Source organism: Anticarsia gemmatalis, chromosome 20 (genome assembly GCF_050436995.1).
Source record: "Anticarsia gemmatalis isolate Benzon Research Colony breed Stoneville strain chromosome 20, ilAntGemm2 primary, whole genome shotgun sequence".
In the NCBI taxonomy this organism is placed as follows: domain Eukaryota; kingdom Metazoa; phylum Arthropoda; class Insecta; order Lepidoptera; family Erebidae; genus Anticarsia; species Anticarsia gemmatalis.
In genome coordinates, this window is record NC_134764.1 from 1,370,196 (window position 1) to 1,927,473 (window position 557,278).

At 34.9% G+C, this 557,278-nt stretch overlaps 24 protein-coding genes across 27 annotated transcripts; 16 read left to right on the forward strand and 8 right to left on the reverse strand.

Moving 5' to 3' along the window:
• The first annotated feature begins 98,053 nt into the window (after positions 1-98,053).
• On the forward strand, positions 98,054-99,013 carry LOC142981804 (3-oxoacyl-[acyl-carrier-protein] reductase FabG-like). The gene has a single exon (XM_076127915.1). It carries the CDS (start codon positions 98,119-98,121, stop codon positions 98,854-98,856), a length of 738 nt encoding a protein of 245 aa, XP_075984030.1. The 5' UTR covers positions 98,054-98,118; the 3' UTR covers positions 98,857-99,013.
• A 1,809-nt stretch (positions 99,014-100,822) lies between these two features.
• On the forward strand, positions 100,823-101,644 carry LOC142981743 (3-oxoacyl-[acyl-carrier-protein] reductase FabG-like). Its single transcript, XM_076127840.1, has one exon. It carries the CDS (start codon positions 100,898-100,900, stop codon positions 101,633-101,635), a length of 738 nt encoding a protein of 245 aa, XP_075983955.1. The 5' UTR covers positions 100,823-100,897; the 3' UTR covers positions 101,636-101,644.
• A 334-nt stretch (positions 101,645-101,978) lies between these two features.
• On the forward strand, positions 101,979-102,835 carry LOC142981742 (3-oxoacyl-[acyl-carrier-protein] reductase FabG-like). The gene has a single exon (XM_076127839.1). It carries the CDS (start codon positions 101,983-101,985, stop codon positions 102,730-102,732), a length of 750 nt encoding a protein of 249 aa, XP_075983954.1. The 5' UTR covers positions 101,979-101,982; the 3' UTR covers positions 102,733-102,835.
• Positions 102,836-103,888: 1,053 nt separating this feature from the next.
• LOC142981547 (3-oxoacyl-[acyl-carrier-protein] reductase FabG-like) lies at positions 103,889-104,812 on the forward strand. The gene has a single exon (XM_076127546.1). It carries the CDS (start codon positions 103,963-103,965, stop codon positions 104,710-104,712), a length of 750 nt encoding a protein of 249 aa, XP_075983661.1. The 5' UTR covers positions 103,889-103,962; the 3' UTR covers positions 104,713-104,812.
• Positions 104,813-106,493: 1,681 nt separating this feature from the next.
• On the forward strand, positions 106,494-107,329 carry LOC142981772 (3-oxoacyl-[acyl-carrier-protein] reductase FabG-like). Its single transcript, XM_076127877.1, has one exon. It carries the CDS (start codon positions 106,545-106,547, stop codon positions 107,292-107,294), a length of 750 nt encoding a protein of 249 aa, XP_075983992.1. The 5' UTR covers positions 106,494-106,544; the 3' UTR covers positions 107,295-107,329.
• Positions 107,330-108,443: 1,114 nt separating this feature from the next.
• Positions 108,444-109,371, forward strand: LOC142981771 (putative oxidoreductase SSP0419). The gene has a single exon (XM_076127875.1). The coding sequence runs from the start codon at positions 108,517-108,519 to the stop codon at positions 109,264-109,266; it is 750 nt and encodes a 249-aa protein (XP_075983990.1). The 5' UTR covers positions 108,444-108,516; the 3' UTR covers positions 109,267-109,371.
• Positions 109,372-112,134: 2,763 nt separating this feature from the next.
• LOC142981794 (3-oxoacyl-[acyl-carrier-protein] reductase FabG-like) lies at positions 112,135-114,287 on the forward strand. Its single transcript, XM_076127902.1, has one exon. It carries the CDS (start codon positions 112,153-112,155, stop codon positions 112,903-112,905), a length of 753 nt encoding a protein of 250 aa, XP_075984017.1. The 5' UTR covers positions 112,135-112,152; the 3' UTR covers positions 112,906-114,287.
• LOC142981861 (3-oxoacyl-[acyl-carrier-protein] reductase FabG-like) lies at positions 113,467-114,219 on the forward strand. Its single transcript, XM_076127998.1, has one exon. The coding sequence runs from the start codon at positions 113,467-113,469 to the stop codon at positions 114,217-114,219; it is 753 nt and encodes a 250-aa protein (XP_075984113.1).
• Positions 114,288-114,810: 523 nt separating the features above from the next.
• On the reverse strand, positions 114,811-115,891 carry LOC142981515 (3-oxoacyl-[acyl-carrier-protein] reductase FabG-like). Its single transcript, XM_076127496.1, has one exon. It carries the CDS (start codon positions 115,817-115,819, stop codon positions 115,067-115,069), a length of 753 nt encoding a protein of 250 aa, XP_075983611.1. The 5' UTR covers positions 115,820-115,891; the 3' UTR covers positions 114,811-115,066.
• Positions 115,892-122,788: 6,897 nt separating this feature from the next.
• On the reverse strand, positions 122,789-123,971 carry LOC142981930 (fringe glycosyltransferase-like). Its single transcript, XM_076128088.1, has one exon. The coding sequence runs from the start codon at positions 123,945-123,947 to the stop codon at positions 122,904-122,906; it is 1,044 nt and encodes a 347-aa protein (XP_075984203.1). The 5' UTR covers positions 123,948-123,971; the 3' UTR covers positions 122,789-122,903.
• Positions 123,972-124,278: 307 nt separating this feature from the next.
• mbo (Nuclear pore complex protein Nup88) lies at positions 124,279-223,070 on the forward strand. The gene is made up of 14 exons (XM_076127892.1): positions 124,279-124,542; positions 182,934-183,103; positions 216,104-216,217; positions 216,491-216,703; positions 217,094-217,262; positions 217,770-217,986; positions 218,414-218,585; positions 219,133-219,232; positions 219,476-219,589; positions 220,116-220,253; positions 220,685-220,773; positions 221,183-221,339; positions 221,740-221,828; positions 222,205-223,070. Exons 1-14 carry the CDS (start codon positions 124,333-124,335, stop codon positions 222,269-222,271), a joined length of 2,019 nt encoding a protein of 672 aa, XP_075984007.1. The 5' UTR covers positions 124,279-124,332; the 3' UTR covers positions 222,272-223,070.
• Positions 223,071-223,499: 429 nt separating this feature from the next.
• CBP (sarcoplasmic calcium-binding protein) lies at positions 223,500-235,798 on the reverse strand. The gene is made up of 6 exons (XM_076127874.1): positions 235,560-235,798; positions 226,898-227,119; positions 226,190-226,351; positions 225,629-225,769; positions 225,008-225,127; positions 223,500-224,564 (listed from the first exon to the last, which is right to left on the reverse strand). Exons 1-6 carry the CDS (start codon positions 235,656-235,658, stop codon positions 224,457-224,459), a joined length of 852 nt encoding a protein of 283 aa, XP_075983989.1. The 5' UTR covers positions 235,659-235,798; the 3' UTR covers positions 223,500-224,456.
• Positions 235,799-240,480: 4,682 nt separating this feature from the next.
• On the reverse strand, positions 240,481-244,387 carry Vps29 (vacuolar protein sorting 29). The gene is made up of 4 exons (XM_076127881.1): positions 244,218-244,387; positions 243,817-244,008; positions 243,173-243,408; positions 240,481-241,747 (listed from the first exon to the last, which is right to left on the reverse strand). Exons 1-4 carry the CDS (start codon positions 244,218-244,220, stop codon positions 241,630-241,632), a joined length of 549 nt encoding a protein of 182 aa, XP_075983996.1. The 5' UTR covers positions 244,221-244,387; the 3' UTR covers positions 240,481-241,629.
• A 452-nt stretch (positions 244,388-244,839) lies between these two features.
• On the forward strand, positions 244,840-250,078 carry egl (Egl_like_exo domain-containing protein). Its single transcript, XM_076127294.1, has one exon. The coding sequence runs from the start codon at positions 245,111-245,113 to the stop codon at positions 247,679-247,681; it is 2,571 nt and encodes an 856-aa protein (XP_075983409.1). The 5' UTR covers positions 244,840-245,110; the 3' UTR covers positions 247,682-250,078.
• A 675-nt stretch (positions 250,079-250,753) lies between these two features.
• Sse (extra spindle pole bodies like 1, separase) lies at positions 250,754-261,404 on the forward strand. Its single transcript, XM_076127947.1, has 14 exons — positions 250,754-251,067; positions 251,411-251,545; positions 251,621-251,687; positions 251,836-252,011; positions 252,637-252,810; positions 254,313-254,455; positions 254,788-254,915; positions 255,274-255,631; positions 256,249-256,417; positions 257,775-257,910; positions 258,369-258,542; positions 259,191-259,336; positions 260,393-260,552; positions 261,055-261,404. The coding sequence occupies exons 1-13, from the start codon at positions 250,950-250,952 to the stop codon at positions 260,533-260,535; spliced, it is 2,067 nt and encodes a 688-aa protein (XP_075984062.1). The 5' UTR covers positions 250,754-250,949; the 3' UTR covers positions 260,536-260,552; positions 261,055-261,404.
• A 1,867-nt stretch (positions 261,405-263,271) lies between these two features.
• LOC142981862 (coiled-coil domain-containing protein 63-like) lies at positions 263,272-273,180 on the reverse strand. The gene is made up of 10 exons (XM_076127999.1): positions 272,836-273,180; positions 272,233-272,355; positions 270,518-270,712; positions 269,907-270,046; positions 267,464-267,638; positions 266,829-267,008; positions 266,207-266,357; positions 265,561-265,732; positions 263,865-264,003; positions 263,272-263,400 (listed from the first exon to the last, which is right to left on the reverse strand). The coding sequence occupies exons 1-10, from the start codon at positions 272,905-272,907 to the stop codon at positions 263,272-263,274; spliced, it is 1,476 nt and encodes a 491-aa protein (XP_075984114.1). The 5' UTR covers positions 272,908-273,180.
• Positions 273,181-275,218: 2,038 nt separating this feature from the next.
• LOC142981398 (bicaudal D-related protein homolog) lies at positions 275,219-432,963 on the forward strand. The gene is made up of 9 exons (XM_076127293.1): positions 275,219-276,018; positions 392,493-392,633; positions 405,019-405,174; positions 406,238-406,411; positions 411,556-411,802; positions 417,348-417,568; positions 427,475-427,627; positions 428,193-428,297; positions 428,999-432,963. The coding sequence occupies exons 1-9, from the start codon at positions 275,578-275,580 to the stop codon at positions 429,125-429,127; spliced, it is 1,767 nt and encodes a 588-aa protein (XP_075983408.1). The 5' UTR covers positions 275,219-275,577; the 3' UTR covers positions 429,128-432,963.
• A 2,915-nt stretch (positions 432,964-435,878) lies between these two features.
• LOC142981570 (coiled-coil domain-containing protein 63-like) lies at positions 435,879-442,784 on the forward strand. Its single transcript, XM_076127575.1, has 12 exons — positions 435,879-435,951; positions 436,519-436,644; positions 437,559-437,753; positions 438,208-438,347; positions 438,738-438,912; positions 439,281-439,460; positions 439,958-440,108; positions 440,928-441,099; positions 441,392-441,533; positions 441,927-442,060; positions 442,302-442,436; positions 442,689-442,784. The coding sequence occupies exons 1-12, from the start codon at positions 435,886-435,888 to the stop codon at positions 442,723-442,725; spliced, it is 1,653 nt and encodes a 550-aa protein (XP_075983690.1). The 5' UTR covers positions 435,879-435,885; the 3' UTR covers positions 442,726-442,784.
• Positions 442,785-443,420: 636 nt separating this feature from the next.
• On the forward strand, positions 443,421-509,810 carry LOC142981573 (serine/threonine-protein phosphatase alpha-2 isoform). The gene is made up of 8 exons (XM_076127578.1): positions 443,421-443,658; positions 443,810-443,941; positions 449,385-449,601; positions 462,745-462,833; positions 501,115-501,311; positions 503,335-503,482; positions 503,945-504,083; positions 507,081-509,810. The coding sequence occupies exons 1-8, from the start codon at positions 443,598-443,600 to the stop codon at positions 507,082-507,084; spliced, it is 987 nt and encodes a 328-aa protein (XP_075983693.1). The 5' UTR covers positions 443,421-443,597; the 3' UTR covers positions 507,085-509,810.
• LOC142981571 (putative odorant receptor 85e) lies at positions 509,802-517,375 on the reverse strand. Its single transcript, XM_076127576.1, has 8 exons — positions 516,102-517,375; positions 515,564-515,689; positions 514,075-514,292; positions 513,945-513,975; positions 511,666-511,844; positions 511,078-511,167; positions 510,227-510,382; positions 509,802-509,985 (listed from the first exon to the last, which is right to left on the reverse strand). Exons 1-8 carry the CDS (start codon positions 516,619-516,621, stop codon positions 509,929-509,931), a joined length of 1,377 nt encoding a protein of 458 aa, XP_075983691.1. The 5' UTR covers positions 516,622-517,375; the 3' UTR covers positions 509,802-509,928.
• A 44-nt stretch (positions 517,376-517,419) lies between these two features.
• Positions 517,420-522,205, reverse strand: LOC142981572 (coiled-coil domain-containing protein 42 homolog). The gene is made up of 7 exons (XM_076127577.1): positions 521,973-522,205; positions 521,616-521,817; positions 521,120-521,293; positions 520,607-520,685; positions 519,793-519,932; positions 518,906-519,168; positions 517,420-517,615 (listed from the first exon to the last, which is right to left on the reverse strand). The coding sequence occupies exons 1-7, from the start codon at positions 522,077-522,079 to the stop codon at positions 517,582-517,584; spliced, it is 999 nt and encodes a 332-aa protein (XP_075983692.1). The 5' UTR covers positions 522,080-522,205; the 3' UTR covers positions 517,420-517,581.
• A 158-nt stretch (positions 522,206-522,363) lies between these two features.
• Positions 522,364-523,727, forward strand: LOC142981574 (peptidyl-tRNA hydrolase 2, mitochondrial-like). Of its 2 annotated transcripts, none has more exons than XM_076127579.1 (2): positions 522,364-522,716; positions 523,321-523,727. In XM_076127579.1, the coding sequence occupies exons 1-2, from the start codon at positions 522,597-522,599 to the stop codon at positions 523,684-523,686; spliced, it is 486 nt and encodes a 161-aa protein (XP_075983694.1). In that variant the 5' UTR covers positions 522,364-522,596; the 3' UTR covers positions 523,687-523,727. The 2 variants fall into 2 exon arrangements, with proteins under 2 accessions (XP_075983694.1, XP_075983695.1); XM_076127580.1 differs by lacking the exon at positions 522,364-522,716 and adding an exon at positions 523,006-523,149.
• Positions 523,728-523,910: 183 nt separating this feature from the next.
• On the reverse strand, positions 523,911-532,185 carry p53. Its single transcript, XM_076127573.1, has 8 exons — positions 532,036-532,185; positions 531,099-531,135; positions 530,201-530,327; positions 529,571-529,669; positions 528,867-529,053; positions 528,257-528,491; positions 527,627-527,828; positions 523,911-527,166 (listed from the first exon to the last, which is right to left on the reverse strand). The coding sequence occupies exons 2-8, from the start codon at positions 531,131-531,133 to the stop codon at positions 526,999-527,001; spliced, it is 1,053 nt and encodes a 350-aa protein (XP_075983688.1). The 5' UTR covers positions 531,134-531,135; positions 532,036-532,185; the 3' UTR covers positions 523,911-526,998.
• A 3,109-nt stretch (positions 532,186-535,294) lies between these two features.
• Positions 535,295-553,744, forward strand: LOC142981424 (uncharacterized). Of its 3 annotated transcripts, none has more exons than XM_076127335.1 (16): positions 535,295-535,432; positions 535,657-535,770; positions 535,851-536,072; positions 536,559-536,725; positions 537,182-537,269; positions 537,559-537,612; positions 537,737-537,787; positions 538,104-538,191; positions 538,631-538,715; positions 539,863-540,059; positions 540,548-540,767; positions 541,245-541,319; positions 542,177-542,414; positions 543,389-543,574; positions 544,804-544,964; positions 545,297-553,744. In XM_076127335.1, exons 1-15 carry the CDS (start codon positions 535,402-535,404, stop codon positions 544,962-544,964), a joined length of 1,977 nt encoding a protein of 658 aa, XP_075983450.1. In that variant the 5' UTR covers positions 535,295-535,401; the 3' UTR covers positions 545,297-553,744. The 3 variants fall into 3 exon arrangements, with proteins under 3 accessions (XP_075983450.1, XP_075983452.1, XP_075983451.1); XM_076127337.1 differs by having other exon boundaries at positions 535,300-535,477; positions 536,559-536,740; XM_076127336.1 differs by lacking the exon at positions 535,295-535,432 and adding an exon at positions 535,482-535,565 and having other exon boundaries at positions 536,559-536,740.
• Positions 553,745-557,278: the final 3,534 nt, after the last annotated feature.

A 557,278-nucleotide genomic window follows, 5' to 3' on the forward strand; every position in this document is an offset into this window, starting at 1 on the left:
TTACCTCCCTCATTACGTGAGGAGACCCCTGCCCAACAGTGGGACATTAATGGGTTCAATTTATTTGTTTTACAATTATAGTCGTTTCCAGTCCTGTTACATAAATACAAATTTCAAATCACGCTTTTTCACGAAGGGATGGGCAAAAGACGCTTGACACTTGTACACAAAAACACTGGATAATTTAAACAGCTAGCAACAAATCGCAACCCAAACATACTGCAAAATACATACATACATACATACAAACAAAACAGAAAGTATTACCCCATTAGCATACACTATCGCCCTCCATCGATGCCTCAATAGATATGTATCGAATAAAAAACGACGTACATTCATACATCGCAGCAAATTGCCTCAATCTTCGAAGAGAGAGATAAAAGAGTGTTAACAACCGTCTCCTACAAATTGCTTATAGATTGTATTTGATACGAGATGAAAGAAGATTTTTATGCTATTTTCTTTTTAGAAATATATGTAACTTTTGGTCTTTTAACTAAGAACTGCATAGATATATCTATCTATATATATTTGCTATCCGTTATTGAATTGCTGTTCGATAGTCTCGCTAAAACTCGTGAACGGTTTGACCGATTTGGCTAATTTTGATCTTGTGGAAGTCCAGAATAGGTGTAAAAGTTAAATAAATTTGAAAATGCGCGGTATTAAATGAAAACAAGAAAACGTGAGCGGAGCTGCGCGGGTCAGCTGGTATTTTATAAAATTATATGTAAAAAATGGTATTGCAAAAGATTTTACGGTGGTAATTGAGAACAATTGTGAGACATAGAAGAAGAATAGTTCCTTATGGGCAAAGATTTGTAACTCTGAGGTCGGGGAAAAAGTCTTTTTGCATTATAGTATGTATGAACTTATAATAAAATATCTTTGGCTTCAAGAATCACAAATGAGTACACGGTTCATTAGGTTTCTTTCAGTGAGCTCGTGAGGTACCCAAATATCGAGCTCTTTTGTGTAGAGAAAAGATTTTATTACAAGTTCATACATACTATAATGCGAAAAGACTTTTTCCCCGACCTAATATTAGACGGTAAACTACTATTCTCTATTGGCCGAAACAGATGTGATGTAATATCCAACAAAACTATAGCAGCAAAAAACAATACTTTCTCAATCGAGCATCGAACCCCAATATTACACTGCCTCAAACACCTACAAGCATTAACATTAAAAATTCATAACCTTCTCAAGTAAAAACGGGCTGAAAACATTTCAATACCAATTTAAGACGTAAAAATTTACAATCCATGAAAATTCATCCCTTACATCGTCAATAAAATCGACATCAGTAAGGGTGGGGGGTGGTTTTCTATAAATTTTAATACATGCAACATTTAATAATAACTTGTGAAGCGTTTGCAAGGGGATATTGGCAGTTTCCTTATTGAAAATTTTACCTTTTTTAGGGTGGTTTTCTTGGTGGTAAAATGTATTAGGAAGTTATAGGCAGGTTATACCGTATAAAGAATATTTTTAACAGCTGATCTGCTGCTTTTAACGGCTGATTATGAGGTTTTGGGTTCGATTCCTGGGTCGGGCAAAGAACTTAACTACTTTTAAAGAAATATTAGAGTATTTCTCAATAGTACCCAGAGTTTGTTAACGTGCCCAGTAAATAACAATAGGCCCCTTATTACATGGGACTGACCTTTGTCTATTAATAGCGAACCGTGGGTGTATTTTCATACACCTCTGCCTACGCCTTAGGGTAAAACAGGCGTGATAATATGTAAGTATGTAAATATTACTAAGCTTAATATGATTATTAATCGTTTCCTTTACTCTTTTAGGAGACAAGGTAGTGAAATCGACAGCTTAAGCTGTGTGAACAGTGAAAACCGCTATTTTCTCTTTTAAACTTAACCTCTGTCTTTTGATATACCTCATTGAAAAATGAAACAATCAATTTTTTTAAAAATTAGCTTTATAAATAGCATGGAATAGCACAATTTGCCATAAACCGGGTTCGTTACTAATCTACAGCCGAATGACTCTTGACTAAATCGAATTCCAATTCCACCTACACCCTCGACCTCTGTCTACACCCTCCATTACAGAAGAAATATTAGAAACTGTATAATAATGTTCTAGTACTATTATATTCTAATGTACAAAACATGATTTTTGCCAAGTAATCTGTGTTGTACGCAATATGGTGTCGGGTGTCCGGTGTCGGTGTCAGCATGTCGCGCTGACAACCTCACGCCACAAACTTCATTACGCGTCCGAAACGTCAAAGTTGAGATGTTGCCGCACTGCGAGCGGAGAGCGGGGAGCGATTTGAAGGACGATATAGACAGTACAAGAGCAATGTTTTGAAATCGCTGTTGTGATGACGTCATCATCTTCACTGATAGCTCTTTCCTATCCATTGCATATGCTTCCTAGCTTCTAACCTTTTTATCTAGTCCTCCTTGATTGGTGTTAGCCATATCAAGTAGAACAAACATTTAGAAACAAGTTAACTTTTGTATTTTGATGTTCATTAAATTCATAAGTGCACGTTTTGATTTAGGTTTGAGCCGTTGAAGAGCGAGTGAGTGAGTAAGTATGAAAAAGCTCAAATTCTTAATTTGTAATTTTTTGCAATCTCAAAAAATATACAAATTATTATCAAAACGATGTTTTTAAAATGTATTATTTACTTACATAATATATTATTGATCTTTTTACGGATAAATAGTTTGAGTAAAACCCTCTACAAAAAATATTCTATATTATTACAAACATATAAATATAAATCTAATACAGCTTAGAAGCCCGCTATCACTAACACCTCGCCGCATCACCCGTCACGCCGCGCGTGTAGCGGACGCGCGAACGCGTTGACGCGCGTCCAACTAATTGTTAATTAATGCGCTCGTGCTAATGCCGCGATCGGTGATGGATGCGAATCGGATTTGCGTTCAAATTGACAGATCGCGCGTTTAGCACCCGCGCTTAGCGATTATGACTTATTAATTAGGTAATATTGTAGAGTGGTGCATACATTTATGAGGTACACTTAATTTGATGTGATGCGGTCTGATTTGTTACTGTGATAGGTAATTTAGTTGGGTTTAGTATTGTAATTAATTGATTTAAGCTGTAATCAAATGTTTGAAACTCCATAAATAATTGTAATAAAAATTACGCCTCACTTGACCAATATAGCGATACGTATCTTAAAAAGAACGAAACACATTCCAGTCAAATCCGAAATAAATTCTTTATCAGATATAATATTCGATTACTGAATCTAAAACTTACCTAAGGTTGTAGATTCAGTAATTTTGTGAAGAGATCCTTGCCCCAAATATGGATAGTAATAGGTTCCGTTTCTACTAGCTTATGCAACAACTGAAACTGTTGTTAGTAATCAGTAAAATTTTTGAATGCTTACCTATTACTAACAACATTAAAATAGTAAACTTCAGCACAAATTAACTCCAACAAAACCAAAAACTGCAAAATACGAATAAGTTCAACACCGAATTCTAAACCACGTCAACACCCAACCCGTCAATACTCGTGCAATATAAAATCCGCATCCGGATAAGAGCGTACATTACCCGGATGTGAGGAGAAGGCAGTACATCGATCGACTCGGCGCAAACTGATCGTGACAAATTTTACACTCGCATGCTTGACGTTATTTTATTGCTGTCTTAATTCGAATGGTGCAAGTTAAAAGAAGAGAGCGTTAGTTTTATTTTGTAAAATTTGCGAGAAAGAATTATCGCGTATAATTTTACTAAACCGATACGAGAGAAAAGCATTGTCCCTGTAAAATTACTCAAGTTTTTCTGTATTAAGCGTAATTCGTCAGTTACTAAACACTAAGTTCCATTTTAAAAATCCAAAATGCTAGTCTAAATGTACATTTATAACTTTTAAACTCTCGCGTTGCATGTTTAATGTATAATAGAATACGGGAATTAACGCGAACACGCATTTTACCTTAAAATGCCTAACGTTTCGGCGCAGGTTGCACTCGCCGTGGTCCCAGGCAGACTGGAGCAGCGATGACAGGACTTCGTGTATATGAGGCGGACGAATGTCCATCCACCCTCATATTTTGATTTTTCCAACCGCCAACACACACTACACTAACCGTGTCCCTATTCTGTGAGCTAACCGATTGCGAAACATAGCGAGGTTTTGTAACAGTAATCACTGGATTCCACGTCGCGGATAATTTGAAGCCGTCTTCCCGATTGAAATTTGGATGTTTCTTGATTTCGATCGCTTCACGAACAATCCTCGAGTAGAAATGTCGTTCAGTGGAGAGGACTTGAGGGCGATGGAATTCAATCCAGTGATTAGTTCCTGCTTCGAGTAGATGTTCCGCAATGGCTGACTTGCTGATTTGACGGTTCTTAACAGCGGCGATATGTTCCTTGACCCTTTCAGCTATCGACCGCTTAGTCTGGCCTATGTAGGAACTACCGCAGCTGCAGTTGATCTTGTAGACACCTGGTGTTTGAAACGGTAGTACATCCTTCGGTGTGCCCACCATGCTGCTGACTTTTGCCCCCGGCGTGAACACTGTGCTGATGCTGTATTGTTTCAATACATTCCCGATCTTATCAGTCACTCCTCTAACGTAGGGCAAGTAGGCGGGCTGTCTGTTGACCTCCGGATGTTTACTCCGTTTCGTGATCCTGTTCCTTCGTCGACTTACGTGGTATCCGTTCATTCGTAGTACCTCCTGAACATGTTCCAGCTCCTTCCCAACATGTTCAGGGTCACAGAGGTCATGAGCTCTGTTCTTCAGTGACGTCATAACGGACTGCAAGTGACGGGGATGGTGATGTGATGTAGCGTGCAGGTATCTATCTGTGTGTGTCGGTTTCCGGTAAACACAGTGTGATAAGGATCCATCGGGTTTCGCGGCAACCCTCACATCTAGGAATGACAACGACCTGTCCGTCTCCATTTCGTAGGTGAACCTCATCTTAGGGTGAATGGAGTTTAGGTGTTCTAGATATTGATCTACTTCCTGTTGACCTCCTTGGATAATGCAGAAGATGTCGTCCACATATCTTTTCCAAAGCCGTATGGTTTTTGGTCCGAGTGCCAATGCTTTCTCCTCAAAGTGCTCCATCCAGAGATTAGCCAGTGCAGGGGCAACGGGGCTGCCCATTGCGACGCCATCAATCTGAAGGTAATGTTGGCCTTGGAAAAGGAAGTAGTTGCCGTCCAAACAGTTTTTAAGAAGATCAATATAGTTAAACGGCATCTCGTTGTCCTCTAGCTTGGTCTTTACCACGTCCAAACACTCCTTAATTGGAACATTGGTGAAGAGCGACTCGACGTCAAAACTCACCATGACATCGCCCGGTTCCAATCTAAGGTCCTTAATAATCTGGACGAAGTGCCGCGAATCTTTCACAAAAGACGGTGTATTTCCCACAAGTGGCTGCAATACTGACGCAACGTACTTTGCAAGGTCGTAAGTAGGAGAGGCGATTTGACTCACGATAGGCCGCAGTGGTACGTTGGACTTGTGTATTTTGGGCAGGCCATATAATTTCGGTGGTTGGTGCGACTTCGGTTTATACAGTCTTTCGTACTCGTCTTCCGTGAAAAGGTCCTTGTTGTCCTGTATCAGCGTCCGTATTCGTCGTGTTACTCTAGCCGTAGGGTTATATGATACCGGTTTATATACCTTGTTATCACATAACAAATCCCGAACTTTCTGTTGGTAATCAGTTGTATTCATCACTACAGTGGCGTTTCCCTTGTCGGCCTTAAGCACTAATATATCCCGGTTATCCCGAATAAGTTTCAGTGCTTGACGCTCTTCTGCAGTGGTATTACTCGCTGGAACCTTCGATTTTCGTAATATAACCGCAACGTCCTGTCGCAGGGTATCGGCGTCGCCGGGCGGTATTTTATTACGAGCAATCGTTTCCTCGACGCTACTGATTACACTTTCGAACGGAATTCGCTTAGGCGTTAGTGCGAAGTTCATGCCTTTGGCCAAGATGTTAATCGTAGGTTGGTCTAAACTCACATTTGAAAGGTTTACGACGGTTTTAGTCAGTGGATCGGGTACAGCCGGTGACGTATTTTTCTCGACATACCTTCGGTTGTACTCCTTCGAGAACTTACGCTCATGGGTTTCACTACACAACTCGAAGGTCCGAGAAGCCTGAAGATACGTTACCCGATCACACAAGTCGTAATCTTCGCGTGATAAACTAACACTACACTTCACATGTAACACGTATAACTCGCTATGAATACGGTTAAGCTCACTGTGTTTGTTCCGTATTAATTGTCTCAGAAGCCGTTCACTCGCGTTATTTAGAATATTACGGGAATGCGCAATGTCACTACGCGGTTTGATACGTACACACGTAGGTAATAAGTTCCAATCGCGACACTTAGTTAAAAATATCAACGATGTTTCCACTCGCGCACGTTTCCGACGTAAATACTCGAGGATTGTTCGTGAAGCGATCGAAATCAAGAAACATCCAAATTTCAATCGGGAAGACGGCTTCAAATTATCCGCGACGTGGAATCCAGTGATTACTGTTACAAAACCTCGCTATGTTTCGCAATCGGTTAGCTCACAGAATAGGGACACGGTTAGTGTAGTGTGTGTTGGCGGTTGGAAAAATCAAAATATGAGGGTGGATGGACATTCGTCCGCCTCATATACACGAAGTCCTGTCATCGCTGCTCCAGTCTGCCTGGGACCACGGCGAGTGCAACCTGCGCCGAAACGTTAGGCATTTTAAGGTAAAATGCGTGTTCGCGTTAATTCCCGTATTCTATTATACATTAAATGTACATTTATCGATAAATAAATACTTTCATTTTTTTATTGGAGCAGAGCTTCATCAAAGAGAAAATACGATAGTTAAAAGTTAAGAAAAATCGAGATCATTAATGGGTCCTGGCCCAGCCGTGGGGCAATGTATGCCGGCAGTAACAAGATCCTTTTTGACTATAAATAAGTCTCATTACAAAATCGCGCAAATCTTTTATTTGTACCACTAACATGTTTCTCGCAGTGTCGAAGTTTAAAGTCCTTTTTAAAAATGTTCCGAATGTAAGCGAATAAGAGCATTTTATTTTATTGGATGCGGTAGCTTTTAGTGGTGATTAAATTTTAATAACCCGTTAATAACCATTTGTAATTTTTTAATCGATGTTGTATTTAATTAATATCTGAATAATGTCATTTAAGTAATATCAATTTATGCGCCTTAGCCTTATGTGTGACCTAATGTTTAATATCATAACAATAATTGTTAAAGACAGGAGATTAAAAAAGGTTATCTCTTTTTTAACTACAAAATAATATTGTCAAAAAGCGAGCCTGCAAGAACGAAGTTTTCTTTTTTGATGCCGAAACTCAAGCTATTTGCAGCTATATTACACGCACAGAACTCGAAGGAAAAGATATCTACCGACCGACCTAACTACCCACCTCACACGAAGCATGCAAAGCCGGTACCTTCCCACCTTATCAAAACAACAAATATATAAAATAACCCTCTCAGGAACCCATAAATAAAACTACCGTATACCACATTCGTACCTCGCGATCGTAGATGATATACAGCCGCGCTCAGCACTTATTGAGACGCGAACGGATGAAATATTGGGCGCGGGCATTACCCGGATCCGGCTTTGATCCAGTGATAAATATGGTGCGAATGTGACGGTCTCAAGTACCCTCACGTATTGGGAATTTTAAATGAGTGCGCTTTTTAGGGTTACATTTTTGCATCTTTGAAAGTGGTTGGGTACTTTTGGTTTTGTTTTGTAAAATTGTGATGGTTTTTACAGCTTTAAAGTTTTAAGTTATATTAGAATTAAGTCTTTCATTATATTAGAATTAATGTGAACATGTTAACCTACGACTAAAGCCAGTGTAAGCTGCGCTGAAATATCAGTCATTTCATATGTGTAATACGCGTGTTTCGTTGTGCGATTATTTTTGTATCAAAAGTGAGAGTGGTGCAATAAATTTACTTATTAGTTATTGATATAGTTGTTAATTATATTACCATGATAATGTAGTCTACTAATAGATATTTTTTTGTTTCAAACCTATGCATAATCTGTCTATATCTAATCTTTTACAACGTCGTTAAAAGCTAATTCGTAAAACTTAATCTGGTTAACTGTTCTGAAAAGTTTACAGCAATTGACATATTATATTATACTCGTGTTCTATATAAAGCCTAAATTCTGAACAAAATATTCTAATTTTTCAGAGTAATCTTCAGTATGTAGTAATAAAATTTCATAGCCTCTGAGCTCAATACAAAAATTTCAATAAAAAGACAATTTCTACCCATCATTAAGATGAGCAAACGATTCGTGACCGCAACTCCTGTTACTAAAACATCGGCTTTTAAGGATTTTAGTCTTTAAATATACATAATTGAAATATGCCTGTTACTTAGTAGCATGGTTTTATATGTATGTTTAGGCAAAATTAATATTAACTATGAAAAACAGTAAGCAGAAACTCTTAGCTTGAAATACAAAGAAAAATATAATACTTAAGTAATCATGGATCAAAATTATAATCTTCAACAGTATCTTGTATTACTACAATGAGTGAAACCGAGTAGGTACTAGATTTATCATATAATAGAAAATACACTAAAAAAAATTATACTATATTTCTCAAAGCACCATTATCTATCAAGACCATAATCAATCCGATGGCATAGCCAATAAATCCAATATTGAAACATCACATAAAATCTGGTATACTAGATGTTGTTTAAGAAAATTGAACCAATTAATGTCCTACTACTGGGCAAAAGTCTCCTCCCGGACTGAGGAAGGAGTAAGGCCTTGAGTCCACCACGCTGGTCAAGTGCGGGTTGGAGACTAAGAATTTGTTAATCATCGTATTATTTATAAGGTAAAAGTTACCGACGCTAAAGTAAACAAGTCACAATTTAATACACGAACAAACAGTTTTTTTATTGGTAAAATCGATATAAATAAAAACCACAGACACACGGTGGTATATTCTTAATCTTCTTATGTAGCGACACTGGCCACCCCCGTTTTTAATATCCTCCGTATAATAAATAGGTTAACATTCCCTTTATGAAGGAAAAACCTATTAACGAACGCCAAATGTATCAGGGAGTGTATTAGATAATTATTCGATATTTTTCTGTTAGACATTTTATCGTATGCGAGAATTAGAACAGGATCCTTTGATATGATCACTTCAGTGAAATGTTAAATATGTTTGATGTATTTTGATATTGGTATATGAACATGACACAAACCTAATTTAATAAGATCGGAAAAGTTAAATGAATAGAGTTTAAATGCTTTGTTTTCATTAGCCACGGAGTAATTTTAACTTAAAATATTACAAAAAATTCAGACGTATTCTTCATAAAGTAGCCTATCACAAAATGCTCATTTTTTACACAACTCAATTGCATCGCATCTCGACTACCACCACAATCCACACCCTCGAATATTGTGTAAACACCCCAAAGCAAAATGCGACAAAATAAAATATCTATTACTATTAAGGATAATGACGAGCCTTCTTAAACATGACTTAATATCAGTTGGGAAAAATATTACGCTCATCAGCGGGCCTTGGCGTTCTTTTTAAAAAGAGGATTTATTTCGCATGCGATATTTTTTCGTCGATGTCATTAATCGGTAATGATAGCGAATGATGTTGATGATAGTATTACTTTTGTTATTTTGTTTTTGTTTCACTGTGTGTTAGTTTTATGAAGATGATGTGAAATTATTTGGATGGGTAAAGAAGTTTTGCATATCTAAATAATGTGTATTAGTCTTCCGTTTTCTTTCGATTTGCATGTTATAGAAGTTAGCTGGCCGGTTAAATTCGACATAATCTACATACTTTAAAAATTCGCTATTTGTTGCTTTTAAATGTTTTATCTCTACGGTCGATATACAGGAGTATTTTATCAGGTTTCCTTAAACATATGAATTACTTTAATAGATGTCTTATAACTAGGTTTAGGGGCCTGAATTTTTTTTTCTACTTTTATTGCAATCTTGTAAAGATTGTGGTGTATGAGATCCAGTGACATTTTCAAATTATGTATTTATGGGTCTAGATTTGAGACTTAGAACATTGGACAATATTATAGGCAACAGGCATATTCATTTTCACTAAACAGTTTTTTTAAAGTCATTCTGCCACTAATAGTTGTTCTTGTGTCGCGGGGACTTTTACAAACATACAAACAACCGACACAAAGTACAACCAGATCCGAAAAAAATATTGAATGAATATTGGATCGCGCAAATAATTGTTCCATGTGGGAATCGAATCGACGACCTCCCGACGCAATGGTAGCGGCTTATAAATTAAAGTCTTCAAATACACAGTGACTTTTAAATAAAAAGTATTCTTGCAACCCAATATAAAACAAATTTGGCCCAAAAACTATGGAACTGAACAGAAATTCGCGAAAAAAAGTAATAAGACCTCGTCCACACTGTATGAAGCAAAAGGAAAAAAAATAAAAGTAGCTAACGACAATAGTTTGTGAACAATCGTTTGTCATCCGGCGGTATTATGCTGACTGTATCTTTACGCTTCAATAGTATTTGTAGCGTCAGCAGAATATGAGAATATTTTTTTGTTCTGGTTTAGTTTTTTCTGTAGGTTGAATAAGTTGGTACTGCATATTGTATTGTTTCTTTTTAATTTTATAATACTATTAAATGGTCTTGTTAATTTATTAACTAGACTAGAAGAATGATTATATCGCAAGAGGATTTATAATCCTGATAGTCATCTTCGAAGATGTTTTTAAAACATACTTTTGATCAGTATAATATTTTTTATAAACCTGCTGCTACAGCTATTGTGAAGTTACGTGAATGGATTTTCAGTAATAAATAATTGTATTAGGTAGTTTTAGCTTTTACTGTTATGAGTTGACCACTTGCTTAATGCAGGGTGATTTTAAATATTATTTAAAAACCTAAAGTGTATTAAAACCCTGTGTTAAAGATTCCGAACATTTTCATTTATTACTCGATATCTTTCCCAGTTCCTTATTATCAAAGTATTCGATATTTATCTTCTAACCGTATATAGTAAAGAGACGAGTAAACTCACATCATTATCGAGTGTTCGCCCACGTATCTTAATCGACGGGGAAAACATTCTACTGTGGTTAACATCACCACTACTACTTGTTTACAATCGAGTTGTAATCGAGAAAATCTCGATGAAAAGTCACTTGGTTTTGATTGCATTGTGTTTTTGATATATCAGTGTATAAAAGAAACATAGAATTTTAAATAGTTGTTTTATAAATATCGGGCTAAATACGCCAATTTAAAGTTATTATGCTAAGAAATTGATAATTTCTAAAGAATAGGCTAAGTAAGTTGAACTTAGTAGTAACCTGAACTTCGTGACAAAAAAAAAACTAAATCTAGCCTAACTAAATTAATCCTAAATTTTATTACGTGACGCATTCGCTCTAAACATGAAACGAGCTAGTTACAACTTACAATCTTTTAAATCCAGTCGAGATTCTTCAAGCTGTCTGCGCATGTATTCGTTCTTGAACTAATAGTAACTCATAATTTTCTCACTTTTAAACCAAGTCGAGTTTGTATCAACATAGTAGTGGTAACCGTTAACCCCTCACAATCTCTGGTACATTATTTATAGAGTAAACTTTGTTATTGTTTTTCGTTATAAGTGGTATAATAATTTACAATATAACAATAACAGGACAGAAACTTTTGTATCTTAGCATAAGTTCTATGATCTGTGATTTAATGATATTGAGGATTTGTTTGGTAAAGGTTTTTCAAATAAATGAAGAGAAAATGGAAAAGTTCTAAAGACCCTTTTAATCGAATAGTATCTATTTATCACTATAGTTGTGTGTTGAGTGCTAATAAAATGCACGTATTGCTAACCTACCCTTGCCACGCAAAGATCTCTGATACGATTCCCGGGTCGGATAAAATGCTATTGATTATTTTTAACATACAAAAACGCCTCTTATGTTGCATGGTCATAGAAAGATATTATGTATACTCAAAGAAGTCTGCTTACTACCCTTTTTGATCAAAAAGGACCACGATTTTAAATGGATTTCGCGAAATATATATATACATTATGAACAAATTGAAGTATGTAAGCTAAGCTACTTATGCCACTCCGACAACAATAAAAAAATAAATCAATCCATTGAATGGTGCTGCTAAAATCGACACTTTTAAATATAACTTCTCATTCAACCCCATAAACCTCGAACGACAAAAGGCAACATTTAACCGTGTAACAACTGTGTATACGAATCAATTTGTGCCGTTAACCCTTCGCTACAGGTTTAATACTGTCTACATACACAAACATAATATCACGCCTATTTCCCAAAGACGTAAGCAGATCCTTACAAACTTCCCTTGCCACTGGTTACGAGAACATAATTTATACACACTAACATTTTAAATATCAAAAATAAAAAGATGACACCTTTTCCACCAAAACGGGCTACAAAGTTTAGATAATTTAGATGGATAGATCATATATCTAAGCAACTTTAGATACGCCGACAATAGCTAGTTTTAATGTAAGAAGTACAATATCAAAATACTATATACTTTAAGTAATCATTCATTTTATTTTAATTTAACTAGCCCCAGTTTCACCACTTCTGAATTAGTATCGCTTTTAATATAGAGTGTTATTTTGTCAATAATCTTTATACGTTTTCTATCGATTTATATATCAGATTACCCACAAATAACTAAATCGTAAAAGTGCCACTAAAATCGACACATTTAAACATAGATTTCCCATTCAACCCCATAAAGCTCCAACGACAAAAGGCAACATTTAACCGTGTAACAACTGTGTATACGAATCAATTTGTGCCGTTAACCCTTCGCTGCAGGTGTGGCAACTGTCAATTTTAATAAACGGTGCCATGTGTGTTTTTGATTTAATTGTCTGTCAAAAGGGTTGATATTAATGAGTTTATTTTTGACTCACGTTATTTTCGTTTGGTGTATTTTTGTGATAATGGGTTGATAATGGGTTCGATTGATTAGGTTATGCAGTGAGTTTTAGAAGTAGCTTGTGCGGTTGTTCTTTTATTATATAGATTTAGGTATTTCTGAATGTTTAATTTTTTTTATTCATGTAAGTATATTACAGATCCGTTTTACTGAATACATTTTTAAAAGTATAAACATTTTGTCGATATGACGTGTTAAAAGTAAACCCTTTATTTATGACCTTTGAAAATAATGGTTTTTTGACGTTCAGATTTCAAAAAAAATATCTAGAACTATTATGAAATCGATGAAGATATATATATCGCAATCAGTCGTTATAAACAAACATATCCCAATACATGAAATATAAACTACACCTAATTTGTATTTATGAACCCACAATTTTCCCATTTTCAACCCCTAAAACTATTTGAAGGGTTTAAATAATAATTTTTCAACTAATATTGTATCCTAAGCAAACGTATAAATAATGTAATTAGTAAGAATTAGCCACTCGTGATAATATAATAATATGGTCGGAGGCCTGTGGACCTCTAAACAATATGAGGGATAAATATTTATTAAAGACCCTGAAAGTGTCCACTATCGGGTCAAAACGTGATGGAGGAAGGTGTGGATGAGGCAGTTTCCCCATTTTAAGTAACTTTCGTTGCAATTAATATTCTCTTTAACTGAAAATCCAACTCTGACTTATTACCAAACCTATGTAAGAAAGTAAAGGTCTTATTTTTGGATTTAGAGTGAATTTTGTCATAAACAGTACAAATTTATATAATAAATATAGTATTAAAAATTAGGTTCTTTCTTTTTGTGAAGGTAATAAATTAGTAAAGTAAGACTTTATACCACACCAGTGATTTAACCATCGGTAATTAAAATTCTTATTGGGTTAGTGATTAAATAATGTTTTGAAACTAGTTATTTTATTATAAGTGTAATATAACAGACAGCAACAGCTGACCCGCGCAACTTCACTTGCGTCACACAAGAGAGAATGAGTCATATTTTTCCTCGTTTTTGTAAAATTTTATACCGATGCTCGGCTCCTGTTTGTCGTAGCGTAATGTTATATAGCCTATAGCCTTCTTCATTAAATAAGCTATATACCAGTAGAATAATTTTTCAATTCGCACCAGTAGTTCCTAGCGCGTTCAAACAAACAAACATACTCTTCAGCTTTATAGTATTAGTACGAGTAGAGGTTTAAATTAACCCATACACTGAAATTGTTTAATGTATTCGTTAAGAGACTTTTTAACCTATATCAGCTGGTATAAAATAAATTTTATATTCACCAATTACACTATTCTAATTTAAACCGCCACATCCAAGCTTCCTGCTCAGCGCAGTCCCTTTGGTCAGCGGCGTTAATATATGTAACCCTCGGGGCGCCCTCTGGCGGAACTGTCATACCTTGTTTTATTATTTAACTACAGTGTTTGTACTGGCTGGGAAATTGGCCCCACTATTGACTGTATAGTTTGAAATAACTTTGTGGAATATTTTAGTGGCTTTAGTTGATGCAACGGAATGATTTTACGGTAATCCTCGATTTTGTTTTAAATAAAAAATCTGTTTTATGCAACTTACCGATTAAATCTATATTATTTTCTTTTGGAATAGAAAGTATTTCATGAAACTAAATCTTATTACAACAAAATCTATAAGTAAAATGAGGTTAAAGTCTTAGTCTTAGTCATAAAGAAACATCTTAAAATATAAATAGTATGGATATTCATGACAACTGCAGTAAAGACTTTACTTTGGTGACTACGTAACAGCTTATTCGCATAGGGATTGTAGGTTAAATTTCTACAGAGTCAACATTTATATGATACGCAAATACAACAATTTTAATGTTCGTAATTATAGTCCCAAATAGTAATTATTAATTCCCAATAACGCAGGTATTGAAATAATTATAACGTTCCTTGTATCTACATTTAAACCAAGGTTATAAACCAAAGCAATCAAACCCCAAAATAACCAATAGCAAACAAAGTTAACCCATAATCACCGTATTAACGATCAACAATTTAAAAGGCTTCGATCGCGTGTAACACAACTTACCCCATTTATACTAACGAGCGATATAATTGCTTCATAGTAAAGGGTTGATAATGGGTGATAGCCGAACCTTCGAATTAACTAAATTGACTGCTTTGTTATTTAAATAGAACTATAAGTTATGGGTGCGTCCTTGCTTTGCTTGCATAAAATGTCGATTTAACGTGTCCCCATTAAATATGTGACTTGACACGATATCCATTTCTCGAGTTTTGTATTTTTCTTTTAACGAATTGTATTCGACTGCAATTTGATTACGTGTTGTTGAATAGACTGGCCACTGGCCAGTATAATATTATGAGATTAGGAAACAACTGACTATAGGTCAATAAAAATGCAATGTTTTATTTCCTAAGTGCATGGTAATTTTACTATTCTATTTCAGCTGTTATATAGACAATAATCGATGAATTTCCATAACTGCTACGAAGATGTACGTGGTACGACCTACAGTTCTACACTGTAGGCTTTGTAGCTTCACGCTACGAGACAATGATTACAAAATATTCTTATCTGCTACGAGTCGTAGAATCATTTGTATGAGTACTACGAGTTGTAGACCAATGAATCAATAACCTACGGTTAGAATTTTGTAGCCTTCTAGTGCCTCTTTCTATATATTTTTCAATTAGTAGTAATGGTTTAATTATTGAAACCACGATATGAGTAAAATGTCAAACAATGATATCAGCTTAAACATATTTTTATCACGGTTTTTAATACATTTTAGGCATTAATGCGTGACCTAAACTCAAAATTAGCAGCTATAAACTTTAATAGTAATTCCCAAAACTGTTTTTATCATAAACGAAGTGAAACAAGACTTTCTAATAAATATTCTAATAGTTAATACGCACGCAAGTCATTTGATATTTCGGTTAAACAAACAAGTTAATATCAATATTAGCGTTTGTTGATATTTTAGTTTGTATCAATAGAACTTGTGGCGGTAAATAGTTGAAATATGACGAAATTTGAAGAGGTAGAGAATTTGGAAGGAGTGCTTAGCGTAGTTGAACTTCGACAGCGAGCGTACTTTGTGTAGACTGTTTTAGTCAGGCATTAAATAAAAAAATGAATAGAAGTTTAACTAACTACTATTCATTTTTTTTATTACTTTTTAACTATTATTCATTCATTGGATATTAAATATTAAACGACAATCAGGTGCAAAAGAAAGAAACTTTTTAAAGCAAAGTTTACTGATTTTATTGCGTAACAAACACAATTTACAAAGTTATCTTCCTCTGAGCTGTAAAAAGCTGTTTCTGTATTCAGACTTATGTTGTAGGGAACTAGCTTTAATCCCCATTTTCATCCGAAGGCAATAAATAGAAACTACTTAATAGGATAACCACACTGCCTAACCTAAAGAATCGTGACTAACAATGGCAAACTAGTATTGTACACCATTGGAACTATGCATCATGAAGAATAGCCCAAATATAGACCTCTATAAATGTAATAATTTATTGCCTTATTCTGCAGCTCTCTACATCCACGTTTTAAAACAGACAAGGTCCCCAGACAAAGCCAGTAGCCGCCCCCAAGTCACCTATAAAGAATATATAATAAGTGTAACAACAGATCATTTCAACGATAACAATGTTGTCACGCGTGTCAACGATATAACGGTAGTTTTAGTTACTTTATATCTGTATGTTTAAGAATTATTTGTTAGTTAAGTAGGTAGGTTATTTCGGGAGTTAAATGCTACAATTGATGCCGTTCAATTAGCCAATTTCTACAATATTTCTGCGCAAAATTCCAGTCAATCGATTGAAGATGATGATTGACGAACGATTAGCCAATTTCTAAAGTGTTTCTGCCCATGATTTAGTCCGCGTAAAAATATTTCTAGGTGTTAAAAGTATTCTATGTGACAATTTAGGTTATAAACTATCGGTCATCTAAACATGTAAGTCTATTGATAACAAACGTCTTTTCAGACATCAACGCTTTCTTGTTAATAGTATTAGTAATATGAAGTCAAAGTAAGAGGTACGAAAATTAAGTTCATAATATAAATTATAATAAGTGCAATAGATCACTTCAACGATAACAACTTTGTCACGCGTGTCAACGATATAACGGTAGTTTTAGTTACTTTATATCTGTGTGTTTAAGAATTATTGTTTGGTATTATTATAAGCAGGTAGGTTATTTGGATGTTAAAACGCCAGTTGATTGAGGATTGACGTCATTGAGTGATTGGCCAATTTATGTAGTATAGGCTATAGCTATCGAGCTACGCTTGGTAACAGAAAACTGGCTCATAATAAACCTATCACTAAACGTCGGACAGCCTCTAAAAAACAAATATTTGCAAGCCACAATACTACATGCTAAATTACGGTGATAAGTACGTTACATCAAAACAGTCAAGTCCTGCATGTTGCTATGAAATTGACGTTCACTTGTTGTAATTTTTTCTCATTTTTTTGTCACAGTTTTTGATCCTCTGTAACCTTTTGTATCGCCACACACATTCGTGCAAACATTAGCCACCACCCTGTATCACCCCATCAAAAATCAATAAACAAAAACACAACAGTAAATCAGTGGGGTCCGAGCCGGGAATCGAACGCAGACTCTTCATAAGAATTGATGTGGCACATATATCAGGACATCCTTCTGTCTGTGCGTACTACGCCCAAACACTCCGCTAATACGGATTTATGGGGTAGTGTTCGTACACAGCGTGTTGCCTTTTTTGATGTTTGAATTTTGGACAGATTCAGGCAGTTTAATTTGTAGTTTGCGTTGTTATGAACTAATAAATTTCCAAATGAATTATAATAAGAAATTCTTTTTAAATAAATCCACTAATAACGATGGTAATAGTACTAATTACTGGAAAATCACATTTCTAGCTATTTCTTCTTGCTGAGGAATAATTTAGTAAATGAGGAAGAAACTCAAGAATAGCACATTGCATATTTCCTCAGTTATCATGATGTAAACAAGCCAGTACCTATTTGTATAAATATTTTACACAGCCTAACTACTTCTTAGCTAAACTTTGTTTAAAAATAACATTTATTACGTTAACCATTCATCAAAGTACAGTCTCAATAACTACACCTACAAAAATCAGCCTTATCAAATCTCAATTTTCAAAAGCTAATCAAACATTGGCAATATAATACTGCTAAATAAAAGTATCGGTCGGATCTTGCCGCCGATAGGGGGATTTGGAAGGGAAGAAGGGAGGCCTTTGCCCAGCAGTGGGACATTCAAATAGGCTAAAGAAAAAAAAATAAAAGTAACCAAAGTATTCTTGTGTGTACGTACAGTGAAAACCGATGAAGCATTAGTGAGAGGCCACATTTTTACCTATCACACGCATTTTCCGATGCTCGATCTACTAATGGATGTGTTTGATCACACCTACAATGTGGTAACTGCTGGTTTTGTGTCTCGAGTGGACGGGATTGTGGAAATTAAATTATTGTTGATATGGTTTTGTAAAAAAATAAATTTATTTTTAATAGTTTGGGTACTGCGACTTTGTTTGTTTATTAGAAAGTGTATAAATTGATTTTTAATACTTTGTGTACTGCCAACTGTGACGTTGTATAGGTAATTTAGAAAGTTTAAAAAATATTAACCTAACAATTTAAATGTTAATTTTTAGGAAAAGGGGTGACGGTTGCGGTCTTCTTCTGAAAATTAATCTTAGATTTTATGGTTTGAAATAGAAATACAAAAATTGTCTCAAACGTTAATAGTTAACAAAAGGCATATCACTTCTCTCACTTCTAGAAAAGAAAACCGATCAACCGACCGAGTGCGACAAAAATAGAAAAAAAATATATTATAATAAAAAATCACCCAAACATTTTTTTATACTGACACCAAAATCATTTACCATATTCCGTACCACAGCAATCACGTACACCGAATTTGACGTTTCATATCGGCCTGAAAAATGTGCCGATATATATCAGACAATTACAAAGGTGTTAACTGAAAAAAACTCGCTTTTGCCATCAGCGAGCCTTTCGACAGATTTGATTCAGCTTTTTTTAGTATCTTTTTGTCTTTTTTACACCGCGGACACGTCAATTTGTGTTGAATCGGGATTTATTGGTGTTACTCTTTGACTTGTTTTTTTACGGTTGGCTTTCGGTAGAATCTTGATAAAGAATTTCGTATATATGTTGGATCAAAATTTCATTACCCATACTGCTTCGTAATATTTTAAATAAGAATAATAAAAAAATACGTCACACATTTTTATGAATATCATTTCAAAGATTGGTATGGTTGAATTTGAATTCAATATCTCTACTTCATTTTTTCTTTAGATTTTTTATTTAAAAAAGTATTTTTATGTCTATTTCCAAGCTAACTTTCGTAAAGGTAATATCTTAACAACTAAAGTTAAAGTCTGTTTGTTATTCATACATTTCAATCATTTACTTTACTCTTCCATTGAGTATTTAACAAATATATATTCACAACTGAACCATTCTTATAACACAACTTCTAATATTCAATTTACCTTCAAGAAACCACCCTCGAATCGATACACCTGATCGATCTACCCTCGTATTACCTCTATATTGCCGGTTCACACGCCAAATACAAATCAAGGGTAGTACATTCAAATCAATCATTGGCTGGACTTGCAGCCCTGACCGATGTCTTCCTGCGTTATTTAATTATAAGGGATCATTTGATTAATCTTTAAGGGAAGTATTGAGTTTTCGAAAAGAAAAATATCTTGGTGCAGTATCTGGATAAAAAAAACAGTCAAGTGCGAGTCGGAATCGCGCACGAAGGATTCTGTACCATAATAAAAATGTTAAAAAATATCACGATTATTGTATAGGGATCCCTCTTAATATCGTATATTTTTAATTTTTTGTATTTGTTATTATAGCAGCAACGGAAATACAAAATTTGTTAAATGTTGCTATGAATGAGAAAGAGCGATGATTAACATTTCAAGTATTAATGGTTTAGCATGTTTTTTTTTTATATTTCTTCTAGTATTCTAATAAACACATCATTTCGAAAAGTCAGTCATTTGAATTCTAGACCACTTAGACAAGAAACTAATGTTTACATTACTAGCCTATTACTTCTCAATGCAAATATCAACCTAATATTATTTCCAATAAAGTTCAATCTACGCAAACTATAGCGAAATCTACTTTCCTCATTAGTCTGCAAATTTATCGATACAATTAGAACAACGGGGAACCGAATCTAGTACCGTACAGTTGTCTGCGCCGCCGGTGAAATCGTCCGTGACGCCCTACCGTCGCTACAGCCCCACAGCAATTAGAATTGGGGCGATTTTGCAAAACATGTGTTTTCTATGTATACGCTAGAGAATTGTTGTTGATGTTAGGATCAAATTTTATTAGTTTTTACGCATGTGTGGCTTGTGGAAATTGAGAAAAAAAGCCCTTGAAAGCATATCATAATAGATTTGTATAATTAAATGTAGCAAGAATAATTTGCAAGGGTTCTATTAATTTACAATTCTTGCAAATTACTTAAAGAAAGTCATTCTCATAATTTGATTTTTTCCTATTCCAATTGCAATGTGATCTTAGAAACGTATGTACGTAATTTTATGTTACAAATTGTCAGCAAAGAGAATATGTTATATTGTAAAATCAATAAAATAAAATGGTGATTGAATGAAAGTCTATCGCAAGTGCTAAAAGCTAAAATCATTAATGGGTCATCGGTTCGAATTCCAATACATTGGTCTATTGAAAGGATCTTGTTCTTAACAGAAACATGTTCGGTTAGACGAGATAATGGAAAAATCAGTATCATGTTTGTAACAAAATGAAATATTTTATTTTAAAATAAAATCAGTAACAACGTCGCTATCTTATAGTTTCAATAGTAAATTGCTTTCTTCCATAATATCACATCGACATATACATATATTAAGTAAAACAAATAAAAATATTACCATACAGTAATAAAAGACATCGCGAATTGCTCTCATTAATATAAAAAGACTAAAGATAAAACATTTCATCATTTCAACACGGGTTGTATAAAAGTTAAAAAAGAAGTATAAGAAGAAGTATATTAATAATTGTGATAAGAGTCTGTACGTAGAGGAGCTAACAACAGGTTAAGCTTCGCTTGTCGAGGTTGTTCTGTGGATGGGTGACCATAATAATAAATTTCGAGTTCCTCTGTGTTTCCGAAGACACGTTAAATTATGGGTCCCGGCTGTCATTTTCAAAACAGAATCTTTGACAGTTGATACCAATAGTCAGAAGCTTGAAAAGTCTGTTGCAAGACCCCATGTTAAAACATACAGTTTAAGAATTAAACATATTGTGAAGAAAACATCCCAATATACTTAAATCACAATTTTCAAAACGACTTTACAGAAAAACACTGCAGGATCTATAACAATCAACATTTCTCTAACATGTTACCAACCTTTTTAACTCAATCTTATACTAAACGTAAATACTACATATCTTAATAAGCTAGGAGAAATACAAAGTAATGGCCATCTTTTTATCAACATAATTCGCAAACGAAGCCGCGGGCGCGTCTAGTATGTATATATTTATAGTACGGCCCGCTCTGAAGTGCGCGACACATCAACGATGGAGAATAATTATTCAAATGTAATAGAGCAATATTCCAGACAACGTACAGACAACAGAAAATATAAAATTTTTCTTCGACTTTCATACAGTTTAGAATTGAGGCTTTTACCCAACAATGGGACAATATATGTTAAGAAAAAGCGTTGTTTTGGACGACGTAGAAATAGCCACCTAACTCGATGAACACTCGGCTAGAACTAGACTTTTTATAAGTACTTTGAAACTTAGAAATAAACAGCATTCACTAGTATCACAGATGGTAGCGCCTACGAAGAAAACCATGCCTCGCCACTTCAGTCTCAACTGATGAAAAGCTCACAGTTGATCACTGTAGACGGATTTCTATAGCAATTGCATAGTTAAAATAAAACTGTACAAGGAACACCGAAAAAATAACCACTCAATTATATATTATTTTGACGTTTGGTTAACATGGACATTGTACTTCGCTACTGTATTTCGCAAACAAAATCGTTTTAAATATCTCATAGATTCGAGCAGAATTATTATCTCGATCACGAGATCTTAATATTGATTACTAAAACAGGCTTTCACCTATTTCTTCAGAGGTACTCAATAGCTACTAGGGGTCGGACTATACACATAGAAGCAAAATGTGAGCATTTAACACAAGCTTGAGTAACCATAGTAGTTATGAACAGTAAATGTATTTCACACACAGTGTATGTAGCAAACATAATATTAAAAGAAAATATTCTGTCATTATTTTGCCAACGCTACAAGGTAGAACATTATCGAGGCCGATCTCTCAGCAAAAATATGATTATCGTTCGCCACATTACTAACAAATGAGATACAGACGTACCTACGAGCATCATCATTTGTACTTGTTTTGTTAACTGTACACCTACTGTCTGTTTGTTCTTACTGTTTATAAGGTTAGATATGGTCAGAATTTTTCTGACGGAAAGAAGAGTTTAATGTTGCTCTAGGATAGAGAGTCATGTCAATAAAGTTAATACCTCTCTTATGGCTTAAAATAATATATGATCATGAATTTATCTTGATTGCATATGTTGCTGACGCTGAAGATAAATAAACTGCGCCGAAACGTCAAGTTATCTAAGATAAAATTAATAATGGAATTTGTTCCTACATCTTTTACAGACACCAAAAAAACGCAAAAGTTGAAGTCTATGACTAGATAAATGGATCTTAAGTGAGGTACCTACTTTTGCCGACTTAAAAAAATGGAGATACTATTTCCTAATGTTTGTTTTTTTTTGTATATCCATTAACTAAATTGTTAGGAAATAGTGGCTTAATATCGTTATTCAGACTTCAAGTTACCATTGCCGAGCAATATGACATTTTATTCCATTTATTTGATTCAAATTCATCAAAAACCTTCTATTTTTATCCTTGTTTTCCTTTAATTTATCAATGTAAAATACTCGACATACCTTTGTAGGGTATCGACCAATCATCCGTGCGCCCCCCGGCTGTAGCGACGAACAGAAAAATGCGCAGTTGAAGAGTATTCAATCTTTCAACCGACATAATTATCGTCAGATATCTACGCTCAAGTTTTATCGTGATGTTGGTTTAATAGATGTGGTGGTGAGCGTAGTTTTATATGATGTGGAAGCGTAGTATGCTGTTTACAAATACCGCTACTCTGCTGTTTATAAATGTTTAAACATATCTTATAGCACATTTACTAATAATGTTAAGAATTGTTAATGTTTAAAGTGCTCCTTGAAAATCACATAAAACATTGTGATCATATGTTTCTTAACAATAATTGTTTACTAATGTTTGTTAACATTTCTACAGTTCTAACAGTTAGGAAAAAATCCTTTCGCATTATAGTATGTATGAACTTATAATAAAATCTTTTTTCTACACAAAAGATTTCGATATTTGGGTACCTCACGAGCTACAGAGATTTTATTACAAGTTCATATATACTATAATGCGAAAAGACATTTTCCCCGACCTAATACTTGTCAATATTTGTAAACTTTTGAGGTTGGAAAGTTTCGTAGCCTGTACCTATTCCCCGTGATCACGATCAGTGTAACTTGGTCAAAACGTCAAGTAATGAATAAGTTAACTACGTTTTAAAATAATTACCCCACATACGACCAATTACGGATCTTAGTATTATCGGTACAAGTCATCGAAAAATTTCTAACAGTTATAAAAAGTTATCCACATTTATAATGAGCACATCCATTCACCCTACATCTTCGCCACCACCCTTAGGCGGTACAGGGATGGCTGGGTGGTTTGTCTCTTGAAAAAGTCTCAATAACTCGCCAGGGCGTAACGCGAATGACATCGTTAGTGAGAGTGGCTGAAGAAAAGGCGAACTATCTACTCTCTATGATACCTATCGGTGGGATGTACAGGTTGATGGAGTTTACACCTTTTTGATTCGGAATTATTTGCGAAATTATTTTGGTTTTGACTTCTTAGAAATAGTAAAGTAGTATTGAAGTTTAAATATTAAAATTATGTTGAAGTTTATACTTAGTTATTGCTATGAGACGAAGCTTTAGGTCATTTTTTTATACTTTTTTTATACGTTTTCCTCTCTGCGTGAGAAAAAGAAGCTCCTGATCAACTAGTACCATAATTCAATATTGGTTAATAGAAAACCACACACCATTTTCGAATAAACTTTTTTTATTTCGGTCAACAGCTTTTGTAATCCGAGTGAACTTTAGATATTCTTTAGATTTAAGAAGTGCTTTAGATATTCATTCTCTCACACACGCTAATTAGTTCACAGAAATAAAAAACAGTATCTTTTTACCACGTTGCAATAGTATCAGCTACTTTTTATATAAAAGAAACATTTAGGAGGCATCAATAGACTATATTAATGCAAATAAATATGTAAAAATACTTCAAAATGTAACAAAATTAGAGCATTTCATTTAACAAACTAACCAACACCCTATACCAAAGTATTGGCTAGATCTGAATAACGGTGTCGCGTAAAAAGTCGCGACTGTGTTCATTTCGCGGACTTTCTGGCCTAACTTCCTCCAGTCAAAAATACACTCTAAAGCCTTAAATCTAAGGTCGTAATTCCTTCAACTGTTTGATCCTGACCCATGTTATTAGAGTGACTCTTGAACCGACTCCGTGATCACGCATCACTTGCTCCTGAGAGCTGAATGTAATTATTTTGGATTATTAAGTTCTGAATATCGGTGGCTTTTTCTATGGGTGTGTATTGATGGTTTTTGCATGTTTGTTTGTAGTATTAGAAAGTAATATTGATTATTTTTTTTATAATTTTTACTTCATTTATGTTAAGGTAATGTTACGGTTTTATTTCAATATAAGAGACCTGTCAGTACAATTTATAAGCAGCTCTTCATATTAAAAATGTATTTGATTAACTAATGATATTTGTTTAAACTCCAAGGAATTTCTATAAGAAATTACTCTATTTGTATAGAACCTATACGTAGTTTCAACAAAAAATTAATACTCTTTCAGCTCTCAAATCCGAAATATAACTTATTGATATAATGTGTTGAGTTACTAGGTAAACTAAAGTACATAAAACATATATTAGACATGCTTGAATCTCAAAACCAACATGAACCTTGAACTGCTATTGCTAGTGATTTAAAATAGAATCGAAAAGTTTACCACCAATCTTTAGTCACAAATAGGAACTAACCTGAGTAGAAAAACTACTGCTTCTACGAAATTATTAGTTTAAACTAAATTCTAATCAGAATACAATAAACCAAGACAAAACAACAACCATTCCTTTGTTTTCCAAACATTTGCAACCCATAAATTTTGCCATAAAAAGCAGTGCTTACCAATCAGTAAGAGATCTTGCATGCGATACGAAACCTCTAAAATATACAATGCAGACTAATTTAGATTTCTGTCTGTCATCTAGACATGAAATATTGATCTGGGTCTAAGATTTATGTCTAGGTTTAGGGCTAGATCGATAGGCAAGTAGGTTTAGAGGGTCACGATATGGCCTTCCGTTTTGCCGGTGTGTGTACAGTTTGAGCTACTGAAGTTAGTTAAAATATTTCTTTAAAGTATTTGACATTGATTCTGTTCAACCTTTTTTTATCAGTATGTTTAAAAAGTAAGCAAAGATGTAAATATGTGTTAATAATGTGTAGTAAATTATGGCATATTAGGTATTGGTCTAAAGATGGCTCGATTGCCGATGGTTAAAATCCAAGGCAACGCACCAAAAACTTTTCGAAGTTATATATGTATTAGAAAATATAATCACTTTTTTACGGTGAAGGAAATCTTGTGTTCCCGAAAGTTCAAGTTCTCAACCTAGGCAAGCGTGGTGAGCTCTACTCCTAATCACTTATCATTGCGCGTAGAGACTTGAGTGAACGATATTCAAAACCAAAGTTTGTAAATTTATAAAATAGGTATCCGTTTTTTTATGTGAATTATTCCGCTAACATTTCTTTAGTGCGTAATTTTCTTGAGATACATCTCCAGATTCCATTCAGACCGATATAAAAATCTAGGTTATGACACAGATCCTTTACCACAATCGTTCTACTAACACATTAACAGCTCTTATCGAAGCAGACTTGCAAATGTAAGTTTCCGTACGATTGCATTATAAATTAAAATGGGAGGTCACCTTGTTAGTTTTGCATTTGTTGTCTGTCTACCGTTAATGGGATTGACTTTGAAGTTACCTTATGTCGTTGAAAAACTTTATAAAATAACTTATGTGACTGTTACTGTTACTGTGACTGTTAGATGACCGCGACTGTAATCTAGGCGAAAGGCCACTACTATCGGGAGGTCGTGGGCTTGAATCCCACACGGAACAATTATTTGCGCGATCCACAAATATCGTTTTCGGATCGGTTATACTTTGTGTCCGTTGTTTGTATGTTTGTAAAAGTCACCGCGACACAAGAGCAATTCTTAAAGCGTTATCTTTTTTGCAAAAAGAAAAAAAAGAATACTCTTGTAGCCCGGTGTATGGTAACACAATTTTTTACATTACCTTAAACTACCTTTTTACTACCTTTCCTTCCTTCAGGTATAACAAGCGTGATGCAATACATGTTCAAAAATAACTGACATCAAAATCAGACCCGCCAAAATGCCATTTTTTTTAATCTTATTTTTATTTCTTTTTTTTTAAAGACATTTCCCGCAGTAAGAATTGCTCTCATGTCTTGTTGACTCACTGATGTATCTCTTTTATGACAAATGCAACAAACCCTTAAAGCGTCCAGTTGGAACAATGCAATTTTCACTATTTAATAAAATTTTAGTCCCTTACCCTGTACATGCATTATTTAAGCAGTTAGTATCGGTAGTATCGGGCCTCCATCGACGCGGCGACACGCGATACCGCCATGCAATATCGACTGCATTGTCCCCTGCAAATTGATTTACTACGGCCAAGTAAGGGTTAAGTTTTCAAGTATGGAGATGGACTTACTATTTTTTAATTAATGAATTATTTGGTACGATGATAAGATGCTAATTTCTGAAACTGTTCTTGCTTAGTCTGTTGTTACATTATTTCAGTAGGCCATAATACAGGGACTCTAAAAGACTTTATTGACATTTGCAGTCTACCAGCAGAGTGAATGATTGCAATAAAGCTAATACTTGACCTACTGAGAGAAAATATGGTAAATACCATCTTATAGTTTCTAGCTAAGGTTAAGCTGTCGTGAGTCTCTCTCGAAAATACTGCGGAGGGGGAATTAGTAGTATTTTAATTTGCGCTGCATCATTTAGCAATCAATAAGTATGTAATTTAAAAAAATAACGGCAGTGTTTTTTTGTCTGCCTAAATAAACGCAGACCCTTTTTTTTAACAAAAGCTTTTCAGCAAGTATAGGATGAAGAAATTAAATTTTTTGCTAAACCAATTTTATTTATTTAAAGCTGTCTCCACACTAAATAGCCACAAGGCACCATCAACGATATCCAAAGAATGTCTCCGCTTGCATTCATATTGTCTTATCTAGTATTGGTGGGAAGTGCACGTCAAGACCTCGCGATTTATGGCGCAGGTTCGGTTCCGAGGTTATACAGCTATGTTGATTCGTCAAATGACAGATTGTACTGATAACGTTCTGGGTTTTTCAGGGTCGGGGACTTTTATGTGCATTTTATTTGAGAGTTTGTTGTATGGTTTTTGATGTTCAGATGATAGTATTTCAAGGTTTCAGATTTTATAAGATTGACATTGTCTAGAAACATTCTTTGATTGATTGATTCATTCTCTCTTATGTGACGCAAGCGAAGTTGCGCGGGTCAGCTAGTATTAAATAAAGAAACAATACGTCATGTATTAGCCAAAACGCGTGTGATTTCACACGTAACATTTTCTAGTGACATGACATTTTAATAATTATGTAAAAAACTGTGAAATATTATTACTTATTAAAATGGATGGTCTATCCCTTTATTCTACTATCTCCTACTCAATATTATTGTCACTTGAACCATCTGAGAACACGTTTTTTCAATTGTTTTATTATTTTTGACCCAAAAGTCAGCATCCCATACTAAAAGAAATCGAACCTGAGATTTCACAGTCAACAGGCTACTAAACAGTTAGACCACATTTAAAAACTACACAAACACACAATTTCCAATCCAAACTTAGCACAGAATCCAACCATAATTTTGGGGGCAATCAAATTCCCTTTGGAACAACACGCGACCGTAACTGTAGTAACAAATGTAAGGGGTGGGGGGTTGCAATATTTATCTACCCCCGGATAGTAGTCAGGTTTTATTGGGACACTGGTCACTTCGGAATTTGCGCTATTTATTTATTGTGTCGTGGCGAGCCGTGACATATGGAATGGATGGTGAGTACAAAAGTGTTACGGAACTACGATGAAAATTATTTTTGGTTAAATAACTGGATTAAAAATGTTGGATTGTTAAGTAATTAGTTTTTAGCGCCTGTTCGTAGTTTTCTACTTGAAAATGTATGAATAGTTTTTTGCAATTGTAAGGAAATTATGACTAAATAAATTGGGAAAATTACGATTTGTATCTTAGAGCAGACGACTATAATGTTATTGCATTCCCTTTGGTATTTGTCAAGGCAAACAAATTAAAGTTTTCTTTTTAATATGGCCTTTGACACAAATAACTTTTAAGTTGCTAGTAATATTTGTGACTATGTAAAAAATGGGTCTTGATTTTCTCAAATTTAAATTACCAATGATTTTGAATTCTACTTATCTTACTGTCTATTGTTACACCAACAATTATTTTACACAGCTTATTCACTACGCACCAACAAATATATTTTACAAGAATTCCTTTAACACTTGTGTGTTGACCAGTACATAGGAGTATATTAAACTTCGCAGGAGGCGGGTAGCTCGCCAACATTTGGTTTTTATACACCAATACTTTGTCGCATTCTTTCCTACTTTTGTATATTGGATGCTGCAGACTAACTTTGTATAGATACGGCTGTCTGCAATTGGAAATCAAAGAGTGGTTATGCAAAAAATCGTAAGTAAAGTGATGGTATAAAAATATTGGGTTATGACCTTCTAAGCTAATAAAATAATATTTATTTATAACACAATATTTATAGAGTACAGATACCACTTACTCTGCCAAAAATGTTCTTTGTTGTGACGTAACAATAGCCAAAATCTTTGTTATGTAGTTTACGTATAAATAAAGTAAATGACGCGAATGATGAGAAAATCTCATATATTTTAGCACCGTTTTCAAAATCTTCTTTTGTTGCAGTAAAAGGATGAAAAAATACAATTTTTATAGAATTTCAACAAAACATTTTTTGTGTTAAACTGACTATTAAACTAGTATTGTCCCTCGTCTTCCTCCACAGTTTTGTTACTCTACATTCCTCAGTGAATCCGTCTGGACAACTAATAAGCCTACTCAAATAAATCTCCCATAATGTCCCGTCGACGCCATATTGATTCCTGACGTTTAGGGAGAAACAGGGTTAGGAAAATAGTAAGAAATCCGATATAATGTATGTGGTTAATACAGACTCTTATAATAATTAAAGATATTCACAGTTCAATAAGTACATAGATAATTTTAATGTTTAAAAACTGGTGTTCAGCTGCATTCGATGTGACTGGAAGCCGGCTCTAACATAGTTGGAAGAAAGGCTAGACTGATGATGGTAAATAAATCTTAAAGTTATTATATTTTAATTTCTTCGGGGTTTTTATCGTAAATTACCAAAATGTGGATTAAGACATAAGAGAATTATAACTCTTAATATTTCTCTGAATAAACACGGCTTAACGATTGTCATCTTAATTGACAACAATTGACATTTGAAGCACTCACCATAGTTATAGATACACTCGGCTCCAATCCACTAGTCTGACACCCATCCATTGAATATCTACGCTAAAGAAATGAACAAAACTCAGCCCGTTAATCGATTACTGAGAAGTGCAACTACCTTTTGAAACATACATACAATCATACCATTTTCCCATCAGACTAGGCATATAAAACATTTTTCCCATCACTTTTCAATGAAACCATAAACTTCACTCACTCAGCCATTAATAAAAATACGCCACAAATTAACCACTCGAAAAAAAAGCAAATAAGTCATCAAACGTCACCACCGATATCAAAACAAACAGTTATTGGCGGTAAACTTGACAAAATGGCCGCCGAATGTGGAATAAAATCATCATTAATTCGTGTTCGCGACGTAGGTAATGTGCCACTCGTTATCGGTACAACCTGCGAGGGCTGTTCTAGTCAATGTATCGAAATATGAAGCCAGAAAACTGGTGGTTTTAATAGATATCTTTAGTATTAGGTTAGAGAAATTTCAAATTCTAATACTTCAGGGCTATTGCTGAAGATTTTGTCATTATTACGTTTCCTAATAATGAAATTACCCTAGACTTCGGACTAGTCTAAACTAACCCCTCTCTCGTTCCGGGAGAATACCCTTGACCAGCTGTGGTACCTATAGCCCCTCTCTCGTTCCGGAAAAAGACCCTTGAACAGCAGTAGTACAGTATTTTTTAAAAAAGTTTCCTAGGTGATTGTTCATTGTCATTTACTGATAGATTAATTCAATCCACTCACTAGCATTTTTACAGAAATTGAAATTACATCCACCGATAAAATAATGATTTCAAAATTTATCTGTTTATCAAGGATTTTCTTTAAATTATTATATATTCTAACATCAGTAATAAATTCCACAATTGTACAATCTTTTTATCGAAAACAATACTCCATAATCCCGTCACTATCACTCCAATATTCCGTAATGACAATTGCGGCGATACAATACAGGCAGCGTTAATTATTCAACCAATATTGTAATTGTATTGCTGACCATTGCACACCATTAATATGGTTGAAATGTGATGAAGCGCTTGTAGCTGCAGTCCGTTACTTTCTGACCTAGTTGTTTTGTAGATGGGTGTAGTTGAATTGCAAAAATATTATATATCAGTGCTGGGCAACGGATTTTTCCCGATTAAGAGGTGGGTTAGGCCTTGATTCAACCACCCTTGCATAGTGCGGGTTTGGGACATTGCATCAATTCAAAAACGATTTTAAATAACTCTTTGCCATGTGCGGACTTTAAGACGTTGCACCCCTTCAAAAACGATTTTAAATAACTCGGAAAAGTTTGGGTCCATTACAATAATCTTGTTTACAATCAGACAATCATAATAAAACGTGTTATCATCAACATACAGGGAATTGAATTTTCAGACACGGTTAACACTTTTCAAAATTTTCGGCCGTGGTCAGGATTTTGCAAATTTGCAAAATTTTTACTTAAAACATGAAGAAGCAAACAAAACTACAGCAGGTAAAATGTCAATTAAATCAATTAAACAAGCATTAGCAAGCTATAAGTTCCTATATTACCTATATCTATATGAGACGAAGGGACAGGGCCTTTGCCAGGTTTCGCCGAGACCGCTGCGACGAAAATTGGGTTAGGTTTAAAGCTGCAAGAAACCGATGCAATCAGATGGTACGCAATGCTAAACGCCGACATTTTCTCAATAATCTTTCCTCCTCCTCCCCTGTCGATATCTGGAGGTTTCTCGGGACCCTGGGTATTGGCAGACATCAGAGTAACGACTTACATTGCACTGTTGGTTTGGATGATATAAATCGTCATTTCACTTCCACTACACCTATCGATCACCAAACCAAGTGCAATACTGTCCGTTCCATTTTAGATTTACCCCGCCCAAATCTTGAATCCTTCTCCTTTTCTCCAGTAACGCCGGAGGATATAAAGAAGATAATCCTGTCCATTAAGTCGAATGCAGTAGGCGCCGATGACGTCAGTCGTCGGATGATTGTCTCTGTTTTGGATCACTTGCTCCCAGCTATTTCCCATATCATTAATTTCTCCCTTACCGTCGGTTCCTTCCCTTCTCTGTGGCGCAAAGCCTACATTATCCCTTTACCTAAAATTCCAAATCCGTCGCTTCCAGCTCACTTCCGACCCATTTCCATTCTCCCTTTTCTTTCCAAAGTGCTCGAGGCCTGTGTGCACAAACAGTTAACACAGTTTGTGTTCAACAATAACCTCCTTAGTCCATTTCAATCCGGGTTCAGACCAGGCCACAGCACTACTTCGGCACTCCTTAAAGTGACTGGCGATATTAGGGCGGGGATGGAGGATACAAAAGTCACTGTGATGGCTCTGGTAGACTTCTCAAACGCCTTCAATACCGTCAGTCATGATATCCTCCTCTCTATCCTTTCTCATCTGAATATATCTTCCGGTGCAATAAAATGGTTTTCTTCATATCTTCAAGGACGCCAGCAATCAGTTCACTTCGGTGAATCCTCATCGAGCTGGCGTGAACTTGATTCTGGCGTCCCGCAAGGCGGCATTCTTTCTCCCTTATTGTTTTCTTTCTTTATTAATCTGGTTACCCAAAATCTTCAAGGAGCGTATCATCTGTACGCTGATGACTTGCAGCTTTATTCGCAAGGAACTGTGGACTCCATATCCACAGCGGTTGATGTCGTGAACGGCGACCTCGAACATATCAAGTCCTGGTCCAAGAAGTTCGGCTTAGCCGTTAACCCTACCAAATGTCAGGCTATACTGGTAGGCAGTCACCGTAACATCTGCAGGCTTGGTCACGTTCACGTTCCACCTATAGTTTTTAATGGTTCGACTATTGAAACGACGTCTGCTGTGCGAGATTTAGGGCTATACATTGACTCAACTTTAAGCTGGAAAACCCAAATAGCCAATGTTTGTCGCAGAGTCACTAGCATATTGCGGGCTCTATATCGCCTCAAGAACATGTTGCCATCTAAGACGAAAGCGATGCTTGTACAGACTTTAATTTTCCCTCTCATCGACTATGGTGACGTGTGTTACTTTGACTTGAATGCAGATCTCCTCAACAAACTCGACCGTCTTCTCAACAACTGCATTCGATTTATATTCAATCTTCGCAAGTATGATCATGTATCTACTTATCGCTCTCAACTTAGGTGGCTACCAATCCGTGAGCGCCGTAATTTACGCGCTCTCACGACACTCTTCTCTTTCCTCACTTCTTCTTCTCCCCCAGCCTACCTAACTCCCTACTTTCAATACTTGTGTGATAACCACAACCGTAATCTCCGCTCTTCAAGCAATCTCACTCTTCTCTGTCCATCCCACACTACTGGGTTTATCAACTCTTCTTTCCCTGTCCAGTCAGTTCTGTTATGGAATGCGCTGAAATCAGGATGTCCACTAACCGTCTTACGTTCAAGAACAAAGTGCGGGATCTTTTGTTGAACAAAGTTGCAGAATCGTCACAATTATCTTAGTGTAAATTTATATTTATTTATTATTGTATATATCTCATATTATGTTTATGTACATATTATTTATGTTTATGTATTTACACTCATATCGCTTATTTATATTATTATTTATTTGTACACTCTTTCTTAACTCACTTTCCTTCCTCTTTTAAACACCTTCGTAATAATCTCTGCATCACCCTAAGGTAGACTGGCAGAAAATGCCCCTGGCATTAAGTCCGCCTTTATACAAATTTGTATATTAAGTTTAAATAAATAAATAAATAAATATATATATTGAGTTTTTATAAAGAAAAAGCCTCAATACAAACCTACAAAAACTACGGAATAAGGAAAATCGCGTTCGAGGGGGTTCCTCCAATAAAAACTAATAGAAACAACCCCTATTAACAGTTGTCGAGTATTACCGATTGCCTTAAGTGTTCTGCTATAAGTAGATTTATATCTATACATTATACAGCCTGAAAACCATGCTGTTTAGCCTTAGTTTCAGATTAACTTTATTTGTAATTTGCCCGAGCAATAGTAATATGCTTGCCCCCTGTTACATGGTAAAATGGACAAATAGTCAATATATTTTCTATACACCTCCGCTTATATCTTCTGGTATAGCAGGTGTGGTGTTATGAGTATTTTAAATTATCTTTATAGCACAGATCGTACCAAATGGTGTTGTTTGGTCTCCACTCTGCCATTTTCATGCCCAATAAAGCTCTGGTCAACCCATCCATGGAGAGGCCTCTGTAAAGGTTGCTTTCTTTAATTCTCATTGACCGACTTCCATATACAACACTTGGATAATAACTACGAGGGTCTTTACTATTGTTTATAAAATATCAAAGAAATCTTAAGAAAACTAAAGAACAGGTAATAAAAAGTCGTATGCGACAGAATAGTCGGTCGTGTGCGTCCAATCGCCGGTGTGCATACACTCGGAGACTGTCAAGCGTTGTCGTCCCACGTGCATTACAAGAAGTCCGCCCCGAGCGGTTCAAAGTACAGTCGGATACATGCGGTGGGTCTTAAATTCAAATAATTTAATAGAAAAAAAAAACTCTAAAAATACTTTTATTTTACTATCTAATTTTTATGTACTAAGTAAATTATGTCACCGAGAGCTCTGCTCCAAAATGATTAAAGCAACTTTAGTTAAAAAAAGAAAAAGTAACTGAATGGTCTTTAAAGAGTGGCTTTTTGTAAGTAATTGCCAAAACCTACCAGACCAGCTAAACTGAAAATCATGAGTTGATAAATTAAAAATATGAGTCGCTCGATGGATTTTTTCAGGTACCCACAGCGTAGCGCGATTTCCTGCACTCGATATCATCGAGAAGTGAGCTTACCTTTTGAAAAAGACGTACACGCAAGAGATGCTAATCACCTTATTTAAGCATCCGAACTAAGAATTGCTCTTGTGTTGTGGGGATTTTACACACATACTTAAAATCACGTCTTTTTCCTATAGAGGTAGGCAGAGACCAAACAACGCCACTTAGTACTATTTTTACAAAATTCCTTTGCCTCATTCACAATTCACATCTATACATTTTGTCATACAGGACCGGGTTACGAGTACTGGAGGGGATTTTATTATCAAATAACCTAATTTTGATTTTAAACATACATATTTCTCGATAGCTTCTCAACCAACAATCAATACTGGTAGGAAACCGAGTCCCAATATTTCACCACCTACTATAATGCATCCGACTGTACTCCAACCGGAGCACAATGCAAACAATAGAGCGGGGCTAGGAGCGCACAAATCTTAATCTTAGCATTCATTATGGCGGTGAAACGAACCTGAATTTATTCTAGGTAACCTCGCACCGACACGGTTTATGAACCAAATGTAGCTTCACTTGTTTTACTTGGGGACTTTTTTGTTTTACTGTACTTTTTGGTTAGCTTTATATAGATGGTGTTCATAGAAGTGGTGCATTAGGCCGGGCGCTTGTTATTGGCAAGAAAAAGGGAAAAAACCTTTCGGGTTTAATACACGCATACCCACACTTTTAGATACCATATTAAATGAAATGTCTTTGGTTACTATTTTGCGTTAAAGATACGCATTTTTTTATTAGATCTATATAAAACATTTAGGTTACATATACTAAGCTTAGTAAATACGAAATTTGTATTGGTGTTTGTCTATATTTCATACGCGTGCAAATTCAACAGCAAAACCTAGATTTCAAATAAAAATTATTGCATTTCGATAATATTTTTACTAGATTGCACCAAACACAATTTTTCCAATAACCAACCCAAATAACCACTAGAGACTTAATCCCAAATTGTCCCACAGCAAAATCGAACCTGCAACCTTCCCCACACCTAACAAACAAGCCACACGTATTCTCCACAGTTTTTTACACAATACACCTGAAACAGCAATCGTTTTGCCTCGTAATGAAGGAGAATATTACTCGATAGCCCTCGGGCGTTTTTAATTTTCCAAGGGATCACCTACAGTAGAGGGGTTTTTTTGGTGCCTTATTAAGGCTCTACATCGATTAAGAGTTACGATCTAGGATAAGAGTTTTGTTAGAGACAGGGTTTTGGGGTGTTTTTTGCAGAAAAGATTAGGTTTTGGGTACAGTTTTGCGGTTTTGCGGTATTTTAAGCTTGTGCTATTAGTAGTTTTTAAAGTTGTCAAGCATCCATTTTGGAGTAGACCAAATAAAAACAATATTTTCGTTACTTAAGTAACTTTAGGATTTTACTGATTGGCTTTTTAAGGTTACTTGTATTAGAAATGACAATTGGTCAAAAACGGTTAAAAGAATACTTTCTTCAAAGAGGAAAAACTAAGTTTTAACGGGGTAATTTAATTTTTAACATACAAAACCCCGGTTTCACCACTTCTAAATTATTTTTTAAATTAGCCTATCATAAAGAATTTGGACAGTGATTTTCATACATTTGTAGTCACTTTCCTACCAAGTAGATTATCCGATACTTATTTACTGGCCTTAAATCTTCCTAACCAGACAAAATTACAAATAGCCATCAATAACTACGAAACCAACTTACTAAAGCTGTACTAAAAATCTCCCAATCTTATGAACTAAACCGGGTACAAGCAGAAAGGTTATAACTCATAATAATTACGTCCTACATAAAAGTGGACACATTATTTTTATATCATAATAAAATATTACGGTTATGGCACCTAAAGATATTGATGGTTCTCATCTAATTTGGATTATGATGTTGTGAATGTATCGATTTTACGTAAAATGCTGTAATTATTATGAGAGGAGTCGAGTGCTTTTACTAGTTTATTATGTGTAGGAATCTGGCAATGTTTGAGTACAGAATCATAATAATGTAATTATTGGAATATTTGATCAGTACATTCTACAAACTGGACAAGGTATCCTAACTATTTAAGGACATTTTAGTCGATCTATGTGTATACTTAATTCTAAAATTAGTGATTTAAACTTCCCTCATCCATTTGTAAGTTGTTTAATAATAATCTGTAAACAAGTGAAATTTTTAAAAACTTTTCGTAAATACTAAAAGAACATAATGTGAGGTCCACGGTACCACCTTGACTTATTGCTTGCTCATTTAATTGTAAATTAAATGTACACATGAAAAAAATTTTTTTTCTATTTTATGGTCAATATTACATATGGGTAACAATCATATACCGTGGTTGACCTTTGAACCAATATGAAAAATTCCGAAGCAAATACTACCAAAATCACTTTTCTCTCTTTCCGAAAAGCGACCCAAACAAAACTGTAGACATATAAGTACAGTCCACAATAGCAACTGATCGATACATAAATAGGAGCGCAAATAGTTGCGGTACAGTCGGACGCATTTTCTTTTACGATGCCACACCGCTGTTTACGTGTTTCGCGAAGATACGGACTATAGGCACGATGTGGGAATATTGATTTGGTTTTGAAGGCGGCATATTTATTTACATTTAAAGTTTATGAAAATCGCTCTTTATTACAGTATTATTTATTAATAATTGTAACGTAACTATTAATTTTATCTGTCATTCAGTCACGGCTGAAATAATGTTGCAGTACTTTTTTATGCCCAAAAAGCCAGCTACCTATTAATTCTGTAACTGTTCTTCTTGAGGTCAGGTCATATTTGTTCATTAAAATTTAAGGCGCCCTTAGCCAGTTGTACTCACCGGACGGTAAACGATCTGTGGGTTCAGAAGTCTTGGCGCGGTCAATCCATAGATGGGCGACCGCATAGTGGTATTTGAACTGGGTGTCTCCGGTGCTTCAGAGGGCACGTCAAAAGTCGGTCCCGGTTGTTATCTGCAACGATAACAGTCGTTAAGCCACGTCAAAGGCCTTCGGGCGGCTTGAACAACTTTGACACTAGGTTGATCACTAACCATACGATAAGAAGAAGATTAAAATTGCATAACATAAGTATAGTAGGTACGCAAAATAGGATACGAATTTGTAAGAATTACATCCATTTAAAAAATTGAGATATTTGGGTGGAACCAAAACAAGAATTTACCACATCCGTGCCACCCACATCAGTGTAACCGAAGTTAATAGCGATCCCGTAATAGCGGTTTGCTAGTTGTAGCCCCATAAAAACATCCCGTAGTTATTGGCCTCCCTACCTACTGCGATTAGCAGCGGTGAAAAATCAATTTGCTTGCTTTGTTATTGAAGGCTGTTAGTGTTTGTCGTTATTAAGATAACTGGTTATGGGTGTAGTGGTTCGATTATTTTGTTATTAGGTTTTCATTTAGTTGTGTTTTGTAAAGGATCAGTGAGAATGTTTGGTATAGATATTATTCTTGGGTGTGTGTTTGTGTGGTTGACTCGGCCGGCATTCATCGGCCTAGCCAGGTGGCAAAATTAAATATATTTATATGATTGTTCGGTAAAAAGGCCACTCGATATAGCCGCGCCTTATGTTGAAACCGAATTGTGCCGATCAGCGCCAAAGAAACTACCCAATCGTCACAAGCCAAACGAAAGCAGTAATTGTTTCGATTCAGTTTTGTTGTTCGATAAATACTGCCAAACCGAACATGCCGAACCGTGGTCGAAAGTCGATTTCAGTCATAGTTAATAATTGTTAAGCAGTCAAAAAGAATTTACGTGTCTCATTTTGACTCTGACCTTTGAAAACAATTACCTATTAGAAGACTGAAAGAATCCAGTGGCAATACAGTTACCTAGCCTTCAAATATAATGTTAGACAATACAAGACAGTAACTGTATAAGTTTTGGTCCATGATGAAGATCAGTTTTTATACTATGACGTGGTCACCAATAAAGAAAATTGTCGTTCTTCTTCGTCATAGATTGCTTATTTCTCTGATCGTTTATCAGCCTTTGGCATGGCTTCAGGGACTCTGAGCTAGCTTCAGTTACAGTCAACTTGTAGTGGTTTCTTAGTGTTCGAAACTTCACTACAACTCCAAGTTAGTACTTTGATAAATACTTTATTACTTGTTATTAATAAATTCAGTTCCAAGGTTGTAAATTTAAATAATTATAACTCTTGTCTACTTTTATACATACGTTTTTGAATGTGAGATTGAAGCCATTGACAGTTCTAACACACACGCTTGACTATTAAGCCAGTACGAACTTTGTCACTTCATTAAGGCAATATTTCTTTATAGACAGTCTTATATAAAATAGCTGACTCGTGTGACTCGCGTGATAATAGTTTTTATTTTTTTTCAATATCCTTGGCATTTTTTTAAATTTCTTTTGTATGAAAAAAATATTCCCGCTTCGTCGTCTCGTCCTCAATCGGCACTTTGGCGATATATGATTATTTATTATCTATAACATGTTCTCGTTTATTTAGACCCATGTCTGTTCTACAGCTGAACATATTTAAGGTTAAGCCTTGAGTCCTGAGTCACTGAGTTTACCTAAATATAAAAATAAACAATTTTAAGCAAAATTACAGGTTTTCCTAAAGAAAATTTAAAAAGAGCTTTTACAAAACGTTCTCTAACAAGTTTATCATGATAATGAATGTCTAATTCTAATTCATTGCCGGCCATTTCATAGTGAAAGTTGAAGTAATAAGCAATTAACAAACATCGTGGCTCGTGTTCCGAATATTTTTACTTACTGTACTAACAATCCGCTGGCGATAAGGAAAGTTCGGAGAGGGGGGATAAAATGCTGCTTTTTGAGGTGTAGCTAGTTTCTAAGGTCCGTACGTAGAAATAAATGTTGATAAGCATAAAAAATACCAAGTTGTTTGCTATTATAACTAATAACTTGATGAGTTGTAAGATTGATATAAGTACTTATAATTAAACAAAAATTTTGAGGTCTGATAGTAAAATAACATGTTAGTAAATAGTGTAGGAAGATAGTTAAGAAGGTTTTTATTTCAAAATAAAGTTAAATTTATTCACTCGTCACCATTTTATCGCCACTTTGTACCACTCTGTGATTTAGATTTAAAAATACTAGGCGCTCGATTAATGAAATAACATATTTTAATACAGAACTTAAGTCTTTTCTGATATATGCCAAAATAGGCAATAAGGCTTATTTAAAAAACGAATGGATAAAATAATTTTAAAAAGACCAAAACAAATTGTAACTTCTATTTTACTAATACCAACTTTTACCCAAAATTTCTTCAATACGTGCTCCATCCCATACATCACAACCCGTTTCCAAAAGCGTCATTTTAGCCCCCCTAACGGATGCAACAAGACGACCCTTTGACATCGACTAACGTATTTAAATTCATAGTCTTATGAAGTTAGCCAGGACAGGGGGCGTTAGGGGGTGAGGTAGGGGGTTTCTTCGCGAGGAGGGGGCGGCTTGAGGCGTGACTGTACACTTTTTGGCTTCGGTTAAGTCGGATCGCCACTAACCACCGATGGAGAAAAGTGTGTAAGTCAGGTTGTAATATTTTTGAAATCTGAAGTTTAGGATTAGATGTTTTAAACGAACATGGATGGATATTTCATGAGTATTATTGTTGATATATAGATCTTGATTGCTGGAAAATAGAATCTTGCATTTTATACATTTACATAGGATACTATCAGTAGGAATAAAAAACGTGAGCTGCGAGACACTACGAACAAAATATACTTAGGCCATCCAAATTAAGATTTTCTATGTTCGTAATTATTTTTTAATATCACCTATTAAAAAGCTATTGGCTTTAAATCACGAGATTAACCATAACAGCCTTCAGCCTTCACACATGATAAATGCTATTTTTGTTTCTTTATAGAAGTGGCTTAAGGTTCAACCCCAAAACACATCTTAAATCTATCCTCAAAAACGTAAAACCCCAGTTTACCCCCTTACACCTATCGGCACTATCTCTGAAGGAGTTAAAATGCTATAGTTCGTGCCGCGGCATAAATTAACGAACAACTCTTGCAAGAAGCCGCCGCGCATATTATCAACATTTTGTTTAAGATTAACGAAATATTCCACCTTGTTATTTAAAGCTGATTAACCTGATTTGATGGTGATGTATGGTGATGGCGTTGTGAGGAAAAAACTATATTTTAGAGGCTGATTTATTAATTTACTAGATGTCTGATCTTTGTTCAAATTGATGTCGGAAAACTCATTAGGCTATGTTTAATCTTGGGTTTCTAACTATCATATTTTGTAACATTTTTAAAAAGAGTTTGGCTACTTTAAAGGTAGTTACAGTTACATTTTGAAAACAAAAATTGCTTTCGAATTTATTACGTTAACATATCAAAGATAAGATATCTTATATCAGCATTCAAATGGCGAATGCCCAATGAAAATGATTTAAGACTTTTTGAAGTAAAGTGTCCATTACAAATAGTTATCACTTATTACAGATTATAGACCACCAAAAAATATGTAATTGACTACATTTATTAACTTACATAATAATTATGTAGCAAATTTCAGGGCACTCGCAGTGACACTAATTGAACTTTGCATTTGCAGTCCATCGCAGTCCGTCTACACCACCACAAAATGACCACAGACTATTGCCAGTCCATAGCTACCAGGCAATAGCTATTACTGCCCGCTCGTAAACCGAAACTATCGATAAAATTGTGGCCCCTATCGGTACAGCTTTTAATTGGTACAGACATTACGTGTTTGACCACTATAAGGGATAATGTTTGATGTCTCATTTGATCTTGGGAACAGTAATTGGCTTGTTTTGGAAGCACATAGCTATAGACAACATTATTTTTGTGAATTTCTTAAGTAAAAAGATACTTAAGATCAGACTTAGCAGATCTACAAATATCCAGACTATGTGTTTCTCTAAACATTTGCATTGTAGACAGATCGAAATCACAATCACGCCATGTCCTGGAATAATTCAATTTTCAATCAAGATCTAAAAATAGGAGAGGTCATTTTGAATAGAAACAACAACGTTACACGAAATTAAAGACACTTTGACCACTAAATATACGATAGATTAATTGGAAAGGTATATTTGCACTTACCTTTAAAAGACCTAACTCGAATAAATAAGTGGATATTATATCAAACATAACAAAACTCCACCTATCTATTTCTATAATGACCAAATCTCTCAACCCATTTTCCACCCAAAAATACTATAATCCGTTAAACCCAATACAAACATTAGCGAGCCCAAATTCCAAACAAGCCGTTAACATTATCAATACCGCTTCATCAAAATGGCACTCGGATAAACTATCGGACCCATTGTCCGGGGTTCGAGTCCCGACCTTTGGACGTCCCGTAAAACCAATTGCCCGTGAAATCGCCTAACCAAGTGGAAAATATATCCGACCGGTAGTGTTGTGCCGCCTTTTTCGTTAATAGAGAAGATCGGATATAGGCCTCCTGGTGATATGAACTTGGGAACATTTTGTAAGATAACCATAGTTGATGTGAATTTCTGAAGACGATTAAAAATAAAAAAAAAATTATTATTAATTAAAAACTACTACATACGCAAAAAATTAATAAATAAAATACGCAAACGTATGTAGTACTTTTTTGAAGCGTTATAATTAATAATGATCAATGCATAGAGGGTTGCTATTACCATAGTATAGAGAGCTTTGTTTGATTCCCGGCACAAAGTAATGTAGTCTACGAGACATACTACCTCTACTTAATTTTCTATGTCAACAGAAAACATGTTGATTCTAAATGCTATGCTTAAATGGGTACTACACAAAGTCATCATGAATTAATAATACACATTTCAAAGTCCGAATTGGGGGAAGTTTCAAAAAAAATATTCCGCTGATTCTATAGAACGGGAGATTGCAAAAATGTCGTGAGTTTTAAGACTACAGTGTGTAACCAATACTAAGGTCAACATTGTTCTTTAGTGTTATTGAGGCTTGGCACTTATGTTTAAATACCACGAAACAGGACCTGCTGGTGGTACACACAAAAACAAAGAAATAATCAATGAGAAACGTTAATAAAGTCTGTTGACATTTTGTTTGTAGCTAATAGCTAAGTTCTTTTTACAAAGTGTCACATTTATAATTCAACTATGAACACGTTAGTTTTTATTATAAAAATCCAATATTTTGTGGTAGTTTATGCTTTTTTGGAAATAGATCTAGTAATTATTTTATTTCTTATTAATATTTGTATCTATCGCTATTCCAAATATTTGGTAAAGTATTTTAGAAATATTTGGGATTTTAATTTGTTAGGAAAAAGCTAATGTCACTTTTCTCCTAGATTGAGAAAGCGTTTAAGTTTTGAGTCTCCATCACTCTAGTACTTAGGTAGTTTGAAAAGATGTAAAAGAACAACAATTACAAATTATTTACAATACAAAACACAAGACACACCCAGACAAGAAAACGCAAAAAAATATCAAATAACATTAGACTGGGAACCTTAAAATTTATTATCGGCAATAAACTCGGGAACAGTCCTAAAGCATTGCTAATTAATGTAAACATGAAACGATTAGGAGTACGGACAAACACGCCAAATGGCCTTCTGCAGTAATAAATACCTATAATAATTTTAATTACCCCCGAAAAAAGACATTAAACAGAATAAAAGATAAAAAAAATGGACACCATATTGCAAATGAGTAAAACAATATGACCAAGAATAATGTATATCCATAATAACATTATTAACGTGACAGTCTGTTTGTTTGTTACGCTTTCACTCAAAAACCATTAAACAGATTTTGATAACAACTAATATATAGTGAAAGATCTGAGATTAAATATAGTCTACGTTTTTTTAATCAACCCTCAAGGGGTTTAATTCGGGGATGAAAGTATGTACAGAAGCAAACCCGCATGGGTAAACTAGCAATGTATATTTTTTAAATATAATATTAGCCGGTGAAAAAACAGGGCCGCACTCGGAGAGGTCATCAGAATAAATAAATTATGATATAGTGGGAGTTTTTAGCCGGTTGGACGATGCACAGAGCTTGTAGCCGTAGACGGGGGTGGATTATTCATTATTACTTTATTATTATGAGTTGGGGTGTAATTTGGGTTTAATTTATAGTGGATATGGGTTATTATGGGTGAAGTGGGTGTTGACAAATGGGTCAATATAAATTGACCAACACTTTTAAGGAAATTTTTAAATTAATTATAATCAATATTTTGTTGTGTGTTAAATATAGGTAACTATAAGTACACTCACATTATCGAAAAGAAATAAAGCCGTGTTTTTGAAAAACATTTTATTTTTATTGTATTCCTTAAAATGACTATCATGACTGGTAACTACTGATGGTACCAGTAAATAAATCAATATTGAGAAATGTATAGTAAAGGATATAAAGATTTATACAATTACTGTTATTTTACAATCTTAGTGTAAATTTAATATGGTACTGTAAAATACCAAATTACAAGTAACCAAAGTAACAAATCAATGATAACAAAAACCATTCCATCAATTAAAAAAGCAAATTTTTCTTCATCCAACCATAATATCTCAGAAAATTCAATTAAAAAACTGCCGCTTCTATCCCCGCCATAGATTATTCGGACGTGAGTTTTTAAAAAAAATTGTCGACGGTGTCTAATGAATTTATGGTCAGGAACTTGTTCTGGGACGAAGGTTTTTTCTCCGGGGACGAGATAAAGAGAGCGATAGCAATGCGCGTGACGAACACAGGAAGAGTTTGTGGCAATATTTTTTGTAGATTTTTCATTTCTGTTTTGGTTCTACGTGTTTTTTGAGTTATTATAAAATGTTTGTGGTGTTGAATTGTGTGCGTTTGTGTGATTTGTAGTCATTATTATATGTTGTTTTGCGATGACGTTTTATTGAATTATATACGTAGAAAGTTACATAACTATGCATGACTGAATGGGTATGTCACTAGCCATTTTAAGCAACAAATCAGCCTCAACTATTGAACAGAGATTAGCTATCTTATTTTTTAAGCATCTATCCAAGATTGATCTACAGGAGAGTTATTTAAAGTTTTTCGTTTGATTTCTTTAGTCTTAAAATTGGTTACTAATCGAAACTTTAACAAACACCATACAAAAGCCATAATTGATGTATAATCTGAAAAACAGAAATGTTAGAATTATGCGAAACCCTTGTTAAGTATATTGTACTACTAATATTCAAACAATGATTGTTTCATAGAAAATGCATTGTTCTGTGGATCTTATTCATATCGAGTTACACCGTGTTTCGAAAGGCACGTTAAATTGTGGGTCCCGGCTGTCATTTTCAAAGATCAGAAAATTGAAAAGTCTGGCAACCCGTCTTGCCGAAGGGTATCGTGTTATATCCCATGTAACTTTGATATGGACATCCAATAGGCAGTTGCTCCATGCAAAATACTGGTATCCACCTGTATCCTATGAGACTGAAAGTCGACTCCAACAACTCGCAGTCAGCCTGCGACCACTTCGAGTACAACCTGCGCTGAAACGTTAGGCATTGTAAGGTAAAATGCGTGTTCGCGTTAATTCCCGTATTCTATTTATTCATTAAACATTCAACGCGAATGTGATGATGACTATATGAAATTTTCGTCAACTTTCTTAAAAGATTTTCAAATTGAATGAATCTCGGGACACCTTAGTCTTATCTTAGTGTGTAGTATAAACATAGCGCTAGTTACGGCGAGGGCGTCAGGTGAACTCCCTCAATTAATAAAGCAATAATTGACCGCCGCCGGCTGTTATTGGGAGCTATCACAACATTTGGGTCACGAGTCTGCATCCTGACGTATACGGGGAGTTGTGGGGTTGATACTTTAGCTAATAGATTTTGGAACGTCGTTTGAGCATTGTAAATTTCGATTTAATGAATATCGTTTCTACTAGTTTCGATTAAGTAAGGCTTAAATTGAATTGAAAAACAGTAGAGTACACGTTCTTTTGCTATTAGTTAAAACCTGATTTTAGTACTCATATAGATGTTTGCTTTTGCTTTTTAAAAACTTTTTTTGATGTACTATTTCATGATTGTATGTTTCAGATAGACTTTAAGACGTTAAATGCATTATGAAAGATGCTACTCATTCAGAGAAACCACTGTCTTACTTGATTATATTAACATTGAAAATTGAAAGATTTTTTTCAGACTGAAATAAAATATTTAAAAGTCTGCAAGACCGTAGTGTACTTTACGAACTTTATAGATTTATATCCTAAGTTTTTCTTGACCTGATATGATTAGTGTAATATAGAGGTGGATAAACATTAAACTAAAGAACTAATCAATTTAGCAATTTGATTAGTTAAACAGACATGTACATACTAAAAAAGATACTTGCTTTCTCAAAGCTCATTTCACAGGTAAAACACAATATAACTCGTACAAAACAAGTCAAAGTATCAAAGTGTATCCATCGCAGTAGATCACACGAGTCAGTCAGTAATAGCCTTTGGGTGCAATCATACCGAGCGGCCGCTACTTTGAGCTATTTGCTTACGATATAACGTTGGTTATCAATTACTACATTCATTTATACTAATAACACTGTTCACTATTACAAATTGCAATTACAAATACGCTATTTATTTATTTATTTGATAAGGTACTTTCCACGCAAGTGGTTTACAACACAGCTATGAATTTTCGAAGTAATGTGTGTATTAGAAATAAAAATAATTTGATTTAACACTGAAGGAGAACCTGATAAAATCTTGCATGTCTATAAAAACAAGCTAGACTTCACAACTTTTCTTGGAAGCATGCAACAAAGTCGCCCCGGCCTGCACTTGGCCCTCGTGGTGGACTCAAACCTAAGCCACTCTTTCCCAGTACCGTTACGGTCTAAAAAATATTGCAGAAAACGGTGTTATTAAAAATCTAGGAAAATATCTTGGTAGTCACTAATGAAATTTTATTGTAACTAGTAGTTGCCAAACATTATTTAGTTTTTCAAAAACTTGACTAACAATTTCAAGACCCGCTCCACTTATATTCTGAAAATTATTTTGATGACGTAATTCATTTCAAACAAATCTTAAACATTTTATCAAAAGTACACCAAATTATCGAAAAGTTAATCAACTCCCAACCCTTAAAACCTCCACCATTTAAATTAATAAAAACTTTGTCAAAAAATCAACATTAAAAATCCCGATACTTATCGCATCGAAAGAAGACAATAAATCTTAAGTTTTAAAGTGTAACTGACCGAAAATCAAGTCAAACAGAAAAGGGCTTTTTGTAGAAAGAAATAATTTGTAATCTGCTCAGTGGGGCATTACGAAGGGCCCTGGTTAACTGAGTCGTGAGAAGCGATTAAAAATGTTATCTTAGAAAAATGGCCGCCGCATCGAGCTGTGATTTCATTGAAAGGGTTTATGGGATAAACGCTGTGTTGATTTTTAGATGATTTTGGTTGTGAGTAGATGGAAAATCTATTGTAATTACTTTGAATTGTTGTAGCTAGTTGTTGAAGTTCAATTGAAAATGGTTTATAGTGTCTTTTGGTTCGGGTTATTGCGAGAAAACCTGTAAAAATTGAATAAGTTTAAGTGTTTCACGTAGTAGCTTTGTAGACGAAAGTTTATGGTAAACTGATATCAAATAAAGCACTAGCATAAACTTTATTGTGGGGAAAAAAATCTTCATCTTTAACTTTCTTATAATTGAATAGAATTTTTGAATTTTTCATTCGTAAAACAACAAGTATTATTACTAAATTGATCTCTTTTTATATTATTTCTTGACTTTAGTAAAGGACATTTGTAACCATCCTTCATTTTAATAACCCTTTAGAACTGTAAAATTAGTCATATTTCACAATCTCAACTCCCAAAACAGGAGTGCATTATACAATGCAAAACACCCCATAATATTTGATTAAGAAACCCCCAACCCTTGAACCGACAACTAATATCAAATTATGAGTCCAGCATAAAGACTTCATAATTTAAAATATTCACAAAAGAGTGAATTAACGTGTAGACATAAATAAAAATTAAGGGATGGTCAGGTAAGGGGGTGCCTTAGCCCTTTTAAATATAATTAAGTATAACCCAATAAGCTCTGGCCACAACAAAACAAAAACCTGCGAGATTTTATTATCATTATTTGCATATTAAAATAATTATAATTATACGGAGGGGTTAAGAAAGGCCTTCCTGGATGATAATCCTGTTGGATATTTACTGGATATATTATATATGTCGTTGGAATCTGAATTGCTTTTTTTGTATCTCGTAAATGTTCGTGATCATTTTTTTTTTACGTACAGCGTTTTTTTTTTGTAAACTAAACGTTTTTGGTCCTTAAATCAGGGCTCAGAAACACAACAAAACGATAGTCATATTCTTCCTTCTTTATCGACTTTGGTTCATTTTCTTTTTCACACAAATCAGACGGTACTCTAAGTGCCGCAAATCTTCTTTTCTCGAAATCAAAGTGCCATGGTTTTCATAATTTCTTAAATGATTTACCATCTAAGATTGTATCAATGTATCTTTCATTTGAGTTTATTATTCATTAATTTTACTTTGTCGCCATTAAAATACTCCTAATTACACTACAGCTAACGAGTATCATCACCAACACATATAAAAATTAAAAACTACCTAATGAATTCAAAACATCCAAAAACCCACCCTCAAAAAATACCCTCAATCTCTTGGTCCTGAAAAAGCGTACAAAAAATTGATCGGACCCCTTTACCTGGTTTGTATGTAATTTTTCATAATTTCACGCGCCCTGCCCTGGACGGTGGACACAAAGAAATCACGGGCTTGCAGGAAACCGACATAAATTACATTATAATATAAATTAATATGGTCATAGTGGGTTGGAAACCTGAGACGGTTCCGTCGGAACAATTATTTTTAAATTAAAGTAAGTATTAAAATTTATCTCGCAGATAAATAAAGTCGTAGTTTGTTGTGGATCTGATAACAATTATTTTAAATCCTTTACAATTATAAGCAGTAATAGTCAGAGTGTAGCTCGTACGAATTTAAACTTTCTCGTTGAAAAGGCAATAAAATTAATTGCTGAAAAATGATGAAAAGAACTAGGAAATAGTGTTTATTTCGTAGAGATAATATCATTTTCATAAAATCCACATTTTGTGTCGTAAAAGATAAATAAGATGAAAAATTTTTTTCGCGTTTATACTGAAATACTGGTATCAATTTTATAGAATTTAATATGTAATTAATAATGTCAATAAGAGAAAACTAAGTAAATATTTATAAAACATTTTAGAAAACTAGATAAAAATAAATATTTTTCTACCGTCGGAACCCAAAAAACATTTCTTTGAAAATTTAGTTTTAAGTTAATTTACACTAAATACTCTAAAGAATAAAGTTCAATCTCGTGTGACAGTATTTTTTGTATTAAATGTAAAACTTAGGGCCGGAAAGTCTGTGTATGAATTACAAAGTGGATTCATGTATGGGTTGTGAGGAAGTGGGAGATGTCAGTATGAATAAAATAATTGATCAATGACCTACTATTATAAAAGTAACAGCAATGAAAGCAAAACGAAAATACATAGGTACCTGGTACATATTAGGTCGGGGAAAAAGTCTTTTCGCATTATAGTATGTATGAACTTGTAATAAAATCTCTTTGGTTTCAAGAATCACAAATGAGTACACGGTTCATTAGGTTTCTTTCAGTGAGCTCATAAGGTACCCAAGTATCGAGCTTTTTTGTGTAGAGAAAAGATTTTATTACAAGTTCGTACATACTATAATGCGAAAAGATTTTTTTCCCGAACAAATATGTAATCCCGTAGTGCGAAGAAATTATTATTGGTCCAAAGTTACCATGTATTCCTAGGATAGGACAATGGTAGTATTTACCTATCCCTATGGGAAAAGGTAAATTTTCAGTGAGTATAAAAATATTTTTTATTTTTTATTCAAGTATCTTAATTTCATCTACGCGGCATATAATTAAATCACCTTGAATATGCTAAATTGTATAGCCTGTGCCGAAATGTCACAAAAACAACCAACACAAAAAGGAAAGATATTTTAAAATTATTGTGTCTTTTTCAAGTATTTTTTCAATTAGAAATCAAATCCATGACAATTTATAGAGGCTAACCGAGTATACTCTAACCACTGCTAAGTAATTTCTTTCAGAGACAAATCCCAAAACTCCAGCATTCTACAAACATACAAACAACAAACAATTTCAGTTTAAACCGAGATCATACATCAAAGGACAAGCGCTTGCATTTAACTACATATGTTACGAGATACCGATCACTAACTGCTCCGGCCACTGTTTAGTACTGCGGCTTTGTCTGCATTAGACCTGCTTTATTGGGATTTGGCGTTCTAAACCCCATTGATTTGAATGGGCACTGGTCGTATGTACAGTTGTGGGGATCAACCGAAAATAGAGGCCATTCTAATTTTAATTTAAGTTTGTTTTTCGAAATATAAGCTTGTTCTAACTAACTTGACAATTGTTCCATAGTTTTATGCCGGTTCAAATCATAATGCCTTCTATTTATGTTTTAATTTCCTATTTGTATAAATATTTTATCTTATTGTACATATCAATATAACCAAAAAGACTAAATGTATAATACTGAACTGTTACCAAATTAAATGGTAATAAATAAAAAAATTAGGCTCGCCAAAATTGCACAGGCTGATAGCCTTTTGACAGACTAGCTTATTCCTGCTCCATTGCTTTAACGAATGAGTATATGTTATTACTCAAATATGATACAAGATTCTATTACTAAAAGATATTTGAAATCGGTCCAGCACTTTCTGAGCTTAGCAGAAACACACAATCTTCAGTTTTTTATTGGTTCAGATGCTTGTTCGTCTTTCTTATCACAAACAAAAAGTTGAAAAGAAAAACTCCTCGAAACAAATCAAAACACTTCACAGTCCCAAGTCGATCGTAGAGGCAAAGGGTAGCCGCCCCAGTTTTCGGCAATCGGATAATAATATATATATTTTCGCTCCATATTCCTCGAAAGTGCTCTGAACATGATAAAGTGCGTATAAATCGGTGGCGACTGCTCTCAAGGGTGTGTTTACATCGACAGGGGTTAAAAATACAGTTGAAGGAATATTATTTTTCGATAGTTTTTCAGTTTTTATTGGCGTTATTTTTCTTTTTCTTCAGTTTCGTATTGCTTTCACTGTTTATAGCAAAGATCCTTGGCGTTCAATAATCAAGCCATATTTTGCATGTTTTTAAGACACAACACACAAATTTGGACAAAGTCTGCCACAGAATGGGCGAAGATGTCAGGCAAGAGTCTCGGCTTCAGATGTTTGTTTGTCGAACTTGAAAGACTGCCATAGTTAAGGCTTGCTAGTATAAACATTTAAAAAGTTAGGAGTCCTCATGAGATCTGTAAGTAAATATCTATTAGGGAGAAGTAGGTAGGGAAAAAAATGCTGAACACGTTTGTGTTTACAAACTCGATTGTTGATAAAAAATAACTAGCTTAGCTCCACTAATATGCAATATCGGACATCAATGTATGAATAATTTACTGAAATTCAGACACTAAGAACCATTCACCCTTTTCATAGCTTGTATTGGAATACAAACACAAAAAACTTTGAATTCCAAACATTCCCAATACATTTTCAGTCATACATTCCTCACAATATCTTCTACAAATCACATAATCCAGAAAGGGTACAGTTGCCAACTAAAGTATGAAATATGATCGTTCCAATATCCGTGGTACACTTGCTGTCAATAAAATTCGCCGAATAAATCACCCTCTCTACAGGGAGTGATATACTGATACTTTATTTTGCAAGGAAGTGTATGATATGTTTTCCTTTTCTTTTTGCTTCAGGCGATTGTTTGAATCTTGAAATATATTTTGTTCGGTAATGGCTTAAGGGCTTTGAATTCGTCTGATCGGTCAATTTGATGTGTGTGATGTCTTTGATAAAAGAGTATTGGTTTATAGTAAATGTCGAAGGGGTTTTAACCAATATACGCATTTGTCAATGAGCAAATAAGTAAAAACTTTACAATATAAGTGCTTGTTGTAAGATCAATAGAAAGATGGAGATGCACTTGGATTTCAGCCGAGTATCTATTATATTTCGGCTACATTGTGAAATTTTGTGATAATTTCATAATATAGATTTCTTTCATAAAAAAACAAATCAATTAATAAGAACATAAAAAAATAAACAGTACATAAAGTCAATAACAATGATTATGTGAAAAAAATATTTTTATTTTGAAATATATTGTTTTAAATAGAATTTAATGATCCTATAAAGTTCTTTTTCCGTACAAAGTAAAAAATAACCTTCACACGAGCAATAAATCCATTTTTTTTAACTACTGCGAATATGCTGTTAGCACCTTTTGGCCATTGATCAAATCAATATAAACTTCATTAATCGTACTGTGATTGTTTTTACAAACAACTACCTATTAAATAAAAATGAAAGTAATATCCAAAAACAAATTACACAGAAACCTCTTAGGAAACGATTAAACAAACTTCCTTGTGCACAAAGGAGCAATTTTTCGAACATTATAACAAGAAAACAGAAGCGTTTATTATACGTTAAATACACAATAACCTGTATATTACTGGTTGATATTAAATAACTCAATTCGTTTCTAATTTGTCTACAATTGTTCCCGACAAAGGCATACTCCGAACGAGTGAACGCGAGTATGAAGGAAGTCGGCTGCTAGGGGGCGGTAGTGACGAGACGTGGCTAAATATCGATAGAATTTTCGGTAGAAGGTTTTAAATATTTTTAGATCCTTTAGATATTGGTAGTAAAAGAGAATATTGATAGAAATTGCTGAAAAGGATAGTTTCTAATTAAATATTTTTAGATTCCATAAATCACAGCCTGATTGAAATGGTTGTTACTTTTATAAATAATATCCGGGCAAAATGTTTGTAACTCTTAATCAACTACATTTTTAACCCCGGATGCAAAAAGAGGGATGTTATAAGTTTGACGTGTCTGTCTGTCTGTGGCATCATAACTACTGAACGGATGCAGCGATTTTTAACCAAAAAATGATATTATACATTCCGTTACTAAGAAGTCTCAACACCACATTTTAGTAACTTAACAAAACAAAAATGACCTTTAATTTTCATTCAAATTCACATAAAGTTTTCAAAAAGAAGTTAAAAGACACATTCTTAGTACTTCTTCTGTGGCGTCAATGTCACTTTAATATTGCTAATACAGTACTAATAGTACTAAGAAAGCATTTATCGACATCTCACCGTCCGCTATACTATCGACACTAGCCCACCCCGTGCCCAACAAAGCAAACGCCATTGCCAGTGGCGTTGTCGGGCGGCGCACCGATGCGTTTATAATATTTCATTTATTCGTAATAAATTATAATCGCGAGCATTCGCGCCGAGATGTGGGGACTTAATGCTGTTACGTCTACGCTTAGCCGCAAAACTTAATGTTTATGTTTGTACCTAGTACTAGTTAGAAATACTGTCTACTTTCTACGTCTTTTGCTTGGACTTGTTCTATTCAAAAATTTATTACCCCCGGTTTCTGAAGTACATTTAGCGGGAGTTTATCTATTCAATAGCGTACTTATATAAAAAATATCTCGGGTTGATTTCTGTTAGTGCTTTTGATTCCCACTTAAAACAAAAAATAAGTTCACTACCCGCACTTGGCTAACGATGTGGACTCAAGGAAGCCTTTCCCTCATTACGATAGGAGACCCTTGCCCAGCATTAGACATTAAGTTAATTTATATAAATATTTAAAGTTTCATAATTTTATTAGAAACTACTGATCAACCATTCATGATTTGTTTTACTGAAATATAAAAACATGACTTAGCAATTTGAATTGCACAGAAAGTTACTTTTATTAATTTTTTCATTAACTTTTTTGTGTAAATTGGCGACAAAGTCCCTTACTATAACATAAGACTACTTATCCTATACCTTATTAGTCAATTAAATTAGGTATTTCTTAACCGAAGATTTTGTTAAGCATCACCCAAATATTCCCGTTTCTAACAGTCTACCGCACGCCCTTCAAGTGCAATAATTCCTGAAATTGTAAGTAAAATAAAGCAAACGACGGCGCATTCTTACGTGTAATACACATTTATCAACTCTCATTACTTTGCGTATTAATTGCAATTTTTGTTCTTATTTGCAAGTTATATTGTGTGCTGTGATAATATATTATTATGACAATTAGAATATTAGAGATGAATAATTGCTGATGTGATTGTTTATGCAAACGTGCCAATACTTTTAGCACGTAAGTTAGTCAATTAAATATTATAGAATTATTCAAAATTATAAGAAATTTCGATTTTGTGACATCGACTGTGTTCTTCAGTACTCAGTTAGCTCAAAAATATGAATGATGATCAGAAATCTATGATAAAGGTAACACAATACTCATAAAATTCGACACACTACTCCCACTTCTATGGGTTGAAGTCTCACAATCACAGACTGTTTCCAGTCACCACTACCAGATACTGATAAGACGACACTGTTGATACGTCAATATTGTAATAGACCCTAACACCATAGTTAAAAATAAATAAATTTAAACCATTAATGTCCCACTACTGGGCAAGGGTCTCCTACCGTAATGAGGGAGGAGTAAGGCCTTGAGTACACCACGCTGGCCAAGTGCGGGTGGGTTTTTTTTTTTTTTTTAAAGACAACTCCCGCACTAAGAATTGCTCTTGTGTCGCGGGGACTGTCTCACTTTTACAAACATACAAATAACGGACACAAAGCACAACCAGACCCGAAACAATTATTCGTGGATCGCACAAATAATTGTCCCGTGTGGGAATCGAACCCACGACTTCCCGACACAGTTGTATCGGCGTGGCGACCTAAACCACTGCGCCACGGAGGCAATTAACACCATAGTTACCAAAAAATATATATTCTTTTTATTAATTTAGTTCCAACCACCAAAATTCCCACCAAACCATCAAAAAGGACTAGAAACCGCATCGAAGTAGAGTCAGTTCCGACCATTTTTCCAAGGTTTCCTGCTTCCCCCGGACACGGGCTCATAATTCTTGGTATTGTTCCCAACGTTCCCAAGAAACCTGTAGCGAAGTTCTTGGAGGCGAGCATTGTTAACAAGAGTTATGACTAAAGGAACGGATAAGTCGCTACTGTTATTGTTTGACGATTTTTCAAGTACATTGTTTGTTATGGTAATGTGTTTCAATTGTGTAATGTTATTTGGAGGTAATTAATTTTTGATTATTATTTTCGCATATACGAGTATTCTAATAATTATGAAGATTTTTCCTTGGTAAGAAATGAGTAACGAAACATTTTTTTTTTAATTTTGTTAGGTTTTCAAACTCGCGATTTAAACACGTACAAAATAACATATTTGTCAATTACACGTTTTCTTCTTTCGAGTTATTCCGTTCGGATCCCCAATACTGATACCCTATCAAGCTTTCTTTTTCTTCTTTCTTTGTCATCATGATTAGTTAATTTTTATTTTAATTACACGGATTATTGATCTGATTGATCAAAATGCACATCGCGTAGTTTCGGCGAATCTGTTATGCTTTAGATACCAGATCTTCTCATAAGGCTCTTCATCCAGCTTTCAAGTCATTGGACCATTAATAATGTCAACATTATAGAAATTAACAAATTATTTGATTTTCATAACTTAAAAATTACCTTAAAAGTTAAGTAGTAGCTGATTCTAGATCATTTTCTATTCATAGCTTTGAATTAGAAAAGGCCAGTGCTTTTTGTAACAATACTTTAACATACAACTAAAACATATTCCACGAATTTCACGTACCCACTAAATAAATATATCATCAACAAAAACACGGTTTAAGCCTCGACAAAAACCGGTAAACCGTACATATATCAATAAATAACTCCGTTACATTTCCCCTGAACATCTCAACAAAAAAGAATTCATACTAAGCTAATGCATCACGCTGTCTTACCTGCACATCTTGACATCTTTATGGATGTTTTTTACCTTTACTTTTGGAGTTACCTGGACAGTTTTGGTAAACAGTAAAAGACAATATGTAATTAAGGCTATAAGCTAAAGAAAAATTGTAATTCTTGGATAACATAACTATTTTTAAAGATGTCCCCTTGCTTAGTCTGTCTGTTTGTTCATGAGGTTTTTACCAATAGATTCAGTGATTTTTGAGGAAGGTTTGTATGTATGTTTTTTAAAGTTATACTGGTGTAGCCTATGTGAAGTCAGGGTGGGCAATTCTAGTAATCATATATCTTTTTATTTTTAACTAGCTGACCCGCGCAACTTCGCTTGCGTCACATAAGAGATCATAATTTTCCCCGTTTTTGTAACATTTTTTACTGGTACTTTGCTCCTATTGGTCGTAGCGTGATAATATATAGCCTATAGTCTTCCTCGACAAATGGGCTATCTAACACTAAAAGATTTTTTTAAATCGGAGCAGTAGTTCCTGAGATTAGCGCGTTCAAACAAACAAACAAACAAACTCTTCAGCTTTATAATATTAGTAAGTATAGATATTAAAATAACTTTCAAAAATATTACATCAAACATCTACCTACAAATGACGAATATAAGGTCGAAGATTATTATTTGTTCAATGTATCATTCTCATACTCTGACATTTAAACAACTCCTACGTGGTGATAAGAAGGCGTTATCTATTTTAACACAATTGAACAACTGCTAAAAATATTTTATTGTATACTTCTACATACTGCCTAATGCCTGGGTACATATTTTAGTAAATTTAAGAAGACGTTTTTAAGGCAAAATGGTTTTTTGTTTTCAAGCAATAATTATAAAAATCTCAGCTTTTTTATAATTATAATTGTAAAATATAAAAACATATTAAATCATCTAACACAAATGTGTTACCCTCGATTTCTCAGGTACATTTAGCGGTAGTTTATCTATTCAATAGCGTTTAAACTCATATAAAAAACGCTGTTGAATAGATAAACTACCGCTAAATGTACCTGAGAAACCGGGGATATTCTTTTAATATAAAAACACCCATTACCAGTTTTTTTTTTATAATTTAGTAGTAAGTAATTAAAACATTATCTTAAAATTCGTTTTGTCATTAATTTATTCTATACAGAACCTTTTACCTTTACAAACTCACGTATTTTCTCTACTTATATTCCCGCAATTCGTCCCAGGCTGTATATCACGGGCTGATACGTGGCTATAAATAATTGCGAGACGTACACTCTTACACACAAACAATTAATTTATATATATATATGTGTTTCACGTCTTGCGGTCCCATCGATCGGCTTTGAAAGTAATTTATGATATTTTTTGTTTTGCTTACGTTTACTTACGTTGAAAATTGGTTAGCAGTTTTACCCCCGGTTTCTGAGTATATTTAGCGGTAGTTTATCTATTCAATAGCGTTTTTTTATATGAGTTTTAACGCTTTTGAATAGATAAATTACCGATAAATGTAAAATTTTCAGTTTTTTATTTGAGTTTTAACGCTATTCTATAGATGAACTACCGTTAAATGTACCTCAGAAACCGGGAGTTAGAAATTCATGTAGGCTGTTGCAAAAGTAAAAATAATAGTTTGGTGCAAAAAAAACATCACTTTTGGTACAAGTATAGATGTGAATTGTTAACTAAACGATTCACTTTTGTATGCGTATAATATTATAAAAAAAACTAGCTGACCCGCGCAACTTCGCGTGCGTCACATAAGAGAATGGGTCAAAATTTTCCCCGTTTTTGTAACATTTTTTACTGGTACTCTGCTCCTTTTGGTTGTACCGTGATGATATATAGCCTATAGCCTTACTCGATAAATGGGCTATCTAACACTGAAAGATTTTTTCAAATCGGACCAGTAGTTCCTGAGATTAGCGCGTTCAAACAAACAAACAAACAAACAAACAAACAAACAAACAAACTCTTCAGCTTTATTATATTAGTATAGATAATAAAGTATAGATAAATAAATATTATTGGACAACTCACACAGTTTGGAATCAAATGACCGTCATTTGATTCCAAACTAAGCAGAGCTTGTACTATGGTAACCAAATAACTGATAAACATACTTATATACTTCATAAATTAATAACCAAAGCGATATTAATTGATGTAACCTTTAATGTATCTCACAGCAAATGCACTTTTTTTGGGAATGAAAAGAGGTTGAACCTTGTGTCTACCACGCTAGTCAAGTGTGAGTTTGGATTTAAGCGTCTCTTCGGGAACAGTTTTAAAGAAATCCATGCATGGGGTATAGGTGCAGCGCAGACGACAGACTATATCCGTGACGTGCTTTTTAGTCTGTGAAATAAAACCTATATAATGATATGCAGTATTGCACAAAACGCGTGCGCATTAATGCAAAAAAGCGTCACGGATACTGTCGTCTGCGCTACACCTTATGTATATTATTAGGTTTTTCTTCGCCTTTAGAACAAGTGATAATTGTTTGTAATACACACATAACCTTAATCACTTTTTTACCTTCGTTTATACTATTTAGAAAAAATATTTTGCACTAAGTTCTACTGCTGTCTTTTACTTGGATGGAAATATAATAATCATGAAATTTTAAGTAATAATTGAGTTCTTCACATATTACAACATTACTTTTATAATACACACGCTAATAGAATAAAAAAATAGTTTCAAATTGACCCAATAATAGCTTAAACATACTAAAACTAGTTAAAACACAAGTATTTTTAAAGAATATCAAATAAATTACTTACAATTATGTAAATTATAACAAAATTATAAAGTTCTATCAAAGTTAAGTAAGGAGAACGTTATTTTCTTTACGGCATTTTCCGAAGACACGTAACGCCATCTAGCGTCGAGTAGTGAGCGCTGGGAAAATTAATTTTCTTTAAACTTATGGAAAGCTTAGTTTTGTTGTATAAAAGAGTTCTTATTGTATTTATGAATAATAATCACACTCATATTTTTTGGTATTTTTTACAATAGTATATTTTTCAATGACCAAAAATAGTCTGAATTTTATTTGAAGACGAGTTGAAAAACTGTCTTCTTATGATTTTTATTTGTTTGCTGGTTGCTGGTTCAATATTGTAGATAAGGATTATAATAATATATATGTATAGTATAATGACAACTTCTGATGCAATCCCTTCAAAAATCTTGGGCTAATTTCTGTATTTCGAATCCTTTGATATTCTTCTAAATATGATTAATATCATATAGCAGTTTTCTGTAATACTTAATGCAAGAAATAGAACTATAATTTAATTTTCGATTCTCAGTATTATTTGCTACGTGCTACGCCGTAGTGGTACTACGGCTACGAGCTACGGGTCACAGCTACGATACAATTTGTATCGTGACAGAATATACATAATACAAGAGATTTTATATTTATGTAAATAGTATTTGTGGGAAAGGTTTTATTATAATATTGATTGACCTTTTACAGTATTTTATTAGTAGATACTTTAAATATAATGTTTAATAAAACAATGATTTTGATGTAAGTATTGAATAAAGTTGAAAAAGATATGTACTATTTTATCCTTAATTTTTTTTCGTGGAAAGACTTCTCAGGTAAAAATTGTTGTGTCTTATTTTAAAAGAGTAACACATACATACATATATTGGTACATACTTTATACTTTCACGTTTTTTTTTATTGAATAGGACGAGGTGACAGCCATTATTTGAGTGACTTGTAAATATTATTAGATATTTTAATGATTTTAGTATATTTTCATCATAATCGTATATTTTTATAATAAAATACACATTACGTTTGCATTCCTTCAAATTAACTAAACATTTAACCCAAACACTTATTTAACTTAAGTCAAGACATAACACGACTTCACTATAAAAACACATTATTTTGCATCAATTACACAACACTCCACAAAATATTACCACACACATATATCCACGAAAAACTTGTAACCCACCTTCAAAAACGCAAGCCAACCCCTTCTATTAAACTAGTATATATCTAACCTTGCAACCCCTTAATGAAGTCCACTCATAAATACCACTTCCTTGCTTCGTTTTGAACACAATTTTCGTTTTAAGCCGCCATGACATCTCCTCCTAATTATTATTTATATTAATAACTTTGTTTTATATTATAAAAGCTTACTTAAGAGTGTGAAAACGTATGGGGTTTTGTGTGGAAGTGTTTTAATTGAATTATTAAAATTAATTGTATTAAATATTTTAGAGTTTGTACGAAAATGTAGTAGCTCTTTGTGAATATGGAAAGGCAAGTAATAATAGTATTTTTTCTAAATTTATTCTCAATTGCGGCGGGTAAGTTATGTTTTTTTTAAGAGTAACATAAAGTTTCGTTGAATCGTCTGTATGAGCCCATAAGAATGGATTTATCATACTGATTTCTTGATTACATTAAATTTAGTGCAAAAAAATAATAGTTCCACATAATAGCTTCACAATTTGTGTATTGAAAGTTGTTTATAATTAGTTATACAAATTATCAATAACTGTGTAACGTTACAACGGTAACCGAATGTTTTGCATTTTTAGCCGACTTCACTATTCTTAATTAACATAAACTAACACAGAAAAACCATCAGGGTAATCTATAAACAGTACCATAATATTTAATCAATAAATCTATACTTAATAAAATGCAACAAGCGTACTAAATCTCTGAAAACAAAACCATCACATTTCTATCGTCTATAAAACAATATCCTCTTCACGGGAGGCGGTATTTCCTCCCAATATTGGTTGTGTATAAAATCTATAAGGACTCAATTTCCAATAAGTTCGGTAGGCGTGCGTGCCGCCCCGCCCATCTCGTATCGGTAACGGTATCGGTTCGAGTCTGCGCACTGCACTTATTGACTTAATACGAAAACGCCCCGTGGCTTCACTCACGTATATTCTGTGATATAATTTGTGCTTTATTTTATGCAATTTGACAGTAATAAGTGTGGGTTTGGTAAAGGTAAATCATGTAGTGATCATTTTGTACAAAAAAGATAAAAATAGTGGAGTCTGAATAAGTAACATAAAAGTAAGCTCCAATGAGACCGATCACTCGTTTAAATTGTCTTTAAATATCTGCATTTCAAATTGTCGTACTTACGTATAATAGTGTGCCAAAATCGTATTTAAATATTATAAGCAGCTATTCTTGACTTAATAAAAGATTCAAAAGAATATCAATCTGTTGTTGGCCAGTGTATTAGAATAAGTTCACCCTCAATAAAATAGGGACAATATCGACAGAGAAATTTATAGTATACTTCAGCTTACATCTTAGGGTAGTTTCTTATAAAGGCTATAAAAATCAAACTTTTTTAATCACAAACAAACTTATTTGTCATCCACATTCATACACCTTACTACTCATTCCAACCAACACTCTCTAAAGCTGAAACTCACTTTTTTCAGTACACCTTTTCCCGTAAACTGTCCGGGATACATATGCAGTGAGGCGTGGTCTATCGATAGCTATCAATATGTCGATAGCCACGCCCCGTTAAAAAAAACCACCGATATGCGCATGTCCGAACTGATCGGTTCTTGCTATCACACGTGAGTTTCTTAGAGATACTTTATTTTCTAAAGATGTGGTTTACTTTGAATATAGATTCAGGACAGGTGTAACTTTAATTTGTTAGGTATTGATAAACGTCGTGAAAAGTGTTCAAGGATTTGTAGTTAAAAAAAGGGCTTATAAAAGCATTGATATAATGGAGTATATTTATTATAGGATTTACCTATATTTGTTTGTTTTTATTGACAAGTTGCAAGAGGAATATTTATCGACAATTAAGGATATAATCTTTCATGAACTGTGTGCCACTTTACCCTAGGTTTAATGCAGAATAATACTTTAAAAATATACAATTTATTTTACGGATTAGACATTGAAGATGCGACCATGTAATAAAAAATACTGAGAAAAAAGAACGCTATTATTTATGTTTCTTTTTACTTTGAATAGAATCGAAATAAATTAACTATTATAGTTTCTTAATTATAAAGAGGTTAAACATAAACATGACAGGTTTACGCATAAATAGATTTTAAACAAGATACTTAATTTCCCGACTTTAGCCAGTAAATACTTACTCAGTACCAAACAATTATAATCCCCAACATTCCCAATCATCACCACATCACACATCATAAAATTCATTACCAATAACTTCAATATTTCAATAGCAACCTCCCACACATGATCGGTGTTGGTCTGTAGGCGTTCAGTGCAGGCGTGCCGGCCGCACTCGGTTGGCTATCGGAAAACGATCGATAACCAATAACCGCCTAACGCCTGCTTCCGGTCGGAGGGCGGGCGGGACGTGAAGCTTTTTTCTGAAGGCTTTATGAGTGTAGTGATTGGGAGGTTTTTAAGGAGTTGGTTTTTTATGGGTATTTAAGTGTGTGTGTGATTTTTGTTTGTAAATTTTGAGTTTACAAAATTTATTTAATTTGAGCGTGAAATTTTATTTGGAATACGATCAAAACTTTGGTTGAGCATCATAATATAATGCAGGGCATAATTAATAAAGATACAGACACAGTCTATATTAAAATGATTAGCTTTTAGCAACGTAGAAATCATGACTCATATGGATTTTTTAAATAGCTTACAGCGGCGGTTCTGCCCACATCGATATTATTTTTATGTGAAAATGGGAGCCTGTATTCTTTCCCAGAGTATATTCTATCCCTTTGCTAAAGTTTATCTTAATCAACTCAGCCGTTTAGTCGTGAAAGAGAGACGATAGTTGGGCAACAAATTTATAGTTTGGAAGCATTATTTTTGTATCAATATAATAATATGTACCGAAAATAAAGTATCAAATAATTTCTAATTACCTCTGCCTACCCTCTTAGTACGAAGGCTCGTCACGTAGAAGTATGCTGGCAGCATTAATGTTCATTTGTCGGCTTATTATTTATTGTCTCTCTGCAAAGAATTGTCTCAAAAGGGTTAATTAGTATGGACTAAGAATTGAATTAAACCATCACGGTAGGTTTGTGTGGATATACCTTTGTATAATGTAATGATATTTGTAGCTTTTATAATACGAGTATATCACGCTTGAAAGGTGTAGGCGATGTATGAAGTACACCTACTTTTTTTTGAGGCTATCGCCATTTACTAGTTGACAAACTTGTAGTATTCTTGTGTATAAATATTCTAACAATATTAAGAAAAAATCATATGCCCTCAGACATAAATGCCACCGCTTAGGCATATGCATAAGGAATATCTTACAGGATTCCTAAACACCAAAGAATACTAAGATACTAAATTCAGAACAGCGCTTAGCTCTATGAAAATGACTCAAACATACTTGATTTCCATAGTGATACATATTTGCATGTATACAAACATAAATACATACAAAAAATCACACTTTCTTTCCCTAGGGGTAGACAGAGACCAGGGAATATCGAAATAATTATATAGAATTTCCATATTGCTCTCCTTCAATAATATAATAATGACCGCTTATCCTCACAAAACCAGCAGCCGGCCGATGGATAACACAATGAAACGCCGACAGATCGCGTCTCCAAAGAAAAAGCGAAAAAACATGGCGAAAAAATAGAAAAAAAAACTCCGCCTGTCGTAGGAAATATCTTCCATCTTGTAATTATTTTTATCCTTTAAGAGAAATAAAGAGGGGTATAGATAAAACGTACAAATAATCAGTTGGACTAATTTATTCTGGGCTATTGTTTGTCGTACTATTGTGTACGGAGCTTAATTTTTTTAATGAAATTTTTTTTCGTGGAATCGCCTCTTGCTTTTGACTTGTTTTGTGATTAGATTGATAAGTGCGTAAATCATGTAAGAAAATGATGAAAAGCCTCCGTTAGTATTTCCTCTGTAACGTTTTCCCCATATTTTAGAAGGTATTATCTACTAACGTACTTCAATATGTCATTGTGTTAGTGCAACTTTTTGTTGGTTAATAGTTCTTTGAACTAAATAAATCAGGTGAAAACCTTCGGCAATAATTTATCTGTGACTAACTTAACTTTTGCATATTTTGTGAGATATGATCTACTTACTTACTTTACTATATGTTACTCTAACTTTTTGTTGGTTGATAGGCGAAAATAAAAAAAAAATACTGTCGAAAAGAGCTTGTCATGTCATTGGTCAGTAACAATGAGACTTCACGTCAGTAGAGAAGCCTATTGCGATGATTCGGATACGTTGCCGAACTTTAGGCTTCAATTGAGAAATATTTCGGCAAAAAAAAAAACCTCTGTGCCTTACATAGGAATCAACCCCGACAACTTGGTCGCAGTTACATACAATATTATAGCGCCCAGATGCAGCCATACTTAAATATTCTATTAAAATATAATAAAACAAAACTCAAACAAAATTCTAACCCATCACACGTCATAACAAAACCTGGGGTGTTTCATACCCTCAACACTTTCATTCTAAATGAAAACATAAATAATTGAGCGGACTTAATACACTAATAATGGCTTATAACAATAATTAGTTCGGCGATTTCGGTCCGATCCCCCGGGGGTCAAGCGGACCGATTGTCCTTTGAAGGGTTGATTAAGATGACCGGGGGCGGCTTCGATTGAAGATTAGACTGTAGAAGGGTTTCTTCTCTGATCTATATGTAAGGGAGGTTATGGCATGTATTTGTATTAATATTGTGAATGCAAAAGTCTCTCGATGCGGCTATCCTGCTATACGAATTGTAGCTCTTTATCGGTTAAAAATGGACCTTCAAGAACAGAAGAATTTTCAATATTTCAAATGTTTTTCACGATATTCCTCTTTATCATTAAAACAACTAATTATTAATTCTAATACACAACATGGGGCCTCAGTCTAATGTTTAATAGTGCGAAATTTAAATATTTAGTTACTTTAAGCTTTTTTAAACTTCAGATCTTCTACTGTATTTATGTTGAATTTCAATAAACTGTCATAGGTTTTAAGACTGTAGGCAAAAACCTTAACCCATCTGTTAACCATCATTACTCTATGAAAGACCCATAATGGGCCGAGTAAGAAAGGGTAGCAACTTTAATGCGGGCCCAGTACCTGCCAGGATTATCACCGCCTGTATTTGTTCTGTTCTTTTAAAAACTGTTAATTAGGTGCCCCTTTGATGAGAGCAAACGGTCTATGGGATAGAACATGTGGGTTTTTGTATGGAATTATTGGATGAGTTAATTTGTGTTGAATAAAAAGTAATTATAGGTATTTTGTTTTGTGTTAAATTGAAAGTAAAAATATCAATTATAGACACAAGGGTATGATAGTTACCTAAGATTATGCAACATGAAAATTTCGCAAGATATAATGTTTAATTGTATGAGGAAAATAACATACCTAATAGCTGTATGTCAAAAAAAAATGCATGAGCAAATTTCTAAGTCCGATTAAGACTAGAAATTATTTGAGTGATTTATGAATATTATTTCACTACACCATACATAATATATACTAAGCGTTTAGTTTACAAAGTTATACACAATTCAAGTATGTTTTACAAACTAACCCTATTATATTGTCCATCCAATCTTAAAAAGTATTTATCAAATATTGCATATCGATACTTAAGGCAATATAAAATATCCCTATCTAACATTACAAAAACTAAGCTACCAATGATTAAAGATAGTTAAATCGTATTGGTACCTTACAAGAAACTACTCTGTGTAAAATGTCTGGTTAAGGGTCCGCCCTGTAGGCTTAGTGTCCGATATCTTTACGATATCCCTACGACTGACCTATAGGGTGCGGACTTTGTGTGATGATGTTATTATATTGTTTGATTGTGGGTTATAGAGGGTGTGGTTGAAAGTTTAAGTGGTTTTGCTACGTTTTTGTTTAATAAATGTGAATTTGAACATAATAATATGTTAAATAAGAGTTTAAGATTTGCGTTTAACGATTGAGGATAAAAATATCCTAACTTGAGTATATAGTGATATTTTTGAAATACCGGATATTTTAAATACACTATAACGATTTTTTCCTCAATAAAAAGCAACTAAAGAATCGACTGAATAATTGACATTATAACTATGATAAAAAGAGTTTTACTCGTATCGATAATGCATTTAAATAACTAAAATATAACTCCGCTCTCACTAGCTGCAAGAATTGAATACGAAAATCACATATAAAACTATCATAAACCATAATTGTATCCGCCATTACTTACAATTATATGCCTATAATAATTTTAACTATCAACATTACTACCGAATAAATTAACAACTAAAAGCGAAAACAAATAATAAATCTAGAATTCGTCCCTGGCCGCCCAATGGGCCGTACAGGGCCGTATTTAATTGCGATTCGCCAAACTGTCCGGTAGTGGACGAGTGGAAACAATTTAATGTGAAAACTAGCCCTGTGTGGACCAACCCTTATACTTGGGGAACGAAATGTTAGAGGAGATACGATGGTTTAGTTTTAAAAGTGATTTTATTTAAACAAGATTTAATAATATTAATTTCTGTTGCATTATCACGTTTATTAAATAAATATAAAATCATGTTTGCAATGCCTGAAAGAGTAGGTAGAAGTGTATAGGAAACGTTATGTTTACATTTGACGTCAAGAAATCGGTACATTCCTACGCTCTAAAGGAATGCAAAAAAATATGAATGCAAAAGTTTCTGCGGAAAGATGTCAGTTTGAGTGATTGTGTGTATTTTTTTTACTATAAACATGCAAGAACTATAAACGGATTTTCATGAAATCTAACACATAGCTAAATACTATGGAATGGTTGGAATAACACATTAAATCAACTTGAACTTTTTACCTCAAAAATTCTTTAGCACGCAGTTGAAGTAGCAAGCAGAAGATAGTTTTATAAAATGTCTCAGGCTGTGCATTGTTGTTTAAAAGTCACACGTTTTTACACCAAATCTAATCAAAAACACAAGCAATAATGTTGAATCCTTCAATATAATCTAAGCCTATCCACTCAAAACCAACGTATCGTTAGGCTATTACGTACACGGAATTACAGTGGGAACAAATAAGTCTTGGGGCGGGTCGCGGGTTCGATTACTAGTTGTGTATATGTTGACTTTTGACTGGCTGTAATGGGTGTCCGGCTCAAATGGCCCACCACTTATTGGTGGGGCGTGACAAATGGTACGTTACTGATTTTACGAAGAAACTTTTGTTTGGAAGTAGTTTTTGGGATTGTGGAGGATAGATAGAACATTGGTTAGTTCATTGGCTGTTTAACAAGTACGTTTGTATAATGCATCTGCGAATATCGATATCTATAAGCCCAGGATAGATTCCTTTTAGGGTTACATAATACTTACTAGTATTTTCGAAAAATGTTCTCTACTCTTCATTCGAAATGCAACGAAGTTTTCGGATTTTATTCCTTTATATTTATCCGCATATATAATTATCCGCGACAAAATCCGAACTCTGTTTCTTTTGAGGCAAAAAAATCGTAATAAAGTTAAATTCTGTTATACCAGAAGGTATAGGTTGCGCTCGTGTTAATTATATTATTATTGTGATAAATTATTATACAACAACTATAAAAATACTAACTAGAACAAAAATACCTAAAAATCTTTGCCAAAAAATATCAACAACGACATTCATTATCGGCCCTCCAATTGAAGCTTGTTAATCAACAATACAGCACAAAGAGATCACAATAAAAGGGTTTCTGTTTGTTAAATCAAGTCTTCAGATAAAAAAAAACGACAATCTTTTGTCCCTCTTTGTCTGTTTTATTTTTTCTTAATTTCGAGTTGATCCCAATCAGGAGTAAATTATAATGGCGAGGAGGAATGTCCCCGCTGTATTGTCTAAAAGATCGCTTTTTTAGGCTTTTATGATCATCGGTAACTTTATAGAGCTGGGGATATGTTGTTTTATATTTTTGTGCGTGAAAAAAATGTTTTAATAGATTTTTTTGAGTATAAAAACTGATTTGGTTATTATGATTGAACGATTAATCAACTAATGATCATTGAATGAATTAGGTAACTTTTAAAATACATTATACCTGCATTGAAAACTGTTATTGGATACCCCTTAAAATACCTTTCGATAAATTATACACACAAATACAGATATTTTAGTTCTTCTAGGTAATCCAGTTTATTTGCATCGTTTAAGTACCCTACAAAGATTAAATAAGGCACATGCCAAAATCCCTGTAAAAAAACATAGCAAGGTATCGTTGTCACACCAAAACCATCATGAATCATACTCCAAAGGAGCCCAACAAAAATAAATAAATATAAAAAAATTCCATCGCCGCGACTTCGTTTCCTCGCTCGAAGTTAAATTAACTTTTTTTTCGCCTTTTTTGTTTATCGGCAGCCATCTTAACCCTTTCCCTTTGCTATATCGGCAACAGAATTGTCAAAATTGAGCGCAATGATGTCGGTTCAAAATTGAATTTGTTATCGAGATGCCAATTTAGGGTTAACGATTCGATTACGTAACAAAAAGTGTTGTTTTTTTCTCAAACGTTTCGCGCGTCTAATGTCTCGGGTTGAAAACAAGATGGCCGTCGTTTTAGGCGCGAATTTCCGTTGCTGTTTGAAATGACAGTTTGGTTATTGTTGATGAGTTGAAAAATTGTTATTTTGGTGAATATCTTTTGTTAGTTGTGATGTTGTTAATTTGTTAAATTGCCACTTAATTTGGTGGTGTGGTCTATTAAGTGAGAAAAGGGGTATCTTATTTTCTTTTTAATTTTTTTCTGTACATAATTATGGTTTTTTTTTGTCAGCGGCCAAATTATAGTTGAATCCTTTGGCTGGAATCAGGCTAACTGTCTAACATCTATTATATCAACAATTATAATAGCTCTATTGTTCGTTTTTATGTTATAACTCTTCCAAACGATTAACACATATCTGAAAATCAACAACATTATTATTTTTAAACTTTCACATTGCATACATATTATATTATCTACCATACAAGTAACTTACGCCGAAGTTTCAAGTAGTAGCTCAATAATCAGTGTACATAGGGTTAATTTTTGCATACACAATAACAAACTCTGATCTTTAACAAAACTAAAGTTTTATACAATACAGTTTTTCAACGATCCATTGTGTTACTTATATTTAGTGTGATGTGTTGACAATTAGCACGACACTCTTCACTCCTCTCCCGCGAGTTAATTAATACAAGTGTCGCGTTGTTACCTACTGTGTGAAATGGAACGCAAAATATACGCGCTTTTCACGGAGTTTTAACGAAGTAGTGTATGAGATCTATTGACATTTGATTGTTTATGATCTACCTAGCGTGCATAGGGGATGCATGCAAGGTATTTCAACAGTAAAGGGCTGGAAAAAATGAAGGCTGTGTTTGTTTTCAAGTTTTGATCTATCCCCAATTGTGAAACAAACTGTTAACTGAGAAAACTTTATCGAAAGATTTCCGCATTTGTTCGATTGAAAGTCTGGCCAATTTTTTTTTCATAAGAATTTATATTATGACAGTTTTTACAACGGTATATTTTATTTAGACACTATATTAATAAGTAGACTCAAACTTCAGAGGTAAACTTATATTAAATTTTGAATATTGTATTTTAAAATTTCGCTCAAGTTCATTTCGTAAATAAAGATTTAACAAAATATCAACTCACTTATAATTTACATTAATTTAAACAGTTCCTCTCTTATTTAAATGTACCGACATTTTAACCTAAAATGATAAAATTCAAAATTTGTCACGCCAAAAATTATGCCGAAACATTTTGCGTTGAAAATACAGGCTTATTACTCAAAAACGCCGATCCCCGATCCAGTTTTTGGAAGACGTCAACTATTCGACCGCTGTGAGTCTTATCCGAGATGAATTTGAATAATTTTTACATTTAAAATCATTCCCTACGACAACATCCAAAGGGTAACCACTCTGAATCGCGACCATTGCCAGGAGATAAGGAGAAAACTCGATGTGATGGTGTAATGTAGGAGAAACAGCGGGAGTAGAAGGCGTGGAATGATGTTTTGTCATTTTAAATTAAACTAGATAGACAAAGTTTCGTTGCTATAGAAGAACAACCCATCTTGAGTTTAATTACTTCAGTAAACATAATTATCGATTAGAGAGTTATTCGAGAGTTATTTTTTGGAACAAGCCATAAATATTAACAAGAAGAATTTTATTTGGAACCCGAAGACAAACCAATAACGACATTATCACTATTTCTAGCAGTAACTAACAAATTGTATGTTCTTAATGCCTGTGTTATATAATGAGCAATGCACAATACAATATCCCAATACCTTCTTATTATTTCTTATTATTATTCTTCATAGTCTATTGAAAAGTTACATTTAGGGTTGCGTTTTTCAAAGCTTTTGTGTTTTACACTTATAAAAATTGTGTCTGAAAAACCCAAGGCTTAAAAAAAACCTTTAAATAGACCATTATTAAATTCCCGTTACACTCTTCTAACTTACGCCGTGAAACAAATAAATTCTGAGTGATTCTTTTAATACGGATTTTAAGCAGATTTTCTGTGGAATAAGTAAAAACGAATCCGTCACTCCCTGTAAAGGTTTAACTCCGCTCTGTGAATATTTATAAGTTTTTCTATTATTTTATATTAAGCGCCTTCGGAGGATTTCTTAAGCTTTCATTTTAATCGCTCTATAGATTAATTTTAATTTTACTTATTTAAATAAACCTCTTTACAAACATTTTCATTTGTTGTTGTAATTTTTTAATACTTTTTGACCTGTTACCGGTTCTTGATAAGGTCAAGGGTGAGATTTTTTTAATTTCTTCAAAACTTACAGCTATATTATTGGTAGTTTTAAAAAGAGTTTCAGTATGTTATTTTTTATGACATGTGTGACTATAGATTGTGACAATTGTAGCAAGTAATATCCATTGGTGTCTGCTTACCACAACAGGAAAAAAGGCGTGATTTTTTATGTGTACATATATTTTCAAAAGACGTGTAATTTTTACTTTACTTACATAGATAACACTTCATATAGGTTTTTGTTTAGGACGCCTATACCTTCTTCACGCAAAAACTACTTACTAAATAGATTTTGTCAAAATTTGTTATGACGTGATTTGACACATGTAGTACTTATTACCTTCAGCAATCATTCCAAGCATAGTCACAGCAAACAAATAACTTCATAAAGCAGTGTTCACACGGACAATTCGTCGTCAAAACCTAGCTATCTGTACAAAGATAATGACTTACATAACGACTAGCAAACGACTAGCGCATGCTATTTAGCGCTCGCCTCCGCGGCTTGAAAGCGTTTTAATAACAAATGAACTCAAAATTGGTACATGTCAAACGGTATTATTAGATGGATTTGTATAGAGATGAGTGTACGACTTAAGTTGGTTGCTAGTATTTTTTTGGCAAATATAATTATAGTTTTGAACTTGCTCCTTCCTGTAGCATTAGTAAATTTGGGCAATTTCTTGTGAAATTCTAAATATTTAACCATGACATGAATAGTACTCTCTTAGGTGCAAAGTAATGTTATAATCACAATTGATAGAAGTCAGACATTAAAATTTTGAATTTAAAAAATCGTGATATAACGTTATCATTTTAATCAAGTATTATTTACCTACCGTGTAACGTTTTAGTAACGTTTTAAACATAATATGTAAATCTAGAGACGGCAAATTTGATAAAAGATCGAACAATAAAATAGGTTTATCCCTTATATTCATCTTCTACTTTTTATGAAACAACACATCGTGTAATATAAGTTAACGAAATTATTTCGACTAAATGTCTGACAGCAAACATAGACAGAAACCATCCAATGTAGTGGTATCAACAGCTCTATACCCATACTAAAGTTAGAAACAACTATAATGACAGTAGCGCGTATGATTACGTGTTATAACGCCGTGTTTCGTTCGCTGCGTCCGCTGCAACATGCATGTATCGACGTGTACACCCAGCCTTATTGCCTGCACTACACATTAGTTTGATTACAATTGAGTATTACGCGCTATTGTTCATTTTAGAGGCTAAATATTAATTATATTATGGTGATGTTAGGTAAAATATGTTTAGCGTGAATTTGGAATATTGCTATGATATTTTGAAACAAATTTTCTATTGACAGAACATTTCGTTTCAACTAGTTTTTTTAAATATTTTAACAGATAATGTGTCAAAGTCTATGATTATCATTATAATGGTTTATTGACTAAAGATTTGCTATGATGCTTGTTCGAAGTAGTTCTGTATGTTTGAACGGACAATGTATAAACATTTGTAATAACCGTTTCAACGATTCTTTGACTATAGTTATTTGTTGCTGAAAGAATCGGTCCATAGATGCTATTAGTTGAGTTAGTTCATTGTGCCATATTTTTTTAACTGGACTTGAATCTGTCACAAATATTTTAAAAGTGGGCAGAAATATCTCACTGAATTATTATTATTTAACTCAAGGCACATACTACTGAATGTGAATATTTTCTTCAATTAAACTTTAATTCAAATGTTTACAGTTTTGACATCAATTTAGATATATTTACAAAATGTATTTTTGTGTTAAAATTTAAGCAGTGAGTGTAGTTTACGTGTGTTTTAAGGACGTGGATATGACGACTGACTGTAAGAAATACATTTATTATAAAACAAAATCTAGGCCTTACAGTACATACAAACACCACAATAAATCCGCGTACTAAAATGTCTGTAGCGTGATAATTGCAATTATAATTAGTAGCGTTAACGTGAGCACGTTATGCGTTATACAGTTGTGAAAATTTGATAACTTTACAAATTTGTAGGTAGCAGTAGGCCTGTGGGAAATCTCGGGTACTCATTATTGTTTCTAGCGCGGCCCGCGGAGAATGCGTTGACGGAACTCTAATGCCACCTTTTGGAGGTCGAACTGCGAATGTATGGAGACGGCATGTTACGGGGAGACTCCTTGTGTTGTACACATAGGAATGGTGTGTAAGACGTATTGCAAGTTTAAAATGCAAGCGTATTGATAGGTTTCATTGGTTTGATGGTCTAGATTGTCTTATGCGATTAATGTTTGATTTGCAATAAGTAATAAAATGTACAATAAATCATAAGGAGCAACTTGTCTAACATAAATATCCCAAAGATTATTGTCTATTAATACAGTGTCTAAGAGGCTATTTGCTTCATTTAATAAAAACCTGAATAACATATACAATGATAAACTAATGAACACCTAACAAGACCCACGTAATATTGAACAATTATTTCGATAATATACTTTGACTGGACCCCTCTACGGCGTAGCCGCTACGAACCTCTACGTTTCGTAGCTCTACGCAAGAACGTAGCTCGGTAGAGTTGGGTACCACGAGAGCCCTTAAGTGACAAGTTTCAGATGGATTTTTGCTGTAACCAGCTACCCCTAATTGTGTGTACTATTGTATTATCTGTGTCACCAGTACGTAAGGGATGTTTTAATTCATTAGTCACACTTCTTATTGCAGTAATGGGGTATTATAAGCCCCTAAAGGATGGGTATCTAAAAGGCCTAGTACAAAGTTGGGAAATAATTAGGGTTATTAACACCTGAGTAGGTAAGAGGTTTTTGAGTATATCAAAAAATTAATTTTAATTATGTTTGTTTACTTGGTTATTTTATTTATCCAGCTTTGTTTGGTATTCGTTTAATAATCATTTGGTATTCATTTTGGATCAATCATATTTATTTTCGCTATGTATAGCAGCTGATGTAATAATAATTTAACAACGTTCATTTAATTTTATATGTATTTCGTATATCTTAAATTATTAATTATCATAATTATTATACTCTGCACACAATATTTTCGGTTTATACTCAAAATAGTTTTAAAATAGAAACACGCACAAACTTTTCTTTGCATTGACTTTCTATAAGAATCGACTTCTACACTAATTTGTCGTATAAATCAACTTTTAAAATTAACATTATTATTTGTCACGTCTAACATATCTTCCCAACATAATAAACCCAACAATTCACAATGAAACCTTCATAAAAACCGCTTTTTATCAACAATTGCATTTCAACGCCCATCTAAACTTTCAACATTAAGAATAAAAACAAATAAAAAAAATAACAACTCTCAGAATTGCCATAAAAATTGTGAATTATTATCTTAGATAAATAATATTGTATTTTATTGCTCTGGTAACACCTTGTGTCTCTTAAAGAGGCAAACTTTTAAACATTAATAGGGAGTTGTGGAGTTTGGTGGGATTAATAAAATGCGACTGCCACATTGCTTAATTAATAGCACTTTCTAAAGAAAACAATATCATTTTATTAGCATAACCTGTTAGGGAGATTTTACAATTGTAAGAATCACGCTAACACAATACAGTCAATCGGATTCATTCAACCTTTACTCTCCTGTTATGATACATGAGTAATGTATGTGAATTAATTGTATTAAAAATATCCAAGGACACATTAAAATTTTGTTGTTTGATTTTTTTTTTCAAGAAAATATCTCTATATACGTCTCCTATATACGTCTTCTTGATATTCTTAAGCATTGACAACTCTTTTTATATTTGAGACGTAAGAATTCTCAAAAAAATACATAAGTATAATCTAATCGAGGTTAAAGCCACACACTTGCTTCATGTATTTAAATGAAATAAATAGATTCGTCAAATAAGATAAATGTTATTCCGAAAACGTTAACTTCCTAACACGCTTAATATCACGCCTATCTTAGCCAAAAATATACGCAAAGGTGCATTTAATAACAATATAGTTACACTTAAAAATATTCAAAGTCACTGTCACTTTCTTAAGACGTGAAAACCGCAGCATTTCCTCCCCTCATTCTACAATAACCTTAAGAAAGCCCTAAATAAACTCACTGATGACAAGTTAAACAAAGTTCGGAGTTCAGCAGTTAAGGCTGATAAACTTTTTTGTTAGCTCACGATGCCTTCCCATTGATACATGGACGCTATTACGAACACTTGCTGCCAGTTTTATTACCTGCTTGAAAGTAGGGAAGTAGGTTTAAATAATTTTATATGTGTCACAATGTGTAAGAAATAATTGTGTGTGATAAAGATATGAGGTATCTGTAACGCCCAAGTGAACGAAAGTTTTTCCTAAAGTATACATAAGTGAACCAAATGAAAAGCATTTTTCAGTAGCTACAAAATCGAAGTTTACGAAATATATTTTTTTTCATTAAGTAAGTACAGTATATATGTATTTGGTGCTTTATTTATGGTTAGTAATTACCTTCCTATACTCTGGATTTTTTAATGTAATATTATTAAATTACTATATCTTTGTTTTGTAATATTGTTAGATACGTCAATTGCTGAATTCCATTTAGGAGTCGAAATTGATCACACATGATCTCATGATGTAGTACAGGCTTATTAAAACTGATGAGCACGCAAACGTTTCTTTATAAATCACTTTCTATTAACACTCTACTCATCTACCAGTCAATAACAAAAAAAAACATCGAAACACTAAAATATAAAGAAACAACCAAATAACAAACTCCATCAACAAAACACATCTTCCTTTAAACCACAAAAACAAACGGACACATTTCAAAATTATTCAAATGAACTAAATCAAAGTTGGACGTTCATACAACTATATTTAACATTAACATAAAACAACACTTAGGATTCCTCGCGAAGCCATCTTAAAGTTTATTAGAAGATATCTTCTTGATAACTTTAGGAAATATAAATAAAATGACAATAGAATAATTACCTAGCAAACATTGGGGGTTGGGGTTTAACCCTTCTTCTCGCTTTTGTTTTCCAAATGCGTTTTTGTGTGATAATGTACGATTATTGTAGCTGTTTTAAATTTTACCTTGCATTGTGAAGTGGATGATTCGTATTTTTGATATTTGTGAGACTACGTTTTGAAATAGTTTCATTTACAGCGATAATAATTTATTTAGCATTTCTTGCAATTCAAAAGCAGAGTGTCGAACTACACAATAGTACAAATAAATGACATGCTTTTGTTAATTCATCAAAGCAGAACATTTTAATAAGTAGTATACGAGTAAAAATAAAGTTCGAAGTTTAATTCGTTAGATACATACAATGTATTTGTATGTATATTGGAGGAATAAATCCGATGTTTGTGAAACATAACATAGATTAATGTAATTAATTAAAATGTTATTTATTTGTGGAAAAAGTATAGTGTAAAGAACGATGCGCTAGTTAAATACAAATAAGTTTTGCACAAAGAAAACACAATAAAACATGACCATAAAACAATGTCTGCTTCTTACGATGCATGAAGAAAATTGAAAGTTCATATCATATTGACGTAGCAAATCTTATATCGATACAAACATCTAAAACACTAATCCATACATACATCTACAGACAATATTTCACACAGAAATTAACAAAATATCCTTAACAACACTTCACGCAAAACACGACCTTAACTACCTCAACTTAAAGTTTAAATTCCTCTAGCAGTTGTGACTGCACAGTGGTTAGGGGTACAAGCGAGGTGGCAATAAAGTGTTGTTATGCTAATAATGATACTGACGGTATCGCCTCCTTACAATCAATATTTTAATATCCATATACCCCGTGGAGAGGGGGTTGATAACCTTACGGAATAAGATGGTGGGCAATTTTGAACAATGTCTAAGACAATATAGATTGGATAACAGAATATGATAGGCCCGATTGGGTAGATATTTTTATAAAATACTGTCAATCTGTTACTCTTTTTAATAAGTAAAACCCAGTGTATAGTATGCTTGCTTATATTGTGTCTGTGAAAGTGTGGCTCCAAATTTCATTAGACATCTCCATAGCTGAAGTTGAATAAAATGTTTCAAATTAATAGGTTATATTCAGATATCCTTAAAAAATAGGCGCAGCTGTAGCCTTATGCGTTATTTCAAAACCCAGATGGATATTCCCAAGACTATTTTTAATGTTGCTCACGGCGTTATACATTGGTGATTGACAATTACATGCCCAACAATACTAAAATACCTAATGTCTCTTACGATTTGTCGGAATCAATACGCGCGATACCTCCACAATAACTTCTTTTCTGTTTTAGAAGTCAACTCCTGCACTCACTCACTCCTCCTCCTAATTGCTATTTTGTCGAAGACTTTTAGAAACATACAAACAACGGACACAAGGTATCACCAGACCCAAAACCAATTGTGAATCGCACAAGTATCTGTTCTGTGTGGAAATCGAACCCACAACCTTTGACGACCTTAACCAATGCACCACGGATGCCACATTTATTACGATAGTAATATTAATGATCTGTTATTACCATCAAAGAAGATACAAACCTTGCCATCATTGACTCGACAAGCGCTGCAAGTTATCACAGATGTCATTCAGAGTGTCAGAGTGGTCATGAGAGCGGTCATTCCGCTCCTTTCAGAACGTGGACAAATGTTGACCGACTCTGAGTGAATACCAATGGTGGACTGTTTGAAGTGGCGAGTACACTTGAATCGTAGTGCAAAACACGACTTTTGCATTCAAAAGATGACTCTTGCATTTGTAATTTATCTTGTACCAAAGGGACGAATCAAAAGCAATAGTTAGTATGTTCAAATAGTCCAATAACAATTGTATAATTAAAAATGAAAGGTTATTACATGTAGACATCGAATTTTATAATGATTGTTAGAGTGATTATCACACTCAATGATAACGTCGTGGTGATTATTGGTTTAACCACTGCAAGAGTGATGTCGTTGTCGTATCGTTGAAAAAATACAAATGAGAATGATTCACTCTGCTGTATACTATATACGGTCTCACCTTCTATTAAAACTGTGTAGAGCAACAAACAACTCATACAAACATACTAATAAAACTAAAAAACTCAAAAGACAACTCATTGCAAAAACAAAAAAAGACATGTAATGCACCTTTTTCAACTCAAGCTGACTACATTAATCTGCAACATCAATGACATCAAAGACTCAACTTGATTCAAAAGCACTTGCGCTAGTAACTCTCGTATCTAAACGGTCCTCCCCCATCCAGCGCATGTAATGATGTCCTATTGACTTGCCGGTCCGAGCATTGAAAGAAACGTCTTCCGGTCAGTGTAAACACAGCCTAATAGGGCGCATTCACTACATTCAAAGGCACGATTGCGAGTTTCGGTTTCAGTTAAAAAGAAGTAATGGACATACCACGGTGATAGTAGTTGTTTAGATTATTTAGAACTGTTTTAGTGATTTGCTTGTTGCGCGAAGTCCCTGGTTTGATTTTCAGTAAAAGGAATGTTCAGTTTTTCTGATATTTACTTCGAGACCATTGGCTGCATCGTAAAAATATCTTTACTATTATATTGTCCATGCTTTTTCTTTTGCTTCTGCAAGAAAGCGTGAGTTACTCTGATATTGATTTCGAGACCACTCAGTGCCTGGTAATAATGTCTTTACTAACGATAATATGTATGGTTCATGCTTTTTCCTTGCTCTTCTGCATGAAGGCGTATCGCGAACAAGTAAAAATATTTATTTGAAAAGTTTTTTTTTCTCATAACTCTTCATAAAACTACAAGTGAGTGTATTTTTTTCACTGTTACAAGATTTGTGTGAAAATCTGATCAGTACGCTGAGAGTATTTTGCAAGACCTTTTTTCCAACAATGGCTGGCTAGTCGATAATACGAGACCAAAATGTTATTTGACAACATAATATATTTTGACGTCTTAAACAAGTTTTTCTTCAATATCCAAACATGTTTGAAAACAATCGGTCTAAAACCGACGTTAAAAAAACTCAACACACAAATAATAATCACAAGTTTACAACGCGTACAGCAGGCATGTCCGCGGGCTTAGCCTAGCACAACACAAGCAAAACTTGTTCAATATGGAGTAATGTAAGTTTGAGTCAATATGCCTACAACTCATATGCGCGGGAACTTTCGATAGACGCTATTGTATAAGATAAATATTTAGAACGGACTGGGCTTCGTTTTGGCTGATTGTGGATCTGTGGTTGCTGAGGAGTTAGATTAATATATTGGTTGGTATTTAGACGATGTTGCGATGCCTTAATTGCTGCCCAAAGTTTCAGAAACGTTTAACAATTTTGTATCATGTGTACTGTTTCTGTGTTATCACTGTTGATTCTTATTAGGTAGTATAGTATATTAATAACTAAATTATATACCAATACAAGGTTAAAGAAACAACGCCGAAAATTGTGTTTTTTTGATATTACACTCAGGTTTATTTGACTTATAAAGCGTTTTCAAATACACACTATAAGTTAATGGTATTGCATTTACATGAAATCGAATGACTTCTCTTACTTCTTTAATCACAGTTAGTCTTCCTTCATTTACAAACCTAGCAAAAGTACTCAGCTATCTATTTCAGCATAATATTCTACTTTGTCTTTATATTATAATTTCCAAAGTTGGTTTACAAAAAGATCGTTGCAGTAATGTAAGTCTCTTTCAAGTAAAAACTAATAAATTTGTAGTACCTACCTTCGCAGATAATTATAAACATCGAGTAATTTCTGATTAATTGTACAATTCTCTGTCACTTTCGATCAATTTTGAAACTGTATATGAGTAAAAAAGACAAAACACTGTACCGTAATCTAAAAGTAAACGACGTCCATAGTAAGACTGGCAGTCTATTTGCTATACATAACATACTTTTCACCCCAAAAAAGTATTATATTCTAGACAAAATCTTGGACCGCTTTCCCAAAGAAGAACTTTGAACAGTCTTGAGCACCCTCATCCCTTAATCCAAACACGTAACAGTTCATACATAATCCCTAATTAGGGGCACAACTCTCGCATTGATTGGAGATCAAACAATAACCCTTGTGGCTCTCGACAACTATGTCCAACTTGTACATTTTCAGGTTGGCTAGGGTGAGTATAAGATAAGTAGTACGTAGGACTCGTCTTTTAAATATTTTGTTACTTAGAGGTAAGAGCAGTCCAATGATATGCGAGCGGTTAATCCATTTAACTTTTCGAAATTCTATGTGTATTAGAAACAGTTATCACATTATCATTCGTGGCGGAAAATTTCGTTAAAAAAACCAAACAGTACCTCGATTCTCTGCCACTATCGACTACCGACAACCGGCTAGCTATCGACATTTTGACATTTAGAATGTACTGCCAACAAAGTTTTTACAATGCCCGTCAGAGGTGCTGATAAGATTTTCATACAAAATTTCTCGATGACAGGTCGGTTGTCGGTAGTCGATAGTAGAAGAGAATTGAGCTACTGTACTAGATAATTCTTATCAACCAATCATTGAAAATACAAAGCATCCGACCAACACTTGGCCGAACGGAAGAATGAGGGCCTTGCTTTTCCTTGCTATTAATCTTTGCCTAGCGATGTAAAGAGTTTAATTTTGATAGCTTAAGTAGTTATAGTTTACTAATAGGGATATCGTAATGAGATCTTTTACATAAGTATTTCAAACTATCTCAGGACTATCTTGTCTCAAGGAAATTCACAGTCACTCCACACCCAAGACAGGTCCGCCAAAGGTAGCCATATTTGCTCCCAACTTGTTGTGGACACAAACGATTTGTGCTCCACCATTGCTTTACGTTACACAGTTATTAACACAATCTAATTGATGTTTATTGAGGTGAACATGCTAATTTACTTGCGTGTTCGTGTATTATTTTGGTTGCAAATGCGGGTACAATGTTGGATATGGACAATTAAGTTTCGCCCTATGTGTGACTGTACTAAGCAACTTTCGTCTGAGAAGCATAGTACAATTTGGTGCTGTTCGATACTAGAAACGTAAAATATTAATAATTAATAATCTACTATAATATTTTTTTAAGATTTGCAGTCGGAAAGTTGCGAAGAGTTAGCATTCAGTAGTTTCGGTGTCATTCTATTTCACACGCTCTATGTATTATTTATATAATAAATCGAACACAAACTCGGCTTTGGCTTTATTCTGTTGCTATTTCCTAATAAATAACATTTCTTATTCTTATGGTTATGCACAGAATCTAAAAAGTGTTAAAAATAATACTGAAATTCAACCATCGCTTGAATATGTTTCGAATCACAATTTGTATACTGTTTAAATTTACATTTGCAGCATTTAAAATGAAAGAAATTCAAAGCAGATATTATTGTAATAATGTTTCTGACATTAAAAGTAAAATAGATTTTCTATCTTTTATCACCAGACGACAAACGATCTTAAATAACCAAGCCTATCTATGAACTAAGTTTACTAAACTGTGATTAACCACAGAAATATTAATCAAATAAAAAGCTTTCATATATAAATACAGTGGGAATCGCGCTTCTATCAGAATCATTAAAATAACGCGAGGACACTGAGCTCGTATTTCGATGGATACGCCCAAATTTCCATCAAATATATGACCAGCTTTAATTTATAAGAGAAAAGAGGATTTTTATTATTGATATATTGAAGAATTTGCTATATTTTTGGGGTGAAAACTAAAAAAACAGTTTGGTCTTGAAAGTAAGTTATATGTAGTTGCCAGTCGATTAGAGAGAGAGAAACTGGGTGACTTGCGTATTTTACTGAAAATACTACAATTTATTTGGTAAATCTGAATTGCAAAATGCAGTTTTGCTGATTGATTTGAGGCGTACAAAATTATTTTAGCATAACAAGCGTCGCTATGTTATTTGAAATTGTAAACAGTTATCACATTATCATTCGAGGCGGAAAATTTCGTTAAAAAACCAAACAGTACCTCGATTCTCTGCCACTATCGACTACCGACAACCGGCTAGCTATCGAAATTTTGACATTTAGAATGTACTGCCAACAAAGTTTCTAGGATGCCCGTCAGAATTATTTGAAATTGTAAAATGTTTTCCATAAATCTTCAGAATTTTTAACGTTTAATCTCTTTAACAGACAAAGTCGTTTTCAATTTATAAAAACAATGCTTCAGAAAAATTCTTGGAATTGGAAGTACATATACAATCCCCGCTTAAGCTTGTCCCCTAAACTAGTGGTATCACGCGACCGCGCCCACAATTTCGTATAGACCAACACGAAATGCAAATATGGGACATAAAGGTAATATTTCGTGATAACGTTGTGTGGTAATTAATAAAATATGTTCTCTCCATAGTGGGTGCGGATTGAGGGCAAATGTATTAGATTTGATTGTTTTTACCCATGATTTGTGATACCTATGACCTTAATGGTTTATGTTTTATGGGCTTTTTGTTATATATGTGTCAGTTTGTAGTGAAATTTTGGGAGTTCGTTGTCAATAATCTAACATAAGAGCACACAGTTTTAATCGAGTCCTTTTGTCCTGTTAGCGAGAGCTTCTCGCGGAGTAAGGGAGGGTTAGACCCTGAGGATGCTAGCTAAACTTATCAAGAACTAGTTCTGATTTGTTGATAAAATAAAGATATGGAATTATATTACTTACAAATAAATAAAATTAGACTTATTTGTCTTATTTCTTTATTGTTATCGACACGAAAACTTATCACCCGATATCAACCCCTAACCTGTCACAAAAATCGAACCCGGAACCCCACAGTGCGTTCCAGTATCGCAGTTTTCAACATCTGTAAATTATACCCCCCGGGGAGATCGCGTGAATGTCCGAAACTATTTAATTACCGTTACACTAATACACAACGCCGCGGCATAATCAAAAAGTGATTTATAAAAATGAAAGGCGAAAGTATCAAAACACTATGTTATCAAATATATTAAGTACATTAAAATTCCGTACATACGTCGCGGGCATAAATTAATTATGTCAAAAGATATTTTTACTAATTAAAATTGGTGTTTTAAATGGCCTCTTGGTTGCTTAATTTCCCTTAAATGTAAAATTGTAAGTAAGAGAAAAAAAAATCAACTTTTAAAACTATAGCTGTTTATTCTTAACATAAGAGTACCTAACCTAGCTTTATTTCAATTTAAGAAGAATAAAGACTTTACTATTTACAAAACTAGCTTATTCTGGCATTATAAATACCTTTTTTATAACCACACTATAAAAAATGTTGTAACAATGAAATATGACCAATGCAAGTTTTAAAACTCTTCTAGTCAAGATACAATAATACTTAATTTGTACTTTTACGGCAACATGTCGACATAGTACAAAACGGCTAAATATGCGTACTAATATTAATAACGGTCGCATGCGCGCCGACAATTAGCGGCTACTGTCTCGTGTCGTTTGATTTTAATATCGAAACATTTTTGTTTACAGTACTTTTTGGTAAAAAGATATTAGGTCGATAAGGACTCTAAAATAGGATTCGTAGTTAAGTTAGCTATCCTATTTAAATGCACAATCTGTAGAGTTTGATATTTACAAGTGAAGTACTAATTTATTATTTAACTACTGAATTCCTAATATTGTATTGCAGAATACTTTTTAGGCGAAAAAGTCATAGACAGAAATATAACTACATATGCTTCAATCATATCCTTTCAATGATTACTATTTTTAATCGGTATTATCTTTACTGATCATTTAATACGAAAAACATGGTGGAAAAACAAAAGTAGATTGAAAAAATACTATTATTTTTTACTTTCATAGAAAGAACAGCCGATGAAAAAAATAATACACCTCGTCACATATGTAATAACATCACGACTATCTCCGAAAACAATCCTTTAATTCCTAACCAAAAGAAATCATTGATACTACAATATTTTTAATAAATTCGTTCAAAACAATTTCCCACTATTCTCCCCTTCTATATGGCCACGTCACGAGGTAATATCAAACAATTTGACGTGCATCGGTCGCTCAGGTCAACTCGATAAAGACACACCCATGATATAAGTCATGTGGGGTATAACACGACTACTTTGAACACGACGCGAGGGTGATTTTTGTGATGAAAGTGGCTTGATTTTTTTTAAGAAATCTGAATTATGAGACTTAAGTATTGATGGCAGTTTAACCATTTAACTTGCTATTGGTTTCGTTACAATATCACTCTTACAGAAAGAAAAGAAGTATGTCTAATACGAATAATTGCTAATTAACTGATTGCTTTAATCTATCTAATGATATCCGAATACGAGAATTAATATATTCTGAAACTCAATTGAAACCTGTCCAATGCGGTCCTTAAATGTGCCCAAACATATTTTGTTATTTTTTGTTTTCATTGATAAAAATATATTTTCAAATCTTCATAAATAAGTTTATCATAAAAGAATCAAATCATAGTTTTTCAAATCATCTTTGGCTAACTCCAACTTGGTACAAGCGACACATATCAACTAACAGACCTACACCCACAAAATACATACATAAAAATCTATTAAGCAAATGAAAAAAATCGCCCCACAAGATAACGATCTATATTACAATAAAATCCCAGTTTTAGCCGCTCCCATACATGTATGATTTCATACATTTCATACAAATTCATACAATCGTTTAATATGAATGATAAGGTGGTTGTATGTCATTAGTTTGTGTTTCGTTTGAGTGATTACAAAGGGTTGTTTAGTCACTGTTTTTAAATAGATTTTAGTTTTTAGGGGTTAATTGGGATTATTGTTTAAGGTAGCATTATTTTTTTTACTTTTACAGCCGGCAACGTAATGAATTGCGAATCAAACTTAAATTACATTGACATCATAATAATTTCATTTGTGGTGTGCCCCCACACAATTGTTAATTATACCGGAATAAAAACTGATTAGTGCTCTTAAAATTTAGTAATGTTGATTTGTTCGGCCTTAAGTTTCAAATATTCTGATTTTACCTCATTCTTAAATGCGTTTAAAATTAGTTGACGTATTTATATTCCGCTTTTCTGATTGTTTTTATTTTCGATAGGTCGATGTTCATAAGATGTAAAACTAAAGGAAAAGTACATAATATTTAAAAGTACTAATTATTAGTATATAATGAAAATCCGATGCTCAATCTCATCTCCAACGAAAGATTTTAATTTCTTAATTATTCCATTTTAAACACTAAACTGTATCGTCTTCAGCAAGCATTAAATTACAAATAAAAACCTATTTAAATTTCACCAATCCTTAAAATAGCTTCAATAAAAAAATTAAAAAGTCTTACTAATAAAAAGAATCCAAAAAAATATCCTTAAATCAAAATAAAATAAACACAGACACATAGACTCCCTTTCTTCAAACGTGACCTATACAATACTATACACATCATCGCCCCATACATTAAAATTGTACGCCCTATTATGATTCAAAGGGAAAAAAATCACTTGACATACACTGCCTTGAATATTTCATGTTTCATTACAACATTTACCAATATATTTCTTCAACATATTATTCAAAAATGACCCCTATTTGTATAGGGTTAAGAGTGATGTAGACTGCATCGTTTGATGCATTTGTTCCGTGTAAAAGACTGATCTCAATATGGGAATCGTGAGGTAGCTTATTAAGGTTGTATTAGGTTCTAAGTCACGTCGTTATGTCTAATGATAGCTGCTGTTTCTGGGAAGTATCTCTTTGTATTGTTTGAAATACTTTCGTTTTTAGAGAGGTTGGTCCAATTTAGTTTGGTTTCGAGTAAGAGATACGTTTTGGGAGCTTAAATAATGTGGTGTAATCAAGAGACAATTACAATATACCAAATTATTTATCGGTCTAATTTTAACTGATCTAATATTACACATTATTCACAAATCGGTGGCTTTAATAATCAAACATATCAATGATTATATTAATAAATTGCGATAAAAAAAAATGGGCGACTTCAACAAAATTTAGCAGAGTAATAGAGTTTGTTCTGGCAAATAAGGTAGGGTATTGTCTATAGAAATTCTAGAAAAGACAGCTTTTTCCGCGAGTGGTGCTACGGGCAGTAGTTGGTTTTAAATATCTAGCTCTAAGGCTGCCATAGTGATCTATCAACGCACAGCCCAAACCACTGGACGGATCGGGCGAAAATTTGACATACAGGTAGATGTTATGACATAAGCATCCGTAAGAAAGGATTTTGATTAATTATACTCCCAAGGGGGTAAAATAGGGGATAAAAATTTCTGTGGAAATTCTGTCCGAAGTCACAAACCACGCGGACGACGTCGCTGGCAAAAGCTAGTTGTATATATATAACTAACTTTTACCCGCGACTTCGTCCGCCACCTGAATTATCCCATGGCAATGCGTCATTTTCCCGGAGTAAAAAGTAGCCTATGTCCTTTCTCGGGTATCAAAATATCTCCATACCAAATTTCATGCAAATTGGTTTAGTAGTTTAGGCGTGATTGAGTAACAGACAGACAGAGTTACTTTCGTGATATAATCAAATCATTCACGTTCTATTCTACACCAAAAAAGATTTCATTCCAAACTTCATCTACATCGACTGCAGTTTCCAAATCCGCATGGTACAGAGTATAGAGATTGAGATGTTGAGGCACTCGCGTCCCGACATCGGCCGTTCATTTTTGATGAGCTATCTTTTGATATAGCCACGCCACCCCGGTGCCTGATAATGCGCCTGATATACGTCCATGACGGGTTGCGAACTTTGAAGAAGTAGATGAAGAATTGTGGAAGAAATTGTCAGCTTAAATTATCAAGGAAAAATACTTCGGGAAACATTAAATACAGTCTTAGTATCTTGAACTAAACAAATCGGGTGAGGAGAGTATTTCAAATAGAAGATTATTATTGCGTATGGCATTAAACCCGCATGGATCATATCAAATGAAAGATGAAGTTGACTTAGTAGTAGCATAATATGTGATTTTTTTGCACTTAGATAAAGGCTTCCTTTCAATAAAATTGCATAGTTTAGTTCAGTTACCACCTTAAGTCGTTGCGTAAAATAGTTACTAAGTTAATTTGTCAACGGCATTTATTATTGTAAAAATCACAAATAATTCGTAAATTAATTAATTAATACGCCTTGTAGATAAGCAATAATCAGAATAAATATCTTTTTGCAAAAATTATAACATAATCCTACGTAAAATCTGTACTAAACGTTGTCTACTTGCCAGAAAGTTGTCCAAACTGTAGCCCCGTGTGTGACATAAGCCTCGTCGGTAGTGGTTTGTATTGAAATTTTTGAATATGCCAACACTCGAGGATGCAAGCTTTTGAGTGTATCCCAAAATATTCGCAGTAATTATACTCACTGGGTCTCTCGATTTTAGTTTGGTTAGCTACTGAAGCGTACGGGTTTGCTTGCATTTTGACTTTTAGTTCGAGTAGATTTTGTGACACAAAGATTTTATTATTAGTTTAAGTTTTGACTGCAGTCTGTTTTCTTATTCAATGTACCTTAATAAGCCCATAATGATTAATTAGAGATAATGTAAGCCCAATTTCGATATTCTACGTCCAGAAAGTTGGCTACGAATTTTACTTACATACCTACTTAGGTACATGTTTGAATTAATAAACGATAATATCACAGATAATATATTCTTTTCGGTAAGAAACTGGTCATTAAAGTATATTAGGTACCTACATTGATATTAATTTATTTAAAACCACACAACATAATAACTGCCTTTAAACTATCATAAGATTAGACGATTTTTTAAACTCGTTTCTGTCCCACTGCTGGGCAAGGGCTCCCGAGTCCACCACGCTGGCCAAGTGCGAGCTGGAGTCTAGGTTTTATGCAATATTTAACCACAGTTACCAGACTTTACTTCTAAACTTAGCACTAACTAATGTTTTTCAAATTGCCGGAATGTTATGTAATCAGTAGTTACCTAATAGCAGTTCCCAAATGCATTTCCAATTCAATTTCTTTGATAGACAAACGTACTTTTTGTAGTTTTTCGCTCGGTATGAGAGTAATCCGTGAAATCCAAGGGGAGGGTGCGTTGTCTAGCCACTCGCTGCTGTAATGTGAGCTCATGAAACTGAAATCGTGGAGGAGGTAATCATTACATGTATTTGCATAACTTTTTGGCAAGGTTATAGATTTAAAAATGTATGAAAATAGTTACGATTCAGATTTGGAAATTAAGAGAATTTTCAAAATTTTTGCAATGACGTCATTTTGTTGAGTATAATTTATGACTTTTTATAAACTATGCAATGTAGAGAGCGAAGGAAATTTACCAAAATGAATTATGTTACATTTTGCAGGTTTACGTTATACTTTAAACATAAATAGGATTTTTTTGCGTCCAAGTGAGTTTATTGTGTAATCTCTCTACTTCTTCAGTCTCATAGCCCAGTAGGACGGATAATCTACTCGACCAATGAAAAGCCAACCGCAGACGGCTTTACATGGTCCTCAAGGCATACTACCTAATTCCGGTCCATCTCAGAAAAAAATTCAACAGAATTTATTTTTCGGTCCAACCCAGAATTTGAACCTGAGACCTCAGTTAGACAGTCGCTTACACTACCGACCCATAAAGGTAGTATTATATATCACTAAGTATAAGTTTTATATTGTTATTTAACTAGAACATATCCACGTATTTCAGGCTCTATGATCGATGCACATGTTTTTGTTTGCACAAGTCTCACCCGTCAAGTTATGTAGTTTCGTTTCTTTTGCCTCAGCCTGTCAGGTCTTCGCTCAGCTATATTGTATGCCTAATGGAGGCGCAGTTATGATGAAATCTTCTGATTGAGATTGTGAATAATAATTGATATCTGATTAAAGTCATTCTAGGTTCATAAATAACAAAGAAAATCGGAAATAAATGAAGAAATACAAATTTCGATATAAATATGGCTTTCTGGACCTGTATAAATTGATATAGAAGAGAGAAATATTTTTTATAAAATTAGATGAAAAGTCTTTAATACTAATAAGCATACGACCGAAAATAAACCTAAGAGTGAGTATTAATAGCTGTAATAAATAAAAAAAGTCTCTACTTTTAGGAGAGGTAGATAAGTAATGAAATTATTTATGTGTTGTCATCAGTTAGTAATAAATCGATATTAAACTTCGCCAGTGCTTTGGTGTAATCAATTGTCTAATACATTACGAAGCCATGTTGAAAAGTCACCCCAAAGATAATAATACAAATAAAAGTAAAAAAAACAAATACAATTATTCAATGAATCTACGGAACGACAATAACATCAGACACATTTACTGAGAACGATATTTGCATATTTTAAAATATTTACAAACATCTTACGTAAACGGGAACACCTCAACCAACTTAATATTAACACAAAAAATACAAAAATCAACCTTAATCCTAACGAAATAGGGTTTAATTCAACTGTAAAGATTAACTTTGTCTAAGATACCGATACGATTCGTCCCCCCAAAACGTATCATGCATTGCAAATGCTGAATGTCATTGATACATACAATTTGCGCACGAAAATAACCTCTAAAACGTCACAATAAGATTTCGAGGTTATGTTTTCCGGCGGCAAAACTTTCGATTGCTTTTTATTTAAAATTCAAAGAAACAATATTGGGTGTGCATAGTATTTTCGAGACATACTTTATGAGCGTAGTGGGAAATGCGACAGTGTATCCATTTTTTTTTCTAAAAAATAGCTTTGGAGAATTTATTACGCGTCGGTGGCCGCCATTTTTTAATCACGCGTGAGTGTTGCCAGTTCATACAGGTAATTTGTTCTGCATTGTTCTTAGTTTTATTGTACTGTGGGCACATTTTATTGGAGGAAGGAGTTTGGTACGCACAATGTGTTTTTTCAGCTTATTATTACTAGACGCCGCCTGAAGCTTTTTAATCTGAAAATATTAAATACGTGAACATAAAAACATGAAGTTGGTAATTGGACATTTACAAGACAAATTAAAAAATAGTTGATTGAACTGCGCAGGAATCGAATCTACGCTTTAACATTATATGTCTAATACTAACACCAAAACCAAATCTAAAGTAATATCAACATTACGTACTTTATACTTTTTTAACCCAAAAAAAAACAAATAATGTTTCAAAAAGTGCTCCACTCTCAACGCATAAACTTTCTTTACCTTTTCTTCCAAATCAATCTTCAACCTGACCTTCAATAACATTTCCCTTATAAATCAACCCCTACAGAATCAAATAACACTTGTAAAACATAGGTAATACCCTCCCCTAGCTAACAACCCGTCCGTTGTCCGAATCAGAAGAATCTTTTCAATAACATTGGCAGGGGACTGACCCTACCGGTGTTACAATATGTAAGCAATTCAAACATTCTTCAGTGTATTTTTTTGACTTGCAACACTTTTATTGAGGGTTCTTTTCATATTGTGAATCTTAAAAAGCGGGTTTGTAGAATTTGAAACGACAGGGCTATCATATTTGGTGTTTATTTGCTTCAAATTTTGAATGGCTGTACCAATATTTATATTTGAAAATTGGAAGGAAAGCAAAATATAGCGTAAGGTTTTTAAAGACACTTTTTATCATTTTGCTCAAATTAAGTAGCGGTAGAATATATTTTTATGTAAATTAATAAGTTAATTTTTCCTACAGAGATAATACACGCAAGACTATTGCATGCGTTATTTTATCTAATAAATTAATTTTATCAGGCGTTGATAGACAGTGCAATAGCTATACTATCATATAATCCAATGAATCATTAAAGCAAAGATACTGCCTTAGCAACTGTTATAAAATCATTTTACCATAGAACATAAAATTAAAAAAAAAAACACCTTTATATAAGTGCCAACATAACAAAACAGAATCGCGCCAAACAAAACACTATCACGGATTTTATTTTCATATTTCGAATCGCAACATTCGGTACGCTTTCTTTTGCATGCTTACCAATTTATGAATACAGTTATTATGTACCTTAACTCAATGAATTAGGGTGTATTTTTGCTTGTTTTTCTTGCAATATACATGGTGTATTAAGTGCGCTAGATGTCGGAGAATTGAATGGGAACACCCACTATAGACAACTGTCTGTATTGTCTAAAGAAAACGCGTGGCGCGGGAAAAACGTATCTTTTAATGATTGCAGTCGCAAAATGTAAGGCTTAAGTGGTAGAACGACAAATTAAAAAGGATATAATGATGAAGGGGTGGATTGTGAATATCGAAAATGAAATATTTTTTTCGCAAAATGATTTTGTTAATGATACTTCGTCGACCACTTTTGGGGTTATGCTCATTTTTATTATATGTTGAGGTTTCAGACTTTCTTTTGTATGCTGTGAAATATTTTGAAAATATCATTAGGATATCTACATAATAATAAAAGGGTTTATTGGAGAGATCGCGTCAAAAACTGGTGAAAGACTCCTCCACATTATGTTTCCCTTAATCTTAGCCGATAGCGTTAAATATGATAACTTTAAATAAGAAAAATAAATTATTTCTTTAAGTCTTTCATACTTAAATTCTATTCTAAAAGACAACTCCCGCACTAAGAATCGAACCCACGACCTCTTTAAGTAATGCTAGTGTTGTGGCGACCTTAACCACTGCGCCATGGGGGCAGTCAATACGATACACAATTGATAATTATACAATAATTATTCTTTAATCTTCTCAAATTCAGAAAAAACATAGCATTACAATCAGACAATCATGCACAAACCTAAATCAGTATGAAAATATCATGGCAAGACAATCAGACAATCATGTACAAACAGTATCTGGTATAGCAACATCATCAAATTACCATTTACTAGTACCTACATAAGTGTATGTCAACAAATAAGTGTTTATTACATGACTAGCATATGGTTAAGGTAACATTATATCGCCGCACGCGTTTATTTCTGCTCCGTTTATAACTACTGACTGTTACATAATACTACCTGACCCGGCAAGAGAAGAATAAGAGAAGAAGAATATTTTTTTTTTTTTTTTTTTTTTTTTTTTTTTTTTTTTTTTTTTTTTTTTTTTTTTTTTTTAAACAACTCCCGCACTAAGAATTGCTCTTGTGTCGCGGGGACTTTTACAAACATACAAACAACGGACACAAAGCACAACCAGACCCGAAACAATTATTTGTGGATCGCACAAATAATTGCTCCGTGTGGGAATCGAACCCACGACCTCCCGTTGCAGTGGTATCGGCGTGGCGACCTAAACCACTGCGCCACGGAGGCAGTCAATTTATATGGCAAACATTGTTTTGCCATATAAATTAAAAAAAAAATAGTTTCACTTAGGGGTGTGAAAAATTGATGTTCGCCGATTCTCAGGCCTACTCAATATGCTCACCAAATTTCATGAGAATCGGTCAAGCCGTTTCGGAGGAGTATGACAACGAAAACTGTGACGCGAGAATTTTATATATTAGATACTATAGGAACTGTCATGTCGGCATTTTTACAGCCGCTGCTAAGAGAGTTGATCAAGTCTTTCGTGCCTTTTATTGTCCGATAATTTTATAGAGAGCCTCAGCATGATTTTAGATTCTTGCTATTTTACACGAAATATTATAATGTAACGGGTTTTAAACGCAGCCCGGCGATGCAAATCGGTTGAAACGTTGAGTAAACAAATAAGGTATCATAACCTTAATTTTCAATCACTTTCAAAACCGTTTGCATTATAATATTAAGCTTTAATATGCACAAATTTTCTAGATTAAAATGCAATATTATATTTAATTTTATTCCCAAAATAAAGAAGCTGCATCCAACAGGCTTATGACTAATCATAAAAAAATTAACGTAATTCCGCCGATCCATTGCAAACGGTCAATTCCGAAGGTATGGCAAGTATGTCACGATACTTAGCCATGGAGCTTATTGACAGAATATTGCTAACATAATAGTTTGCATATTCTTCTTGTCGTATGGTTAGTGGTCAACCTAGTGTCAAAGTTGTTCAAGCCGCCCAAAGGCCTTTAAAGAAGAAAGAAAGGAAGAAACTTTGACGTGGCTTAACGACTGTTATCTTAATTGACAACAACCGGAACCGACTTTTTACGTGCCCTACGAAGCACGGAGACGCCCTGTTCAAATACCACTATGCGGTCACCCATCTATGGAATGACCGCGCCAAGGTTTGCTTAACCCACAGATCGTTTACCGACCGGTGAGCGCAACTGGCTACGGGCGCCTCAGTTTGCATATGAGTAGTGGCAAGATCATATTGCTCCTTCGTTAATCATAGCTTGATTGTTTATTATGGAATTTTCTTAAACACGTTGCGACATCGTTCAAGTGATTATTAATAATGGCACACTTAAGATCGTATATAGATATTACATAATGCATTTATCTTAGATGTATTACTACTATAAGCCTTTTTAACGTAAAAACGTCGCATTAAAATATACCCAGACTCGAAACGAGTTTTTGTGGTCAAAAGCATCTTTAACAATGAAAATAGTGAAATTACCTATTGCTGTAAATTGACTTTAAAGTAATTTTACAATCGATGAGGAAAAGCAACAATTAAATTGATATTTTCATACAAAATTACAATTGAAAATGTAACAGTGTACACATATTTTGGACGCTTACAGTGCATCAATACCAATATAAATATATGCCACTAAGTGTGTATTTTTTTCTAAATAAATCAATTCATAATATACTTACTTCAAAACTACAAATATTGACCAATCCATTGCAATTGAGGTCACATCAGAATTAAGCCTAATACGCAAGGGAACAAATCGGGAAGGGGCACAATTTCCTCGTCCCCAATACGACACGGTCCATCGTCGCAAATGAATAAAAATCAACCGCAATACACATACATACATACATACAAACATATACAACGTTCCTGGGAACAATTCGTTTGTGTTAGATGGGAATTGTTTAGATTTGTCTACGTTTACTGAGCTTGCACTATAGATAGGTGAATTTTTCTTTGTTTTGTGATGACAGAAGGCTCCTGGACTTGTAATAAAATTAACTACAGTCTCCGGAGTAAGGGGAGGTTTTCAATCACTATTGACTATTAACGACTGAGTTGCGATCGAGTAGTTTTGAATGAAAACGCTCCGAGCGTATTTTTTTTTTCAAGTAATTTTTTAAGTCATATTGGCTATGTGACACTATCGAGGTTTGGAATACGCGTAGAGGTGACTTAATGAAATAAAAAATGACTTAAAAACTTAGAACCAAAACTTCCTCTGCTTTGTACCTTGAGATGGCACAGCGGTAGACCTTGAAAACGATAAGAAAACTAAAACAGGGCTGTAAGTGTTGGACAGCAACCATATCGATAGAAGAATGGGGATCAGAGTAAAAGTCTTTGCTCAGTAGTGACAAGACATTCTATCAATTTAAACCATAACAATGTATTTGTTTTACGTGCACAAGGCCAAATAAATGAGCAAACACATTTTCATATTTGTGGCATGGTGTGTCTACACCATAGGTTACTTAACCCACGCCATGAAGTTGAATGCTTATCCCTACATTAAAACAATACTCATTAAAAAATACCTGTTAAAATTCTAAAAATGCGAACAAAAAGCGTGAATTAATTTAGCCCGTTGCGGTCTATTCTGTACACAAGATGGTCTCACAAAGATAACGTACAATAATCAAGTTAAGGTCTGCATTGTGCCATCATAAGTAAAGGTCGGCCCAGATTAAATTTATACCACCCTAAAATAATTAATTCCCTTTAACTTCATTAAGAAACCCGCATAGGTGTAATTACAATGAGCTAAGGAATCTTAATTGTCGAATTGAAACTGATACACACAGCTCACAAGGAAGACAAGCAGCTAGAAAGTTTTTGGCACGAAATTCAATATATTTTTAAAATTATTATCGCTTCCTTGCCTAGGACAGTGTACATTGAGCTGCTGCAGCCTTTCGTTGAATAATAACTGTTTTGAAAATCTACACACGGTCATAAGATTCCAAACTAAGCAAAATTTGTCCAATGGAAACCAGACAACTGATAAATATACTTATATAAATAAAATACACACCTTACCTTACCTTTTATGCACACACTTATAGGGATAAATAGTGACCACCTTAGTAGATTGACTTATCTTTGAATAAAATCTACTTCTGCGCTAAGTACTTCAGATAAAAATAAATACATTAAGTACTGCAATATCAGAATAAGACCATAATTATGTACATTAACATTTGTTTCTTAGTTAATGAGAGTTATTATATCTTTTAGAACTGTAGTAGCGTGACAACTACAAATTTATAAATCTATTAATAAAATAATTCATTCCATGACCTCCTCGATAAGACAATACAAGAAATCTTTCCTAGAAACTTAGCAATGAACTCACGGTCAATATTATTTCTTTTGGTAAGTAGCTGTTGTTTACTACAGGAACTACTGGTGATTTGAAAAATTCTTTCAATGTTAGATAGCCCATTTATCGAGGAAGGCTATAGGCTATATATCATCACGCTATGACCAAGGGGAGCAGAGTACAAGTAAAAAAATTTACAAAAACGGCAAAAATTTTGACCCATTCTGTCTCATAATATATGACGCAAGCGAAATTGCGCGGGTCAGCTAGTTAAAAATAAACTATTTTGTACTGTTTATCAGTATCATAGTTTCCAATTTACGGCTTACAAGGAGTATAAGATAGGGTATCCGTTAAATAAACTGTCGGCTATTTCAACGACACTTCATTTTATGTAATATTTATGAAATTATTTTTTCTATAGCTACTGCGTGACGATACTGACGCTAATGATCAATTGATATTTTTTTTATTAGAATCATATTTTTATATTATATTCCTTGCATGTACGTGTGCATTGTGAATACCTAGTCCCTGCTCAAAATAAATATCATCTTATTTCTTTCTTTAAAGTCGTTGCCTCATATCTGCTGTTGTTCGTATATGTACACCGTTCTTCCCTCCCGTGAGTCCAGCACATAACACTACCGCGCCTTATTCAAGATCACATAATGGGATGGATATATGGGTTACAGTCGGTCAGCCCGTCACGGCACAACAATGAAATGTAATATCTTGTGCCACCCCTGATCCTAGCACAAAGGCACACAATAACGCTTTCAATAAGACGCTTTAAACTGTTTATGAATTGGGATATTAGTGTATGTTTATTAGCGAAGAACTTACTTACGGGAGATCGCCAAACTTTCCGATTTTCGTGCGATGTCACGTTTTTTATGTGCAAAATGCATGGCTTGAGGGACACCAACTAGTTCAATTTTCAGAAACTATGTGTGTTCTTGTAAGTTTTTATTAGGTCAGGCAAATCGTCGTCTTTGCAAGTGCAAGATATGGTCAAATACTCCAAATCTAGGAAACAACTACTTTTCCAAATTACCGATAGTATTCTTCATTACGAAGTAAGAATTCGACTTCCTAGTAGGTTAATTCGTAAAAAAACCTCCTGAAATAAAAAATAGAAAATAAAAAATCTTGTAACGCTTAGAGACTTAATTACACATACATGTAGCTGTTCCGTATGGGTATCGAACCCATGACCTTGCGACACAGTAGAGAGCAACCATTGCGACACTTCTTAAAAGTACTAAAATAGATGATAAGCTATTAATATGAAAAGCATTAAAAATCCAGATTCTACCATTTATAGTAAAGGAAAGGTCATACTCGATTCGAAATGAGAAAAGTTTGAAACGAAATCCACTGTTGACGAGTCAATATTAACTACAGAACAGCAAACTTCTGTATTACCGTCACTTATTCAATCCGTCTTCTAAAATAGACCTTATGTCCTAAGGAATAAAGTCTACATACTTGCTTGAAAGAGTTTAACAGTGATAGATGGAAGTTGGTGTTTCATTGGAGTTCCGATGAAGTTTTTTCTAATAAGGTTCGTTGCAATAGCATATTCCTATTCTGTGAGTTTGGAGTTTATTTTATCTGCATTTCTCTTTGAATGGGTGCTTATCGTAGTATTAAATGTTTCTTTAGGCATGTAAGGATGCAAAAATGCTTGCAATTATTAGTCCATAAAATTGTAAATGGAACATATGTACATTCAGGAAAGGTAGGATGGACGGTAAGATTTGGTTTGTAAAATTTCAAACTCTCTTTTATAATAATTGTTTCGGATCTGATTATGCTTTCTGTTCGTTGTTTGGTTAAGTCTCCGCGACACAAGAGCAATTCTTAGTGCGCAAGTTGTCTTATAAAAAACATAACTTCGAAAGTCATTGGTGTGATACCTCGCGTTCGAACCTAAAACCACTAGCATGGGAAGTGCCAATAGTCCTATATCGATAATCATATTTACAATATACTTGAATATGATTGCTTGTTTAAAATATTTTATGTCTAGATAACCTACGCAAAATAAACCTTGTTATCAACAATATTTCCGTTTACATAACATTGATAAATTATTGCTAATTACTTAAGTTGTTCATACTAGTAGTATTCGTAACTTTTCGTGAATTAATATTTATTTATTTTATAATTTTCAATTAACATAAATACTATTACATTATACAAAACTGAACTATAAATATTAACAAATAACAAAATATTTACAATTATACAATATATTTACAATATAAAATATGCATACAAAAGGAGTGCGTCACGCGTCGTAGAATTTCTCCTCACCATCGTCGACTGGTAACGTAATTTATTTTGATTTATTACTTATCCACTGCTGAGTGGACCTCTCCTTCAAAGAAGCGCGAATGGTTAGACTTCGAGTCAATTCTTTAGCAGGTTAAACTTTAATTTTTTACCACAATAAACCAAATCGGACTAGCCGCTTCTAACGAACAGCAATTGGTTTAAGTACGAAAAACAGTAATATGTTGTCTTAAGTATTGAACTTTCGACTTCTTACTATTGTTCGTTATATATAAACAAAAACTATATAAGGTTACTAGCTGACCCGCGCAACTTCGCTTGCGTCACATAAGAGAGACTGGGTCAAAATTTTCCCCGTTTTTGAAACATTTTTAATTGCTACTCTGCTCCTATTGGTAGTAGCGTGATGATATATATCCTATAACCTTCCTCGATTAATGGACTATCCAACACTGAAAAAATTTTTCAAATCGGACCAGTAGTTCCTGAGATTAGCGCGTTCAAACAAACAAACAAACAAACAATCAAACAAACAAACAAACTCTTCAGCTTTATAATATTAGTATAGATTAATCGTAGGAATTAAAAACGATTAACAAACATTAGATGGTATAATCATATGTATGTGTAGTCATAAATATGTATTTACATTCATACAGTTTCTATTTACGATCCGTGACAAACAAACAGACTGATAAAACTACTTCAAATATAGACACGAACTCGACGATATAATTAATTCAGAGCTATCGTGTATATAGCGACGAGATTCCACGCTATCGTTAGTTCTCGATCGCACGCTATACAAGACGTTTGATACAATGTTTAAAAACAAAGTTGTTATAGTGACGGGAGCCACAGCAGGCATTGGAGAAGTGACAGCCGAATTATTCGCCAAGGAAGGTGCAAATGTAGCAGTAGTTGGGAGAAACGAAGCGAAACTCAAGGAAGTTGTTCAAAAGTGCTCAAAATATGCCGAAGCGTTTGGAATCAAAGCTGATATAAGCAAAGATCAAGATGTTGATACTATAGTGAAGAAAACTGTTGATATATTCGGAAAGCTTGATATCCTGGTCAATAATGCAGGCATACTTAGAGAAGCAAGTGTTTTAGATGAGAGTTTCTTAGACGTGTTTGATGAAGTACTAAATGTGAATACTCGAGCCCCAGCCCGTCTCACACGTCACGCCATACCACACATAATAAAAACTAAAGGAAACATTGTCAACGTGTCCAGTGTAGCCGCTATTTGTACCACAAGGCCGAATTTTGCTGCGTATAGAACTTCAAAGGCTGCTTTAAACCATTTTACGAGATGCTGTGCGTATGAATTGGGGAAATATGGAGTGAGAGTGAATACTGTAAGCCCTGGTCCGGTAAAAACGAATATATTTGATGCAGTGGGGTCTAATGCTGATGCTTTAGTTAATGAGACGTTACTCGGGAGGGTTTCTGAAACACAAGAGATTGCAGATATCATCCTGTATATGGCTAGTGATAAAGCAAAGAGTATTACAGGTTCTGATTATGTTATTGACAACGGTATTGTTTTAGCGTAGTTTGTTTATCAAATTTTATTTTTAACCTGTTTGAACTCTTGCCAAAATACTAAACTGAATCTGTTTTATGTGTGATAGAAATGGATGTTAGAAAACTACTTATAAATGTACTGATGTATAAATATATGAATCTGAATTAAAATGATTTTCAAGATTGTGTTTGTGTCTACATTTATTTGTTTGGCCTATTCGTATATAAAATAGCAAACCCTACTTTGTTTAGAATATATTAATAAAGAGATTTATGTCAGTTTGGTTATTAGAAATATAAATGTTGACTAAAGTGTTGTAACTTTTTTTTTACCCGTCGATCCTCGACCGCTGGGCAAGGGTCTCCCCCCAAAATGAGAGAGAGGTTAGGCCTTGAGTCCACCACGCTAGCCAAGTGGGGGTTATTGACTTCGCATGCCCTCAAGAAATATGTAAAACAATTTTAAGGCGAGATAATCATTTCGATGTTTGCCTTCACCGTTAGAGCAAGTTATTATTGTTTCGGAAAGACATTGGTGTTCTGCCTCGGGTTCGAACTGCTAACCATTTACGTGAGAGGTACCAACTTAAACCACACAACAATTGGTTCCTTAAAAGTAGTTAAAATTGTATTTAGGTTTTTTGCAGTACAAAACATTAACTGAATGCAAGATATTCTCCTTGCTTTTTAATAATCTTTACCCTAATAACCTAATAAAGAACATAAGTAAGTACATCTTATTGACAGACGATAACACTATAATCACTTTGATAAGAAATAACAAGATGAAAACTTATGTCAAACAATGTTTATACTATCCTCTTATCAACTTCGAGATAGCAATGACATTGAATTCTTATACAAACTGAAATGAAGCAATTAACAATGGGATTAGCGAACATGCATTTTAACTGCCTCTGTGGGTGGTAATGTAAAAGAATGCTGCTCATGAAGTATTGGGTTCCTTTCCTGGGTCGGTCAAAGTGTTATTTATCTTTTCAATGAGATGTCAAAACGTGGGTGATTTTCCTCACCTCTGCCTACACTTTTGGATAAAACAGGCTTGATGTTGTGTTTGAAGGAATTACACCTTGGTTTGCTTGTCGTTTTAATCGTACACTGGCCGACAGTCAGCTTGTGATCATAGTCTATGTAAAAAGCAGAAAAAAACGCGAGACTCGAAAAATTAGACTAATTTTATAATTTAAGTATACTGATTTTAACGGTAAAGGTTTGGACTACCGCTGAAGTAACGGGCACGATTGCTGAGATTTTTGTTAGAATATAATTTATATGCTTAATTGTAACATAATATTCCTATGTTTCGAGACTTGCTCGATGTGTGTAAGAGGCTCATCTACTCTGGAACCTACTGATCTGGAAATGGCACTAATATTTGTTTCATGTTCCAATTGATTGATGTTTCTAATGATGTGTGTGAATTACGTGTTTCACAGCAACCTACGCAATTTTAATCATAGATATTAGAAATTAATACATATTCAATAAGGTATTTACTACACTTTTTAAAATTTTATCCTTTAAATTGCGGCAGTCATTTTCCTATTACTTATAGTCTTTTAAATAGTTTAATTATATAATTATTTGAAAACAAGGTCAGTATTGTTTAACTCAGATGATTGTAAAACATGCTATCTTAACAGCTAACTCATCGTTTACGTATCGAGTGTCATATTATTACCAGTACTCAATCATTTATCACAATAAGTCGACTCTACATGACTTGGAGTTGTCTAACACTAGTCAATACCCGCAGCTTTGCCTGAAAAAATGAAAATTTGCCTGCATATAGATAAATTAAACTTGCATTGTTTTACATCTCACATTATATAATGTTAATTATCTAAATATTTTAAGCTGTTTTACACAAAACAAAGACAAACAAACATATTTTAAGATTAGTGTGGTAACAACGACAATGATAAATGGATAAAATGCAATGACTGTTATTAGTATATCACGAAATAAACGTTAATTCATGTTTCCTTGACATTCGTCTGAATGTTTTTATAAGCAATAAACTCTGATAGCATACGTTCAGTCTGCAAAATGTTTTCCAACAAAGTAGTACTCATCACCGGTGGAGGCTCCGGCATCGGCGCAGGCACAGCCGAGTGCTTCGCTAAAGAAGGAGCCAATATCGCCATCGTAGGAAGAACCGAAGCAAATCTTCGAGATGTAGCAAAACGCTGCGAAAATCATGGAGCTAAAGTACTCGTTATCAAAGCAGATATATCAAAACAAGAAGAAGTTGAAACAATAGTTAAACAAACTGTGGACAGATTTGGTAAACTCGATGTACTTGTCAATAATGCTGGCATCCTGAAAATTGCAACAATAAACGATGGAAACATGATGGCCGTGTACGATGACGTCATGAATACGAATCTCCGTGCAGCTGTACAATTAACACATTTGGCTGCACCACATCTTAAAGAAACAAAAGGTAGTGTTACCAACGTGTCAAGTATCGCATCAAAAATGGTCTCGAATACTGGAATCAGTGCCTATTCTATTTCAAAAGCCGGTATGGATCATTTCACCAAATTTGCCGCTGCAGAACTTTCTCCGTTTGATGTAAGAGTGAATGCCGTTAATCCAGGTCCTGTTGCTACCAAAATGATTCATTCTGGTCTGCCAGAGGACTTGGCAAATAAAATACAGAACGCTGGACGCGAAGCACAACCAGAAGAAGTAGGTGATTTGATTATGTATTTATCCAGTGACAAAGCCAAGAGTGTTACTGGGTCATGTGTTATTATTGATGGCGGTTTTACGCTACTGTAGACATTTATTATCAGGCTCCAGATTAGTTAAGATAAAAATGTTACCGAGTGCATTTTTCTACAGAACTTTCAACTTAAATACACTTTCTGCAGTATGTAGGTTATCGTTATCTTATAATTTTGAAATCAAACTAATTTATACTTTCGATTACATTATGGATTTTACACAACTACAAAAAAATAGTACAAAATATTACGACCGGTGTGTTATCTACGATAAACTGATATTTCATGACGGTAATAAATTAGATCTAATTAGCAGATACTACTTTATATGCCACTAAAAATTATTGCATAACTCAGTAGTGTTTCAACAGCTGAACTTTACACAAACAAAATAATACAATCATGAGTTTTAAAGACAAAGTAGTTATAGTAACTGGTGGTAATGCTGGTATTGGAGCGACCACCGCTGAGGAGTTTGCGAAAGAAGGTGCTAAAGTCGTCATCGTTGGAAGAAACCAGGAAAATCTGAACAAAGTTCAGAAAAGTTGTGAAGATCTCGGAGCTACTGTTCTTTCTATCAAAGCTGATATCACCAAAGACGAAGAAGCGAAGTCAGTCATCGACCAGACTGTTGACAAGTTCGGTAAAATCGACGTACTCGTGAACAACGCTGGATTATTGAAAAAGGTTGGGATCCTCGACGCTGACTACATGCAAGCTTATGACGTCACCATGAACTTGAACATGCGAGCGCTGGCTTTACTCACGAACTTGGCAGCTCCTCATATTGTGAAAACTAAAGGAAATATCGTGAATATATCCAGTATCGCTGGAAGTTACGTCGGTTTATCACACTACTCTACGTACAAACTATCGAAGGCTGCAGTGGACCATTTCACTCGGTGTATCGCGCTTGAGCTAGCTCCTCATGGTGTCAGAGTGAATGCTGTCAGTCCTGGACCAGTTCCTACAGATATCTTTGAAACTGCTGGTCTAAGGGGTGCTATAGATGTCCTGAAATGCGCGACTGCTTTAAACAAATCTGCTGAAACTAAGGAAGTGGCTGATATTATTTTATTCTTGGCAAGTGATAAGGCTGCTAGTGTGACTGGCTCTAACTACACTGTTGATAATGGTATGCTGTTGAAATAAATAATAAAAAAATCTCGCAAGATTTATAATAATATTGATTGGTTTGAGTACTTCTCATTGCAATGTCAAAAACGTCAGAAATAAATCAATGATTAAATTTTAAGTTCTGTTTTTATTTCCAAACGACTTCAAAAAAGAAGCGTGTCAATTTGAGGTGATCTTTTTTAATGTATGTTTCCCAATTATATTTTTAAACATATTTATTGTTTGAAAGGGCATACTTAGTTTCGAATTTGTTCCATAGTTATAATTTGTCACTTCGAATTTGTTCAAGGTCAAACTTCAAATATGCTTTTTAGAAGGTATGGTCCGACACATGATCATCCGATCAGAGTCTCATGATGGCAAACTGTGAAAACGTTCGTTTAGAATGGTCCCCAGTATGTTCCACCCTCCCATCTTACAACCCTGTAATATGTATAATTACACTTAAAAAAAGCCGGCCATAAAGATAATTAAGTAAAAAAAAAACACCTTCAAGTAGTAAAAAGTAAGTAATTAATAATGAATATATTTGGATTCTACAGTGCTTGGCCAGACTGAACACGCGGGTGCGGGCGCGGCGCGGTTGCGGTAACGCGCGCCCGCGTGTTCACTACGGACGCTGCAATAAGATTTCATTTGTTTTTCGCGTATTCAGTCTGGGCAAGCCCTGTGTCCTCCAATAATCCCGCACCCAGACAATACTCGTATAGCAATCCAATAATACCTTATAAAATCGATATTATAAAAATATAATCTACAACAACCCACATCATAATTCTGTATAGGTGAAGCTGCAGCCAAATTACTCGCTTAATAAGAAACTAACGTAGTCATAGTAGACTGCTACGAAAAAACAGCAAGGAAAACTGCATAAGTAAGCAAAGTATTTGGTAGTAAAGTGCCTATTGTAAAAGCAGATATTTGTTGTACAGTCAGCTTGGGTAACTTTGAATCATTTGGGTAACATTGAACGTGGGAATTTAACAAGTTTCGATTATTTTTTTATATGAAACTAACACAATTGATAAAAGTTTGCAAAACTACAATGAATCTTTATCAATTGTTAACAAACTTCAATTTTTTTTTGTAATCAGATATTGTCGTGGCGGTATGTTATCTACGATAAACTGATATTTCAGAACGATCATAAATTAAGTCTCATTATTTGATAGTACTATATATGCTAACAAAAAATATTGCATAACGTAGTTGTACTTCTACAGCTGAACGGGAAATAATACAATCATGAGTTTTAAAGACAAAGTAGTTATAGTAACTGGCGGTAATGCTGGTATTGGAGCGACCACCGCTGAGGAGTTTGCGAAAGAAGGTGCTAAAGTCGTCATCGTTGGAAGAAACCAGGAAAATCTGAACAAAGTCCAGAAAAGTTGCGAAGATATCGGAGCTACTGTTCTTTCTATCAAAGCTGATATCACCAAAGATGAAGAAGCGAAGTCAGTCATCGACCAGACTGTTGACAAGTTCGGTAAAATCGACGTACTCGTGAACAATGCTGGATTATTGAAAAAGGTTGGGATCCTCGACGCTGACTACATGCAAGCTTATGACGTCACCATGAACTTGAACATGCGAGCGCTGGCTTTACTCACGAACTTGGCGGCTCCTTATATTGTGAAAACTAAAGGAAACATCGTGAACGTATCCAGTATTGCTGGAAGTTACGTCGGCTCAACTCACTATTCTACGTACAAACTGTCGAAGGCTGCAGTGGACCATTTCACTCGGTGTATCGCACTTGAGTTAGCTGTTCATGGTGTAAGAGTGAATGCTGTTAGTCCTGGACCGGTTCCTACAGAGATCTTTGGAACTGCGGGTGTGAACAGTAGTATAGATGATCTGAAAAAGGGGACTGCTTTGAACAAACTAGCTGAAACTAAGGAAGTGGCTGATATTATTCTATTTTTGGCGAGTGATAAGGCTGCTAGTGTGACTGGCTCTAACTACACTGTTGATAATGGTAAGCTGTTGAAATAAATAAAGATTTTTTTCTCAAGATTTATAATATAGTGGTATGTTTGTGTTATTCGCATTTCGTAAAAAATGACAGAAATAAATAAAGGTTTTCATTCAAACATTTGTTTTCTTTTTCTTTTTATGAATCTTCTGCGATTACATTTCGAAAATTCTTTATTTTTGCTGAAGCATACTACTTCGAAGTTGAGTCGAGATCTGATGATGGAGTCATTTGGGAATCGAGGGAACTTTCACAAATTGTAGTGTCAACTAGGATTTCGATTAGTTTTTCAGAAGTAAATTGAAAATTATTGTCATGGAATTCTCATTATCGGACGGTGACTTGATGAGAGACCATATTATATGATATTGGAAGTGATACCTACAGTACAAAAGTGTTATAAAGAGATCTTCACTAAATTTTTTTCGTCGTTCAAGCTCAACTTGTTTATGGAATAGAATAGAACTTATTTGCATATAATGTAGGTACATAGTGGTGGTATAAAAATACATAAAAAGATCCGTACATGTTGTCGCACTGTGACGTACAAATATTATTAATTATTTGATATCAATCATCTTATAATAATCAATCAATATATAATCAATCACTTATAAACACTAATCCTCGCTATACAACTATAAGAATAATTTTATTTATTCGAATATTTCAAATTAATATTTTATGTACATTATGATTACTTCAAAAAATTCTGATAAAGAATAAAATGACTTTTTCAATAGCCATTTTTTTTACCTTTTCGCAGAAGCTAGCCAAGGCAGGCATATTTTTAACGTCTTTATTTTATTAAATACTAGCTGACCCGCGCAACTTCGTTTGCGTCACCTAAGAGAACGGGCCAAAATTTTCCCCGTTTTTGAAACATTTTTCGTTGCTACTCCGCTCCTAATGACCGTAGCGTGATGTTATATAGCCTATAGCCTTCCTCGATAAATGGGCTATCTAACTCTGAAAGAATTTTTCAAATCGGACCAGTAGTTCCTAAGATTAGCGCGTTCAAACAAACAAACAAACAAACAAACTCTTCAGCTTTATTATATTATTAGTATAGATACATATATCCACACATTATACCTATAGGAACTTTTTACACACATTGTTGTTCCAGGAATTCTAGGATTTTTTGTTAAGGCAATCCTACTTTGGTTTCTAGTATTTCTAGGATATAAGTTTTTCGCTGTTTTAAAACAATCAGGATATAATTTCTATATAATACATATTATATATCTTGTCCGGTCCCACTCCCATGGTTATTAGTTCGGGTCCGATGAAAGTAAACTATGCAAATACTCTTTCAGAGTGGGTCTTAGTAAGTAACAAAAGTAAGTAATACGAAAATATATTTTATGAAAAACCACCTCCAAAAGGAATAAAAATAATATACATTGATCTATTTAGAATCGTCGTCCAAGGAAAAAAGACACACGTATAGGAATACAATAATACCTAATTAAATCTATGTTATAAATATGAAATCCGCGACAACCCATCATAGTCCGGTATATGTGAAGCTACGGCCATATTACTCGCTAAAGAAGGAACTAACATAATCAATAATCATAGTAGACTACAATGAAAAAACAGCAAAGAAAAGTGGAGAAAAAAGCAATTTTGGTTATATAGTGCGGTGAAAGCAGATGGTTTTTGGATTTATACAAAATTTTAAATTCATATGAGTAGATATTATCATGACGGTGAGTTATCTAAGATAAACTGATATTTCAGGACGGTCATAAATTAGGTCTTACTAACAGATAGTACTTTATATGCTTCTAAAAAATATTGCATAACGCAGTTGTGCTTCTACGGCTGAACGGGAAATAATACAATCATGAATTTTAAAGACAAAGTAGTTATAGTAACTGGCGGTAATGCTGGTATTGGAGCGACCACCGCTGAGGAGTTTGCGAAAGAAGGTGCTAAAGTCGTCATCGTTGGACGAAACCAGGAAAATCTGAACAAAGTCCAGAAAAGTTGTGAAGATCTCGGAGCTACCGTTCTTTCTATCAAAGCTGATATCACCAAAGATGAAGAAGCGAAGTCAGTCATCGACCAGACTGTTGACAAGTTCGGTAAAATCGACGTACTCGTGAACAACGCTGGATTATTGAAAAAGGTTGGGATCCTCGACGCTGACTACATGCAAGCTTATGACGTCACCATGAACTTGAACATGCGAGCGCTGGCTTTACTCACGAACTTGGCTGCTCCTCATATTGTAAAAACTAAAGGAAATATCGTGAACGTATCCAGTATTGCTGGCCGTTTAGTCGGCTCAACTCACTATTCGACGTACAAACTATCAAAGGCAGCAGTGGACCATTTCACTCGGTGTATCGCACTTGAGTTAGCTGCTCATGGTGTCAGGGTGAATGCTGTCAGTCCTGGACCAGTTCCTACAGAGATCTTTGAGACTGCGGGTCTGAAGGGCAGATTGGATGATCTGAAGAGCTCAACTGCTTTGAGCAAGGCAGCTGAAACTAAGGAAGTGGCTGATATTATTTTATTCTTGGCAAGTGATAAGGCTGCTAGTGTGACTGGCTCTAACTACACTGTTGATAATGGTATGCTGTTGAAATAATTTAGGGTTTTTCTCTCAATATTAATAATAATAGTGGTTCTTTAGTGTAATTCGTATTGCAGTGTCAAAAATGTCTGAAATAAATCAATGATTTGATTTAAAAAATCTGTTTTTATTTTTAACCGTCTTCACAAAAACAGAAGGTTATTAGTTCACCACGAACTTTTATATGTATGTTCTCCGATTAGATTTCAAAAAATCTTCACACAATTTTCTTTGTTGTTCAGGGTCAACTTTTATATCCTATTTCTCAGGTGGTCCCTCTCCCATGGTCATCAGGTGAATGTAACCTGTACTAATGGTGGTTCAGATTGGCTCTTGTATATTATTATACCACCCCAATCATATATACTTATTATAAACAACACAACTTAAAAGCTATAGATAGAATATTTTGAAATATAGAATTAGCCGCCTTCAAAGAATAGAAAATATAAAATTAATCATTATCACGCTTGGAGTTGCTCTCAGTCAAGATAAAAAGACAATACTCGTATAGTAATACGTTAATACCCGCCATAATACAAAGGTGAAGCTACAGCCATATCACTTGCCAAAGAAGGAATTAATCTAGTCATAGTAGTAACGAAGACACTGCAAAGAAACCTGCAAAAAATGCAAAGTATTTGATAGTACAGGGCTTACGGTGAAAGAGGAGCTCGTGGTTAAGTTAACATCAGCCGCGCGGATCGATCTCTGAGGTTAAGCCATGCTTGCCTAGATTTATCTGTGGAAGGGTGACCAACTTATACATATTATCGAGGCCCTCCGTGTTTCGGAAAGCACGTTAAATTGTGGATCCCGGCTGTCATTTTCGCAAATCTTTCACAGTCGTTAACAGTAGTCAGAAGCTTGAAAGTCTGACAACCAGTCTGACTGTAGGGTATCATGTTATACCCCAAGTAACTGGGTTGTGAAAGTCAGATTGTCTGGTATTCAGCTGCATCCGGTGAGACTGGAAGCCGACTCCAACATAGCTTGGAAAAAAGGCTAAGCTGATATAGTGCTTACGGTAAAAGCAGATGTTTTTTGCACTATTGCATAATAAAAAAAAATTGTATGTACATAATAATATTATCATGGAGGCGTGTTATCTACGATAAAGTGATATTTCGGGACGGTCATAAATTAGGTCTAATTAACAGATAGCACTTTATATGCTCCTAAAAAATATTGCATAACGCAGTTGTGCTTCTACGGCTGAACGGAAAATAATACAATCATGAGTTTTAAAGACAAAGTAGTTATAGTAACTGGCGGTAATGCTGGTATTGGAGCGACCACCGCTGAGGAGTTTGCGAAAGAAGGTGCTAAAGTCGTCATCGTTGGAAGAAACCAGGAAAATCTGAACAAAGTCCAGAAAAGTTGTGAAGATCTCGGAGCTACCGTTCTGTCTATCAAAGCTGATATCACCAAAGATGAAGAAGCGAAGTCAGTCATCGACCAGACTGTTGACAAGTTCGGTAAAATCGACATACTCGTGAACAACGCTGGATTATTGAAAAAGGTTGGGATCCTCGACGCTGACTACATGCAAGCTTATGACGTCACCATGAACCTGAATATGCGAGCGCTGGCTTTACTCACGAACTTAGCTGCTCCTCATATTGTGAAAACTAAAGGAAACATCGTGAATGTATCCAGTATCTCTGGTCGTCACGTCAGCGCATCACACCTTTCTACGTACAAACTATCGAAGGCTGCAGTGGACCATTTCACTCGGTGTATAGCGCTTGAATTAGCTCCTCATGGTGTCAGAGCGAACATTGTCAGTCCTGGACCTGTTCCTACAGATATCTTTGAAACTGCTGGTCTGAAAGATTGGATTCATGATCTGAGGAGAGGGACTGCTTTGAACAAATTAGCTGAAACTAAGGAAGTGGCTGATATTATTCTATTCTTGGCAAGTGATAAGGCTGCTAGTGTGACTGGCTCTAACTACACTGTTGATAATGGTATGCTGTTAAAATAAATAATGCAAAAATAAAGGTTTTCTTTCAAGATTTATATTAATAGTGAACTGTTTGTGCTTCTGCGTGTCAAAACCGTCAGAAATAAATAAGTCATTGCATTTAAAGTGTTGTTTTATTTTAATAAACTACAGACACGCAAAAGATACTGTCGAGTGTCGATTGTCTTATTATTCTTGTGATGATAAATATGAGACGCACATTTTCACGTAGTAGGTATATTGCAGAAAAAATCATTTAACGCTTTAATGCAAATTGTTCCAAATAGGGAGAGTATTAGCACCATTCCGTTTTTTATGTGATTTGATGTCTACATAAATAAAAAGATTATTTTATAAGTCCTACTACCGATCGTTTCCATACTATACCAGTCAACCATTTGAGTGTTGCATAGAATAAAACAATAGGCGCTCAAATAACCCTCTAGCCTGCATTGCAGATATAATTATTTGGTGATTTTTTTAAGATTAGCGACGATACCTCAACACTTTTGCGTAAACATACAAATGCATAAGAGCTGTAAAAACAAAATGCTCTTGCAATTTGTTTTTACAGAGTCTTTTCTAAGAGAAGAAACAGCTAGAACATTGTTGTTTGTTGTAGTCGTACGTAAAGTTTGTTTATCAAAAGTTTAAAAAAATATTTTTGTACAATGCTGTACTACTGATGGTCAGTCAGTCAGTCAGCCAGTCCGTCAGTAGATCTGAACGAAGATTGATAAAAAATACTTTCTTCCAAAATCTTTTCCCTTTGAGTGGAGACTCATTTATACGCGAGTAGACTCACGGGCCAACTAGTTATAGTATGTGCTAGACTGTGCAGTAAAATCGTTACGTGATTAATAGCAGTTATAGTTAAGTTTCTCTATACCCTATACTTATTGTATCCACTTCGACTCAAGAGCGCCATCATTTAAAACGATTTCTAATATATTCATTACTATAACTGTATAAATACTTGCAATATAGCTTGTAGTAGATTGTTTTCTTTTCCAATAAATACGCTCAATTTTTGATAACGTAAATAAATCGTAAAATCCTTCAGTATTTCTGATAACACCGCACAGTGTGTTATAAACCCTATTTTTGTTTCGTCATCTTTTTATTGAATTAATCGATAGAGTATACCATTCTGAGGATTAGAGTAAAACTCCGGGCTCGCTAAGACTTGTACTTTTTTCGTTATTCAGTGTCAAAGTTCCGGAATATCCGACTATTGAAACACGAAAAAAAGTTTATTACAATTTAACGGAAGTACTTATTCCAGAATTTATTTATTCTATCGAAAGAAGATATAATAGCCGACCATTCCACCAATTCCTGAAGTTTTAGCATGAATAGGTCGAGAGATATGATTTTTTTTCTCATTTTTCGTTTTTATTTTTTTATTCATCTAAACCACCGTAGTAGGTGGTCATTCCTACATCAAAAACTTGCTAATACTTTCTTTTATTTGCAGTATTAGTTCTAAAACCTAACTCGCTGGTTTCCAGGAGATATTTGAAAGTTTAGTAATATCCGAAATATCCGCACATAGGGCTGCCACTTCAATCAAAATTTAATAAATTTATTTTTATAAAGTTTTAGCTTTTATATCACGACCATAACAAGATATCATAATTTTGTGGCTTAAAATGGCAAAGATTAGGTAATTTTATAAAGGAAATTAAAAAACAAATTAAGAAATTGGTATGATGTTGATTGATACATTTATTTGGAATCTGTCTATAAATTCTAAATCAAAAGACTCAACTTATAGTAAATGAAAGAAAATCCTTTCCGATATCTCATAAGTATATCTATAAATCAACATTCAACATAAGTACTATTACCACATTTTGTTTTTTTTTTTCAAAATATTTTTAGTTAATTTATTTAATTTTACAATTACTTTTTAAATGAATTTCATATTATTTTTTGATTTACAACAACTTTTTTTTTAAACAATTTTATTGTCATTTTTGTGGTATAACAATTTTAAGAATAATTTTTAATGTATTTTATATATCTACATGAATTATATACCTATCTATAATTTTAAATCAAATTTTATCATGTATGTACATCAATTGTGTCGATTTTTTATTTAAAAAATACGATAAAATTATTTTCGTCAACAATTTATTTATTATAATTTATACACATATTATGTAATTATATTTGTTGATTTTTTTTCTAAAAAGCAAAATAAATGGTTGTTCCATCTTGAGTTGGAACAATTTTAGGGGACTGAGCGCCAGTCAACCTTAATACCGCAATCGTACTCTGCACTTCAACAACCTCAGTAAGGCGTGACTGAGGTACGTCGTGCAGAACTACGGCCGGGGGGCTTGCCTTAACTTTTTTTTTCAAATAAAGGTTTATAATCTTATATAATTTTCGGATACTCGAAAGTGACAACCCTAAGTAAAATTTAAAATTTCAAATATCTCCTGGAAACCAACGAGTTAGGTTTTAGAACTAATACTGCAAATAAAAGAAAGTATTAGCAATTTTTTGATGTAGGAATGACCACCTACTACGGTGGTTTAGATGAATAAAAAAATAAAAACGAAAAATGAGAAAAAAATTCATATCTCTCGACCTATTCATGCTAAAACTTCAGGAATTGGTGGAATGGTCGGCTATTATATCTTCTTTCGATAGAATAAATAAATTCTGGAATAAGTACTTCCGTTAAATTGTAATTAATTTTTTTTTGTTTTTCAATAGTCGGATATTCCGGAACTTTGACACTGAATAACGAAAAAAGTACAAGTCTTAGCGAGCCCGGAGTTTTACTCTAATCCTCAGAATGGTATACTCTATCGATTAATTCAATAAAAAGATGACGAAACAAAAATAGGGTTTATAACACACTGTGCACCGGACTGAGTGGTACTTGAAATTATGAGTTTTGTAAATAAAGTTGTTTTGGTCACGGGAGCCGGGTCCGGAATAGGCGAAGCTACAGCTATTCTCTTTGCTAAAGAAGGAGCTACCGTAGTAATAGTAGATCGGAACGAAGAAACTGCAAATAAAACTGCTGAAAAATGCAAAGAATTTGGTAACAAAGTGCTCGTTATTAAAACAAATGTAACAAAAGACGATGAAGCCAAAAACGCTATAGAAACTACAATCAAGACTTTTGGAAAACTAGACGTGCTGATCAACAATGCAGGTATTGCAAAAATAGTTAGTATTTTATCTGGAAAAATAATGGAATCTTACGATGAAGTGATGAATACGAATCTACGTTCTGTGGTTCTATTGACAAGTTTGGCTGCTCCGTACTTGGTTAAAACTAAAGGATGTATAGTGAATACGTGTAGTGTAACTGGTGTGGCTGAACGGACTGGGAGTGAGTACCCTATATACGCTGTGTCAAAGGCTGGTATAGCCAGTTTCACTCGTCTATCGGCTATAGAGCTAGCCCCATCAGGTGTTAGAGTAAATGCAGTGAGCCCAGGTCCTGTGATAACAAATTTGCTAACAAATTCTGGAGTCGAAATGACCTTTGATGAAAGTCCTGCGACAACCGTTTTAAACAGAGTATCTGAGCCACAAGAGATTGCTGATCTGATTGTGTATCTGGCTAGTGATAAGGCAAGAAGCATTACGGGCAGTAACTATGTGATAGATAACGGAATGAGTGTTGTATAATCTTATTTAATAATGTTAAACAAAATATATATGGCATTGTAAAGTTTAAGACCCAAATTTACTTGTGTTTACTTTCTCTCGTTATAATGTAGGATTATACTGCATGTGCATGCGACATGATAGGTATGTGTGCATAACTTAATGCGCCAAAATTAATGATAATATCCTTGTAGTTCTATATCTCTACAATAATACCTATTTAAAAATCTTTGTTAAATAAACATCATAGTCACGATAATACTAATTATGTTATCTTGAACGCATATAAAAATAATATGCGAAATAAAAATATATACCACTTTAATAATATACTAATGTATTTTACTTTTTATAAGACTACTTACTGAATAACAGACAAACACACCTCTCAATAAATATTAACAACGCTGTCTTTTTATTGATGGACAAAAAACATCATTGTTTGCTTAAACTATTATGTGAGGACGACGAGTAAACAGACGATTATTACATTTATTAGTGGGCTCTGATAGTGTGTATTCACTTTCATTAAAGTCTCACAGTGTCGCCGATAACATTGAATACAGCAGTCCACAATTCAAAATGAGTTTTAAAAACAAAGTCGTTCTTGTTTCTGGATCCGGTTCTGGTATAGGAGAAGCTACAGCCATACTTTTCGCAAAAGAAGGAGCCAACGTAGTCATAGTAGACTGCAACGAAGAAACAGCAAAGAACACTGGAGAGAAATGCAAGGAATTCGGTAATAAAGTACTTGTGGTTAAAGCAGATATCTCCAAAGACGAAGAAGCGAAGAATATTATAGAAACTACAGTAGAAAATTTCGGGAAACTTGACGTTCTAATCAACAATGTAGGTATTACACGACCAGGAAATTTGGCTGAAGGAACAATCATGGACAACTATGATACAGTGATGAATACTAATCTTCGCGCCGTGGTGATGATGACGAGTCTAGCTACTCCTTACTTAATCAAGTCTAAGGGATGCATTGTGAATACATCGAGCATTGCAAGCGTTGTACTCAATAAAATGTCAGATTATCCATGCTACTGCCTCTCAAAGGCTGGTGTGGATAGTTTTACCCGTATTGCTGCTATAGAACTGGCAGCTTTTGGTGTACGAGTCAATGCTGTAAGCCCAGGACCTGTATACACAAACGTATTCAAGAATTGCAACATGCCCGGTTCCATGGACGATTTTGCCGCAGTGACGCTTTTGAAAAAATGCTCGGATCCTAAGGAGATAGCTGGTGTGATTGCGTTCTTGGCCAGTGATGCAGCTGGGAGCATTACAGGCAGTGATTATGTTATTGATAATGGTATGGGTCTAGCGTAGTTACATACATACATTAATGTTTTATTTGCATGATTTTCGAATAAAATCTTTGAGTATAAAGTAAATAACGTTATTTTTATTTTACCTGTTTGAAAATGCATAAAATACACATAACAGTGGGAGTTTTCAAAATGTTAAGATATCGATCTGTTTAAATACGAAGGTACGAAGGTGTATGGAATAATATGTTAGTCCCATGTTATAGGAACGAGCCTACTGCTATTACCAATCTACCATTGAGAAAATTCACATAAAAATATAAAAACCTATTACCGAAATGTTATATTAATTCTGGCTCAAAATTTTACGCCTACTATATTCCATAGAGCAAACTTAGTCTATCAGTATTGCTTTAAACAGTTCGTAAACCGAATTCGAATCCTGAAAAAATCAGTAAAGAAAGGTAAAACATTTTACGCTGATATATCTTCATGTCAACAGTCTCCCATGTAAGACTTAACCTCGGTGGCGCTGCCTTACTCTACCAACTACATAAAGAAGTAAGTAATAAGTATTTCTTCGGAGAACACAGAAAAATAAAGATCTTTTATTTTTATAACCCGTTTTGTGTCAACGTCAAAAGAAACAAAATAAAAGAATAAAAACCCATTTAATTATAAATAAACATCCTGTCACATTAGCATTACAAAATAACAAGCTGATTTAATATAATTTATATTAAAATGTTTATAGAATTTGTATTGCCTTATTTCTACTTACTACTTACTTATGAACTTTATAATCCATTGAAATACCTACTACCATTTCACAAGTTTCAACCGATTAGACATAATACCATTACACAATTATTTAATACGAAAAATAAACAACATTATCAGAACACCTATCAGTTCTTGAGCAAAGTCCCATTATCGATGGCGTAATCAACACCAGTGATACTCTTTGCCTTATCACTTGCCAAGAACAGAATTAGGTCACCAATTTCTTCTGGTTCGGAGACCCTGCTCAGTTTGAAGAAGTCTCTACATTCGTCCCAAGTTTGTGTAGACCCTGCAGTCTTCAACACCTCAGTTCTCGTCGGTCCAGGACTGACAGTATTCACTCTAACGCCTTCTGAAGATAATTCTAATGCCGCTCCTCGAGTAAAATGGTCTAAAGCAGCTTTCGACATACAATAAGCCATGCTCCCAGGGACTCCAATAAAAGAGTTCCCGAATACACTGGACACGTTCACAATATTCCCTTTCGTCTTCACCAAATGTGGTGTGGCATAATTTGTGAGCAGTACAACTGAACGTACATTTACATTCATAACTCGGTCGAAATCTTCCATTAATTTTCCATCGAGTAGAGAACCGTATGCAAGAATACCTGCATTGTTGACAAGGACATCAATCTTGCCGTACCTCTCTATAGTTTTATCAACAATCGCTTTTACATCTTCATCGTTGGTCAATTCTGCTTGTATAGTTAGCACCGGCCCAAACAATTCACATTTTGCAGCAACTTCCTTCAATCTATCTTCGTTTCTGCCAACTATAGCGAGACTGGCTCCTTCTTTAGCGAATAATTCTGCTGTAGCAGCTCCAATCCCGGCACTTCCTCCAGTGATTAAAACCACTTTCTCTTTGAAACTCATGTTTAATTTTGTCGATGCTGTCCAAGCCGGTGTCGCGCGTATACTGATTACGAGTACAATACACAACAAGTTGTTTTGGTTGTATATGACCGCTATAAAGGCGGCCACTGACCTGCTGAGAGTGATGTAACACTATTTTATGATCGAATGTTACAACGCCCTAATTCGTAAACAAATAATTGACGATATGGTAGCAGTAAGTATTCAAAAGTAATTTGTAATTTGTATACATAAGCTATTATTTTTAGCAAAGGAATTAGCACCAACAAGATCAACACAAACACACATAATTGTAGTCAGTTCGATGATGTACCTACTAAAAAATGTCCAAAATTAAATTGCATTACATTACACTTCCATGAACTAACTACTTTTACAGACCAATAAAGTAGGGATTGACCGATAACTTTATCAGACAATACTACTCATAAATAGCTTGATATTACATTCTTATGTCGCGACAAATAGATACATCATATTCTACGATTTCAACCTCTAATTCTTGGATTAAACTACTTAAAACAAAAACCACAGAACAAGTTTATAGTCGTCACATTTTACCAATAAACGACAAAATAGAACAATATCGATTCATAATCGAATTGTCGAGAAGCCATCAAAAATCTGTCAAGGACAATATGCTCGAAAAAAAGCCATACAAAATCATTAAATACTCGTTATGACAAGTCTATAACCGTCTTTACGAATACGATAAAACCAGTTTTACAATCAAATTATATATCTGTCCAACTGGCTGCATAAATTGGTCTCGTATGTCGTTATAAATATTAACAACTGAATGACAATTATTTTGTTATTGTATGTGCCAAGTATATGAATTGAACAGAGGAACTGTCAGGGTCATTTTATAAAATAGTCATTTGAATCTTGATTATAGGGACATGACCGTCGACCGTGTCTGATTTTTAAATAATAAATACACAGAGCAGATTCGCAATTGAAATTAGCAATTGGGTTAAAAGTATACAGTAATGCCATATTTAAAAAGTGATTCAATTTCTTAGGACAACTCACACACAAGGGTTTGATTCAAGTACAACTCATTAAGCACTCAACAAGATAACTCATTGGGCATGGGCGAACGGTATACGAGACACTTTATGTCCTTCATAAAAATATTTCTATATAATTTCAAAGGAAATGCGTAAGTACTACGGCATTTTCTTTCAATTTATACGTGATAGCTGACCCGCGCAACTTCGCTTGCGTCACGTAAGAGAGAATGGGTTTTCCCGTTTTCGTAACATTTTTACGGGTACTCTGCTCCTATTGGTCGTAGTGTGATGACATATAGCCTACAGCCTTCCTCGATAAATGGGCTATCTAACACTGAAATAATTTTTCAAATCAGACCATTAGTTCCTGAGAGTAGCGCGTTCAAAAAAAAACTCTTCAGCTTTATAATATTAGTATAGATTGAGCGATGTTTGTCTGTGAAAAAGGTCTCAAGCCTATAAGCAGACTCATTTGTCCAGATTCAAAACGAATACTCGGGATCATCACACAAACATTTGTGTGTGATTTGTGTCGACATGACGACTACCTCCTACCATCGTTTTTAACACAAAACTACAGAAAAAATGTAATTGAATCATTCTTAGATTAGTAGTAAAAGTAGCTGCAGCGACAATGCAGCAGCATCCATTTTTACTTGCAAAAGATTTCCGATACCTCCCGAAAATCTTTTAAACTGCACTTTCAGTACATTATCGTTGATGCAAGATCACTTAAGAGGCTCGAATCTTAAAGGCTTAGAGGTAAGTGGTGCTGTTGCCGTGACGCTAATAACTGGCGTAAATATCGTTGGAATATTAAAACCGTTGTAAAACTACTATGTTGACAAGTTATTGTTATGAGGTAGCGCAGTTTCGGGTGTTTTTCTTAATTTTTAAGCAGTTACTTTTATGTTTTATGTTAGTAGGTATTCAGATTTATATTCGGTTAATTCAATGGTAGTAATTTGTAAATATTTTTGCTCGGCTTCCTCGTTTTGTAAAACTTTTTGTAAAAATATTAATTATTTGATAGCTACATTTTTAGATTGTACGAGTAAAGAAGCATTCAATAGCAAACTTAACGGTGCATCTTTTTGCGAACGGAATTTCGGAAAGAATGTAATTGTTTGTTAAAAATATAGTACGATTCATCGAATATTCGTTTATTTTTAGAAGAATAATGTATCGGATCCCACGCAATAACCTATTAATAGTAATTAGTTTCATTGAGCTGCCTACACCTGATCTACTCAACGAGACGCAACGCCAACGTTTCATCTTACACGTGGAAGACAGGAAACTCTTGCAATGAGCTAATGTAGTACTAACTTTATACATGCTTCGTTTAACAAACTACTTACTTATATACTCTCTTAACATTTTACTATTCCCTTATATAAATTCATAACTCCCCAATTGTTGTTTTTCAGGCATTCTTCTGGTATATGAACCAATAGAATTATGGACTTGATTCTAAAACAGTTACAAAAAACACATTTACGATACGACCTATATTCCGTTATTTTCCTCTTTCTATTAAAAAAGCCATGAAATGTATACTGTTTTCCATTACCGTAGTAGTAATGTGAAGCGATCGACTATCTCTTATGCACAGTATTTCCTACACACATTAACACAACAAAACCCCCATAACAATAATAATGTACAAAGCACCCCAAAAACGAATTTACAACAGAAATTATAAACTAAAATGAACTGAGTACCAAAAACATAATAATGTAAGCGACGCTTAAGCCAAGGCGATACGAAGACGCTGAAGATAGTGGTGGGGGTCATCGCAAACAAATGAGGGGTGTAAATCCTACCACCACCCCCCGCCTGCCCCCCTACGCTTGTAGGTGTACCCCACAGGTAGCACTTGCTCAACCCTTTCTTGGCTAACATATGGCTCGTGTAGCCTGGACTGTGTGATGTTGGATAGGGAATATAGTAAGTGATATTTACTTGTATTAATTATGAGATTTTATTTCGAAGCCTGTTGGAATTGTGTCTGCAATATTGTTTTGTAAAAAAATTTCGCTATGTTCAAGTATTTATATTTTTAGGCCTTTTCATACGTTAGATTTTTTTATATTCTCGATTCGATTATTCGATATTAAAACTTTCTAAGTTCCCTGTGTTGAATTTCAATATACTAGTAAGATATGAAATTTTTTTAGTTGCTTCAAAAGTAACACAGTATTTACAGATTCATCTCTTATTGCCTTACTTAAAGGTCAAATATAGTGTGACAGTTCGTAAGTACTAATCTAATTATGACTTCTGATAACCTTTTAAAATTTCTAAGTATTTCTAAGCATTTAAAAAGTCTTTATCTAAACGATTTCCAATCCAAACACAACAATTCCAAGTGCCACCTCTCGGTACAGGCACACGCGGTTAAGACAACTGAAGTGTTTCGGACGTCGCGTCGGATTTATCGCCGGACGGTATTGGTTCCGTTTTGTGTGTGCCTGTACATAATGCCTTACGTAATGCTTGATGGCTTTGAGAATCTCGTCTGTGTGCGACTGTACAATGTACATGTATGTACAAAGGTACAGGTCGGTTGAAAAGTGCTTAGTTTGAGTGTGCGCTGTTTGTGTGTTTGTTTGTTTGATCTTATTGTGATGCTGGATAGGAATTGTTATGGTTTTATGAAGGCTAATTGAGTCTGGTTATAAACATGATGTATTCCTTAGACTCGTTTTGCTATCAGTATGATGTGTTGTTTTGAAGGGTAATTGATTTAGACAAAACTTATGATACATTTATAAGACTGGCTTTGAAAGAGATGAGGATATTTTGACATGCATCGAGCGCTAAGTTGAAAAGAGAAGTTACTATGCCATGAAAATATAGATTGATTAAGTATTCACATTATTTGAAGATGAAAACTTTTACTGAGTTTTCTCTTAACTAATAATATTTACCTATAGTATGTCAAAGTATATCCATTATTTTCGTGACACTCGATTCAGTAGTACAATACATCAAAACCATCTCCGCATTTCTATATTCGCGTCACATGCCATCAACTCAATACTAACACTCAGATCAATCATTGTAATTACATCTTTCCCCAACAATGAGCGACAAACACGACAATTTTTTATCATATAATGCTGGCCCAATTCCCAAGTTGGACCCGCAAAAGTAATAGATAGCTGCTGTGAAACAATTCCAACGGTAATTGGGGTGGATGCCTCGTGAGGTCGTCTTGACACTTCTGACATATGACGATATTGTGTAAATTGTATACACATATTCCGTACGTGACAGTTACTGGTTATATCGCCCTTTCGGATTGGGAGATAGATGTTTGTATGATGTGTTATTTGTGTTTAACAGAAAGATGCCTGTCAGGATAGTTCTTCTATTTTTAGACTCGAAAACGAAAGGCTACTTTAGAAACTAGTTTTCCAGTTTTTTTGATTGAGTTTTCTAGCTTAGCAACCTCTCCCGAAACTATCAGATGCATGTATCTCTTGCTAAGTTTTTTTGACGAATGTGAAATTGGACATTAGTGACTACTGTGACTTATAATTTTATTATTAATGCACCGTCAAATAGTTACTGAATAAATTACTTTCAGGGTATCCATAAATACCGATAACTAAACGTAGAATCATAATAATAATATATAAATGACCTAGGCGAAATATGAATTACGATAGACCGGATATGGAACTATTTCACTCATACATTACTGTCTTCTCGTTACTTGGAGGTAGGAATCTCATCTAAGTAATAAGCAAGCTAAGCAAAAGTTAGCAAGCAAATTCCGTTATAGAAAAATCTTTTGTTAATCAAATTATCATGTTATTCATCAGTCAAAGTCGTAACATTATCTTCATACGGCGCACGTAAGTCTGCCGGCGGCATTACGAATAAATATTGTTTGTTGTACCATAAATAAGGGCCGGGACAGACGGAGGGACACACGTCACCTTTTGATACATTTCTACTGTCGTTATTAATGACAAGTCATCGGTGCTGTCCCGGCGGAGTGAGCCAGGGTTGGTGTGCTCTCGGGCTATGATAGTTTTGTTTTGAAAGGTGGATTGAAATGGTCGTACGGAAAGGTTAGTACGGAAGGAGAGATGATTTATTATAGAATAATACTACACTATATTCTAGTAGCAGTTCCTTAGGAAACTCGTAAATGTTAAGTATCTATTACAAGAAATAAAAATATAATCTGCGATAAAAAAATAAATTGTAGAGATGATTGTGTAGAATAAGAAATTGAATGGAAAACACGTATAATTTATTACAATCGCAAAATAAAGCATTCATTTCAAAACAAAGCGACTTCTTCAACCTGTACCTTTTATACCAATGGAGCTTTCAAAGAAATTAAATAAGAAGCAACACTCCCAGTTTTCCGATCACTCCTTTAACCCACACTGATAACACATTGGAAATATAATCACTCTTTCCCAATACGATTCAAAATATCACTCAAAACAACAATAAACGAAGCAATAAAAAGTAATCTTGACCTATTTCCAGCATCAAGCAGCCCTACGTTTTCAGCAGGACCTGCGCGGCATAATAATGGATCAGGGAGGCATCACAGCTCGCCACCCTTTAATACCATGTGAGACTTTTGGTAAATTTATCAATAGTATTATATCGCGAGGACCCGCCACTCGGCACTGCTTATATTTTATTCAGTTTGCGATTCTCCTACATTGATCTTTGTGAGGAAATCCTGAGAGATCGTGTTGTTTTTTACGAGGTTATTTGTTGAAGTACTTTCTGGATCTGTGAACAATTTTGTGTTTCTGCAATGAAGATATATGGAGAATTCAATGAAAGTCTGGTTTATTCAGGCTTGAGAAGACCGCAGAATCGTCCAAGAGTAAAATGTAGTTTCTTCATGAAATGTCATGAAATCTTCAGTTATCTATTTAATCATGTAGTCTAATGAATGAAGGTTAATCTAGAGAATTGTTTTTTCCGGTTTAGGATCTTCTAAAGATGAAAAGCAGATTCTACACCACTATCCTGTTTCAAGGCAAGAAGTATCTGCCAAAAATATAAGTCATTTGCCTGTGTATGCATTACAATAATAAAATATGCCTATAAAGCACGGTTGGCACTAGTGAAGAAGATATCAACACCCAGTCACGGTAATTTATTTAAAGTGCCTCTAAAATCTGCGACAGTTTTTCATTCAGACATAAAACGAACAATCGTAATTCACTATTCTCGTGCAAAAATAGTACACAACAAAAATGCACAATCCAAAACAAGCGAAACGAAATTGTTAATCGCAATTCGACTAACAACTGGTACTCATTCACTGCCAAGAACAATTCAGAAACCTTTAAAACACAAAATATTAAATTACCCAACGAAATTCACGTACGAAATCTTGTAGAATGGAATTTATTGCGTTCTATATGTTGTTTTATTTATAAGAAAGTATGGGCCGCGCCCAGGGAGATGAAATTACGTGATACCATTCCGAATCAAAGTGATATACAGCTCCTATATGCGCCTATGTGGGTACAATCAGTTACCTGTGTGCGTTTTGTTCTCATTCTCTCACTACTTACGTCGATTGCTTGAAAATATATCGTTTAGTTTATGAGTTCAGGTGTAAATGATGACAAAAGAGAAAAAATAAAATGAATTTTTACTTCGCATTTGTCTTATTTTAGCTTGCTCGAAGGACAATTCAAAGACATCACAATTAAGAATATAGAGAAACAAAATATAAAAGCAACGGCAAAAAGTGTTGGCTATAATTTTAATTGACAAAAATATCAACATGATTTAATTAATCTTTCATTCATTATACAATTTACATAGCAAACAGTCTACTTGTATGAGAATAAAAAATGCTACAACATTGCTTTGTCTGATAGATATCGAGTAGGTAATAATAAATGCCTTCCCACGTATATTTCTTCTTGCGACCAAAAAATTCGTCGCAACTTGGCACTTTTTTTCAAATTTCTTATAAAATATATGACGTGATAAACTCCCATTCTTACCATGTCCAATGATTGCCTAATTATTTCACATCATAATATGTATATTAAGATAAACGCACTTTATTTCGTTTCCATAGTGTTGGGTGCTTCCGTAGGTGGATAAGTCCAATTCTCTATACTATAGTTACTCCCAGGTTGTTTACAATATTCAAAATATGGAAACAGAAGACAATGCAGCGATAGAAACCTCGTAGGATCGTATTGTACATCAAATCCTGGAATATTAACTACATTATTACATCCCTCTATTTTGTAACTGAAAGAAATCTGATTCCGGATTTTTGATAAAGATATCTTCCTCATCCTTTCAAGATGTGAGTGGAATCCTGGTACTTGAGTGAAAATTGATTGAGTCTTCATCACTATCTTAGCTCCAAAACCGATACAAACATCGTCTGATATCAATAAAATGGTACATAATCTTTTAAAACCATTTTTACCCAATATAGGGTACATTTTAGAAGCCAAAGGTCTGCTTAAACAAAACCCAGCACCACCAGTTCCGAAGAAAAATGTCTGATACCATGGCTTGGTAGTGTTGCGAAATTTGTACGCTATTGTAACTGGCTTTAAAATAGATCTTTTTCCTAAATACCAATACTGTTTCCAGTGATACTTCTGTAAAACATCCAATAAACGAGGCACATTCACGTAGTTGTCATCGTCAAAATGGCAAAACCATTTTTTATTACTTTCAATGTAAGTATTATATTCCACGCCCATTTTACAGTTCAGTCCTGGACGGATATGGCCTATCATACATTTTGTATTAATCATGTGTCCGTTTGTGAGGGTTTGTAGTGTTTCATTCACGGAATCCGTGAAGAACCATGTTTGCTCCTTTGCTAACTGAAACCAAGTCTTCAGTATTATGGGTAACCTGCTCGAGGTGATATCTGACGTTTTTACACTTATATAAATATCTTCTAAGGTCACGTTTTCATTGTTGGACTCCTCAATAACTGGATATGGAATTGGAATTGTACTAGGATATAAATAGTTGCTTAGAAACATAAATATAGAGCAGTATCCAAAAACTATAATCACTAACACACTAGTGATATTCCGCATGTGACGTATAACTCCAAATCTTACGGGTAACATACTGGCTAGGATTGTAGTAACAGGTGTTTTATTTAAGCTTACTTTGATGTTACTCATGAGAATACTGTGCAATGATTTTGTAATCACTGAAAGTCGAAAGAATTTTATCAAAATATTGACATAAGTCATTGTTTGTCAAAATGCAATATTAATAAAATATTTTTTAAATATAAATATATTTTAATTGGAATATTTTAAAGCATTGATAGAAAGATCTTTGCTTTTCAAATATTAAATATCACATTTTGATTCGTTTAGATTTTTCTAAAAAGTTGCAGTAACGAAACGTATGAAAATACCGCGGCGAGAACTGTCAAACTGACAAAGTCAACTTGTGAAATCAAAATTTCCTTAGTCAAAACAAGTTTTTTCTTACTGATAAACAATGGATAGCCGTTTGTATGAAAGTAAATTACCTAACCATAAGATCTTTAAAGACCTAGAGGGTGGATTTAGTGAAAACATAAGTGGAAAGCTGCGTAATTTGGTAGAATTGCGGGACGATGTTTTGTATGTTTGGAGTCCCAATGAAAACTGTTTACTGTGTCTGAACTTGAAGCATTTGGAAGAAAGTGGAGATGAAACACCCTATCAGGTAACTAATTACGTTGTTTATTAACATCTAAGTGAAATGGAAAGAGATTTCGAGCGCCCGGCATGACTTTTCTAGTTTACTTTTTGAGGTTATGTTGTCATCAATACATGAAAGTTGTTGCATATAGAAACTTTCTGAAATATTTAATTCATTCAATACCAAATACTAATAATGTATAATCACAACGATAGTTAGAATACCTAGGTATCTAATCTAAATCTATTATCCCAATCAACAATATAACATAGTGAGTCTTTGAAGTATTATACTCAAATTATAATTCAATTTCTGCATCACTTGTGAATATATTATACTGTGCTATATGGTGAGATTATATCTTTTAGTCTTTATGTATATAACTATTTACTGAATTTGTTCACCAACATGTCAGAAGTATTGGTAAATAACTTTACTTAACTTTAATGAAATGCCTGGTTGTTATTTATAATTTGGGTAATGCCCTTATCATATTTACTGATTACAACTGAGACTAACTTTATGCGAGAGGCCATTGAAGCATATAGACTCTCAGCTCTTGGACCACTATGCGCCTACCTTTCTATGGCATGTCCGAGGTTAACTCACATGATCATTTAGGTATAGTCTAATGAGTAATACTGCAACTATTACTAATGCAACTCACTCTTAGTGGTTCTTAAATTTAAGCAGTAAGTTACTCATTTTCAGAACAAAATAGCAACAACTAAAATTAGCATTTGTTGATCTTAAGTGGTAAACGCTATAGACATCTTTGATGAAATGCTTGCTTGTCAAAATAATATAAATTATTTTTTAGAAAAATAAAAATTGAAAAAGAAAAATTTTATTAAATTAAATCAAATTTTATCAAAGTATAGTCAGTGAATGTACTACTTTATTGTAAAAGGCTTATGAGTGGAGCCTCTCTCTCTCTCTCTCTCTTCCATGCTATGAATCCCATATGGTAGTGGGGTCAGCCTTCCTGGTCTTTCTCCTCCACTTCGCTCTGTCCTCGACATCGTTTTCGGAAACCTCACACTCACTCATGTCTTTCTGCACTACAGTTTCCCATCTCATTTTGGGCCGTCCTCCGGATCTACGACCGGGGAGGAAAAGTTGTAGTGCTTTGTTTCCTACGTTATGAGTGGAGCCTGATCTCCGCTAATCTTGTAATGGCCATTATGTACACTATAGATTAGACCGGGGTCAACTAAAACAATGTTTTACTAATTTTAATTTTAAGAACTTAGGTATTTTTACTTTGTGTGCCAAATCTATTTAATTTGATTTTATTTTTTATTGTGCAATAAAAACTTTTCTTTTTCAGGTATGTGATTGGATTTGACCCTAGTAATTTGACCCGAGTAAGTGATTATTTCATTCCATATCTAATTACTTACGACATTTATGATTTAATGGATTTTTCTTTTGGAGAAGATTTAAAAAAATATGGTTCTAAAATTGGTTCTAAAATAGTAATAGGATAGATAGAGAATAGGATAATTTTGGTTTTTAACCATTCCTTTTTATTGTAATGTTATGTTAATGTAAGAGTCATTTTATTCTTTTTCGCATTGCATGTTTATTATGTATTAAAATACGAGAATTAGTCAGTCATTTTAAGGTAAATTGTCATTACTGTATTGTCATACATTATATATAATACAACAGTGTCGGAATCTTCCACCCGCAACGTCGTCCACATGAAAAGATTTCCCATGGTAAAAAGTATGTGTTAACCTTCTTTGTACACTATTGCTGTATCAAATCGCATAAAAAAAATGTAAAATTTTTTTTCGTGAAAAATACATTTGTTTAGTGTAGAGTTTAGTTACGTATGCATAATATTTGTAGGATTTTAAGTTCTTCTATTTCTGGGCTATTTTGACTGTTTATTTTTTCCTTGTATTATTATAAAAAAACACCCTATCTCCGTTTGACTAACTTTTAAAGCAAAAACACTCACATTTCTATCCACCGCATTTAACATTATCGTAATCGGTTTCCGCTTTTGGCTGGAAATGAGTGTGTGAAACACAGTTTAAGTGAAACTGTTAACCTAAACTGTTTATGTGCACCAAGAGCGTTATGTAATAAGGACGCATTTGCACTTTATCGTGACGACAAATAAGCGTGTAGTCTATCGTGTGCCACTGTATGTACCACTGATGATGTCCGTCCGCGTAGTGGTTAGGTAGATAACAACATCGCTGTCACTGTGTGTCGTTGATGTAAATCCTTCTAGAAACTGGTACTAGCGGGATTCGCACTTAACGTCGGTTACTGGTGTGTTTATAAAAGTCCTCGAAAGACTAGGTCCAAGAACAGCATAACAGAGTCATGCAGCAGTCTTCAAAATAAATCGACTTGAATAAATGTCATCGAAAATGAATTGCTCTATACATTTTAGCACGCCCAATGCCGATGGAGCAGACTCTAAAGATCTCCACGTGCTATGATCGCTGTATTTCTACTTATTCTTCATTCGTATACATAAATCCCGTCCACCTATAAAGTCAATTCGAAAAATATTGTACGAAAATCTCATACGCGCTTTCATTAAAAAAATTGCTACTGTGACCTATAATAAGTTAGGCACAACAGAACCAAGAAAACCCATTCCCAACAGAAACTTGTAACACAAAACCTCAACCAACCCAAATAGTAGAGCAATCACCCAAATTGATGAATAGCCAAACAAAACAATAAACATGTAACAGTATCCATTGAAAAGAGCCTTCGAATACTCGATCCTACCCCCATTAATCTCACTTGAACGTTACCACGGAATTAATTATCCTTTGACCATACGATTTAATGGGCATCCTGAGGGACCCTGAGGTTTCCGATTAAATCACTACATCTCATTGGCCGATTTATAGTGACCAGAGTGGTGGAGATTTAGTGGACTGTGGTAGAATTATTGGTTGGGATAAGTATGAGGAAAATGTTGCAGATGTCTGAAATTGGAAATTAGAGGATGGCAAACGAAAATAAATATATAATGTAAAATAATGTACTAATTGTTTTGAAGTGTTACTGTGGGCGTAAAGGTCGCAGCTTGAAAGCATCAGGCTTAAATTGTTTTTGCATTTGACAGTGATGTTCGTAAAGATATAAAGTTTATAGCTCGTCGCTTAAAAAAATGAAAAAGTTCTATGAAACATATTTATTGGAAAAAAACAAAACCTTTCCCATTTCTTATTCTTCCTTTTTAAGCAATATAATCTAATACAAATGTTAAATCCAAAACACTTTCGTATACAATACAATGTAAATTCTACATCGTTATACCAAAGTATACGGCAGTCCCTACATTAACACAATCCATAAATACCCACAATAAATAAATAGCAATACTTGAACCCAACAGCCGCAACTCCACAAATGTGTCACATCGCATAAGTATACGTTAACGTCCCTACACACCCATAGCTTTACGGCCATGGTCTTCCTAGCCGGATTTATTGTCCAAGATCCGGCCTTTGGTCCGAGTAGCCCTTTGCCCGGCCCGATTGTTAATCTGAACTTAGGTGTACTTTTCACCTTGGCCGTTTCGAGCCAAGACGGTCTTAAATCGCCGGGAATGTTCAGTTACGGGGTGGTCTCTGTGCGGTATTTAATATGGGAATGGATTCCTTGCCGCTGTGATTCCGGGATATATCGTTAGCGTTAAATTGTATTCGCACTGGGAGACTTTTAAAAGTATATTCTCGAAGATTTTTGGCATGATTCTTTGTATTTGAACATTAAGGCCTGGTTAGCTTGGCTCTCGAGATTAGTTCCTTCTGGAAATCGAGAATTGGCAAAGTTATATTACCTTAAAGTTTATAGGAACAGCGATTTGGCCAGCCCGAATCTGGCCTCGTAAATACGGAGGGTCCATTTTAGCGTCCAGACGGAATATATCGCGTAACATTTTAATTAAAACCATCCTAAGTGACCCACTTAGACCTTCGATTTAATCAGTTACTCAATAGGTAATTTTAGGGGTAGTACACCTGGGTGGAACAATTAACTGGACCCGCCTCCATACATAAATGTGTAAAGCAAATATTGTCACAATTACGCGATAGCATCAGCCTGTAAACACACGGCGAAGAGTGGTACCCTTCGGCGTATATCTCGAGCCTCGGAGGCCCGTGTGGCAATTGAGATGAGGGTCCAAGTAACGAATGTGAAGCGACAAAAAATGCTTCCACGGTACTCTCTTGTACTGCGTTTGTTGAATTATCTACGATACAAACTGACTGTTTGAAGTTGATTTTACCTTCGACAGACCCAAGACATGCTTGAAGGAAGACTAAGGCAGTCAGCGATCGTTCAAAGAATATGATTAAATCTTTGAATGAGGTAGAATTGTAGTTGCAGTCTAAGTATTGACGATATTTTGAAAGAACTTATTTATGGTCGTCCCAAAATAAATAATAAAAATACCAACTTTCAAAGAATCAGTATCAGAGCATTGATAAACTTCCGTAATTTTTCTTCCAACATAATTTCTTTACATTTTTTCAAAATCGCCGCGAAAAGTATAACACTTGGATCGTTCTCTAAGACATTTTCCTCCGTACCTTAAGATCGTTTTATTACCAACCCGGATGGACTTCTGGGATGGATGGTGGGGAATGTAAATTTACTGTACGGAACCGGACGCGAGGAGGTGAGCATCGGATTGTTTTGTTTTTGGTCGGGCCGCATTAAGGACGGCCGTGGTTTGCACCGTAACTAAATCGAAGGGGAATTATATTAATTCTCTTCTTCTTAGTACATTAGTTCAGTTCTGTTCGCCAGTGTGTCAGTTCTGTAAAAGTAAAAATTTACGTACTTTAGCTCATTCTGTCCTAACCAGTTAAATTTATAAGTTACTTGATGGTATTTGATCGTTAGAAAAAATTGAGAAAAGAGTCTGCAGAAGAACAGTGGTTGATTAGTTTAATCCTCCCATGCAAGTGGTAAAGTGGTGGAGGGTTCAAAGATTCAAACAAAAAGCAACATACCAACGACTTTCAGAAGATATGTATGGACTATGTGGAAATAGTAATCATATTAATCACCGTAAAGAGACCTACATGCCTGTTCTTTAAACAGTTCTTAAAGAAATACAAGCCTGGTAATACGCATTACAGGCTCTACATAAGTCAGAGGTTAGTCTATAATACGTGTTCTGTGATGATGAAATTGATTATTTTGTCTCCATAATACACAACTTGCTACTAAACCAAAAAGCTCTTCTCAAGTAGTTTCTTAATATTTTCGACAAAACACAAACAGCCAAAAATAAATTGTTCAAATACCCTCTAATATTTGCGATACACTTCGGTATAACGGCGAATATCTACAAGTTTCTTGACCAATTCTCAACCGAATCTCAGCTCTATTCCTTTGAAACAAGATTGTTAATGCAACTTTAGGGTGTAAAGATTTTGGTAAGGTTTAAGACAATCGCGTGTATACTAGCATTTCGCTTCGGCCTTTCTTCAGACGTGTTAGATCGATGTGCCTAATGTATATGTGGATTGAACTGGGGTTTAATTTGCCGCTTGTCCATTTGTTCCGATTCTGCTCTTATTTATTGTGTACTGAAGATTGGTTTGTAATTAATGGTTTGTATTGTTTTTCGGGTAAGCTGCGGTTTCCTGTTTTTGGGGAGTTGGGTTTGTTTCTTTTTCAGTGATTTTACCTCACACTTGTGTTCAATATGCTTTTGTTTTAAGTTCTTAACACTATAGTTAAAAACTATCCTAGTCTCAATGGTTCTAAAAAAGGATTGTGATTTTGGTCAGAGAGAGAGAGGTCAAAAAATCTTATGTAAAATGTCATAGTCTGTATGAATCAGATAAGTTATAATATACTTACATATACAACAAAACGAGAGGTACCAAAGAAGTTAACAGGCCAGTAGAAATTATACTCGATTTCAGAAACTAATCAATCACAAAGATGTTAATTCTCACATATCACTGGTCATATAATCATGTCTTCTCATCAAACCAAAGCAAAAAACTTTAACTTTTAATTTTTCTTGGCTTACGTCATTTGTCTATTATACACCAAACTCTACCTGATCTAATAAAACAACAGGCCAACTTACAACACACGATACGAACTAAAACTAATCTAAACTACCTCACAAAATCTATTAAACATATATCGATAGTCCGGATTAGCCGAAGTTGCCCGAGGGTACCCGATTCACCTCTGGCCATCTAGGGACATGTCTTAAGACAGGTGTGGGCTACCACCTTCGGGCTTCGGGCTCCTTGTAAGGATTTTAATTAATAATGTCTCGATAGTGTGGGTCCCTGATTTATTGGAAGGGGTTGTTCGGCTATTTTGGAGTGTTGATAGTTAAATAGGGGGTGGGAATTATTGTACTCATTTAAAATGGATGGTAATACGATTAGGGACTGTGTTGTATTTGTAAACTAGTATCTTGTGTTGCACTAAGACAAGTTGTAGCTTCTAATAGTTTTTACTTGTGTTCTACTATACGCCCGTATTGTCCCATGTTTAATAAACAAATCGCTATATTAGCATAATAAATAAACGTTTTATGATTAACGCGTTGGATGAATAATAGTTTTGAATCACTACTTTAAATATGAAAAATATGTAGGCAATTATTGTTTCGTAGTGTAAGGAAGCTAGGACACTTTTAAGACCACTTAACATTAGAAATAGTTTATTTGTTAATATCTAATGTTTAGCCAAAATTTAAGCTTCAATATGAAGAAAAATGCAGAGTAATTTCAGCCATATTATTCCCTATAGCATGAACTTAATTTACGGTTGACAGTTTTCTACAATAATGGGTAGTTAAGGGTGGTAATGGGTTCAGTACAGAATGGGCGCATCTTTAGCGGTTGCCTCCTAGATTCCGATTGGAACGGTTAAAGTTTTTAATCGACCTTGTTCTATATTTATGTATTTAGCTACTAGTAGTAAATAGCTTAACTTTTCAGTGGACAGATGACCCAGAAAGATATTTTAAAAGAAGTAGATTTTTTCGTCCCAAGAAGGTGCTTAAATCGCTTTACTTCGGCGTGTACTAGATTAAAACCTCGATTGTTGCAGTCCCTGATCTATAATATATATTTTTTATTTCTATATACGTTTTTATCTATACAGACAATATAATAAGCAATAGTTACATTTTTGTAAAAACACGAAAGTCCTTTCAACTGCAATTTTCTTTTCATTTTTATTGACGTTACTCGAACCAAGATACATACCTCGCTTATAATGTCCACCATAACGGGTCAACTACTGAACACCAATCGATTCCACCACAAACCTAATGAAGTCAGACCACAACATTCACTTAAACCATCCGAATATCGACACAATGCTTTAATAACTCACAATGGTCTTAATAACACACAAGAAGATAAACAAGTCCCATAGAGACGATATATCTTGGGGCCGTACCCTAACGAACGTTCTGGAATTAACTGCACATAGCTGACGTCATAAGTTATTAGTTCTATCTCATGTGTATTGTCTGATGTGCCAATAGTTGGATTAATTTGTACGGACAAGCGATATTTAAGGGTTTCTGGAAGGGATCACGGGATAAGCTGTGTGAAAATTGCTGTGCTAGTTTTGGAGTTGATGCTTGTATTGTTGTGATCATTTATGTTAGATATAGACATTTTTATTGCATCATAAAACTGTATCATTGTTTGTCTATATATCTTCCATAATATAAAAATGAATCGCTAAATTTCTTGCTAATCGCTTGCTAATTGCTAAATCGTATCAGTGAGCTTTGATTATAAAAAGAGAAAAAGAAATACTTGATAGACAAAGTCACATTGAATAAATTAACAATCTCTAGAATCGTGAGTATAATTGAGATTCACAATAATTAAATCTACCATCACATATACGATTAAATAAGATTTAAAATAATAAAATTAGATTAAGCTAATTGAGATAAACCATGCTGTTTATAGACTATGTAATTTTTATAATGATTTGATTTGATTTGATAATCTTTTTTTGAAACTAGAAATATTCCTATTTTATATTCCGTGAGCCAAATAACGCTACACAGAAGTACCACAAGCACTGCAATTTAAACCACATCAGCAATTCTTTTAAACCTAATATTAATTACTAATAAAACTTTAAAACATCCGTGACTGTCTCAAGGCGCCTCTCTAAGATCCTCCCCACCACCCCCTAGTGGTAGGGGTCGGGGTGGGGGTTGTCCGTACATGGTAAGCGTGAATATGTAAGCCCACGGGTGTTCATTAACTCGGCATGTTAAGCCGATGATCGTAGATAGTGTTTGTGGTCGTCCATTGGGCATGATTGAGAAAGGACGTCTTAGATGGGGCTGGTTTTAAAGGATTTTTTTCTTTGAAGATGTGGAACTTAATTATATTTAAAGTCTAAATATTCGTAGTTTTTCGTCATTTTTGTTACTAACAAATAACATTTCAAAAGTTTTGATCTTATGTTTTCCTATTTTTGTTGGTATTAAAATTTACCAAGGACTTTTTCAAAAGTTTCGTTTTCACCTTAATTTAAGTATACCAATATTTTTTAATCTAAAGTAAAAAATTGATGAAGCACAAAAATCTTCTGCAACCAATCGTCTAAAATTAAGTCATAAATACTTAATTCAATAACTGTCCAATGAATTCAAACAAACAATCAATAGCACAAACAAATTGATTCAAAATTGAATAACAGCGCATAAACTATGAATATTTATTTAAAATCCGACACAGTGGAGGGTAGCGCGAGACTACGGGCGCGTTCACCTCGCTCTCAACATTTACACGAACGAATACAAAATGGCGGCATGTAAAACGTACATCGCAGTGAACACTTGAAACTCGTTCTTTTCCCGCCTCGGAGTGTCGTTGCCGACATTAAATCTTAATAAATCCCCTCATGCATCACGATGCTAGGTCCTTTGATTTTTCACTCGGCAAACCACGTCTACCGTATCAAAGAAAATCACAACTCTTTTCAATGCGCTTCGATATAATGTTCACAAAGACCACCTTAATTGATCCCCCCGCGCCCCTTTCCGCTTTTGAAATATATAAAACCGGTCAGGTGTGAGTTGGACCAACTTTGAAGGTTCCGGGACTATAAAAAGAAAAAGTTGGGGTGCGATTTTTTTCATTAACAACCTATGTTGATTGCGGTCTTTACTGTTGATTGAACCGAGTGATTGCAGGTTTATTATTACCTATTTTGAATATTAAGTAATAATGATCGTAATTACATAATATTAAAAAACGCACATTATCTTCCCTGCTAAAGCGTCACAAGAAACCACCGAATTGAAGAAAAAAGTTGTTAAAATTTTTCTGGCCTGAAGCTTTAAATCACGGTACCCAAAAGCAATGCCCAAGGGACAAGCAATGCAACGTTAGGGCTCTCAGCAGTCTGGACACAGTACCTTCAATTTACTAATACAAATAAGCGAGTCGGTGTTCACCCCCGACCACCGCTACGGGCGACGCTTTTAAAAGAACCTTGTTCTATTGTGTTCAACCCTCAATCGTGGTCCCGATTATCGGAAAGAAAACACTCTCATCTATATTTTAAATAATGATCATGGAAAAGACCCTTGGCCGGGGGAATTGTGATGGATTGTGCGATACAGGCCAATAGGTATTGTGTCACAACCCTGGAGGACAATGGAAAAGTTTTTGTTTGCGATGTTCATGAGTGGCTGTGGGTGTGATGGATTTATTGGTTCAGTATATCAATGATACAAAGAGCTTTGCTTTTGCCATTGTAGGGGTTGATTAAGAAAAATATGGTTATTAGATTTGTAATATGCCTTATCAATTAAGAACACTCGTTCGTTTTTCGTAATACACTAGATATTAGTGAAGCTTAACGCATATTATTGTTTAAGTTACAATATGATTATCAATCACTTCAGTCGTTTATGAAAGACAAACTTTGTTATTGAAATATAGGAGTAGGTAAGTCATGAAATGTAATTTAATTTAATCATAAAAATTCATAATGATGCAAAAATTCCAGCAGTTCTTAAAATATAAGTAATTACAATAAACAACATAAAAATCGCATTCAAAAATTCAAAAAGCCCTAGAAAAAAGCACAGGTAATGAACCCCATACATCATTAACTGGTAGCGTAGGAGTGTGACACAAACAAACCCGTTCCAGTTTCGTAAAGGGACTGGTTGATAGTACGTAGTGGATTCGTTACAGCGAGACTTGTAGTGGAGACCATTGTGAGTCGAGCACGTCTGCGCTGTTGTGTCCGAGATGTGGATAATTGCCCCTGCTGTAACTACGCCACGGAAAATATCTGGATGCGATTGGAACTTTTTTATGAATTGTTATATTATAATAAATGTATGATACCTGTTGTTGACCAGTTTAGCAATTTGATAGTGTGTATAAACCGCTTTAGTTGAAATCTTTAATTGTCTTATGTATTATCGTGTTACTTTGAGTTAAGTATTATGTTTATTTGGGTCTTAACTGCGAACATATTTTAAAGGTTGCGTATAACAGACGTTTAAAACTCTAGCAATGTAATATTATGTGTAGAAACCGCGATACTTTAAAAACTAATTGTTTTACGAATCTGATACTTTATTGGCGCAGTGGTCTAGGTCGCCACGGCGCTACTATTGCGTCGAGAGTTCGATGTTCGATTCCAATACGGAGCAATTATTTGTGCGATCCACAAATTATTGTTTCGGGTCTGGTTGTGCTTTGAGTCCGTTGTCTGTTTGTTTGTAAAAGTCCCCGCGACACAAAAGCAATTCAGGAGCGAGAGAGCGGGAGTTCTTTTATAAAAGAAATCTGATCCTTATAATCGGATATAGATCATCCTTGGACTGTGATGGATGTTCAAATGGTCATCTAATTCTATCACTTGATAAGATTTCCTTTACTCATATTATTACATTTATGTATGTCTCGGTATTGTTATACTCTATTCATCCAGCTTACACAGTTTCACTACAAACCGTAATGATCTACTCCATAAAACGCTTAACACCATTCACACTCAATAAAGCCAAGACTTACATTAAGTATTTTCCATTTAATTTCGTATACCGCCATAACCACTTTACGATATGCACTTCAAACATGGTTATATAACAGTAGTTTATTCTCCAAAGGAAACGAAGGTCATCTAACTTGAAGATATGGAAGGTCCCATTCATTAATTTTACGCCCTTACCCCATCCAGTAACATACGGATCCCTTAATAAACCGCGGCCGATGTCTCACCCTGTTTATATGCATATAATAGCGGACGAAATGTTCTTATTGTTCAAGAATATGCTTCAGAAGTCACGACGCCTCTAACAGGTAATGACATTATTTATTACCACTAAAGGAGCATCTCTGTGGAAAGACAAAGAGTCCAAATAGTTCGGAGGTTGAAGGGCTCTTGTTAAGGCATGTTATGATAGTTAGGGAACTATGTGAATTATGGAGCACCTTCATTGATTCGACCCTTCGTCTACAGAGGCCACATTCTCCGAATTATGCATATCATCAAAAGAAACTTTATTTTCTAGTTTAGTTTTGAAGAATGTGTCTGTGATTGCTGTATGTGTTTGAAGTTGATGAATTATTTTATACTACTTCGTCCCTTCATTCTATACTTAGTTAGGGTTAAACAATATTAAACATGTTGTCTAACAAGATTTAGTTCAATATCGGTTATCCCTTGAACCATTATTGACCCCTAAGAAGATATCAATATTTTAACACCATTTTCTTGAGGCCTTTACACAATTGAATCACCCAAACATTGACAAAAAACCTTAGCTTTCAAAGATCTTTTTTGTGGTCTTATTCTTCAAGAACTCAATGATCCATCGATGATTCCGCTAGTCCAACATAATGACGAACCTAATAAAATCAAATTGGAAGGCCCGGAGTGCCGTCGGGAGGGAGGCCCACCATCTTGAAGTCAACAATGGGTTTCCGACTTGTTCTTTGCGTTGCACCGTTATTAAAATCTCGTGAAACAATCGACTCGAAAGCGCACTTCCGCGGGTTGTGTACAGACTTGCTGACAGATCGGTGTAGCGGATTTTACTACACCTTGTTTATTATGAACTGTTTGATAAAATACAAGGATTTTTATTTGTGGACTTCATATAGAAAGTGCATGCAGGTAAAATTGTAAAATTGATGTATTTACTAATATGTATCGATTGGTAAGCTTCACTTCAATTACTTAGTGCATGTAATCTAATTAAAGACACTCGAACTTTGGTACAATTTGAATGGATTTTCGTGTAATATTTTGTCCAGAAATTCGACAATAATAAAATTTTGACTATAATTATTTGAAGGGCGACCAACATTCGTATCGTATCAATATATAAGAATCCAATTTAAAACACACACAAACAATATTTGCAAAATAAAATTATGTATCCTGCTTTCTAAATCACTGAAATGAATCATCAAATCATCCATCAATACAAAATTATTCTCCAATAAAATACTCAGTTGTTAAAATGTGAACTTTCACCGAATGCATGGAGTATTAATACTGTTCCCGATGGTGACTCGAACGAATCATTAAAGGATATAATTATCATGCCACTTCACAGGAAACTGAAGGGTTCTCTCGGAAATCTGATTCTTTCTTTATTTCACTCCCGCAAGGTGAATTTTTTTAGAAAATTTTCCACCTCTATTAACAGCTATGGTTGGATTATGGCTTTTGGAGGGATGGATCAATGTTTTTTTGTTGTATGATTTTTATTTATGAAGTGTACAACTTGTATTATTTTCTGTTCGTAAAAAGAATTAGTCTATTATTAGGTGATCATTTTCCTGTAATCATGAATGCTGAATAGAATTTTTCACTGAAATACTCTAGTGTTATTTGGTAACCAAGAACACAGACTAAAGATTGCTCGATAGTGAGATGCCAAGATAACAAAAACGATTTCATCCATTTAGTGAAACACATGTTATATAGCTCTAACTGATCATTTTGGCCAGTCTCAAGAGGCTCGTAAAATCTTATCTCTACCAATATCTAACGTAGCAATTTCATTAGCCTTCATACCCATGGGTACGAAAGCTTCAATATCAGACCACACATCCCAGCAGAATATCAAATCGGCTTATAATTTTTTATGACGTGAAACCATCGGCTAACGCCTGATGCGTCAAACCCTCGGTCTCGAAGGTCCGAAACCGAAGCTATGCATCATTAATGAACAACCGGCCACATCTATTGTTGCACTATTTAACAACTAGCCGACGGGATTTCGTACCAAATTAAACCAACGACTGTATAGAAAATAATACTGCGAAAACTCTTTGTTGAAGGTACACGGGCGGTCGGTGCAAATAAAACTATTGTTACAAGGAGTATTAATTAATGTGAATGGTAAAGGATTCGGCTTCTCGACATGTTTGACTTGACCGAATCGAGACTGACCTGAGGGTAGAAGGGGTCGTATTGATGGATTTTAAAGTAACGGCATTGTTGGTCTGTCATTAATTTTAAAACGCCTCTGCGGTTTTCTTTGTCCCATTCTTATTACCAACTAAGTAAGGGTCCTAATATAAAAATAGGGTATCAATCTGAATGATAATGTTAAACCAACGTCCTCGGCATAAAACTAGTTATGTTAGTTCAAAGGCTTAAAATCATAGTAAATTCAGTTATTTTAAAGAGTCCCAGGAACATGTTAAGACTACATAATATTATTATTTAAACGCTCCATGTTATCGCTAGATATTCCTCCATAATTAAAAAGTAGAGAATTGCTCGCGACGCCCGGCGACTCGAATCGGGAGATTTTAATTATGTTAGTAAACCGGCGCTTTGTCCCAAGCCCGGACTACGATAGCTTTTTTGCGATACCCCTCAGACGTTTTTTCTGAGACGTGAAGTAAGCACTAACTAGAGAATTCACAAATAAAACATTCAGGCCATGGAGAATGTTGGACGTAACCCGATTAGTGCTGAAGTTTTCTGTTCGGCTTTTTGAATGCTTGACTTCTCTGAAAGTCCTGTTATAGTAATTTAATTAAGGACTTGGCTTTAAACTCTACTTTTATCTGGATATTTCAAATACTCAAATATGTCTTTTTGTCTCATAAATATTAGAAAAGTCTTGTCGTCACTCCAATTGTTCAAGAGACTAAAACTGAAGATCGTTAACAAATATCTAAATCCAAATAAACAGTAAGTACACTTAATACAGTTGATTGTTTGAATGTTTCACAAATAAATACGTTGTGTACACGCGCACTTGTAGCAGACCGTACAAAAGTTGTAACAAAATCTCATTTCGCTCGAACAAACATTTGAATTTAACATGTGTAACGTGTATTTGATTCTGAAACTTGATGTTAGTTTTCATTAACAATCACACGGTACCGTTTACAGCATCAAACAAACATAGGATTTTGATTCAGAAACATTTGTTCTATAACGTTACGTTGAAATTTTAGGCATGTCCCGAGGTACATGTTTGCCATCGTCCAAAACTCGGACCTTTCGCGCGTAAAATTACTATCAGCTACACCTTAGGTAAATATGTCGGCAAGAAATTCGCTTTGAACCCTTTCAGCCCTTTGTTGTTCAACTAAAACTATTCTCAGTTAATCCCTGGATAAACAGTGCATGTTAATAAATTAACGCGTTATTAATATATGTTACTGTGACCCTATGGTTGGCAGGTGTCCCTGCAGGGTATACGTTCTCTATTCTGTTTCATTTTACAACAAAGGTTTTGTGTTAAGAAACAGTAATTTCGGGTCAACTGTAAATATTGTAGCCATTCCGCTTTTTGTGTTGTTAATAAATTACGATATGGTCGGTTGACGTGTTTGTTTTGCTCTCATTATGCTGGGATATCTTTGTGAAATGTTTCACTTGGTCAAAGACAAATCTGCGGGGGCTTTGAAAATATGGACTGTCTTCGGCGCCGGTGCCTTTGAGATGACAAGTGTGCCTAAAGTACTAGGGTTTTCTTTGTTATTTTTGTACCGAATTTCTTTACAAATTATCTTGGGTTTTGTGAATGACTGTGAACGATATTTATAAGTAAAAATATGATGGACATGTAACTACAGATTTATTACGTCATACTCAGTTAACAATCGATATTAATAAAGAAAGGCAATAAAAATATTCCACTATCAAGAAATCAATTAATGTCTCAGATAACATCGGCCATAATTAACGACACAACCAAATCCCTCATATTGCATCGCCGAAAAATAATCCGGTGGATCTTTTCATCCTCAAATGTATCCTAAGCTAATAAATAGAAGGGAAGAAAAACTCGGTCAGGGGGTGGGGGGTGGTTAAGTGAGTGCTTTACGTCATATCCGAAATCCCGGTAAAGTGAGTCCGGTAAAGCTGGCGGTGTTCGATGGTCCTCGCTTCTCGCGATCTTTGTAATAGCAATAGCTTTGTGTTAAAGCTGCCAGAGAGGCGTCTTATTGTTTGGTGCACGGTATGGACATTTGGGGATCACGTTAGTGGACATTTTTGAAGCAATTCCGGTTTTATTTTGTTTTATTGCTGATTAGCGACGTCTGTGAAAGTTGGTTGTGAAGCTACGGATTTAAAATTATTAGAATTTCTAAATGAAACAATTTTGTGTTAGTAATGAAATACTGATTGTCTCGTAACAGGTGTATAGTAATTGTGAAATAAGAGTTTCAGAGTAAGTTTGATGTATTGATCGGTGTAGATGCTGATCTGTAAGATAGTATCACAAAAAACGTTCTTGAACCAATATATTTGATGTCAGGATTATCTGAAATCAAAGCGTAAACCCCGCTCGTCTCCTACATCTTAGATCGCAGCGTTATATCGGCGTGGCTTAGCGCTTTTTCATCAATCCTGCTTTATTACGGCGGATTCGCTTTTGTCTACGGCCGGATGTCGGTCATTTAGCCTGACCGTGCCAGTCTCTATTACACCCATCCGATTTCATTCGTATCTGTCGCCCGGAACCGCCCGGAATCCGTCTTCGGACGTCATCTGCCGTTTACTTTCCGACGAATTCTCTTTTTTTTTCTCTCTCCTCTTTTTAAGCCACTTGATGTATAACGGCTCGCCATTGTCAGTTTGTTTTCTGTTTGGCAATTTTTAACGGGATTACACACCGACCCCTAGCTTGATCACGTCTTTGCAGCTGCCCGTCTATTTATGAGGCAATATTTTATGGAATATTGAGTAAAGTGGCCTTTAATCTACTAATATAATGGGGTTTAGCGGAAATATTGCCGCTTCAATTGTGTTTCGGTTTCCTATTGTCCGGCTCGTGGTTTAGTGGTCGTCTTGAGATTATTGTCAGCACGTAACATCGACCGGATGTTTATTTGGATGTTGGAATTGTTTTTCCTTATTGTCTGGATATCTCTTGTGCTTTTATTAGGTTTATGGTGATAAATTATCTTCTCCAAACCGTGGTCAGTGAACGCGATTATGTGGAAGTGACTCTGGCAACCTGCAACATATGACGTCCCGCGCCTTTATTTCGATAATTTCAGTGCACTTGCAAGCTTACTTTTACTTTATTAACAATGGTTTCAAGTAATATGCATGCTCGCGTTTATTCCCGAATCCTATTATATATTAAACATGAAACGCGAGAGTTTAAAAGTTATAATATTGGTCAGTGACTACAACACCAATGGCATAATAAAAGTAAATCTAGATTGCCTTTATCTGAAAAGTAACTGAGATTTTTCTGCCGCAAGTATAAAATCACATGACACAAACCAAAAGGAGAATGGGCAAAATAGTATGGAGCCTGGGCGATCCGCGGCCAAACTTGATTTTTTGTTTTTTTAATGTAGTTTAGTCCTATAATTACCGTGTAGAAGTTTTATTGCCGCGACGCACTTATATGACGAACAAAATACATTTTTGTTTTTGAGCACTTTTAATAGTATAAAAACATATTTTTGGCTTATATTCGGAGATTAAATAACAAGTACTATTCATATTATTGCATACAAATGTAGACATTATTAATATTCGAACAATCATAACATGTAAATATATAAATATCGTAACAAGTAAACATCTTGCTCTTCTATAATATATTCACTGAGACGACTTATCTGTCTTGAATGCTCAGCTTAAAAACGAGGCGTTCTAGCCAGTTGCGCTCACTGGTCGGTAAACGATCTGTTGGTTAAGCAACCGTTGGCGCGGTCATTCTATAGATGGGTGACCGCATTGTGGTATTTGAACTGAGCTTCTCCGTTCTTCCGAGGGCACGTAAAAAGTCGGTCCCGGTTGTTGTCAACTAAGATAACATTCGGGCGGCTTGAACAACTTTGAAACCAGGTGAACCATATGATAGATAGATACCTACGAGTTACGATTATTGTTCATTTTGATAGCATTGCAATCGTTATAAGAAGATGTAACGTTATTACACAACATTAAATGCATTACAGACACGAAATAATTGTATTTGTTCTATGAAATTCCATTATATTTACATGTTAATATATTGTTTCCTGAAAGGATTGCAGCGAAACGTTCTTAGTAAAAGTTGTTCCTAGTTATTACTTTAATTTGACACTACTTTCATTAATGGCCGCCGACCGCCCAGGAGTGCCCATTCTCCTTTCACGAAAACTATTGAACCAAAAAACTCATAGCTACACTCATCACCCCGATACCCATTCCTGGCAAGGTTCCCAATGAAATGGGATTAAATCATGCGACATTAGCGTCGTCGTCCACAGCACTAAATAATCTTCCTTTTATTAAACTGGAGATAAATGATTATACAGTCGGCTGTCCCCTTGTTTGTATCAACGTATCTGGATGGTGCCGGGGAATTTTACCGAGGAAACACTTATTTTTATGTAAGAATGCTGGTATCTCGGCTATGCGAGATTAGTTGATTATGGGTTGATATTGGAATTCTCTTGTTTGGTCGTTCTGAATGTAAGAATTGGGTGATAGAAATCACCTTCTTTCTTTCTGATTGCTAAGATGTTATTCGAAGACACCGTACTTTGCTAATATCTTTAAAATGTAAAGATACACTTGTAGTAAGTAGCTGGATACGTATAAATATTTTGTTTTCTTAATGGCCGTCTTGAATTCTTCTGAGAGATTTAGGCACATTTTAATACGAGTAGTATAAACAGCTAGATGAGTTTTTAGAATATAATATGATTTACGGGATAAAAAGTTCAATGTCGTAACGTGGAATGTTAATAAAGGAGTGTGTCCCGCAATTCAACCTGCATTTATGGTGCTAACTTGGCTTGGGTGGTACTTACACAACGCGATGTTGTTCTTCCCTATAACTACTTAGTTTAATCCCTTTACAAAGATTAGTGCGTTCGAACAAAAAAAATCTTTAGATTTATCATAAGTTTACGAGTAAAATAAGTTATATAATGACAATATTAGCTATTAATTCAGTAATATCATATCCAGGCGGGCATAACGTCTCGGTAGTGTCGTGTCTCGCGTGTCCGTTGTCCATTATATCGGTGACGCGGCTTTAGTTTTGAGTAATTGTGTCCCGGACAGCCCGTAACGCCGGATCAGATAATATATGATCCCGGCTCTTTCCATTCATTGTACTGTCGTTTGTACCCGGGTCAATATTGTAAGGTTTTTGAGACTCTTGATGTGGATTTCATTTGGTAGTGGATTTTGATTTTTATTTTATCAGCCTTTTGATTTTGTTTCATCTTATATTACTTCATTGCACTAGAGTTTCATAAAGCAAACTATAGAGTACAGACTGCATAACGATTAGTGCAATGGTTAAGTTAAATGATACACTACCATCATTACAATAGCTTCCAATGGGTTCTATTTTATATTCCGTATACCCAGTTTGTATATTTTTTAATAACTATCGGCAAAATCAATTTCACTATAATCCGTCCAGTAGTTTTTCGTGAAAGAATAACAAATATACATACATCCATCCATTAGTAGGACGTTTTTCTATGTGTACTCAATCATTCAAGCTTGAATATTTAGTAATAGAGATTTTTTGTAATATCCTCTTTTCAAGTATACCTGTTTTAGCAAACAATAGTATAGTGGTTATTTTCCGCGTAACGCCCATACATTGTATCGGATAGACAAATCGAGTGAGCGTCGTAATCGAATGTGTCTCATCGCTAATGGTATTACCTTTATTAATCATTTGACATTCGTTCCTCGTACTAGACTGTAGTTCTCAACGTTTGAACCTATCCCTATATCATAAAATTGAATCTATATTTGTACCTACATATTCCAGAAAAGAGTTTGATAAATTTAAAAAGCAATATTCAGCCCTGGATTGGTAGCAATTAGATTTGATCGTATACAACGAGTGACCATCCTGACAAATAGCGAATAAGTACCAAGATTGTTACCTTAAAATTAAGTTATCTTCTTTTTAGATCCTAATTCGAGTGTTTTCTAACACTACGAGTAAAAGCAACATAATACAAGCAGTCGCCCCCAAAAACTAAGTTTCAATGACGCTCCAGATTTTTCTGTCGCTATAATACACTCCTAAGGAAAAGACATCATTTTAAGACTTAAAATTGAGGGACTTTTCCTTTCTTAGTCAAATATTCACTACTCACAAAGAACAAAAAGAAAAACTTTGACATCCATTTGTCGCCGTCACGTATTGTCACCTACTCTACAGGAAAAGATATTTGATTAGCCGTTGACCGCTAGGGGGCGCGACGGAGGGGCCATCCCCACTGGACATGTGTTATTTATCTATAAGATACCATTGAAAGCATTTGTAATATGTTCTTGGATTGCATTGTGGCTGCATAATTTTGTTTGGATCAAAGACTTTTCTGTGCTAAGGAATATGGATGTGATTCGAACTTGAGTGGATTGAGATAGTTTTTGCCATAGGGAAATGTGTGGTTTTGAGTCAATGAGTTAAAATTTAAAATGAGGTAAAATGGTAATACATACACATAAATACATAAAATTACTCCTTCCTATAAGGGTAGGCAGAGACCAGAGAACGCCACTTGGTGCGATCCTCACAAACATCCTTATAAAATTTTACCAGGTTAATAAGTAATTTTCTTTATATTCACAATTGCTAGCCCAATTAAAGAAAATACTATTCCATATCTAGGCAATTGGTTGATATAGGGAACTATCATGGTAATATATAGTCTTTTGAATCAAATGTTAGTTTGTAAAATTTATCCAAACGTTTCTTGGCAAAACTGTGACTTTATTATTTTAAAACGTAAATTTACCTTAAAAGAGATTACAAAATTATTTTGAAAAACTCTTTAGTTAAAGTTTTTTATTTATTATTTCTATAGTAAAACGATACTCACACACCTAACTTTTACCTATTAGTAGATAATGATGACACGCTAACAGCCCAAAAAGCCCTATGAATATTCATCACATAAGTATAATGTTAAGCCAACAATGACTATTATCGACACAATTCAATTACATTCTAATAACAGTAAAAGGTGGAATTAAATCCCATGACGATTGTCCGATACTATCGGCACTGTCACGAACAGATATTAATTGTGAATATTAGATATTGAGGCTTTTATAACAGACGACACGATTGCGATACGACTAGTGATGTGAACCGTCGCTGTGTCATAATAGAGAAATTGTAGGCATTCTTAAACGCATTGTTTTAACTCTCGCATCTAAGTACACGTAAATGGATACAGTATTAACATAATAGAATTTTCAATAATGTCTTGCTCCCATTGAGTAATGGCAGCATCCAAGTAGAAACTTCCTCGCTTGAATTATAGTAAAAGTATTAAAATATTGACTGTATGCATTTCGTCTCCAAATTTTTATTCTCTGACATAATGCATTGTTCTATTAACTTTTGCATAAAATGTTAGCTTACTAAAATTTTGGTAGCTCTAATGTCCACAAAAACATACATATAATCACGACATGTGTCAATGGCACCTCCATTGGATCATGCCATATTTTTATAGAGCGGATATAAAAAACAATTCCCTTGTCACGATCGTATTACTTTTGCTTTGTCAAAGTCAAAGTAGTCAAATATCGTAGTCCCATCGTCAGTTGTAAAACGTCACGTTACACCCTAATCGATGTATCGTTGAAGGCGTAACTCGTTACTGACCATCATTTATTTCACCCCGAGGCGTAATAAGTAATTTGCCACTTAACTTTATGTGTATTTATGTTAATTGATTAATTCATCGGTTAAGGTTTGGCCGCGAGTGTAGGGTGTGTTGACTGTTATGGATTATTTTTTGTTATGAAATATAGTTTACTAGCTGACCCGCGCAACTTCGCTTGCGTCACATAAGAGAGAATGGGTCAAAATATTCCCCGTTTTTGTAACACTTTTTATTGCTACTCTGCTCCTATTAGTCGTACCGTGATGATATATAGCCTATAGCCTTCCTCGATAAATGAGCTATCTAACACTGAAAGAAACTTTCGAATCGGACCGGTAGATCCTGAGATTAGCGCGTTCAAACAAACAAACTCTTCAGCTTTATAATATTAGTATAGATTATCTTGGAGGGGTGATATGAATAAAGTTATCTTCTTAAAACAAATTTACTAGGAAGAACGCACGCAATTCTACTACATTTCTAACTGCAACTATAATGCAATTTGCCAATTTTAATAAACGCGGTTAATTGTTTCACTTGTAAAATCACACTTTTCAAATACATTTTCTACAATTACTTCTACCGACTTAACAACAGTTTTTTGTACAGATTTCATCGCTAACTACTCTAGTTGTCAATAGTATTAAAAAATTGTCTCTTTGGGCACAATTTTCGAGGATTACTGCAATCAAGTATCAATTGCCAGCCTTGAGTTTTCTTAACACATCCAAAACAGTTTCTCATATGATGATAATTTTAAAAGCTGCGTTGATATAATTAGTCACAGTCTGAATACTTTACAAATAATCTTGAAGGTGTGTACCAAACCCCTACATAAACTATACGCTAGCAATTTTCATTAAGCGTCACCATCAATTAATTGGTAGCGAGTTGACGGGCGTGGCTCGCATCGACGATAGCCAGTAATTAGCTATGTGTGCTCCTAATTGATGGTAACGACTTGTTTTTATAAGGAGCGGTTATAGGACTAGTGGAAAGTTTGATGGTTATCGTGTTATGATTGTCGATAAGTGAGTGGAAGAGTGAGAAAATAATAAAGTTAGCTGAAGAGAAAATTTTTAAGCGTATTAGTTATCAATTTGAATTTATCCTACATGGAAGAAAGTCATGCGGTATTATTATCATTAAATTTATTGTAGAGACTTCTTTCGTAAAGGTCATATTTATTTATCTATACTAATATTATAAAGCTGAGGAGTTTGTTTGTTTGATTGTTTGTTTGTTTGTTTGTTTGTTTGTTTGTTTGTTTGAACGCGCTAATCTCAGGAACTACTGGTCCGATTTCAAAAATTCTTTCAGTGTTAGATAGTCCATTTATCGAGGAAGGTTATAGGCTATATATCATCACGCTACTACCAATAGGAGCAGAGTACGGGTGAAAAATGTTACAAAAACGGGGACAATTTTGACCCATTCTCTCTTATGTGACGCAAGCGAAGTTGCGCAGGTCAGCTAGTTTATAATAAAACAGGTGTAAGATTTTTATTGTTACGTAATGAATATTTAATCGTCGTGGTCGTAATAGGTCGTAATTTGCTAACTTAGCTTAAATTATAAGAAGAAGAATTATAAATTATAAGAAATTCCTGAAGAAGTACGGCTGTATATCAAAGCTGATCTAAGTTTTTCTTAAATTCTAAGCTACTCAGTGAGAAACGAGAATTCTTTAGTTAGCATTTCACTTACGATTATCAAAAAAGTACAAATAACCCAAGTTAAACTAACCTAGTAAGCGTGCACATAAACAAATCTTCACCTACTAACAAAAGCTAAAAATAAGAAATAACATTATAATTAGTTATGATTATAACGCCGAAAAACTGCATGCTACGTACAAACATCGCACATGATTCCGTTGCATATTAGATTTAATGGCGCGCTCCGAATGTTTTAATCACAATTTAAGGGTAACACTCACTGGCCGACCAAACGATTTTCGAGAGAATGCTGTAACAACTTTTCCCAAGTATTTTTGCTACTGTTAGTTGGAAAATTACGTTTTTCAGTCAATTTATTTGACTGCTTCGCTCGCATGTCACCTAGGCCTTAAAATATGCTCAATTCGTGCTATTTTTATCACCAAAAGTATATCCTTCCCATGCACGGAAAAGTATCGATTACAATTTAACATCGATATATCTATGAAGTGACCGGACCGTAGATCGCTTACCTTCAGAAATTCATCACTGACTATTGAATGGCACGTACTATGAGCTTAAGTAAAAGAAATGTACGATCAACAGACTTAAAATACCGTCAAAATCCTTTTTAAATATCAAACTACGGATTTCTTCTATAACTCCATTTAAAAACCAAACCTTTCACATCGTATACCAGTTAATTTATAAATAATTTCCATATAAAAAAAATACCGCGTATTGCGACCGAACCTTAATCAACTCTCTCGCTGGAGCGAGGCAACGCTCAAAGCGAATAAAGATATCTATATTCATTAAAATTTAAAACGCGAGTGGGTTATAAGATTCAAAGGAGGGTGTAGAGGACTTCCACACTACATGTATAGTTTAGATAGCGACGCTAATGTGCGAGTAAAAAATGTGAGGCAAAACCTCGGATATTGGTTTGCCTGAAGCGGTTTTTATAGGGAATTGGGATATTTTGTTGGATGAAAAGTTGACAGAACTCTTTTTCTACACAATAATTGAGGACCTGTAATTGACTATCTGGAACTGAATTAATAATATTATCAAATTGTGTGATATGTAATTTAGATTTATTTTTTATAATTAAACGTAAACTGCTTTCCAACAAATTTTACGTAATTCGGGCAAAAGAATTGAAAGTCACGTTTTCTTTCCATTTGCTCTTGGACTCCTTACCTACTGACTTTTAATTTATTTAAAATTTTATTATTTGCAAACCAAAGTATTCTTCACCCCTTTTATCCACTCACAGTATCAGATCAAGTTTAAAATTCAAATGCGCCTAACCACGATCCGTATCGAGTCCCAATATTCAAATCCGACCAATTTCCAATTCGGCAGCTTGAATTCAAACGGGGCGCTACCACGAAAACCTTAGACAATAACAATTACGATTCGGAATCACGCACCCGTCATTATGCGAACATTTTATCTTGAGACGCAACGCAACGCCTCCCAAACCCTTTAACGTCTAATCGTGAATTATATACGGTAATAAAATTCTTTAATCAAAGAAAACAACCGAGCGCCCATTAAGGCGTGAACACGTCGCCACCTAGAGTCGTTACAGCGAATATTTACATACATGTGTCATTACATTACACCCCCCCACTCCTACCCCCTACCATAATTAAGAGTATAACGGAATCTTAGCGTCTTATTACGCGAACGTAACGATATCCTTTCAGAAAATTGTAACGGTGTCGTTTGCTCCCCCCCACCTTGCCCCTTTTTAAATGATCGCCGCCGTTTGCTACTCAAAAGTTTACAGAAATATCCTTACGGGGAAGCTAAGAGCACACACGAAACTTAAATGTAAAATATCCTCTAATGAATCAGACAATATTTTAAGGCGTGGGAGGCAATAAAAACACCCTACCACCCGCTAATGTACACCAACACTTTGTCTCAGTTTAGGGATGGGGTGATTTGAGTAAATAAGTATCGATGTGGACAAGAGATAGCGCGTTGTGGCCGCTTCTTTATCGATAGTTGTAAATTTTATACGAGCATCGGTAAATATTTTGAATTTTGTCTTCGAGGCGTTTGTTGAATACTTGGTTTTGTTACTCGTTGATTTAAAGCTTAGAAATTGTAGGAGTTGGAAGTTTATTTTATAGAACTTAGGTTTTACCAGTGTTTTGTCGCATAATTCGTTATACAATTGTAATATTGGCGTATATTCTGACAATCACGTAGACGAATACAAAACAAAGAAATTCATTAACTGAATTACTATAAGTTATAATTATTTTGCATTAAATTGCAAAAAAATTGTGCTTAAAAAAATATTCTCTATTTATTATGAAACCTACAAATAATAACATATCATCCTACGCGCCTTATCACTGAAGGCTTAAAAATTCATCAATAAAAATTGACTGTAGCAATTAACACTCTTCTTCCTGCCTTCTTTAGGTAAATATGTGGTAGCTTGTCAAATTAACAATCAACTATACCCCTTCAAACTCCATAAACTTAACTACCCTATAAAAACTATCGACACTCCCCACAACACTACTGTTTCGGTCATACTCGGTTTTTGCCACTACGGGGGTCGAAATAATGTCAAGATGCCGATGGGTGACATCGAACACAATACGTTTCCAGCTGGGAACACTGTGATTTCTGTGTTAGTTACTACAATATCTGCTTTTATTGTTATTAGAAATGTTTTAATTAAAAAAATATGGATATTTTCTTTTGTTCTGTAAAAGATGGAGGAAAATGAAATGGGTTTCGATTGAAGTGGATGTCACTTGGTCAGGCTTTCCATACTTTGATGCTTTTCCCTATAACATACTTTATTTACTTAATTCTTTACTTACAAGTGAGTGCTATATTCTTGTATCGTTACTAATCTTTTGGAAAATGTATGAGTGGCGATACCAGAGTCAGTTACATGGACAAAATTAACACTAACATCTGCAAGTATGTAAAAATATTCTTCTCGAAAGTTTCTCTCATTTCTTTATTTATCTTATTTTATAAAACAAAACACCACGCTCATGCCATCACCCATGAACTGAACCAAATTTTGGAACAACACCTTTCGCAAGAAACCCCCTAAGGGTTAAGATTTGAAGTATGTTTGTTCATCAAACACAGTGAGGATTTAGCACCGAAATCAGAAAGTCCAATAAAACATCACCAACAACGTCTTCCATCAATGATACAAGATGCTGGTACGAAGGTTCCCGGGAGGGTGTTTTGTGGTTTCACTTGCGAGTGACTCGGCCTACAAGTGTTCATATAGAAGTTTGTTTCATTAATACATTTATGCTTCACTGTACGTTACGTTGGAGAACTTGTTTGCCAACATTTTGTTTAGAATATTCTTGCCGGTTTTATCTAGTTAAGTTTGCATTGTCGTTGACTGTTTCCAACTTGGCTTGACACGTTAAAATTTTAAATATTTGTGAATGAAATGTATTGGTACCTTTCATTTCATAACGAATAACACCCTTGTAAGCCTGTGCTGTATAAAATGCTGTCCAACATAATCAATGAATATTAAGACATCAGATCTTATGATTTGAATAAAAACATTCAAGTAACAAAATATGTTGCATCGTTCTGTGGTTCGGTCAATCAAAAGCTTAACTGGTCCGAACAAATATGTTTATTCAATCATTTTCTATATCTATTTCTTGAATCAACTCATGCTATCTGTAGTTTACAATAATATAGTCCTCAATGTTATACAAGATTTCCCAATCATGCAGTTTTATATTGACTAACTTATCGTTGTCTCAGCGGTATTGCTCAAGTTTATTTCCTTAAGAAAATGATCATCCAACGCGAGAGTTCAAAGGTTTCCTTCATACCCCAGTTTCCTCCCACAATCATCCGTGTGTACATACACAAACAACCGCGAATGTTTTGAGACGCGATGATTTATTGATTCGAACCGACCACCCTGGGATCGTTGCGAGTTTGCGATTAGATCCGCGGCCGTTTTCATTATCATCTCACTAATTGGGTTAGGGAATATATGTGTAAACATCAGTATTTATATGTGGCTGGGATTTTTTGAAATGTATGTCGATGGGCAAGGATTTTTGACGTCAAATTATTGTCTATAGCTTTTGTCGTTTAATTTTGTCTTTGTTGCGTGGACAACGTTTTGTTTTTGTTTTTTGATCTATGACATCTGACATTTTTCTGAAAATTACTGAAGCTTTTCTAGACATACAGGTTCTCATTAAAAAGTAGCAGAATTCTATACTCTCGGTTTTTCTATCTTTGTTATCTTTTGGACATCCATAATCTAGCATATACGTTCCATGAAGAATAAGACGCATTTCATTTATATGTAAAATATCTAAATATGAAAAACTGTCGAAATATTATTGACTCATTAAAAAAAGTTCTGAAAATATTTGCCCTAAAATTGAGCGAAACTTCAAAAAAGCGTCACCATTAAAAGTGTAAAGCGATCAAAGATAAGCAATTAGTGGAGGTGGCACCGCGACTGAACGATAACGCGAGCGATCAACGAGAGCGCGCTTTTTGCCGCGTGTTTACTACCAACGATCGTAAACTACGTTAAGTGTTGGGGCTAGCAAAACAGCGGTAAATATACCCGCCATGAGATGACACAGGACTAAGTCTAAGATTAAAAGAAATAATAATCATTTAGTTGTTTCGCTCATACAGAATTCAACAAGTTTGAAAAGGATTTACAGCAAAAAAATATTGAGACTGTAACATCAATGCTTTCTATCCCTGAAACACGCACTGTGCCAAGTTCTTAAACTTATTTAGAAAACGTATAATTTGACTGCTAAAATAACTAAGGGGTTATTAAATTTAAATATCTTTCGATGAACCATCTGTAAATCAAACATTTGTTATCCCAAACTTTAATTTCTCTTTACAAAAAGGTACAAGACTATTTTGTAAGTAGCGAAAGGTACTTACAAAATAGTCTATACTAGTCTATAATTATTCAGAAACACTTCTTTGTTTTCAATCGCAAGTTCTCCAAATACTACAACACTTGCCTATATCCGCTTGTTCCACTCTTCTCGCTTATTTCATAGCCTCGATATCGCCCCTCGCACTTCAGGTGGCTCATTAGACCTAACAAAAGTATCGGTTCAAAGCAATACCGTGTTGGTATGTTTGATTTCACCACACTTTTATTGCCAACGATTAGTTATTGGTGTGAATTGGATTTTACTACTGAAGTTTGTTTGAACAGCGATGAAGGGGCGAAAGGGTTGAAAATGGGGAATATTTACAAATTGTTTTGTTCAATGTCATGTTTTTATGTTTTACAAGTACGACACCACTTTTACAAGTGTCAATAGGGATGTAAACATGAAAGAAAATATTTTTTACGTCCTCACATTGTTTATGCAAACATGATTGATTTATGTAGTTCTCAATCGGACGAAATCGATAAAATTACACCTTTTCTTAGCAATTTTCCGTTGATTCATCTTAAAACTATTGAATATTGAACTATTATTTCCCATTACCAATTGAGATATACCTTGCACATCCAATATTTTTTTCTGTAGCTCTAGATATCACCCTTCATACAGGCGAGTTAACCCCTATAATATTAGTAACAAATCGACATCAATAAAATAACAAAACAAAAAATCGAAAAAATACTCCACAACTCCCGTAAAATTACGCGAAGAAAATATTCGGGCACGCGATAAGTACATAAAAGCTTAAAGTTTAAACCTTCAGTCCCCCAGCTATTAAGCTTAAGAACGCGCGCAGACCGCCAAAGTGTCACAACTCAGTGTAATTAATATTTTAATTGGGCATTTTGTGCGCTGTTACTTAGCTGATATTGCTCGATAAATTCCGTAGCGCTAATAATGTCTAACCCCCTTGTTGAGTGCTTCTGGCCTTTAGATTTTGTGTACATTACACGGAATATGAACGTTGTAATGGATATGCTGGGTGTTTAAGACTAGTGACAAGTTTGGGTTAGAAAATCTGTTCGGTGCTTTGTTAAAAATTGAAGTTTTTTAACTTAAGTGAAATTGTCGTAGTTTATCCTTTATTAGAGTACTGTGTCATACATCTCTTTTTTTACTTAAAACCAGTTCTCTTTTAATTAATTAATATCGAGGAATTCCCTTACAAGTCATTTTTTAAACTAATTTAAATATGTTTTCATTGTTAGTTTCAAAATGTCAATAATTGTTTGATTTCACGAAAAGAACACAATTTATGCAATCAAATATTAATATTTCAATTGCCGTATTCAAAAAACAATCAATCAAAACAATAACGATAAAAAAATCATAAAAATATTGTAAAAATTAAATTAGGTGCCGTAGTTCGCGAGATAACACCTCACAAACTTTTAACACAATAACTACGACACCAGGTACACGGTTGATTTGACACCAAAACAAGCCTACCACACCATCCCTCTAAATATTAAGTGTTAATAATGTCGTTGACACCCCCCACCCCTTAAGATCAAAAATTCACCGAATTTCAACCCCACAAAGGGTTGTTATACTTCGACGATTTTCAAACTCGTTACCCCCTGTATCGGATATTGGGATGATATTAATCGTAAGCTTTTTGTTTGAAGTAAAAGATTTCTACCGAATTAATAGCGCAAACAGATTTAAATGGTATCTTGGGGACACCTTGACAAATTACTCTGGATTTAAAGTAAAATTTTCGATTGAATCGTAATAAAGAAATCGTCTTTAGGAATTATTTGAAACGCTTACAGTTGTACTTTTGTATTGAGCGATTTTGACACTAAGTTAACGAAATTAAGCCGTATGAAAATAGTATAAATATTTTTTACGAGACTGCAATTGCTTTAATATGCCAAATTTAAATAAATTAATTATAATTTGCATTGTTTTCTTTGCAGGTATGTAGCAGTCTTCGTAAATAAATTTCTGAGAAAAGCTGCCGTGTGAGTAAGAAATCTTTTACATTTGGCATGTCATATAGGTCTGTGTAAGTTTTATAATATTGCAATGACATGCTTTCGACATCTCCTACTATTGTTATCTCCGATGCACAAATATGGCACCGAGCATATTCAAATATTAAAATGTAATGACATTTCATCCCCAATACAAAACATCACTACTCCCAATAGTAATAATCACCCGCATTAATATTCATCCACCCCTTTCACCCCCTCTAATGAACACAATCAATATATAATGCAATCAAAACACGTAATTAAAATTGCTCCCGAGACATTTGCATATGAAAACCTCTATAATTGATCATTCGGAGGCACCCCCTATAAGACAATGTATGGGGTTGAAGCGAAGACTAAACAAATTAGGGTTCAGATAGAAAATAAAGGTATGTTTTATTTGTTTTCATTTTCAAGTGTGTAACCCGAGGGTTATAGAAAAATTGTTTGAATATGCAATGATTGAGTTGATAGGTTGTATTCCTTTAATTTACTAAAGTGAAATGTCTCATCATTTTACATAAAATATTCCTGTAATAACTTTACACCTAAGATATTTAAACTGTCCTCCAGGTACTTAAAACATAAGCGACTCTTAAATTCATTATGTCAAAATTCATATGCAAACAAATACACTTTGACCATTTTCATTTTGAAGCAAAACTTTCCGCTCTCATAGTATTTTTGTCCAGAACAAAAGTTTATTCTAACTGTAATAAAATACCTATTCAATTATCTACCGTATTTTCGTATAGATCACATGCATAATTAATGTAACATCTGTTTCTACTAATCAGTAATCAACCAAAAAGCGTCCATATTTCCATCACAAGCATATTCCTATCCACCATAACAGTACGTTACAATGATCCCATACGAAATAAAACACATATACATAGGTTTCAATGCGGATGCGTGCGCTATATTAATTTTTCAACGAGTGCTGTGGTGCTCTTGAAAACGTCGCCGTTGGCGTCGCAGACAGTCGCGAGTGTTGTAGACGCGTCTGTCTGGTGTGGAGGCTGTGAAACCGGCGGGGTGGAAACTGGGGAAAAAGATGTACTATGAGAAATATCAGTGTTATGTTTTTGTGAAGAATTTACGCCATAATTTTCAACATCTGAATTGATAACCAAAAATATTTCTGGTAAAAGATATTTTAGTTTTATGAGGTGAAATTGGATTTTTGTAACGTTTTGATTACGTGAAAACTAGATTTGCTTGTACGAAATGCGGTTCACGTTTTGTCGTATATTGTATTTCTCGATATTGTTATCAATCGCGTTGACGTTTCACTAGAGATCAATGTAGACTTTTACTTGTTTTAAAATCCACATAGTAAAATAACGCAAACCATTACATTCAAGGCATCCGTTTTAGTCATTAAAAAAATCTTATAGCGTATGAAGAAAAAGTCCTCCAAAAATAATATTCGTAAACAATAAATCATTTCTTCAACAACACGCCAGTTTCATAGCCCGTTAATGGAGAACGCACAAATATAGAAACGCAATGCAAGTAATATATGGAGTTAACGCGAATTCACACTCGTAATTATTACATCGCAAAGACTTGTTTTTATTTATTTGGAATAGAAAGAACTTTGCTTATGAATAAACTGGATAGTATAGATGCGGTAAGAATAATTTAAGAATAAGTGTGATATGATACTAAACTTTTTTTTACTAAGAAAGTTGTTACCTAGTCAAATACCCGTTTAAAATGTTTTTTAATTCGCCTTGTCCTTAAGGCACGCTAATTATGACTTGCTAATAAATAATCAATATACCTACTTCAAAGTATAAAAATGATAATCCATCGTATAAATATTCCTGCCTCTAATGAAGTCCACTTCCTACAAAAGAACCCCATTGAAAGCTTAAGCGATAACAATAGATCAAAAGAAAACAAACCATTTAATCCCAAAACGATCGACCGGACACGCGTTTACAATCTGCATTTAATTAACTGGTCAAATGCAAACCTTGTAAAACATCAAAGACAATCTAATACGCTCAGAGCAAAATCGTCTCCCATCGGCATTAAGGACCCTCGACAATTTGTGTCTTCATATGAGGTGAAATTTTCACCCACGTTTGTCCAATAGACTATTAAAACCTTACTACCAATAAGACTCTATCCTTTGTTTATAATAAACACTTTCCCTATCCCCACCTCACTCACACCTATATCATTAACAATACCGTTGTCTCTGTCTGGCGTTTGTTTTGTAGTAGCATTCTAGTGCATATCTAGGGTAGAAACACTCCCGAGGAACGTTAACGACGCACCCCGAGTATGCCTGAGGCCGATTCAATTACTACTGTCGTATTATTTCGACGAAAATATGTATGTATGTTGTACGTTTGTTGTGGTGTATATTAAATTCTGTTTCGTGTTTATTGGTCACCGTCGGCGATGTTTGGATAAGGGTTGGATGCCCGTATATTGGTACGAATTGTTGCCGCTACCTGTTTACATTAATTCTGGTTTGGTCGAATTTCTCGATATTTCGGTCTGGGTGACTGTCTAATGTTAAGATATTTGCTTTGTTTATTGAGGGGTGGTTTAGTCTGTATGTTAAGTAACCCCCAACAATTTATTAAATGTAAACTTAATCAATACAATTTGTGCTAATAGTAAGAATGGACAGTCAAAAGCATTTTGACTGGCCTATTATGTATTTTACTAAGATTTTGTAATAACCAGATTTACTATCAATAGTTTAACCACAAAACTATCACGATACCCTTCGAATATCATCATTATAAAGTAATTGTGAGGGCAATATCGGGCAGGCCATAATAGGTTTTGATTAACCGTCGGGCTCCCGCAGGGCACAATCATTGGTCCGATATCGCGGTTAAACGACCCGATAACGTGTTATCGGTGGCCCTCTTGCGTATTTATGGAGAGTTAATAGTTACCCTTCAATGTAAGGGTTTGTTTCGATTTTCTTGATCGATCTTGTAAGTGAATAAAGTTCAGGTGCTCTTATGGTTTTATGTGCGGAGTAACCTTTAGGCTTTATTATACGGAAGTGCTATTTGGCTAAAATTATAGTTTTAATGTAAGCCGCTACTTGATTTGGTTCTATATGTAGGCTTTATAAATATTATTATTTCGTTTATTTTAGATCAAATCCAGCAACCTATTTACACGTATTTGATCAGCGTCATAAATAGAGTCAAACATGTTTCTGATAAGTATTCAGAATCGTATATTTCAATTTCCACTTCACGTCTCTCCAAATCGTTCTCAATAAAGACAAAAACACGAACAATACACCATTTCAATAAACATCAATCAATTCAACTTCATTTTCTCAGACAAATTCCGAGCACCCCAGTGACACGTGGAAAATAATGGAGCCAATCATTTCCGTAGCACTCACGCCTTGTCAAAGTGCGATTGTCGACGATTGAACGATGGACCCGTCAAAAGACCATTCGGTCGGCATACAATCCATCATAATACCATTTCGCACACCCACAACCAATTTACCAAGACCCCCCATCACTCCAGAACACATCGTCTTCGAAGACGTTACTCAGTGGTTCAGAGGTCTTCACATTCTGGACGGTTATTTTCTCTACTGGTCCAGTCTGACGTTTCGATCTGTTTCTAGATGGATTAATTTGATTATATCTGAACAGATGTTTCTTGGACGTTATAAATTGGAAGTTTTGTTTTGTTTTAATAAATATTACTTTAGATGTTGATGTATTGCGATTTTTTGTGATAGTTGCTACGAGAAAATCTAATTTAATAATATTGACTCAAAAGAAAAATTTTACTTGAAACAAAGTCTAGTTTATTTGACGGTATATGGTTACTAAAGTATACAATACATGGCATGAATAGCCTACTTGTAATGCATACATAAAATCAGATCATTTTCATCCTGAACTCTTTATACTCCGAAGGTCTTAACAAACATCATTCCGTCTTTCAAACTAATATCACCCAATTAGAATTGCAAAGATATTAGTTTCATATCATAATAGAAGCCATGACACATAGTTAATTTGCCAAATTAATAAAACCAGCCAAGGAATGGTCTACAACAAATATAAAACTCAACAATTTTCAAGTTAAAATTATCTAGAAATAGCAATCAAATATACCAATTACACTTGATATTGCACTCGGAGGAAAAAGCGGTGGACCGAGGACCCGTGCTACAATTAAATTATACCGTTTGGAAATGGACTAGAAAATTGAATGGAAGTTGCAGATATTCGTGGTTAATATTGGAGAGTATTGGGTTCGTAGTCAGGTAATAAAATTAAAAGGTTCTATGTGGTTTGCAACCCGTGGTTGCTCTGTCGATCGGATTATTGTTTTGTTAATTATTGGATAGGCAGACGGGTGGAAAGGTCAAATTTTACTTTTAAAATCATTAGGTCTGGGGCCTTTTACAGACCGAGGATCCAAAGTAGATTCGTACAAATTTTTTGGAAGACTTGACTTGGTTGTCAATGCTTTAAAATAAAGTAAAAAAGGCCTTATCAAGTGTCTTACTCGTAGAGTATTGGCACAAAGAATTGGGAATAGAAGTTTTTTTTTGCATAGAGACTTTAACTGCCTCCGTGGCGCAGTGTTTAAGGTGACTACGTTGCTACCACTGCGTCGGGAAAAAGGTGGCTTCGATTTCCACACATAACAATTATTTGTGTGATCCACAAATAGTGGTTTAGGGTCTGGTGGTACTTTGTGTCAGTTGTTTATATGTTTGTAAAACTCCACGGCACAAGAGCGATTCTTAGTGCGGGATTTGTCTTTTTAAAAACAGGTAGAGTTTAGAGCGGGAGTTGTATTATTAAAAGGAAAAGAAAAACGCAATAGAACGGTGGGAATCATTTACTCTGCAATTTGACACTTAAGTTTAATCCTTAATAAAACCTATCATAATATTGCATTCGAATTCCCTCACTAAAACAGTAGTATACCCAATAGCAGCGGTATCTCAAGACGGGATCGTCTCAGGCATTCGCTATTGGCTAATAACTAGCTGGGAGCTAGCGGTTACAATCAGACGCATCGCGCGGCTACGCTTCACCGCCGGCATTCAACAGCTCACTTGATTGAGATGTTGACGAGCTAGATGTTACTTCGTCTTTGGATTATTGTCTTGTAAAGAAATATTTGTTTTCATCTTACTTGTCATCATGTAAAGGGAGAAATATAGTTATAAATTTGATGAAATGCTTTCGATACTAATTAGACAAGAGTTATATTTGTAACTGAAATTTCAGATCTACCATACATGTTATTTGATTACTATACATACATATATGAGTAAAGACAATAAATTATTGATATTCATGATAAGTGTGCTACTTTTGACCCTGCTTTTTGGTTGGTGATGAAAACTTCCGGTAGCATGAGATATTAACAAAACATTGTTAACAGCAGATTTTAAAGAATACCTCAAGTACCATTTTGAATACAAACTTTTCAACCATTTCCGAAAAAGCTTCTCAAAAATCATGTAATTTAATTATGTGCCTCTTTCTGATAAGTTATAACACTACCAATCCTATATGAATAGATTATGATTTCTGTAATTAACACACCTTAATTATTTATCCAAGAATGCAGTCATGAGACCATACCTAACTTAAACGAAAAACACTAGTATACAAACACAGTACTAACACATAATAAAACGTATCCAGTCACAGTACAGTCACGCACTATCTGTCCAATCACAGCTCAAACAGATTACGAACAACAATTACCACTTGTTGTTCTCACTGTTATGTTGTTGAGAGTTGTCGCGCTGATTCTAAGGGTCTGTTGATGTTTCTTGAAAATATTTTTGTATTCGATAGGTATAGTTTAGCACTTATAGACTAAGTATAATGGTTAAAATAAGAAAATTACTTTTGATAAAAATGCTAGCTTTTGTAGACATTTGATTTGGAGTTAGCCTAATTCTAGAACGGTGATGTAGACAATAATAAAATTAACCGAAAAGGTGATAAGCTGATAATATATTTTCCGAATTTAAATCAGTATTTTCATTTTCTGAAAAATTTTGGAGTATCATTTCACGGTATTTGACATCAGGGAAAACATCTTGAACTCCCAAACTCCGTCTTAATCAGAGCCCCTCAGAGAAAAATACAATAAATCTAAAACATGCAAATCCCACTAATAACTTGCACAAAACCGAAAACCATTTCGCCATGCCGAAGCGGGTACGGCAGTAATCCGGGAATATTTTATACAGCAGCAATGTATAGGGGTGGAATACTCTCGGGTGCTATTTCCATGTTGATGTTTAATAATTGATAATACCCCGCGAAAAACGCACGGTTCGGGCGTATACGATATGTTTATGAAGCTGTTGATACCTTACCTAGGAATATACTGGAGCAGTTTTTGTCACACTAGTGATTTTGTGTTGGATCCAAAATGGTCAAGCGTTGAAAGTATTTTGTGATTTTCTGTATGTCCATTATTTATGTTTGAACTAGCTTCTTTTTTTCGTTATGAATATTATTTGACATGGTGTTTTTTCGACTTACAAATGATAACTGTAACTCTCATCTACGCCTTAAAAACTTTAATAACAAAAATATAGACGCTGCCCACACATATTTTAATAATATTATTATGAAAACTTATAAAGCCTATAAATAAATTAAATTTAAACATACTTCAAGTAACTATTATTATCTTCCATCAAACTAAGCTATGTTAATATTCATACTTTATCCCAACATATACACAAGTACTAAACAAACAATATGTTATTTCACAAAAAAAATGATGATCAACTGTTGATAAATCAAAACTTTCACAACTTATTTGATCTTAATTTTCTATTGAACTCAAGGAAGAGTTATTCAACAATCAATATCTAACTACCACGAATACATGACACAGCATTAGCTGTCACCTGTCAAAGCTTAATCATACTGAAATAAAACTCGCGTCAAACTAACATCTCTATACAGTTCCTATCTACCTGTTAGGTGCCTATCCCGGCATCACATTATCATCCTCCTCGACTTGTAAACTGAGCAACTCAATCGATAATCATCTCGGATACAAACAAAATTTGCACGAACAACGCTCACATTGTGTGTAATTTTGATTGAAACGTATGATACCCGTAAGGGTGATGTTAGAATAGGGAATGAATTTTGTATAAAAGAATATTATGATTGGCAGGACGAGCGTCAGCGAGAATAAAATCTTGACTGTCTGATTTGTTTACTTTTGTTGATAAATATTGTGTTTGAAGAAAAGTGTTTTACGAAGAGCATTCGATATTTGCCTTGGTGTAAATGAAACATATTATTATTTATATTGTCAGGACGAGTTTCACAATTAAAATTATTATATTCGGTTTATTTAACCTATCTGAAAAATAAATGCCAGGAATTGTTTGAAAGCAACTGTCAAAAATCTACCTGATAGATATTTAGAAGTTTTGAATTCGAGCCTTAATATATTTAAAAATAAGTGAAGGTTAATAATTATTATCTAAATAGCCACCGGTATCAGGGTCAAAGACGGACATCTGAATATATTTGCTAAATCAAACTAGCAACTAAACACTCTAAACAAAAATGTTCTCTCCATAATAAAAAAAACAACCTAATTATTTCTCACACAGATCAACACCTAAAGCAAAAAATAGACAAACATGTAGTTGTTTACACGAACATCTAATTCCAAAATTTCCTTCATAACTCCAGAGATGCTACGCTCTCCTTATTATTTTTCCACCGGTAATAAAATAAATGATTTTCCCTTCTTCATCACTAGGCAGTAATCCTGTCTCTACTCTCTATAAGAGCGTAGAGCTCTGGCTGTACGCGTTTTATTTAACACCGTCCTCGGTAATAATTCCATCTGCATATATATCGGGCGAGAGAGCAAGCCTAACATAGATTATTTGTTTCTTGAAGACTCTACATTCTGACGAAGGTAGGAAGCTTGTTTTGTTCTTGAATAGGTGAAATAAGACTACGTTAATTTATTTAAATGGTTTTGGAGATGTAGCTCCGTTTTGTTTGTATTTTATTTATGCTGAACTTGAATATTTGTTGAATTAACTCTTAAATGCTTATAAGTTAACTACTGGGTCAGTCGGTGAACAAAATTTGTAAGTCTCAAAAACGCTTTTGTTTAAAAAGGCACGCTGTAACCTTAACTTTTTATATAATTCAATGATCTAAGTAGAGTTATTTAGTCACTAAACTTAATACGACATAATTATATTTCGAAAACCACGATATCAATACTTGACCTAGTCCAAATCAGGAAAACCATTCGCAAAATAACCAACTTGTTTCACCAAAGAAAAGAAATCATCAAGAAAAGCCTTCTCACAAAAACTCCCATCGTTCCCATCTACATCTCAGTAATCTTTGCTCAGTGGATAAGCGTGTCTCGCCGCAATTGAAATGTTTATAGATACAATAATGCTACCGGATCAATCCCCTCCCTACAAAGGTGGCTGGTTTAATTTATTTTTCCTAGATACCCCTCTACCCTGCCGTTATTTGCAAGACCTTATTTGTGTGGCCGTGTTTCATGGGATAAATATTTTGATGTACTTGCTCCCACTTGCGAGTTTTTATGTGGCCTTTGCTAATGTACTCGTAATAATGTTTTCTAAGAAATTCTGTATCTTTGTTGGAATAAAAATATTATATGTTTGAACAAAATTGTATTTTGCGGAAATACTGTGACAGGTCTCGAACCCGATACATGTCGAATAATGATATGGAAATTAACCTTATGTCAAAGAAAAAAAAATGTTAATGAGAAAAAATGGCCTCATTTTTTAACCATGTTTTTATAGCAAAACATGTGCATAAAACGTAGCATAAGCTTATTAATAATTGTATATTAAAACATGAAACGAACCAAAATTATCACAAAAATTACAAAGTACCCTCAAAATTTTAAAATCTAAATATCCGCGTACTACCCACAGTATCCACTTGTAAAAATACATGTATTCAATTTCCAGTGAAGCGAGGCTCGTTAAAAATATTCTATATACGTTATATTTAGTAGATTGGCAACTCGCGTTACTTGTTGAAACTCCTGATGAATAACTAATGAACCGTCCTAATGACGATGCATTTATTCCTTGGTTAGAATGTTCTGGGCTTTTTTATGTGGCTTTTTGAGATTTTGGAGGTAGTGTGAAGATTTTTTTTGGTGCGGGTAGTTCAAAAATATTATGCATTGATAGCTATCTATTAGTTTGAATACAAAGGAATGGTATAGGCTATGATTTGCGAACTTTTAGTACTTAATATTGACCTAACAATATTTATTTGTTTTAAATGGGGTTACACAAAATGTTGCATATAATAATTGGCCAAACCTATTTAACTGCTTCAAGAAGCATACAAAAGTGTATGAATTAGTAGCATTTTGAAACATTATTAAAAACCTTTTGAAAAATATTTACTTAATTAACACTTTGATCAATGACTAATCAGTGTACAATAGTAGCTATTTTTTCTTGTCTTGCCTTTCAAACTCATCTTCGGCAGCTATAAAAAAGTACCGAAACCCTGTCCCCATTTACTTATTACCATTAGGCCCACCTCTTTCATACCTATTCACATTGTTAAAGGAAGCCAGTGTCACTTGCCAACCGTCCAATACATCATTCAACTTTGCCCGGCCGTTTTTTACGTCGACGACATTATCAAAATTGTGGAGGTCCTCCCCCCTCTTCCTCTCACCTTAATGAGGGTCCCCCTACTGTCTCCCGATTTTACAACTGCCGATAACACAGTAACATTGAATAATTGTCGTAATTTAGTCTGCTTGTTACGCAAAAACATGATACTTGAGCTTTTATTACGTATCGTTGCGATAACGTGTATCGGGTGTACGGATTGTGGGGGAGTATATTAGGTTTATTTTTGTCTTACAGCTACTTAATCAAGCTGATTACACCTTTTTTGGTTGTTAAATACCATAGGTGCTTTTTTTAATGATAGTTTTTGCTGTATCTTTTTGTTCAATAATTAATTGTCCTTTTCAAAATCCAAGAAAAAAAATTACTTTTATTTGTAACCGAGTCCTACACATAAAATCCGCACTTAATATAATTTGTCAAAATCTAAATTTTTGTAATCAATTTGTCGAAGACGAAACTGTGTGTTTAAATACTTATATCACTGTATCACTTCAGTACACAACCATTCTCAACTTTTAACTTCTTTAAACTAAAATACATTTGACAGTCTCTATCGCTATCCCTATAGCAACTTTATAAGCTCCCAAAACGTAATACGTACTATCTTTCAACATGTCAACATACATATCTTGCAGCTCACTAATGGGCGTTATTACGTATACTTTTATTATAAACCCGACAATTTTTTATCGGTCTACCCTACGTTTGTACATGTTCGGCACTAATAAGCCACTTGTATGTTTTAATAACGCGAATGTTCTGTATCATTATAATATTGGTACGTCGGTTTTATGTTGATTTTTTGCTGAAGAGATTTTTTTGCGAAATGTTGGTTAGTGGGATGAGATTTTTTGTTGCTGAGGACTTTTTTTTACTGTAATTTGGATTGGAATTGTCTACTTTTACCTTATATTCTTCTTTATAAATTAGGTGTGGTGAAGTATGATACTAGTTTACAAAACACTTTATTTTTCATTAAAATGTACTTGCTACTTTACAACAAATCGACACTTATATCGACACATAAAACTTTGGTGTAAACATACTGAATATTTGTTAAATAAAAAAACTACCAACTTTACGACTTAAAACCAGTAAGAAAAGCTGTTTAACTCAATAATAGACTCCCTATTATTGTTTTAATCAGTTTTTCTAATTAGCTCTACCTTGCCAACTGAGTTTATTAATTGTACACTGTGCAGTCTTCCTCAATAAGTGTTAATACTTAAATGACAAAAATATTGGATTTCACGGAAACTTTCAGTAACCCCAACCCGATCCTTGTCACACACGTATCATCAATTTAAAACACGTACATTTTCGACTTCTCCACGTATCACGCCTCGCTGCCTATAGTTTCAAAGGACAAGCAGCAAAGTACCTAATATAAACTTAAAGGCTTTTTCCCTCGAACCGCGCAAGTGTTAGACGTTCATCGCTGTAAGTGTTACTCTTGTGTTTAGAAACCGTTAACAAAACCAGCCATGGATGATGATAGCACTCTACGATTAGTCACTGTGTATAATGTTTTGATATTAACGGTGGAAATGTTATTTTTGAGGTGATAGAAAGTTTTCAGTCTTTTAATTCAAGATACTTGAAAACATGCAGTATTAAAAAACTCTGGTAGTCTTAATTTCCCTGCTAATAATGAACCAAAATAACATTTTATTCCGACTGAGTATGTATATAAATATACTCCAAAGCTGGAAGCGCATTTCCTTTAGTATTTCGTATTCTCGATGATTGCTTAACCAAATGTTTTTAAAACAAAAACATTTTATAGTTTATCGTTAAATCCTTCAACATTCTATCATAATACAACCGACCAATATCACGTTATATAAGTATACCTCTGCTTTCATTATCTCGTTAAAAAGCTACACTACAATATTACAAACATCAAAACCTTTGAACAATAACTTCGAAACACCGATAACACATTTCACACATCAAAAATCACGATCAAAATTATGATTCAACCTCAAAGAATATAAGTACTCGCACGCAGACAGTCCGACCCGTGTCATACCATCTGATGATCAAAGTACTGGCTAATTGACTGGCTATTTCACAACTACCGCTGTTCAACAACTTCTATTAACGATTGAACACTCAAAGGGATGCTCTGTAAGGTTTTGAAGGGCTCACCGACTGTTGTTTTGGAATTAGACATTGAAAACTATTTTGTGGTTTCTGTAAATGATAGAGAGTTTGACTTCCTAAAGGTTTTAATTTGTGTTTTCTTTTGAACTGTTTTTGAAGCTTGCGAAATGAATTCAGTGCTTGTTATTTAATCTTGAATTGATTTTTACTTAGTCTATTTCAGAGTCCCACTACAGACCTCTCCCATAAACTTCCAAACCACTTAGTTATTTGCTTTTTTTAGCATTTTAGGAAGTGTTTAAATACTAAAGCGCTCCTTAAAAGTCGAACATAGCAATTAACTTTTAATACTGCCGAAATACACTAGTATTTTGGCAGTACGAGGAACAGTACTAACTGTTCCTTGTTTGTCATTGAACCCTTATTGGATTTACAAACGTATATCGTACATATAATTGTTACAAAGAATTATTTAACTACATTACTTGAACCTACGAAATGTTCCATTGATGTCACCCTACCGTAAAAAGGGGTCTATCCACTTTATCTCATATTAATATTATATTAAAATCGACTACTACAAAGTCGCTACTAATCTATGGAAACAAATTACGCTTCCAATCTAACTTCAATAACTTAATATCGTTAAATACTATAATTTTTTCAACCCCCCACCTGGATCCCTTGCGGGCTTAATAAGGCGTCGGCCGTTTGACGCGACTTTTTACACAAGTAGATACTCTATAAGATTGTGGAGGTCGGGATAAGTCCCAAGATTGTTCCTGGTTCTTTTTGCTACTAGCTCATTATTCGTATTAGAAGTAATGTTTTATATTCTATAAATATAAAACGTGAAAGGCATATTTCTTGATACAATTTAGGTACTCTCTACAGCTCTGCCATGTATGTGTCCCTCTGTTGGGCCATGTTCCCACTTTCCTGTGCTTCTAGAAATATGGTAAATATACTTTGTTAAGATTTTTTTTGGTAAAACTAATCTAATCAAGTCTTTTTCTTCCAAAGTTCTTAATTAAGCTATTTTTTTGCTATACTTTTCAAAAACTCACATAAGGAATTCCCTTTCTTTCCTTGGGACACAATGGAAACTTGCAACTAGTCTCCAAAAGAACTCCCACATCATACTGACCCTACTCGCAATGGTCCTCTCAGCTACGGAACCCCACTTTTATGGTTTTCATTAATGAAGATAGCTTCGGGGCTGATCGTTCGGCTCCCTGTAAACCTTGGTGATTTTTAATGCCTATTATTTTTTAAGATTGCAACTCGCTTGTTTATGGTGATATACATCTGGTTCATAACAACGTTCAATATACAAATACTTTACAGGTGAGATTTTCCTCAAAAAATATGAGGAACCTCCCAAAAATATATTCGTCAGTGTGAATCATGTCGATTTCTACAGTGTAAATAATATACTCCTATATCGGATGAGTATTGATGTAAGGAATTTGCAACTGACAATTACTTAGCAAGAACATAGACGCATACATACGTATGTATACACACAAAATCACGCCTTTTTCCTTTAGGGATAGTCTAAGCCCAAAGAATGCTACTTGGTACGATTCTTATAAAGTTCAAGCCTAATTTTAGACCATGTTCTGCATCGAAGGTGAATGGGAAAGCCTGAAACTAAATTTAAACGCGATGAAATACTTAATAATCAGCCATACTTCCTCATCAATCACCATATTTTTACATCAAATTCAAATAAATATCCAAAGCAGCAAAGTAGCGCCAAGTATTTCAAGCTCATCAACTTTACGTCCGCATAACAAATTGACCATTGCGAAAACAAATCGAATATAAAAAACGTGGCTTTTCAATTATTCACGAATACAGAACGACTCTGTCCAAGGCAGATCTTTATTCAAATCGGATATAGGGCGGCGTCTTCGCACGTTTGCATCACAAATCGGTGGGACTTTTTTTCGATTTAAAATTCCTACACTTCACCCCAAAATTGCCAGTTTGATTGCTATTTTAATGCCTCCCGTTCCTTTGCAAAATTATCTTTCAAATTTTCGGATAATAAGCGCGATGGACGTCAAGGAATATTTTTTTCGGATAGACAGCTGACGCGCTGTTTTGTTGTGTTAATGAATAGGTAAGAAGGTTTCAGGATGTTAAACTGAATATTGCTTGTTTCAAAATATTTTATTAACCTATTTAAAGGTAATAGATTAAACTTTTATAATAACTATTCATCTTTGTGGCTAAGCACTGTCGCTACAGACGCAACAAAACACACACAGCTTGCTACGAAGACACTACAGCTTGCTACGAAAACCATACTACGTGCTACGAAACCTCGACAGCTGGCTACGAAATAACGGGTGCTTTTTAATTGTCATCATCTTACAATGACTATTTTTGCTTAAAAAATGAAACTACTTACGACAGTGTCTGAGACCTACATTCAGGAATAGGTCAGGCGATGACTCAAGATCAATATTTCACAACTCGCTTTTCCTCAAGCATTAAACCAATTAGCACTAAAGCATTTTTCCTCCATAAAACATTAGAGTTCGGATGATGGATGTGCAGGCAATTGTTATTTCTGTTTGATCTTGATTAATTAGTGATTGCAAACAGAATGCGATATTACCGCCTGATGGAGAGCGATTACTCGTCAAATTGCTTGTACACTTCAACAAACATCGATAGATTAGGCGTTATTATGAATTAGTAAGTGACTGTTGTGCGACGGATTTTAAACTGTAAACTGTAATCTAAGTATCTAATAAGATGTTATCATTGTTTTGGTTATGATTGTTTAGTAGAACGTTTTAAATATAAAACGAGGCAAATGGTCCGCTTTGTAGTACAATTAATGCTTGTCAAAGTCGACGGGATGGAAAATATTGGACCTACTATTTATAAGACCTTTGAACATAGCATTCATATTGAAGAAATTATCAATAAACGATTGAACACAGAAACAAGTTTGGTTACACTTCTCTTGTAACACCGAAAACTGAAGCCAAAAAGACGATTCTAGTTTAATTTTCTCTAACCATAACATCGAGATTGCAGCTAACAGCGAGCATATTAGAAGCGTCCATAACGTGTAATTTTATCGCCACACAATCGATTTAAAGCTCCCGTCGCGGACATAATCGCCCGCCGGTCTTTAAGACAGTCTCAAAGGGGAGGGCGGGGCGATGATGGCATTTTTTTTTCAAGTCGTCAGATAGATTGGATGACACTCGATCTCCCCAAGAGAACGAAATTAAAACGGCGGCGATGAGCCAAGCACGAACGGCCGGGGAATTATTTTCCGTTGAGTGATTCTTGGCCATAAAATTTCTGATTGATCAATTCATTCGGTGTTTCCATTTCGTTGTAATGAAGAGCACGTTGCTGGTCGACATTTTTTCTCGCTAGCCTCCCTATTTTCCGCCTGTTTTCGCTTTAGTGGGTGTTTTATTAATTTCCTTGACGTGTTTTTTTTTCGTCGTCCCTCGAATTTGCATTGTTTTCTCGATAGTCGAAAACAGATTTGTGGGTATTTGTTTGAGCTATATTTGCATTGGAACCGAATTAAACTTTAGCATTTGCGTACATAAAGTAACGCCTTCTATTCATTAAAAGAACCGGCAACTGAAGTACATTTATTTCATTAGTTTTTCCTATATTGCCTGCTACTGCTGCCCTGCTTGTTCTTCTAAATACTTAAAAAAATATAAGTCTCTCCTTATGCAGCAAGGAGCAAAATATCATAACCACTTCAAAAGTACACTCAACATTCAACCCACACCCACAACAGAACAATCATTTCAAACTAAAATAAACTTTCCAAATCAAATTATATCTTGACCCGTCCAACACAATTTTACATCAACAAAACAAAACCCAATCAAGAGCTCCAATGACGTCATAAAACGCATCACAAACTTTATCTCCCATTCTAAAGTTGTCACACGATCAGTTCCGACGTCCGAAACATAGCGAAGCAAATTTTATTGCGGGCCCTTCACGATATTAAGAGGAGAAAAGGGGGATAATGACCGTCGATCCGTCGGACAATGCTTCGGCGACCATCATTTCGGTCACATTTCATTAAAAACAACAATGAACGTGATAACGAGTGTTCTGGTCTGGCGGATTTTGATCGCGTTTTCTTACTGTTGTTGTATTTATGTGTGATTATGTTTTGAAGGTGTTTGTACGCCTTTTTGTGTATGTTGTTACGAACTAATGTGAGGCGTAAGGTACTCGGACAGCCTGAAGAATATTTTCGTTTGAATGAGAAAAAAAATTTTTTTTGGTATCTTATTTTCACAGTTACGTTAACGGCTATTTAAAAGTTTGTAATAGCTTTTGATCTAGAGGATCAGTTGATTTTGCAGTTTCGAGTTTTACCTATGTAATTATTAGTCACAATAAATGACACAGGACCTTCTATAAGTTAATGGATGTGTAAGTCATGCTTACTCTCTGTTCATATCGCAAGTTAATTCAATCGTATCCACACCTAATGAAATCTTCAATACTTCGTCTTTTAACTTTATTAAGAAAAAAGTACATTCAAAAAACGTACCTGATCCGTACACCAATTCCCCCTCATTACTGAGGCCCATTCAATTTTAACGAGATCGTATACGCCCCGAAATGCCTTTGATGTTAATCTATAACGCTCCTCGATCTACCGATAAATTACGAATAAACAAACAAAAGGAAGGAAAAAGCGTAAGATGCCCACCCTCCTCCCGGCATAATTTCATTATTTGCAAAAGAGCACATCATTTTAAAATATTCTGAATCTATACGACGGTAGCCGGCGCTGTTTTAAAGTGTCTTTTTCGCGGTACATTTTTCATGGAAAAACATTTTAATAAACATGCCAGAATATTGAATCCTCGTAGCCTAAGATTTAACAATCCATAATCTAATAAAAAAGGAATTAATGTATTAGACATTGAAGTCAAATATCAATATTGATTGCTATTAAAACTACATTCCACAATTCTGGAAAAGATAATTAACAGAAACAAACATCACACTCGATCTTATTTTAATTACAATATACTAAAGTACCACTAATTTACATAATTTTATTATTTATTTTTCAATATATTTGTTATTAGCACAAAGACAAGAAAGTATTCTATCGATAGACCCTCAGTAAACCAACAAATGTATTTACACCTGTTCGAGCCCCGCGGGGTGCAAACGAGGGTGGCCGACGAAGTGCGTTTGTCATGTTTTTATTACAAAACAATGATCAATTAACAAAGATCTCTATTGGACATCGTGTTTTAGATCTGTTCTGTTTTAAACAGATTTAAGAAACTTAAAATTTTTCATTGAGTATTATTATTGACTATATGGATCAGCTTATATATTAAGCGAAGACTAGATTTTATTTCAGAATCGGGATTTTCTTTACATCATTGCTTAAAATTATCAAAATTAATTTATGAATAAAGTCCTATGGGAACAAATATATAATAACGGTTTTCGCGAACATCCGAAAAGATATTTAAGTACTTACTCATGTTAAATCCAATACTTAACCGTTAAATGTAACCCGTCAAACATGTCAAGAGGTCGCTTCTAGAATTCTGTATAACATTCTACAAAAGTAAAAAAAGCACCACACAACACATAAAAAACAACGGAGTCGATTTTAATTTATATACCTTCATTTTTTTCGTTTTCATCCAACACCAGGGATGGCCTGTGCAAAATTTATATTAACAAGCTCTGCAATATCGTAGTACATCATCGGGCCAGTTCGGCTGTTTCCGACGTTCTTGTTTTAAATTAAATTGTTCGCCTCCGCCAGGTGTCTTAGTACTACATTGACTTGCGAAAAATTGAGGGTATTCCGACAAAATAGGTGTAAAATTTACATAGCTTGTATAGCTACATAGAATGTGACTTTCTTTGTTAGAGAGTTTTGGTACAGGATACTGTTTGGATAATTCTGGATGTTATTTTTTTATTAAACATGTTTTTTTTTTATATATTCTTGACCAGTACCTATTAGCATTATTTTTACCCTGCACAGGTTGATATAAGAAAAATGGGCAAAGTTACTAAGGATCAAATATTTTTTTCGTATAAAAATATTTAGAGATTGTAATACTAAATATCTTTTAAACCCTTTCCCAAAACAGTTTCCTAACGGAAAGGACATCACACCCTTTTGTATCGACCACCGTAATGTGTCATAAAATAATAATGTACCAGTTTATTTTACTAACAGTCTTTAATATCTTTTCAGGTGTTATACAATTTTATGATTTTATTTGCTGGAGAATTTAATAAAATATAAGTGTTGTTCAATATATGTTAAATCATCAATCAAATTAAAATTTACTTTTTATCAAGGTGGACTTTTCAAAGAGACCTTAAACAATTATTCATGGATCACACTCATATGCTCGTATATCGCATTTGTCATTCTGATACATAAGCTACAACACTAACAAGGTTCATCGAAATCTGTTCAATAGTTAAAGAGCTATTGAAAATTAAACGTTATGATAGCTTTTTTGTTTACCCGACCGTTCGAGTCGTTTACACTGAAAACTGTCAAAAGAACATAAAAGAATTAACCACGAACTAAATCGTTTACAAAATCAAAATCTAAACCAACATAATCAGCCATAATTTCCTCACAATTGCCCTTAAACTTAACATCGATAAATAAACGTAGCGAAGGTGGAGCTAGCCAATTTCCTAGTGTGCCGTCATTCCAGCTAATTTTCATATTAACGAACGTGTCTGGTGTGCAGTGCAAATAAAATATAAGTATCTTTCAATATATTTTAAATCATCAATCAATAAAATTTACTTTTTATCACGGTGGATTATTCAAAGAGACGTATATCGCCCATTTCTCATTCTAGTGCATAAGCTGCAACACTAGCTCATTGAAAATACGATACCATATTTGTTTACCCGACATTTCAATCAAGTTGTTAATACCAAGAATTGTGACCACACAAAAGAACTTACCACAAACAAAATCGCTTACAAAACCTTCATAATCTAAACTAACATAATTAGCCATAATTCCCTCACAATTGCCCTTAAACTTAACATCGATAAATAAACGTAGCGAAGGTGGAGCTAGCCAATTTCCTAGTGTGCCGTCATTCCAGCTAATTTTCATATTAACGAACGTGTCTGGTGTGCAGTGCAAAAGCGATATGACTTGACTGCTGTATTACGATATTGCTTATTAAAGAAACTACTATCCTGTTGGCTTGTTTTGTACGGTGATGTGTGGGAATTTTGTGGAGGTATTTTAAGTAGGCTTTTGTTTTTGTTAGTTTTGTTAGTGAGAAGTAGAATAGGTTGTAAGATGTTATGATTGACATTAGTTATAAAATTGTTTTGCTAGATTGTTGTAGGAATGAGTTGGTTATGAGGTCTAATTACTGACTCAAGTTAGAAAAAAATACTGATGTCTTACGCAGAGGTGATTGAAAGATTCGGTGCTAAAACGTATTTTATCATTCCAAACATATTTAAGAGAATTTTTCATTGCTGTCATTCTAGTACCTTATTAAATCGCTACTAAAGTCATATTTAAATTCAATTTTCACTGTTTTTTGTAATGGCCATAACTGACCAAAAATAAAAGGTAATTAAAAATCTTCAGAGATACCATCAGAGTACCTTACAACAACAAAAAAAACGTTTATTTCTTAAGAGCCCCCAACAGTCACATTAATAAGTAATTATCTTCCATCATTACTTATATTCCGCTTCAAGATCCAGCAAACCATCAAAGATAAAACAATACACCATAACAGACGTAATTTTCCGCCAACTTGAACATGGATATTATTTTTAATATCAAAAAAATAAACGTTGAACCGTTCGCGAAATCGTCCCGGCCATCTTTCCATTACCACAAATTACCGGAGAGGCCATCGCTAAATAACGTCACGTATTTAATTACGAGTGTACGGAACCTCAAAAGTGTCGCTTTAGAATTGAAAGCTGACGTTTAGATACACATTGGCTTGAAGGTATTGCAGCTGGACGGTTTCTGGAGGCTTTTGTAGTGTTTTTGGTTTCCGATTTTATTGGTCGAAATGCTGTTCAGAAAACTGCAATCAATTTTTACAAGTCTGTCATTTAAAATGACCAAAGCCTGTTTTTTTTGTTATTAGCTAGTTAACTATTGGCCATAGATATTTTGAACGTATTTATTTATTTCCAAATATTTCATCGGTTAAGAATTTTAATCTGAATGCTGCCAGATTAAACGATCATACTCAATAAAGGTTAAAGGCAGTCAACCACGCAACAGTAAGGTTTTTTTTAGGGGCAAAAGCAACAATAACACAGAAGTTAAACGTTTTGTGAAGCAGTATTTCACACAACAGCCGGAGGTCAATCGAGTCGGCCACTCTAATGTTTACTGATAAAAAGAAAACCAATTTGTGTTCCCGCCCCTCGCCGCTCCTCTCCGCCCCGCCACAAAGGCGCGCTATCTAGCGATAAATTATCGAAATTATTGCATTAAAAATTCCATCTAGTAAGTCAAAGCGAGCCATTATGGCCGCTCCGTGGCTCCCATCAAAAGAAAAACGCGCTAAGTGCCTTTGTTCAACCTATCTTTTGCGACTTTCTACTTCGCAGTATGTAATTTTTCTCGGTAAACGTTATGGGAAACCGTTTTTCTCTCGGAATCTCCGCTGGATACTTTGATATATTTAGGTTGTGTGGCTAACGTTGTTTTGTTCTTTGCTAATAATGAATGTTGCGAGCGAATTTCAAATTTTATGCTTTTTACGTGAGCTTTTATGTGAGATTCAACGAAGGACTTGAATATTTTAAATTGTACGGTTGTTAAATGTCTGGCTATCGGGCTGCACAAAATATTACTTGAACAGATTCTATACGTAGTAGCCCAATTAGTTAAATTAAAGCATCAGATATACAAATATCTGAAGGTTAACTTTTTATAATAAAAGTAAAGAAACGAAGTTTTCCATAAAATTTTACTTGCTAAATATGATTGTCCACACAGTAATATCAATACGATTTTAATAGACTACTACAAGACTACAAGAAAAAACACTTATTTTTTCATCAGAAAAGTGAGACAAAGAATTCTTCTCTCTACAACCACTAAAATTTCCAGAGACATCAAATCAAACTAAATTAAAAAAAAATCACTTTACCCTCTTCCTTAAAGTTCCACATATCTGATAATCACATAACCTGGGATGAAACTGTACGTCAGCATTAACGGTGCGAGTTGCAGCCGTGGCTTCGTGCCAGGATATCGGCTACCGTGGACTCTAGCCACTGGTTACTATATATTAGTATATATGCTATTATAATAACTTGTAAGTAATACATTGTGTAGGATTAATACACCTCTAATTATATCTGAAAGGAAAATCACCTAGGATTTACCATTTAGTTTAGTCCTCAGTCATACAAAGTAATTTAAATCCTGAGTAAGAAACAAGTCAATTGCATGTTGTGGTCCCATCATCGTCATTTGGTATGGTATTGGCACCATAGACCCTAAATTTGTGTTTATCCAATGTCTATTACAATTCTAGATATAATAACAATCATGCATACGTAACAATTTTACCATAGTTCAGGCATAGTTTACCATACAAAATGATTAAGCCCGATGCAAAATCTCTGACTAAAGTGCTGTAGTTTTAACATCCACGGCATAAAAGTCAATTTAATCTAGCACAAAACTTCAAAATCTAAAACTAGTTGCCAAAAAACAATTTTAAATATAGCTAAATAAGTTTTTAATCCTCGCTAAAGTATTGGTCATAATATTCAGCGGACGGGGCCGATAACGTTGGTTGGCGCGGCGCCAGGCTGTATTGTGTATCAACGTTGTATGGGAAATATCGTACCGACTCCAAAATGTATGATGTATGTGGCTTATGGATTTATCTTGTAGTTGCTTTTGTTGATAATATTAATTTAATTTATCATTGTCCCACTGAGTAAAGAATCTCCTCTGTATATGATAGAGGGATTAAACCTTCAGTCTATCGTGCTGACCTAGTGCAAATTGCGCCTAATTTTATACATCTTTGAATGTATAACTTTAGATTATCCTTTAAAGTGTATTTCTGGAGGGTTACCTTCATATTTGCTTGTAGCCTATAGATGTCTGTACGAAATATCTCGTTCGTAGCAGCTGTAGCAATCTACGTAGCACCGTAGCATATATTAATAACACACTGACGTATTAAATTGACCCGTAACTAACTTAACAAATAACTTATTGCAAAGCCCACACAGACGTCTACAATTGGCTTTTTAGGTACTCAATTTACGTCATTTCTTCACACCGTCAAAAGTAATTTACAACAAAACAAATTCCGAAACCTCAAGTTCCCTTCATAAAAATATAACAAAGAAGCCACCGACCACCATTAACGCGCCTTAGGTCCACCTGTCCTCAAAACGACATCGAACCTCGAATAGTTACAAAACTCTTCACATAAATCAGCCAACTCCGGCACAACGTACTCTCTTCTGAGCCATTAGCATTTTTTATGCATAGGAATCGATCCAGCGACCGTCTAATGCCTCCCGCGATACATTAATATCTTAGTTTTTATGACTCTTCTGCAACAATTCGTCTCATATCGCGGGGTATAACCACCCTGGAAGCTGTATACAAAAATCTACTCTATTTTCCTTCACATATAGTTGAAATTTCTTCATTCTCTTCTCGATGGGATGTAGGTTTGCTCGCGGATTAAGACTCGTTTACAGTTTAGCTCAAAAGTTATGCTATAATTGTGTAAGTGAACAAATATTTGTGTATAAGATACCGTTAAGGTGTGTGCGTGTGATTTTCACTTGCTTGATATAAAGTACTTTGGTTGAGACAAAGATTTTTACTAAATGAAAGAGGTAAGACTTTATTTTGTTGTGTGTTTTCTTAATACATTTGGCCTGATTAGATTATATTATTATTATTTTTGGGTATAAAATACGCTCCAATACTCACAGGTTTTCTCTTCTAATTGTCACTACACTAAAGGAAAATTCCTTATTCCCTCAGAAGGAAATGTGTCACAAATTGTCTGAAGTGTTTATATTTAGCTTAGCATATATCTTCAAATACTCTATTTTACGAGTTATTACCAAAAAAGCCTCAAATTATTACCTTATTCTACACATAATCAACTGTTGTTTGAAGTACTTACTGCAAGCAAAATATTATCAAGTCTATTAATACCAAAAAAACGCACCCTTACTTCAAAAATCGGAGTTGATAACATTCGGAGCTGACGATTTCCTTAACGCGAACATTTTTCTTGCACGGCCACTTTGAGATTAAAAGTTTGGAAAATGAAACGTTTGCCGTTGCCATTCGTTCAGTATTACCTATCGGGGCATTGGGCGCTTTTAACGAAGTAGGGGAATATATTTTTTTGAAGAAACTTTTCTGGAATCATAATGTAAATTTGACGGACTTGATATTTTGTTGAAAATCTGATTTTTGCCTTTATGTACTTACTTAAAAATAATTTATGTGTGAAATATTTCTACCACAAATAATTATAAAAATATATTTGCATGACAATACATTTTTGTGCTTAAACTATCAAATTAATGTTAGCAGTAAAAGTATTAAACCTAGTTCCTTTAGCTAACTCTACGCCGTAGAGCGCTACGAGCTACGATGCTGCTACAAAGCTACGATGACCGCTACGAAAATGACCAATCACATGTAGCATACTTTCAAAATCAGTTCTTTATCATCAAAATATAAACTAAACACTAATTCAAATACAACAAAAAATAAATAATCTTTTAGAACTAAATTATCATTACCTCAAACAACCTTTAAGCCTGAAACAGCGGCTCCCACCGCCATCTACCGTCGAGTAGCGGTACAAAACTTAATTACGTGTCGACTTACAGGTTATTTAATTCATAATAACTAGAGCTCTTCTCGGATCGGTTTATGTGTAAACTTAGATGTTGAGTTCTGTAAATTATTGTAAATGCTATTTAGTTGCTTGGTGGAGTTTTTAAGATATGGGGAGTCGATTTTGTAAGAGTTAGGAGCTTACATTCTGATGTACTTGTAATGTAGTGGATGTGTACTGGATGTGAAGTTCTTTTACTTTTGAGATGAGTGATTTATGATATATGTACTTAGTTGTTGTTGTCCTTAAGATAGTTACTGTAGCACGGTACGCTAATAAGTAAGCACGGTAAAATTGGGATGATAGCCTGTACGAATGTCATTAAAAATCTGTGAGTTTTTAAATTGATTGAAAAGTATTATGATACGCCTTACGTAAGTATTACCGGTGAGATATGTATGTCTAAAAAGTAACTTTGAATGTTATACAATAGCGATAACAACCAAACAAAATTCTCAATAATTTCTGAAACATATTTTTTCTTCTAACTAAGAACAGTAACAATTTAACGACGTTCTTTCACGTGATCACACTGCAATAATTATTTACTTAATCCAAACACATACATAGGTATACAGAAAACCAAAATAATATATGCAAATACCAACAAAATTACAATAAAAATAAGAGCCTTTACAGTAGCGATGTATTAAAATTCCTGATTCACATTACACATAGCTGAATCTCGTATAATTAAACAAAGGTGGGCAGTGCTCTGACGGCTGTCTAGGAGCTTTTAATACTAGTTTATTTGATTTAATCCATACTTCCATACTAATATTATAAATGCGAAAGTAACTCTGTCTGTCTGTCTGCTACTCAATCACGTCTAAACTACTGAACCAATTTGCATGAAATTTGGTATGGAGATATTTTGATAACCGAGAAAGGACATAGGCTATAATATCATCACGCTACGACCAAAAAGAGCAGAGTACCAGTAAAAAATGTTACAAAAACGGGGAAAACTTTCACCCATTCTCTCTTTATAAACGCAAGCGAAGTTGCGCGGGTCAGCTAGTAACTATATATATATTATGTTCTAAGTAATATTATTGACGGTATAACAAAATGACGTGAGAAATTTTATTACCTGTTTGAGAATTCTTTGATTTTTTTTCGAAGTAAGCAAGGTGTAAATCCTCAATTTTCTCAATACCTTACTCCTTTCTTATTTCTTTGCCCAATAATAGCCCAAATGATAAATATTTTCATTTCATGTGTTGTTTTTAGGGCGGGGGTAAAAGTAACGATAAGTACGTTAATCTCAAACGTGTTACGTCTTCAAGTAGCAGCCAATTCAATCATAATGGCATCTATATTTAGTTTAGTGAGTGAAAACTTTTCTTGATTGCCCCTAGCGCAATAAAAGCTCTACGTGATCCTTTAACCATATTCTGGACGCATGTTAAAACTCGCAACACCGAATTGTCTTGTCAAAAACATCGAATATTTCACCCCACCCCGAACCCGGTATCTGACGATTAGCAGTCGCATTACCTCTCGTACCTTCGAGGGACTTTTAACAATATTATGTTTTATAAAAAAATAAAATATTCATGCCGCGTAGGGGCGTGTATCGCGATCGGTGTCCTCCACAGATATGTATGTATATTTGTATAACAATTTTTTTTTCCATCATTTTGTTTTACGTGACCAGAGGTTGGCAAAAGATTGCCGTGGTGCATGTATTTAATTGTTTGTGTTTTTTTCCGTTTAATTCCTCCACGGACGGAATTTTAATGATGCGTTTGTGTAAAAGATTTGGATGGTTATTCTCTCGGTTTTGGGATTGCCTTTTAGATTTATATAGGTTGGTTTTGTAATGGACGGTGTGTGTGATTAATTATTTTTGAAACGTTTTATAAAAATATGTTTTTGTTCATCTGTAGTTGCAATGATTGTTGAAAATAATCTTGTAGTTTTCTGACTGTAAAGAATTCCTTACATCTTAGATTCATGTTTACTATATCAATTGAAGGCAATCTTGTCGAATCATTATACTTTTCGAATCGTAAACAGTATCACACTCTTTACAATTAAAACAACCTTTAATCATTAACCTGATAGAAATCTCTCATAAATTACCTACATAAAGAAAAAAAGTTCGTGCAAAAAAATCAAAACTTTCTTTTTTCGAATGGTCATAAAATCCTTTTTTTTTTTTCGAAGTAACCGGCCATATTTTAGGCGTGAAATTCGAAGCCATTATCGCGTCGCGGAGGCCGCCGTTCGGAACTGTCCGAGGTTTTCGTCGTCTGAATTTATGCCCGCCCCGCTGTGACCGCAACGTGCGAGTTGCCCGATTGTGTACGGTCGTATTTGTAGCGGTTAGTGTGGGAAAACGTGGATAAAGAAAGAAAATGGTAGAAAATTGCTTAAATAATCAATTTTGTTGAATAAAGTCTACGAATGGCTAAAGATTTGATCATTTTTTTGTAATTTAAATCTTAATTTGCTACCTAGGATTTTTGTTATTATTGCGACAACTCTAAACACATTTAAGTTAGTGGTGATTAAATGGCACTTATCGCCTAAGGAACTTATACCTAGGAAATTAACGAAGACGTGAAAGAATGTATTAGTTACAGAAAATTGGAGTCCGCTTTTGCCAATACGAGAACAAAACTTGGACACTGACATGACCAGCATTGGAGTACATTCCCATTTTAACAACTAGTGCTTTTGATACTTACTTTAATCTAATACCCGTTGCAACTATAACCCCAAGCGAGCGTTACCGCGTGGGTCAAAACGTTCCGGGTTCCGTTCGGTAGGGTTAACCCACTTTGATTCTTTTCGATAATCACCCGCTAATGCACTGTGGCCGTTTGGGCTTTTCAATGTTTTATATAATGGCCGAAGAGGGTGAACTTCTATTGTATTTTGCTGGTAAAGAATTTGATTTACTTTGTTTCGCCCGGTTGGATTAATTTTGGAAATTTATCGGCTGGATTAAATTATGTTAGCTTTAAGTATTTGCCTTGAAATAATTATTGAAATCCGTAAAAGAAAAATAATCAGACGACCTAAAAAACGTTTTCACGGAAATCCAAACACCAATATTACCCAGCATCGTAGTATTATTAATAACTTATTTTCATCCCATTTTTACTAATAGCCGAATGTATAGAATAGATCTTTAATTGCTTAGAATGAAAATGTTTAATGAGGTAGGTGTAGTATTCACAACGCATTTGTGCTAATTAGCTAAAAAGAATTGAGAATTTCGAACATGACAATTATTAAGCTGTTCGTTAACCATACTCATTATACAAATGCGAAGAATCATGATTAAAAATGTGTGGTTGTGGACTCATCCTAGCAAAAACTACCAAATGGCCTTATAGTGTAGATATTTTTTTACGTGGAAAATGTATACCCGATTCAACACCCAGCAAAATTTTTACCCCGAGAAATCTTTTCATAGGATTAAAGTTCTGACTAGAAGCCAGTCTATAATCCTAAAATCAATGATTACAAACCTTACAAACTAAAATAGACTTACCAAAATTCGTATACAAACAAATCAATAGTTCCACAAACAGATATTAATAGTGTAAAGCGATAGTAACTATTGCAGCAGTTTCCACTACATTAAGTGTATAAACTTGCGAGCGTGTTCAATGCGCTTTGTACGCGATACACATACACTGTTTATTGTGATGGTCAAAGCTATGGGGTTTTGTATTGAATATCTGGATGTACAGGTCTTGTGTTTAAACGAAATTATTATTGAGAAGTTTTTGTACGGCTTTGGGTCGTGTGTTTTTTACATCTTTAGTTTTATACGTTGGAATATTTTCATGAGCAAGGAATCTTTTGTTTATGTCTGTTAAACACGATTGTTTTTGGTTAAGTTTTGGTGTGGTTAGCGTAACTTCACGTTTTCATTTATGTTTCAGTGAATGTTTTGAGAATATTGTTAACTGTTAAATATATAACCTTACTAGACGATTTAAAGATCGGCTCTACCTAGAAAATTTCCTTAAAAACGTTAGCAAATTTCCTAAGTTTTTCATGAATTATCGTGTTCTGAAAGATATACTTTCTATTACGAGCACTTTAAATTCAAATATCGCTTTATCGACCTTTCAAATGCGTTACTACAACCTCATCTCTGAAAGCAACTGTTTACATACTTTAATAGTTTCCAATTAAACCACTATTAAATTCAATAGTCCGCCTTCAACATAAAACAATAAGTCATCAGCTTACAAGCGTCGTGCTAAGACTCGATCCCGATTCTATTTCACACTCCACGATCAAGGCAACTTTTTCAATTTCCTTTAGAAATAGGAACGTAGCGGACCGCGGGCGGCCGTCAAACGATAAATGATTATAACTATGACGGCAAGGAAACGAGCCGAGGCGCCGGTGTAATGAGAAATAAGGCGAAAAAATCCACCAGCCAGGAAGCGGGAAGCTTCCTACTTTATTTTTTGTTCCTTTTATTGATTAAAAAACTTTCCTAATCATATTTCTCCTTCGCCTTGGGAGAGATAGTTAGGTTATCGGATGTGAGAGGATTCTGTTGATTATTTTTTTTGTGTTTTTCTTCCTATCGGTATTTGGGGATTTGATGGAACTTTGTTCTTTTGAAGTTTGTTTTCAATTAAACGACTTAATTGACTTGTTTTGCTTAAATGAGCGTGAAAGCACCGATACACTTTATATTTAAGGATCTCATTTTCGGATTATTCATTGGAATGGGGATATTGACCAAGAACTGTGGAACGTATATAACAATAGTATTCGTAGTAAACGTTTGTGATAAAGGCATGCATAATTCTTAAATTGTACCTTAACCTTGTGTCAATGAATTAATCTTGTTCTGGAATGCAAGTTCACAATTCAACTACCGATTATTACCTTTTCTGTGAAGAACAGTTATTCTTACCTCGATAAAGTCCGTAACAGAATCTACCAACTCCATTAAACTGAACTCTCATCTAACTCTTCAATCTTTCATTCCAGAAACTCCACTTCCTCTCTCCACCGGCCTTCACGGTGGAGCGCATCATGGCCAGCACGTGCGGCAGCAGGATCTGTGTCTGGGGATCAAGAGGGGTCACCGTCGCTGAACTACCTTCGAGATGGGGACGGGGAGGATTCTTTGATTCTGGCAACCAGACGGTGTTGTGCAAGTAAGTGAATAAGTAGTTTGGTGTTTTCTTAAGCTGCGTCTACGCTAGGACAGCCAAGCACGAGCGGAGCACGAGCTGAGCACAAATTTCTTCTACGCGCTCGTTTGAGGCTATTAAGTCAGCCCACACTACACAATTTTGTGCTCGGCTCGTGCTCGGATACACTAGTGTAGATGCAGCTATGTGCTATCGTTAAAAATACAAAGTTGGTAGGGTTCTTAAATCAGTTGAATCGAAAACGTGATAAAATAGCTTTGATGAATCTTGACAGTATTTTTGGCTGATCGCAGAGAGGCTTTGATAACGGCGTAATACTTAGTCTTTGGGAAGTGTACTCTATTATAATTGTTAAGGTATTGTTAAATTACGTTATTATGTATTGTAAAGTTAAAGGTGGTCAGCAGGTAGACGACAGCTTCAAAATGTAAAGATATTACGGTTGGGTATTTGACTGTTCCATGTTACACTGTAAGTCGACTTACAAAATAAGCGCATGATAGACTACGCCTCATAATAAATATCAAACCGTTCTCATCAAAATTACGAACAGCCCCGCTACACTTTCAACGCACATAAAACTTAACTATGCATAAACAAAGTCCAATGTATCGCAACAAATTTCAACTATAAAACGAAAGGCTTTACCGCCGTCTAGTGAAGAAACTAAACACCTGAAATCTAATAAAGCCTGATAAGTTCCTGAGAAAGCTGGCACGTAAGCATCGTGTATTTTCTACTATCACGGTAAATTTTGTAACCTATTAAGCTCCTCGAAGCGGCTATAATGTTAGCCTGAGGTAACGATTAAGTCATAGATTATTGTTTAGATGACAATTTTTGGAGAGACGACAATGCTTTGAATTTTCCGTTGCATGATGACCTTTGAAAGTATCACTGCAACATTACAGTTAATGATATTTTCCGTTGATCAGCTTTGTGCAACTGATTGAATTTATTAAGATTACAATTTCTTTGGAAAGCAGTAATTTACAGTAATAAAGAGCGTAGAATACTAATTATTTGAAGTTACCAAAAGATAGCGCAATGTAAAATACATTATTGCAACTTTAAAGCTTTAATCAAAAAGTAACAGGTTTTTAATTTAATAGATTTTACTTCATATTTACTAGTAGGTATAACTCTTATTACTCATTTCAGACATAAAAAGTCATGCGTTAATAGTAAGTACACAAATACTTGGTCTAATATCCTTGAGTCTAGCTCCTTGTAGGTACAAAACTGAACATCTCAGCGTCTCATAATCTAAGTGTTTCGCGCGCCCGAGTCACCACTCTTTTGTACATGTTATTAGGCGGCTATATCTCGTAATTTGCATATTTCGGCAGTAAAATTAATTCGAAGATTTGCCCGCATCCACCATCCAGACTGGGGTATCAAGGGGTGGCTTTCGTAATGTTTTTGGAATTCTGCATTACAATTTATACATACCGATACTTATTGTGGTCTGAGTCGAGTATTACTCGAGTCGATGGGTTTCAATTAAGTTTCGATTGAGTTTTCCAGTTTATGATAAGTAGGTTAGGGTGATTTTTTTGTTTTGAAGGGACGGTTCGTAAGTTCGTTTAAGCTGATTTTGTCGTAGATTGGAGATAAGCTGTAGAAATAGAAATATGTATGTATTTCAATCAAATGAAATTTAGTATTGGTTAAGTTATTTGTTCATTGACCATACAAAATTAAGTTACTTAATATGTTTTTTTAGTTATTTACGTAATGTTTTACGTTGTAGATATAAGAGTTTATCTCATCTGCCCCAATCTTATTTTGATATAATGTATAGTCTGATAATTTACTCAAAAAACACTAAGTTATTCCAATATTCGTTATTAATTTATTGCTATCAAGACCAACAAGAAATCATTTCAGTTTTTCTACTCAAAGATTATTTGAAAAACCACTTCTAATGAAATCTTTTACTAGGAAATTAAACGACTGAAATAAATTCCGTCGCTGAAATTGAAGTAAAACTATTTTACCGGATTCTATCGCTGCTTATTTAATCTTATTTTACACAAATTTTCTTTCGTTTAAAAACATTAAAAATATTCATGTCTTTAGCAATACCATTCAAAATAGGATATTTAAAGGTTTGGCCTTAATTTCGATTGCATAACTTATACAATACACTGGTTTCATTGGTTTTGGTCAAAAGTTTATTAAAATAAAAGCTGCACTTGCTCTTCAGTAACCACCCTTATTGGCGCCATCACATATGCTCGCGCTGACATTTTATACAAACTATTTATTATATTGCCACATTCCTATGATGTTTTAACTTTGACGTAGTTTACATATTTGTAATGGCCCACGTATAGCAAAACAACATCATTCATTTTCCCATGTAACATTAGATGATTTCCATACAAAACGAAAGTTTGAAAGTCAAAATTGGATCCTACTAACATCTTAAAAAAAACTTCGTCTCAGACAATCTTAACCCTACCAAAGAGATATGATAATAGCAGTTAACACACAGCTAAGTCGTTAGTATTAATCCCAACAACTAATATTAGCTATAAACGGCCCCTCTAGCTAATTATGCTAAGATGTTGCCACTTGCCGTCTCAGACAAGGATTTGAGTTTTACACTTTTGTTTGTGTTTCAGTTTTGTATGTATGTGGGATAGTGAAGGGAAAATCTGACTATTGGTAAAGTTGGTTTTTCTATGGTACATTTTATACATGATCATTGATCACTCTATGTAAAAGTACTATTGTACTCTGTGCACCGGAGAGTCATGCTGTACCGCTAGACCTCTTGTATTCCCAAATATTTTGATAGCTGATCTAATTAAATAATTATCAAGAAAACTAATTTTCTGATAAACTTTCAGAAAATTAGTTTTCTTGAAAATATGTGAGTTTAACGTCGTTTCTTAACAAAAACTGTTATTTATCTGACAAATTGACGGTTTCCCCTGTTTCACTACTTCTCAAACAGTATAAAAAAGCTTATCAGGTGAAATTTTTCACCTAAATCTGTCAGATGCCCTGTCAGATACTTATCTTATTTACACTAGCCGTACTTATACTAGCATTTAGCCGTAATGCTGACCCCAAGTGTTGCAAATTAAATGTGCAACAATCACCATTATATTAATAAAGTTAAGACTTTCGAATTTCGATGACATTTGCTACACAAATAGTTAATAAACTCGATGTAGACATAGAATAACTTTTTTACCGTAGAAACTTCTCCATGCGGACAAGATAGCAACAAAAACTAGTCATATTCATAAGGTGCATTAAATAAATTATCTTGCATCTGACATTCTAAAGGCATATTCAATATTCCTTAATATATAACACCGTTAGTAAATAAACTACATAGCACTAAAGCTATCCGAGGCGGCTCGTATATTCTTTGATAAGCTTATCGGAACGCTGTTCGGTGCATTGTGCAGCTTCCGAAACTCACACTCATATTATATACTGTTATATTAGCTTGTACATTGTTTTGTATATGCATGCTTTTGTTTGAAAGATGTCGTGTTTAAGAACTCTTCATCCTTCAGCAACAATTTTGTCAGTTACTATGGTTTCAGCATCTATATTATTCATTATTTTCTATAGCGTAGATGCTGAAAAAGAGGGTGTTGAAAGAGTAATGTCTCTGAAAAAAGCGGCATTCGGGGCAAGACATATAGGATGCATGTAAAAAACATGTAATTTAACACAAGTATGCCATATACTGTGCCTCAGGATGCAGCGGTAAATACGTAATTAAGTTAAAGATAGTTTGTTTTAATTATAGCATTTTTTGTAGCTTTCTATCTGCTCAAAGACAAATGATTATTGTAACCCATTATATTTTCACTGAGTGGCAATATAATGGGTTATAATAACACTTTTTCTAAGACGACAGCAGAGGAATCTACTGCTGTTCTCTTAGAAGAAGATTTTAGAACTTGATCAGCTAATTTCTAAACTGAGAACCAACTCACACTTAGAAATTGGCTGAACAAGTCCAATGTTGACCAAATTCTAAAGAATATGTCAGATCTGTTGCTCGATTCTCTACTACTATCGACTACCGACAACCGACCTGTCATCGAGAAATTTTGTATGAAAATCTGATCAGCGCCTCTGGCGGGCGTCGTAGGAAATATTTTTGCAGTACATTTTAAATGTCAAAATTTCGATACTCGACTGTACAGAATCTCGCTGCTGATGATCTTGCATACTCTTTAGAACTGGAATATGGGTTTGTGCTGTAAGATTCTAACTTATTATTTAAGCCTGCACTAAGCTTCAATAAATTAAATCAATACTAACTTCAAGGTAGTTATTTCCCAATAAATTCCCAAAAACAATTTTGAAGTAACTTCACCATTCTTCTTTGAGAAACTCAAAAAGCAGTTAATCCCAAAATAATTAGATGTCCATTATTGGCACAGACAGACGTCAAACATTCGATCCTGTGTCAACAGAAGTAGATCTCGCACGGGAATAGAACCAAGGAACTTTGTTTGTTACTTCCTGTGTAGGATCGATTCTGTTTTGACGAAAGAGTTTGTTACGTAAATAATGTTAGACCTGTCTGGAAGGGGACTTTGATGTCGGATAGCCCTGTGTATGGGGACCCTTGTTTTGTTGAGTAGTAAATCTGTAAAGACATTGTTAGCAGCATTTTTGTAGTTAATAGTTCCACGTGTGTCTACTTTTATGTATGACAAGATTCAATTAGTTTCATGTTGAGGTTTTTTGTTTTTTCGTCTTCGTTCTTTTGAAGATTTGTGTAAGTACATAATATGTTTACATTTGACTATTTTCAGTTAGTGGTCTCTATTATTGCAAACGGATAATTATTTTATTTGCTTGTAGGGTTTAATTATGGAACTGCCAAACGACTTCTCTATTGATCAATGGAAACATATCCCTTGAACAACGTAAGCTACTTTCATTTTAAACATTTCACAGGGGCCGAAACAGGTCAGTAAAGTCAGTAAAAATCAGTATTTTTGGACCTGGTCAGTAAAAGTCAGTATTTTAGAAAATCGGTCAGTATTGTCAGTATTTTTCCAAACTCACACACGTTTTTTTTTTTTGTTTTCCTTTGCTGTTGGCCAATCTTACATTCTCGATTTGCCCAGTAATCATATCAGAGGGCTGCTTTGGATGCTCGATATTATGTTGATGATCTACGTAATATATATGTTACTGTAAAAGCCCGAACAGTGGTAAATCCTAAGATTTTAAGGTAAAACCTAAGATTTACCAACTCTCAATGGTAAAAGTCCGAACAAGCCGGAGTTTAAAAACTGTAACATATACAGTATATACAAAACTCCTTCTTCATAACTATGTAACGGTATAATTATATACCGTAACATAGTTATAAAGAAGGAGTTTTGGGCAAAGCGACATGGGTAGGTTAGGTTAGAAGGCTGAGGAGAGTTAGCCTTTGTCGTTATTTTTTTTAAACCGAAAAAAACTTTTTTTTAAAACGAAGCGGGGCTCCGGCGACATCTCGACATCATCAAGTGAATAGAGGTAAAAGTTCGAAATAAAAGAATTGTTCGGACTTTTACCATTGAGAGTTGGCAAATCTTAGGTTATACTGGAAAATCTTAGGATTTACCACAGTTCGGGCTTTTACAGTAACATATACATGTATTGAAGCATCACATGACTTCAATAGAACAGCAAATTACTACTTTACTATTTTTTTTTAATCAATATTTTCGAAGTGAAAATTCTTTAGTGCCGTTACCGCCGTCGCCGTAAGACCTGATTGAAATTTCGTAAGACCTGATTGAAAACTCGTAAGACCTGATTGAAAATTCGTAAGACCTGATTGAAAATTCGTAAGACCTGATTGAAAACTTTATTAACAAAGCTTTTTAACACACTAAAAAGGCGATGCTGGTTGACTACGGGGATGGTGGAGACCAATAACCGAAAATAAGCTTTTTAACAGTCTTAAAAAAAGGATTTTGACTTCTCAATTCGACTGTATTTTTTGTTATTTCACACCATTCACCTGAAAAACGGTTTAGAAATGGTCTGTATTTGGTCAGTATTTTTGAATTTTTGGTCAGTAAAATCAGTATTTTCGACCTCAGAACTTGTTTCGGCCCCTGCATTTCAAAACATTTGCCAGTTTTCCATAAAACATTTAAACATTTGACATTTCCCCCTTTACAATATCCATAGAAACTAACTGACTACAAAATTAGCATTATCCACACTACAACCATCAACCCTGAACCACTAACCAATAAAAAGGCAATCGCAAACCAACCCCTATCTACCATCAAACATCCTAAACATGAACCCGAAGATCAATAGATACCGACACATACAAACATAATCCTTCAACCTCGACCGCTAACCGAACGATCTAAGTCTCAATTACTGGGTTACCCTGATTTACCCGACGACCGATCCAATTTGTAAACGGGCTCCGATCGGAGAAAACTATCTACAAAACTTGTAAACAAAAAACAACTTTATTGACAACAAAATAAGGTGAAATTTACAGTAAACGATTTCCAGTGATCACCTTCCAAGTCGATATTGTCTAGTCATGCGAGTGATGACCATAGGATCTCTTTTCAAGCTAAATCGCTCTTTGTTCAAAGATGATAAGGTTTATTTCTGTTTGTGTGGTAGTTGACATCGGTCGTCTCAACCTGAACCCCAATTATAGGCCACAAACTATTTTATCTAACACCCGTGTGACAACACTAATCTTATTAGAATCTATTGGAATCGAAATCGTGAGAGGAAGGTATGGAGGGTGCTTTTATAAGAAGTTATTGTGGCTCGTTATTTGTAGGTCAATGACATCTACTGCCGAAATACGGGGCTCTATTTACTTTTGGCGTTTTGTGTTACAAATTATGGCAGAAAATTAATGAACATATTGTGTAATAATATAATAGCAAATAATTTATATATGGGATGAAAAAAAATAGGCAATCGAGGAGAACTTCTTTAAATATTGAAGATACCCTCCTTCGCTGAAAGGAAACGTCCTATTTTTTAAAACAATCATATCTGCATTCAAAGATTTCTGATAATATTGATAAGTTAAGTTAATTAAAAGTTAAATTCGTAGTGATGATCATTTTCGACACTACATTTGCTTGAGTAATTTATTTACTCATGTAAGCAATCTTACTTGAGTTAATAAATCACTAGTATGTAATAAAAATAAACCCGCTATGTCCAACTAGTCCTGCTGTAATTCTAGAAAATAACCTTAAAAAGTTAAACGCTTCCGTTATTTTAAAAGAATTGACACGATTGTCGATTGTTCAACTTTTATTCTTCAACGAAAATTCTAGTCTTAGTATCAGCACCATGAAGAATTTATTCATCTTAATCCCGCCTGTACCGCGTAGCCTCTTCCACACCATACTACCCCACGTCTCAACCGATTGGGATTGATTCTCTCGCAGTGATCCCGGCCTTTGGCTTAAACCAATTTGCCGGTTAATCCGGACCACGTACGGGCGCCTCCAGACCCGGTTTATCCTTCTTCTTTATCTTTTAACCGGCTTTTATTGGTTATTTGTTCAAGCTTTGTATATTTTGGTTTGGAATTTTGAGGATATTGAGTGAGAAGTGCGAGTTGATTTTCAAAATGTTTTGTATAGTAATATGTTGATGATTTGAATTCTTTGTGATATTTTTGTAGTCCATAAATTTGTATGGATTGTAGTTTCGTGGTATCTGAATGGGGATGGAATTTCCAAAAATCCTCTCTTAGTGCTCCTCTACACTTACTAAAAAACCTTTATACCAAATTTCAACTTTCTATGTTCAGTACTTTCGGCGGTGCGGTGTCCATCAGTCAATCACTCAGTAACGAAAGAATTTTATAAATACTGATTGATGATATAGAAGATTTCTAAGATCCAAGACACAAAGCATCAATAAAAATTCTAAGCCAAAACTTTCATCCATGTTTACGTTCAGTTTTCTTCTATCATCTATCATAATAAACTCATAACACACCAATCCGGAATCACAAACACACTCAATAAAGGCAGCTACACAAGACACGTGTATTTACCCAGTGTCCAGTGTGTACTGTACAAACTGTCCGTATTTACATATCGGCCCGTAGCATGTTTATTGAGGTGCCTTATCTCGTTAATACCGTTTGTTTAAGATGGCCACTTTACTAAGATTTTGGTTTAACTATTAAATGATTAGGGTTTAAATTGTTTGTAGATTAAGTTTCAAATTAAATGTTTGAGTTGAAGTAGTTTTTAAACTAATGATAGTAAATGTAAATGGTACCTAAATGATAAAAAAGAAGTATATTGGAAGTGCTTATATAAAGTAGAATGAAGCTAGGTTAATGGAGTCTGATTTAGGAAGTACCTACCTGGTTTTAACGCATAGATATTAAGATAAAATCAAATATTGACTAAGAAACGTGTAATTACGGTTTTCGAGTACGAGTGATGATCAACTTTAAGATCGTAAATGGTTACATATAAAGTGCTATTTTTACATCTTGGTGTCATCGCCTCTATTTCGATTTTTTTGCCTACATTTCCATGGAAAAATGTACATTTCATGAGCAATAAGCGACAAATACACTATTACAATACGTACATTACAATAATTTGGATAAGTTCTTCACTTGTTTTAAACGACTTAAATACGAACTGCTTTAAAACAGTTTTAAGATACATTACACAAAGATAACTCAACAAATTCAGCAAGCGAACTTACAATTACAAATTAGCGAAAGGCTTTCTAAAAAGCCAGCGACCCATCAACAAACATACCGGTGTTAATTAAAATTAATTCACACATGTCTGCGCGATAAATGATTCACAATTATAATTGTAATAATCACGAGTCCTAAGACCGGCCGAACGTCAAAAAGCCGGGCCGCCCGTAGCCGTATTAATATTATCACATATCCGGACCGGCGCAGACTCACTGGAAGAATTTTTAATGCTATGCTTTAATTATTTTGCCGTTGCCCGCCCGGCCGGTCTAAGTTCCATTCACATTAGAGTATTCATTTTTGCTACGGCCGTGCCTACACGTTGAATTATTAAGGCTCTTGCCGAAAACTGAAAATTGCTGAGATCACCGGCTGCCAGTCTGGGTGTATTTATGAGTGCGTAAATTTTCTAGAGGTGTTCTGTAACCGTTTGTACATTATGAAGGGCCCTAATTAACCGGCCGAGTTCGGGCGTCATTAATTATGGACAAGAGCGATGGTGCGTAGTTCTAATGTTGGCGTACCCATCGTGTATGCAAATGCGATTCCACCCCTTTTTTGATGATGTTGAGTTTTTAAGAATTGTATTGATGTTTTTATTTACACCCGTAAGCACAAATGCTTCTACTTAACATGAACAACGTTCAACATTATGATACATTCAAATCGATTCTATATTTAACAAAGAATAACTATTTGGATACTAGCGTTAGTATGACAACGATTACAGTGTTATATTTTCGGTCAAGATGTTGTCATATCTAAACATTTTCGCAGATACAGTATTCCTTCTTGCTTGATCATTTATCAATCAGACCTCAACCGCTGTACCTCAAAGTAAACATCTCACCGCAACCCTAATAAGCTACAAGAAGTCACAACGTTAAACTTGTTGCTTCAGCTTTTCTTTAAACATGTTCACAGAGAAGGCAACCTCGCCCTCAGCACTCCACGACCACCTCGTGCGGTCCCGTATAATTAAACGCAAATGTAATTATTTCTAAACAGAAATACATGTCGTGCACCAAAGAAAAACCCAGCAATATAAACACACCGTAAAAAATGCTTAATTAAAATTAAATCTTAGCTAGTGAAGCCGCGTCACAAAGAAACGGCCGAAACAAAAACGTAATATGATTAGAAACAAATTACATACACGCGGCCGCGATAAGTCCAGCTCGCGGGTAACAAACCGCGCTCGGTAGCCACTCGGCCTTTGTCCGCCCACTTTCTTTGTATATTGTACCATTTCATGCAAAATTTAATTTCGTTTTCAAGACTCGCGTGGAATGATATTACGGGGCGGCGGACGCCACCGCCGTTTGTAATTTCACTTCTCAAGTGTATGTGGACATCGTGCCTTTTTCATCGCATTCCGTTTCGGTGGGTGGTCACGGCCGGTCCGGCACCGTTACGTTTATTGCGGCGCACTGTTCGGAATTAAACAGTCGGATTGCAACCCGTTAATTGCTATACAGAACTACGTCCAGGTGGTTTATTGGCCGCTCTTTTAGAGCCGACTCCCGCCCGCTTGCATCATTTTACTTGTTAATCAAACGCCGCCGTTTCGCTGTTAGGTTTTTGTGTTGAAATTTGAAGTTGGGAATGTTAGATATGATTGGTATAATGTTATGAATATTTTGTTATAGATCTCTAAACTCTTTGCTATATATGATTTAATGCATTTATGTCTCGGTAGATGACTTAACTTCAAAAAGGACATAAAAACAAAAAATTGCCTAAACATAAACAGGATTAAACACATTTGCGAAATCAATTAAGAATCATATAATCTCCTTTGAGCCACTGCAAGAACAACCATTATACATGTCTAAATCCCAAACAAAACTCCTTAGCTGTTTTACAAAATTCAAAGCACGCAAACTTACACAAAGAACAAAACCTCCCCCTATTATCATAGTACAAATAACACGATACAAAATCTTCATAACATCCCCATAACCCAAGCAACAAGTACACATACATTTTTACGAACTACCCTCAATCCTTTGACAAGATTCAATAACCCTCATAAGGAACTTCCAAACTTAACCCTTTAAAGATCGCCCCCAATTTGTTATCGATACTGGTAACAAGGTCCAGTGAGCCAAGGGGTCCCCTAGGGGGATAAAAAAGGGATTTTTTCAGTGATCTACCCGCAAATCGGTACACAATGGGGGCCGATTAAGCCACTTACACTTAGACGTGAGAAAGAGCTTTTACCTTTTCTTGTATTTTTTGCGATGTTTGATCGGTTTTAAGGGGATCTGATAGGATTTGGGGTTGGCTTACAAGTTCGGATTTGAGGGTTACGTCTGTAAGTCGGCTTTTTAAAGTTTTGGTAGACAATAATACCTTTTAACTTCATGTTATGGTTTAATATTCTTTAAAATATGATCAAAATTCAATACCGTTTTTGAAACTGTACTTTGCACGTACCAAGGAAACAAAAGCTTTCCAAGTTTATAAATTAGCAGTCAATAATAAAATTTGAATTCTTAGAAAGTCATAATAATATATTTTTGATCTAAAAACGATAAAAACAAGATGTTATGTAAAATATGCAGAGAAATCGTTTATTAACACCCACACCTAAATACAGGTAGTCAAGATATTTCATTATTATCTTCTCACACAATATCAAATTACTGTATACAATATTTTTCTTATAAATTAAATTCCTGAAATCTTAACACATTTTAACGTGACACTCTTAAGATAATATATTTATTAAACGTTATTTTCTTAAGGCATTTGCCGGACATAGCGAGGGGATAGACCCCTACTGCCGATAGACATATTATTATATTCTCTTTAACATGGTATTTTTACCAGAAAATATAGTAAATAAGTTAAAGTTATATCAATTTTGAATTATTGTAGTTAGAGTCAAATTTGTATGAGTAAACTTGCCGAAAATTGCAACACATTTTTGTTTCGAAATAAATTCCATACCCTACCTTTCATTCTATATTCATATTCCTTTTACTTACCATCTTTTAGACTACGTTTTGCAACTTACTGATAACAATTTTGACAGTTGTTTTCATACAAAATTTGTCAATAGTCGATCGATTATGACGTAGATCGCACGTTTGTTATAGAGTCTAAAATTAAAACATCATTATCAGCTTAACCTTTCTTCCAACTATGTTGGAGTCAGCTTCCAGTCTAAGTGAATGCAATTAAAAAGTAAATCAAATATTTTCTCAAACATAGCATTTAAAAAACCAATTTCACGAACCCTTTAAGAATGATCCAATCTATCTTGCGTCTAAACGTAACCTCTTAGTAGCGACTGATGCTGGCTATTTCACAAAGAAAGCAGTAATATATACAAGCAGAACGCGGAAAGTTGGTTTAGATTTAGTGTTATTTCGCTTCGGACTAGCGGCTAACTTACATTCAGAATATATCGGCGGTGTTAACTGTGCTACTGTTTAAGAATATGTTTCGTTATATATTATTGGAGTTTAATTCAGAGTAGAATAGCATTTTAAGATTATATTCGTATGTTATTTTGTGGTTTTATTTTAAGTCTTCAAGACTTATAAAGGGTCTATTGACCAAAAATGTTGAGACAATACTCTAGATCAATATAGATAACATGAAGTTAATTAGTTAGATTTAATTATTAATCAATTAATCAATATAAAATTGTAGCTATTTTGGAAACAAATAAGACTAAGTATAACTATTGTTATAATTTTTTGCTGTGCTACATTACTGTGTACTTGAAACTTATAACACTAGTTATGCTGTCTCATAACTGCTTTGATTTTTAATCGACTTAAAAAAAGGTAGTTTCAATTCGCGGTTATATTTTATTGTGGTACTGATTAATGAGCTTGATAATAAAATGCTACATTACGAGCTTTTATAATTATCTACAATAGTACCTCAAAACACATTACTGCAAATTGCGTCTCTATACATTCACCACACACATCTTGCAACCAAACGGCCGTACATTTCGTAAACCGTCAGGCCCACATAGGCTTGCTTATTCGTTACGTTGTCTGAATCTCGTAGGCAAAAGGTGAAGCAAGGCGTTGCGGGTTTGCGGGCAAGCCTGGCGCGACACAACTGACACTGTGGCTTACGTGTTTCTTACCGGATTTACACCTTGAGTTCGGCCTACTGCTGCGAAATATTACCTACCTACGAGATGCGTAGGGTATCTGTGATTCGTGCTAAATAGGTGACGCTAGAAGGATAATGCGAAAAAAGTTTGTTTTACAAATAACAGTAAAGTTTCGTCTTACCTCACAATTAGACTTATTCATTGTAGATCGGTCGTTATGTGTATATGTCCATAAATTATTGCGTATCATACAGGATCCTTCTTAGACTAGAGATTCTGGTTGCAGGAAAAATTAACAATTATCGTAATTTACTAATATATACCTGACTCAATACAAAACCTGTCAAGGACGCAACAAGCGTCATGACACGTCACGTTTCCGTCACACCCCCTTTAGGCCATGCTATTATTATTATACATAAACATTATAAGACACGCTGCAGAAAGCGAAAAAAAAATTTCAGTTTTGCTACATAGTTACTTCTAAACATCTCGTACTTTATAAACTCTCTCTCTCTCTCTCTCTCTTCCATGCTATGAATCTCATTATGATAGTAGGGTCAGCCTTCTCGACTTCGCTCTATCCTGGACATTGTCTTCGGAAACCTCACTCACCTTATAGAAAACTCTATGACACAATGATAATATCCTAAAGCCAAGAAAATAACAATAACATACAAAACACCTTGAAAACCCTCATCTATATTACAAGAGTAATCAAACTACAGCACACGCCGGCTGTACCTGCCACTTACCCACCGGATTAACCACCAATTAACAGAATTGGGTGAGAACCCGATGAATAATCCAGTTAGGTATCGGCGCCGCGGCCAGATCAAAGTGAACTGAGGGTGCATTGGGCAATGTGGGCAATCTTGCACGCTAAATTGTTTGTGCAGTCTTCTTCTTCTTGTCGTATGGTTAGTGGTCAACCTAGTGTCAAAGTTGATCAAGCCGCCCATAGGCCTTTGACGTGGCTTAACGACTGTTATCTTAATCGACAACAACCAGGACCGACTTTTTACGTGCCCTCCGAAGCACGGAGACGCCCAGTTCAATTACCACTATGCGGTCACCCATCTATGGAATGACCGCGCCAACGGTTGCATCACCCACAGATCGTTTACCGACCGGTGAGCGCAACTGGCTATGGGCGCCTTATTGGTTTGTGCAGTGTTATTGATGCATCGCTTGTAAACTGTTGATTTTGTGCCTTTGGTGGAATTTTGATAAGTAGGCAATTTAGAAGTTCAAAGTATTGGTAGAGGTTTTGCAGTGTTATTGATGCGCATCGCACGTGTTAATTGTTGATTTTGAGCTTTTGATGAATTGTATTGGCAGGTGGGAACGCAATTTAGTATTTGAGCATTGGTTGACGATTAGTACGGTTTTCGGTTGGTTTTTGAATATATTTGATTGGCTGGTTGTTAGGTTGTGTTAATCCAATGTGTCTGCGATCGGATTTATACGGACGAAGTCGCAGGCAGAGTCTAGTTAGAAATTTGGGGCAAAAAAGTATCCATAGTAAATAACGACAACATTCTTTGATCTAGTAACGGAAAAGATGTGTTAGTAATAAAACCATCCATTCTTCCCACTCGTTACAAAGAATACAATATAAGTAAATACGAAACTATAATAAACAAAAGCCCCTTAACTAATCGACAAAATAAATGCAATAGCATCAATACTTTATCTCCACACATTCACATGGTATCCATAATTCATCACATCATGTAACATCATCGGTGCACTAGGTTCATTAAAAGGGCAGCGAGGGCGGGCCTTATCCAATATTTATTAACTTATTTCAAAGAAAATCGTATAATTAACAGCATAGCATCACCCCCGGTTCGCCCCCACGAGAGACTTAGTTGAAGGTATAGAGTAGGAGGTAGATGCGACAGGTCGGACAAAATGTGACGTTTATAAGTATGTCGAGCCAGTGTCATGTGAGGCATAAACAAAATTCGATGTTTATAAGATGTGTGAGACACTGTTATGTAAAAGATGGAATTAATTGAAGGAGTAATTATCAGCTTTTAAAATACCTGGGACTATTATGATACGAAACAACAACAAATTGTACACAGTTTTAATACAATAAACATGTGTGTATGTCTATGTCTACCACTATATTTTATCTTGAATTAAAAAGTATACAAATGAAAACATGTTTGTCGTAAACATATTTATATGTATTTTACGATATAGAAAGAAGTTTTAGTTAAGTAAACAACATAGAATCATTAGTTAAACTACTTACCAATATTTAAAATAGCAAAACTTCTACAGAATTTTCAATATATTGTCAACAAAACATAACTTCTCTAAAAAAATACGAAAATATTATGATTGTAGATAAGTGGTCTATAATAATTAAAAAAAAAATATCTAAATAGTAACATCAGTCCATAAGCTTGTCTATAAATAAATATATAAAAAGAAATCGTACCAATTAAAAATAAAGCTTTAAATTAAAATAAAACTTTCAATTCAACATCGTCACCTAAATCGTAAGGCCCATTACTAAAAGTCATAGATTCACCCGTCTCACGTAATTAACTGTAAACGTTCTGTTAATGGGAAAAACCAGTTGATAAACTTTTTATTTATGGGCCAAAGAAAAAGGTTACTAACTAACACTGTAGAAAAATATATACTTAGGTAGTTCTTTAAATAGGTTTCTTTTATATAAATTGAACTTTGTTTTTATCATTATTGAGTATTTAGAGGTATAAAGTAGATTATAATAAAGTCCTTATTCAGGAATCTTAAAACCTTAACTCATTCTTAAAATATATTATGTCATATATTTTCTTAACAAACGCGCAAAACTTAGTTCAAAATCATCACTCGCTTCGATCACTTAACTCGCTGCTCTTTGATAAAACTACAGATCTACAAATCGTCATACATCCGAAGTTATTAAGATCAGAATCAGTCAAAAGCAGTATTCTTCTTATTTTCCATCTCACTCATCTTTGACGAAAAACCTATCAGCAAATCCAATCTACATCCCAAAACAAAGAAACATATCTCTATCTTGCAAACGAAATTCAAATCCGCCACACACCCAATCAGTCTCCAGCATCCTTTGCAAATTATTTGCCAATTATCCATCTGTCGGTTCTGTTCCCATCACTCTAGGATCTCAATTAGTATTCAGCCTCTTCCTTACGTGTTCCAAAGTTAATGAGAATGTGCCAGAGTCGTATTTTTGAAATTCACACCCTTTGCACAACACGGCCATCGCAAAAATATGTTAATGCTTGCTCTGAGGCGGCTATGCGAGCAAAATTGATTAAGTCCTTTCTAAGTAACTAAAGTATTTTTGGGCGAAAGGTGCGCTTGTTTTGAATGTGATGCATAGGTTATTAGTACATTAAAATTATATGATGACCCCTGCGTAGTAATGAAGGTAACATGATTATTTGTCCAGGAATGCTGTTCTCATTTCGATTCAATCAGACGTATACAGTAGTATACAGATCAAATGTTTATAAGTTATAGCTACTAAATTACTTAAATCACAGTCAAAAGGTTTCTAAACTTCTAATTGTATAAGTAATTACATTATCAATCTATGTTATATCAAACATTTATTGAACTTTTCAAGACAAGCTTATTATTAGTTATAAGATCAGTACGACAAAAACTAATGCTGCTGCAAGAAAAATATACCAAAAAGAATTATAGTCAAAGATACTCTCCAAATGTTATTTGGAAAAGCACAAAAATTCCAAGCAGATAAAATTCCATATTCATATCAGTCTCACATGGGCGTATAAACGAAAGGAGTCGTAAAGTAGGTGGAGTAAAACGCATCTACATTACAAATCGTACAATGATCGACACCGACGGCAAATGTGGAATGACGAGTGTAAGGTTTTGAACACGTTGATGTGAATTGGACGCGAGACGCGGTTATGAGCGGTTTGATAGCTTACTTAACTATATTTTCTGCTAGTTTTTGAACATTTAGTCTAGGATAATTAAACAGAGAGTTAAAAAAGATACCTACTGTTTCAGTCACTGCTAGACTATATCAGTGATGTATGCGACTTACTGTGTCCCTTAATAACATTTTTTTTTGCATTCTGCACTAACGAGACAAGATTACAACATATAATATTATCCCTCCCACTTTAAGGATTAAAAACCATGATGTAGAAAACCTATCAGTCAAAGCGCTTCAAACAGATAGAAAAAAAAACATGTTTTATTCGTTTTATGATATCAATAGTTTCTGGTCTTCTAGCTCTTCTTCACACGTCAATTCACAAAGACAACGTGCGCAAATATATCAAAGATTATGATGTGAATTTCACTAGTTGAAATCGTCACGAGCGTTTTCCACCCGCGTTTACTACCCGCGTTTTCCATCCGCGTTTACCACCTCAGTTTGTTCAAAGCTTTACCGAATGACAGGCATTACGGGCAGGGTTACGGTTTTGACGGAATGACTGAAGTGACGGGTTATTAGAGGCTTATCGCACCGCATCTTGTCATACGGTTTTTACGATTCAGACATTGTTTTTGAGAGTGCTGTGTTAGGGTACTGTGGAGGTGATGTGCAGTAGTTTAGGTGGTTTGAAGGTATGTTTTGTATGGAAAATGTATAATATTAGATTCGGGGAAAAGTCTTTTCGCATTACAGTTTGTATGAACTTGTAATAAAATCTTTTCTCTACACAAAAAAGCTCGATATTTGGGTACCTCACGAGCTCACTGAAAGAAACCTGATGAACCGTTTACTCATTTGTGATTCTTGAAGCTAAAGAGATTTTATTACAAGTTCATACATACTATAATGCGAAAATACTTTTTCCCCGACTTAATATATTGCTAATAATAATACATAATAAATATATTTTGGTTTGATAACTTGTTTTTAAGAATACATGTAAATATGTATGACTGATATCTTACTGATGTAGCGACTGTTTGTAAATGGTATTTAGATATTTGCTAGATTCTAACTACACAGTAACAGACAGTTTCACTGCCAATAGTGAAATAGTCCATCTATTATCTTAGTATAGGCTGTTAGCAGAAGCTATTTGTTACTATATCTTTCAGGCTGCCTGAATACCTTGGCATAGTCGATTCTGTTTTATGTCATAAACCATCAACGTCGAAAAGCTACGTGCAGGGACCTCTGCCAATATTATATTTTACTTTATGAATAAAGATACTGTTCCAATACAAATAAAAACATAATTTGCTTTACAAGTAAAAAACTCCATTTATAAATCTCACAGATACAAAATTTCATCTTCTAACATACAACACATACCAAACAAAAGTCAAAGTAAAGTCGAAAGTCATCAAAACATCCAATTTAATTTCGAACAAAACAAAATTTAAATTTCTGCCCTATACATTTTGATTATGAGAACACCGATTCGGTTCGACATTTTCGTATAAGAGCCTGTAAAAACTCCATACGTTTTCACACAATTCTATCTACCTTCACACCAAACAAACACATTCAAAAATGAGCTTTATTTCTTTAGTCATAAAGACGAGATATAGTTTAAATCGATGTAAAAAGTAACTTTGTAAAGTACCATAGAGACTGAATACACGCTTGAATTATTTAGATAGCAATCGTGGGTCCGTATTCTGATCGTTTTTCTCATCGGTATCGAATAGGAGCACTGTATCTGTCCCTCTCGTTACAATAGAGGATGAAAGGGATGGATGGAAGTGGTTTTGTTTCGTTTATTCATAGCATGTGTCATGAAAGTGATGTCTAATACGTTTGGGGTTGTGCTCGCGTTTCAATGCCGGTTTGAATAATGTACCTGAGGTCTAGGGGGGGCCGCCTTCGCGAAATATTTTTGGTGAGCGATCGTTTTGGGTTTAATTGCAGATAGTGTTTTGTTGATGTTTGTGTGGCTATAGTTATGGCATGGCATGGCAGTAAAAGGGTTTTCTGCTATCTTTTCATTGAAATTAACAAATAAATGTCTGTGTTTATTTAAATGTATTAACTATAAATTCGACTGTATCGTCATCAGACAAATGTAAATTTTTATAGCCCATAGTATGTCGTTGGTTTTCTATTATTTATTAGTATGACAACACTTAAGATCAATCAGCGTAGTTTCACACGACATCTGTAATGCTTACACACTGAACAATTTATTGTATTAATCAAATTAATCTTAAATCCATTAGATTGTGTTCATGTAAGTCGCAAGATAGCCTGATAACTACCTAAGTCTAATTTGAAGTAAGTACAGTACATTTATGTAAAACACTGACTTTACTGATCATTTACAAACTAGTTATTAAAATACTGCTAGATATCTCCCAAATTTATACTGACTGTACCAAAAGGTAACTCACTGATCGTTTGCTGACTAGTTAGTGCAAGAGTGCAGCTGCCTCTGTTCCCAATAAATTAAAAGACACTGTGTTCGTGCCTAGTATAAAAGCATCCAATCACTTTCCGTCGTCAGAAGGCTATGTCAGGGATTATATAGGGTGTTGTCACAACGTAGAACTTTCTAAACGTTCGAGAATGCAAGGAAAAGCTTGCTGTATAACTTCAAAACACCGTACTATGTAACCATTGAATATATCTACTTTATATATGTATAAGTTTTACAAGAAATTCATCTAGGTTGGAAAAGATTATATGCTCAAACGCCAAATATTTTCTTAAGTCTAGCTAGACAAGCTGACTAGGTGTGTTCTTGTCTGCAAAAAGTCTATTATAGTCCAGCATATTCATTATTTCTATAGTAAATAACAAACTTCATGGTCTGCAAAATTTCCGGAGAAATAAATCAAATTACAATTTACAATTTATTTTCTTGAAACAAACTGCAGCAAAAAAGTCCTTGGAGCACCCACATATTGTATAGAACTGTCGAATGATCGCAAGACATTTTTCCTTCGCACTGGCCAGTGGTGCCGGGCTTCGTAAATTAAAATGTGAATAATTAACACCGACCTGCCCCCTATCCGCCCCCTACCTCACCCCCTACATCGCCCCCACCCCCTTACAGTCACACGCCACCCAGATGTATTAGTTTTAAGCTCTCCGTTCGTATGAACGCGATTTAGGGTGAATTCAAAAAGGCAGATAGTTGACCCCTTTTGGTATTAAAATTGCTTGGACATTTCCAACCCCTAGGAGGGAAGAGTTCTTACGTGGTCGGGGTGGATGTAAGCGATTGTCGTCTTTATTGTTTTTATGATCGTTATCTGGTTTTTTGTTTAGATAATGTTGTATGGTATGTCGTGTCTAATTAATCATTGCTTTTGAATACTTGATGGGAATTAAAATTCAATGTTTTGAACTCGGAAGTTAAACTTTGGAAAAATTGATTACGATAATCAATGACTGGAACCACCGTTAACATGGAAGTTTTCTTGTAAAAAGATGGACTATAATCTTTTTTCTTCTTTTTTAAATATATTTAGGGTTTTAATCTGAGTTATAGTCTCGTTAAATAATATAACGACAGTCATTACAATCCATCAGCCATTCATAGACCTCTTAGAGCAAAAACAGATAAACCCTAATATTGTCCAAACTGGGAATCAAACAATAACCAATGGAAGAAAGCAAAAATAAACCATGCTTTTCAATCTTGAGAATGTAAAATATTAGCAAGTTATAAAAAATGAAGTGAATAAAACAGCCGTGGTAGTGGGCGATACTCCCACGATTTCTCGTTTGGTTGCAATATTTCAGTACAAATGTTACGCTACTGGCTATAACTTACTCATGCTTTTTACTACATAAAATGTTCATTGAATTATATATACACTCAGCGGCAGAAAAAGTGGCCCAAAGTGAAACTACGATAAAACTTTTTATCATAACAATACATGGTTATTATTTTGGCTATAACTATTAGTTAAACAGTTTATACACAAGTTTAGTTATAATTTACACTAAATAGTCGTAATTTTTTATCAAAAATGGGAAAAATTAAAAAATACAGGTTTTTTCGTAATCGTTTATTAAAAGTTTTCGCAAAAATCTAATTCTGCACCAAAGAAAAAATCAAGTTTATACCGCGTGTTAACTTCTCTAGCATTTATGGTGACCTGCATGCGTTCTGGCATGCTTTGGAGGATGTTTTAATTACTTCTTGAAGAATTTTATCCCACACTCTGACTAGAGCGGATCTTAGCTCACCAAGTGATTCTGGTGGGTTGGGCAGTGCACGTACACTGTTTTTTAGCATGTGTCAGACATGTTCTACGGGGCTGATGTCTGGGCTGCGAGCGGGCTAAGCCAGTTTTTGAATCCCGATATCAGCAAGGTACGACTCCACAACGCGGGCGCTACGAGCGCGCGCATTAAACTGCATTAGAGTTAATCCTCCCGACCAATGAAATCCATAAGTGGTACAACATGGTCTTGGAGGATTTCTTCAATGTACTCGGCTGCTGTTAGGCTCTGATCTACGATGACAAGCTCCGTACGTGCCTCCAAACATACACCTCCCCACACCATAACAGACCCACCTTTGTAACTGACCGTCTGACGTGTTGTGTTGGGAAGAAACCGTTCTTAGTGGCGTTTGTACACTCTCTCACGACCATTTGGTGCTCTTAATGCTATTCAGCACTCATAGGTAAACAAGAACTTGCTCCATTGGTCGATGGACCAATTCACATGTTTACGAGCAAATCGTAATCGCGCAACTTGATGGTGTCTCTCGAGTTCTGGTACTCGGGCTGGTCTTCCTGCCCGTAAATTACGTTCTCTTATCCTTTGCCTTATCTTCCGTTCACTAAGAATGACTCCGCGTTCCGCTTGAAGCCTCTAGTGAATCTCAAACGCTGTCGGAAAGCTGTTTCTCAGCACCTCGAGGTTAACAAATCGGTCATCTCTTGCGGATGTACATCGTGTTCGTCCACTTCCTGGTCGCCGCGTGTAGAGAACAGTCTCACGATACCTCCTAATCGCAGACCTTAAAGTGGTACGCGATACATTGAAAAATGCAGCCACCTCTCAATGGTAATGGCCCTGATCGGACAACAAGACCACCTAAGCCACTTGTTCAGCAGTAAGTGGCATCTTCAAATCTTTTCTAAAATCTAAATAGACCAGTCATCAATAAAAATCATAAAAAAAATCGTTTCCGGGCAGCAATATTTCAAAATACAGAATTCAACTGACCTCTCGAATCATCACCGAATTCAGTTCTAACACACATTGTTAGAAAAAGTCATCCGTCACTTAAATTAATCTCAAATTAAACACTTTATAACACTAAACAGATCACTTCGCAAATACTTACAACAATATCTTTCATATATTACTTAATTTGTTTACAAATTCAGGATAAGCGCTTGGGCCACTTTTTCTGCCGCTGAGTGTATAACTAGAATATGGATCTACTTAGTTCAATTTGGTAGTAATTTTGTTTTGATTGTTTATGTAAAAATCTGGTCCGATTCTGTATGGAATTTTGAAAATAAATCTCAATTTGATTAAGAAAGTGATTACTAGAGTCATAATAATGGCAGTTTCAACTCGGAAGCCATAAGTTACTATTATAATAACACCGATATTCGAAAATACTGTCATATAGATACCTGCTTAGAAAATTATAGATTGGATTTTTCTTATTTTTACACCGTCGTTGAACTGTACTCCTAAAAAATTATAAACCTTTCACGGATAAAGAATGGGATTTTTTTCAAAAAGACTTGCGAATATTCAGGCCTCTGAAATGTTACCTTTAAAATACACAAAATAATATAACATAACGATCAACCAATCAAATTCAAAAAACAAACGTTACATCATCATACGCAATAAGCTATAAAACACGGCAGCCAATCAGAGCGCATAACTAATTCAATTAACGGACGCGGCCGAACCGCGGCGGAAACGCGCGAAGTGTTCGCTGATCGTTAATATTGATCAGTATTATCCCGGATCGACGATTTACGTGGAACACCGGACTCCCACATCGCTATACATTTAATTATTAAAAGGTTTACCGAGAGTTGTTTTTGCTGGATGTGACGTGAATTATATCCAAGTATTTTATCGTACAAGTTTAAAACATGAATCTTCTATTTAAATTAAAAATAAACGTAAGGTAACTCATTAATGTCCCACTGCTGGGCAAGGGTCTCCTCCCGGAATAAGAGGGGTTAGACCATGTGTCTACCACACTGGCTAAGTGCGGATTAAGGACTTGGCATACCTTTAAGTACTGTTCTGAAAACTCAAGCATTCAAGGTTGCATTTTAATACAGTAATCTTCGAAAAGTCGTTGATATTTTGCCTGGGGTTCGAACCCGGAACCACTTGTAGGAGACGCTTGCTTAAACGACTCGTCATCACAGCTCTTCTCTCTCTCTGCTTTACATGAGAAATATTATATTGATGTGTTGTATTTTTTTAGCAATTTTGTTCGCTCTCTGTCTAATTTATTAACATGGGAAAATCGTAGTCGAATACGGGATTAATGCAAACACGCATTTTACCTTAAAATGCCTAACGTTTCGGTGCAGGTTGCATAGGATATACATTAAACATGCAATGCGACAGTTAAAAAGTTATGATGGGAAAATCATTTCCTAGGCCTAGACTAGGAAATCTGTTCTGCATATTATTATTCCATATCGAAACTTACTTTAACTCTAAAATAAATAATTTCATAACCTAAGAAACTTATAAATCTTGTTGTCTTTTAAATCAATATCTCACAAACACATAAAATACAGTGCCGTATCTATAATCACTACATCTTGTTACGTTCGCCTCGCGAAAAATGTTGTTGTTTCCGTGAGAAGGTGAAAAGTCGGGGTTTGGCGAATGGCGAAAGCCATTTTCGCCCCAAATATTTTATTGTGATCATTCCTTTCGCTGTGTTTATTATTTACACGTGGACTACTTACTCTGAATGTGTTTACCTACTTGTATTGTACATCAATAACTAGGAAATGTTATAAGAAAAAATATAAAATAATATAAGCTTGTTATAGTATAAAATATATTCGAAAAATAGGCAATACCTACTTGTGATGTAAAAAATTCGGAGTAGTATTTTATGTTGACCGTATTTTAGTATCTGTGACGAGAAAATACGCAATTAAGCCATTTTTAAGTATTTAAAGCAATTCTAAGCTTTTTGTATCTTCTGTAGATGATTACTCTCTACCTATTGTCCAAAAACACTCTATACTTTTTGTAATTTTAAGGATAGCTAGCATTGATTTACACAATCCTTTCGGCACTCCTATAAGGTAAAACAGTATTCGGAATGGATCACTGTCTCAATAATGTTACGTGTGGGATTAGAACCTATTATAGATCTTCCTTTAGTAAACCATACGCATTGGCCAGCAACCACCGCTTAATAATACCCTCCAAAACTCCTCTCATAGAACAAAAAACATAAATATTTTAATTAAAAAATCAGTTATAAATAACAGTCGGCATCATCTCATACATATTTCATACAAAATAACTTCACGTTATAATCCGAGCATTAGACATGTATAAATAATAGAAACAAACGGGATTCGAACCCGCATGCATATTAAACGTCACGCGCAAAAATAGAATAAATTAATAATTCTATTTTTCTATTCAAACCTTCCCCTATTTATTAGTTAGGGGTACTATGGTAACTCGATGTGTTCTCTCTTATAAAAGCATCTAGTAGTAATTTCTCACAAACGATTTTAAGTTTTTCACATTATCAAATTTACAGCCATTTTTTTTAACCGACCTCAAAAAAGGAGGAGGTTCTTTCATCAAAAGTAACAGCCAAAGTATAGTGGTAAAGTAAAAATGACAGTCAAATTTGTTTCTTCACGAATTTACTGCTAGTTCTATGAAGTAACATATTTACCTTTGCTACACAAATGTCAAGTAAAAGTCAATGGATTTAGCAGCTACTATAGATGTATGAAGACACTGGCCGTTAGTGTTGAAAAGCACATGCCTATGCTGTGATCTGTTTAAGAACATAGCGAGTTTCTTACTAGAACGTATTGGTTCTTATTTAAAACTTTAAGTTACCTGATTTCTAGCATTTTTTAAGTCATATTAATATTTCTTTAATATGTAGTACAATTAGATTATTTTCGAAAATATAAAGTTTATTGTTAAGTTTATTATCATATTGTCGTTTTCGGTTATTTATATTTTCAAAAGTTAAAAGTGTGTTTAAATGGACGGTCTATCACCGAGAGAAGAAAGCTTCCTTGAGGAACGAAAGAAACTCTTGATAAATAGTCGATTTTGGCGCTTTTCTGATCTTAAAATGTAATAAAAACTGAAGCAGTTTACATTTTCACACAACACGAGTAAATATTTAATCCCATACAAAAAAACATGGGCCGAATTTAATATTTCCCATAAATTTTCCGTACATCACGTATAAATTTGAACAATAATAAATTAATATGTTGCGGGACAAATGGTAGGTGTCCACAACTCATCTATAAAGTGTCGTTAGGCCGGCCGCACACGTATAAAATTGCCGCCGTATATTATATTCGGTTTGTTTAATTAAAACGAGCACGGGAATTGAACCCACGACCCCGTTGTACGACACGATTTTTTATCACATATGTAAATATATCGTAAATTGTACTCAGTTTTATTGACCTGTGCCTTATTGGGTTCGCAAATAAATGTATTATTTTTTCATACTTTTTTTATATTTTAATTGTGAATGTATCAATTCCTGCTTTGATGTTAACTTTTTAACAGCTTCTAGTATCTATCACTCGTTTTAAAAAATAGTGATCAACTCAGTAGCTGTTCTCACAAGGTTCTACCGGCCCTTCCCGAGTGAGTGGTAGATTCAGTAATTATAACGACTATCACAATTTTCAAAATCTGACCTAAGTGGGCTGGTTTGGTTTTTATTTATTCTGGATCAATAATTACTATGAATTAACGAATCTCATTGCCATTACTGATACTGAACATGACTTCATTTGTCATAAAAGCCTCATGATTTTTTCATTCGATAGGTTTTCGTACTTTCACAAATATTTCCAAAATGGCCCATTATTTTGAGTTGTTTAGGTAACACATGACCGAAAAATCATATCGCCAATCAATCTACAAATGAAAAACAATCGACGAAAATTGCACACGAAAATATTTTTTCATACATTTTCAATACAATTACGAATCAACGTTCATTAGCATATCAAACAGAATTCTTTTGTCCATCGCCACTCCATATATCGCCGGCGCATTTATTTATCGGCATTAGAATTCGGCCAATCGTGCGAGCACAGTGTTCAAATAATCGTAAATTCACCAACGGACAAAATATAATAAATTGCCGATGAGATCTGTGCGTACACTTCAACAAACATAACGTGGTACTCGAAAAAATCTAACGTAGACCTTACACAGATAGGAATAAAGGTCACAATAGTAGGTACAATAACTTAGCAACATGTAAAGTGATCGCCGATGAGTCTATATTTGCACTCTGAACCCTTTGTTGTCGGCTTTTTTCGGTTGTTTCCGAGTAAAGGCTGATAGAACACGTTTTTCAAATCATTAAACAGTGTGGCCGCGGCCGCGGTTACGGGGGAAAAAGGAGGTTTGCTACACAAAAAAAGGAATAGGAATAAAAATTGCGAAGCGTTGGTCCGTACGGCGAAGTGATCGTTGTTTCGCCGAGATAATAATGTACCGCGATTGGGACGTGTTGACTGTTGCGAAACTGATACAGCTTCGTCCGCTATTTTTCTTGTTTGGGACGTTCAAACATTTCGGTGTAAAAATTGATAAAGTTTATTCTTTTGTATCATATGAAGTATTTACTTTTAACTCATTTTTAAATTTTGACAAAGATAATAAACTTTAACCGTAACATATTTAACGGTCTTCTAAGCTTTTATTTTCTTGAAAAATTGCCTATTATATGAAGAATTTTATAATATTGTTCATTTCGGCCTGACCTACGACTACCAAATCCTCGATACACATATAACGATATAAACAGTTGTCATCTTAATAATAATAATTAATCAGCTATTCGAGCTTTTAATTGATTTACAAAAAAGAAAAGCAATATCTCTTACTTAAAAAATAAGCGCAAATACGTTACGAAGAACATTGAAAGTAAATCAAAGTATCAAAACCTCTCGATCCATCATTTTCCCAGCCAATACTTCACGTCACTTCGACACTCAACAGTGTCCGTGTTTTCCAACTAAACACACATCAACACACCTTCATACAAAATGTTCTGAAAGTCGAACACTGTGTCAAAATCAAGAGGTACCGTGTCGAAGAGGGTATGTTGGTCTTGTGATTGAAAACATTGTTGATTTCTTCAAACGAGTTGTTTGTCTCAACTCAGTAACAAAACTACATGGGTTTTCTGTTAGAAATTAGATCCCTGAGCGCGTTTTGGATGTGTTTAACGTATATGTGTTAAGTTTAGGACCTTACGTTATGAAGTCTTAATGATATTTAGAAATTTCCCGAAAACGTGGATATCGCCCCCATATCGAGAGCAAAGGCTTATGAATACAAATCTCGATTATATTATTGGAACTAAGTATAGATATCATATGTAAAAAATAAAACAATTTTATGCATTCTATGCAATCTGTCTTTCAGTTACTTTACGTTTTTAGTTGCTAGCTCGTAAAACAAAACTAAGCGACAATAAAGAAACCTTAACCGCACTTTAAAGCTTTTACAAAGTATCAATCATAAATATCCCCTTGTACGATGCATAGCAACTCGGATTACTTTCCTATCCATACCCGGCCATAACTCAGAAAACAATACATTAAACAAAACCCCAATTTTAAAAGCTCCCAACAAGAAGAACAATATCTTCCGTAACATAAAATTCGAAAAAAAAAGTTTAATGGAACCGAAATCCTGGCGTCCAATAAAACATAAAAATACCCCAATATATTTCACCCAAATTGATATCGTATAGATGATCCTATTATCTCGGTGATGTAACCATGGCTCGCTTATTTGCATATAGAAAAGCGATTCTTTTTCAAAAAAGTGCAATGGACTCGCGGCAAGATTTAATGGTGTGAAACTTTGGTCCGGCCGTCGTGGGACGGTACATGGTTTAAATTTATGTACGTTCACGATTTCCTAGCTACGGTTTTACAGTTTTTTCGCTGATGGTTACGTTTCAACAAACGTGACCAACTCATTGATTATACGGTTTTTGGTCAGCTCGTGAATATGTCGTGTTTCTTTCGGTTTTCAAGTTATGGAAATACGGTTTTTCAAATATGTTGCTAAATAAGATAAGTAGCATCAAAAATTCTTATGTCTTGTTGAAATAGGAGTATCCACAAATTAGGAAAAATATTTAATTGTTGGTCGGTTAATTTAAGAATTGTTGGTAGAGTTCTCCTTCCATAGGTTTTCTTCGAAGCTTCTGCAATAATGACAAAATTTTCTTATAGATATGTACTCATGCGCGAATTAAAAAGGATGTGTTACTTTCTACGTGAAGTTCAGTAGGATTTCGTATTTAACATATTTGAATGACTAGACATAGGGAAAAGGAATTAAAGGTCAATAAAACGCCTTTAAGTAATTAGAGTTTGTTATTTCGGATACAACAAAAGGCATATTTTGATCCATTAAAAACGCCGGCAAAAATTGTCTTCCCTATTCATAAAAATGGTAAGCTAATTGTACCCACAAAGGCGGATCATCGATCACGTACAAAACCGTCATCGTATTCAATAAGAATCTGCATCAAACGATAGCCACAATCAATCCTCATTTGCAGACGTCGAAAAAATCAGCCAAGGAGAAGGCACAGATGGCAAACCATTTTTAATAGTCGCCAAGAACGAACAGTCACCAACAGACAAATCTACCGTAATTAATGACTATGAGGGTACTTTTTTTTCACTCCGATACCAATAAAGGAGACATTACTGAAGGGACAAAACAAAACATTGCGCCCGGTGTCGAACGAAAGGAGAATTTATCATCTAGACGGCACCGGCAGTCGGCGCGCCCGCCAATGTCCATTTGGATAATGCCCAACGCGATTAAAAATATAAAAATACCCCCACCCGACCCCTGTGGGGAGTGGGGGGATTTGACGGAGGACATCGCGCTGAGGACACAAAAGGATTATAAATGAGAAGGAATTTTAGATAATATTTGTACGTTGGATGTGGATTGTAATGTCGGTAGAGATCGGCGGGAGCGGCGGTCGCACCCCACCCGAGGGGGATCCTTCCGCGATCCGCACCTAATGAGTGTTTGTATCAATTTGTTAGTATTGTATTTGAATATTTTTATACGTTCGTTACGATTTTAATCCCTTGTGGTCGTGGCAGACTGGATCAATGTTTTTTATTTTAATTCTCGTCCGTTTGATCGCCGGGTGCGTTTGTGTTGATTAAAGGCGTTGTTCGAGGTTTTGGGGACCCATGTCTCGACCGCACATTCTTTTTATGCTTTTTACTTGTATCCCGATAATGTGGACCCAAATAAAATTGAAAGGTATAATTATTGCTTGTTTTACTGTTCGTATTCGTATTCTGCGCACAGTACACAGTACAGACGGGTTCATTTTAAACGATGTTACATCAAGTAGGCTACTGTTAAAATGAATATAACATAATTTTCCGCTGTGCTATTAAAAAATTAATTAATCCTAATTACTCTGTGCGCCTTTAAAAATACAATTCGCGTGTAGGACCTCAGATAGTATAAAGGGTCAGATAAACATGGAAAAAATATAATTCGTATTCATAATTAATACATTTAAAAAATATATTTTCCAGGGCGTTTTTAGACTACGAAGGATGAATCCGAATGAGCGAGAAAAGAATAACACAGCAGTGAGCGAGCGACACGGCGTGTTTTCAATTCATTATCTCGAAAACAAAAATTTCATTAGCCCCGAGATTTCCTTTTTAAATTTAATTATTCATATTTAAATTAAACAAAATATAATAGAGGTCCGCCAGAGAAAAAAGCGGCTTTATCGTATCATATTTTATTAACCGAATTTATAATTCTACGCCGATTCGAGTAAATCCCCTACAGGGGGTGAGTTGGAGGAGCGGCGAGGCGGGGGGGACACACTCCCTGGGAAATATTTATGAATGCCAAGCAGAAAAATCCACAATAATATTTCAGGGTGGACGTCGGCCGCGGTCTTTACTTGCGAGCCCCTGATCTATTTAAAAAAAGGCCTGCCGGAAGGACAAAAGGGCTGCGGGGTGCTCGTAAAAAAAACTGGACACGTATAGAGGTTACCGGCCGTCCGGCCGCTTTGTCTGATTCTTATTTTTTACCGGATCGGATCCTTTTCGCCGTTTTTTATCGGTTTTTGTTCCGGAGACACTCCGGGCCGGGTCGGAACCCACGTTTGTTCTAATGTCGTCCCATTTGTAATTTTTACATTTCACTGTATGTGTATTTTTTAGTTGGCCGCCTAATGTTCGCCCTTTTCTTTGCTATGTAAAAATTGTGTGATTTATATTCTTGTAACTGACCACTGACAGTTTTCTTTGGTGGAGCGTTTTTATAATTTTGTTACTAAATTTTACTTATTATATGAAGGCTCTTTCTTGATACCAGCTAACTCAATTTTGTTCGTATATTACGTCATTCAACATCCCAATTTCTTTACAAAAATCTTAACCTCATCGACACATTCACCTATATCAAAGTATCAACCAATAAATTAAATATGCGTACAAAAAGAAACATGAATATTTGCGGACCTCATAGCACAATGACCCCTTTTCCTGCATTCATTGAGCGCAAAACGACCACTACGAAAATGTCAATCTTCACCCCTTTTACAAACCAGAGTCAATATATTCATTGCGTAGCTGCAAAATGCGGGTTGCACTTAAGTTTGCAATGAATTTTGTGCATTTTTGAGTAAATATATAGAAAGTATTTTTAGAAATGTTATTATAATATTGCTAGTCGTATCATCCCACTGCTTAGCAAAGGCATTCCCCTGATGTTTTATTTTCTATTTCGCATAATAGATACAATTGAACAGATGTCGATAACGTTAATAAGTTAATGTAAATTACTTTATTATAGAATCCCTAAATCTTACGCCATTGAAGTTGCGCTAACCAAGTAGTCACTTAACCTTCTTCGAAGCTGCAAAAACTGTAGCATAACATACTGACCACACAATACAATAAGAACTATACAGAACAATGACAAAGTAATCATTAAATCGAAATCAAACCAAACATGATCAATCAGGCAACTCGCGTAATTTAATCAATCAAACTCCCAAATTGAAACGTCCAAACAGAAAAACCAGAATCGTAATACCAGATTTCATCATCAAACATTACTGGAAATTCGCAGTATGAAACAATGAATACAAAGTTGGTCGCAATTAAAGGCCGGCCGCGATGTAAACTCGATCCGGCTGCAATGGGATTAACCGGGGAAATTGGACGTGCAGCATGCAGTGCCCCGGCGGTTTCCACAGATCTATTGATAGACATTATTTTAACACTAGGGAATATGTCGGCTTGTGTGAGTCTTTTGAATTGATAGTGCGTGTTATTTTTTGTGGATTATCGCTGTCATGTCCTGTTTGGTTACTTTATGCTCCAAGAATTTGTAGTGGTTGATAGTTTACATATTGGAAAAATTTACGTTCTTAAGTAGTAAGAAGAAAATCTAAATATTTATGTGGTATTACAGTTAAGTATTTGAGAATTTAATTTCGGTTCTAAAGAAACTAAGCAGTAGCGCTATCCCACTTAAAGTTAGAGTTTGACAACTAAGATAATATATTAGGTCGGGGAAAAAGTTTTTTCGCATTATAGTATGTATGAACTTGTAATAAAATCTCTGTGGCTTCAAGAATCACAAATAAGTACACGGTACATTAGGTTTCTTTCAGTGAGCTCGTGAGGTACCCAAATGTCGAGCTTTTTGTGTAAAGAAAAGATTTTGTTACAAGTTCATACATACTATAATGCGAAAAGAGTTTTTCCCCGACCTAATATATGCTTTCACAATCAAATTAGCTAAGTTGGCAACAGAAAAACCAAGATACGTTTTTTCTCACTAACAACAAAACGGAATCATTAAATAAACAGCCCTCAATAACGTCCGAGTAACCTCAAAAATGTCTTTCATAAATCAGACCACCGCAAAATGTACCTCATTTTTGTTCCCTACCTTCGGTTTGGAATCACTGCCGCCCATTTTAATATTAAACAAGCAAAAACCCGACAAGAAAGCGTTCTAAACGCACGATTAATCCAGACCGCACGTTTTTCCCGCGCAAAAAGAGGAAAAAACAAGATGGCGGGGTGATGTAATCAAATTATTAGGGCCATGTGGGTAGCTCGCGATCTTGGACTTCATACTTTTTATAGGTTAATCAGTGAAGGTGTTTGGTAAGGCAAGCTGTACTTTCCTATGTTCGATAAAATTGATTGTGTAGGAACAAAATCAAAATGATACTCTATGCAAATTTTGGATGACGATGGCCAGGTCGATCTATTTGTTTTAAACGTAAAATATTATCAATATTGGCATGCTAATAACTTAAGACAGAAAATCCTTTAAGTAGAGACTAAATATATTAATCGACTTGGTATTACATAGATTTGACATTTTATAGCAGAGAGACTGAGCTGCGAGACTTGGGGTTTTTTACAGGATGTTTTTGATGGCATCTTTTATGCAGTACTAGATACTTCAATAATTACAAATATGGGTATGTGTTATTAATAAGTCCCTCATAATAATGTTAGAATTATGATCAGAGGCCACCAAACGACTTGAACAATTTCTCTACATAATAATGAATGTTTTTTACATTAGACAACGCAGACTCCTCTGCATTTAATATACGTTATATTTACTTTCTAATATACCTACTTGTGTTTAAGTAGTTTGGCGATACCTATACCTACTTATCTATACTAATATTATAAAGCTGAAGAGTTTGTTTGTTTGTTTGTTTGAACGCGCTAATCTCAGGAAGTACTCGTCCGATTTGAAAAATTATTTGAGTGTTAGATAGCCCATTTATCCAGGAAGGCTATAGGCTATATATCATTACGCTACGACCAAAAGGAGCAGAGCAGCAGTAAAAAATGTTACAAAAACGGGGAAAATATGACCCATCCTGTGTGACGCAAGCGAAGTTGTGCAGGTCAGCTAGTTCTTAATAATATTACCTGTGTCCTCAAACTAAAGGAGTGTTTTTGTTTGTTTCAGGAGTTACTCTTTAGACGAAAGGTTCCTGTATTCTCCAGGCGAAGTGCGACGAGTACATTGGCATCCCACATCGTTGTCACATCTGCTCGTACTTCGCTCAGATAATACTATCAGGTAAGAAAAGTTATCTTTCATCTTAAGTCTTTTCTCATTTGGAAATAACACTTTTGGTGTACTTATATATTTACGTACTTATATATGTCCTTTGGATAAAAATGTCGATAAATAATGTCGATATAATTCTTAAATACTCTGGTTGTACTTTGTGTCCGTTGTTTATATGATTGTATAAGTCCCCACGACACAAGAGCAATTCTTAATGCGGGAGTTGTCTTAAAAAAAAGGACTACAAATAATATTTTACTGGAATTCTTTCTTCTTTTCCAGGCTATACAACATCGCTTTAAAAAATGGTCCGAAACTGGTCAAAAATCTAACCATAGGCCCGAAACCATCTGGTTTATTAGCCGGGAAGACCATTCTGGACAGTTTAGGAGACACGGCAGTAGACTTCACGACCACTCCCGATTCAGACACACTTCTCATCTTGAGGGGGAATGGCGACGTTTATATGATGCAGTGCGAATTGGATAGTAAGAGGTATGTGGTGCCTTTAGAAATATTAAGTGAGTGTATGTTAGATTACAGCCATATGGTGTTTTTGTTATAGTTTAATGGTAAATATAACAGGTATTTTAAAGTTTGTGAAAATCCCTGGATGTTTATTTTAGGTTGTATCGAAATAAATTCTTCTTTTTTCGTAACTTAAGTGCACGTATTTTTTTATAGCAAATTTATTATGAGTGAGTAATTTTATAAAAATATAGATTAATGCAAGACTTCTAGCTGTGCATAGTCTACTTACAACCAATTTTGGCACAATATTTGATTACTTTTAAAATGTGTAATAAAAATTATGTTAGACCCTCCTCCTTTGTCTTTATTCCCAGTAATCTAGAGCATATCTAACTAAACTTGTGTTCTTTCCAGTCCAATTCAAGCGAAACTGACAGGTCCACTAGCCATGTACCCTCCTGCAGACGACAACTATGGCTCCGAGTCATGTTCCATCACGGCACTGGGCGCCGGCGACACTCCCCCCTTAGTCATCGTCGCCACGTGCTCCGCGCAGCTCTACCATTGCATGTTGTTGCCTAATGTAAGTAATAACTACATAATCAATCCCTGAAAATTATCTACCCATCACTTTTCACTTTGCCACCTTTCATTGTTTGAGTCGAAGACGTCACCGTGGCCGAAATTGATCGAAAAGATCATCATCATCATTATCAATCTTCACTTGATGTTATAAGATGAAATGCAGATTCAATTACACACAATTCAACATCATATCCTTATAAAAAATAATGAATTAAACCATTAATGTCCTACACTGGTCGAGTGCGGTTCTTGATTCTAAGCAAAATTAAAATGTACTAATCGTACTTTTTAAGCTTTAAAGTCAAATCTAGTTCAATAATATTTTAATGATAGATTCGTGAATTTACGTGATATGTAACTATGAAGCACAATTTTTTTTATTAGATGCCATAAGCAGTAAACTTGTCAGTTAGTCCTTTATTACTCTCTTCGTCTTTGAAAACTCTTTATAATAAGACAACAGCATATTTACCCGTTTTACAACATCTAACCTTTATTATTCCAGCCTTCAGACAAGGACGACGACAGCCACGCGCTGTACGTGGTAGAAGCAGTAGAGTTGAACATAGTGCTGAGCCCGGGCGAGGAGCTGCAGCACTCGTTCCCGGTGCTGCTGTACCCGTGCACGCACAACACGTACGCGTGCATGCATGCAGGCGGGGTGCACGCCGTCACGCTGGCCATGATGCCGCATCTCAGGGACTTGGCGCTCGCTGATGAGTGTAAGTATTCACCTTTATAAATCATATTATATTCACCTATTTCATTTACGCTGTAATAAATAAAATAACTGTATCCATATGTGTATGTTTTGCTTTTGCTATGAAATATTATGTTAGAATTGGCCAAAGATTTTTGGTGGTGCTTGCTTAAAGGCTGTTTATCTCGAAAGACCTACTTCTTTAGAACTACAACATAATTGTGAATATATGTATGTACTACCACGCACTTATATGATGTTCTCACCAAATAAAACTTGGTCGGTTCATCATATTATTATGGTCCTTTATTGACTAACGAAACTCAAGGTTAAAGTTGTGTTATTACATTTTTAGACTTGCAAGGTTTTATCACAAGTTTTCCTTTACCGCTGAAGCAAGTGAAAATCATTTAAACTAAACACTAATAATAACTAATTTGTGTATACAGCGGAGATGGAGACGGTTCTATCTACAATGTGCAACACGCGCAGTATCGCGCGACACTTGGTGTGTACCGCGGCGCCGCGCGGGGAGCTGCGGCCGCCCATCGGCCTGGCGCTCACCCTGCCGCCGCTGCCCAGACTGTTGGTACTATGTGAAGATGCCAGGCTGCTGGCCAGGTAACACTCTTTACTTCATTTTACAATTCTTGAGTTTCTTGCCGTTTCTTCTCACGAGCCATTCAATCACTCAAATCATTTATTAATTTAAGTCAAATATTGACACTTATGATAGTGTGATTGTGAGTGAGTAGTGACACAACCACTGAATCTACCACTAGTTCGGAAAATCACCCATCTTTCCCAAAAATTTAAATATACGACTATTTCAAATACTTTGATACGAAATTTACGGAATAAAGGATATTTTGAATTTGAACATTTTATTTTAATTGTCAACTCCCGCCCTAATAATATAATTACTCTTGCCTCGTGAACACTTTAACAAAAATACAAGCAACGGCTATAAAATAAAACTAGTCTTAACCTGGAAGAAGTATCTGTAGATCACGCAAGTATTTCTTCCGTGTGAAATCTAACCCTGGCGTGGCAACCAACCTATATCAAAAACCCTTCTTTTGAATAAATATGATATAATAGAATTAATATATTTTTGATTATTATTTAACAAAGATGTATGTGTTTTTATTTATTTATTTATTAACAGAACTCTGGAACCTTTCAACTTAGAAGAACAGTTGTACAAAGAACTACAATTGAAGAATCCAGCTCTTGACCAAGAAGATATTAACAATATTTTGAAAGAGGTAACTCCACCGTGGTAATAAAACTTCTAGCAATAAAACATGGTACAACATGTATAAGAACAATTTCAAGAAATTCAATATCAATTTCATAAAATATTCGATGAAAATTTTAACAACCGCAAACGACTCATTTAGATAAATTTAGCATATAAGAAAGCTTTTGTTCCGAAAGAACGACGCTATCTATGTTTCTATAAATACCGCTATCAATTTTTTTTGAAATTTTGTTTTAATTTTTTACAGAAACAGAAGCTGACATTCATGGCGATCATACAAGAGATTCTATCCAGGGATATATCTCAACCGATTCTGAATATTAATAAGAAAGAGGAGCCTTCGCCTAAGGAGTGCTTAGAGGTAAACAACTAGTAGTTCCTTGATTTTACATCTAGTTACGTTATTTTTTTAAATATTTTTAATAACTTTCCAGGGTCAATTGAAACCGGCCAAAGGGCTTTGTTTATAATGTCGTGTAATGGACAATATACAAGTACACTCTCTATTCCTTCACTCTCATAGCCCGGTAAAACGGCTAATGTCCACCAGTCAATTCAGCCACTCTTTATGAAATGTTAAAAACACATTAATTATAGAAATAAGGTGTAATGACGTCACTGCTTCGTATTTTAGTTGATATCAAATGAGTGCCTCATAAAATGTTTCTGTCTGTAATAATAACAATTTCAACATTATTAAAGAAAAAAATACATACGCTGAGCATTTTAGGTGAACCTTTAACAAATTTCATTTATTTTTCGTTAACCCAGTCAACAACCCTATTCCGGACAATACAGTATTTGACACAAAAATCAGCAACTGTGTCTCGATCCGGGATTGTGAACACTAATATATCCGCTTAAACTGTACACTTGTATAATTTCAGTTCGTAACTCAAGCGATATTGAAACTGCGCGGCGAGTACATGTCGCGTCAGCAACGTGCTGCCGACGCGATCACCAGGAAACTCAACGCGATGAGGTCGCTGAGCAGCCAACATGGCGACTGGCTCAACGATTTACAAGTAAATTGACTTACTACTCAATAATTAAGCATAAGAAACAAAGAGTAAATTCCAAATAAATCCCATAATTATTAATATTTTATTGATTTTCCACTAAATATGACTATTAAAGCTAAAGAATGTATGTGAATGTATGTAGTGGTTTGTATGATATGATTGTTTGTGTATTGTGGTGTTTAATCTCTGGAACTCGGCTTCGAAATTGTTATAATCTATATGTGTATGATAGACATATTATTGAGGATGGTTTACAGTTCATCTATCATTACTACGACTATTTAGTATAAACTGTCGAAAATAAGAGATTTTTTCTATAAATAACCTTTTTATTCATATACTCGGCCTATAGTTTGTATATTATCCAAATGTAACTTACCTTTACGCACGAAATAAGCAATATTATATTTTTATATTCTTATATAAAATTACAGAAAGATATTGACGACGTTCAGCTACAATCAACAGTGTTGAGAGAAAAATGCTTGTTAGCTGAGAAACATCAAGATGATCTCAAATATAGGTAAGAAACGAAACATTACAACCACGGCCGGGAAAGATAGACCCTCAAATGATGAACAACCTCTAACATTTGTAATATTTTGTGGTTATTTGTTTTCCAATCTAAAACCAAAATAAAACTACAAGTAACTTTAGACTTATTGATATCGGTAAACATTTAGTTACAGTTAACGTTTTATTACAAAACAGATAAACGTAGTGATCTCAATTCAACGTGATTTAAAAATGACAAAAAAATACTTAGAAAATAGTTACTAGTACTCACTAGGTAGTATAAACATCGTCCTATCGTTCAATATTTTCTACCAAATATGTCCCACAGTGGAGTGTATATTCCTCTTAACACAAAGAGGTCTTGGCCCAGCAGTGGGACACTAAAACCGGCTAAGAAAGAAAAATTTGTCCCACAGATGTTCAGCGGTAGTCCGCAAGCTCCGAGCCTCATCGTCCACGTCGCCGGCAGAACGGGAGCTGCTCTCTGAACTGGACACGTACAAACGTCGCGGGGAACAGCTCACTGATCAGATACATGTGCTCAAAGAATACGCTAGACATAAGACTGCACAGGTAATGTTGTTTTATTAAAGTTCAATTTATAAAAATATGCCTGTTGTATTCACTATCGCGAAATGCGGTTTTATACATATATAATATTACGTCTTTTTCCCAAAGAGGTTAGAAGAAGAAAAAAATTAATAAAAAATGTCCTATGTGCCAATCTAGGTTATTAAATCATTTCAGTACTTTTTTGTGAAAGAGTAACAAACATACATAGATGCATCCATCCATCCTTAAAAAAAATCGCATTTATTGTTCATTTCAGGCACGAATATCCACATACCTTAGAATAAACATAATATTGTTACAAAATAATGATAACACCCACCACTCCCACCAGTGGGGGCAACTGAATAGTAAAGCTAGCAAATAGCAAGCTTATAATAATATTTTTTTACTGTAATTTCAGTTGAAACAATGGCAGGAAGAGTACAAGAAGAAGGACGTCGTGTTGGGCAAGTCTCACAGCGACACCATACAGTCCATTCTACAACAACAGTAAGTTAACAATACCTATCTATATCCCCTCAATTCTTAACTACTCCTGAAAAGCAAATCACATAAAAAGTTTTTTGTTCAACAAAATTGTATTATAAAAAATAAAAATAAGAGATGAAACATAAAATCAACGCACGTAAATAAAATAACGCAGGCAATAAATTCAAAATGTGGCAATGATTTCGTTCCTCGTTAAATAATGTTTGATAATTGCACGTGTATTACACACTACGGTTAACTTCACTGACAAAAAATATCGAATTTTGGCTTGTTCTATATTAAGCATGCATATTATGAAAATTTCTACTCATAATACCTAATAGCAGAGTTTAAATATAGCAGCGTCTGAATCTTTCAACCATAATTTAACTTTCAGGACCAGTCAAATATCGACCCTCGTGGAAGAAACGAAGCTACTCAAAGACCAACTCAGCATTGTTTAAACTTAGTATTATTAGTTTCCTTTGATATTTTAGCCATTAGATACTATTCATTCATAACCTTTTTGCAGCCAACGTCTTATATACTTTAATTATTTTGCCTGTAATTTATGTCGAAATAAAAAATAATAGTGCCAAAATCCATATTTAGTGTTAAGACATTTAAAAAAAAAGGATTTTTTTCTATTCTGTCATATGGTTAGTGGTCAACCTAATGTCAAAGTTGTTCAAGCCCTTAAGGCCTTTGACATGGCAAGTAAAGTAAAAGCAAGTAATTACTAAAGTATAAATATATTGCTTTAAAAATCTGTCGGTTTTGTACTGATTCCTAAGATACATGTTGATCAAAAACTATTTGAATAATTAATTACTTTTGGCTTGATATTTTATTCGCCTGATAACATTGATTTAAAAATAACTGACACTTGTTTAGCGTTTTTTTATATGAGTTTAAAAGCTATTGAATAGATAAACTACCGCTAAATGAACCTCAGAAACCGGGCGTAAATTATTAATTTATGTCAAAATAACTTGCATTGTTTTTTTAATAAAGTTGAGTAAGGATAGAAAATTCACTTTAAATCTGTCTTATACGTTATTTTCGTAAATATCTAATGATTCTACTTGACTAATTATTTTTTCTTAAAGCTGTAAGCAAAGTATTGTAATTTTGTTCGTATTTTTCATTTTTGTTATTAGATACTTAATACATATAAGGATTTCTCATTTATGTATGAATGCTCATGTGATTGTTAGAAATGATTTTGTGTTTGTTTTTTTAAATAAAGATATTGAGTATCCCAACAAATTGTAATTCTATTTTTAGAATAAATATTCTTACAAAGATTATAAGAAGCAGTGTATGTTCTGCAATTAAATTAATATTAAATTATGTATGTTTGTGAGTATCAAAATCTACTAAACTTTGGAGTACTACTCACAATTGTGCAATTTAATAACCTGAATGGAACAGTGCTTGACTTGGGAACCAAACCTGGAACCCCGACAGCAAGCTCGAGCAAATTTTTTTATAATTTTCTTTACTTTTGTGTCTCCACCACTCTTATTCAAAACCTGTTCTGTTCTCTCGTATGATTAGTGGTCAACCTAGTGTCAAAGGTATTCAAGCCGCCTGAAATGCCTTTGACATGGCTCAACGACTGTTATCTTAATTAATTCAGAACCAGTAAGGTTATAAATATATAATGAGGTATGAAAGAAAACACAAAAATATTTATTAAAAATGTATTATAGAGATTCTATTTAATATTTTTTACATTCATATAATGAATGGGTGTTAAAAATAACAATAGGAATGTCTTATACATTAATTAAACTAGTAAGATTGGAGTTATTCCTACCACTAGGTACATCATAGTCTTTTATAGTAAACTTATTAATTATTTTTATTACATTGTGGTATGTTAAAAAGAATATAAAATGTATTTTGAATCTCTCTTTCTTAGAAAAGATAAATCATCGTGTTTTCTTTTCCTTTGAGGTATACAGTAGATAGATATATAAAAAAAATATCGTTTACTTATTATTTTAACTAATTCCTTTGAAAAATAACATAATTCTAATATGAGTGACAAATTCAACTACTTTTTATTTATTAATGTGCTTTGAAGCTGTGCACAATCTTTGTTTTTAACATACCATAACTAAGACAAACTATGCTCCAGTTACCACTTACTTATAAGTATTGAATAGCCTATCTTGAACCTAAATATCAAAATATACTACTAACCAATACTTATCAGCAAAATGGTAACACATACATAAAAAAAACACTTTCATATTATCAAAATACAATCAACTACACAATTTCAAAAAGGCATATCTCTCATTACAAAAGTACAAAACTTATGCCCTTTTCAAAATAACATACAATTAAAACCTAACTTATTCTATTTAGCAGTCGTTTAGACTCTTAAGTCGTGATTCTATGACTATAAATCTTATGGTTAATGGTCAACCTAGTCTCAAAGTTGTTCAAGCCGCCTGAAGACCTCTGACATGGCTTAACAACAGACTGTTATCTTAATTGACAACAACCGGGTCCTCAGAAGCACGGAGACGCTCGGCTCACATACGGTCACCCATCTGTGGTATGTCCGCGCTAAGGTTGCTTAACCCACTGATCTTTTGCTAGTGAGCGCAACTATGAGCGTTTTCAAGCTTAGACTTAGTCAACGAGAGGTCCCCAAAACATTTTGGATACCCTCCTTTCGTCTTCCGTGAAGAAGAAGTCTTTGCCAAGTTTGACGAATTCTTTGAGTGATAACTTGCCGTCCTGAAACAAATAAAAATATGATTAGAATTGTAAAGAGTCCGAGATGTCATTGTTTCTGTTGCGAAACTAAGCCGAACAGTTCTGTTAACTAATCCATTAAAATATGGGGGGAGTTTTGTGCAAATGGTATTTCAGCCAAAAATTTAGTTATTCGAAGTTTGTTTTTCGGTTAAAATGATTTTACCTCATTGCTACCAACGTGCACATGATTTATGTGGAAATATGAAATTAAAACAAAAAAAAAATAAAATTGCAGCGACAGGTTAACTAAATCCGGGAATTTGTTTTTTAAAATAACGAAAATTGTAGTGAAAATATTGTAGAGTTAAACTACCTACAAAGTTTGAAGATTCTATGGTCAAAATGAATTAAAAACCGTGAAATCACAACAAAATGAAAATTTAGCTTTCTTCTTAAAGAGCATGTTATAAACTATTACTTACGCTATTAGTATCAATGACCGCGAAGGCTACGGCAGCGTGTTCGTTGTCCAGGCCGAGACATTTGAAGAATAGCTTGAATTCCACCACCGATATGTAGCCGGACTGATCCTTGTCTACTGCCTGAAAATTTACATTAAAACATAATTATATTAATAATTACGCCGAACGTGATATATTCGGTATATTCCCAGCTGTCCGACAACTAGGAATACAAGTAGGAAGAAAAATTCCCAGTTGTCACCCTGGGGGACAGTGTTAGAGGAGACAACTGGGATTATACCTAATATTCAGAAAAGTTAGCATCGATATAATTCGAAACTGCGTAAAACATCAAACAACAAATCAATCCTTTCCTTAAAAAATACTTATTTACATGTGAACCCATGTGACTCAGTTCACTCAGCTAGCATTATCTAGGAATTTCCCCAAATTAAATGGTACACAAAAGAGCTCAGTGTTTCTGAATTCTTTCATTTTGAATCCGTATTAGGTACCTACCGATATCAAGTCTGTTCTAAATCTTGCATATATAGCAAATAAATGATTTTAGTATTAGCTTAATTTTATCAATACCTTGTTTATTGATCTACTCTAAAGCATGCTTATTAAGTAGAAGTTTACCTTGAAGAGGTAAGGCAGCCAGGAGAAGGCTCGCTTCTTGATGGAGCGGTCGTTGAGCACGTGGTGCATGTCCTCGAGGTACTGCTCCTGCGTCACGAAGTTGTACGGCTCTATCGCGCCCCATTGCTCCTCCCATGTTTTCTATAACAAAATAATAATAATCATTAGCCACAAAGTCTATTTTAAAGGGACCCAGAACTAAGAACATAATTTTGTTTTAAAATTCACTCAATGTTTGGATGAGTCTTTCTTAAAAACTGACTATTTACGAGTATGTTAACTGCACGAAAGGTTTCGTACCTATAAGGAACGGCAAAAAATACGATTGTCGTATGGGAGCCATTATATATCTATAATATAATTATTTTATTCTGTTTTTATACTATTACTAAACAACTAAAACTAATCTTGGTGACAGACGGACAAAATTGTCTTAGAAATATTTACTATTTGGGTTTGGAACCCAAAAAATAAGATACATACAGACATAAGCGCCAACCTTGAAGATTTCCCATAATGCTTTACACCCTTTACTAAAATATTTTATATCAGCACAGTTACCTGTATAATACTGTTAAACTCCTTAGTCTGCTTCTCATCAAGATGTCCGAGCGACTTGAACCTCTCGGCGAAGAGCTGGAAGTCGTTGAACGAGATTAGACCGTCCTTGTCCACGTCCAGTATGTTGTGGACTGTACGCATCTTGCGACGCCAGAACTGAGACTAAAACAATATAGTAAAGATTAGTCTAAGAAATTTAAATGTAATAGGAAGCATGGATCTTGTTTCCAGAAAAAAGAAATATATGAAAATTTCTGGGAGACTTGTTAGAAATTGATAACATTTAAATTGATAACATTTTATGAATTTATTTATTTTTGTGTCTATTGCCTGTTTAAACTAGTTAAGGGTACGAAATTTATGAACTAAAGAACTGCTTTTAATGTGATCTGCTAACGCCTGTTTGATTTGACTTGAGGGCCTTATTAAACCTCAAGTTTAGTATATCGAAATTGGTGAAACTCGAGAAAAATATTTGACATTTTAGTAAATTCGTTCATCTTAAGTTTTAGTTGGATATTACTTTAATTTTAATCTAAAAGGGTCTCTTGAGAAAATAGCAAATTACGTATTTCTATTTGGATATCTTGATACTAAAAGTTTTACGTCATCCACAATTTTAGTTTTTGTGGATTACTTACATGATACTACAAAATACCACATCAATACCAATAAAATCAAATAGTTACACCTTTAAAAGGTACTCACTCTATCAAATCCCTTGCATTCAGTATCGGAATCAGAATCGCTATCAGAATCGGAATCTTTCCTCCTGTTCTCCTCAGGTCGGCCGTGATGCTTGCTGTAGCTACGTCTCAACGCGCTGTTCCTCTCAGACTTGTCCAAGTCATTGCGTTGAGCGATCACCTGACGGTGGACATCTGACAGGTAGCACACGCTGCCGGTGCAAGCTGACTTCGTGTGGATTAACTAGAAAAGAAAAGTATGTTTAGGAATCTTTTGAATTATGGTTTTCGAGTGTGTTCTTGAAGTAATGAAAGGTTTCTGTTAATATTTCTACCATAATTAGGTGTAGTAGTTGGCATTTTCGTAGAAGTGATTGATGTGGGTGTTTATAACTTTCGCATGTTATTAAGAGAATAGTGGTTCCAATCTACGTTATAAAAACTTATTAGCCCCTCGGGTTATATTTTCGCAATTCGGTGAAGACGTGGAGTCATCAACGCCGCGAAATCATTCGTCGTATATTCCTCCGTTTATTTTTTTCGTGTCTCTTCTAAGCTGCTAAAAGCTTCAAATTTACGTCAATATAACAGTACCCTGGTAAGACCATAATAATTCGTGAAAACCTCCTTACACCAGGATTCTGGATTCTTAAGAGATTACTAGTAATAATATTCACGTAATTAGTTGTTCTATCAAGCTACTAGCCTAGATCTGTCGACCCCACATCACTTATCAACTTTACAACTCATTCGATAGCGGTGCGAGAGCATTGACCGCATTATGCAGGCCGCCATGTTTTTGTACGTGTGCGCATCGCTTGTGGACACATTTGCTTATTTAGTTATTACTATTGATATGATATAAAGTTGGTTATTAATGTTAAACAAGGTGAACCTTATGAAGATTTAAAAGTACGATATGACAAGCTCCTCCCATAATTGCTACGTCCGTCGTGAGGGTCTCACAAAAATAGAAAAGAATGAAAATCAATTGGATACCTAAGAAAACCAAATACAAATAGATACGACATATCCAATGGAAGTAATACTTTTCTTTTAATCTGCTTACTATTTATTTATCGTTACCGTAGAGGAGCCGTTTTTTTTTCTTATTTTTTCATTAAATATGACAGTATTTGAATGCCGCCTATTATTTAAAAGTTGAATTAAGTATTTCTTTTTTATATCCCGACGCTATTTTTATCAAATATTCACTAACTCGAATTATCAATGCGCTCTATAATTCAATCATATCGACTAACACAGTAAGTAGCCAATACTTTCTAGTTTCCCACAAAGTGTATAGACACTGCGTGCAGACAGACACAGACACGCACACATACTTGGTCTATAAATACTGCAAGGACACAGTTGAATGCAACTTTACTGCATTACTTACATCAACATGACTGAGAAACAATGCACGCGTTACAAGACTTGCTATGTTTAAGGTGTATTATATCTACTTATACTAACATTATCTATACTAGTATACTAATATTATACTAATATTACTAATATATTTTATATATCTATACTAATATTATAAAGCTGAAGAGTTTGTTTGTTTGTTTATTTGAACGCGCTAATCTCGGGAACTACTGGTCCGATTTGAAAAATTCTTTCAGTGTTAGATAGCCTATTTATTGAGGAAGGCTATAGGCTATATAACATCACGCTACGGTTATAAGGAGCGGAGTAGCAACGAAAAATGTTACAAAAACGGGAAAATTTTGACTCATTCTCTTAGTTGACGCAAGCGAAGTTGCGCGGGTCAGCTAGTTACAAATACCTAAGTACTACTAATATTATAATTGCGAAAGTTAGTGCGGATTGATGCATGTCTGATTGTAACTCTTTCACGAAGAAACTACAGAACGTTTTGTAATGCAGTTTGATACACAGATAGTTTACATGATATTTTTTCACATGGACGAAATAGCGGGCGGAAGCTGGTGTAGTCATATTTTGGTAAATGTTAGTGTTTTATACTGCCTCTGTGGTGCGGTGCGGTCGGTAATGTATTCGACAGCTGATTACGAGGTCTCAACTTTGATTACCGGGCAAAGTGCTAATGGTCTGTTCTAATTTGTATTAGGTACATTATTTCTGGGAGTTTGGTAATGTGTCCAATATCTACCGGTCGTCATCTGACAATACGCTCGCCCTCCATTACATGGGGATAACATTGTTAATGGCAAAACGTGGGTGTATTTCATACACCTAAACCTAAACCTTCGCATATAAGAGGCATGATATTATGTATGTACTAGCTGACCCGCGCAACTTCGCTTGCGTCACATAAGAGAGAATGGGTCAGAATTTTCCATGTTTTTGTAACACTTTTTACTGTTAGGTACTCTGCTCCTATTGGTCGTAGCGTGATGATATAAAGTATGCTTTTATTTCACGAAAAACATTCTCAAAATTATTTATATCTCTTAGTATAACGAAGTCGCGCTAAGGCATATCCGCCATTAAAACAGTTGCCATGGCAACGGAATTTTGTTAATTCAATGTCATTATAATATTGATATTTCGCGACTTCGTTGAGTTTTCTGAATTTTCCCGGGAAATGCGTCATTTTCCCGGGGTAAAAAGTAGCCTATGTCCTTTCTCGGGTATCAAAATATCTCCATGCCAAATTTCATGCAAATTGGTTCAGTAGTTTAGACGTGATTGAGTAGCAGACAGACAGACAGACAGACAGACAGAGTTACTTTCGCATTTATAATATTAGTATGGATGTTGTTTAACACATACATTCTATCGCTATGGAGTATATAGTAACACAAATTTATTACATAACAAGTCTCGCATTTCCGCGTCGAAAAATCTTAAGGGCTTAGTTAAATAATATTTACAAAAGTATACAAATGTGGGACAAAGTAGTTTTCCTGTTCGTCTGTGTTAACTAAATTATTTATAAGTTTATAATTAGGCGTACTGATTATAATGTTGACTATCGGTTAAGAGATATCTTGATTTGTGTATTAGTTTTATTTATAGGTCATTACTTACATAACGATACTTGTTTGGTACTTTGATGAAGTTTCTTGATAGTTCTTAATAAATAAATAATGCATGAACTATTTGCTAGTTACTTAATTAGCGTGAGCCTAGTTCACTTGTTAAAAAAACACTCATAATAGGTATTTTGTCAATCTAAGTTATTTTAAACTTTAAAGGGATAATAAGTAAATAGGCCGTTGATTATTTTATTCATGTTTTTATATTACGGAATATGAATTATGCAGAGTTATTTTTATAATTCGTATTTGACACAAATACTTACTAAATGAGAAAAGCAAAAGTAATATAAAATTAAAAACTGATATTACTTTATTTACGTTGTAAGTTATCGAGTTACAACAAATTTAAATCATTTAAATAACGAGAAAAACTACATGACACACATTTCTCCCCTCATAAAACGTTACAATCAAATTCATATCAGTCTTCAGTAAATGCGGGTGTCGTCCTGTGTCTCTCCTCGCGAATTATACGAATTGGTTCATGGCAAAGTGTATGTAGCAGATACCTACCTATGATTTTCTTCGTTAGATTAGCAGGCTTACTGCCAGACAGTATCGAGTCGAAAATCAATTTCGATTGGTTTAAACAAATGTCGTAGTTTTAAATTGCAAAACTATAGCGCATGATTGAACGCTGGTTTAAAATGAAACTAATAGCCCCCGGTTTCTGAGGTACATTTAGCGGTAGTTTATCTATTCAATAGCGTTTTTTTTTCTATGAGTTTTAACGCTATTGAATAGATAAACTGCCGCTAAATGTTCCTCAGAAACCGGGGGTAGGATAGGTAGTTTGATGTAGATAATTTTTATTTTTAACCAGTGTTTGATCACGCGCTTGTTTGAACTTTAAAACTACGATTTGAGATTTGTTTCCACCAATAGTATCTGATTTTCGACTTGATACTGTCGGGAGTAAGCCTGCAGCCGTGGCTTGATGGAGTTGACCTGGTTGATTGATAAATGGATTGTCACTGCAATTTGCAAGATAGGTCATGGTGATGAGGGGAGGTGGACGCGAATATAACTGAGGTCAATGATTGCTGTATGACCATTTGTTGGTGACATTGGTTGAATATATAGTCATGTTACTTTTTGGAGACCCCGAATGTTGTTTAGAAATTGTTTTGTGGTAGACACTTTTTAAATAATCATATCTGCCGGTTTCACTTTGAAGTAGGTACTTATCATCCACATAAACGCCGGATACTATATCATATAGAAAAATACAACATTTTTGACGTCAATTTATATGCTCGAGTTAATTTGATGGTTCTAAATTTTTGCCTGTTATATACAAATAAGTATAGTCTATAATAGCATTCACATTTTTATCTTCCTTTAACATGACAATCTCACAATCGTTTCTATTTTGACTTATGCTACGAATTCCATTAGCAGACAGCTATTTATTACTAGAAGGGATATCTCGGCTCCGGTCAAACCAGTTTGTTGCAACTCGCCTAGAACAGGTAGAGCCGCCCTTTGAGATATACATGTAAAAAATATCATTAAAACCTTTTTTTATATCAATATTTTATAAAGGGTAGATGTGGCTATCTTTTAAAATCACTTCTGATCATACAACTGGCAGGTAGGAGGAGGTTCAACATCATAGAAACGTAGTCATTCATAGAAGTAAAGATTAGGTTCAAGTGTTCATGGTAAATTCTTTAAATTTGAACTTATTCGAATATTTTAAAAAGCCATGTATGTCTTGCAAGTCTGTGATAAAACAAAGTTTAAGGCCGTCTAATAGTAAGTCCGGAAGTGCGAATCTACTGTATTTTCTTAAAATTGAACTTAAAATTAAGGCTTGCAATTTCATAATTGGCGATTGTGAGATTCGAACTCATAAAATCATGGTTATGAGTTCGAATCCCACGTATTGTTAGTCGTCAAATCTATACTAATCTATACTAATATTATAAAGCTGAAGAGTTTATTTGTTTGAACGCGCTGATCTCAGGAACTACTGGTCCGACTTGAAAAATTCTTTCAGTGTTAGATAGCTCATTTATCGAGGAAGGCTATAGGCTATAGGCTATATATATAATCACGCTACAACCAATAGGAGCAGAGCAGCAGTAAATAATGTTACAAAAACAGAGAAAATTTAGACCTATTCTCTCTTATGTGACGCAAGCGAAGTTGAGCGGGTCAGCTAGTCAATTACAAAGCACTAGTTTTTGAGCTAAGTTAAATTCTAGAGTAACCCACACTGGTAGCTAACAACCTGTATAAATCAAGCATACTTGAATCAAAATTCAACTACCACAAGTACAAATAAACATAAAGGGCTCTTGCCAACGTCAGTTCAACGACCGACACCCAACATAAGTAGGCGTCAAGCAATCTATGTAGGTATCTACTATGTGGTTATGCAACCAGTCATGTCAGTGCCCAATAGAAAACCGTGCAAAGGGCAATGTGTGGTTCATATTACCGGGTTAGTTGTGAAAGCTTTATGCAAACTAAGTACCTATTCAGTTTTTAAAGTCCCAATTGTATATAATTTCGTGGCTTGCAAAAAAGGGAATTCATATTGTTGGGTTAGTTGCAAAAGTTACGGTCAGTGACAACTTCTTCTAAAAGTACCTTAAAGATGTTTTGTTTTGGTTTCGCGGGCACAATATAATTAGGTTTTAAATTATTTGGCGTAATTTTATAAGATTAACAATCAGCAAAGTGATGAAACAAATTAGCTTAACAATCTTTGGTTAACACTTAACTAGTGTATAGCAACCTCAGAAATCAGAGCAACCCTTTCAATATTTAGCTTTCAAATAGTAAATAATGTAGTGACTTGCAAAAGGGCAGTGTGTGGCCCATTGATGTGAGGTTGTGAAAGTAGATTAGAAGGGCTTTTGGGCTATTGAATTTTGTTTTGTAACTACGAGTATGTTGAAAATCGTAGATAATACATTTATTTTTCTCTTGTCAAATAACTTATTGTTGAAGTTCTACAATTGGTGTATTCGTTCATTAAATATAAATATTATTAGTTTACAAGTAGTCACGGCTAGTTAACGATGCTGGCTTTTAAAGGGGCCCTTCTCTAATGGTATAATTAGATAGTGTCAATTACTTTAACTGTAGTTCTTAAAATGAAAGTGTGCAGTTTAACGTTAAGATGTCTGTATTTATTTAATTCTAGTAACTTTAGAGAATCAATTTGAACATTACGGTCCTACAGCCGGGCACGGTAAGTTTCCTTTTCAGTTTATATTGGATCATTCTCAATAGAAGGCACTACCTACCCACCCTACCTAGCCCAGAATTTAGTAAATTGCCCGGTATATGGCAAGAAGCTCGCCTCCTATTACATGGGACTAACATTGTTAATTGCGAAACGTAAATAAATAAATAAATATAAATATTTTTGGGACAATTCACACACGGTCATTTGATTCCAAACTAAGCAGAGCTTGTACTATAGTAACCAAATAACTGATAAACATACTTATATACTTCTAAATACATACTTATATAGATACATTAACATCCAGTCTCAGAACAAATACTCGTGCTCATCACACAAAGATTTGTCCCGGGTGGGATTCGAACCCACCACACGCGGCGCTACGGTTGTTGTGGCGAGGTGACCGCTTAAACCACTGCGCCAAACGTGCAAAACGTATAAACGTGGTTGTATTTCAAACACCTCTGCCTACACCTTCGGGTACAACAGGCATGATATTATGATGTATACTTATATTACTTAAGTAAAATAAACCACACACATGATTTCCACGTGAGAACTCGTTTACTAACATTAATGACTCATTGTATTCAAACTTTATATGACCGTATTACACAATTTAACCTTTCATTCTTATGGCTTTTGCTTATCATGATTGAATTACATTTTGAAAATGAATTTACGTGATTAAAAACGTAGTTAAGCGGAAAAAAAAATTGTTGGAATAATGATCGAATTATGTAAATTAGGAGTCCCTTTTTGGTTACTTTAGTTGTCCAATCTTAGTAACAAAGTTTTTCTGTCCTACCGAACGCCGAGCTAACGTTGCCGGTTTCAATGACCTATCCGTCATTAGACATTGCCAAGTAACGAAGCTATGGATTATCTTAGTTTATCAAAACTTACTGTTACAGTACGCCCCTAGACATTGGAATACTTATTGCAACTAGCTGTTGCACAAAAGGCAAAATATGAATCCAAGAGATATAAGCGAAAAGTGCGGGTAACACCACGAAAGGATGACGACCTGAGAAATTAGCAAAGCCCTAATACCGACAAATATCACTAGACCGGCTACCCCTCTTTAGACTGGCTGTATCGAAGACCTGTTTCGTATATAACAACTATGTGAGCCTCATCTATTTATCAATAATATTCAAAATAAACCTTGAAATAATCGTTGTTGGTACACAAGGCGAGGTCATGTTTTTGTTTGTTGTTATAAACAATCTAACAATATGTTGTCGTGCCGGCCCTTCGCAAGGACATAGACGGGCTTAAAAGTGTAGTGTGATGAACTAAGTTTGTGTTGATGAATTTAAGATTTGTTAAAAGTTATAGTAAAGCAGTAAGATGTCTTTAAGAAATACAATGTGTAAGCTTTGAAGAACTTGAATTAGATATTGCAAAAGATTAAGTAAAGTCAATATTTAGGCAATCGGGCTCGGGTTTATATTGTTGGAAAAATTACCGTATCTTGAAGGGCTAGTGAGTAGTGACCTATTATAAAATCATCAACCTACAGGGTTAAAATTGAACCCTTTTCAAGATAAAAACGTTACACGTTCGTTTTTGCGATAAGACTTGACCCATTACCTACACTGCAAGAATATAGCCCTTATTGCACATGTAATAAAGATCATTTAACTGTAGGAGGTATAAAAGGATATTGATAAAGGGTTATCGAAATGTGGTCATTTCTTTTATGTGCAAGTCTTTGTTATAACTATTATGAACTAGCTGATGTCAGCGACATCGACCGCGATTCCCTTAGTGACTAAATGTATGCTGCATATTTTCCTACTTTCCTACCGAGATAATAATTTAATACTAAATAATGGCATTCAGAAATTTGTGGCCCTTCAATGGTAAACGTCGTGAGAAAAGCAGCTATGGTGTAGGTAGTACACTAAAGTGTTAACTCTACACTCATTTGACTAGCATATTTACTAAAGGCTATTTGACACATATTGCTAAGAGACCCGTAATAGTGGTCCCCATATTTACCTAGGTATACCTACTTACTTTTAAAAAATCATAACATGGTTAAAATTGAAAGTATTTACCTACCTAAAATCATTTATTTATGTATAGTCTATCTACCTACCTCAAGGCCTAACCCCTCCCTGATTACGGGAGGAGACCCTTGCCCAGCAGTGGGACATTAATGGGTTAAACTTAAATTTTTAAATTTATCTACCTACCAGATTTTTGAAATTTTATTGGCAAGTGTGTTATTTTTAATCAATTATATGTTCTATGCCTCTTTGTTCTTTACAAAGTTAAATAGTGTCTTAAAGACTTTATGTTTGATATCTATGGTGCATCAAAAAGTCACGCTTAAACGCTTCAAGCAACAGGAATGCAACCGAACCGCATCAAGTCATTGACACTTGACATATTAAGTTCTCCAACTACCAGTTATCATTTAATTTAAACTTAATACTTACTTTAAATTGCTTCGGTACACTGGTCACAGATAAAACAGCTGCATTTCTTTCAAAATTTATCACAGATCGAAATCCCAATCTCACTAAAGAAAGCGCCATATTGATCACAATAAAAAAAAACAAATAAAGTCAAAAACAAAACAATCACTTTTTAAAAAGTTTTTTTTTAAACGCGTTTCGTCATTTCCAAACGCAAGACGCACGGTGCACTTCTCAATAACTATTGGACTGATTCGAATTTTGAACGCGCGTTCGAATTTATACGGGAGAGTACAGACGGGAGAGGGAGGGGTAATGTTTGTAAACGATTGAATTAATATGGTACTTAAGGCCCTAACCTTTTTGATTAAGTAATTTTTAACAAATTTTATAGGATTTAGGCTAATAATTATGTAGTTTATAAAATAAATAAAACAGGAGAATAATGCACTTTCGATTAAATCAGCACTATCGAATAAAAAAAGGGTATTTTTTTGCCATACATACTCATTTAGTTAGAAAAAGAAATGAATACTAATATGATAGTCTCCATAAGAAAGTGTGGACGTGATCCTAGGCACATCTGCGCATGTGCTCTAGTTGTAAGTGCTATAAATCTGAACCTGACATCTCAGATTTCTCGTATAGAATTAAGGATACATTTCTTAACCAGACAGGAGATATTAGCGTGGGTTTGGGGTCAAAACCAAGGGTTCTGCATCTCAAAGTTATGTGTTATCCGCTTAAGAACTCGTCAAAACATATCATAAAATCTAAGAGTTCTTTAAATGGTTTTTCAGTTTCAAGAAGCGTGGGAGGCTCGAGATTGAGCCTTATCATTGCTGACCCATGGCCAATAACGGGACACTGAGAAATTTAATTGTAATGAGAAGGGAGAAAGTCTTCCTTTCAAGTTATAAATAGCAATATGTGGACTGGTCATATCGCACGTACTCCATTTAAAAATGGCAGTTATGTCCTCCCCTCCGTGATCATTTAAATAAATCTGTATCAATTGATTCTGATTGTTTCTGAGAATGTTTTATATTTGTTTTGGTTTATTGATATTCGTATCTCATTTTCCTCATGATTTATAAATAACTTAGACTTAGAAAACACCACCTATTTAATTCTCACACAAATTATGATCCGAAGTACGTATAACGGGGAAAATTCTTTAAAATGTTGAAGGGAAATTTAGGCTGTAGTGGGGATGCGAGATAAAGGTACAGGAATCTAGGAGGGGCGGGACTGTGGGACGCTGCAGTCGTAGGAAAGGAGGTAGAGTATGTAAGGATAGCAAGCCCGAAGGTCTCTACACTTTACTCTATGATTGGGCAGATCGAGAGATATCCCTGACCATAGTTACTCGCTACTAAAGAATAAATGACCTCTATTGTTGAAGAATATCTAAGAAACTTATATCAAACAGTAGGAAGCATAAAAAACAAAATACGTTTTCTGTTTTCTATGGTAGGAAGCCTCGTCTATTGGAAAAGTGTGTTAGTCCATTATTCCATGCCTCGCTTGACGAATAAGAAAAACATCGTGTGAAAATACGCTTTCAAATTGCTATTTTAAGAAAGATGCACTTACTTCATGTTTAGATTGCACTTTCCACGAACAATTCTCGCATAAATAAACATTTTAAGACTAAAAATAAAGTTTGTTTGAATATGCGTCCGAGGAAAACTCGGAAACTGCAAGTCCCATAACAAACTGGATACTTATAAATAATAATAATAAATATAAATTGAGGGTACTTGCACCCAACACTTGTCCGATCCGCAATATTGTATTTTCGACCACGTTGCAATATGTCCGGTATTTTAATGTTCTTAAAATGCATTTCAGACAGACTATTTGTTGGAAAGGTACTTGTAAAAATAAACTATAGGTCCTAAAGTGCAGCAGTTCAACAGTAAACAAAGAAAATTTACTTAACGGCCATAGTAACAGCCCGTTTATGGTATTCCAAACTTTATTATAAGGAATTATGGTATGTTTTCGTGTAAACCTTTGTTTTGTTGTGGTCGTGTTATTGTCATTGTTAGATTGTAGGATGTAAATGATTAGAGGAACTGTATTTGGAGATTGTAAGGGCCTATTCATAGGACTACATAATGCACGGTTACCATAAACCATTATGAAATACCTACCCAAGGGTACGACAAACCTACATGACATGAGCAAAGGACAGTATTTTAACTGTAGGTTACTATGATTTCTTTTACATCATGTTGGCGAACTGCAGATTGAGTACTTACAATGGTTATGCGAGTAACATCAGACTTAAAAAGTAAAGGTGAGGCAATTATTCGTGACTTTTTAAAAACTACCTAGTAGTACCTACTTACATTGTACTTACCTAAGTACGTTAGGTAGGTAGGTTGGTGCTTGGTAGATATTTAGCTACCTAGGTATCTACGTGCTAATATGTACGTAAATCTAAATAGATACACATTTTTTAAGAATCTTTATGAAATTTTACCAAAACAAAACTGTCATAACGAAGTTCCAATAGTGGGAACACAAAAATGACTGTGCTTTCTTGCCAATAATTATTATAGCGTAGGTAATGAGCAATTTTAACAAGAAGTTATAATCTCTGGAAATTTGACCATTAAATTAGCTGTTGTAAAATAAGTTTTTATTGCAATATCCTTATAAGATCCAATATCAAGATCCTTATATACCCTACCTACTTACGTTGGTTACTATATTTTTGTATAACTACTAGGTACCCACTGAAAAAAAATATCATGCCTCTTTCCCGGATTAGAAATCAAACCCGAAACTTCGTTTGTGGTTTTCTAATCCTGCTAACGATTAAGTTATCAACATTCTATTTTAATAAAAATACTTTCATCATTAGAAATAACCACAAAGCAATCAACTAATGACATCTAAATACGGCTTTATCACTGCACCACCGGTCGTACGCATATAGCCACACGTAGCCCAAACTAGGAACAAGTATTGCAATTTAGGTTAATTATATTTCTTAAGTAATTGTATTATTGTCTTGTTATTTATTGTATTAACGATAATGGATAGATTAAGATTTTTCCTTATTTAATTTAAACATGATTAGAATTGACAACGTGGCTGAACGCACGTAACCATAGAGCGCGGTGACTTTTTTTGTTTACGTTTTTTTTTATTCTGAATCATGCGTAGTATTTTGGCGCGAAAATAAAAAATAGGAAGTTATTGTTGTTATCTGAAACTAATTATCATACAATACGGTAAATAGGGATATAAAATTACATTACGATGTTGTTTATTTGTTTGACACGTATTCGTGACCTTGTGGCCCTTCGCATTAATATTTTGCTTATAATCGACTTGACCAACAAGACAACAACTCAAAGGCACGTAGGCTACTTCATCATGAATAATCAAATAACATTCAATATTAACTGGACTGGAAGGCTTTAAATTGGAAATCGGATAAATATAGGTTATTCTGAAAATCAAACTGCTCATGTGGGAATCGAATCCACTACACTCGCATGTTACCTACTAATATTATCAGCTAACTAATTCTTGTTCGTTTTTGTAATTTTTAAGTTGTAAACATAAATAACATTAACAACCTTCATAGAGGCGCCTAAAAAGTAATTGTTTAGGCGCCTTGATAAGTCAAACATAATAATATATGGTCATTAAGACTAGTTAAGATAGCCGAAGATAAACAAAAGAAGTTAATTTAAGTTTAACTTAATCTAATCTGTCTATTTAGATACCTACTTAATTTTTAACTGTAAGTCGTTATCCTAGCTAAAAATATTTTGTTTTCTTACGTTTTTCACCATAGGTAAAGCATGTTTTTTTTCGTATGATATCTAAATAGCTTTTACTGTCTATTAAACTGACGTATTAAGATGAAATTTTGCCGAGTGATACCTATCGAAATATCCCAAGAAAGGTTTCTTAATATGTACACAAAATTAGATTGTGGTTAAGTGTTAGTTCCTTAAAACTTGTTTCCTTTAATATTCTTGATCCTTGTATTAAAAGTATCAACAATGTTTATAAACATTGGCATATAACCTCAGATAAAGGCGATAAACTGCCGCGGTTCCAACCTTACGTAACGAGTTCAATGAACTCTAGGCCTTGCTAGTTGTTACAAAGTACCAACTATTTTACACGCTAGACACAGTTAGATACTCCACAAGCGATTATCAACCGTATTTGTTGCGAGTTATGAGTGAAAATTGTATACAATGTATGTACAGTATTTAACAGGCACAGTTAAATATAAGTACGGCAAAGGATTATGAGATATATTTCTATGATATTAGGTATCATAATTGTATAAAAGTTACAGTTCTAGATACAGTTAATAGACACTACAGACAATACTATATTGTACTAGCTGCGCCCGCGACTTAACATTTAGCGGTAGTTTATCTATTCAATAGTGTCAAAACTCATATATAAAAAACGCTATTGAATAGATAAACTACCGCTAAATGTACCTCAGAAACCGGGGATAAAGTCTGCTTGAAAAGATGGGTATTAGTATGCTGTGTTAATTCAGGTTGTAAGCTATCAGTGTACCCAATTTAAGAATTATTAACATGTCATACATCAATCTTTCCTCAGAAACTTTCGCATTTCTAATATTAGTAGGATTTGTAACAAAATATGAGAAGTATATTAATTAGGCTGTATATTTCTTGGCTTATAGGTGAAAATTATCTGTAAAGTATAGGTAGTTTTTGTTAATAATGAAATTTTTACGTAGTTATTAAGTTTACTGATAGGATTAGATTCACTTGAATATGAAAATATTTACTTTTTAATGTAAAACAATAAGAAATCCTTGAATTAATAATGAATTACTGCTGCCACTGGTACTACTACTAATTTCCGTATGATATTGTAGTGACATTATGATGAAAAATGCCTTTTATAAATAAAAACTGAAAAAGATTATATACAATTTTATTGCCATAATATATTATTTTACAGTAACTTATAATAATAACTGTGTATTATAAAATACAGATCGATTTTTCGCAGAACAGTTTTCAACACATACATGCCCATTTTTTAAAAATATTTAATACATATATGACAAAACATGTACCTCATTCCCCAGATAAGTCTCGGTTATCTAATCCAGAATACTTTGATATATAATCTGCTATAGATTTATCTTTCACTTTAACCAAAACTTATCCGCAAGTTATGCTACATGCTTCTTGAAATCAATTTGATATAAGACAGATATTAATAAATTTTGCTCACGAAATAAATCAATGCTACTCATGCATACATACATAAAAATATCAATTATATTTAAACCAATTTTGATGACACATCAAATTTAATTTGAATATAATCTGCCTTACTGAATATGGTTTAAATGCGAACTCAAGCTTAACATCAAACAATCGAATTACTTTAAACCACGAGTTTGTTTTAAACCAGATATCATAATAACATTACTTTCACGCTCAATCCTATTTATACATACATATAAACTTACTTAATTAAACTATTTATATAAAAAAACAATATTCAAGGAGAAACGTCTGTTCCATACATTTCACTTTGTGTGTAGATTAGCTCTTAATTCATGAACACTTAAAAGCACAATATTTCTCAGGTAACCTGCAAATTATGGACAGACAATTCTATAAAACAAATATATGTTATATCTAGTAATAGAACTCACAAAATATCCAGTGAATTGGAAAGGAAAAGCAACTATTCCTTTCCTCTAAAATTTTAGGGGATTCCCATTTGCGCCATGCGAACAGTTTTTTTACACTGGCCCCTGTAAGAATCCAGCCCACAGAAGGCCATTGTTTAGGGTAGAGCACTTTAATCCCTTACTATTATATAGCCTATTTTATAGAATCGTCAACATTCCTGTTCTATGATACCTAACCCTCTTATTCATAAACACACTATAAACCTATTTTAGTTAAAACACTACTAAAATATGTTTTCTCTTTTTCATTTCGCTAAGGAGTGAAAGAAACAAAGCTCTTTATAAGCCTTTCATAACTTCATATATTTTTACGAATAAGAGGGTAAGTGTTTATGAACTAGAGCTTCATAAATACATCTATTATGCCTTTTTGTACTCAATCCTCTCAACTTTCACCTCATCTCCGAGCAGTTTGTACACATATGTCACTACTGTGGAACTCTGTATGTCCATCAGCACGAATGATGGCGTCGCGTTCCTGTAACCAGACAACCAAAAACGTTAGGAGGTAATTTGAAAATTAAGTATCAGATAACTTAACCAATAGATAAAATGAGAGCAAATGCAAGTAAAAATCTGTGACGATCAAGTAAGCTAACCTTTAGTTATTCAGAAGTAACTAATAACTAAACCAAGGCTTTGTGTATTTCTTAATCTGGAATATAACTTTCGTGATTCAAGAATTAAAATTCAACTTCTGGGATATTCTATATTTTACTGAAATAAGTATCAGCCACAAAAAGTAACTTCTGTACACATCATTTTTCTTTTAAGCACATATTGTTTTTGTTATCACAAAATCATTCAATATCCCTACAGGCTATCTTTATCAAAGCATTGCCAATTCAATTCTCCTTACACTAATCCAAAATTACAAGTCTAATGTTATATCATTACAAACTAACTTAAAAACAAGGTGTAATAGATTTAATTATAGATGTTACGTAAGAAGATCAGCGAATGGAACTAAATCTTACTGTCATGGTCAATGCATTAATTTGTGATGGTCAATGTTACTACTTGTTAAACAACGGCCATGTTGTTTAATAGATTTTATTGTTAATGCTGTTGAATAATATAACAACATTGAGACTTTTTAGGTGCTTTGCTAAAATAAGTAAAAATTGGTCATTTCATACTGAGATTATGAGATTAATGTATACTAATATTTGAAACTGATTCAAAATTGATTAGTTATAAGATTCTTTTTAACTCTTTGTTGATTTAGGTATACTAATTACCTACCAAGAAATATAAACAGAAATATATATATCAGCTTAGCCTTTCTTCCAAACTATGTTGGAGTCGGCTTCCAGTCTCACCGGATGCAGCTGAATATCAGTGTTTTACATGGAGCGACTGCCTATCTGACCTCCGCAACCCGGTTACCCGGGATAACACGATACCCTTCGGTAAGACTGGTTGTCAGACTTTCAAGCTTCTGACTACTGTTAACGACTGTCAAAGATCTTCGAAAATGACAGCCGGGACCCACAATTTAACGTGCCTTCCGAAACACGGAGGAACTCGATATGTATAAGATGGTCACCCATCCACAAATCAACCTCGGCAAGCATGGCTTTACCTCGGAGATCGATCCGCGCGGCTGTTGTTAACTAAGCCACGAGCTCCTCATAAACAGAAATAATTGACCCTAATAACAGTGTAAATATTCATTTTCCAAAAATAAAGAAGAATAATAGAACAACTCAATAAAGCAAAACCCAAAAATTATACTCATAGATCTAAAAAATTACTGTTTTGTTAAAAACAAACCAACAAATCTCTCTAAACATTGGCTTCAAACAGCTGTAGAGTTGGTAAGTGGAAAGAGAGAATGCTAACATTGGCTTCAAGTAGAGGAAGTAAGTAGAAAGAGGGAAGGCTATCAGCAAATAATTACCTGTACATAGGACTGTAAGCTCCTGTAGCTGATCCAGGGTTAATATAAAACTTGTTCTCATGCTCATAAGCCTCAAACCGATGTGTGTGGCCCGAGATCAGTATGTCAACATCGAGCTGCCTTTGTACCAGAGCTAGGGACTCTTCATCACCCCATGGAACTACTTGGTGACCATGGACAAGGCCGATGCGGAATTGACCAACGGTTATCACTTTTTGCTCCGGGTATGTTGAATTCTGTAAGAATAGAAAATGTGTGCGGTTGTATATAAAGTACAGTAAAGTTATTATATGTGCATGTGTATGTTTCTTGATTGAAACAATGTGACACATATGCCAGTTATTATTATTTTTATAGTCCCAGGCTGCCTTTGTTGTTTAGATGTTAACAAGATGTACATTAATACCTACAATAAACAGAGTTTTATTGCCAATAACAGAACTCCAACAGATTTCTAGAAATTATTTAAAGTATACTCCTACATTAATATCAAATTTTAAGGAATGCAAAGGGACAAACTGAGTTTTTGTAAACCACATAGGATTGTTGAATGAGCAAGCCTTGTAGCGAAAACCCCTATTCCTGTCTTCTTCCTTTTAGTTCTGTTTGAAAATGAACATTATAATAATCAAATTAGTACTAACCTCGTCAAAATCTCCTCTTACAACATGCACATCACTGGCCAGTGTTTTCAAGTAATCATAAGACTCCTTGGTGCACAGGTTGCCAGTACACAGTATGTGCTGTATCCTGCCTGGCAACAACAGCTTTTTGAACTTGGCAGGTAAACTGCTGCAGCGGTGGGGAATGTGAAGATCACCAAGTACTAAGACTAACTGAAAACACAGATAAAATAGTTTTTAATCAGAATCAAAAATTTACTGATAATGTGGCGCCTATTACGTTTATTAGCGAATCGAAACACGATATTTTGTGTGATTATAAATAATACCTCATTAGTAGAACGAAACCCTTTATCGATATTGAATTGTTACCAAAAAAAGTGGGTGTAATTTCCGTGTAATTGCAAATACATTTCACTTACCATGATGGTGTGGTAACGTTTCTTTTTAAAGATTTGATAGTTGTACTACTGCAGCAAATCGTTTCTTAGTGTGTTAAAGCAGATTTTCTATTAATTTTAATCAATTACATTCAACAAAATAATTGGCGATACAATCGGCCCTTTGAATTGACAGCAAGTTTGACAATCTGTCGACATTGACAAGTTAAAGTTAAAATGTGTCAGTAAAAACGTTTTGTTAATGTAGCAGCATTTTTTATTTCAACATTTTTCTATAACTTACCAAAAATGTTAATTCGTGTTATTGAAATAAGTTGATAAAATTACTGTATTTGAAAAACTAAAAGCAAACTTTATACATAAAATATAGAATCAAATATTTAAATTACATAAATATGTCGAATGCATTTGTACCGTTAGAAAAGTAACACTATAATCTATGATAAAGTGTTGGCGAATATATTGTTATCACTAATGAAAGTTTAAAATCTTGGCACATTTCAAATCTTCGCCTGTATCTTATTAATGATAAGAATTTCTTACAAGTCCGAGATTTTCATTTATAAATATTTACGTCACGTTAGCAAATAGTGCGTCATGCTTCTATGACCTAATGCATATTACGGTCTATTGCTAATGAGTTTATGGTAGTTAACAAATAGTTCACCTTAAAGTTGATCAATAAAAATGTGTTATCAATAAAGTTACATCGTGATTACTACATAATTTACAAGAACGTGCGTCAACGTCATGAGTTTTTCTAGTTTGTTTTGGTAGTACCATCACTTCACTTTAATCTATACTCTATGGTTCAGGTGCGGATAGAAAAGAAAAATTTCATGGTGTTGTGGGTGACACATATACGTAGAAAAAATTTAGTTTAAGTAAGACACATTGGCACCAACTGCAGGGAAATGGAATCAATGGAATATGAGCTCGCTAGGAACCTTACTCTGTTGTTCTTCGTGGAACGCCTGCTCGACAAAGGCGAGCCGCGCACGTTGCACGATCTTTCCTGCCAGTTTGGTGCCAAAGGATTCACCAAGGAGATGCGACAGATCGCTGGCGGGTCCCAGTCGGGCTTGAAAAAGTTCCTGGCTCAGTACCCGGCGTTGTTCAGCATAGACGGGGACTATGTTGATATCAACACATTCCAGAAGCATCCGAGCGGGGCTGGCGCGTCGTCCAACAATGACTACATCGAAGAAGCGAAGGAGTACTTCGCGAGCAAGATGATCCAGTACGGCGAGGGCACCGAGGTGCCTATCAAGAGCCTCCTCGGCCACAGGAGCCAGGCCTCCCCGCAGGTGCGTCACATCTCCGGGCAGAGGATCAAGGAGTTCAAGGAGTTCCTCATGAAGCATCCTGACACCTTCCAGATCATCGATGACAATGTTGTTCTAGTCAGTGAGAATCACAGGAGAGGTAACGCACACACAAACTCTGAACAATTTCACAATTTACCTGTAGCTAATATAAACACAGACACTGCCCAACAGTTGTTAGATTATGTTGCACAGTGCATAGAAGCCAAGGGTCCCGTGATGGTCGACCAACTGTTTCACTTGATTGTGTCGCGTTTCCCACAAGAATACTGGTATCAGATGTTCAAGTCTCCCGCTGATTTGAGCGCATTCTTAAAGATATTTTCAGATTCGTTCCATGTTCAAGCGAACCTGGTCACACTTATTAGCAAACCAAAAATACCTGTTATGTATCTAAACGCAAAAGCTAAAGCAAAGACTGATACACCAAAGCCTGTGGTTGTGGAAGAAAAACCCGTATCCCCTATTCCGCCCACAGTTGCGAGCCCCACTCCTTCAGATGGTAAAAAGAGCCCTGCAAACAGAATACTCAGTCCTACTGAATCTCCCCGAGGTCCACAAGCAAATATAGCTAATCAGACTCTAAAGCAAAGAATTAATTCTATTGTCATAAAGAATTTGGCTGAGAATATGGTCAGAGATAGAGTTAATAATCACTTGAACGCTCGGAGCTCTGAGGAGACTAATGGAACTCCAAGTTTAAGGAATAATTTGATGGGTGAGGCATGGCGCCAGAAGGTGCTACAGTGCACAACTGTCATAGCTAATGTGAGGGAATGTGCTACACTCATTGAGAGTATAATGACACCTAAACGGAATGCAAAAAGTATTGTGTCATTTGACTGCGAAGGAATTAACCTTGGCCTCAAAGGAGTGTTGACATTGTGTCAAATAGCAACCATGAATGGTGAAGTGTACATACTAGATATAATGGCATGCCCCGGCATGGTGATTGAGGGTAAAATTAAGGAGTTGTTAGAGAGTGAGAATGTTGTTAAAATTATACATGACTGTAGGAATGACTCAGTAAACTTGCATAATCAATTTGAGATTGTTTTGAAGAATGTTTTTGATACTCAGGCCGCTCATGCTGTGTTACAATTACAACAACAAGGCGTGCCTGTTTACAAAGTGAAAAATCTTAGTCTCAATGCTTTGTGTGAACTGTATAATGCTCCCATGAATCCCATGAAAGAACAATTGAAAAATGTTTATAGAAGAGATCAACGCTACTGGGCACGAAGGCCTTTAACTAAGGATATGATTATCTATGCTGCCTCAGATGTTTTGTCATTGGTAAATCCTGCTATTTATGCTTACATGTCAAGCAACATCAAAACAGACAACCAACAGCTTTTTGAGGAATTAAGCAATGAACAAGTATTCATGCACATTCAACCAACAGAAGTGAAGCTCAGAAAAAGGCAGAGAAAAATCAACACTGAGGTTGGTGAGCTGAAACAAAAGTTGGCAGAGACCACTAAGAATATTGTGCTAAGTAACAGAGAAATCAGGTTGTTAAGATACATTGAGCTTACCGAGGAAGAAAAGGAAAAGTTAAAGGGTTGCCACAAAATATCCAAGAAATTAGAAAAGTTGGAGGCCATTGGTCATGAAAAGGATTCAGACTCAGAGGATGATGAGAGAGAAAATGAGATGGCTAGCTTAGAGTCTAACCCTTCAGATCCCATTTCATCTCCACACTCCACACAGCCTCCAAGCCTCACAGAATCTATGCAGATGATGGACGAAATTTTGTCAGATGCCAATATGGATAAGGTAGAGAAGATTAACAGGCTTGAAGCCATTCTGTCTGCCGTCGCTCCTCTCAGTGGAGAACTAGAGGATAAGTTCTCACAAACAATGGAACAGACACTGCCATTGCTCAAAAACAAGGACTGGTCCAATCTAAGCCAAATTTTGAACTTAGGAGAACCAGATAGGAAAAGCTGTTGCTGCAGATGCCATAACGCGACTTATGACGAAGTTAAGTGCAATGATCTCAACGAAATTAAGAAGTTAGAGGTTGGCTCGCAAACTCTTAGCACGGGGGACATTGTAATCACGCGAATCCATTTCAGAGAGGAGGACAAAGCGAACGAGAGGATCCTCGACGCCTCCCCTTTGAGCAAAAGGGTCGGCATCAATAACATGTCTTGATGACACTCAGGATATTACTGTACTTCCATTTTTCTGAGTGCCACAGTTTTAGTTTCGGAACTGTTTATGTATGTGATCATTTTATATATGTATTTTAAGTTTAAAGATGTTTCGTTGGGCCCCCGCCCCGTCTATTAAACCACTTATTACTTTGAACTAGTTTCGCGGGGGTATGATAGCGGTGCGACTGTGCGAGATAGAATAAATTAAGCATGTTGTGAGGTCGTGCATTGCCAAGTGTATAAACGCCTACGCTATATGTTCATTTGAGCGGAGACGAGCGTACACTCGAATAAATGCAACAGTAATTCGCATAATAGAACAGCTACTTAATTCCTTCATCTGGAAATGACAGTATTCGCTGTTACGAGTTTTATAGTAATTTATTTTATGTTGGCTATTGCCTGTTAAGTATCCCAAACTTAAATGTGATAGATTTCAAGGCCTTTGTTTCCTCGATCTACTCTGAATTGTAAATAAGATAAATTTTGATAAGCATGCATAATCTTTTCATCTTCAGAAATCACGATATGATCGAGCGTTTTTCCGTTATCTTTAGTCAGTCAAATGTATATACCTATTTATTTATTTATACGCTAACGTTTAGTAGTTGGACACTACTAGACCTACTTTATATCGAAGAAGGCAATAATAGGTGTATACAATAAAGGTTTTTTTTTTATTATTGTAAAATATTTATAAAGAACGTTAGATTTACTAGTAGATTAATCACGTTTAAAAATATTAAAAAGTGGTATAGGGTTAGTGTTATTGAAGAAGATGTTTTATTGTAGTACGAGGCGGTGCTTGGAGAAGTTAACTTATATAGTTTATTTCACGTAGAATGTTAATGTACGTATGGTAGACGGCGTATGTACGTAGATATATGCAAATTAACATATTTGTGATGGATAACCGACGAGGTTATATCTAACATTTTGTTTAAAAATTGTGCCTTCGAGTCATATCCGACGAATGCCTTTATATTCAATTAATATATCAATTAGTAGGTTTTTATACATATTTAGTAGTAATTCTGTAACACGATGTTTAGATGAGATTTGTTACTAGATAATAACACGTTTTGGTATACAAGATTTTTACTAAACTACCACTGAAACACTAATTTTACTAGTTAGGCGCCTTCTCAGAATCTATTGATGTTTTCGTCTTCAAACACGTTAACGAAAGTATTTCTAAACATGTTGAATTCATTCGAATAGTTTATTTTTGTGTTATGGTTAAGTAGAAATGTGTTAAAAATTAAGTGATATTTTAAATGCTTTTTGCTTATTATTGTAGCAAAACTGTTGCTTGTATTGTATCTTATTACTTTCTGTACTGAAAACAAGCGGCGGTTAACTTTAGACATGCCGCAAAATCTATCTTTATGCACTTTGTAAAATCGCAATTTATTCTTATACATGCATAATTTGGCATAATGAAATGTGTGATACACGAGTTATATTTTTACATATTTTATATTTAGTAAAATTTTTAGTTTATACAAAATTTTAAGGAATTTTTGGCCTAAATTATTACGTGCATGAAATCAAGTAATGTTTTATTTTAATTTAAAACTGGATTCACGGCATGTTTACAGTTAAGCATATTATCTTTGTTTACTTGGGGCTTAACAATTAGGTTGTGATACTAAACTATGCGATTACGCAGCAAATTAGTGCAATTCCATTCGTGATAATTTTATAAGCAGCTATTTATAAAAGAATACGGCGTCTCGTTGTTCCAATATGGTGAATATTGCTCTCTCATTGCAATCAATACATTCTTGTTAAGCCTCATTAAATAAGGCAATAGATATGTACGGTGTAAATACTCCGTCGTGTATTAATCGTCAGTATTGTATCCTTTATTTTGAAAATAACACTTACACGGTGGAATAACATCGGTGTTAGTGTATGCAACGAATGTCTTTTGGCATTTACCGACACAAATATACTCAGTTTAACTCTTATTTTGTCTCCATTAAATTATTGGGCACTTTACACAGTTGCGATGAATTGTATTTTTAAATATATTTCGGCCATATTTGTTACTCGGCGTTTTAAATTATACATTTTGTGCCTTATTATATACTTGCACAATTTACGAAAAGCTGTGTTCTTCTACACATTTTGTATGGTTTTGTAGAATGTTTATCAGTGCCACTAATATTTTTTTTTACTATTTGTAAGGAGCATTTTGTTAGTCAATATAAGCGTAACCACTTTCAGTTATTTTTTAACTTAAAATCTTTAGAGACTTTTATTTTACCCTACTTACCAAGAGTATAATTGCTTACGACGTGAAAGTCGGTAATATTGTAATGTGGCAAATTGTCAGTTAACTAATTTGCGCATTGTTTATGTTTATTATGAATAAAAAGTTGTAAAATAACAATGGTTTTCATTGAATTAATCCTTTTTTATCTCATGAGTGATACTTACCTACATACTAAAATTCTAACAAACTACGTTACATAATGATGTAGGTAGCGTTAGCGCATGTCTTGAATGCACTCCCACGCGGAATGATACAATTACTATTTTATGGCTACAGTTTGTACATTACATTGAATGCAATCAAATGAAACGATTTTACCCGCATGAATATTTGACCTCAGGATTTGTTGTGAAAGTACCTGCATTCGGTTTAATACAAACGTTACGTATTATACATAAATGAAACAGCGCATGCAGTATGTGAATTAAACGTGAGGCATAAAAGGCACCTGCCTGCAGCAATGGCCGTTTGCATAATACATGGAATATCAATGGCATTACATAGCTAATTAATATTCTTAAGTCTACGCCGACCACTACCACGGCGAATAGAAAGCGTTATAAAACAATACTAATTTCAAACTTATAAAAATGTTTTCGAAGCAGGAAATTATAATTTTAATATGGAAAGAAATAGGGAAATGTTTTGTAAGTATCAATGAAAACGGCATAGTAAGTCCATAATAATATTTTTTATTAAGTTACATTCCGTTATTAAATTACTTTTATCGTTTGCTATGACGCGTGTGCTTCTTAAACCGGAACGTTACGCAGCGTTGATTTGTCAAATAGGCAAATGATTTCCAAGTTTGAAAATAACGAGTTGTATAGAATATAATATAGTTGCATCTCTTTTGCTTACAATTATAGAGAAAGAGAAAGAACATATTGTCACTGTCAGATTTGAATTTTCAAAACATTAAACATTCGGTTAGTGTTTATCGATTTATTTTGAAACTTTATAAGTTTTTAAAGTGTTATAAATCATGGAAGACTTTGATGTATTTACGAATGAAATTAACTTCACTAAACCTCTATTCAAAAACATACTAAATAAGTATGTTAACGACGTGCCTTCTACTCCTAATGGCCCGAATTACCAAAGTAAGTATAAAACTTTCAACACATCGCTATTATTGTTTATTTTTACGAAATATGCATCTGCCATCATAAATTGTTATTAAACCCTTGTTTATTGTATTTACTGAATCAAAACTAATTGCACCTGTAATCGTCGCGAGGTGTAACCCTTGATACAGATTTACTTTAAACTTTCTTCCAAGCTATCTATCTTTATAATAATTTCATTACATACTAACCTTTAATACTAGTAAATCATCTAGATATTAAAGCTATACTATAACCATTATTCAAGCATAATAAAAATCCTATTATAGTAGGTATTATTATGTACTTCAAAATAATGAACTTTGCTTAACTTTTTCAGGTGGTAGAAAGTTAATGGCAGAAGAATGTCTAGCAGACAGTAATGATGCAGCTTGTGCCTTCCACTTGAGCGAGGCAGCTTCAGCTTCCTTGAGGACCATGGCTGTTTACCGAGAGGAACAGTTGAAAGCTGCTGGTAAGGTATACCTGTTACTTGATAATGCTTTGAAAAATAATGAAGTAACAAATTCATTGTTTATTTTCATTCCAGGTGACAAATTACACAAGATCACAAGCTATATAAAACCAGTACAAAATTTAGTTGATTCTAAACCAATGTAAGTTTTCTTAAATGTTTTATCATTTATTTTTTATTGGTCAAATTGACTTCCTATGATCCCATTTATAAAAAGTGTTAATTACTTTTAAGAGTTTTTCTTCTAATTAGTTTATCCTCTTTTTGATTGATTAATGATCTAATTTCAGACCAAAGAAAGACTCAAAACTAATAGACATATTATCACAAGGTGTTGCCAATATGACAGAAACTCTGAAGAAGTATGCTATAGATGATGAACTGCCATTCCACAAGAGATATCTCCGGTTCACCAAAGAGAATAATGTTGACAACTTTCAGAAGATTCTGAAAGAATTACCTAAAGGTAAAGTAGATACTGTACATTCTAATAATTAGTACATTATTTTCTTACATTTGTACTGTTGGTGGTCAACATAGTATCAAAGGTATTCAAGCTGGCTGAAGACTATTAACATGGCTAAATAGCTGGTATCTCAATAAACAACAAACAAGAACAACTTTTGATGAAAGAGTTGCTCAAATACCACTCAACAGCCTTGCACCGGACTTGTAATGCACCAAAAGATTCATGATAAAGCAAGCAGGTTATAAATTAACATATATAGCTGGCATAATGTTTTTTCTTCTTAATTCTTAAAGGGTTGTTTTACATTTAATGCATGGCAAACCCATAATTAAAATTTAACTTAATCCTAACTACATTAAAAAGTGATCTTAAAAAAACATGAAACTGAACAGCTTGTTGACTTCCTGGTTATTAGGCAATGCTGTATAACCTGTGATAAGTATCAATGGGGAGCCTGTTAGTTCTCATGTAATCATTCCACATAGACTCATATCTGAATGACACTAAATATGGAATGTTACTCAATCTCTCAATCGATTACCAACCAGTGAGTGGAACTGACTATGGACAACTTATTTGACATTAAAATGAAAATAAAATATTGCTTTCTCTTCCATTTCAGAATGGACAATAATCCAGTTGACAGTACCATACAATCCCAATGAGAATCTGTTGCCTCTGAAGGAGTATAGAACCGATGTGGACTCCATATACCTGAGCATGTTCACCAATGATTACCTGGAGGTGTGCTGTGCAGGCCCTATCACTGTGCATGTACCAGGGAATATTGTGAAAGGTAAGATGCATTTTGAAAGTTTTTTATTACTGTCTCATTGGAGCAGTGGTTTAGGACACCATGCCGCTACCATTGCATCAGGAGGTTGTGGGTTCGCTTCCCCCAAAGTAAACTTAACTACCATTTCACCCACATTTTCTAAGTTTCATCCTCTATGTAAACCATTAAGGGGTAGGAATTTTTAAAAGCTATATTTTGTTTGATATTAGGTTTTCGACTATATTTGTGCTAAATTCACAACATAGTATAAAGCGAAGTCGCTTTCCGCGTCTGTTCGTGTGTCTGTATGTATGCTTAGATCTTTAAAACTTCGCAGTTCGCTTCGTTTTTTTTAAAATAGATATTATGATTCAAGAGGAAGGTTTATGTGTAATAGCTGTTAAGGTATTTTTTTGTAAAATAATTGTTTAAACAGGGCGAAGCCGGGGCGGGCTGCCAGTTTCTTATAAATCGTTTAGCCATGTCAGTATATCAGGCAGACTTTCATAATGATTTTTATTTGTGTAGATTACTCTAATTGTGTACCAGTAATCTTGTGATTATGTTTTCGAGGATGTAAACAACCGCTCAGCCAATTTCAGTCTTTACAGCAGTTTACCTGTGAAAACGTAACAAACACACAATCAGATTATTTGCCGTAATTAAGAGTTCATAAATATTAATAAGGGGCGTACCTATTGCTATTTTCCGTTGGTAAATTGCAAAACTCCGGTCCGTAAAGAGCTTCCTATGTGAAAAACTTTAATTATTCGTTGCCAGGCACGATAATCGTGTCCGGAGGTAAACACTGTGTGTAATAATGATGTCCTTCTGACCGATAATAGACTGCGGTCAAAACTTAACTTGCTAATGTAATTATACTAGTTAAATGTGTGTACACTTGCACATTGGTCAGGTGGTTCTTTATTGCATCACTTTTTTAAACCTGTCGGATATCGAATTCACAGAGAAATTTCTTGAGAACTGCACTGCAGTCATCCTAATCATACTATAGATAAGTGAAAATCTATGTTTGTTATTCAATCACGCCAAAACTACTGGGCATTTTGATTACATTTTGTATACTGGTAGTTTATAATCTGGATATATACATTATTATTATTTTTTTCTTAACCCATTACTGTCCCACTGCAGGGCAAGGGTCTCCTCCCAAACGAGGGGGAGGGATTAGGCCTTGAGTCCACCACGCCAGCCAAGTGCAGGTTGGGGACTTTGCATACCCTCAATAAATGTATTAAACAAATTTTTAGGCATGCAAGGTTTCCTCACGATGTTTTCCTTCACCGTTAGAGCAAGTGATAATTATTTCTAATACACACATAACTTCGAAAAATCATTGGTGTGTTGCCGCGGGTTCGAACCTGCGACCACTTGCGTGGGAGGTGCCAACTTAAACCACTCTGCTACACATTATTGTCCCGGGAAATCATTCCCCACAGCAAAGTCGAGCTATGTCATAGAGCTGCCGGTATGTTTTAATTTCTCTATTTCTAATATTTCAGAAGGTGAAAAACCACTGTTTACAGAATTATACTCACTATTGGATGAGAACTATAAAACTATAGACAACGCACAGTTTTTAAATAACAAACGTCTTGTGCAGAACTATTGGAATCGGCGAGAAGACATTGATCTACGAATGAAGGTAAAGTTAAAAATACAAGTCCATAACTCTTAGCTCTAGTCGAAAGACTGCTGATCGTGAGGTCCCGCGTTGGATACCGGGAGCCGGTTGAATTCCGGGGTCGGGTAAAGTGCTATTAGGCCTTTCTAATTTTGCATTAGAATATTTCAGTAGCCTGGACTTTGATGACGTCCTGGTGAGTGCCAATAGGCTGGTCGCCTGTTACATGGGAATGCCATGGGGTCAGTTTCCATAAAACTGATAGAATTATATCAGTTAGGACATTTTTATTATTAGAAAAAGGCAATGATAAAAAGTAAAACCAATTATAATTAATATTTATTTATTTTCAGAGTGTAATCAATGTGATGGACAAGGAATGGCTGGGTGGGTGGAGCTGTTTACTTACTGGTAAACTTGTAGATAGTAATCTAAGGGATAAAGTTATCAAATTAGTTGATAACACTATATCGGATTGGGGGTAAGTTGATAATATTACTTCAACTTAAAAAAAAAGTAACATAGTAAACCAATTTAAATTTTGTGTGTGTGTTTCAATATTCATGGTACTGATGCTAACTTGGGTTCAATCCCCACTCTTATAATTGTAATATTTGTACAATAGACCTTGCTTTTAGATAGATTTCAGGGTTTTTTTCGTAGGTCTTCAGAAGAAGCAATGTTTTACTTAACTTTAAAGTATAAATTTAATGATTTTCTTATTCAGTCCTTGCAATTATGAGATCCTTGTAATATAGTGTTACTAATTTAATAAAGTTACTTTATAAAAAGGGGTTATGAAAAAAAATAAATTATAATGCTATTTCTTTTGTTTTCAGTTTCATACGCCTAACACAAAAACAAAAAATCCTACTCTACAACCTAATAGAATGTGCGCCAGTGTTGCAGTCACAGCAAACAAAATCTTGTATCCGTCGAATTTTAACCGAACATGGCAACACTGAGGATGTGAGACAAGTTTTTAATTCAGAATGTGGCAACTGTACAAAGGAATTTCGATTTTTAAACGAATTGTGTTTGAAATGCTTATCGAAGTGTTTTGAAAAGATACATAATTTTAGTCTCGTTGATGGTATAAGGGCGTTTTCTCAAGCTGTGGCGCAAGTTAAGGATGGTGATGAGTGGTCGTGCTTGAAGAAAGCGAAACGACATCCTGTTATATTGATCGTTGATGATGTGAGTAGTTTCTTCAGTATATTTTGTTTATAGGAAGAAAAATTTAAAAATAACCCATTACTATCATATTCCATACTTAGCATTTTATAGAAAACTACTCCTGTAAAGATTATTGATATCAAAATAATATAATTCCTAAATATTAAGAACTTTTCGCAATACCTGTTATGACTTACGTAGATACTTACGAAATAAATTTTGCAAATACAATTCTACCCTGTTTAATTAATGTCTTATTATACCTCTAGTTAAGAGTTAGCTATTTCTTGTCAATTAGCACTTATTTATATAACCTCTTATTCATAAACACACTATAAATCTATTTTAGTTAAAAAGCTACTATAATATGTTTTCTCTTTTTCATTTTGCTAAGGAGTGAAAGAAACAAAACACTTTATAAGCCTTTCATAACTTTATATATTTTTATGAATAAGAGGGATAATCTTTTACTTATATGTAAACTATTAAATAATTTCAAATATATAATTCTCTACCCAACCCGCACTTGGCCAGCGTGGTGGACTCAAGGCCTAACCCCTCCCTCATTACGGGAGGAGACCCTTGCCCAGCAGTGGGACATTAATGGATAAAAAAAACAAAAATCCCTTATATTGCAGATGTTAGACACATTTCCTTGGGAAACACTACCAGTGTTGAATCATCACCCTGTCTCGAGATTAGAAAACATACACTTTTTGTACTACCTGTACAAAATACACGAGAAAGATATTAAAGATGGATACTTCACTACAAAGTGTGAGGTCGGCAGATATGTTATTAATCCAGGTAAGTTTATTCTGCTATATCTGCTATAGTTTAATTTAGGCTACCTAACACATTTTAGTTGATAGGTAGTCTGAGTTTACTTAGTTCAGTATTTAGTTAGATAATATTGAAAATGGATCACCATTTTAGAAAATATACTCATTTTGAAATGATGGAAAAATAGAGAGCTTTAACTTGTGCGGACAAAAAAAAAACGTAGGCAGCGTGTAGTTTTTTTTACGTTTTTCGCAATCTTTTTCTTTTCTTCACAAAACCTTCCCTGTGTGTTAAAGAAAATGTGACCTGAACATTCTCGAAATTTGCTCTTAGGAATACATTTGGCGATTTAATTGTATTTGAATAGATTCTTTACTAAACCCGTAAGTGTTTAGCATTTTTTTTCCTTAGCCTGTTTGAGTTTCCCACGGCTGGGCAAAGGCCTCCCCCCTTCCCTTACTTGTTTAGCATTTATGAGGCCTAATTTTTTCTGACTGTAGATCATGTTGATTAGTATTTAAAATCGTTTCGCATTTAATCATCATAATAATGTCTTTAATATTATGTATCCAGCCTTAGATTATAGTTTTTATCTACTCCTATATTTTACTGATACATTGTGTACAATAAAGAGTTTTATTATTATGTCTTTACCACATCTCGGGACTATGGAGTCCCGGATTTTTGGAAGGCGTGCGTGGGGCCGAAGCCAACACGTAGAGGCCCTTTTCGACTGCTTTAATATTTCAAAAATGTATGGTGTCACAATCCGGTGATTATCCCTGTTTACACTATAAAATGCACCCAAGGACAATCACCGGACTGTGTGGAACTATGGCTAAACTAATGGTAAAAAACTACTCGGGCTATTGGGATGGGGTGCTGATGGACTGGAAAACTATGTATCTACGGGGACTATGGCGCCTGCCTATAACAATGTAAAACACGTATAAATGGCAGGCGGAGACTCGCCAACTCACAAACCGGGCCCCCCAAACTAGTCGCTCAGAATGCAACAAGGGGGCAACAGGGACGTGAGCGGCTGAAGGATGGAGAGGCCTCGCTGGACGTTAAACTCAGATCACTTGCTCCCTGAGGGTCCGGCATCACTGGCCCACTAGCCACTTACGCTCAGCATCCGTCCTCCGAACAGAGTGGGAGCTCTGCTCTCGCGACTCCACTCTGGACGGCCAATGAAGGCAAGCCAGAGGCGGGGGACCGCTTCCTCGTCAGTTTTCACTCCGACCAGCCAACTAAGGCAAGCCGGAGATGAGGAAGGGTGACTTCCCCCTGGAGCACTTAGGTACCGCGGGGTCGCTACTCCCCGTCACCTCGCCTCGAGGTGCCCTGCGGGCTTATTATTATTATTATTATATTACAGAGAAGAACTTGGAGCGCATGGAAGCTCGTATGACGTCGTTCGTAAAGTACTGGTGCGGGGCGTGGCGTGGCAGTGTGGGGGAGCCGCCCGCGCCCAATGACTTTGTGCAGTATATCAGTGATGCTAATGTCTTCTTGTATGTATTACTTCTATTTAGAAAAATATGATTACTATTGTTGGGTAAGGGTATTTTTAGAAATGTGAGAAGGGGTAATGGTAGACCTTAACTAAGCAAGAGGGGTTGATGGTAAGTTTTGAGTCTACTGCTGGGAGGTTGCGGAGTTAGGAACTACGTATTCTTTAAGACATTGATAATGGAAGTTTAATATAAGTAAAACATTCTTCGAGATATTTTTCTTCATCGTTAAAGTAGAATATTTTGGATATTTGTGTTTTGAATGGTTAACTTTTGGGATTTCATTCGTTTATTTACGTCTTTAGACATATCTTCAATAATGGAGTTATGTTATTTATATCAATAGGAAATGAGTTGAAGATTGTGGTTCTGTCGGATCAAATATTTCAGTTATTCGATACATTTTAGTTCCACTATGAGTCGTTATGAAGTAATATAACATATATTATATTATGTAGGTACTGTGGTCACGGTGACGGTTGCCAGCTGGCGGCGGGCGGCGGTGCAGGAGTGGAGGCGGCAGGAGGCCGCGCCGTGGTGCTGCTGGCGGGCTGCGGCTCCGTGCGCAGGAACAGCGCGGCGCCCAGGTCGCCGCCCATGGCCGCGCATCTACACCTGCATGTGGCGGGCTGGTCAGTAGCAGACGTTCTAATGTACTTCTTGTATTTATTTATAAGAATAGTCTTAGGTATTAAAACAATAATTACTTACTCACATCACATATCATACCACAGGATTTAGGTGAAGGTGTATGAAGTAGTCCCATGTTATAGGGGGCAACCTAATGCTTGTTATTTACTGGGCATGTTACCTTTCTCGGCTACTTTTGAGAGAATCTAATATAAGAAAAAAAACTAATAGCAGTTTGTTCAATTTGAGAACCGAACCCAAGACCTCGTGAACACTAGTTGCATATCAGTATATATCATCATTCATAAAGTTTGTTTACATATTTTTTTAATCTGTGATTTTATGATATATGGCAGCAGTCTGCTTATACTACTGATTAATATTACAACTAATGTAAATAACGTACGATGTCGTAATTTCAAAAGCCATATATCATAAAATCACAGATTAAAAAATATGTGAATAAACTTTATGAATAAATAATCATAAATTTAACTCATTAATGTCCCACTGCTGGGCAAAGGTTTCCTCCCGAAATGAGGGAGGGGTTAAATCATGAGCCCACCAAGCTTGCCAAGTGCGGGTTGGGGACTTTACTTTGTTACTTTATGAAATACTCATAAAAATAATCATACAATTTGTCTTTCCAGTCCGACCGTAGTAGGCATGTTATGGGAGGTGACAGACCTGGAGGTAGACAAGGTGGTCTCCACGCTCATGTCTCTGTGTGTTCCGTCCGACGCGCCCGTGCCGTGGACCAGCGTCGGCAAGACTAAGTGGAGCCAGGGAATACTAGGTATGTGTAAAAAAATATTTCATTTTCTTTAAAGACAACTCCTGCACTAAGATTTGCCGTTGTGCCGCGGGGATTTTTACGAACGACGGACACAAAGTACAAACAGACCCAAAACAACTATTTGTGGATCGCACAAATAATTGCTCCGTGTGGGAATCGAACACACGACCTCCCTACGCAATCAAATGGTAGTAGTGTGGCGACACCGTAAACACTACGTCGCGGATTTAACTGAAACGAAACAGATTTATTTCTAGAAATAAAAATGAATGCATGTCATATATTTTTGGCTAAATGTCCAAATAAAATTTTAAAGACACTAGTTTTCATTTTTGCGTCATTATTGCTTATCACAAGTAATCTATACTAATCTATACTAATATTATAATTTATACTATTTATACTAATATTATAAAGCTGAAGAGTTTGTTTGTTTGAACGCGCTAATCTCAGGAACTACTGGTCCGATTTGAAAAATTCTTTCAGTGTTAGATAGTCCATTTATCGAGGAAGGCTATAGGCTATAAATCATCACGCTTCCACCAATAGGAGCAGATTATCAGTAAAAAGTGTTATAAAAACGGGAAAAAAATTCTCCAATATGACGCAAGCGATTTTGCGCGGGTCAGCTAGTTTCTAATATTCATTGTAAGTAATATCTAACCAAAGTGCAATGCGGAGATTTTGTGGCAACTAAGATGGTTTCTTTGTCGCCCCCACATCAAAGGTCGTGCGTTCCAATTTCACTCAAGAATAATATTTGTTATATGAGCATGAGTATCTCTTCTACTTTACCGAATGACTAAGTGTGAGTGATCAATAGTGGTCATGCTATAACATCTTCTAATATATAAAATTCTCGCGTCACAGCTTTCGTTACCGTACTCCTCCGAAACGGCTTGACCGATTCTCATGAAATTTTGTGAGCATATTGAGTAGGACTGAGAATCGGCCAACATCTATTTTTATGACCCTAAGTGACATTTTTTTTTTAATTTTATGGCAAAACAACGTTTGCCGGGTCAGCTAGTCTATCATATAATTAATATATTGCAGATACATCAGTAGAACAAAAGACTCCTTTCGTGCCGGAACGCGACGTGCTACGAGCTATTTGCCGAGCGCGAGGTTCTACCAACTACATCATGATCGCTAGCAGCGTGGTCGCTAGAGGACTGCCTGTTAGGATCGTTGAATGAGAAGATATTATATATAAGTAAGTATTTTTATTACTTTTATAGCCAGTAATATTCGAAGCAAGCAGAGGTGTACGAAAGTAACCCAATTTTCGCCGTTTGTATTATTGTCAAAGAGGCCTATTACCGAATTCTGAGCATTCCAGCATACGGTATTTTACTACTAGTCAAAAACACATTTTTGTATAGAAATACGACTTAGTGACGTCACTATGTCCTATTATACATATTATCGTTGAAATAGTTTTAGTATAATAAAAAAATAATTTCAACATTAATAACGAAAACTATTTACGAAACATGGACATTTTTAATGCACCTTTTGCTAGTACAAGATTAATAATTTTAAACTATACAAAGATGTATAAAGGCGGAATTCTCAGATGACCTAGTAAAATAACCTATTCCACAAGCTAGTGACACTTGACAACACTTTAAATTGGGACACTGAACTTATGATTTCTGATTTCTTCAAGTAATGCATTTTTTTATATTTCAAATATTGTTTCATTATTGTTTCAGAAGGCGTTTATGTAAATAGCAATGACTGAATTGTACATTTTACACATTTAAGTGAACTGTAATATAGCATTTTCTATGTAGTTTTGTAAATGTACTAAAACCGGAAGAAGTTATAGTAAAAAAAAACTGCGATAAAAAGTTGAGTTAACAGCTTTTATGAATTTTGTGAGTATAATATTTTGTACAAACTTACTCATTTAGTCTTTTTATTACTCACTAGATGTCGCTAGCAGTTACGTTGAACCAAACTTTACATCTTTCTTTGTCTTTGTTCTGTACAAATAGTTCTTCACTATTTGCGTATTTGCTTTTTTATTTATGCTTAAGTTTATAAATAAAACTATTTTTATTGTTAATTTGTTTTTATTTAATTTAAAACAAAACAATTTATTTGAATGGTTTTTATGTAACATGCATATTATCACACCTATTATACCTGAAGATGTAGACAGAGGTACAACATGTCAAATATTCACCACCCATAGCCTTTCTCTATGGGACCATACGATCTTTTACCTACAGCGAGTCGGCGTGCTTCTACGATAGAGGCGTTTACCATTATTATGTTCATCAGAACAGGCTGTGTTTTTGCTAAACCTAACGACATGGAAATTAAATATATATTTAGTTAGGACTGTAAATAAATATGTAACAGTATATGGGTGGTGTGTCTAACCTTTTCACCGCCAGAGTAATATTGAAAATCGGTGTTCCCCACGCCAAGCAATAAATTCCTTCGTTTATACCTACAAAATAATAGTCACGGGAAAAGTGTATATCGATAAAACTTCGATTAATTTTACGTGTTCTTATATTATGAGTAAAAATTGCATAAAAGTACCACAAAATTTTATTGAATTTCTCCCATGTGTCAACTTTACACTACTCAGTACTCATTACCCAAAAATAACAATGATATACACGAACAATTTGCATAAAAAAAGTACTTAATTCAAATATTTTATTCAAAAAGTCACAGCACTAATCCCAGTTGTGACGACACCTTTTGACGTTAAGAAACGCCACTGGCGTGGTCAGCGCTGCGATTTCAAATTTTGCCGCCTTATATTAGAGATGTACCAGTGTGACCCGCTCCTGCTTAGCACGGGTATTTAATAACAATATTTCTCCACTATTTCTTGAATGTAATATTATACATAAAACATTCCTTTTTAATCATTCTATCTATTAAAAAAACGCATCAATATCTGTTGCGTAGTTTTAACGATTTAAGCATACAAATATACTATGTAGTGATAACATATTTCTAATATTGAATAACGACAAAAGTAGTAACTATACCTAAAAGGTACAATAAACATAGATAGTACGTATTGGCATGATAACTGTGTTTTTTTGTTAGTCCTACAACATTAATAATACCTTTATTGTTTGTTTAATGTATTCAAACAATAACTTACCTCTAAATCGTCACTCCTTAAAGATTCTGCTTCAGAATATGTAACATCATCTTCTACACCTAACACTCTCAACAGCTCTTCTGTCGTCATTTGACTTGAAGACATTTTTGTGGCGCAGATGGTGTACGAAAAATTTATTATACACAAGAATTTATGTACCTATTATTAATAACGTATTGCAACAACACTACGAGTGTCCAGCAGCGCGGGTGACGTCAGAGCGCGCCGTCTGATTCCGTCAGTGGCGTACGAAGCACTGTAAGGGATTCCGCTAATAGAGATGCGCGAGAGTTGCCACAAAATGATCGATTTGCACTTATTTAGTCATGAGTTTATCACTAGATATGGTAGTTTTATTACATATTTAGGTTTGTATTGAATCTAATTTAAAACATATCAGACAAAAAATTTTTTTTTCAGAAAGGAGTGAAGTATTTCAATTTGTTTTCGAAATATTGCATAAAGTGTTTAGATTGTAGTCCTTTTCCTTGCACATCACTAGTTGACGCGTCTTCACGTCTGTGGCGTGGATTTGCGGGCTAAATTTATACATTTTGCATGATGATTTACTTTGTTTTTTTTTCAGGTACAACTGTCTAATTATTATATGTCTTTGTGTAATAATGTAATAAATATGTTTAGGTAATAATAACAGGAGAAAGAAAACACTTGAAACGTATTGTTGTATGTTTATTTTGAACTATAAAAAAGTGATATTTTTGACGTGCTATCACGTCGATGGCGTCGTGAGCGATTTTCAATTTTACGTCTCTTAACGTCCGTGGCGGTGAAAAGGCTAAGCCTGTCCGGAGATCTGCGTGGAGGAGCGGTGTCCCGGGGGCCGCGGCGAGGCGGCGGGGCGCGCGCGGCGCCGGCGGCTGGACGGAGGAGTGCGCTCCTTGCCCTCCACGTGGCGCTGCAGGGCCTGCGGGGGGGGGGGGAGATATGTATTTAATCAAACTTATAGAGCTTGTTGTTAGGTAATAATGATGATAATTCCAAGAAAGTGTTTTAAGTGACACACATAAAGATTTTAAAGACGAATTAAAGATGGTTATGAGAACTTTTTCTTTGATTAATAGGTAATTACTAAAGTTTAACTAGGTTTTCAAATTTATTTTTTGTTAGCACGCGATGAACGAATAAACGTTTGTACATAGTTGTTATTAAAGTTAATTTTAACTTGTTGTTTTCAGAAAATCACAGAAACGTTCACCTGGCTATAACTGGTCTTTACTAGTTATTAAACTTAATGAAGGACTTACAAATACTTCAAACAAATATAACTATTTGAAGCCTTTAACGCCGTAAAAAAAAGCTTACTACCTAGGTACGTACCGTATAGTCTAAGAAATTAGTTACCAAAAGCTTTCTTAACATATCTCTTACCTCATCCATACGAATAACGTCGATAATCTCGAGTATCTTCTTTTCTAAACTCTTGATGTATAGACGTGCGTTTGTCACATTTATATCAAAAGGTTTGCCGAGCAGTTTCAATAGCGGAAGAGAATCACAATCCGATGCTCTGTTGATGAAAACACATGCATTAAAAATGAATGTTCACAAATGTTGTTTGTTTGTCTGTCGCATACTCGCATGGTTAGTGGTCAACGTAGTATCAAAGTTGTTCAAGAATCAAGACTTTCGACTTCGATTTTTAACGTGCCCTCTGAAGCACGGAGACGCCCAGTTCAAATACCACTATGCGGTCACCCATCTATGGAATGACCGCGCCAATGGTTGCTTAACCCACAGATCGTTTACCGACCGGTGAGCGCAACTGGCTATTCATTTCATAGTATACATATAATTTAAGATTATCCATATATCCATACTAATTATTACTAATTATTACTAATATTATAAATGCGAAAGTAACTCTGTCTGTCTGTCTGTCTGTCTGTCTGTCTGTCTGCTACTCAATCACGCCCAAACTACCGAACAAATTTGCATGAAATTTGGTATGGATATAGTTTGATACCCGAGAAAGGACATAGGCTACTTTTTACCCCGGGAAAATGACGCATTTCCCGGGAAAATTCAGGTTTCGCCACCGAAGTCGCGAATAATCAATATTATAATGACATTGAATTAACAAAATTCCGTTGTCATGGCAACAGTTTTAATGGCGGATATGCTTTAGCGCGAGTTATATGAGATATAAATAATTTTGAGAATATTTTTCGTGAAAAAAAGCATATTTTGTTGTTAAGGAATAATTAAGCTTTGCATTAGTAAAAAAAAATCATTCACGCGAGCGGAGCCGCACGGGTCAGCTAGTAATATTATAAATGCGAAAGTAACTCTGTCTGTCTGTCTGTCTGCTACTCAATCACGCTTAAATTACTGAACCAATTTGCATGAAATTTGGTATGGAGATATTTTGATACCCGAGAAAGGACATAGGCTATATATCATCACGTTACGACCAATAGGAGCAGAGTACCAGTAAAAAATATAACAAAAACGGGGAAAAATTTCACCCATTCTCTCTTATTGGACGCAAGCAAAGTTGCGCGGGTCAGCTAGTCATAATATAAGTTTGTACAGAATCAACAGTAACTATTATTTACTGATAAATACGTAACATTTAAGGTGGTCGACTAAAATGAATGTGAAGTGAAAAAAATATCTATTTGACACGTCACATAGAATTAACTATACTTTTTTTATCCTGCTACTATCCCACCGCTCGGCAAGGGTATCTCCGAACAAGGAAGAAGTTAGGCCTCGAGTCAAACACGCTGGTCACAAATAGTCACAGATCAGACACGACAACCCGTGTCGATAGATTTCCCTGTATAAAAGACTAGCTGACCCGCGCAACTTCGCTTGCGTCACATAAGAGAGAATGGGTCATAATTTTCCCCGTTTTTGTAACATTTTTCACTGGTACTCTGCTCCTATTGGTAGTAGCGTGATGATATATAGCCTATAACCTTGAAACCTCGATAAATGGACTATCTAACACTGAAAGAATTTTTCAAATCGGACCAGTAGCTCCTGAGATTAGCGCGTTCAACAAAGAAACAAACAAACTCTTCAGCTTTATAATATTAGTATAGATAAATACAATACTAACAGCGCAAGTGAGTATATTTGCTGCAACAAGGTAGCGAGTACTTGTGCACTACGCTCGCAGGTGGCACGTGCCGCCGCCGACGCCGCTCGCTTCTCTTCCAAAGTACTGCGGAGACTCTCGATGCTGTCCTGTTGTTTGTACAGCTTCGCTTGATGCTTGGCTGTCTCTTCATCTGTTAAGAGGTAATCTAGTTAACTGGTCTATTTAACTTACGGGAAACTTATGTATTCAGATGTTCTTAGAAGTAACTTGAACATTGTTTGTGGATGTGCTATAAATAATTTTGAAATATTTTGAAAACGATGTACTTGAATGTAGTTTGTCACTGTAGATATGCTATAGATTTAAGTGCTGTAGTTAGTAGCGTAGTACATTTAGTGAAGTTTTGTTGGCGAATTTTTGTGTAGAATTAGTATTAATAATGAATTATTCCGAAAATTATATTTGGTATAGATTTATTTCGAAGATTATGAAAGATCGATTGAATAGCTGAATAAACAAACAGTGCTAATGAAGTTTATAGCCATCTAAAAACGCGGATTCTGAATCTCACAATCGAGTTTATAATATGGTGAGATGGCAGCGAGATTTCTTCCATAATAAGATGCCATGATTCCATAAGTATGATGGTATAAGTTTTACATACCAATGTTAACTTTAAGCATCTTCACATTATCGCTCAGGTTCTTAAGTTCGGTGTTTACTTCATTGATATAGTTGAACAGTGCGTAATTCTCCTCCTCACGACGAGTGAACTCCTGAATCAGCTTGTCTACGTCTTCTTCACCCGCGAATTCCTTGCAAAAACGTAAGTAAACCTAACCATTACTGTCCCATTATTAGGAAAGGGTTTTCTCCCGAGATGGGATAGGGGTTAGACCTTGAGTCTCCCAAACTGGTGAAATGCGATATGGACTTTGCATTCGTGCGGGGTTGCATCACAATGTTTTGCTCCAAGCTTAAACACTAAACTGGCAAAATAATGTGTATTTTTGATTCTCATAACATCACGCCGCGGTTATACTCGATGTACATAGATAGAGGTGTAAGAAATACATTCACCCACTTTTCGGCCTCTTACAAATAGTCCCATGTGATAGACTCTATTGAGAGAAATATATCGGGCACAACAGCACACTGCGGGCATAAGAACATTCAAGTAGAAGTTAGAAAACCCCAAAAGCACTTTGCCCAACTCGGGGACACGTTATCAGCAGCCGTATACACTAATGCACAAGCCATGGAGGTACTGCATCAAAGTCCCTTACCCGTATAGCATCCAATATATTAACATAATTGTTATAAGCCCTCATCTCTTCCTCCTGCTGCTCCAGTTTCTTGGCCTCAGCCTTCGCGTCAGCGGCCGTGAGGCGCACCGTGCCCTTCGTACGAAGGAACTCTTCGAGCTTCATGCTGTGGTCTAATTGACGTTGGAGTTCGCGGACTTCCTGTGAGATGGGAAAGATAATGTTTATTTTGTTTTAAACATTGGGAGTACGAATAATTATGTGGAGAGCTCATTTGCAATCTAGTCAAATCTAATGGTATGACTATTCTTGTTTGTAATAAATATTTTAATGGCGATACTTTGCCCGACTCAGGAATCAAACCCAGGAACATAAAGGTAGATTAGATAGATAAATTGTCTTATAAATGAAGAAAGGAAAAATGTTGAAATTAAACCCACAATCGCTTGCACAGTAGTAGCTTCGATACTATCGTTTCACACGCATAATCATCAATCATAACTAAAGACTTATACCGAAGTCTTTTAAAGAATATAAAGACTTTTTAAGAATAATATTATCATATTCCTCTAATTCTAATCGATTGAAGTGTGCTCCAAATACACTCATTTTAAATCCCAAAGTACTTAGTGAAAATGGCTCTACGTATATCTTACCAAGCAATGTTTCCTATAATCAAGCGCCGCCTTCTCCTTGAGCGCATCCAGCTTGGAGCACCACTCCTCGCGCTGGTCGTACGTCGTGATGGCTTGTTCCAGCAGTTCGATGATCATTGCCTTCCCATCCATCAGACGTTTCAGCTGGTTCTTCCATAACGTGTTGAAGAATTGACTGGGGACAAAGTACAGAAAATATAGGACTGCCGAGATTTGTTTGTGTTATGTATTTAAATAAAATTGAAGTGTATGTCAGTGATTTCTAAATAATTATGTTTTCTCTAATGCTTTAATGTTTGGCTCCATCCCCTTTCCGGGCTAGTGGTAGATTTAGTAATTGTAATGACTATCATAAGTGTCAATATTTGACCTAAATGAAAATATATTTTGTTTATAGTTACGTAATATTGAAGCGGATATAATCCTTGTTTCTTTTAATTTTTCTCCGCTGCCTCTCTGTCTGTTTGGTTTTGTGGTTCTTGATGTTATCAGGAAGAAATTGATTTTAATTGGACGTTCTTCAATAGAATGTACCCTTGACGGAGGTAGCTGTCTGTACCTATCCAACTTAACTGTTTCTCAAGTAATAGTGTGAAAATATTTGTTTATTACTTAACATACCGCACTATTTTTTTCTCATAAAAGAGCACGTTTGAAGGAACACGAGTAGGCTACATGGGAAATAAGTATTTTCTTTAACCCATTCACTGCCTAGCTGAAAATTAACGACATTACCCAGATTCCGCTGTATTATGATATCAGCCCGCCCATCGGCGGGTCCGGCATCTCGATTAAGTATCCTTGCCCGCCCATCGGCGTTTTTGGCATGTAGCTGTAGATTTCGACATAAACCGTTTCACATGTTCAGTTTACATGTACTGTACCGTGTTTAAAGCGTGTATGTGAAGTTTCCTGCGATATTTGTGATAAAATTGTGACAGTTTTATTGGTTATTAGCTGAAATAGAAATGGAGCATGAAGGTAAGGCATAACTCTCACTTAATTAATCTAAGATGAATCAAAATCATACAATCCTAAAAATTAAGCTAATATATATGTAAAGAAATCTATTAGGCCTTTTAAAAACCCACATATATGTGCCTTTTTTAATTGTCAGGTGTCGTCAATCCTTGGGTACATTAAATTACATACTTAGTTAAAAAAAGTACATTATGCAAATTTGCTTACAATAAATTTTTATCGTTCCTCCTATTTACTATATGTAATATTTTCTTTCTTTTGTTCAGACAATACAACTGAATTTGTTATACACAGGTAAATATGGTTTATGACTTCTGGGTCCTACCATGATCATTATGTCTGCTGTTTTTTCGTGCAAAATGATTTAGCTCGTGCGATATTTGTTTGCGCTTCTGGCCAGAACATTTTTTTTATGCGTGTAGGTTATAAATCTTCTTATTATATTTTATCGACGCAAAACAACATCAATTTCTATTAAAGGTAACTTAATTTTACTTAAAATTTATAATTATAAAATTTTAGTTAAAATTATAGTTCTTATCTAATTTCACAAAAGGTTGTTAAATCCTGAATAAGTGTTATGCCCGCCCATGGGCGGGTTCGGCATGAAAAGTCGGAATTGACTTTTTTCCAAACCTGAGATATCTGCAGGCCGTTTTGATAACGAATAAATTTTAGTAAAACGAATCATTTCACAAAATCTTTCATTTTTCTAATGGTTATTGGCTTAGATATCGGAGGTTAAAATCCAACCGCCCATGGGCGGGCTCGGCGTGTCAGTAAAAACGTTTCACCCGCCGATGGGCGTGCACGGCACTGAATGGGTTAAGACACAGTTGCTTTAGATACTAGCGGGTAACAGAGTTCTTATTAAGTAAAAGGTTAAATAAATAGAAAAGTGTTTACCCTATCACGGTTCCTATACGATGTGGTGCAAAGCCTAAGTTTGTTAGAAAGCGTGACGATGTTAAGTTCTGGAGCGACTTGAGGCCTTTGTTCGCTGATACGCTCTGCTTCAGTTCGAGTCGTTATGATAAATATGCTCAGGATATACGTACGTATAAGTTTCTTGAAGGTGTGTAGTTGAGAGGTTATACAGTTGATTTCTGGGTAATTCTTAATTATAGAATCAGTGTTAAAATATGGTCGATTAATGTGCATTTAGAAAAAAACGTATAAAATTAGTTATTGTCATTTTCAATATAAAAGCATATTGTTGTGTTCCTTTTGAACCATTGAGATATATTTAGTATTTAAAGTAGTGGCTCTCCATTGCGCATCATTTGTTTCATATTGTGTGAGAAGAGAACAAGCAGACGGACAGACAGACTTGCATTCACAAATAGATACTTTTAGCCCTCTACAGCATAGGCCCATATATGGTATTGCACTTTTCATGTCGTATTATTCCTAACCCAAGTATATAGGAACGTTAAATTAAAGTTAAGAATATAAGTGTTACCGGTCTCTTAAAAGTCGGTCTATCTCGAGTCTCATGGAGTAGTTCTCGCTGTTGACAGTGTTAAACTTCTTCATTGCAGTGTCTAGCCGGTTCTCCAGTTGGCTGATCACCATCTGATTGGTTAAGGCGTTTGCGTAGTCCTGAAAAAAAGAAATTAATTGAAAAATACGGTATGATTGACGAGTAAATATATATTTTTGATACTTTTATCTCTGTTTAAGTCAAGCGTACAGAATTAATTCTGCATCGCTGGTACCTACCCACTTTACAAGAAGGGTGAGACAGGCTGTCGGTTTTAAAAACGTCAGCCAAATCCGTTTAAAGCATGATTTTGAGAACGAAAACATGGTTCCGCCCCTACTTAACGTAGGATAAGGCAATTATAAACCACCACACGTAACAGCTAGAATTAAACCACAATTGGTGAGACAGATATATATTTATGAACATAGAATACATGACTTTCATGATGGAGGAACCATTGCTCCACGGACTTCGTCATCTTATTACTAAAGCTAGCGATGACATTTCCCAATTTGGATCTTTCAAAAACCGTATAATTAGGATCTTATAAAATACGAAATGTTTATTTTAAAATTTTCTCGTCTTACCGTGTCACTGCCGGTTCCTTTCGACCTCAGCGCTTTGATCTCTTTCTGCACCTGTTTGAGGAGGAAATCCAGCTCCTTGATAGTTCCTCTGTGCTCCCTCACCTCTGCCGCGTATTTCTCGTGTTCTTTCAGTAAAGTGATCAGCTTCTCCCGGGTGCGAGAGTTTTCTAACAGGTTTGAGGTGCTTTTTGTGAACTGGTAAAGTAAATAATATGAAATTAGTAGGTCTGTGGGTTAAGCAAACCTTGGCGCGGTCATTCCATAGACGGGTGACCGCATAGTTGTATTTGAATGGGACTCCTCCGTGCTTCGGAGGGCACGTAAATAGTCGGTCCCGGTTGTTGTCAAGTAAGATAACAGTCGTAAAGCCATGTCCAAGGCCTTTTGGGCGGCTTGAACAACTTTGACACTAGGTTGACCATTAACCACACTTTTAGTAGTAGTAGAAGTAGTAGAATATTGTTTGTTTTTTTTTATATTTTTCATCGACTTCTTATAGAAGGTCGTTTTTATTGAGAGCGTTTCGTAATAACGTCCTTCGTGAATGTATTTAGCAAACTTGTTCATAAATTATTTGAAACGTAAGTGAGACGAAATCTGCAATATTTGATTGAGTGTGTTTTGATTGGAATTCGTTATAAGAGTTATAGTCGAGGGATAAGAATTAATCTAAGTACTTTTGATATAAGATTTTTATACATTTGGCAAATATCATGTTAAAAGTTTAAGATAAATTCAAAACGTATTTTTGTTGTGTCGAAAGGAATAATATGTCTAAAAGCATAAAATGGTTCTAGATGTAAACATAGATATCTCTAAAAATATTATGATAGATTGGTATGTGAACGACTGCCCGAAATAGCACACACTGCACACTCTCAATGCTATAGTGCCATTGAAATTTTATTACCACTAACGTAAGAAATAAAAATTGCGCATCACAAATAAAAAAATGGTATGTGGTTGTTTTACGTAAATTGAATTCTGGGTTAACGGGGGAAAAATATTAATAAAACGTTTTAAAAAGGTCTGGTGTGTAACTTGTAACCAAAAACTGCACGTTTGGCACAGTGGTTAAAGCGGTCACCTCGCCGCAATAACCGTAGCTCCGCGTGTGTTGAGTTCTAATCCCACCCGGGACAAATATTTGTGTGATGAGCACTAGTATCTGTTCTGAGCCTGGTATCAAATTTATCTTTGAAAAGTATAATAAGTACGTTTATCAGTTATTTGGTTACCATAGTACAAGCTCTGCTTAGTTTGTAATCAAATGACCGTGTGTGAGTTGTCCAATGAATGATATAAAATACATTTTCGCGAAAGTAGCAAAGTAATACGTTTTGATATCTACCAACTCCTGCGTAAAAATGGCGTGATTACATCCATGCGTGTATTAAAAATGTTTCTGGTAGTAAAGAAGAGTTATTATGTGTTTTATGAGTCAAAAGCCCAGCGACGTTATATAAATAAAAAAACATAATAATATACATAAATGACGGTCTCCGTAATGCAGTGGTTAAGGGGTCGCCACGCTATTACCATTGCGTCGGGAGATCGTGGCTTTGACTTCCACACGGGACAATAATTTGTGCGATTCAAAAATAGTTGTTTCTGGTTGTACCTTATTACCGTATTTCGTATGTTTGTTAAAAAAAAACCCGCGGTACAAGAGCAATTCTTAAGAGGTGTCTTTTTAATATAAAAACAGATTGCACCTTTAATTCGAGCATGATTTTCTCGAGATCAGCGTTGAGTGTGTTGATAATGTTCTTCTGCATCCTGAGGGTCGGCTGCACGCTCGTCATCACCGTTGAACGGTCTATCTCCATCACGCGGAACTGGAATACATTATTATTATAAAATTGATATTTTTTTGCTCCTTATGTTGGTGACGATTTACTATTAAGCCGCTCCAAATGTCATAGCTTAGGTATTGATACTAATGTAGCTTTTGTTTGGTTTTTAAATCTATTATGGAAAAGAAAAGAAGTCCGGCTGATTAACTGATTTATATTATTTCCTATACCAATGGGTAGAGGCTATGTAATTAGACATCAAGAACCATGTGAAATGTCAATGAAGGGCTTAAATGTTATCCTAAATAGGATATTTTTGTTTTAAACTTTGACTATTAACATAATTATATAATCCTCTACAGTTCCCGAATTTAGCCGAATTATAGACTACATCCAGACAAAATCCCAGGGAAAGCCTAGGTAGTAGGCTAGGCTACAAACAATCATCATCACAGACATATTCACAGGCAAAACCTGGCAATTCATAAAGAGTTGAGATTCATAGACAGTTTTTCTACCCACCTGTCTCTGTAACTTGGACAGTTCATCTTCAGCTATCTTCTCCATCTCCATATCATCGCTGGGGGCTGCCATCTTTCTGGTTTATCAGTTGAAATTGTCTCTTCAGAGAAACTTGAGTTTGTGCCTACAGCTGGTGGTACTGTTGGATCGATACTGCTAGGTAACGATATGTTTATATTGTTGTGTAGGTTGGGTTTTGCATTGAATTATAAATAGGTGTTTTTTTTTATTTATTTTTTCCTTACCTTGATTGAGTGTCCTACTGTTGGGAAAATGCCTCCCCCTATCTTTTTATATCAGGGTATGTTATGTATTGTTATTGTTCATTAGTAGCGGTGTTAGGGAATTTAGCCTGACTGGCATCTATAGTGCCTAATCTGCTCTTCTAGTGCACGGTTTCCGATGCACATTTAGCGGTAGTTTATCTATATCAAACCGTCATTTTATATGAGCTTGAACGCTATTGAATAGATAAACTACCGCAAAATGTATCTCAGAAACCGGGGTTTAGTCGTTGAATGTTGTCAGATGATTATAGGTACAAGTAAACTATTAGACACAAGAAGATTTCGATTCAAATAAGTAGTTCTAGAAATAACTACGTACAAACAAAAATATACCGATCGATACCCTTTAGGTGACCTAAGAAGCGAAGGAAATCTGGACATAGACACTTTATCCTTATTCTATGTATGTAATAAAATAACTGTATATTATATTACCCGGGTGCCGCCAGGGTGGGCTATTTGTATGATAGGTATTTTAAATGAAATACTGTAAGTTTTACATTTTACTCTTGCTTAATATAAATCAGGTTCACCATTTTCGTTGTAAGTAGTTCAAAACTGGCGTCATACCTGCTTATAACAGCAATGGTACAAGAAACCAGTAACCAGTTGTACAAGACGTGTAAGGATATATCTTCCTGTTTTTGTCATGACGAAATTTAATCTCTGCATGCAACCATGTGACCATGCGTCCGCTAGTCGTCAAGGTTTTTAAGAAATTATTTTGTTGCTGTTTTATTACTTTTTGCAGAATCTTGGTTTTAATAGGTAGGTACGTGATGTGTGAATACTGTATTTGATTCTCGATTTTGGTCAAAAGATTTTGAAAGCTTCTGAAATATTTATTTTGGTATTGCTTGGTTTCCGGTAAGGGTAAACTTATTGTAGTTTTCCCTAGGTTCTTTTTCAGGAGCTGTTCGGATTTTAATCGTACATGTATTTTTCTAAAAAACGTTGATATAAACCCTATTGCTTTTCTCTTTAAAAAGCAATAGGATGTTTTAGTTGATTTCCTAGCTATTACTGAAAAATCAAGAAAGAACATTGTTTGATACGGGATTCGAACTGGCAAACCTTCATACATTGTTCCTTCAACCACAAAGTAATCAAGTAACGCATCTACGTAAACCAGGCCAGTTTTTAAAACACACTTTAATTATAAACGATTATTGGATTAAGTATGAGATCACTTCCTAACATTAACCAACAATAAAAAAATACATTTCGCCATATTGTTTGACCACTCTCTTAGTTCACCTTGATTATGTGTTGCCATCTCACTCGCACTTATTACTTTCTTGTATAGTTTATATACCTGTCTTGCTCACTCGCACGTGTTGATTTGCGTCAAAGATTAGATTGGAGAAGTGGTTTTTCTGTTTGTTTTAAGTAGAAATGTTGAGTTGTTGATGTATAAATAAATGTACGGAGAGTTTTAATTAAAAAAATGTTTTTGCTTTAAATTAGGTCACTACCGTGTTCTTTGATTAGAATAGTTTAATCTATTTTTGGAGTGCAACTAAGATTGTGAATGAATTTAGTTGAAGTGATTTCTTGGAAGGTATGTTACCTGTGTTTCGTAGTAAGTTTAAGATCTAGTTTTTGCTATAGACGTTATTTAAAGCTTTAGGTAAAACGTTGCATGACATGTTATTCACTGTAGTATAGTTAAATATTTATTAACAGTCGCGTAGCTAAGGCACATGTAATGGACAACCTTCTTCCCTTCCAAAATTCCTTGTTTTTTAATTATATCTTTCCATTTTTTTCAATTTTTCATACGATATGTGATGGCTCAGAGTAGTTAATCATATTTTAGTTCCTCGTACGAGTATCCTGCCGATGGTTAGGTGATATGTCCCTTTATATTAAGTACATGAAAGTAATAGATGCGGGTGCATAAATTATCTTCTTGTATTTTAGTCAGAATGTGAAAAATAAATAAAAAAAAACAAACTGAATCTCATTTTCTTTGTATAACAAATCTTTACTAAATTTTTAGCAATATTATTATTTTAAGCACAACCTACACTGTACCTACCGCCCCACCTGGCATTATAATCTGTGTCGGTCGCGGGCTGTTTCACCTCGAAGGTTTCGCAGGCAGTCTGTTGTGTTCGGTCCGTTGTCGAGGCAACATCTGTGTGCCGCCGCGCGCCGCGAGTGTATCGACATAATACAGTGCAGTGCCCGACAGTGACGTGCCGCTGTGACGTGCCAACGTGCCGTGCTCCTACCAGTGAACCGGAAATGTTACCTCTGTGATTACAATAACACGTTATAATGGCATTAAAAAAGGATTTCGACATAAACAGAAACATATTCAAAATAAAACTGCCCAAAAACACCAAGCTCCAACAAGCCATCGAGAAAATATTCAACAAAAAGAACAACTACACCAAAATAGTGCAAAGTTAAATAAATAACTGTTGTGAAAATAAACTCGACAGATTAAATGGCCGGTGAATTTAGTGCACATATTAGTAGAAGTAGTAAAGTTAATAGCGAACCTGAACCACCGGATCGTAACAAATCACCAAACTTTATAACTGATGAAACCGAGTTTGTAGGCAAAGGGGATATTCGGACGTCGACACCAGTCAACAGACATAGAAGAAGTCGGAGTAAGAGTAGCACGAGAGCGACTCCTATACCGCTGAGTTTGTCCGACGAACACTTTTATGAGGATTTGGAGGCTTATGTGAAGGAAATGTCCGCCGCTAGGCAGACTACCACGATGGACGTGGGACAAGAGCAGGACCTGTGGACACAGTTGCAACAGAAAGAGTCGGACCTCCTCCTCGCGGCGGAGCTCGGCAAGGCTCTTCTGGACAAAAATGAGGAGCTGAAGAAAGAGCAGGAGCGCGTAACGGAAGAATACTCCAAAAAACTCGAGGTGAGTTAATCAATTTCACTGTTTGTTACTTGTTTCGTGCACGCAACGCGTGCACCAGCACATTTGCAGTGGCAAATGACAACAAACAAATTGAGACTTTATTAATACATCGATAAGGTTTAGTTATAATTATTTTTTGTGAGTTATTTTTTAGAAAGAGTGTCGAGTTTGTTGTGCAATTTGCGCTTTTGTTTATGTCCTTTCGTTGGTCGCTGTTTCGTGTGTTTTATTGAAACAAGGTAATATTTTGGTGTGGTTGTGTTGGTCTGTTGGTCACTAAGTGGAACGCTTTCATTTGATTCTAGATTATGATTCACGGTTTAAATAAACTTGTTTGATTGTTGGCGCGGACTATTGTTTGCTTCTAAGTGGGATCTTTTAAGATTTTACTTTTCTATTTAGAATTTAAATTGTATAGGATTCAACGGTTTTTGTTACTTTCGCGTTTCGTAAGTTATTTCGGTGGATTGGGAAACGTGAAAACTATTCTATTTGTGTATTTTTCTAACACTTTGATTTAAAGTGCTCAGTAGTTTACTTTTAGTGGTTTTTCGATTGAATCATGTTATCTTGAGTTTTTAACGTTAAATTAGTCACTTATTTAAGCCTGTCTAGAATATAGCAAATCTTGCATTAAAATAACGAAGGTTTTTTTTTAAACTAGATAATTACTTTAATGATTCATATACTTGACATTTGAAAAAGTACGTTAGTCACGACTTATATTTTGATCACGTTTGCGTTAACGAACAGTAATCAAACTTATATTGATTGCGGCCGAACGTTTACTGATAAGTTTTGATTGTGTTAACGCGTTTAATTTCGTTAGGTATGGTTTGGTATTTCGGTAGAACTAATAGGAAACAATATTTAATTCCTTCTTTTACACGTGCCCAAATACAAGCCCATTATTTAAGATAAATATTATAAAAGCCTTTTATTTATTTTTATAAATTAAGTAGTACATAATATTTAAATCACGGATATCGTTTTAATTCCTTTGCAATTTAGAACACAAGCAATTTTTTTAACTGGCAACAGAATGACATGTACAATTAAAATAAACGTGCTCTTTTTAATTGCAGTTAATTATTTTCTCGTCATTATCCTTCAGTATAAATGATTATGACATTAACCTATCATGTTCTGCAAATGATTCAAATGACCCTAGTAATTATGGAAATATGATGTTTTTTGTTGCATAATATTTGAAATAAGTATGCGTAAATGTTGTACTAAATGCTCTGTTTTCTCTTTTGTATTTGTGTTTGATATTAAATAAATAAATAAATAAATATTTGAATGCATATTCCTATGATACGACTTAAACTTTGAGTTGTCTCTTTTAGAAAAGGAATAGAATATGAACTTATATTTTGAATCTATGTTTAAATATTTAGTTTAAAATAAGTTTAAGGGGAAAATAATGGTTAGTATGCTTTAAGTTGTCTAGATAGTTTTTAGTGTTATACACAAAACTCTGTATAGTGTAATTTATTTCAGTAATTAATCCTTGGAAATCTCTTTAAAATTACACACAGATTTCGGATAATACCACTAAAAATACTTTGGCAAAGCTCACAAGGTTATAACATAGGTAACAATTTTAGCGATAGTATAGTAGTATTTTAGTGCAGTATTAAAAGTGTTAACACCATCTATAATATGTCTAACATGTCTCTCACCACAAACGTCTAGAATATAAATTCTCGACGCATAAAGATCAACTAGGATATTAGTAATGCGAAAACTATCTCTGAATCGATAAACGCCATATCAATTGATAAACCAAGCCTATTTCTTCTCTCCACTGAAATTCCACGTCTATCAGGCTTGGTATTATCAATATTATCTAATCAGATACAGTTGATATAAAGATGTTATCTCAAGAGATGGACCAATTCGTCAAGGTGATTGGGTATTTGTAACATATGTTTTGATGCTGTAAAATACGGGATTTTTTAATTTTCTACTAATACTAGCTGACCCGCGCAACTTCGCTTGCGTCACATAAGAGAATCAAAATTTTCCCCGTTTTTGTAACATTTTTCACTGGTACTCTGCTCCTTTTAGTTGTAGCGTGATGATATATAGCCTATAACCTTCCTCGATAAATGGACTATCTAACACTGAAAGAATTTTTGAAATCGGACCAGCAGTTCCTGAGATTAGCGCGTTCAAACAAACAAACAAACAATCAAACAAACAAACTCTTCAGCTTTATAATATTAGTATAGAAGTATAGATTATTAAACTAATCGAAAGCTTAATAAATTTCTTCAACTAAGATTTAGTTTTATTGTAGGAAATAAGAGAAAATGCAAAGAAAAAGACATATATTTCGTGTGCTTTCGTATATTTTGTTTCGCATAGTAAGGTAAACAATTACCCTCTTATTCATAAACGCACTATAAACCTTTTTTAGTTCAAACACTACTATAATATGTTTTCTCTTTTTCATTTCGCTTAGGAGTGACAGAAACTAAACGTTTTATAAGCCTTTCATAACTATATATATTTTTATAAATAAGAGAATTCGTGAAATGTAAAAAAGGTATTTATTTGTATATACAAATAGCTACATTTCGCCAGTTTGCAATAGATTTACTTACACAAATGTACCTTGATGCGTCATTATTATCGCATCACAATATTTACCCAAACCATTGTAATTAATATTATCTATCAGATAAGGTTATAGATAAGTTAGTACTAATTGCATTATGAGCAACACCTAGATGTGATGATATTGCTATGAGTAATAGTACTTTATAGTGACCGCTAATCTATACTGTTGATGATTTCGTAGAAATATTGATGTTAGTTAAGTTTAGCTATAAAGGAGGTATGAAAATGAACGAATGTTTATGCATTAGTTTATTTTCATAGAAAACCGTTTCCTTTGTGGTCTTGATTGTAGTGTACACGCTAATCACGAGGTATGCGGTTTGATTCCCGAGTCAGGCAAGTTGGTTTTAGGTTTGTCTAATTTCTGTAAGTGTATTCTTAATAGTAGCTTTCATTTAGGTAACGAGCCCAGTAAATGTCATTAAGCTCGTTCCCTATTTCATTAAACTCATATAGTTAGTGGCGAAATGTAGTGTATTTAATTCACTTGAGCCTTCAAAATCGGCTATAACAGATGTTATTAATATCAAAATATGCATTTACTCTGTAAAATACACTTTTTATTACACACATAAAAGCATTTTTTGACCATTCCCTTAAAATATCAGGTAATAAAAGTATCGTCTATTCTTGCCTGCCAAGAAATTCGTACCAACGTTGTTTTAAAAAAGATTAGTTAATCTAGGAAGACGTTTCCTCCACTTTGCATCACAATAGACGTAGACAAAAACACTCGTCAAACATAACGATTTACTTCGCAACAATACAAGATACTTCTGACTAGTTTTTGTTATTTGTCCGTTTGTTACAAATATTTACTTTGATGATACAATTGGTTGACGATGTTGAAAGTGGGTACAATTTAATTCAAGAAAAATCTATACTAATATTATAAAGCTGAAGAGTTTGTTTGTTTGTTTGAACGCGCTAATCTCGGGAACTACCTACTGGTCCGATTTCAAAAATTCAGTGTTAGATAGCCCATTTATCGAGGAAGGCTATAGGCTATATATCATCACGCTACGACCAATAGGAGCAGAGTACTAGTGAAAAATGTTACAAAAACGGAGAAAATACGATTCTCTTATGTGACGCAAGCGAAGTTGCGCGGGTCAGCTAGTGTATGGAATAAGCTCCGATACTCAGTGGTTATGTTTTATGCTACCTTTGCGCGTCTCAGTCTCATCTTCGGTTCAATTTCCATTACTTGATTTGTGTGCGTTTTCAACTAAGTTCGGTTTCGTTTCGTCGTCTATTTTACACAAGAGTTATCGTGAAACAATTCGTATTAAGCACTTATTTATACTGAAAACGCAGTGCAGTTTATTGGACTGAATTTTCTGCTGCCACTTTTTGTGTAAATAATTTCGACGTTTTGATAGATATCAGATAGATATTACGTATCTTTCAAAAACGTAAAGCTACACTACGAATATTGAAGGCGTATAAAATTCTGTATACTATAAGTAGATAAGCAGTAAAATATACTAAGTACATATTTTCTTAACATCTTCCGTGTTGACTGTTCCATCTACTTAATACATAATTAGTATCATTACATTCCATCGTTAGAAAAGTGAAAACCAAACATAAACTTGAGAAAAACATTGGTATTCTGCATTCAAGGAAATTGCTAGTTTACGTATTAAATACCATAAGTATGTTTTAAAACAACTAGTATTATTTCTAGTATTTTTCCGTTATTGTAACACAGAATTGATTCAAAATGTTTGTAATATATGCAACCAAAGGCTTACTCTGGCTTTACCCAGGCTACATTGAGTTAAACTTAATAAATTATACGCTTAAAACTTTCTTAAGAATTCCTCTATCTGTTGGTGAATGCCGCATGAAAATCCATTCAGTAGATTTTAAGTAAGGCGCTGTCCCCACGGGCGAGAGAATCGCGGCGATATTATCGTCGTGCCACGTATTTCTATACACTCTCTATGGAACCGTCTCCACACGGCGATAATATCGCCGCGATACGACGAGTGTCAACGAGCGTGCGAAACGTCAATACATCGTCGCTAGTCGGCCGCGACAAGCAGCGAGTCAAATGCAGCGTCATTTGTTTTCAATGTTGGCTCTTGTTTCGAGAAGCTTTTTAAACAAGGAAAACGCGGGCTACGAGTCGCGACGATACGCGGCGGAATTATCGCTCGTTCGTGGAGATTGTCCGACGATACAAGGGCGGACTCGTCGCGATTCTCTCGCCCGTGGAGACAGCGCCTTAGACAGCAGACAGACAGATAAAACAAGAGTACTTTAGTTTTATATTTTCTTCTGCCTCCGTGGCACAGTGGTTTAGGTAACCATGCCGCTACTATTGCGTCAGGAGGTCGTGGCTACGATTCCCACAGGGGGCATTTTTTTGTGCGATCCACTAATAATAATTGTTTCGAGTCTGGTTGTACGTTGAGTCCGTTGTTTTTATGTTTGTAAAAGTTCCCGCGACACAAGAGCAATACTTCTTTTAAAAACAAAAATGTAGTGATAGATTCGTTTTAGTATGATTACCCTAAACAAAATGACAGTCATCTAACTGAAATATTACTACAGGTACCTACAAAACCAGTTTGTCATTTCCTTCAACAACAATTCATTGATTCAGCAACTAATTTGGGAACTACACAGAATACTGTAGTCTATTGTCGTTGTAACCAGGTCAATAATCCTAGGCGCGGTCAGACAGTTACTAACACTAGTATACTACTGATAAATTAAATATTTTTTTGGATACTAAGTAAATAATTTAATAGATACCATTATGATCTTTAGTTGACTTTTTGATACTGTTGCTCGATTCTCTACTACTATCGACTACCCACAATCGGCTTGTCATCAAGAAATTTTGTATGCAAATCTAATCAGCGCCTCTGACGGGCGTCGTAGGAATTATTTTGGCAGCACATTCTGAATGTCAAACTTTCGACACTCGACAGTACCGACTGTACAGAATCGGCCTGTTTAGTAATGTATACTTTCTTGTAAAATTTGCCATTTCTGAGCATAAGTTTGATTAGTAGTCAAAGCAATCACTGTGATTTAATAGGTCTATTAGTTTATTTGAGTCGATTCGGTGCCTTCAGTTTTAAGGGTACGTATGGTGTAACTTTACATGGGACTAACAATAATAGCGAAAAGTGGGTTTTTTTACACCTCTACGTCCACACTTTCGGGTATAACAGGCGTGATATTATGTACAAAAAATATGTATTAAAGAAATATTACAGTAGGTATAACACTCCCAAGACTACATCAACACAAGTTTCTTAAATAAAAAAAAGCGTGGTATTTTATTATATTTGCAAGCCTAATACAAACAAATTGCAAATTTCATCAACAATCAACGATAATGTTCCCAAGCCTGCAATTATTAATTAATTTTAATTAGTGCCCTGATAGCGATCTCGCGAGGCCTTGTGCGGTAGACAAAAGAAATTGTATGCGTGCTTATACCGCACTACTAGTTAGTTATAAATATTGTTAGTTTTACACTGTCTTGGTAGTAATATAAGAATTTTGTTATGTAAAATAGGAGATTTGTTGACTCGTTAGTTAGTACATTGAAGGAAATAATAAAAGTTCTTTTTTAATTTTTTTATGATATCTCCCGCACTAAGAATTGCTCTTGTGTCGCGGGGACTTTTACAAACACACAAATAACGGACACAAAGTACAACCAGACCCGAAACAACTATGAGTGGATCGCACAAATAATTATTCCGTTTGGGATTCGAACCTACGACCTCCCGACGCAGTGGTAGTGGCGGCGTGGCGATACTTAAATAATTGCTTGTATGTTTGTAAAAGTCCCTGCGACACAAGAGGAATTTTAAGTGCAGGAGTTGTGTTTAAAAAAATGTATTTGTGATAAATGTCCCTTGTAAATACTATGTGATTTAAAAGCCGCAGTTTTACGGCTTCTGAATAAATTTTACATTACTAGCATTTATAAAACAAAAGAAATGATAAATCCTATTATTTGTGTAGGTGTAAAAACATGACATTAATGGTGTTGACGTCACACAATAATATTTACGCGGTTATCAGAAAGAGATTAGTCATTGATTATACGTTATCAATCTAATGGTGATGAATGATAACGTAGAACTTTATTTTTATGAGTAATTGTATAACTGATCGATTAAAAGGCTGTTTTGTATTAATGTTCAGAGTTACAATATAATTCTAACATTTTTTTTCAATATTACGAAAACTTTAACTAACGATAATTTCAGAATTAACAAAAATTGTATGTACATGTTTGTGTGTGACAAAGTCACATCTCTCCTATTCTAAGGGGTTTATTATTGCAGATTTTCAGCAGTATAGGCCAGAAGGCGTAGACATACATTAAAATGCGGTGACAGCCACGTATGATGGCCATATTCATTAAGCATAGGCGCCCGTGATCTATGCCGATTTTACAGGCTTTTTAAAACCATAAGCCCGATTCTCTACCACTATCGAACATCGACAACCGGCTAGCATTAAAAAAAAAATGAATAAAAAAACTGATCAGTGCCTCTAGCGAACGTCGTAGAAACTAATTTTGCAGTACATTTTAAACGTCAAACTCTCAATACTCAATGGTTCCAATTGTAGTGAATATTGGTACAGGTTTCGACCCACAGGAGCGGAGTACTGTCATATCAAACAGTTTTTTTAAACTTAATGTAATATGCATAAAACACATTCACATTTTCATAAAACCCAAACGTGATGTTATAAAAAATACAAATTATAATAGTTATGTACTGCCGTTTACGTAGTCGGCACCAGTGAGATTGTACCGTTATTGTGAATCATACAACAAAGACTTTATGATCAAATTGTGTTGTATATATGAAGGTCGAACGGTTATTACTGGGAACAATTTGACTGGACGGCGTGAAAGTTGTGAGTTTTATTTTGATAAGTATTGATGGATTTGTGTAGAAATAGAGATTAAACCTTATTTAATTCATTTCTGTTCATCATTCATCTATTGGATTCTGTCCTCTCTTGTCTACTGTTATAGCTCTTTGGAAAATAATAATGATCTTGAAGGTTTTTGGAAAAATGATCGTGACGCCTGGAGTCATACCCTAGCTGGCGGTGTCACTGCTCACGATACCACCTGGCTCAGCCACCTAGCACAGAAACGTGTCCTACGACACCAACGTACCGCAACCACCTCATCTTCCTCTGGTACTTTTATCTGTCGCAAATGTGGTCGCGCTTGCCACTCCCGCATAGGCCTTTTCAGCCACGAACGAAAGTGCACTAATTGTACCTGACGCCACCTTAGTGCTCATTCACGTTGACTCGCGGGCGCGGTGGCGGGCGCGGTCGCGAAATATCAAACATATGGCGATGTACCGAAGTGTTCACGTACAAACCGTTCGCGCGGTCTAAGTCGCGGGCGAGCTAGCGGCGTCGCGCGCGGCCCGCGTGGCGCGCTCGCGGCAATATCAAACGCGTGAAGATGTTCGTGTGTGTTCACGTCGAACTAGCGGTGGCGGGCGCGATTCACTCGCGATGTCAAGTAAGATAAACCAGTTTGAGCCAGTTTGAGCCAAACGCCCGCCTGGCGGCCAACGTGAACACAAAACGCCACGTCCCCGCGCTCGCGACCGCCACCGCGCCCGCGAGTTCCAACGTGAACAAGCACTTAATCTTCTGCATGTATTCGGCCAATGAAAGTTTTTGGAAAAGAAATGGCTAAGATGAACTCTGCACCACATAATTCGGTCCAGCCATTTTAATTCTATTCAGTACTAGCTGACCCGCGCAACTTCGCTTGCGTCACATAAGAGAGAATGGGTCAAGATTTTTCCCGATTTTGTAACAATTTTTATTGCTTCTCTGCTCCTATTGGTCGTAGCGTGATGGTATATAGCCTATAGCCTTCGTCGATACATGGACTATCTAACACTGAAAGAATTTTTCAAATCGGACCAGTAGTTCCTGAGATTAGCGCGTTCAAACAAACAAACAAACAAACTCTTCAGCTTTATAATATTAGTATAGAAGTATAGATTCTGTAATATTTCCAATTGTTGAATCTCCCAGAATTAAAATAAACTTTCAAAGGTTTGTTGTTGTTGTTGTGATGAGACTGAATTAGTCTCAACATTGTTTAAACTACCAAAAGGTCTTTGATGAGGCTTACTTTTAACGAGCCTGTTTAACTAAACAATGAGATGATTTGTTAGAATATAAAAATGAGGAGTTTCAAACATGCGTGCCAAAAAATATTTTATTGTTTATCGACTGATCAGTGTAATAGGATTGTAATGAATTCTGTTTGCCTAGGCAAAATTCCAAGCTACATTTTGTTACTAGTCCTACAATACAAGTTGCACTCAAGACCACCTAGTCTCACTAACAATGGCAGACCATAACCGACATGAAATATGAGGTATTGTTGCTAACATACTTCATGCTAATATATTAAAGGGTAAACAGATCTGTAACATGTCCATAAGAGAGATGAATTATTGCTTATTGTGGTCCTAGAAACAAACGACTAGTTTTTAAGGGCTTAGGTAACGTGCCCTACATATAAGTTAAGGTTTTTTGTAAAATAAGGGCGAATATGATTTTATTTATCTATGTTAGGGTATTTCTCGGTAAAAATTTATGTTTCTGCTAAATTTGTCTTAGTTTAGTAGTTGAGTTGTGAAACTGTAACACACACAGAGAGTCGACAGTTGTTTTTTTTACGAGAGTTGTCTGAATAACTTTTAATTTTTCTCTCTGCTCCCCGTTTTTTACAACCGGACCTTAGGACTATCTAACCACCATTTTTACGTTTTCCATCGCTGTCGTATATTCTTTCAATTTAAACTATCAAGACTAAAAAGTCTCACAGATTTCAATAACAAAGTGACAGGTCTCCGACCTCGAGTATCAAAGTTTTTCTCAACTGTTTTTTTCACTCTTTATTTCATTGTTAAATCAGTTTAGTTCCAATTATTCAAGTTATATTATTAAATTCTAATTCGCGATTTCCATTGAAGTTTTTAATTTTAGACGTTTTCAACCTTAACCTCATTTTCGCGAACAATAAGATTGTGTTTGACGGAAATATGTTAAACAACTCAGCATAATATAAATCTAACACTCACACTTATATTGAAACCGCAATTAAAATAAGATAGGTTTCCCATCTATTTCTTGGCCGTGGTGCCGTTGCTTAACTTCCTTGATCATATGATTGCTCTTGCGTCACTTAGCTGAGTGATCTGTTACTATTGCAACATAAAGAAAAGAGAATAATTTCCAGGTCTTTCCGACATGAAATAATTGTTGTTATTTTGCGTGGTAGTTTCAACTTTAAAAAACGTTCTTGTTTTGCAAAAATGCCTTAACCTAAAACTTTAAACAAGTTAATAGTCTTATTTGAAGAGATTTATCTATACAATAACTACCGAATTCAAAATCTTTACCAATCCATACTATCCTTACCTTGCTAGCGACAAAAGCATCTAAGCATGTACGTTTGTTCAACGACATAAAACGGCTCTATGAATTTCAATGCAATTCCACACAAAGGTAGCTTATAACCTCTTGATACGATAAAGCCTTTCTTTAGAGACGAAGTCACGCTTCCACCTAGTTTAAAGCAAAGTAAAAGTCAAATATGCTTTGTTTCATAAACTTTAACAAGTATTTGAAATCGTCATAGTATCTTTTATCTACCACCGTTTCGGAAAAACTGTTGCTCGTAAGAAGAAACGGCAAGAAGTGAGTAATTTGCCGTATCTGCTTGCTTGCTTGCTTTTTGAAATGTCAATATCTTTAAATATATAATTCTTCTGTAAGTGTGTATGTCACTGAACTTCTCTTAAACGACTGGACCGATTTTGATGAAATTTTTTGTGTGTCTTCAAGGGGATCTGAGAATGGTTTAGATTATTAAAAAAAAATTCAAATAAAGACGTGTAGACAGGACAACGTCTGTCGGGTCCGCTAGTTTTTATATATAAATCAGTCTCATACATTCTCTCAATACACGTCATTGCGGTCACCGGACTGGTATATCTAGACATCTGGCACGGATTGACCTCAAACCGGTCCCACCGGTTGATCAAGCCCTTGACTTCCTGCAACAACGCAGAATTCGACTCCATATTACTGCTATTTTGTAATCTTTTGTCTCTTTCTAACCAGTTTAAAACTCGTGGGAAGAAAAGAGATAGCAAGATGACGTGTTATTTGCGTTTTTTGAAAAATGGTCGGCGCTTTTGACGCCTTTAAGGATTGTTTTTTTTGGGAAATGTGTAATTTTCGTAAGTGTTTAACTGTAACTTGAATGCGTGTTTTTTTTACTGAGCCCTGGTTTTGGTGGAATTATGAGTTCTGGTTTTTCAATGCTCTTAACTTTGTTGCGAAGTTCAGTGTCCTCGAGAAAAGTCGTCCAATTTTCAAACATGCTTTGCATAGTGAATAAGCGTTTTTAAAAAAGTTTTTTAAGGAAAACGATTGATTTTGATCTTCGGTCGAAATGATGGACTTTACTGTCCTAATACAAAATTAACACTGAAGTTTTCGGTTAACCGTCGTTTACAACCTGTATATTATAATTTTTCAACATTATTTTTTCTTACTTTATTAGTGTTACTTGGTGTATGAGGAATGTTACAATTTTCTGTCTACAATTTCAAGCACCTTAACATAATAAAATACACATTATACCATACAAAAATACCAGTACGGAAGAACAAACCATAAAGCCATACAAAATTAATGGTACAATTTACGTCCGATTTTTGAGGTTGAAGCGAATGGGTCAAAATGATGGCTTCATTGACCTCTAGACGTATATGACCGGCGGCAGTGTTCTCGTTTCTGTGTAAAATCTGATAAGATGCTTCGGCGTGATTGCTTTGAAAGATAGTTTTGTGTTTGGTGTTAGACTGAGTTTGGGCCAGTTTCATTTTTGGTTAAGAATAGGTTAGCTTCGGTTGGATTATTTAGGTAAATCTGATAGCTCTTTTGCAAACTCTGTTAATATTTTCTCTTAGGTAGGTTATTCGGCGCTTATCTATAAGTCATGAAAATGGCTTTCAGTTTTCTATAAACAGTAAGTTTCTTGCTAGCTCTATTTGAAACCAAAGGTTTGTCAATTGTTATGTAACAGATAGGATTGGATTAACAGTCGTGGTAGGTGAGAAGTCGTTTTGATTAAATCGGGAAATGTGATCGACATACTTCGGAAGCATAGGTAATTGCATAATGAGTGTGAAAAAAGTAGCAAAATTTTAGACAAATAATTGTTATAGTGCAGTCCGAAATCTGTAGAATACATACAGAGTGATATATGAAATTGTGCAATAGAAAATGAACCATTCAAAAAGAGTATAAAGCTGGTAACGTTAAACTTGGTAAATATGTCAGTCAACCCATAATTTCTTTTTTCCAACAAAATAATTGGTGCACAGTACAGCCTAGTTTCTTTGATATTATATAGCTCATGTGGCCATTGTTAGTTTATTTCAATGGTAAAAGTGAAGAATGTTGCATTGCCCATTGTTTACTTGTATTATGTAGTGCAATAGTGTTCTGTGCAATTGTTATGAGATGATGATACAGTCATGGATTCCAATAAAATATTGCACAAGGAATAATGTTAAACAAGAATTTAAGTATGTGATTGCAACTGTGCCGTAGTGTATACGTCTGTTGATCACGAAGTCGTCTGATTCCTAAGGGCTATTTGTCTTTCTTAAAATATATTAGTTTTTTTTACTTTTGACGACCTCCGGGGCGCAGTGGTTAAGCTGGTCACCGCGCCACTACCAGCAGTGGGTCGAGAGATCGTGAGTTCGATTTCCATACGACAGGTCTGGTTGTACTTTTTTTCCGTAGTTTGTTTGTTTGTAAAAGTCCCCACGACACAAGAGCAATTCTTAGTGCGGGAGCTGTCACTTGGAAAAAAATCTTTATTGTGAGGTGAAAAGTGGGTGTATTTCATACATCTCTGACTACACCGATGTAAAATGTGATGTTAGTAAACTGTAGTAATTTTACTATTTTGATTGACAAAAATGTTTCTGAATGTAGACACTGCGTACATACTTTGGTCCCTAAGTGCCTATTATTCAGTCCAAGCATGACTTAAAACTTTATTCCCATTACCTAGACTTGTATCATCTAAAGTCACATTAAACAAGACGTTACGTTCATTACGTGACAGACAGACATTCAACTCGTTATACAGTTAGTAGTGACCCAAATCTTAACGGTTTTCCTTTTGCTTGACCAACGTCCTCCAAATCTGTAATGGCAAGCATTATAGCCTGATGTGAACTGAATTATAAGAGGTGACTCACGGAGCGATGAAGGTGTACACTACAATTTATTTAAAAAAGAAGAATCCTTTCTGATTTGTTTTTACTCATTCTAGAATATATTTCGATCGCTTTCCGGGGTAAAAGGTTTTCAACTGATTAGGATCACAAATTATAACAGTTACAAACGAAAGTGAACTGCTTAATGTGTGAATTTGACTTTCAATAAAAATAATTCAAAAACATTTTGTCTACGCAAATTAATATAGTCGAAAACTATCCAAATTTTGAGAATCTCCTAAACAATATTACGTGTTTTAGGTAAAAAAAACAAAATATTAAAAAGAAAAACATTTTTTGAAATAACTGTTTGAAAACTTAGCTATAATTTCGCTTCCCGACATATCCGTCCCACTTAAACTAAAATACAAAATCAGAGATTTGAATATATCACAAAATCATTGGGACTTTAGTTTTTAGGTACTTTTCAGTATTTCAAGGAACTAGCATACTTATTTCTGAGTGCTAAAATCGCGGGGTCATCTCGTACATAACACGGTTCTGTGTTGAATGTATAACATCAATGACTCACGCGCAGTGAAGGCTCTCAATTGTGCAACCAACTGCTTTACTTCGCCAAGTCGCTAGTGCGTTTGACTTTTTTGTTATTCACTACATACCTATATAGAGTTTAGTATATTATTACTTTACCAATTTTGTTGATTTAGCTTTGTGTTTTTGGTAGATAATGTAACTCCTACCTTTTGAGTTGAACTAGCAGTGTTACTACATTTTGATCACGAGTTAAGCATAGTTTTTGCAGATAATCGTAAATAAAATTAGTAGAATGCACTGCTCACTGCAAATCTTGTTTGAAGCTGCTGACAAAACAGTAATTCTCGCGAATCGGATAGCCTACGAAAGCTTTGACAAAAGCAAAATGTTCTTCTGTGTAAAAGACATTGACTTCTACGGCATAACACTAAGTCTGTTTATGTTATAAACGAGATAAAATATCTAAATTCGTATAGTACGAATATTCATATATTCGTATAGACAGTAAAAAACCTTATTCATAAAAATCCTTGAGTTACTATACAAGGGTGATTCAAAACCTACTGTGCACTCTTCAATGTCAAAAATTACCACAACAATACATTTTGAAGTTGACAAGTGCACAGTAAGTTCAACTGACTTACGTTCTTACGAAATTGTCTCGTAATTCTGTCTGCCCATTCACCGTAACAAGCATTATGTTCATACATAAATGAGTGGACGCAATCCATGGATATTTGTTCAGTACATATTAGCGCTTGCGAGTCACGTCTCGGCCATAATTGAGGAAACGCTTAGAAATTGTTTTGTCTATATTTGTCTGGATTACATGCACTAGAATTTTGGTCTGAATAACTTGTAGCCACAGGTGTATTGAAATGCATACACTTTTCGCCAATCTTATTAATTATATTATTATTAATTATGGTCAAATACTGGCCAACGTAGTGGACTGCCTTCCTTCGTTCGGGAGACATAGGTAAAAGAAAAACTAAAAATTTCTAAGTTGAATTAAGTAAAGTTGCCGCTAGTTCGGAATGTAGGGCCAATGAGAAGAGTAAGGAGCTCTTGCCCACACTAATTTATATGTATAGGTCCAATATATTAGAAGGCTTTTTTACCAAATTCCGAGCTCGTAATCAAACTCCAGGCCCAAATTCACCTACAAATTTTCGGTCTACTATTGATTAAATTGCAACAGAAATTGGTCAAACAGTTTCAGACCACGAAGCCTCGGGAATGGAGTCTGAGATAGAATTTGCAGCCGGATGTACCTACTACAAAGTCTTGTCTACTGTTGAACAATATTGACTGATTGGGTGGGGAAAACCTGAACAATTGAGCAAGTGGTAATGTGACCTTGTTAAGAGATGAATCACGAACAATAATGGGGGAATAAAGAAGTCGTGTGTTGCACTGATTGCGTACTTTACGTGATGTGAAAATTTGAGTCAGTTGTTTCTAAGAAACTGTAGAAAATAGGAGCCTGTGGTACGATTAACTTGTCATGTTTTGGGTCTCATTACGTGTAGGAAATCACGCCTTATTTCTGTGTAGCAGAAAATGCCTTAGTATATATATACAATAATGGATATGAGGAAATGTAATGAATGATAATATAATGTTTTGTAAACGAGCTTTATTTTTTTTAATTTTCTTCTAAATAATAGTCACTCGCCAAAGCCAGGTCAAGTTTTGTTTACGAAACAATTGTCATTATCTGCTACTTAGTTCAAAAAACCTGTCTTAACTAAACACCAGTATAATCTAGATATATAGCACTACATTACTAAAAATCCGGTTGCAATTTGTCTCCACGGCAACCTTCGGAAAAACCAAGCTTGCCTTTGACTTTAAATCGTCCATGGAACGAATGCTCTCCTCACGACTAAACAGATAAATAGCCTCTAGGTAATGTGTAAAGGAACAAGTTCTTTAACCTTAAAGTTAAGATGTATTGCCAAGGTCAAGAAGACGATGGGTTGATTGATACTGCGTGAACTTTTTTATCAGTGACAACATTAAAGTGTCACGTCTGTTTAAAGTGTTCAAGTCGAAGTCATTTACTGATTGCACCGTCATGACTGAAGTCAAAATCAAGGGTTATCTAGTCTTCCGATCGTCATTTGAATACAATGCTAATTGAAGATCTAATATTGTTGTCATTACTTTAAATTGGAGTCATTCAAACTATATTTCTTTCTCTTTCATTCTCTGCATTAACTATGGTTAGCAGCTAGGAATCGTTTAAACTATCTTTCATTCATTTACGTATGGTTAACTATGATTAGTAGCCAAATTAATGTCAAACTGGTAAAACTCTCGCGAATGCCTTTGTCCTAACAACATTTATCTTAATTGATAACAAACGGGACCGAAATGGTAACGTTTCCTTTAAAGAACGGATACGTTCAGCTGTAATTTGAACAATCACCCATCATGTAATGTCCGCGCAAAAAATGCTTTACCCACTAGTCGATTTACTACCAATTATTGCATATAGCAAATAGCGACTATAGCTTTAATACCAAAAGCTCTAATCAATCATTAGCCTCCCAAACTCCCTATTTAGCCAGCCCACAAGCTAATTTGAACGGCTATTTCACCAAGAGGTCAATCTGAAGACAATAGTGAACGAACAATTAGCCGTACGAAGTGAGAGTTTAGTATCGGGGCCGCGGCCTTGAGGGGCTTACCCAACGGCTAATGACGACTTGTACATTGACACTTGGACTTAAATAGTGATGACAATGTTTGGATTGATATTTAAAAGATGCTATGAAAATGAAACTTTTGGTAGTACTAGTTTTGTAGTAGAAATGAGTTTTGGGTAATTTTTCGCTGCTTTGCGAGATTGGTAGATCGTAGAGATTAATAGGGGTTTATTAGTATCTACATGGCAGTAGTGAAGATTAGGCTAGGGGATTATTATGGTTCCTTTTGTTCGTCAAAGGCGAAGTAGTGCACGGTGGGAATACTAAGAATGTTTTGTATGACTGTCTACTCAAACCTTATACATTTGATTTAAATGTTTGAATCATTTCACGAAAGCTAGAAACGCGCCAATTAATTAAAGTCCTCGATGCAGTAGTTAAGTTTACTATCATAAGGAACTTATTTGTACGATCAGAATGTTTTTCAGTTGTTTGTCTGTATTTTCTGTCCATGTTGTATGATTATAAAAGTCACCTATAAAACAGCCAACTCCACGAGATGATTGTAACCTCATTTTTGTCTACAAATTAAATTGAGAATGGATTAAAGATTTTGTAGACTCATTCATGCTAAAACTATTTGTTAAAAACCTTATTTTCTTATACAAATACTACTACTGATGGTATGGTGGCGTCATATTAGCGTCTAACTAATGACTGGTAGGTGTAATGTGGATAAACTTGACATTCCAACAGTTCCTTACTCCGTCGGTAATGACAGGTTGATGCACTGCAATAAATAGTTTTACATCATTATGTTGTAAACTATTCGTGTTTACTTTCTTACTTAGGCGCTTGAGCTTTTCGGCCAGTTGTGGAGTGTGTGTGTTAAGTAAGTTTGATGTCGCTAAGAACCTTTTTGGATTCCGATATTATTTTAGATGCTAAATATTTATAACTATAAAAACACATAGTATGGATACCTTATACCTAAAAGATATACCTACCAATTAATGTAACATTAAGTAATGTTAGAGATATCATCTCGGGAAAAGGACAGAGACTACCATTTTGTAAAAAAAAGAACAATAATGAGTACCTAAAGCATTTTTTTTTATTGTTAATTATCTTAACTAGCAAAATTGCAGTAAAATCAATTATTGTTACTTTGACAAATGCACAGTATGTTTAGAATACAGTTAATTAAGTTAGACCACGTACAGTTTTACTTAACGTAACTTGACACTAACTAATAGTTAAGTAAACTAACTGTTGGTAACTTAATAGCAACTTAGTTGAGTGTTTTATGACCGTTGCGAACTACCGTCTGCGGTCAAGTGTGTTTCGTAAAACTTTAACTTAACTCTTGCTGTTTATTACAACAATTGTTTTGTAAATATAAATAAATTATAGGATTTTTAATACAATGAGTTTTCAGCCGGTCTTAGTTTTCATTCTAATATTTATTTATGTATTAAAATATTTGAAAGTCAAATCGATAACTTTATGCAAGTTAGTTGTTGACAGAAATTCTGTGTACATACTGACTTACATATGTAAAATCACGCCTTTTTCCTAAAGAGGCAGGCAGAGACCAAATAAAATTTCGTGTTTAGAGAATAACATTACTTCGAAAACTCATAGTTATGAGACGGTTACTATTTCCGTGCAAAGCTTTTAGTTAGCAGGAATTTTTATTTAAAAAACAAGCTTACATAAAAATGAAAATCTCAATTGAAATCTTATGAGCGTGTAATAAACTCAAAAAAAAAGAATTAAAAAAAAATGACCCAGATTCGCGGCAAACAATCGTATCGTTCCAAATTCAAATACCCTTGGCGTGCACACACCTATTAAAAGTAAAAACGTTTAACACGTACCACAGATAAATTCGCTCTATAACTCTATAGTCTATGTTATCCAATTAGGTGGTTAGGTAACCGACCTGCGTGGTGGACACGTGTGTTAGTTAGATATTATTGTATTATTTACGCATATACAAACGTGCTGTATCGTTTAGAATGTGCTTGTGAAATGTGTAGTGATGTGAGGTCTGGAAAACACCTGGTCAAAGTGTAAGAAGGTAAAATAAAAATGACTGCTCCATTTCATCGACGAATTCAACATGGGTTCCTTTATTATGTTTGGCGGGAAGTAAGGTAATAGTTATAATGACTACACCGTTATTTAGTATTCAGACAATCTGAGCTTTAAAACGATTGTTTGAGTATTAGTTATCGAAACAGCGTTTAGAGTCACGTGTATATACTATATACTTGGGGTTTATACATGTTAAATTGTAAATACATTAAAAAAGAAAGCTGTACTTTATCTAACATCACGCTGTGGCCAACGGGAGCAGAGTTATCACATACATAACTCAACATTTGCAATAGTTTCGCCGCCTATTACATGGGACTAACATAGCTAACGACAAAACTTGAGTGTATTTCACTATTTTAACATTCGGGTACCTATAACATTATGTATGTTTGTATGTATGTACAAGTCAAAATAGTACAGCATATAAATAAACAACAATTATAGTTAGTTAAGTATGTTATTGCCTAGGAAACGCTACATTATTTTATTGGCCTTTCAATACAAGGACTCAATTATAAATATTCGCGCACGGTATATAATCACGACTGGTAAAGTTCAAATGTGTATAAATAGTTGATTACTGTGAAAATAACTAAGTATTAGTTGAAACGACCTTAGATATATTAAGCGAATATAATACCTGATTATATGGTTCTAGGTTGGACTTCCGTGTTTCGTTTTCGGTTGAAACTAAGACTAAGTCCGGTTGCTGAGGCACATTTAGCGGTAGTTTATCTATTCAAACTGTTTTTTTTTTATATGAACTTAAACATTATTGAATAGATAAACTACCGCTAAATGTACCTCAGATACCGGAGCTAATACTGCGTTTTAATAAGCGTGTATTAGTCTATGTTTATGTTTTGTAATTTTCATAGAAGAGTTAAGTTTACAAGTTTTAAACGCAAACAAAATTAATATTTACGTACATACATAGCTATAATCACGCCTATTATAACCGAAGGTATTGGCAGATATGTATGAAAATACACTCACGTTTCTTTAGTAACAATGTAAGTGTATTAGGGGCGAAACTTTTTCCATTTACCACAGATTAAGCTACGGGGAAATAACACAATAGCGCTTCACTCGACTTGGGAATCAAGACCCCGAGACCTCGTAATCAACAATAGGATACTCTACTGACCGAGCCACAGACGCAGTCTTACCATTTGACCCTCTAAATACCAACATCTAACCACGATCTAAGTTATTTCAAGCGTAATATTTCACCTACGTACCACTATGTCGAGTGTTACCGTTCAAGGGTAGAAAACTACACGATTAACCCCCGCCAAGGGAAGGTTGTGACATTTATAATATTACCAGCTCGTACCCGCACTGCCCACGTTGTTTTGTTGCTGAAAATAATAGCCTGTGTTGATTGAGATGGGATCTATCACTTTGCAAATATTTTCTAAATTGGTTTATTGGTATTAACGCGAGGAAAGGACAAATTAACACTATTGTACGTTTTTATATTAATTATTTTAGTATGGACTTTTGGTATATTCATATGGATATATTAATTTAAGTATGGACATGACTAGCAATCCGCCTGGCTTTGTTTGGTAACTTTGACTAGTTTACACTTATATAATGTATTAAAATTAAGATGTATGGATGTGAATGAAGCATAAGAAGTTTGTAAGGATCGTACTAAGTGACGTCTAGTTTCTACCTACTGCTATGGGATGCGTGATTTTATGTATGTATATTGAAAATATAGCCTTACTTATATATACCTAACTTATATTAATTTAGTTACTTTTTATTATTTCCTAAGAAGCACTCAAAAAAGGCAAGCCAAAAAATACTAAACCCAGCACGAACATTAGATACTTACAGATATTTAAACTATTTAGGTTACGGAACCGGCCTAACGTTAGTCACTTAGCCCAAATACTTACCTAGTATAGCACTACTTCAAACTGGTCATAAAAGTCAATGACCTGAGGATATTAGGAAACATATCCCAATTTTCTTTATTGGGTTGTTGTAGTACATTCGTCACATTTTCGAAGTTTTACATTTATTTTAGTTTTTTTCCTTTTCCCAGTCGAGAGTCCCATTACTGGGCAAAGCGTCTTTATTTCTAAATCACTTTTTTGGCGGTAAGATCCAACCATCTTCGTTGGGGTTTCCCGCGACTGCGTTGTCCAATCCCCTGGCACCCATGAATATTTGTAAGTTTTACATAAGTACTTAGAATTTTTTACAATGAGGTATTAATTACTTTGTAACTCCATGTCTCTGATTATTGAGGTGCTCATAGCTAGTTAGATTTAATGATCGGAATACGATCGAGTTAAGCAATCTTTGCGCGGACATCTTATAGATGGGTGGCCGCAGTAGTATTAGTAGCTTAGCGCCTCCGTGTTTGCGAGAGCACGTTAACAATTGGTCACGGTTAATATCAATTAAGATAACAGTCGTTAAATCATGTCAAAGGCTTTCGGGCGACTTTAACAACTTTGACACTAGGTTGACCACTAACCGAATGGTTGAATTTATACGGAAGTCTTCACATAACTGGCTACTAAGTGTTTTTACGGCTAAGGAGGCTCTTTAATTTAAAGGTCGTTGAAACGAGGTAATTGCACACCTGCATTGCGCCATTATTGGTCTTTCAAAAAACAGATAAATTAACTACTCGCTAATGCCTGTAGCTTCGTTTACAAAAAAACTAGCTTATAACCTTTTAGGGATTGTTATTCTCCATAATCAAATAAATTAATTATTTGCCAGTAGATTTAGCAATTTTCAGGTGAAACAATGGCGTAAGTTACGCCATTGTTTCACCTGAAAATTGCTAATAATTAATACAATAAATGTGTTTGTTACTAACAAACACGTTATATAAAACAAGTCGTGCTTTGCTAAGAATTAGATTATTCTTAAGCCGCCCGAAGGCCTTTGACGTGGCTTAAAACAGCTGGACTAATTTTTTACGTGCCTGGAGCACGGAGACGCCCAGTCCAATACCACTATGCGATCACAGAAATGAACAGAAAATGGAATCGGATGACTATAATAATATGAAAAGAAACTAAAAATATTTTATGGTAGGTTGCCGACTGGTCTCCCCCGACGGGTCTCCACCTTGCTGTGGTGGGGGGGCTTAGTAGCCGCGAGCCTTGAGGTGAGGGCGCACTTCGGCCGCGGTGAAGCGAAGAGAGACCCATTGGAGAGGCCGCTTCCCTGTCTGGGCGGTACCGCACTAACCCGGGGGACCAAAGCGGCCGGCCGGCTGGGCCGAGGCGACGTAGGTCCGGCTGGTTTTGGAGGGGCTAGTCGCGGAGGAAGAGGTGTTCTTGTGTGTCGTTGCTGGGCACCCTATCCTCCGCGACTGGGCGGGGCCGCACCGCGTGATGCGGCAATGGTGGGGCTGCCGTGGGGAGTCGGGGGTCGGGCGGTCGGACCCGGCTCTTAACCCATGGCGGCTGGTGGTGGGACCGCAGGGCCTGGGAGTGGGCAGACTACCACTCTCGGGCTCGTTGGTCGACGAGGAGGCCTCGGCGGCCTACACACCTTTCCGCCGCCGGCGGCCGGGACATGCTGCGCATCTGCGCGTGGCCTGTCCCGGCTTCCGGAGGCCCCCTGGCTGGCGAACTCGGGGGAGTTTTCTGGCCACTGCACTAGGGGGCATGTGGGGGGACGGCACCCGTGTGTTGGGGTGTCGTCCCACACTGTGGACGGCCGCGTCGGGGCCGCGGATGTGTGCCTAAAGGCGTTCCCGTGGCCTCGGCACTAAGCGGCTAGGAGGCAACACCTTGGTGGTTTAGTGGGTAGGCCTTGCCCTTCTGGTTCGGAGAGCCCCACATACCCCAGCGCTCCCCCGGGCGTTGGGGATGCAATTTCATGCATTAACCAAGTAAAAAAAAAAAAAAAAAAAAGGTTGCCGCCGACTGGTGAAAATACGATATTATCTATTGGTATGAGTTGTTCAATTGATCCGGTTCACTATAAACCATGTAATATGATGCTATCCTGCTGATAAGAGGAGAGGAACGTAATCAATAGATAACGTTATCATCACAAACACCGTGTTTGTAACGCTCTTTATTGACAGAAAAAAAATGCGCAATTTTTTTCACACAAATAGTTTCACGTTAGTTGCATTTATGCTATAATTTTTGGTGATGCGTTGCTTTGCACAGTCAGTGGCAAAGAGTCTTAACGAAATATTATGAGTCTTTCTCTGTTAGTTTCGTTTCTTTACTTTTTGATAATGTTACCTATACTGTTCTTAATCTATACTTATTGATACGTACGTAACTTAACCATTTCAATCGCTCAGGGGTTGGTTTTTAATTAAAATATACCTTATCTATGATCCTGGATCTTCAACTATCGCTATGCTAAAAGATTGCTATTGGCATTTTAAATACAAGATCTCAAAACGGAAATTTCGGTTTTCTGATCAAGTTTTGTAAGAAATCCATACTTTTTTTTTTGGTTTTTGTAAAAAGTCAACTCCCGCACTAAGAATTGCTCTTGTGTCGCGGGGACTTTTACAAACATACAAACAACGGACACAAAGCACAACCAGACCCGAAACAATTATTTGTGGATCGCACAAATAATTGTCCCGTGTGGGAATCGAACCCACGACCTCCCGTTGCAGTGGTATCGGCGTGGCGACCTAAACCACTGCGCCACGGAGGCAGTCAAATACTAATCCATACTTAATATTATAAATGCGAAAGTAACTCTGTCTGGTACTCAATCACGCCTAAACTACTGAACCAATTTGCATGAAATTTGGTATGGAGATATTTTGATACCCGAGAAAGGACATAGGCTACTTTATACTCCTGAAAAATAATGCATTCCCATGGGAAAATTCATGTGGCTGACGAAGGCGCGGGTAAAAGGTAGTTACTTAACAAAGGCTTTGAAACTAAGTAAACTTTGTTGCAATCAACAAAAACCTTTCAAATGTTGTAACTTAGTCCTTCCATTCTAAAATAAACCTTTACTATTACGTCTTTACAAAATTAACTCTTTACATAGGAATATTTATGTTCATGAAGATTAACACCGACACTTATGTGTGTTTGTTTATGGTGTCGTAAAACAAACGATGTTATGTTTAAATGTTGTGTAACATGTAATTACTTTGTCGATAATTGAAGCCTTCTGTTTTATTGTAATCCTTGCGTTTATTCGTAAACATTGTTTTTGACTGCCTCCGTCGCGCAGTGGTTTAGGTTTGTGTGTGGAGGTCGTGGGTTCGATTCCCATTCGAAACAATTGTTTTTGCGATCCAGTTCGCGGTTTGTATGTTTGTCAAAGTCCTCGCGACACAGAGCAATACTTAGAACGAGAGTCCTTAAAATAAATATAAAGATTTGTTATGAAAGCTTTGCAAAATTAAACATTGTCAGGATTTTTTATAATTTAATTTTGTTTTCTTAGTTTTTTAACGTGGGCAACAAAGAGTAGAATTTATATCAATCGACCATAATCAATTTAAACTTGTTCTAAAGATCGATTATTTTTAAACCAATATGGCGGTCGAATCAATAGCTGTTTATGGTATTGTCTGTGGGTTGTCAATGTTGCCATATCAATTAAATGAACAGGTTGTATATTTTTGTCAAGTTGTTAAACTAGTTTTAAATATGTTTTTTGTTTTGTTTACAGGTATGTTCGTGTTCTTTTGTTCTATGGCGAAGTAAAAAAGGTAAAGTTAAAGGTAACTTTAAGTACATTGAACTAGTGACTGTGTATTTTAGAAGGGTTTTTATTTATAAAGTAATACAAATTATTTTTAGTAAATAGTAATGATTTGTTGACCAGAAATACATACAAATTAGATTCAAACGTGGTCATATAATTATTTCTATTTTTTTATTATAAATTTCTTATAAAAATTCTTTGTTAATATTATTTTTTTCTGAAAAGTCTATAACGGGCCATGATGTTTAAATACATCTTTTACCTACTTTTAATATACCTAGCAGTTGAATTGCAAATAAGTGCCTAAAAATCTAAATGTCATTTCATTCATTCAAAATTATTATGCAAATGAATTAAAAATAAATCATCTAATGTCAAATCCGTCACTATCACCTGTCTATAATCTATAAATAAAAAAATACCAAACTATCATAATTAAAATGAACGTAAATTATAATTTTTAATCCAAAACGATTAGTATTGTCGCGTGGTTACAAACATTCCTATTAAGATGCGTCGTATGCGTCTCTTTCTACATGTTATGTTACAAATTGTTCCGAATACCGGACAACCAGTCAACTGGCGGAAATCCGATTAGTTAGTCTTTAGTCTCTTTTTAAGTCATTATTTCTTTAGTAAATATTTGGTGACTGTGACAGTTTAATTGACATTAGCTAATTGCGCGGGAGGTGGTTATAGTGGTCAAATGTACGCAGGTACTCATTTCACTCATAGTAGTTGTATTTTAGTGGGAATGTTGACCCACTCAATTTACAAGAAATTAAATAAATAAATAATAAATAAATATTATTGGACAACTCACACACGGTCATTTGATTCCAAACAAAGCAGAGCTTGTACTATGGTAACCAAATAACTGATAAACATACTTATATACTTCTAAATACATACTTATATAGATACATTAACATTAACAATTAGCAGAGGTATAGAACCAACGCCTATGCAGTAATTCAGGGTATTTATTAAGATCATTTTCCTTGCCATACTTAGATCAAATACATTTACATAGACTAATTTTCATAAATATTTCTAAGTAACCATACTAGTGATGCTAGGCGTCTCAATTTCGCGGGAAATTCAGGTCTATTCAATTCAAGTGTAAATGATTGAAAGATTTGAGTCTAGGCAACAAAATATTTTAATTAAAAGTTAATCTTAAGCTAAGTTATTACAACTTAATTATAGGAAATATTATTTCTGTCCATCAACTGAATACAGGCCTGCCTTATTTTCATACGGATTGATTACTATATTAAATTTATTTTCTTCTTGCGAGTCGATTATCGTGTAAAACGCACGATGACAATGATCAAGTCGAATGAGCTCAGTTATTTGTTATTGCTCACATTGTACAACGTACAACAATAACACGAAACGAAACGCTTTACGAGCATTGTTTGATAAACAGAAGTAAGATCACTATGTATCGATGGGTAAATTATTTGATACAACAATTTATGTACTAAGTTATTAAATTGACCGCATTCGAAAAACAGTGGAGGTTTTTTATTGAAGTGCTGTACGATTTTTTATTTATCATTTCTCAAAAAATAAAATAACTATTCGGACGGTATTATTAATTTATTTTTATGACGTCTTAGTTTTTCAGCTAACTATTTCGCTGACATTACAATTTAAATTAATAAAATGCAGCCTATTTTGGAGTCTTTATCTAATAAATAACCATATAGCATTTTTTGGAAATCAGTTACGCGATTCATCAAAGGAAGTTTTACAAGCAGACACTGAAATGTCAAAAGATTTGTTCGATCACATAATATACATGCTTCAGAAAATAGGATTTTGAAAGCTTGATCATATTCAGCGACTGTTGGAGTTGACTGTACTTAAAAACTACGGCTAATATCAATTACGGTACTTCCAAACTACGTATAAACTAAAATACACCTATATTATGTATAATATACCCTACAAAAATACCCTCATTTCACCACCCGTCCTTTCCCACGAAAGTAAAACTAATAAAATTATTTATACGTCGTATTGAATCAATCGATATTTGAAATAGACAATGAAATTGAAACTGGCGACCTGTATTACTTTGAAACACTTTCACGTGTTTTTTCTTATAGAGGCACCTGTTTTTGTTTGTAAATGAATATCAAGTTAATAGTAGCAATATTATATATCATTTTCTTTCAATTAGCTTGACAGTTTTAAGTTTGTCTCGAAAGGGAAGGCACACAAAAAGATTCCGATTGTTCTCAGTTGCTTATGTCAAAAGCTTCAACAACTTTGACACTATTTTGACTACAAACCACACGATAAAATAAAATAAAAAATCTGGAGATGGTTTGTTTAATACTTCAATTTCAATTTCGATACTATTATTTGAGATGTCAGAGCAGACTCAAAAATATTTTTTTTTATATTGTAGCAAAATTGTTCAAGTTATTTTGCGGCACCTATAGCCCCAAAATTTACTCGTGAACTACAAGATTATGAAAACCGTTACGCGATTCTCTACGTTCGGTACCTTTGGGTAAAGAAAGCTTGACATTTAAAATGTATTGCCAAAATAATTCCTACGTCCGTTAGAGGCGCTTATCAGAATTTTATACAAAATTTCTCTATATCTAGCCTTTTGTCGGTAATCGATAGTGGTAGAGAATCGAGTTACCGTTCGACAGTTCTTTAATTCTCGCGTTTAGACGCGTCAAGATACAGTTTTTGTTTCTATTAAAGTATGTTTTAATAAGGTTTTTAATAATTGGTTTCAATTCGTATAATCGGCGATAATTCAACAATAATTATACTTTTGATAGACAGTTGCCGTGCGTGTCTCGCACAATCGTTTCATGTAATTGTTCGTTGTCGATTGTTCGGGTAAATATGCGTCTGAATTGATTATCGAGTCGTACACCTGCTACTGTGTGGAGGGAAACGTTTTGTTACGTGGATTCGTTTAACAATAGTTCTTGGTAAGGTCTTTAGTTTTCTTGGGAATATAGCAAATGAATAACGGAAATTGTTGCCTTATTATATTATACATTATTTCATATAAAGAGCCCGGGTGACGGAGACGTAACTTCAACGGTGTTATTCCGTTTCTTCACCTGCATTGCATGATGGCCTGTTACTTGCCTATACCTGTTAAAACTTAGAAAGAAGTTAAAGAATTTAAAATAAAGTTCCGACCAGAATCTTCCTTGAGATGATTTATCGGGCGCTCTACAATTCAATTTAAAATTGCTACTCTTGAAAATGAAAATCATAATTTTTGCTATTTGAAATGATATACAACTGTTGTAAATAGGAACTATTATGAAATACGACGTCAAATGAAACTAGTAAATACCAAAATGTACTAACCTATAAACCAATTGAAGGAAATCATAGATCATTCGATCGAAAACGTACTCGTTCAATAAGTTTGTATGTACACATTGTTCAATACAGTCGCAGTTTCTCAATACGAGGTTATGAATCAAAAACTTATTTCAATCGTTTTAGTAAGTGTAAAATACTATTTAACAGGTCATATGTTTTGAATTTTGCTGATTTGAACTACAATATAATATAACATTACGTATCTTAGTTGTATGTTATTCAACATCCCGTAGAAGGATTTTCCACCACTATCAACTACATACATAATCACGCTTCTTTCTCATAGGGGTAGGCAGATACCAAAGAACGTCATCTTGTACAGTCCTTATGAACTATCAACTACTGACTGTAAAAAACTATTCAGTGCCCCTACCACATTTTGTAAGGTCTTCGTAAAAATGTGTGTATTGTCTTTTTATAACTCTACTACATTACGGTTACTTAAATTGATTTATGTCAAGCTATTCACAGAATGTCTGTTTTGAAAATTACGATAATTTTTAAGAATAATTTTTAGCTCGTCACACGAACAAATAAATCAAAGTTATTAAATTAAATTAAATAATCATTTATTTCAGGCAAATCACCCATACTTTTGTTTACATGACTACTAACTAACATAATTAAGATTAGTTATTATTATGGCACATATGGCTTAAACTTTCCAAAACATAGAGCATCCTCACATCAAAGTTTAGGAACCAACACAGTCGCATTTATAATCAAAATTTAGATAGTCGATCTATGAAAACGTATATGTATTTAAACTTACATTATAACGCGTATCGAGTGCGTACTCCACAGTACAACTGCCGCATAAAATTTATGAACCGTGATAGAAAGTCTAACATATAGTGTAGGGCAATTGTCTATTTATTCTACAAGTCGCGATTTACGTTTATTTATTGCAATTCGTGTATGTATAACGTTGTTTTTTTAACCGGTTAAGATACCTTGAGCACTAATTTTATAAGGTTTAATTGGCGTTCAATCTGCGTCTCTTCTGTATTTTCCGAATTGTCTAACAGCTGAGCAAGAGTCTTCTTGAAAACAAGGGGCTTGTACATGAAACCAAATTATTCATCAAATTATCATATTATCCCATTTTGGTCACGACTTTTAGTATTCCTCTATGTTCATAATTAAGTTAACTAATAACTCGTTTTTAATTTTCCGCAAAGAATGTTTAATCCAAAAGCAAAAGCTTACTCCTTGGGCGGTAACCACCAAAGTCACTATGTCAGTGATCTACAAGTCGCCGTAGGTTACACATACTTAAAGTTTACCTCTAATCTATTTTTAACTGACATTTCTACACATCCATTGTTAACCCTTTACGACATACATGTATCATATTATATAATAGTAAAACAATGCCCTCTTGACCGATATTTGGCTATATTACACGTCAAAAAACTTAGTGTGTGACGGAGACGTAACAACGACGTCCATTCCGCCTTCTCCTATCTTGTTTTTATCTTACCTTGCAGACCTTCCCCTAATACAGACACACGAAACTATTTAGCGCATACTATATACTAGCAATTTCAAATCTATACAGGAGTCGATTGCACAATATACAGGCACACTATTTCTATACTCTCAACACCCAGTGGCTGACACACACTGGTAAAAAGTTGCCTTCTCTTCTATTCCATTAGTGACATTGTTTTTTAGGCCTCCCAACTTTATGTTTCTTAACTATTGGCTTTATTTAAAGTAGTTTTCTTATTCGATTTGTGAGAAGCGCGAATTACGTTTTTGCATACTTTACCATCCATATACTCAATCTAATGTATTTTTAACTGCCCTTCTGACACACAAACCCTTCTTACGACATTCGGAAGTTACATACCATGTCGTATTGGTAATGTTCATGCCAGTTTAGGGCTCATCGCGTGACATGGCGTGCGTTCGACTTAATATTTTGATGTGTTACGTGTCTCGCGTGTGGTGACGTAATGAAATAAATATCTATTTATTAACTAGTTCCTTCCGTGTTTTGAGTTTAAACGGTTGTTGTTCGGTTTGTAATTGAGACGCACTTTTGTGTTGCTGTAGGATTATAGTGATTAACACGTTAAATCTAAAGCAATGTACTGAATAGTGACCATTAATTTGACGTACACTATTTGTCAACTGAGATACGTGATACGCATACTAGACAAGAAATTTAAGTTTAAATTTAGGTGTTATGATAGCTCTTCATCAGAAGATCTGATATATGTTTGGGTGTCATCGATGAACTAAAATAAGTCTGTAAGTAAAGCTCCGAAATTAAGCTTTCAAACTTCTCATAATTTCATAAACTACCTATATTTTTGCTTCAAAAATTGTTTCGTTGTTGAAAGTTAAAATAAAGATGACAGAACTCTCAAACAAGGTATTACTCACATCCCATCCACATCTCCATTATATCATCCGTATCGCTAACCATCAGATAAGCCGGATACAAACTTATCAGCGATACGAACACACGAGATGAACCGTACAATGTATCACACGAGCATGATAAATGCTATAGATAACTTCTAGAAGGCAAGGCGTGGTCGTCACGAATTAGAAGAATGAATTTTGTAAAGTGAAGTATACTGTATCTTGTTATATTATCGTAAGAAACTGTCGTACGTTCCATTTCGATGGAATTTTGCACTGACATTGAGTGCAGACGTATCAGTTTCAGTGCGTAAAAGATTATTTGTGTACCTAAAGATATTTGTCATATTGAAGCTCAGAAAGTATTTATATTACCTACAGTATTTATTTAATTTTTATAACAAGTAAAAATGTTTAAAAATCTTTTATATTGTCGCCAGTGTAAATCTTGAATACATATTGAGCCGTTTACATTTTAGATCTTTGTTAATCAGCAATGATTTTTTGACACAAATTTTCGATCGTTTTAATACAGTAGGTAATGAGTTTAAATAAAGACTGTTATAGTTATTGGAACTATTTTGACCACATCAGTATGCAACCAAAAATCGCAGCATTATCTGTTTATACGTTTAAGAGCTACAAAGCCACAGACGTCTATATTGCCCTTTAGCAGCTCGAAATGCTTTAAAACTAAGGTATATAATAATTTAAACATGCTTCACTTACTCTATTTCAATGCAAAAGAAACTCACCCTACAACAAAAGAGGCTTTCCTTCAAAGACAATGCGACTAACGCACTAGTAAGTCAAGTAAAGTGCATTCTCGGTGCACGGTCATTGACCTCACCTAGGCAAGGAGTGAACTACATACTACATAACTTCATTCATCAATACGTATTTATGTATGTAGGTTACATACATATGTTATAGATATTTTATTTTATCATTGAGTAGTGTTTGTATTGCGGTATTTTATGTTTCAAATTTTAGGTTAGTGGAGTTCTACCGAGGTGATGTAAGTTGGTCGAAACGTCGGGAAATAAATAGATAGTTAAACGTTCATATGATTAACTTTTAAGGTTTAAATATTATAAATAAAGAATTTAACACATTTTAAGCCTTAAGGACATTTAATCAACACATTTTTTTTTTTAACTGCGGAGCTATTATGTATCTCCGTTGACAACTATTTGAAAGCCATATATATCTGTACGTTGTTTACTCCCTTAGATTATAGTGACTAACGTGTTACGTGAAAGCAGCGATGTACTCAATAGTGGCCATCAATTTGACGAACACTAGTTGTCAACTGAGATACGTGATATTAGTAAAATAGCCAATTTCTTTCACTTTCTTCATATACATTCCAATGTTTATTAGTTGGTCAATAGATATTTTTTCAACTACAAATTGTGCCCATTACTTGCAGACCTATATTGATAATATCTTTAATTATTATAACAAAACAGTTACATCAGCGAATAAATGATGAAAACGCGCGAGGTGGCGTGTTAGTTAATATCGAATAACTTGTGTTGATCAGGAAAGGCGGATCGCGTGTGTGAATAGGGATGGGCAAGACTTGAGACTCGAGACAATCTTGCAAGACAATAATAACCTCAGAAGGTTATTATATCTTAAAGACTATTAGAGATAGGTGCAATAATATTAGGTCGGGGAATAAGTCTTTTCACATTATAGTATGTATGAACTTGTAATAAAATCTCTTTGGCTTCAAGAATCACAAATGTGTACACGGTTCATTAGGTTTCTTTCAGTGAGCTCGTGTGGTAAAAATCGAGCTTTTTTGTGAAGAGAAAAGATTTTATTACAAATTTATACATACTATAATGCGAAAAGACTTTTACCCCGACCTAATATACAGTTGTGATTTGTTGGTTGGGGATAGTAGAGTAGTTTGGGGTTAGGCTGGGGCCTTATTGCAAAAAATAAACTAATACACCTAAACTACAAAACATAATAAAAAAATTGTTAGTTGATCAGAATCCGCGTGCCCCCGGATCTCGGGATTCCCGGATTTTATTTACTTAGCGTAACTGAGCCACTCATTTAACACACTTCCACGATACCCGGGTAATACTTCTTCTTCTTCTTATCGTATGGTTAGTGGTCAACTTAGTGTCAAAGTTGTTCAAGCCACCTTTGACGTGGTTAGGGCTAATACTAAAATCCTGGATCAGATATTTTATAAAATGAAATGTCTAAGTATCGGTTATTGGTAGCTGAAAGTAGGAGTGTTATAGTTCAAAATAGATTTTGTCTATTTTTATCATTTTAATGATGTAATTGTAATGGGATACAAAAGACTTACAATTTCAAACCTACTTGTACATAATAGAATACATTTTAAACCTATAGCCTTGTTTTTAAATGGTTTCCTAATAGCTGAGGATTTTCGCACACGACACCAAATATGGGAACCAATTCTAGATCGATTACAAACGTCTGACTCAAACTTTATTATAGCAGCTTCCATTCACCTTTGGCGATACAAAACAAGAGATTATTTAAATTAAAATATACAAATATGCAAATCTATAAGCTTATATCATCTTTTATTGCCACTGAGTCAGAGATTCTACGAGACTAATATTATAAATGCGAGAATCTGTCTGTTTCTTCGCACGGTTATACTGCTGAACTGATTTGGATGAAATTGATTGTGCTGGTAATTAGTACGAATCTGCTTGATTATAGATTTTCATACCTTATTTTGAACCGCTAAGGGGTTGATTAATAAAAAAGTATTTATCAAAATCAATTCAGTAGTTTTTGCACGAATGCGTAGCAGATAAGCAGACTGACTACGTGACAAACTTTTGCAATTATAATATTTTTATTAGGGACTGCTCTAAAGCTTGGTCTCAAGGCCTAAACCCACCCTTGCCCAGCAGTGGGCAATAATAAATTAATATATGGCTTAAGAAATCATAGTTAATATCATAAATGCCAATGAAACAGCGAAACACAGCTAGTAATAAAAATCTATAAAAGGCATATAAAATGGTCTACGTGTGGGTGTTATAAATGTCACATTGACTTGTTAATAAACGTGTTCTGATCTCATATAAAGAAGTTGTGAAGAGTTATTATGTATATCCTTTTATAGGACCCTAACATTATATAGATGAGGAGTGGCTAGATGTAGTCTTTATAACTAGATAATTTTATGTGGATTTTTTTCGTAGTAGAGTCTGATTTTTTTGTGTATTTATTAAGTTTGTTGTTTTGTATTCGTGAAAATATGAACTGTACCGGGATTCTCTACCACTATCGATACCGAACATCGGCTAGTAATTGAAAAATGTTGTATGACTATCGCTTCAGCGCCTGTAGCGGGCATCGTAGAAACTAACGTATTTTGCCAGTACATTTAAAATGTCAAACTCTCGATACTCGATGGTTTCAATTGTACAGAATCGTGCGGCTGAAATATGTGGAGAGTAGGACTTTTGTTTGTTTGTGCATCAAATCAAAAATCTCTATTAAAATCTCATTTTTTTTGTCAGGGAATAAAATATTATAACTGTATAACTAAAGCTGTTATTTGTGGAGATCGTCTTAAGTATTTTCATTTTTTTTAACATAATCTAAAAATGATTGTTTTTTATGTATCTGAGTTGAATATTTCCATTTTGCTTCCAGCCTTGATCTTGTTTTTATCGTGAGTGTATTAATGCATTAAAATACTGGGAGGTTAAATATTAATATAAACTTGATGAACTATGAATTCATCTTTATTTTTATATCTCTGTGACATTTGTTCTTTTTAATTTACAACAATATAAAAAAAACAGGGTTTACTACTACTAACTACTAACTCAATTAAATACCACTACTATTTAATTGAGTTTTAGAATGTCATTTATGTATTGAAACCAGCTTGATGTTTGTTTTTTATTTAAACATCAGGCATAATATTGACTATTTTATCCATTTTAGTATAGTCAATATTATTATTTATAAAATAGTTTCCTACAACATTAATTTTGTCGCAGAAGTCAAAGTCAAAAATAATGTATAATTTTATAAATTCAAAGTATGATTTTTCGTTAACTACCCATGATGAAACAAATAAATATATCTTAATCTTTAAATAATAGTTTTAATGTCTATTGTCTATACAAGACATTGCAGTGTTGCACGGCGTCGCATCACTATTCGGAACAGACGTCGTTTTCACCGCGTTCCCTACATAGGCGGGGCCGTGAAACTGTTTGAATTATCTATGATTTTTTGCTCTATTGTCTATTATTTACTTGATTTTAATTATCTTTAACTGGCGGTTTTGTATGGCAGGATATATGGATGTGAATGATTAAGGGAAGTTTGTAAGAATCGTACCAAGTAGCGTTCTATGACTATTCTTATTCCCATAGGGGTAGTAGAGGCGTGATTTTATACTGCGTTACGTCTGATAGTGATCTGATATATAGTGATATCATAATTCTGCGAAAATTAATTAAAATGGAGAAAAAATTGTCATTGATTGATGAAATATTCTTCAGTTTTATAAAATACTGTAGGAGTTAATTATAATTAATGGTGACGCTGGTCGTTATTACCCGGAAACATGTCATTGTCAAACAGAATAATGTACGTATTACTCATTTTATTAAAAAAAAGTGAATTTCTAATTTTCATTCTTGCTTTTTAAACAAATTCCTCATTAACTATATTGATACTCTATTTCGTGGGGACTACATTATCTAACTTCATAGTCAATACCTCCACAAAAAATTGTCATGAGTAAGAAACCATGATGAAAAAACCTAATTTAGCGTCCATAAACTATTTGCAACATATTTCATAATTTTTTAAAACATCCCGCCAAGATAAAATAAACTTAATTCTTTCGTCAAAATGCAAACCTCCATCGTATTTTAGTAACATTTATAAAGCTAACTCGAATTAAAAAAGCTATATTCCTATAAAATTTCTATTGAAACCTCCATTGCTATTAATCATGGGGCCTTGATATGTCCTCCACATTGAAACGTCAATACTATGGAAAGTTTTATGGAATACTAATGGCGGCACCCAAGGACGTGCCACGTATAAAGTATTGTTTGATAGACGTGTTGACTTTCCATTTCATTAGTATTTTATTTGCTATTGTGTTTAAGTGATTAATTTCTAATATTAAACTTAAAATAACTGTAATAGAATGTGGTATCAATGAGGTTTATATTTTTTCACAAAGACAAATCCCGCACTAAAATTTCTCTTGCGTCGCGGGGACTTTCACAAACATACAAACGGACACGAAGTACAACCAGTCCCGAAACAACTATTTGTGGATCGCACAAATTATTGTCCCGTGTGGGAATCGAACCCACGACAAAAGAAAGTTACGGTTACGGAGCTCCCTAACATCTCTGGAAGAGAGAGAGAAAGAAATCACACGTAACATAAGGCCAGAATAACCATAGTGACCTATAATACCTAGGTATAATTGGTATTTACTATATTTACCTTGCTACCCAACCTTCAATATGCTCCCAGTATACTACCCCAAGGCCTGCACTGAAACATGGCCGTTACAAGGGCGGACATTACCATTGAACTCATTTTAATTACAGATCATTACAAAACATACGTGTAACAAGGACATAGGGGTTGATTACGTCATTTAGGGTGTAAAACACGCGATAGAAGTTGGTGAAAATAGAGCCAAGTGCTTAGAACTCGTAGTTATGCTGTTAGGTAAAAGTTTTAAACCATCCAGGTTTCGTCATTAATAATAATATATATGCAAAGGGGCGCGCCTGTTACCGGAATCACACTTCTACATAGAGGTACATTGGCGGCCAATCGAAACCGAAACCGGAAAATGTTAGAAATAGGCCTTACAAGGACATAGGCCTTTTTTGGGTTACCCACTTTAGTTTATACTATTGATTTGTTTCAGGAGTATATATTAATAATATTTTTTGCGTGATAAACAATAAATATAATATATATATCAATTTTATTATTATTATAAATTATTTGCTATTCTGTGTATGTATATTGTTCATATTTCATTTCATCAGGTAATTAGAATTGGAGACGCATGACTGCTCCCAACGCATATTATGTATTTAATCAACGTACAAATAAAGTCTCTATTCACTCTGAAAAAGATACAAGTTTGTTATGTATGTACCTAATTAGATTATCAGTTAAATAGACAGACAATCACTAATTATATGCAAAAACTAGAACAAAAACGGCATTTTTTGTCTATAATTGCAAACGTGTGGTCAGAATGCGTTACGCAACATTAAAGACCCTTCGTTGGCGCCTTGCACATTAAACATATGGTCATTACATGTGCTTCGACCAAGACCACCCAATGGAATAAAAAAGCGGCAGGTTTTGACCTAAAACAGTCATTAGGGAGCCTTATTATAACAGTGTTTTTTGAGTATAGAATATTTTTGAGAACTTGGCTCCACTACCGGACTTGCAAATGACGTAATTTTACGTACGAATCGCACCTTTTTTCCGCAATGTTTGTTATTCTACTTATATAGCTAATAGTCATACTTTAGCCATGTTACAAAATATTCTACTAAAATATATTTATTTCATCGTATAAAGCCCATTACTGTTTTGGGTACGAGTATTCTCCCGGAATAAGGCTATGAATCCACCACGCTAGCCTTGGGTAACTCTGCAACCTTTCAAGAACTGTTATAAGAACTTTTAGGCATGCTTAATGCTTCTTAAAGTTAAACTTCACTGTTAGGGAAAGTGATTTATTCATATACAAGAGCATATTTCTTAAATTCTAAAAGTCCTTGGTCGCTTTGGGTATCATTCCTCGACTATTTACTCGAAAAGCTAATGCGAATGCATTTGACTGCATTAAACCCTATAATTGTGTATATCATACATTCTCATGTGTGAAATGATATCACATTTCGTATAAAGCCTTCATACTCGCCTTCCGGGTTACACCTCGATGGCCGTAGTGTCAAGGACCTATCATTGTGACTATGGTCCATACAATGATCATTACTAACCGTTATAATCGCACCATCTCTATGTACTTTACTGATTCTAATTCTGATAAATTGTAGCTTTTTGTAAAATGTTACGTGTACGTTTTATATGTTTTTTTTCAATGAATGTAATACGGAATGAAGTAAGTACATATTTTTATAATAGAGTAACTGTGTTTTTTAAAAACTGATCTCGAAGGAGGTCTTTGTTTGTGATAGTAACCATCACATAAAAATAACCTATTATGTTCACATGGAATTTAATTGTAAAAAGAACTCGCATTCCATTAAATACCCTTTTTTCTGATAACACTTCAAGGCATAATTTATTCTGATTGTATTGACAGATTCTTTGCAGTGCCATAGTGACTTTTCGGATGAATTTATTCTGACGATGGAACTATAGGTCCCCGTCCTAACATACGAAGATTAAACTACAACAACTGCATATTTTTTCAACTTCCACACCGAAAAAGGAGCGGAAATTAATGCACCCGTGCTACTAATTCACTTTTTTTTATTCGTTCGTAAACCGTAACACCTTTCGTTCATATTGTTCGGGACAGATGTACCGTTCGGGATCGCTAGTTTGACAGCTGTTTCCTACATATGTTTGAAAAGTTTTTTTATCTATGCAATGCGAATACACTTGAAGTAAAGATGTCCTTTTTGTGGTGTACTGTTGATAATTGAAGTGTAAGGTTTCGTAGGTTTGTTTGATTTTGGAGGCAGGTGGTTTAGAATATTATTGTGTGAAATCTTAGTTCAATTACTTTCTTATTTTTGGCTGTCGTTGATGTAATGTGTTGGTAGACTTAGTATTTTATTAATAAACATACTTTTACTGCTATTATTTTTGTTTTTTGTCCAGGAACATAGACTTTTATGGCGTATTTATGCGCAGAATATTCTAGGAATAGTTAACGACGTTACACGAAATAAATTAAATTGATATTGCCGCAAATGGCGGGAATTCAATTGGAATATAATTATATCCCAAAAGCAGTTTAACTTTGAAATAAATCTTATTTAAACTTAAGAAGATATATTGATATTATTATATTGTCTTCTATAAAGCTACTGACACCTTTTTAGTATAAGATTTAGAGCGAGATAATCCTAAGTAGAGCTCCAAATACGAACACTAGTATACGTGATGACACTCAAAATTACGGCACGAACCTCCCACGGCCATCTTTCTATCTTAAAGGCTGAATGATTATATACCTGTGCCTAAACAATAGACAATACATCGTATGACCGGGTCACATCACTATTACAAGGCATAGACATTACATAAATGATGGGATTATGACACCTCTAATAGTTAAACGTCATTACGTACGTTTTATGAACAATTTGTTACTTGTTTTTAAATGGCTGTAGATTAATGTTATTTAATAGTGAAGATTAACATTAATAGCGTAGTTATTTAAAATAATCCGTCGGATCATTTTTTTCTGTTCCATACCTTAAGTGAATAAATATATTTGAAGAAATCTAATATATATTTATTCACTTAAGGCATGGAACAGAAAATTATACGTTTAACTTTAGAGTGTTAGACACAAGGTGCTGAATCAATCCAATTTTATCACAGTAATCCTATTCCTTTTTATAGAATAATAAGAATTAATAAAGAACTAAATGAAATCAACACCCTTTAATCACAATATTTTAAATTAATTTCATGTTTAACCTTTGATTCCAGTCACCGACCGCGCTAATATTAGCCAAACGTTAAACCTCGAGTTAATCCGTGAAACTAGTTTCTTTACAGTGAATCATCTATTGTGGCTTTGGCAAGGCAAAGTACATTACCTTCCATTTGTACAAATCGCTACAAAGGGTTTCAAATAAGCTTGATTTCCTTTGATATTTCATCACGACGTTAGATGCTGTCAATCTATTGTCGCAAGACTCTCTCGGTTGATTTACGATGATGAAAATCTCCCTCAAACAGCTAAGTAACCAAATCCAATCGGATTTATTACATCGCCATTTTAATTCGGCACCATTGGAATTTGAAAATTGCTAAATATTTTACTTTTTATAATATTGTTAAAATTGGAACGCGTGCCATTTTTAACCTTCGAACTCTGAAGTGCAATAAGCAATTAAAAATAAAACACTATTATTTTTAATATTTTTTTTGTGTTATGATGATGTTTGCTATGTTGACGACTATTTGAAAGCCAGTATGCTGTACATTGTTCTCTCCCTTAGATTATAGTGATTACAAGTTACGTCAAAGCAGCAATATACCGAATAGTGACAATCAATTTGACGTACATTAGTTGTCAACTGAGATACGTGATACGCATACTGCTTATTCAGCACATTATGAAAACATAACTTCAGCAAAATTTCGGTAGTAATGCAAATGGATACAGTGAGTCAATAATAACGAGGTCGGATTCGAAACTGACCTTCATTGCACTCGATTACCTGTATTATTAATATTAAACAATATTATGAAAACACTTTTTACACACGCCCATTAGTTCAGAACATCCTTTCAGTTTACGCTGTTGAGATACAAAAAGTGTTTTAAGTCTTTAAGACTTGCTACATATGTACAATGTATATATACGGTTCGGTATTAAATGGCCTAGCCGGGCGGCAAAACCGAATATGTGTAGATGAATCCGATCGGCAAAAGCCGAACAAGTGAGTCGAGTCGGTTTTGTTGTTCGATAAAATAAAAAATAAATATTGCCAAACCGAATAATGTGTATTGTATGTATGTAGCCTCATGATTCAAGACTCACTTTTTAAAAACAGTTTATGAGTATAGAATACTGGTCACCTGTAGTTCAACTTATTGTTATTGTTAAAAGAACAATTCAAACTAGCAAGGTACGACATTCCATTTGACAGTCTTCAATTGTTTTTATTTGGAACTGGAATGAAATTGTACATAATTGGAACTTTTTATATTCAGGCCATTTCAAACGTGCGAACGTCATGTCATGTTATCGGACTCTCTCGCTCGCACTTACACGCTGTCCGATTCTAGTCATTCTTTTAATTATGACGTAGTTGGCACGATTGTAAAGAGACGTGTATAAGTATTTATTCTCTCATAGAACTAGTTTTAGAGCTAGTTTTTAATCCGTTGGTACAAAAGGCCTTCGGAATGACAGGCTTGTTATGCGGGCGGAAAAAAAGCTAGATTATTCAAGCCCAAGGACGTTAACAAGCCTTGGAGTTGAAAAATGATGGAAATTAAGGTCTAATCTTGTTTACTAGGCTATTGTAAGTGTCTATGCAGTGGAGTGACTTTAATTGGAAAAAACTTAAATTAAAAATAAGGTTTTAAAAATATTGTTTAGCAAAACAACAAGCTCGTTATACCCAAAGGTTCAGGCAGAGGCATATAAAATACAATACCGTTGCGCTATTAATATCGTATATAAATATTGACCTATGTAATAGGGGGCTCTTGCCTTAAACAGGACACTTTACCAAACTTTAGGCTTCTGTTGAAAATTTTCTAATAGATAAACTGAGACGGACGTTTCGAACCCAAGACCGTGTGTTAATCCATCGAATACTGAGTTCCTCAGAAATATGGCATCACATAACAATTCACAAATATATTCCAAAGAACATACTTATTAACTAACAGATTTCCTTCCGATTCGCTTGAGTTATTGGAAATTCGCACAAGGTTTCACGCGCGATGCGTACTAAACTGTTATAAGTACGTTTGTAGTAATTCGATAATGAACCATAATGCATTGTAATTAGGTTGATAATTACATGTGTGATGTTTGGTTGTTAAGATAAATAATACATGTGTAATTGATCGCGTCTATTAGTGGGTTTAGTGACCTGCTTACATCTTGATGGATTTAGGGTTGGTTACAAATGATTATACAATACAATATTACTTAGGTGTGCTTATTTTCAAATACAGTGATAGCTAGTGTTCCAAGTATGTAAATCCTACGCAAGTGGTCGATGTTTCGATCCCAAGGCAATACACCAACCTATGTCTTTTCAAAGTTGTGTGTTAAAAATTATTATGTATCACTTGCTCCAACAGTCAAAGAAAATAATCGTGATAAAACCTTGCATGCCTTATAATGATTTAGCGCATTTCTAGAAGGCATGTAGAATCCCCAACCAGCACTTGGCTCGCGTGGTGTACACAGCCTTCCCTCTCCCTGAAGTCGGGAGGAGACTAGCAGTGGGACAGTATTGTAATTAAAGAAATATTTAGATTCTCTACCACTATCGATTATAGAGAATCGGCTACCGGGCCCCCTAGGAACTCTTCTTTATATTCTAGTAGTACATTTTAAATGTTACATCCCCGATTTTCGATAGTACTGACTGTAGAGAAACGCGCTACTGGTAGATACCTAAATAAACTACTGCCGACCAATAAACTGCAATTATTAATCACGAATTATAGACTAATGACTACTTACAAGACCTATTAAACCTATTAATCTTCAAGATCTTTATCATTTAACAGCCGAAAATATTCCCTATTAAATAAATTACCCTATGGCTAACGATTTATAGTGAAATGTTAGTATCTGCGTCATTACCTGACCTTCTGAAGGTCAAGCTGACATTTGATAATAACAGAGCAATCGATGGAATACATTAATATTTCAATGCACGATTGTCAATTTCACCTGAGTTTTTATACATAGGTTATTTTGTATGACAAGCTGTATGGAAGTGAATGAAGCAAAAAAGTTTGAGAATCATACCAAATGGCGTTCGCTGGTCTTTACTGACCCCTTTGGGAAGAAGGTACAATTTTATGTACATATGTAAGTATTTTGTATTATTTTAAGTGTTAATCGAGGTCATAAAGTATCTGTATACGAAATTACATGAGAATCCCTTCAGTAGTTTTTGAATGAAAGAGTAACAAACATTCATCCATCCTTACAAGGTTTGAAATTCATGATATTAGTAGGATATGTATTTTTTTGACTCCCAAGGAAGGTTTACGTCAGGTGGCCAGTCATAAAAACATCAGTTAAATCTCTTTACAAATATTGACTAGGACTATCGGGGGATAAAAAAGCCAAAGGCCTTTTGGGCGCCTTGAAGAACTTTGACACTAGGTTGACCACTAACCATAAGATATAATAAAATTATGATTTACTTTATTCATGACAAAATATACAGGGTGTCCCAAAACTCAACGATAATCCGAGACAGGATGAAAGGCCAAGTCATTCCGGTTCTAGGAAAAATAAAAAAAAAATCCATATCACTTAGTTCAGCAATAATAGACATTTTTCAAAAAAGTTGAAATTCCACACCCTTGGTCGCATTTTCAAGTCCTGTGATCACCAATGTCACAATTTCGATGCGTTTTTTAAAATTTTGTGATCTTTATTAAATATGCTATTAATCGTAAAACAAATTAATTCACAAAACATTGTTAATTTACTAAAAAAAGTTAAGTTTTAGTGAGTCATGGTTCACAAAAATATCGTTAGTTAACTTTGACGCTTCATATTGGAAAAAAAATGTACTACACTACCCTTGGCAAGTTATTTCAAAAGTTGGCGCATTTAATCAAGATTATAAAATGGTGCCACACTTGCCACTTTTCTTGCTAATAAAAATGTTATTTTTATTTGAACGAAGCATGTCCTCACAGATGGATCGGACGCAGTGGTTGAATTTTATGGCCTCCTCGTTCCCCCGATCTAAATCCAGAGATATTTTTGACTGAGAATGCATAAAACAGAAAGTCTATTCGAAATCAATACAAAATCTATCAGACCTTCGCCAGAAAATTGACACAGCGTCAGAAGAAATAATAGCAAGGAATTTTGCACGACTGGTGAAAAGGTCTTTTGTAAGGCGTTGCAGAGCCTGCATTCGTACCAGAGGAAAGCAATTATTTTTAGCAAAGAGGTAATTGAGTAAGTCCATAACCAATATTTAATGTAATAAACATAATAGGTAATAATCATTAAAAAAAAATTGAACGACCCATGGTTCTTATTTAATTTTTCTCCATAAACTAAAGTCATTCCAAAGTGTTTTCCTCTGGCACGAATGCAGGCTCTGCAACGCCTTACAAAAGACCTTTTCACCAGTCGTGCAAAATTCCTTGCTATTATTTCTTCTGACGCTGTGTCAATTTTCTGGCGAAGGTCTGATAGATTTTGTATTTATTTCGAATAGACTTTCTGTTTTATGCATTCTCAGTCAAAAATATCTCTGGATTTAGATCGGGGGAACGAGGAGGCCATAAAATTCAACCACTGCGTCCGATCCATCTGTGAGGACATGCTTCGTTCAAATAAAAATAACATTTTTATTAGCAAGAAAAGTGGCAAGTGTTGCACCATTTTGTAATCTTGATTAAATGCGCCAACTTTTGAAATAACTTGCCAAGGGTAGTGTAGTACATTTTTTTTCCAATATGAATCGTCAAAGTTAACTAACGATATTTTTGTGAACCATGACTCACTAAAACTTAACTTTTTTTAGTAAATTAACAATGTTTTGTGAATTAATTTGTTTTACGATTAATAGCATATTTAATAAAGATCACGAAATTTTAAAAAACGCAGCGAAATTGTGACATTGGTGATCACAGGACTTGAAAATGCGACCAAGGGTGTGGAATTTCAACTTTTTTGAAAAATGTCTATTATTGCTGAACTAAGTGATATGGAATTTTTTTTTTATTTTTCCCAGAACCGGTATGACTTGGCCTTTCATCCTGTCTCGGATTATCGTTGAGTTTTGGGACACCCTGTATAAATTTGTTTCTACACAAAGCAAATCACTACCAAGGCTTACCGACCTTAGACCAAAAAAAACAACAAATTCAGTTTTAAAAAAGTGTCCTTGTAAAACTTAATGTATGCAACACGTTTCAGTACTATTCATAATACGAATTCGGCGAACGAGTTCCATTATGAACTCCTTTGAAAGGTCACCTCTTAACAATGGTTGGGAACCTTCAAGCTTGTACATTACCGATTGGCCGATAGTGCATGTAGTGAGAAACTAAGTAAAGAATAAGACTTTATGTACTTTGAGATTTGTTTGTAGACAATTTACTTGATACATAGATACTTGGTCATAAAATGTACAATAAGTAGGTAGTAGTAACTTTTTGACATATTATGCTTTCATGATTATTATTAGATTTTTAGTTTTAGATGTAACTTTGTTATTAAAAAAACAAACACTGTCGATTTGAGATCCCCTCCTCCTATTTTCGAAGTCGGTTCAAAATAGATCGAGCTTTTATTAATTCTACTACGTTCATCTAGAATGTTTTCAACAAATGCATAATTTATGAACGAATTACTATTTGCAAAGTCTAGGTAGAAAGATAGGCTGAATGTATCAAGGGTGAAGAGTATAGGCACGGTTAAAAAAAAGAAAATGGCGACGCAGTTTCAAACGAGTTCAGTTTTTTTCGTTCGCAATAATCACTACAGTTTTAATCTTATAATTCGGAGAATTCTTGCATTTGTAACTTAAAATGTTCTTGTAAATGATTCTTTATTATAGCAAATAAAAAACCTTAGCCGAGGTCATTGTACGAGACCTTTGTAACAGAATCATGATAACGCTTTATTTAGTTCGGTATTCAGGTACAGGTCGGTTAGTTTTCTATGTCACTGAACTTATGGGAACCATGGCGTGCGCGTGCGTTGCCATGGTAACGGGTTTTGAACATTCTATGGGAATTTTCATGGTACTTTAGTATAGACTAGAATGACAGGGCAAGACCTGAATGTGTGGCTGCGTGTGACATACGACCTTTCGTTTCCAGGACAGTAATGATCTAGTTAAATCTGTTAGCCATGATTTTTATTGTTCGCTGGTTGTACCATTTTTTGTAAATTGACATACGGTTATCTGATTGCGAACTATTCAGAGCTTGTACTATGGTGACCAGGGGGGGCTATCATATATTTCAGTTGACAGCAACTTGAAAGCCACTATGCTGTACATTGTTCTCTCCCTTAGATTATAGTGATTAACACGTTACGTCAAAGCAGCAATGTACTGAATAGTGACCATAGATTTGACGTATACTAGCTGTCAACTGAGATACGTGAAAAGGCCGCTGATAATTGATAAACATACTTATTTTCTTTCAAATACAAACTTATATTAATACTAAAACGGTCCTGAATAATCGTCCTTTGATCTTACAAATATTAGGTTTCCTCAGCTAGGCAGCGGTATTTCACCTAAAGCATTTTTAATTACACGGAGAATGCGAAAATTTTAACAGATCGCAATAGAATATTGTCATCTTCTCTAAACAAATCTTCTTACACCAATAAAGTACATTATTATTTACAACCTAACAAAATACACACACTCTCTTATACGAAATAAGTTAAACTAAGTAATGATCATGTGTCGTCAGTACATTGACAGACAGTCGTGAGCACGTCGCACAATCGTGAGTGTATCGAGTGGAACTGGCTTCTGTTGCATGTGTAATCAGTAGCAAGAACAACGGAAACGGTGTTGCGAGAATTGTCTTTGATACATTAAGATTCTAAGTTAATCCCGTCTGTTATTGCTTCTTTAGAATATTTGTAAATTTCAATAATAATTTGTTTGTCGCTCGCCCCTGTCTACAATTTCATGCCATACAAGTAACATTCCCTTAATAGCTGCCGCTTGCATCGGTATGTCAGGTTAAGCTATGCTCGCCGAGGTTAGTCTGTTGATGGGTGACCATGTTATAAATACCGAGCTCGTATTTGTTTAGGAAGGCACGATAAATTGTGGGTCCCGGCCATTCCAAGTACTTAGGAGATGAAAACCTTGGCATAATTTTCCGATAATTTCCCGAAATGGAAAGTATTGATCATTCAATATGTATTTATAAAATGCGCTCAATAGTTCCGAAGATTATCCCTCACAAAGAAACACAAAATTGACTTCTTCGTATCCGGTTTATAAACCATTTATCATAATTAGCATATAGTACCGCATACGGCTAATTTAGCTACAGTTCAGTAATCCTTTAAGACCTAGATTGTAACCGATAACCTTTGTTTAGCACATAGCTTAGTATTAACCATAGGTTGGTGTTCTCTGGTCAATGAACTATGAATACGTCATTAGCACCTATGGGAGTCTATTAACTTTCCCTCTTTCTATTATAATAGACAAAGAATATTGTTCTAATGTGACATGGGGTTGCGATTATGCATTATTTATTATCTTTATCGTAGGTGTATGGGGGTAGGTGTAAGGCGAGTGTTAAGTGTAGGTACTCTGAAAAGGCTTGACCAATATTGATGACTAGCTGACCCGCGCAACTTCGCTTGCGTCACATAAGATAGAATGGGTCAAAATTTTCCCCGTTTTTGTAACATTTTTTATTGCTACTCTGCTCCTATTGGTCGTAGCGTGATGATATATAGCCTATAACCTTCCTCGATAAATGGGCTATCTAACACTGAAATAATTTTTCAAATCGGACCATTAGTTCCTGAGATTAGCGCGTTCAAACCAACAAACAAACAAACAAACTCTTCAGCTTTGTTATATTAGTATAGATTAGTTTGTGTTAAAAGAGGATAATTTACATACATCTTTACCGTAGTCTATTAAGTGCAGGATGTGGCGTATTCCCAAGGTAGTTAATTATTTTGTGAAAAAATAAAGTTTTTTTATTTAGTCTATCCTTATACCCTTTATTCATATGCAGTTTTTTTCAAAGAAACCTTAATTATTACGCTATGTTTTGTCTAGATCTAATGAAACTCTTTGCAGCTTGCATCTTCAAGTTATTACTTAGTACACACATCGAGTTTTACTTCCTTTCGAGTACAATCAGCTCAATATATCTTTCGAGATTAGCTGAACAGAATTATTTTGTTATCTATTATATTTTATTTCTTATAGAAAGTTCATTATCAATAGATCGCTGACAATGTTTTCCCAGATTTCTTATTTAATAACCACCTAATTAAGCGTTATTTTATAGTACAATAAGCCTTTATAATGAGAATACCTCGCTAAGAAAGTATGTTTTCTTGGCCATTGCACTCGACGAATGAGCACGATTATGTAAACCACATGTCATTGTCTTCTCTTTAAAGTTATGTTGTTCAACTATGCCTTTCATTCGAGAAAACAAGAGGTTTTCTGCTACTATAGACAGCTGAATTACTATTGAGAAGTTGTGTATAAAATACTGATCAGCGCCTCTAGTGTGTGTTGTAGGAACTAATTTTTGAAATAGTTTTGTTTAATGTCAAATGCTCGTTAGTTCAGTTCCGCCTGTAGTACATTACGATATAGTGCCTTTAAACGTGTTGTAAGAACGAATTATTCCTTAAATAGATACACTCTCATTACTAGTTAGTTACTAACTAGTAGTGTGTAGCTGTAATATTTTAGACTACCTTTTAACAAAAGTGAAGATATTTAAGGATATATTGATTAAAGTTATAAAATAACTTAAGCCTAGAGGTAAAAAAAGTGGGATTACAGGATTTTAAAGATTAAAGATAAACCTCTGTATTTGCGTTAAATGTCAACTCGTCTATACCAAAGCATTTTTTGTTATTCTTTTTATGTAAATAAAATATCTATTTCGTCAATTTATTTACTTAACATAAAGCAACTGTACTATTTTATAATCGACATAATTACTATTGTAAAAGTTGTTTGACTAATATTGTCTAATGTCTGGGTCTAAATAAAGACCTACTTTTCAGTAACCTTTCAGGCTATTTAGTTCCCGCTGTGTCTATTGCTGGTGAAACGAATGAATGACTACAATTTCATGCTTATTTTGACATTTAATACCTAGATTTTAGATTAATCTTAATCTAGATAATGTCTCAAAATGTCCAGACTTTAGTAGTAGATATTTATTGGTCTTATTTCTTAGTGAAATGTTGTCTTTTCGTTTTTGTTACTTCATTATTCATACGGATTCGTAAATTGCATGCAACCGTTTTATGACAGTAATGCATCTGTCAAAATCAAATGACACTTTTTTAAAGAGAACAATATCTGCCAAAGATTTTTTTTTTAATTTTGCGTAGTGTTTTAACATGGTTGCTTCGTAGTAGAAATAATACGACTATAAAATATTTTTTGAAGTATTCTTATTAATGTACTAAGCATGCAAAAGTCACCAAGCCGCACTTGGCCACCGTAATAGACTTAAGACCTAACCCCTTCCTCATTCCGGGAGGAAAACCTTACCCAGCAGTGGGACATTAATGGGTTGATTTTTTATATCGTTATAACTTATTTGGCATTTCGGCATAGAGAAGACACATATTATAACACAAGCTAAACAAAAAATAATTGCCAAAGTTAGTTTAAATTATAGTTACTTCGCGAACGTATTTTAAACAATAAGGCATCACTTTAATAAGCATTCTCCATATTAAAACATGAATTAAAAAATAATAATTTTAATTAAATTGCTCTATGCGACGGCGAGGCGCACCTAGAACTCTTTCATTTATGTCTACTGTGCTCTATGGTTATTGACGGCTTCATACTTTTTACGTAATTAGTTATTGTGTGATGTTGACATTGTATTGCAAAATTTTCCACGATAGTATTATGTTAATGGAGGCTGAAATATCTATACTTACTAATATTATAAAGCTGAAGAGTTTGTTTGTTTGTTTGATTGTTTGTTTGTTTGTTTGTTTGTTTGTTTGAACGCGCTAATCTCAGGAACTACTGGTCCAATTTGAAAAATTCTTTCAGTGTTAGATAGTCCATTTATCGAGGAAGGTTATAGGCTATATGTCATCACGCTATTACCATTAGGAACAGAGTACCAGTGAAAAATGTTACAAAAACGGGGAAAAATTTGACCCATTCTCTCTTATGTGACGCAAGCGAAGTTGCGCGGGTCAGCTAGTATTTCATATTGCGATTCTGTTATGGTTTGTTTGCATTAGTCGTTCATTTAATTTTTGACTTTGCAAAACATATTTGGTAGATGTTATGTAAAGCGGGTTACTTTGACTTATCTATACTAATATTATAAAGCTGAAGAGTTTGTTTGTTTGATTGTTTGTTTGTTTGTTTGTTTGAACGCGCTAATCTCGGGAACTAGTGGTCCGATTTGAAAAATAATTTCAGTGTTAGATAGCCCATTCACCGAGGAAGGCTATAGGCTATATATCATCACGCTACGACCAATAGGAGCAAAGTACCAGTGAAAAATGTTACAAAAACGGGGAAAATTATGATTCTCTTATGTGACGCAAGCGAAGTTGCGTGGGTCAGCTAGTAACAAATAAAGTTTCAGTAATAGTATTAAGTTATTTTTGCTTTGATGGGTTCTTAATTTATTTTCTACGTAAGTACATACATAATATTAAAAAAAAAGACTAATAGTACTTTTCCCGACATAAAAATTGAACCCAGAACTTCGTAGCCGGCAGTCAGATACACAACCGACCGCGACACAAAGGCAGTTATTACTAACTTTATAAAAAAAAACCTTTCTGATGCTCTTAATATTTCACTGTTCACGACTTTCTGTAATCCAAAACCAACTTGTAATGTTTCTACTATTGCAAATGACAATCGTGAGTCAAAAACAAATGGTTTGTAAATTATTTATTTATTTAAACTTAATATACAAATTTGTATAAAGGCGGACTTAATGCCAGGGGCATTTTCTGCCAGTCTACCTTAGGGTGATGCAGAGATTATTACGAAGGTGTTTAAAAGAGGAAGGAAAGTGAGTTAAGAAAGAGTGTACAAATAAATAATAATATAAATAAGCGATATGAGTGTAAATACATAAACATAAATAATATGTACATAAACATAATAAATATTACTTATGATATATAAAAAATAAATATAGATACTATAAAATATGAGATATATACAATAATAAATAAATATAAATATACACTAAGATAATTGTGACGATTCTGCAACTTTGTTCAACAAAAGATCCCGCACTTTGTTCTTGAACGTAAGACGGTTAGTGGACATCCTGATTTCAAGAGGGAGCGCATTCCATAACAGAACTGACTGGACAGGGAAAGAAGAGTTGATAAACCCAGTAGTGTGGGATGGACAGAGAAGAGTGAGATTGCTTGAAGAGCGGAGATTACGGTTGTGGTTATCACACAAGTATTGAAAGTAGGGAGTTAGGTAGGCTGGGGGAGAAGAAGAAGTGAGGAAAGAGAAGAGTGTCGTGAGAGCGCGTAAATTACGGCGCTCACGGATTGGTAGCCACCTAAGTTGAGAGCGATAAGTAGATACATGATCATACTTGCGAAGATTGAATATAAATCGAATGCAGTTGTTAAGAAGACGGTCGAGTTTGTTGAGGAGATCTGCATTCAAGTCAAAGTAACACACGTCACCATAGTCGATGAGAGGGAAAATTAAAGTCTGTACAAGCATCGCTTTCGTCTTAGATGGCAACATGTTTTTGAGGCGATATAGAGCCCGCAATATGCTAGTGACTCTGCGACAAACATTGGCTATTTGGGTTTTCCAGCTTAAAGTTGAGTCAATGTATAGCCCTAAATCTCGCACAGCAGACGTCGTTTCAATAGTCGAGCCATTAAAAACTATAGGTGGAACGTGAACGTGACCAAGCCTGCAGATGTTACGGTGACTGCCTACCAGTATAGCCTGACATTTGGTAGGGTTAACGGCTAAGCCGAACTTCTCGGTCCAGGACTTGATATGTTCGAGGTCGCCGTTCACGACATCAACCGCTGTGGATATGGAGTCCACAGTTCCTTGCGAATAAAGCTGCAAGTCATCAGCGTACAGATGATACGCTCCTTGAAGATTTTGGGTAACCAGATTAATAAAGAAAGAAAACAATAATGGAGAAAGAATGCCGCCTTGCGGGACGCCAGAATCAAGTTCACGCCAGCTCGATGAGGATTCACCGAAGTGAACTGATTGCTGGCGTCCTTGAAGATATGAGGGAAACCATTTTATTGCACCGGAAGATATATTCAGATGAGAAAGGATAGAGAGGAGGATATCATGACTGACGGTATTGAAGGCGTTTGAGAAGTCTACCAGAGCCATCACAGTGACTTTTGTATCCTCCATCCCCGCCCTAATATCGCCAGTCACTTTAAGGAGTGCCGAAGTAGTGCTGTGGCCTGGTCTGAACCCGGATTGAAATGGACTAAGGAGGTTATTGTTGAACACAAACTGTGTTAACTGTTTGTGCACACAGGCCTCGAGCACTTTGGAAAGAAAAGGGAGAATGGAAATGGGTCGGAAGTGAGCTGGAAGCGACGGATTTGGAATTTTAGGTAAAGGGATAATGTAGGCTTTGCGCCACAGAGAAGGGAAGGAACCGACGGTAAGGGAGAAATTAATGATATGGGAAATAGCTGGGAGCAAGTGATCCAAAACAGAGACAATCATCCGACGACTGACGTCATCGGCGCCTACTGCATTCGACTTAATGGACAGGATTATCTTCTTTATATCCTCCGGCGTTACTGGAGAAAAGGAGAAGGATTCAAGATTTGGGCGGGGTAAATCTAAAATGGAACGGACAGTATTGCACTTGGTTTGGTGATCGATAGGTGTAGTGGAAGTGAAATGACGATTTATATCATCCAAACCAACAGTGCAATGTAAGTCATTACTCTGATGTCTGCCAATACCCAGGGTCCCGAGAAACCTCCAGATATCGACAGGGGAGGAGGAGGAAAGATTATTGAGAAAATGTCGGCGTTTAGCATTGCGTACCATCTGATTGCATCGGTTTCTTGCAGCTTTAAACCTAACCCAATTTTCGTCGCAGCGGTCTCGGCGAAACCTGGCAAAGGCCCTGTCCCTTCGTCTCATGGCCATACGAACGCCTTCGGACATCCAGGGAGCGGGTGGACGTTTGAGCCTAACTTTCCTAACGGGCGCGTGGACATCGAACAGCCCAACAACAGCTTTATTGAAAATACAAATCTTGTCGTCAATGTTTGAAGCTGTTGTTAGCTGCTCCCAGTTAAGATTAGCGGCATCCGCACCTAATTTGTCGACATTCATACGGCCGAAACAGCGCTTGTACAGAACCTTTGGGCGGGATTTAGGAGGCTTTAGGGTATAGGACATGAAGATTAAGTCGTGATGAGAGAAACCAGGAGCTGGGTATTGGCCAGAGGATGAGACAAGGGAGGGAGCAGACGTGAGGATTAAGTCCAGCCAGGTATCTTCACCTTCAGTGTTGTGGTGAGTGGGATGTAGGGGTAGAACGTGAAGGCTGGTGGACTCGACGATCTCAAGGAGTTTACAGGAACGAGGTGAGCGGGTAGAAAGGAGATCGGTGTTGAAATCGCCCATGATGATTTGATGTGTGTAACTAGACCCTGTAGATTCCAGCACGGACTCGATGCTGGAGAAGTAGTCAATGGAAGGGGGACAATATACAACGCCGAGAAGGACTTTGACTCCTTTGACACAAACCTCGAGAAAAATAAATTCGGCTGATGCAGAGTAATTAGGACAAGAGGAATTAAGAATTAGATAAGGGAAGTCACTCCTAAGGTAGATAGCGACGCCACCACCTCTCTTATCTATGCGGTCGTTGCGTATTAAAGAGAAACCAGAGAGAGAGTAGGAAGAAGATGGTAGGTGAGGTTTGAGCCAAGACTCTGAAATCAGGATGGCATGAACGTCAGCATCAACGAATGCTTCTTGTAGGTCAGCGTAGTGGCTCGGAATGCTTTGTGCATTAAGGTGACACACATTAAATATATTTTTATTTGAGCCTACAAAAGTTTGCCGTACAAAATCACCGAGCGTACCCTCTGTGGAACAAAAGCTGTCACTTGAAGAAGAGCTGAAATTGTCAGCTGATGCGAAAGAAGCATCATCGCTGCTATACATAATATAACAAATAAATATATATAAATATAATAATTATAACAAATAGGTATAAAAAAAAAACAAAATATATAACGGTGCAAATTGCTCTCTGCACCACCCGCCAGCTAACACACACAAGTAAAAATAAAAAAAACATAACATAAAAGCATCATACTAGAAAAACTTAAAAATAAAAACGGTAAGTGAATTGAAACAAAAAATTAAAATTAAAGACATAACAAAACGCAACACCGAACGTTACTGAACGTAACTCCCAAAGTCACAATGGTGTCATCTGTCAGTTTGACAGCTGACAAGTGACAACACTGCGACCCAGTGAGTGTGAAAATAACATTTAAGACAATAAAATAAATACAATACGAGGGTGATTGCTAAATAAATAAAATAATGAACAAATTGATGGCCGCGCGTACCGGACTGTGCAGTGCCACTAAAATGCATAAACACACGCTTCAGGATACGATCAAGTACACTTACTTAGATCTTACGCGGTTTAGCAGATCCCGCCGCAGATGATCCTGTGTTCGCCGCTCCGTGCCTCGGCCGGGATGGGACTGCAGTGGCCACCTTTGGATGCAGGGCAGTTAACGACTTCAGCTCTTCCAAGGTGACGATCTTATGTCGTTGATCCATAGTTTTGACGACGATGATGCCGTCCTGAGTCCAACAGTCCTTCAACCCAAAATGCTGCCGGGCCCTCGCAAATACAGTTTGGCGGGTCCTCGTCAGGAACTCCCGGACCGATATTGACGTCCCGCGCAGTTTCGCCTTGGCTCGCCAGACAGATGACCGGACCTCTGCATCCGAGAAGCGCACTAGAATTGGTCGATGGTGCTTACCTCCGGGGGTGCCAATCCTGTGACATACCCTGATGGAAGCAGCAGTGACGGTGGTCAAGCCCAACTTGGCATGGAGAATGCTGGAGGCCATACTTTGCCGGTCTATGTTCTCAGTCTCCGGAATTCCAAGGAAGAGGAGATCCTTCCTCCGATGCCTCGTCTCTATGGAGTCCACCATCCGTGCACATTCAGCAACTTGTTGTCGGAGCAAACTGAGGACACCAAAAATGAGCTCACGGAAAGTCCGGAACTCCTCCGCCACCTTCGCCACTGTGTCCTTCGCAGCACCCGTCTGCAGTTGGGCCTCCAGTTCAGCCATCCTCTTGCTGAAGGTCTCTTCAAGCTTCGTCTGAGTTAATAGTATTTCACTAAGCTGAGACATATTGTCTAACAACTAGTGACAGTGACTTGCAAATTTTGTGGTTTGTGTTGAGCTGGCAGGTGGTGTATAGTGATACAGTATCACTACATATAATATAAACTAATAATTGTGAGTACTTAAATGATTATATTGGATGAATAAAATTTAAAATAAACTATTATATTAATTAAATAAAAATAAAATTAGGGAGAGCAATTTCTTTGTGTCCACTTATTATGACACCTACCCACCAAAAAAGCAAATTATAACAAAAAACAAATACATCCTAAGGACATTCAGATTAATCGAACGACATTAACTACAATAATTTATCATTTCGATCGATACAAGGCCGAGTGAACGTTTTAAACCATTTGTTCACTAGCCTGAATGAGTCATGACTCATGGCTAAATAAAAAAGTTCTTCATATCCTTAATGTAAACGCAGCCATTATAAATAATGGCCTATGCGTAAATAGCGTAGAGAAAAAAAATGTTCTTTATTCGAAACGAAAATAGAATAAATTTATTTTGAACCGCTTTAGTGGTTTGTTTTCAGCCAGTACCTACTATTGTCTATGTATTTACAGACTTTACGAGTTTAGTGTTCCTTATTAAAATGTTTAAATGGTTTTCTTTAATCGACTACATTTCATTTATTAAGCTGTTTTTCTTTCCAAATATTAACTTCGTCATCAATTCTATGGTTAATGTTCAACTTAGTGATAAGTTAATCATGACTTGATTTGTTAATCAAGATTTGGGTAAAACACTATTTACGTGTCCTCCTAAGCAAAGCGACGTAGAGTTGAAATACCGCTACGCGGTGATGCATCTATAAAATGAAAGCATTAAGCTTACTTAACCTACTGTTTGTTTACCGACTTAATGCCTCTATTATGGTAATTCATAAATAAACTATTATTCCCCAAAATTTCTATAAAACTGCATAATTATCTGTAAATTAATCCCCGTTTTCCTAGAATTGCGAATTACCTCTGTTTCGTCAGCCATAACCACAGAGATACGGAAAAACCTGACCACGAACCGAACGATTTGAACGTGGGACAAAACATTTTGTTTTCGGAACTGAATCCGGTTGTCTCATACAACCTTTGTTTAGTACGTTTTTGTTGTGTGAAAGGAAATTCCGACAATGTTTTAAAAACAATACATTTGTGAATATAAATTGTATTTGTATATTTCAATTTAATGCGGATATTCAGACATGGGAAATGGTGGATTTTTCTCATTATACTTTTTGATTTGGGATTTTAGTTCTTCTTCGTCATGGCTAATACTCATCCGTTAGATTAAAAATAAATTAATTTATGTATGTAACAGATTAACGAATGATGGTAGATTTGCTTTTTATAATTTAAAATATGGCAAGAGGATCGCCCCCTACTATTATGGTACTAATTTTCATTGCTGAGGGCGAAACATGCATGGGTGTATTTCGTACACATCTGTCAACACATTTTATAATAGGCGTGATACTATGTACGTATGTAATTTGGTATATTTGTTTACTGTGCAACTGTCAATGTCAAGATTTGACAGGCGCACAGTAAGATTTGAAGCGAACTGTAGCAACATAAAAAACTAATTGAAACACCATATCGAGCATAAATTTGTAACTATACCATATATGCTTATTGCATAGTTTTAATTAAAAACGCTAATATCCAAGGATTTGTCAACGAGCATTGTAGAATGTAGACTTTTTAGTCTATGTCGCAGTGTGGGAACGCGCGCTTTTTTACGTTCCGTTTCCCCATAAGTTGCAATTTTAATATCGCAATATGTCATGCGTATAATTATGTACTTATTTCAATAGTATATTGATGTTTTAATGAGTGTTTGTAATTAGTATAACTGTTACTAGTCCTTCTCATAAGTAGGTCTTGAGATTTGAATTGTTCTTGAAGAACAATTGTTTTAAATGACTATAGATATCTTTAAATTTTTTGGAGTAATTGCCTTGTGTTCGAAATAAATCTAATTTTAATTACATTATTTATTTAGTGTCCAAAGTTATTAAAGCTGCCCGAAAGGCTTTTAAGGACTGTCACCATTATTGACAGCAACCGGGACTGACTTTTTACGTACCTTTCGATGAACGGAGACACTCAGTTTAGATACCACCAAGGCCTCCGATCTATGGAATGACCTTGCAAAGTTGCTTAACCCACAGATCGTTACCGGAGAGCGCTACTAGCAATGAGCGCTTTCAGTGGCTGATTTGTTGGCTCGAAATTATAATTACGTAAATTAAAGTTAATTTATTTCAGATCATATCAATTTTATCTAAAGATTTTAATCTTAACATAATTTTGATGACAAACACGAAGAACATTGTCAATTTTAAAAACAATTTTTCAACATTTTTGTCCAATAGAACCATATTACTGAAATTATTCTAAAATATGCACACTAACTTCGAGCAAATATGCACCTTAACTGTATTGTTTTTAGTTTATTATTGCCTATATAGCAAATGTGTGAAAAAGATAAATTGGGTTTTCATCTCAAACAGACGCTTGAATTTTGCAGCGTAAATTGGTATTGCGTTTTCATGCATATGCATGCAAACTTTGCATTATAAATGAAATAAACTGATATTGCATGATCACTAATTTATCGGCTGTTAGATCAGTTTTATACACTTTTTTCTTGAAGTCTTGAAGTCTTCTAAGAATACTGTGTGCAAAACTAAGATAGTGGAAAATACTTAGAAAACATCTTATCAACATAATATGAGACAGTTTTTTGAAAAGAATCAAACTTATGATTAGGTATTGCAAATCACTTAACACAGTTTGTTGTATTGGAGAGCAAACGTGGACTCTCGGATTATCGTTTTACAATACTGCTCCCTCGCCGTTGCCCCTTGCAATGAATTCCCAGCGGACCTTAAGTGATTGTTAAATATTGATATTATATTAATATTTTTTAAACGAATGCTGTCCTTTCGTCTCAATTGCTTCATCGATGTTTGATTTTCGAACGAACAAGGCTGAAATTAAAAAGTACTCTCCGTCCCGCCATTTCCAAATCAAAACAAGTTCTTTCAATTTTTTTTAAGAGCAAGGATTGTTTTCAATATCTTATTTAATAGTAATTATGGGTAACTTTAACTAATAATTTGACTCCTGAATGTTGTATTCTTTACAAAATGGAGACTATTGTTTCTTTATATTTAAACACAGCGCAAAGTCGGCGTGGTCTGTAATAACAATAGACCACCCAATCACTTCTCGGTGGGTGTCGTAAACCCGAGGGATTATGTCAGACAATAATGCCGACATTTCGTGAAAAAACGTACACCTTATTATGGTTTCTATTAAGTGTTTAATGATCCGTGGCGAGGCCTTTTTCACAGTTGCAAAGTGTTAGTGGGATGCACTTTGTCTTATAAAAAAGTCTTTGAGAAAATGTATTACGATATTGCCTTGGGTACTTACTTGTCATCGTTTTTTAATTCAACACAAATACACAAAAAAGCAAATTATAAAATGATAAAATTTAGATATTTTTTTATTATAACTATAAACTGTTCCATTTCCTATACAAAAGTGGTAAATGTCAATCTTTAAATCGTAAGTAAATTTTTCCGATTTTTCTGAACGATTTTGTGCTCTAAATTTTTTAATGCAAGACGTAAAACCTAATTATACAACAACAGCAAATTCAGGTCCAAACTTGACCGCATTGCGATATCGTAAGAAATGTAAACTATAGTTGAAAAAAACACCAACAATTCGGTTATGTCAGTTAACGCGGTGCGGTTAACCGCGGCCATTGCGTGAGTTCAGTGCTATCTATGACACTATTGTGTTACGTTTCGTTTCAATGTTACAACTATCCACTGCTTGTCAGATTTGACGTTTGTGTCATGTTTGACAGCTGTCAAATGTGATGACAGCTTTTTTTGTGGTTTGTTTTTATTGTATTTTGTTTTCTAATGCAAAAAAATATGAACCTATTGGCGCAGTCAGAATAAATAGTGGTCAATTTGTTTTTAAAAATTTGTTATTGACATGTTAGTAATGTTTTGTTTGTTTTTTTTTTCAGGTAAGAAAGACAAATCTATTCAGCTCACCTCCAATTTCTGTTCTGTAAGTCAACTTTCAGTTATTTATTTTCTAAGTTTACGGAGACCTACTTTCAAAGCATAATGATTTGCCTCTGATTTTAATAGCTAAGAAAAGAGGCTTATAATCTTAACTATTTATGATTTCATGAAGAGTAGAGTTATTAAACTTTAACGTCACTAATGAATTTGCTGTTTTTTTCACTTGTCACGTGAAACAACGTGTTAATAATGCATTAACTGATTTCATTAATAATATCACACTATTTATTACCGGAAACCGACATTGACGTTTGCGCGACTGTTGCTAACGCATTAATAAAAAAAGTTATTTGAAATTATAATTAAGATTTACGATATTTACTTACTTATACGCCTTAAAATATGATTTAAAATATACTACCTTACTAAAAACCCCTCAAGAGTACGCAGCGGACGGTGGCTACTTAATTATTTTGGACATACATAGAAATATTATTTAAAACCAAGATAACACACTGTCGACTCAGTTTTCGGATTATAGAAACAGCCTAAAGCTATCCATTTCTTTTTTACACGATGATATCTTTTTTGAACCAGTATTATCCATGAAAGCGAATCGCAGTTTTCGTATAACTTCCAAATTCTAAATATAATTTCAACAAGAAAAGAATCATTGTACAAAACACAATGAGTATACGTTACATTGTGTATAATATTTGTGTTCGAACTAGAGCGTGTCGGGTGGCGTATGATACGGATACGTCACTCGATTTGACGTTGACTTGTACCAAGGCTAGAAAAATATGGCCGTATTTTTGTGCTTATTGATGTGTGGCAACTAGGTTTTAAATTAGTTTAAGTATCGTGTAACGAAAATGTAGGTAGGTTATTTTGTTTCTTGATGGGAACTTATTTGAACTCAAATTACTCTCTGAGAAAAAAAAATGTACATATATTTTCTAAGTATCTACGTGTATCAAAATACTCAATTTTTTTTTACATCTCCGGCAGTTCTGTATGACAAGATGTATGGATGTGAATGAAGCGATGGAAGATTGTAAGGATCGTACCAAGTGGCTTTCTTTGGTCTTTGCAAGGCATGCTCTTATGTATGTATGTTTTCTTTCTCTCTTTGAACACTTGCATCTCTGAAACTATTGACTTTTAAAAGCCTCAAACTACTTCCTGAATCCACTAGGTATGACACTATTACTACTAAAAGAACCAGGCATTTTTCTTAAGCTATTAAACATCATCAGTAAACGGTTTATGAGTTACAAAAAAATGTTGCAACTGTCATAAAGAGTAAAGAAATGATAGCACACACATAAAAATGTATATCAAACGAGAGTTATGCGGGCACGTGTCTGTTCATATGTGTGTAAGTTTGTGTGTGTGCAAGTCTGTGTGTGTGTATAAATATGTATTTTATTTATGGTCAGTAGTTTATTAGTGGGCATTGATAACGGAAATGCTTTAGATTCTATTACCTTTATATGCGAAGGTTGTAGTGCAATGCAAATATTTATAGATGGGCCCGATAGATTGCAGTACTACGTTCGCAGAATATAGTGCTTCAAATTAGATGTTAAGGCTGTATAGTGTTATGTCGTGTTTGAATCAAATTTATTTGTACTTACTTCATTTTCGAAATCTTTTTCTATTCTGACAATGAATTATTCCATTATATTCTTTGTTGAAATTTCGTTGCTTCTCATCACAATTCCGTCGAACTATGGTACAAGAATATAAAGCATGCTTAGCCGATACTGCTTACTACATGTCAAAAAAGAAAATATAAAGATTTTAAGGAAACAACTGAAAAAATTTGCGAAATTTCGTTTCCAAGAACTATAGTAGATCCTCAATCTACTTTCTTAACATAACTTGTCTGACCCATTTTCTCTACCAATCCAAAATTCTCCACTATTCCCATTTAAACTACTTTAAATTTCCAATTAATCACGGTAGACAACTCCTAATTCCTACTAATGGGTTCTTATGGTGTTCTTGTGCCAAATTCAAACTTTCACGTTAAAATTAAACTCACATTTGGTTAAATGTTGCTTGAAGCGGCACTAATCGGTTACTGTAATATAGTTTAAAGTGTGTGTAAAGGATTGCGACTTTCGTAAGGTTTTGAATGTAAATTAGTTAACACTTAAGATTATTTTCTTTATAAAGTTTTGTATAGGAAAGCTTTATCTAAATTCTAGTTGGAGTATTTTTGATGGTTTGGTGTTTTTTGCTTTACACTGTGCCTTATTTGTGAAAGACAGTGTTGAAGACACAGAATACAAGTTAATAATTCGTTTTATAAACAGCCGACAGTATTAACTTTATTACGTCGCGTCCTAATTTCAAAGTTTTGATACTGTCATATACTTCTATATAGGTTGTTTAAATGAATATTAATAATAGCAAGATGTATTGGTCAATTTCCTAAGCGAAAAATATTCAATATTTTTAGCACCTTAGTCGCAAATAGGTAATCCTCATTCCTCCTTCACAATCTTATATCTAGTTTCTTAATAAAACCCGCAAAAACATACGTACAATTTGCATAAATTGCTTCGTAATAAAACCACTATACGTACATGCAAATCTAACATAGTAGTTAATAGCTAATGTAGCAAGTTTGATCAACCTTCACACAGGTCCGGTTACATACGATTTGGTATTGAAATATAACACTGTCAAGTGCGACTCTTTTGGGATATACACGCCGATCTGTTTACGTGTTTCTATTCGTTGTTTTGCCTTTCTAAATACTTTGTTATGTTATTTATAATATGAACAAGATATATCAGTAATTCATTAAGACTATGAGCGAAAATAATAGCAATTTTTTACTTCATAGTGTTTTGAATTCATCGAGATAATCAATATCTTAGTATCCAGCTTATAAACTTATTAACTTACGTATAAAGAGTTCTTAAAGAGAGTCTTTCCATCTTAATTTTTTTTTCCTAAGAAATCCGCTTTAAAATGATGAGAGTTGCTTAACCCTAATGATTTACTATCTTTGTGGGAGAGGCTGGTTATGTCAAATACATACATAGACCTATCAGACATTCCTAAATTGTAACGAATCCCACTTATTATGGGTAATTACACAATAAATATGACAACGAAACCTTTCTCTGTAAATTGCAGTTTGGTAAAACCCCAAATGACTAATCATCTACTATCTAATTCTAAACAATGAGGAGTTACATCTTAATTAAAATATAACCGACAATATCGATTGTTTCAACATCGATGCACAATCGGTTGCAATCTAAAACAACAATAGTCTTCAAATCTTCCTTCCTTAAGGAAAATCTTATGATTAGTTTTCCTGTAAACTAATTAGGAAACAGTGAGATGTTCATAGTCAGTTGGGGTCATCGGATTGTTAATGATCAGCAAGATTCCGATACAAAAATTACAGCCATGATTTAGGTAAGCATCTACTTGCGTATAAAAAAATTGTTTAAGTAGTTGCCTGAAACAGACTCTTGGAACAGCTATTTAAACAGATATTTGAAGCGATTGGGACTGGTCTCGGGTATCACATTGGTATTCATATTTTGAGTCTTTAGCTAATTCATAGTCATTCACAGATATTTTGATATAAAAGTGCATCTGTGGAATAAGTACTATGAGTTCAGCAAACGGTCTTTATACACTGCTACTTTTGCCAGAACGTGAAAAAGGCTGTATCGGCAATTGCGGAGACGTAAAGAAAAAAGATTCTGCTTTACTACCTCTTTTATATGGTTTAATTAACAATGGATAACCTAGATTTTGACTTAAGTACTTCAAGACTGGTTTAACAAAACAAGTGAATCCGTTGCCCATAAAAGTAGTGTTTGTGTTGTAAAAATGTTCGTACATTAATATTCAGTGTAGATGATGATATTTGCATACAATTAGATTGTCCTCGGCCAGTGATGGACGTGGTGCCCGCTGGGTAATAAGCAGGCAGGTATGGATTCAGGGAGTTTTGGTTGCCTTTAATTAAATGATTGATGTATGGTAAAACGCTTACTTAATGACCATTAAAGTAATATAGGGCTTAGTGCTCCTTATTTACAATACTCTCTTCGAAAGAAACATGATTTTTTTACGAATTGTAACTTTTTTATGTATCTATGTTTATTTCGATCCTTTTACAACATCACATTTTTCTATTAAATATAAAATTAGAATTTTGAAAGAACACTTGACATTCCTGAAATAAATAAAGCAACAGAAAACCTAGTGTAATGATGATAATATTATACGTTCCCTTCAAATATAATTTATTTAAATTTTCTCACTTAAGTTCGTCTCTGCTCCAATAAATATTTCTGTACTAACAAAAAACATCGTCTTTAATGTCAAAACTATAAATTGCTGTGACTTTATAGATGATACCTAAATAGAATGATATAATATACATCAATTATGTATGAACATGAGCCTACAATAGTATGGTAACGCAATGAGAATACGAATGTTACTTAAACGTTTTGTTACTAAACATACTTGAGTAATAATACAATTAGATATTTGTTAAACAGTTTTGTTAAAGTGAATGGGTTCATATTATTTGTGTTTACTTTGAAATATTATACACGATAGTTTTATACGCTGCTATGTAGAGTTCTCGGGCTCATTCTTCGGGCCAAGAAGTAGTTCTTGAGCTTTTCTGTCAAGAAACTGTGTTAAGTGATTGCCCAGGCTTAGAAAGTTGAGGTTGTAGAACTCCGTGCCTCAGAAAGCACGTAAAACCGTCGTTCCTGCGATTGACCTCATCACAAGTCGTGTCGGTTATCCTTTCCATTGGGATATGAGAGTGATGGTATATAAAGTGTATATAAGTGAATATCGGCTGCAGTGGTCTTATTTACCAGTCGTATCAATAATTTTGTTCTAATTCTAATAATTTAATAAATATTCTACTGCAAACAGGGTGTTATGATAGAATTCGCCTCTTCCCTTGTCATGAGATAGTTGTGTGTGTAACTGTTTTTTAACATAATGTCGTAATTAATAAAGGGGAATTATAAAACGATCGAATAAAAAAAAACTTAACGACTGATGATGACATACTGTTTTAATAACTTGAGCAGTATGAATTTGAGTAAGCGAAAAATTAACCAAAGTAACTACAAATATTGATTAATAATAAATTCTAGAAAGAGATTACAAAAGTGGGTTGTGATTAATCCATTTCAGAAATTAAAATTCTGTTCTTGCGACTACATTACTAAGTGAGCGACTAGAAATACAGAGAGGGCAACTTCAATATTAAGATAGATTCGATTTTTCCAATTAAAAGGAGTTTTTGGCAAACCGACATGGGTAGGGTAGGTTAGAAGGCTGAGGTGGGAGCGGGGGAAGCGAAGCTCCCACCTCAGCCTTCGTGGTTATTTTTTTTAAACCACCCAGAAGCAGGAGCCCCGCGAAGCGGGGCTCCGGCGACCTGATGTAATATCAAAAGAGACGAATTTATATATAGCTTATCATACTCTGCTCATTATAGTATTTTTCAAAGTGGTTTTTGTATTCGAAACACTTCATTTAAGATGATATACCGCTCAGTATAAAAAAAACAATTGCCAAATATTGAAAAAAAATTAGGACGTAGCGTTGACACTCAAAAAAATATTAGGTCGCTCAAATATTATGAAGCTTCTCATTTTGAATTTTAAGTAACTCAAATAAAATTAATGTTTGTAAGTTGCTGTTCTGCTAATATCTCGTCGCTCGCAGTTAGTCGCTCACTTAGTAATACTATACCGTAAATTAATTATTTTTAACACTTAAAACTTTAATTTACAGTCACTCGTTTAAATTCTACCCTAATAAATACTACTACACTACTACTAATAAATAACTAACATCTTACCGTCAAACAATACAGTAAACAGCATGACATTTGATGATAATCATTTTATATACATATCAATGAACACACAATTTTTTATCATCACTTTCCTTCCCTTATCGACTCATTAACGATAATTTCTCCTCATTACTCTTTTTATTACTTTAAAAAGAATGTCACTAGTCACTCAATACTTTTTACCTAAATAACTTTTCAAAAATGTCACTGGCTACTGGCTAGTCAATACTTTTTTACTCTAAATTCCTTTGCCTTATTTTCTTGATACTTATCTATTTATAAGTGAAATGTGTTACAATTGGCATTTAAACAGCTGTTGCGAAGATAGTTGTTTGTTATAAATGTCATCGCTGCAGCTTGGCGCGTGCGCAGGCAGCTGAGCCTCTAATAATTGTAACGGGAGCCCATCAGATGTTCTGTACACACCTTTTGGCATATTGTTAATTTGTACTGATATATTATGTCTCCTTTATGCGACGACGCTTCCAGTGAAAAGATGTAAGGCACATATTCGTTTTGATGATTTTTTAAGTAAAAGAAAATTATTAAGATTTCTTTTAACCCTTTGATAGGTGCGAATTTGACGATTTTTTTAATAATAACATAATTTATATTAAGTACTTACCCCCGGTTTCTGAGGTACATCTAGTAGTGGTTTATCTATTTAATAGCGTTTAAACTCATATAAAAAAAAGCTTTTGAATACATAAACTACCGATAAAAGGATTCAGAATCCGGGGGTTAATCATTATATATCATATAATATCTTAAATTATTTTGTTTTCAACATAAACTATTTCATTCGAAACTACTTGCCTACTGCCTATGTTGTTCTGATTTACGAGAATAATTTGACTCTCAGTATAAGTAAGTAATCAATTTCCTACTTCACATTACATTTGGTTAAAAAAATACCAATTTAAAGAAAAACACGAATCTCCGAATTAAAATCATTCTCTCCCTATCAAGCTTATAGCTTTAATGATTATTTTTCTTCGTATTAATCCTTTTAAATAGTAACCTATATAAATTGCTCTATTTCCCCTTCTCACATAATAAACGATCAATTGTTCTCATTAACTATTATCTGTCGCGACGAGCTTGGAAGCCTTTGTTCAATACAATTACGGTGTAATTCATGGGCTATTGTGGTGACGTGTCAAAACAAACGTCTTGTAGGCTGAGTTGAAGGTATTATCATAGTGACGTAAGACTTAGGTATCCTGAAAAGATACCTACTATAGTTGAGGCGCCCATAGCCAGTTGCGCTCACCAGTTGGTAAACGATCTGTGGGTTAAGCAATCTTCGGCGCGGTCATTCCATAGATGGGTGACCGCATAGTGGTATTTGAGATGTGCGTCTCCGTGCTTCGGAGGGCACGTAAAAAGTCGGTCCCGGCTGCTGTCTTCTAAGATAACAGTCGTTAAGCCATGTCAAAGGCCTCTCGGGCGGCTTGAACAACTTTGACACTAGGTTGACCACTAACCATACGACGAACGAACGAACCTACTATAGAAAATAACTTTTGTCCGTTACTATTTCATACATGTATAGATACAAATATCACGACTGTTATACCCGAATTTTTAAGCAGAGGTGTATGAAATACACCCACGTTTCGCCATTTATAATGTTAGCTCCGACATACCTGGTAAAATGGCAATAGGCCCTATTGCCATTTTAACGGGTATGTCGCCAAACTCTGGGCTACTAATTAAAGTATATTACTTTGCCGTGAATGAGGCTTAAGCCATATTTAAGTTTAGAGAGAAAAAGGCTGTGGATCATGATGATGAATTAGTTGAAACGTTAACTTCTTGTATTATAAAGACTTTAGAAATATATCTAATATGTATAATCTCTTTGGTTGTTCGTATAGATCAAACAAAAACTAGCCAAGAAATAAACCACAACAATATCAATAAAACCAATACTTCAACGATATAGAACAAGCTGATAAATTCATCCAATATTTTGTCTTCATCCCTCTATACTTAATAACCTCCAATATTTACCACACATCTGTTTACCCCATATATCTTCAATCTATATTGTTCTTTATCCAATTAAGATAAAAGCTCGCCGTACTTCCGGTTGATACTTGAGCTACCGACTTCCGGTTGTTGGTTCAAGCTTTTGCGGAAGCTACTTATTTTTTAAGTTTTTTTTTTTAAAGTGTTTATGGTACTTCGGCGTTATGTGTCAAAACGAGTTGCTATTTGTGTTTGCTTTAAGTGACATAATATTTAAGAATAGTTACATTATCTTGAAGCAAGTTTTTTGGGTCCAGGCTTTATTTTAATATATATGAAAAAGTCGACTGCCACTTTAAATTTGCTTTTGTGTGGTGAAGACTAACTTACATGCAAACAGCGCTATTATCTTGGTTTTTAAAACAATGACTCAAAATTTGTATTGCATTTAAAAATACAGCCTAAACTAAATTTCTATCACACAAAGTTTAGAGTAAGAATCAAACCAACTACCTTCGGCAGTTTGGCACAATGATAGAAGCAGCGATCGTCTTAACTACTGCACTCGACGATCTATTAATAGCCTGTTCAATTTCATAGTTCTTATAGTCTATAATTAATAGCTTCAAGTACAAATCTGTTTCTTATCATCAATCAAAAACAGCTGGCGCGTTCAAGAGGGATCATAGTTCAATTCCCCGGTGGTGCATTTTTTATCAAAACAATTTTGTGTACCAGCTGCGGTTTGCGGAAGGAAGTCGTTGTGTTTCTTATCTAAAAATATAATAGCAAACATCTGAGAGTGTTTTTATTTCGTTTACAAAAATAGAAAATACAATATTTTAAACTTTTTACCTGCACCATGCTTTGTTTTTATGTTTAAAAGAAATGTTTTCATCAAATATTTTGGATCTCCGTCGGTCTGTATGGAAAAGAAGCAAGCGCTTTTAAAACCTTAACTTTTCTATACTTTTAAGGATTAGCCTTCAGACCAAAACTCATAACAACAATTTAGAAAACCACACCTACTTTTAAACCAAACGAGAACAAAATCTCGCCACACATGTAACTCATTGCAATTCAAGTCCGGCCCCAGCCTCCCTGAGTCACGGGGTAATGACATCAGCGCTTACTCACCTATACAACCTTAATACAGCCTTACAGCTGTAAGGCTTTCAAAGTTAAGTAAATTGTATGTTTTATTACACCTGACTCATGATTGAGGGTATAAAAGATTTATAACTTAACTAGTTGACCCGCGCATTTTGCTTACGCTTTCTTGTTTTGTTTACCGCGCATTTTCAAATTTATTCACCTGTTACCCCTTCTCTGGACTTCCACAAATAATTCAAAACCTAAATTAGCCAAATCAGTCCAGCCCTTCTCGAGTTTTAGCGAGACTGACGAACGGCAACTCATTTTTATAAATTTAGATAAGGTACGTAAACATTACTTTTGCTATAGGTTTTTTCCGAGGTAGTGCTTGCGTAGTCATCCTTGGTAAAAAAGTTCTTTGCTATATCGTTCTTTGTCGAAAGTTCTCAGTACAAGCGACATCAGCGCTTACTCACCGATACAACCTTAATGCAGCCTTACTTACAGCTGTAAGGCTTTCAAAGTTAAGTAAATTGTGTGTTTTATTACACCTGACTCAGTGAGTGAGGGTATAAAAGGTTTATAGTATAATATGGTTGGTAAACTTTACTTTTGCTGTAGGTTTTACCTTAACGCTTGCTTGGTCATCATTTAGAAAAAGTTTTTTGCTGGAATATAAGCTACCCCGCTGTATTTTATCTAAATTGGTTTAATATTTTAGGCTTTCAGGGTAGATATAAATAGGTTAGTATAATTGTGGCATTACCGGAATTTTTAAGAGACGTAGAATACAAGTTAGAACTATAAAGCTATCTTGGTGCCCTTAAAAATTGATCGTATTTAATAACAGTATTTATTATTATCTACCAGTTTGTTGATTTCAGTAGTCAATTAATAATTGCAACAGTTATTGAACACTTTTATCAATTTGACCATACCCCCGACGAAGGTAAAAATATTTCTATAGTTCTAAAGAGCGTCTTACCTGACTATAAACAGCTTTTCTTCACACTCATATACAAAGCACGTACCAACAAACTATTCCTATAATCCCAGCCAGCATTTCCTCATATCTATCACCGGAAACCTCTTCACAATGTTATAAATACAAGCACTATCTAACACATAGGCAGTACTAGTAGATAGTAACATCAAAGTACTGAATACTAATACTATTTTGAAACACCGACATTGTCCACTTTGAATTCAAATCGGGACTATAAATAAAATGAATGCAGTATTGCACTTGCCTACGCCGGGTGCATGCTTAATTTGGAACATTGCTTTACACTATAGTACATACTAGCTGACCCGCGCAACTTCGCTTGCGTCACATAAGAGAGAATGGGTCAGAATTTTCCATGTTTTTGTAACACTTTTTACTGTTACCTACTCTGCTCCTATTGGTCGTAGCGTGATGATATAAAATATGCTTTTTTTTCACGAAAAATATTCTCAAAATTATTTATATCTCTTAGTATAACGAAGTCGCGCTAAGTCATATCCGCCATTAAAACAGATGCCATGGCAACGGAATTTTGTTAATTCAATGTCTTTATAATATTGACTTCGTTGAAATTTCTGAATTTTCCCGGGAAATGCGTCATTTTCCCGGGGTAAAAAGTAGCCTATGTCCTTTCTCGGGTATCAAAATATCTCCATACCAAATTTCATGCAAATTGGTTCAGTAGTTTAGACGTGATTGAGTAGCAGACAGACAGACAGACAGACAGACAGACAGACAGAGTTACTTTCGCATTTATAATATTAGTATGGATGTATAATTTTATATTGTTTCTATACAAATATTAGGCTTTGACAGGAAACGAGAGTGTTATTAAGTTATATACGCATTACATTATACAGGAAATAACGCGAACAGGCTTAATGTTCTGATTTGCTCGACGTTTCGGCGCAGATTACACTAGCATTGGTCGCTAGCTAACTGAATCAATCGGGCATTCCAAGGTTAAAAGCATTTTTGCATCAATTCCTATATAATGTTAGATAGTAAAAATGCTGATGTTATACTGTTCAGTTATTAAAGTACCTTTTGGTTTGGCTGTTAGGCAAGTTGGTTTATTTATTAAAACAATGTTATCGGAGAAGTATATAAGCATTCGTTCATCAAACTGTCGTTAAGAGTTAAACCCTTGAAATTGTTGGAAACACTCCAATGACTCTTTGAAGTTATGATTCTATTAGAGGTCATGATAACTAGCTATAACTGTGAAGGAAAACATCGTGAAGAATCCTTCGTTGCTCGATTTCTTATAAATAGTTTAAACAAACTTACATTAATACCTAGATCTTAAATAACAAAGTACAATAACTTAATCTTTTATTGACCGAAACCTACTCTTAACTCTATTACGAGTATAGACAGTCAATTGAATGAAACTAAAACGTGATTGTTATTTCCGTGATTTATAAAACACTATAAAATATTCCGAACGCGTTCATTTTCTATTGAAATACGAAAGTTTATAGCAATCGTTACGTTTTAAGTGATGTTTTAGTGATTATTTTGTGGTTGAACCAACAATAGATCGATTAAAATATATTTTTTTTTAATATAGGATGTTTGGGCGGCATTTACGAAGTGCATAATTATGGTGGGAATTTGTAAAATATTGAATTAGTTTAAAAATTACTAGCTCTCCGCCCGCAGTTTTCCACGCGTGAAATTTCCAACAATATTTTTAACTACTCCTCTTAGACTACATTTCCTAAAGAATCTTCATACCAAATTCTAACTTTATACGTTCAGTAGTTTAGGCTGTGCGTTGTCCATAAGTCAGTCAGTCAGTAACGAAAGTGTTTTACATATACCGATGATGATTTAAGCCCAACATAACCTGAAGGAAGGATCCTTACGTCCCATATCGTCCTATTTGTTTTCCTATCACCCTATAATTCTATCGTTGCATCAAACACTTCGCCATAACACAAACAGTTCCGTAGTGAATCGACCTTGTTTCTATGTAGAACGACTGGACATTCCGCTTTGTTATAAAACTGGTTATTGTACGGCTACTGGCTAGCCAGATTATAGACAGGCTAGCTGCATTCACTGGTAAGAGATTATTGGTCAGCAAACTTTAGGAATATCATTCCTTGGATAGGTGCTGCTTTGTAGCACTAAAAACACGAGACTGTCTTTATGGCCCGGTAGGTAATGTACCCGACTCCTGATGGTGAGGTCTCGGGTTCAATTCCCGAGTCGGGGATAGTACTGTTGGTCTTTTATAATTTATATTAGAATATTTCTCAATAGTAGCACGGACTTTGGTAACGTGCCCGGTAAATGATAATAGGCTAGACCCCTATTACCTTTACCTCTGCTTTTATCGTCGAGTGCAGCAGGCGTGATATTACGTGTGTATGCCTGAAGTTTGATAATACACCAAACTTCGGGCTACTATTCAGAAATATTCTAAGCATTCATTATTATGGGGATTATTTTCTATTTACTTACATATTATATTTACGTGAATTAAACTAAACAATTGCATATTTTTCGTAGTTTATGCACTATTATCTACGCGAGAAGATGGAATCTTCAGTATTTATTTTAATAATATACGAGTCAGATAAAAACAAACTTCACTTTCGCAGAAAACCGTTTAAACACGTATCTATCATTCTGTTTGTACATTCCTCGAGTGATTTGCGATGCGTCTGTGTGGGAATCTTGTTAAGATAAAATGTATGGATAATTTATTTAGCATAGTTACTTGTTACTAATGCTGGGGCTACATTAGCGGGCTATGGCGAATATTCGTGTTAACGCGATGAATGTGGCCGGGTTCATCGTGTCATCGCGTAGTATTCGGGCGAAGACGATGTAGTATCGAGGAGCTGTCGGTAAACTGGCGCGAATCAAAGGGATTTGTCGCGCCAATATTCGCTTAGGTGGCTACATCTACGTCAATTCAGTGTCGTCGTAATTTACCGCTCACGTCTCCGCACAACAAACTGAACAGCACAAGGCACGATGCATCGCGTCAACTCGACACGAATCTTCGCCCGCCTTAATGTAGACAAGAACATCGCCCAGACCCGAACACGATGTTTTTGTCGCGCCAACACCATACGAATCTTCGCTCGCTAATGTAGCCCCAGCATAAGAGCTGTAGTGCGATTCTCTGCAGTCGATACCATCGACTTTTGAGAGTTTACGTTTAAAATGTACTGCAAAAATAGTTCCTACGGCACCCGCTAGGGGCGTTAATTAGGATTTCTTAAACAATTTGTAATACTCGATAGTGCTGGGAAGTATTTTGTGAATCTTTAAGTGCTTCTAACGGAAAATATGGTGTATCAATAAAAATGTGTCTACTTATTTAAAAGATATTGTTATACTGCCTGTTAATTTTTAACCGACCTAACAAAAGGAGGAGATTTTTAATTTTCCATTAATCTTTATTTTTTTGTTTGGTTCTTTACAACTTTTTATCAAGAGGCCCGTATTGATCTCTCTGTCTCTGCTTGTCCTTATAAGAAAAATACTTCATTATATGTATGTTTGTAATAACATAACAAATTAGCCACCTAATACCACCATTACCTATTTGCACACTTCGCAAAGATCGCAGTCATACGCCACCTAATCAGCATGCAACCTAAATGACAATGCAATACGCCTCACTTTCTAACCGTTCGTGATAGGTTAGGTCGGCTAGACACAATTTAGGCACCTAAGTGACGACAAATTTAACTTTATAAGAGGATTAAACGACTTTCTAAATGTATGTGTATTTGTTAAGCATGTAACTACTTAAATGGTATGGAGTATCATAATAATAGACGATATTTTTTATCTTTTGAAGCTCTTTTGGAGATTTTTCGTCTTTTTTTAGGGATAAGTTAGTAAGTCTATGTTATAGGTAAACATAAGGATAATAAAACGACTTGAGTGGCGATTGGTATATTAAAAGACTGACATTATTAAGTTTTTAAAATATTTTTATTACTGCTTAATTATATTAGGTACTATTCATAACATAACTCATTACTGTTCCACTGCTAAGCAAGGGTCTTCTCCCGGATTTTGGAAGGGAGCCTTAAGTCCAACACGCTAGCCAAAAGCGGGTTAGGGACTTTGTATCAAGAAATAATACGGCAAAATAAATCTGGCAGTGTATATTATAGCAAAGAAAAGAAAAACATTGCAATTTTGTATATGATGTGTGGATTAAAAATATCTCCATAATATGACTAGCCTACTCACATTAACCATATTATAATTTATGTAAAGTCTGTTTAAAGTGTTAAGCGCCTTTCGCCAAGCAAACCTCATTATGAACAATTCCTAAGCCTATTTCGTGCAATATATTATATTTTGCAAGAACTAAACTGCGAACAGTTAGCAAAACTTTTGCATAAATATACCATTAAAATGTTTATTTAAACAATTTCTAACTTGCCTTGAATTGCAGAGCCTTGCACGTAATAAAGTTAAGTCAATCAAGTGATTACTTATGTTTAGCAATTTAAAGTATTCTGAGGCGCTCATAGCCAGTTACGTTCACCGGTCATTAATCGCTCTGTGGGTAAGCAACTCTTACCGCGCTCATTTCATAGATGGATGACCTTTTAGTGGTTTTTGAACTGAGCGTCTCTGAGCTTCGGAGAGCATGTTAAAAGTCGGTTCCACTTGATGTCCATTAAGATAACCGTCGTTAAGCCATGTCAAAGGTCTTTCAGGCGGCTTGAACAACTTTGATACTAGGCACTAACCATACGACAAGAAGAAGAATCAAGTGATTATAAAAATATTTGAGGCGCTCATAGCCAGTTGCATTCACCAGTCCGTAATTGATCTGTGGGTAAGCAACCCCTGCCGCGCTCATTTCATAAATGGATGACCTTTTAATGGTTTTTGAACGGAGTGTCTCTGTGCTTCGGAGGGTACGTTTGCTGACAATGACGATAACCGTCGTTAAGCCATGTCAAAAGGCTTTCTTTCACAACTTTGACACTAGGTTGACCACTAACCATAATATAAAAAATAATAATAATGCAATTAGTTATAATTAGAGATCGCAATCAATGCGGCACTTATGTGTAATTGAGTAAGACTCAGGTGATAATTGTACTTTGTTATATGTAGGGTATCTTTGAACGGTTGAAGATGTAAGCGACAGCGGAGAAGCATGTACTTATTATGATATATTTGATATACTTGTCATTGTTTTTTAGTAGAACTAGGAAGTACCTAAATTGCACCAACGATAAGTATATGAAATATCTGTGGGTAAAATAAATAATCTAAACATCAATTTGATATAAAAAAGTATAGTAGACTTATTGATAGATTTATCGAGGGCATGCAAAGTCCCCAACCCGCATTTGGCCAGCGTTGTGGACTCAAAGCCTTACTCCTTAAGCTCTACTCCATCCTCGTTTGGGAGGAGACCCTTATCCAGTAGTGGGTCGGTAATGGGTTATAAAAAAAAATTGTATACTTGTTGAGATTTAAATTTTACCATATTGAACTAGTAGATGAAAGACTAGGGTCACTGCCCTTATAAAGATCATAAAAAATAATGGTCTGTATTTGTTAAAAAAAGGGCCAATTAATAATGTTCAGAGTGTTATTTTCATTCACAACACTTAATGTTGTTTACAATAAAGTCACGTCGTATATAACTTACACCATTACATTGCGAAAGTAAATAATGTAACAATTCTACTAAAGTGGTAGTATGACTAATTACTGATGTAAACCTTTGTGACGTCACTGTGGTGGGTATATAAGTGTGTAGGTGGGGTCTGTGGTCACTTGAAGGTGGCAGTTTGATAGATATCCGTACTTTATCAGTATTATAAATGCGGAAGTCTGACTGTTGAGTATTTACGGTTAAACTGCTGATCGATTTCGATAATTTTTTGGCTTGAGACAGGTTGAGACCTTGGGTTTGGCCTCTTTTTGCGTGAATCATCTCATGGATAGAAGAAAATTATTACATGCAAGCTGCGCCCCGCGACTTAGCTAGTACACTAAATTATTAATTGATTAATTTGGTACAGCAAGTACAATAGTTTTAAAATTGCGATTATTAATAGTAGTCATTGACCAAAAAAACATTGAACAGTGTAAATCTATTGTAAGCTGCAACTCCAACAATGGTAGTTTTATTTCAACAATCAATTAATAGTTAATTAAAACTACGACTGTGACAATGAAGTAATGCCCTGTTTAGGGCCCTTACAAAATGGTTTCAATTGATGAACAAAAAAAGTGTTTATTGAAATCACTGGCCCTTGTGACCGCCGTTTTTTATCACTGTTGATAGAATTGCCGCTGCATTCATTGTTTTAAATCAATCCAATTAGGTAACTGTATTATTTTACTTACTAGTATAGTTATGGGGCTCGTGGCTAAGTAACTATAGGCGCACGGATCGATCGCTGAGGTTAAGTTGCGCTTGCCGAGGTTGTTCTGTAGATGGGTGACCATCTTATACATATCAAGTTATTCTCGGTCCCGGCTGTTATTTTCGAAGATTTTTTGGCAGTCGTTACCAGTAATCAGAGCTTGAAAGTCTGACAACCATTCTTACTGAGGGGTACCGTGTCACCATATCTTTTTTAAAACAGTCTTGGTAGAGCAAACCAGTCTCGTTTTATAAGAACAATTTCTATTCAATCTAACAAGCCAGCAATCTGAATCATAAAACATGATTACACGGTATAAATATACAATTTAAGATAATCTAAGCAGTAACAATCAAGACAGGTTCTATATTACATTATGAGTAATACGAGAAATCGTACTTGAAGGCAACAAGGATCTTGTAATCGTACAATGTCATAGCATAAGGTACAGCCTGACTTCATCGCACGATGCATTATACTACTTTTTTATCAATGTTTTGCTATATATCAGCCAATTTACACAAATGATATTTAGTATTACAAAGACAGAACGAGAATTTTACTAGTTTGTATATGCAGAGTAGGGTTGCCAACATTTTATCAGCGAAATATAGTATTTTTCAAAAACAGCTATAAAAAATATAGTACATTTAAAAAAAAAATAGTACACTTTAAAAAATAGTTGTATTTTATGGAAAAGGTAAGAATAAACAGAAATTTATTTGTTACTCATTTATTTTTTATTATTTTAAGGTGCGTTCATATTTTTTAATGAAGGAGTTGATTTTCAGATTTCGTTATTGAAAATATAGTATTTTTGCGTACTATATTTTTCTTCAACAGTATATAGTACACAGACCTGAAATATAGTACAATACTATATATTATAGTACGGTTGGCAACCCTAATGCAGAGTGATCTCTGGAACTGCTAAACGTATTTCAAAATAGCTCTAAGATTTGGGTAGGGTAAGAGCAGCAGCCCGGCCTGGCTTCGCACGGGTGGTCATTTTTTTGCTCATAAAATAACCTATATTAATTAGTGATAATGTAGCATTCAAATGGTGGAAGAATTTCTAAAATAGACCAGTACTTGTTAGTCAATTCGTGACAAACATACTTATATACAAATCTTCTCTTTATAATATTACCAGTATAGATAGATAATGATACAGTATAAAACTGCCGGGTAAATGGCAATAGGCTACCCTAGTAATAATAGTATATAAACTTCAATAATAAAATTATGTAAAAATCCATTCAGTACTTCGTGGAACAGACAGACTTTGAAGGACTTTGTTTTTATAACAACCAGTGATGAGTAACATGAGAAATCGTTTCAAAACACAAGAAGGATCTGCCAGTGTTATAGGCATGATGTCATGTTGGAAAATACCTGGTTATTCAATATTTGTATGCTTTCAAAGTTAGACGGTCATGTAGCGTACATAAAAGCCTTGTAGACAGTGTGCGACAAAACATGAATCATAGACATGATGTAAGTGAGAATTGAAAAGTCTAGTGTTATGGAAATTAGATGACGAACTATTTAAGTTACATTTTCAATGGCATGAAAGAAAATGTTGTTATTTAGATACAAAAACTTATAGAATTATGTTTTTATTGTACGGTAAAGGTTGACTTAAAGTGTACTTAGTTTCTGCACTTATAGTGTTGTTTTTTCCTTAATAAATTGATCCCAACTTGCTTTTGAAACTTCAAACAAAAATTTATTTACAATCGATGCAGCGGCTTGGTCTTGAAAGCGAAACAGTCAGACAGGAAACCTTCCGTATTTATAGTATGAATTTATTTTAATTTACCAAACTAGCCCTAGTTAATTCGTATCTTTCTACCCTAGGGTGTGGACGCGGAGTATCCAATTGGAGGTACCGCGTCCTGGCCACTTTATGGTGACTGTTGAAGTAACACCGTCAGGTTTTTAGTCGGTATGCCCAAATTTAAAAGCCGGAACGCCTAGCTGGCGGGAGAGCCCGACAGAACTCCGCTTCCTCCCTGGAGCGGGATATGCAGTAATGCATTTTCCTGACGAAAAAAAAAGGGTGTCTGAGCAAAGATCTAGATTATACGTCATTATAAGCCCACGTAATGACACAAAAACGGTAGTCAAAACCACAAAACCCGAAACCCGTATTCACACAAATAGTATAAAACATTTTCATGTATATACGACAGTCAGATAACGAAAAATCGAAAGTACTAGTTAACGTGAACGATCACGCGAACTGTTCTGTTCTGGTTTCTAACGCTCATGTAATGAACGATTATTCACGCACTTTACTGCTATTTGGGTGAGCTGTACCGTATGGTTTTGGGTTTGGTTGTTAATTTGGCAAATTGTATGCAGATTTTTATTTACCGTTGAAATAACTTAGTTTTTTTTATTAGACAGAAAATAACTTGTTTTGACTCAACATTAGCGCAATTCTGTACAGTCAGTACTATCGAGAATCGAAAGTTGTTACTGATTGTACTGCCAAAAAAGTTCCCTCGACGCTCGTCAGAGGCGCTGATCAGATTTTCATAATTCAGAAAATCTGATCAGCGCCTCTGACGGGTGTCGTAGGAAACATTTTGGCAGTACATTCTAAATGTCAAAACTTCGATAGCTAGCCGGTTGTCGCTAGTCGATAGTGGTAGAGAATCGAGGTACAGATAGAAATAAATAAATGCTTCGAAATTACTAACTAAATATGCATAGAACTCTTCGTGCCCGAGTCCGACTCGCACTTGGCTGGTTTAATCAAAACAATGTCAGAGACAAAAAGAGATTGTGAATTACTTTTACCTAAAACCTTTGACTTCTTATTCATGCTTAACTACTATTTTATCTTAATATACGTAAATAGATATCTTAATACGTTTCTGATACGTTTAATAGCTACAATCTTAGCTGCTCAAAGCCCCCTACATAGTAACCTAATCTCACTATAAATTTTAACAAAATGCACCAATACGCCAAGTCACCCTATAGGTAAACGAACTCTCCTAAAAACTAGTCTTAGTACAAAAAGTATAAAACCTAACGAGTGATCAATGAGTAACGAATTAGTTCCCCAGACCGTGTAGTTATCACGTTCTCTTGATAAAGCGTTTACTTTTTACTTTAATTCACCTAAAACTCTCGAAAACTGGTGAGAAAATACGTTTTTATGGTTAATTTGAAGAATTACGTGGAAGCCATGTTTCCTTGTTTTTAGATGTCTGGGTGTGAATAAGATTATATTTTCGAGTGATTGTTACTTCAACAAACTGCAAGACAGATATTATCTTTTCGACGTTATTATCAGTGTCGTAGAGCACCTTCCGTTCCATACGGATGGGTACAGAAGTTTTGCCTGGAATCTACTATAGCATTATCATTGTGTAGTAAAAATGTTTCAGTCTGTAATAATTACAATAACAACATTATTTACGAAAAAAAATGCATAGCTTGAGCATTTTAGATGAACATTTTACTAGTACAAGTTTAATATGTTTTTGTACAAGTGTAATAATATGTTTTTGTCAACTGACTGGGTTGACTACCCGCTTACTGTTCTATTATTATTTATTCTGCACACTATATCCATCACTAGCTGACCCGCGCAACTTCGCTTGCGTCACATAAGAGAGAATGGGTCAAGATTTTCCCCGTTTTTGTAACATTTTTCGTTGCTACTCCGCTCCTATTGGCCGTAGCGTGACGAAATATAGCCTATAGCCTTCCTCAATAAATGGACTATCTAACACTGAAAGAATTTTTCAAATCTGACCAGTAGTTCCAGAAATTAGCGCGTTCAAACAACCAAACAAACAAACAAACAATCAAACTCTTCAGCTTTATAATATTAGTATAGACTCTTCAGCTTTATTATATTAGTATAGATTAGTATAGATTACTATAAAACACCAAAATACTTCTAGTTAACTAAATATTGTTAATCTCAAACCATCGATAGCTAATGTTGAAATGTCCCACGCGATTATACTTCGTTGCACCATCAATTTGGCAAATGTTTTGTTAGCCATTACTAATTGGCAGTCATGATGACACCGATTACGCAGGTTAATGATCAAATACCATCATTATGAGGACAAATAAAGACTTTAGTATTAAAATATTACTTGAAACTGTGACAGAAGTTTTGATAAGTGTTTAACATATAATGTTTTTGAAATTAATTGTTGTACTGTTATTCTGCGTCATCTTAATGCTGAATTTCTTTTCGTTATATTCGTTTTCTTCTTCTAAATTATGTTATACCTATATTAATAAAGAAATCATGTACAATATAAAGTAACACAGTTTAATTATTTTGAAAAAATGTTCAGGAAACAGGATAGTTGCGCGTTTATTTTCTGTCAGCACTATCGAGTATCGAGAGTTTGACACTTAAAATGTACCAAAAATTTCCATACAACATTTTACAATAGCAAGCCGGTTGTCGATGGTGGTAGAGAGACACGGTACAGAATTACACATTTACCAAACAAACTTATAACTTCAAAATTAGCATACAACTGCTCGAACTACAATTAAACTATATTAGAATAAAAATAGTGAAAAACAACGGTGTTTCTATGAGATACTAAGCTGTATTTATAACGGTGTTATGATGTCCAATCGATTGGTTGCAGCTTGGCCTGGTTTTAACAAATTAATCCGTCTGAATGTGAAACATTGTACGAGTGACTCATTGAAGGCTCGGCTATATTACTATTTATGGTAGGTTTGGTAGGTGTGGGTTGAAATTATCAGGAAGATTTTAAAATATCTGTGACATAATGTGTGTAGGTCCTGTGTTTGCTAATTTTTACCGACTTCGAAAAGGAGGTACTATGTTTTAATGATTTTTCCACCATCTAAAATCAATCAGCATAGCATTTCTTCCAATTATATTGGGGTATTCTTCCAGTCTCACCGGATGCAGCTGTATAGTATTTCGGTATGTATCTCGATAAAACTGGTTGTCAGACTTTCAAGCTTCTAACCACTGGTAACGACTGTCGAAGAAACTCCGTCGTCGACGGCATGTGTTCGATTCTTACACGAAACAAATATTTGTGCGATCCACAAATAGTTGTTACGGGTCTGGTTGTACTTTGTGTAGATTATTTGTATCTTAAAGTGCCGCGACACAAGAGCAATTCTTAGTTGTAGTATAATGCGGAAAAAAAATATCGTGATGCGGAAGTTGTTTAAAAAAAGCAATTAAAATTTTGTTCTCAATTTTTCCAACTCAAAAAAATGCTGTTATTGAAAATCTTCTACAACTTGATAATTTTATAAAGACACGGTTTGGAAGTTTCTTAAGTATCAACCTGAATTTATATTTGGACATAATTGCAGTACAATTGATTTAACTTTTCACTTCTGGGTTTAGAGACGTAGGTTTCAAGTTTCAATATGGTAAAGAAAAGTAGAACATTTCCATAGTTTTTAGTAGTTTAAAAGACCTGGTTCTTTAAAAGGATATTGATGATGTTATTCTATGTGTTTCTTAATTTAATTGAGTGAAACTAGGGCAGGAGGTCAATTTTTCATTACATTAGGATATAAGGGACTTGCTGCGTCATCTCCATGGTCATTTTGGCATGACATGGTGGAAATTCCCTATTTTGTTAGTTAATTATTCTATTTAACTCTTTTATAATATCCAATTGGTCTGTTACGTATGTGCTTATTAGATTGTTCGTAATCTAACAGAATTAGAGGGTTTAAACCTCTCTAAAATTGTGAACCTAGGTGTCTTTGAACCCGTTCAAAAACTTGTAAAATAACTCTTTAGAATGTATTGTAACTTCACTATATTATTCATTAAAAATGTTATACGATGACGTCACATGTAGTTGCTTAGTTATCATCAAAACTTCAGACATGAAACAAATCTATGTCTCTTCAAATTGCAACTGTTCTTAACAAATACACAAAAACAAACTCAATTCTCATCGGCAGACACCAAAGTATACCTCTCGCTTCGATCTCAACCATATTTAAAGTTTAAACAATACAGAAGCCAAAGAACTCATCTAATAATTTCTAAACATCAAAGTATAACTTTCGAAACAACAATGGCTTGGTAGCATTATCTGACCTTGTCTCGGTTCCCGAATAAAAGAATTAGTCTTATTACAAGAGTACTGTCATTTTCATGTCATCTTGCCACTTTCGCTTGCCCTACATTTGACGTATTGTCTTGAAGAGAATGCAAGCGAATGTAGGCCTTAATAACATAGTGATAAGAGCTGTTAGGTGCATGTCTGGTTATGGAATGTTGGTGTACTTTTGTTTACAAAGACGGTGATTGTTTGCAGTTTTGATTGCAAAGCTTCTATAGTTACAGTAGTATATACAGAAGAGCGTATTCTTACAGTTTAAAGAAGAATGGAAAGAAAGAAAGCAGTATTTATTTTGAGAAAAAACGAAACACACTCATAGAATATGCTAGAGTTTTTTTTAATCCGTGACTGTCCGGAAAGGGTCTTCAAACGAGGAAGGGTTATAACCTTTAGTTCACCATGCTGGCCAAGTGCGGGTTGGGGACTTTGCATGAACTGAAGAAATGTGTCAAAGAACTTTTAGGCATGCAAGGTTACATCACGAGATGTTTAAAAGAGTCTATTTCCTCATATTCAATATTTGAAAAGTTTGAATAAAAAGTTTACTTCCGAATCTCGAAAAATAATAAGAATGAACAGAAAATTATAAGTTTTCCAAAGGCATATATGACTATATCATAATACTTTTAAATAATTCTATAAACAGGATCTATAAGAACAACTTCTCTTTACACAATACGTTTATATAAATACCACAAATGCTACATATATGAATCATAGTGAACGTATGTCTGTATATAATAGGTCACACGGACAGGTTCGCTGTATGGACAATGAATAGAACAAATGTCAGACCCTTCACTGATTCCCACACTGTCACTTTTAAATGTTAACCTATTTACGTCAAATTAGTGAGGGTATATAAAAACAAAAAGAAATAAAAGATGAAAGGTTAGGTTTTGTTTCACAGCAAAGTGGTTTTTGAGGCGCACATAGCTGGTTGTGCTCATCGGTCGGTAAACGATTTGTTGGTAAAGCAATACTTTGCGCGGCCATTCTGTAGATGGGTGACCGTTTAGTCGTATTCGACCAGAGCGTTTCAGAAGCTGTAAAGCCCAAGCCGCACTTGGTCAGCGTAATGTCCTTAAGGTCTAACCTATTACGGGTAGAGATACATTTCCAACATCAGGTTGGTAATTAATGGGCTCGCTTACCAATCCACTTAGTACTTGAAAGGGAACGTACTAAGGACAGAGCCCCTTCACTTTATACCCTACAGTTATTCACAAGACATTTGCTATAATTTATTCACATAATTGTATCGCCATTTATCTTGTTACACCGCTGTGTAATTGAAGTACTGATTGACATTAATTTCCCTTGCTAAATACAGCTGCCCTTAAGCAATATTAAACTTTAATATTGACAAATTTTTATATAATCTTGTCGACTACCGCCGTCACCGTTGCTGAACTAGTGAGACCAAGCCATCCTAGATCGATTCTGCATTTTACTAGTCTTTATATATATAATTCTTCTGTAAGTGTGTATCATGTCACTGATCTTTTCTTAAACGACTGGACCGATTTTGATGATTTTTTTTGTGTGTGTTCAAGGGGATCTGAGAATGGTTTAGATCATTAAAAAAAGTTTCAAATTTTCAAATTAAATACGTGTAGACAAGACAACGTCGGTCGGGTCCGCTAGTTTTACAGATAATACTATAATATGTTAGCAAATTAAAACTAAGCTAGTGCCAGTGCAATGGGTTGGATTCGAACGTATGACCACATGAATGTAAGTCCGATATTTTAGTTAGTCTATCGCCGCGAACATGTAAACGATCTTGGAATATTCTAGTTCCTGATGGAATATTATGAGAAATATGCTTAATATATGGTTTACTACCATTATTTTCATATAATCGACACAATATAGAAACATAAAAATTTTGTCTAAACAGGTACAGTGTACACCTCTACCTACATTTTCATCTGTAACAAATGCGATGTTATTAAACAATAATCACACACTCAAATTAACCACTATAAACAACTTAATCCCTGCACTTAAACTCAAGTGATACTTAAGTGAGTCTTTACTGAACACATAACGACATCCTGGCAAGGCTGTTGACTTTCAGAAACCTTGATAACACTAATATCATAATGAGTGCTAATTTTTCACAGCACTTATGGCTTATTTCACAATTATAACTGTATCCGGTGCATGAAAAGTTAATTAACAAGAGATATTAAGGTCGAAGAAAACTTTGGTTCTGAATTAAATGATTTGTATTTATTGCATTTGATTTACTTTACACGTCATTATTTCATTTCATATGACAATTATTGTAGACATGTGCTGCTGCGAAGTGACTGAATTTACCGTTTAAAGTCATTATTTTTGTCTAACTTTTTTATTATTATTTATAAAAATTACTATTACTGTGTTGTGACTACAAATTCTCGCTTTAGATTCTTTGCATTTTCAACCAGCAGTTGTGCAGTTGAGAGTAATTTTTGGGCGTGAAGTATTAACTTGTCCCTAAGTAGCCATTAGTAGCCAATAATATTAAAGAAGACCAATAATATAAACGGCAGGAGCAAATATACACCTCTACTTACACTACTTAGGTACTGATAGTCTAAAATGACGTCATAAGCATATTAACGGACTTCTAAAGTTGCGAAAAATCCCACGACAAACAAAAAAACAACAATTCTTTTGACAGTAAACATCGTCAAACAACATTTTACAACGCCATGTATAAAAATACCGGCGGACATCCAAATAGAGTCAAAAGTACTGTTACGGAGATATAACGGACATGACGGACTAATGAGAAACGTGTGTGGAAGTCTAACATCCAAGCGAAGTAATAAAAGCTGCTTTAAGGCCTACAGTTTATACTAGATTGTAAACTTGATACACTGCACAGAAAAGAAACAGAAAATCAATATAAGAGGCAGAAACGATTATTTTAATTTTAATTTTATTTATGTTTAGTTCCTTTATTATTATTATTTTTTTTTTCGTTTGTACATATAAAATTATTATTTAATGTATTAATTTAATGTTTAGTTCTTGAATAAATTAAATGTTAAGTCTAGCATTGAAAAAAAAAAAAAAAAAAAAAAAAAAAAAAAAAAAAGAGGCAGAATATCAACACATTGGAGCGATTTTGGAGAAGGTGATTCAACTGCTAGGGGTTAGTCTGTCCTATAGAAATAACTTGTCAGAGTTTGAATAATTATTTTTATAAGTCTTTCGTAACTGAAAAATTTGTTCATCATCTGATTTTGCTACTGAATTTAAGTCTTGAATTGGCAATTTTATAATGAAAACAATCATATTAATGGAATCTTGTGTTCCTTTTATACAATCAAGTCTGGACATCAATACCCAGGCATAATATCATGCTGATAACCTGGTTTCAATCTGTCCTTCACCTAGCTAGTCAAAGCTACTTGGTAGTTGATCATCAATAAAAACGGAAACATAGTAAAATTCAGGAAATATTCTTATAAAACACTTCTTCGTGATGAGACGCTGCAATTGCGTGCCGTCACTAAAGTTGTACGAACTTAACGTACTGTTATTGTCCTCCATATTGTCAAACATGCCCGGCGTCAAGTCCACGCCTCGATCACTGCTGACCTACATATAACGAAGGCTGTGCGAACTATTAGACTGTGATGTTTCACGCTTTTTGTCACATCCTCAAGGGCAAAGGGCTTGTCAGCTTCAAATAGGCTTAATGCGAATGTTTTGTTTTGAATTTTGGCAAACGATGTAATGAAAAAAATATTTTGTTTCATTCTTTTGTAGAAATAACTCTCTTAGCCTATGACCATGATCGGTGTAACTTGATCTAAACATCGAGTAACATAGTATCTATTAGTATAGGTACCTCTCATAGCTTGTATTACGAGAACTTTTACGAACAGAAATAATTTACATGGTACATACAATAAACTGAAACGTTTGACTGTGATATATCTATCGCAATGATAACGTTAAGACTACTAATTAAGCAATTGCAACCCTTGTGAAACTCCAAACCAATTTTACTTATTCATCAATGATTTTGTTTGACCGTGAAAAACTGACCAATACATTCCATAACGTTAAAATGATATTATTTTAACTCAAAAACGGTTTTCTAAAAGGCTCTATTAATTAATATCTCAATCAAAGCCTTCACTGTATCACATCGTATAGTTTATATCGAGTTACATCATACGAGCATCGAACGTCGTTAACTGGGCATTTAATACCATTGCCAATGCCGCACACTTGACTATTTATAACTACTATGTAAATTGGCAGGTTGTTAACATATCAACAAGCCTTTATACTAAGGTTAGACAGAATTGTATAATACCATTCTAACTTAAACTTTAGCGTTTCGTTATCGTTACCTAACTATCTTCAGCTACTGACTTCATTTGCGTGGAAGAATTTTCTAGGGTCAGAGATATCCTATATGTAAATCTATGTCATAAACTACCTTTGTGTCTAATTTCAACTAAATCTATCCATTAGTTTTTGTGTACAAAAGTAACGAATATCCACACATCCAAACATCAAAATAGTCGCATTTATAATTATAGCTTCTGCTCGCAAGTTGTTTGCATGAAAAGGTTTTCCTTGTTTTAAACGTTTCCTACATGTAAATTCATTTTAATAGTTATAACTGTGCCAAATTGCATTGAAGTCACTTAAAGTCGTAGTTTTTAAGTAAAAGAGTAGTAAGAATCCGCGCATCTTTACAATTTTTGTCATTTATAATATGAACATTTAGTTTTTTAATAGATACCTAAATAATTTATAACACTGGTAATTCTAAGTGCAATATGCTTGGTAACAACTAAAACGAATTAATATTCTATTAAGCTACCCATGTAACAATAGTATTTGAAATTAAATTGAATAATATTGAATGGACGGCAATTGTAATGTGATTGGCAAACGCCAAGACGTCGAATTGATTTTTGCAATCGTAAATGATTTCTAACCAATAAATCTATTTCTATTCACCTCGTTGGCATTGATACTGTTTTCTTCACACTTGATAAATATGGTTTTAATTAAGCACAAGATGAAGTCCATCACGGTCGGACTTTAAGAACTGTCAAAATAATTCTTTAGGATTTATCTTTTTTTTTTTTGATTAATGAAGTATTGACGTAGTGAATTTTATTCATAACTAGACTACCTATATATTAGGTCGGGTAAAAAGTCTTTTCGCATTATAGTATGTATGAACTTGTAATAACATCTTTTCTCTACACAAAAAAGCTCGATATTTGGGTAACTCACGAGCTCACTGAAAGAAACCTAATAAACCATGTACTCATTTGTGATTCTTGAAGCCAAAGAGATTTTATTACAAGTTCATACATACTATAATGCGAAAATACTTTTTCCCCGACCTGATATGAAAAAGTGGTTATTAGAGGGTGAGTATAAAAACTCCAGAAACGATTGGCTTGTCCGTTATTCAAGCCCTTCCTAGTTATATGACACTAACAAGCGTCTTTTCTCGCATGCGGTCACAATTATGTATTCAAATATTTAGTGTACCGTCAATTTTCATCGGTTATTAATTAACATTGCTAATTGTTTGTTTTCTAAAAGTTTCATTTGCATAATTAGGCGTTAATATTCATATTCAAATTAGGAGAGATTATGTATTCATCGTATGTGGTTTTATTTCGCTTAAAAATAGTAAAACTGTGATTTAACCTATGAGTATTATTGAATACTAGCTGACCCGCGCAACTTCGCTTGCGTCACCTAAGAGAATGGGTCAAAATTTTCCCCGTTTTTGTAACATTTTTCGTTGCTACTCCGCTCCTTATGACCCTACGGTCATAAGGAGCGGAGTAGCAACGAAATGTTATATAGCCTATAGCCTTCCTCGATAAATGGGCTATCTAACACTGAAATAATTTTTCAAATCGGACCAGTAGTTCCTGAGATTAGCGCGTTCAAACAAACAAACAAACAAACTCTTCAGCTTTATTATATTAGTATAGATATTCTTATATAAAAAGGTATGGATTTGATCAGGAATAATTGACAATGATAAAGTGATACTGAAAAAAAAAATCTTTATTTCTGTAAATAATACCTAGACACAAACTATTACAACTAAACTTTTCTATAACAAAACTATCCTTACGCACTTTTGAACAATAGGTACTTTGGGCGTTAAACAAAAAACCTTAAAAAAAATAATTGTCTTCTAGAATCCAATGATTTTGTTATCACCAGACTCGTAAAGGACCACTGAGGTGCCAAATAACGTATATTTATCAAATCTTATAGGTCCATATAACTAACCTAGGCTACCTAACCCTCATTACCACTGCACCGTAACGGTATGCCACCTTCAAGCAAGCAATGAAAACGAAACCCTATCATTATGCGTGTTGTTGCTTGCAACCCGACACTGCGCCTATGTCCGTAATACGAGATAGACTTGCGATAATCTTACGTAATTCACTTGCTGACTTGTATTGAGCTGGTGTTTATAGCCGATAGAATTATTTATTGCTTTTGCTCATTTGAATTGATTAAATAGTATTCCTGAATGGTAAAAGCAAGATAAACCAATGACGTTACGAAGTGATATGTGTATTAGAAATAAAATTATCACTTGTTTCAACGGTGTGTGCAAACCTTGCAAGCCTTAGGTGCAGCGCAGACGGCACACTTTTTGTGCGATCGAGTCTGTGTACTAATGTGGTAAAGTCTATTAAAAACTTAAACTTACCCTATTTTGTTTTTTCCTTAGACTCATACATGTCCAAACAGGAGCGGAATAAACAATACAGCACACTTCATCCCACATTTTTCTTTTTAAATGTCTATCATGATATTCTGCAGACTCGATCACACACAAAAAGTGTGCCGTCTGCGCTGCACCTAAAAGTGCTTTAACACATTTCTTTAATCCGTACATAGTCCCCGGCCCTATGTCTTGTGTGTAGCCGATAGAATTGTTTATTGCTTTAGTATTCATTTGAATTTAAATAAGTAGTGTTCCGAGGCGGGCAAGTGTTTCCTCCCGGAATGAGGGAGCGGTTATGCCTTAAATGTCAGGAAAATAATTAATTTTGAAAATAACGTTACCGCTTTTGCATCTTGCACTACTATATTGGAAAAAATGTCCCTAAAGCTACCACTGTTCCTCCCCATTTTTCGTCTAAAGCATAAAATAAGAAAAAAATACATATAATTCGGGTATTAACTCTTTCGTTTTAGGCATTTTAAAGTCTGCAATTCGATAACCAATAACTATAACTCTAGATATTTTCCTTTAAATTACAAAATGCCATCAAAAACATTCTGTAAAAACCTCAAGTCTCGCCGTAAAAAGTTGTGAGATCTATATAATACCAAGTCGATTAATCTATTTAGTCTCTACTTAAAGGACCTTCTGTCTTAAGTTATTACGTATGTTATTATCATGCCAATTTAAAAAAAAGACCTCTAAAACAAATAGACCGACCTGGCCATCGCATGATTTGATTATTAGTATGTATCACACTACACAGCACGACAAGAAGTTAATGCTCCTGAAATGTTAATGGCGAATTTGTGTTTTCTTGCGATGACCAAGTCGATCTATTTGTTTTAAAGGTATTTTTTTTAAATTGGCATGATAATAACATACGTAATAACTTAAGACAGAAGGTCCTTTAAGTAGAGACTAAATAGATTAATCGACTTGGTATTATATAGATCTCACAACTTTTTACGGCGAGACTTGAGGTTTTTACAGAATGTTTTTGATGGCATCTCACTTCTTTTTGTAGAGCGAATAGAGCAAACATAAGTCCAATTTGTATGGAAAGCCGTATTTTTTTCATAATACAACATATTTTCCTATGGGAATGTTGTTCAGTTTCATGGGCTAAACACCCTTACCCACCCTATACCCCCTCCCGTTATGTCTCATATAGTAGATACATATTTACACCTATTTATTTTAGTTTCTACAGAAATAATAATTTGATTCATTAACTGCAAATGTAACCTTGTAATCTTATACATTTATATGGGATTACAAAGTTATTGTTGCAGTTAGTGTATTTAGAAAACTTGACCGAAATTAGAAAATATTGAATTTTTCCCATGATTAAGACACTAAACCCTATTTGTATTCTAAATTTTAAGCTTCTAAGTCTGCTAGAAGTACCTTAGACTTTTGATGATCGGTGAGTCAGTGAGTCAGTGAATCAGTGAGTGACAAAATTCAAAATTTTAACAAGTTGTCATTCTTAAACTACTGGTTCAAATTGACTGAAATTTTAAATATACCGTGTTTATACAATGACTGATTAGTTGCTGAAAATCCAGGCTTCTTGTTTTATCCACTACGAAATTATAGGGGTGTCAAAAATAGCCCGAATTGCTTCGAGAAAAGGATGTTACGGCCGTGCCGCTTTTTTTTTGCTCGACTTGCGGGGGCACTTCCGTGCCCCCAGATACGGACATCATAAAAAGATACAATTTAAAAACTACTTTTTATCTCACTAGAGCAGCAGAGGCAGCTGGAAAAGGACACACAGAACTACCAATAAATCGTACTTTTGCAAGATACAGGTTTATTTGAATAAGTATTTTAGCAACGCCTTCGCCAAACCGAATTGGTAATTAGAAATCAGGTATTACAGTCTTACAAGTAAATAGAGAGCCTTGTATGCATAGTTCGCGGGAGGCAGAGGTGTACAAAATTCAGAACTAATAACAGAGGCCGAGAAATAAAAAAGAAAAATATAGAACATTAGACTTATGAAGCTAATTGTGGCCTGTTTGATACAGCTACATCTTTTGTAGACACACATAATTATCAATACATATAAGATTACTTGTCCCGACTAACTGGTTGTTTGACTGATAATCATCGTACAGCCTAAACTATAGAAGTTAAAAAAGTTTTTTTTTTAAGAGGTGCCTTTTATGATGAGGGTACCCCCTAACAGAGGATTTTTTATTAATCCACTCCTAGGGGGGTAGAATATGCGATGACATTTTGAATGGAAGTTCGTCATTTTCGAAGCTTGGAGCACGAAACTTAAATTTTGGGATTTACGTGTCAAATATATAAACACGTGTTTCAGTGTTTTTGAATAATCATAAAATCTGTTATTTTACCTAACTTATAGGTAGTTCAATTTAATGTAGATAAACCGTGCGTGCCAAGGCTCTTCACTAAGTTGTCAGACAGTAGTGAATAGTTTCAAAACCCGGCGTGTTAATTCTACGTTTGTTTACAACAACTGTGTATTATATCGGCATTCGGCGTGTATTTCCCGGTTAGAACTGTAGACAGTTTGTTGCCTCACTTCCTTCCAACTTTGTTAGTAAGGATGTTGTGCTGTTAAAGTAATAATTAAATAATAATTTAAGTATCACTTGTTCTAACGGTGAAGGAAAACATGGTGATGAAAACATTCATGTCTTAGAGATCTATAACACACACAGTTTAAAAAAAAAAACGACGTCCACAGCCAGCACTTGGCTAGCGTTGTTGACTCAAGGTCTAACCTCTTCCTCTTGCCCAACAGTGAGACAATAATGGGTTCAATTTATGTAATTCCTTTGGTTTAGTATATTTCGGAACACTTGTCTCTACTCTCTACGGGGTATGAGATTATTGTCCAGAACTGTATTTGAAACAGCTGAACGGATATCGAGGTAGTTTTAAAATAGAGGAGCTTGCAGAGGTCTACAATAATACATTATATATAAATGAATAAATAAAAATAAAATAAAATATACTAGGTATTTTTTGCATATCTACAAGAAAATGGTAATAAAAATCAAGCACGCCACCATACGAGAAATACCAAAACGGTTAAAAACTATATGAAAATAATACTTTCTATTATGTATTCAAATGTTTCAAGCAACTTCCTAAGAATTCCAAAAGAAAACAACCAATACTATCATTAGAACTAAACGGCCACTTATTTCACTGTCAGGGTCGGAAACCATCCTCAAGTCATTATAATATACCATTTACTGAAACCACCGGGGGGTCCGCGTAATAACCAGACTAAATGAAAGTACAGTCAACGACGAAAATATGTCAACACTGTCTCATTTTCAAAAGCACTTTTAATCAACGAATAAAGTGGTATTACTACTACATTATATATTAAGTTTCTTAGGCAATAGCAATAATTAAAACTTTATTTTTTTACAAGAATGTGCGATAGAAAATGTTAAAATAAAAAGACAAAGTAAAAGACAAATTCCACACTAAGAATTTCTCTCATAAAACGGGGAATTTTACAAACATACAGACAAAAGTCACAATTCAATCAGACCCTAAACAACTATATGTGGATCGCGCAAAAATATTTGTTCAATCGAACTCACGATCTACCTGCGCACTGATACTGGCGTGGCGACCTCATTAACCTCTATGCTACGTTGACCGTCATAGTATTCATATTTATGACGCAGACTGTACATTTTACAAAAGATAACTGGTTTCTACTCGATACCAATCACATCACGATTTGCATGTTCAATGCAAAAAAGACATAAAATAATATCAATGTGAGACTACTTAAGTCTTTATGCTTCTGAAAGTGATCGAAAGGATAGTTGCCTTCAATGGAATAAAGGCGTAAGTCGAAAGTAATGTAAAACTAATTAAGCCTTTTTAGAATCGAAGATGAGATTTGTGATTGGTATAGAATTTGAAGGTATTTAATTAAGATACGGGATAGCCAATGGATTGTTTTGTTCTTATATTTTTAGATATTTTAATCAAGCCATCTGCCCAGTTTTGTACATGAAAAACTAATGTTGGAACTGTGAAATAGGTATAGAAATATTAGTGTTATTGTCAAGCCACTTTTTTTTCGAAGTAAAATATTTCTCTTTATACAAATAAAATATTTATATTTATAGCAATCAGCTAAATTGGGACCTAAAAATAATAGTAATGATCTATTTTTCAAGTATTTATTTTCAAATATCAATTGCTGGCAAAATTATCGCAAGTTACTGCAACAAAGAGACATCACAGCTATAAATTCTAAGAAAGTTATTTAACACATTATCTAATAACATAACATTATTATACGGTTAGTTCGAACAATAACCGGTCAATCGCTTCCTTTTCTCCAGATGACCGTGGTCAATGTCCGTAATTACTGTCTGACGGAACATATAAATACGTCATTATGTTGTGTGATGGATGAACTAGAAAGTGTTAGTAAATGATGTTTATTTACCTTATTATGTACTTCTACATGCTTTATTGAGTGTATTTACTGCCATTGACCGTGAATTTAGTTGTGAAAGAAAGTAAAGTAAATTGTTCTTTAAAATAAATACTCATTTAGCTTCCATGCTTATAGGTTGTAATATTAGGTCGGGGAAAAAGTCTTTTCGCATTATAGTATGTATGAACTTGTAATAAAATCTCTTTGGCTTCAAGAATCACAAATGAGTACACGGTTCATTAGGTTTCGTTCAGTGAGCTCGTGAGGTACCCAAATATCGAGCTTTTTTTTGTAGAGAAAAGATTTGATTACATACTATAGTGCGAAAAGACTTTTTCCCCGACCTGTTAACGGCTGTGTATTGTTCAGGCAGTTTTAGGCTGTTTGTGTGGAAACGAGCATATACTTGACGGTCGTTGTCATAATTATATTTCTGTTGCTATACTTGTACCCAAAATTTTCTCACCCTTTTCTTAACAACATTTGTTTTAAAAAAAGGTTAAGAAAATGTTTTCAGTTTTTTTTTTCTTTTTACCAACCAGTAAATGTATGGCACAGGAACAGCTAGTCTAACGTGACAGTATGTTAATACAGATTCACAGAATAAATACCTTTCCGCTGTCGCTAACTCTACCGCTTCTACATAATCAAGTATCGGAATTACGTTAATACGGAACCAAATAGTCACATTCCACAATCAATTACGAATTTTCCAGTAAAAGCGATCCAAGTTCTATCGTAAGAAAGAGATAACGATAGCATTTGTAGAGCGCTGTCCCTCTCTCTCAGCGGGACTTGGATCGCTACAAAAACGTACCTAATCACTTTAATAGCGATTATTTAGAAAACTACCATTAAGTAAAGTTAGTTTGCTTTCTTATCCGGTGCTCAGGGTACAACACTTTCCTTGGATTCTCTTTGAAACCTTGTCGTAATTAAATACGGCTTAGAGCAAAGATCTTGGGTAGCTAAGTTGTAGATAATTGGATGTAAAACAACGCCTCTTACGTTTATTACAGGATGCAAGTATGTAGTCAGTTTACTCGGCATGAACTTGTTTTTTAAATATTATATAGGTAGGGTTACTGATCGTAGCTTAGGGGTTAATTGTACGCTTTTAATAAGCCTGCCTTCCGAAGGATAAATAACAAAATATAATTATTATATTGCCCTGAAGAATCTGTAATTTTTTAACGCCAAACAAACTTACTGACTGCCTTCAGTTCCTTTTATTTCCGAAATCATTGCAAGCGTACTTAAATTATAAATATGAGAACTTGTGTAGATTTATTTGTTCTCCTTTTACGTGAAAAAGGGTGATCAGATATGGCTAAAAAGCTGGATGAAAGATTAAGATAGGCTACACTTTCCTATAAAAAATTGTGGATGACTTAGTAAGCTACACATTTGTGTAAAAAACTTGTGTTTAAGAAAAGTGTGTAACCTTTCTTTTCCCTAAAAGTTTTCAATAAATTCTATTACGCTTTATATTCAAGACTATAACATAAGAGAGAATGGGTCAAATTTTTACCCGTTTTTGTAACATTTTTTACTGCTGCTCTGCACCTATTGGTCGTAGCGTGATGATATATAGCCTAAAGCCTTCCTCGATAAATGGGCTATCTAACACTGAAATAATTTTTCAAATCGGACCAGTAGTTCCTGAGATTAGCGCGTTCAAACAAACAAACAAACAAACAAACAAACTGTTCAGCTTTATTATATGAGTATAGATAATTTTCGTTAATATCAAGGTCGGTTTACAAATAATCTTGTATAATTTGGTGAATATTTGGAGTCAAAGAACATTGGAAACTAAGGCATTATTCACAAGATTACGAGTACAATATAATTATGTTCGGTAATGGCTTCAAATTACTATCGATTATGTTGGATTGCGCTGTAGGAAGTTGTTATTGTGAACTATTGGTTTTCGTGAAATTGACGGTTTTATTGTGCTGTAAATCTATACTAATAATATAGAGCTGAAGAGTTTGTTTGTTTGTTTGTTTGTTTGAACGCGCTAATCTCAGGAACTACTGGTCCAATTTGAAAAATTATTTCAGTATTAGATAGCCCATTTATCGAGGAAGGCTATAGGCTATATAACATCACGCTACAGTCATTAGGAGCGGAGAAGCAACGAAAAATGTTACAAAAACGGGGAAAATTTTGACCCATTCTCTTAGGTGACGCAAGCGAAGTTGCGCGGGTCAGCTAGTATTTAATGTAGATCTTTTTATGTCGGATGACTCATAGGCCAAAATAACGTAGTAGGCGGGTAGACCTCGGAAAAGATGGAGAGACGAGCTTGACTCCTGCAACCCCAAATGGATACAGACGGCTGGAGATCGTTTGCAGTGGAAAGCTATGGTCAACGAGTTTGACCACAATTATCTTAACTGCATAAAAACATAATAAGTACAAACGACAAAAATTAAAATTATAAAAAATCTACAACGTAACTAATAAGATGATACACGTAATAGATTACAAGATAAACGATAAAAGATCACTGTCACGACAGTAACGGTAAGTAACTGTAACTACAGTAGTTGCGTTAGGGAATCGTGATGGGAACAGGCGCGTTGACTAACTATTGCTATTGACCAACTTCTGAAGACGTTTCTAAACGTATCATGTTATGTCATTTATGCCATTCGAGTTAAAAGATGGCCGACGTTCTGAATTTTAATTAAAAAAGAAAAATGTGATTTTTTTTTTAATTTTATTTGAATTGTTTTTTTTATTAAATTTGCTGCGTTCTGTGTTTTGCAAATATGGTTATTTTAAATAATGAAATCTATCTACAAAGAAAGCTTAACTTTAGCTTAACCATCATTTATTTAGCTTAGAAATTCTGTAAAACTCTACCAGACCTTTTTTCAGTACTACTTTACTAACTAATCAGCCTGTTACTCAATTTAAATTCAGTTTGGTGATTGCAATATATTTCCCTATCTCTGGCCAGTACCCAATCATAATAATCTCCTAACATAATTACATCTATAGATAATAAGCCATATCGTAACGTGAATCCATCCATTTAAACACTCTTGTTAAATATAAATGGACTTCAAACATTCAGCCATGAGCCTTGTTAGTCCAAATTTGTAAGTTTGCCAATTTTACCTTTAGCTAAACTAATTAACCAATTTACACGTCACTCAAGTTAGTTGTGTGAACTTGAAACTTGGAATATATGATTGGAAAATTAACTTCAAGAGTTAAGCACCACAGTTTTATAAGAAATTTATTGCTACTTATACTTGAAGCAACATATTAAAGTGAGCAATGGTTTTGAATTCTCACAAAAATAAAATAAAATAACTTTCATTACGAATACAATAGAGAATTGTTTCGAGATCAACAATTTTTAGGTCTTCAAAATTTTGTTTGTTGGACTATAGCTGTCACACAGATACTTTAACCTTAGGGGCTATTTGTATCTCAGTTGCAATATACTAAATAGTGACCATCAGCTTGACGTACACTAGTTGTCAACTGAGATATACAAAACGCAGGACTAACACAGATTTCTTTTATCCCAAAATATAATTCAAAATAGACAAAATTATAGGCAGAAGCATAGCTAATTCGTTTTACGTACATTAGCTTGATACGATCGTTCTTTGTTCTAATACAAGGGCGTTGCTTTGTTTCTACATAAAGTTCCGGTATATATGTAATGTTCTGCGTTATTTTATGTATCATTGTATATTAAGATTTGAGTTAAAAAATGGTTTCGAAGGCCATTAAAGATTTACTTCCTTAAGTCTTGAGTTCAAGGTATGCTATTGAAATAGAACTTTTCTTTTACTGTCCCACTGCTGGGCAAAGGGAATGAGGAAGGTAGGAATTTGAATTCTCTACCTAGGTTAACTGATTGACTGAGACATTGCATTCCTTTAGGCACTGTTTTAAAGATCTCACTAAACAGGATACAAAATTTGATCACGATATTTTCCTTCACCGCCGAAGTTAGTCCTAATTATTAAGATAGGTCGACGACAATCTCAAGCTTGTCGGGTTATGCCATTCAGTAGGTAGAGAAAAGCTATGGATAATGATGATGATACGACTGCTCATCTCGAGGTCTTAGGTTTGATTCCTTGGTTGGAAAACTAAACCCAAAGCATGGGACTAACATTGTAAATGTTGAAACCCAGATGTACTGTATACACCTTCGGATATAACCGGCGTGATATTATGAATGTATGTATTAATTTTATTTATTTTTCTTTACAGGTAAAACATCTTTCATACATTTGGGAATTACCTTCGTTGCGTAAGTTATCAAGTACACAATTAATTTATTACACGTTTGGAGGCATGCCGCCATTAAAACACGTAGAAACTATTGTTATCTCTGACAGAATCAGTTTTACATTGTCTGGCTTTAGTTAGACATGGTTGTTTAATTACTTTATATGGGAGACTACTTCCTGGTTCAAAGACCCATAAGATTAAAAAACAACGGCTATAATAAAAAAATACACCAACCTTGTCATTTTTTATGAGATTTGGCTTAAGTACAAACTTTGGACTAGTATAGGCCAAAGGGCCCTTTTTACAATGATTACAAAAGAGATTTCACAAGGCATCTTTTTGAGCTTACACATAATTGAATTACTGACGATTTTTTTGCTGCATACGTGGGCAGAAGCTAAATAAATAAGAAATGAAAGTTTACATTTTCTTTCGAAGACTAGGTCAACTAAAAGTATTATTAAACTAATTTTATGAATCTAAATGTACCGAAAAACAACAGATTCATATATAATTGTAATTCTACTAAACTATCGACGGCATTTTTCTGAAAAATTCCTGCACTTCTAAAGACATACTCAACATTTTACAAAGAATACCTAATTCAATTCGACACGTGAGAAGTGTAACAATGGTGTATTCCTCGTACTCCAGCAATTAGGGTCAACGGCTGCGCACGCGCATAAACTTGCGCCATCTATTGTTGAAGGGACGCATCACGACTGCTGACGACATGACGAGAATTAGGGAAATTGTTGCCGGTCCTATGTATTGCGGCATTAGATCGTGAGTTTGTTATAAAAGTATCGAGATTGGTTTTTGAAGAGGGCTACTAAGGATAACAAAATGTTAGTGTCATCGATCGATAATAGTTAGCAGTAAGACGAGAATGGAATTGAGTTTGATTTTAGATAGGGTCTACCCAAGGAAGGGTTTTAAGTGACATTGTGAGTTTGAAGGAGAAATACACGTGGAAAAGAGCGTTTTTCATAAACAGCTTTTATTTAAGCAAAAGCAAGCAATTTTTTGAAGATTAGTGTGGGTTATTCATTGTAGTACAAGGTTCTGAAGAAGCCTTTTCAATAGACCACTGAAGTGCCTAAACAGCAACTGCAAATTATTGAAATGACGAAGCCCTAATGTTAAGCACGCATAAATTGTCATGTGTGAAATAGTACAAGCATTTCTTATGTACTCACGAAGACATAAAAAAAATCTACAGAATTAAATAACTATGGAATGTCTCACAGTTATATTTTTCTAAGCGTCATACGTTATTGCCCATTACTGAGCTTAATACTCTACACAGATCATTAGCGCTACATTTTCTCCCATCGAACCATTTCATAGCTCTAAGTGCTTTAAATCACTGAGTCACGGATTAAAAGTATACATCTCGGAAAATATAAGATTTCACCACTTTCTTTTTATAATTATACTTGTCTTACTTTATATTATGTGATTGTAATTCGACCATATTATTATAATATCTTGATAATTTGATGCAATAGTAAAAGTGCTCGATAGTATCGAAATCTTATCACCTATTTCAACTCTGTATTAAAACTAACGTACCTATACAAGCGAGTACCTAGTAGTCTGTGTGCATTAATAGTAGTCTGTGTGGATGCCGTGATAGCTCTTTACATAAATATTATTATTATAATAGTTATCGTATTGACTTCCGTACTTAATTTCAAAGTTAAAATTACATTAAAAAGTAATTAACGAATAAAATTCTTACGACTGCTATTAATAGCACTTTTACAAATAACACAGCAATAGCAATCGTATCGAATTAACGATAACCGCACTTTAATTTAATGTGATATGCTTTTTTTATAAGAGGCCTAACACACAGCCCGTGATTAAAGCCGTATGATTCGCGTAATAGAATTTTATAAAGCCTGTAATAAATTAGAATCTCTAGTACTAAAGATAGTTCCTAGGAGTAAAAACGGTCTAGAATAATGTAATTTTTTATGTACCTGGTCAAAAGAACACTGGCAGTTGTAGATATTCCGTCTTCTGGCTTCTTCTTCTTCCAGGGAGCATTTGTGAGCGCCACAAATGCGTTGATGCCTACTCTGACTTAAAATTTTCCTTAATTTTCAAGTTCCTAATGGGCAATAGTATTCCGAGACTACTGGCAAGGAATTACGCGTAAGATATACAGTTAAATTTTGATACAAAGGCTTACGCTGAGGCAACTTCCATACTTAAAACATACTTGACACAAAACAATACTGACCTTTGCATTTCCGTGGTACTCAATACCACGGCTTCTTCAGAGCACTAAAAACAGCTTAACATTACGAAGCCCTTTCGATCAATTTCACCCACTATGTGTACCCAACTTGCTACAGCTACTTAGGTCCCACTGCTGGGCAAAGGCCTCCCCCATTTTCTTCCAGTCCTCTTTATCTCCTGCTATATGTGTCTAATTAATATTAAAGGCGTCTAGATCGTCAAGCCAGCGCTTCTTAGGCAATAAAATAAATAATTCTTCAAGTCTAAGGCCGCTCTAGTATATAAGCACTTTAACAGTATCGTGATATATGAGTACAATTATATTATTCGTATTGAGAAAGTATTAGCCACCACTTTTACTCGCACTGTTCAAACAAACTCGCTTTTATTTCATAAAGTTATTGAAGTAGAACTGCGGTTAATGTTGCCTTTCTAACGGCCATTTGTGACCTGAAGTTTGCTTCAGAAGGAAATCGTGAGTGTAGACTAATATACGCATTTTTACTTCTGAGATGTTAGTAAATTGGTAAAATTCATATTATTTTTTTCCGCAAACGCCACCATCATATCGACTCAGTGATAGTTGCTTTTCTTATGAGAGTCTTTGCTTGAAATAATGGTGTTTCTTGGTTAACCGAAGAAGCATCGACAAGAAAAGGATCTTAGATTTGGACCGTGAAGCTTGTATAATTGTATATATTATTGTAATTGTATATGTATAATATTATTCTTTCTCTTAAAAACTACCGAAGGGATTGATTGATTTGGTACAAGGATGGTTTATAACCTGAACAACAGATGTGATACTTTTTAGATACGAATTTGATAGGAATGTCGAAAAAACAGCGACCGTCTGTTATCGATTTCTATGGCACTAACTTCAATTAAAACCAACTAACTGCAGAAAAAATTGTTTACACCGTGTACCTACTCATATGTTTCTACTACCCAAGTTTATACATAAACCATCCATTAACCGCAACGCAATAACTGTAGCGCCGCGCCGCGTATTATGGGTTTGAATCCCATCTGGGACAAATCTTTGGCACAAGTATTTGTTCTGAGCCCGGTTGTCAATTTATCTATTTAAGTATGTGTTTAGAAGTATGTTTATCAGTTATCTGATTACCAAGCTCTGCTTTGTTTGGAATAAAAACACTGTGTGTGTGTTGTCCAATGATATTTATTTATTATATCACTCTCATAGCCCACTAGGACGTTATACCTATAAATCAATAGGCAACTAGTGCACAATTCTCTCACACCACAGTAAAAAATCGTTTAACACATTCCTCTGTTATATACGACTGTGAAATAGATCTCTGTGTAAAAACGTTTATGTGAATGTGTAACAATGTTTAGTAATCGTGTTATCCAATACGTGAGCTTGTTGGCTGATTTGTTGGAGAACTTCAAAAGTGAAACTTAACGATTATGATATAATATCTTATCTTTGAACTTAAAAGCCTGGTTTAGAGATATAATATTTAGTAAAAAAACAAGGATTCAAAGATAAAATTTTACAAATGATAGTAGTCCAATGGTTAAGGTGTAGGACTTATGATGGAATATTGAGATATTCAGATGCATGTAGTGAGACTGGAAGCCGACTCCAACATATTATAGTTTGGAAGGAAGACTAGAATAATGGATGATGGACATCATTGAAAATATTTTAAAATTGTATTTTCATACTAATTTCAATCGACTTAAGAACCGTAGCTCTTCGTAAAGATGACAGAACTACAAATACCCTTCAAGTTTTTACCTCAACTGGTAACAAAAACCACCACTTTCGCTAACCGCTGACATCACGCCGAGGTCATCTTACCCGCTAGTCACCAGCGGCTAGACTTGACTATAACCTAAGATTACAGTAATAAAACTAATGTGCGATGATCTCACCGGTTATGTGGAAGGTCGAGTCGTGAAAGTGCAAAATATTTGTTGCTTCGTCGGGTTATACTGGATAGAAAGGAAGGAATGGTAATGTGTGTTTATAGACAACAAAGCTGTATTATATTTTAATGGATACTTTGACAGATGGACGCACATACGTAAAAGTCATCTGTACCTCGATTCTCTACCACTATCGACTACCGACAACCGGCTAGCTATCGAATTTCGACATTTAGAATGTACTGCCAAAATATTTACTACGACGCCCGGCAGAGGCGCTGATCAGATTTTCATACAAAATTTCTCGATGGCAGGTCGGTTGTCGGTAGTCGATAGTGGTAGAGAATCGAGCCACAGATTAGAATAACGAAAATATTTCTTCTGTGTGAGAATTTAACCCTTTTACCAGCAGAAGGATCCAAGTATAGCAGCAAAACAAAATTTGGGGTATGGTTTAACAAAATTAGGCTTTAATTCAGTCCACAAAATATAAAAAAAAAAAATCATTTTCTATAAAAAAATCATGGTGGCAATACGGTTGCCACTGCCAGCTAGGGTGTAAAAAATATTCTTAGTAACAATAGAAAAATAGTATTAGTTAATGTAGTTAAGTTGAAGATGAAGTTGCCATTTTTTTTTATGTTGTTATCAAATCAAAAGCCTTTTCAAACATTTTTTTGAGTTGTCTTTTAATATCAAAAATAGTTTTAGTTATTCTCAATAGTTCTTTTTCATTTTTGACTGCCTCCGTGGCGCAGTGATTTAGGTGACCACGCCGATACCACTGCATCGGGAGGTCGTGGGTTCGATTCCCACACGGAGCAATTATTTGTGCGATCCACACATAATTGTTTCGGGTCTGGTTGTGCTTTGTGTCCGTTGTTTGTATGTTTGTAAAAGTCCCCGCGACACAAGAGCAATTCTTAGTGCGGGAGTTGTCTTTAAAAAAAATTAAGAAAATGAATGAAGATTTTGAATATCAATACATAAATATGAGCGACAATAACATGAAAGTAAGTATCACGTTGGTTTCCACATGCTGGTGTCCGCCCACGCACCAAGCGGATCTGTAAGAGGATTACTGATGTCGTACTGCACTTATATCTTTACGTAACACCACTGCACTGTACAGCAGTCAATGTCAAGACATTTCACTTCGAAGGTTTGAGAAAAAATATGTAAGAAATATATAAAAACTGGTAACTGGATATTGCTTTTTGCTCCTCTGTTAAAGAATTTCGGAAATAAAAAGCAGCTCGTATGTTCGTTCTGGCTCTGGTAAATAAAGACGATTTAAGTATATAACATTAATTTTATCAATGTTTAAAATTTGGACTTCATACTTTCCACATAATCCTTTTCGTTAGACTTGACTTTCCATGTTGATATGACTTACAGACCACATTAATATTCTATCCATGGATAGATCTACTTACCTCCAATCAAATCTTTATATATATAATTCTTCTGTAAGTGTGTATGTCACTGAACTTCTCTTAAATGACTGGACCGATTTTGATGATTTTTTTTGTGTGTGTTCAAGGGGATCTGAGAATGGTTTAGATTAATAAAAAAAGTTTAAAATTTTCAAATTAAAGGCGTGTTTACAGGACAACGTCTGTCGGGTCCGCTAGTTCTTATATACTTCGTATGGAAGATCCGTCAAAAATCAACTGAAGGGAAGCAAATCTATCGAAAGATATCATATTAGGTAAAATCGGACAATATACAAAATTCGATCGAACCGAACTAGATTAACATTATTATAATCTTTGTCGACTTAAGTCTCTTCCTTACAAATATTGTTGTCTATACAAAAGTCCAACAAGTTAGCTCTACATAACGCTTTACATAAGCTGTGTGAAACAAACTGTACAGAGGGTCATTCGCTTAGATTTCACACCGAGATTGTGCCGATAATAAGAGAATTGCACACAACTGTACCTGAGCTTGAAAAAATACAGCCTTGTTGCACGTCATCATATTATCTATACTAATATTATAAAGCTGAAGAGTTTGTTTGTTTGTTTGTTTGAACGCGCTAATCTTAGGAACTACTGGTCCGATTTGAAAAATTCTTCCAGTGTTAGATAGCCCATTTATTGAGGAAGGTTATAGGCTATATATCATCACGCTACGACCAATCGCTCTCTTATGTGACGCAAGCGAAGTTGCGCGGGTCAGCTAGTTATTACTAAGTACTAGAGGCCGCCAGCGACATCGTCTACCCTTCCCGTGTAAATCCCGATCCCTCGGGAACTCCGGGATAAAAAGCCTATGTATTACTTTGGGTTTTCAACTACCTTTATAACAAATTTCATCGTAATCGGTTCCGTAGTATTTGCGTGAAAAAGTAACATACATACTTACATTCTCACAAACTTTCGTGTGTATAATATTAGTATTACCTTCTATTCGCAATTTTGGTTTAAAATTTTCGGCTGACTTTCGGCTTTTTCTCGAAGAGAACGAACGGATTTTGGTGTAGATTGTTGCTTTCAGGTATCATTACCTGTAAAATATGGATTACTATAGATATGTATATAGTCATCAGTTAGTCAGTCTGAACATATAATCTTAACGGGAATAAAAAATGCGGGAAAAAGGCATCAAAATTTTCCTTCAAAACATTTAAGGTGCTACAGTATGACCTGCATCTTAAACAACTTCCCAAAGCCATTAACAACATAAAGGATATTGCATGAGGACATTTAGCAAGCGGATAAGTTAATGATAATATATTGCAAATGTATGTATGTATATAGCGAATATTTATGGCCAGTGACACTTTATAAATGAAATAAAATATCTTCCAATTCTTAAAGGTGTTTTGACGTTCTCTTTTAAAGAATTCATCTATCTTAATAAAGTAGCATAATAATAATATATATTCAAAAAGTTGCATTATATTATAGTTGGCAATATTTTACCCTGCTTGATTTGAGGAAGATAGTTGAAGCTGAATTAAAGACAACAATTCTAGTGGAATGTCTCACTGCGATACAAGAGTCGGAGGGATTAGGCCTCGGGTCCGCCGTACTGACTTTACATGCCCTCTTCTTCTTCTTCTTATCGTATGGTTAGTGGTCAACCTAGTGTCAGTTGTTCAAGCCGCCCGAAGGCCTTTGACGTGGCTCAACGACTGTTATCTTAACTGGCAACAACCGGACCGACTTTTTACGAGCCCTCCGAAGCACGGAGACGCCCAGCTCAAATACCACATGCGGTCACCCATCTATGGAATGACCGCGCCAAGGTTTGCTTAACCCACAGATCGTTTACCGACCTGTGAGCGCAACTGGCTATGGGCGCATGCATTCATGCCCATGCCCTCGAAAATTTGAACCAGCAAATACTGCTCTCGATTCCATAACTATAATGAACGGGTCCAAATCTGCCCCGCTTTTATTTAAAAAAAAACTCTTTTTCGCTACCCTTTCCTTAAACCCAAATGTTTAAAGTGTTGTTTGTTTTGCTCTTCAAAACAAACATAAAACAGTATCGATTCACACAAACAACTCGTTCTACACAGTACATTGTCATTACAGTATGATTTCGTAAGTGTTCTGTTTCGCAAGTCTGCGCTAGTGGCACTGCTCTTATCTCGCAAATGTGTCCGGTTATTCTTTAGAACTTATCTGATCTTTATCAACAAATTCGGAGCGAATCGACATTGGCCGGCTTTTTATTGGAATGGAGGAAAATGTGTATTTAAATTGAGTTGTTTAGTTAGTGGTGTATTGTAATTTTGTTTTTGTTTTAACACTGAGTTAACTAATAAGTAACGAATACAGTACCTGTAGTTTACGGTGGTTTTCGCTATGTGTGCAGCTTAAACTCGAGACAAATATTTTAAATATATATTTTTTAATCCGCTTACCAAATCAGTAATTAAATAATGAGATACCAAAGTTTTGAAGTATCTAAATAATATTATAATTGCCCATAAAATTATCTGTCACGATTTGTATCTTAACTCGTTATTCAAGATACCTATTTGAATACTTTTATTGCCCAAAAGTAGTATCAAATTACGACTACTTCAAGTGAAAAACCAGTAGGCTAGTGTAGCTATTAAACACTATAAAAAAATGGTTTTCTGATCAGGATTTAGGGGCTCCGAACTGCCAAGCCCAACTACAATTACGCCATTGTGAAGAATCGATACTAATACTCGTTCACTTACAAATCACTTCAATAGTTTCTTATAACAAGATACATCGTTACAACAGACGTTACGAACTGCGGATGTCAATTGACATAACACCTTTTGTTCAACAACTTATGAACTAAATCATACAAAAACTAAATATTCCGTTAACTTTTTAACCAATACGGTAGTTTGTATGTTCACATGATTTCACTATTACTGCGAATGATAGCTATTAGTCTATTCATTATATTATGGTTAATATGCATGAGAAAATTGCGTTAATGTCGCAAAAAGTTAGTTAGTCGTTTCTAGATGTTTTTAAGTTATTTATTGTTGCAGTAAAGTAATTGTGACTTGTTTTTGCATTGGTATTCTAATTTTCTTTGATTTAAACGATTTTTTGTTAGTGTATTAAATTCATATGTACAAAAATGTTGATTGTCATTGTCAGGTTTTTACAACGAAAAGTATAAGCCCGGCGCAGTTATAGTAAGTTTTGGTAAATATAATAATTTGTCAATTTTTAGGAAATAGTATTTTCATTTTAAGTGCAGATAGATTGGAAAGGAATGAATCACAGAGAACACAAATGAGTGGGACACATGAACGGCAAGAATAGAAGTAGTAAAATATTAACCCTCTTATTTATAAACACACACCGTCTCTGTCCCCATTCTTGTGCGCAGACTAGAAGACATTGGCATCAGAGGAAACTCGTTGGCATTACTCACAGACTATTTGCAGGATCGTAGACAAAAAGTCAGGGTAGGGGAGTATATTAGTGGGGAGTCGTATGTGACCTACGGGGTGCCGCAGGGCAGTGTGTTAGGTCCGACTCTATTTCTTATATATATTAACCAACTCTGCAGAATGCTGCCGGAGAACGGCCGTATTTTCTCATATGCAGACGATACTGCTATAGTGTTTTTTGGCGATTCTTGGGAATCTGTATATAAATTTGCCGAGGAGGGGCTTCACAACATTGTTAACTGGCTAAATTCGCATCTTCTAACTCTAAATATTTCGAAAACCAAATATATAGCTTTTACCAATTATAATAACAGTCAACCCGGACCAAACGTAACTATAAAAATTCATACATGTGGTAACTCATCAAATATTGATTGTTCTTGTGAAAAGATTGAAAAAGTAAGCAATATAAAGTACCTGGGAGTTCATGTCGATCAGCGGTTATCATGGCATTCTCATATTGATATGGTCATGGCCCGAACTAGAAAACTGATCTGGATTTTTAAGCAACTAAGACATGTGACAACTAATAAAATGTTAAATACAATATATGTCTCTCTGGCTCAATCCATTCTTATTTATTGTATACCCGTATGGGGCGGTGCAACAAAAACTAAATTTCTAGAACTAGAGCGGGTACAGAGATCTCTAATTAAAGTCATGTTTTCCAAACCTTTCAAATTTCCAACTAATGAGTTATACTCCATAAGCGACATCCTCTCAGTCAGAAAATTGTACGTACTTCATACCGTTTTAAAATTACATAAATCTCTATCTTATGACCCTCACCATCAACATAAGCGACGAAAACACAGTGTTGCACCTACTAAATACGTAAGAACAGCATACGCCAAAAGGCAATTCATTGCACATTCTGCCATACTTTACAATAATATTAACAAAACACTTAACATATATCCTATGTCTGCAACAATCTGTAAAAAGACATTAATCGAATGGTTAAAACTGAAAACTTATGATGACATTGAAATATTAATGCAAACATCGTTAATATAAAATACTCTTAAACACACAGACTCACTAATTGCACACACTTACACAAACACACACACACACTTACACAAACACACCCAGACACACACACACCCAGACACACACACACACACACACACACACACACTAACACACTAACACACCCACACACACACACACACACGCACACACGTACTCACACAGTAACACAAACTTACACACACTTCCACGTACATACACACGCAAGTCTTGCGTTTTCCACTTAATGTAACGTATATAAGACGTTTTTGTTTATAAGAGATTCTATTTTGTTTAATATTCTTTTAATTTTTAATTCTGTTATATTCAAATTTCCCTTTGTATTCCTTTTTAATATTTTATATTTTATTCTGTACACCACTTTTACCCTTTTATAATTTGCTATTGAAGAGCGAGACCTCCTAGCACAGGTATATTATTTACTTAAAAGGAGGTCTCTATGTAACATTTATTGAAAAAGTTGTACGAGATTACGAAATAAACATTTTTGATTTTTTTGATTTTTTTTTTGACTATAAACCTATTTTAGTTAAAAAACTACTAAAATATGTTTTCTCTTTTTCATTTCGTTTAGGAGTGAAAGAAACAAAACTTTTAGTAAGCCTTTCAAAACTTCATATATTTTTATGAATAAGAGGGTAAGACTTTTGGGTAAAAGCAGAGTAAGTCCATTACCAATTGTATCATAAAATCCAAAAGATTTTATGATTCAATGTATCATAAAATCCAAAAGATTTCTTCTTCTTTCTTCCAAAAGACTTCAATAAAATCTTTTGGATTTTATGATACATTGTATCATAAAATCTTTTGGATTTTATGATACAATTGGTAATGGATTACCTATACTTTCAAAACTAACACCACAAATGCCATAAATATTTCTACCACTAATCGTGTTCAAAACAAAACGTTTTTGCAAACAACAGTAAGTTGTCCAATCATGGTATAATTACTATCGTGGAGTGAATGACTACAGCTAGGTAACGGTGTTAACGACAGTTACTAACTACTAACACTGCGTTCTCTAGTCGGGTCTATTCCCATACGATTGTCACTTAAGTTCTGCTTTACTATCAACATAGAACCATTAATTAGCACCTTTATATTGATTTAATTTATTTATATTATGACCTATGTGTGTTCGGTAGTATTGGTAGCAGCCTTACATCATCAAAGTTTTATACCTAATAAAAAGATTGTTAAAACTAATTGGCGATTAAAAAGAGTGGCCTGGAGTTTCTCGCCAGCTCTTCTCATTGGCCCTACCTTCCGAACTGGCGGTAAATTCACTCTCTGTATCATTGACTATCATAAGTGTCAGCATTTGACCTATATGAATAAATGATTTGATTTTGATTTTGATTAATGGTAATTAATTCGTCAAATATTCCTGTTACGCTAGCCGTAAACGCTAGCTGACTTATTTTAAGTTATTTTGCTATCATTGTTGATTAAGGTAAGGTACATTCTTTTAAAAATTTGGTGAAGCGTTAAAGAGAACCCCAATGACTTTTTTAAACAAAAACAAAACAAAAGCGGTAAGCAAAATAGTTTTACTATGTGTATTTAAATACCATTTTTAAGGTGAAAAGGCCACAAAAATAACCCTAAAATTAATAAGTGTAACCCATTAATGTCCCACTGCTGGGCAAGGGTCTACTCCCGTAATGAGGGAGGGGTAAGGCCTTGAGTCCACCACGCTGGCCAAGTGCGGGTTGGGGACTTTGAACGTTGGGGAACCCTAAACATTGAATTAGTAATATCAAACAATGTTGTTGAGTTTCTCACAGTGAAACATAACATTATCAGAATCGAACGCAAGCGTGTTGAAATAAAACAATGCTTAGTTTTTGCGGAAGCCGTTGCCCAAGCATTCGTGCGACCTTTGGGATGTGGTCTAAGACGTGAGTGATGAAGAGCCAAGCCTTGAAAATAAGTCTAAAATGATGAAAACATCTTGGTTCAAACTTCAGTGTTTATGACCGTAAATTACAAATTATGAAAATCAAATTAATTTGAGTAAAAATAGCGTCATCACAATTTTTCGATTTCTATTAGGGCTGGAGTTTGGTACCTAGTTAATTTCAATAACCTGGCTATCGGCAACATAAAAACATGAATAAAATTCAATATTTTCGTATTTAATTCACCCCTGCTTACACATTTGAATACAATAGTGATAAAAAATACTGCTTAAATTTTCACAAATTAAAAGAATGTGACATGTCTAGCAGCCATCTTTGTTTTGCCATCAAAAAGTCTAACCATTCTCTACACATAATGCCCAAAGCCGTACCTCAAATTAGAGGCCCTTAAAAAGCCTTGTCTTAATGAACAATAGACACGGAAGAACTAATTAGATTATGTATGGGGAAGAGAATAAAAAGGAATTACGTGTTAGCCGTGGCGTGTACGACGATTCGGCTTCCACTACTACAAGCCGTTGATCCAGTGCGTTACACACGGTATTTGTTACATAGAATTTTAATTAGGAGTGTCTGATGTGTTAAGTTAATTAAATTGTAGATAGACTAGCGTTGAATGGAATGTACATTTAGCATGTAGCAGATAATGCATCGTTTGTATGAAGTTTAATATCGAATTAAAACTTAATACAAAGGGTAGGTGAGATGGAAGCCGCCCGTGTCATCATTGTACATTTTGTTGTGTTTTAAGTCGTAAATGTAGGTTTTCTAAAACACTTTATCTAAGAAAGAATAACTTTACGTTACATCTATGAAAGAATATATTTTTTAATCATAAAATTCATACTAAGAGCGTTTATAGGGTATTTATTTAGGTATATCAATACTTATGTCTGAAATAGTATTTTCTCAATCAAACTGAACCATATTATTTTAAACAGTCACAAATCGCTTCATCGTATAATTTGCGTACACATTTTTAATTATATCGCAGTCAATTGTTATTTGTCCCTAATAACTCAGTCTGTAATGTGTGTCAGTGTGTAAGCCGCCTAGCCGCCTAGTTAAGATGAAAGTGTAGTGTGTAGCCAGCCTAATTACATTTATCTTCGCTCGTAAATTACTTGGCCAATTCGCTGTGATTTATTGCTATACTATAGTTTACTTGCGCGGCTTCACTTGATATAAAAAGATTTTTTAAAGAAAAGTACGCCCTATGTCCGGCCCTGGTCCTATTAAACTATTTCCATGCTAGAATAACTTGCGTATAAATTTTCGCATTGCCTGTTAAGTATATATATTTATAAAGAAATACGGGAATTAAAGCAAACAACCATTCAAGTTTCCTTGTAACGCTTGACGTTTCGGCATCGGATACACTGACTGTGATCACAGGCTTACTGTATAAATATGCTACATCTCATTGAAATAGATCCCGTCGTTTGATTATCAGACAGACACATATATTTTTATATTTATTTATATTAATATGGATTTGCGTTCTTAAATTCGCGTGAAGATTTGTTAATTGCTTTTGTTTCATCTCGATATAAAGATAATATCACTTTTTATAACAATATTTATGGAAATTAGTGCTACTATGGTTCGAGTTGTAAATGCGACAGGTAAACACGAATATTTCGGAATTTTTGTACTTAGAATTGTTACAGTCAGAAATTATTTTTTTCTCTTTTATTTTGTAATCTGCACGGTACTACAAGTAAATGGCAAATATGGCAATAGGCTCGCCCCCTATTACATGGGGCTAAAGTGACGAAACGTGAGTGGGGTGTAGTTAGGTATATCATTCACTTCTGCCTGCACTTTTGGGTAAAATGGTAAACAGAGGGTTTATTTCCTTACATACCTTTATCCCCTCTACCTTTGGGTAAAACAGCCGTGATATTATGTATAATAATAAATTTAACCCATTACTGTCCCACTGCTGGGCAAGGGTCTCCTCCCGTAATGAGGGAGGGGTTAGGCCTTGAGTCCACCACGCTGGCCAAGTTCGGGTTGAGGACTTTGCATGCCCGCAATAAATGTATTAAACAAATTTTTAGGCATGCAAGATTTCCTCACGATGTTTTCCTTCACCGTTGGAGTGATAGGTAATTATTTCTAATATACACATAACTTCGAAAAGTCATGTGTTGCCTCGGATTCGAACCTGCGACCACTAGAGTAAAATGTATAGAAAGTGTATATTAAATTAATATTATATACTTAAACTTTTGGTGTGTTTACAATGTAATAATTTGTAGTTACCTCATGGATACATCATCGTTATTTATTGCAGATCGTCGGATACATCATGATTCATGACTAATGCTACTTGATGAGATAATCCTTTAATATTTATATTCGTTTGTCACGATGTTTAATTAATTAACATGTTCTCGTTAAATTATATTAAATTTAAAAAATATAGCCGAAATAATTTGCGCATCCTAAGTAAGTGGTCGCAGGATCGTACCCGAAGCAACACACCATTGACTTTTCGAATTTGTGTGTATTAGAAATATCACTTGTTCCAACGGTGAAGAAATCATCGTGTTGCAACTTTGCATGCCTGCGAGTTCTTTAGAACAGTTCTTTAAAGTATGTAAAGTCTCCAACACGCACTTGGCCATGGTGGACTCAAGGCGTAACCGCTCCCTCTTTCCTTGAGGAGACCCTTGCCCAGCAACGGGACATTAATCAGTAAAACTTATAACTATATTTTTATTATTGCAAAACAATTGTCTTCTAAAAGATTTACGATTTTTGTCAATCCTTGTGATTTCTTTTCACTCTCCTCTGTCCGTGTTTAGGAATATGCGGTACGAATAATTTGGAACTTCGACAATTGTAACAATATTTGACCTACATAACCATATAAGGCACACTTCTCAATCAAAAGCCACACTTACAACCAAAAGTAATGACCTCATACGTCAAAGAACCTGTGGCTAACGATGCTCTTTATTTCCTGACCATCTATTTAGTAGGCCTTGACTTTTATTTCATAGATGGGCTGATATGACAGGCCAATGCCATAGTATTCGCAACATAGGTAAAGTCACGAGTAAGTATATGTATTCACTGTCACATTTTTAAATTGACTGTTAGGCAATATTTAACACACAATGACACACATTGTAATATCTTGATTATTCATGGAAGATAAATATTCTGCCGCCACCTCAACGAAATATTTCTCGAGTTATGTGGAAACGTTATAAACAACCTGTGAGCCTGAAATTCGATAAGTTGTTTTTGCGTACAACCCTTCATACATTTATCCTTGCAAACGCGCATTTACAATTTTAAACACATTTAAACACCAGTTTGAAAATACCAGCTGTTGTAGGATAGTTTTGAAGACAACAAACAGTCGTAATTTTGTCATTTGCTTTGACAAAAAATGTTTCAATACTATACCCACGGTGTAGTGAGATTTATGCCCGTGACTGTACTTACACATATGTACATGGTTGACAAATTATGTGGTCACATTTGTGTAGAAAATAATGGTAGAGCACGTTAGGCAAAGTTGTTAAGGTCATTGCAGCAGTGACCGTGAAATCGTTAGATTCCTGTTCAAAATGACGTACTACTAATATTCATCATCAACCCGTCCCATGTTTTTCATGAAGAAGCATCTTTACCGTCTCTGTAATATTTGTTACATTTCTGTTTATTTATTTATTTAAACTTCTTATACAATTTGTATAAAGGCGGACTTAATGCCTAAGGCATTTTCTGCCAGTCAAAGGCAGTTTATGCCTATTCGTTCTTGTAACAATGTGAAATGGATTTTCGTAGATATAATAAGAGCAAATATTTAGCTTGTGTTGTTAACCCGCGTTACTATAAGCACAAAGATTTTGGAATACCACAAGGCAGATAGATGCCTTTTGAAATCTATCACTATTGTGGATCACATCAATAGTATAATCCACAATTTTATTCAGTTCTTGTTATACTTCATAAATTGTCTAGGAGAACACTAGTATTCCTTGTGACCGATATTTGTACGATAGTAAAATCTACCAAATTAATTCTTAGCACTGTAGTTGACTTCTTACAAAATGTACTAAGCAGTGTTTAAGAAGTCAGACAATCCATAGCAGTGAAATCCATTGTCGGTAACTCAGCACTTTCATCTGTCAAAATCTTGTAATAACAATGGTAAGATATAAACTAATTTACGTCCGTACATTACAATAGTAACCGCAAAATATCAGAATAAGTTCAAACTCTCACGAGCACTATCACAATTGAGACAATACTATTTTCACCATCACTCATCTCTCGGAAGACTTTTAATGCATTGTTGGAGTAAAAGTCTTAGGTTGAGAGCTTGGACTAGCTAAGCGTGCAGCGAGGCGGGTAGCGGACGCTCTTAATGACAATTATATATTTTATTCAACCCATAAAGTAATATGTAATAGTAAAGTAATGTGTACGACTGGTGATCATGAAGTCTCCGGAGGGTTTCCCAGTTCGGACATATTGCTAGTGGTATTTTTAACTTTCATTAAAATATTCCTTAATATTAGCCCTGAGTTTGGTAACGGTGTATAGCAATAGGTTCGCCTCCTATTACATGAGACTAACATTGATAATGGCGAAAAGTGGGTGTATTTCATACACTTCTGCCTAAAGCTATCAAACGTAATGTTATGTAAGAGGAAAGAAAATTTATTTTTGTGTTGCATATCCATCTATTAAGAAAGTCTATAGGCTTTATAACATCGCTACGACTAATAAGTATAAAATGTCCTAAATGATTTTACATTATTCAGTTCACCGCGACCATAACCGCTCCACTTGTCGCGCCGCTACCCTCTCCGCTAGTCTAACACACAGTCCAAACGAGAAAATGTCCCAGTTTTACATACACATCACAAATGCTCATGGTATGGTTCACGGGTTCACATAAGTTGTGGCAACCAGCCGTCAACCAGGTCGGCTTCACAATGACTTTCGACAACCCTGTTTCCATCGGCTTGGTTTCTAATCAAAATGTATCTTCGCACAATTAAACGTATTGTTTAGATTTCTTTCGTAAATACATGAGTTTCTTGTGAAGATTTTCTTTAATTGAAAATAATGTTGGATCTTGTACTTGATGGTAGTTAGTTCTTCTATAATACATTAATTAGCAAAACTTTGTTTACACTACCTTGTAAAATAGGATAGTCGATTGATCTCTTATGATTTTTTTTGCATTAGAAAATCTTCGACGTGCCGTCAGTCAAAGAATGTAAAAACTGATTTTGTGATAATTTAATGACCAACAGCCTATTTCCCATTATGAGATAACTTTAATAGATTAATAATTTTGCGACCTTTTTGCATCGTATAATTCAATGCAGCATTTGTCAAAAACTTTAAAATTGTTCATTGAATAAATTCATGGAAAAGTCAACGAAAAGCAATGTTAAGTATAGAGTTTCACAAAATGTACATCTCACCAAAAAAAGACTAACGTCATAGCACCACAATCTCAAATCTCGTCTAGCCACTAAGCCCGCTAAAGGATTATGTCATAACAAGTGATACAAATCTTAGTTTTTATTAAGCAAACGAGTTTGAACAGAACAAAGAGTATCTACATAACCTCTACTTAACCAGCTTTCTAAGCTCAGATCGAATTAATGGCTTAGGCTTTCAATATTAAACTAGCTTATTCATTAAACCGCTCGGCTTTGGTTGCATTTAAGGTTTCAGCAGATTAAAGACTGAATTTTTGAGAAAAGGTACCTTTCGTTGAACTATGTCTATTCTAGATTTTTATTAAAACATTGCACGTAATATATCTATCAAATGATATAAAACCTTTATCAATTACACGATGACACCTTTCAAAGAAGACACTTTGTATGTGATGTAATCGCCTAATTTAAATCCATATAATCATTTTCCATCGTGGCGGAGCTTGGCACAGGACAGACGGATTTGGAAGGAAAGAGGGGAGGCCTTTGCCCAGCAGTGGGACACATAAGGGGCTAATAAAAAAAATAAAAAAAAAATCATTTTTGAGTTAAGGGCAAACATGTTAGTACAATGGCGACAAAAGACTTACTTATGAAATATGTACAGTTGTTGCCAAAAACAAAATTGCAAGCCACAGATATAATTCCTTAAAAATCGTATATTAGCAAGACCTTGTAATGATAAGGCCCGTATAAGTTCGCTTTCAACATCATTGAGTGTAACAGGGCACTCTCACTTGACAATTAGGGTATGCGGTCAACTGATAGCGAATGTTTTTATATTAATATCACATTTTTTATTATAAATGTTATAAGAAACTTGTTATTGAGTTGTGAAGGCTTTTCTTTGTCAACAAGATAAAACTGTTTTTTCACCCTTGCCTTCCGAAATGGTACAGCTTAAACCGTTTCAGACATGGTACCCACAGGTAGAAATTGAAGGTTTTCTATAAACACTATGAATTATTGCGAAGACTTTTACAAACATACAAACAACAGACATTATGTACCAGGCCTAGGTTGACATTAAAGTACTATAATCCAATTCTCTTCCACTATGGACTAACAACAACAGGGTAGCTGTCGAAAATATTAGTATAATAATCAGTAGCTCGATTCTCTACTACTATAGGCTTGTCATCCAGAAATTTCGTATGAAAATCTTATCAGCGCGACAGCGCCTCTAATGAGCGTTGTAGGAACTATTTTAGCAGTACATTCTAAACGTCAAACTCTCAATACTCGATAGCACCGATTGTAGAGAATACCGCTACCGGCAAAAACTTGGAACGACGGTTCTAGTCTATTTTAAAATTATGAATAGGCTACTACTATACTCCTACTATTATAACGATTCTTAAAGTGTGATGTGTAGCGTGACTGTACGAGTTGTAATAAAAACAACTTCGTCACAAAGGTTTGAAGGTTTTGTCACTATATTTAGGGAATAGAAAGGTTTTCCGCGGGTTTTTGTGAACTTCTTTATTAGTACAATTCGATTTATTTATGTTTTTATCAAGATTTAGTGAGCAAAGAGTTGGCATTTAAACGTGAGCTATCAAAGGAATGTTTCTCACATTCCATCATTATCTATTTACAGGCTACATTTCATGAAAATCGGCCTGGGAGTTTAGCCGTTAAAGGCGTATCAGACAGACCCGTGTTTATTTTTATGATTTAAGTAAGGTGACCACCCTTAAACGATGGTACAACCTGGAATCAAACCCTTGGCTGATCTATTAGTAACCATTCGCTGCGAAACAGCAGCATTTTTTTTTACAAAAAAAAATGTGTGTGTCGTTTAAAATCAAACCAACGTATATAATATTCTCAGTACCCATTCACAAAAGAGCACATTTAACAAAATAAAACTACTAAAAGTATTTTTCTTTGAACACAAGTTCTCAATAATATCAATGGACTGTTTACACAAATGCAACTTAAACAAATATGACGTCCACTCCTTTTGTCTATGGCCGCGTTTTTACAAAATGGCGGATGACGTGACGCATAATTAATTATCATTATATTGTTGCTGAAATGTATTTTTTTTGTCTATTTGGTTTCTGTTACTAAGTTAAAAATAAAAATATAAACCATTCATAGTTGTCTTAAGCGGTAATGTAAAGATCTATAGATGTAGATACTAGGCCGGACATTGTTTCAGTGTACCTATGTTATATAGGTAAAACTTTTACTCTCATCGTTTACTTGAGTTCGTATTTTAAGACTGAAATCAATAGGAAGCTCGCATAACCCATTTAAGATTTAAAAATAGGATCTCAAAACCGTGATTCTAGTTGATAATAGGCTATAAGTACGAACCTTAGTTTGGTTTAGTCAACTCTTTACCCATAGGGAATTTAAACAAGTTTTACGTAGTTATTGTACTCTAGTCTTCTTAAAACAATTAAATCTCATCTTATTCAATGAAACAAGCTTGTTAATTTTACGTAATTTAAATCAAATATTTCCCATCTGTAACACTAATTAAGCATCTTTCATAAACAGTAAACTATGCTTTCTAATAACACAGTTCGCACCATAGACAATGGATGGGAAACAAAATGGCGGAACAGTTCTTCCCAGTGCACTTCCGGCGCGGAAATAGTGGAGTTTTTTGTTTATTCTTTCAATTAAACCGTTCAGTGCACTTGATAAAAACACTTGTAAATTATGAGGTTGAAATTGCGTGATTAGATTAAAGTAATTATTAGTTTGGCTAATTGGTTGTAAGGCGGGTAATGTTTATATGTTGAAACTTTCCGAGTGAATGCTGAGTTCTTGTTAATAAGCGACATACTACAAAAATACGTAGATTTATATTATGAGTAATGTCTACTTCATATGATTTAAGAAAGCCAAATAATTTTACTGCTTCCTGTTTAAAGTTCATTTTTCATATCACCTATTCACACTCCGCTAAAGAATGTTTTTTGGTCTTCTTCAATAAAAATACGATACCCATTGCCCCACACGCTACCGACTTAAGAACCATGTAATAACATCAGCTTTACCTGATTTATTCAGTGAAAAATCATGATATTAAAATTTTATCATTAAAGAAAAATCAGAATTTTAGAACTTCATGCTTAAAGCAGTTTTTTTAATTCTCAAGCAGGTCGTAACTATGGATACTTACTCCAATCTATTTTTTATCTAATATTGGGGAAAAACTGAACGTTTCGGCGCAAGTTACACTGGCAGCTGACTGCTCGAATCTGTTATAAAGGTCTTTATTAAAAAAAGCTAATATAATATGTATTTGTTCAGGAACTAGAACAAGAGAAGCACCTACTGAGGCGGCGGCTGGACACGACACAAGGCGAGTACGAGGCGAGGCTGTTGGAACTGCAGAATGACATCAAAGAGCTTACCTCCAAGATCGACTCCAGGGATACTTCCGTCAAACAGGTTAGTTGAATACTGAAGATAGTTATTACATCTATCGGAAGGAATGTTTATTTTGTTACTAAAGCACTTAAAGAAAAGAGCTTGAACTTGAATGAAAATTAAGTAAAACCCATAAGTACTTTATGACGAATTCACCAATCAAAATATTATATTATATCAGCTTAGCCTTTTTTTCAAACTATGTTGGAGTCGGCTTCCAGTCTCACCGTATGCAGCTGAATACCAGTGTTTTTACATGGAGCGACTGCCTATCTGACCTCCACAACCCAGTTACCTGGGATAACACGGTACTCTTCGGTAAGACTGGTTGTCAGACTTTCAAGCTTCTGACTACTGTTAACGACTGTCAAAGATCTTCGAAAATGACAGCCGGGACCCACAATTTAACGTGCCTTCCGAAACACGGAGGAACTCGATATGTATGAGATGGTCACCCATCCACAAATCAACCTCGGCAAGCGTTGCTTAACCTCAGAGATCGATCTGTTGCTAACTAAGTCACAAATACTAATGAATATAATATATTTTCAATCGTTTTCGACACTGCCACAATTGTATGCTCTACAAACAACAAGTATTTACTCGTACAAGTTAAACAAACTGAAAAAAAAGAATTTTCTAAGAACATCATTTATCTTAAAATTTCTTCTGTCAAGCTGTTTCCATATATGTATATTATATGTACTTAAACATGAAACCTTTTAACCTGTATTGTTTTCTCTTAAAGGGCTAAGTTTAGTTAAAAAATCTACGACCATCAATAACTGTAACAGTAGTGTAAGATAAATTAACAATGTTTTGTTTTGCCATGACTTGACAGAAAAAATTAAAATATATTGCCTTGTCTTGCCCTTTCAAAGGTTTACTTTCATTTTAATAGAAAACAAAAGACATCTGTATCTTTGTGTTTGCGGTAATAAGCTCAATGATTTATAAGGAAAATAAATTGTGTTTAATTGAATTTTATTCTTAAATCTGAGCGAGGAAGTGTTTAAGGGTTGTACTTGTAAGTTACGTAAGTTTCTACCTAACCCTTTGGGAGGGCTAGATTTTATGTATGTCTGTGTCTGAGAGACATTTGCTGTATGTTATCGAATTACAGATTCCAGCATCACCGGCTACCATTACCTACCGGGTCCACCAGTATACTTATAACCGAGCAGCTTCCGCGTACAAATCATTGAATAATGGATACCTAAGAGCGTGTTATGTAGACCATCACATAACTGTTACCTAAGAGACCCTTAGATGACGTCTGTGCATATACAATGAAGGAAACCGTCTCATATAACTTACTAGCTGACCCGCGCAACTTCGCTTGCGTCACATAAGAGAGAATGAGTAAACATTTTCCCCGTTTTTGTAACATTTTTTGCTGCTGATCTGCTCCTATTGGTCGTAGCGTGATGATATAGCCTATAGCCTTCCTCGGTAAACGGGCTATCTAACACTGAAAGAATTTTTCAAATCGGACCTGTAGTTCCTGAGATTAGCGCGTTCAAACAAACAAACTCTTCAGCTTTATAATATTAGTATAGATAATGGCTGCGCGTAACTTCGTCCGCGTGAATTGATTTAACTAGGTAAATAGTATCCTATTTGTTAGTCTAGGTTTTATACTAATCGTGTAAGCAAAATTATGAAAGTCCGTTGTGTAGATATTTCGTGAAAGAGACAACTAAAATATGTACATAAACTCTTCCGTACAATCTATCCTTACAAACTTTCGCGTTAACAATATTAGTAGGATAAAGTGATAATTATTTATGTATTTTCTATACATGTTTTTGCCTTCGACTGTACTTATACTGCGTTTTGTATGCATAGCCTAAGTTTTGATGCAATTGATCGAGTTACATTTAATCATTTGATGTAATGAGTGACGTAAGAAACAGGTGCTCTGATTGATGTATTGATCTATTGCTATGCTGATCAGGATTCAAAGACGTGTACTAAGGGCATAATGAGTTGAGGTAACTAAACCCTTTCGTGACTTACGACATACTTAAAACATAGTTGGAAAGTAAATGTATCGCGTATTCGTCATACCTTCGCAATTCAACTTAACTTAAGGTTTTAATTTAAACTGAAGGATAGTTCCCTTAATTCTTTATTGTCACCTGATTGAAGACCTAAAACGGATTGACAATCTATACTTCTATACTAACATTATAAAGCTGAAGAGTTTGTTTGTTTGATTGTTTGTTTGTTCGTTTGTTTGAACGCGCTAATCTCAGGAACTACTGGTCTGATTTGAAAAATTCTTTCAATGTTAGGTAGTCCATTTATCGAGGAAGGCTATAGGCTCTCTCTATCATTACGCTAAGACCAATAGGAGCAGAGTACCAGTAAAAAATGTTACAAAAACGGGGAAATATTTGATCCATTCTCTCTTATGTGACGCAAGCGAAGTTGCGCGGGTCAGCTAGTAAGATATATTTTTGTACTTTTTTAAACTTAGAACGAAATTGATATTAGGCTGGAGTGATGTAATAAGAAAGTTTTGAAATACAAGAAAATCAACACAATATAGCTTTATGACAAACGTCTAGATTTTTGTTAAGAGAAATAGTAAGACAAAAAATGTTTATTATATTTTAACCGATGCAAATGCAGTATCCAAAGATACACAAAACATTACTATTTTTCAAGTACAGTAAAGATCAAGTGCTACTTTTCACTCCAACGCTATTTTAGCCACGGCCGTCATGTCTATCACCATGAAATGTAAAGAAAAACTAACAAAAATATACAAAACTTTATATTTCGTAACATTTGTCACTAACTAGACATTATAAGGTTCAAATTTAACACGTTTTTAACCATTTTATAGTTAAAATGTAAGGTTAAAAGTCACAACGGTTGGATGAACAGATTGAATCTCAAATTCGGTATGATTTTCTATCGTTTTTGTGTTACTGTAGTTTACGATTACATGCTTCATGGATAGGTATATTTATGATGCTTATAAAATAATTTATCACCGGTTTAATGTTTGAATAAACCCCTCTCTCTCTCTCTCTCTCCCTCTCTCTCTCTCTCTCTCTCACTCTTCCATGCTATGAGTCCATATGGTAGTGTGGTCTTCTTAATCTTTCTCCTCCACTACGCTCTACTCTGGACATCAACAAAAATTAAAACGTGAAATGTTATTTTTGAATGAAAATACTTCACGTGGGCAGGCAGAGAATAAAAGTGCTACTTGCTATGAACTATATTTATGAACTTTTAAGCAAACTTTCCAGATTAACGAAGACTATTTTTTAACACAGTAAATAGTCGAAATACATCGATTGAAAGTTTATTCAATCGATGTATTTCGTCTGTATTAAATATTATGTATATAAAAGAAGCTCTATCTGCTGCATTTGACTTACTATACTGCTGGGCATACTTAGACGAAACACCTTAAATCTTTCGGTGTAATAAGCCTCAAAAAATTCATAGATTAACAAAAAATATCCTCAATTTGGAAGTAAAAAAGCTTCCAGGACGCTTCTTTTGTCAAGAAACAAACATATAACCGAAACTATAATCAAGTTTATTTCATTTACTTAACGCACTTAGTATCTAATCTCCATCATACAACATTCACTAAACATAGAACACCTGCAGTAATGGCCAGCACATTACTAATAATGACAGGCTGTAATGCTGCCATTTTATTACTAAAGAATAATGGAGCTTTTTGTGAATGACACACAGCCATTTTATATGGATTAGTGCTCTGATAGATTGGTGATGTCAACAGGTGTAAATATATACATACATAATAGGTCGGGGAAAAAGGTCTTTTCGCATTATAGTATGTATGAACTTTTAAAAAAATGTTTTCTCTACACAAAATAGCTCGATATTTGGGTACCTCACGGGCTCACTGAAAGAAACCTAATGAACCGTGTACTCATTTGTGATTCTTGAAGCCAAAGAGATTTTATTACAAGTTCATACATACTATAATGTAAAAAGACTTTTCCCCCGACCTAATAATATCACGGCTGTTATACCCGAAGGTTTTGGCAGAGGTCTATGAAATATATCCACGTTTTGGAGCTAACAATGTTAGTCCCATGTAATAGGATTCTTTTTCAAACAATTTTTATTCTTTATAGTTTAAAAATTCTAAACTGGTAAATTGATCTTTATTGGGCCTAGAAGCGGTCATCGCTTCTCGCAAATGATCATAAAATTTAAAAAAAAATCCTTATTTAGTTCCTTATACTATCTTGTTCAAGGAACTAAAATGACAAGTTTTTTTTTTTAGTCGAAAAAAATCTTAATTTCAATTGCCAAATTCACCACACTGAGCTACACCTAAATCCTTCATTGTTGTATTGTTAAAAACGTTGAGTAGAAACAATAACATTACGCCTTGACCCTACATCGAGCACAAAATACGTTTCTATGTAATTAACATTGAAACTGCACATTACTACCGCGCTATTTGTCAAGGTTTATACGAAGCGGTGACAGCAGCCATTGCGAAATGTCGTTTAATCCGAATAAGAACTACTGTAGTTAGACGTAGAAAAAATATGTTTAGCTAGACTAAACATTTAAGTAGAATATTTCGGGATATCTTTATATATATAATTCTTCTGTAAGTGTGTATGTCACTGAACTTCTCTTAAACGACTAGACCGATTTTGATGAATTTTTTTGTGTGTGTTCAAGGGGATCTGAGAATGGTTTAGATTCACAATTTTGTCCGCTGAGCAATGGTTTTTTTATTAATTTTTAATTTATTAGTAGTTGTTGATTTTGGAATGTTTTACATTGGATCCAACAGACGGCGTGTAGACAGGACAGCGTCTGTCGGGTCCGCTAGTTTTTATATAGATATCGCTCTTATTTAGGCTTTGTAAAAACTGCTACCTTATTTTTGGTGGACACTGTTGCCTAACAGTGAGGCAGAAATAGATTGACTATTTTATTACAACTTACTGTTTTTTTAAAACAGTGTTTAAGATTGAGGAAAAAAAAGATTTTTGTATAATATTGCAATATTTTTTATTTGTATGTATTTTTATAATACATCATTTGTGACGTCACTTTAAACTAAAAAACGGTGAAAAGCCTGTTAAGTTCATTAAAGAGAACCCAGAAATGGTGGTGAGAGTATTTCTCATACCAAAGCTAATATTTTTATTAAACTTCAATCATAATGACAAGAATTTCTCAGGAGAACTTTACACAAGCATATTTTATTGAACATTATAAAATAATCGATGTTTTCTCATACTCTCATAACACTATGACAATGGCCGGCTTGTACTTGCTTTGTTTTAAAACGATGTATTATCTGATCTTAATTCTGTTATTATGTGAGGCAGGGTTACGTCCTTCTTGGGCGGAGTTCCCATTAGCGTTGGTAGGTCGATGCGGTACCTAGGCATCGTCCTCGACAGCAGGTGGAACTTTCGGGAGCACTTCCGTCGCCTTGCACCCAAACTTGTTGGAGCTGCTGGGGCACTGGGAAGATTGCTTCCGAACCTGAGGGGGCCCTCGGGTGCATGCCGCCGGCTTTACACCGGCGTTGTGCGCTCGATGGCTCTTTACGGGGCGCCCATCTGGGTGGATGCCCTGAATCGCCGGAACACTGCGGTCCTTCAGAGACCGCAACGAGTGATGGCGAACAGGGCCATACGGGGATATGTGACCGTCAGCTTTGGAGCGGCATGTGTCCTCGCCGGGACTCCCCCATGGGACCTCGAGGCTCGTGCCTTGGCGGAACGTTACCGCCAGGCGAGAGCAGAGAGGGACACGGGGACCGGGTCGCTGCCAACGGGGGCTCTCGCACGGCGTGAGTGCCGCGACGAAATCCTCCGGCAGTGGTCCGAGCGGTTGGTAGAGCCAAGCGCCGGTGTTTTGACCATCGGCGCTATCCGACCGGTCCTGGATCGGTGGGTCAACAGGCGACACGGGTCGATGACCTTCCGGCTGACGCAGGTCCTTTCCGGGCACGGTTGCTTCGGGAGATACCTGTGCCGGATCGGCAGGGAGTCGACGATGGCTTGCCATCACTGCGGCTGTGCCGAGGACACGGCGGGACACACACTCGCCGTGTGCTCGGCGTGGTCGGTGCCGCGCGCGGCGCTTGTTGACGCCATCGGAGCCGATCTGTCACTCTCGACCGTGTGCCAGGCCATGGTCGACAGTGACGAGGCATGGAGCGCCATGGTCACCTTCTGTGAGGAGGTGATCAAGCGCAAGGAGGAAGCGGAGCGGGCCAGGGAGCTCGATCCCCTCGCTGACCCAAACCGCCGACGCCGCGTCGGGCGCAGGCGGGCGGCGCACTTGCGCCGCCTTCCTCCTTAACTGGAACCTCCGGGTGACGGAGATGGGACTTCCGTCGCCCACAGGAGAGGTGAGGTTCCCAAGATAGGTGATGGGCGGGTGGTGTCACGTCCATCGTCTATGGTGTTTGATGCCGTCACTATCCACCCAGGCGGCATCACCCAAGGTAGGGCCCCCCAGGTAGGGGGGCGAGCCGCGCATGGCGTGCGTCTTGCGGTACTAGCTTATAGCGGTTATCCCGGCGCACGTCTTTGCGGAAGTGGTTGGACACTCGTCAGGTTTTTAGTGGGCTCTACGGCGGACCACATACCCCGTTTGCGCAGTCCCAGTGCGGCGGGGACCTAGCCGGTGGGTCGACCATTTTAGCCACCCCGATTGGTTTCCCTGACGAAAAAAAAAAAAAAAAAACGGGTTACGTCCTTCTGTATATTCGGCACTCTATTGTTGAATTGGTTGCTATTTTAAAAGTTATCTTGATAATATTTTTTACTAGCTGTCCCGCACGACACCGCTCTAGCTCTTGTGGGACAACCCAGCACCACAAAATAATAGGTCATTAAATAATTATGAACATTAACCTATTTCAGTAGAATTAAAAAATGATTTGATTCTTAAACACCTTTCTTACCGTCACCATTACGTCGTGCTATTACGCTACAGGGATTTTGACGGCACTTCCAATTTTCAGCTAAAAAGATAAACTAATATTATACTACGAACATCTCTCATACGGTCATTTGGTTCCAAACTAAGGAGAGCTTGTAACCAAATAACTAATAAACATACTTATTATTACATACATATATACTTCTAAATATATATACTTATTCAAATTTTCGTTTCTCTTTTAAGAAAATAAACCATTACTGAACGTATCTTTGAAACTATTGGACTACCGGTACAGATGGTACTTTACATTGCATAATGTTTAGAACTGTATAAAAATTATTAAAACCCCATATTTATTTTAAAACTAAACGAGAAAGTTGCACATCAGCACATTAAACATTTTTTTACATAGAATTTAGTAACAAACATGGTATGACGAAGCCCGTCAGTGCCGTTACTCGAGAGTACTACAAAAACTATCGATGACCGGCGAATACGTGAGGGGTCGGCTTTACTTTCGGTAAATTACTATGTCTAAGATAGAGGGACTCTGCTTGTATAGTCACGAGTTTGGACATTCCAAAGCTTTGTTAAGCTGCTTACACAATTGATAGTGGCTGTGCCTGATTCATAGGATTTGCGGTTCGATTCTTGTGTTGAGCACTAGTGTTTTTATTGCGACTTTGGACGCTGGCACCCATTTTAGGTATATTATGTAGTTTACAAAAGGCTGTTGTTTGAGGCCACTTTTACGAGAGATGGGCGCGGTAGCGTGGTTATATGCGATAAGAAACCACCTCAAAATAGAATTACTTTAGGCCGGCTCACATACCATAATTTAGTACGGCTGAGCTTATTGATGAAATTTATTTTCGCTTATTATTATATTATCTTTAGTCAAAACGAACCCTGAGATTGAAAACAGTCTTTCATTAGTTTTTCCCCCGGCTTACAATTACCTTTGATGGCAACAAAATTACCTCAAATATACTATATGGGTAACACCTTATACCACTTCACCAATAACCTAAAATGATTTTCGAAAGCGATACAAGAAGTAAGCCGAAGTAAGCCGTATTAATGGCACGTCTGATGTGCAAATATTAGCAATATTCCTCACGTACCGATAATGACGAGTAATAAATCAATGTTGATTACTAAGTTTATTACTTAACACTTTCTACATATAATATTATAATGATTTACAAATCGTGAGCAAATTATGTCTGTGTAGGAACTTATGAGTTTGTAAGTCGTTGTAAGAAATGTTCGATCCATTAGGTTAGAATTAAAGTCGTAAGACCTTAAATAAAAAAAATTGATATTTTTACGATTCCATACACAAAGCGTAAAAATGGATTACTAAGCCTCCGTTGTCTGTCTTTCCATCTGTCTGTCTGTCACCAGACTGTTTCTGTTACTACGCTGGTCTCCATATAATAAACGCGTTTTTTCGTGTCCATAGTAATGTAGCAATATGTAAGTCTTTTCGTTAAATTTAACCGGCTTCATTGTTAATTCGATATGTATAAAATTGGACACCACAATATCTTTATTAATTTAACACAATATTAAGGTCATACAATCATGCTTACATTGACCCACAAGTTACTGCAACTTTAAACATTTGTCTGGATACCATACCATATCTAGGTTTAAAAAAACCTTTCTTTTAAACTCATATCGATCGTCCTTCAAGGGCTTATACATAGGCCGTATCAGAAGGTCACGGCATTTTCGTATGAATTACGTAATTCATGGAATTTATCGTCACCGGCTACACCCTGTAGCTTTCAGCCACAATTAGCCAATTAACGGCGCACCCTGTATCAAGCACTTTTGTTTGATTGTCTGGCTCGTTCGTTGCTGTTATGACTTGATCATTTGTTTGAACGTTTTAAGGGTGAAATTATGTGGGTAGGTACTTAAAGGGATATTTAAAAAAACTATGTTCGTTAAATAACTCTTGAATGACAGTGTTGTACGTAATTTGAACACACAATATCTGTAAATGATCATAAGTCTGTTGATTCATCTTATTGCAATTAAATTCGAGAGAAACGATACTTTAGTGTACTTTGTAATTATTCTTATGTTCTCTTCGTTTGCATTGTGAAAAACGCTGATCAAAATATGTTTATAAATAACTTAAATATTAACTATACAACGGGCCCTTACTCAACTGAAAAATTGGTACCAAACACCAAAATTAATTTAGCACTAATAACATCATCACGGCGATATCAACGACAATACCCAAATATGTCCTCACTAAAACAATAATAAAACCCATGGCATTGACTGACAACCTTCAGCACCTTCCAGGATGTACTGGTTCCGTCCACAACATCCTCAATTACTGACCAGACACCGGCGTTGGCTAATACTAAAATATAGTGTTTCTATGATTGTTTGTTTGGACAATTGTATGGCTATAGGCTTTCAAGGAGGTAAATTCAAGGTACTTTCTTTGTTTCGGAACTGATTGATACAATTTTGAAAGTTCAGTTTCGTTGTGTAATCAATATTGATAGTCAGTATATTAAAGTTAAGAGTTCATTAGTGAACTTCTACCAATAAAGGGATCCCGACCATAGATATCATAAATTCATACAATCTGATTTGGTGTGGCAGTGGCTCCGTCTGTCGAATTGTAAGACAACTTAAGGTTTGTTATATTTCAAGTTTTTGAGGATTTCTTTTGGGCATTGGATTTGTTTTAAAAGTAACGTCTGGTAACGAAGTCGAAATTATATATTATTAAATGCGTATAAAAAATATGATGGTGGTACAAGTGGAAACAAATATAAGTGCTCTTTCCCATACATATTACGTACCAGATATGTACATTACGTTACAATAATAAAAATGCGATTTACGCATTTCAGTTACAGTTTGGTATTTATTTGTTCATAATTTATAACTATTGTTATATTCCTTTGTTACTAAATACGTCACTATATAAAGTCATATTACGTCTTCCGCATCTGGTCAAATATGACTGATTAAAAACGTTTACATTGTATACTTTTGAAGACAAAAATATTTAGATAAAACATTCATTTTTCTAAAAATCTCATAAGGCACAACAACTTTTTATTTCATTTGCGTAGGTTTTGTCGTTATTTTAAATAACCTATAGCTTAAGAATGTGGCTGTCATTCACAAAAATCTTTATTCGAATCCTCCACCAGTCAGAGATAAGCGTTTAAATAAAAATTAACCCAACCCGAAATTAGCCAGTGTGGTCGTCTCAAGGTCTCCCATTTCAGCAGGACACCCTAGCTCTAAGCCCTTCTCCATTCCAGGACACCCTTGCTCTAACCCTTCCTCCATTCTAAGATGTGACTCCTGCACAGCACTCAACAGTAGGACAGTTACGGGTTATTTTTTTTTTATTTAGATGTAATTTGCAACTCGCAATCAAAAATAGATTTATCATTTTCAAAGGCTATTCCTAGTTGGATATATATTCTGAAAATCCTTCATTAGTATGGTTGTGTAAGCCACCAAAAACACCATTAATTCATTGTCCAAATAAACTAAAAATACGTATAAGTATCCAAGAGACAATGTTGTAAGCGCGTCACGCCTTTTGACGTCCTTCCAAAACGGCTCGGAAAAAATCGTTTCGCAATTTATATAAAAGCCTTTATCACTACGAATTAAGGTTGAAAATCGTAAAAGCAAAGGGGTGTTACGTTTATTAGGCAGTTGGCTACGGTCCGTGGTTAGAACAATATCGTCCGAGAAATGGTTAAATGTTTGGTTTTAGTAGATTTATACGAAGGTATTTTTATAGTCGTTTGAAGTTAATGAACTAACTTTGTTTGCGATTCCTGGTTTAAGTAGTTAGTTTTATTAATCTTTTTAAGATAAAGGTTGTAGTGACCTTATAAAATGCCGTTAAGTTTGGCTAATTTTAGAAGATAGACAGGAAATTGTAAGGTTATAAGCCGAAGAAATGCAGTAGCGAAAATAATGCGAATGTCATAATTCAAATCCATTTGTGGATCCTTTAGGTATATTTTAAACTATAATATACCTTAGAACAGATACAAAAATAGTATGATTTGCTTTTTAAATGGTAAGAACTAGATATTGTAGATAACTAATCAGTTTTAACTGTAGACTCCAACACACGTACTAATCAACCCAATTTTATACCGCCTAGCTTAATACTTAACTTCCAAAACACAGGAACAATAGTAATCTTTATATAATATAATTCTTCTGTAAGTGTGTATGTCTCTGAACTTCTTTTAACCGACTGGACCGATTTAGATGAAATTTTGTGTGTGTTCAAGGGGATCTGAGAATGGTTTAGATTCACAATTTTGTCCGCTGGACAATGTTTTTTTAATTAATTTTTAATTTATTAGACAGGACAACGTCTGTCGGGTCTGCTAGTAATCATAAAGAATAGAGACCCATGTGTCAGCATATACAAAAACAACTAACAATCGCACAGATCTATGTGTCACGCACATACCACGAAATACCAAAACGATACTCTATAATACCAACAAAATATTACCATTTAACTAATTCTTAGAACGCATGTATAAAATAACAAAGCATATTTTTCCGCGTATTTTTCACGAATCAAAGCTAGCACTGACCTTGGTACTATATGGTATGTAGCCTATGTTTGTACTACATTGGTAGAAACATTTATTTTATGTAATCCATGATTTTACTGGCTATAAAGGACAATCACACAGTAAGTGGGTACGTATCCGGCAGTGATTGGCACGGGCAGATCTAATTAACCGACTTGAAAAAAGGAGGAGGTTCTCAATTTGGTTGATTTTTGTTACCTCATTACTTCTTCTGGATGGGCCAATTTTGATGATATTTTTTATTTCTTGTATTTCATTTGGATGGTAACACACTGCTCGCATGTGAATTGCGCTTAAAATGTGTCATGTGCTATAAAACAAAATTAATACACTGATTTTAAAAGTGAATATGAGGAAACGTGATTTTTGCTGCTTTATTCGCGGTAATATTAAGTTTAACTAGTATTTTAACTTATTTGCATACGTGACAATATTATAAATATGATACTTAATTACTATTTAGCAGTATAACAACGGTCTTGAAAAGCAAAAGTTCTCAAGTTGAACTAATTAAATCGCAATCAAAGAACGTGGAATAATTCATTATGACAGTTGTTTCTGTTTTTTTGTTTGTTTGTCGTATGGTTAGTGGTCAGTTGTTTCTAAGGTATAATATTAAAATACAGTCTCTACTTGGAATGAGAAAATGGTTTTGCCAGCTTCTGACCACGGGCAATGTAATCTGTGACAAATAAAATTTTCCGGACCATAACAAAATAACAGTGACTAACTAGTTCTTTAGCACTTGGCCATGGTCAGAAGCTGTCAAAACCACATTTAACAAATCGGCGTCTTCAACTGCAATCTAGTCATATTAAAAGCATTATAACTAATTTTATGTTTTCTCCTTGTTCCAGCGTGATGAAGAGAAAGCCAGCCTCATCGCCGAACTCACGGCACAGAACTCCAGACTGACGGCACAGTTGAAGGAGTCTTCAGCCACGGAACAACACCTGCTGGCACAGCTCGAGGGTCTCAAAGACCAGTGCTCTATTAGGAAGACCAGTTTACAGGTGAGATGGGAGGAAATTATGATGTCTATGAATGTCTTTTGTGAGGGAATTTGATATGACTAACGTGGTATGTGTATATGTTATTATAAGTGCAGATTACTGCAGATGGTAGAAGGTCCACGACCTTTGCATTACCCTGGGGGTTGTGGGTTCGATCCCTACAAGAGATAAATATGCTCGTTATGAGTTTACGGACAAACAGTTGTATTAGTTAATGTTACAAAATTGAATATTGGAAAATGTAATCTTTATAAAGAAACGGGACATCAGAAAAAATATACGAATGCAAGTGACATGGCAACTTACAGTAGGAGTTAAGGTCTGTGAAAACAAAACCAAAAGTCTTTAGTAATCACCCAAATCTACGCTTTTTGGAATAGTAGATATGTAACTAAATTTACGCATGACCGGAATAAACAAGTAAATTTGATATGAAAGGTTTTAAAAGCTGCTTCCAATCTTAAAATAAACGTATTATCCAATTGTAAAGGTAGATTAACAATCAACAGATAACAAACTAGTTAAATACCGTGACAGACGCGATCATTTTGTGTGAAACACGGTAATTTTGAACATACCAGTTGTAAAAATCATAATATTAGAGAATACATTGTTAGGCAACAGTTTACAAATACTTGTTTGAATGAAGATATCTATAGAAATTGGTTCCTAGTCAAACTACATCTAGAATATTTCGTTATTTTTCAAGTTATTTTCTATACATGCTATTCAAGCCACAAAAATACATTATGGATATAAATAAACTCCCTTTTTAGTCTTGGGTGAAAATGTACCAGAATCATCTCACAGCGTCTATCTAACTTTACAGAGCTAAAAATATACAAACCAATTACGATAATGATAAAAATATAATCCCTAAACCATAAGTTATTTAACAAAATCCCTGATGTAAGAAAACAGCATTAGCAATTTCACATAATCATAACATTAGTTAAGATTCATATAAACCAATAGAAGGTCCCAAATTAATTAGGGATATGGATTTTAGTTTTAACTTCCATCAAAATAGTCACAAAACTAAAATGCACTTTCATTACCACAGGACCACGTACAAAGCCTGGAGTCTCTAAAAGCGGAGCTGGCGCTGGTGACGGACAAGAAGGCGGACCTGGAGAGGAGGCTGACGGGCTCCCTGCAGGACAAGGACAATCTGATGCAGCAGCTCGACGAGGCCAACGACCGGATCGTGGCGCTCGAGAGACAGCTTAAAGAACAGGTAAGGAGATTGAGGAAATACTACTGGTAAATGTTTGTAAGGTGCTCTGAATTGTGAAGGAAATAGGGAATTTGGAAGTGGGCATGCTTCTTTAGATATATGCAATGGTCAGGAGATCGAATAGAGCTTAGGCGCAATATTTTTCCATCTTCCTATAAAATTAATCAAATAATTATGATCAAGGCACTTGTCATACATACTATCAGTTATGATACTGATTAAAATATATTTTTAAAGTCTGATTATGAACTCAAGGCCAAACCTTAACCTAGGAGTAGATTCGTATCCAGCTATCTGACATCTATTTTTCAATTTTAGGCTAATTAACAAAATAATCATAGAATTGATTTTTAATAAGCTTAGTTAAAAATTATTTTATAAATCTCATTGTGGTTTGCTCCTCAACTGAAGACAATTCACCCAATCAACGTCTATTTCGTAAGCGAGACTAAATTGTAGTAGATTGATTATTTAGCAATTAATCAATTGCACATACAAACCGTATTGATGCACCGTCCACTTTAACAATTAGTTCCATCTTCTATGCTATTGGAAAACCTTGATACTAACGTAATTTGAAATAACACATTCATTTATATGTAAGCTTTGATGTGATATTAATAATATCATAATAAAATGATTAATTGTCTCCATATATACATATATAGAAACTAGCTGACCCGCGCAACTTCGCTTGCGTCACTTAAGACAATCATAATTTTCCCCGTTTTTGTAACATTTTTCACTGTTACTCTGCTCCTATTGGTCGTAGCGTGATGATATATAACCTATAGCCTTCCTCGATAAATGGGCTATCTAACACTGAAAGAATTTTTCAAATCGGACCAGTAGTTTCCGAGATTAGCGCGTTCAAACAAACAAACAAACAAACAAACTCTTCAGCTTTATAATATTAGTATAGATTAGTATAGATAATGTTATCATTTGCTTTGATGGCGAAGAACATATTGATGAAACCTTTCATACAATATGCTACAGTTTTTAAACGCTTTACTCGAGGGTATGTAAAGCCCTTGGTCAACCACTCAGCCCAGCTTTGGACATTTATAGATTAAAAGAGAGCACATAATACCAACATAGGAACCTTCTAAATTATATTTGAAGCTAGCTATATTGCTACAAAAATTATATGGTTAATTTATGTAGCTTAAAGTTCTTTAACAAAAAATAAGTTAAAACAACTACCTGCTCTTATCAAAAGTACCTATTAAACATCAACACTACATCTATTAAGAAACCTACCTTTATAATATAATCACCGGATATCAAGACTTGTAAAGTCGAAGTTCCTTTAAACGAAGGATGAATAAAACATGTCCCACGTTGTTAGTGATAATGACACTCATTCATGGAATTACAGGCTATTGTCTTTTACAGGAATTGGTTAATATTTCAACTTTTAAACAATCTTATAGGCTACTAGCTGACCCGTGCAACTTCACTTGCGTCCCATAAGAGAGAATGGGTCATAATTTTCCCTGCTTTTGTAACATTTTTTACTGGTACTCTGCTTCTTTTGGTCATAGCGTAATGATATATAGCCTATAGCCTTCCTCGATAAATGGGCTATCTAACACTGAAAGAATTTTTCGAATCGAACCAGTAGTTCCTGAGATTAGCGCATTCAAACAAACAAACAAACGAACAAACTCTTCAGCTTTATAATATTAGTATAGATAAGCTAGCATTACGAGGAGGCCAAGGTGATCTAGCATTAGTCTCTTTTTTTATTTAGCCTAAACAATTTCCTTCTTCTTCTGAACAAAGGCCTCACCCGTAGACTTTCAGCCCCTATTCCCTCGGCCGATTACTAATTGTCCTTCTAGAAACGTGTAGAGATCGTCCTGCCATCTTCCTTTAGAACATATTAGCGTGTGGTACAGAATAGGATACAAAAAATCTATATCTATACTAATAATATAAAGCTGAGGAGTTTGTTTGTTTGTTTGAACGCGCTAATCTCGGGAACTACTGGTCCGATTTGAAAAATTCTTTCAGTGTTAGATAGCCTTTTCATCGAGGAAAGCTATAGGCTATATATCATCACGCTACGACCAATAGGAGTAGAGCACCAGTGAAAAATGTTACAAAAACGGGGAAAATTATGATTCTCTTACTTATATGACGCGAGCGAAGTTGAGCGGGTCAGCTAGTGTTCTTATAAAAGTTAATTAAGGCGGATCTGAATGCGATAACTATCGTTTACAGTGACAAACATTCCTAATTGTGTATCTGTGCTTAGGAAGATAACAAAATAATCATATTCTTAGTCGTGAAACTCACCTATAGAAAAAAGACAGATATTTCCTTGACTCCTAAAGTTTACGCACTTGCTCAAAATATCAGAGACAAGTCTTTCAAAATTCCATTTTACAATACTGGCAAAACAATTATCTTTACAAGATTATAAATAAATTTTAAACGCCACTAGCACCTCTCGAGTGCAATCTTGACCTAAAAGAAACCAATGATTGAAATAAATATAACATCTTGTAAGACACTTGAATACAATTACGTAATTCTTCACCTTCGAACGATATTGAACATTTCTAATACAAAACTGCTGTATCATTAGTTATGAAACTTATGTCCGTATATAGATCTTAGAAAATGAAGTGATTGTGTTATTTTTCGATGCACACAATCGTGCGTTTCAATTTTAATACAATGAAATGATTACGCGATCATTGGAAGTTTCAATTTGCAATCGAAATACTGATCTGATGATTAGGAATTAATGATCTGTATAGAAGAAAGAAGCGTAGGTAGACCAACTGCCAAGTGGTCGGACGATATCAAAGAAACGGCACGACCTGGATGAGAGACGCCGCAAATAGAGCTCATTGGAAGGATATGCAAGAGGCATACGTCCAGAAATGGACAAATACATATATGTACATATGCTGAGAAGAAGAAGAAGAAGATATAAGAAAATATCGTATCAAACTAAACATTCAAGACATCTAGTAAACAGCTGATCTTAAAATGATACCAATCTTTATCAATAATCTCTTATCTCAAAGAAACATTTCGTTTTTACTTCACAATGTCCGTTCTTAACAATAGTTGGTAGTAATTAAAAACTAATCTCGGTTTAAACCGAAGGTTTCGCGGATTGAGCAACTTTAGAGGCCATCTTATTATTCGAACCCTTTTGTACCATACTTTCCACTTTACTAACGATGCTTTGTATACAAGTATAGTCAGCGTCAAAAATATGTAAGAATTAACACATCGAATTTAATACTCAGGACAATCTTTCCAAGCGGTTAAAAATACAGGCTGTAGAATATGACTTATCTAGTTTGTGGTGAACAATTTCTATTTATTTCCAAAATAAAGTACATTTTTCCATTTTGTGACTGTCTCCATGGCGCGTGGCGCAGCGGTTAAGGTCGCCACGCTATTACTAGCGCCACGAGAGGATATGGGTTCGATTCCCACACATAACTGACTAGTTGGTTGTTGTACTTTGTGTACAATGTTTGTTCATAGAAAAACTATTTTAATTGTGATAATTGTGATATTCTGTGATATTATTTTTTTATGAAAATAGGTAAATAACTACGGTATGTTAACTTCAAAGTAATTTAACAATCACAACGTATTATTGCCGACAAATATCAATAATAAAATTAATATTTACATACAAAAAAGTAACGATACAAAATACAGAGTATACATATCTTTGAAGCTGACTGTACCTACCTACTAAATGAGGTAGTACTGTATCAAGATTGGCAAAGTCATTAAGGTGGCTACTAGAAGGTCATGAGAGGTCATGGAGACGGTTTTATGGTATTTAGTTCACACTACTTTGATAGAAGGGTTTTATATTCTACTGAGGTTTTTTGGAGGTCATTGTGGTTACTTCTTAAACGTCAATTTTACTTTACTTAAGAATAGGTATCGTGGAGTTTGTCTGCCTCCGTGGCGCAGTGGTTTAGGTCACCACGCCGCAACCATTGCGTCGGGAGGTCGTGGGTTCGATTCCCACACGGGACAATTATTTGTGCGATCCACAAATAATTGTTTCGGGTCTAGTTGTGCTGTGTCCGTTGCTTGTATGTTTGTAAAAGTCCCCGCGACACAAGAGCAATTCCTAGTGCGGGAGTTGTCTTTTAAATAATGAATGAATGGTAAAGTAACTAACTAAAGATTTATTTTAAAGCGTAGCAAAGTTGCTTTTGCATTTTTAACAATATTATGTTTATGAGGTTAATTATAATAATCATATAAGTACAGTGAAGAATTTGCAACGATGTACTTATAGAAGTTTATACTGCAATGCTGACTAAATAAGCCGTGACAATATTTTAAATACTACCATGCGTTTATAAAAATGACAGACTTTCAAACAAAATAGATATAAATAATACATTCTCAGATGCTTCTAGCACATTTCTAAACCTCAAATACTATTGAAATATGTCTAGAAATAACTAAAACAGCTACAATTACGAAAGAATACGCCATTGACATGTTATTTAAATATTCTTCTCATTACCGTCCCTGACAATATTGGCACATATTTGCACAACTTGTACATAATAATTATATATTCGTAACAAAAACATTAAATTCAAGGCTTACTTTTGTCATTTATTTGCGTTCTTCTTAATTGTTCTAGAAATGTTTGTTAATTTGCATCATAATACTAGTGAGCTACGATTATGCAAGGATAAGTAGAATTAAGCAGTGATGTTGAAGTTTAATTCTTCTGCAGCGAATTTTTGTACAACTTTATGTATCGCCCATCGGTAAAGTTGTAGGGTGAAGACTATAGAAAGTCCAGGTTTTCGTTTTTGGGAGAAGGAAAAAATCATTGCATGTTTTTTTCAAGGCAAATAAAATACAGGAGGTAAATTGTCACATGTATAACTAACTAAATAACTTAAAGTTCTCTAATTCTGACTAATAGGAAAAAATCATTCAAAGTAAAAATATCATAAAAACCATTACGTTGCCAGTCATTTCCAATGTCCATTAAATAGATATAGGTTTAGATTCTTTCAGTATTAGCTATCTACTATTTACATCCATAACCTCTTACTTTACAAAGTAATCTTAAGAATAATAATAAACACTCCAACACCAACTAACTCCAAAACCTTCTCCCCCAGGAACACCTATACCAGAATACCCTCAAAGAACTGGAGCGTCTGCAAAGGTCCCACGACACGTTAGCCGAGAGGATCGGCGCGCCAGACCCGATAGACACGGCAGACACGGCCAGGTCGTTGCATGCGGAGATGGAGGCAGAACCGGAAGACCAGGACGATGGCTGGTTGAGGAGTGAAGCGGTACAAGTGTATAAACAACTGAGAGCGCTCGCGTTACAGCTGAATACTGGACATGATGATGATTCAGGTGGGTGGATTTTTTTAGGTCAACATTTCGTTTGTTATTTGGGCAATGTTGTTGAGACATATTTTAGTTTAAAAAAATTCGAGATTTTCTCTACCTAAGTGGTGTAAAGCAGCAGCCTATAAAATTATAGCTGTTGGTGCTTAGCTAGTGATTAGAGATATGAAGATATGAGATTGAGAATAGTTGAGACATGTTAGCAAACAACAGGTTTTCTTATTAAAGAACTTCTGAATCTAAAGTAGGAGGGCCTCCTGTCCCTTTAGGCCAATTAAACGAAAATAATAAACTGTCACTTGACTGGATCTCCTGATATAGGGCTATAATATTGAAATGTCAAATTTACTTGCTTTTTGGCAAATATACAACCGCAATACCTACGAAAGGCGGTTTCATCCAAGTTATGTTCCCCTACAAGTAGACACACATAAGTTTTTCCCTCACTCATTTACCCTAACACACACATACAGTTATGAATACCTAATAACCTCGATTGAGTTTAGACGTCGATAACAACACGCGACGCTATCGATCCGTTCTTGTTTCTGCTACAAAGAACTGGGTGATGGAATGATAGGCAATGATTCACTCATACGGTTAAGTTAACTGAAAATTGGTTTTGAGGTCATTTAGTTAGTTTCTTTAAGGGTTTAAGTGGTCGGTGACTTACTACACTTAAACCTTAAAGAAACTAACTAAACGACTATTGCGATGGTCGTGGGTTCGATTCCCTCTCGAAACAATTTAGTTTTTTGTGTGATACACAGTTCGTCGTTTCGAATCAACTGCTAAGTTTTTGAGAATTAAACTCGCTAATTTAGCTTCCTAAAATCACCGAATTCAGTTCAGTAGTTTCGGAGCTCATTTCAAACAAACAATCGCAAAAGTCTTATTTTCGTTTTATAATATTTTAATGCATATAGATGAACAAGTAGAAATTAGTATAGTTTTTACCTAAAGATTCTGTAATTAATCACAATAATAACTGGATCACCTAAGTTACTTCACTTACATATATTCTTCTAGTCTTTACTTAACCTCGCCGATGAGCCGATCACGTACAATATTGCAACGACTAAAGAGTGATTGTTTAATATTTAAACAAGTGTATTACTTCAGCTTATACCGTTTACTTGCAGCTAAACACACTTGCATACATATGCTCTAAGATGGTAATAATTTGTCTTCAATGTAGGTAAAAAGAATATAAGAGTTGTTAAGAAATTGTGGTGTTTGAAACGTCGTAGCAGTGTTTCAAAGGTGTTTGTCTACAAATGTCTACAATGGTCTACGACTGTCAACTAATGCTACGTAGATTGATGTGTGCTACGAAAATCACTTGAATAGGGACACGAGGAGTGTCTAATACGCAAAGTGTATTTGTTCCACTATTGATTTAAGGAACCTTTAGACGTAAAATAATTTGATTTATAATCACAAAATTGTTTGATTACATTATTTTACAATTATATTTGAACGATCTACCCATACTTATGTTATTAAAAATCACTTATTCTGTAAAAATTAACATGTTTCTAAAGTTAGAAAAAGAATAACTATGTTATATGCTTCTAACATCTCAACGTTGCATATCAGGTCATACTTTATTAGTGAAATTGAACAATAAAATACAAATATAGTGCCACAGTGCACAATATTCTTGGAAGTGACAATAAAAGAACTTTCCTTATTAAGTTTATTATTAAACTTGGTATTAACGTCGGTGGACTGCTTCCTACACGGAATGGCATAAACAACCAAGTAAAATGTTGGGGGCTCGCGTGACCGTTTGTAGGGCAACCACTGTACACGCACTGTACAGAAGTTTAGATTAGAAGTGCTCTTTGAAACGTGAGCAGTAGTTTAGATGAGTATCTAAATTCTAAACCAGTTAAACTTTTTCGCATTATTTTTTTTCGCAACTTTTCGCTTTCATAGATATAGGTTTAATGCACAAAACGTATTTTACATTGAATTAATTGACGGTTTAGTGATGACACCCGGGCTAAAAGTCAATTAATATATTACATGAATGTTTCCGCGTGTACAAGTGGACCTGCGCAAGATTTTGGGCTAGATATTTTGAAAGACTTTTCTTTGATTTTTACTATCCATTCAAATTTTCATCAAAATTTTAGTAAGTAAATAGACATATTTTCGCTATCATAAAATGAGTATGGAATCTTATGTCAAGTCCTTAGAGAAGCAGATGAAAGTAATAAAATTATCTCTTACAATAATTACCCTATATTCTGAATCTGTAGGCGTATGTGTTACAATATAACCTGTAATAATCATCAATCTTGTAGTAAATAACTGTGTATGAACTCATCAAGTCATCAACATAATGATGTATGACATCATTATTATATTATTTATTACTTGCTACAATGTCCTCGATTGCTCATCTCATCATCTCTCGGCGCGAGTGTTTATTAACCTTTATTGATGCACGATTATTACTTGATACTAATGAATATGATCACTTCTTGTTATACTTAGCGCGGTTTTTATAAACATCAAAGTGATTAGAACAGAATTCGAAACTGCTTTTGTGGCGCTTTAGTGCGGTGAAGTTGTGTCGGGTTGGAGCATAAAAAAAAATCAAATTAAAATGTTTACCAAAAGTATTTAAAGATTACTAAACTCTATGTTTGGGGGAACACGTAAATACGACAGTCCTCTTAACATTCGAGCCAGATTATTATCCCTACGGATTGTTAAATTGTACTCTTGGCCACGATAGGCAAACAACAAATTGCACTTTAACACTGACCACTTGGGTCAAAACAATATCGGACAGACATTCAGACAATAGAGACAAAGAATAAGGTCAAAACATTATTAAAAACGCTATTAAAACTTATCTGCATATTGCCTATTGTCCTCTTAACCTACTGACTAATACCCGCATAGTGTGAATGAGTCAGTGCGTCAGTGCTCTGCAGCCAATCGCACGACCTTCGTGATCGGTTCCTGGGTTGTGCGGAAATATTGCTGATGATGTATCAAGTTTATTATATGCGTAGTGTTTTTATAAGGTGTGCCAAATTGTATACGGTATATAAAATTTGGCCATATCTTAATTTTGTCCAAATTGTTTGTAATTCGTCATGAATTCATCAAATCGAAATAAAGACAATTCAAAATTATTTGGTATTTAGAGGTCCCGACTTCAGCATCGCTGGATCATCACGTCATCACTTTTTTAATTCAAACCTTCTGTAGGAGCTTTTACTAGTCTTTATAAGCATCCTTCATCGATTATGCATTAAATACGTCTAAACTAGCTGACCCGCGCAACTTCGCTGACGTCACATAAATGTGAACGGGTTAGAGACTTCCCCTTTTTTGCAACATTTTTCGTTGCTACTTCGCTCCTAATGGTCGTAGCGTAATGATATATAGCCTATAGCCTTCCTCGATAAATGGGCTATCTAACACTGCAATAATTTTTCTAATCGGATCAGTAGTTCCTGAGACTAGCGCGTCAAACAAACAAACAAACAAACAAACAAACAAACTCTTCAGTTTTATAATATTAGGATAGATAATAGCAACACACTTGAGCATTAATGTGAATTGACAATCATACAAAAGGACACAAATAGTCATAACCAAACAGTCAGTAGAAAACTACATACTGAACAATAAATAATAACTTAACTCCATATTTTAATAAAAAACCAACACTAACACAGGAATAGAGACGAATCTTTTTCACACGCCTTTCAATATCAATACATACTGTTTTATCCAATAGGTTAGTTTATTTACCATCACGGCGCCATGGTGTCACGGTGTCACGGTGTGCCATGCGCTGTGTGTCGTGACGTGTCCCATGTCGTTCTGATTTACAACACGCAATGCTGTGAGACTTTCGATGGCACTCACATTTTTGGGCTTTAACTATCTCGGTTATAATTTTGAACGTTTTAACTGCGCATTCAAATAACTGTAGAGGTAAATTAATCAAGTACAAATAATGTAACTTAAAAATATTCTACCAGCAACGTCATTTTTGAGCAAGAAGTAAAAATCTAATTGTATAAAAAAGGAAACCAGTGGTTTAGATGTTAATCATGCTAAGACCTCTTTACCCAGGGGTTGTGGGGTTAATAAGTCGATGTCAGATAATTTATCCATTGCTGTATTGCCCCAAAAGACACTATACAAAGTACTACATTGTCAGCCCTTATTAATCAGTAGCCTTCGTCACCGTAGCGTAAATATTGATCATTTTCGAACCAATCTCGGTATTCTATCCAAAGAAATGAAGTACTTAAAAATTAAATTTAAAAGTTACCTAGCAAAATTGCCACAATAGTAATCAGATCCAAATCGCAGTGCAGTCTTCGTGTATAATTGTGTACACCTCGTTGGTTCTTAATGGTTGTTACGACACTAACCAGCGCAGGCTATTGGAGCGGGGAACATTCGGATGTATCTACTTCGAGAATGTTTGCCATTGTGTGGACATAAAACCACGCCTTCTGTTCCTTTTAAGAGCGAGGCGGATTCCTTGTCTGTTGATAAAATGTACTTCAGATAGGCTTAGGATCTAGTTAAGGGAGTAAATGGGGGTAAAGAAGGGCTATAAAGATGACAGACTATAGTATTTGAAAACCGCGACGAAAAAACAAAACTTGATCTTCAAAGTGTGCCATATTTATCAACTTGGATGTAGGCAGAAGTACAGCTTTGTCACGAAATACCCAAAGATTTTTGTCTGGGGTGCAATATCAGGAAAATATAATACTACTAAGTCATGTCACAAGGAGCACCCGTAGCTCGCATTTTGTTAATGTTACATGTTGATACGTTTATTAACTAATACTCACTGAGCAACTCAAAACTAAATGAACAGGTTTTTATCCATCCTTTAGTAAAATAACAATTATACGTAATCAAAACATTTGTTTCTCCAACCAGTTGGTCACAAAACGCCATGGATGATCCGCGAATTTGTTCGCTAACACTTTAGCTATGGGAAAGTAAACAGTGAAAGTCATGGCATTCCTAATAGGTAATAAGACGGGATGACGGCATTTATTGTGACAAGGGAATGCATGCGTAAGGCTAGGATTTATTGCTCTCTAAGCTAAGAAGAAAGTGCAATACACATTGCTTTATGCAACGTTACGTGGATATTTTATTCGCTAACATTAACTATAAGCAGCTTGACAAGTTTCGATAGTTTAAAGGAAAATACAATAATTTTATAAATTTTGTTTCACTCACAAAAGGTACAGTTAGCTTTGTAATACATTGAGTTACACATAGTTCTAGATATACAAGAATTGAATAAACTAAATTATTATTGCCGAAAACTATAAAAATAGTAAAATAGAGCATGCATTCTTGATGAAACTATTTTTTAAAGACTCCTAATTAATGTATTTATCTACATTTACCCGCCGCAGCTTTTTCCATTTCTCTCCTTAAATACTTATCACAACAACTATTTAGCCCAGGCCAGTGTAAGCATTGATTTAACAGACATTTACTCAAAACAAAATCTAATTTTACAACCTTTTTCTGTTTCCAGGACTCCATTCAGACCTGTCCCTCACATCCCTGGACGGCGAGGAAGGCGAGACGCTGCGGCGTGGCGCGCTGGCTGCGGCCTGCGCTGACGCTGTGGCGGCGTACGCGACGCTCGAGGGCTCTCGCGTGAGGGACTCCATCGCCGCGCACGCACGCCGCGCGCTCGAGAGAGAACGACAGATCGATGAGAAGAATGAGATTATTGCCGATTTGTCTTCTAAGGTAAGTTATTAGAAATGGTCTATAGATATTTCACGCATCAGATACTTGCCCACTGCTGGGTGAAATCTCTGGAATAGGTAAGAGGGGTGCTTTTTAGGTACAGCAGAATTATTATGATCTGTATATGCATGGATTACTTTCATCTGATGGACTGGCTCGAATTCAATTACAAGAAACATAAAAAAAATTACAAACTTAAGTTGACAATTCAAATATATGAGACCATCTCTCTCTGTGCTCTCAACATTGAAGACTACTCATAGGTAGGTTTCCATACGGGACCCTTTTACTAAAAAGGCACTAAAATAAAACCACCATTTCCAAACGGTATATTCCCAGCTATCCTCTCTAACTGGGAATAAAAGTAGGAAGAAAATTGACCTTGTTTCTTTTAAGAAACAACAGCCAACGAACATAGTCAATCAGACCCATACAAAACAGTTGATACACACTACACACGCACATTCTGTTCACCGCAACATCAACTACGACACGTAACCCTCAATGCTGTCGATTTCACGATACAGTTACAGAGCTACAGCTTTCGATCCCCGTACATCGGTTACACGGTTAAATTGAAATACCGTTCAAACCGTTAAACCGTACAAATCGATTGAATATCGATTCGGTTCTGGCACACGGTTAGTGGCTTATTGATGTTTTTTATGTAACGAGGTGTATCGTTTTTGTGGTAAATATTAAGAGATATTAAAAATGAGACACATTTGCTTATGTATGGCAATAGACTCGCCCTCTATTACAATAGGAGAATAATTTTAATGGAGAAACGTATTTACTATACCGTCGGGTATAACAGATGTAATATGTAATATTATGTATGTAATACTGTATACTGTATACTGTATCTTCTAGTGCCCGGTTTCTGAGGCACATTTATCTATTCACACTGTCATAATATCAACTTAAACGCTATTGAATAGATAAACTACCGCTGAATGTACCTCAGAAACCAAGGGGTAGGTGTAGCTGTGTAGCCGAATGGCACTCCGACAATTATGGACTCTGCATCATTCCCTCCTATCCATACTAATATTATAAATGCGAAAGTAACTCTGTCTACTCAATCACGCCTAAACTACTGAACCAATTTGCATGAAATTTGCTATGGAGATATTTTGATACCCGAGAAAGGACATAGGCTATATATCATCTCGCTACGACCAAAGGGAGCAGAGTACCAGTAATTAATATTACAAAAACGGGGAAAAGTTTCACCCATTCTCTCTTATTGGACGCAAGCGAAGTTGCGCGGGTCAGCTAGTAACACCTAAATTACTAATGAGCACTGAAAATACATACTTATTAGGGGTACCAAACAGTGAGTAGATAAAATGGTACTTTCGGGGGTAAATAATAGGTAGTTGATGAATCAATTAATCGCCATAAAAGGGCGGGTTTTGATTCAAAAGGTGTTCTGTGGTCTATTTCATTAGTCAAGGAACATACACCAAATTATTAATCAAATAAATTTTCAGAATATTGATTTTCCTTATACAAGAAAAGGCATAATTACCTATGGTTTCACTGTACAATAATTCATAAACTTACTTTTTTGAACTACAATTTTATTTCAAGTACTTGCCAAAAATCTTCCTAACTATGAAAAAATTACATTCAATCCAGATACCGTATTAGACCAAGTACGTACTTACTTATTATTCAAAACATTACAACTTCTAATTAGTTCTTGGAAGTAATAAACGGCTGGTGATTACTTATAGTCATAATTAACTGGTCCGGTCGACAAGTAAATTGATGGGCCAGGTTAATGGTATCGCGAATAAAATGACTACACAGCTGCTGCTTTCTTCCTTAAGCAACAGTTTTACTACTTTATGTGGAGGTTATTTACTGTATTTTATGACAGAAGCTGATTCTAACGATAATATGACGGAAACGTAAATATCACGGCAGTTTTACCCGAAGCTATAGACGTAGGAAATAAACATATATACTTTGCGTTTATCTTTCCCTTAATGATGGAAAGACAAGGACACGTATAGACGATTGACTCTCTCTTCCATACTATGAATCCCATATGGTAGTGGTGTCAGCCTTGCTTATCTTTCTCCTCCACTTTGCTCCATCCTGGATCCTGCTCCGTCTTCGGAAACCTCGCACTCGTTGATGTCTTTTTGCACTACAGTTTCCCATCATGTTTTGGGCCGTACTCTGGATCTACGACCAGCGAGGGACCCAAAATAGTTAATGTACTCGCACACTTCTACATACATTGGCGGCCATTCGAAACCGTGAAGCGGGAAATTTAAGAAATAGACCTTATTTGGACATAGGACGTTTTTGGGCTACTTACCTTATTTAGTGCTTAATGTAGCGAAGGGATTATTGATTTTTTTGTCATATGTGTGTATTTTTATAAAATACTAGCTTCTGTCTGCGACTCCATTCGCTTGATAAAATTTCCTTAAGGAAAGTTTTCTACGTTTTAAATCAGATTATAAACTATTTATGATTTATGAACCTACAGAAGTTTATTATTTAATTGAGTACAGGAATTAATGCGAACACGCATTTTACTTACACGTTACAATAAACAGAAACAGTAATTATTATATGAAAGAAAGTATATAAGTAGTGCGTTATAATTTTAATTTAGATGTGTTATGTAGTACTTTGCAAACAGACTGTAAATACGATTGCTAAAGCAATTGAACCGAAACATTGAAAAATATGAACAAGTAACCAGTTCTCCGGAAATTCAGTATTTCTTCTTTCTATTCTATAAGAGCATGTCTGTTTTACCCAAAGCTGTTGGCAGAGTGTGAGGGGTTTAAAATACACCTCCGTTTAGCCATTTACAATGTTAGTCCCGAACATGGATATTAGAATATGATCTCTGTGATCCAATCGAATAGGTGATGTACGAGATGTACCTATAGGCATTTACCGGGCACGTTACCAAACTCGGGTCTACTGTACTATTAATTGAGAACATATTTTTTATTCAGCCTGTTATATTACGTAATACTTTACACGGAGGTGTATAAAATACACCCACGTTTAGCCATTTACCACGTTAGTTCCATGTAATAGAAAGCAAGCCTTATAGGTATCGGGCAAGCTACCAATCTAAAGGGCAAATTTTGAGAAATATTCTAATATAAAAGACCCGACTTTGCTCGATCAAACCCGAGACCCCGTTGTCAGCAGTCGTATACTCTACCATCTAGACCACAGAGGAGTTAAATTTTATATCTAACTAGCTGACCCGCGCAACTTCGCTTGCGTCACATAGGAGAATCATAATTTTCCCCGTTTTTGTAACATTTTTCACTGGTACTCTGCTCTTATTGGTCGTAGCGTGATGATATATAGCCTATAGCCTTCCTCATTAAATGGGCTATCTAACACTGAAAGAATTTTTCAAATCGGACCAGTAGTTCAAACAAACAAACGAACAAACAAACAAACTCTTCTGCTTTATAATATTAGTATAGATTTAAGTTTTTTCTACGTATTTCGACACTAGATTCTCGATTGCGTCAGGAGTCAAGGATGCGAGGCGATTAGTGAAACGTGACCGTCTAATACACTTACTGGGATTATCTTGTTAACAATACAAGTGGTTTCTTTTAATTGGATCTATGTTGCGAAATTTGTGCGAAAATAGCTTTGGGTTGTGACTGGTATTTGTTGATTGGGAAGCCAATAAAGTGAAAACTTGGTAGGTCTAATCCTTTTCCCGTGTTATGGCACGTGAAATAAAATGTGACTAACATATCAGACTGCTAAAATTAATTTGATTTAACTGTTTTTCTTTATATAAAGAGGATTTTTACACTTTGGTGTAATCGATAGTAGTTCTGCATAACACAGTATATAGCTTTTATTTTCTTTAGGAATATAACTCCTCCATTATACTTTTGTGTCTAGGAGATATTTACAAACATACAAATAAGATACAGATTCCTAAGCAAAATTTTCTTCAAACTTATCATAAGAAATTTTGGGCTTATTCTTTTGTAAGAATTTGTTTGTCTCTCTAGATTTCGAACAACCTAAAATACATTTTATAAATAATTGTCGGTGCTTCTACAATATTTGAGTTCATAACAGTAAAAAGCCGGAACGCCTAAACTCGGCAGGCATGATTGGCTGCAATGCAATGCATTTTGCGTCACCACGCCGTCACGAACACGTTGCGTCACTGTTTAACTCATTTGCTTTAAATACTCTTATGTAATTATATTATTCTTTACACAACAAATAGAAGCATTTTTGGGGTTTTTGAAGATGTATTTTGTAATTTTAGGTGGATTCAAGTGATTGATGTTTTCTTGTGTGATGTTTTCAAAGTGTGAGGTTGGAGTTTGCAACTTAGGTGTACCCAATTTGTTTACCCAGTGTGCTGATAGTGAGATAGCTTTTTGCTGCGTTTAATTAATAGATAGGTGGTTTTCTTACCTGTACTTGAGTTAAGCATCCCCGAGATGACTTTAGTTCTGTGAATGAATAAAATAAATAGTAAGATAACTTGGTTACCTTTAACTATTTCGTTCGAAAAGAAAATTCGATGCGAAAGGCTAATTAACACTGCTAATTTAGAAAATATCGTACCTTACTAAGATTACCTTACCTTAAGAGTACCTTACTTTTAGATACTCAGAATTGCAACAAAAACACTTAAATTCAATTACTTAAACAAACGTCGAACCACGTATTTTAGATCAATCAACGTAATCTTACAATCTGGAGTGCTCTTGCCTAACTCAATTACTATCAAGGTTAGACTGCAAACTAAATCTAGATCTCTTTGTTCCACCTACAGACGCCTACGAAGGAGTTTTATATCCTCACTAGCTGACCCGCGCAACTTCGCTTGCGTCACATAAGATAGAATGGGTCAAAATTTTCCCCGTTTTTCTAACATTTTTTTATTTCTACTCTTCTCCTATTAGTCGTAGCGTGATGATATATAGCCTATAGCCTTCCTCGATAAATGGGCTATCTAACACTGAAAGAATTTTTCAAATCGGTTCAGTAGTTTCTGAGATTAGCGCGTTCAAACAAACAAACAAACAAACTCTTCAGCTTTATAATATTAGTATTAGTATTACTATATGTAGATAAGCTCCTTAAAAACTGGTTAGGCCATTGCTGATGTCATTGAGCGCAAATTAAGTTAAGTTGTTCGTGTATTATTTGTTTTGAGCTTTAAGGCAATGACTAAGAAAGGATTTTAGCACACTTTTGTTTGGTAGTCCGACCCCGATGACCAATTGTGTGTTATTGTCGTTTGATGTGTTTATTGGAAAATAAAGATTTGAATATGCTTGAGTAATATTATAATACGTTCTTTGGTCTCTGCCTTACTCTGCCAGGAAAAGTTGTGATTTTATGGATGTGTTTTAGGATACATAACGTACTAGCTGCCCAACTTCGCTTGCGTCACCGAAGAGAGAATGGGTCATAATTTTCCCCGTTTTTGTAACATTTTTCGTTGCTATTCCGCTCTTAATGGCCGTAGCGTGATATTATATACCTTATAGCCTTCCTCGATAAATGGACTATCTAACATTGAAATATTTTTTCAAATCGGACCAGTAGTTCCCGAGATTAGCGCGTTCAAACAAACAAATTAAAATTAAATATTAGTATAGACTAGCTGACCCGCGCAACTTCGCTTGCGTCACGTAAGAGAGAATGGCTTATATTTTTCCCCGTTTTTGTGACATTTATCGTTACTACTCCGCTCCTAATGGTCGTAGCGTGATGATATATAGCCTATGGCCTTCCTCCATAAATGGGCTATCTAAGAGTGAAATAATTTTTCAAATCGGATCAGTAATTCCTGAGATTAGCGCGTTCAAACAAACTAACTCTTCAGCTTTATAATATTTATATTATATTATATATTATTATAATTGACTAGCTGACCCGCGCAACTTTGCTTGCGTCACATAAGAGAGAATGAGTCAAAATTTTCCCCGTTTTTGTAACATTTTTCACTGGTACTCTGCTCCTATTGGTCGTAGCGTGATGATATATAGCCTATAGCCTTCCTTGATAAATGAGCCATCTAACAATGAAAGAATTTTTCAAATCGGACCAGTAGTTCCTGAGATTAGCGCGTTCAAACAAACAAACAAACTCTTCAGCTTTATAATATTAGTATAGATGAGATCGCAGCAAATTACATTCGTTGATCTCTGACTATCTCTTTGGAAAAAAGACGTGATTTTATGTATGTATGTATAATTATAGCTCAAATACACGCTTATTCTAGAAAATACGATATAAATTAAAAAAAACCCGTACTCTTTGTGATTTCGTAAGGTGTGTCATACACCCACATAAATATCAATAAGGATCTGATTGTATCAACCAGTTTCCCTTGTATGGCGAAATGGTACAAACAAAAGATTTAGATACGAATAGACATCTATTAAGACTTGCCATATCTTTATATATATAATTCTTCTGTAAGTGTGTATGTCACTGATCTTCTCTTAAACGACTGGACCGATTTTGATGATTTTTGTTGTGTGTGTTCAAGGGGATCTGAGAATGGTTTAGATTCACATTTTTTTCCGCTGGACAATGTTTTTTTGACGTGTAAACAGGACAACGTCTGTGGGGTCCGCTAGTAAAATATATAAAAAACTTCTATAACTCAATACACTAAGCACTAGGTAAGAACTATACATGAAACGTGAAAATCTGTCAGTTTTTCATTTGTTAAATTTACAGATACTTAACCAGAATTGGTTACACTGACCACTAATAGGCAAAGTTTACTTTTTAAACTGCACCTGTCCCACTGCTAGACAAGGATCTCTTTCTAAACGAGGGAGGGACCACGCCGATACCATTGCGTCGGGAGGTCGTGGGTTCGATTCCCACACGGAACAATTATTTGTGCGATCCACAAATAATTGTTTCGTGTCTGGTTGTGCTTTGTGTCCGTTGTTTGTATATTTGTAAAAGTCCCCGCGACACAAGAGCAATTCTTAGTGCGGGAGTTGTCTTTAAAAAACAAGAGTAGTCTTTAAAAAAAAAAACAGAATAACCCCTTAGTCCACCAAGTGCGGGTAGGGGATTTGCTCGCAAGAAATGTTAAACACCTTTTTAGGCATGCAAGGTTTCATCACAATAACTTTAATCATAAAAAACAATATTTTCCGTAATCAAACCAAAAAATCACTTCAAACACAAATTCTACGAATTTCGAAAATCCAGGTTAGCTACTAAGAATAGCCTAAAAATAAGCGTAAAAGGCCTAACAATAGCAATCTGGCCGATCTAGACTAGCTCGCCGCATAGCGTGACTCGCCCGACGTACCTGGTGTCATTGACCCCACACATTTTGCAGGAAACGACCACTTTTTGTACCGCACAATTTGATTTGCTGGTGTTTAAAAATAGTTAAATGTTTGAATTATTTGTCGTGGTTGAAATTAAAATTGTTTAGTGAATTTTGATATAAGATTTTGTTGTTTTTTGTACAAGCTAATTGCTTGATATAGGTCATTGAATATAATAAGCCACGTCAAAAGCCTTCAACCGGCTTGAACAACTTTGCGACTAAGTTGACCACTAACCGTACGATGAATTAATGTTCATTTAGTTAACTTCAAATCTCATTTGGTGATATTGTCGATTGCATAAATTACTTGTTTCTCAAATAAATCGTACCTACCATTAAAAATTTGTGTAATTTTATTTTTTTTCACGGGGACTAAAGGTCGTTGAACCTACTTAATTAACTATTGTTCACATGACAAACCCATACTATAGAAGTCAGACAGTGTAATTTCTGACTGTAACGTAAGTAAAATATTAAAAAATCACTATTTGGAGTTAAAAAAGTTTTATTGATAAGCATCAAATGGAATATTATTATATTTATCATTATTTAAGAGTAATTTATCTCATAAAACAATTAATTATAAACATTTATGATAATTGCAGTTATATCACCGCCGACATTTTAATTATTTCCCGCCATAACGCGTCCCTTGAACCATAGTGTCCGCCATTTTATATAAAAATAAATACTGTAAGTATTTAAAATAAATATAAAGAAATAAATATCTTTGGACAACTGACACATGGTAACCAGATAACTGATAAGAATACTACTACACTTCTAAAAACCATACTTATAAAGATAAATTAACAACCAGGGTCAGAACAAATAATTGTGTTCATCACACAAATATTTGTCCTGGGATTCGATCCGCTACTCGCTGCTCTACGGTTATTGCGCCTAGGTGACCACATTAAGCAATGTGCAGTTAAAAGTTAATAAAACAAAGTAAATTATAAATATCTTTCAGCCATTTTAATTATGTATTAAGGCTATTTCTCACATTAGCAATGATCTACCATAAATGCGTGAATATCATGCAATGTCCCACTTTCTTTTTTTATAGCGCCATTATGGCCGAGATCGTTTTTTTTGTTGTATTTTTTTAATGTTGTTGTTCAAGGTTGAGTTTTTATTCCAAATTTTTATTGAAAGGTTTGAATAGGATACTTAGATCAGCTACTCTTTATGAAATGTCAAAAACACATTTTAGTATTATACGGTGTAGTGACGTCACAATTTCGTAATTTCATTGGTATCAAATGAGTACCTAATAAAAGGTTTCAGTCTGTAATAATTACAATTTTAACAATATTTACGAAATTAATTACAATACCTAAGCTTTTGAGATGAACCTTTAATGAGTACAATAGTACAAGTTTAATAACTTTTCGTTAACCCGGTCAACTACCCAATTTAAATGTTCACATGGTAATTATGTCATCTAAGGGCTGACAAAAGGTAATAGAGGTAGAATAATGAGAATTATAACAGCAACTATAAAATGCCCTTAATGTTATTATTGTAGTCAAGTACATAACTTAAATGTATAATTAACTTAATAATGTATAACTTATAACTTAATTGTATAATCAACGTAATAAAAAAGTTGGGGCAAGTAGTATGCAGGGTAAAGATTTTTAGGCACTTGTATCCATATCAATAAAAAGTGAGGCCTGAATTCCACCACCACTAACTAAATACTTCTACTATCTTTATTTATATGCATTATTTACAGTTAATATTCTCATGAAAACTGATGCCAAATGTTATTTATTAAAAGGTAATCATTTACCAATACATTACAATATCAAAAAAACTAAATTACACACACATAACCACGATACATTCATTATACTTATGATCATTGCGCGAACAATAGTGCTTTTACTCAACCCGGGCAATTCGCGGAAGTATCGGTTATTGCGGAAATAAACCGTGGGAGTTTTAGAGAAAACATGTTATATTGTCTGTGGCTTTATGACGCCGACATTGTTTTTGTGAGATGTATGAAATTATTTTTTTAGTGGCAATACTGTGTAATGGTATTGCTTCATTTATGGTTTTGTCATTTAGAAATGGTTTAATTAAATCTATCAACTTTATTCTGTAGGGGAAATAACATTTAAAATGAAGACAACATTAGACAGATACCAAAAAGGGATATAGGATAATAAAAATAATCTTCATAAGAAAGACAATAAAATTTCAGACAGTTCAGGCACATACTTTTGTTTTCAGAGGTTATCTGCATCCATGTCCCAAATGCTCTTTATTAACAAGGAATCAAAACATGATCAATACCTACTTAGATACATCACACCATAAACATTTACGAAATTCCTCGATTAGCCCAATAAAATGCCACAATTTTCAGGCCTTAGCTCGCGTTAAAAATTTAACAGCATCCTCTGGAAAACGCAACTCTCAAAGTCGTTTTTCAATGGACTAGATCTTGTTTATATTTTGTTATGACACGAAAGTATGGTACGAATTTGCCGAAATATTTTTTTATAAACATAATATTAATAAGTACCTATATTTTGTTGTTCCAGTTGTCAGTAGCCGAGGTGGAGCTCCGCGCGGCGGCCGAGGAGCGCGACAAGCTACTCAACGACGCCAACTACAGCAGCCTGCAGAACGACGAGGCCGTCACCAAGGCGCGCCAGGAGAGGGACGAGGCCATGGAGAGGAAGAAGGCAGCTGAGGTATGTTCAAGGATATTTACTTGATAACTTTGAACTGCTGTGGTTTCTTCATTAGCGTCGCTCCATTCTCTAGACTTGATTTGTGTAAAATTGTGTTTATCGCGTATTATTCTTTGGAACTTATGTACTGAACACATAGTACTGCATAATTTTTTAATTATTTGTCGTATGGTCAGTGGTCAACCTAGTGTCAAAGTTGTTCAAGCCGCCCGAAGGCCTTTGGACATGGCTTAACGACTGTTATCTTATTGATAACAACCGGCACCGACTTTTTACGTGCCCTCCGAAGCACGGAGAGGCTCGGTTCAAATACTACTATGCGGCCAACCATCTATGGAATGTACGCAACAAGGTTGCTTAACCCACTGATCGTTTTCCGACCGGTGAGTGCAACTAGCCACCAGCGCCTCAAGTTAGTTAGTTCTACAAAAGAAATTAATAGGTTCATACAAATTCTTTATGAAAGAACAATCTTGCTACGATCCCGACAAACTTCTTTTGCTGCATTTAAATCCATACAACTATCTTGATATATTAATATTATTTTTATTTGTGTAATTTCTAGGTGTCCCTTGCGAAGACCAGGGTAGAGCTGATGCAGGCCAACAGCCAGTTGTACGAGGCCGTCAGACAGAAGGTGGACCTTGGACAGCAGTTAGAGCAGTGGCAGGTATGTAAAGACGACGTCAGTATTTACTAAACTGTAGTGATGAAGTCTGAATGACAGATGTTCGATACGATATTATCGAATTTGTATCAATCAAATGTCGAATAAATGATTACTCAAATGTTACATTCATTAATATTCTTACCATTTATCGTGATAGCGAAGTTATCCATCATAGCTGACCCGCGCAACTTCGCTTGCGTCACCTAAGAGAATAAGTCAAAATTTCCCCGTTTTTGTAACATTTTTCGTTGCTACTCCGCTCCTAATGACCGCAGCGTGATGTTATATAGCCTATAGCCTTCCTCGATAAATAGGCTATCTAACACTGAAATAATTTTTCAAATCGGACCAGTAGTTCCCAAGATTAGCGCGTTCAAACAAACAAACAAACAAACAAACAAACTCTTCAGCTTTATAATATTATATTAGTATAGATTCATTACAAAAAATCCTAGACATAAAATGTAAATAGTTTGACTTCATTTTAAAATCATAGTAGTTACAAAACTTTCTTATAATACTTTCCAAAGTCTGTCACAGCCTACTAATTTCTAAATGTAGTTTTTACATACAAGTATGTTCTTACAATTCCAACTTTTTTTTTGATTAAACGAAGAATCGGAATTTGAGTATTAGCTGGAACCCCTTCATTATTTACCACACCACTAATATATATTAATAAAAAAATGTTTTTTTTCCAGATGGACATGCAGGAGCTGATCGACGAGCAAATGAAACACAAGCTCACGACACAAGAGAAGCGCCGCAAGCTGCCGGAACAACCTCCCCCCACCAGGACCTCGCGGCTCCTTGGATTTTTTCACCGGTGATCTGCTGTACACAACTCTTGGTGACCCTCTGTCAAGCCATAGACCACAAAACTATCTCCATTCTCTACTTAACCATCGTTAAATACTACCAACCGACAATCCTATCAGCTGCTTACAGCCTACTTTTAATACTTTTGTACAAAAATATCCCGAAACTCGTAATGGCGTCCGCCATTTTCATTTACCGCGCAGACCCAACAACGATCACCGCGTTTTTAGGTTATGTTACAATTTTATTTTATAAACCGTGTGATGTTTACACTATCGCAGTGATAGTTAGTATCTTAGTTAGAATGTTAATAGTTAGTTTACATTTAATTTTTAATGTTTTATTGTGTTTTTTTAATTGTTCACTCTGAAATGGTATGATATGGCACTTGGCATTTAAAACTAGAGCGGATTTAGTACAACAGATACACAAGACGGACGTAAATCCAAGAGAAATTAACATCTGAGTCCGTTAATTAACGAATAAACGAAATTATAAATACGATTCGATGTAGAACGACATATTTTGTAAATGTATATCGACTAACTGTCACGTAATCCGCCATCTTGTAATGCGTCAGCCATTTTGTAACCCTACCTAACGTACCCATTGCTTTATTGTAAATAACATTTTAATTATTGAGATTACCTAAACTATGTATGTATAGTCGGTACTTTAATAAGTAAATCACTTCAAGTGAAAATGTTTTGGTGCACCTAAAGTGTAAAATTAGATTTACCGCCTGTTTTCACCGCGGGACGTGACCGACGGTAATTTCATAATGAATTGATACAAATATTTATATTATAGGAAGCTGAGTAATACCAATAACGAAACGTGGCCTTAATTTTAATAAATATGTACTATATATGAACAAAATATACACAAAAGATTTTTTAAAACACTTTTGCACATTTATTCCCAAAATAAATTTTAATATTTATATAAAATATTTGTAAATATCACATATTTATTTCGATATTTAATTTTGAGTGTTACTCAGTTTCTTTAGTTAAATAATTTATTATGATGTGGTAAAACAGGCCTTAGAATAATAATAATAGATCGCTAATTAATGAGAAACATTTAATAGCCATATTATTTACATTACTAATGTTATTCAATTTAGTAAGATCCACGCTGAAAGTCATTGTTCACATTACCCGGAAAATGTAGATAATAGCCAGATATTTACCTGCCTTGACTGGTAAGAGTGTTGAACCCAAGGATTTTTTATTAGCTAGTCTAAAAATGTACGGCCTATAGTTTGTGATTTTATAAATAAAAGCTGGCATATTATCTACAAAGTCTAGTACAGATTAATCAAAGTTTAAAAATTGATGTATCGTTTTCGATCATTATTCTCTTTCTGTAAGAAGACAATTCCCGCAATAAGAATTGTTCTTATGTCGCGCTAAATAGAGTTTTTTGAACATATCTAAGACCATACAAATATACTTTGATTGCGAAAAAAACAAAGATAAAGTCTGGAAATGGAATTTGTACCGTGATATGATTAATGACTTAAATCTGTACGAGACATTACGCTTTATCCGGGCAATGCGGACATTGACAAAATTAAAAAAATACATGCAATAAGAACATGATCTGGTGGAATTTATAGAATAATTTTGTGTGTAGTTATTATCCACGAATATTAGTAAAATATCACATTATTTAAGATATAAGTATTTTGAATTGTGTTGCAATAATAACGTACTTAGTCGGTACTTAGAAATACTGTGCCTTGATAGTACCTGGCCTTTTAAAGTGCCTTTAAAATGTCAATTTTATACAATACTTACATAGCCTTATTCATTCGTCGTACGGTCAGTGGTCAACCTAGTGTCAAAGTTGTTCAAGCCGCCCGAAAGCCTTCGACTTGGCTTGACGACTTTTATCTTATTGACAAAAACCGGGACCGACTTTTTACGTGCCCTCCGAAGCACAGAGACGCCCGGTTCCAAACCACCCATCTATGGAATGCTCCCGCCAAGGTTGCTTAACCCACTGATCGATTACCGACCGATGAGCGCAACTAGCCTTATTCAAAATGTGAGATTTTCGCAATAAAAGTGAGTAGGTACACGGCAGTGAAAACAGCCAAGTCCAACGAATTTAGACTCACGGAAAAACTTAGAGATTTTTATCAAAGCTCTCTGTTTTTTGAAAACATGACAATGTGAAAATTCTTTGCATTTTTTACAGTACGGTGTCTTAGTAAATCTGCGGCCTTACTGTTTAATATATTTATATAAACATGCTCAAGTATATAGAAATATATTGCTCATATGTATAACAAATAGCTTGATTTATTTTCTCTGAAAGACCTTAGCAGACCTGTTATATAACCTAAGAGGCCTTAGAGATCTTTACGAATATTTTCGCGTGTAATTTTGTGTCGGAAAACATTCTATTTAATCGTAAATGGCTGGTTTGTGTAGGCATTTATTTTGTAAAGCTTTACTCCAGTAAGACCTTTATTATATAATAATATCTTTTTTCCACAAAATTATACGCGTGAAATATACGTAAGAATTTATAAAAATGAATAAATAACTTAAGGTCTTATGAGAAATAAACTAAACAAATGTAACTTAACATGAATTATAAAGAAATACGTGATGTTATAAATATTATTTGATATAATATAATTAGTTGGGACATGAATACTGTAAACTTGACATATCTTAGAATTATAAAAGAAGGGTCATTTAACTATAAAATTTTAAACAACGCCATCTATCGCCATCCAACGAAACTAGAAAGAAATGACGATTCTGAATCGCACTATCAAACATTTGTAAACCGAGTTTTTTGTTTGGGGAAATCTTTCCTACCTACTTAAAAACTAAAATTGGATAGGTATACCCCTACCATGGGTATCTATAAATATGTTAACGCCTGAAATTCGGGTGAGAAGATCTATTACTCGACTATTTTACTAAATCTTGTTGGCGTATAAACAACCAGTGTTCCTTCTATATTCTAAGTATGGTCTCTAATCAATGCAATAGGGTTATAAAAAAATTATCGAGGAAAATTGCAATATGTATTTATGTGTATATAGTTGCACGAATAACTTAATACATAACTGTATTATAATTAAATAAATCAATTCGGATGAAATATTTTACTTAATTTATTTTTAAGACTGAACTAATTATTGAATTAAAATATTGATTTATAACCGAAATTTATTTTATTCTGCAACTCTAATGTTTATATAACAATAGTATTTTTTTGTCTATTCTAGCACAAACAATATTATGGCGAGTATTACTTCTTAGTCATTCCATTTGCTATTATTCTTTAGATTTATTATAATAATTGTGCCTGTTTTAGTAAAAATAAAGATAGTTTTTCTGAGTCATTGGATTTGAACTTTAAATATATTTTTTCTCAGCAAACACAATCTCATTTTTAATATTTAAAAATGTCCGATTGCTTTAAAGAGAAAAATAATTTAAAGGTTATATGTCAGACGTAAATAAAATATAGTTAAAATAAATTATAAAATGTCTGCATATCATTCAAATAAGGATTGAAAAAGATTATTTCTCAAAAGTAGATTTTTTTATGGTCATTTGTGACCATAGGCATAATATTAAAGAACAAAAATTGTACAAATGTATAATTATTTTCTATAATATTATATTTATAATAAATTCTAAAGAATCACATTTGTATATGAATTTTAAAACGTAAACTAAAACCCATTGTTTGCAATTGTACTTAATAAACACATTTCATTTAATAATTATCTTAATTTATAAGATCTTAATAGTGACTAGATATATAATTATATAATAATAATAATGTTTATGGAATTAATAAATAAAGAATGAGTTTAAACTGTAATATATACTTTTATTTGTTTTTGACAACACCTATATAAATAATTCGCAAAAGACAATTAGTTTATTTATTAAATAAATAAATAACCATGTAATAATAGTCCATTGAAATGTTACATGAATTTTACATTTCTTAGAGGACGCAATTTTATTTTTGGAACATGTAGGGGGGGTCAATAGAAGCTTAACTTGAAGTTTGTGGGGTCGCCACTCTTGTCCCCCGGCCGCCATCTTGGAAAAGGGGGTGGAAACACTTTTTTCGCTATATCTCGGAAACTATGCGTCTTACAATAAAATTGTAAAAGCATAATTTGTAGCAAATTATTTAGCCTACAAATATGCTTAATAACTTTTGCCTTAAATCAACAATTAAAAAGTTATAAGCAAAAACATGCAATTTTTTTTACACAATTTTTCTTTGTTTCTATATAACTTTGTTTAACAACAGCCGCGTGGATCGATCTCTGAGGTTAAGTCACGCTTGCCGAGGTTGTTCTGTGGATGGGTGACCATCACAACACATATCGAGGTCCGCCTTGTTTCGGAAGGCACGTTAAATTGTGGGTCCCGGCTGTCATTTTCGAAGATTTTTGACAGTCGTTAACAGTAGTCAGAAGCTTGAAAGTCTAACAACTAGTCTTAACGAAGGGTATTGTTTTAAATCCCAGGTAACTGGGTTGTGGAGGTCAGATAGGCAGTCGCTCCATGTAAAACATTGGTATTCAGCAGCACCTGGTGAGACTGGAAGCCGACTCCAACATAGTTTGGAAAAAAGGCTAAGCTAATATGAATATATACAAAAAAAATACCTCAGACCAATCTTGTAGAGTATTTTTCGAGGAAAATTTTTCCATATTTTTTTTTTTCAATTTCATTAAATAGAAACTAAGTAACAGCGCTCCGAATTAGACCAGATTCGGAAAGAAAATTTTTGTAAAAAAAAAAACACTTTTTTGCTTATAACTTTTTTAATTATTAATTTAGGGCAAAAAGTTTGTAGGCAAAATAATTTGCTACAAATTATGCTTTTACAGTTTCATTGGAAGACGCATAGTTTCCGAGATATAGTGAAAAAAGGGTTTCCACCCCCTTTTCCAAGATGGCGGCCGGGGGACAAGAGTGGCGACCCCACAAACTTCAAGTTAAGCTTCTATTGACCCCCCCTACATGTTCCAAAAATAAAATTGCGTCCTCTAAGAAATGCAATATTCGGCCCTCAAATTGTAACATTTCAATGGACTATAAGGAACATACAGAGAAACAATAATTCGGCTGTCATTCACTGCCGTGTACTGCAATAGTTGGTAGTTGACTGGGTTAATAAAATAAATAAATATTATTTGACAACTCACACACGGTCATTTGATTCCAAACTAAGCAGAGCTTGTACTATGTAATAATAATATTACTTTTATAGGTAACTTGCAATCGCAAAAGATTTATCCAAAAGGCTTAGTTTTTTTTTAAATTAATGTTGAGATTCAAATGATTACAGACTGAAACATTTTATAAGGCACTCATTTGATACCGAAAATACTAAAATGTGTTTTTGACATTCCCTAAGTAGTAGTTTAATCGACTGGTAGTCAACTACCCTCTTTTATTAAAAGTAGAAACTTACAATAGTCAAGGCTACATTCGTGTGAGCACAATAGAATGTGAGGCTCTGCATTTGTGCATTTACTTACCTACTTGTACCTAATAATAGTTCTTAAACCAGATTTTAAATCCACCTTCCCTTATTTAGAAGTGCAGGCAGTCTAGGAACCTATTTATATGGACCCACCAAACAAAAAAGATGGTTACAAGGCGATTCAAGGAAAAAAAACAATGTAAGTACCGTAATTTGTACCGTAGTTTGATCATCCGCCTTACCTTTCTTCCAACTATGTTCTAGTCGACTTTCAGTTTACCGGATGCAGGTGGATACCAGTATTTTACAAGAAGCGGCTGTCAATCGGACCTCCATAACCTACCTGGGTTATTACACGATTCCCCTCTGTAAGACAGGTCGTCAAACTTTCAAGCTTCTGACTGGTAACGATTGACAAACATTTTTAATGACAGCCTGAACGCACAATTTCATTTGCCTTCCGATATAGGCAGAAACTCGGTTATATAATGTGGTCACTATTGGTTAAGTATCCATTGACCAACATTGGCAAGCGTACCTTAACCTGTGAGATCGATTCGCGTGGTTGTTGTTACTTTAGCCACGAGCTTTTAGGGTCAGCGCAGACCAAGAGGAGCGCAGCGGAGAGGATTTTTTTAACGCACTTGAAAATAAACTTTAAATTAATTAAAATAAAGTGCATAATTGCTTGAACCTGACAAAAAATGCTCGCGCGTCCTCGAGGATGCGCGGGTATCCCCGCGCATACTCGAGGACGCGCGAGCATCGTACGAGAAATTTCAATGTTGTTACTGAGTTTAAAGAGAGAGAACGACATTTTTATTCTTCTTCAGTCAAAAGAGCAATTATAATCATGGCCCAGTCTACCATCGTTGACGAATTTTCACGAAAACTGGCCTGTTTAATGAAGAATGGTAACCTAGAAAGTTTTCCTCGCGCAGGCTCGAGCAGTCGCGAGCATGCTCGAGCATCCGCGAGCCATAAAGAAAATGCTCGAGACCGCGCGAGGATTATTCCGGTCTGTCTGCGCTGGGCCTTATTCGTACTTTGAAAAAAGTTATTTTAGTTCTCGTCTATGATTTGACGTAGATTTGACAAAAAGTATTTCCGACAAATCTATGAAGTTTAGCAGTAGAAGAAGAAATAAATAAACAGAATTTGAACAAATTAAAAACGTCAGAGTGTAAACTGATTGCTTTGTGATAGAAACGATATTTACTTGATATTATTTTAGAATATTTTTCAGTTTTATTTCATTAGTTTGGAGTAAAGTGCCAAGATGCCGGCGCAAGTGGAACAGAAGACTATCGACCCCGAAGCGGAACTTAGCAATGTTCAGAGAACGGTAAAGAAAATTGCAAAACTTTTAATAATTATATCCCTCTTGTGAAAATGTAGTAGGAGCTCCTCTAGGGCCTGAGTAATTTCTCAACAATGGCCAGATTTTGCCACATAATTCCTACTTAGCAACGGCTAATTCAAAACTAGGGGTATGATGGATGGTATTCTGAATTCCAAGATGTACAACGGGTCTCATGCCGGTATTTTAAAGATCACGATACCTTATTTACTACTTACTGGTATTCTTTTTGTAATTATTATTATGTGATCCAGTTATAAACTGTTTGCCGCATAAATAACTTCGACGTCTGTTAAAACATATTAAAAAAATACAACAACGCGATATAAATAAATATTTTCCTTTGATAAACTATTGAAATCTGTTCTAAATAAACCTATTAGTAGCGATAGCCTGATGATTTGCTATGCAAAGGTTTGTAGGTCGGTACTGCGGAGAAAACATGACGCGCAAAGAAGTTAAATCACGTTCCTACCTAGAACTTAAGCTAACAATTGTAGGAAAATACGAGACGATAATAAAATCAGGTATAACATAAACTAACACTTGCAGTATCAAAAACTGGCGCCAATGTGCAGCGTGGAGAAGCGCGCGGGCGGCATACCGCAGCTGGCGCCGCAGGAGAAACAGATGAGCATCCTCGCGCATGAGATGAAGGAGACCGTGCTGTGTATCAATGTTAGTTGGACTATACCTATGATTAATTATTCATAGTAGAAGAAATAGAGATAAATCACCGCATCAATATGGCGCCCATAGCCAGTTGCGCTCACCGGTCGGTAAACGATCTGTGGGTTAGGCAACCATTGGCGCGGTCATTCCGTAGATGGGTGACCGCATAGTGGTATTTGAGCTGGGCGTCTCCGTGCTTCGGAGGGCACGTCAAAAGTCGGTCCTGGTTGTTGTCTCCTAAGATAACAGTCGTTAAGCCACGTCAAAGGCCTCTCGGGCGGCTTGAACAACTTTGACACTAGGTTGACCACTAACCATACGACAAACAAACAAACAAACAAACCGCATCAATATATATTTTTGTAGGTAACGCTTATTCTGAGCTAGTTAATTGCAGATCGGCTATGTTCGGTGAACATCAAGAGACTTTTATCTAGTAGTCCTAGACTAGATTCTTAAATATGAAAGAAAATATATTGCTGACATATTGAAAAATGCAGGTTTGCGTTCCTGAGCCAAATTCCTTATTGCCTCATTAGATACTTTAGTTTAGTTTTTGCAGTGATAGACATCTGCCACATACACACACCATTAATTTAAATCACTTTTTTATTTATTTTAAACTAGCTTTTACCCGCGACTTCGTCCGCCACCTGAATTTTCCCATGGGTATGCGTCATTTTCCCGGGGTAAAAAGTAGCCTATGTCCTTTCTCGGGTATCAAAATATCTCCATACCAAATTTCATGAAATTGATTCAGTAGTTTAGGCGTGATTGAGTAACAGACAGACAGACAGAGTTACTTCCGCATTTATAATATTAGTATGGATTGTCAAAAACAACACACACACCAATGATATTTGTAGATCTTAACCTAAAAATCAGATCTCTCATTACATCCTTTGTATTCCACACTCCAGTTAGCAAAGAAAGGTCAGCACGCCCTCCGAGATAACAACGTGAAGCATGGCATGCGCAAGTCTATCGTGGAGTACGAGAACTTGGAGACGGAGCTGAGGGACGAGAGGGCGCAGCAGGCGGAGCTCGACTGTCTCAACTACATCGCGCAGAAGATGGTCGTCGACCTGTCCAAGAAAGTGCCCACTGAAGCTGATGTTAGTTCCTCTTTGTTTGCTCGGTTGAATAATAAGTAGGTGCTGTTATTCTGTTCTTATTGGCAGCCTGGTTTAACGTGTATTTATAGAGTTTAGACCGTTTCAAAGCCAGCATAAAATTCTCGTCTGTTATGTAGGTTTTGACAAGCTTCTTTTATATCGATGGCTATAACCCCTCCCCCTAATTAGCGATTCTGTATTCATATATCTAAAAAATTCTTCTATCTGCATTTTTTTTAATAAAACTATTAAAACCATTGCTTTGTATGATTTTTCATCATCAACATGCAAATTCAAAATAAAAATTAGTTAAAAAAAATACGCTATTTATTAAAGTGTCCCTCACTTACATAATATATATCGATACCTCCAAAATCATTTTCACTATTGCCTAAGTGAGTAAAAAGACAGGTTTGAAATAAGACAAATACTGTAACACCTAGTTAATTCTCAGGAGCTGGGTATGATAGAGAACGCGAACAACAGTCTCCGTCGCATGGAGAACAGACTGGACCTGGCCACCAAGAGGTTTTGTGTCGTCAACGCGGACAATAAACGAGTGAGGGAGGAGATACATAGACTGCTTGTGGAGAGGTAAGAAGTAAATAAAATGCCTATATGTGTGTGTATATGACTGCGGACCCAGGTTCGATTTTTTGACAAATATTTAGAATGGACTTCAAATCTTCTGTAGCCCCGTAGAAATGTTTTAATAGAAGGTTACAGTCCTTTGCTCTCTTGTTGACTGAACGTTTTAACACAGTAATCTCTATGCAAAATTATTGCCGTTTCCAAAATCTTATTGTTTTGTGTTTTTATTTTATTAAGAAGATTTATAACAGTTACTAAAAACTAGGCGAGAAATGTAAACTTATCAGATTTCAAAAATTACAGTGTAGAAAATTTTAAATAGTGTCATTATTCACCGCTAGATGGAGCCACGAGTAGCTAAAGTTGTTAAAATTAAGATTATCTACTTGCTAGGAATGACTTCAACATCCAATGGAACCGCACCATAGGCAAGCTGGTGAAAGGCAAGGAGTATCTGATGGATATCCTGGAGATAGCCACTACGGCCTTCGGTGATAGAGACGAGTGTTGCAGGAAACTTGAAGCTCTCAAGTGGAAGGGATTGTTTCAACTCAATAGAGATATTTCTGTTCGTAATTTCATACTTTAACTTTTGTAATTATGTACCTAGATACATACGTTTGATACTGTGTAGTACAGTTCAGTTCAGTTACTACAATATTATTTGAGAATTAATATTGTTTTGTTGTTATAACTCGCTTGTTCAATGTCTATAACTTTAAAAGCTTATTACCAAAAATACTAAAAGTCCTGTTTTGGATTTTCACAAACTGCTGATAACTAACATAAACATGGATATCGAAGTAAATCAAGTTACTATGCTCTGAATGGATCTATTTTTGTTTTTTACTTACAGTTTCATATGAGTATATTGGTAATCGTTAATACAATATTTTAATTTTATCTCAAAGAAATGATTAAGTTACTTTTTCATAGGAAATGCAAGCCTACGAAGGAGAACTAAACCACTTGGCAAAGTTGGAAGAGTTTCTTCGAGTGAAGGGTTCCAGAAGGATCTGCGAGGCTGATGAGAAGGAGGAGATAAAAAGACAAGAGGAGATAGCTCGGTGTGAACAGGAGATCGCTAGACATGATGCGTTGCTCGAAGAAATATTTGTGAGTGTCAAACATACGATTTACGTATACCAAAGGTTTCGGGATCCATGGAGTAATAAGCATGGGCAAACAGCACGAGGCAAAACATAATTGCTGCCAAAAGAACAGCTCATGAAGTAATAGGCTCAATCGGTCACTGTTGCTTTATTGTCTCGAGACGTAACGACGATAACTTGTATAGCTTCTAAATATTTTTGGTACCTCCGCCCTTTATTACCCAACCTCAGTGAGCTAATTATTTTGATGCGGTGATAAACTACAAACTTTTAAGAGCGTCTTAGAAATAAGACATTATTTTATCTAGGTACTAGCTGACCCGGCAAACGTTGTTTTGCCATAAAAATTAAATAAAAAAACATTGTCCAGCGGACAAAATTGTGAATCTAAACCATTCTCAGATCCCCTTGAACACACACAAAAAATTTTATCAATATCGGTCCAGTCGTTTAAGAGAAGTTCAGTGACATACACACTTACAGAAGAATTATTTTATCTAGGTATACGCTGGTTCAGACAGAGTGGCAACGATCATTAACCGCTTCAAAAGGGATGAGATTGAAAACTTCTCCTGCTTCGTTCTGCTCTGTGAGATACTGCAGGAGTCTATTATACTCAGGAGGGAACTGGAGATCCTGAGGCAGAGGATTTGTGAGCATTACTTTACTAATATTTACTTACTAGCTGACCCGCGCAACTTCGCTTGCGTCACATAAGAGAGAATGGGTCAAGATTTTCCCCGTTTTTGAAACATTTTTAAATGCTACTCCGCTCCTATTAGTCGTAGCGTGATAATATATAGCCTATAGCCTTCCTCGATAAATGGATTATCTAACACTGAAAGAATTTTTCAAATCGGACCAGTAGTTCCTGAGATAAGCGCGTTCAAACAAACAATCAAACAAAAAAACAAACTCTTCAGCTTTATAATAATATTATAAAGCTGAAGAGTAGCTAGTAGTATAGATAGAGTAGTAGCTATTAGAATAGATTATAGTTACACTTTTTTCTTTACATATCCCACCGTTAATAGCATTGGTTCTGTCTTCCACGTACTTAATTCTTAGCCACTGACCCTAAAAACTACCAAATCTGAAATGTTTTTGACGAGTAGTGATGCTGATAGATAATAGACACTGATACTAAGCATGTACGCCATCTAGCTAGTTTAAGGTAAAGCTTACATCTGACAGTCAAGTTTGGCAAATCTCTTGCAAACTCGGAAATGCGATGTCTATCACCTATCGTTCCAACGCCATACTCAAAAAAATCTAAATCAAATAATTTATTAATTTAGGTCAAATATTGACACTTATGATAGTCGTTACAATTACTGAATCTACCACTAGCTCGGAAAGGGGGTAGAGCCTTATGAGAAGAGCTAGCAAGAAACTCACGGCCACTCTTTTCAATCGCCAAAAGTTTTACAATGTGGTTGATACAATACTATATCTAATATTAACTTTCCAGTGGACCAACGCGACATTAACGAGGCTCGCGAAGAAAAACAAGACAAGCGCATGTCGGAGCTCACAGTACAACTGAACGAACAGCGAGAACGCACTCAACATAAACTGGATCTTAACAACGCGGCCGATGCGACGTTTGTCAAAGTGCTGAAGGGCATTGATGATCTTGCTAGGTACAGAACCTTTTTATTACTTTTTGTAGCAAGAGTTTGTTGTTTAAATAAGATGCTTAAAAAAAACAGACTGGGTATTGATCACCTCTGGAATGAATGAGGGATTAGACCTACACCTTCATTCGTTCGAGAGCTTCATTATTTAAAGAGATAATAATCCACCACACTGGTAAATGAATTTTGTTGATTAGTAAACAAGGTTCGCTGTTTCCAAGAAGGTAATTTCCGTTTGATTTTCGGGGTTCCTTGATTTTATTATGGTGGTGATTTTTACTTCTCCCCCTTCTATCAGATTGTCCAAGTGTGACATCACACCACTCCTGGCACTGCTTGGCAACCACAAGGAGGTGACCAAGTGGAACGTGCGCAAGTTCCTCGGTATCCTCGAGATTGAAGTCAAGAGTCTGATCCAAGTCGTGTACGGTGCAGTGAAGGTCAGTATTTTGATGGAAACTTCACGGAAAATGTTGTGTTACTACTAGCGACATCTATTTCATTTTACTGACACTTGTCTCGGTTGAGTACTGTATCTCATAAATAATTCAGTGAAATAACGTCGTAGAACTGCTACCTGCATCTGATCTTTTGCCGGGTGTGATAGAAAACTATCCAATTGGGCTATGGGAGTCAGGAAATAGAAACTGTACTTGCATGCTGTGCACATATTGGGCACTATAAATCTTCTGACCAGTTGGTTATTTTTAATGGAACTCACCAACCTAGCCCGATATCGACAAACAGAGCTGAGAAAAACGAACACTGCTTCAATATAAATGGACAGAAATTACCAAAATCAATTATTTCAAGATATTATTTTACTCTTCTAGCCACCGGCTCCGACGCCGAAAGCTCGCAAAGGTCCAGCAGCACCGCCCGCCGCTAAGCTGGTCGCTGATCCTTACGTGGAAATAATCAGACCAAACAGAATTGAGAAACTTGTGCCTTATCAACCTTGTGCCTAGTAAGTAGACGTAATCCTGCATTATGCATATAACCTTAGATTATCCAAACTGCCCATTTTGTTTTACTTATATTCGTTATCCATTTTCTACCAAAACGACATTGTCTTCTGGCAACGCAAGGCTTTTCTTGTAATGTACGGATTGTACGGTTTTTTTTAAATAGGGATAATATTTTTGGTTGGTTGACAAAATTGTGTTCGAGACAAATAATGGATTAATATATTTTATTTTCTTCTACAGTTGTGTCGAAGACTACATCATGAACTTGGTGTTTGAAACTCCTGCTATCCCTGCCGACAAAGAATATGTCGAAGGCATATTCCACCTTGAAGATATAAATACCAAGTTTGGAATTTATACACTGACTATTCCCGCGTAAGTTAAAAAAATTACTTCTGAAATTATTAAACTAAATAAATGGTAGAAATGATCATCAAACATGAGTCGTAATCTACCAAAAATAAAAATTGTTCAAACTGTAAATATTATTTTAATGTTGCACAAATAGAATTTCCCATAACAAAACTTTGTTGTTAAAAAGGTTGAGATGATGTAAGTCCTTCCATACATAATTTAAAAAAATTGCATGTTTTCTGGTGCCATTATTAATACCTTATTCTTTTCCAGGAAACGCCATCCATACCGGGGATCTAAGAAGGATTAGTTAAAGTTGTGTTTCATACTGATTTTAAATTAATTCCACGACATTCACGTCAACCTTTGTAACACTATTAAATTATTTTTTATTGATCTTTGTAGTTTACTGCTGCGGCGAACGGTATTTATTGTATTATAATATTCCGGTCTATTGCTGAGATTAAAATTTAAATTAATTACTCTTAGTATTATAAAACTCGACTTCTTTGTGTTCTCAAGACAGCCGTTAGTTTAAAATTTAGTAGAAAAAAGAATTCCAATGTAGCAACATTTTTTACTTTTTAAAAATTATTCTCTTTATCTTTGGCAACATTATAAGTTTTATAATGTTACCAGTAAATAAAATCTCCCAAGTTTTATGGGAAACTATATCTATAAAGGTAAAGTATTGTTTTGTGATAAGTAAACACTTTGAAGTTTGAATTAAATAATTCTGAAAGCAGGTCAGAATGTTTTACCATCTTTTTAAAATACACTGAATACATATTTGATTATTTTTTATAATTAAATGTTGAACACAGCAATTAATATGTCATTGCTTTGAAGTGATAAAAAGTTACAAGGCAGTGACTTTTAAATTTAACCGAAGTTATAACTTAAACTAAACTTAAATAATGATCAAACATATTAATACTTTTAAACGTAAAAATGTTTTACTCCTGTATTTGATTTATATTTGGGTAGTCAATTTTTTTGCACTAGCAGCACTGGTGATGTGTTTTCCTTGTTTGAGTGTGTGAGTGATGTCTCCGCCATTGAAATTCATTTTAGCCGAGAATTGAAATAGGTTGTACCTTTCGAAATCGGCAAAAATCTTCATAATCTTTCTTCCTTTGCCTGTTCTATTTAGCTATATTCCGTGCACCAACATTATATCCGATGGCAGACAGAGACACAGATGAGTTAAACATCGATAACGTAATAAAAAAATTATTAAAAGGTAAATGTTGATATCGTCTAAAATAAACAAAGTTACAAGTGTTACGCCTAAAAATCAGTGAAATGTTTAATTATTAGTGATAATACGTGTTAGTTGTGTGAATAAGTTGTGTTATTTTACGTGTTGGTGATATGTTTACGTTTGTTTTCAGTTCGAGGCGAAAAGCCTGGAATGAATGTACAGTTAACGGAAATAGAGATCAAAGGGCTATGCTTGAAATCGCGGGAAATATTCTTGTCACAGCCGATATTACTTGAATTAGAAGCACCGCTAAAAATATGCGGTAAGTACACTTGAATTCTTGAGACTAAAGTCTATCACTTTCTTTGCAACCTTCTACTTTCGAAACGATGAAACCGCATTATTGTACCGTTTATGTCATTGTTGAACTTTAAAAAGGTGAATGCCGTTGTTAATTGTCGAAAAACGAAGGTAATTTAGCACTTGTTATCATAATTACCCTCGTAAGGACGAACATTTTGTAGAAATAACGTTTACGGCCTCTAACCTGCTACAACGAAATCCTTGTGCTTCTTTCAATGCCGTTCCTTGTCATTGCGCGGAGGAAAACCTCAATTATATCAGTCTACTAGTAATTACACACTAAATATACAATTTGTGTCAATTTTAAACTTGTTATTACAAATTGAGAGAGAATTCCTTCATTTGTAATCTAGTTTTTATGAATGTGAAGTCCATACTTGCATCAAATAACTAACAGATAAGTGTACAAGGCAGATAAATGTTGTTTAAACACATTTGTGACCTTAAAGTATCAACTGCATTAAATATTTATTGTTTTAACACAAAATAAAACAAAAGTCATAATCATACCTACTTACTTTCTAGACAATGATGGAAAAATCATATGATTTTAATTCCTAATCTTTTATTGCATCAGAAATACACTCAACACAGCCATGCATTTTTTATCTTCTAAATCTGTATTAAATACATTATAATTGATAATATCTATATCTATGTTTTTATATCAACAAAACTATGTTTTTGATCTTATTGACACATATAACATATTATATTTACACTGTTATATGAAACAGTCTATCTATTTTTATAAATATTTAATTGACTGTTCTACAGAGCCATGAGTCATAATTTTACTTCTTATCTTTATTATATGGGGTCAGTGCAATACAAATGCAATATTCATATGTTATTTGTTGATATTTTCTCTGGCTTTTAAAATTTTCATATTAATATCACCTAGATACCAAATGGAGCCTTATATTGGCTAAATCATAAGGTGCTACAAATGTATTTAAAAGTCTTTTAATCAGGTATGTTATACCATTCATGAGTACTGGCTGGGTTCTATGGTTGAATTCTGGCAGAGTTTTCATATACTTACGTAGATCCAGTTAATTACCTATTACATGTTATCTTCATCTTCATATAAAATATATATTTATGTGGCTGTGAATTTCTTTCTAACTCTTCTCATATGGCTCTACCCCCTTTCCAAGCTAATGGTTGATTCGTTACAACTATCATAAGTGTCAATATTTGACCTAAAAGAATAAATGATTTTTTTTATTAAAACTTCACATTACAATTCTCTATTAAACCATCTGAAACTCAAGTACCTTTATAGAGACAGTAAAATTGGTTGTATCTTCAAACAGTTACATATTTGTGTTATTATAGGAATGCAATTCATCTCCATTAACTTCATCTAGTCTATGAATTATAACCATAAACTAGACTTAATACTCTTTATGACTCATGCAAGAATAAGTGTCTATGGCAATTTTTTTTTTACCTTGACTGGTCATAAACAAAAGGTTTATGCTAGATAGTGATCTTTGCATTGGTGATTGACCTTATTCTATGCTAATTAAGTCATCATTGAAATTGTAACACATTAGCTTATTGTTTACTGTACATTATTATTGATTGTTACATCATAGGTACCTACATTTAAAAAAAAATCCCTTTTTCCTGAAGGGTAGGCAGAGACCAAAGAACTCCACTTGCTGTAATCCATACAAACTTCCCTTGTTTAATTTGTCTTGCCATTTGTAACTGTTTGTTGAATTCATGGTAAAAAAATGCTTATTAATTTTTAGGTAAAAATATATTTGTTACTTTGTTATCTTTACTATGCATATACGCAGGAAGTGACAAAATGTCTATCTCTGCTTCAAGTGTACCTATTTGAAATATTAAATATATGTAGAAGAATATTATCTAAAGATAAAGCAATTCAATAAGCTTTTGTGATTGTAAAAATCTTTAATTTGTCAAATACTAATCATTTTTCATAAAATAATGCAATAAGGTACAACCTTACTCACTTTTTACTCTAAAGGATATCTGTTATCCTTGTTCCAATAAATACATGACAGGAATAGCATGGAATTTCAACTACCTACCTATCCTAATACACATACATAAAGTCACATATTTTCGCATCAAGGTATACAGACACCAGAGAACTTCATTACAGTACAATCCTTACATACAAATTTTCCTTGCCTCATTCACATCTTGATTAATCTGCATTTTATAGTTTAATCATAATTCAGTGTACATAACCTCAACCTTCAACTCAGTTGTTGCAAAGAGTATGTTCTTGCATATCTGTAGAGTGTAGAGGTATACAAAATACCTAATACATGTCTTTATCTTATCAATATGATTATATTCACTCTGGCATTTCCGTGTTTGCCTTACTCACGTTTGAAGACTTTCACAAATTATTTTACAACTTGATAGTAGGTTTTTTACTTTTTTTTTTAACTACACTTCTGGGCATATCTAAATCTTTTTTAACATATTAATTTATTTTTTTCTATAGAGGTAGGCATAGATCATAGAGCACCAATTGGTATATTTCTCAAACTTGCCTCATACATATCCATACATAATACAAAAATACAAAAAAATATCAGGCACTAAAATAGTTATGTATATTTCTATTTTACATAGGTTTTCATGACAACTTACTGAAGAATTCCACCATAATTTAATCATAGGAGACTTCAGTCCTACACATTTGATTACAATTTTACAACCAAGTTTTTAAGAATAACTTTATTTCTCATAAAGAATTGGACACATCATTCACTTACTGAGAAACAGTGATTTCAATTAAAATTATCATGTTTGAGCGCAACTACAATGCACCAAACTCACAGTAGAATACCAGCCAAAAAACGAACGTAATTACAATTTCGCGATGATCAATCACAAAAAGAAAGTACATGAACAGCATCACACAGTGACTCATGATGCTGTTATCTGATTGACTTCCATACATCTTCATTGTTTTAGAGAAATTCTATTAACAACATGTGTGGAAAGTGAATTTATGTGGCTAGGGTTAGGGTTTTGTTAGAGTATTGCAGCTTGGTGGTAATTACGGTTACTTAATGCAAGACTAGCAGTCCGCCCGCGTGGAATTTCATCCTCTATGAGGTGGAATTTTCAGATATTCTGTCTTATTGTTCTTCTATACTTAGTTCCTCTACTCCTAAGGAATCTTCATACAGAATTTCAACTTTCTACTCTCAGTAGTTTGTTGTTTTGTTTTTTTTAATTCTATTTGTATATTAACTAATGCAGAAATAATAGTATTTACATACCTTCATATTGTTAGTATGAGTAATTGTTTTAAAATAACTTGGATTTATGATTTCCGTTATAATTTTCACATAACTTAGACAACTAAGGTTGCGAACTAACCTTATAAATCATGCTAAAAACTGCTTATACTACCATATATGTAGATTAAAACAATTACGCTACGTCACGAGAAATTTTGCGCAAATCGCTTGCAAAATCTTATAGGCCGAATATACCCGATGATTCGCGAAAACGGCCGAAGTCGAAACCCCATCACATCGTCCACAACCGAGGCCAAAGATATTTGTCATCTCACAGTCAAGGCCATGCCTACACACAGCTGACGGCACACACTATACAATAAACAAAAGAATTTATACCATAACACTATAACAATAATGAAGAAAATACCATATCATGGCGAACTGTAGGGCAATAGTACCACCATGAGAATAAAACAGTATTGCAATCTATATATTATAGTAATATTCTACCTTATTAGTTAGAAATTAAGGGTTAACACAAAATATTCTTTAATGCTATGGTAGAACTAGGTACTATGAGAATGTTTCAATATGGCACTTGTACACTGCAATGTATTAGATACCTAAATAACCCGTTGCAATGTTCACCTAAGGTAATTCTTTCCACATTATTTGTTTTTTTTTTTCGTTTCAACGTCTTGGTTGGTCATTTGGCTTTTTAATATACAATTCTACCTACATTCTGCAAGTTATGGTATCCACTTTTCGTACTTAATAATAATCAGTAAGATAATGGTTATGAGTCACCAGCAAAGAATCTTTTGGTAGCTAATAATCTTTGCTTTATTGATAACGAAATTGCGTTCAAAATAAGTTTCCTAAGGACTTCTAAGCCAAGTATTCACATTACTATAAGACTCGTCAGTTAATAGTCCTTTAATAAAACCATGTGAACAGTTTCACCATGTGTATCGACTATCGGCTGGTAAAGAAACGTCAGTCTCCCACGCGGAAGAACAACACGTGCGCGGCTACAAATATGCCATCGTGCGAGGTGCCAAGTTTATAGGGAATTACCTGCGTTACGTCAACATTAGTAGCGTAAAATAATTTTGGAGATATGAGAAATTTGATAATACCTAATTGTTTGCTACTGAATCGCAATATTTCATAATTGAACTATTCTTAGGTACTTTTCGTCTATGGGCCACAAAGTCTGATGTGAGCCCAAAGTCTTTCAAATTCAGAGAATGCGTAAGGTATTAAGTCTTTCTGTATATTTTTGTATACAAAGTCAAAGGCCAGTTCTGTTTAAACATTAAACAATATTCTCTCTATTGGTATTTTCTGTCACTAGCGCGTACAGCCTTATTATCTTACTAATACATAGATTTATTTACTATTTCAAAGATATCAGCTTAGAAAAGAATCTCAAACTAATTTTATTTAAGTAATATCATTAAACAAATTCACAAAACGGAGATTCAATCACATTTACCGTCTTGCAGAATACAACCCGGAAAAGTAACATAATATTTGTGAAGCAGCGGCCTCGGATCAACTGCAGGCTATGGCAAAATACGTCATAAGTCCAAATACCGCAAGGTTATCCTTCTCCTTGACCCACTTGGTCCTGATTCAATTGTTTAAGTAATGACGTACACTGCTGTGTTACTATCGAAACTGAATCTATTTCTGATAGAAGCCAGTGTATTGAGTAGTGGACTGCTTGTTTGAAATGTAATTTGACGTTTGCTCAACTGTCTAGGTTTTAAAATGAGGATATTTTTATTGATATTTGTTTTCGACTAGTATCTGCAATTTGCAGTGGCATTACCCTAAGATCAATGCATGCCGGTTATAGCAGTTTTCATCGTTTCGTCTACATCACGAATTAAAACACCTTTGGAGACTATGTTACGTTGTCCTTTAAATTAAAGGTTACCCTATAAAGATACCTAGAAACCCATTCAAAAATTTGGCTGAAACACAAACCATATTCAAAGAATAAAGCGCTATTTTTCATTCTTTCTTTACGTGTTGTCAATAAGATGAGAGCCGTCAAGCCATATCAAAAGCCTTTCGACTTTGACGCTACATTGACCGATAACCATACGATAAATAAATACTTCGTACTTAAGTTATTTTTACTTTTAGGTGACATCCACGGGCAGTATTACGACCTGCTAAGGTTGTTTGAATACGGTGGCTTCCCGCCGGAGTCGAACTATTTGTTCCTGGGCGACTATGTGGACCGCGGCAAGCAGTCGCTCGAGACGATATGCATGCTCCTTGCGTACAAGATCAAATACCCAGAGAACTTCTTCCTTTTACGTGGCAACCACGAGTGCGCTAGCATTAATAGGATTTATGGGTAAGTTTACTTATTTACCTGATTGTAATTTATTATAGAAGTATATGAAATAAACATTGCTTTCTGTGTATGGAGCATGTACCAACGTATTGATATGCAGGATTAAAATATTTTGTTGTAAAATGCTAAATTAAGCGTTATGAATTCGTGAAAAATCGATCTACTTTATCCTTTCTTAAAGAAAACGCAACACTTTGTAAGCACACGTGCGATGATGCCAAAGTAAGAACAAATACGCGTGTCATGGATTCAAAGTCTCATTCAAGATTTAACTAAAAATTACTGTTGACCCCATCCTGAAATATTTTAACGACTCGAAATTGCATTTTACGTTTAAGTTTTTAGACATATTTCACACTTATCTACCTTTACCAATTATCAAAAACAATTTGTTTATCAACATAAATCAGCTCACATCCCATGATAAGTTTCATCAACACCCCGTCTTTTATGCAAATCCTTGTATTTGAATATGCAAAACCAGCTTACGATTTATAATGCTTATGTGTGACGATCGCTGTTACGGAACGAACATTAGCACTACAGATTGATGAAACTGGTTTGAGAGAGATTTGCTTACTATCTATAGTTATATTATTATGTCACACTTTCTTTGATTTCGTCTCTCAAGATGTTTGTGAATGTATACCTCTGGATTTAAGAAATGTGTTATAAAGGTGTTAGTAGTAAAGTAATACAATGCAAAGTAAACTACGTTAAGCAGAAAATTCGTGCTAAACGCTTTTCCTAAAGCAGTCCTAATGTGATTCCGCTCACAGCCTTACTGCCAAAAGTCTTGGCTGCTCAAAGGCTACTTTTTTTACTAAAATCGTATTTGCCGGGTGGAAAAGCAGCTTAATGCTTTTTTGCACTGTATTTTCAAAGATAGAACGGCAATAGCTTCGCTTCCTTTTTCCATACAACTGAAAATGTCCATGACGAAATGTGAACGCGAAATGCCTACTTTAACAATTCAGACATATCTTATGAAAAGCAGCGAAATGTACCGTATTTCGTCTTGTAAAACAATTATTTACACTACACGATATCACGTATGTTTTTGTTATGTAAATAAAGTCCATACATAAAATGATGTAACAGGTTAACTAACTGTTATTTATTTTTGCATTATGAACGTAAAAACCTCGTTACCGTGTCATTATCCGGCCGTTTCACTGGAAAATAAGTTGCGAATAAAAAGTGGATTCGGAAATAAGACTTGGTAATACGTATATTGCATTATTGTTATGTAATTGTGAAATAACATTTGTACAGGAATTTGTGATCATATGTTAGGTTCCTTGCTTTTCTTGACTGGTAGTGATTTACTAGATTGTGTTATTTCAAGAACTCGTTTGTAAGATTACATAGATTTTACGAATTACGCGTACACATCTCAATAGATAGGTACCTCTCTGTTGTTGTTAGCTAATAATCGATAGTGGTTTCCATAGGCGACAAACCTCCCTATCCGAACTAAAAACAAAAGCTAATATTCTTATTGCTTTGAATGTTATTCGAGGGCTACAATTTAAACTCCTAGCTTCAAAATATTCTTCCTCCATTTTGCAAAATAGTCTTGTAAAGCGATCTATAGTAAGCGGTACAAATATTATACTGCGTGAAAGTTAACCGAGTAATGTACAAGTATCTTGTACTTGTCGGCTTAGCTGATACCGTAAATGGCTTAGCAAGGCTCGATTCTTGAAGAAAGCGACCAAGGCCTCCACTAGATAATATCGAACTGTAAGATCTTATCCGCTAAAACACTTTAGCTGCCATAGAATTTATTGAAATTGATATTTTGATCGTCATTCTCGTAAAGATGCGAATGCTTGAGGCATTAATATCAATTAGGAATGTTGTAAGTACTTTTAGTTGCTCTGGTAATAAAGTTGAAAGGACTTAAAAGAGACTGATTATTTTAAAGTTTTGTGGATTGCTGGCCTCGTTTTGTTTTGTAAAACATAATTTCATTTACTTTCTTTAAGTAAACTATACTACTAGCTATGCAGTTATTGGGTATCAATCTAAGTTTTTGGAAGTTTACTTCAGTAGCACTATAGCAAATATCGAAACTGAAAGTAACAAGTTGATACAACATTTTATATTTATTTTAATACCTGCTCTCTTTTGCAACACTGCAAGCTTCTTTGCTTCATCAAAACTTAGTAGAATTCTCTTTGACTTGCCGCTTTCATTTTACGATGCTCTTTTATATTTTAAAAGACAAATCTCTTTTCACGGAATTGGTTATTTTAAGCCTTAAAAATGTAGAGGAAGCAGAATTTAAAGTATAATATTACTGATTAACGTTTTGAGTTTAAAATAAAAATCATGAAAAAGAGAATAAGTGTGAATGAAACAAGGCAAGTTTGAAAGGATCGTGCAAAGTAGCGTTCTTTGGTCTCTAACGTATCCCTATAAGAAAAAAGCGTGATATTATGTATGAAAAAGTGCATGTGTCTTGCCAAAACTACAAAAGAACATGCATTTTGCTAAAGTAGCAAACTGGCATGCGATTTGCTGATAGACACTAATTCTCATATTCATTCTGGGTACACGAGTCTCGCCCTTTACAACACAAAGCCTCCCAATCCTGTCAAATTGCCAAATGTGTCTACTGAACCCTTTAGGCAATTAACTCAAGCAAGCATATTGTTTATCTTTTCTTTTGAAAGTAAGTATTGTGAAGCTCCTTAAAGACAATGAAATCGGCTTGCACGGCTTCGGTCATGGGAGTGTGGACACGCATTCGTTACGCGTCGTCGACTGCCAAAGTACTTACTAACTTGTAATGTAGTAACTTGTAGTGCTAAGCTTTTATTTGTTTCTATTTAAACCTGAACTAAAACGATAAATACGGTTTTTAAATGCTAAAGTTAATTGCTTGTTTTTTTTTTATTGTACGGATTATTTGCAGTGGTTATAATGTTGCGTAAAATGTGAAATGCAAAATCCAGACTGAGTATGGGTCTACTGAGTCCTTAATTTCTGTTTTCAGAATAAGCAAAATGTTATTTTTGGAATAACCTGAACACTCTACAAATTGACTTACTTTCAATTCTTAAGATTGTTTTGTAATAGTCTGTGTCTAACTGCGGGACACAGGCTTCTCTCTTATATTTCCAGTCCCCTCGGACGTTTGTTGTCTGGCTATCCATCTAGAAACTCGTCTAAGTCTGATAATTTACGTACATAATATGGCCTCTTTTTTCCACATAGGTAGGTAGAAGCCCAAGAACGCTACTTGGTATAATTTGATAATTTAACCTACAAATTACTTTTATTTTCAAACTCAGTTCCTAATGTAATTCGTAATACCGGTAGTGTGACGTAATTCCTAATTAAGCTGTCTGTACTAAATTTTATTTAAAAGTGCATTGTCAGAGAAACTGAATGCATTTTTACGTGTTTAATTAATTAATTCAAATGCTTCTCGATTTCTAATCACTTGGCGTTTTATTTTTGCTTAAAGCTGGTTTTCGGTTTTGTTTATTTCAATATGGAAATATTTTGTTATTAATGCTATATGAATTATCGAATCTTATGCAACTTTTGATATGATAATTGCTATCTCAGATTAATTTTGTAGTTTAGTATGAAATCAAAACTGGTTATTTGCAAAACTGCAGTAATTCCATGACAATAAATTTAAAAATACTTTTATGGTATTACGGATAATAAAAACTAACAGTCAAATTCCCCAACCAAAGGAGATCATCCATTTTGGGCCTTTTTTCAAAGTGCCGGCCAACAAAAAAAAGTGGCATGTATCGATAGAGCTAGCCATTTGAAACAATAGTTAGCATGGCACGAAACCGGTAGGATCGCTTTGAACCGAGTTATACAGGTTTGAAGATTCATAATATTCAAATATTAATTCATTTCTGAAAGTGCTGTGAAACATAAAATAATGATTGATTTTGCTAGAATAAACTATCTAAAGCAAATGACCACTCTGAAGTTGATTTAAGGTCGTAAGCACACGTATCAACTCGGAAACGGGTCGTCACCGTATCAACTCGAGATCATCAGTATTATTTGTATGTAATTCCCTACTGTAACACACTTATCGGAATCGTTATGTGATCAGCCCGGCTCACGACCATGGGAGTGGTTCGTATGCACATTATGCATACACCAGCACCCAGGGTGGAGTGCGGGGCTACGTGCGAATTCCGATAGAATTGTGGGCATACCTTCTAAACCGCAACATGTGTCCTCATAACAAGGGCCCTCATCACAAATCGTGCCCGAAGCACAAAATATTGTTCCACATGCCGATGAGTCGGACATAACAACCCAACGGCAACACTCTAGATGACCTCTTACCTAGACGATAGTTTGTTAGTTGCACACAATCGAGGGTGCGGCCCCTTAGGTGCGAGTTTGATTCCCCCGGCGCCTCAATGCGTCGCCACTGGACTGGTCACTGGCGACTAGCGCAAGGTCAGCGCATCCTCCCTTAGCGAACCCAAGGGGCCGCACCCTCGATTGTGTGCAACTAACAAACTATCGTCTAGGTAAGAGGTCATCTAGAGTGTTGCCGTTGGGTTGTTATGTCCGACTCATCGGCATGTGGAACAATATTTTGTGCTTCGGGCACCATTTGTGATGAGGGCCCTTGTTATGAGGACACATGTTGCGGTTTAGAAGGTATGCCCGCCCTTCTATCGGAATTTGCACATAGTCCCGCACTCCACCCTGGGTGCTGGTGTATGCATAATGCGCATACGCACCACTCCCATCGTCGTGAGCCGGGGCGATGACATAACGATTACGATAAGTGTGGTACAGTAGGGAATTACATACAAATAATACTGATGAGCTCGAGTTGATACGGTGACGACCCGTTTCCGAGTTGATACGTGTGCTTACGACTTTAAATCAACTTCAGAGTGGTCGTTTGCTTTAGATACTTAATTCTAGCAAAATCAATCATTATTTTATGTTTAACAGCACTTTCAGAAATGAATAAATGTTTGAATATTATGAATCTTCAAACCCTTATAACTCGGTTTAAAGCGATCCTACCGGTTTCGTGCCATACTAACTATTGTTTCAAATGGCTAGCTCTATCGATACATGCCACTTTTTTTTGTTGGCCGGCACTTTGAAAAAAGGCCCAAAAATTTATGGAGCGTGGATGATCTCCTTTGTAAAGTCGAATAAACTACTTTATTCCAAGTAAAATCAAAATTTCGCAATCGAAGTTACTTAGTATTTCAGCCATGATGTCATTCAGTATTCGACAGTCATACTCGGCAAAAGAAAGCTTCGTATCATTATATCATATTCTTGGCGATGCTATTGAACCTGTAAGGCACTTGTCCCACCGCCGACGATGAACGAGTAACGAGTGCGTAGTTGTTTAATGACAGCTGGTTGCTCTCTCGGCGTGTATTCTAATCATGGAAGAATTAGTACTAACTGGAAGGATCACTAAGAATTATAACATTTTCAAGATACAAACTATCCTTAGTGTGCATCAAGAGTAATAAATAATGTATAAAACTACTTTTGATTGTTTTAATACCAAAATTATGTTTAATGAAACAACAATTACCGAATTTAAATTCAGTAATAATCTTAAAATTACTACCATAAGTTACAAACATTATACAGTGGTAACTGTTAGAGAGGGACAAAGACTCTTAAAAGTAAGTCTCGCTCGAGTCCGTTTTTCGAACAGACATTAAAACTAAACAAAAGTAAATTCTATTAACGAGCAGAAAAGTATGAATTTATTTGATATATTTTTCTTAGTGATTCTTCCAGTCATTTTTATTATTCCGTGGTTCTAATCGTTGGGCGAGTCCATTTTTGTCGCTTAGCAACAAAACTAGTAAAGCGGCAGTGTCATCAACTATTTGTATATGCATCTCTTTTATTTACAAGGAATGTTATATCTATTGTACGTTTCTTGAGCGAGAAAATAGTCGATAGTTAATCGTTTACTCGCTGTTGGTGGGACAAGTGCCTTACGTGAGTCACGCGGGTCATCTTTGCCTTTTTTGTGCCCATACAGGCCAGTGAACCCGCAAAAAATATTTAACACACCTTTTATGTTTGTAAAGAATGTACTGTATAGTGTCTTTTGCTAATCTATGCTTTTGTTCTTATATCAAAGACTTTTTTGGTTATAAATAACGGAAAAAAGTGGATGTAAGGACTATTTTACCTAAAGTAAGCGCGTATTTGTTTTGGGATAATATAAAATGTTTATTGGTTGATTTCTGCGTAAATAGCGACACGTCACCTAATTTTGAGTAAAGCTTGGATCTGACGCCGTGTCTCTTACTTAAATGCTTAAAGAAAATACTTGTAAACATCTGTAAGTCTCAATACTCGGTCGATAGTCTGAAGATTTTTTAATATTTTGAATCAGGCGGTGTCTCAGGTAAATCTTAGTACAAAATATTCTGTATATTTAATACCTGTAGTGTAACTCAGTTACCCGGAATTTGTCCTAGTTATGAGCTATATACGGTCCCCGAAATTCCAAGGGTTTCCCCCGGGCGAGATTTTTCGTTCGCCCGGTCAAAGCGGAAGCTTAATATAAAGGATGACCCGGATAAAAGATCATCCTGAATATTTCATCCGGTGCTGCGAATGTTATTCATAATTGGGTACATTTACTGGGGAGCTTGGTTTTATTGGTGCTTGGACAAGACATAATATAATTGCTTTGTGATATACAATCAATAGCATGACTATTAACAGTATTAACTAGTGTTTAGAACTTTATCACTATCTTGTTCGCAAATAAACCGTTTTTAATTTCACGTGAAAATTTAACTCCGTTAGTTCGTGCTACATTTACTGGTAAAACGGGAATATTATTTATTTTCCCCATACTACAGCAAAAATGTTCATACATTCACAAAATTCAAGCAAAAAAATCAAGCTTGCTTACGCATAAAGGCCTTTTCCCTTTAAAATAACAGTCTCTCACAGCCAAAAACCTGCTTTACCGTCTCCCCACATTGATATCGGCTCCCCTCATCCGTGACTAGATGGCAATCAGACTACCTAACGTTGACTCGGTAAATACGCCTGACTCACGCACTGATTCATAAGTGTTCGCAAGTACAAGGCTTTTTGATAACCAGTCAAGTTCAACAGTCACCACACTTGAAAGTTAATACAAGAATTTGGTAATAGATATGCCGTTATAGATGTGAATCTTGATGATGTCATGTTAATGTGCAGAGATTTGTCATGACGAATTAGATTTTGTATACTTATTAATTAGATTTTGAGTAATAGTTTTGTACTTTTTATTGTTAGTTAGTAAAATTGTTGGTATTATAATGTTAATATGACGATAAATAAGCCTCAAATTACAGTGATAGGTTGCATTATTTTCTTGTTTTGATGTATGTGCATTGTGCATACAAATGTAGCACCTTTCGTAAACAGGATCTTTGTCATTTTAGTTTAGTTTTTTACTATTGCAAAGCAATAAAACAAAGACTTTTCAAAAATATGCTTCACAAACATAATCAAGTACTATTTACCAAGAGCAACTCAAACTAATACTACAAATATCTTTGCAAGGGTCTCAGTAGTCAGTTTCTACGAAAGTAAACATGGATTTCCTCGTGAAGGGTGGTTAGGGATAATCCTTTATGTACACTGGGGTGGGTACTATTTTTAGCCGCGCAGTTAATCTTGCTAATGCAAACTCTACTGACTTTCGTCTCTCACTCACTATTTGAGGAATACGTCTTGGCATTCATGTGAGATTGGACAATTGATATTAACGTTTTTAGGACCTGAGATTAAGAATGAGATAATTCTGCTTCTTATTCACTAATGTAATAATAATTAAATACCGAAGTAATAATAAATTCTAGTGCACTATCAAAATGCACTCGTGACTCGACCCATCTACAGATTAAAAAGAAGCAAAGTATTGCGAAAATCCTGCATCTTTTTTCTCTTGTTAAAAACTTCCTAAACACGGTAGGCTTAACCGATCACATCATCAGCTAACGATTATCTAAAAAACTTTATCCTGAACACGGTAAAACATTTATTTTTTACACGATACCGTCATATCGGTAGATAAGACAACACGATAAATCCATTGATTGATAGAGATTATCTCGCATGAAACATCGCACTCGAGTATCAATATTTTTCGAATTATTTAAACATACAATGTACAATGACGTCATGTATTTAAGTATTTTTCTTTGCGTAACATGATTGATATAATGTTCAACCCCGGCGTTGACTGATAGTGTGGAATTACTTACACGTTGCAATTTTAGCACGTTTCATGATTAAGATATAACATTATTTAGCAATTTTTTAACAACATGTTTTGTTCAATCGCATTGTTTTTTAGGCTATCTGATTTATAAATCTGCTTTTATACAGGTGTCACTTCATTACTCATTATTATTACTGGTCATTACGCACTGATAAATAATTATAGGCAAAATAAATCAAATAGGTAAATGATAAACATTATGTATAAAAAATAATTTACAAAGAGTTCTTCTGAGACTCGTTTTTACATAATATTTTGCTGAATCAAAACTGAAACTTACATTATAAATTGTCTACGAAACTGTCTGCTGGCATTAATTTTCACAGTGATGTAATTTTGCCAGACATAAATAATTACAGCATTTACCGTTTTTATACTCCACTTCCGATATTCTGTGTCGTAATTCTACATCTCTATCCCAACATCAAAAATAATGTGTTCAGAGTAAAAAACTTATATATCATTTGAAATCTTAGAAATTGGCCAGCGATAAATAATACTAGCTAACAATAGATTTTATTGCAATAGGTTTTACTACTGCTCCAATTGAAGAGTATGCCAAGAATTGGTAAATCAATCACCAACCCATTACTGTCCTACAATTCACGTCATTTTCCGAAAACATACAACGACCATTGAATCGTAGGCCGTAGTCGTTAAATGTTGTGACGTAAATATTGACGTCATCGTCTTTATTTGGTATCTTGGTTTCGAAAATAGCTAAATAGTTTTTGTCCTATACCAATTATAGTGAAAAGGTGAACTTGTATGTTTTCGGAGCTCATCTCTAAAAGAAATGCTATTTTTAAATAGATTTAGGTACTATATCAGGCACGTCAATAAAAAAAATAGTATAGATATGACTGTTTTTTTCATTCGAAATATGTACTAAAAATAAAGTTAAATTAGGTTTCAGAATCCCGACAGGCACTAAAACATTCATATTTGATATTATAAACCTTTTAATATTTTACGAGCGTACCGGCAATTTTGTCTGGCCCATACTTCGGGTCAATACGGGCGACATGTTGAATCAGTCGGGCCGGATAACAGCTTGACTAATGGCCTGTACGATTTGACTTTGTAAAAATATCAAAAGCGGTTTGGCGTTAAAATGGCATATAACTTTAAAAAACGTTTTTTCTGGATGAATTACTCGAAAATCATTACATCCCTTTTATTTAAGGTTTTGTCGTTAAGGTAAATGGTTCCTGTTTAATATCTTTAATTGCTTCAAAGTCTATAGTAATCTTGTTATATGATTGCGTCGCCTTAATAAAAAACTTCGATGCCTAAATTATTTGTGGCACCGGAAAAGAATACAAGCGGCTATACTAGAATATTTACTAAAATAAGAGTGTGATATATCCTCATAAAAATCCTAAAGACTATTCGTAATGTAATTTGACGCGTACGTAAGATAACACGGCGCATATACGTTTTATCTTTTCTCTCAAGGAAGCAATTTACTTTCATAAAATATATTTTCATACTGAACATCGTTTCAGGCACGTGTATGAAATGTATTATGATACCATTACCTTCAGCAGACATTCTTATTTGAATCTGTGTACGTGTAATAAAGAAACTGTCGTTTGTCGGCTAAAAGAATAAAATACAAGAAAACTCAATATTCTAGACCTAGGCAAAAAATAGGTAATACGTTGATTCAATTGACTGAACTTACGTTGACTAACTTATAAAATGGAACATGGTATCTAAACCAATCATGACATAATTATCATCAACCAGTTTGCAACCAAGATGAAAACAGTTTGCAACGTCAATGCAATCATTTTCCCTCATCAAAGCATTCAATATTGGTTTCTGAATTGCGTTACTGGTTTTATGATTAGTTCTTGCCCTCTTTCATAACAACCAAACTTCAATACACTTCCTTACGTGCGAATAACAGCACTAACATATAAACGCGGAAGGTAATCAAACGATCCAAACATTGGCCATGCAAACTTGGCCAATAATTACATGCAATAAGCATAAGTCCAACCATTTGGCGAACGTTGGCACTTGAGGAATTATGTCAATGACTCGTAATGGTCTGCAATCATACGCCATTGTCTAAAAGTCGTAATAACAGGTAACTTGTGAGGAAATACATCGTGGATGTGTTTCATCTCGTGACTTTTACTGTGCATTTGACTCTGAAATACTTGATTTTTCGTGTAAATAGATACATTATTGGTGATTAAACGTGCGAACAGTCAAATTACTACTACTTTTTTTTAGAAACTGCGCAACTTGGTTTTGTTTTAACTATTGCAAGCCTTGTAAAGCATTATTCGTTATTTATTTTTTTTCCTTTTTGTTTATGGCAAGTGAAGAACCTCTATGACTGGTTTAAACAACTGACATTAGTTTGACCACTGACTAAATTAAACACGTAAAATTTGTTAAATTATTATAAGTAATGTTAATAAATTCGTGCAAAATGATCTCCAAAAATATTCAGATGTCTGCTGAAAATACCATATTTTGCAACATTTACATTTAATACCGTTATCAGTCGTATAAATTGTATTTAGTATCTAAAATTCATAACTTAATTATGATAAAACAGGCCTAAAATGAAAAGGTTTCTCGAATTTCATTGTGAGCCCCAAGGACGAGCGAAGGTTACACATATTTAAATTGTACTCGATTGAGATATTTTTTGCGTCTCATCAACCCAGTTTCATGTTCAGATGAGAGATTAAATTTCATTTGGTGTCATTTTTAGTTTAAGTAGGTTAAAAGACATATTAAAATGAATGAGATGATACACACTCGTACATATTTTAGTAGTTTAAAGATTTTACTGAAAGAAGAGTACCGAAAGGCATTCAAAACGTTATTATTTTACCATTGTTATTATTCCACTGATTTTTCAGTTTCATTTGATTTTCACACGATTCTTCCATTTTATTTCTATTTCTTTATTCACATGCCCCTACCGGTATTTTGCGTACTTATTCTTGTTATATGGCGGGGCATCCTCCGCGCCTCTGAATTTGAATTTAGTTAATAGCAAAACCAGAACTTGTTTTCTCTCTGAAAAATGGAAACATTTAAGTCCTGTATATCGAAATGAGCTCAAGAATCTTTCGCCTATCAGTAAGCATGTGTCAATTACTCATAAATAAATCAACTATATGACGTGTAGTTTACACGAACACGAAAGCGAACAGCTATCGAGGTTTATTGCATGTTATATTGAAACGATACAGTCATGCCCGCGATATGTAGCCGTGAATGAGCCGTGATTATGTTTATTGCTTAGATTCTTATAGGAAGTGTTTTTTGTTTATCGTTAGTTTATTGTTTTGTACTGATCAAGTATTGGAAATATGTGGAAATGAAAATAAAATACTTTTCTAACGTATTAATTGTTTACTTTTTTATCGGTTTATAAGAGAATTAGAAATGATTTTATGTATTTTCTGCTACACATTATTTTGTAGCATTAGAAATCTCGTTTTGTATTAAGTTTATCATGCCTTTAATTAAATAACGAGTGCTTTCTTATAAATTTCTCGTAAGACTATGTAATTACAGGTCTTATGTGTCGTAGTCATGGCTATGTTTACCAAATATTATCCAGACACAACAGGAAATCATAACATTAAGGATTTATCAATAATGCAGTTCGAACATGTCTGAGTTAATATTGAACACGGATTCAATTAATTATAATTACCACAATAAAGTATAGGATTTTACGCAAGCCGTTGTAAATTGTTGTAATAAATACGTTTGTTTTATGGTTTTCCTCTCACTTGTATACGCTTAATGTCTATTTTAATGACGTTGATTGGTTCTTGCACTAAATATTTACTTAATAAAGTTATTGCTCCCATATATTTAATTATTGCGCATTTACTTAAATAGTAATGTGAAAATTATATAAACAATCATTTCATCGAAATGTAAACATTGGGGACAAAATTAAAGCCAAAATAATACGAATTCAAATAGATTTCTCTGCATGTTAGATCGAAACTACATAAATTTGTAAGCTACTAAGGTACCTATTATAACTATCAGAAAATAAGTCAACGACAATCACAAAGTAAATATAGTTACATTCGTATTAGGATATCTCGCTTCGATTTCCCTATAGAATAAGGCGGAAATACATTAACCACCCACACGTAAATTCGCAACGACCTTCATTGTTTCTTATCTTTATTTTTTATCCTTGACAATGATGACAGCAGCTGTCATCGACCTACCTGCAAGGACCCAAACAAGACCTTAAGAAATATTCTAAAACATGACGCCATTAAATTTGGCATTCCGCCAACACATGACATTGTTTGTCACCTTAATCTGAACTATAATCATTGTACAAACATACTGATGGATTATATCAACGGGTTGTGCGAAGTCACTGTCATGGGAAGTGCTTCTTATGATTTACTGTGGATTAAATAACCACGTGTAGGAAGGCTTTAGGTATAAACGTATCAGGTTGTACTGTTTGAAGATACTCTTGGATTTACAAGTGTATGTATTCTTTAGAAATTGCGTTGGACTTTACACCTAACCGCGATTTGTTCGGGACTCTCCAGAATGATTTTCTATGATTTGCCTGCAATTTCCTAGGATCGGAATAGGTTCTCCCGCTACTGACGCTTAGATTTTAAAGTGAATAAGGCCTTCATGTAACGTAAAAGGCTGAATTCGTGAAACTGCAGCAAACTGGCTACAGTCTAGTGAACTGAGGCTTTACGTCGAAACATGACGTTTATTTAAGTTTCGCTACCTTAACGTTTTAGTATTTATTCCTTTGCCGATATTACCTAGTTTATAAAGTACTGTAATTTATTTTGTATTAACGTCTAATTTCTTTTGTCCTATAGATTCTACGACGAATGCAAAAGGAGGTACAACATCAAGTTATGGAAAACATTCACAGACTGCTTCAACTGCTTACCCGTTGCCGCGATAGGTAAGTCGTAGTATTATAATTATTCACACCAAGTTCATTCAATGCCACGAAAATTCTTATATCCTATTCATACAGGCAAGTTTGCAGCAGAACGTAATATCAAAATTGTGTTTTATAAAATCTTTGTTCGCCGTTAAAGAGCCCAATCGTAAAAAAATGTGTAATGTTTTTTGTATCGTGTAATGCGAGGATGCGTATACTCTTTAGTGCCTAAGTACGATATATCTAGACCGCACGTCTTATACGGTGTAGTAGGGCGCTGGTGAAAGCAGACGCCTTATACATCTGCCGCCGTACCGGTTCCTTTTCACATTGTATTAGCTAATACGATGAGTCGATAGCGTCTGCAATATAATCATTGTTATCTTTAATATTATATGGTGTTATGTTTAATATTGCAAAATACGTTCCTATGTGCGTAATTACCAAAAAATTACACATTTTAAGACCATTATTATCATGGTTCAAATGCAATATAGTCAATATTAAGTACGCCCGGCTGTAAAAAGCCTAGCAAGATGCGTATCACATATTGTCGCATACACAAAACCTTTCCGTGCCACCTTAAGTGCCCTATACCGAAACAAACCTATGAACTTTTCCCATATTTCGATCTTTTACATCTTTTTCTATACTAAATGACACATGTATGTAGCTACGTCCAAATTTTGTAACTTCCAAGTCGGTTCCGCTCCATATATATTTCATCCACAATAGCACAGACTTCGGTGAGTTTACAAACTGAAGCAGGTACAAATACAAAAGATACTTTTCAACTTTGAACATAACACGAACATAATTCATGCCTGTTTGGGTGAAAATCTTTCGTAATACTCAAGACTTCAAGTAAAGAGAAAAACATCTTCTCTTACTTGGTATATTCGCAATAGTCCCTTCTAGAACTGTCCAGTGTCTACCAGGATGACTACTGGGAACATACCTGTTACTAGAAAAATTGTCAGCATAATTTAATAGCAACGTTTAATGATTCATTAAAAAGATTTGCTCTTTTATGTATGTTGTATGTTCTTTCCCCCTTTTTACTTCTCTTCTGTATTTGCTAAAAAAAAAAGATAACTTCGTATGAGGTCTAGGTACTATAACATAACAGAAAAACTAACTGAGCTCAATATAATACACATTATCTATTTAGGTACCAATCAGAATGCTCCTTATTTGGTGTTACTGTATTCAATTTCCTTTCAGTTTCCTCCATGAAGTTTATACCAATTTATTTTAGCCTCGTTATGATTATGTCCATTTTGGACTTGGCTGGATAATTTGAGTTATAAATACTTTATGTCGCCCATCCACCTGTTTTCCAATATCAATAAAATTAATGCGACGAATTTTGGTCAATACTGCGTAACTGCGCCGTTTTATAACAGTAGGTAAACTACGCAATTTGCTTCAAAACTGAAAAACAAATATCTTGTTCTGCATTTTGATCATTCTTTTTCACACCCTAAACAAAACTAATTGAAACCGGTTGTATAATATGCATAAAAATTCAACCTTTTCATTCCATTCATCTGTCCGTAGAAAATAGTGGTTATTTCGAAGCCTACTCGTATTTGCATGCCAGCACTCGGTTCGGTGATTGATCCAATTAGTCGCTCAGCGAACCGCGATGGGGCTCGCTCAACAGATATGCACTACAGCTTAAAACGGACCGCCGACTGAGTTGTGTACGTGGTCAATTTATGCGGGTGCCACTGCTATCATATTAAATGATACCATGTTGTCCAATTTTAGATCTCAATTATGGAACTTGATATTATTGTTGTCGCTGTTGTGTTAGATGCAGATGCATCAAGACGTGTTCTGCTGTATTTTATTCATTCAAGACTAATATTGTTGGTTATTATTTCATCCACTTAAACTACTATAATCATGAACGAATTTGCCAAATGACTTCACAGAACAACGCTTTGCTTACAGGAAAAATGTTTAGTTAAAAGCTTTGTATATTTTCCTTAATATGATTCATCTCAAGCATTTACCTTAATTGTTTCTTCATATCCCAAACAAGCTATTCCAAGGCCTTTCGTTTAATTGTTCGCAATTTGGTGAGAGCCTTGATATAAATCGTAAATAAATATTTACGTAATTTTGACCCAGAAAAGTAATCTTCCATATTTGCGATTTTTTGCCTGAAAACTGTGTAAGAACCTTGTAACTGTTCGTGTATTTGATAAATATACGAAGAAGAATATAAATAATGTTAGCTCACCGCAACACGAAGGTCGGACATACGATGTGGCTATATTTAAGCTGATCGCGCTACACACTTTTGATATTATATTTATAGGTATAGTAGAAATGTGTACTAATTCGGGCGACAGAAAGCGAACGCCCTATACTCATGGCCATGTAGCAACTAAAATAGCTATCATTCTGTCTTACTGCTACAAGTGAAACTACAATATCTATTCCTTTGTACTTCAGTACCAGAACCGATCCCTCATAGGGTTGATGATCCCATATCAACGTTATTAAAGCCGGTACATACTTGACAGTATTAATAACACTTTGTTTAAAATTTACAGATTAGTCTTCGGTTCTTTTCTTTCAATATTTCCGGTCACCGTCATCCAAAACCTTACCACATTTTATTCTCACACAAAGCTTCCATTGCCAGACATTTCAAAACCACGACTTTCAACAAGTTTCGACGCCCGTGAATTACAAGAACCATAGTTTTAAAGCGGATTCCAACAGCAGTCAAGATTAATAGCATTAGACAGAAAACGACTTGAAAGTAGAGGCATCTGTCTGTCGTGAACGCGCCGATATATTTTTGGACTACATTTTTTTCCACTGGCTGGATATAAAAAGAATTATCAGCTGTTTACCATCTAACGCGAATTATAAACATGTGTGGAGAATTTGGTAGGAATGACTCAATGAAATAATTGTGCAATAGCAATACACGATAAAGAGAATGGGGGTTTTCTCCCCAACGTTTACAATGTCTTGCTGACTTTTCAGTCGTCTGCGTTTACACAAGGCTTAATGTTTAATGTCGTGAACAAACAAACAAGATGTTTTATTTATAATTAACATCCGCCGGCTGCTGACGACAGCTGATTTAATAAAATATACAATTCTATGTCGTTAATGCTTTTGAGGTCTCCGCTTATACGTTTGTGATTCCTTGGATGTTAACAAAATTTCCTTTCGAACTGTCGAAGATGCAGAAATTAGTGATAGATTCTTTTAAGAACAAAATTGCTATGATAGAAAATATTGAAAGACGCATTTAAGAAATTACGTAAAGTAAATGAGTATGATGACATCCTCTTACTACTTTTGACTTAAAAAAATTTGGTTCTGTATACATGTACACACATGTATGTCTCCGATTTTTTTATGTTTAATTCATCTGCCAATTACCTACCGTATTATGAACGTTTAAACAAGGAAAGGGAAACCCAAAACAAGCCTGTAAATCACATGTGACATCATGTTTTCAAGATGCGTACAACCTCACGGTCGTAACTGGTAAAAGTGAATAAATTGCCGAACGGAAGACATTGCTACATCTTTAAGGATAAAAGTTTATGTAACTATGTTTATACGTATTTCCGAAGTCTGTATTACGAGTTTAGAATATTATATTAGTTAAATTATACATCAAATGATGCTTGTTAAGCAACGCAGTTTGAGCTTGCTATCTTTCCTTCTTGTTACAAATCGAAAACTAACTATAAATCCAAGATAAGTACGCCGCTTTAGACATTCACTAAAAGCCTATAATATACCTTGTTTAGGTCTGTCTCCCTTCATGTCCTCTAAACTATAATAGGTATATCCATTTGAAACTATTGGAAGGTGTGTAGGTAATTTATAACTACTGAATTTGTGACAGTGACGTACGTTGTACAGATTCGTTAAAGTCGACTTTTTTTACATGAAATTCCAATCTTGTAACCCATTGGATCAAACAATGAAACTGTTACCAATAAATTAATTCCTAGTCATTATATCAATTAACAAGAAAAAAATAACAAATAGGGCGATTCTATTGTTTCCAAACTCACACGGAAAGCTATTACGAAGTTAATAGCCACTATTATATAGAGCAGTTTTTGTTTCAAAACCTTGAAAGTTCTTAAGTTCTTATTGTTACAATATTTGGGCTTGTTGTTCAGTAAATTTGACAATATTTAGATAGAGTTAACAGGTACTACAATAAACGGAAACTCAATCAACGTTAAATGTAAACAGTAAGTGGTTTTTCACTCGGAAACTCGACTCGAATTTTCAATAAATGTACAATTTAATTTTGAGAGGTGGAAATTAAACTGCTTTGGTTTGATTTAAAGGTGAAGTTTATTATTAAAGCTTTTGTTATTCCACAATAAGTATTATATTTAATTAAAAGTAATAGTATAGGTAAGAATGCTCCACTCTAACAACAGATTGCTTGTCTATCTTTAGACACCATTTCTAACTATCTTAACTGCATCAGATCAGTAGTGGTCGGCTTAGTGGAATTTTGTCAAAATTTTTCTTATATTTTGAAGCTTTATATAGTGTAGCTGATAATTATAGTAAAATATAAAATTACGAAACGGAAAAGACAGTTTCTAATCTATTTTTACATTAGTAAATTGACATCAAGATAAATGTTAGAAAACTAGCCAAACACGAGAATAGGACTATGACATCACACACTTTCCATTCTTGTTGTAAAACTGGTATAGGCGTATGATTAATATTACTACATGGTTATCTAACTTTATATGTTAAAGACAAGTGTTGTTATTCCAAAAATGTATCCAGATTATCCGGTTCTGGTCATATTCGAAAGCTAAAGGCGTTGTCTTTTGCAACCAAAATTATGATAGTTTTTAGGAAGCAATCACAATAACTGAGGAAACTAATATTAGATTTAAGACTTATCGTTAATTTAGGCTATAAAAATCATATACAGTATGTGCTGTAACAGTATAACTATGGGTCATTTGCAGCAGTAAACGATTTTAAAAAACAGAAAACCATTAAGCGAACACTCCTTCAGAGAATATTACTGTTCATTATAACAGTAAAACTCCATATAAAACAGCTGCTACAATAATTTTGCATAATAAGATGATATCGAGCTCGAATTGCGTGCCATTTCAATTACAATATCGACAACACGGGCAACTGGAAAAAATCATGCAAATTTAGTATAAATATTCATAGAATACTTGGTGCTCAACACCTGCCAATGAAACACTCCATATCGCGTTTTATTTTTTAGGGGTCCGTAGTCAAATTGTTAATTCAGAACCCTATTACTAAGCCTCCGCTGTCTGCCCGTCTCCCACCAGGCTGCAACCGTAATAGCTAGGAAACTAAAACTCACACAATGTATTTCCGTTGCCACTATAACCAAAAATTTTAAAAAAAATGCGTTAAGGAGGTCCCCATACAATAAACATTTCATTTTCGTATTTTTTGCTCAATATTAATATTTATTGTAGTACAGAACACTTCGTGCATCCGACTCGCACCTGTTTTTTGTATAGTAATTTCATTCAGTTCTGTTTTCCCAGTAACCGTTATGGACAATGCGCCACTACATCACCATAGTAACTGCATGCAAAACCACTGCAGTGCAAATTATTACAACCGGTCGTTGACCCCACACAGTTGTTCAACTGAAGTTTATTAAAGAACGTAATTTCGTGCTGTTCAAAAGTTGTGACATGTTCATAACTTTTATTTAGGTTAATTGGATGAGAAAGGAACTCGCGATTTTTTATTTTTGGATGTACTCAATATTTTATAAAGAAGTTTAGAACTTCGTCTAAGATTTTTTATTTATTTTTCCGTGAGTTGATTGTTCTACTTTTGGGCAGGTTACACCCTTGACTTCAACAATCGACAATAATTCTGTAATACGTGCTTTAATGTGCAATTACTGCTATATTATATCAAATTCGTCAGCTATTCACACTATTGTTTACAAAATCAACCAGTCAATCATAACAGGATTTCAAATATCAACACGGAAATCAATTAACAATACTTTGACCCCGATTATAAAAGCAGACTAGTCTATCAATTAGCGATGCAACGTCGCATCAGCGTATCGATCTACGCAACACGACGCTACACGTGACACTTTTGTTAATAAAACCCTGTTTACATACCCCTTTTGATATCGGCTTTCGAGGGCTTTTCAATTATTCCGATATTCGATCTTTTGTGAAATAGGTTCAGGGGTTTTTTCGTTTACTAGAATTTGCATATCTTTTTTTGCTATTGGTAGATAGGTACTATGGTGTCCGTTTGAGGAAAACGTATCCTGGTCTGTAGGGATCGTCCCATGTTTTCTCTCAATTTGGTTTCTCCCAATAAAAACTTATAGAAACTGATTCTGAAGACTTTTTTAATTGGCATCAAAGAAATGTTTGTTGTCATTAGTGAGTCTTTATCGAATATGTTTGTTTTCTATTTACATTTTTATTTCTTGTGTAAGTGCTGAATTCCGAGCTTTAAGTTTCGCAGTTCCAAAAATTCTCAAAACAATTTAACTGTCAGTAAGAATACAAGACGTACAATTTTTTACTTGGGGAAGAACAGAGCCGTATTTCATTTGTGTCCTTGAGACTTTACTTAAGTACTTACAAACTTATCTCTTAACGAAGATTCATCTGCATATTTAATATTAAATGTTTCAGACTAGTATTCGTCTAAATGTCTTCATTCCCTTCGATCACACCTGTAATGAAACGATTCCTGTTTTGTTTTTTCTCTAAAATATTCTTTACCAGTTGAATAAAATAAACCATCCAATTTTTACTTACTTCATATTAATTTTAAACTCCACTGCAGTCTAGTTGGACAATTCAGCAGTGTTTTCCATAAAACCACAAAAGCCACCCTACTTTCATGTTGCAAAACAACATAGCCTACTGACATACGGCCTGAATAATTACTTTTTAATGTCGCTCCTGAAACCATTGTAGTCAATTCGTCGCGCTCCAATTGTTCAGAAACTTTACTACAACTGTTACTCACCAAGGACACGCTCTTTTCCTACAGATGATTAATTTGTAGTCTGTAAGTAAACGACTGGAGGCGAACCATTGAATATAGGGCACGGGAAAGTTAATGCTATCGGCACTAGTTTAGTATTGCGGATGTTGTTTCTTATTGTGCTTGAGTTATTTACTGTCAAGAAAGTTCTTATTGTGTAATTTTCTTAGTATCGGAAAAATCTTTTCAGCATATTTTCTGATCGTATATATATAACCTATAATAATATAGCCTATCACTCTAAGGTTCGATTTTTGTTGTTCGATGGGCTTCTACAACTTTATCTAAAATACATTTAATGTTTGTCCATTTAATCCACTTGAATTGTGGTACTTTGCTATTGGCTTAGAATGAAATAGGTAACATTTTCTTCAAAGTAAAATTGTTACTATAAAAGTTGTTTGTTATAAACTGCTTCAACTGTAATTCGTTTCAAACTTTCCAACTCTGATAAATATTTAGAGCTTTCGTTTTAATTTTATTTGTTAGAACAAACAAGTCAAATTAAACAATGAAAAGAGTTTTATGGATATTATTTTGTAAAAACTTTTATTTAACACTAGAAGTTAACCTTTGCTCCGTCCTTTTTTACTCATATTTTATAAGAAAATATAAATAAATCAATTGGCATTTTGTTGTAAGCCTCTTAATTCAGGCATAAAAATCAACCAAACAAACTTTCAGATTTACATAATTCACGGAAGTATAGATTTAGTTAACAAAACGAAATCAACTTGAGTAACCTTGGCCACCATATCCAGTTTAATAACATGATATCATAAGAACAAATCGAGATTCAATTACAAAGAATCTAATGCTAAAACACGAGTCACGTTGCGAACTCAAGTGGTTATTCTTTAATAAAAACTGATAGTAAATATGAACACGATACAAAGTCTGCCGTTGATACTCCGGAGGGAATACACGATATGTCTAGCCAATTTCAAAGCTGGCTATTCTGATTTATTGGAAAAGGTCACCTAGATTGAATAGAGTTCTTTGCTAACACAAATATCGAGTTTACATTGCATTCAATTCTGTCCAAAACCATTAAATCAACTCTGCCTTTCTTCCAACTATTTTGAAGTCGGCTTCCAGTCTCACCGGATGGAGCTGTTTACGAGTATTTTACCTGGGTAACATAACACAATACCTTTCGGTAAGACTGTCTGAAACCATCAGTTTCAGTTAACTAATGACACTTAACTAGTGTGTTCTTTCCTAAACTACATATTTCTAAAAAGTTATCCTTAATCTTGTTTAAACATAGCCCTGGCATACTAATCTCTATCGTATATTAAAAGATATAACTAGTGACGTAACTCCTATTTCGCACGTGACCAAAATCAATTGACATCCTGACCTTCCTATTCAAATTGATACCCCCAACCGATAGTCCTTTATTTACAACCTATATACGAATATACCGACGGCTAAATATACCCTCACACCGTAAATACGAGACAGTGGAACACCTGGAGGTAGGCACGTACTTCCGAGCCTCCCTATCCGTGATTCGCATACGGTAAAAGAACTATGTACACAAAGTAATGGGTTTCTATCAGACGTGGTAGTAGCCCTGATTACTCGCAATGACCAGTAATCGCCTTCGAGGTTCTGCTGAAGTGGGTTCGAGATTTCGTCTTAAAATGCTCATATATAACGCAAATTACAAAAGGAACTCTCGCAAATTACGCACGTGACTTTGAAACTGTGGGTTCTTAGATTCTTTATTTAATGTCGCAAACTGACAGGTTTGATTTGATAAAGCAACCAAAAGCCTAAGTTGCAGTGTAATAAAGCTGTATCATATTGATTTGCTCTTTAAATCACAGAACTTCTAATCGTCCTTAGATCGATAGTAATATGACTTTGCAATCATTTAATAATCAGTGCGTCACTGTAAAGAAACCTTTGACCAACAGGCTCGAAACATTAAATCACGACTACCAAATACATTGATACAATTGTTAGTAGAAATAACACCAAAGATAGCTTGTCTATTCGTTTCAATTTCACTAACCTCTCCTTAGATTGCTTTGGGTCTTTCCCGACTTGAAAAACTGTGGTTAGCTAAAACCACCAATATTTGATTACAATTGTCGTTCTACTCCACCAACCCTAAGCGTAAAAATCATAGTAAAACCACGTATTTTCCACACAAAAGGTGTGTCTCTATGTACACAACACGGTAGATCGTGACAGTTTCACTAGCAGCTGATAAGTGATAAGGAAGAGCCTTCAATAAGAAAACGCGTAGATGTTAGTATCAATACGGCTATATAATAGAAATTGTACAATTCATATTTCACACGTTATCGTTACAATTTTGTTTGTAAAAGGTTCGTTGAATTATCTACGCTTCCGTTATTCTGAGATGAACGTACCTTATGCTAAAAGATCTTTAAGTAGCAATACCATCTTCTTGAATAGAATAAGACGTGTGCTACTGGTGAACCTTTTGACGTAAACGAAGTTACTCGCTTCATAAAACATACTTTTACTCTTTTAATAGTACTCTGAAATTGAACATGTGTATCAATTCACTAAGAATAAATACTCGCCATTTTCTCTAAAACGTTTGTACGATAAATACACAGTAAACAAAAACATCTCTATTCTATCCATGTCAATGTTTTCAACATCAACCAAGTTCGCAGCACTTTCAATGCTTGGAAAATATTTACACTAGAATACGTGATATCTGAATAACTAGGTAACGTAGTCTTTGTAAATATTTTCATATGTATCTCATATCAAACAATAGTGCGCATGCCAATGATATGTCGAGGAAGTACGTATGTACTTGATATCAACCTCGATTCATATCCTTCCGAGTTAGAACGTGAGAAGTAATATCAATTTATAGGCATCTTAGAAAGCTGTTTTTGGAGACATTTTGGTATAATTACCGCAGGTTTTGCTAAAGCTTTGACTAAGTGATAATGGCTTGTCACTCTGCTTCTTCCGTTTGCGATTATGTCGCTTAGAAAGTTCGTAAAAACATCGCTAGTGTGCGGTTTACTTAGTGCCTATACGAATTGAAGACTAGGTACTGATGAGCTATTCATCATTAGTTGACAATGTAAGACTAATATTTATGACTAATCAATAAGAATTTAGCTCTTAACATAACATATGCCTAGAAAATATATTCAAGAAATAATGCGAATCCATTTTGCCACTTGAAATAGTTCTACAGTCACGTTATTGAAAATTCTCAGAATCGGCTTCTCACGTTCCTTTGCAGGACGCGAAACCTGACCATAACTAAAGATGAATCATACTAATTGTTGAGTAATCAACGATTATTGCGATATCTTTACCTTATATCTTTTCCTTATTAGTGAGGCATATGAACTCACACGCAAACTTTCCAATACTTGAAGGAATGCAAAGTCCCCAACTATAAACTTCGATTCCTGCAAGAACTATGGGGCTTGCAAACTTTTCTTATGACGTTTTCCTTCACCTTTAAAGGAAGATAATTTCACACATAACTTTGAAAAGTCTTTAATGTTGCTTAGGTTTTAAACTCTACTTACTAGGGATATGAATGCTTATTCCACCCTGCTATCACTGCTTAACTGTTGTAGATACTAAGAAAATACAATGCAAATCAGGTAGAAATATAATAACAACGGCTAGGAAATACTGTTCTAGATAGAAAAAATATCATCACACAAAGTTGAAACCTTTCCATTCCCAACACCTACATTCTAATCTCGCTAATGGTTAACAGATACATAGTACTTGCATATAGTGTGTGACGGGGCGTGTTTACGTAGTTCAAGGTCTACAGTTGTTACGCGACTATCCCCGTGTCGTGTGTACAGGCCCTTAGAGTTTTATACCTTTGTTATTACTTTTATGTGCTGCTAATTTGTTGTGGGTTTTTGCATGTATAAAGTACCTTGTTTATGTTCGATTGCGATCTACCTTCCAATATAGGTCTTATTTTAGCCTTTAGGTGCTTGAGTCATAAGTTTATCTGTAATATGCTAGCTCCTTAAAGAATGATATGGTGGTTTAGAGCTGGATTTCGAGAGCAATGTAAAATAGAACTTGCTATCGAATAGAGATTTTTTAATAGTTTCCTCTTAGCGATCTTCTTGCCATAACCCAATTTGTTATTTCTAAATATTCTTCTTCCATTTACCGCTTCTAACTGACATCTTAAATTCGCAATTTTAAGTTCCAATTTATGTCATGCATAAAATTAACTTGCCAAAGATAAGCATAAACTTTCTTATCCGTAATACCACGGGGAACTTGGTTTCCAATTTATTCTTATTAACTTCGACCTTCTGAATCAACTTTGTCATCGTACCTTCGTATCTTATACACACGAACAATTATAAACTAGAAAATTATCTAATACATTTAATAGTACCTTACATCTTTAAACTAATTTAGTTTCATAGTTGTTTTACATCCAGAGGTTGTCTGAAATTAGAACTGGATTAGGACTTTTCGGTGACCTTTAGTGTTCAAAATGTTTATAGAGAACGTAATACTCTGCCCACGCTATCCAAGTTCTCAATAGTACTTCTATTTAAGCTGGTTTAACAAGGTAATGTTATAAATAGACTCCCAGTTTTAATCCTTCATGTACTGTGAAATTAATTAGACGTTCATTTTTGAATAGGCAGTCATGTTGAGTTAATTTGGTTATTAATTTTATGTTGAACTTCTATATTTTGTTGGAATTAATTGATTAGTTTCGATCGTCAAATTTATTGCGTTTCCAAGCCAGACGCCTCGTTCACTAAAAAAAATGTGTTCACGATCATTGTCTACCTATATCGATATTTTATACATAGAAAAATATATAGAATGAAAACTTACATACATATTGCCACTTCTTGGTACTATATTCGAATTTGTTAATGTATCCCTCACAATAACAAAATCTCTATTTATTGACTTAATACATCTGTGAATTTGTCATCAAAACAGCTCTGACCGGTTTATTTTGCGACATGAATTTGACCCTTATCTCTGTTTTGAATAGTATATTAATTTAAGAATTGTATGTATCAGGTCTGAGGCACATCAGACTAAATACACTTTTCATATTCTAATAAGTTCTCAGCCCTTCTGCGATAACAGGTTTTACTTCGTCTGCTTACACATGTGAACGTTATATTTAAGAGTTACTGCTAGAATCAAACTGCTACATTGTAAAATAAACAAAAATCAGTAGCCTACCCTATCAGCCTGTCTTAAGAGGCTCTCGTAGTGTTTCATCCCTAAGTAGTGCTTGACTTTGCACCCACCTTTGTACGCCCTTCGACCAACCCCTGGGAACAAGCCTAATAAACATACCTACCTCGGATAGGCTTGATAGAAAAGTTTTCGAAGCAAATAACGGACCATTTTGTAATTTAGATTTTCTCAGTATTTCGTAGTTTACCTTTTTAGAATAGTGTATTGAATATAAGTAATATATTATTCTGTATCGTCTATAGAACCAAATATAAAATATTTTTGCCAAAAGTTTTTTGAGCCGAGAATAATTCTCAAGTTCTTTCAAGTATAATATAAATGAAGTACTTTTTCGAGAGCATTCTCAGACTCGTAACACCGGTCTTTGTGAGTCCAACAAAGATACAATGCAATCATATTTATTTTAGCAAGAACAATACCGGATTGTTTGAGCCAACACCAATTGTACAACAGTTCTCATTGAAGCGTACTCCGCTAATTGCTGTATAACGTTACACATGGATTGTTCTAATTGAACAGCAGAGTTCAAGGCTTCCGAAGGTTAGGTTATAAGCTATTTTAGACCGACACGTGCTTCACAGATGCGGTGGTGTTGACACGTGAGCCGCAAGGCTAGCATGCGAAGTGCAGTCTATTTTTAAAGAAAAGAACACTCCTTACACCCGTATTTGGCGCGGGGTGGTTCTGAGCTTTTGTGCAAAGTTTGCTTCTTCTTGTTCGAAACTTCAAGATATGAAAACTGTCTGGAACTGATGTTCTTTTAAAAGCTTTTGATGCTGGTGAATTTATGACAGTACTTACCAAATTTTAAGATATCTGGTCAATTATAAGAAATCAACAAGAAACCTAGTAAGAATAATAAAGATTCTATTTCCATCAGCCTATAGTTATATAATTACATTTCTAAAGGGTTAAAAGCAGAAATTGTTACGTAACAAGTCTTATAATTGCTCACCTAAATCATATTACAATCCAGTCCCCAAATAGCGATGTTTACTCCAAAAAACAAAGAACCAAACCCATTACGGTGCTGTTGGCGCAAGAAAAGTTTAGCGCTGACGAAGTTGGCCATTATGATGGCAAACAAGTTGTGTTTTGAAAGCAACGCCGGGAGAAAACACTGAGGTCACGTCTTACGTGGAGTAAACGTGATTCTATCCAGTGATTGTGACTTGTTACATTGTTGTACAGATTCCGTTGTGGTTTGGCGTTTATGTAACGTTTTGGTACTGTTATTCTGCTAAGAAAGAGAAAAGAAAGGATGGTACTCATTACAAATTACGTGAGTGACTCCTAGACAGCATTATCGTACAAAATTCTTACTTTTAAGATATAAAGATGCATTAAAAGAGACCAAAAAACTAAAAGGCATTCTAAACTATTGAGTTTATTATTAAACTAATAAATAAGGTATCGTAACCTTACGATTCTCTTCGCGTTTAAAACCCGGTATGGAATTTAGTATCAAACTAATATGTTATCAAATTGTATTGAACGATTGCCGGTAGTCCCCATATTATATTTTATACGGGGATAAACGCAATCGTGTAGTTAAATTGTGACTCATGTCGCTATCGGCTTGTAACCACAGACATTCTAATTAAAACGATACGAACAAATACATGGTCGTGTTAATCCCTGTATCGAGACTTCAAAAGTATTCTCTACTAGAATAGTTCCTTCCCATAACCCTGCGCTCCACCCGGAGTGCAGAGTATGCGTTAAGCATTTACCCATGTTAAAAAAAGACGTCTTCTCTCCTGAATTTGTTGCAAAAATTCTTATTTTTCACCTCTCAACCGTTCAAAATGTCATTATCATTTCATAAAGCGAAAGAAATTAAATCTCGAAGGCTTTATACTTTTCCAATTTGATTTCTATATATAGCGATTTTATTTGTCCCGACGACCTTCGAGGTGTCTTTTACAATCCAGAAGCGACTGTATATTGTCAGACTACAGTTTCATAATAAAATGAAGAAACATTTTTATATTTTCTGGAATTAAATGTTTACGAAGATGTCTATCAGGTTAAGTTTCCTGTGGAAAAGTAGATACTTAGAATTCTGGTATTGTCGTTCGAATGAGAGCAAATACGCACACCTACGTACGTCCTTCCGGTTTTAGTGGAATTATAGAATAAGAACACAAAAAAGAAGGTTGATATTGTTACTATATCAGCTTATGTGCCTTGATTTTTGTCCTGCCATGGAATATAATTCCTGTTATAAATAGAGTATGGAAGAACTTATAAAACTTTTCCAAAAATAAACAGAGCTTATCAAAAGCCTCTGAATGAAACAAGTTCCGACATATACGTGAAACTTAATATTTTCCTCTCGGATACAAAAGTTAAGAATTTTCTTCCGTTATTCCACAGGGACATTTTTAGTAGCAACCTTAAACTTGGCGCGACGCAGTCGATGGCAATTTTCCTCTTGTTACTTCACAAAATATATCAATATGAAACTGATATCAGTTCTAAAAATACTTTCTCTACTCGAATAAATATCAACAGATAAGTATTATCTCAACAAAAACATATTTACATAACATATTATGAAATACACAATCAATATAACTTAAAACAGTCTAGCCCTTCAGATTACCATTACAAAGGTTTTGCAGAATATTTAGATAACGACAAAACAGATCAATGGAATAGAAACTGCCTACTTGAGTACTGAAACCACAATAATAGCACTTCAGTCAGCTTAGTTGAATTCGCAGCTAGAATTTATAGTAAGTGCTTATTCTATTACGTGGACTGAAATAAATAGGCTTTCTTGTAACGATGATACGAATAGCGTAGGACTGTTTCGAAGTATTTATACCCTTGTTATAAAAGATTTCAAGATCAATAGTGTCTATTTATTTGACTGTTGTTTTACATTTGTTCTGTACTTAGTTAGAAAGGTAGATTTTTCTTTATCACGTACCTCCACTTGTGAATCAAGGAGGGAGAGGTTTGGCTAAGTGCCTTAATGCCTACTCCCCTTCAGGTAGACAGTACCTAGATAAAAGCAAAGCACTTAAGTGTCTAGACAAAACAAAATCCTGGATTCTTTGCTGCGTACCTGCGTGCATTTTATCTTCGGCAGCCTATATCACTTCCATTTGGTAGATAATAATGTTAATATTAGTCTTTGTGATATGAATATTATTATTAATTTGACGTTTAAAAATACCCAGCGTATGTTGTCCCATTTCACAGTGATCGAGTTAAACAATAGTATAGTAACCTTTAACTAATTATCAGTTGCATACAACGGTGTCAGTAGATCACGCTTGGCGTCGGTCCAGGCGAGGACAGGTGTATCAGCTGATAGGCGGTTTATTTTCACTGGTCAAGCAATACACCCGCTACACCCAGGTGTTGCGTGTCACCTGTCTTCAAGTCAAGTTGACATGGCTTTTTGTTCAGCTTAGAGTGACGAAGATTGTCTTGTATGCTTGTGTTTTGTAGTATCAAAAGGTTTATCGGGTACTACTTAGTGCAGAATTGCAGTTAGATTGTTTGTGCTATCAGCAAATTCTTAAAAGTGTGTTATTGCAATAACTGCGATGAATGTAGCATGGGGATTAACAAATGAAATTATATGTTTACTTTTGCTTGCTATAACGGTTAGTGCAACATGTGTCGAAACATAAAGCATATTTTGACGTAGATATGTTTGGTTGCGGCAATCCATACACTTTGAGTATTTGATCTGTTTTATTAAGCACAAACGTTTATTCTTCATATTTTATTATTCTTTGTCTTCGACAAAATTCCTCCTAAAATACCATCGTAATCTAATCTCAAGTTTATACGAGATCGCTACTTCCGTGCCAAAAAAGTTTGTTATAGCCGTTTTAATTAAACCAAGATCAACAACTAAGTTGTTTGGCTCACACCAATAGACGGCAACTGGACACTTGGAAACAGAATTAATTATATTATTGATAGGTATTTCAAAAACATTGTTTCTTATTATTTTAAGGCTCTTTTTAGCACTTTTGGTAACAAGGGTAGTAAGGAGTCGGTTTATGCAAATCACTACATAGTATAAAACAAAGTCGCCCATTTTGTCTGTAGTCCCTTCGTATGCATAAAACTTTAAAACTACGCAACGGATTTTGATGCGGTTTTCACTAATAGAAAGAGTATTTTCTCCGACAGGTTTTTATATATAATTGAAATACATTGAAACTATATTAGCTGAGTTATAGCGATTTATGTCCAAGAAGTCAGAAAAAAAATCTAATTGAAGATTGCATTTGTGCGTGCGCCGCTTATACCGTTGGATACAAGTAAGAACAATGTATAGCAAAAACATTGGTCTTTATTAGTTCTACAAAAAAGTCTACGATGACATATATCCAGCTTTTTTATTTAAGTCACAAAAACTACTTTTCTGTATTAAAAAAACATTTAATTCGTTGGGTGATGTTTAACTGGTGATATAACCAATAATACATATATCCTTATCAAAATAAGTAAGTTCATCATCACGAGCATTTAATTTAGATTATTTTTGCAGTTTACAGTGTGTTATTTAGACATATAGTTTAGGAGATATCACGATATTAGTATTGCGGCACGGTACGGGCCGACCGCGGCGGCGGGGGCAGCGTCCCTATAACGGCCAAATATGTGAAACTGTATTATAAATAAGAACTCTGAACCATGTTTGTTGCAATAAATAATTTGAATTTGAATTTTGATAATATTACTAGGTACATACATTGTGTTTTATCACTTTCAAAAAAAAGCAAAACAACAAAAAACCCGCTAAATAAATTGATTAAAAAACATTTCTAAAAAACCCCGTATTTCAACCCTTCCATGGGATTTCACAACCCTTATTAATCAGCAAGGGTTTGTTATTACAAAATTAAAACGTTGAATGGCTTTGTTTATATAAAATTATTATAAAACCGTGTTGACTGGAAGTACATAAATCCTCCATACTCCATACTAATATTATAAATGCAAAAGTAACTCTGTCTGTCTGTCTGCTACTCAATCACGCCTTAACTACCGAACCAATTTGCATGAAATTTGGTATGGAGATATTTTGATACCCGAGAAAGGACATAGGCTATATATCATCACGCTACGACCAAAAGGAGCAGAGTACCAGTAATTAATGTTACAAAAACGGGGAAAAATTTCACCCATTCTCCCTTATAGGACGCAAGCGAAGTTGCGCGGGTCAGCTAGTATAATATAAAATACAAAACACCTTTCCAAGCAGCCTTTTAAAGTCCAAGCTAATATAATCTTTTAAGCTTTTTATTTATCTGATAAAGAAATATACAAATATCCTTCTTGTATAATACAAGTTTTATATTTATAGACGGCGTTGAGTAAAAATAATCTAGCTCGTAAAAATGTCAGCAATGTCCATTTCACTTTCAAGTTAGCAAAAATTCCTTAATTAAAATAAACAATGGAATTAAAACATTTCGCAACTAAATCCATTGTTATGATTTACTCGAAGGATATGACGTAATCGCTAGTTCGTTATCCATGTCAACTCCACAATAGGTTCACAGTTGAACGGGCAAACACAAAAACTGCAATCTGATTACGACACTGCCTAGAAATGGGCACAGTCCAGTTCTAAACCTTTTTTGAACCGCAAAAAAGTAGGTTAGGTTTGCAACAGGAGAAAAACTACATGGGACCTTGACTTACACTGAAATTCGTAATGAATGGTTTTGTTAAGTTGATTTATAGTTAGGTTTATTTAGTTAAGGAATTTTAGGGTTTCTGTTTATTATTTCAATTGATCTGCAAACAAAAAATAACTACGCTAACTAGGATTTTACTGCCTATCCTAACACGCCTATATAACTCAATTTCAAATTCTCGTTATGTTATAGACAATCGTATCATAATGTGTGAGTATATACATATTTGTCAAAAGCTATTTTATAAAAAAGCACACTTCGGATATAATAACGTAGCCGGGTCTTCTGGAATTGGCCAAAATTTCCCATAAAATATATTACTGCCGTATAATATGGCTAGGAGGCGGTGCGAAATTGTTATTTTAACGAAGATAATATTTTCTCGCCATTGTGTATTTTGCTGAGTAATAAACGGTGTGCACCATTTTGTTGATGGAATGTTTCCGTTGCCACGAGAAGTTAAATTGTGATGCCTTTTATGCTTTCAGTTATATTGTTGTTTTGTAGGCACGTAGACGAAAATTCAGCACTGTCCATTAAATAAAACCAGAGGTGTAGTTTAGAAACATTTATTTTATTTGATAAACATTGCAGTACGTGAGAATTGGAGCGCTGCACTCAAATTCTCATCGGATGTTTCAGATCCCACTGTTCAATTGTGTCAAAGGCCTTGTAAAATTCCCAAAACAAATGACTAACCGAGACTCCTGACCTTATTAGTCTCGCATCGATTAAAAGTCTGAACCGCTCGATGCGGACGTAATAAAACTAAAACACTCTGGCTGTATCGGTGCGTAACTGCCTCTGACTGTATGACATGAACCACACGCTCACCCACGCGCGTCACTCGACGTGCTATCGAACTGATCACGTGACGTAAAGTGCCGATGTTTTGATCCGAACAATGAACTTTGATACACCATTCAGATTTCATACAAAGATATTGTTTTTTGTCATTCAATCTGATGTAGGTGTGATTGTAGGCATACACTCGCTACTGCGCATTTAGTTTGCAACAAAAAAAGTATGAAATATAATATGTGTATAATATTCTCCGTTCTCGATTCGCAAATAATACCTAAGTAAATAAGAGATTTACGCACCGCTGCTTCAAAAAGAATAGAATAAAATTTAATACTTTCACGTGAAATTACAATCCGCTTTCATTTGTGATGCCGAGCGTAAAAATATGGTTGGTCTTGAAAAAGGTCACCTCATGAGAAAGGTCGTTGTTAAAAAATGTATTATATCGTCCCTCCTTATGTCCATAATGGGGACCAATAAAATTGTAACGAGACTCGTTCGATGAGGGTCTGCAAGCCTTTAAGAGTTTTCGGGAGCGTGTAATGAAAATCGATCACCGAATTAGCAGTAATTTTATTGATTAAATTTTCTTGTTCATTGAACTATGCTTTCGGGGTAATTGATTTCAATTTAGAATTAAAGAATCGCTGTATATCTAGAGCTTCAGTAAATTGATTTTAAAAGGCTTGGATAGAGTGAGTCTGACTTAATTAAATACCCTTGTACTTTTCAGGCAGACTAGTTCTTTGAATCTACTCGGGTATTGATTAAAATTAAAAAATAAACAAGCCATTTTACTAAATCATTATCTCAGTCCCTAATTAGTAATCAAAGCTTTAGAAAATTCAAATTATCTAAACATCCTTTGTAACCAACGCTAATTAATAAATAAGCATCTCGTAGAATATTTTCGTGAAGCGTATGAATATTCAAATGTTCCATTGTGAGTAAGACGTGCATCACTGTCCAGGCTGGACGTGGAAGATAGACGTAATCACATCAGACACTTAGATTGATGGTGACATGCAGTTGAGTTATGTGTACGATAACGCCTTGCTTACGTCATCGCGTCACGACCTTTGTGCAACGCGAGTATAATAAAGGGGTGAAAGCTTCAAAGCTACATTAGTACAAGTCTTAGAAATGAAATGTAGCTGAAAATCTATTACTAGCTATCGTTTTATTGACAGGGTAACAAGAAAAACGCACTACGTAAAAGTTTCCCCGTATAATCGTTGGAAACACCATATTTTGCTCATTTATGCTTTGCTATTTCTAATATATTTTTCTATCTTGGGTCCCATCTAAATTTATAGTTTTTAGCCTGATATTTGAGTAAAAAACGATTTCAGAGTTCTAGTCAAATTAAATAGATCAAATTTAATTTTGCCAGAGTGTTCTTCTGTACCCTTTCAAAGTCAAGTCTTATGACGCCCTGACATATTCAACTAGGGTTAATATCACTCGTCTGTATGCACCCTCCTAAGACGCTTATAAAACATTCTATGTGATAATATCTCTCATATTATCAGCCAAGGAACGTATGATAACGATTATTTCATGCCCCTTGAAATAATTCAATGTCGGGCCTTGATAGATGCTACTGATATTGATGTTTGCAGAATGTTTTACACGACTTAACATAGCGATAAAAAATATTGAACAAAACCTAATACGCAATAAGTTTGATATTGCATTTTTGCGCTTGCAAAAATAGTTTCTTAAATATTGAACTAACTTCATCTGACCTCTAGAAGTAAACAATTTTCAAATAAACAATTTTTCTGTATGAAATAATGTTAGAACAGCTAAGGCTTATTACGTGAGGTCGATACGTTCGTGTGTTAGAATATTCTTTAACCAGAGAAAGCTTTCTACGCGCATGCAGTCGTGGTCGAAAACAGTGCTGAATAAACGTTCCCATATTACTTTAATAAATTAAACCATAATTTATTGTAACTACTTTAATATCGATCTATGAAAGCCTCCTCCCTCAATCGCATATCCGTCGGCAAACATCTTAAACAACCCACTTAACCTACCTATTACGTAAAAGCTCCGAACGCTTCCTCTTACCTTAAATTTTAACGATTATCACATTTCCAACCTAAATATACTGAAATTTACTATATTACAGGCATATTACAGTCTATTGTAACGTCTTTTCAACGGCAGCCATTGTTTTGCAAAGCGAGGGTAGTTTGAGAAATATTTACACGGCCTATAACGGTCATGTTTGCGTAGGTCCTGGTCCTTACATTATTTTGTTATTCTGGGTTAATAGTGACATTTTCTAGCATTTTTTATTCATAAGTTCACGGTTTCCTTTTGAAATACCAGTTATGGGTTGTAAGAAAGTTAAGTATAAAATTAACAAGTTAGAGCTGATGAATTTAGCGCGAATATGAGAAATATTATAACTGAGAAAAGAAGACTAGTCTCTGCCCCTACTACTCCCTATAGGGGAAAATACGTTATTTTATGTATATATGAGAAAAGAAGGCAGCAAAAACGGCAGTTAAAAAAAAACATTCTTCGAATCCAAATATCTTTTTAGATAACATTTTTGACAAAACATGATAATCTTCATATAACAAATTGATAGCACTTATTAGAATTACCAGCTCAAACCGCACCCGTAAGCGATTAGCGTTAAACGATAAAACGGATTAATATCCTATTAGCCAGTACGTTATCAGTAGCATTTGACACTGAGCGTCACATAAAATAGAAGGTTAATTACTTTTATTACATACTGCCATCTTTGTTTTCATTACAGTTTCAAACACGAGGGAATCTTGCCATGTTTTGTATAGTGTTTGTTTTCGAATAGGGATGTTTTACGTAAGGCATAGTATTGCTATTCAATCTTTTTGAGTATCAGTGTAAATGTCAACTGATTGAACCCTTTTTGTAAAAAAAACGATTTTTGCGACTTAATGTTGCAGTTTCGACGATTTCGTCAAATAGCAAATAATGCATATTGATTGGTCAGTACTATTTCTTCCTTATATGCTCTGGCGAGTAGAAAGTAAATTATTGCAAATTGACCAGAAAAACCTGTACTTCCTTTTGACGATGATGTCCACGCATTTTACGCATCGTTGCACCACGTCCGGTGCGTCACCCCTTCACAACTCAAGGTCAAACAGTCTGCCGCAAATTATTCGCCCTGACTGCACGAGTTCCTACAAAAACAAACCTCATTAATATTGACTTGCGAATCTAAATGAATAATTAAAAAGGTGTAGTAATTAACTTAAGCTTCCGAAATACCGTCACGTACTTTGATAGGTTGAAGTTAACGTAATTCGGGTTCAAAAAGATTAAAGAATTTGAAAGTTTCAGAATAATGTAAAATATAACTTGGGCTCGCTTTGAAGATTTCTCGGTATTTACTGATCGTTTTCAGACTAAACTGAGTCCTTCCTTGAAATATGAAACTGTAGAACCTACCAAGTTTTGTCTTATGATTTTCTGCTGTTTATTTCAGAATCGTAACAGAGTAACTTTTGCTTTATAATATGAACGTGAAAAATAAATGAAAATCATTCGTACATAAATATCCAGAAGTCAAAACCAGTAGATGCTCTTTTGTGCCGTTACGACAGTAACAGACTACGAAATTGTAAATAGAGTACCATTTGTTTTGGGAAATACATAATATATTAAATCAAGAAGTAATTGAAAACACGCCGGCGGCTTCACTTTAAATGAGGGAAGGAACAAAGCTTCTCATATTTCCTACATCGCTGCAGGCCAAAGATTCCGACTACGTCTTTCAACACGTTTGTTTAACCTAAATTGTGTTCGCGATCTCGATGTTTCATAGAAATCTATGGTGAAACGGTTCCAGTTAGGGCTACAATCGTATGAAAATTGAGGAAAATATCATAATTTCTAATGGTAGAGGGATTTTCCTGTTTCATAATACAATTCTTTCAAACATCTATGAGAAAAATGATTGAAGATTAAGCCTCCAAATTCTTGTCACTGCATCATCGTCTTAATATAATGATTTTTATTATTAAACTTTTCGCAGTGTATTTGCTACATTTTTCAATAGTAACTACACAATCAAATAAAAAACTCTAAGCATTACCCAGTACTGTTTTTAACAGCTTTTTAACTAGTAAATAAAGTATTTAATTGCTATATTTCCGCCCACAAACATACATTGTTAGTTGTCACAATCAAGGGCGAGTTTTCCCTAAGGGATTCAACGTACAACACTTTCACGGCAAAACAATGTAATACAGAATATAATAATATTTCAGTGAAAACACGAGGTTGCCTTCTGTTTTACACTTCCTGCTAACAAAAACCACCCACAATATGACCACGACACGTGCATTACATCTAAAACATGTGCATAGAACGTTGCTACAGAAACATTGTACTGTTTTATTTCTTTGAAACATCCGATACTATTAAATAAAGTGACTTTTGTTTCAATACCACAAGAAAATTGAAACGACTACTGTTCTGTGCGATTTAATACATAATATGTAAGTTATGAAGTACCTTTAAACGATTAAACAGGTTGTTGTCTACCGCAAATAGTCGGCTTTACATAGTTGAATTGATGTTAAGTGTAAATTAAACTTGATGATTCTTAGTCGGTTTGAATCGAAAAATTGATATACTTTTTGCAAAAGGCATAATGTTCCGACATTTAAACATATTTTTTTTCTCTGAAACAACATTTGTTTCCAACAAACACCTCGTAAAACGATTCTAAATAAATAAAAACGCTATAAACACGACAATATAGGACGCAACACACAACAATTAGTAATAAGTGTGATCTAGACGTCGGCTCGTGTCTCACTCGGTAAGTGGGTCACGTGGTGCAAAAACAACGTCTGCAACGACGCATCCGAAGGGACGGTGGGGTGGGGCACACCCTATACTAACCCCCTAAAACTAGGGCCGGTGATATAAGGCGGTTTTGGAAGTACAACTTTGAAAAAACTGCTACAATTTTTGAATGTTGGTGATAGTTTTATTGAGAAAATTGGTATATTTTAAAGTAAAGCAATGTGACAATTGTCTTTTCATATTTTTGTATACCTGGTATGGTTTATGTTATTCTCTGTAATACATTTAATTGTGGATGGGTTACATACGACAATTCCTTGACTATCACACTAACAAAACCCTAGATTTGAATGTTAATTACGTAAGCTTCTTAAAGGTCGAGATACCAATTTCCTCAACCTCTAACTTAGCTTATACTTCTTATAACTATAAACTTATTCCCACTCAAAAAACAGGCCTACAGCGGCGCCACCAAAGGGCCGTGGGAGTGGGAAAATCCTCCCATACCCCTTTCCACCGCATGCATATAATATGTACATTCACAGGGATATAGTCACAATGTACGGTTTAACAGATGTATGCGAAACGTTGGGACAGATTTATGAGCCACGAAGGTTTGCGAGTACACTTACAAAACAAGTGATTGTGAAAATAATAACGTTGGTAGGAATGTTTTTGAGTGTTTTCGTTCCGGGTGTATATTGCTGCAGATATAACGCTTTGTGTTTGGTTAAAATTGTATGTAGGCATATGAATAACGTGCTTTACTTGGTTTCAAATGATTTAATCATACACGAAGCGAACTCCGCATGATAGGATAGCAATGGGTCTATTACACAATTGAGATCGAAAAGTTTGTTCAATGAAGGCAGAAGCTTTGAAAATAAGCGTCTGTGTGTTGAAAAAATAAGTCTATCAATAATCTGTGACAATTATGGGAATATTTCGCAATTATCAGACATTTTTTCGTCCTCAATTTGAACACTCTTCATTCAACTTTTTTCTGACAAGTTGATTCAACTTTTTGATGACACGGAAGTCGTAATCCAAAATCTCACGTTACCGACATTCGCGAGAAGATTGCACATTGTTTCTAAAACATCATTGACTAGTTTCATTCAACACTTGCATCACTTCCTGTTATAAAGAGACCATTGCTTGTGACACCTATACATTCTCGTATAAACATCCGGAGTTATTAAATGTCAATGTCCGTGTTTCAGTTTCAGTAACGACATGACAAATATAAATTATGTAGATACGTACATACCTATAATAAATAAAATCACACTTTTTCCCCATAGGGGTAGGTTAGAGACCAGAGAGATATGATATATAGAATGTAGAAAACTTCTACATTTAATTGTAGAAAAAAATAGCCTTTTAGACTTTAGAGGATATTGAATATTAATATCAGCTAAGTAAAACGACGAGTTCGGGTGTAAGAACCAGTTATCCTATATTTTATCCAAACCGACCTCATTCTGCTATAATTTCCACGCGTAATAATGTATTCCTGATCCCATAATACCCTCTTACGTGTAGGAAGTAATAAATACACGTACAATGTTTCCTCTCATGCTTAAGAGCTAACCCAAAGCGTTAAGATATTAACATAATGTGTGAAACAGCAATAAAAAAGCAAAGCAAACAATTGTTTAAACACTCGTACAATAGTTTTAAATGCAAGTTTATGTACAAATACACTATGTGGTAAACTGCTGCGAAGACAATGAACACATTATATAGCAACTTTCTTGAAGAAACCTTATTTTTCAGTCGTAAAGCAAGTGGGGCGTTGTTAGTTTGGAATGGAGGAAGTATTTCCTAGGATTTTAACTTTGCAACTGATTTTACGTGGTGCAGTAATAGGGCAATATGTTACTTGGTTTGTTACCCGTCTGCAAAGAAGGATAATAATTTATCAGAAGCATGTTAGTTGCAAGTTTGTGGATTCAGGGTTTTGCTCTGTCTTAGGGAAGAGACAGACCCATCCTAGGACCCGCTAGTGAACTTGCTCCTATTCAAAAAATGAAAAAGGAAGTTTTTGTTCTAAACATTTTCAAGTAATGGCCGCTAGAACTAAGTTCAACATTAGTCTGACCAATAATCGCAGAAAAGAAAACATCAGCAAACTATTAAGGAACATAATATAAAAAAATACGTTCCAATCTTTAGCTTTCAAGGACTTGATATTAAAAGCCTGTAAACCAGCATAAAACCAATTTAATACAGAAAGAAAGTGGGTGATCAATTAGCAGAGCGCGCCGGGTGTCGGCAATATTGTCCCGGCGGTTATGACGCAAGAGGATGTTTGCTTAAGCCACACAGCTATTTTTACTTAGCCACGATAATTGAGACAACACTCAGGTCATTAAATATGACACTTGGGCGATGTTATTTGTTATATTGCCTTTAGCTTGATAGTTCTATTGATCTGGATCGTACAGATATTGGTTTAAGAAATGTCCCATATTTCGAATTGTAACAATGGGGACTTTACTAAAAAAATTACAAATCTGTAGGATGCACTATGATGGATTGAATAGTGCAATAAAAGTAGAAACATAGAGTTTGCTGCGCAATGCGTCCCTTTAGCAGATAATGCAAAATATTGCGTGCAGGCAATTTTTTTTTTCTGCGGTTATACGAAACTGATTTCAAGGGCAAAGGAAAATTGGTTATACTGATATAATGGTACACACAATGCCTTAAGTCTTTCGGATTCCCACGAAGATGATGTTTGTGTGCTAATCTAAGTGCCGGTGGTATTATACGCAAAGTAAATGTATATTTTTGATCGATCACTTATATTAGATAAGTTCTGTGTTGCGCAGTATGACTGAATTTTAGAATCGAAATGTTATGATCAAAATGAGATTTTTTTGACGAAAATACGACATTGTTACGTCACTATGTCGTATTTCTATACAAAAATGTGTTTCTGACGTTTCATAAAGAGGGACTGATTTGGCGCGTAGTAAAATACCGTATTGTTTTGACAGTTCTGTATACTTTTTGCAAACGTCTTTTTGTACGTACAAATGAAGTGTGAGTAGCATGTGTTGGTACCAAACAATCAAGTGTAACAATTCCACTAATAGATAGAGATCAAACGTTTCCTGATGCAGCAGTACCAATGTTTATATGCACCATTATCTTGTTTATCTCGTTCACACGTTGCTACACGTGCTCGAACGCTGATAATTTTATTGTACTAGCTAGCCAGCGCGGCTCCATTCGCTCGTAATTTGAGAATAATAAAAATCAATTAAGTAAAAGGGGTTATATTTAACACCAATTCTTCAACTATCTCCATGTTCTGATGCGACTGACACATTTAAATCCCCGATAGAAAGCAGTTATATCCAATACTGTTCAATTTTATCAAAGACTTAGCGGTTATAGCGTTTTAGAAAGACACACCTTTGCATTCATAATAGTGCAGTGATACACAACGTATAAAAATTTATTTTTTTAATGTCAATCTAAAGACGCTATTCATCCTTTATAAGTATGAAATAAACGGTATTTAACAATTAAACTAAAGAATATTTTGCGAGTGGATGTATTTATTAACATTAAGTTGTCAATCTAATGATTGTAGTTAATGGGACTTGCACACGCTGTAAAATAGTAAATAAATCGTACAGTGAGTTATGTGAGTATGTGAAAACGAATAAATTCATAGAAAGTTTTATTATTCGTCAGAGCAATCCGAGCAGTTTCAGTCGCGGTGAATTTAAGTTTCCTGGCGACAGATAATCGTCAAACACCACAGATGTTTTCAATTCAAAATGTTTTGTAGGTAAAAGTCAAATTTCAAATTTACTGCGGCAAAATCGAGCGTCTTCCACGCAGAGATCAAACACCACTTTGCTACGATCCCTACAAACTTATGCTTCAAATCGATACATCTTCTCATACAGGACCGTTACTAGAACTTAACACCTGTAATATTAATAATATTTGTTTTTGTACACGTTTTTATCAATCTTTTAACATTTCTGACTCATATAGTTACGTAATCATTTTACATTGTCCTTTGTTCTCTTATATTTCTGCAATACTTACAGTTATTGTCTGTAAACATGATCTTATTCCCTGAGTAACAATGTAAGGACGTAGCGATAATCACCGCTCTCGAACATATGCACCTGATAGCCGAAACACTCAGCAACCTATTACGACACTCTAGGGGCAGATACGATCATCCATTACTTAAACAGGTCCCAGTAGAATGCCTTGTACTAACATTCTTTAACTTCGGTTACACCTGGTTGAAGAAAACTCTTTAGAGGTAAAACTAACTATATCTATAAGATTTTTTTCATGAAACTTCTTTTTTTTTCATGCTAAACTTAACCGTGACGCGCGTGATCGTATGGTCTTTGCTTAACCCAATAGGAAAATGATTTTATTATGCATTAAGTATGTAAACCTTACTACATTTCTCTACCTCCGACAAGATTGTATGGATAAATAAAGCCAATTTCCTTTTTAATTATTGTAAATATCTTAAATATAATCGAAAATATTTTTACAGACGGGCATTATGCATTCGCCATTCTATACAGCATTCGATAATGTAATGTAATCCCAAAACCTAAACAACATTGCACGATTCGACCTAACACGTGACCGCTATATGATTCACGTATTCTGAATATCGTAAATCATGCGAGGTTTCCATTTTTGTTTCACTATAAACAACAACAGAAGCAGGCATGTTATTCGGGAGGTTTTATAGGATTTTAATAGACCATTTGTCATGTATCAATCAGCACACCTGCCGGAGATCCCATCTAATAGTGGCTAGACCAATCGTGTTCAAGCTTTCTGTTTACTTTCCAACAATTCCTAGTAATGTGCCGTAAATAGTCTTTTGGATTTTGCCGAATAGAAGACTTTTATCATAAGCTTGCGTCTTATTCAATGCGCATTACGAAATTATCGAAACAAATATCTAATAATCTTTTCAATCAATTAAAAACTGTGAATACAGTACTCCTTATATCAAGTATATATTTAATCGTAATTTACATGAATATATAATACAGTAAACATAACTGGCCTATTTAAAGTGTACAATGTATCATTTATATCTTGTCCCCATGGATATACCTACTTATTTATGTTGGTAGTGACTAGGAAACGCTACTTTCTAATATTCCCTAGATATTTTAGTCTAGCCTTGAAAGTTTTGACATGATCTATTTAATTTCTTTTATAAATGCGTAACTTTCAGATATTTTGTTTTATGTATCTCTGATAGTTTTGTTTTTGGCAGATTTATTGCTTTCAGTTTCCAATACATGGCGATGATATACTTTTATTACGGATATTTTATTACGCAGTTTGATCGATTTGGTACTAAAAGCTTACATTTTGCTGAAGTCGATAAGGTTTCATGTTTATTTTGATGTTCCTATTTAAGCTACAGCAATTATTTTGATTTGACTTTAGTAATTTTGCGTACCAATTACTTTCCGTCATCCGCCAGATATTTCTAATTATCTTATCTTCTAATTGAATCTCAGCGATTGCCCGTCATATCAGAGGCCTAATTCTCATAAATCTCAAGCATATTAATATCAGTCCTAAACAAACTCCTTTGAAACAACTAACCTAATCAACTCTAAGCAAATTGATTAACTAATTACTCCGAAATTTGAAAGGTCAAGTGTTTAAACATTTACAACACTAAGTTTTCATACCTGTTTACTCTGTACATACGTAATTCCCCTGGCTTCCTGTGGGGTTGGTGAACAAACAGCCGTTTCCCGTAGCCAGTGTCACTTTGCAAATGTCATGGCCACCATAGCCGACCTTGTGCCACATTTGGGCACCGACTAATTCCAATTTTATAGCCCGTATCCCTAAGAACTCTAACGATGTCGGTTACGTACGCAATGCGGTGTACCTTACCGTATTTGCTTTGCCGAATTTAGACTTCGCCCTCTAAAGTTAGCTTTTATTAACTTTACGACTAGAATTTCAATCTTTCGTTTTAACCTTGTCATTGCCTCATGTGACATAAACAGCTGAATATACACTTAAAGTTTTTGTTTGAAGGTTAAGTCTAGACGTCTTCATATCTACTTCAACTCAGTCTCAAGTATACAAAAGCGAGCGAACAATCTATCGATCGCTACCTGTCTGAAACAGATAAACCATGCACGATTCTACCAATAGGTATTATTGCGAAAGTTTGTTAGGATGGATGTTTGTATGTATGTATGTTTGTTTGTTACTCGTCCACGAAGAAACTATTGAACTGATGATAATGAAATTTGACACTCAGATAGTTTATAACCTACATTAACACATACGATACGTTTCACGCGGTCGAATCATTGTTGTAAGTGTCGGGTGTCACAGGGAGAAACCCCCATTCTATCTCCCCTACATAAATACATAGATGTAAACAAAAACCATATTTCAGTTTTAGTGGGACAGTGTAAAATGGGCGCTAGTCAGACGCTCTTCCGTTGGTATTGGAAGGTCTTAACGACTGTTTTCGTGATCGACTTTTTTTGGGAAAGATTTGATTGAAATTTGGATGTAACTGTCTAAACATCATAAACTTGTATGCATGTTAAGTCGTATAGGGGTTTCTTCGAACTTATCTTTACTATTTCTTTATAACCATCTGAATGCATGAATAAATTAAATTACTATGTCTTCCATTAGTAGGTTTTAGAATAATCGTTCTGGCTTACATCATCAATCGTGTTTATCGTAAATCTGTGAGTAAAACTCGCTGTAAGATGCTCTCCTTTATTTCGTAAAGTAATTACATCACTCGCTCGGCGGCTTCTGTTCGTGTCAATTGATTGACAGGGAACGATCTTGTCTCAATTATATACCACTGATCGACTTACGAGTGCTCTGAAATAGAAAAGCAAGATGTTTTTAGTTCAATACACGCAGTTGCGTCATTTTGAAACTAAAACTAATGTAATTAGAAGATTCATATTGGTGCGACTTCAAATATTCGCAGACAAGGACAAAAGGTTATTGACATTGGCATATTACTCAAATGTTTTTGACAATTATTACACATATTTCACTGTATTGTTTCCTCCTACAATAGGGGATAGTGTACTACGCAATACAATTCGAAACTTGGAGAATTTCCAGATAAAAAACCCAATAGCAATTTCCCCGACCCTTACCATCATCGGTAGTTACTATTCTGCGGTCGTGCCTTTTGCCCATAGAGGAAACTACGATGTCCACTAGCTATACACATCGTACCTTCACAGAAAGATGCAAGTACTTCAATTCTTAGTAAGAAATAAATCTTTGGAATGGGATTGGAATTTGATGCAATTTGGCCGTGTTTTAGCATATACCTGAATAACAGAATGACTAGAGAAATACTAGGTTGAGCACAAAACATAGGCTATATTATTAATGTCGACACGAACGAAGTCGCGGACCTGAGTTGATTATAAGCCTTTATTCCACTAAAGGAGTAAAATAAACAAGCATAGGTAGCCTACAATAGACAATAGAACATTATCACGATGCATTAAAGCCCTGCCCTGGCACGTTGCACATTGTTTGTGTCTTCATAGAAAACATAGATACACGTACAATATATCTATTGACACTGTAAATGGTATTATGACCGTGACACCTTTGCAGGAAAGTATAGGAAACGGTCACGTGTAGAAATTCACGATTATTTTCTTTTTAAATAACTAGCACGCATGTCCACAATTTCAAGATACTATTTTGTAGTAGTAGTATACTGCTAGTGTTATTTGTTCGAAGTGTTGAAAGAGAAAGAATCATGTGATTGATAAGCGTAAATGACATTTAGATTAATCAAGTATGTACATTTTGAAAATAATCACACAAGAATAAAATTGTGAGAACTAACTCCGTGGCTCCTGTGCAATGAAAAGGGTGTGGCAACTGCCTCAACCGCTGCTATAAGCAACCTCAGACAAAAATGTCATCCATTTTCTGTTATTTATTTATCCAATATTCTCGGTAAAAGTATTCCACATCCCCGTATGTTTCCACTCTGGAAATATAGGTAGATACTTCCGTTCTCAATCTCGGGAAAATCTGGAGCTAAAAATATGTACTGAATAAATAAATACGGTATATGACGGGTGTCTTTCTTTTGTGTCGTGGTTTGTGACGTCACAGTTTACGATGAAAAATCTTTCGAGATGATGAAAGATGCATGGCTCAAACCCTAGTTGAATGATTGTGATTTTCGTAAAATTGACATGTTTGTCTTTTGTTTTTGTTTATTTGGGGGTCTTTTTGCATCATTTTGGCACTTTGTTTGGGTGAAAATGCGACTAGTTTATATATGTCCTCTCCCGAGATGCAATCGTATAATATTCGCATTTTAGCTGTTTTGCCTAAAAGAACAAAAATGAGCAGTGTTTCTTTTTTTGGTGGGTTTATTAATTGGTTATATGATTTCTTCTCCATATAATTTTTTAGGAGATTTTATTTCTTTCCTTTTTTTGATGTCATCAATATAATCACATTTCGTTAACCAAAATCGGTTTCATTCGACGTTTGTGCCAAAGGTAACGTGAAAAGGAGCCCAATCTGAATTACCATTGAAATGCCTTAATTAGGTCGCGACGCCCGAACAAATACACTCTGAATACTGAAATAAGTCCCTTTAATATCTTTGCTAGGTCGTAACCGTTCTACATAGCCTTTAGTTAATATATAATGAACGCTTTTAAGATCAGCCACGTGAGCGTTTTTATTATGTGCAAGAATCGTATAAAAAAATACGCGTTGATGCATAAATTGCACGTAATTACCATAAAACCATTATTATCACTGAAACGATCATTTAGATTAATTGTATTCCCATAATAACTTGGTCTGAATCATAGATCTATTGTCAGCCCGTGACCACGGTCGATTTATTTCGATCGAAACGGCGGTTAAACCAATATAGTAACCACCAAAAGCACCTCCCGCTCTACGAATTGCTTTTGTATCGTGGGGCTTTTTACTAACATACAAACAACGGACACAAAGTGCAACCAGACACGAAACGAACCCACGACCTCTCATCTCACTGGTAGTGATGTGGTGACCAGTTGACTACTTTCACCACTGCGCCACGGAGTGCTTTCAGACTCGTTGCTTTACAACATTACATAGATTTGTTGTTGTGAAAAACATAAACATATTCATAGATGTAAATACGCTGGTACGTCTAACACGCCGATGACACATTCGTATCGTAAAAGTGCGCGAGTACGCATGCGCTGATCGATCAGTCACGTGTGCTCGCACGTGGACAGACGAGACGCCTGCGCAGCCGCCAGCCATCTGACTATTGATAGGGCTTGCACTAATAAACAACACCATGAGTAAATAGAAACATAGATGACTACAGCGAGTCTTCAGACTCGACGGAAAAAGTATTTAACTTGAAGTAATAAACTTAAAGAGATTGCACTCATTAATATGAATGAAAAATTGACAAAAAAACAAGCTCCCCTTGATCGTCAAGTCGTGATATGGTTGAAAAAATTGCTTACCTTGACAAAAAAACATGCAGAAAATCTGCTACTGGAAAAAAATGAATTTAGCGAAGCTGAAAGCTTGAAATGTGATATTTAGTTTGTCAATAGCAAGCAGCCCTGTGTATCGTTAATCCGGCCCCTTATCTACCAGATTCCGCCAACTTATCTATATTATTTCAAAACATACTACAAATACTCCGTAAGAAATTCATTTTAAAGTATCTATTAAAATATTTTTGTCAATAAATGGAATGTCCAATATGTATGGTGTAGGATAAAAAATACAATTTCATAATGCATGCTATTTAAGTAATTTAACTCATGTCTGAATATAGCAACAAGCCGCTGCTCTAACGAAAAATACATTCAAGAAACACAACCTACCTCGTTACCCGCGCTTTCTTCCTTGCCTACATTATTTGTAGGTATATCGATGCAGTTATTTCTGTGTAGCGGCTTTGTTGCTACATTCAGGCACATAAAGTTAGCTGGCGTGTATTGTACTAGCGGTTTAGTTCTCACGTGCCTATTGTACACGTGAACTTTCAGTAACACAGTTGATTCACTACATGACATAATAATGCAGAGGTCAGACTTGTTAAATGCGACTCTCGGTAAACAACGATTTACATAACACATGCGTGGCTAATGCTTTCCAACATGAACGTGTCGCGTGATCATTTCTCCATTGTAATTAAATAACAAAGGGAGTACTCTGATAGCAAAATAAATTGTTTTACTAGTACTTTGTAAGAAAATTCGGCATTATGATTGCGAAAGTTATTTGATTCACCTTTTTGTCGTTTGCGTCTGAACCTATACATATTATTATGTATTTCAACCTCGCATAATTCGTGTTAAAAGTTCGGTCGAATAACACAGAGTCATGTTGATTGACATCACCATATACACTTTAAAAACCTTAAAATGATGATGATTTGTAAATATCAAAATTGCCTGGTAATTGCCAATTCATTAAAAGCAACATAGACTGTTAATGGACTTTTAAAATGCTTTAAAAAAAGACGCACTCACTTATTACAATATGACTATATTATCGTAGACGAGTTTTATAAACAGCAGATGCGACGAACAACAAATTATATTCTGAAATTGACAAGCTGTCGGCATTTTCGACGCAGTTGACACCTGCAACAATATAACTTCGAAACTCTTCACACACATAGCTTCATCTCTTTCTATCCACATGTCGATATTCACCCTTAATCAAGCAACATGTAAACAAGTAAAACTTAACCCTCTGACATTATCAGGTCAGATAATTGAGGTCGATTAATTAATATTTACTACGTTCAGCTTCTACGTGTTTCGCTAAGTTCTCAACAACTGTCCAAGTATAATTTGCAGTCTGTTTTCGTGAGCTTCTAACGTCGAACTGATAAACTTTGCTGTTGAGTTCGTTAACAGTTCTTAAGATTACGGTAACTCAGTTTTGGATAGTTAATGACGGAGAAATTGGAGGGAAACCCACTCGCTACTATATTGATTTTGATTGGGAAATGTTTGCTAACAAAATTATTGAAAAACATCTAAAAATATCTAAGTGTCTTGCAAGTTTTTGTCATTAAGAAAGACGAGAGTAGATTTTTTTTATCAAATAATCGTCCTCCCGACTTGTCTGTAAAAACCCTAACGCAGCCAAAAACAATGTACACCAGTAAATTATCGTTATAAATAAATAAATTTATGAAACAATGTAAACAATTTTTATCAAATTATTACACATAGGCGAGATGGAAGCAATTTGGCTCCCGTCCAATATTTCTATCGCGTAATCAAAGTTAGGTATCTTTAGATAAGATACAGAAATAATCTAATACTGCATATTACAACAGAGTTTTGGTAAAGGCAAATAAAGGCTAAGACTACTGAATGATCGTTCAAATTGCGTAGTTTGCTTTTTTTTTTTCAAAAATATGGCCCAATTCGCTACCTCTAAATAAACGCGACCTTCGTTATTTATTTTTAATCCTGTCCCAATTTCCTTTCAATATTGAAGCTGGCCATTTATAACGAGATCCATTTTGAGTAAAGCTACCCTTGTTTAAGCCCTACGTTTCAAGGACATTTAGGTGATACTATTGATCTTTGCGCTGAAGCTGACTGTGTATTTGGCACCGTTTTACAACCATTTAGCGAAGAACCCCTGCCAAAAAGCCTTTATATCGTACGTACCTTCTACTTAGCTATTTCAAAATGCTTAGAAATTTTAACAACTGTTTTCATGGAAATTCTTTGTTCTCATTCGTAAATATTATCGTATTGTAGTTGAAATAAAGTTAGTTTTTAATGTACAACGTGAAATTGTATTTTGCTTTGTACATTTTTTTCTTTTGTCTTTAAAAGAAGGCACTAAGTAGATTTTGTTAAGTCCCTTTATCTTCTTGATAAACGACTTGAGCCTCTTCACGTTTCGCTTAACATCTTGTCTCATTATACCCCTCCCTAAATCCTTAACTGAAGTAGCACGCAGTTTTAAGTACTTTTATGACATACTCAACACTTGGGACTGACTAAAAAGCTTTAGAAAAAGAAACTGTTTCGAAAGACAACAAGTTACTGAGAAAATTACGCCAGCCTAGCCGGTCCGAATACAACCAATAGAGTTGAAGACTAAAAGATTACGTATCCCTCAACTGTTCTTTACTGCTCCCCAAAGTAGTATTGTCTTTATACATAACATTTATATTTCAAACTGAATGTAGGCTTCGCATCTTACCCACAGTATCGTTAGTAATTTATTTAAACTACACTCTCGCTAGCAAATGGTTGGCTATATTCAGAACCGGGCCCCGTTACGACTCCCAGGTTTCAACTTAATGAATTTAGCACGTCTTAAGAAATATGCTGGAACTTTGTACCGAATTTACGATGTGATGTCTAAACTTTAAACTTTGGTAATATCTAACAAGTGATACATGTGTGCATTATGACTTTAAAGGTCGAGGTTTTCAAAGCGGGGGCGTGAGTAATGGTCTGACATGACTTGTATATCCACTCAATTCAATTGCAACTTTCTTAAGTAAATATTTTTGCCAAAAATGTTTGTAAGTATCAAATCTTTAATAAGAATGTCTTCGTTTGCTGCAAACACAATGAACAGGAGATGACGTTTTCTCCTCGTTCGAGAATGTTCCGTGCAGGGAAGCGTTGTTGATACACGACGCGAGCACATAATCACGAATCATCCGGTCCAATTTCCCGACAACAGGCTCTCTAAGTTTCCCTCTCGCCTTATTGAACACAACACCGTTACAGCGCAAATACGAACACAATTTACAACTTTGAAAAGCTATTTTAAGCTCTAATCTACCTCCCAAATTCATGTAATTGGAAAATGACTACAACATTTCTTCATCCAAAAGTAATCTCACTGTATTATTCTTTAAACGACTTTATGAAGCCTACTCGAAGAGATAATATGTTGTTTTATATCAAAAGATTTTCCACGCTTATAAAATTCAACGATCAAGAAGGGTCTGCTATGTTGAAAGGTTTCAAACGAGATTGGTCAGGCCTACTCGAGTGAGAAAAGTCCTTTGTAATCAAAAACAGACAGGCTAAACATTCTTGTATACGAAACTATTCATCTTCCAGTTCGATAGTTTCATAAAGACAAAGAGTAATTAATACCACATGTATAAAAACTGCTTGTGTATGTTTTTCCCCACTATCAGTTACATAACAGTGACCTAGAAAGGTCAAGGCGTCAAGGTGTCAATACTGATAGTGATAACCTGTGTCATTACTAAGAATCACACGATAGGATTGTGATTCTTCCTTTACACGACACTTATACACCTTCACATCGTGTGCATAATATTTACTAACCGTATCAATGATATAAGTTTCTATCATTCGGTCAGCAGGGGCAAGTTGGAAGGTCTTTCAGTAGATTTTGATGTAGTAAATATTTATGTGTATTGTATGCTTCCCTTAAGATAGCACAGACTATTATTATGTAGTGTCATATAACATTTACTTCCAATTGTTCCTAAATTCAATGTCATACGAAGTAATAACATCCTACGAAGTATATTAGTCAAGTCTATCCCAATATTATTGAGATCTAAACATTTTAATCTCAGTAGTCCCCTTTAACACCTCCATAGCCCATACCTGATTCTTATTATGTCGCAAAACTATCTTAATAAATAATCTACTTAGTAAAATGTTGAACATCTTAACAAGTTTGGTCAAAGCTTCTCACAAGTCGCCTAGAGAGTCCCTCGAGGCGTTATTTATTTACGAACGAAGTCTGAGTACTACTTAGACGCATGGTGTCAACGATCTCTCTGCGTACTCTCATGAATCATAATTTTGACATAATCGATAGTGCCACGACGCCTCTCAAATAAGAATGTAGCGAATGAAGATTTAGTTTTGGCAGTAGATCTGTAGAATATATTAACGATAGACTTCAAAAATGCTTTTGATGTCTCCCTTATTCTGTTCTGGTTGAAAGTTATTGGCATTGAAATTTACAACAATACTCGATCATGCTTTATAGATATTTCTTCAGAATTCTATTTTTTTTTTAACAAACATATGCGTCATTTAAGATTATTTGACTGATGATACCTATCCATATAAATGTTTAAGAGATACTCCTTAATTCTAGTCTCATTTTACGTTAGCCGCAGTATACAATTTTTCGATATAAACCCGCAGAATATATTCAAGAGTCCTCAAAGGTCCTATGAAAATATATATATATTCCATTTCAGGCTGTAATAATATTTTATTTAGTATCACAAGTTACACGTGTAGCAACGGAAATGCTTAGATTTATTTTTATGGGTCAAAGATCGGCTTATTTATTGATACACACTTATACGGTATATTCAGATCCTTGTAAAATATGTTGTGTTTTTATAAGGCAAATTTTGTTTTCTTGAACCAATGAACTCGTATAGAAATAATTTAAATTAAAATCTTTTGCTTTTATGTACATTATTCATCGATATTATTTACTATAAGCTATTAGCCTTCTTCCATTTCTACAATCATGGTTCGTTGATTCATTTATCATATGCTACGGATATTGGTCAACTGAGTATCAAAGAAGTTTAAGCAGCCCGAATTCTACTCTGATCTACAGCTACCCTAGATTTTTGAAACAGATAATTGAACTACCAAAGTATTTATTTTCTTTTCCACTTGTTACAGTTGACGAGAAGATATTCTGCTGCCACGGCGGTCTGTCTCCGGACTTGCAGGCGATGGAGCAGATCCGGCGGATCATGAGGCCGACCGACGTGCCCGACCAGGGCTTGCTGTGCGACCTGCTGTGGTCCGACCCCGACAAGGACACCGCAGGGTGGGGCGAGAATGATCGCGGCGTTAGTTTTACATTTGGCACTGAGGTAAGACCCTTTAACACTACTGTTTAAAAAATTCTTATTGAAGGGAAAGGGAAGCGTCGTAAGGGTATTTGTGTAGCGATTTTTCAAAACCACTTGTATTGTTTCAATAAATCTAATTGAAGGGAAATGAATGGAATTTAAGGGGTTTTGCGTGATCGTTCTTCAAGCAGCTGTTAAAGGACTGTCAAGTTAAACATTTGGTCAGCGTTATACACTAGATACTAATTCCTTTTTCGGTAAGAAGAGAATCTTCTTCTTGTCGTATAGTTAGTGGTCAACCTATTGTCAAAGTTGTTCATACCGCCCGAAGGCCTTTGACGTGGCTTAACGACTGTTATCTTAATTGGCAACAACCGGGACCAACTTTTTACGTGCCCTCCGAACCACGGGGACGCCCTGTTCAAATACCACTATGCGGTCACCCATCTATGGAAAGACCGCGCCAAGGTTTGGTTAACCCACAGGTCGTTTATCGACCGGTGAGTGCAACTGGCTACGAAATGAATGAGAATGCTACTGTGTAACATACACAATTGAATAGCCTATGACTGGTTAGAATTTTTTACATCTTTCCTTGTTCCTTGAAGTTCCTTGAAGATAGATTATATCCACAGAATGTTCACGAATTCTCCATCTTTAGTTACTTCAAATGTTGTGTTTACTCCATACAAATATCTGTAATGAAACTTTTAGCACATAAAAGCTCATCGAGCATTGTTTATACTGTTCATTTGTCTGCGCGATATTATGTAAATGGGTGGCCCCGATCGGGAGCTGTGCAAAGGGATTTAACATTTAATTAGTATTCGTATTCACGTTCGCGAGTATTAGCGGGATTATATGAACGAATAATGTGAAAGTCGCCACTAAACACAGATATATTTCTATTGAATTCGGAATTTATTTGAGACTCATATTGCTCGCTAAATACGTCTACGTTTTTGTGAATTAATTAACGTACTTGGTGGTATTTATAGATGTTGTAAGGCGTTATTATTTCTATTTTAGTCTCGTAAGTACTTTTCGTATAATATAGCTACCAGGGCTTTTGGGATCTTAATAACATGATTACCTGTGTCTGAGGAAAATATTATTATGTTGCGATGATTTTGTTGTTTATGAAAACTAAAACTACTTAACATTTTTGTGAAATACGGTACAACACGAAAGTATGGCAGTAACTAAAATCAGGAGAGGTCAAGTCGTCCCTCTAAATGTCTCTTTAACTATCTATATTAGTATTATTCTGTTTGCTTAATAATTTTTCTATAAAGAAAAAAAACAGTATAACACGAAGGCAGCTTTATACAGGTACTCTTAAATCGCTTTACAATACATAAGTGAAACACAATCGCGAATTGTCTGTAAGTAAAAGAAAGCATCGATAAAGGAAGTCAATTAGCGCAAAGGTGATATTAGATGAAACAATCGTTATCAAAGCAACGTGTATCAGTGTGACAGTGATAGTGTGACACAAACAGTTCACGTTTGACCTTTACGTCTTGATATGTCGACGCCGTCTGACGCTTGTATTTGTGTTTGTGTTAGATAAATATATGTTTGTCATTGTATACTTGAACGTTTATCCTGTAGGGGGTATTTTTTTGACTATAGACAATATAAAACTTGCAATTCCGATGCAACTAATATATTATACTATAACCTGTATTTGTGAAAAATAGTATCCGTCACACGAAGAACTAGGCTTGTTATATCAACCAGTGTGTAATTTTAATTATTTTTAGAGCTAACGTTCAATTCACTAGTAATAAAAACTTTTTTACTAAAATATTCAGCAATCATAAACCAAAAATGAAACTTCGTCTGGTTTCGATCTTTTCTATTGGTTGTTTTACCAGAAATGTCTACTGCGTTAGAGCTGCGTTAAAATAGGCTAATCAGTAAATTATCCCTTAACTTTCCGCCTCCAGGAATTCAGTTTTACTTATCTATCCAACATATTTTCTTAATTAGAAGTATATAGTATTTTTTTTTACTTATACAATTTTATTGTAATTTGCAGGTGGTAGGCAAGTTCCTGTCGAAGCACGAGTTTGACCTGATATGCCGCGCGCACCAGGTCGTCGAGGACGGCTACGAGTTCTTCGCCAAGAGGCAACTCGTCACGCTCTTCTCCGCGCCCAATTATTGCGGCGAGTTCGACAATGCCGGTCAGTACAATAAATATGTCTATAATTTTGTGTTAATACGTTCGGGAGCACGTACAGCAGGTACTTAAGAAAATAGCTGTAATTTAAGGTTATAGCTTAAAATGCTGTGCTGTCCAGATTCTAAGATCTGTTTGCTTTTTCAGTAGTTTTTACTTGAAAGGGTATTATAATTAAACACATACTCCATTAAAACCTTTTTTGTTTATAATCTCGAAGCAGCTAAAGAATAAAGTTACCTCTCTGAGAAACATTGATTCAGGTCCCAGCTTTTTGTGCGTGCCGTAATATAATATATGTTTCGCAGCGTTTATATAACTCATTTATGAGTGATCCTATTTTATAACTATGATACATGAATGTTTTCAAACGGAGAGCTTTACCTAGTTCCGAATCTGCCAATCCCATATTACATTAGTAATTGTATGATTCACCATATCTAACATCAATTGTTGTTAATTCCAGGAGCCCTAATGTCAGTGGACGAGACACTGATGTGTTCGTTCCAAATCCTGAAGCCGGCGGACAAGCGCAAGTTGTACTCGGGCCTCAACATGGGCCGCCCCAACACGCCGCCGCGCGCACAGCCCAAGAACAAAAAGAAGTGAGTCTCTTACACAACAATACTCGACATTACAACCCTAGCACGCAGGGCTGCCACTTATACAACGTGACGTTAAAGTCTAGAAGAAATAATTACGTAAATTTGTGACGTTTGGATCGCGAATGTTATTCCTCTGATAACATGAATATGGAATAGCTGGTCCTTGATAATTTAATGCTTTTATCGTATTGACAGATAATAAAAGTTGGTGAAATTTGACATGAAATTGGTTTTTAAAAGTATTGAAAATTGTTGTTTGTGAATAGAATATATTTACGTATACAGTGATGTAAGCATTTTTCTAAACTTTTATGTCACGCTGTAAGTACTGTACAATTTATTTAGACCGGAGCTAACTAGCTCATAATTTTTGTAATTGACAACCCTGTACACAGTAGGGTTGACACTCAATTTGCCAATAGCAGACTGATCAAAAGGTACATTGTCTCGACAAGTCAATGGCGTGGCTGGGAACTAAATAGAGCAAGCTAAAAATGTTAATAACTTTATTAAAATAGTTTTAAATACTTTAGTAGCTTTTCCAATAAATTAGATGGGAATTCTATAGCTTATATAAAACATAGTAAGGGTCTAACCACTGTTATTCAGTGTATAATATTAAGGTACTTTATTAATGTATTTAACTTGCTCAATTTCCACGCTATTGCTAACTCACGTACAAAGTTAGCTAGTTTCTGAAAGACCCTAATCAAACTTCAAAGACGCAGTCTTCAAAAACCGACTGACAGTTTGAAAGATGGGTGACATAACTAGAAATTTTACTCGAAGTTTTAATAACCTTTTCAAGTTATTTGGCCATTTGTATACAAAGCTATGTAAATCTCCGATAGTCAGCGAGTTTAGCCTTCAAGCGACTAGCGCCGTACAAATTCGTTAAGGTTCGTACACGAGTCGCATCGCCGACATTCGTCCCGCGACTGATTTTGTATGACGGTAATCGCTTGAAGACTAAAATCATTATCTGCCTTTACACACACGCTCTTTCCTTTTTTGTTTCACGCGCGAAAGAGTGTGTGTGTGTGTGTAAAGGCACCTATCGAGTATCGAAGACTTACATAGCCTTGTGTACGAAGGCCCTAAATCAACCAGAGATTTTTAATTTCACAACTGTACTGACAACCCTAGCACTATAGGGTCATCACATTCGATCAAAATTGTACCAAATGTCAACATACAGTAGGGTTGTCGAAAATATAATGTATAAATAATGGGGCGTAAATGTTTTTGTCTGTTTAATGTAATATTTGAATGCAGTGGTGTATGTCCGTGAAAATAAGAATAAATTATTTGTAAGCGAAATCTTTGTGGTTTGAATTTCGGGGTCTATAACTAGTGTTATAGTAGGCCGAGTATCCTTTTTAAATTGTCCAAGTGAAGGGCAATAATACCCAGTAATTTTTAAGGTAAAATAAGATTTTTTTAAGATGATTCACTTTGATATTTTTTTTTGGTAGATATTTACTTAGTAGACAACATTTTATTAATTCATTGCTTTTTATTCATTTTGGTTAGTTTCTAGAAACTAATTCTGCAGATACATTAATAGGTATTTTTTTTTTGTTTCATTTATTTTATAACGTACCTTTGCTTCAAAGACACAAGTACGAGAAATATTAATTATTATAACATTTGAAATATCTATAATACTATATTTATTTATACTATAATCTTGATTAGCAACACACAGTTAACAATTTTTAGGCAGAGAGACCAGAGAATTATATGATTATTATGTTTATATATTTTAATATTTATATTTTCTACAGAGACCTTATATGAAGCGGTGAACAAAGGTACTATTGTATGCGCGTGCGTTTGATGCATTTTGTGTCGTTATTTAACAATTCACTTGCAAATATACATAGCACATATGTTTTATACATAGCACAGTAGCTTAGTAAAATTGATAGTAAAATAAAATGAACATTGTCGGTCTTGTGGAGATTACGTTTTGTAGGTTATATTTTTTTAATTGAGGAGGTATTTTTTCATTTAGTGTTTTCTCGGAAAAAATGATTTGGTTATGTTAGTGCTATTACGGAAAGATATACACAGTCTAAGTATGTTTAGTTCTACGGTATTTTAAATCATGCCTGTTAATCCGATTTTCGAAAGTATTATTATTATGTTTCTACTCTATACTTGGGTTAAAATTAATAAAATAGCATGGTCATAAAATGTTAGCTAAGGTACATCTTTTTCTAAATTATTTTCTTTTTTACCACTAGACCGACTTAACAGTGTGATTAAATTTTAAATATTGGACATTACTTATTTACTACAAAACTATTGGTTATACTAATCTTCACGAAGCTAACGAAACTCGTCAGAAATAATTATAAAACTACATGCGACGACATTTATTTATTCCTTGTATAAATATCTTATTTTTAAGTTTTTGTGCGTTGGTTTCGGTGCATGTGAATTTGTACAATGTGCCCCAGTTTCATGTCTATAAATATATAAGAAAATGTTGTTTCTCATTAATTTTGTAATGTACCTGTATAATGTTATAAGCCCAATTCTTAACTAATCTTGTCACGAACCAATCATTGGATCTAGCGCGCGGTAATATTATAAGACAAGGAGCTTCGTATTTATTATAACTTTAGGTTGCTTACCTCATAAGCGAAGTTGGGACAAATATAGATTATTCTGCTGAATAAATAGTAAACTGAGTGAAGGGCCAAGGTTTTCCTTTGTCCGAAAATAGAAAGAGTGATTTTGACGTATTTATAGAAAAAAAAACAGAAAATATGTCAAAACCGTGCGTCAAAATTATATCTCGTTGACTATTTGTGGATAAATCAGCCCTAAGTCTGCGTTTTTTATTTCAAGGCGGTCTGAATTAGTAACATTTTATTTGTGTGTATATGAAAGCAGATACTTGCCTTATAAACATTACAGCGCGCTAGATCACATTATGCAAACATCATCTCACGAAATATTTTCTGTTTGTTCCCGATGTGGCTACAGTTAGCCGCCCGCAGCTATCGCCGACCGCAAACACGCATGGATCCCACACCCAGACCCAACACCTACATCTGACTCTAATACCTGGCTCCGATATCGTCAGAACTAAACACAACACGAATACGTGTTGTTACAACTATCTACCGATCATCCATCGATAATCGATTGACTACAACCATCGAAATACTTATTAATATTCGATAGATCAGTCGCAACTATCTTACGATTGATGACCGATAGATGGCTCTAAATATCTATCGATTATCTACAAACATCGACCGATGATCGGTTGATCGCTGTAACAACACTAACCATTTTGCCATACATTTTGCCAACGTTTCTACATTTATACCGAAGCAAAACTTTAAAATGTAAAAGTTCGTGTTGGTGTTTCATTTGATCAAGTTGTCGAGATGTTTCACTCCAATTTCATTCATCAATACATTAGTGGAATAAATTAGGTTTAGTTTAACATTAAAACTCATTCGAGTGAAACAATCTCGTTGTGTTTTTGTATGAAATAATATACTGAAAGATCCGTTAAGATTAATGTATGACAAATCCTCTTTAGGTAACTTAGTATAGGCTACGAAAAAGTCTTTCAGTCTTAGAAAGTACTCTGGGAATCCATCGCCGGCTAAACGTCGCAACGAACACTCGTTCTGTGCAGTCCATCGATCAGTCTATACGATTTTTCGTTGCGATTAGTCGTTCAAAACTTAGATGTAAAAAATTTGGCTACGCAAAATGCTTTTGGCATTGTGTTCTTGTAAATTACGGAGGCTATGTGTCGATATACTATTAAATACAAATAAATGATTAAACTATGACCGTAGTTTGGGATAAAAATATCCTCAAAATGTTGAACACACCTGCCTCCGTGATATTAGAACAAAACAATCATCAACTAACTTATTTTATGGGCTACAAAACATTTTGTAAGTTTTTATAGATGTGTAAAATGAAATTTTAATTGTCAAGTATTATTTACAGCTATGCTGCTCTCTGTTTTTTAATTGGTCACACAAATATTGTTAATGTTCTAGGGTGAACTGAGCGGGTAGTCTGATGTTTACTTTGATTCAAAAGTAAGAAAATTTACAGTTGAAAAGGTTTCTTATGAAGTCTTGAAGGTAAACCCGCTTAGTTTGTTCTAGTTAATGTAGGTAAAGTCCTCCACGCATGTTCTATGTTGATCAATTGCTGGACGATTGTGTCCAGTCGGACGTGTGCGTACGGACTATAAACATTACTTTGAAAACTGTAAATTATATTTAAATGCATCATTTTACAGCTAAGTTGACAAACTAATAGTGTAATCGCCTAATGACAAGTTTTTGTTTCTGTTCGCTGTCAAAAGATGCGTTTAAATAGTTACGTTTCTGTTTGAGGGTAGTTCGAAATTCTACATTCACACAGTCGATGTGTTTGTTTATTCAAAAGATCAATGTATTTTTTATTTTTTTAACAGTTGCTGTAGATTCCATAAATATTAGTAGCCAACCTGCCAATGTTATTATTTAATTAAATGGCGGTCTAGTATTCGGCTCTGGGACTCGTTGGGCGTTTTACATGTGGACGGATGCGTCTTAGTATGCTGCATATAAAGATAATGTCTGTGCGAATGCGTGTATGTATGACTGGACCTCGGTGTGCTTGTGTCGTATTCAATATTCAACAAGTAATGTAAGCTAGCGCGCGGCTCCAACTTCGCCGCAACAACGCAAAAAACATTTTTTTATTGAGATTATTTCGTACGTCTTAGTCGAAGTTGCAATCGCGAGTCGCGGTTAATATTAATGACAAGAAATTCAATGATGAAAATATTGCAAGTCTATGATAAGTAGTAAGCATAAATATCGTAACGAAGCTGTAGTATGTTGATAATATAATGAACAAACGTTGCGCCCACACTATTGGACACACTTGGTTTCAAGGATAAGTGCGGTATTGTCGTGTAAACAATCGGATTAGTCTTCCTTTCGATACAGTCTGGCCACTCGATAAGTCAGAGAATACATTCCCCACATATAATAAACATAATGTAAAGTAAAAATGATACAACAATAATTGTATATCTTATTCTATGTATCGTGTAAACTGTCATTTTAGTACATAATAAAGTAATTTCAAGCGAACGCGTGTTTTCATCCCAGTAATGTAGTTACTTACGTGCATTTACAGTTTAAGTTATATCGGCTTAGTGTTAACTTAGGCGTACAGTAAGTTAGCCAAGTGGACAATGTGTGGGGCGTATTTAGTTATAAACGATACACCGTCCGCCGGACGAATAGTTCTGTGTAGCGTTGCTTATAACCCTAGCTCTTATGCGATCTAGCGATTCGCACCTTACTGCTTTACGCGAATAACTAAATGGTCGCTTAAATTTGTTTACACCCACTGACGGTTTTAAACGTTGACCTAACAAAATTGGCATTTTAAACGTTTCTTACAAATGCGCACAATAGTGTCGTTTTAAATTAGATTTTCATGGTTTAAATTTAAATAGCAACGGTCAAAATCATCAGTGTTGCCAAACTCCACCGATAGTTACCATACTAAAAAATAACGGTCGCATAAGAATGACGGGTGGCGATAACATTGAGTTTTTTATTTAATTGCTATTGAATGTGTTAGACTGATACCAGCGGCAGAGAGCCGATCTAATTGAATCATTGATCTATGTATGAAAAGAATTGTATATTAATTTCTTAAATAAAATACTTCTGAAATTTTGTATCTTTTATTTACTGTACTCCTAATAATAACCATGTTTTTAACTGAATACTAATTAATTATTCAGTGAGAGCAAAATCTACTGCAAAATAGGGAAATCATCTATTTTTTTCTGTTACTTTTCATTTACGTTGACTAGCAACGTGTAATACGAGAATGAAGTCTTGATAATCTGAAAAAATAAAATAAACCTCTGAAATAAATTGTATGACAAAAAAACTACTTCTCAGGGGACACAATGATATCAAGCGATAACGAATGATTTCACTTGACATAACATAAACTACTCATGGGGATCGGGCGAGGTGACGGACTGGGTCCGGCAAACGTCGCACCACTTCACCCGTAAGGACTAGGAGAGGAATTTTGTTCTGGCTTAATCAATTAAATGAATATTCAAATAAAATACATACAACAACAAAAGTATGTAGATCCATTCGTAAGAAGCGGCCGGCACGCACGGCCACAGGTCGCTTGTTGGCAAGCAATATGTTCAGCAACACTCGACGAGGTCTCACTCCCATGGTGTGCCATGCGCTTTGATACGCCGCTGTCGACACCCGGTCAGCCTGAGGTAAGAAGTATTAGATATAGGCATAATAATAAAAAAGAAGTTCAGCGGGCTTATCACGTATCTCAGTTGACAGCTAGTATACGTCAAATCTATGGTCACTATTCAGTACATTGCTGCTTTGATGGTTGTCAAGTGAGATACGTGATAGCCTCCCTGATTAATAACAAATACGTGCTCGCATGACACGCATAATTTCCTATAATAAATATTTTGAAAGACCGCACTTGGCCAGCGTGGTGGACTCAATGCCTAACTCCTCATTCTTTCGGGAGAGGAACCTTGCCCAGCAGTGGGACGTATGTATCAACATGTAAAAAAATATGTCCAATGTTTTTATATCCTGCTAAAATGCTTTAAATTTCAAAATCAGTCCTCACACCTTCTGCGAGATGACTGGAGTAGTTATTTTTAGCTAATTTTCAATGCTACTAAGTCATCCCTTTTATGCGCATGGAATTCGGTTTTCCTGCAGGGAAATCCCCGAGAGGTCATTGCCATGCAGCCGGTAGAGAAATAAATATGCTATGGATTCCTTCATGGTAAGATTGATCCAGAATACATGCCATTGGCGGGATTCAGAAAAAGGTTTTGGCTGTAATCTACTACCAAGCGCAAGTTGGTTGTTTGATAGAACTTAGTTGTCGGCCGTGGACTCTCTAAGTCAAGTTTATGTTTATTTCTCTGACTCACCTGCAAAATGATCTGGTTTCCATAATAACAATACACGAAAATGTCCAGCGCAACCGCAGCCAAATATTCTACAGTGATCATCTCGAATTTCTGCGAAAAAGTAAAATTAGGAATTGATCATAGAGCTTGTTAAACCTTTGGCCCTATTTAATTGTGCCCGCTATCGCCCTGGATGTCTTTACATAATAATATTATTATTGTAAAACAAAGTACTTAGTCGGTTGGTCTGTCTGCTCGAAAACGACTGATCAGCTTTTCATGCAGTTATCACTATTAGGCAAAGTGATTCATGTGGAAAGTTTTATTGTACCTAAATATGACACATTAATTAATTATTAATGGACATATCGCACCCCTAGATGAAAACTCCACTAAATCAAAAAAACATTTTTTTCAGAAACTAATAAAAACTGATTTTGAATATCTTAGAAAATCAGTTTTTATCAGTTTCTGAAAAAAAATACAGTTTCTGGAATGATGATGACTTCCGAAGATGAAAGAAGGAACTACGGACTGAGTTCGAAGGACGGGCAGAATGTCTGCCGAGATCGCTAGTTAATGAGAAAGCAATTTTCAAACAGTCCTCACCAAGGTTGCAGCATACAACAGCGTGCAGAGATACAACGTGACCTGTACTACTCTGAGCACCAGCAGAGGCGACACGAAACGCTCGAACATGTCCTTATACCGCGTCACCACCTGACACAAAGACGCACAGTCTCGCAGCGCGCTCGACGTCGCCATGTCGTATTCTGAACTGTAGATATCTGGGAGATAAGATGATGATTGGGTTAGAAACTTGGCTCGGGAGGGAGGTATATATTTATACTGGTAGTTGGTGCATTTTTATAGCTTTCTATAACTTTCATAATTTGGGGATCGACATAAAGTACCTACTGATAAGAGAAGATTAAGGACTGGCCGTTTTTCTCTGAAACCCAAGTACCGTACCTTTACGACTTCAATTTCCAAGGCAAATAACTAGGACTTCTGGATAGAGATTTTTAAAAACAAATTTTATAGATTTCAAGACCATCTCTCAAAATATTTTTTTTTCCTCCTTGCCTATACAGGGTGTAAATGACAGCTTACCGAAAACTTTACTGGTAAGTTTGTGACACTGTATGCGCGAAATTTACTCCAACGATATTTCTCGGAAATGATTGGTTCCCGAGTTAGTCATTTTTGAGCGTTCAATGTATAGTGAACAACGCGATGTATCTCCGCGCATGCCTACGTGACTTCTGGCGGCGGCGGCGCGCTGAGCGACGACATGTCGCGACGCGTCGTAGGTACATACGCGTACCACCACGTCTATGCGCTCACTTGTATGCAACGCTATCATTAGATAACAATCTTATGTATCGTTTATGGTATCGTAAGTAGGCCCGTATGTTACAATAGCTCATAGTAAAATTGTAAGTAGGTAGGTACTTACTTGGCTTACGTGAAATCAAACAATAATAGCAAAACGTAACCAATAATAAGGAAGTGCTAAAACAAATTGTTATCAATGTCTATCAACACGCAAATACCTGGTGTATGGCGAGAGTTTGAGTACCTTTGGATCCGGACGTACAGGTGCAGAGCACGCCGTGCACTTCCACGTGCTTCACCATACATAACACATCAACATTTCTTCCTATTTACGAACACAACTGCACTTTGAAAACAATAACAACAAAAATAATAACAATAAAAACACTAACAACTCAAAACCGGAACAATAACAAGTAATAATAAACAGCAGTTCACACACGACACGACGAATAGGACATAACGAACGACACCGGTGAAGAGCTTCCGTCTTCCGCGAGCGAATTGCTCGAACTATCGATCAAAGAGAGCCGCCGGCGCGGGCGCCTCTCCGCTCACTCGCGCCGCCCCTCGCCCGCGCCACCCGCTTCCTCCGCGCCGTCCGTGCGCGCGCCGCCGATTTGGTGACGAGCGACGAGTTAGGATCCCAGCGAGAGATTAGATTCAATAAAATATTGATGTGGCATTACTATTTTTACTTGTCACAGTTGTTACTGGTTGCATTGTAGTTTTATTCAAATACCAAATAACATTACAAACATTATTGATGTAAGTTTAAAAAACTTTGATATTTATAACATAAAATCAGCTTAAAGTAAATAAAATAAACACGAAACGTTTATTTAATTAAACCATAAAAAATGTAGGTACATACATAGAATTTTGCAAGAACAAATGGAACAAAGCGACAATACATGTTAAATTGTTTATTAGAGATTTTTATAGCGCTAAAGAATATCAATAGGATTTTTTGTTGTTCTGTATGTATTTGTACGTGTAATAATAAGATATCACACATTTTAAATCTTATGAATTTACCTTTTATCGGAGAGCGGGATAATTATGTAACTTTCATTTTTAACATAGAACAAATACTAAGTAACGCTGCATACTAGTGAGTGTGAGGTTGACAGCTGTGTGCGTAATCGTGTCTGTGTGGCGCGCGTAGGTACGCGGCGTGACGTCGACCGTCGCGGCCGGCCGCCGCCGCCGCCGCCGGCGCGGTGTCGTTGGCCGAACAGCTGATAGCGAATTTATACGTTGTTTTAATCCATTGCTGTTTTTTGTGAAAAACAGTAATATGACGGTTTTTTTTTTTCATATTCATGTTGCATTGTGTAGTATTAACGAAATAATACCAGAAAAAATAAAAAAAAACGCATAAAAAATCGGAAAAATCAAGAAAAAACCGATGAAAATTTTCAACGCCATAAGCACCAGAATCGTGTCTAAAGTCATTTTTTTTCGTTTTCGGTAGGCTGTCGTTTACACCCTGTATGACACTTAACTTATACTGAGCTACACCTTGGCTACCTGATTTATCTACTTACCATATTGAGTTTTAATATCTGCAGGATGAGTCTGAAAGAACAAAATTTTACAAAATTAAATTATTCGCTTCATATTACAAAATAAATCCATTATTTATAATTTTCAAATAAGATACTAAGCACATCGTACCGTCTTCTCATCATAGTGGTACACAGAGTCCTTCATTTCAGCAACATTATAGATGTAGTTATGTTTCTCATCGTGGAGTATGTCGGCGTGGGCTGCCACCAGCGCCGAGTGCTTGACTCCCTTCTGTAGAAGCGCTGTGTATCTTGCGTTACGTAGACTACAACATAGCAGGTCTAGTTGTCCACAGATCAGAATGGAATTTGATGCAAAGAAGACACCTGTAAAGGAAGGTAAGGAAATATCAGGTGTAGGTATTACTAGCACGAGTTCCAAAATTGAGTAGGGTAGGTAGTTGACTGCGCATCAAATCAGCTACTCTTTATGTAATGTCAAAAACACATTTTATTTTAGAAAAACGACAAAGAGGCGTCCTTTTGTATTTTAGTTAGGATCATAAAAGTGTCTCATTAATAATTTAAGCCTGTAATAATTTTAATCACAGCATTCTTCACGAAAAAAACTGCATAGCATGAGCATTTTAGTCCAACCTTCTACGAGTACAAGTGTAATAATTTTTCGTTAACCTAGTCAACTACCCTATTAAACACTTATAAATAATTAATCATTTTAACCCATTAATGTCCCACTGCTGGGCAAGGGTCTCCTCCTGTAATGTGGGAGGGGTTAGGCCTTGAGTTCACCTCGCTGGCCAAGTGCGGGTTGATTAATCATTTTAATCACGGAAAAAAAACGTATCAAACAGACTTAAGTTCAACTTTCTGTAATAACGTTAATCATCAGTGTTTACCACTCTCACTTCTTTTACGTTACACATCAACAAAACATGCCATAAACCAAAATTTTAAATGTGCAGACTGTTCCCTCAAAAAACCAACATTATGAAACCACTGAGAGTGATATTCCCTTAATCAATGTAATTTATCGTAGAGATTAAGTGAAAACAGTAGACAGTCAGACACCTAAACACTACATGACTCATAAACAAACACATAATCATACGATTATTGTGCGACTCTTCACTCCCAACTGAATGACCTACTTTCAAACGTTCGATGATTCATAACCTATCTATTTAGGTATTTAATTAAAATACTATTATTGGATTTATCGTTTTAGATGCTTAAGATTATAATAAGTATTGGTGTTTTTATTCTTTTTTTGTATCCAGAAATTAATGGTAAAGACAGAATTAAAATTATTACCTACTTCACTAACCCCCGGTTTCTGTGTACATTTAGCAGTAGTTCTATTCAATAGCGTTTTTTTTATCTGAGTTTTAACGCTATTAAATAGATAAACTAGCGCTAAATGTCCCTCAGAAACCAGGGGTAAATTAGGTAATTTAGTAATTAAGTCATGAACCTACACTTCGCCTGTCTGGTGAACTCAAGGCATAGCCTATGTATAGAAAACAGATGTATTCTTTTTTATAAGGCCCCCTCCTCCGCTTTCTCGTGCGGTAGAAAACTCTTCCCAACAGTGGGACAAACATGGGTAAAAAAAATGGTATTGCTTAAAATCTGCTCACCAAATTGTCCCATAGCAAGTCCGACGTACAACTGCGCTAGACACGACACAAGGAACACGATCTCATAGAACGGAGATCGAGTGATGTCCATGAAGATCCAACTTTGAAGAGGCTCATTGGTCCAGACTGTGAACATAATCATGAGTCACACTCAAATGCATAGAATGCTTACTCAAATAAAGAATTAGGGGTGTTTAAGTATCAAATAAGACACTTTTTTTAAAAAAGGCAACTGGGCTCTCACACTAATTGCCCCTTTATCGCGGAGGCTTTTACAAACATACAACAACGGACACAAAGCAAAACCAGACCCGAAATAACTGTCTGTGGATGACACAAATATTTGTTTCACGTGGGAATCGAACTCACGACCTGACTCACTGGTAGTGCCGTGGCGACAACCTTAACCACTCCGCTATGGACTGGAATTTAACTTACTTATCTGTCATTCGATCAAATCTATCTAAAGAGAGTGGGGAAGGTGCATATTTATGCCTAAATAAAGATATAATTTAAAATAAAATAGTTATATACTTACAATGAACAATAACAGGCATAGTCGCATACATAGTGACACTGAACATAGTGCACGCTGTATAAATCCTGCCAAACTTCCTCGCCGTCTTGCAGCTCTCAAACATCGTCATATTAGTCAGGCCCCTCGCCGAATGGTACTTGAAATTCTTGTCCATATACTCAACTAGCTCGTACAATTCTTCTCGATACATAGCGTAATACGCCACGATTATTAACGAAACCAATAACGGTAAGGAATCCGCAATTTTGTCCAAACTCGACATGATGTCCTCCCATTCGGTATACAAATGCACTGTCAACGCTACCGGGATATAAGTTAGAACAAATAAAACTATACCAAGATATGTATCGTTGATGATATTTCTAGATTCTTTCTCAGTTTTCGGGAATAAGTCCCAACAGGCGACGATTTTTAAAGGCTTTTCTATGTAGTCGATATATGGCTCGGGTCTTTCTGTATTTAGGGTCGTTTCTGGTATTTTTGCTTTTGGGAAAGTGGGGAAAAGACCGCGAATTTTCATGATTAGACTGTCAGTTCAAAAGACCAACAGAAAATAAATTTAACACAGAAGGCTGAATATAATGTAACTTTTAAAAACAATTTCGCGGTTTATGGGTAGGTAACTGTCAGATGACCAATTAGCGAAATAAAATAACAGCTAAGTTTTAAAACAGTTAAAGTCAAAATTCCGTCTGATAAGTTAAACAATACTTTATTATGAAGAGCTAAAACCGAGACTTTATATGAAAGAAATAAGCCGACGTGTACTCTAAACTTCCTAGAACCCTTTCGTTTAAAACACAGAATGAGTTAGCTTTCACCCTTTCCTGTATGAAAGGATTTCATACATAATTCATAGAGGTTAACAAGCATTGTTTGAAACTTCGATAATTTATATGAGGGCGATCCAATTACACGTAGTTTTAATTGGTATTTCACTAAAGTTGATAAATTGTTTGTAATTGGCTGAAATTAAACTTAAAATCACAACTTTAGTTGAAAACTACTTTACTAACAAAGCTAATTATTGAGTCTTTGCTGCTGTAATTTTAAATCATTTCCTTTAATCCTGTAGCAATTTTTAATATTACCTGCATTTTAGTTAAAAAAAAAAAAAAAAAAACTTAAACGCCGATAACTAAATGTCGCTGTGGACTTGCTCTGAGGTAGCTTTAGTTTCAAATCCGAGTCAAAACAAATATTTAATTTTGTACTACACACATCAACACATAGGTATAAGATACTTAGTTCGATTCAAAAAGAAAGAACAAAAAACATAAAAATGACTTACGCTGTAAGAAAGAAAACTAAATTCATAATAAGTAAGTGATTACAATTTATTTCAGTAAACAAATAACACAAAACTAACGATTTATTTTAAAACACAACACATAAACACGAAATAATATTAAACAACGATTAATAAATAATTTTTGGCATCTCCGAGGTAGTCAAGTTAACACTAGCGTGGCTGGATGACTCAGTGTTCTGTCTGCGCTCCGGACTCCGATTCTCTGTAGAATAAGTCACTCATTAAGAAGTATTACATTCAATTACATCTAAGTTATAATAATCCATACTTAAAATTATAAATGTGGAAGTAACTCTGTCTGTCTGTTACTCAATCACGCCTAAACTATTGAACCAATTTGCATAAAATTTGGTATGGAGATATTTTGATACCCAAGAAAGGACATAGGCTACTTTTTACCTCGGGGAAATGGGGCATTCCCATGGGAAAATTCAGGTGGCGGACGAAGTCGCGGGTAAAAGCTACCTAGTATTTAGTATATATTATATAATAACACTTACATTGTATTTGGAACAACGTTTAAATAATGCGCTTATTTTCAGCGATTAAAAGCAGAATGTAATGGACACGGACGTGCTAATGCGTATTCGATCGGGTCCGTAACCGCCAGTTACTTAGGAGAGGTGCCACATAAACTTACAAGCAGACGAATAAAATTAGCCAAATGTAAGATTTTCCTTGGATTTCCCGACTTTTCTATATCGTTAATATTAAGTTCATCTATTTAATTCTAACTTTGTAATACTATAGATACCTACTTAGTAAGTAAAACAGTTATTCGTTTCCCAAAGGCGTCGATGAAATTGCTGATAAAAAAAATATGTCTGCATATTTTAATATATCCTTTGAATCGCATCGATAAAGATAAGAATTAGGTGTATTGTGGTAATTATGTATGTTTTTATATTAACAGTATTAAGATAAGGATTGCAAAATAGACAATTAACTTACTAAGCAGACATGCCTACGATTTAAGCAATAATTATGCATTTAGATAACTTATTTTAATCACAAAGTCGAGTGGTTTTATCACTGTTAGTTAGACGATAAAATAAATGTTATTGATCATTCGTAGTGTCAGTATAATGAGTCATTATAACTGATTATAACAAGACAGCTATAATAATATGTGATTATCGATCGATTTTTATATCACCTATATTTTCAGATAGGATTGTCTGGAAATTAGGCAATGTATTTTTGTAATTTAACTCTGGCTTTAAAGGTAAAAGTTTTAGTAACCAATTCTCTTCCCATCTCAATGTAAAGATTTAGGACAAGTTCTTCAGACACACAAAACAATGTCTGCTTGCTGCTTCATAGAAAAAGTAACAGGAAATAAAATATGGAAAAAGCTGACATTATTCTGCCCGTTATACTAACCGAAACTTACACAAAATTCATGAAACAAAACAAACTAGACGCTAAAAACTTATCTATGTGAGTACATAATCGCACCGGATGCTAATAAAGTCTTGTAATTCCCACTTACTTTTCCTTAGATCTCCGCTGCGCTATTCTATAAATCCTCCTCAACTCGAGCAACGCTCTCATGATGACCACAAGCTGTTGCTCAAAGTCGTCGGTCGCGATGTCGATGGTCAGTCCCTTGTGCTTGCAGATCTTCACGTACAGGCTCCAGATAGCTGATCTCACGTGACACAGTTCAACATGGCGCCGCGCGGCAGTTTCTTTGAGGCGGTTCAATGCTAGCTCCCATTTTATAACGCGGTTACGGATTTTGTCGTAGCGCCACTGGACAAAAGTAAATCAATTAAATCAAAGTAAAATTTACGTGCCCTTCGAAGCACGAAGACGCTCAGTTCAAATACCCGTTCATCCATCTATTGAATGACCGCGCCAACGGTTGCTTAACCCATAGATCGTTTACCGACTGGCGAGCACAACTGGAACACAACGCACAGCCGAAACTACTGAGCGTAATAAGTTGAAATTTGGTATGAAAATTCCTTAGGAAGTGTAAAAGAGCTTTAAGAGAGGATTTTTGAAAATTTCATTCAGAAACGCAGAATATTAGTATGAATTGATATGTTTTGTTTGAAATTTCAACAACATATCACTTGACTCAGGTCAGGCCAAGTATGAACACGATGACATAGACGTCGGTATACTGTATCTTGGTACCTCGTCGTGTTGGCACGAGAGTCCAGATAATTACCCGGAATTAAGTGCTCTCCTCCAAACAAACACTGAATAAGAATTTTACGATCAGAAAAGCTTAGGAGATTGTCTGTCTAAACCGAGAACTGCGTTATCACATTCGATACTCTACGACGAGAGTAGACGAGGCATGTAAAACTACTTACGCAAAATAACAAATATGATGTGCTATTATTTTAGAAAGTAAATGGTACCTACCCTCAAATTAGCGAGCGTATTGTTCAAGCCCATGATGAAGAGCTTCTTCTCCTCAGTAAGCGCCGCGATCTCTTGCCGCGCTTCCTCCAGCATCTCCAGGTCTCGCTCCTGACGCTCAGCCAACGTCGACTTGGCAGCAGCTTTATAACATAAAGAAGAGTTTCAGAAACACTAATATGAAGTAGTATTAGCTGAACTTAGGTCTTAATAGTAGTATTAGCTAAACTAGGTATAGGGGCCGCCAAACAACTTGAACAATTTCGCTACATCTTAGTGAACGATTTTTAGGTCAGTTTAGGTATAATAGTTTTGCGCAAAGGCGAGGGCGTTTCAGCTTCGACAACCCGACTGGTATAACAGCCAACCAAGTGTCCTCTGCACTGGATCTACATTCTGTTTGCTTTCTAATACAGAAAATTATGTTCAAGTTGTTTGGCGACGTCTATAAGTCGTTACCGCAAAATGATATGAATCGGTTGAGAAGTGATAGTCACCTTTCATTAAAGTGGTGGAACGTCCAAGCTTAAGGTCATTTTATACACTTAATTACGTATTTCGGACTAAATATTGAAAATAATAATAATCACTTTCTCTACCGGTGAAGCAACAATGCATGACAAGGTTTGTTTTAAATATTTTTCAAGATTTCGGACTACCGCGTTATGGACTCAAAGACACCTTCGTTCCGGGAAAAGATCCTTACCTAACAGTGGGATAGTAATGGGCTAAAATACTGGCGAAAATGAAATAGTTGCAATGGTTTGTATATTATTGTTTATATTTGAGTCATCGTATTGACTGTATTGTGACTCACCCAGAGCTTCGTATCTGTTGAGAACGTCTAGCGGCTGTTTGAACTCGGGATAGTTGTGTACTACGGACATCAGGTAATCCTGGAAAAAAAGACAATATTGAAAATGACAGAAATACACGCCATTCTTAATATGGCAGTGTGTAAGTATATCGCCAACTATGCCATGTGTGGTCACCACGCCGCCGCCGCGCCGTAACCAAGGCGTTCGATACGTAACTGATAGTTCGAACATGTTAAAAACATAAGTATTAAAATAAATTTTCGACTGCCTCTATGGAGCAGTCGATAGAATGTTGATCACGAGACCTCTTCTATTCCCAGGTCGGGCAAAGTTTATAATATTTCTAAATACTTAGAAATCCAACATTTCATAACGTGTTATGTACATTGTTAGTGGCAAAACATGGGTGTATTTCTTTCTTCGGATATAACAAGCGTAATATTATGTATGTAATGCTCGTATGTTAGCAAATATTACGTACACGTCAGTAATCAAAATTTATGATAACTCACTTCATAAATCGTATAGTCTTTGACTTGCTGTTCCATGAGCTGTTTGACTTCCTCCATCTCGTCCACTCTCTTGCGCATGGCCTCCGTCTCCTTAGTCTTACGTTCCAGCACTTCGTTGTCGGCCGCCATTTTACGCTCAGCTCTGTCGCGCTTCTCTTGATTTTCACGAATAAACTGTTTGAATAGAATGTATCGTTTAGGTAGGTAGGAGTAAAAAAAACCTTTTTTTTAAGAACTGCCAATAAATGTCGTCCAAAGTTTTACTTCGACATCCAGTTCGTGCCTATCAGATATTTTGAAAAAAATCGCACATGCTTTAATGTCATTAAAGAAAGCAAGACCAACAAAAGGTTTAGGTACCTATATCCATCAAAACCATAATAAAGGACGTATAATTTATTCCGAATAAACGGCAATGCTTTGTCAAGCCAAGAACTATATTATCTGATACTCCCAGAACTATACTATACTCTACTTTGTAAAATTCTTTTGTCACCTTGTTAAAGCTAATAAAAGACTCCTTCAGCAACATCTCCTTCTTTCTCAAGTCATCCCACTTGTCGTCCATGAGCTCTCTATTCTTCTTCTCCTCCAATCTCTTCTGCGCCAGTTCTTCGTCAGCCTCCATTAGATCTCGACGCGCCTGCTCCATCAATACCTGAGGCGTGGGCCTCGCGACGTCCCATACTGGATATTTTCTGAAAACCGTTACTTTTTAACTTAAGTTGGTAACAAATAAGTACCCACATAAATGATGCAATAAGTACATAGTGTATTTCAACCTTGCCGCACTTTGTACTAACAGTGCAGTGGAGTTTTAATTAGATATTTATACCAATATGCTCATACTCACTGGACCATACTTTGGGTTTCCATCAAAGACTTGAAGTACTCCTGGGTGGATTCCACTGGTGGTCCATGTGGAATCGCTATCGGCGCCAAATCTTTCGTTTTCTTCATTTTGATATCTTTAAAAACCCAGTAGACTCAAAATTCGCTAAAAAATTCTATGATTGTATGATATCAAAACCACTGCAATATAATTTGTTGCTTAGCAATATGTAAACACGACGACGCATTTAGTAAATTCTACCACGATTAACTCTATTTTGTAAAATGGTAACACAATAAATAATCTGTCAAAAACATGAGTAAAGTTTAGGCGCATTCCAATTTTGTGAATCATCTAATGTTCTTTTAACATGAAAGTCACCTGTCTTTTTCTTTCTTAGCTGTTATTCGTATGTGTTATCTCTTTCTCTCATGAATGTCTGTACTAATCTCAATCCAGACTGACCTGCAGGGATTTCCAGTGATTCCTTTAATCTCTATCATCATACTTAAACTAGAAAAGTACATATACAATTGATTTGTTGTGATAAAGATAAGCTAAACTATATAATAAAAATCAAGACAGTGCACTCAGTATAGCATCCGGCAGAAACTTAACCTCATAACCATTTCGTCAAAACAAAAAATGGAGTTAAACCTTTCTTTCTTTACTGGCCTGGGTTGTGGAATTTGTATAGGATTTTCTATATTAGCCATAAAGAGGTACTTCGCAGCAATGTCTGAAGCTAAAAATGTTATTAAACAGGTAAACACCAACTTTTCAAATTGCACTTTTTATAACCTTATTTCAATCTATTAATTAACTTATTCTTGTGATAAAAAGTTGAATATGTTACTTGCGCTGCTATAGACGTAAATCGAAAGAAGACAGTAGGTAATTGTTGCTAAATAAAAGTAATTTAATGTCAATATGCTATCACCAGCCTTGACAAAGTGAGTCATCAAACTTATCATTGGTCTTCTTCATTATCTTGCAACATTTATATCAAGACAATATGTAGACTTTTATGACACGTAGCCTTTCGTAGCTAAGACCAGTCGCCACATTTCTAATCTGAATTAATATGCTGATGTAAGCGATTTTAGTCTTATTTCATGTTTATTACACATCTTATTACATATAGTCTAGCTCTTTTTCCGCAGTTCCGACCTTTCTGTGGCGATAATATAATATCATGGTACATTTATTTTATTTTATTATTTTACACAATACTGTAAACATTACCTACTCCATGTAATGTTACAAAATTATTGCATCATCTAATTGCAATGTGTAACTAAAAATAGTATGATTTTTCCCATTAGTATACGCTGATAAACAATATTTAATAATGTTATTTCTTTTGCAGTTCACCTCAAATCAAGAACACAAGTTAGTCTTAGTGGTAAGAACAGATTTGAACATGGGAAAAGGAAAAATTGCAGCCCAATGTAGTCATGCAGCTGTTGGAGCTTTTGAAAAGGCACAGTTAAAGGACCCTAAAAGCCTACGAAAGTGGCAACAAACTGGCCAAGCCAAAGTAGCTCTAAAAACAGACTCCTTAGAGGAAATTAAACAAATATCGGAGAATGCTAAGAAATTGGGACTGATTACTTCATTGATAAGAGATGCGGGCAGGACACAGATTGCTCCTAACTCTATTACTGTGCTGGGTATAGGCCCTGCTCCAAAAGATGTGATAGACAAAGTGACTGGACACTTGAAACTGTTGTAAGATTTTAATGATGAATGAGTAATTATAATGCATTTATATTTTATATGTGTTTTACTAAAAGACCTTTATTTTAGAAATAAACTCGTCTAATTTCAGTAACTTCATTAAAATAAATTGATGACTGACACATTTTAGACTAACAATGACCTGGAAAAACCTGCAATGATGCATGAGACAGTAAATTAATGATGTACTATAGCAGCAGAAATAACAATAAAACACTATTCAATTTTAATAATATATTTAACTTTTGAAAAATACAACTTTTATCATAATAGACTCTTGTGTAATAGTGGACCAAGTGCAAAACAACAATAATTTAGCACAAAGCTCACCAACACACTGCCTTAGCTTATAGATCTAGAAATTATATTTATTGTACTTAAACATTATAACAAGGCGGATAATTTGAAACATAATAAACATGTTCTTAAAAAAACAAGTTCAAAATGTTAGAAATTACATTTAAAAAACTTATCATAATAATCTTAGTCTTAATCTAACATAATTCATTAAGAAACATTAAAATTAATAATAAAATCAATAGTACTGGGAGTACAAATAAAATTGTTATAAAACATAGTAATTGGGTAAAAGAACCAAGCATAAATCTTACAAACTTTTCAAACTACTATTCATAATAAAGCACCAAAATTCATTGCACTGAATGAATTTTTATATATTCTGTTATTAAAAACACCTCAAAATTCTTATAAAAGATAAACTAAAAAGCATGAAACAGGCCCTAGCCAACAATAAGAGTTTGTACACAAATATTCGATTCGCCAATATTTATCGAACAAAACCGACTCGAAACAATATTGTTTGGAACATGCCGAACTGAACATCTGTGAACCACACCACAAGAAAATTAAAATATATTCATATATCCTTAATTTTTATAATAAAATCATACAAAAATATAATGCTTATATCAAAATGGCACAAGAACATCATAATTTCGAACTAAAAAACACAAAAAGCTCCTTTATTTTGAGACGTTTTCAACAAGAGAGTTAGTAAAAAATAACAGTTTGTAAGTTTTACAAGTGGCAACTAAACTATACAATTTTTTAATTTTTCCAACATTTTTCGCAACAATAAGCATAAATTTGATAATTACAAACCAACAATATTTTAATCATTAGTTGTTAGCAACACTAAAGTCAGGGCTAATCCCACATCAATAATTCCTTAAAAAAGACAAGATTTTGACTGTACTACTTCTTCATGAGTAAATATTGTTGTAAAATACTTTTGGAACTTTTATTAGAATTATAAGTTATCAGTCTCACAGGGAGGTAAGGCACTGTATTTAAGTAAATTATGCTTTAAGCCACTGGTATAATGCGATATTAATTTCTACAAATGAATGCTTATTGCTCTAATGAGTCATAACCTAACGGGTGGGACCAGACTATTTACTACTAGGTAGGTTTCTGTGGACTGGTATATAAGGACTATTATCTCTTTCAAAAAGCTTCAACGACTAGCTTAGTATTTTTATCCCTGCATATTATTTCACCTACTTCTAAAATGACGGATTTCGATTTTTATGGCACACACAAAAATCGGCCATGTCCTTTCCAAGTGATAGCTACTAATACTTATAAGAAGTTATGCAACAGGGACTTCATAACTATTCTGCTTTTTATTTGCTCAGTTGTAAGTTGACTCATCTTGAGGCCACGGCTATTTTAACCACCACGACCAATGAAAGGTGCTCTCCGAGGCACGGGGGTCTACGATCTCAACTTCCTAACTCTGGGCAGACCTTTTGGCCTGATCCAGGATTCGAAACCCGAAACTTCTTGCTGTCTTATACACTATCGACTACCTAACTCCAGGCAGTCTAAAACTCAGAAAAATATTTTTGTCCCGACCCGGAATTCGAACCAGAGACCACTGCGAGGCAGTCGTATCACTACCGACCGCGCCACAGAGTTAGTGAAAAAAAGTACTTATACTATAGTCCACAGAAACGCCAGTAGTTTTAAAAGGTAACAAGTGAATTGTTTCATGAAGTATAAAAACACATTACCCTTCTTCGCGCAGTCGGGTAAAAAGCTAGCATAATAACGATTATTCTATCAACATAATAATTGTATCAAAATGCAGTAGTTACATGAGAATGATTCATTAAGATTTATCTACCTAGTGGGCTGATTTTATTTATCAGTTTGCGGTTAGGTGCGCGTGCGAGCGAATAAGCGAAAAATATGACCAGTTGGTATAACATTTTATTTGTAATAAACTGAATGTTACAGCCAATATTTTCTATTATTTTACACCATGTGTGTCCAATTTGACGATTTGTTTCCTATATTGTATATGATTTAGGGCGACTTTCATAGTTAAAACATAACAGTCAGATAACCTACCTGCTAGATTAACTGACACTTAACAGCTAATGAATGAAAGCAACTCTCAACATTTCATCATTGCATCAACCTTAAACGTAGGTATAATTGGTATTATAAATGCGAAAATCTGACTGTTACGTTTTACCACTAAACCGAAGAGCCTATTTTGATGATATTTAGTTTGGGGATAGTCGAAAACCCGGTGGGACATATTTCATTTAGTCTATGTTATCAGGTCAGTATTTTTTTATATTTATTTCGAAACAAAAATCCCCTAAACAGTATGGCTACATAATGTTTGAGTTTCCTTTCACTTGTTGAGCAAATATCAGTTATATGTTCAAGTAAATAGAGTCGATTGTTCTGCGCTGACTCCACGTTATACCTAAACCAATGAACCATTCTCGACAACATTAGTCATTGTCGAAGGCAGTTATATCCAGAGACAAACGGTGGAATTCTATTCGTTTATTGATATTATACAGGGAAATAAATTATCTTTTAGTAATTCTCGTCTAAAGTATAGATGAAGTTTTAAGTATGACTACACTAATGCCCGGTTTCTGAGTACATTTAGCGGTAGTTTATCTATTCAATAGCGTTTTTTTTTATATGAGTTTTAACGCTTTTCTTCTTCTAGGTTTTTCAGGGTATCCCGCTAAAAATATGTTTGGATGGGTTGTATTAAGCTTCCTATTCCCTCTTCTGGATTAGCTAGTGCATAACCAATCGCTAAAAAGTATACTAGCAATAAAACTGACCACAGTCAACAATAAGGATATCACCACCTTCAATAACAATACAAAACAAAAATAAACCAACCCACACTTGGCCAGTGTGGTGGACTCAAGGCCTAACCATTCCCTCATTACGGGAGGAGACCCTTGCCCAGCAGTGGGACAGTAATGGGTTAATACAAAACAAAAGTCATCTAAAAACTAAACCTTACTTATTGTTGAGTTTCATTCCGCGTCTCCAAAGTTTGGATGCATTTGTTCAGGCCTGCAATACTGTTGGCGTACTTCGGAACTACTTCGGGGTCGTGGTGGCCGGCGTTGGTCATCATATCGACCATAGTCCTCAAGCCTGTCAGCATGGCTTTAGCCTCTACGTATACCTGATGAAGAAATACACCTTTTTAGAAGTATTTACAGCTAATAGTAATCCCTTACCACGTAAATGGTCGAAGATTAAATTCAGGCGAAATGCTAATGACTTTTCGGTGTTCTAACGGTAAAGGAAAACATCTTACTGAACACCTTGATTGAGTCTTTTAGTAACACTTGTTGAAAAGATAGTCCCAGTGTACCTAATTCGGGAGAAAGGAGAACCTTTAGTACATAGTGGAGTAGGGTACCTATTATTATGAAAATTTTACTATGTAATGTTTAACTTTACGATAACTTCCAAACCTCTAATGTTAAACTTTACGATAACTTCCAAACTTTATTTCCAAAACCAAGGGAGACGGTAGACAACAAAGAACGCCAGTCACTCAATAAGTAACAAATGTTGCTCAAACTCCTATTTTTTTTTCCTTATCCATGGTTTCAATCTGAATTGGAATAATTACTTACATTAGGCAGAAGCACCATATTAGGATCATTGTCCCGTGCCTCCATCTTAATTTTCTTAGTCTTAGGTTCAGTGATCTGGTTGCCTGCCACTCGCTTCTTGCCGGTCTTGAAGACCCCTTCAGCGTCTTCATCTTTCACCATGTCGCGCTTCAAACAGGAACATACCTTCGTACCTACCTGACGGCGACCGTATACGCGGCCACTGGGTGGAAAATACATTATTGATAATATTGAGAATATTCTCAATGAGAATGCATAATATATAATGATAAGTCTTTCTTTCATGTTAAGTAACTTGAACAAATTTTTGCAGAGTCATAGATTTTACTCTAGGGACAGAAGATTGCCTACTTTTTCAGTAAATGAGAATGTATTAATTAATCTGTGTTCATTCCTAGTAAATATTATGAAACTCGTCAAAAGGAGTCATTGTTATTGAAACTGTTAACTCAAGAGGCCTTTTCTGTTAAAGAGATACATACAAACACACATACAATCTTCACAAACTTTCACATTTATAATATTAATAGGATATAAATTTAGATTCTTACTCCTACTTTTTTGCGTCTTTCTTATGGATAGCTAGATAAAAAATACTGTTTAATTACAAATACAAAAAGCAATACTTACAACTGATCTTCCAGAGTGAAGATAATAGCAATAGCTCGTCGATTGATGCCTGAAGCACAAGAACTTTTGCATACAAACTTGTATGCATGCGTGCAAGGATCCAGGGTCGTCTTGTTAAAGTGCACCACGACGGAGTACCACGAGTCTAAGGCTTCGGCATCTCCGCAGTAATACACGCCCTGAGTTCCGAACTCACGGGACGAGTGGAGCACGTTCTTTGCTACCTCTTTTGGCACTAGAGGAAAAAGGAATGAAATTAAAAGGGATGGTGTAAGGTTTGTATAGTGTTATCTTCTTCTTATGAAGGTAGGAAATGGCTCGTTTTAGCAGAGTGAATTGTGCTGACTAGATGGTAGGGGTTAAGCAAGTTTTGATGCGGACATCCCATGGATGGGTCGCCATTAGGCTGTCCTAGCTTTTATCAATTAGTTCAGATAGTCAGCCGTTAAGTGCTTTGACTGGCTTTGAGTGGAACAAAAGATCTAATAGACATCCTTTTTAGTCTGTGCGTTAAAGGACGACTACTGATCCCGAGATCTTGAGTTTGATTCTCATGAAGTATTTCTGCCTACAAAAGTATAAATTAAATTATGTTTGGACTAATACTTACCCGTAGGTACATCAGGGAAGTGCTGGCGGCACCGCTCGACGCGTTTCTGCGCTTGTTCGGCGTCAGAGAAGACGACGACGGCGCGCACGAACATGTCCGCGCCGTGCACGCGCGCCGGGTCCCAGTTGAACGACAGACTGAAGTCGCAGTTCATGTCCACGTAGATACGGTCCAGTCTATGAGAGTACTGAACGAGAAAAGAGATTTTATTAAGTAAAACTGTCCTGAAAGAACGTAGTAAAGGGCGAAAGAATCATCAAAATCTGTTTAATAGTTCCAGAAATGTATTCTGATGATTGATAACTTTTTTTTTCTGTAGACAGTTTATTCCCTGTTTCTGAAGTACATTAAGCGGTAGTTTATCTATTAAATAGCGTTTGATAGATAAAATACCGCTAAATGTGCGTCAGAAACCGGGCATTAGTCAGTAAAAACACCATTCCCGCGCTTAAACTTGTTCTTTGGTGTGCAGTGTAGGAATCAAAGCCACGACCTTCCGACGTAATAGCAATGGCAAATTCTTCCGCTGCACCATTTGAGGAGATTTGAATACCACTTAGGAATACCATTTACTCACAGTTATAATGTCAATTCTGTATGTAACCGTGTATCCAGAAATAAAAATTACGGATACCTGAAACTACCTACTATCTAAAAAAAAACTTACAAGGAAAACAAAAATAGTAAAATTAATAAACACTTACCAAAAACTTTTTCTTATGTGTGTCATTACTGTTGACTTCCACTAAGAAATTAGATGCATGGGAAACATTTGTACTATCAGGCGGACCCCGGGCTGATACCTAAACAAATAACAAACCTGCTTTAATGTTTAACCACAAATAGTTTAAAGGCAATGGGATGGGAAAAAAACCACAATTATTTTATTTATGGTTTCAGTACTCTTGAATAAGTATCAATTAACACTCAGCTCACAGGGGAAAAAGTCCACGGAGAAATGAGTATACGGTTCATTAGATTTCTTTCAGTGAGCTTGTGAGGTACCCAAATATCAAGCTTTTTTGTGTAGAGAAAAGATTTTATTACAATACATACTATAATGCAAAAACACTTTTTCCCCAACCTAATAAATAAAAATGAATCATGGAAATATCAGGTATGCACATAACTTGTATAATCCTTTACATACTAAATTGGATAATTCTTTTTTTAATATGTTTGATACTGTCAAGACAAGGGTTTAAAAGGGATCAATGGAATCAAAATTCCCATGGGATCAGAATTAATGGGACAAAATTTAACTGTACCCTGACGAAGACACCTTGATCCGCAGATCGCAGTCTGCAGTCAGTTAGATATAAAACAATACTTACAGGTTTAAATGTCTTCAAGTCCAGGGCCTTGTATTCCACATCTAGTGTTTCGTCAGAGAACTGGAGTGGCCCAAGATTAGGGAACAACACATCAATGTCCAGCTGAGGAGAGTCTTCTTGAACTACCCTACAAGGTGAACACAAAATTAAAATAGTTCCTAGTTAATTCAATAAGTGAAGAATAGAAAAAAAAATTTGGCATGTACGGTCTCATCACCATGTTTTCCTTCACTGTTGGAACAAGTAATTTCTAATACACACATAACTTCTAAAACCATTGGTAAGTTGCCTCGTGTTCTACGATATACGTTGATAGAGACTACTTACATGGGAGCTATCAACTTATACCACTTGGCTATCACTGCTTTTTGTGATATGATCAAAAAAGGGGTAAAGACATATACGAGGAAAGCCAAAAATAAAACGAGAAATTCACAGAGAGAATTCTAGGAAACAGAAACATAACAATCATAAAGCAACACTGTAAAGCAACCACATAATAAATACTAAATCAAATAATATATTTATTTGACCAAAGAAGCAATTTTTTCCAAAAACATTGTGAACTAGCTGACCCGCGCAACTTCGCTTGCGTTACATAAGCGTTAAAAAAATTCCCCGTTTTTGTAACATTTTTCACTGGTACTCTGCTCCTATTGGTAGTAGCGTGATGATATATAGCCTATAACCTCCCTCGATAAATGGACTATCTAACACTGAAAGAATTTTCCAAATCGGACCAGAAGTTCCTGAGATTAGCGCGTTCAAACAAACAAACAAACTCTTCAGCTTTATATTAGTATAGATAAGATAGTATGGAAGTTATGACAATTGACAATTTAATTAAATAGGTAAAATTAATAATGTGCAAACAAATAGCATAATGGTTGAAACTTACATTGGGTAGCTCTCAAATTGTGTAGGGTAAGCCATTTCTGAAAAGAAAATAAATTATTTAAATAACAAATTTCAGCCTCCAGACTTGGGTTCTATTTCCATTATAGAGAAAGTATTCTATGCAGTAAAATAAGAAATAAAAATATAACTAAAAACACTACTAAAAAAAGGTTGAATAATACTGTTGAAAAACAATAAAGAACTGGAACTAAGGGGTTTTGCAAATATTATGTAGACCATTTTTGAAAATAGAAAACAGTAGATAATGCAAATAGAATTAGAGAGTATACAATAAAACACCATATTTAGCTTCACTCTTATTCCATTACTGTTTTAGACAAAACAACTTTGTTTGTACCTAATATTTCTCATGAAAACTAACCAAGAAAATCTTGAAAATTCTAGTGACACAAGTAAAATACACTTAAAAGTGTCTGGTTAATTCATTAAAAAGGTGGCTAAAATTGTTTTAAAATTAACTATAATGAATGAAAGTGTTTATAAAATTTTGACTACAAGTTTGAGCGCCAGGCCATATTTCGTGAAAGACTGGAGTTCATAAAAACAACTGATTATTACAATTTGAGGTTGTAATCAATAATAAGCACCATTACTATGTACTAGCTCCTAGATATATTTAATTTTATCAGATTATCACACCAAGTCAAAACAGTGCAAGCCATAGAAACCAAAATGTAACTGAAACGAATTTTGATTTTTAGAGAGTATTTATTAGTAAATAATAAAATTGTTTAATTTATTTCTCGAAATATTGGTGATTTATTTGTTTTTATACTAATTATTTATTAAATTAATTTAATAATAACAAGTGAAACATAAAAATATCGGCCTTGTGTCACTCACTAAGTTTGACTTAACTTCGACAAAGTTTTGAATTCAACTTTGCAAAAATTGTTATGAAATGTTTATTAACTTACCTAATAAGAATAAACAACTAATTTAAAATTAACGAAATAAAAACTGTTGCTAGCTTCTACAGTGATGAAACCACATTTGATACACAAACAAAATAATACAAAAAATATTGCAAGCAACAACACAGCCGGACGCAGTGGCACGCACCCCGAAGTCAGCGCAAGTAAATTTTGAATACCATTATTTAAACTATGTATTATTTCTACTCCAATCTTTGCACATTAATAGAGTTTAGAAACCAAAATATTTTTAGTTGGTGAAGTATAAAAAAATTCAGATTGAACTAACAAAATCATTGGATTATTATGTTGCGTAGAAATTTAATTTGAACAAATAATTTAGCACTGGGTAAAATTCTACTGTTTTGGAAGGTATACATTTATATGGCAACATAAATTATTTTCCGCCTGTCCAAGGTCCCAGAAATCGAAACAAAAAAAAATAATGGTAGTTATAACCCAACCATTTTTAAAAGTAGCTTTCCTTCTCTAACTTCTCCTCTCAGAATTCTTCGAAACGGAGCGCTAGTGTTCCCCAATCCGGCCAATCCGTTAAGAATAAGTTCATGATTGGTCGGATTGTTTTGCCATCTGATTGTTATAAGGCGCTTCTAAACGGGCCATATTTTCCTGCAATTTGTGGCTGCAACATAGTGGCCGGACATATTGCGAGCAACTCCAGCCATACTACGCAATATTGCAGCAATATTGCAGCAATGTCTAGGCGCTTCTAAACGGGCCATATTTTCCTGCAATATGTGGCTGCACTATTGGCAACTTATTGCTCGGCCATCACAAAAATATTTTATTGCAACGATGGCCGAGCAATCTATGGCCGAGCCATGTGTTGCAATATGTCTGTCAATAGTATGGAGCATGATGCAGACTCCTAAACGGGCCACACAAACCGGCAATAATGGCTGACGAAATCACACTCGTCGCAGCAGCCTATATTGTTTTACAAGAAAAATCAAAAAGGCAAAAGCAGAGACAGTGGATTCGACCTTACTTAAATAGGCGACGAAATCTTCCATGTAGGTATATAGGCTTCTGCGACACTCGTCGCAGCAGCCTATATCGTTTTACGAGAAAAATCAAAAAGGAAAAAGCAGAGACAGTGGATTCGACCTTACGCCAATAGGCGTAAAACATTAGACAATTTATATAAAAAATTGAATAATAAATGATAAAATAAATATAAATCGCGTAGAAAAGGATGCACTATATCATAACAAGAGTGAGCGACTGAAACAACAATAAAGCTGGCCGGGCAACATTGCAGTAAAATCGGTAGCTCAGCGATCGTCCGGCAACCTATCAAAACAATATCGGCCATTCGCTGCAATATCAAAAATGTGTGGCTATATGTCTGAAACATTGCTGCAATATTGCGTAGTATGGCTGGAGTTGCTCGCAATATGTCCGGCCACTATGTTGCAGCCACATATTGCAGGAAAATATGGCCCGTTTAGAAGCGCCTTCAGACACATAGCCACACATTTTTGATATTGCAGTGAATGGCCGATATTGTTTTGATATGTTGCCGGACGATCGCTGAGCTACCGATTTTACGGCAATGTTGCCCGGCCAGTTTTATTGTTGTTTCAGTCGCTCACTCTTGTTATGATATAGTGCATCCTTTTCTACGCGATGTATATTTATTATCATCATATCGGTATCATTTGATGTGTTCTATTCTCTATTTTCAACTAATCTGATAAATATACTTATATTTTTTTTGAATGACTAAATTGATTAAAAATTAAATTTAATTAATTGAAAAGTTGGCAAATAGTTTTTTATCCAGCATTAATTCTTGACATTAATTGTCTAATGTTTCACGCCTATTTAAGTAAGGTCGAATCCACTGTCTCTGCTTTTTCCTTTTTGATTTTTCTCGTAAAACGATATAGACTGCTGCGACGAGTGTGATTTCGTCAGCCATTATTGCCGGTTTGTGTGGCCCGTTTAGGAGTCTGCATCATGCTCCATACTATTGACAGACATATTGCAACACATGGCTCGGCCATAGATTGCTCGGCCATCGTTGCAATAAAATATTTTTGTGATGGCCGAGCAATAAGTTGCCAATAGTGCAGCCACATATTGCAGGAAAATATGGCCCGTTTAGAAGCGCCTTATTATCATCATATCGGTATCATTTGATGTGTTCCATTACACTCATACTATTTTCAACTAATCAGATAAATATGCTTATATTTTTTTGAATGACTAAATTGATTAAAAATTAAATTTAATTAATTGAAAAGTTGGAAAATAGTTTTTTATCCAGCATTAATTCTTGACATTAATTGTCTAATGTTTCACGCCTATTTAAGTAAGGTCGAATCCACTGTCTCTGCTTTTTCCTTTTTGATTTTTCTTGTAAAACAATATAGGCTGCTGCGACGAGTGTGATTTCTTCAGCCATTGTTGCCGGTTTGTGTGGCCCGTTTAGGAGTCTGCATCATGCTCCATACTATTTTCAGACATATTGCAACACATGGCTCGGCCATAGATTGCTCGGCCATCGTTGCAATAAAATATTTTTGTGATGGCCGAGCAATAAGTTGCCAATAGTGCAGCCACATATTGCAGGAAAATATGGCCCGTTTAGAAGCGCCTATACCCACATCACTGCTGTCACAAAAGACTATAAATTGCTTCTGGTCGTATAATACATATTTTAGTCTTGATTTTGAAAACATTTTTTAGCAGCATTATTTACCTACAAAATATGTAGGTAATAAAAAGATTACGATGCCTAAATAGATTAAGGTACTATAACATCATATAATCATAAATTAGTATCCACTATTGTTAGGGTATATTTCAGACAACTACTACTTTAGGTTTTTATATAGTTATTATTGATAATTTTATGGGTTGGTTAACAGCGGTGACCCTATTAAATCTTAGTGTTTTTTTTAACTGTGCGCCTGTCAACGTCAAAATTCATTGATGAGCTCAAGAATATTATTATTATTTATATTACCAGTAACAAAATATCTGTATCACACAACTACATTCATTTACATTTGAATCATATTATTTTATTTAAGAATAGGTACCTTACTAAACTCCTCTCTCCATATCGAGTTCGTAATTTTGATTTTACACTATAGTGATTTGTTTGACTCGTTTGTTGACGGTACAAACTACAAAGAAAAGTTGCTTGTGCGTCCACAAAGAAAAAAAAAGAACAGAATTTTAGAGTTGCCATGCCAAAAAAACACGAAAGAATGAGAAAAAAAATATACGAACTCCGCTTCACTTGTGTTTTTTTTTCTAATTTTTCTGTCATTAGGCCGATAATTTGATGCATATTTTGTATGCAACAGTTATTTTGACTTGTTACAGTGCCCTATTATGTACCCAATCATCGCGGGGAATGCTCTAAGTGCGTCTATTAACTAAAATCAATAACAATCATTGACCAACAAAGGTACGCTTGTGTTTGCTTTTGCTGAGCATATAACCTGTGTTTTGTGCTGGCGTCCGGTTGGCGTCCGTCACAATTAACGCGAGAATGTGTAATATGCGTTGTATAGTAGTGGTATTGACGTAGAAATGAGTTTAACTGCTAAAGTGATTTGTGCTATTGTAAGTGGTTTATGTTTTTAGTTACCAAGATGAATTATGATGCCGAAAGAGCCATGAATCAGAAGCGATTGCGAATGGAGGGCGAACCGGGCCACGGTGTTGTGCAGGGGAACGGTTTGCCGCTAAACTACATAGGTAAGTAACTTTCGTGGGTGTAAAATGTGTAAAAAGTATAAAAAAAGTGCAAGTTTTGACGTTTGTTTTTATTGATGTAGATAATGGTCACCAAATACCGTATCAGCCGTATGCAGGCGCATATAACACGCATTACCCGCCTCCGGATGCGTTTGCGGCGTACGGGCCTCCGCCTCCGGGTGGTTATGCCCCTCAGAACCTGTCGTATGTGCCCCCCGCGCACCAGAATTACCCGCATCACCAGAGTTTCCCGCCACAACAGCCGCCGCAGTCACAGTTGCACATGCCCCAGTCCCATATGGGTAAGATCAACAAAGATTATGCACACTAAATTGCCAGAATTAAACCTTTACATTCAAAATCAAAATCTATCAATAACCTAGTATATCTGTTCTAGTCTCAATGTATATGAAATAGGGCTCATAATAACATGTCTTATTTTGACATGTAATAACAAATGAAAACATATTTTTTAGCAACAGTTGAATTATAATTCACTGTAAACAAACCTTCTGTACAACTTTTAACTTGATTTTAAATAAAGTATGATACAACTTCTTAACACAATAGAATCCTTTCTGTGATATTAGGTACACATTTGGGTAAGTTTTGTGTAATATTTGAAAGCACAAACATAACCAATAGATTGATTGGATAAAAATATATTATATACTATCAATAGAAAGCTATAAATATAGAATAATGATATAAATAACACACATAAATTGCTATAAAAAAACTTAACAAATAAAAATTGCAATAATTAAAATAAAATTCCTCTTCATCAGTTCAAGGTTATGGAGATGTGGTCCACAAACCAGCATGGCCTCCTCAACCACACTTACTGCCACCTCTCGACACTCAGAAACCACTGGACATCAATAAACTGAAATCGGAGATCAAACTGGAACCAACCGATGCACACAAAAGACCACATCCTGAAAATGAAATGATGGTAAATATCTATAATGTAAGATTTATTTCTGAATTTTAAAATTTATTTTTTATTGCTCTTTTGGTCTCTGCTTACCTCTAGAAAAAGGAGTGATATTATGTATGTATGTTAAATATACATACCACAATTATCTATTTGGACTAAACTTAAATAAGCCACTAAAAGTAAGTGAACTGGAGGCAATTTTAGCCAAAATAATGACTTCTATTCACAAATTATTTGTCATGCTACAATAATAAAATAAACATAGAAGATAAAATTAGCCTAGAACTAAGTCCTAAGATAGAAACATTTTTAAATGTCATGGTCTAGGGGAGTCAGCTGATTAGATAAACATACATATAATATTTAAATTACGTATTTTAAGATGGCAACACTGCTAAAAAATAGATAAGATGCTATATTTTTTTTTGTTTTTTTTCTAAGAATACATATAAATATTGTATTTTCTTTCAGGGTGGTGATTTGGATCAACCGAAAATAAAAATAAAGACAGACATTTTTAAACCTGATGATTTAGCTCACAGACATGACAAGCCTGGTGGTAAGTATCTCTATATTACATCATGCTACACATTAGTTTGCCTTATAATACAATACAATCACTGAACTGAAGGACTGAACCAAGAGGGAAATTAAAAGGTTACTAAACTTTTTGTGCCTAATGTTTCGGCACCACGAACATCAACCCTAGTCGCTGTTAAAAATCCCGGAAGTTTCGCCTTTTTTGATTCATAAATTTTAATAATAATTTGCTGGTCAACCACTCCTCAAGGAAACAACTATTTTTGTCAGTTATTGAAGATTTTAACAAAAACTTTTCATTTTCACAGATCATCAGAAACCCCATGATGTGGCACAGAAACCTACTGATCTACAAAGTAAAGGTAAATATTATTTAGAAGATATTATAATATTATTCCTATAATAATAATACTGTTGTCAATGTGGCGCGGCAGCCATGCCATATAAAAATGAAATGTATCTTAAATTGTTGTAAAATTTCCTCAGATCTCAGTCAACCAATGATGGGATTGGACAAGGCAATGGACAAACCTACTGGTGGGTATTTTGTTTATCAATATTTAAATGTGTTTGTGGGGTGCTAGTAAAAATTAAATTAATTTAGGATAAATGATGCCACTTAAGATAGCACTTGCAATGTCTGAGTGTAACTTTAGTCTTGAAACGATTGTGGGGCCTTATGGGAAGAGCCAGAAAGAAATCATGCACTATTATTGTCTATTACTAAATAATTTACATATAATTTGGCCGAAGAAGTCCCCAGCATTTTAAAAAACACCTGATACCTTTTTTTATACATATAGGTATATCTACAAAAGTGAATATACACTTAATACTTGTATGTTTTGTTCAGAAGCATCTAAACCAGAGGGCGCTAGTGAGGGAGTGGTGGGGGACGTGCACCGCGCCGCTGAACCTAACGCCTCAGCCAGTGATAAGAGGTATGTAGTACTGTCTATCACGTGCCAAATAACTTTGTGTGACGAAAAATAGCAGCTATACTCAAGTCGTTACAATCGTGCGAACTACGTCATAAACAAATCAATCATAGGAATGTGATAATGTGTAAGTGCGAGCGAAGGACTCCGATAACATTACATGGCTTAGTTCGCACGTTTGAAATGCCCCGAGTAAAGATGATTTGAGAAAGGCAAAAAATAAAAAGGACTGCAGGTGATGGAAGGAACGGAATCCGTCGTTGTTACATTTCCGTCACACGCACTCTTCTTATTATAGAATAGATTGTTGGAAACTCGACCCTTATAAGTGAAGGGAATTGTTTTTTAATTTTTCCTAAACGCATCTGCAAGGAATTAGACCATTTGTCAATGCACAATGCTGCACAACATCTTTATATATTAAAACGTGAATATATTTCAGTGAGGAGGATAGAAAACCGTTCAGTAGTCCTGAACTACCTAAGTCGGGGTCAATGCCCGGCAAAATACCCACGCCCGGCAGTGAGGTAGGTCTTAGAATAATTTCATATCGAGGTTCTGGTAATTGGTAATAACTACTCAACCACAAAAATATAGTCCACTTTTTTATCTGCATATTTATGAGGCTTTAGGGCCACAGCAGACATGCTACTTTAACATCGGTATTCGACGAGGTACTTATTTAATTTAGTCGCGGTATATTCCCAATTGTCCCTTCTAACACTAGCCTGTGGGGTGAAAACTGGGAATAAAAGTAGGAAGAAAATTTCCAGTTGTCACCCTGGGGTAACTGTATAGAGGGGACAACTGGGAATATACCCAATGTCCAATCATTTCGCGACACTCATTATATAAAGCCAAAGTTGGCCACTTACTGCCAGATTCTTTATACATTTCTAAAGTGACCGCTAAAGCTATCTTTTTTTACATTAATTGTTTAGTAAAGGAAAATTTGTTTCGTCATAAAACTATCAGTAAATTCGTGAAACGGTAAATTTGACTGTCATTTTTACTTTACCCCTATACTTTGGCTGTTACTTTTAATGAAGAAAACTGGCCGTTAGTCGCTTGACGGAAGCTCTACAACAGCCAAACCATCATTGAAATAGTTCCTATATCCGATCCGATCCGACTAAAAGTAGCCTGTTGTTGGTGCTCTAAATACTCATAAAATATGTTCGCAAACGCTTACTTTTCTGTCATATTTATTTTGTGGTGTAAAGAAAGTAATTATGTGACTGATTTCTGTGATCGAGTAGTAAAGCTGGTGAACTATTTTCACTAATTCATACTGGAGAAGGAATTCGATTGGTTTTCATTGGCTTGATCATCGTTAAAATAACAATATTAAGGTCCTTTCATATTTACAATTAGCTACAATGTTAGTTAACCGTAAACGTGTCCTACATGAGTACGAGCTACCACTGGTTGTAAAATGTATGAAAACAGCTGCATTTACTCAATGTCGATGCGTTTATAAAGCAAGCTGTTGTATATGTGAATGGACCTTGATATTGTTTTCAAAATTGATAATTGAATAGTGTAAAAGGGCCGCCTACGATAACACTTGAGAGGTCTTAAAGTCGTAAAGCTTTAGTATTAAGCGATCACTGCACACGCAACCATCGCGTCATCATCCATATCATGCATATGTGATTGACTACATTGCGTCAGCCCAAGAAGCGCGGGCGTCCTAAGGGCTCGACCAACAAGCCCAAGCCGCCGGGCGCCGCGCACCGGCCCGCCGCGCCGCCCGCGCCCCGCGCCGCGCCGCCCCGCCCCCTGCCGCCGCCCGGCCGGCCCCGCGCTACCGGCTACCAGTACGCTATCAGGCCCTTCAGGAAGGACTTCTCTGGAATACAGTTTAGAAGGTTAGTGGACATACGGTATTTATTATTGTGTAACGTTTTTGTGAATTTTAGGGTTTGCTCTTGAGTAAAAGTAGGGCAATTCTGCGATGGAGATGTATCATGAAAACGAGTAAATGACAATAGACAGGCTTTCTAATACAGAGGTTATATATTTATTAGGTTATCTCATTAAAGGCGTATCTAGATAATCAAGTTATTAGGTTATTATTTGATCAATCACTGCACTATGTGTGGTTACGCATAGTGCAGTGATTGTCTTCGTCCGACGTGAGCGATGAACAACGCTACGCCTATGTCAAATTTGTGTAAAATACCAAGAAACAGCTACGTAGAATCTAAACTCATAAAGTAGAGACTTTTGATATGACCGTGTTCGTCGCGTTGCTTCCCATTTTGCCGCTCTAAAGAACAGTGAGGTGCAAATGGGGCAATGAGAGTTCGTGATATGTAACGACGTCACAACACAATCATGTGGTGTTGGCCCGCAGGCGGTGGAGCGACGAGTGCCTGGACTCGTCGCACATCCCCAACGAGGTGTACTTCGGCGACGTGCCGGTGTCGCTGGAGGTGCTGCACAACTACTACGACGCCAACGCCGAGCGCGAGAAGCTGGCGCAGCAGGCGGCGCACATCGCCGCGCAGAAGGCCGCCGCCGCCAAGCTGGCCGCCGCCAAGCTGCAGGCGCGCGGCGTCATGGCCACCAACGAGGTAGGCTGTTTACCTCATGTCCTACTGCTGGCCAGCGGTCACCTCCTGGAATGAGGGAGGAGTTCAGCCTTGTGTCCAATAATTACAGCTTTTTTGTTTGGCCTTTTTTTTTTGAAAGATTTGGGCATAAAACTGCAACGCTGTATATTATGAATTAATGAGCATAATACGAGATAGTAAACAAAGAAATCATTCAATACGATAAGCAAGTAGAGGTTAATATAATAAAGCAACTTTGTGCTCATATTAATGAATGTTTTGAGAAAAATCTACCTAGACAAAGTCAGTATAAAAACGCTAACTAAGAATTTTATCGCTCCTTCTCATTCTAGTTCCTAAAAAGTCCTAACTGCTCTTATTTATATCAACTTAAAATGTTGTATGTCTGTGTTTTTGTTTGTATGATCACTTCCACCCTTAGGGCCTCATATTTGCCACCAACATTATTAATTAAATATTGTGATTATATTGTTCAAGGTGACGACGGTAGACTCATCATCGTCAGACGACACTTCAGGGGAGTCCGGTAGCGACTCGGAGGAGAGCGATGACGTGAGTACATTTAAAGATAATAACTTTAGGCCCTTGCGCAAAGCAATATATGCAATAGAAAATATGCTGTTATGGATAGATTTTTAGCTAAAAAGAGTAGTTTTGTTCCTCATTTTCAGACATGTGTTTTCACAAAGATCTATCACAATTTGACTTAATTGGAATTTCGTTCATAAATTTCGGTGAAATGTATAGTTGACTCTATGTTAGACGAGCCGAGCACGAACAAAGCTGGAGCCATGCACAAATTCGCGTAGTGTAGACTGACTACAAGATTTGAAAGAGCACCCTTCCAAAAGAAATTTGTGCTCGGCGCGTGATTGGCTTCTCTAGCGTAGATCTACCTTTAAAGATTTTTGAAACTTGATTTATCAACTTCCATACATTATATAGTTGTGTACTAACACAGTTTGTACAATTCTTGCAGCGCACAGGAAGCGTGGTGATATCATTTTATTATATTTGTTACTGTTTAAGCTTTTAAAATTACCCAACTGCAAAGAATGGTCCCGATAAATCGAATTACCTTTAAACCTTTTTTATTTTTGAACGATATTTTCAAAGGCCCTGTTTTGAATCATTGCTAGATTTGTGGTTGGGTAGTGTTGTAATCGCTAAGGACATTATGTTAAGAAAATATACTCTACACAATAACGAAAACATTTTTTTTAAACTGAATTTTACTCGGGCATAACGACTTTCAGGCCTTTCAGGCTCACAACGAAACAAGTAGATTAAGTCTAGGCTCTAAATTTAAGTTTAACTCCGATTAAATTTATAAAATTGGACAACCGTCTTACCATCTAATTAAGTAATTTCAAATATACAATACTACAACACATTGTATTGTTATACAGGATGTTCCTTTAAAACGTGGTCCGGGTCGGCCGAAAGGTTCTAAGAACAGTCCGAAGGCGTCTGGAACTCCGGGACCGCCGGGAACTCCGTCAACGCCAGGTAGTGGCGCCGGGGCAACGCCGGGCCGCCGCGGACGACCGCCGGTGCCGCCGGAGATGAGACAACCAGGCATTACGGATATGAAGAAGTTCTGTAAAGCTGCTGGAATTAGATTTGATTATAAGAAACTTGTTGAAGGTGAGTACTCAATGGAATGTTTTTCTCAACTTATATAGTATCCATAGATTAAAAAAAATATCCTGGTTTATTAGCAAAAGTGAAACCGGGAGTCGTATGTGTGAATTCATGTATAAACTTCATCAAAATCCATTCAATAGTTTTTTATTTGTAGCAGTATCAATGATACACCCTTCATCACTATCAGTACGATAATAGCATTTGTTAACTTCTTAAAACAGATACAATCCATTGGTTTGGACATTGTTGTCTACGTTTTGACGGTGTAGCGTGGCAGTGTATGCGAATACCTCGCAGGAAGTATTGAGTTCGTCAGTCCATTCCACCAGGCTATGAGAGTGAAAGAATAGCGAGTGTACCTGTGTATTGTGCACACATTTCGACACTGTAATGAATGTCCTACATCGTTGGTGGTCTACATCCTGCTTCATGGTGCAATGCAGAAGAAATTATTATTATTTACATTTTCGTAGCCATGACAAAATCTCATCATTCACAAAGTAGATAGCGTGGAAATTAACAAACTATTACACACACTTATGTACACATCTGCCTAAACGTGCAAAATATTTGAACGTAATTAATCATTTTCCTTTACTTGTGTTTGCACATTTTCCACTTCGGATATTTTTCGGTAACTTTTTCCTTGTTGGTCGTGAGAAAAGTGTATGGCTTGCTACATTTATACGGTTCGGCATTAATCGGCCTAGCTGAGCGGCAAAACCGAATATGTGTGAATATTTGTGAAACAGAAAAAGCGGCATTTTTCAACATTCGTTCGGGAAAAATGCCGCTCGACATCGTCGAGTCGGTTTTGTTGTTCGATAAACACTGCCGAACCGAACATGCCGTCCCAAATATGAGTGTAGCAAGCCTAATGTTTTTAATCTTTACAAAGATTTCCTCATGAACCAGAAAATTCCGGTACAAACCCATCTGCAGCCGCCTATTTGACATGTATTTATTTCTTGCAGGTTGTACGAAAAACAAAGAGCGTGTTCAAAAGATGTTAGACTTGTTGATAGCGGCCGGCTTAGACGGCAAGCCGACGATCGAGAAGTGCCAAGCGTTGAAGAAGGCTAAGCAAGACAAGAAGGAGCAAGAGAAACAGGCGAAGAAGGAAGCTAAAGTCAAACACAAAGCCACCACGGAAGAAGAGGGTAAGTTACATTTATACTGCGACTAGCTGACCCGCGCAACTTCGCTTGCGTCACATAAGGGAGAATGGGTCAAAATTTTCCCCGTTTTTGAAACATTTTTTATTGGTACTCTGATCCTATTGGTCGTAGCGTGATGATATATAGCCTATAGCCTTCCTCGATAAATGGGCTATCTAACAGTGAAATAATTTTTCAAATCGGACCAGTAGTTCCTGAAATTAGCGCATTCAAACAAACAAACAAACTTCAGCTTTATTATATTAGTATAGAGTTTAGGCGCCCATAGCCAGTTGCCCTTACCGGTCGGTATAAGATCTGTAGGTTAAGCAATCGTTGGCGCGGTCATTCTTTAGATGGGTGATCGCTTAGTAGTATTTGAATTGAGGGTCGCCGTGCTTCCTAGGGCATGTAAAATGTCGGTCCCGGTGGTTGTACTAATATAACAAAGCGTTTATCAAAATGCTTTGATTGCAGATTTCTGTTTTTTCAAAATATTAAAGCATGTATCTTTTTTTTTAAGTGAATTAGGGTATGTTAAATATTTAGATTAGTTTTCTTAGATTTAGATTAGTGGCCCATCATTCAGCGCGTCGAGCGCGGCTGTCGCGCGCGGCTCGCCGCGCTCTTACGCGCCGCGGTACAAGATCGGAGTAAACAGCTAGTATTGTCTACATCACCGCGCGGTAACAGAACCGAGAAACCGCGCGGTTACTCACGGTTCAAGAACTAGCGCGCGAGTCGTAGCGCGTCGCGAGTTATTGCGCGGTGATGTAGACGATACTAGCTGTTTTCTTCGATCTTTGTTCGCTCGGTCGAAAGTTCCGCGCGGTCATATGAACTTAGCCTAAACGATACCGCGCCTCGCGGTCCGACCCGTGCGCTAGTTCTTGAACCGTGCGGTTCAGGTTCTACAAACTTGTACCGACCTGTTTAGTTGATCCGCGCGGCTTGAGACGGATAGACGCATAGAGTCAAGAAAAAATTATCATCGAAGAAGACGAATGCTCATGTCATGTGAATGCTCTTACCGCGCGACGACGCGCGGCTCCGCGCGATCTTATGAACTTATTCATACAGTCGCGATGCAGTAGCGCGTTAGCATCGCTACTGTAGCGCGTTGCAAATGTGACTAACGCGCGTCGCCCGCAAATTCGCCGTGGACGAGGGGCCTTATGTGTACTGTGTGTGTTATTTATTGCTACATGTTGATGTGTCGCGTTATGTCGCAGGCACGGAGAGCGTGGGTCGGCGCATGACGCGCGGCGCCACGGGCAGCGTGCCGCGGCAGCGCATCGTGATCTCGTCGGACGAGGAGGACGACACGCCCGCCGCGCGCCGCACGCTCTCCAAGCTGCGCTGCTCCGTCAACGACGACTCCGACTCCGACTAGGTACACCATGTCCTTCACTTTATGTCACGTCAAGTACACTCATTAGACAGCGCTGAGTGATCTCGTCGGACGAGCATAACACTACATGCTTGACATGGCCCAACAAGATTATACAGAGCCTGGACAGATATATCTTGACCCCCGATTGTAAACATAAACGTTAAACCGTTAAGTACACATGCCAGCAGGTGATTGACCTACTGAATTCTAACTTGTGAATACCTCCACACCCCTGCACTTTGCATACGAGGCTCTCTACTTATGTAATGCAAATTGTAGTGTGCGGTTCACTTTTGATTCTTAAAACTCATTTATCTATTCCTAATTTTCAGGTAATCCTTGACGTCGGTGTCGGGTAAGCGTACCAACGAACAATCGGTACATTAACTGGCGGTGAATACACTGTGGCCTCTAGAAAGTGCTTCGACGGAGGTTTTTGAGACTATATAGTGCCGTAGTGTCGGTGAACGTGATTATTTCCTACTAATGTTAGTGTCACGTCGAAATATAGCTGTTTGCGGTTTAGAAGCCTATTGTCCTGGTTAGAGACTGCATGCCTATGGAATATGAGGTTAAGAGAATGTAGGTTTAGTGCCGAGAATGTGTTGGTTCATTTGCAAATGAGTGATGCGAATTGGGGTGTATTTTCTGTGAATATCGTGCTTTACAGGATGGATTATGAACCATGGAGAGAAACTACTACGGTATTTTTATAGTAGTTTCCTTCCACGGCCTATAATTTTGTTCCACTCTGTATATTACAAAGAACCTGTAAGTTTTAGTCACTACTAACGACGGGACGGGACGGTTGTGGACTTGGATGCAGTTTCTTAAGCTACTTTAATTGTACTAAAGGTCGATTTCTCAATCGTGAGATAACTTTATTCAAGAAAAAGTTTTGTCGTTTTTGATAGATTTATTCATAATATATCAAAAACGTCATTTTAATCTTCAAGTAAAGATATTTGATGATAAAAAAATCGGTCCTTAGTACAGTATGTTACAAAAGTTGTTGAACAAATAACATGAACATTGCAATACGTACGTATATGCAAAATACGTATGAGCATACGAAAGTGTACGCACAGAAAATACAACCTTATTTGTATACGCGAAAGGTGTTATTATACTTGTTTGATCTACAAATTACATAAATCTTTGTGTCGGTGTTCTGTGTGTTAAAAGTCTTCCACGACGCAAAGATTATTTAGTATAGAAATACAATAGATCGTATATAGGGCCGAATTGTCCGTCAGATAAAAATACTTGAGGAAGAAATTTTGACGTTTTAGTACATTTAATGAAGAGTCAAAATTGTTCCTCTAATAACGTACTAAAGTAGTTCTATAATACATAGTAATTTACGTGTCATTCTTAAGTTCAGGAACCGTACAATGACATGTTAAAGATTCAAGTTCCATCGTTAGAAAAGGATGCCGCTATACGTATTATATAGCTCTGTCACTGTCGTACGGTAGAACTTGGATCACTTAAGGGCTCAATTTCATTGGTCGTTTGTATCCGCATGCGGGATGCGGGAGGTTTTGTAAACGCATGTTATAGAACCCGTATGCGAGGAACCGTTTTCATTGGTCGTTAGAGCCCGTATACTAGGTGCGAGAGAGGCGAGAGAGTCGAGAGATGTTTGCCGACTTCTAATGACAGAGATGCTAGGAAAAGGATAGCGTGTCACCAAATGCTTTGTATCGATTGAGTTATCAATCAACTGACTGTTTAGTTAGTATTTGTACTGTTTAGTAGTTATATAGTAGTTAGCATTCGGACTAACGACCGACTAATCGACCAATAAAAATGCGTCCCTAAGATGCCATATACGGTCCCTGTTGTGTTTAAAAATGAGCCGTAAGATTAGAAAATTAAAGTTCAAATATCATTGTAGATTGATCAAGTATAAGTACATTAATTGCTCATTTAGAGCTACTGGCGCATACGCTCTTTCTAGAATATTCCAGAAGTAAATATTATAATATATAACGAGTTATTTTATGTGTCGATATGACACGGTCCACTGTTGAATATCGTTAACTTACCGTTGTCAATAACTTATCGTTAGTAACGGATAGCTCTAGTACGGTTTGGTTATTTTGTTAGATTATAATCTGTTATTTTTTAGCAAGTAATATTATACTCGGGTCATAACAAACGAGCGAACTACGTCATATAGTAGTTACTCTATGTCACATGCGTTTGACTATGCCGTGGATAGTACGTTTGTAATCGCCCGGGTAAGAATAACTAAACTGTAGTAGGACTAGCTCTTACTAGAGATACGTTATTGAACGGTTATACTTTGCTAATATACTAACCTTGGAAGCGGAGTTACACTTGATTTTTATTCTGTATTATTGTACTATTCAGACGTTATTTTCTGTACTTCTAACTTGACTGATATCTACAACGAGTAGAACTAATACAGTTTACTTAAACGTCTTGCAAATGTAAAGGTAACTCTAATATCCAGAATGTGGATAACCGGTTATTTTTATCCATGTGTATCCGGGTAACGAACAAACCAGACAGTAATATTGTAAATGAAGTACAGTTTTACATAGAGAGGATTTACTTCTGGGTATAATCTCGGTTTAAAATGCAAGTGTAACTCCGCCATTTTGCATAATATTCATGTGTCATATTAGACGCATACCGCGGTGCATCTCAGTGGACGTTTGCCTTAACAGAGGTTTCCTATTTCTTTTATAAGATTATAAATTGTAGCAATATTGAGAATCGCAATATTTCACAAACATGAACGATCTCTATAACATATATTTTTTATTTAAAAAGAATTAACTGCGATTGGAAAACGCTAGTCATGATAGTATCGAAATTTTAACGACAATTATCGGCATAATTTTTGTTTAAAATTCTGGCAGCTTTTATTTATAACACAATAAAAGTTTGGATGGGATTGGTCTGGTGTGAAATTGTGTGTGTATTTTGACAGGGAAAAAGGTCCCTTAGTGAAAATATGAATAAAATTGTAGGACTAAAACCCCTCGCCTACTTTAAGTAGTGGTAGTAAAGCTTAAAGGCACTCAATATTGTTCATTTGTGCCTATAATACTATTAAAAAAATACTATATTATAATTCTACGTGTGTGAATCTATAATTTTCATCGTAATAGCAGAATGCGTTGTATTTTGATTGAAGTCAAATTTTATACTCTAGTTTATAAAAAAAAGTAATATTAAAATCAATAAATTGGTAACACCAAGACGTTTATTAAATTTAGATGTTGTATATATTAAAGAAAAAATACATAATATTGTGTGTCCTGCGTTATTTTTGTACAGGTTTGGACAAGGATAGTGTGTCATCGGCTTTGTATATATGCGTGGGAGTGAGTGAGAGAGGTTATATAGTGAAAGAGAGGCAACAGTAACCAAGCCGACGGCGGCTCTAGTTGTGTTATTTACGTTAACTATCTACTCTTCGTTATATTAAGTGCAGTGTCAAAGCTGACCAACGGTTAAGTACAGTATCGTTTATAAGAATTTTAATGTTTTTGTATGTGAAGGAGGTTAGTGACCGATTAGTTATCCATATATTGACAGCTAGGAGCTAAGACTTAGCCGAGGAAACGAATTTATATTTAATTTATTACGTTATTGGATGTAAGAATCTCAATTTGGCACTAGTTTGCGTACATTGATATTTTTGTGTTCTAACCTATTTTTTTTTGTTGAAGTAACATCGTGTGAGGTTTTTATACATTGGCGAATGCACTGCGAACAATACTGCTTCTAAAGATCCCAACTCGCATTACATTGAGTATATATACTAAGCTTACTCTATTTAGACACTAGGGTTATGTCTGCTTGTTTTATATAATCTCCCCAGACAGATCAAAGTCTACATTTGGGTGGTTTCGTTTGAAAATTAAAACTCTTGAATTGAGGCCGACAGTAACAGCAGTAACATGCAAAACGGGAATATTTCAGATTCCCAAAAGGATTTTTTTGCTTTGACGTGACATGACGTGACGAATTCTAAATAGGCGTAAATTGTCAAATGTTACATTGCGTGTATCTGTACGCCAAAAAGCAGTTTACTTGCAGTTTATTTACCAATGTATAACCCCTCGCACATATTATATTGATGTCTTATACAATGAATGTGAATAAGTGTCGACCCCCCACCAGTCACACTTGATGCCTTATTGATTCAATATTAGCAATAATTTATTTATATTTAAACGTTTGACGAACTCTTTGTAAACATATTTTATATAATAAACTCGTTGATTTATTATACTTTATAGGAATAAATGCGATCGTGTTTGATATTAACAATCTTTGACCATAGATAAAGATACCATATTAATCAATCGGTGAGGAGATGGTTGAATAAGTATAGAATCAACGGTGGTCGGTAGCTTTTACTATCCGAGTTTGACGATTGATTATCGATCGATGGTCGATAGATTAATGTGGTACCATAGGGCAGGTCAAAGCAGAAAGTCACTTTGTGCTAAATCAATGTTCAGATGTAGAAGATTTCAATATTAGTGTAGCTTGGTAAAGATATTGCTCATTGTAGTGCTGGGGTATCGAAATGTGGGTGTATGAATGTAACTTAGCACGTGAATTTTAAGACAATAGCCCGTTACAGAACCACTAGCTACAGAATCAGATTAGTGATAAAAAATATCTAAGATGTGAACTATGATCGCCTTTTTTCCTATAACGTTTATTTTCAATTCATCAACGAGTATTTCGTCGTATATTTTGTTATATTTTTAGCGGTTTTTTTGCTAATATTATATATAACTTGCGTTCTGAGTATGGAGGTTATGTCTTATATAAATGACGCTGGCGTTCAAATGATTGGATTATAACAAACCGCTTTTGAAAGGAAAGTGACATGAATGATAAAGTACGGAAAAGTATCACAATATCATTAAAAATATATGATTTGTACATATTAGACGTAGATTTAAGTTTTATTATATTATTATTTTAAGATGTAATAGATATTTGTATTTGTAAGATATATTTAGATGTGTTTCTTTTACCATAATAATATATAGTCAACGGCTGCGTTAATTAGGCTTTTCTAATTATATTTTCTTAAAGCAGCTATGAAAAATAAAGTTTACCTTCACAAATACGTGTTAAAAAATCTTTTTCTTATCTTTGGTATCGAAATAGATTATATTTTTTTACAATTTCTTCTTTTATACTTTTCTATATTTAAAGTTGAAAAATCGAATTTATTATTTTTAAAATTCTTGTAGTGACGGTATTCTGTTGTGCCTACTTAACGCGGTCGTGGTATATTAGTCAACTCTATATTAATAAAAAATATATAATATTTAGTATAAGTGGACATGCTTTTCGCCGGCAAATCATTAATTTTATATATATTTCCTAATAAATGAGGCATAAAGATTTTATTTCTTTATTTACTCAGTTGATGTAAAGGAGAGAATGATAACTTTGTCCATAATTGGTATGACTAGTAGCTAGTATTTGGACAAAAGTCTACCATTGTCAATTTGGAGATGTACTTTGGTCTGATTATGGCACGTACTGAAAGATAACTCGTGCTCATGTAAAATGTTTCGAAAATTATGACTTGAACATTAAAAATCATTCTGTCTCTTTCAAATCATGTTGAACTACCTGTAAGTGACAAACACAAACACTAATTACAAGATACAGTAATAAAAGTATCAATGATTTTGATTAAACACGGTAAGAGCTATTACGCACTGTCGACTGTAACTTTTTTAGTATAAATAGGTGCTTTTGTGTCAGTTGACTTACAAGACTGTTGACAGTGCGCAATGGCGTAATCGGTATTCTTATAATTATCGATTGTCGATAGATGACACTGACAAATGACAAGCATCATCGATATCGAATCGAGAAGTATAGCAACATCCTAAAATCAGAAGGGTTATATCCTGAGTACCCCGATCCCCGAGGCCCACGTCCCGGAGGGCCCCGATTTATTCATAAAATAGTTTATTATGATAAAAACGACTAGATTGTTATTATTATGAGAATATCTTCAAGAAGTAGATACCTCATTGGAAGAAAAAAAAAAAGATAAAAATAAATCGGTGTCCTCCGGGACGGGGGTCTCGGGGATCGGGGTACTTAGGGAATAACCCAATCAGAATAATTTTTGGTTTTTATAACAATTAATTTTGTTACTGTAATTTAGGATGAGAGATTTTGTATCTTTGAATATTAAAAGAAATAAATTGACAATAAGTTTCATATTAAAGTATCATTAAATCAGATTTTCATATAGGATAAGTTTCAAAAAATACTGTTTTGGTCAGAAAGTGCCAAACAATTTTATATTTAATTATAAATGTGGATTGTATGTTTTATGAATGTTTTAGCCACCGGTGTTGCCAATTATGGACGAAGTAATACTAAATAGTAGCTTAAAGAGTGAAACATGTTAATTTTTTATATTCTTACTGGATAAATTTATATAAGTAATTTTGCAGCCTTTGTTCGTGGACATACAGTTCAAAATTGCTTAAAACATTTTGTGTTTCATATTATTTACAAAATTATGTCATCGTATTGTTAGGCAAAGGTGTTAACAGAAAGCTAATTTAAACTAAATATTTTTTCATTTTATTATTTATTAAAAACTCATACTTACTCAAATAAATTTTATACAAACAAAATCAGTTCTTAGTTAATAAATAAATCAAGTTTGTAATTTCGTCTCTAATTTCATTGGATTGTTATTATATCATCAATACAATCAAATATTAATATGTTTAACTCTTTAAGTATTTATTTATATTGTGTAAGCGAATTGTGACTCCAATGTGAACATGACACCAATATAAAATATTATTATTTGTGATTATTTACACCAATATCTTTACCAATAGCAATGGAGTTTTAAAATAATATTTTTGACTCTAAATTTCATTGCTATCGGTATTTGTAAAAAGGTAGATCGAAATGGGGAATGCAAACAACATTTTATAATAACTCTTATAGTTTTCTTAGTAAAGCAACCAATGAAAATTTATTGATTTTATAATTATTTCTAACCATAAAAAGTGTATCAGTAAGTCTTACTGTAATTATCTCAATTACGTGTATTGCACAAAACTAGGAGGTCGTAGAAAATGCCTGCGTGTCTCTCCCTCATTCGGGAGAAGAGTGAGGGAAAGAGTAGGCTAGCAGTCGGACTGACATTGTTGTTATATTTTGGGTGTTGGATGTAAATAACATTTACAATATATTTTTTCTTATAACGAGGAAAGTAAACATCGTGTAAAGACTACGCCCGTCTTAAAGGCCTCCAAACAGTTTTAATGTACCCAGCTATAGGACAAAACAAGTCCATCAACAATTATTGTCAAGTAAAACTACTAATTAAATAAACGATAATCCAATATCGAGCAACCTATTACGAAGCTTAATACGTTCAATCTATGTCGATATTTACCTAATTGATTGACATTTGTTGTCTGTACACAAGCTTAGGTTTCATGAAATATTCATACCTTCATCTGGATCAAAGGTTCCTGACCTTGTACTGTTTACCTTTCTTTACAATGAGAAGAAATTTCCTGTGCTCCATTACATAGGTAATAATTTCACCCCTTTTTTTTGCTTTAGGCTCGCTAGCGCCTCCTCGAACGGCTCCATTGCCCACTAGTGCCAAGATATTGCCCCTTAGGAACCTATGACTTAGAATAATAACCCGCATGAGCTAAGCTTTATTTTCTTTGGTCAGTTTTTACTGAGGACATATTTGGTTAACCAAGTAATTCTGTAGCCAAAAATATAGTAAGCTCATTTAAATTATATAAAAATGGTTTGTGGACCGTCGATTCTGATTACTTAAACTTATGATTATAAGAATGTCCCATTATAGCCACGAAATAAGAGACAATAAAAATAAGATGATAAAGACATAAAAACATTTAAATTCCGTTTGTATTCAGTTGTAGAGTAAAAGAATTAAGTTAATCTTCAGAACATTAATGTGCAATAATTGTAGTGCATTTTAGTTATACACGTGTCTCCTCAGACCAACCGGTTTGTTCCCGATTATATTGCGCTTCGCACAACTTGATATAACGAACAAGTTTACTTTAATAATACTGGTTGTTTAAAACTGTCTTTTATGTTTGTTTGTATGTCCCCTTTCGAAATGGTGTATTGTAAATAAAGTATTTTTATACTGAAGTAATAGACTGAGGTTGTGAGAAAAAAAGAAAGTACTTTTGGAGACAAGAGTTTGTAGTAAGCAATTAAATTAAAGATTTTGGAAGTGTAACAAATTTATCGATTATTTCGATTCAAATATTAGGCCTACTGTAAAAGACAGACAATTTTAGTAACCAGTCAGCAGTGTACAATAAGTTTATGTGCATTATTTTGTTGTAAACTTTTTGTATGCAATGTACTGAATAAGTATCTACCTACCGAATTTTGTACTATCTTAATATACCTTCACTCGTAAAAAAAGAAAGATCTCACACACTTTTTCTATTACTTCAGTATATAAAGTCTTTAATATGTAAATAAAATGTTGAATTCGGAAATACGATTGGTGATGTATCAAAATTCTAAATCGTTGTATATATTCGCGTAGTTGTAGCTGCGTAAGTGCGAATTTGCGTGTTATCGGTGACTGCCGCTGGTATTTGTTTGCAGTATAAGGTAAAGTTTTGTATATTATTATTTCGGATGTAGAATGCCATATTGTGATTAGTTTGTTAGCTACACGAAATATTTTTCAAATAAAAATATCTATGTATACATTATTGGGTTGTTTTATTTGGATTTACTTACGCCTGGACGTCCTAACGCAGAAGATACGATTTCCCCCAAACACTGGACACTTCAATCGGTTTTGCAAACTGCAGTGAGGCCGAAAAATCGTGCCACGCAGCGTTTTATTGAATCAAGTGAGTTCAGGTACCTAATTTATAAGAGTTTAAAAAAAAAGCATATTTCAAAATAAGCGCTGTATAAACTGCATAGAAGTTTTGTATTTTTGTAAACCACATTTTGTCATAAAAAGTTCTAACTTGGGGTGCATAATCAACTTTTATGAAGATTCGATCAATCCAACTTCATACCAATGAATGGTTACTAAAATTATCGTATTTGTATTCATTTCCTCTTCGCTTATCGGTGAGTCGGAAATTTAAATAAATGAATAATTTCAGTCCCCTATCGCGGGAACAACATGAGTTTTTTTTCCTTTATGGTTATCGTGCAATAATTCGTCGATATAAGGTAATGTAGGTACCTACTTATAGAATATGCATTTGTATTGTGTATCGACTTTCAAAAAAGAGATAGGTCTATACATTGTTTAACCTAGCAGTAAAAGAAGATATATGTTAAGCATAGTCGTCTAGGAAAAAACTGAAAAAAGAATCATTAGCAAAAAAGACACGTTATTTTACACCTTAAAATTTTATCCCCTTCTTCTTATCTTATTTTATCCCCAAAAAGGGTTGATGTAAAGTAAAACCGTCAGCCAAATCACGCCCAAGTTCCCTGAAGGCATGTTTTCTTTTGTTTTTGAGCAAGAAAACATGCTGCTTAGGCCGGGGTATAAGACAAAACAAAGAAGAAGATGACCCCTTAAATTGTCATTACGTAAGTAATCTAATCCTTTCTTTCTTTCTTAAAAAAAAGACAACTCCCGCACTGAGAATTACTCTTGTGTCGCGGGGGCTTTTACAAACGTACAAACAAGTAATTATTTGTAGATGACACAAATAATTGTCGCGTGTGGGAATCGAACCCACGACTTCACGACACAAGACAATGGTAGCACTTTTATATAGGTATCTACTTTAGTTGAGCTTCAGTAGTCTAACACTAGACTTAGCACAGAAATTATGTGTTTAGTCTTATTGTGAAGTTAAAAGGAAAGCCTGAACTAAAAACTATGTTAATATTGAATGCAAAACAAAAGTATATAAGCAAAATAAACTCGCTAGGTATTGTAGCTTGAAATTTTCTAAATTAAGTTTATCCATGTTCTTAACACGTGTACTTTGAGGTAATCGTTCTATGATCTCATTGCTTACTTTAGTTTGGAGTTTCCAATCAACAAAAACAATAGATTTTATTGACACTTTCATTTCAAGTGGGTTATTATTATGAGTGTACATTATCTACTATCAAAATGAGTAATATGAAGTTAAGCTTGTTAGTGTCAGTTTGAAAGTAGGCTGTAATTGGAAACCACTGATTTGAATTTGATAATAATCTTTTGGGATTTTAAATGATAATCTTTTCCCAAAATTGAATATTTCAAGTAAAGTCGAAAGCTCGTTCTTGTAAGTATGGCTTGTATACGCAAAAGTTTGTGAGGAAATATGGATAGACGTGAACGGATTTTAATGTTATTTATTTTGTCCGAAAGATAATCTATGACATGGACTCACAAGACTGTATATTTCATATACGTTTCAGTCGACGGCCTCCGTGGCGTAGTGGCTTAGGTCGCCACGCTGCTACCATTGCTCGATTGTCGTGGGTTCGATTACCACACGGAACAATTATTTGTGCGATCCACAAATAATTGTGTCCGGTCTGGTTGTTGTTTGTATGTATGTCTTTTTGAAATACAAATACAATACTTAAAGGTGGACATATTTTATTCTACGCGGACAGAGTCGTCGGCCGAAGGTAAATTATGTACTTACATTGATAGATTATTTATCGGAATGTTATCTGTACCGAGTCATCGGGATGCCGTAGTGCATATTATGTAAGATTGTCTGTTACGCTGTCTGATTGAATGGCTTCAGGTGAATCGTATCTATAGATAATAATTTCCTTTAAGTTTCTGGTATTGGAACTCCTATGTACTACTGTTTAATGAGTGACAAAGTCGTTTAAGCTCCCGAAGGCCGTGCATATTTGACATGGCTCAAAATTACTCTTGTGTCGCTGGGACTTTTACATACATACAAACAACGGACACAAAGCACAACCAGACCCGAAACAATTATTTGTGGATCGCTCAAATAATTGCTAGGTGCGGGAACTTAACCCACGACCTCCCGGCACAATGGTTTCGGCGTGGCGACTTGTAGCGTTTTTCTTTATTTAGGTGAAGTATTTTCTCTAGTGTATGACCCGCTAAACCCCATTGCGATTTTTTTTCTAAGCAATATTACTAAAAGTCGTCAAGAAAGAAAAGGAAAATTGTTTTCCTTTATTTTTCTCTGTAAGCTATCTAAATTCGGACAAACTTGTCGGTCACTCGCTTTGGTCATAATAATTCACTTCTGGGTCACTCTTCCTAGAAAAGAGCTGTAATATATTTTCGTAGTTTTTCTAGATCGTGATATCGCGTAAAATTAATCAGAATGTTTAAGATCACCTTACATTGTTATCAGTACAATCATCAGTTTTTCCCAAATCAATGAGTAGACTAGAAGGCCGTACTCTGACTAGTTAAAAACGATCGAATTTCCACTGTGAGAAAGGGACAACGCTCTACAGTCTGTATATCGCTGTCCTTCTCTAATTGTCGCGTTTAATCGTTATTAGTATTTCGGAGTACGGCCTGTAAACAATAAACATAGGAAAATACGTAATAGTTTGTTATTAATAATTTTCTGATTCAGTATTCCATTCATTTTTGTTGAGTCATATCTTATCATCAAGATTGTTTTATTTGGGTGAAATGAATGTATTGATTGCTAATATTTACATGGATTAGTTATATCTGATTGTGTTGGAAATAGCTTGTTTGGGTTTTTCTATTACTTAGCGGAAATGCCAAGATTGGTCAGCCAAGACGTATGCCGTGATTTTAGCTACTTAGAGGTGGAGAGAGAAGCAGTCTATGTCAATCCACTGGATATAAATTATGCCTTTGCCTAATTTTATCTAAAATTGCTCAGCATTCTAGCCGAGAAATCGTAATAGACATATTACAGGACATTTAACAACTATGCGTCGACTATATTTCAGGACAATTGTAAACTTATTACCTTCATCATTAGAAATATTTTTCTAGACCTAACAATTATTTTTATATTCAATCATTCTTAAACTACATTGGAAAGTTACCTATTACCTACCCTACAAAAACCAGTTTTCTCTGCAGACCCCAAGGTAGACTGGCAGAAAATGCCCCTGGCATTAGGTCCGCCTTTATACAGTTCTGTAAAAAAAGTTTGAAACAAGTAAATTATTCACAGTAGGTACTTAAGTTTCAGTATACCTATATTCAAAATATTCCTAGTATATTCTGGTTAGGCATTACTTGCATAATACGGTCATGTATCATAGAAACCACACCGATCAGTCATTTTTCAATG

Bases quoted from the DNA above. Each gene is read 5' to 3' on its own strand.
- LOC142981862 (XM_076127999.1), bottom strand. From the start codon at position 272,907: ATGGCAGCCCCCAGCGATGATATGGAGATGGAGAAGATAGCTGAAGAT. The intron at 267,009-267,463 runs GTAAGATATACG...CCCATCTCACAG, and splicing joins ATTATAGGAAACATTGCTTG to GAAGTCCGCGAACTCCAACG. The intron at 263,401-263,864 runs GTAAGAGATATG...CCCCCCCCGCAG, and splicing joins ACGTTATTCGTATGGATGAG to GCCCTGCAGCGCCACGTGGA.
- LOC142981574 (XM_076127579.1), top strand. From the start codon at position 522,597: ATGGAGTTAAACCTTTCTTTCTTTACTGGCCTGGGTTGTGGAATTTGT. The intron at 522,717-523,320 runs GTAAACACCAAC...TTTCTTTTGCAG, and splicing joins CTAAAAATGTTATTAAACAG to TTCACCTCAAATCAAGAACA.
- LOC142981804 (XM_076127915.1), top strand. From the start codon at position 98,119: ATGTTTAAAAACAAAGTTGTTATAGTGACGGGAGCCACAGCAGGCATT.
- LOC142981424 (XM_076127335.1), top strand. From the start codon at position 535,402: ATGTACCCAATCATCGCGGGGAATGCTCTAA. The intron at 536,726-537,181 runs GTAAATATCTAT...ATTTTCTTTCAG, and splicing joins ATCCTGAAAATGAAATGATG to GGTGGTGATTTGGATCAACC. The intron at 538,716-539,862 runs GTAGGTCTTAGA...ACATTGCGTCAG, and splicing joins TACCCACGCCCGGCAGTGAG to CCCAAGAAGCGCGGGCGTCC.
- Vps29 (XM_076127881.1), bottom strand. The intron at 243,409-243,816 runs GTTAGTACTAAT...CTATTCTTACAG, and splicing joins TAAGAGGAGATTTTGACGAG to AATTCAACATACCCGGAGCA. The intron at 241,748-243,172 runs GTAATTATTTGC...GTCTGGTTACAG, and splicing joins GCTTACAGTCCTATGTACAG to GAACGCGACGCCATCATTCG.
- LOC142981743 (XM_076127840.1), top strand. From the start codon at position 100,898: ATGTTTTCCAACAAAGTAGTACTCATCACCGGTGGAGGCTCCGGCATC.
- LOC142981930 (XM_076128088.1), bottom strand. From the start codon at position 123,947: ATGTTACCCGTAAGATTTGGAGTTATACGTCACATGCGGAATATCACT.
- egl (XM_076127294.1), top strand. From the start codon at position 245,111: ATGGAATCAATGGAATATGAGCTCGCTAGGAACCTTACTCTGTTGTTC.
- LOC142981772 (XM_076127877.1), top strand. From the start codon at position 106,545: ATGAATTTTAAAGACAAAGTAGTTATAGTAACTGGCGGTAATGCTGGT.
- Sse (XM_076127947.1), top strand. From the start codon at position 250,950: ATGGAAGACTTTGATGTATTTACGAATGAAATTAACTTCACTAAACCT. The intron at 251,068-251,410 runs GTAAGTATAAAA...TAACTTTTTCAG, and splicing joins TAATGGCCCGAATTACCAAA to GTGGTAGAAAGTTAATGGCA. The intron at 254,916-255,273 runs GTAAGTTGATAA...TTTTGTTTTCAG, and splicing joins AACACTATATCGGATTGGGG to TTTCATACGCCTAACACAAA.
- p53 (XM_076127573.1), bottom strand. From the start codon at position 531,133: ATGGCTTACCCTACACAATTTGAGAGCTACCCAAT. The intron at 529,670-530,200 runs GTAAGTATTGTT...TTATTTGTTTAG, and splicing joins ACTTGAAGACATTTAAACCT to GTATCAGCCCGGGGTCCGCC. The intron at 529,054-529,570 runs GTAAGTGTTTAT...TTTCTCGTTCAG, and splicing joins CACATAAGAAAAAGTTTTTG to TACTCTCATAGACTGGACCG.
- LOC142981861 (XM_076127998.1), top strand. From the start codon at position 113,467: ATGAGTTTTAAAAACAAAGTCGTTCTTGTTTCTGGATCCGGTTCTGGT.
- LOC142981571 (XM_076127576.1), bottom strand. From the start codon at position 516,621: ATGAAAATTCGCGGTCTTTTCCCCACTTTCCCAAAAGCAAAAATACCA. The intron at 514,293-515,563 runs GTGAGCAGATTT...CTTCCTTTACAG, and splicing joins ACTTGCTATGGGACAATTTG to GTGTCTTCTTTGCATCAAAT. The intron at 513,976-514,074 runs GTACGATGTGCT...TTGTTCTTTCAG, and splicing joins ACCACTATGATGAGAAGACG to ACTCATCCTGCAGATATTAA.
- LOC142981570 (XM_076127575.1), top strand. From the start codon at position 435,886: ATGCCGGCGCAAGTGGAACAGAAGACTATCGACCCCGAAGCGGAACTT. The intron at 438,348-438,737 runs GTAAGAAGTAAA...TCTACTTGCTAG, and splicing joins CATAGACTGCTTGTGGAGAG to GAATGACTTCAACATCCAAT. The intron at 442,061-442,301 runs GTAAGTAGACGT...TTTCTTCTACAG, and splicing joins CCTTATCAACCTTGTGCCTA to TTGTGTCGAAGACTACATCA.
- mbo (XM_076127892.1), top strand. From the start codon at position 124,333: ATGGATAGCCGTTTGTATGAAAGTAAATTACCTAACCATAAGATCTTT. The intron at 124,543-182,933 runs GTAACTAATTAC...CTTTCATTCCAG, and splicing joins GAGATGAAACACCCTATCAG to AAACTCCACTTCCTCTCTCC. The intron at 216,218-216,490 runs GTAAGAAAAGTT...CTTCTTTTCCAG, and splicing joins CGCTCAGATAATACTATCAG to GCTATACAACATCGCTTTAA.
- LOC142981572 (XM_076127577.1), bottom strand. From the start codon at position 522,079: ATGAAGAAAACGAAAGATTTGGCGCCGATAGCGATTCCACATGGACCA. The intron at 519,933-520,606 runs GTGAGTCACAAT...TATGTTATAAAG, and splicing joins CAACAGATACGAAGCTCTGG to CTGCTGCCAAGTCGACGTTG. The intron at 517,616-518,905 runs GTAAGTGGGAAT...CTTATTCTACAG, and splicing joins CAGCGGAGATCTAAGGAAAA to AGAATCGGAGTCCGGAGCGC.
- LOC142981742 (XM_076127839.1), top strand. From the start codon at position 101,983: ATGAGTTTTAAAGACAAAGTAGTTATAGTAACTGGTGGTAATGCTGGT.
- LOC142981398 (XM_076127293.1), top strand. From the start codon at position 275,578: ATGGCCGGTGAATTTAGTGCACATATTAGTAGAAGTAGTAAAGTTAAT. The intron at 405,175-406,237 runs GTGAGATGGGAG...TCATTACCACAG, and splicing joins TTAGGAAGACCAGTTTACAG to GACCACGTACAAAGCCTGGA. The intron at 406,412-411,555 runs GTAAGGAGATTG...CTTCTCCCCCAG, and splicing joins AGAGACAGCTTAAAGAACAG to GAACACCTATACCAGAATAC.
- LOC142981573 (XM_076127578.1), top strand. From the start codon at position 443,598: ATGGCAGACAGAGACACAGATGAGTTAAACATCGATAACGTAATAAAA. The intron at 443,659-443,809 runs GTAAATGTTGAT...GTTTGTTTTCAG, and splicing joins AATAAAAAAATTATTAAAAG to TTCGAGGCGAAAAGCCTGGA. The intron at 501,312-503,334 runs GTAAGACCCTTT...TGTAATTTGCAG, and splicing joins GTTTTACATTTGGCACTGAG to GTGGTAGGCAAGTTCCTGTC.
- CBP (XM_076127874.1), bottom strand. From the start codon at position 235,658: ATGGCGCTTTCTTTAGTGAGATTGGGATTTCGATCTGTGATAAATTTT. The intron at 227,120-235,559 runs GTAAGTATTAAG...TTTCTTTTCTAG, and splicing joins GTGTACCGAAGCAATTTAAA to TTAATCCACACGAAGTCAGC. The intron at 224,565-225,007 runs GTAAGTAATAGT...TATTTGTTTCAG, and splicing joins CGGTCATTGATACTAATAGC to GACGGCAAGTTATCACTCAA.
- LOC142981515 (XM_076127496.1), bottom strand. From the start codon at position 115,819: ATGAGTTTCAAAGAGAAAGTGGTTTTAATCACTGGAGGAAGTGCCGGG.
- LOC142981771 (XM_076127875.1), top strand. From the start codon at position 108,517: ATGAGTTTTAAAGACAAAGTAGTTATAGTAACTGGCGGTAATGCTGGT.
- LOC142981794 (XM_076127902.1), top strand. From the start codon at position 112,153: ATGAGTTTTGTAAATAAAGTTGTTTTGGTCACGGGAGCCGGGTCCGGA.
- LOC142981547 (XM_076127546.1), top strand. From the start codon at position 103,963: ATGAGTTTTAAAGACAAAGTAGTTATAGTAACTGGCGGTAATGCTGGT.